General features: G+C 42.4%; 1 protein-coding gene across 1 annotated transcript; it reads left to right on the forward strand.

Moving 5' to 3' along the window:
• The first annotated feature begins 14829 nt into the window (after positions 1–14829).
• On the forward strand, positions 14830–394812 carry LOC126188718 (lutropin-choriogonadotropic hormone receptor-like). Its single transcript, XM_049930326.1, has 15 exons — positions 14830–14900; positions 30266–30340; positions 129617–129694; positions 220593–220667; positions 222709–222774; positions 227116–227184; positions 227265–227339; positions 231090–231207; positions 296471–296563; positions 319336–319495; positions 328180–328367; positions 359642–359978; positions 368573–368801; positions 388889–389171; positions 394495–394812. Exons 1-15 carry the CDS (start codon positions 14830–14832, stop codon positions 394810–394812), a joined length of 2235 nt encoding a protein of 744 aa, XP_049786283.1.
• The last annotated feature ends 79833 nt before the right edge of the window (positions 394813–474645 follow it).

Below are 474645 nucleotides of genomic sequence, written 5' to 3' on the forward strand. Positions count from 1 at the left end.
GAGAGAGCAAGAGGGAGTCAGTGACAGTAAGAGGGGACTGTAGTATTTGAAGAGAACAAAGGCGACTGTGGCCTTCAGACAGCAGACAGTAGCAGTTAGAGATAGACACAGAGAGATAATAACAGTCAGTTGGGAGGAATTTGTAAGTGAAAATGGGCAAGTGAGAATGGATAGATATGAGTGACTTACAGCAATGAGCTAGTGGCTGCGTTTGAGTTACAGTTACGGTACCGCGTGGGAGTGAGAACTGAGTTGTATATTAAAAGAGCGCGAACATATTTCCGTGCCTAAACTTTTAGGAAAATTTTTAAAGGTGTTGAGAAATGTAGAACGAGGCAGGTGGTGACCCACTTTTCAGAGTCTTTTAAACAGGATCATATTCGCCTTTTCTGAGCGTGGTAGGAGCATTTTTTTAGCAGTAGTAATTATGTGTGGAATTCATTACATGACAAGTGAAAGCCGCTTCATTTATCGCAGTCGGGGCTAGTCGCATCACGTCACATTATATCGCCGCTGCAAAATAGCCAATCACGTCGCTGAATGTCGGCCGCGAGTTGTTCGTCCAGCGCTAACGATTCTCTGTTGTCTTCGTTACACTTCCTGTATGCCACCCGCAACGCTGGCTGAATGTGAATTACGACTAGTAGCAGACTTTCTGACAGCTACAGTCCACTTTTCCATCGTTAGTTACGTTGCGATGAAAGGCACTAGTGTTTTATTTATCCGTTTGTTCACAGTGTACTGTTACGACGAGCTTAATAAAAAACGGCCACGGTTTCGTATCAGTCATTTCCTCCTTAATTTAATTTTCCTTTTATCATAACCGATATCCCTTCGTTAAAGCAGGGGCAGGGTGAGTACAAATTGCTTGCGATCTGGCAGGATAGTCGGTTGGGGAAGCGGACACTCACGGAATCCTCTAAAAAGTTTTGAAATTTTGAGGATAAATAAAAGTATTCGCAGCAATAGTTATGTTATTCGAAGTTACGACGAAGAAAAGTTACAGTTACGTGTGATTAACATGTATGTAATGTTAAAATATGTGACTGAAACCAGCTTAAGGCATACCTCTGCAGTTTTAAAACGTGGTTTCACATTTCCTTAACCCTCTAATTGACAGTGGTTTCGAAGTTTTTATGATAAACGTCTAGACGTGATATACTGCGTGATGATGTCACAGGCGACGATCTTTTGTTTGAGGCAAATTCTTCGTTGATGTTCCCCAGCGGCGCTAGGCGTCGTTCAGGACTGGTTATGCCCCCGAAAGGCGGCAGGCATAGGAACTCTGGTGCATTCGTACGCAACGTGTGTTGCCTATCATACAGTCATCTGATTTGCGTGAAAGGAGGTAAGCCGAGCAAAATAGAAGTTCCTGATTCGCTTCTAAAATATCTGCTCAGAGACATTCATTGTTCTGTTTTTCTTGTTCAAAATCACTCTACCAGTTTACTGGGGTAGGTAGTGCGCGGCACACCTGGTTGGTAGACCCTACTAGTTCGGTGAAACCTCGTCGTTCCAGGGCCACTGAACAGACTACTAAACGACACCTACCGGTGCTGGTAACTAACAGCGATCATTTTACCTCTTCACAAAAGTTGTTCCCCACAACGCCATCTCTCACCTCTCGCCGTTTGCCAGAATGATTTTGGAACAACCCACATACATCACTGGCAAACATCTGGGACTGCCATGTATAGTTGGTTTTCTCCCGATTCATTGGTCTAAAAATTTTCCACACTATATAGCATGGCAGACTTAAAAATATATAATAAATTGAGTAGGTTTATTCATTACTGTTCCGCCGGCCGCGGTGGTCCAGCGGTTCTGGCGCTGCAGTCCGGAACCGCGGGACTGCTACGGTCGCAGGTTCGAATCCTGCCTCGGGCATGGGTGTGTGTGATGTCCTTAGGTTAGTTAGGTTTAAGTAGTTCTAAGTTCTAGGGGACTTATGACCTAAGATGTTGAGTCCCATAGTGCTCAGAGCCATTTGAACCATATTTTTCATTACTGTTCCCAAAGAGTGCGTAGCTGCTCGATAAGGGCTCCTTTACTTTCCATGCAGTAAAATCTTTTCGTCTACATGCGACCTCCATATTTTCTAAAGTCTCGTACCAGGCTGTCATTAGCTCGTCGTCTCGGTCATTCGTATCAGTTTGACTACAACATAGAAGTTCTTTGTTCCTTGTACCATCCATTTGCCTATCCAACATGCACCTCGCACCCCTCAGTTGGAAATCTATTTACACTACTGGCCATTAAAATTGCTACACCAAGAAGAAATGCAGATGATAAACGGGTATTCATTGGACAAATATATTATACTAGAACTGACTTGTGATAACATTTTCACGCAATTTGGGTGCATAGATCCTGAGAAATCAGTACCCAGAACAACCACCTCTGGCCGTAATAACGCCAGGGCTTTGAGTCAGACAGAGCTTGGATGGCGTGTACAGGTACAGCTGCCCATGCAGCTTCAACACGGTACCACAGTTCATCAAGAATAGTGACTGGCGTATTGTGACGTCATTGGATCTCGACCAACGCGAGCAGCATGTCGCGATACGATAAACCGCAATCGCGATAGGCTGCAATCCGACATTTATCAAAGTCGGAAACGTGATGGTACGCATTTCTCCTCCTTACACGAGGCATCACAACAACGTTTCACCAGGCAACGCCAGTCAACTGCTGTTTGTGTATGAGAAATCGGTTGGAAACTGTTGTGGATGGGCAAGACAGCCAACCCACTATGAGAGGAAGCCGAAAGGCACGCGTTTTAGCTCACGCAGGCTGGCGTGAGGTCTGGAACAGGTCAAGGAAATTACACTAGCAAAAAACGTACGTAGCTGCTGGAATATTTAACTGTAATCCATAATTGGTGAACATCGCTCTTGACGGTACATGTTTTACAGCATCAGTAGTAACGTAATGGCGCCTTGCTAGGTCGTAGCAAAAGACGTAGCTGAAGGCTATGCTAACTATCGTCTCGGCAAATGAGAGCGTAATTTGTCAGTGAACCATCGCTAGCAAAGTCGGCTGTGCAACTGGGGCGAGTGCTAGGTAGACTCTCTAGACCTGCCGTGTGGCGGCGCTCGGTCTGCAATCACTGATAGTGGCGACACGCGGGTCCGACGTATACTAACGGACCGCGGCCGATTTAAAGGCTACCACCTAGCAAGTGTGGTGTCTGGCGGTGACACCACAGAAACTTTCCTCGTGTCAGCACGTTGTAGTTGTCGCCACCGGCGCAAACCTTGTGTGAATGCTGTGAAAAGCTAATCATTTGCATATCACAGCATCTTCTTCCTGACGGTTAAATTTCGCGTCTGTAGTACGTCATCTTCTTGGTGTAGCAATTTTAATGGCCAGTGTGTATTGTGGCTTTGTCGCCTTAAAGGCATTCTTGGCTAACATCAACTCACGACGTCGAATCTCAAAGGTAACTAACGATCACAACCGTTACAGCGTTTATTTAAAGGAAATATGATTTGCATGGTCAGTGCAGCGCTACTGAAGCTACCTTTTTGCGAATGTCGCGAAATAAGAATAGACATCATCTTTCCGATGTAGAAACACACCTACCAACTTTTGTTTATGTCGTACAGCTGCTTGTTGGTGCTGCAACTTTTTTTTACTGTCAGTGTAGGTAAAAGAGATGAAGCGGAAACACTAGTAGTTAACAACGAAAATAATGTCATTCCGAAAAAAATGACAAATGATGTGTACAAAACCTATCAAATAAAAAAAACACACATGGAGTTCCTTTTGTACAGCTTTGATTTAAATTTAAGTAGTGCCGACGGTTTGTGGGCTAAGCGACCCGAGACGCTGGATGGGTTGCCAAACTAAGAAGTGCGCAGGAGGATCCGTCACTGTAAGATCTGTACACAGGACGTTCGGCAACTTCATTAGCTGTCGCTTGTGGCGCCAAGCTGGGAGGGGCGCCAAGAGCGCCGAAGTGCGTGACTTTTTTACAGTGTGTTTCAATTAGTGGTGGAAACTGACACGAATGAAAGTGTGTGAGGAAAAACAGTGAGGATGGGGAGTGGGAAGCGAGAGCGCCAAATAATAAATTGCTTGTCTACAACAATGTTCTCGTACCGGCCCTGTTTAACCATTCCTACTGTAAGACAGTCAATAAAAACGGATTCTAAATATGTTAGTGTACTGAAGAGTATGTACGTCAAGACAATTTCCATTATACTTCAACAAGACTGTATAAAAATCGGGATCGAAATGCGATACATGCACGAAGACTCCATGGCGGCAGAACTATTGTCAGCAGTTCTGGAAAATGTTTCCAGATTGTTGGATTACGAAAACGAAAGAAGGTGTACATCCCAATGGTTCTTATACACTGCCGGCCGGGGTGGCCGAGCGGTTCTAGGCGCTGCAGTCTGGAACCGCGCGACCGCTACTGTCGCAGGTTGGAATCCTGCCTCGGGCATGGATGTGTGTGATGTCATTAGGCTATATAGGTTTAAGTAGTTCTACGTTCTAGGGGACTGATGACCTGAGAAGTTAAGTCCCATAGTGCTCAGAGCCATTTGAACCAATCTTATACGCTTTTGCCGTCATAGCATTCAGCTTCACAAAATTCAGATAGCTCTAAAGACTATGGGACTTAACATCAGTCCCATAGACTTACAAATACTGAAACCTAACATAAGGACATCACACACATCCATGCCTGACGCAGGATTCTAACCTGTGACCGTAGCTGTAGCGCGGTTCCAGACTGAGGCGCCTAGAACCACTCGACCACAGCGGCCGGCTCAGCTTCACATGAACACGCAAATCTCTCACCTCAGGGCTACGAGGTATCCCTTGGAGTCTCACTTGATCGCAAGCTGCGCAGAAGGCGCGGTAGGGGAGAGGTGAACGATAGTGGTGGGGGGTTGGTAGGGGACGTATATTTCTACAGCATAAGCCTTCACACAAACACTTATCTCGTGGAACTTGTAAGCTGCAGCTAGCAAGTCTGCAAACGATAGATCATATTAACAGGCTATTACAGTACGACAAATAATTCGACAAGTCAACCGTTTATTGTAATACAATCGGTACAGATGTACGCTGAAGTTTAATCAGAGAGAGCGATATATTTTCACCTGTCTTGTACACTTTTTTCTGTTAAAAATAGCTCCCTTGCCCAAAACACAGCGGTGTTCACACAATGTCATCTCACTAACATGCTAATGCAGCTGCATTAGGTACGGAATCCTGAAACACTATTAACTCAGCAACTGAGATCAAGTGAAATCAGTAACTTATGAGAAGCTCATGCTTGTTTTAAAAATAAAAATGCAATTCCTTCATTTATGGTGTGACAGAATCCGTATCAATTGTCGTTTAACCAGCTTTCGATGGCCATTCTAATAATTAAATTGTTTTATTGAAAAAATCTGTAGTTACTCATACATCACAGTAGATAAGAAAGTTTCTCGTGTTAGCTATGAGGTCATTTGCTCTCCATTTTGCATGCTTTTGTGTGCCAAAATTCGTTTCGGTATATCGAACTGTTTAAGAGATCTCAAGGATTAAATGAATATTTCACTTTCGTTTGATGCAGAATTGTCTGCGATCTTGCGGGCACTGGAGCACATGAGACATTCTTCCTCTCCTAAATTTCTTGTCTGTTCCGATTCACTCAGTGCCCTTCACTCATTGCAACGTTTGTATCCGGCAGACAAAATTGTCCAGACCATCCAGGATGCCCTCCTCCGACTACAGCGACTGGGGAAGGTTGTAGCTTTCTGCTGGGTTCCGGGGCATGTCGGCATTGCTGGGAATGAAAGGGCAGATCTCGCAGCCAAGGAGGCGTGTCTCGATCCACAAGTATCTCAGTGTGCTATCCCCCTGCACGCACTCACCTCGCTGTTGAGCTCACGGGTCATACGTCGGTGGGAGGATGAGTGGCTGGAAGTGACTGACAATAAGCTCCGTATAGTCAAGCCCACAACGCGTGTGTGGTGTACTTCCTTTCAGCCCCTTCGACGGGACGAGGTTCTCCTCACTCGGCTTCGAATAGGCCACAGCTCTATGACGCATGGCTTCCTTCTCCGGCGAGAGGACCCTCCAATGTGTGGTGCTTGCGGCGTCCAGGTCACTGAGCGCCACGTTTTATTGGATTGCGTTTTATTTTCTGACCAGCGGGTCGCGGCTGACTTGCCAGCGGACCTGCCATCTCTTTTAGGCAACACTCGGACGAATGTGGTTAAAGTTTTAAAGTTCTGCGCCCTGTCAAAGGTTTTTACAAAGATTTTAGGGAGAGGATTTTAATTTGCTCACTGTGTGACAAGCTCGCCCATATTTTATGTAAGTGGCCAGTCAATAACAATTTCCTGTGACATTCTTGTTGCTATGTTTCCCCTTTCCTTAGGTTTTACTTTCTTATGTAGCATTTTCCTTCTTTTCCTGCTTTCTTTGAGTGTGTGCTTTAGTTTTCTTTGGTCTGTCCACATTCGTTCCTTTTAATGTGTGTCAGGGCGCTGATGACCTCGATGTTGAGGCCCATAAGCCCCAACACACCACCACCACTGCACCGTTTGTGCAGACGGTCGGAAGTGAGTGCACTACATACAATCCATTTTATCGAGATGGTGATAAATATCTTGTGTCAACTTTATGGCAAAATTCAATATTTATGCTACATTCCGCATGATGCAATATGTGGACCGACATACTTCAAACGCAAACTCATAGTGACTCCATTTTTTATTGCAAAGTATTCGAATTTAGTACATTACATTACTAGATGCAAAAATATAACACTGTCAATGACCTTTAACGAAATCAGCGGCAATTAATCAATTCATCATGAAAATATCGAAGGGGCTATGAGATGTGCGAGAATAATTTTTTTTTACTGAATAGTTTCTTTAAAATCGTTTGAGAAAGGTTGCAGCTCAACCAGCGTGCGCGTGCCTCCATTCCCGCAGTATACCCGACGCTGGCAGACAAATGTTCTGATCGTAACGGACGAAGCCCTCAGCTGTGTAGGCGACAGGCAGCTGAGACGGGCTTCCCTGAGGAACACAGCGCTGAGGAATGCCTTTCTGCTCACCAGCCAAGTAATCCTGCTCGAGCTCTGGCTGCTGCTTCCCGGTGAAGGTCCCGCCTCCGACTGAGACGTGTTTTTTCTGACAAGTCGGCTTCATTGTGATTACTATAATAATTCCTGGTATTTGTGTATCCCTTGTGACTTGTTGTTGTTTAGACAAGTTGGCTTCATTACGAGTACTGTGGTGATTCCTGGTTTTTATATTACACTGTACTATGCTGCTGAGCCAGGTCTACCAGATCTGAACGGCTGTAACTTCGTCGGATGAACAGGAAGTTACGATGAAGCAGAAAGTGGCAAGTACGACCTGAAAATCTGACAAAATATATTTTACGATTTGTACAGTTCCCCTTTTTTTTCCTGCCGGCCGATTCGAAGTACACTCCTGGAAATTGAAATAAGAACACCGTGAATTCATTGTCCCAGGAAGGGGAAACTTTATTGACACATTCCTGGGGTCAGATACATCACATGATCACACTAACAGAACCACAGGCACATAGACACAGGCAACAGAGCATGCACAATGTCGGCACTAGTACAGTGTATATCCACCTTTCGCAGCAATGCAGGCTGCTATTCTCCCATGGAGACGATCGTAGAGATGCTGGATGTAGTCCTGTGGAACGGCTTGCCATGCCATTTCCACCTGGCGCCTCAGTTGGACCAGCGTTCGTGCTGGACGTGCAGACCGCGTGAGACGACGCTTCATCCAGTCCCAAACATGCTCAATGGGGGACAGATCCGGAGATCTTGCTGGCCAGGGTAGTTGACTTACACCTTCTAGAGCACGTTGGGTGGCACGGGATACATGCGGACGTGCATTGTCCTGTTGGAACAGCAAGTTCCCTTGCCGGTCTAGGAATGGTAGAACGATGGGTTCGATGACGGTTTGGATGTACCGTGCACTATTCAGTGTCCCCTCGACGATCACCAGTGGTGTACGGCCAGTGTAGGAGATCGCTCCCCACACCATGATGCCGGGTGTTGGCCCTGTGTGCCTCGGTCGTATGCAGTCCTGATTGTGGCGCTCACCTGCACGGCGCCAAACACGCATACGACCATCATTGGCACCAAGGCAGAAGCGACTCTCATCGCTGAAGACGACACGTCTCCATTCGTCCCTCCATTCACGCCTGTCGCGACACCACTGGAGGCGGGCTGCACGATGTTGGGGCGTGAGCGGAAGACGGCCTAACGGTGTGCGGGACCGTAGCCCAGCTTCATGGAGACGGTTGCGAATGTTCCTCGCCGATACCCCAGGAGCAACAGTGTCCCTAATTTGCTGGGAAGTGGCGATGCGGTCCCCTACGGCACTGCGTAGGATCCTACGGGCTTGGCGTGCATCCGTGCGTCGCTGCGGTCCGGTCCCAGGTCGACGGGCACGTGCACCTTCCGCCGACCACTGGCGACAACATCGATGTACTGTGGAGACCTCACGCCCCACGTGTTGAGCAATTCGGCGGTACGTCCACCCGGCCTCCCGCATGCCCACTGTACGCCCTCGCTCAAAGTCCGTCAACTGCACCTACGGTTCACGTCCACGCTGTCGCGGCATGCTACCAGTGTTAAAGACTGCGATGGAGCTCCGTATGCCACGGCAAACTGGCTGACACTAACGGCGGCGGTGCACAAATGCTGCGCAGCTAGCGCCATTCGACGGCCAACACCGCGGTTCCTGGTGTGTCCGCTGTGCCGTGCGTGTGATCATTGCTTGTACAGCCCTCTCGCAGTGTCCGGAGCAAGTATGGTGGGTCTGACACACCGGTGTCAATGTGTTCTTTTTTCCATTTCCAGGAGAGTAAATGGAAGGCCGTGACAGCGGAACTCGGATGAATCAGACTCTGCTGTGGTTTTATTTGTGACAGAAGGGTTGGAACTTGAATAGTGGCAAATATTTATTTACAGGTCGTACAAACAGATACTTATTTCAAAGTTTTACTGACCTTCAAAGTAGTCACCAGCATGGTGTATAACCCATTGCCAGCGATGTGGAAGTCGTGGGCAGTGCGAGTTGTGTTGACAGTACGAGCGACGCGGTCTATTGCGCGACGAATTTGTAGTAGTTCTGAAACGAATGCCGTTAAGTGTTTCCTTAAGTTTAGAAATCGAGTTGAACTCACGAGGGCTTAAGTCAATGTAGTGCAGTAGATGGTATAGCACTTACCAGCCCCATCTGTCGAACAAGTCAGGTCGGGCAGTGAGTGTCATAATTCTGTCTCTACGCTGTTCATTTTTGGAACACAACCTATAACCAGCTTAGAGACACAAGTGATGACATTTGCTGCAGTGCCTGACAACCATTTTGCAGGACAGTGCTCAAACACGTTCAGTGCAAGCTGTTACTGATTTGTTTGACTGTTGGGGCTGCTAAGTGCTACACCACCTACTGCACTCCCCTGACTTAACTCCTCGTAAGTTCAACTCAGTTTGTAAACTTCACGGCATTCGCTTCAGAACTCTTACAAATTCGTCGGGCAATAGACCGCGCCGCTCGAAGTGTAAACACAACTGGCAGTTCTAAGAGTATCCTACGACTTCCACATCGCTGGCGACGGGGTATATACAATGATGGTGACTATTTTGAAGGTCAGTAAAACTTTGAAACACGTATCTATTTTGTACGAGGTGTAAATAAATAGTTGCCACTATTAATGTTCTAACCCTCGTATTTATATGCTTCCTGACTTTGTCTTTAAATGTGGTAAATCGGCAACCGTACATAATTAAGTGAAAGGTATACACACAGGGTAAATTAATTCAAGTTTTGTTAGAAAATATTACATTGAACAAGAGATAGTCAAACGTAGTATCGATTGTGTAATTGCGTTCCAGCTCAACAGCGATCGCTGATTCAAGGTGTCATGGGTAACGAGTTAGAGTATGTATGGAGGACTCGTAAGTGTAAAGACGTGTTCTGTCTGTTGTGCCTGGATATATACTTAAATCGCCACGGCAGTAATGATTTTTTTTTATTTGCAAGATACTATGATGTTTGCTGACTGTAAAAGGAATCTCCACAGACGTTGGAAATAAATTAGTTAAAGGAATCTCAACTGAAGTAGGAAATATTAAGTTAAAGAAAGTTGTTTTGTTACTAGTGCAATGCACATATTCACTTATGGTTGAGATAATGTATAGCACCCAATGAATTGTAAAGAGAATTGTTAATGTATAATCAGCTTATTGTGTGTGTTAATTGTGAGCATTATCAATTTTAAAAGAGTCAAAACGAAAGTTTTAAAGTTAGTGCGCTATTGTTACTTACTCCAAGTCGATACCAGTTCCCATATCCACGTCATTTCCGATTAACTAATTTTCTCAAGAAATTATTGTGTCAGTAAAAAATGATTCAAATGGCTCTAAGCATTATGGGACTCAAAATCTGAGGTCATCAGTCCGCTAGACTTAAAACTACTTAAATGTAACTAACCTAAGGACATCAAACACATCCATGCCCGAGGCAGGGATCCACATGTGATATGAAACGCAGGTTCTCAGACAGTTTGAATATTCTGTTGCAAGAAAAAGCAAACAATAGTGAATCCTCACCAGAGGTCGATACTGCTCTCTTATAGAGGACGTAAAGCAAAACAGGGGAAAGAGACTGTTGACTACCGTCGGATAAGAAAATACGAAGGTATTCTAATTGACGGGAAAGAAAGACTTACTGTGCCAGCAACAGGAAACAACAGCGTTATTTTCTGTTACGTGCATACAGAAGAATTTTTCCATGCACTGCATGATACTCACTTGAAAATCGGACATGGAGGTCGGACACGGATGGAATACGAACTACAAACTAAATACAAAAATGTCACCAAAAAGTCATAACACTGAATCTCCGTTCATGCAAGCCGTATCAGACAAAGTTTTCTAATCCCAAGAGCCGGCCGTTGTGGCCGAGCGGTTCTAGGCGTTTCAGTCCGGAACCGCGCTGCTGATACGGTCGCTGGTTCGAATCCTGCCTCGGGCATGGATGTGTATGATATCCTTAGGTTAGTTAGGTTTAAGTAGTACTAAGTATAGGGGACCGATGACCTCAGATGTTAAGTCCCATAGTGCTCAGAGCCATTTGAACCATTTTTCTTATCCCAAGAAAGGCTCATTTTCCAAATCTCTGAATATTTAAAGAATTTATCTCAAGATGGCAGGTAGATCTGATAGACCTGCAAAGTAATCCTGTTGGTGAGATTTTTTTTTTTTTTTTTTTTTTTTTTTTTCTGTCTTCCTCTACAGTTTTTGCCCTCTACCGCTCCCTCTAGTACCATGGAAGTCATTCCCTCATGACTTAGCAGATGTCCTATCATCCTGTCCCTTCTCCTTATCAGTGTTTTCAACATATTCCTTTCCTCTCCGATTCTGCGTAGAACCTCCTCATTCCTTACCTTATCAGTCCACCTAATTTTCAACATTCGTCCATAGCACCACATCTCAAATGCTTCGATTCTCTTCTGTTCCGGTTTTCCCACAGTCCATGTTTCACTACCATACAACGCTGTACTCCAGACGTACATCCTCAGAAATTTCTTCCTCAAATTAAGGCCGGTATTTGATATTAGTAGACTTCTCTTGGCCAGAAATGCCTTTTTTGCCATAGCGAGTCTGCTTTTGATGTACTCCTTGCTCCGTCCGTCATTGGTTATTTTACTGCCTAGGTAGCAGAATTCCTTAACTTCATTGACTTCGTGACCATCAATCCTGATGTTAAGTTTATCGCTGTTCTCATTTCTACTACTTCTCATTACCTTCGTCTTTCTCCGATTTACTCTCAAACCATACTGTGTACTCATTAGACTGTTCATTCCGTTCAGCAGATCATTTAATTATTCTTCACTTTCACTCAGGATAGCAATGTCATCAGCGAATCGTATCATTGATATCCTTTCACCTTGTATTTTAATTCCACTGCTGCCCCTTTCTTTTATTTCCATCATTGCTTCCTCGATGTACAGATTTAAGAGTAGGGGCGAAAGGCTACAGCCTTGTCTTACACCCTTCTTAATACGAGCACTTCGTTCTTGATCGTCCACTCTTATTATTCACACTTGGTTGTTGTACATATTGTATATGACCCTTCTCTCCCTATAGCTTACCCGTACTTTTTTCAGAATCTCGAACAGCCTGCACCATTTTATATTGTCGAACGCTTTTTCCAGGTCGACAAATCCTATGAAAGTGTCTTGATTTTTCTTTAGCCTTGCTTCCATTATTAGCCGTAACGTCCGAATTGCCTCTCTCGTCCCTTTACTTTTCCTAAAGCCAAACTGATCGTCACCTAGCGCATTCTCAATTTTCTTTTCCATTCTTCTGTATATTATTCTTGTAAGCAGCTTCGACGCATGAGCTGTTAAGCTGTTTCTGCGATAATTCTCGCACTTGTCAGCTCTTGCCGTCTTCGGAATTGTGTGGATGATGCTTTTCCGAAAGTCAGATGGTATATCGCCAGACTCTTATATTCTACACACCAACGTGAATAGTCGTTTTGTTGCCACTTCCCCCAATGATTTTAGAAATTCTGATGGAATGTTATCTATCCCTTCTGCCTTAATTGACCGTAAGTCCTCCAAAGCTCTTTTAAATTCCGATTCTAATACTGGATCCCCTATCTCTTCTAAATCGACTCCTGTTTCTTCTTCTATCACATCAGACAAATCTTCACCCTCATAGAGGCTTTCAATGTATTCTTTCCACCTATCTGCTCTCTCCTCTGCATTTAACAGTGGAATTCCCGTTGCACTCTTAATGTTACCACCGTTGCTTTTAATGTCACCAAAGGTTGTTTTGACTTTCCTGTATACTGAGTCTCTCCTTCCGACAATCATACCTTTTTCGATGTCTTCACATTTTTCCTGCAGCCATTTCGTCTTAGCTTCCCTGCACTTCCTATTTATTTCATTCCTCAGCGACTTGTATTTCTGTATTCCTGATTTTCCCGGAACATGTTTGTACTTCCTCCTTTCATCAGTCAACTGAAGTATTTCTTCTGTTACCCATGGTTTCTTCGCAGCTCCCTTCTTTGTACCTATGTTTTCCTTCCCAACTTCTGTGATGGCCCTTTTTAGAGATGTCCATTCCTCTTCAACTGTACTGCCTACTGCGCTATTCCTTATTGCTGTACCTATAGCGTTAGAGAACTTCAAACGTATATCGTCATTCTATAGTACTTCCGTATCCCACTTCTTTGCGTATTGATTCTTCCTGACTAATGTCGTGAACTTCAGCCTACTCTTCATCACTACTGTATTGTGATCTGAGTCTATATCTGCTCCTGGGTACGTCTTACAATCCAGTATATGATTTTGGAATCTCTGTCTGACCATGATGTAATCTAATTGAAATCTTCCCGTATCTCCCGGCCTTTTCCAAGTATACCTTCTCCTCTTGTGATTCTTGAACAGGGTATTCGCTATTATTAGCTGAAACTTGTTACAGAACTCAATTAGTCTTTCTCCTCTTTCATTCCTTGTCCCAAGCCCATGTTCTCTTGTAACCTTTTCTTCTACTCCTTCCCCTACAACTGCATTTCAGTCGCCCATGACTATTAGATGTTCGTCCCCCTTTACATACTGCATTACCCTTTCAGTATCCTCATACACTTTCTCTATCTGTTCATCTTCAGCTTGCGACGTCGGCATGTATACCTGAACTATCGTTGTCGGTGTTGGTCTGCTGTCGATTCTGATTAGAACAACCCGGTCACTGAACTGTTCACAGTAACACATCCTCTGCCCTACCTTCCTATTCATAACGAATCCTACACCTGTTATACCATTTTCTGCTGCTGTTGATATTACCCGATACTCATCTGACCAGAAATCCTTGTCTTCCTTCCACTTCACCTCACTGACCACTACTATATCTAGATTGAGCCTTTGCATTTCCCTTTTCAGATTTTCTAGTTTCCCTACCACGTTCAAGCTTCTGACATTCCACGCCCCGACTCGTAGAACGTTATCCTTTCGTTGATTATTCAATCTTTTTCTCATTGTAACCTCCCCCTTGGCAGTCCCCTCCCGGAGATCCGAATGGGGGACTATTTCGGAATCTTTTTCCAATGGAGAGATCATCATGACACTTCTTCAATTACAGGCCACATGTCCTGTGGATACACGTTACATGTCTTTAATGCAGTGGTTTTCATTGTCTTCTGCACCCTTATGTCGTTGATCATTGCTGATTCTTCCGCCTTTAGGGGCAATTTCCCACCCCTAGGACGTTGAGTACAGGTTTATATTCAATTACGAGGGTAACGTAACCAAATTTATATTGTTGCTACCATGAAAAGCAAAACAGCAGAAGAACTTCTTACCAGCCACTTAATATCTTCAGTACAATAGGTGCCCCAAGGGTGCTTCAGTTGGATACCGGGAGGGGAGAGAAGTTTCGCACCAAATTATAAATTAACTAAATGACATGTGGTCTAAAATGAGACTGGTACACGGAAAACCTAAACATAGCCGAACCGAAGGTTCCATCGAACGCGCCAACCAGGATATTCAGAATATAATAATGACACGGATGAAGACGAAGGAATCAATACATTCGGCTGAGAGACTCCGAATCATTCAAATCATGGAAAACCGTTCGTTTCATCGAAGCATTCATCAGTCGCCAGTTGCGAAGCGAAAGTGGGTCTGACACCTGAAATCTGCCCAGGGAGGTTACGTATAACATAGTGGCAGATGAAGACCTTCAGAACATTGAACAAAATTGCAGGATGCTATAAATGTAGGAACTTTCCCGATAATGCAGCCGCCGCCATGGCGGTGGAACCACTGGAACCTACAGACCAGTTGTCTGACAGGAACGGTGCGAAAATATTGTGTCTGATGTATAGTCCAGCTTATTGTTCTGTATCCTGCGATAAATAGGTCCTTGTAGTTTGTGGAATAACTAAAGAAAATTACTTGCAGACTATGTCAAAATAAACAAGAAATTAGGAAAAGCGGTCAGGAGCTAATGTCAGTTTGCAAAGGCAATGTGTGAAAATACTTAAAATTCTGATTCAAATTTCCCACCAGCAGAAGCTGAAATCAGTGTTCGCCAAATGAATGTTCGCCAAGGCCCATTGAGAAGCTATTTGACTGAGTCATAGTTGCTTCAATCGCGAAAACTGACAATGGCCGGGAGGACGGAGTGATGACGATGTGGCACTTCTCTATATCCGTATCCACTAAGGCCCATCGGTTGAGGTGCCGTTTGGCGTTTATAGGTCTGTTCGGACGGAATTACAACTGTAATAAATGATAGTGATAAAATGAGTTGACTGTATAAAGTTTGAAGTCATATACGCTCATCAAGTTTCGAAACAGTTATGCAGTTACAAATGTCATAATAGTTCACATTGTAAACCTAGTGAAGACAAATTTTCATGAATGAGACTGATGAAATGAACAGCTTATATAAAGTTAGAAATTACATAGACTCTTCAACTCCACTCAGTTTTATTCTTCTAACTTGAAACACGTATGTAACATAGCAGCGATGGTGAGGCACGTTAAAATCTTTGACCAGAGAGCCTATAATCGTAGTTAGTCTGCGCTTGACCGCGCGAGTGTTGCGAGCAGTTCAGTGGTAGTCGTCATGTAGTGCAGTACGCTAGTAGTCGTCATGCAGAGCAGTCGGTCAGTAGTAGCAGCCCAGTGCGGTTGTGAGATGTAGTCTGTCGGCAACACTGGTCAAGATGCTGAATGAGGTATATTGTTAATTAAGGTAATCATCAGATAATGTAAAGTTTATTTATTGTAATTAATTTCGAACAAGTGCCCCAATAATAATTTTGATTTCAAAGCATTTTACAAAAAAAATTTATTTAATTGAATTAACGATTTCGTTCCACTTCCCTTAAAGAAAAGTTTCAGTTAAATTACAAAAAAAAGGAATATTATTATTTGCAATGCAGTTCCTCCAAGCTGTGCGCAAGAATAAGAGCAGAAATTTGACTAGAAGTTTCAATGAGGTAAGAATTTAATTCTGATTTGCACAGGGCCAAAGACCGATATTTCGGTTTAAATGAATTATCATTATCACTGAGATTTCATTAGCACTGAATTGTTTTTCATTATTTTTGTGGGAGCTTACACCAGAGTCAGATTGCGAATTTTTGTTTAATTGTCATTGTCAGTAAATTTCATTGCGGGAGGTTACACTTGGCTCCCATTTTTATTAAATATTGTCCAATTTCTTTTAAATTTTTGTGGGGAGGTTACAAACTTCAGCTAATGAGTCCACGCCATTTCGCGAATTGTCCGGTCAAATACCAAAATCAAGAAAAGATCGGACGTTGGCAGCTCAATTTACAGCGAAAATGGCCATTTACTCACCTTGCCGGTCATTTTCCGCTGTGTCCGATTTCGCACTTCGGCCGTAATACATACATATTCCTGTACGGTGACTAGTTCTGAACGAGTCCGTTCATTTTTGAAACATTGCCTGTGTGTTTATCATGTGACTGTAAAATAAGGCCAGGCAATGCTTCGCAAGTAGCCGGACTCGTTCGCAACTAGTTGCAATTATGGAATACGTATACAACTATATCATGAAACTTAATACATAATAAAAAATAGTTGCTGCACTTTAATGTCAGCGCTGTCTTGGAATTGCGCATATAAATGGAGTTTCGTAAGCGTCCAATGTATGTGAAAGAAAAGCTTACAATGCCTGTGTCATTGGTTTCTTACTTATAGCTCTTAGTCGTTTGAAGCGAAGACAGATAAAATACTGGAGGCTGCTCATCGTCAACTGGAGTGATGCATGCTAGGAATTTGTACGAGAGACAGGTAACAAAACAAACAGTAGAAGATATAGACTGACTTCTTAAACGTAAATATGACTACAAAGAAAATTTAATCGAAGGTAGAAGGACACGTCCCTTTGTGATTGGTTGACAGGTAAAACAGTTGCAGTCCAGAATATAAGATACGACTGAGAGGACAACGTCACTGAAGATGAGGAATGGCGTTAGAAAATATGCTTGTGTACAGTGGATGTGTACAGTTGAAGATCGTAAAGCAACGCAAGGTTCACAGGAGGCATTTATGCAGCGCTGTGTCCCATATGCTTGATGACAATGATGACCTTCTTCCATTAATATTTGAGGTTTGTCTGCGCTAGAGGCATACTACATAAACCAAAATGAATATGAAATAGATATGTTCCATCAAACCGCATTAAGGTTCTATTAACATCCACCAGAGCTGCAGAAATTAGTTTTAGGAATATGACATCTTGCCCATCTCCTTTCCAAAATCTGTATTTCTCACAATCATTACTAAATTTAGCGTTAGGGTGACCATAATCATTAAAGTTCCAGTTTCGAAACGCTGTTACAAAAGTATCACTGTTCAAAATGACGTCAAATTTGAAAGGAATGTTAGCGAAGAAGGTAAAAACGTTAAGGAAACATTAAAAATTTAACGAAAATTTTCGCCCTTTACCGCGCTGTAATCATAATATCGTTAATACGTTCGGCTACAAAACATAAACGAATCACAGTACGCGGCTATGGTATGAGCTGCACGTGAAAGTACACTAATGGCAATTATAATTGCTACACCAAGAAGAAAAGCAGATGATAAACGGGTATTCATTGGACAAATATATTACACTAGAACTGACATGTGATTACATTTTCAAGCAGTTTGGGTGCATAGATCCTGAGAAATCAGTACCCTGAACAACCACCTCTGGCCGTAAAAACGGCTTTGATACAACTGAGCATTGATTCAAACAGAGCTTGGATGGCATGTACAGGTACAGGTGCCCATGCAGCTTCAACACGATAACACAGTTCATCAGGAGTAGTGACTGCCGTATTGTGACGAGCCAGTTGCTCGGCCACGATTGACCAGACGTTTTCAATTGATGAGAGATCTGGACAATGTGCTCGCCAGGGCAGCAGTCGAAGATTTACTATATCCAGAAAGGCACGTACAGGACCTGCAACATGCGGTCGTGCATTATCCTGCTGAAATGTAGGGTATCGCTGGGATCGAATGAAAGGTAGAACCACGAGTCGTAACACATCTGAAATGTAACGTCCACTGTTCAAAGTGCCGTCAGTGCGAGCAAGAGATGACCGAGACGTGAAACCAATGGCACCCCATACCATCACGCCGGGTGATACACCAGTACGGCGATGACGAATACACGCTTCCAATGTGCGTTCACCACGATGTCGCCAAACACGGATGCGACCATCGTGATGCTGTAAACAGAACCTTGGTTCATCGGAAAAAAATGACGTTTTGCCATTTGTGCACCCACGTTCGTCATTGAGTACACCATCGCAGGCGCTCCTGTCTATGATGCAGCGTCAAGGGTAACAGCAGTCATCGTCTCCGAGCTGATAGTCCATGCTGCTGCAAACGTCGTCGAACTGTTCGTGCAAACGTCCCCATCTGCTGACTCAGGGATCGAGACGTGGCTCCACGATCCGTTACAGCCGTGCGGAAAAGATGCCTGTCATCTCGACTGCTAGTGATACGGGGCCGTTAGGATCCAGCGCGGCGTTCCGTATTACCCTTCTGAACCCACCGATTCCATATTCTGCTAACAGTCACTCTATCTCGACCAACGCGAGCAGCAATGTCGCGATACGATAAACCGCAATCACGATAGGCTACAATCCGACGTTTATCAAAGCCGGAAACGTGATGGTACGCATTTCTCCTCCTTACACGAGGCATCACAACAACGTTTCACCAGGCAACGCCGGTCAACTGCTGTTTGTGTATGAGAAATCGGTTGGAACCTTTCCTCATGTCAGCACGTTGTAGGTGTCGCCACCGGCGCCAACCTAGTATGAATGCTCTAAAAAGCTAATCATTTGCATATCACAGAATATTCTTCCTGTCGTTGAAATCTCGCGTCTGTAGCACGTCATCTTCGTGGTGTAGCAATTTTTAACGGCCAGTAGTGTAAACGTACTGTGGAGTCTAAGTTTGCATTTAACAGTTGTGGGCCTGTTAATTAGGTAAGCCCATCCACCGTGGCAAAGGTCGTACTACGTCGCATCGTGAAAATAGATTTTTAGTTGTCCTGAGACCAAAAACCTCATAAGAAGCAACAGTGACATCGGTTTCTAAATGTCGTCAGACTGGTGCAAGACATGTTCATTATGCTGTCCACCGTTTTCTGTCAAAAGTTTGAATCGAGAAACAGCTTACTCTGCAACAAATCGGAGTGTCTGAGGGATAATATTCAGAATGAGTTGTGCAACAAATGTTTTCAAATCAGCCACGTTTGTAATCGCAGTAATGAACATAACATCTTTCAGAAACCTCTCCGCCAGATTTTACACTGTTTAAGAGCAGGTGATTTGCAAGGCCAAGCTCTAGTAAAATGACGGCTGATTATTCAAGCATTCACAAAATGCCTCTACAGCAGCAGCTTCACTGGCCGTACAATGTGCGGAGGAACACCATGTTATGTAAAAATTATCCAACCGACATATCCACGCTGTTGAAGGATTAGAATAACGTTGATACTCAAAAGTCTCTCATATCGTTTACCAGTGACGTTAGAGTTAACGGTACCCACATGACACATCTCTCCGATACAATATCACCGTACGATAAAGAATGCAGTCAACCTGTATACATTTTTGTAGAATGAAGCAGTACCTCTTGAACATATTCTGCATTTCTGTGTTTAATGTGTTCTTGGAGATGGAAATGTGCTTCATCTGTCCAAAGAATGTTCTTTGGCAATTCATTGCCCACCACGCGAGCAACAAATTTTAAAGCAAACGTCTTATTGGTGGGTCAGCATGAAGCGGATCGTGAACGTGGGTTACTTTGTATGGATAGTGTTGCGGAATGTTTCGTAGAATATTATACACGGTGCTCGAGGCATGTCCCAAGTTTGGGCAGTTTCCTGTACACTGCATGTCTGCATATCATCACTCAACCCATCCTGAAGTGTTGTGGCCATATCTTCTACCGATGTCGAATCAATTGTTTTCCTCATTCTGCCACATTAAACTTCAAAAGAACCTCTCTTTTGGAATTTAATAATCATTTTCTCCAGACCCTTGGGTGGCATCAGACTAACGCCTTTCTACATCTACATCTACATCTACATCCATATTCCGCAAGCCATCTGACGATGTGTGGCGGAGGGTACCTTGAGTACTTCTATCGGTTCTCCCTTATATTCCAGTCAAGCACTGTTCGTGGAAAGAAAGATTATCGGTATGCCTCTGTGTGGGCTCTAATCTCTCTGATTTTATCCTCATGGTGTCTTCGCGAGATATACGTAGGAGGGAGCAATAAATTGCTTGAATCCTCGGTGGAGGTATGTTGTCGAAACTTCGACAAAAGCCCGTACCGAACTACTGAGCGTCTCTCTTGCAGAGTCTTCCACTGGAGTTTTTCTATCATCTCCGTAAAGCTTTCGCGATTGCTAAATGATCCTGTAAGGAAGCGCGGTGCTCTCCGTTGGATCTTCTCTATCTCTTCTATCAGCGCTATCGGGTACGGATCCCACACCGGTGAGCAGTAGTCAAGCAGTGGGCGAATAAATATACTGTAACCTACTACCTTTGTTTTCGGACTGCATTTCCTTAGGATTCTTCCAATGAATCTCAGTGTGGCATCTGCTTTACCGACGATTAATTTTATTTGATATATGGTCATTCCATTTCAAATCACTCCTAATGCCTACTCCCAGATAATTTATGGAATTAAATGCTTCCAGTTGCTGAGCTGCTATATTGTAGCTAAATGATAAAGGATCTTTCTTTCTGTGTATTCGCAGCACATTACACTTGTCTACATTGAGATGCAATTGCCGTTCGCTGCATCATGCGTCGATTCGTTGCAGATATCCTGCTCGGCCGAAGTGGCCGTGCGGTTAAAGGCGCTGCAGTCTGGAACCGCAAGACCGCTACGGTCGCAGGTTCGAATCCTGCCTCGGGCATGGATGTTTGTGAGGTCCTTAGGTTAGTTAGGTTTAACTAGTTCTAAGTTCTAGGGGACTAATGACCTCAGCAGTTGAGTCCCATAGTGCTCAGAGCCATTTGAACCATATCCTGCATTTCAGTACAATTTTCCATTGTTCCAACCTCTCGATATACTACATCATCCGCAAAAAGCCTCAGGGAACTTCCGATGTTATCCACAAGGTCATTTATGAATATATTGTGAATAGCAACGGTCCTACGACACTCCCCTGCGGCACACCTGAAATCACTCTTACTTCGGAAGACGTCTCTCCATTGAGAATAACATGCTGCATTCTTTTGTCTAGGAACTCTTCAATCCTATCACACAATTGATCTGATAGTCCATATGCTCTTACTTTGTTCATTAAACGACTGTGGGGAGCTGTATCAAATGCCTTGCGGAAGTCAAGAAACACGGCATCTACCTGTGAACCCGTGTCTATGGCCCTCTGAGTCTCGTGGACGAATAGTGCGAGCTGGGTTTCACACGATCGTCTTTTTCGAAACCCTCGCTGATTCCTACAGAGTAGATTTCTAGTCTCCAGAAAATCCATTATACTCCAGCATAAAACGTGTTCCAAAATTCTACAACTGATCGATGTTAGAGATATACGTCTACAGTTCTGCACATCTGTTCGACGTCCCTTCTTGAAAACGGGGATGACCTGTGCCCTTTTCCAATCTTTTGGAACGCTGCGCTCTGCTAGAGACCAACAGTACTCCACTGCAAGAAGGGGGGCAAGTTCCTTCGCGTACTCTGTGTGAAATCGAACTGGCATCCCATCAGGTCCAGCGGCCTTTCATCTTTTGAGCACTTTTAATTGTTTTTCTATCCCTCCGTCATCTATTTCGATATCTACCACTTCGTCATCTGTGCGACAATCTAGAGAAGGAACTACAGTGCAGTCTTCCTCTGTGAAACACCTTTGGAGAAAGACGTTCAGTATTTCGGCGTTTAGTCTGTCATCGTCTGCTTCAGTACCATTTTGGTCGCAGAGTGTCTGGACATTTTGTGTTTATCGACCTACCGCTTTGACATAAGACCAAAATTTCTTAGGATTTTCTGCCAAGTCAGTAGATAGAACTTTACTTTCGAATTCGTTGAACGCCTCTCGCATACCATTCCTCACACTACATTTCGCTTCGTCTAATTTTCTTTTGTCTGCACGGCCTTTTTGCATATCCATGACTGTCAGGAAATTCTGCAGAGCTACTGGCGCACGCTCACCGTTATTGTAAAAGAGCTTTACTAGCATTATCTAAATCTCAGAGTACTTAATCGACACGACCATTTCGCATGCTCATCACGTGTTAACATAGACATTCATGCCGAGCGTCTCAGACGCAAACTCAGGACATCCCTGTACCCCGCGTCTTTTATATTGCATATTCTGGCGCTGCGGCGCCGTCCGGTGGTAAAATTTTCGTTATTTTTTTCCCCAAAAGTTTTCCCCCTTTTTCGATAACATTAAATTCAGATTTGTCGTCAGTTTCAGATGTGGTTCTTTTCTGAGCGTTTTGAAACTGAAATTTAAATTACAATAAACCTGCATCTAGTGTCGTGTACCACCATAAATTGAATCAACGCGGTTTTTGCCGAAAGATCTTAGCGTGGATTTTGTTGACACTGGTCAAAAATTTGCTCTGAATCTATGACTACAGGAAACTTGCTCAAGAACGCTGATACCTTCGTGTCGATCACGATACTTTAGTGGCCTGTTACGCTATGATCACCCCAACTGGCAGGTTGTTTGTTTGACTAATTAATATCTGTTTTGATAATTTTCGTGAATGCGTTGCACATTATTGTAGGGACGGAGATAGGTTTCGTGTCATGTATGTAACGTTTATATAGTAATGGGAAATTCCTTTCCTCTTGCACGTTGTAATTGCACTGCCTTACCTCCAGCTTCAGCCATTTCTATTGAATGTATGTTCTCGAAGCTCCTCTACTTTCTAGTACTCAGAGTGGCTTTAAGCTCCTCACGTTAATATCTGGTTTTATTCCTTCATAATGTTCTTCATTATTTCTCTTATAAAATTTGCACTGTGTGTCATCATGTATTTTAAAAGACAGTAGTGAATACCTCTATTCCATTAGCTTATACCAGTCTTGTTCGATTTATCGTATTCTCTCTCATTAACCTTTTTTTGTTCTATTTAGGATTTTTCCTTTTTTTTTTAGATAACATTTACAACGTCCTTAAATTCTTGCTTTTTGGTTAACAGTTTCACTTTCTGTTTTAGATTTTTTTTTATCTTCGCCACATCTGAATCGTCTTATGTTTGCGTAACTACTTTTGTTAATAATTATCTCTTCATTTACATATGTGTGCTCTTAGTAATATGCTAAACATATTGGATAATTCTTTTTCATTGTCTTTGTTTCTTTACCCTGCATTTTGCTAGGCACTCATAATTTGTAAGTGACCTATGGCCGACATGTGCTGTAAAACATTATTGTTGATAGTTGGGAAATTTTACTTTTATTCCAGTTGTTCCTTGCTGATCTGCTTTTGCATCATGTGGATAAATGTTTTTACGGCAAAAATAATACAGTTCTGTGCACATTCTACCAATGCAAAACATTTGTCATTTCTACTATCAGGAAAAATAATTCTCACCGAATAACCGTTCTTAAATTATGTCCTAATTTAAAATTATATACCCCATTATCATTTTAGTGGGACTTCATTGCTAGTAATCAGTTACCATAATTCTTTGTAGAGAACTTGCACCTCATAATCAGAATGGTGGGTACATAGATTTCAGTGGTTTACATAGAATGATGTTCAGACAAGAGAGAAAGAAACAAGGCCTGCTATATTTTTACACTTAATTACCTCGTTTACAGTCACGAATAACCATAAAATGCTGTTCTGTAGTATTCCATATCAGTTACCTTTAAGCTTTAATTTTAATTTAATTTAAATTGCCTTTTTTGTCGAAGTTTTGATAACGTTTTCACTCGATATTTACTTCACTTCACTTTCAACTACAGTAATCTGTTTTCGGATCCTAAATTGTGTAGTTTATTGTTCCAAAATACATGTAGCACAAAACTTTGTTTCAATGAGACCATGATATTTTTTTTCGTAAACGTCTAGCAAGCTGTATCCACAATGTAGCTTAAGAGTACTCCATGTATGCCATTGTTGCATGAGATCTATCTTTTCCTTTACCAGATTTGGAAAATGGAAATATCAGTAAGTTTTACGTGGTAGCAGACCCTTCGAAAACCATAAGAATATTTCACTAGACGGCAATGCTCAAACTTGGTGGAACTGTGCTCACAGCAATTCCAACTAATGCCTGGATCATAGCTTGTAGGCTTTCACGGCCGGCGTCTTCAGTAATTAAAACTTCCGGGCTAAGAGGCCGTGGTCCAATAGTAGAAATACTTCTCCCTGACGTTTCGTTGCCAGCTGCGGGCAACATCATCTGAGGTGAGTCTACGGCTAGACTCACCTCAGATGATGTTGCCAGCAGCAGGCAACGAAATGTCAGGGAGAAATATTTCTACTATTGGACCACGGCCTCGTAGCCCGGAAGTTTTAATTACTAATGCCTGGATGTTTCTAAATCTCAGAGTACTTAATCGACACGACCATTTCTCATGCTGATCACGTGTTAACATAGGCTTCAAGTTAATATCGTTATTTAGCAGTCAGTACTCTTGATGTGGCCCATAATACAAGGATATTTGTGCCCCATCAAGACGGTTAGCTTGTACTAAAGTCTGCAGTGGTGGTCCGCCTAGATTTGACGTTGGACCTGCATTGATCGGTATTCTTAAACCTCATTAAGATTCAATTAAAAGCTCGTCCGCCGATGCTGAGGTCACTGGAGCACAAATTTGTGTTATGGAAGTATACCAATAGAAATCGGCCTTTTGAAAGAAATTATACTAATATTTGATTCAAACGGCTTAGGAAAACGACAGAAAACCTAAATCCGAATGGAATCCGGGATTCGCACTCTGCTCAGCCCGAAACCGATTTCTATTTCTTAACTACTGTCTCTTGACCCTAACACACAGTACATCAATGAAGCCCGAATTAGAATTATTCACAAGTGTGACATTTGGTTCACGAATCAAACAAATTCCAGTTCAAATCTATCGAGAACGAACCACGTACAAACTTCATTTCAACTTATCGTATCTCAAAGGAAGCGCTGCATCTCTTTAAATCTGATTTATGTCAGTAAATATCTATTAGGAAGATCTTGTTTCGTGAATGGAATAATCTTTTTATTTCTTCCATTCTTTCCTTCCAAGCTGTGGTTTTCAGGAAATTTTCCTTACTATCAAGCAAAAATGTGTTTATTCCTACAGGATGGCGCACGAAATGTGTTACCAATTGTTTGTTTCACAATTTACGACGCACATTAGATATCCCGCTGGGATCTCTACAGCAGTACCAGCAGAGCTTGGAAAAACAAATGAATTACCAAATGACGTGTAATTCACGATACTGCCGCTAGGAGACTAGTAAGCAGCAATGGCTGACTGACGACACAGCAACGATCGGCAATTGTGTTAACTATTTCATGAAACGAAAAGCCTTGTGACTCAGAGGCGTTTCCGACAACAGTTTAACACACGATGGATCCGTTGCAAGAAGACCATCCACAGGTTGTACCATGAATTTGTACAGGAAGGAACAGTATTGGAAGCGAAGCGACCTCGGCCTAAGCCTGTTTGTTCGCCGGAAAATATTGAAGCGGTACGAGTCGCTGTACAGAGAAGTCCCGGGAAATCGTGTAGAAAGACAGCAGTGCAACTGGGAATATCCAGACGCTCCGTTCAACGGATTATTAAAAGTGACCTCCATATGTACCCATACAAGATGACCTGTGCACAGAAGCTCACTGAAGAACACTAGCAGCAGAGACTATTGTTTGTTCAGTGGGCGGAGGACAGGGAAGAAACTCTCAGCAACGTTTGGTTTTCAGACGAGGTGCATTTTCATTTAGATGGTGTGGTTAGCAAACAAAATGTACGCTTTTGTGCCACTGAAAACCCACAAGTGCTTCATGAACGACAACATTATGCTCCGAGGATTACGGCGTGGGCAACAATTTCCAGTCACGGACTTATTGGACCCTTTTTCTTTGAAGAAACTGCGAACAGCGAGCGTTATTTGAGCATGCTTCGCAATAGCTTCATTCCACAGCTTCTTGCTACTGCCTTGTCCTTCAACACGCTGTGGTTCATGCAAGATGGAGCAAGGCCACATACTGCAAACACTGTGTTGCAGTTTTTAGACGAGCATTTCGACATGCGGATCATTTCACTCAGGTTTCCAGGTCGCTTCAATGACGGACAAAATTGGCCCCCCACTTGTCCAGACCTCCATCCATGTGACTTTTTTCTTTGGGGGTACCTAAAGGAAAAAAATTTCCCGAAACGTCCACGTGATTTAATGGAGCTCATAAGTCTTATTATTCAAGCTTGCAGTGAAATTACGGAAGACATATGCCATAGAGTAATCACTAACTTCAGTGTTCGTTTGAAGGAAGTTAGGAAACGAAATGGTGAACATATTGAGCATGTGCTGAGTTAGAACAAATCTCCATGGTCGGCTCTTCATTGTAGTATATGTTCCTTTCAGATTGTATTGACAATAAAGTTTATATTGAAAAACAAAATGGTAACTCATTTCGTGCGCCACCCTGTATTTGTCATAGGAAGGATTCTTATTTGTCACAGGAAGCACTGATGACTCCTGTATATGTAGGGCTTACTTCGATAGTGGTACAAGTCCATTACCTCAACTTTCCTGTCTATAATGCTTCTGAAATTAATGAGCCAAACAAACAGAAAGAAAGGTTCGTCTCTAGCAAGAAGTCATATGCTTGAATATTTCTGGTATCTCAACTGCAGATTTTTCAGCACTCATTTAACTTTAGGACTCTATCTCAATGAGAACAAAAATGGACTTGTACCACTATTGAAATAAGCCCTTCATAGAAACACGGAAGAACGAACGAACCCGCAAAATTACAGACCAAGATTCGTCATATCGGTTTGCTGCAGAATACTTGAACATATTCTCAGTTCGAATATCGTAAATTGTCTTGAGAGCGGGGAGCTTATGCCCACGAATCGGCATTGTGTTAGAAAGCATCGCTCGTGCGAAACTTAGCTTGTCCAATTCTTACATGATATACTGCGAACTAAGGATGAAGAGCAACAGACAGATTTCCGGAAAGCATTTGACACGGTTTCCCATTGCCAATTGTTAACGAAGGTACGTGCATAAGGTATAGGTTCACAGATATGTGAGTGGCTTGAATTCTCAAATAATAGAGCCCATTATGTTGTCCTAGACGGAGAGTGTTCATCAAATACAAGTGTATCGTCGGGACTGCCCCCGGGAAGTGTATTAGGACAGCTATTATTTTATGTATACATAAATGATCTAGCAGACAGGGTGGGCATCAAAACTGACGTTGCTTGCTGTTGATGCAGTGATGCACGGACAGGTATCGAAGTTGAGTGACTGTAGGAGGATACAAGATCACTTAGACAAAATTTCTGGTTTTCGTAATGGAAGGCTGCTAACTCTGAACGTAGATAAATGTAAGTTAATGCAGCTAAGTAACAAACCGTAATTTTCCGATACAACATTAGTAGTGTCCTGCTTGATATAGTCACGTCGTCTGGGGGTAACGCTGCAGAGCAATGTGAAATGGGACGGGCATGTGAGGATTGTGGTTGGGAAGGTGAATGGTCAGCTTCGATGTATAGGGACAGTTTTGGGAGGAGGGGGAGGAAGAGGCGGAGGAGGGGGAGGAAGAAGAGATTAGTGTTTATCCTCCCGGCGACAACGACGTCATTAGAGACGGAGCACAATTTTGGTTTAGGGAAGGATGGGGAAGGGAATCGGCCGTGCCTATTGTCAAAGGAATCATCCCGGCATTTGCCTAAAGTGTTTCACGGAATACCGAAATCATGATGGCCAGATGCAGATTTGAACCGTCGTCCTCCCGAATGCGAGTCCCGTGTGCTAAACAATGCACCACCTCGCCCGGTGAGAATTTTGGGAAAGTGTGGTTCATTTGTAAAGGAAAACGCATATGCGACACTAATGTGACCCATTGCTGACTACTGTTCGAGAGTTTAGGATCCTTACTAAGTCAAATTAAAGGAAGCCATCGAAGAAATTCAGCGGCGGGCTGCTAGATTTGTTATCGATAGGTTTCAAAAACATGCAAGCGTTACCGAGATGCTTCGGCAACTCAAATGGGAATCCCGGGAGGGAAATTAAAGTTCTTCTGAGGAACACCAGTGATAAAATTTAGAGAATCGACATTTGAATCTGTCTGTAGAACCATTCCACTGTCACCAGCATACATTTCGCTTAATGATGACAAGATACTAAAAACTAGATCTCGTAAAGAGGCGTGTTGTCACTCGTTTTTTCATCGCTCTGTCTGCGAGTGTAAGAGGAAAAGAAACGGTTAGTAGGAGTACAGGGTGCCCTCCGCCACGGACCATTCGGTGGCTCGCGGAGTATCTGTGTAGATGTAGATGTAGATCCACGGTGATAATCTGTTGTACACTGAAGCACCAAAGAAACTGGTGTAGGCATGCGTATTCAAATACAGAGATACGTAAACGGGCAGAATATGGCGCTGCGGTCGGCAACATCTCTGAAAGACAACAAATGTCTGTCGCAGTTGTTAGATCAGTTACTGTTGCTACAATGGCAGGTTATCAAGATTTAAGTGAGTTTCAACGTGGTGTTATAATCAGCGCACGAGTATGGGACACAGCATCTCCGCGATAGCGATGAAGCGGGGATTTTCCGGCACGAGCATTTCACGAGTGTACTGTGAATATCATGAACCTAGTAAAACATCAAATGTCCGACATCGCTGCGGCCGGAAAAAGGTCCTGCAAAAACGGGGCCACCGACGACTGAAGAGAATCTTTCAAAGTGACAGAAGTGCAACCCTTCCGGAAATTGCTGCAGATTTCAGTGCTGGGCAATCAACAAGTGTTAGCGTGCGAACGATTCAACAAAACATCATCGACATGGACTTTCGGACTCGAAGGCCCACTCTTGTACCCTCGATGACTGCACGGTACAAGGCTTTACGCCTCGCCTGGGCCCGTCAACACCAACATTGGACTACTTATGACTGGAAACATGTTGCCTGGTAGAACGAATTTCGTTTCAAATTGTATCGAGCTGATAGGCTTGTACGGGTATGGAGGCAACCTCGTGAATCCATGGACCCTGCATGTCAACAAGAGACTGTTGAAGCTGGTGAAGGCTCTGTTATGATGTAGGGCTTGTGTAGTTGTAGTGATATGGGACCCTTCATACGTCTAGATACGACTCTAAGAGATGACACGTACGTAAGCATCCTGTCTGATCAACTGTTTCCATTCATGTCCATCGTGCATTCAGAAGCACTTGGGCAATTCCAGCAGGACAATGAGACACCTAATACGTGCAGAATTGCTACAGTGTGGCTCCAGGAACACTCTTCTGAGTTTAAACATTTCCATCGGCCAACAAATTCCGCAGAGATGAACATTATTGAGCATATCTGGATTGCCTTGCAGCTTACTGATCAAAAGACATCTCCACTCACTCGCACTCTAACGGATCTATGGACACCACCGCAGGACTCATGGTGTCAGTTCCCTCCAGCGCTACTTCAGACATTAGCCGAGCCCGTGCCACGCCGTGTTGCAGCACGTTTGTGTGCTCGCGGGGGCCCTACACGATATTATGCAGGTGTACCAGTTTCTTTGGCTCTTCAGTGTGGTATAGCACATTTCTTCGAAGTTTCAGTCACTTATGATTTATCCGATTAAATCTGACAGCCTCAGTCTCAATATAAATACACTAATCCATCTATATACATTGTGTTGTTAATGTGTCAGTGATCTGACACTTCAGCTCATTGTTGTATACTGCTAGTGAAATGTCTGGTTGGTTAAAAAATAAGAAAAACGTTTTGGAACGCCCTGTCGTTTGCCAGGTGACGCGGTTTATTGGCCACTGGACCATCGCTCCATCACCTGATTTCATGGACTGGGATGCATTTCTTGCAAACAGCAAGTTAATTATGAAATTGGTTCGAGGATTAGAAGGTTGAAATATTGAGGAGAGAGATAAAAAAGACGAGAACGGCAGCCATAAGGAAGAATCGTGATAAATATGATATGTTGTAATTTAAAATTAGAGAAGTTGAGTTTCCAATTTTATCTTTTCATTTTTCTGTTGCAGTACGCTTTCCAACGTGCGACACTTGCGAACCATCGAGGAAGGAGTTTTCGAAGGTCTTCTAAATCTGCGAACAATGTGAGTAACAGCGTTTCAAATCTTGGACGCTCTTATGATACTTTCATTTTAGCATAGTGAAAACAGCATCATGAGTGTTATTATTTTTTTCTGTCTGCCTGTCAGTGGAACGACACTTTGTTTTTTTAGACAATCATAATTGTAGATAACACTTAATATATATGCCAAACCGATTGATATTCAGTACACATGTGCAGACATTTTGTACAATGACAAAGAGTTCCGTGAGGACTAAGAAAAAGTTCAGCTACCAAGGTTCTAACGGATTTTACTTTATAATTAAATGACTATGACAACTTAAACCGAAATGTATTTCATGACCGTTTAACTGAGTCTTCCACGTGGTGATGTTCAGAGAACTAAAATTCTTAGAAGTACTGTTTTTATAGTTGTATTCTATTGTATTGTATGTTTTCGACCTAGAAACGACGGAGAGGCTTCGGCCCGCCGTAACACTCAGTGGTTTACAACCCCACAACAGGCCACAGCAGTCCACGCACCCCACCGCCGCCCCACACCGAACCCAGGATTATTGTGCGGTTCGGTCCCAGTGAGTAATTATGGTGTACGTGTATGTGGAATGAGCAATTCAGATCAATCAAATTTCTCCCTCTGTTACTAACTTCTGTGTCTATACTACCCTTCATAGAAGATAACAAGAGTTAAATGAACCACACACGTGCCAAACAGTGTATTACTTCAATGGAAGCGTCATATTTTATGAAGCAGTAAGTTTCATTAATTTATCACCTCTTGGTCTTAGTGTTCTATTCATCTTCTGCTTCAAAAAATAAAAAGAGTTCTTCGTCTCTGTAATATGACTTGCTGAAAATATTCCCAATATTTTTGAGTATCGAATGGAACTAAAGCATTTCTTCTTCATTCAAACCAAGATTTTTGGATTTCTTTGTAGAGTTGAATATTGTTGACTTTTGATTCGTAATTTTCGTATATAAGAATGATTTTCAAAATAACTGGTAGAACGTTACAAAGACTGTCCAGTTCTTATTTTGAGGTTTTCATTGGAAACTGACGCGAGATATCTATTGCGCTTAGGTCGAAAGGTCATTATACTGTTATATTTACTAAAGAAGGTTTTGCCTATTCTGGAGAACAGATTCAGTATACGTATATTGGGTTTAAAAACACGAGACGGACTATGGAAGTAAATGAATATTTTCCTGAAATTACTCACAAAGTGCGAAATGTGAGTAACAGTGGATACGTCGTATTTCTGTTAACGTGTTAGAATTAAGTGCACCAGTCACACTGGAGACGTGCGTGATGTTTAGATGGAGCAGGTAAAAGGGACGCTAACTAATTGCACTGTTATTAGTCTTATTAGTTGTCTGGAAGATTGTCACGGAACATTAATTTAACCATATTTGCGTAAACTCTTAAATTAGTACCTTAGGACATGATGTGGCTTCATTACCCGACCTGCAAATGAGTACAGTACACGCAACAGCTATCTTTCTTCTGAATAAGTCAAAGCAGTGCAATGCAGAGCGTCAGATTAAACGAAACAACTGACCTATAGATGTATTTTCTAGACATGTTGGAAGGAGACAGTGAACTGGACATTATCAAAAAGCTGTGTCAATGAAGTAACGAGTACACGAGTTAAACTAGCTCCCTCCTGATCAATAGAGGCTAGTCATCTTCACTCCAAAATCATCTGGACTGAACGTCACCAAGCGAAGGTGGTGCACGAACGATAGATATTTTATATGCAATAGTAATTTTGTAATTGGTACCGAAATGAAAGTTGTAAAATGCTAACGGCGCTGGTGGCCTGTTAGTGGCTGCCACTCTGAATTACACCGACTGAAATCTGTCGACGTGCTGTTGGCTCCGCACAGATTCGGACGAGAAGTGAAAGCCTTCTGCTCAATGGAAAAGTTAGGTAACCATCGCCGCTAACAAATTAGTCCAGGATGTGGTCCACAAAAATATTAATACACTACTGGCCATTAAAATTGCTACACCAAGAAGAAATGCAGATGATAAACGGGTATTCATTGGACAAATATATTATACTAGAACTGACGTGCGATTACATTTTCACGCAATTTGGGTGCATAGATCCTGAGAAATCAATACTCAGAACAACCAACTCTGGCCGTAATAACGGCCTTCATACGCCTGGCCATTGAGTCAAACAGAGCTTGGATGGCGTGCACAGGTACAACTGCCCATGCTGCTTCAACACGATACCACAGTTCATCAAGAGTAGTGACTGGCGTCTTGTGACGAGCCAGTTGCTCGGCCACCATTGACCAGACGTTTTCAATTGGTGAGAGATCTGGAGAATGAGCTGGCCAGGGCAGCAGTCGAACATTTTCTGTATCCAGAAAGGCCCGTACAAGACCTGCAACATGCGGTCGTGCATTATCCTGCTGAAATGTAGGGTTTGAGGGATCGAATGAAGGTTAGAGCCACGGGTCGTAACACATCTGAAATGTAACGTCCACTGTTCAAAGTGCCGTCAGTGCGAACAATACGTGACCGAGACGTGTAACCAATGGCACCCCATACCATCACGGCGGGTGATAGGCCAGTATGACGATGACGAATACACGCTTTCAATGTGCGTTCGCCGCGATGTCGCCAAACACGGATACGACTATCATGGTGCTGTAAACAGAACCTGCATTCATCCGAAAAAATGACGTTTTGCCATTCGTGCACCCAGTTTCGTCGTTGAATATACCATCGCAGACATTCCTCTCTGTGATGCAGCGTCAAGAATAACCGCAGCCATGGTCTCCGAGCTGATAGTCCATGTTGCTGCAAACGTCGTCGAACTGTTCGTGCAGATGGTTGTTGTCTTGCAAACGTCCCCATCTGTTGACTCGGGGATCGAGACGTGGCTGCGCGACCCGTTACAGCCATGCGGATAAGATGCCTGTCATCTCGACTGCTAGTGATACGAGGCCGTTGGGATCTGGCATGGCGTTCCGTATTACCCTCCTGAACGCACCGATTCCATATTCTGCTAACACTCATTGGATCTCGACCAACGCGACCAGCAATATTGCGATACGATAAACCGCTATCGCGATAGGCTACAATCTGACCTTTATCAAAGTCGGAAACTTGATGGTACGCATTTCTCCTCCTTACACGAGGCATCACAACAACGTTTCACCAGGCAACGCCGGTCAACTGCTGTTTGTGTATGAGAAATCGGTGGGGAACTTTCCTCATGTGAGCACGTTGTAGGTGTCGCCACCGGCGCCAACGTTGTGTGAATGCTCTGAAAAGCTAATCTTTAGCATCTCACAGCATCTTCTTCCTGTCGCCTAAATTTCTCGTCTGTAGCACGTCATCTTCGTGGTGTAGCAATTTTAATTTCCAGTAGTGTAGTAATATTGGGGTGTGGGATTCATCTCGCTACTATAACTAAAGAGTGCTCCAAATTGACTTAAATTTGTTATAATCGCAAGTGCGTGCAAGAACAAACGTGGTTTGATTATAGCACCGTATTAATTCCAAAAATCATATGAGCAGGAAAATTAAAACATAAAATCTTTAAACGGACTCAGATGCGACTGTAGTACAACAGAGCACGCAAGGTTTGGGTAAAGAAAGGGATGAATTTAATAATTCGTAATTCAAAGGAAAAGTACATATACGCGTTTCCGCTGAGGACAATACGATTGCTTCGATCTAGTTGAAAGATATGACATGCAAAATCCCAAAGTGCCTGAATCATTAATGGCCCGGAAGTATTTTAGTGAAATTCTGAAATGAGATCGCATTAAGTTATACAAACGCACCTACGTTCTCCAAACCACTCTCATCTCCCCTTCGTCTTGGCTGCAAGATCTTGCTATGTTTTCTCTCCGCTGGAGCGTGGACTGCATGCGATGTCTTGCCACGCACGTCTCGTGTCAGATACTGGGTGTGAACCCCGACTGAAGATTGCAGTCTCCAAATGGCCTCGATTCCAAGTTCCAAGTGGCTCAGTGTCCTCTCAGTTCCCAGTTCTTCGCGGAACTCCTGCAAAAACTTACAGGCCACAAGCTCAGTGGGCATTTTACAGCCTCCATTTCGGTACAAATTACCAAACTACTTTGCATATAAAATCTATCGTTCGTACTATCTTCCAACGGTGACACTCAATTCAGACGGTTTTGGAGTGTCGATGACTCGTATCCAGTAATCAAGAGAGAGCAGACTTAAGGGCCATGCCGCACTGGGATGCCACGGCATCTCTGCTGGCGTGACGCGGTCTGCCGGTGCGGCTGCCAGCAGGGACGCCACAGGGGGGACTCCGTTAAGATGAAAACGTATTCCATTTTTATGTACACATGCAAACTTGATAATGTAGACGCGAGTAAACATCGAAAAGTGATGAATACAGAAAAATTAACTTTTGGAAGAGGCTTTGTATTGTTGGTTTTTGCGTTCATTATAACACAGCTTGTAATATTTCACAGAAAAGTCGTTTACTTTCATGTGGCATTTTACCTTATATAAAAAGAAAACTAGTCATACGAATCGCTTGTCGTACTCATTGTTGCCTAATTTATTACAGGTATCTGGCGACTGGCTGTTCTTTCATGGAACTGCATTATGGATACCGTCTCGGGCACACAACAATCACAGAATTTGTTCGAGAAGTGTGTATCCTGTTATGGCAGAAACTGTATGGAAGTAAAGTTATGCCGACAACAGAAGAATGGTTAAAAATAGCAAATACCTTCGAAAAGAATGCCAACTTTACTCACTGCATTGGAGAAATTGATGGCAAACATGTACGAGTGATTAAGCCCGCTCACTCAGGTTCCTTGTACTACAACTACAAAAATTACTTTTTTGCTCGCTGTGTGCGATGCTAACTATAACTTTATTTTCGTAGACGTCGGAGCTTATGGAAAAAGTAATGATTCGGCAACTTTCAAAGACAGTTTGTTTTACAAGAAACTAATGAACAATTCCCTGAAGATACCTAAAGCTTCACCACTGACAATTGGCACGAGTGAAAATTTGTTGCGTCCATACGGTGGAAATAATCTTAGTTACGAGAAGAAGATCTTCAATTACAGATTATCCAGGGCTAGGCGTTATGTGGAATGTGCCTTTGGTATCCTCTCCAACAAGTGGAGAATCTTCCATCGTCCACTAAATGTAGGCATTGATTTTGCGCAAGATATAGTTAAAGCTTGTTGTGCTTTGCATAATTTTGTACGTGCAAGAGATGGATTCGTCTATGACGACTCACTTGAAGTAATTGATTTTGAGAACAATGAATGTGTAGGCCATTCAGGCAGAAGCGGTCGATCTGCACTTGCAGTGAGAGACAAATTTTCAGGGTATTTTGTCAATCGTGATCCCCTCAAGTGGCAAAGTATTTACGTTTAGTAAACTTTAGTAATGAAAAATAAAATGTTTTTGAAGCACTTACCGAGATCTTTCTTCACTTCCAAAGACGATTCTTTTCCTCCGAAAATATCAACAACTTGTTCCCAACACGTTTTTTTCAGTTCGCGGTTCGAATAATCCACGGATGATGTGTCCCAAATTGCTGGTCTCGCCTGAATTTCACATATAAAAGCTTCCGTATCGAAACTATCCACGGTGGCACACATGCTAAACTGCAACAGGTGACCGGCAGGTAGCGCGCGGCAAGTGTGCTGGCGTCCGGGTGCGGGAGCTCCCATAAGCCGCCTTGTGTTTCATTTCATACTGCTGGAAGAAAAGCTGTGAGTACGGGTCATAAGTCTTGCTTCGATAGTTCAGCCGGTAGAGTACTTGCCCGCCAAAAGCAAAGGTCTGGAGTTCGAATCTGTGTCCGACACACAGTTCCAGTGTGCCAAGAAATTTCATATCAGCGCACACTCCGCTACGGAATGAAAACTTCATTCTGGAATTTCTTGCTGCTCGCCTCTGTTCTGACAAGACTCTGCTGTTGGGAGCCCGGGCTCTCCGGTGCGATCATGCTCGCCTTGGCTGCCTTCGGGGCTGCTGGCCGGTGCTGTTGACGCACATTTTCTTGTCTTGCTGGGTCAGCAGCCTTACCACACAGTTGCCTTCCGCATGTCTACGCTCTACAGAAGTTTCACACTCTGGCTCACTCACAACTATCGGAAAAGTGGTTCTCACGGTGTTGTCACGGCTCCTCCTGGAAGAAGAAGGAATCATTTAAAACTTAGAAAGTGTTTTAGCGGTTGCCGCCACTGTGATTATATTGAAAACTCCTCTCAGAACTCTCCCAGACAAAACTCTTTTCCAGATTTCAGTTCCTCGGTACTTCAGGAGCAATTATAAAAATCTCTCTTGTCTCCCAAATTTTTTATTGGCAGGTTGAACTATTACTGAGAATTAAAAGAACTCGAAATAAAATTGATATCAAAGTTGAGTATTGCGGTAGGCTGTTCATTATCATAAAGTCCTGAATCCTTAATCATATTTATTAATTACTTATCTCTGTTAGTTTCTTTGTTTGTATGGTGGCCTAAGTTGACAGCACAGGTGCGCTTCCCGACATGTGGTGTTATGATATGGTGTGATTCAATGACTGTGATATAAGCTAGAGAACTACATTCGACAACAGCTTTAAATTCCATTCACAAGCTCCGTGCTCAAAGCACAGTTTCTTACCAATTATACGCATCCACAGTGTCAAATGTTTTTGGGTATTTAGAACTAGTACCTACTGTGTATCCGGGATCAGAGATATTGATCTATACAGTAGTATGTGTGTACCTTTGATCATGACTGTACAGAGAGGACCTTGTTTATTTCAGAGCTAAAAATATCAAGTTTATGCAAAAGTTAATGGAGGTATGGTCCTTCTACACATCGCCGCAACTCGAGTACTAACAAATTCCTTGTAGTCCAATCGTTCCATGAAAGTTTTAGCATGATATCTTAACACATGGCCGGCCGGTGTGGCCGAGCGGTTAAAGGCGCTACAGTCTGGAACCGCACGACCGCTACGGTCGCAGGTTCGAATCCTGCCTCGGGCATGGATGTGTGTGATGTCCTTGGGTTGGTTGGGTTTAAGTAGTTCTAAGTTGTAGGGGACTTATGACCACAGCAGTTGAGTCCCATAGTGCTCAGAGCCATCTTAACACATGTTGTGTTACACTGCCCGTTCTTACGGATTGAGTTTTCCATATATGTTTCCTCGCTGATTCAGTGGATAACTTCTTCATTTTATTTCGCATTTTGATACAAAGAATAAAATTGTATATATTCACAGGGATTACGTTTTGTTGCAATAAATATTTCCTTACCTCTTGTGACATTGCACAGTTTACGTCAACTACGTCACTTGTAGATCATTTATCACAAACATATAGTTTGGAATTTACTCCACTGTTAAAAATAGATAACTTTGTTCTTCCGCCTGTGAAATAACACATGACACAATTGTCATCTTAGAAAGATTCAAGGTTACAGAACCAAGATGTTTTCATTAATTATCTGTGTAGTTTGGGTTCCCTATGCAAGTTTTTCTGTTGGTCCTACCCCATAGTAATGTGACATTATATCTGAGGGACAATATGAAATTAGCGGGTTGTGATCTTCAGTTTGATTCTGGGTCATAAAAGATAGGGTGGGTGAAAGTCATATACATATCCACGCGAGTACTGTGACTGAAAAACTTCCTGTGGTGATGAAGTCTTTTGGAAATAGAAACTGTCGACAACAGTATAGATTTTCCATATCAGCTATGTTTGGAAGAATTTTTATGGGGCTAAATAGAGTAGATGGTATTTACCACAGTGTAATTTACACTCGTGTACGAAAGGTAAGCGTTGTCAGGAAAATGTCAGCAGCGGACAGTCACTGTAAATAATCTGAAAATGACCACAAGGTGGTCGCAACGCGCGAAATATTAGTAACTTAGCAGGAAAGGAGAGCGCTCTGTTCGAATAGGCAAGGGACCATAACGAGCTAGACAGGCGGATCATATTCGAGTCCTTTCAGCGTTTGTATCTTGAGCAGCTGTCTAATCTTGACAACGTTATGAAAGACAGAATTTATAGAGACTGAAGCATAAATAAAGGGTTATATGTGCCATTTACAGATTAATCCGATGTTAATCTGGGAATGATTCTCTTCACGCATTCGTCTAAAGGTACGCGGACCCACATCACGTTTAATGCATTCGCGATCCTACACATGTACGTTGGGGTTTCAAGGAATATTGTTACAGCTGAAAGGTAAATCATGTTCCGTTAATGTGCAGAATGATATTCTGCACGTATTTGTCTTATCCTTGCAAACCTACATGTTTTTATGGCGGCACACATGCACATTGGCGATTCGAGGAATATTATTACAGCTTACAGATGAAGAGACGTTGGTCTGTCAAATCGTATACGATATTTCAGAGGTCTCTATGGTCGCAGTTTCCGAACTAACTGTGTATCCGGGATCAGAGATATTGATCTATACAGTAGTAGGTGTGTACCTTTGATCATGGCTGTACAGAGAGGACCTTGTTCATTGCAGAGCTAAAAATATCAGGTTTATGCAAAAGTGAATGGAGGTAAGGTCCTTCTACACATCGCCGCACATCCATTCTGAATACGATCTGTAGTCAGTTCGAAAGGAAGATGAGGGTAGATATTGTTGTAGTGGCGGTTGTGATTTAATGTTTCAAATGTGCACGGAGTTTCCCGTCACCATTGCTGATTGGAGATACGACCAGAGCTACAACGTTGTGGCTGAGCAGTGTCATGTGCGACTTTTGAGAGGTGTATTTGGGCGATATTTCTTTATCGTAGATGATACTATCCGTCTGGATCGAGGTTATTGTACTGAAAGTACACTACTGGCCATTACAATTGCTACACCAAGAAGAAATGCAGATGATAAAATGGTGTTCGTTGGACAAATATATTATACTAGAACAGACATGTGCTTACATTTTCATGCAATTTGGATGCATAGATCCTTAGAAATCAGTACCCAGAACAACCAACTCTGGTCGGAATAACGGCCTTCAAACGCCTGGGCATTGAGTCAAACAGAGCTTGGATGGCGTGTACAGGTACAGCTGCCCATGCAGCTTCAACACGATACCACAGTTCATCAAGAGTAGTGACTGGCGTATTGTGACGAGCCAGTTGCTCGGCCACCATTGACCAGACGTTTTCAATTGGTGACGGATCGGGAGAATGGGCTGATCAGGGCAGCAATCGAACACTTTCTGTATCCAGAAAGGTCCGTACAGGACCTGCAACATGCGGTCGTGCATTATCCTGCTGAAATGTAGGGTTTCGTAGGGATTGAATGAAGGGTAGAGCCACGGGTCGTAACACATCTGAAATGTAACGTCCACTCATCTCGACTACTAGTGATACGAGGCCGTTGGGATCCAGCACGGCGTTCCGTATTACCCTCCTGAACTCACCGATTCCATATTCTGCTAACAGTCATTGGATCTCGACCAACGCGAGCAGCAATGTCGCGATACGTTAAACCGCAATCGCGATAGGCTACAATCCGACCTTTATCAAAGTCGGAAACGTGATGGTAGGTATTTCTCCTCCTTAAACGAGGCATCAACACAACGTTTCACGAGGCAACGCCGGTCAACTGCTGTTTGTGTATGAGAAATCGGTTTGAAACTTTCCTCATTTCAGCACGTTGTAGGTGTCGCCACCGGCGCCAACCTTGTGTGAATGCTCTTAAAAGCTAATCATTTGCATATCACAGCATCTTCTTCCTGTCGGTTAAATTTAGCATCTGTAGCACGTCATCTTCGTGGTGTAGCAATGTTAATGGCCAGTAGTGTATTCTTCTTAGGTGTCGATTTGTCGATGCACTCCTGTTTTGAAAGTGTAAGCCTTAGATAGAGCAAGTGTCGTCGTAAGCTGGGCGCTGGGTGTGTACTAGTGGCGAAAACCATAGAGGTCAGAGACAGAGCAGGGAGAGAACTGTGGCCAGAGGCAGTGACTATTGTAGCGATATGCAGCACATCTGGACGCTACCGATTCCTACTGCAAGGGGGTGGAGGGGGATACAAACAGATAGCTGCTACATGGACTGGTAATTGTGTCTGGAAGAATTGGTGAGACCAGTTACAGCCTGATGTCCACCACCTGCACTCTTCCGTATCTCTATATAGCTGCCTTTCCGGATGACACTGACTGCTATCAGACACCTTGGATCACTCTATGATGAACATGTCACGTCAGTGCCAACCTGTTGTTGCAACGGCCGGCCGGAATGGCCGTGCGTTTCTAGGCGCTACAGTCTGGAACCGCGTGACCGCTACGGTCGCAGGTTCGAATCCTGCCTCGGGCATGGATGTGTGTGATGTCCTTAGTTTAGTTAGGTTTAAGTAGTTCTAAGTTATAGGGGACTGATGACCACAGCAGTTAAGTCCCATAGTGCTCAGAGCCATTTGAACCATTTTTTGTTGTTACAACACAGTATTGCCATATCTCCAATTAAGTATTCTTCGCGATGTGGGATACCCTGATAGCCTGATACTAATGTCGATGTCCTTCGGAGAGCGACGTCCCGTGTTCTCTACAACGACTACTGTTGACCCGTTGTTCGGTGCGTCAAAGCTGTCCGATATCTGCACTGTTGTATGCTTTCTCCATGGCACCGTCGCTCTGCAGTCTCCTTCGACACCTGTCTGGGATGTCTCTCGGTTTACGTTTTGCTGTACTGTTTATGTGTACGATCTCGCCCTCGTTCTTCGTCGTGGTGCTGAGGTCCTGGACTCCTTGGCATGGATTACCCCTACGGCGAAGTTTCAGGTAGCTACGTTAACGGCTATGTGCTTGGGGCTCCTTGAGGACAGCGCTTTTCCATTACGTGTAGGTACTACAATGCGATGCTTAGGACTCTGTTTCAGGGTTGATCTGGCGCGCATTATTCCCCTCAAGTGGTGGTGCCTACTGTCCCAATTAGGAGATGGGCTTCTATGTCACCGTTTAAGAGCCCTCGATTTTCTGCATCGGGCGCCAGGTATTAGTGGCGTCACATAACCCAGCGTGGTACAGACAGCCGGCCGGGGTGGCCGAGCGGTTCTAGGCGCTACAGTCTTGAACCGCGCGACCGCTACGGTCGCAGGTTCGAATCCTGCTTCGGGCATGGATGTGTGTGATGTCCTTAGGTTAGTTATGGGACTGATGACCTCAGCAGTTAAGTCCCATAGTGCTCAGAGCCATTTGAACCATTTTTTGGTACAGACACTCCCCACTCCGCCACCCATTGCCCACCGAATGCCAGCAACACTGAGTTCAAACGTTTTCCAACGCTTGCTGTTCAAGATTCGGAACGAGACCCCCACCCTTCCAGGAGGCAGAGAAAGCTTAGACCTGTACCATGTCCTTGAAAGCTCGATAACCATCTTCGTCAGGCCTCAAATGATGCTGTGGCACCGTTGTCCCGCGAGCCTCACCAGCAAGTTGCTGGAGACCGTGTTGCTCCACACTCTCTCTCAGCCCTTTCTTTTGCTTCCGCTTTTTTTTTTCTCAAACCGTGATACGTCCATACTGCAAACTCGATTGATGTTCACGAAAGCGATCTGTGGCTTTCTTCAACAAAACGGGACACAGTATGTGGATGAGGGCAAGCATCCCAAGTCGACTGGAGCGCAGTGTGGTGGTCGCTGTGCGCTGCTTATATTGCACTGACCTTCAGTCTGCATGATACAATAGTCAATGGGAAGCAAATGTGGAGGTTCGCCTTCGGGATTCTCCTAGCAGAAACTCCACAGTGTATAGCCTGTGGTGTCCTGGACACGGACGAGGATCGCCTGGTGTGCAAATCGGTGATAGATAGCCGGATCTTGGCGCTGCAGATGCTGGCCTTTATTAATTATACGACTCCTCATCAGATAACTCCTCACTTCGTCTTTTTTTTTGGGCTCGGGTATTTCCCACAAACGGAGGCCAACTTCGCGAAGTCTATGTGTGAACACGCAGTTCAATACTTTTTGCTGATGGCGAGGAAAAATTTCTTGCTTATTGGCAGTTCCTCAATGAATGACATTGTGCAGTTGTCTGCAATCCCTAACACGCACAACTTTTTTCTAATTTTCTTTGCAGTGTTTTTCTTAACCCATCCCGGAGCTAGATTGTTGCTGCAGTGAGCAGATGATCCACGCATTTTCCACTATTAGTACCGATTCTTCTCTAGTCGTTGGAATGTTCTTTTCCGAGAAAATATGCATCGATAGCGGCTACCGAGTGTGCGACTTGATGCTCCTTCATCCCGATGCAACTGACATCGTTAGTTCTTTCCTTTTACATTCCTTTCTCCCGCATCCAACTTCAATTTACATAGTAATTATTTTATTGCCAGAGAACTAGCTTCTTGTTAAAAGTGTTCATGATTTCAGATTTTTCTACAGGCATATCGGAAGTTCTGTTTCCTACATGTTTGGTGGAAAAGTTGCACTTCTTTTGCTATCGTGGGATTCATGCTCACAAATCTATGCATTCAGATTATAAATTAAATTGCTCCACCGCAGTTTACTTTCATAAGTGATCGTTAACCTCAGAAACAACTGCAGTGATTCTGACACAGTTTTGAGTAGTTTGAGTCACGTGCAAGGTTTGTCTATATAATTTACTATCTCTGTGCCAAAAATATCGTCTAGCCGATGCTTAATGCCACCCATGCGAAGCCATTGTGGTTCGCTAGTAACGTATATATCTCCTTCTCTCTTCAACAGAAGATCATCGTAAGATCAACGCTAGATGTAGTGGGATTGGTGCGAGCTCATCGCGTTGTGTGGTCTTCAGTCCGAAGACTAGCTTCATGCAGCTCTCCACGATACTCCAAATGCCAGCGTAATTATTGCATTATTCATGCTCTTGAAACCGCTTACGACAGTCAAGTGTAGCTTTCCTCTACAGTCCTAACCTTCCATTTTAACAATTCTTCAATTCGTCATGATACTGTAACTTTTCTTAGTCAGGTCGCATCACGTATTTCTTTTCTTCCTGATTCGATGCAATACGTCTTCATGCGTGTTTTTCCCCTTTGTAATCTTTATAGCATTCTTCACTATGTCACGCTGCAAAAGCTTCCATTCTCACATGATCTGTACTGCTTATAGTCCACTTTTCACTTCCAGAACGCCAAATTAACAAACGTGAAACACGCAAAAGACATGATCAACGCAACTTTGTTCGCGTACACAACATCGGCGGCTATGTAAATCAAAAGGTTAGCAATTCTATGAGGCATGTAGACCTTTAGTCTTGTTCGTGCCATGTACTCGTGCGACACTTCGTTATCAGCACCTGTCGGATTCTGAAACGGGTCTATTGTCTTTATCCAGATTTGTGGCGTACTCTTATGTGACGCTGACTAGATGCTGTAACAGAATCGCCGTATTACGCACCAAGCACGTGGTAACACTTTCACATCTTGAACTGACATTCGAGAACAAATAATAGATTCCCTGCAATATGCTGTGTTATTTTGTACCATTGATAGTAGACCAGCAGCAACCAGACTAAGTTATAACCGTCTGATTCATACACTGACGTTAAAACCACAACACAGCTGGCTGCGTTTCTGCGGTACCTTGACCAGGAAGCATGTATTGGCGTTCGATTGCGTTCAGCGATGAACCGCTGTTATGCACTACCTCGGATGACCACCGTCGACAACTATGGTGGAGACCGGAAGGAAGATCCCATTCTTCCAGGGGTTTGGAGAGACACAGCGGTGTTACTCCTGACGTCACGGTGTGGAGAGCCATCGGGTATGACCCCAGGTGAAGGCTGGTAGTGACTATAGGAACTCCGATGGCACAATGGTACGTCACATACATCCCTCGTCCTAATGAGTTACCTCGAATATGACATTGTTGTGGTGCCTTTTTTCAATAGGACAATGTACGTCCACACAGTGCTTCAGCGCACCGGTTGCTTGATGTTAGGTTCAAATGGTACAAATGGCTCTAAGCACAATGGGACTTAACAAATGAGGTCATCAGTCCCGTAGACTTAGAACTACTTAAACCTAACTAACCTAAGAACATCACACACATCCATGCCCGAGGCAGGATTCGAACCTGCGACTGTAGCAGCAGCGCGGTTCCGGACTGACGTGCCTAGAACCGCTCGGCCACAGCGGCCGGCTTTGATGTTAGGACACGTGGCCAGTATCATTTCCTGATTTGTCCACGACAGAACCTGTCGACGTCAACTGTGTTCCAGTGCCGGTATGAAGAAGTTCTTTGTAAATACGACTCGATTATGATATCACTGAAATAATATAACACAACCTCTCAACCCCAGATCAATGCTAGATGTAGTAAATCATTAGGTGGCAACAAATCTCCTGTTTCATTAGTAACGTAAAAAAAATGGGAAAACGTAAATTTCAGAAGCATTTGTGAATTAGATTTCACCACCTGCTGTTAAGTGAGTTTCTTTGTGTTTCTACTTTTACCACTTCAGATGACCTAAATTATGGGATTGGTGTGAGCTCATCATTTTGTGTGATCTTCAGTCTGAGGACTGGTTTCACACAGCTGTGCGCGATACTACAAATGTCTGCGTCACTCCTGCAACCTACATGCACTTGAAACAGCTGAAGATAGTCAAACGTTGGCTTCCCTCCACAGTTCGTTTCCTCCTTCCAAGTGCTCATTTGTGCATTTTGTCGCCCATTTCCTCACAGAATACCTTCCTGATTTAACTCGACTGTATTACGTACGGTTTACTTTCGTTGATGTTCCTCTCGTAACCCGTTTTCGAAACATTATCCGTTCAGATTAGTTGATTTCCATGGCCTTTACAGTATCTGAAAGAACTACAGTGCCACTGGATAACTTTAAAGTCTTTACTTCCTTTCCTTGAGCTTTAATTCCTCTTTCAAATCCCTCTTCTCTTGCCTTCACTGTTTCCTTAGGGTATAGTTTGGATAAGAAGGATGAGTGGTTGCGGCAGAGTCCTAGTCCCTTCAGAACAATTGTCTGAATTTCATATCTTTCGACTTTGCATTCTGGTTTCTGTAAATTTTCATCTACATCTTCATTTACATAGATACTCCGTAACCACAGTACAGTGCGTGGCGGAGGGTACCCTGTACCTCTACTTGACATTTCCCTTCCCGTTCCACTCGCAAATAGAGGGAATAACGACTGTCTATATGCCTCCGTATTGGCCGCAACTTCTCGTATCTTATCTTCGTGCTCCTTAAGGGCAATGTATGTTGGCAGCAGTAGAATCGTTCGGCAATCAGGTTCAAATGCCCGTTCTCTTAATTTTCTCAATAGTGAATAAGATATTCTCGGGTTTCCAACCGCATCAATTGCTTAAAACTACACGAGCTTTCGACCAAGCACTCCTTAGCCATTGTCAAGTGGTATGACTACCAGTGGGCTGTTTGTGCGCCCTTATATACGCTAGCTGCCGGCTATGACGTCACTGGAGCCCGTGACATTGCTATATATGGGTATGTTTTGAGTCGGCGTTCGATGTGCCCTCTTCAACCGCGCGATCGCTGGATCCCACGCAGCGCTGAGCTGCAAGCCACCGTCTCTATTCAGGGCGTTTGTGGTAATTTCTATTTCAATTGCTTCCTTTATTAAACTGTCCCAGAAGCCATTAGTTCGAGCCACGACTGAGTATATAAGGGCGCACCAACAGCCCACTTGATAATGGCCAAGGAGTGCTTAGCCGAAAGCTCGTGTAGTTTTAAGCAATTGACGCGGTTGGAAACCCGAGAACATTTTATTCAATGTTATCGCCGCGAGACTCTGCATTCATACATTTCTCAATAGTGTTTCTCTGAAAGAAAGTCGCCCCCCTTCAGGGAATCCTATTTGAGTTTCCGTAGCATCTCCTTCACTGAGTATAGTTCGAACCTGCCGGTAACAGATATAGCAACCCGCCTCTGAATGCTTCGATGACTTCCTTCAATTTGAGCGGATCCCAGGCACTCGAGCACTCGCACCAACATCCCTTATGCGGTCTCCTTTACAGATGAACCTCTCTTTCCGAAAATTCTACCAATAACCGAAGTCGACCATTCGCTTTCTCTACCACAGTTCTCACAAGCTGGTTCTACCACATATGGATCTGCAACGCTACGCCCAGATATTTAAACGCCCTGACGGCGTAAATTAGGGCTCTAGTAATACTCTAACCGAACGTTACAAGTTTAATATTCCTTCTCCTTCACATTAACTTGCATTTTTCCTCATTTAGAGCTAGCTGCCATTCATCACCGCGACCCAAAATTGTGTCTAATCTTTTCCTACAGTTATTCAACTTCGACACCTTACCGTGCATCAGGGCATCGTCAACAAACGACTGCTGCCCGCCCTGTCCACCAAATCATTTATTTATACAGAGAAAAACAGTGGTCCTACCACACTTCCCTGGGACACTCCTGACGGTACCCTTGTCTCTGTTCCCGGGTTCGATTCCCGGCGGGGTCAGGGATTTTCTCTGCCTCGTGATGACTGGGTGTTGTGTGATGTCCTTAGGTTAGTTAGGTTTAAGTAGTTCTAACAAGGGAACCTCCCCATCGCACCCCCCTCAGATTTAATTCTAAGTTGGCACAGTGGATAGACCTTGAAAAATTGAACACAGATCAATCGAGAAAACAGGAAGAAGTTATGTGGAACTATGAAAAAATAAGTAAAATATACAAACTTAGTAGTCCATGCGCAACATAAGCAAAATCGAGGAAAGGGTGAGTTCAGGAACGCCGTGGTCCTGTGGTTAGCGTGAGAAGATGCGGTACGAGAGGTCCTTGGTTCAAGTCTTCCCTCGAGTGGAAATTTTAATTTTTTGTTTTCAGTTTATGTCACAAACTCTTATGTTTTCATCACTTTTTGGGAGTGATTTTCACATCCACAAGAAAACCTAAATCGGGAAAGGTAGAAGAATCTTTTTACCCATTCGCCAAGTGTACAAGTTAGGTTGGTCCACAACATATTCCTGTCATGTGACGCACATGCCGTGACCAGTGTCGTATAGAATATATCAGACGTGTTTTCCTGTGGAGGAATCGGTTGACCTATGACCTTGCGATCAAATGTTTTCGGTCACCATTGAAGAGGCACGTCCTTTCGTCGACTAATCGCACGGTTTTGCGGTGCGGTCGCAAAACACAGACACTAAACTCATTGCAGTGAACAGAGACGTCAATGAACGAACGGACAGATCATAACTTTACGAAAATAAAGGAAGTAAATTTTTCACTCGAAGGAAGACTTGAACCAAGGACATTTCATTCCGCAGTTGCTCACGCTAACCACGAGACCACGGCGCACCTATGCTTACATTGTGCTTGATGTTACCTATCTTGCGCATGGACTACTCAGTTTGTATATTTTGCTTATTTTTTCATAGTTCCACGCAATTCTTCCTGTTTACTCGATTGATCTGTGTTCAGTTTTTCAAGGCCTATCCACTGTGCCAACTTATAACTAAATCTGAGGGGGGTGCGATGGGGAGGTTCCCTTGTAAGTTCTAGGGGACTGATGACCATACCTGGTAAGTCCCATAGTGCTCAGAGCCATTTGAACCATTTGAACCTTGTCTCTGATGAACACTCGCCGTCGAGGACAACATACTGCGTTCCATCCTTTTAGAAGTTGTCGAGCCACTGACATATCTGTGACTTTATACCATATGCTCGTACCTTCGTTAACAGAGTCCAATATTTATACCTTTTCTGAATTATATTTCCGAGAAATTGTTATGTGAATTTTCGAATTACATCTCGATATCATGAGTGTAGAAAATTCTGGAATGGTGTTTGATGCTTTATACGCCGTGAGAGTTGTAAATACATTTCAACCACTTTTTGATGGGAAGGGGGGGGGGGGTGTTGGAGTATTTCCATACAAAACCCGTTTTGTCTTGCTTTATTTACTCATTTCATATATTTGCGACTCAGGATTTTCGAAACTCATGTGTTCTAACTCATGAGATAATTTCTTTATATGTAACAGAAAGGCGATTTGAAGGCTAGTTGCTTCAGCTTACAGTTCCAACCACTTTATATCTTGTAGTTTCCGTCGTTTGAGGGAATCATTGGTATTACATTGGACGGCTTCTCTAAAAGAAGAAGTCGCTATCCAACATTTTGTGTTGTGAGTAGCTTCAAGGCACGAAAAACCAAGTGACGAGGATAGTTTGTAAATGGCGAAGGAGGAAACGAGGCGAATACGTAGAAACCATCATATGCGGCAGTTTGTAAGCACGAGCGCCCCTATGTGAGACGTTGCCTAAGAGAATTGCCTCAAGAATTTACGACGCCCGCTGTGGCGTTCCTATTTGGCGGATGAAATTTGCTGAAGTAGGTCGGCGAAAGGCCGGATGTATTTCGTTCTTCCTGCGGTAAGGAAGAAACGTGTTGCACTTGGGTACGTAATGTTACCTCAATTGCAATGAAAATGACAGATTAATAATTTCATTTTAAACGACTAGACCTCCAAAAAAGGGAAGAGCATTGCACATCTGTGGCAGAATCAAAATATTTCTCTTAAAAGATTCGATTGGTCAATTTTCATTGGTTAACAACAGTCTGCATGCATTAATTTTTTTCTCAATTTAATTCATTCCATCAATTCATGTTGTCTATCTACAGAAGAATCTAGCTGCATTTTCATCTTTCTTTCAATTGGGTGATCTATAGTGTAGCTGAAATGTCAATGAGGACGTCCTCGCGGGCCTGAAGTATACAAAAATGTTATGCAGCTCCACACTACATTAATCACTGTTGTCTCTTGACGTTGTTTCGCATTCTAGGAATTACTTTTATTTTCAATGTTAGAAAGGGGAAAAATGACACAGAAATAAATTCAAATAGTTTTAATCCTATGCTCTGAGGAAGGGTTTTGGGAGATTTTGCTTGGTTATTAAGCGAATGCAACAGGAAATCTCTTGCCAGATATTTCCAACTGGTTCCAGAAAGAATAAATTGTCTCTGTTGCAAAAGGCTTTATTGCTATTGACGCGTTTCACGCGGTTGGCGCATCTTAAGATTATCTTAAAGTAGCGAACTTTGCATTAGTCAGATTATGAGAACAGTGACTGTTTCCTCTTTTTGGATTAATTGACTACCGTTGCTGCACCAGGATCACTGGTTAAGTGAAGTTTATTTCCAACTGGGATTGTAATAATAATAGTAATAATAGTAATATAGTGAGAATCATTCTTCTTATTATTATTCTTTATTAAGATGTTCCACTACATAGAGTGGTACTATATCTGTTGGTTTAATTACTTACGGTCTTTGTTGTAGCTAAAAAAACAATATCTTATATATTGCATAATTTGTCTTACAGTGATTACTGCCCTAAAGCTAGTGCAGAGTTTGTTTTGTAATTCGTGATGCTGCGAGATGTTCGGAATTTTCTAAGTTTGATCTTGATGAATTGGAATCCTGGGAGATGCCGCACAAATATACAAGTGTACGCTCGAAAATAAAGTGACGGGTCAAGCTTATGATTGCCAAATGACACACAAATTAAAATTACTTTGAGTTATTCCAGTAAAATGACTGATAAACAAATGGAAACCTGTGGCAACACTAACGTAATAAGACCTTGGCATATCTGACACAGCGAGTCGTGGTTGGGGCGGGGGGGAATTTTAATAGTCGTACATGTAATTAATTACAATGCGAAGTGCACAGGGTTGTCATGATGTTAACGGAAAACATATACAGGGTGGTCCATTGATCGTGACCGGGCCAAATATCTCACGAAATAAGCGTCAAACGAAAAAACTACAAAGAACGAAACTTGTCTAGCTTGAAGGGGGAAACCAGATGGCGCTATGGTTGGCCCGCTAGATGGCGCTGCCATACGTCAAACGGATATCAACTGCGGTTTTTTAAATAGGAACCCCCATTTTTATTACATATTCGTGTACTACTTATAGAAATAGAAATGTTTTAGTTGGACCACTTGTTTCGCTTTGTGATAGATGGCGCTGTAATAGATACAAACGTGTAAGTACGTGGTATCACGTAACATTCCGCCAGTGCGGACGCTATTTGCTTCGTCATATATTACCCGTGTTAAAATGGACTGTTTACCAATTGCGGAAAAGGTAGATATGCTGTTGATGTATGGCTATTGCGATAAAAATGCCCAACAGGCGTGTGCTATGTATGCTGCTCGGTATCCTGGACGACATCATCCAAGTGTCCGGACCGTTCGCCGGATAGTTACGTTATTTAAGGAAACTGGAAGTGTTCAGCCACATGTGAAACGTGAACCACGACCTGCACCCAATGATGACGCCCAAGTCGCTATTTTAGCTCCTGTCGCGGCTAATGCGCACATCAGTAGCAGACAAATTGTGCGACAATCGGGAATCTCAAATACGTCGGTGTTGAGAACGCTACATCAACATCGATTGCACCCGTACCATATTTCTACGCACCAGGAATTGCATGGAGACGACTTCGAACGTCGTGTACAGTTCTGCCACTGGGCACAAGAGAAATTACGGGACGATGACAGATTTTTTGCACGCGCTCTATTTAGCGACAAAGCGTCATTCACCAACAGCGGTAACGTAAACCGGCATAATATGCACAATTGGGCAGCGGAAAATCTACGATGGCTGCGACAAGTGGAACATGAGTGACCTTGGCGGGTTAATGTATGGTGTGGCATTATGGGAGGAAGGATAATTGGCCCCCATTTTATCTATGTCAATCTAAATGGTGCAATGTATGCTGATTTCCTACGTAATGTTACTACAAGATGTTTCACTGCATGACAGAATGGCGATGTACTTCCAACATGACGGATGCCCGGCACATCGCTCGCGTGCGTTTGAAGTGGTACTGAATAGCATATTTCATGACAGGTGGATTGGTCGTCGTCGAAGCACCATACCATGGCCCGCACATTCACCCGATCTGACGTCTGCGGATTTCTTTGTGTGGGAAAAGTTGAAGGATATTTGCTATCATGATCCACCGACAACGCCTGACTACATGCGTCAGCGTATTGTCAATGCATGTGCGAACATTACGGAAGGCGAACTACCCAATGTTGAGAGGAATGTCGTTACACGATTGCCAATTGCATTGAGGGTGAAGGACATCATTTTGAGTATTTATTGCATTAATATGGTATTTATAGGTAGTCACAACAGCATGCGTTCTCAGAAATGATAGTTTCACAAAGGTACATGTATCACATTGGAACAACCGAAATAAAATGTTCAAACGCACCTACGTTCTATATTTTAATTTAAAAAAAACCTACCTGTTACCAACTGATCTTCTAAAATTGTGGGCCATATGTTTGTGACTATTATAGCGCCATCTATCACAAAGCGAAAAAAGTGGTCCAACTAAAACGTTCATATTTCTTTACGTACTACACGAATATGTAATAAAAATGGAGGTTCCTATTTAAAAAAAAACCGCAGTTGATATCCGTTTGACCTATGGCAGCGCCATCTAGCGGGCCAACCATAACGCCATCTGGTTTTCCCCTTCAAGCTAGAAGAGTTTAGTTCTTTTTAGTTTTTTCGTTTGATGCTTATTTCGTGACATATTTGGTCACTATCAATGGACCACCCTGTAGTAATGCAAAAGGGAACGCGTCACAGCTATGTTCGGGGTTAAAAGGAATTTGTTAACTGGTGACAAGATACAAATCTTCAGAGTGGTGGTCGAAGTAACCGGGTTACTTGAATGCCCCAAGTCGTCATGTCCGAGTTGCGGCTCGAACTCACCATAGTATTGCCGATGGAGGCTGAAGTAGTGGCAGAATCGATCATTGATGGAACCAACGATTTTCGCCAGCTGCTAAGTGCAGACCTGCCCGAAAATTTTGTTTCTCCAACACGTCAGCTCAAGCAGCTCGGCAGACCGACGTCGACTCTCAGCATCGAAGTTTGGTGGCGGTGATCGAGTTGAAGCTTGTGAAGGCATTGCTAATTACACATATAAAATTTTTTTTCGTGATTTTCTTTAGATTTCTATTCCTTTTATTTTGTTCATATGGGTATTTCTAATTGAGATTATGTAACATTCTACTGTGGTTTTTAAATGTTAAGATGTAATTGTGATTATTTCGTTTGCCAATGGATAAAGATGTTTCTTGCTTTGTATTTGTGGTAAAGTTTGTAAAGTTCTCTTTTGGAATATTAGTAATTGTGAAAAATGCAGTCAATAACATTTATTAAGATTTATGTAATTTACGATAACGATATAACATCTATAGACAGGGGACAGCGATAGTGATTTTCGATAGTCGAAAGGTTGTTGTGTAGTAGAGGGGATGGTGGATGGTGTGTCTGTGAAGCGTGCGCGGAAAAATAGTACTGTGTTTTATGAAAAGCATACGTAATTGTATGGACAGTGATACCGAACTATCAGATTGTTAATTCTCTTTACCACTGCGGTATGTAATGCCATCGCCAGCAAACTTTAAGAGCAAATAAACCGGACTGTGAAAGCGCCGTTAACAATACTTTGTTGTGGCCGACACTAACAGTGCTTTTATGTGAATGAACTTTGCTGGTATTGGTTTTCGGTGGTGGAACTGTTGTCTATCACATTCTATCAAGCCAGTGAAAGTGAAGACTTCAGTTAACTGTGCAATATAAATTACTTTCAGTGACGTTGTCGAAATTTGAAATGCGTGAACAGAGTGGACATTGTTTACGGTCTGCTTCACACACAAGAACAATTCTATGAACTGTGTATTTGTGGCTAAGACTATATGAATGTGACGAACTGTGCAATTATGGACGATAGCGTCACGGACAGTGCATACAGTGTAAAAACGAGCAATGTCTACGTAATGTACTTTGAAAGAGAGGACATGTCAACAACGGTTATATACTGGCCTCTTGTGGTTTGTTAATCACCACGGGGTTAATGATACAGCTGTGTCGGAACTTTATTTGCGTTTCGCCGGAGAAGGTTAACCAGCGGAACTACCTATATCCTGCTCTCATCATCGTAACCCGCCGACATCGTGCTGCCCAACGCAACGCTTCGTATGCAACAAAAAGTTAAGAGATTTCGCTGAACGCTATCCCCTGACTAAGAAACTTCCTTTCTCTATTAAAAGTATAAGAATTACAGACTCTATTCAAATAAATTCTTTGTTTAGTTTATGTTTGCTTTCTGCTAACGAAAATAAAACTACAATCAGTGAATTAAAAGTTGCCTGGTGGTCATTGTTGAAACACCAGTAAATATAAACTTCTTCCTCTCATTAGAACTAATTCTCCTTGCACGTCAAAATTATTGTAGTTATTTTATGTAGTTTTATGTATTGTTATGAGACTAGATATATGACAGTGACTAATAATAGTATTTTGTCGCGAAAAATGGCTTCGCGCGAAAATTATGGCGACCACCATATTTGCTTGCGTTCTGACCAATAACGTAAAAGCTGCTATTCCCGTATTGGTGCATTTCCTGACGTGAGCGTGAATTATAAATGTCAGCTGTCAAATCACGTAGGGACTGTTTACCCAATAATAAAAGTTTTTGATACTGTATTGCTACGAGTCGTAGTATTAAGAGACACTGGTTATACTCAAAAGTGGGTAGATGTATGGTGATTTCCCCCCCCCCCCCCCCCCCCCCCCCCCCAGTTTTCATGCAATTATTAACAGTATTGTGTGTGATTCAGGAAGTTTTGTCACTTTTTCTAAATTCTTTCAGATATTGTCTTAGATGTCTTCAGAGAATATATACACAATTTTGTCGGTTCAGGTTAATTTCAGAGCAGTTTCTCGTGAATATTAGGGTTTTCAGTTCATAAACAAAGTGGGATCGTGACCAATTGAGAAGTGTAACAAAGAGTGTGGTTTTCCAACTAGAATTTTGGATGACTTCACAGTTCAGAGTTTGATAATTATTTTTCCTGTGGGTTGAAGTCATCACAAGTTGGAAGCTGAAGTAGATTCTGATCGAATGTTAACTAAAAGGAAACCTCGCACTAACGCGTTTTGCGTCCCTTAGTGAATTCTGATTGGCTCAGTTCCCCGTCACCGGAGTGCCGCACGATATGACTGCTGCTTGCAAAACGTCCCCTTATTCTAGCTTGTTAACCAGTAACTTACCTCCTACCATCCTCCACGGAGAAAAGTCTCATCACTCTCTCTCTTTTCCTCTCCATCACTGTATGTGACCGAAGAGGCGCTATTCGTCGTAACCGGCCCGTGTCTCTTTCTGCCTCACAATTTTAATACGTTAGCCAATACCGGCCGTTTTTACACAGCGTAAATTTTTTTTAGTCAAAACGTCTCACATTTTCAAGCGCCCTCGACTACGGAACTCCAATACGTCTTCGAGATGTTTGTCTCTCGCTTTCAGTTCTTTCTGGAGAAGGACTAACTTTCTTTGTGTTGAGTACAATGGTGCGTCCTGCTAAAAAGCGAGCTTTCTCACTCTACTCCCAGCTCGTAAAATGTTTGCTCCTTAGGAGACGTAATCTGCGTTTGTGCATAAAGTGTTTAGACGTCTTACGGTGGCACCACAAAGCGATGGCCGATGGCCGGTGGGCTATTCACCCTCGGCTCTCCGTCCACAGTCCATCCTAGCGAACTGGCTCTAAGGGATAGTCGACTCGACTGCTTATAGCGATCCACGTGCCTTCGCACTGTTTAGAAGGGTTTCTGTCGCTTCTACAAGGCATGCAAATTGGAATTACAAGCAAATGAATAGTATGGGTGCATTAGCCGTTTACTGAGAATCACCAGTACAGCTGTTTATCATATTCCTCGGTGTCAAGTATCGCGATCAAATGGGTCTTTCATTATCAATTTGCATATACTACATGAGCCTTTACAAAAAAAACGGTCTCGTAACAGTGACTGAAATTTTTACATTTGAAAATTCTAATAAATTACAGGATGCTTTTAAACACGTACCAATTCATTCATCTGAGCTGGCCTGCTTCCGCTTAAGCTAGTTGTAGGTTGTGTTCCAAAAATGAACAGCATAGAGACAGAAGTGATGACACTTTCTGCAGGACCTGACCATCATTTTGCAGGACAATGCTTAAGCACGTACAGTGCAAGCTGTTATTGATGTGTTCGACTGATGGGGCTGCTAAGTGCTATACCACCTACTGCACTCCCCTGACTTAAGCCCTCGTAAGTTCAACTCTATTTCTAAACTGAAGGAAACACTGCACGGCATTCGCACCAGAACTGCTACAAATTCGTCGGGCAATAGACCGCGCCGCTCGAACTTTAACACAACTGGCACGGTGAAGAGTATCCTACGACTTCCACATCGCTGGTAACGGGTTATACCCAATGCTGGTGTTTACTTTGAAGGCCAGTAAAACTTTGAAACACGTATCTACTTTGTACGAGCTGTAAATAAATAGTTGCCACTATTAAAGTTCCAGCCATTGTATACACATTATTTGGAATTCTATATTCATAAAGACGCAAAGCAAGTTCTTCTTGCTGATGATACAGGTATAGTAATAACACCCAACAAACAAGAATTAGGTGAGTAAATTGCAAATAGTGTCTTTCAGAAAATTATTAAGTGGCTCTCTGCAAATGGATTCTTATTAAATTTTGATAAAACAAAGTGTATACAGTTCTGTACAGTAGATGGCACAACACTGTTAACAAATATAGAGTTTGGACAGAAATTTGTAGCTACGGCAGAAGATTCCAGATATTTGGGTGTGTGCATTGATGAGAGATTGAACTGGAAGAAATACATTGGTAATGTGCTGAAACGTCTGAGTTCAGCTAGTTATGCTATTAGGGTTACTGAAAATTTTGGCTACAAACATATAAGCAAAATAGCTTACTGTGCCTATTTTCATTCACTGCTCTCGTGTGGCGTCATATTTTGGGGTACTTCATCATAAAAGGAAGAAGTAATCAGAATAGAGCAAGTAATTAGAATAATAGCTGGATCCCAGCCAAGATCATCTTCAGACATTTATTTAAGGAACTAGGGATATTCAAGTAACTTCGCAATAACAAATTTCGTAAGTGTATATATATATATATATATATATATATATATATATATATATATTCACTTACGAAATTTGTTATTAATAATCAATCCCAGCAATAGCAATATGCATACCTTCAACACTAGGATTTTCACTACTTTTGGGTAAATACAGCTTTGCACGGAAAGGGATAGGGATGAATTATGTTGCCACAAAAATCTTTGGTCACTTCTCAGATAGCATCAATAGTCTGATAGTTAACCAGCCAAACTTAAAGACAAATTAAAAGGACTTCTGAAAGACAACTCCGTGTAATCAATAGATGAATTTTTAGATATAGATTAGTAATCTTCAAAAAACACTTGATTGTAAATAAACTTTATTTTTAAACTGACATGTTCCATATCATTGCGAAGTGTCGTACTCATGGAGAGCTATTAATCTAATGTAATCTACGAACGTCAATGTCAGCCAGATTAGGCAACTTTTATAACGAGCTCGAATTTATAGTGGTTGTTTAGTATTTTCAGTTTTAAGTTCATCGAATTCATTCACTTTTTCCTTTGATTCCAATAATTATTGGTGCTAGACCAGACAGAATACACAGCATTTACTTTTAACACTATTCTGTGGGCTTTGGCAATCTTGGTATTAATAAATCGCTGCACTCGTTTGTATGTATTGCATTTGTACCGTCTTATTAGAACATGAATCCAGACTGGAGATGGGTACACTCCTCAGCAGATGATTCTTAAAGCCTCGCAAAGAAATCCCCTGTTTGGTTCCTGAGTCAGATCGCGCCATACATCTATTCTTGCTGATTCGATTAGTACTTTCCAATCAGTTACGCGCACTACCAATCTTGTAATCTTCAGCGGTTTTCTCTAAACCACATTTCACAAGATTCTGTTTTCATAATTTTCACTTCCATATAAGGCTGCTCTCTCGACAAATTTCTCCAGAAGAGCGTACCACTCGTTTTAAATCTGATGTCAACAAATTTGTCATTTTCGGAAATGCTTTTCTTGATATCGCCAGTTCTTTTATATCCTCTTCACTGCGGCCACTTATTTATTTATTGTCTGGTTTCCAAAACGAAGTCCCTCAGAAACTTCTTATTTAATTCGACTACGCTGCGTTGATGCTCATCTGATAACCTCTGCCTGATTGTTATAGTGCGTGCGTTTGTTTTGTACATCGGCCTGCAACGTGATGCATCTGGACACTGAATCTGAACTCACCATCAGTAATTATTTTGAGATCTCTTTTAGTTGGTCAGTTTGCTCCAAATGTACGTTGTTCAGAGAGATACTTACTTTTTTTATGTGCCCAGCTCTTTTTCTTATCAATAGGTCTTTATATTTCTGCACACTGAAATTAATATTGTTATTTTTGTCCGTCTCTTCGATTTTCCATACTTCGTAACTCGATGCCTCTCACTGCAAAGGATCTCCTGTCTTTCGTCGTTATTTCCAAATCGTCAGTAAAGCCGATTTTTTGTATTTATGTTGTGTAACTGAACTTAAGAAAGGAGTTGTATTTTATGTTCCAGTATTCTGACCCACAACAAGAACGCTGGCTACATTCTTAGGTTCTTTATCCCTCATTCTTGTCTGCTGACACACAAAAATACCGATCCGTCGAAATAGCTTTAAACTAAATGGAACAAGTTTTTAGGGCACTGAAATTCTCGTACAACATTGAGAATATTACACCACCAAGCGGCATCGAAGTTTCCTAATACGTCCAGACGTACCGTTAACAAACATTGGCCATGCATCGTACGGTCTACAAATACTTTCTTTCCCGCTTCTTAAGAGACTACGGTTGTTCCCTACGGTGAAAACCTACGTCTATTGTTCTTTAATAAGTCATTTAAAGAAACGAAGTTCACGATTCTGTTCCTTAGTAGATTTTACGGCATTTTTGCTTCTGTATACAGAAAGACGATTGGGCGATGTTTAGTAACGGCAATATCGTTCCCCTTTCCTGGTTTTACTATCGATTGTATTCTAGATTCATTCCATTTCTTCAGACAAAATTCGTATTTTAAGCAAGTGTTGTGACTGCTGTGACATACTTTCGAAGAAGACTGAACATTATAGGGAGTTTTGTTTGCTGCTGATTCCGTTTTATCCAGAGATTTTGTTTTCATTCATTCTTTCCATTATTTCAGAAATGTCTTGTTCTGCATATATTCTATGGCAGCCGTAGTTCTTTGAGGTGCTCGTTTTCTTTTATTTCTTCATATGTTCTTGTAAAATATTTAAGCATGCAAGACATTGTTTCTTCTAAGCTAGAGGTTTAGGTGTTATCCGATTTCTGCAAAGCTGTGAACCTAATTTTTCCAGATGTGGACGACAGACTCTGTGCAGAGGCTTAGGTTCGAGCGTTAGCCTTCAATATTATCTCCGTGGTGTAACTCTACATTTTCTGTAGACTTTGTATACTCTTTCTTTTCCGTGAGGTATTGTCTTTTTGGTGTGTTCTAAGTGTCTTTCAGTTCCTTATCATTGTCCTTTTGATAAAGTTGACTCACGGTATTTGTGTTTTTCCTCATTCATTTTTCCACCAGGGAACTGATTTGTTCCGCGTGTGTCGCTGCGAAGTAGAATATATTTTCAAAGCTTTACTGCAGACAGTTTTTAAAACTCTTTCGTAGTCATCTAGAATTATTTCCACTTCTGTTTGCCTTTCAGTTAGCTGGCTGGTCTCGTAAATTTCGATGAGGTTCGCAAATATTTGGTGTGCATGTGAGCTCGTCAACTATCAGATTCACTGAATTCCTCTTGTTTGGCGATGAATATATTTGAACCGAAGTTTATATTGTGTTTAGCCTCGTGTTTCTCTATACTGAAGCAAATGATTTTATAATATGAACAGCTTCCTTCCTAGTTACATCCCCATTTATGTACTGTAGGCAGCCTGTTAGTGTTTGTTATTCTGAGGTCAATATCACTCCCCTCTCTGCTGCTTTAGAAAGCTGTTATGTCACTGGCTCCATTCGTAACAAATAAGTCCCTGACATCTAAGTATTCGTCCATAACTTTATCTCATTTGTTTCTACTACCAACAGCACCTCATATTAATACTGGTTGAACACTACTGGTCTTAATCCACTGCTAATGAGTATTACCACGACACGTTTCCTCCCATTTTTAGAACTGACAGTTCCGTATTTCTCTCTTTGCCAGTAATACTAAATCTACTTCGTTTTCTTCATATTGTACAAGATTGTTAATGATAGCCTGGGATCACTGCAGATTTATCTGTATGCACTTAATCTTCGACAAGTAGCATTTCTGTTGTCGGAATAAGAGAAAGTTTTTGAAACTTTCATTTTGCGTTGATATCTTTCATTATGACGCTGACATCCTTTGTGAGTTTTGTTGTTGTTGGGAGGACCTTTTCAGAACGCACTCTTTGTTTCATGGACATTTTAATTTCTACAGAAGATATGGACTTTCTCACAACGTGATTTGTAGTTTCATTAGCGGATTTTCATGACGACAACCTTCCACGTTCTGTCGCCGCATCACCCAGTTCATCCATTTCTTGACTGGACATAGGCTCAGTGAGTTGATTTCTTTAAAGGTCAGTCTTTACTAGATGGACTTCCTATTTGTTTTGTTGAGTGCAAGTGGGAAGTGTATTAACGAGCCCATATGCATTTAAAATGGATCTTGAAGGTTATTTATCGAAGTATTGTAGCTGTACGGTGTTGGCCAAGGCCACTAGGTGTCAGTGAGCCGAGCGGTTGTGCGGGAGTCGTCGAGTGCTACACCCGGAGGCGCCCAACGCTTGTTGTGGTTTCGGTGAATCTCAATAGACCTACATCTTCCCTGGTACTGGTGATGGAGAGAATGTGGCGGCGCTATTGAATGTCTTTGGGAGATTATTTAAACAGAAGATGAGCGCAATGCTCTGATTTATTGGACACGTTAGTGTACCTTGTCTCTATACTTGGTTGTCAAGCTCGTGTCTTTCTCCACCGTGTTACTTTTGCAGTGAGCCTCTGGTGCTTGGAATTATGGAGCATTACTTCATACTATTCTGTTGCGATGTATTGCGGTGTTTTCTCTTTTGCTTCCGTCGCTTTCTTGTTGAGTGACAACGCTCGACTCTGCTACACTGGTTGTAGCCATATCGACATACCGACTACACACCATTTCCAGGTTGGCCTGCTTGGCATGGGCTCGCCAATTAAATTAAAAAAAAAGCCGTGCACTCTGAATTCGTTATGAAGTGGAACATTCCTCCTTCTTCAAAAAACTGGCCCAGAATTTTCCTCGTATTATCCTCTGCAATATTCTTATTCACTGAATTACATATCTGTACACTGTGTACAATGCGCCAATTTTTTTGGTCTTGTGTGCTGAACCGCACGGGTGCTTTTCTGTTTCTTAATCTTATAAAATTTGTAAGTTTCGGTGAAGTGAACCCTTTTTATGATTACGCTATATTAATTCCGTCTCTATAAGCTATCACAAGTTTACAGTTTCCCTTATTCTGTGCTTTCCGATATTTCTTAGTTAACCAGTCGAAATGTATCTGATGTACTGGTAGGTCGAGAGAGTACCTATTTTTACAGCTAACGCAAAAGCAAAGTATGCCAATTGCTACAAGAAACACGGCAAGATTGTTGGTCGTAATGCTTCTGGTTATGACATTTTGTGGTCGTTTTACCTGATACTGTTAACTATCCTAGAGCATTAGTCCTATGGATATTTTTCTTCATGGTATGCAATTAATTTGTCGAAAGAGTATATTTGGCCGGGATTAAGATGTTGTTAAGGTAGGTTGTTCATTAATTTATTTTATTTCCTTGTGTAACCGCATCTGATTAGGTCCGTCAGGCCATCTCTTACATCGGGCAAGGGTTTCACATATACAGTACCATTTTTGCATCAACGTTTCCTAAGAAATAACAATGCTAATTTGATGTGAGGGTCTGAAGAGGCAATATGAGTAAATAGTATTGACCACGAACTAATAATGCTAATGCTGACCGTACCTGTACCGCAACAGCTGCTGCCACTAATAGTGATATTAGTAATAATAATAATAATGAAATATGACAACAATAACGATAATGACGGTGGCCGATATAAAAAGAATTTATAGTTGTACAGGATACATTTTTCCTGATACAGCGATTTGTGGGGAAAGTAAATTTAAGGAGACTGCATCACCTAAGAATACTGGGAAAAGAGGAAGATTGGGAGGGAAGAAGGAGGTACGAGGGTAGCGAATGCATCCAAGAACAATGGTAATTTTTATTGTTGGTCAAGCAGATATGTCATTAATTGTTTTCAGAAGCTGGAGATGTTGTTCAGTTGTCTAATAGGATGTGGGAGGTTATTCCAGAGTAGGGTTCCTGCTAATAAGAAGGACCGAGAAAGTAGCTGAACTATATAGTGCGACAGAACTGATTTTGCTCTGATGGGAATGGGTGTTTCTGCCATGTTGTTCAGATAAGAGCATTAAGTTCGAAGAAGAAAGATATCAGGGACCTGTTCGTCGATAACACAGTAGAGACAGATGGTATGGATATCACTGCGCCTGTCTCCACGCTGCCAGGATTGCTGTGTATATCATGGTGAAATATGATCAGAGATTCATACATCGTAAATATAAGGAACACAGGTATTCATAAGTAGTTCAAAGCGCCCAGAGGTTTCTTGAGAATGACATTCGAGTATCACATCGCTATAATCAATAATTCTAAGTGTAAATCTTTGTACATGTTTCTTTTTCATGTCAAGAGGGAAAAGGTTTTAACATTTTTTTACGACGTGGAGAGATTCTGTTGCCCACTTGTACATTGCAGTTACATGCTCCAATTCAGATTTTCTACTATTACTACTCATAGTGTGATGCCATGACTAATAACGATATATATATATATATATATATATATATATATATATATATATATATATATATATATATTCCCTTTCTTTTACTACCACGTACTTCATAGATATATTTCTGATGACGAAGAATATTTTTCCTTTGGGTAAATAGTGTAGAACATGAAGTGTGACTATGTTTACTTCGCTGTTTTATGTACGAGTCCCTTATATAAAGACTAAGATTATTTTCTGATGATATTTCAAATAGTTTGTATTGTGTGAAATGTATTGTGTGAAACGGAATGCAATGGGCAGAAGTGTTGTAAGAACTGTGCAGCGAGAGAGGTATTAAAAGTTGTCGGGTCGAACAGTGTGTGGCAGACAGTCGCGGATATTGCGTGAACGTGGCGGTGTGGAAGCAAATATTGTGTGTAGTAATGGTGTGCGTTTAACGATATTAATACCGGACTCTCGTGTGTTAGACACGGTTTGAAATGTGACTTAATGATGGACGTTCTAAACAGACGTTGTATTCGCGACCGCTGATGGTTTTTGCAGAACGATGCTTGTGGCAGCGGCGATGCACTCGTGTACATATAGTATTGTCGTCGGTTTAGAACTGAGCTGTGTTACATAAACTGTGAATTTAATATTGCTAATTTTCTCGACTACAGTATATGACGAATGCTAAAACACTAACCGCCAATGTGGAAACTGTGAACTCTGTTGTTACGTAAGTGACTGTTTCCGTAGGAGAATTGCTGCCGTGAACCATGAATATTAATAGTAGATGGACTGTCTAACTTCGTAATTGGCAAATTATAGCAAATTGAATATTAATTTAAATACGGTGTACGGACTACCGAGTGCGAAAGTTGCAGCTGAACTAACACGATCTTCAAGTGCTGCATAAACAATTACTTTGTTCCGGCCTACGACAAATGGATGCTACGTAACTTGTTACCACCGCTAGCCGAAAACGGATGTAAGGAAAGAGGATATATTAATGCCAAGGACACGACTGAACGAACTTAGAGGACTCATGTCAGACACTTCTAACTGCTTCTACCTCCGCTGCGACATCACACCGAATCAGAACAGATAAGACTCAAACTCATTCCTCTCTTCGAGAAACTCACAGTTGTAAGCAATTTAATTTCTTTTTGCTTTGTAATAGACTATCTCTTAATGTTTCGCTTCGTAAATAAAAGTAGTGAATTGTAAAGACTGTTCACCTTCAGTGAATGTTGACTCCACCACTAAATGTAGTTATTGCCATCATTTGTTTGTTTTTACTTTTCAGTGTATTTGTGCTAGTCGTTGCATGCGTTGTGTCTTTTTGAAGAGTGTGCATCGACTTGTATATACAGTAGTTTAGACAGGAGAATTTATGGGTTGTACTGTGAAATGTGGCCTCACAAGTTGAGGCATCCGCCATTAAAGTTATTTACACCGACCAATTACAAAAAAGTAACTTACTCGCCATTGGTTCATATTAGCGTATCAGAGGGAACTTTGAATCTCACGTCTGTTAAAGTACGCGATCTTTATTTACATGCCACTTAATTCGTATCTCAGTCACGTTTAGATGCAAATTTATCTGGGTTTAACTGTTACTGGTAAGGAACATTACAGTACTGTGTCCTTATCTATCAAATTAACTTTAGAGTGTTTTACTGTTTTCCACTATCAAAGGATTTTATTATCAGAATTTTAACTGTACTCGGAAATGTCTCATACATAGGCTTGCTTTTGAAGTTTCCGGAAGTAAAAGGGTTTATTGGGGTTTACATAATATTAATGTACTTCATGCAGTTTTTCTTTAAATATTTTCTGATGCAAATCCACAGTCAAAGTACATCTCCAGGATCCGTCTTCTTTACACTACACATTTTGATGAAGGTATGAGGCTGATATTTGTCGCATTTAGAGTTTCCCAATCTGATTCGAATTATTTTCATTAAAATGAGTTTGGAACCACCGGTGCACATTTATTTTTACACATTTGTATTATGTTCGGCATTTATGTCTGCAGAGTTGAGTAATTTGAATTTGCCGATGAGATAATTATTAAGATGGCGGCAGACAATTGATAGAGACTTTCTATTGTTAGAGCAAATAAGTAAATATTTGAAATGCGTATTAAACGCTATAAAATATACTTTCGTATTGCGCACTATTTAGACTTCATAAAGCAAACATTTGATTTGTTTCTAAGGAAAACACAGACAAACACGCGATACAAATCGCTATCATCAATGGCTGCGCTCGTTGCAGCGGAAAGAAATAATTAACACAGATAATGCTTACTGAGAGAGGAATTAAAGTTACAAATAATTATTCATTCATAGTTATAATAATAATGAACTCTATTTTCAAGTAGTAATTAACAAATAATTACAATTTCTTAACAGACCTCAGTTTGATAAGCGTCCGCAATCTATATAAGGCAACCAACAAAAGGTAAAAACAAAGGAAGACAAACGCAGATCATAAAAGGAATTTACAATTATCATTGTCTTTGTATGATACACATCGATATGTCTAATTACATCATAGAATATTATATAAATAATTAATATTTATAAGTTTTCATTGTTTTTTCATACGTCGAATACATAATGTTTATAACTGTTAGAGGCATAATTTCCTTTCGTCGCACTGTAGCCAAAAATTTATCTCGTGGATGTTACACCTGCCAAGAATTACTGTGGCGGCGGTAGTGCAGAACTAAGGTGACTGTTTACCGCGAAGTAAATTACTTCTCATAACAACGCTATTCCCACTCCTGCATCATTTAATCTATGTGCTAATGATCGCAATAACCTAGATACTGTCATTTTGCCGTCTTGTATGCTCCACGGAGTCTGTATTTTTCCCAAATCGCTGTTTACTGTTTTCATTCTATCCTATATGTACTGTGCTAACTCCGCACTGAACTCACGTACCATCTTGGTGTTCAGAATACTCTGTCTTAAATTCGACTACTGCGTACTATGCCGTTCTACTGCAATTGTGCTTGTCCAGTCCTGTCGTTCAACTTCTGTACATCCTCGTTATCCGGCATTCTCAATACTGTCTTCAATATCTTTCTTAATGCATCCAACCATCCGCTTTTCTTAGGAACTAGCGTCTGTGCTACAAGAATAAAAAATGAAGCATGTATTGAATAGCTCCAGAAATAAGATAAAAAACTCGAATATTACTAGCTCTTCTGTAAACTCAGTGGATAGGATACGCCACGCATTTCATTTTTATCTTTTGTTAAACACCTCTTGACTTTCTTAGACGTTTTCATGCACACCGAATCCATTGCTGTAGTTTGTGATAATCCGTCAAAAATTCCTTTCAATACGGACATTAGACGTTTTGGATGGAAACTGCACTTTAACGTTCACTGGTGAAGTCAACTCATTGAATTGGCAAGGACCCTGACACTTAGTCAAGAATTTATTCCTCTTTCTCTTATCCATGTAACGATTAATGACTAACACCCACTGGCATATTGACTATTGAGATAGTTCCCCTACGTACTGATGGAATTGTTCTTGTCGTTCTAAGGCTTTAGTGATGGTTTGCTTTACTTTCTACCAGCTCTCAAGTATCCTTTTCGCAAATCTTTTAACGGGTTCATAGATAGGTACTAATTTAGAAATAAAGACATCAGTAGGGGACGGTATTTCCGGCTGTTCACCACCACAAACGGCGATACGCCAGTTTTTGTATGTGCTTCAGAATTACTCACAGAAACTATGTATTGGAGGCGTATTACAATCATGTTGGTCATTAACGTGATAACTGAACGTTTTAGAAATTGTGCTACGCATTCGCTCTGCTCTGCCATTAGTCTCTGTATGGAACACGCTTGTTCATAACTTCTGGATATGAAGTACAGATATAGCAGATTCATTAAGCCTTATACAAAATTTGTATCCTGACCCATAATTACGTTATCAGGCACGCCAAATGTAAGCACCTACCTGTTAACCACAACGTAAGCTATTGTAAGACACTGCTGATCTCGCACCCACCGTTGTCACAAACAGTATATATATATATATATATATATATATATATATATATATATATTATTCTGTCCGGCTAGTTAAGAACCATTCCCTGCCGTGTGGGTTGGGCATAGAACATCTTTGAATCACGTTGTGAAACTAATTGTGGGAACTACCGGTTGAGAATTGATCTCGTTTTCTATTTCCAGAGGTATTTCATACACTTTCAACCATGACTGATCCAAGAACAATGATTTTATTTATTATTCGGGAATAACATAGCAATCGGGTTCCAATGTATTTTTTTTTCTAATTTTTGTTTCGTAAATAATTTGATTTAGTTACCTTCGTAGTCAATATGCCTCCATTAAATCCTATAATCTGTTTGTAACAGGATTATCAGCCTTTCTCAATAACCCTTAAATATTCTCAGATATAATTGTCTAGGTACTAGCTGATTTTTGGGATTTAGAAAACAAAGAGAAAGTCTAGTATATATTCTGTTTTATTGACACAGTTCACTTCTTAAATTAATGAGAAATGGCACTGGGGAATCAATGAAGAAGGAGTTGATCCTAGTGTGTATCGTTTCGGTATAATAACAGTCAGTCCGTATCACATTCCTTCGCGTTCCTGTTACCAAAGATATGATTTCCCATGAAACTGTCCTTTACCACTAATATCTGATAAATCATAAATATATCTCTGACTTTACCATGTCTAGCCTTCTTAACCCTCACGACACGATATTAATTATAGGTTCGAGTTCTTTCAATGTCTATTCAGCACAAATTTAGCCTTTTCACGAGCACTATATCTCACGTCTCATTTATTGGCAGAATCACCTTGACAACGATCGGCAAAGATATTAGTATATTACACTCCTGGAAATGGAAAAAAGAACACATTGACACCGGTGTGTCAGACCCACCATACTTGCTCCAGACACTGCGAGAGGGCTGTACAAGCAATGATCACACGCACGGCACAGCGGACACACCAAGAACCGCGGTGTTGGCCGTCGAATGGCGCTAGCTGCGCAGCATTTGTGCACCGCCGCCGTCAGTGTCAGCCAGTTTGCCGTGGCATACGGAGCTCCATCGCAGTCTTTAACACTGGTAGCATGCCGCGACAGCGTGGACGTGAACCGTATGTGCAGTTGACGGACTTTGAGCGAGGGCGTATAGTGGGCATGCGGGAGGCCGGGTGGACGTACCGCCGAATTGCTCAACACGTGGGGCGTGAGGTCTGCACAGTACATCGATGTTGTCGCCAGTGGTCGGCGGAAGGTGCACGTGCCCGTCGACCTGGGACCGGACCGCAGCGACGCACGGATGCACGCCAAGACCGTAGGATCCTACGCAGTGCCGTAGGGGACCGCACCGCCACTTCCCAGCAAATTAGGGACACTGTTGCTCCTGGGGTATCGGCGAGGACCATTCGCAACCGTCTCCATGAAGCTGGGCTACGGTCCCGCACACCGTTAGGCCGTCTTCCGCTCACGCCCCAACATCGTGCAGCCCGCCTCCAGTGGTGTCGCGACAGGCGTGAATTGAGGGACGAATGGAGACGTGTCGTCTTCAGCGATGAGAGTCGCTTCTGCCTTGGTGCCAATGATGGTCGTATGCGTGTTTGGCGCCGTGCCGGTGAGCGCCACAATCAGGACTGCATACGACCGAGGCACACAGGGCCAACACCCGGCATCATGGTGTGGGGAGCGATCTCCTACACTGGCCGTACACCACTGGTGATCGTCGAGGGGCACTGAATAGTGCACGGTACATCCAAACCGTCATCGAACCCATCGTTCTACCATTCCTAGACCGGCAAGGGAACTTGCTGTTCCAACAGGACAATGCACGTCCGCATGTATCCCGTGCCACCCAACGTGCTCTAGAAGGTGTAAGTCAACTACCCTGGCCAGCAAGATCTCCAGATCTGTCCCCCATTGAGCATGTTTGGGACTGGATGAAGCGTCGTCTCACGCGGTCTGCACGTCCAGCACGAACGCTGGTCCAACTGAGGCGCCAGGTGGAAATGGCATGGCAAGCCGTTCCACAGGACTACATCCAGCATCTCTACGATCGTCTCCATGGGAGAATAGCAGCCTGCATTGCTGCGAAAGGTGGATATACACTGTACTAGTGCCGACATTGTGCATGCTCTGTTGCCTGTGTCTATGTGCCTGTGGTTCTATCAGTGTGATCATGTGATGTATCTGACCCCAGGAATGTGTCAATAAAGTTTCCCCTTCCTGGGACAATGAATTCACGGTGTTCTTATTTCAATTTCCAGGAGTGTAGTATATTATTATATAAGGTCCAACTATTTTCTCTCCCAATATCTCAAAATAATCTATTGTCCACAACTCCAATGTCTAATCCAGTTGTTGTTGTCATTGTGGTCTTCAGTCCAGAGACTGGTTTGATGCAGCTCTCCATGCTACTCTATCCTGTGCAAGCTTCTTTATCTCCCAGTACCTACTGCACCCTACATCCTTCTGAATATGTTTAGCGTATTCATCTCTTGGTCTCCCTCTACGATTTTTACCCTCCACGCTGCCCTCCAATACTAAACTGGTGCTCCCTTGATGGCTCAGAACATGTCCTACCAACCGATCCTTTCTTCTAGTCAAGTTGTGCCACAAATTCCTCTTCTCCACAGCTCTATTCAGTACCTCATCATTAGTCACGTGAGCTATCCATCTAATCTTCAGTATTCTTCTGTAGCACTGCATTTCGAAAGATTCTATTCTCCTCTTGTCCAAACTATTTATCGTCCATGTTTCACTTCCATACATGGCTAGATTCCATACAGATACTTTCAGAAACGCCTTCCTGAGACTTAAATCTACACTCGTTGTTAACAAATTTCTCTTCCTTAGAAACGCGTTCCTTCATATTTAACAGTGCCTGTATTTCATCTGCAAAAGCGGCGTATTAGCAGCAGCATGTGTGTCTTGACATTTTGCGCAGTCTACAACTGCCGTTTACAGCAACAAATAGACACAAATACAGAAGCTGAGCAAAAAAATTCACAAAAAATTAATGTACGCTAGTCCTTTCGCTATCTAGTACCTCAGTGGGACCTGAAATTATGTTGTGCCAAATGTCCACATGATATAAAAATAATAAATGTGGTCGGCACAGCCTTGGTACACGGCAGCTCATACCCTGGCAGGTTACAAAACTTACACCGCACTGATGTAGAAAATGTTTGTTTGCAGTTCCCTCTAAATTACGTTAAAACAGCAGGTTCCTCCTGCGTGACAAGGGTAACTTCAAGATTGCGATGAGTGTCGCTTCCTGCTACCAGCCGGACAGAATGGGCACACAATCGAAAAGGCCAACAATTAAAATATTTGCTCACCTCACTACATTCTGCATTTGTTCAAGACCACGTTCGAAGCAACATTTGCGATACCTCTGCCACTTCAGGTAGTAGCGTCAGAGTATCTGATGACTACTTCCTGTCACCAGATATAACGGTGTCCAAGTATCCGACAGCCTTTCTGTCAGAGGATGTAGCGGTGTCAGAGCATCTGACGACCATTTCCTGACACCAAATGTAGTGACCAGGGATGGCCAAGGCCGCTGTGGGTCGGGGAGCTGAGTGGTTGGGCACCGTGGGCTCCCAATAACACAGTGGCATCCGGAATGACATTTTACTATCAAGATGAATACACAGAGAAATATAGCTGATTCGCAGCGTTGTCCAATACATGGGCCTCAGGGGCCCGACGGCGAACCACTGATGCGCCTCTCAGTGAGCCATGATGTTGATGCCACAGGTCAGTGATCGATGGCCAGCACGATGGCTTGGAGGCTGCGTGGGGGAGGTAAGTTGGCATTGCCTGTTACTCGTCGTTTTGCAGCAAAGGAGGCCTTACAGTCCGTCGAGTGCTCAGGTGAATTTAGCTGACTGCGCGGACCAGAACGGTGGTTGTTGTGAAGGAAAGGTTCTGGTTTCCGATCATTAGACAACCAAGGCTGCAACAGATTCTCACGGAATGGCCAAGGGACTGCGAGGAAGAGCCACACATGGACGGCGTGGGGATAACAGCTTCCATATCATCTACTACTGACGCTCAGTAGGTGGTGGATTGGCGGCACACCAGTCTTCCTCTCATCTGTGATGTCCAAGTAGCCTGCAACGGTAGACTGCGGCTGTGGCTTACGTCGGAATGGCTGCGTCTCGGCGTCGAAGGCAGCAAGCAGATAGCAAGCAGACCATCGTCGATCAGCTTGTGGTGGTTTCATTCAAACCCAATAGACAGACATTCTCCCTGGCACTGGTGACACAGACTGGGTGCTGGTGCAACTGGACGTTTTTTGGAGCTCCGAAAGCTTGGTTATCAAAGCAGCAGAGTTCGCGCCTATAGCGCAGTAGCTCTAGATGACTGAGCGGACTAGCAGTGGTTTATTGGACTAGTCAGTGTTCCTTGCCTCTACTCTTGGCTGTCCAGCTCGTCCCTTTCTGCAACCTTTGACTGCTACAGTGGCGCTCTGGTGCTAGCTGTTATAGAGAGTTATTCATGATGCCCTGTTCTGATGTATTGCTGTGTTTGACCCTTTGCTTACTCCGCTCGGAGGTCACGTGGCAACGCTCGACTTCTACCTTGCCTTCTGCTACACAGGCCCTAAGACCCTGTTGACATACCGATTGAAAACTTTTTCTGAGATGACTTATTTGGCTCTGAGCTCACCGAGTGAAAACTTCACAGAATTTAGGAGAGCACACTGAATGAATTTTAGACTGCAACTGTATTTTTTGGCAATATTAGTAGCGTTGGGTGTTGATGAGTCTCATTTGAGGCATTTTTAACCACGTCTGCGAGAACTGTCCTATTGCTTTCATTAGACGGAGAAACTTTTAGGCTTTCATCATCTATGTATCTTGATATGGATTCCCGTCCTGTGACATTTTCGGCATCGTTTGTTACATAATTCCCAGTAGCTACTTTGCTCTAAGTCAAAAATTAGTTATGAAGAGGTATCTATTGCATTCTCTAGACGAGGTCCTACTGTTTCGAACTGTATATCCCTGTCAACATTACGAGTATCAGCCGGCTCTGGCCTTGACAGAGGTTGGTTATGTCCTGTATTACCAGCCTCATATTCCGATATTTTGTTTAGAGTAGTTGTTTAATCGGTTGTGTTCCGAGCTTAGCGCATCTGAGAGTGTAGCCGTGAATTACCTACTCCTCTGTGTTCCCAGATAGCTGTTTATTTTGTACTGTTATTCATATCGCTTGCATTATTGTTCGTTCTTGATGTAACTATAACCTGCTTATTACATGCCGATCGCACCTGGTATATTTATCTGGTTGGAAAATCGAGGAATTTACTTTGACGTTGAACAATCGCATTAACTTTCTTACAGTTTTAGTTCATGTGTACCATAAAATACCAACCGTTAAACAGAATTTCATCCAGTGTGACACATATATCACATATGTAACTCCTCCACACGGAACAATTGTTGATTTTCGTACTTCGGCTTTGTCTACAAAAATATATCGTGCTTTCTTGTAAATGATGACTCCATTTTGGAACGAACAATCTGGAAAGTACTCGCTCAAATGACGAAATTTCTAACAAAACTGTAAGATATTACTGACAATTGACATGTTTGGCAACTGTGGGAAGGCATTAGATAAAAATATTCTGCTACTTTTAAGCGTTAAACTGGACCCCAGGATCAATCAGTAAAATTTTTCTGGGTTTAGACCCCAGTACTTAGTTTTATACTAACTTCTTATACAAGTTGGTCGACAAATTAACAGGTTTGAGAAATGTACTTGCTCCTCCTCAAATTCTGGAATATTCTGTTAAATTCCATCCGTATATCATGGGGAGAAGAGCCGTGTAGTTAGGCAGAGAGAGGTGGGGAATGGGGGGAGGGGCGGAGGTGCAGTTAATTTATTTCCGACTTGCACAGAACTGATGTCAAACTGACGTGGAACTCAGTGCGATCACGACAGTAGTAGACAAATGAACTTGGGAGACCCCTTACTGGACTTCGTTGTTTTCGTATAATTACTTTCGTGTTATTACAGTACGCCATTTCAAGGCAAGCGCTATTAAAGTTTTATCACAAACACGTCACTCTTCGTATGATTTGTTGTAATTAAATGTCAGTTAATGACACATTGGCGGTAAAGCCTTAAGGAGCTCTTAAGTCTCGGTCACCTCTTGTTCCGATTGACGGCACTTTGAACAGTGGACGTTACATTTCAGATGTGTTACGACCCGTGGCCCTACCCTTCATTCGATCCCTGCGAAACCCTACATTTCAGCAGGATAATGCACGACCCTATGTTGCAGGTCGTGTACGGGCCTTTCTGGATACAGAAAATGTTCGACTGCTGCCCTGGCCAGCACATTCTCCAGATCTCTCACCAACTGAAACGTCTGGTCAATGGTGGCCGAGCAACTGGCTCGTCACAATACTCCAGTCACTACTCTTGATGAACTGTGGTATCGTTTTGAAGCTGCATGGGCAGCTGTACCTGTACACACCATCCAAGCTCTGTTTGACTCAATGCCCAGGCGTATCAAGGCCGTTATTACGGCCAGAGGTGATTGTTCTGGGTACTGATTCCTCAGGATCTATGCACCCAAATTGCGTGAAAATGTGATCACATGTCAGTTCTAGTATAATATATTTGTCCAATGAATACCCGTTTATCATCTGCATTTTTTCCTGGTGTAGCAATTTTAATGGCCGGTAGTGTACCTTTTATTCATTGGCGTACTTCGTACTCGTAAAATTCTTCAATTGAAAACCGTTGACTGAGTGATGTATGTCTATTTTCCTTGTACTTCCATTTCTTTACTGCCATCTTCAGCAGGTGGACGATTTACGTTACCCCGGATACCTACACTGTGTGGTAGTAAACCACAGTTAAATTCAATTTTGTGTAACAGATTTGAATACGTCATGTTTACACGAATGGTAGACTGTGACAGGCTTTTGAACAGGTCTGACGAGAGGAGGAAAGGAAGTGGGTTACCGAATAAAATACGTAGGGTGCTATTTTTTAAATGAACACTATTCGCTCAGAAGTATCAATACGCCTATTGACATCTTGGGTTGTCGGGTGTTCTGCCGGATATCAGCGTCGTACTTGCACGATATTTCGGTCACGTAGCTCGTGGCCTTCATCAGGTGCGACCTGAGACTGAAATTAAAATGGTTGACGATCTTATGAACCGTGACACAGGGTACCAGCTAAACAGAGCCTGAGATCCGGCTCTGCAATTGTTAAAGGAGCAACGGGGCCAGCTGCAACACTACACAAACAGAAGAACCAGAGACATGGAGATGGAAAACGAGCCCCTGACGGACTGTCAGGCGCACCAGACCGAAGATGGAACACCTAGAAGTGGGACTGGTGGGCGCGGACAGCAGAGGGAACATCCAGAGCCGCAGCGGAGGAAAACGGAGCGGCAACGCTCCAACAGGTCGTGGTGAGCGGGCGCGGACCGCAGGGGGAACGCTTGGTACCCCAGACCGTAGATGAAACCCCCAGCAGCGGGTTTGGTGGGCGCGGACCGCAGAGGGAACACCTAGAACCGCAGCGGACGGAAAACGGAGCAGCAACGCTCCAGCAGGTCGCAGGGAATGGGCGCGGACCACAGAGGAAGCGCCTTCAGCCGTTGGTGGAGGGGGAAGGCAATAGGCATAAATACTGGACCGGCTCCACTCGATGAACGTATACTGACCGACAGACTGCGAAAATATGTGGACAACAAACTACTCCCCCTATTCCAAGCCGGCTTCCGCCCCAACCACTCCACCACAGATCCACTTTTGAAATTGACATGTGACATCACCCAGGGCTTCAACAGATCGCACTGTACGCTAGCCATATTCCTTGACATCGAGCGCGCCTTCGACCGTCTATGGCACAATGGGCTCCTGTTCAAACTGCTCAAACTTGACATCCCACCGAAATTCGTACGCCTAGTAAAAACTCAAATCACTGGACGACACAGCAGAGTACATGTGCAAGACGCCACCTCTGAGCCATTCACCCCAGAGGCAGGAGTCCCGCAAGGTGCAATATCATCCCCACTAATGTACGCGCTATACACACACGACATACCGACCCCAACAGACCAACACGAAAAAATCGCTCTATATGCAGATGACACTGCATACTGGTGCACAGGACTCAGAACGGACGTAATACAAAGAAAAGCAGCAAAATACCTGACCAAACTAGAGACATGGATGACTAAATGGAGAATCCGACCCAACCCGACTAAAACGCAACTAGTCCTATTCCAGCACCGAAACCTGACGAAAAAACGACAGCAAAAACAAGAAGACATAACACTCCGACTATGGAACGAACCCCTACAACTAACTGACAAGGCGAGATACCTCGGTGTCTACCTAGACAAACACCTCAACTACCAAGCCCACCTGCAATACCTGCTCAACAAAACGAGGAAACGACAACAGTTAATCCGACAAGTACAAGGACGACTGTATGGCTGCTCCACCAGGACAGCCATACACACATACAAGACATACATACGACCAATATACGAATACGCCGCTGCACCACTAGGCGGAATACCAAAGACAGTAGCAAACAGACTGTACTCCACAGAACGCCGACTACTACGCAGCATAGCAAAACTGCCATGCCGCACCCCTACCGACGAAGTATACGAAGCGACAGAAATAACCCCTCTGCAAACAAGACTGACAAAACTCAGGGCAAGATACGGCTCACACATCCTACACAAACGACCCGACATGGAAGACATTCTGACGACCAAACCACGCACAACAAGACGCCCAAAAAAGAAATACATTTACCCGGCGCGTACAGTAGCACAAAATACAACAACCGAGTTCCCCGACTTAGCACCCACAATGGCACAACTGACAGGAGGCGAAACCACCCCACCCCACCTAGACAAAAGACAATAGCACAGCAACAAATGACCTAGTGCACCACGACAGCCCCTCACACTCAACACACAACACACCCCATAGAACAATAGAACAATACACAATAACATTAAGGAAATCATAAAGAAGATAAGAACTATTGTAAACAAAAAAAAAAAAACAACTCCAAGTACCACCAAAGGGAAAGGAGAATATGTAAAACTAGAATAAGGCAAAAAAAAAAACATTGTAGCAACCAGCTCCAAGTACTACAAAACAGGAAAGGAGAACCTGTAAACATTAGTATTAAGATTAGTCTAAGCTAGAATATACCATCCAAAACAACATACTCCATCAAATAAAAAAAATTACAGAGGGAAAAATAATTGTAAGCGCTGTAAAAAAAAACCATTAGAATAATGTGTCACTTCTAGTTATAAACTAATCTCCATTAAGTATAAAATTAGTTTTTAAGTTACTTATATTGTTAAACATGTTCAGCTAATACATAACAATATCAATCAATACTCTCCCACATTATATACACCAAAAAAAATTAACGTAAAATTAAAGATACCCAACATAAGTTAATAGCATGTAATCAGATATATAAGAAAAATGGAAATAAATAAAATAAAAATGTACCCTATGGCTGATAAAGGGCAAACAGACAAGCCCTAAAACAGCCCGCCTTCTCCCCTTAGGAGAAGGAATGAAAAGTGCTAAAAAAAAAAAAAAACACTCGAGGAGCAGTCTCAGGTCGCACCTGATGAAGGCAACGAGCTACGTGACCGAAATATCCTGCAAGTACGACGCTGATATCCGGCAGAACACCCGACAACCCAAGATGTCATTAGATCGCCGGGAAAGCCTGAAACAATACGCCTATTACTGGACACTAATATAATGTGCTTCCACCCTTCTGCCTTATGACTTCTTCACTGGGGACCCTTTCAATGAGGTCCTCACTGTCTCTGTAAGAATGGCAATCCCTGTTTCCTCAAGAGCACAAACCAAGAAGGAAGTGATATTGGACGCTCTAGTTTGGAACGAAGTCGACGTTCTAATTCAGCCCGAAGATGGTCCATTGGGTTCAGTTTGACCCTGGGCAAACCAGACCGTTTCAGGGATGTTAACTGCCCACAAACTATTCCTTCGCAGATTCTGCCTTATGACAAGGCGCGTTGTCATGCTCAAACACTAGTGAACTCCGAACACAATGCCGTAAACGTGTTGATACCATTCCACATTAAGCATTTATTTATTTGCTATACGAGGGCCACACCCTCATCCCGAAAAACACCACTATACCGCAATATTAGCTCCTCCGCATTTCACTGCTGGCGCTACACATGATGGCAGATAACGCTTTTCACTGGATTGCTATAGGGTACAGCGTGATTAATCACTCCGAATCTCAAGTTCCCAGTCACCTACTATCCAGTGGTGTTGCTCTTTACACCATTTAAATTCCCACTTAGTACTGACTACAGAAATTTGTGGCTTATGAGTAGCTGTTTGGCCATTGTACCCTATTATATTCGACTCTACACTCACGGTCGCTGTGTTAAATGGACTGTTGGTAGCACTTTGGAACTCACAAGTCATTCCTACCGTTGTTTTTTACAACCACCCTCGGCAATACTTGACGGTCTTGGTTCAACAGTAGTTGCTACTTCGCGCTCCCGATTCACACGACCAACAGCTTTAGAAGAGTTGAAATATCCTTGATAGATTTGTTATTGAGGTGACATCCAGTGATGAATAACATTCAAATTCACTCAGCTCCGCTGACATACTTTTCCATTGACAACACAGCACTCCCCGCCTCCCTCCGTACTGACGGGTGCGCCTTTCCACACGTAGTGCCCATTTGATAACTTTGTTATTTACGGAGATACACTGTCTGATCAATAGTGTCAGGACACACCTATGTATGGGGGCGTGCTGAAAAGTAATGTCTCCGAAACTTTTATGTAAAAACTCTTAGAGCTTTTTAGGTGAAACAAACGTTATTAATATTTTACACTTCATTCTTCATGTCTACATGTTTATTTTTGAACACAGTCACCCCAGAGCCGAACACAGTTCTCGCAATGAGAGACCAGTTTGTCGAAATCATCATTGTAGAATATCTGACTTCGTTCACAGACCCACAGCCTCACATCTGCGTGTACCTCATCTCCGCTTGCACCGCTTCATCGCTGTCAAAGTGAAGCCTTCGACACTATTCTTTAAGGTTTTGGAAACGTATGAAAATCTGATGAGGCCAAGCAGGGACTCTTATGGCGATGATCGATGACAGTGAACCCAAGACGTCCGACAGTTGCAGACGCCACATCACTTGTGCGTGGTTTGGCATTATCATGCTGAAGGAGAGGGTACTGCACTTGTGGACGGCCTCTTCGAATTTGAAACTCCACTACAGCACGCTGTTTGTCACGCTCTGACATGGTTTACAAACCGCCGTGCTGCGTGCTATAATTCGGAGCCCTCTAGCGGCAGAGCGCTGCAATTCTGTAGACATCAAGAATAAAGCTGTAGAATCCTAATAACTTTTATTATTCTGAAATATCAGGTACTCGATCACTTGTAAATCTTCTCACTGATTGCCGATTTCGACAGACCTGTGCTGTCATCATCGGATCTTGTAACATATTAAGGAATAGATTTTCACGATTTTTGGAATGTGTTGCAAGATCTGATCATGACAACACAGATATGTCGAAACCTGTAATCAGTAAGAAGAATTACAAGCGATACTGGCGTACCTGGGATTTCAGAATAGTATAAAAATTCACATCGCCTCCAGCAGTTTACATAATGCCAAAAATATGTAACGTTTGATTTATTTAAGAAGTTGTAAGAGTTTTCACATAAAAAATTTGGAGGCATTACTTTTCAGCACGGCCTCATACATAGTGATATCCGGATAGTTTTATGCAGAAGGTCTGTCTTCGTAACGAACGAAGTTACAACACACGCAGTCGTCATGGTAACATCCCCCTGGTAGTAAACAACATCTATTTGATACATATATTACTTTGCTTCTGCATAAAAAGTCAGGGTAGATGGCACATGTTGTACAAATACGGTACCGTATAGAAATGAAACGTGGACAGGAGAAATCCCGAAAGTAGGAGAGTAGAATCACTTGAAACATAGTACTGTCACAAAATTTTAAAAATTAAGTGGGCGAATGAAGCACAAAATTAAGATATACGGAACAGAATAGGTCAGGAGAGAAGTTTATGGAGGACGCCTGCCAGAGGAAGGGACAGGTTAGTGGAATATCTGCTAGACTAGCGAGGGCAGTGTTTCACTGGATGGAGCAGTAGAAGGGAGAAACAGTAGTGCCAGAGCAACACTATAACTTGTCAAACAGACTACGGTATACTTGGGTACACAATAACAGACACAAATGAGCTCTGAATCGTAAGCAACAAAAAATATTGGCAACAACTCATTATATGGTACAGTTACTATGCGTTTTGCTATACGGACAGTTATGAAAGACCACATATATCTAGATACAGTAATTTTTGATCCGGTAAAGATACAAAAACGTGCAGCTGAACAAATTCGCAGTACTTTCAGGTCTACGTTTAGATATATATGCAAACACGCTTTTGAACTGTTAGAAAAATGTGTAATTTTCGAATTAAAATGACATCTAAAAATGAACACACCGGGTCTGAAATGTTTGTGCAATGATGAAGTGATTATTTTGTGGCTAAAGCCATTTTTTCAATACTAAATGGTGCATTTACTTCATCAATAATGATGTTGTCTTAAAGTCAATTAGGTAGTACAATGTTCCTTTGAGGATGCCGAGTACTTAAATAATTATACTGGTCTGAAAGTACATGCAAATGTAGATGCACAACATTGATGATAACGGAGCTAGCGTCCAGAGAAAATTGAACCCATTTAGGAATAGATTATTGTTATTATTTAGTTTACTGAATTTTACTGAATTAAAAGATAAAGCGACCTATTTATAAAAACATAAACGAATCTATTGTGTATTTTCAGTGTCACTACAGGATCCACTGAAACATTCTCACACAGGAACTCTGAGAAAAACCACTGGCATCAGGATGTGCTACGTTCATTGTTACATAATTTTGTCTTTCTGTGTAGAGAGAGAGTTCCTCTCTCTGATTTCCCAGGTGAAGTATGTAGTATGAATCTCTTGTGAGTACAGATATCACAACGTTTTCAGTGTTTGCCCATAAACATGAGTTATCGCAAACCACGAGAGCTTGGTCTGAGAATGGAAAGGCAACAACAGTCCGGAAGCGATAACGTTCAATCCCCCAGCAGAGCCGGTTCCCGCAGGAGAGCTGTATTGTGTTTGCGCGCAGCTTATCAAAACACTGCCGTTCTGGGGGCGTAAATCACAGCCCTCCCTCCAGAGAGGACCAAGAAACTGCCGAGACAAGGTGATACCCGTGTCCTTCGAATGACCCTAAACTCTGGGGCCGGAACTATGTTTGATACTGGGTGATGTAATTGTCAGCCGGCCGGTGTGGCCGTGCTGTTCTAGGCGCTTCAGACTGGAACCGCGTGACCGCTACTGTCGCAGGTTCGACGCCTACCTCGGGCATGGATGTGTGTGATGTCCTTAGGTTAGTTAGGTTTAAGTATTTATAAGGTCTGATGACCACAGATGTTAAGTCCCATAGTGCTCAGAGCCATTTGAATTTTTTGTAATTGTCACGTGACACAACTCACCACACAATATTGCTTTGGTTGCCCAAGCGTAAATGGATCAACAGTCAGTAGTTTCACGTAAGTAACTTCCATGCTCTTTAGAGAAAGATCAGGTTAATCATTTATAAAGTAACGCTCACTTCAGGTAAAGTTGAAGAAAAGTTAAAGTGATGAAAGTTTTCAGTGAGCTTAGTTTTATTTGAAATAGGACACATATTTTCCTTTGCATCAACGAAGAAGAGAACCAATAAACTACGTATTAGTGCTAGATACCAAATGAGTCTTATATATGTTTTGAAACGTTAAAAAATCACACGGACGTGTTAGTTAAAAAAAATGGTTCTAATGGCTCTGAGCACTATGGGACTTCACTTCTGAGGTCATCAGTCCCCTAGAACTTAGAACTACTGAAACCTAACTAACCTAAGGACATCACACACATCCATTCCCGAAGCAGGATTCGAACCTGCGACCGTAGCGGTAGCGCGGTTCCAGACTGTAGGGCCTAGAACCACTCGGCCACCCTGGCCGGCTGTTAGTTAAAAAGCTGGCAGGTGCGGATAGGACTGAATCTGTCAAGGTTCTGTGCCAATATAATTATGTATATTGATAGTTCGTCCGTTCTAGGAATCGAGAGTCTCGGCGATAATTGGCTGTTATCGACATGGATATTGGAAAGCCATCGGTCTCGACAATTTACAGAGTTCCGAGAAAGTTTTGATTTAAGGTATGGAGTCGGATGACAAATGAGAAAAGAAATTTTATTTCGTGCGGTATAATATCAAGTTCAAAATTTCCTCGTGTTTTTGCTTTCAGCCGGAAGAACTCTATAGGTTTTGATGAGTCAGTCTGAGAGTATCAAAATATGTGGAATAAATGTCCGCATCTTTTGAGTCCTTTGACTTAGAAGCTTACGTTTTTACACCTTCAAGGGACAAACAAGGAACCATAGCCCTTAACATGCGAGATAAATGTTAGACTGATACCTGTTCCTGAGAAAAATGTGTCTTAACAGACGGACGGACAGTAGACAATCGGATAATATATGCAAAAAAAAAAAAAAATAACTATCTTCGCGTGATACAATTACAGATTAACATTTTTAGAATTTATTTCCTTACTTGTATCGCGAAACTTCGCTTCTTGCGAAATTTCTGGTTTCTAAGTCAACGTGAAGTGCCCTATAGGTTTTGAGTGAGTTTGCGAATCTCAAAATATGACATACATCGCCGCATCGTTTGATTGCACTGACGTAGAAATTCCAATTTTTTTACAATAAAAAGGTCTCGCAGGCCTTAATATGTGATATAAATTTTAACTTGGTTGGTCCACCGTTCCTGAGAAAAGGTTTTTTAGCAGTCGGACCGACAGACTGGCAGACGGACAAGAAAGTAATTCCTACAAGGTTTCCTTTTTTGCCGATTGAGGCACAGAATCATAAAATGTCTGCTGTCAATATTATTTGCTCAAAATCTTGGCCATCCATATTTATGGCAAATTTTACAAGTAAAAATTGAAGAGAGGTCTGTTAAGAAGTTTATACGTGGGGTTTTCGGTGTTTTAAGATTATTTTTCCGATTTATACACTGCTAATGAACAAGTAAATCGTAAAACTCACTGAGTTTTTCTTCTGTGCTCGGCAGAACACGATAAAAATATTAAAGAAAACATTCCTAATATTCCGCAAACTATATTTATTTGCTCACGAACTGGCTTTCGGCTTCTAAGACCGTCTTCAGGTGACAAATGAATGTCGTAAACACAGATAAACATAACATGCGACTTATGCGGTATTACGTATCGAGAAGATACAAAAATGGGGAAATGTTTACTTTGGAAAACCGTACGATAATTATATTTACTAAAGAAGGTGGTAAACAAAGATTTTATGTGGCGATACGTGTAACAAATGGTGAGAAATAAGATGAATTTACAGATTCAATCTAATATTTGAAAATAAATCTTAATTTTACGAAGGGGAAAATGGAAACTGAGTGTAATCATTTAATACTAGACAGGCATCTGAGTCATGCGTTTGTTCATTTCCGGTATTTCCAGTACGATCATCTTCCTTCTTTTCTTGACAGAATGTAAAACTTCTCATTCTATATCATATTAATGCTTTTCTGCGAAAAGGTGGTCAGAAAAGTTCGAATATTTCTCCTTAATTATCAGCTACTCTCATATTATCAACATTTCAGACAATCTTGCAAAAAAGTTAAGGTCTTGCAACTGTAGAACATCATTTTATAATATCAATAATATATCAAAATTTTTATTTAATAGTAAGGACAAACGGCAAACCTCGGCACAGGGTGGTCAATATAAAATCACTTACACGCAGTTTGAAAAAAGTGTATACTGGTCAGTCAGTCAGAGCTGTGGCAATTAGGCTACGTGGACACGAAAAAAGTTTGTCCTGAAGGAAGACAGAGTCGACGTTTGTTAATCAGCTTTTAGCAGAAAACCGTTCGAAAGTTTTATAGTCTGTCAAGAAGAGCAGAAACTTGACATACTGTAACTGTCGGATATCAACAAACACACAAAATCTCAGCGTAATATTAAACGATCAGATTCAGTTTCCCCTTTTGTGGATTAAATTTTCGTTACAAATACTAGATTCAGCCTGTAAATCCTCTTTATTTCTTATCGTTAGTTTAATGTATTTCCATACAATAACTTTGTTTGTCCACTTTTCAGTTCATGTAATTATTGTGAAGTTTTCGTATGCAAGCACTTAGTCAATTCTGTGTCTTCTGTACAAATAATTTTTGTGTAAGTAGCGCTTCGTGTTTATCTGTATCTGCGACATTCAGATGTCACATGAAGATGGCCTGAGAAGCCGAATGCCAGTTAGTGAACGAATAATATAATTTTGCAGAAGATTAGGAACTGATTCCTTTTTCAATCAATACATAATAGACAAGCAAGCGTACAATGCGCTTGCTGCTAAAACCCAGAAACGCGTCCTGGTACGATCATGGGAGCTACAGAGTCCTAGCCTATTCGAGAACAGTCCAGAACATTCAGAGCACGCCCTACATCCCATTGATGGGGATACCCATTGGTGGGGGCTACAGTAAGACTCGTCGTGGGTTCGAATGTCTGTTTCTTATCAGTGACGAAGGAAGGAAAGTAGAAAGGTAGTGCAGTGAGTGAATAAAAACAAATAGTGAAGTGTGAAAAATCAAAGAGATACAATGACTGAATATAAATCGAAAATAAAGTGTGAAAAATGTGTAAAGTCTAATTAGTGTATGTGTTAATAAGATCTTGGGTTGATTTATATTTTAGACGACGGCCAGACTTTAGAGGAGGAAATCTTCCCAGTTCTGAAGCAAAACGGTGAAAACAAAAAGAACAGCGAAGAAACGAAACAGACGAAGAGCAGGAATCACGTTTAAGTTCCCAACGAACGAAAATGAGCACTGTGAGAAGCAGTGAAACCGAAGAACAAAGAAATGAACGGACTAAAGAATTAAGAATTGCGACACAATCTTTCTGTTACCACCACTGGAAGTACGTACGCAGGAACTTTTACATTACATGATCGTGAAAACTCCAGAATCAAAACACTTTCTTCAAAATATGAAAGCGTACAACGTCTGCTCCACTTAGCTATTCTCGGTGTCACTTCGATCAACTCTAACGAAGATGAAATCGACTATGTTCTTTTCCGTCCAAGGACAAATAAATATATCGTAACATGGGATCATTACTTCCACTATCCAACGAAGATGATAAATATCTGCAAGTCAATTTCATCGGAAATTAGTAAACAGAAATTGATTAACGATGCACAGATATCAGTGGATTCAGAGGAGAAGTAGTCCAAGATGTACAGAGAAACTTACACAAATACATTCAACTGATTCACGTATTCGAAACAGCACTAGACCGAATGATTTGTGATGACGCTAAAGTTATAATTCGGGCAGACAAAAGACCACGTGGAGAACACGAACATCAGTGTAATGCACTTCAGATACACGAAGCTGCCATCGTAATTGTGGACAATAAAATGCAAGCTGTGACAATTGTACAACGGAGAAGAGAAGGGCTTAAACGCATTGCAGAGACACACCGTCATGTTATATCCTCCAGTATACATTAATATTTCTGCGCGGAGAGGACGGATATCATTTTAACGTGAAACAAAACCAAAATGAAACAGGCGTAGATACAAACAAAAAAGTCACTTCCCAGGAGTTCTACGCTTACCGCTTAATGATCAGAAAGAATGAAACAAACAATCACATTCTTAACAATCGCCCTTTATTCCAACAATTCCTGGTAGATATGTTTGCGAAAATAGTTGCGGAACGAGTGCTTCACAAAAGACTGAATCAGAAGAAACTACGCACGTAAGAATACATCGACAACCGATAAGCAATCATAAATGCCGGAAACATTGATGACATTGTAACAATGGTAATCTTTCCCTCATCATACATAACAAGTCCAAGGCACATGCGCGAATACACTCAAGATGCCGTGGCTTATATAAGAAAATATGGACGACTTGACCTCTTCATGACTTTCACATTCAACTTGTTGTGGCCAGAAATCAAAGAACAACTAAGATACACATTGACGCGTCATAAGAAACACAGTTCTCCGACAAAAAACATTTGAGATGTATTTAAGTCACCACAAAATACCACACCTGCGGAACCGTCAGATGCTGGATGTGCGCAGTTGAATGGCAAAAATTAGGGCTGCCTCGCTCACACAATCTCTTACGGCTACACGACGGAATTCATCCGACAGATTTCGACAAAATCAAATCATCCAAGCCGAATTTCCCAATCCATAAGAAGATCAGGAACAGTACGACATAGTAAAAAGCATGATTCACGGTCCATGCGAACCATTAAACCCCAATTCGCCATGTATGAGTGATGGAAAATGTACAAAAAATAAATCAAAACCGTACTTGGACGACACACAAACCAGATATGATAGCTGTCCCAAATACAGGTGACCAGGAGACGATCACTGAAAAATGGTGGCTTCGTAGAAAAAAAAAGAATACGAGGCAGCGACGTACTGCGAAAAGATAATCATTGGGTAGTACATTATAACACAATCCTTCCAAAAATGTTCCAATTACACATAAACATAGCATACTGCAGTTCAGTGAAATCCATCAAATATATCTGTAAGTGTGTGAACAAAGGCAGCGACATGGTATTATTTCAGTAGCCAAGGACAGCGAACAACAAAACAGAAACGCCAAAATCCTCATGTACCAAACGGGAAGACACATCAATAGTAACGATGTAGCATGGCGGATTGTCGGTTTTCGCATACGCGAACGTGAACCAGCTGTGCAACATCTACGACTAGCAGTAAATTAGGAGAATGAACAGAGACTTTATTTCACGAGAGACACCGCCAGAAAAATCGCAAGCGAACCACCTCAGATTGCAACATTAACATCTTTTTACCAGCTGTGCCACACGAATCGATTTGTGACAACTGTACGATATGTCGATGTTCCTACCTACCTACGGTTACCTATGTGAGACGTACACAGAAACGTGCCAACGCTTAGGACTGCTGGGAAACGATAACTGCTGGGAACTAACACTACAAGAAGCCTTACCCACAACCTCAGTTGAACAAATGAGTGACTTATTCGCCATAATTCTAACAACATGTACCCTGTCGAATCCAAAACAGTTATGGGTCTCCGTCAAAGAGAGTTATGAGTGATGACATTCTTTACCAAATGCGACAAGCTCATCCTGGACAGAGCGTCGAATTCAACGACGATATCTTCAATGAAATTGAGACGTGTGCGGCTCGCGTTCTTGCCGTCCATAACTTGACATCGTGTGATGGAGGTAGTGGCGCCTCGATTCCTTCTTGCTAGTATTGTTTGTCCGCGAGTGGCAGCAGCAGCGGTTATCGATAGCCAGTACTGTGGTACTATCTTTGGTGCCACGGCTAGTATTCCGGGTTGCCGTGTGTCTCAATCAATTCGGTTTGGGACGTAGCAGCAAGGTCTGCAGCGCTAGGGCAGGACGAAACAGCTGGCGGCGTGCAGGTACTGTCGGAGCGAGGGGCTATAGCCGACAACTGAACCCAGGACATGTGAAGTTGAGTGAACCGTGTCCAGTACTGAAATCTCCACTGTCTGAGATCTCACTGTTGTTTGCGTGTTGCTGCTCACAGGGTCGGTGAGACCAACCGCAACAAATGGAGTCTGTCAGGTTGACGGAAGCTATTAGCTGTTTTCTGCTCCTTGATGTTAGTTTGGATTTACTATTATTCTTATTACAAAGTGCAACCAGTGGTATTTTCTGCCTTGTGGCCGCTAACGCCCCAGTTACCTGACCTGTACGTTAGCATACTTTTCCGGGAGCGTACCTTTCCTCGTCATGTTGCTGTCCGACACGGCGTGTAGTTCGACACCCTCTTGAATTGTACTGTGCATATGTTTTTGGGAGGTCTACCTTGGTTCTACTGTTTCCTTCGGCCTTAGGTGTGTTTCTGAAGACATGGTGTTGTCCGTCTCTTCGCCCTTGCCTAAAAATATTCCATCGTTTTACCGGTGATCGGACGTTAGGCGGATTGGTTAGACGGTCGGTCGGCGCTTAAGCTACCCCTAGTGTGAGTTGCCATCCTGTTACGTGAGTACAACTCTTGGCTGCCTGTCTCACCGCTTACACAGCTGTAGTCACCTTCCTCAAGTCGATCCAGGGAGCACTGTCTGTGGATCACTCCATCTTATATGGACAAGTTGTCATAATTGTTTAAAATTTACCCAAATTTTTTAACAAGTTATAGCCTTCCCCACTTGTAATTCCGGCCTTAAGCCATTAATTGTTTGTAACACTGCTTGTGGCCTTCAACCGACAAATTATTTTCAATTTTCGGTTAATAAGGCCTGCAGCCGCCATATAGCCTGTTACAGTTCGTTGAGATTGTTTTAAAAACATTTTAGTGTTTTAACATGCAACTGCCTTCCTTACTTGTAATTCAGACCTTCAGCTGTTGAGTATTCTGAAAACTGCTTGTGGCCTTCAGCCCCCAGTAATTTTGAATCCCTTCTTAATCAGGCCTTCAGCCGTTAATTGTTTGTAAGATTGCTTGTGGCTTTCAGCCGACAAATAGTTTCAGTTCTGTCTTGATAAGGCCGTCACTATAGCTTGTTACAGCTATTAAGATTGTTAAAAGTGTTTTTGGTATTTTTAACGTGTAATTGTCCACCTTACTGGGAATTCAGGACTTCAGCCTTTGTGTGTTTTTGAAGTTACTTCTGGCCTTCAGCCGACGAATAATTTTGAACCTTCTTAATAAGGCCTTCAGCCCTTGATTGTGTGTAACATTGCTTGTGGCCTTCAGCCAACGATAACTTGCAATTCGTTTAATAAGGCTTTCAGCCACTAGTGTAGTAAAATCTTTTTAAAAATGATTATTGAGAATTTTGTTTTTTAAAATAAAGTGTATGTGTTTTCTGTGCAACCAGTGGTAACTGATTAGGCCCCTTTCACTCGTTTCCAGCTTTCTCTAAGTCCCACGTCTCAGAATTACTCATTGGCCTAGAAGATAAATGTTTAGTAAGAAATAACCAGACCTTAGTACAATTTGAGCTGCAGGCACCTGGAAGAGAGGTTTTCATTTTGCTACACTTCGAATTTACAAAGGAAAGAAAGGTAAAACTTCAGTGGAGTACTCCAATACATTGCAACAACAAACCAATCCCCAAGGACATCAAATGGGATTTTACAACGTTATCACGGACTGGATCGACAACAATACTGGCTGAGTTTTCACTTGGATGCACAAGGCGGCACCGGGAAATCGTTTCTAATAAATCTGTCGCTGGCGGAAATACGTGCTAAACAACACATCGCACTTGCACCGGCATCATCCGGCGTTGCAGCCACACTTATGGAGGACGAACTGCCCTTTCCGCCCTACCACTACCGTTGAATATAGCCAAAGAACAATTCCCCTTATGTAAAATCTTTTTAAAGGAAGCTAAAATTATCTTCTGCAGCGAATGCACTATGACACATAAGAAATCACTTGAAACCATGGACAGAACATTACAAGAGTTGCGAGAATCTGTGAAGTGATGGAAGGAGCCCTACTCATACTCTCAGGATATTTCGACAAAAACTTCTAGTTATCCCCAAGTCAACGCCAGCAGACAAAATGAACGCATACTTAAAAAAAAATCACGTCTCTGGCCACATATACAAATACTGCGCCTAACAAAAAATATGAGAGCTGAGCTATCGAGAGAAGAAACAACTGCATATTTTGCTCAACAACTTCTACAAACAGGCGAAGGCACATATCCTACTTACCAGACGACCGCCCTCATTAAACTCAACACTGATTTCTGCAACATAGCCACTTCTGAAAACAAACTCATCGTCCAAATTTATCCAAACATTGTTCAACTGTACTAATCCGGACTGGCTATTTGGAAGGGCAATTCTGGCAATTACATCTACATCTACAGGGTTATTACAAGTGATTGAAGCGATTTCACAGCTCTACAATAACTTTATTATTTGAGATATTTTCAAAATGCTTTGCACACACATACAAAAACTCAAAAAGTTTTTTTAGGCATTCACAAATGTTCGATATGTGCCCCTTTAGTGATTCGGCAGACATCAAGCCGATAATCAAGTTCCTCCCACACTCGGCGCAGCATGTCCCCATCATTGAGTTCGAAAGCATCGTTGATGCGAGCTCACAGTTCTGGCACGTTTCTTGGTAGAGGAGGTTTAAACACTGAATCTTTTACATAATCCCACAGAAAGAAATCGCATGGGGTTAAGTCGGGAGAGCGTGGAGGCCATGACATGAATTGCTGATCATGATCTCCACCACGACCGATCCATCGGTTTTCCAATCTCCTGTTTAAGAAATGCCGGAAATCATGATGGAATTGCGGTGGAGCACCATCCCGTTGAAAGATGAAGTCGTCGCTGTCGGTCTCCAGTTGTGGCATGAGCCAATTTTCCGCGGGCTACGCGTAAATCTTGCCCGCACGCGTTTAACCGTTTCTTCGCTCATTGCAGGCCGACCCGTTGATTTCCCCTTACAGAGGCATCCAGAAGCTTTAAACTGCACATACCATCGCCGAATGGAGTTAGCAGTTGGTGGATCTCTGTTGACCTTCGTCCTGAAGTATCGTTGCACTGTTATGACTGATTGATGTGAGTGCATTTCAAGCACGACATACGCTTTCTCGGCTCCAGTCGCCATTTTGTCTCACTGCGCTCTCGAGCGCTCTGACGGCAGAAACCTGAAGTGCGGCTTCAGCCGAACAAAACTTAATGAGTTTTTCTACGTATCTGTAGTGTGTCGTGACCATATGTCAATGAATGGAGCTACAGTGAATTTATGAAGTCGCTTCAATCATTTGTAATAGCCCTGTACATCTACATTTACATATGCAGGGTGAGTCACCTAACGTTACCGCTGGATATATTTCGTAAACCACATCAAATACTGACGAACCGATTCCACACACCGAACGTGAGGAGAGGGGCTAGTGTAATTGTTTAATACAAACCATACAAGAATGCACGGAAGTATGTTTTTTAACAGAAACCTACTTTTTTAAAAATGGAACCACGTTAGTTTTGTTAGCACATCTGAACATATAAACAAATACGTAATCAGTGCTGTTTGTTGCATTGTAAAATGTTAGTTACATCCGGAGATATTGTAACCTAAAGTTGACGCTTGAAACCTCCGACGTTCAGTTGCGTGTTGTAACAAACAGCTGCAACATACATCGCGTTTCTACAGAATTATCTGCCAACGTTGCTCGAAAATGTCCCACTGGAAACGCGTCGATATATGTGGTATCAGCATGATGGTGCACCTGCACATTCCGCAGTTAACACTAGGCTGACCCTTGACAGGAGGTTCGACGGGCGTTTCATAGAACGTGGAGGACGCATAAATTGGCCAGCCCGTTCTCCTGATCTTGCACCTCTGGACTTCTTTATGTGGGGTACGTTAAAGGAGAATGTGTACCGTGATGTGCCTACAACTCCAGAGGATATGAAACAACGTATCGTGGCAGCCTGCGGCGACATTACACCAGATGTACTGCGGCGTGTACGACATTCATTACGCCAGAGATTGCAATTGTGTGCAGCAAATGATGGCCACGACATTGAACATCTATTGGCCTGACATGTCGGGACACACTCTATTCCACTCCGTAATTGAAAACGGAAACTACGTGTGTACGTGTACCTCACCCCTCATGGTAATGTACATGTGCGTCAGTGAAAAAGACCAATAAAAAGGTGTTAGCATGTGGACGTAATGTGCTGTTCCAGTCTCTTCTGTACCTAAGGTCCATCACAGTTCCCTTTGGATCCCTACGTAATTCGGTGCTCTCCGATACACACGATCGAAGAGCGGAGGAGTGGTACTCAAGCGTCAACTTTATGTTACAATATCTCCGGATGTAATTAACATTTTACAAGCAACAAACGGCACTGATTACGTATTTGTTTATATGTTCAGATGTTCTAACAAAACTAACGGGGTTCCATTTGAAAAAAACGTAGTTTTGTATTAAAAAACATACTTCCGTGCATTTTTGTATGGTTTGTATTAACCAATTACACTAGCCCCTCTCCTCACGTTCGGTCTGTGGAATCGATTCGTCAGGATTTGATGTGGTTTACGAAATATATCCAGCGGTAATGTTAGGTGACTCACCCTGTATACTCCCTAGCCACCAAGCGGTGTGGCACAATTCGCGCCAAAGTCATATCCCCCCCCCCCCGCCCCCCTGTTACACTCGCCGATCGCGCGAGGGAAAAACGACTGTCTGAACGCCTCAGTACGAGCTCTTATTTCCCTTATCTTTGAACGATGATCATTACGCGATTTGAAAGTTGGTGGTAATAATATATGCTCTACATCGTCGGTGAAGATTGGATTTCGGAATTTGGTGAGCAGCCCCTTCTGTTTAGCGCATCGTCTGTCTGCAAGTGTGTCCCACTTCAAACTTTCTATCAGATTTGTAACTCTCTTGCGATGGCTAAATGTACCAGTCACGAATCTTGCCGCTCTTCTTTTGACCTTCTCAATCTCTTGAATCAGACCCAACTGGCAAGGGTCCCACACACACGAACAATACTCCAAGACTGGACGAACAAACGTATTGTAAGCTATTTCCTTTGTTGAAGGACTGCATCGCTTCAGGATTCTACCAATAAACCGCAATATAGAGTTCGCCTTACCCGCTACTTGTGTAATCTGATCATTCCATTTGAGATCATTTCGAATAGTCACACCCAGATACTTCACTGATGTTATCGCTTCCAAAGACTGATCATTTATTTTGTACTCATACGTTAACGGGGATTTTCGCCTTGTTATACGCAGTAGGTTACACTTACTAATACTGAGAGATAACTGCCAGTCATTACACCATGCATTTATTGTCTGCAAATCCTCATTGATTTGTTCACAACTTTCGTGTGATACCACTTCCTGTAGACTACCACATCATCGTAAAACAGTCTAAGGCCGCTGTCAGTACCATCAATCAGATCGTTTATGTCTATCGTAAAAAGCAGAGGACCTATCACGCTACCCTGGGGCACACCTGAAGTTACTCTTGTTTGTGTTGAAGTTACCCCGTTCAGGACGACTTATGCTCCCTGTCTATTAGAAAACTTTCTATCCAACCGCATATGTCATTGGATAGATCTTAAGCGCGCACTTTTTGTAGCAAGCGACAGTGTGGAACTGAGTCGATCGCCTTTCGAAAGTCGAGAAATATGGCATCAACCTGGGAGCCGGTATCTAGAGCCTGTTGTATATCATGCACAAAGAGGGCCAGCTGTGTCTCTCATGACCGCTGTTTCCTAAAACCGTGCTGGTTTCTGCAGATGAGCTTCTCAGAGTCTAGAAAGGTCATTATGTCTGAACACAAAATATGTTCCATGATTCTACAACAAATCGACATCAATGAAATTGGCCGATAATTATTTGCATCCTATTTTCTACCCTTTTTATAGATTGCTATGATCTGGGCCTACTTTCAGCCCCTTGGAACTTTTCGCCGTTCCAATGATTAGTGATAGATAACGGATAAGAATGGTGCTATATTTGTAGCATAGTCACATAAAATCTTACGGGGATACCGTCTGGGCCAGATGCCTTTCTGGATCTTAACTGTTTTACAATCCCAGATACGCTAAACACTATTCCACCATCCTTTCGTTTGTTGGATAATTGAAAGGGGGAATGGTGCTGCAGTCCTCTATCGTAAACGAGTTTTTGAAAGCGAAGTTTACAATTTCGGCCTTCTGTTTATCATCATATGTTACATTACCCGTACTGTCAACAAGAGAAGGTATTGAATTATTTGTAACGTTAATAGATTTTGCTTACAACCATAATTTGTTTTTTTTTTTTTTTTTTTAGAATCTGCAGATAAAATATTGCTTTCATATTCGTTAAAAGAGTCTCTAAGTGTCCTTCTGACAGCTACTTTCATTTCGCATAATTTCTGTTTGTCAGCGAGGCAGTGACTTCATTTAAAACGACTGTGCAAAATTCTCTGCTTTCTCAGCAACTTCCTAATATGTTTGTTGTACCAACTGGAAAGTACAAAGCACACACACTATGTACCTCCAGATTACCAGTGATCTCTACTTAACTGCCATTCCAATTTAAAAGACTGCAATTTCCAATAAAATTAACCTACAGTTTTACAGTTAACAAAGCGAAAGGACAAAATTTAAAATATTTCGACGTCTCAAAGACTCCTTGTTCTCTCTCAGTCAACTTTACGTAGCTTGCTCTCGAGAACCGAATTCGAAAAATTTGTACATATGTACACCGGATAACAAAATAAAAAGGGTGTTTTTGTAAATAAGTATTGTAAATAGTTAGAATATGTTTTCAACATTTTTTTTTACCTCTAATACTTACCCTTTGATACTAACGACCACACAACTCCTGAGCGCAGCAGGATACCCAGCCAGCATTAAATATACTGTAATATACGAGTATTTTGATTACCAAACCGAATGGTATACTTCCATTACAATGTTGCCGTAATGAACGGCAGATCAGTCATCCATGCCTATGACGGATGCACTAAACTTTCCTGGGAGAAGGGATGAACGTAAAAACATCACACTCCCATTCTTAGTTGTTATCGACTATAGGTAAGTGAGATCGATGACATCGTAATCATCGCTAAATGCCGCGTCTAGTACATTTTAAATTTGGAATTTTATAGTCATATCTGGTGCTCTTGCGCCTACCAATGAATCCGTATTTTCATGCTTACTAAATGAATCTGTGGCGAAACAAACTGGTCGAAGGAGGGTCTTCATTTGTCGCGGGTGCATTACATTGCCATAGGATTCTCCCAACGAATCTGTCTGGAATTGTTAAAAATATATTTCTAAATGACTGTACCCAGTGACTGACATAGAAAAGTTCCTTCGTCTATATAAATGTAAATATTAAATCCCAGGAGATAGCTGGGTTATGGTGCGTTAATCCAAACTTCGTTTGTGATTCTGCACATAGAAACTCATCTTGTTGTGGTACTTATTGCTAGATGTTTCAGAAAGTATCTAAGGGTAAGAAAGCGACGGAAGTTCTGGGGATTCTTTGCTGAAGCAATTATTGTGGTGAGCTAGTAGGCAACAATCGGCGGCATATTCAAGTGGTGATACGCTCACTACAGCGGTCTGATAATAAATGTTTAGCAACTCCTATTATTGGCTCTTAGGGGTTGTAGAGGGGACAGAACAGATAACGTTATAATATGGAGCTCACGTCCGGCGATGTACCGGTTGTAAGTAAAATTATTATGAAGTTCTGATCATTTTCAAGTTACATGCTTCACAATATGCTCCTGACACATGTGCTCTATATGAGCCCATGATACGGGCGGTGTTCTCTTTTATGTGACGAAGTTTTTTTTTTTAATTTGTTGGAAGTCCCTATGGGACCAAACTGCTCAGGTCATCGGTTCCTAGGCTTACACACTACTTAAACTAAGTTTGACTAACTTATGCTAAGAACACCACACACACCCATGCCCGAGGGAGGACTCGAACCTCCGACACGGAGAGCCGCACGAACCGTGGCAAGACGCCTTACACCGTGCGGCTAACCCGCTCGGCAGAAGATTCAAGGCAATGGACAGTTGCTGATATATTTCTGAATTTATTGTGCAGACGTCTTCCTCTCCGAGTAAGTACTGCAACCTACATCGTTCTGAATCTGCTTAGTGTATTCATCTCTTGGTCCCCCGCTACCAATTTTACCTTACACGCTTCCCTCCAGTACTAAATTGATGTTCCCTTGATGCCTCAGAACGTGTCCTACCAAACGCTCACTTCTTCTAGTCAAGTTGTGCCACAAATTCTTCTTCTCCACAGCTGTATTTAGTACCTCCTAATTAGTCACCTGATCTATCCCTCTAATCTTCAGCATTCATCTGTAGCACCACATTTGAAAAGCTTCTATTCTCTTCCTGTCTAAACTGTTTATCATCCATGTTTCACATCCATACATGGCTACACTCCATACAAATACTTTCAGAAAAGGCTTCCTGACACTTAATTCTATACTTCATGTTAACAAATTTCTCTTCTTCAGAAACGCTTTCCTTGCCCTTGGCAGTCTACATTTTATAGCCTCTCTACTTCCACCATCTTCAGTTACTCTGCTGTCCAAACAGCAAAACTCATCTACTACTGTGTCTCATTTCCTAACTTGATTCCCTCAGCATCACCCAATTTAATTCACCTAAGTTCCATTATCCGCGTTTTGCTTTTGTTGATGTTCATCTTATATCCTTCTTGCAAGACTCTGTCCATTCCGTTCAACTGTCCTTCCAACACCTTTGCTGTCTCTGACTGAATTACAATGTCATCCGCAAACCTCAAGGGATTTTATTTCTTCTCCTTGGATTTTAATTCCTACTTTAAATTTTTCGTTGGTTTCCTTTACTGTTTGTTCTACGTACAGATTGAATAACATCGGGGATACGCTACAAACATGTCTCATTCCCTTCTCAACCATTGATTCCCTTTCCTGCTCTTCGACACTTATAACTATATTCAGGTTTCTGTACAAATTATACATAGCCTTTCGCTCCCTGTATTTTGCCTCTGCCACCTTCAGAAATTGAAAGAAAATATTCCAATCAACATTGTCAAAAGCTTTGTCTAAGTCGACGAATGCTATAAAGGTAGGTTTGCCTTTCCTTATCGTAGGTTCTAAGATAAGCCGTAGGGTCAGTATTGCCTCGTATGTTCCTACATTTCTACGGAATCCAAACTATCTTCCCCGAGGTCGGCTTGTACCGGTTTTTCCATTCGTCTGTTATGAATTCGTATGTTACAGATTTACAAAACTTTAATGGGATCTACTGGATGAGCGATTAGGTAACAAAGAAATGAACTTTATTAATGAGAATATGGTTCAGATGAAGTACAACTTCAAAAATTATTACGTAGAAAATAACACAGCTACAAATATTTCTATAGCACCATTCACTACACCAAATGCAAGACAGAGTGTGTGATGTCTTAGATAAGCTAGGAAAAAACGTTATGTATTTTGATATAGGAGTATAATTTAGACTGTTACTGTAGAAACAAGCTGTATGATAGGTGAATGGATTGGTGAGCTACAAAATAATTGGATTACAAATTAGGCTTCAACTGTACGAAATTTTTATTTTGAGAGAAACGATAAAAATACTGCAGTGAAGAAATGGGTTTCAGTTTAATACTGTAAGAAGTTTCGAAAGCTTAATGGTGAATCTATGATAAGAGAATGAAGTGGGAGAAACTATACAACTAGAATTTAATTAGTATCCAAAGACATTAGTACAAACAATTTAATAAACAAGGAAGTTAAGAGAGAATTCTCGTTTCAGTAGGATAACATAAAAGTTATAGAAAATTATGACTCATTGCTGTATGGGCATTAAATTATATATTGTTCTCCTGTTGTTGCTTCCCACACCATGTAAAGATTTATTTTTTTATCTTTTTAAATATTTTCCTATATGAATGAAAATTCTACTGAAGTTCTAAATCATCTTAAACAATTTATGAGTATGAAGTTGTAATATTTCTGGCTTTTCAGCCATCATATTCAGTTGCGAGAAGCTCTTTTTAGAGCAGTCGACAAGGCAGCAGTGGCAAGATGACGTAATGTGGTGTGAGGTACCGATGACAGACGGTTTGTTCCGTACAGGTATCGTGAGAAAGACTGCCTAAATTGTGATCATTTTCAGCGGCTGGCTGCTGCATTCGGAAGTTCCGCGCCAAAATGATAATCTTCTGTTATTAATATGAGAAAAACTAATCAGCTTGTTTACTTGCATTTCATATTAAAGCGTCTCTCAATAGTGTGCTATCATTTCATTATTTCACAAGTATTAATAACCAGGAGAATAATAAACAATTGCTAAACGAGAAGGCAGACGAAGCACTTCGGTGATCTGCGGGTCGCGCTTAACTTGAACGCGGGCGATGCAGTTCAGATGTAAGATCATATGTGGTTCGGAAGTGTCGGAGGACAGACATGTTGCCTGTTGCTGTAGGTGTCAGTTAAGAATTTATTAGTAAACTCTGGTTGTTTGGACGTTTAGCTGAGAACAGTGTGATAGTAATTACGAAAACATGCAGATTATTATTTTGTTGAAGAATGGAAATTATTTGTGATCAGATGTGGCATGGAATTGTGGAATGTTCTGGTAATAAAAAGCGAGTGGCATCCCGTATAAACAAAGTAGTTGAAAATTTAAATATTCACATAATACCAGTTTCTTACAGCCTCAAGACAACGGATTCACGATCTAGGTGCTGTTTTCTGCGCAGGGGCAACTATTATAGAAGATGGCAGGCTGATGAATATTTATTGGAACTTATGCATTCCGCTCATGGCGGTGGAATCAAATAGGCACCTAGCGTATACTGCAGTCTTAGAAAAATGAGATCAGTGACACGTCATCTGTGGTAACACAGAGGAGGTATGAAGGACAGAAATTTTCCAGGGAAAAGTTTTATCACACTCAAATATATATCTTCATCACTCTCGCCCTCTCTTTTTCTACTTGCCGTAAAGTTAATGTTTTATATAAAATTATTGAATGTGAATATTTGAAAACTAGATATTGAGAGAAAATGTGTATAAAGCTCAACAATGAGTTTAAAATTATTTTGGCAGACAGATATTTGAAATTAATAAGCTGCTGAGGTTTTCAGTTTTCTGGAGAGGCAACTGTTAAGCTGGGATAAAAAGAAAACAAAATGTTTGTGGAATTAAGGTTATGAGTTTCTTTATATGGAATTCAATACATGAATTTCATTAGTATTTCGTATGAAGTAGGATATAGAAGTTTTGGTTTAATTTTTCAAGGCCTTCTGTGGTAGACTCTGAAAATTTGGTGCACAGTGTTTGGGATCTCAAATTATTTTAAAAAAAATAATTGTTGTGGTCCCAAAATCTAAAATTATTTTCTGAAATTTAATTCTCATGCACCATAATTATTAATTTACGCGATACCCACTAGCATGTGGGCACGCTGGGTGAATTAGGAGCGAAATTTGTGCGCAGATTTTGTGCAACGAAATTAGTGTACAAATTTTTTCACTAGTGACCCAGTGTGCCCACATACTGCAATCGCTTTTATCATAAAAACGTTTCTCTGGTCTAGTGTGTGTATGTGTTTTTCATCTTTATGCAACTGTGTCTTCATCCTGTCCTTAAACCTCTAGAGCTTTGTCTTCCCTATGGATTTTTCTACCATACGGTGAGACTTGTAAATGTTTATATGTCGCTCATCCTTGTCCATTGTCACGTCTATTTTCCACTATGGATAGGAAGGTCCTGTTTTCTATCACGTTTCAGTCTTAATATTTGTGTCGGTCACATCTCTCTACTCTACTAATGTCTTATTTGTGTGTAGGGTCGATCAATGTAATTATAAGTCGAAGATTAATTGCAATCTACTCTCCACAATTCGTCCTTTCATCTTCCCATCTTGCACTTCATTAAGCATAGCAATATGACAAGATTGTCTACCTCCAGGAAATCCTGCTTTTTGATGACGATTGTTTGTACCAGTAGTGAAATCCTCTGTAAGATGAAGCTCTTCCTAGCCCATCATCCCAAAACAGAAAAAAGTGTTCCAGACAGTCTTGGTTCAATCTGTAATCCGACCCAAGTGAGTCGGCAGTCTAAACATAAGTAGTATGTAACCCATTTCCGTATAGTTTACCACTGTATCAAAACAAATACCCTTTAAATATAATTAATCCACACGTTTAAAAAATCTCAGCAGCGAATGTAAATAGTGACTATCAGTAAACCTATATATTAACTACAATTTCCCGGATTTTCCCATTACAAGACATATGTGGAAGTAAGTAATATGTTACAACTGTACAGACAGTTTGCTTCTGGCTAAGATCCATACTTCTGCTGTCTAGCTCATCTACATTAGTAACTAACAAACCCTTACTCCATAAGCACAGAAATTACCCTCTCTGTCCTCTAGTCCTATGTGTAAAATATCGTGATACCCAGCTATCCACCAGTGGTGATACTATGTATAATGTGAATTGGGCTTAGCGCTTTTACCTAGAATCGTTGTCCTTGACGATCGAACCTTGAATATGCAATGTGCCCCCCAACAAGTAAAAAGGCAAACTTGATGAGCAGGTTACGCATACGTAAATAAGTGAAACATGTCTAGTAAACATGGGCTCTGAAATGGATACCTTAAGAGATATGAGCACTTTTTCACGTTAGATTCTATGAAACAGATTTCTTCTACTGCAAGGTATTTCTATTCCATGGTTTGGGAAGTGTTGACGAAATCAAGAAAAAATTGTCCGGTAAACATGGTGTCTAAAAGCATACTTTTAGAGCATTTGTTCATCTTCGGCAGAGTGGAACTCTTCCACTGAACAGGTGCTCGTAGCACAGTATTTTAGAATCCATATTTACTCGACATTTTTTCCTTGCTTTGGTCCAAACTACCTTCTCCAAAATATGAAAAGCAAAGACATTGTAATAGAAAAGGTGTGTTTCATAGTATCGAAGACGAACACGTGCTCATATCTCTTAAGGCATGCGCTTTAGGACCCTTGTTTAGTAATTTTTTTTCTTGTTTTTATCTAAGGAACCTGGCCCTAAGGTTTGCCGTTTTTTTTTTCTTTGGGGGGGGGGGGCGTTCTATGTATTCGACAGTGACGTGAATAAAAACAATGTCCTGGATTGAGAAAAGTAAGTTTCTAAAGCTAGTACTGCTGTGTGTAATACTGCCACCCGCCATTAACAAATTTTCCATTAAAAAAAACAGCAATTGTCTACGGCATATACATCCCAAACTGACTTTTGAAAAGTAATTTGCTTACGATGAATTAACAGTCATCTATCAGGGCAACGGAATCGTATGTGTAATATAGTTTACAATAATACCACAGTTAGTATCACTGTTTGGTATAATCGATTTCTACCTTAAATAATTTAAACCATAGACAGCACAGATAATTTTTGTAACCTATTCTCTGTCTCTGTTGGATGGAACTCGTAGTTCTGAACTCGTCAACTCAGCCTCCTTAGTTGCTCAGATGTAGACCCTTCATGAACACTTAGTGATACCCAACAAAAGAAAAATCATTAGATTCCTACCTGTCAAACGCATCTTAGTCATATGTAGTAATTCCTTTACGAATCGTGGTGTGGTATATGTAGAGCATTAACCATGTTCTCCACCTTTTTAATAATATGGCGCTGGAGAATAGAAGATGTATCGTCTGCATGAAGTTCATTATTCCTTTACGACACTGATTTTAACGTCGACCACTTGTACTTTGTAGCAGAAGTGTACTTGTTTATTTAAAAAATCATAATGCATAAGGGTAATTGTGAAACTATATGGCACCACCAGTTATTAGGTGACTGTCAACCATTCAGATGGGAAGGACTTGACCAGCACCATAATCTATTGCACAGCAGTATTATTAAGTAGTTACATAAAGGAAGACATCATTGTAAATGTAATAATATGAATGTAATATAATTTTATATAAAGCAAACCATCAAAATCAAGTATTGCAAATACAAAACAGAAACAGATCGTGCATATTACGCAGTTAAAAAAATTAATGGGTTTACTACATAAAAAGTTCTAGTTTAATCTATAAAAATGTTTTCAAGATTAGTAATAGTTTAGTGGTGGCTTATTATTTCTCCTACAGCTGTGTAGGAACAGTATATAACTTAATTAGATTACACTGAGGCGGGATATTGTTCTGAAGCCATGAAGAATTTGTTTACTAACTAATCTAGTAGTAGTGGTTATGCAACCTAACAAACACTTACTCACACAGCACTCTAACAAACAATACTGACATAGATTAGATCCGTATGAACTGAACAAATCGAGTTTTCCCAAGGAGGGATGTTCATGTGGATAATTACTAAAAAAAGTACCACATTTGGACGATGGATTGGAGTTCAATATCAAGTCCCCTTCCCCAAGTGATGTCGGTAAAGGTGTACCTGAATCAACTATTTGCTGTACTCTTTTACTCTCTGATTAAATTAAACCATAAATTTGTAGTTTCCTACTTCCTGATTCTTGTGTTTTTCTTTAAAAAATAAATGTAATTGCTGTAAGCAAATAAAAGATAACACCAAAGTGCAGACGAAAGAACTGCGCACAGGCCCACCTTCACGTGGTGCTGCATGGGCAATAGTGCTTGCTGCATGGTGGTGGCCATGGATGTTGGCTAGGAGGTCTGTATGGAACACTCTGACCTGCGTAATGTAATAAACTGGCTGCCTTAGTAGTCATAGTAAAGCTTGAAAAGAAACGCAGTATAAATGGGAGCAGTTATGATTGATATGATATGGCAGTCCCCCCGAGTATATGACTATAATGTGCTAATTTTTCTCTCTAATGCGATGTAAAAAAGCAAATTTTTATGTCATGCATATTATTGACGCTTTAAAGTTCATTTGTGGCGGAGTATAGCAAGTTCGTCTCTAGAATGACCTGTCTTTCCATTATAAAAGCCCATGTATGTGGGTTGGTTATTGCCTATATGTAGCGGATACATTAAAGTTCTTCGGTTTCTACCGCAGGTCCCAGTTACTCGCTCTCTATAGCACTTTTTTTATAAGAGTATATGTGTTTCACCCCTCTCATATATGTCTAATGCTTATGCCACAAATTTCGATTAATCCTACAGCCTGTATCCCGGTTTTTCCCATTATTTCTCCTTCTTTTACATACTTCTTCATGTTTTACCATTCTTCATATTTTTGACTTTTCATTCATATTATGCAAGAGTGTAAATTTGCCTCAATATTTACGTTCTTATTGTTTACCCTTGCAAGATTCTTTAGCATCCACCAACGATATAGATTCCACACCCAGCCAGATTGTACCTCTTCCATATGTCTACCCTGAAAAACTCCTGTAAACATGAAGGGAAACACTTATATACACTAAACTACATGGACTGTGGTGTATGTCAGGCATGTAACAATGTTTGTTAGTGCATCATAGGCAAGTGTGGTGACTAGATGTCTTAAATACATTTCTATGGTTACAAAAACATAGTTCCATGATCATCTAACAGTGTTGAGACTTATTTATACTTTTCTCCTGTGTTAGTAACATAACTGATCAATTGCAGGTATCAAAACTTGTACATATACAGTATAGATTCATGAATTATGTATATAGCAGATGGAAATAATATAAATGTACAAGAATAGTTGTGCTGTTGTTACTTACCTTGCAAAGTTTCCTAAGCATCCAGCACATACTGTCTTACATCTCCTACACATCTAGTGCTTATGTACCAAAGTCCACAGCTCCTCTGTTTAAATACAGATACCGCATCCGCATTTTTTCCATGTTTTTCTTCAGAGTTTTGGTACGTTTTTCACATGTTACGTATTTTTCCTTCTTTCCACATTTATCCATAATTTCTATATTTTTAGCCCTAATCTATGCGTAAATGTACAAAAATGTTTATACTCTTATTGTTTATCCCTTCGTGTTTCCTTAGGATCCAGCAGTAACTCTGGGTCCCTCCACCAAACCAAGACAATTTACAGAGAATCTGCAAGATCACTTGTTACTATTCGTCTCCAGATCTCAATCCAGAAAAAATCACTCTATGAACACATGACAATGATGACTTCCATTTTGCGCTTTCTTGTATGTTAGTAACACAGAACAGAGTGATACGAAAAACGCATATGTCAAAGCGATATACTGCAAGTCGCAAAATTTTGTATCAGAACAGTTAATATCTAATGGAACTAACGTGTCAAGCAGGCTTAAACCACTCCCTATTAAAGATTATGACCATAAATCGCACACACACCCCCCCCCCCCCCCACACACACACACACACACACACACACACACACACACATCTCAGCTAACATATTATTGGGAAATAATACTACATAATTGGCTTTGTAAGTTTGACACTACCAACAAATGTATGTGTGCATTTTTTTTTGAGCCAACTAGGACCACATTTGCCTGCCTCCAATAGCTGCAACGCAGTAGTTTCACATTGCTCTGTCTACTCAACACGTGTAGAACATGAGAGATAGGCAAAGAAGCTACACATGTGGAGCCACAATATCATTAGTTAGATGTCCAGAAGAACTTTGCTAATATACATAATATTAATAACACTTCATTTCAGAAATTATTGTTGGGAAAGGGAGAAACATATAATATTAGGCATGCATAGTGTGTCCTCTGCTTGTTGCTCTTAGAAGATACAGCCTGCTAACATTATCATGGCTGTTGTCTGTTGCCGTCACATATCCACCATCAGTGGGTGTCTTCAGTATGCATCTATATCGTTTAGCAGGAGGCGATGTGGAACGGAAAATTTAGACATTAGCCAGAGCGACATAGATCAGTGATGCAGCTTCTCTAAGATGCGACACTTGCTTAGGCATTTCATATGCAACTGTCGACAGCTTGTCATAATGTCAAATGAATTGTGTTGGAATATCAGGAGATTGGTGTGTGAACACATCAGATTTCTATGGACGTGTACACAGCGGTACGCTTGGCAGATTCATGCACAACTGGCTACGTATGTCTTACAACCTCATGTTTACACACATTTTCGGAATATTGAGGATAAAATAGGTCAAAATAATGATGTCACACACTATTAATGCAGGGACGTGTTTAACGATAGCAAATAACTGTAAATAATGCAGTCTGCTAGTTGTCAAGCCTTGTTTTTGTGGTGTGTGACTGACACGTGCTGCAGCTCGCGTTGATGCTGGTTGTAGGTTTCCGCCCTCTGTTGGAGGCCAGACGGTATTGTTTAGTTGGCATGGTTGCAGTAGTTCGTCTTCTTCTCGTGTTGACTGGCGCCACTCGGTTTCGTAAGCGTTGCCTGTCCCAGCAGCGGCGGTCATCGATATGTAGTAACTGTTGCTCTATCTTTGGGGTGACGGCGCTGTTTTTCCGGGTCGTGTGAGTGGGCGAGTTCGGTTGGGAACTCAGGAGGAGCCAGGTCTACTTTGTGCCAGATACGCCGGGACTGCTGGCTGCACGCATGGACTGCCAGATGGAAGGGCTGTGGTCACGAGGGTCAATGACCTCGTCGTAAACCGGATCCAGGAAGCCTTAAGATGAATGCATTTCACTCCAAGTAGAAAAACTTCCACCATTGTGATATCTCGCGATTCTCCAGTTTCTTGGGTTCGTGTTGCTGCACGTATAGTCGCCGAGGCGAAGAGCAGTGAGTGAAGTGCTTTCTACTCTGGTGGTAGTGGTTCCCTTCTCGTTCCAGACGCTCTAAACACAGTACTCTCGGGATGTAGTGCAGACCGCCGATTCGGGCTTTGGCGTATTGCTCCATGGTTACATTTGATTTATCGGACATCAGGTAGCTTCAGAAAGATTATCATTATTCATTCGTTAGACTGCCACTAGTCTGAGTTACCATCTTGTGGAGTGAATGCAACTCTTGGCTGCCTATCTCATCGCTAGCGAAAGTGTTTGTACCCAGACCTTCTCAGAGGTCGATTCCTGGAGCACCGTATGTGGCCCCTTGTGTTACAAATTTTACCATCATCTTATTTCACCCGTTTAGTGATCAGTTGCTTGTTTTTTTAATTAACCTTTGCTATTGTATTTGCTGTTTTAGAGAACGTTTCAAAATTTTTTATATTACTGCCGTTCCTGGCGTATAAGATCTTCAGCCGTGATTGTGGTCATTTGCCTTAAAATTTTAATTTGGTATCTGTATTTTAGCAGTAAGCCTTAAAACATTATTTACTGCCATTACTGGCGCCTGATGCCTTCAGCTGTGTTTGTGGTGACTTACCTTCATATTTCAATACCTGTAAGTTGTAAATTGCAGCGAGTTTTTAAACAATTCTTAATTTATTTCCATTCTTGGCGTGTAAGGTATTCAGTCGTGATTGTGGTCACTTACCTTAAAATTCTAATTTGGTATTTGTATTTACGCAGTAAGCCTTTAAAATCTTATTTAGTTTCCTGGCGTCTGATGCCTTCTGCTGTGTTTGTGGCGACTTGCCTTTAATATTTCAATACCTGCAATTGGTAAGTTGCAGCGAGTTTAAAAAAATTCTTAATTTATTACCATTCTTGGCATGTAAGGCCTTCTGTCCAGATCACAGTGACTTGTTTTTAAAACATTATCTGTTGTATCAGTATTTAATTGTGATTTTCTAAATTTTAGCTCACTGAAAACACTATTATTTACACAGTTGTTTATTCCTTCATTAATAATGTATGGTATTTTATTTCTTGTTGAGTGTGGAATTACTAGTTCAAAATATATAATAACTGATTAGGCCCCGTCCACAATCGTAACCGAGTCCTGCCTTCCCTGACTATCAGGTCTCAATGACTTATCACACAACGGTAAGGGGAGACAGGCTACGCCGGCCGTGGTGGCCGTGCGGTTCTAGGCACTTCAGTCCGCAACAGCGTGACTGCTACGGTCGCAGGTTCGAATCCTGCCTCGGGCATGGATGTGTGTGATGTCCTTAGCTTAGTTAGGTTTAAGTAGTTCTAAGTTCTAGGGGACTGAAGACCTCTAATGTTGAGTCCCATAGTGCTCAGAGCCATGTGAACCATTTAGACAGGCTACAGAGCGTTGTGACAACTATCGTCAGAGGAAAGTTGGGCAGGAGAAGAAAAGACTAGTGAAAAAGATAACGCAACAAACAGAATATTTACCTAACTCATATTTCTCCAAACGACTGAAGACTCTCTACAAATGATTCAACAAGAATAGAGTCCAGCTACCTATGTGTCAAGGAAGAGAACTGAAGTGTGATCTGGGCTGAGTCGCTGCCGCCGTCTCTTCTACACACATGAAAAATGTTTTGCATCTCCTCGATTCCGAGAGTTCCGGAACTAGTACAAAAAATTGGAATAGAGATCAACATAAACATCATTTCCGCCATTATTATTGCTCATGAAAACCACGCATTGCATGTTCTACCACCATACAGCAAGACATTCAGAGGTGGTGGTCCAGATTTCTGTACACACCGGTACCTCTAATATCCAGTAGCACGTCCTCTTCCTTTGATGCATGCCTGTATTCATCGTGGTATACTATCCACAAGATCATCAAGGCACTCATAGTCCAGATTGTCCAACTCCTAAACCGCGATTCTGCGTGGATCCCTCAGCGAGGTTGGTGGGTCACGTCTTCCATAAACAGCCCTTTTCAATATGTCCCTGGCATGTTCAATAGGGCTCATGTCTGGAGAACATGCTGGCTACTCTAGTCGAGCGATGTCGCTATCCTGATGGAATTCATTCACAAGATGTGCACGATGGGGGCGCGAATTGTCGTCCATGAAGACGAATGCTGCCAACATGGTTGCACTATCAGTCGGAGGATAGCATTCAAGAATCGTACAGCTGTTATGTCGCCTTCCTTGACCACCAGCGGCGTACGTCTGCTCCACATAATGCCACCCTAAAACAGCAGGGAACCTAGACCTTGTTGCAGTCGCTGGACAGTGTGTCTAAGGCGTTCAACCTGACCAGGTTGCCTCCAAACACGTCTCCGACGATTGTCTAGTAGAAGGCATATGCGACACTCATCGGTGAAGAGAACGTGATGCCAATCAAGAGCGGTCCATTCGGCGTATTGCACACAGTTTGAGTCGTAACACGTCTTCCTGTGGCTCCACGAAAAGCATTATTGAACATGGTGGCGTTGCTGTCAGGGTTCCTCGTGCCATAATCCATATTCAGCGCTCATTCACTGCAGTAGTAGCCCTTGGGCGGCCTGAGAGAGGAATGTCGTCGACAGTTACTGTCTCTCTCTGTATCTCCTCCATGTCCGAACAACATCGCTTTGGTTCATTCCGAGACGCTTGCCCATTTTCTTTGTTGAGAGCCCTTCCTGGCACAAAGTAACAGTGCGGACGCGATCGAACCGCAATGGTTGAGCTACAGACAACACGAACCGTGTACCTCATTCATGGTGGAATGACTGGAATTGATCGGCTGTCAGACCCTCTCCGTCTAATAGGCACTGCTCGCACATGAATGTTTACATCTTTGGGAGGGTTTAGTGACATCTCTGAACAGTCAAAGGGACTGTGTCTGTGATAGAATATACACAGTCAACGTCTATCTTCAGGAGTTCTGGGAACTGGGGCGATGCTAAATTTTTCTTTATGTCTGTATATTGCGGTGGAAGAAGATGCTCATGGTGCAGAACCACTGGAGGCACGGCTCAATGGTTGCACACAACTGAGTCCGAAAGATCTCACGTGATCACTTTGGGCGTCAGATGGTGACTTGCAATTCCTTTCGAAAATGACTCTGAGCACTATGGGACTTAACATTTGAGATCATCTGTCTCCTAGAACTTAGAACTACTCATACCTAACGAACCTAAGGACGTCACACACATCCATGCCCGAGGCAGGATTCGAACCTGCGACCATAGCGGCCGCCCGGTTCCAGACTGAAGTGCCTAGAACCGCTCGGCCACACCGGCCTGCTGTAATTCCTTTGCTGTAATGTCCATGGCGTGGTATACTGATACCTCAGTTTTTACCTGCATCATTGCCAATGCTATCGAGAAAAGACGTCCTTAATAGCGGAAAAAGTGATGTGTTGTGGGTGTACATAGTTGGACATTCTTTTATTTATGAATGTCCTAATGGTAGTCTTACAGCAACACATCACACTAATAATGTGTGGATAAGATAGATATGGCATATATCTGTTGCAGCGTGTTATTTGTTTCACGTGGAATAAGAGTGTACTTGAAAAAATGTCACATCTTGCTAGTTGTTTAATATGGGAAAACTGCATAATTCATTTACAATTTGCAGTGTGGTAATTACTCTGTCTCATACTTACAGTGGGTGTTTGTGGAAAACTCGGCTAAAACTGTAAATAGATATGGAATGTTGCTACTAGAAAATTCTGAACACATTGCTGCTGCTTGTGTTGACAAAAATACAAAACTTGAAGGTGGCCATTTTCGACCATTGATTATGGTAATGTTGGCTTCCAATGTGGAATGAGCCAACACAATCTCACACACAATTCGTTTAGAGGAGTGAGTGGACTAATATTTTCCGCCATTTTGCAAGATATGCCAGTATATCAGAAAATTATAATAACTCAGCTACACACTATTATATCAAATTATCTTATCTCGTAAATTACGGAAATGACGCAGAGATTTTTTAAGTAGCATGACTATAATGGGTAGCTAACAATGGTGAACTGACCTTGATTGGTATGGCCCACGCATTTGTGCTAGTAATATAATGTGGAGGGAGAGATGAGGGCTAGATTCTTGTTGGTTCAGAGAGAAAAAGGAGATGCCGGAGGAGAAGGGGGTAGAGGCTCCCTGAGGGTTGGGGGTGGGGCGATCTTGAACATACCTCGCACAGTTGCCCCAGGCGTAACGTGTTATCTGGGATATCTTATCGTCATAACCATCATTTTATAAGTGGACTGAACCAGTTACTACCAGTTTGGTCCCCATAACCACCCTACCACCCTATTAGAACTTACATCCGCATGCGTGCACTATCGACGATATATGGGCGCTGACTACCTTGGGCAACAACAACCATTCCGATGTATACTGAATACTAAATAAATGGCTTGTCAATACAATTTCACCTTCACCTCATCGGGCATTTAGCAGCCACATACTGAGTGCAACACTGCTCATCCACACCCTGAGGTTGTGGATCGTTGATATTGTGACCACGGCATGTTCATGACCACCGCCACCACTGTTATGGCTGGCGAATCTATCCGCTACACTAGAGACCTGGAAGTAACAACACATTTCGTGCTGCTTACAAAATTTCTTTGATGTTAAGGTACGACACCTTGTTGTGTTAGTTTTTGTACCAACTACGTATTTATTTTTTCTTATCTCAACATTAAAGAAAAGGTTTATTCGGTAAATGAAAGGAATACACAAAGATCATCCACTATACTGCCAAAGGAGATGTTGTGTACGTTCTCAGTTTGCCTTACGTGTACGTTACGGAAGGCTTCAATCGACTATGCGGCACAGTAAGTGTTGTAATATGTGGTGCCTCTCTCGGCAGTCCTTATATTTGCCCATCTCGAACACCAGTTCTGACTTTATCAGATCTGTGTTACCAAACATGGTTAATTGCTTTCGTGTCATTATACTCACTTAGTAAGCTTCCAATCGTTGGCGATGAATTTCAGCAAGGAAATTTTTCTTTAAAAGCAAAAAGCGTTAATCGCGTTCTGTGTACCCACCAATCCCTTTATGTTGTACCTTTATTTCGAAGAGGAGCAGCAGAGGTACCTGTGTCTACCAGCGGTGTCTGAAAGCTTTGATCCTCGATCTAGACACTGAATTTACTGAATCCATACTCCATAAAAATTTTGTCGTTAACTTATGTTACAAAAACATTTTAAACTAGTTACCTAATTTCGCTAACGAAAACAAACCAAAATACACAAACAGTTCGAGACCCTGTTAGCAATACCGTATTTCCGTGCTACACTCATCACATTTCGTCCTCCTTCCAATTTCCCGATGATTCTTCCTTGTGTGGAACCATCCAGATGTCTTCAGGCGATCTTTTAATGAAGAACACAGGAACAGCGCACCGTACTTGTTCGCTCTTTGACGTACACGCTGTCTTCTCCCGTTCCCTCAACTGACTTGTGCACTACTAGGAGACCTCTGTTAACATGCCCTCACACATTCATTCAATTCCATCTAGTTCTTAATATGTTATCTTTCCTTATATATCCAGTCCTAAAATTTTCCAGGACATTGGATTTACGTGAAGAACAGCCATTCATGACATTTTGTTAATTACCAGCTGAGTAAAAATACACTGATGTTCCAAAGAAACTAATATAGGCATACGTATTCAAATACAGAGATATGTAAAAAGGCAGAATACGGCGCTGCAGTCGGCGACGCCTATGGAAGACAACAAGTGTCTGGCGCAGTTGTTAGATCGGTTACTGCCGCTACAGTGGCAGGCTATCAATATTTAAGTGAGTTTCAGCGTGGTGTTATAATCGGCGCACGAGCGATGTGACACAGCATCTCAGAGGTAGCGATGAAGTAGCCGGCCGGTGTGGCCGTGCGGTTAGAGGCGCTTCAGTCTGGAACCGCGTGACCGCTACGGTCGCAGGTTCGAATCCTGCCTCGGGCATGGATGTGTGTGATGTCCTTAGGTTAGTTAGGTTTAAGTAGTTCTAAGTTCTAGGGGACTGATGACCACAGATGTTAAGTCCCATAGTGCTCAGAGCCATTTTGAGCGATGAAGTGGGGCTTTTCCCATACGACCTTTTCGCGAGTGTACTGTGAATAGTAGGAATCCGGTAAAATATCAAAACTCCGACATTTCTGCGGCCGGAAAAAGATCCGGCTATAACAGGAGAAATGACGACTGAAGAGAATCGTTCAACGTGACAGAAATGCATACCGTCCGCAAATTGCTGCAGATTTCAATGTTGGGTCAGCGTGCGAACTATTTCACGAAAAATCATCGCATTGCCTTTTGGAGCCAAAGGCCCACTCGCGTACCCTTGATGACTGCACGACACAAAGCTTTATTCCTCGCTTGGGCCCGTCAACACCGACATTGGACTGTTGATAACTGCAAACATGTTGCCTGGTCGGACGAGTCCCGTTTCAAATTGTATCGAGAGGATGGACGTGTATGGGTATGGAGACAACATCATGAATCCATGGATCCTGCATGTCAGCAGGCGACTGTTCAAGCTGGTGGGGGCTTTGCTATGGTTTGGAGCGTGTGCAGTTGGAGTGATATGGGACCAGTGATACGTGTAGATACGATTCTGACAGGTGACATGTATGTAACCATCCTGTCTGATCACCTGGAGCCATTCATGTCCATCGTGCATTAAGACGGTGTTGAGCAATTCCAGCAGAACAATGCGACATCCCACACGTCTACATTTGCTACACAGTGGCTCCAGGAACACTCTTTTGAGTTTAAACACTTACGCTGGCCACCAAACTCCCCAGTCTTGATCATATCTGGGATGCCTTGCAACGTGCTGCTCAGGAGAGAACTCCACCACCTCTTACTCTTACGGATTTGTGAACAGCCCTGCAGGATTCATGGTGTCATTTGCTTCTAGCACTACAGACATTAGTCGAGTTGACGGCACGTCATGTTGCGGCACTTCTGATTGCTCTCGAGGTCTTTGCACGATATTAGGCAATTGTACCAATTTCTTTGGCTGTTCGGTGTATTTCCTTAGTGCGTATATAGAGTAATAGAAGGATCGAAGTTGGTAGACTACAGTCAGAAATGTTTACACTATTTCCACTCTTCAGAAGCGGTGAGAATAAGAATTGTCCTGTAGCATCAACAACTAAGGGAACTGACCGAAAGTTTAACATCTGACTAGCGGTTGGACTGTTGATAACTGCAAACATTTTGCCTGGTCGGACGAGTCCCGTTTCAAATTCTATCGAGCGGATGGACGTATACGGGTGTGGAGACAGCCTCATGAATCCATAGACTTTGCATGTCAGCAGGGGAGTATCAAAGCTGGTGGAGGCTCTGTAATGGCTTGGGGTGAATGCATTTGGAGTGATATGGGACAACTGATACGTCTAGATACGACTCAGAGAGGTGAGTATCTTGTCTGATCACCTGCAGCCATTCATGTCCATTGTGCATTGCGACGGACTTTGGCAATTCCAGTAGGACAATGCGACACCCTACAGGTCCAGATTTGCTACAGAGTAGCTCCAGGAACACTCTTCTAAGAAAAAATACTTCTACTGGCCACCAAACTCCCCAGACATGAACAGTATTAAGCATATCTGGGATGCCTTGCAACGTGCTGTTCAGAAGAGATCTCCCTGCCCTCGTACTCTTACGGATTTATGGACAGCCCTGCAGGACTCATGGTGTCAATTCTCTCCAGCACTACTTCAGACATTAGTCGAATCCATGTCACGTCGGCAGTTCTGCGTGCTCGGGGGAGCCCTACGCGATTTCAGGCAGGTATACGAGTTTCCTTGGCTCTTCAGTGTATAATACAGCACAATTATCAGTATACTAGCTGACAAACCAGGCATTGCCCAGATATTCATTTTGCCAATTTTTTATTAGAAACTAAAACAAAAACATGAACTGTGCTTGTATCGAAAAAAAATCCATTGCAATGTACTCGTGAAAATAACTCCGAGATTATGAAAAGCCGTGCAACAAAAACGCATAATGTACAAATGTATAAGTACAGCACGCAAATTGAGAAACATGATACCGGGGAGTTTCTGCACACTGGGTGTAGCTGCTTCGCATGTCTACAACTCGATTTTGTAAAGGTCTCTACGGATATGTCTAATCATTGCTCTATGGACAACTAACGTTTTCGCCCACACCCGTTTGCGCTTCGCAGTTGAAAGCTGTCCAAAGCGCTGACGGTTGTAGGATATTTCCATAATTTCATTACTTTCTACGGGTATCTTAGTAGTAGGAAATAAATTTATTATTTCGTGCACAGTGCGGCAACTTTTCTTTCATCTGTGGTTTCACAACGCTATATCGCTTGAGCTTCGTGTCGTACAATGATGTATTCGTGTAGGTACATTCACCGGCATAAGTGGCTACTGCCTGCGAAATATGTTGCGAATAGACTTATTAGCAAAGGAATAATAAACTTAAACGTCATGCATGATGCGATAGATTTTCAGCCACCTCAGTATTTATGACGTCATATCTCTTGAATTATGTTAGTTAGGTGGTTCTTACACCACAGATATTGTCTCATGACAGAAAATGATACGTGTACGAACTTTACTTGAAATCTCTCTATTGGTTTATGGATTAATTCCATCATATCCTGTGCAAAGAAAGAGTTTCGAAGCTATTGCTGTTTTACTATGTAGTGTTTTCCAGAAAGAGACACAGCACGATTACCTTTACAAAATATTGCTCTCCAGAGACTTTTCAACAGCGACACAGGAAATCTCTTTCCACTTTTTGTGCACTGTGTAAATTAAATGCCCAAGGAGCGGACAGGCCCACCTTAATCAAATTATCCCCGCTCGAACGTTCGAAAATGGAGATTTAGCGCCATCGTACCGTAAGTCAAAGCTTTTTAAAGCGCTCTTTATTAAGAGTCAGCCGAGTGAATATTTTTCCTGTAATAAAAGTTAGCTGGATTCCACGTACGACGCCTACTGCTTTACAAGTAGCTTCCAGCTGCGTAATTACCCCTTGAATAAGAAATGCTTTTGTTACTGTAGGAGGCATTCCCGGAACCACTACTCGCTTTGAGAGAACGTAGAGACATGCTTTAGATCTCTCTCTCTCTCTCTCTCTCTCTCTCTCTCTCTCTCTCTCCCCCTCTCTCTCTCTCTCGAAGTTGTATGTGAAGAAAGTTACATGACAGTTGTAATGATATTGTCTGCTTGCCTTCTGGAGCAAACAATTGTGCTCTAAACTTTCGGAAGAGTGAACTTTATTTACCACGAAAAACTTCGTTACGAGTTTTAAAGTGTGAGAAACTGATAAAGATGAACTTTTTTTACAAAAATATTACGAAAAATATTGATTAAATGTGCCATGACCTACAAAGAACTACTATATGGAAAACTAATATTTATGATCATTGTCATTCTTAGAACAAATGCACTGATTTCTTTTCTCACTTCTTCTTCTTCTTTTTCGATTTTTGATTATGTATCTTGAGCGTGCTGGCGGCCAGACGTCACTGCTGTAAGTGTAATATTTGGCGATTTCAAGCTACAGATGAAATTTTACCTAATTCTGTACTCCCTTACTGCAGTATTTGCTAACCCCACCAGCCTACGCTTTAAGATTTTTTTTTTTTTTTTTTTTTTTTTTTTTTTTTTTTTTTTTTTTTTAATGGACTTGTAGTCCAAGGTGATAGGTTACAATACAGCATCACCGGTCTGTTGCGGTCTAACTGTGTTGGTGGGCCAGTAAATTTCCACTGTGCAGTGACTTTGTCACTGCAATTCACTTTGGAGGTGTGGCGGTGGGACTTGTAGTCCCGTACCACCCTCTTACGGTGATGGTGCTACATAAGTCAGGCAGAATTTATTGCCTAACATGGGCAGGTGCAGGTGTGGCGGTGGGACTTGTAGTCCCGTAACGTGGGTGACGCTTTAAGAAGTGTGTGTGAATATTTTAAATGACACGGGACAGACGCAGATACTATTCATATTGTTGTCGGCCATCTGAAGAGTGATAACGTTATTTTACAATAGTCCTCAACTGATTAATAATATTCAACTTGTTTAAAAATACTAATAATACTGCTTCTGAGCAGATACGTATTTTGCTTAATTTCAAGGAATTTTACGTAAAAACATCGCGCTTGTGTCTGCTGATAGAATCTGTGGCCAAGACGATGTTTTATCAGTATTTAAAGGAAGAAAATATTTATCGAGAGAAGCTTCAAATATTACGAGAGGGTACATACAGTTGTTCATTCTAGGACGTAACCCATGATAGCTGGATATTTTATTAAAGAACTATATTCGGTATTTAATAAAAAGATATCCCTGAGAGTTTTCTAGCCGGAACTTTAAATTTAACCGCCAAAGACTGATTAAAACCGTGTGGTTGTAGTTTGCGCGTGTAGGTGAGATGTATTTTCTGATAAAGCAGATGAACAATTAATATAATCTTACCACCAAAGAGAACTGCTATTACGCTATTACGTATGTGCATGCTGCTTCAAATTAAAGGATGTTTCAGAGGCAAAGCTAGCTACCTGCATTTTAATACATTCAGAATCTTCGCAGATTATTTTCAACGTATCTTTTGAAAGTTTCACGTAACATATTACGCAAACAATATTAAACTAAGACAACATCCTAAGATTTACTGTGCACAAACAAGCTTTATCAGATTCGTGTGATACATTTCACAGCGTGCGCATGTCTTTACAATAAATTAATACAATAACACTATTCATACAGACATTCTACATGACACGACACGGTACACACCATAATACGTATGTTAACCACTAGTTCAAAATTTACAAATTTCTTTCTGTATATTTCAATGACGATTTTTGGTCATGACTTTGCTTGTGCGTCTGAAATGATTGAACTACTAATCATAACACAATGCGAGAATATGCATAGGGTGAAGGAAAAATGCCAACCTTGGAGGTCGGCATGCTATTCCTCATCCAGATCCAAGACAGGAGATAATCTAGCAAAATCAGATTGGTTGCATTTTAAAAACACTTGTGTGAAAACTACGAGCTGGCAACACCGTGAGATGGTACAACGCATCGGAATGGGCAAAGGAACCTGTATCACTCCGCTCTACTTTACCAGCCACCGTAGCTCAGTGAGTATACAGTTGGAACATCAAACCCACATCCACCAAGATAGGGTTCGAATAGTCGTCAAGATCCTTTTTAATTTTTTAGACGGCCGTTCCACATTTCTTGCCGTTTAAAAGCAGGACATCATGACAGTAATCTATCGCATGACGGTGGGATCCACTAAATTGTAGTGCAAGATGCAAGTGTCTACTAACCGCACACAGTACATTCTTAATGGTCCTGTGAAGTTCATGTAAGCCGGCTCCCCGATGGAGTAAAGAAGCGATGAATGTGTCGATATGCTTTTAGTGCTGGGTGCATCCCGTAACGAAGTTACTGCTGCTGCTCGTGCGTATGCTCGACAGTACCTTCAAAGGCGCCATCCCGATAACAATGTTTTTCGTCAGCTGGAGCAACGCCTTCGGGAAACCAGTGATCTTCGTCCACAACTAATGAAGTGAGGTCGTCCAAAGACTAGGCGTACTCCACAAACGGACACGATTCTTGAAATCGTTCTCCAGTCACCTCGGCGAACTACCCGTGATATTGCGAGGCAGTTGCAGATATGTTTACAAGTGGGCATATTCAGCCGCCAAATAGTCCGTGACCATTATCAAGCTTAGCTAGCATAAACGGCAGGAAATTTAGACAGTAATATGAACAAAAGTAATTTGCTTTTTTAAGCCCACCGTAGTACATAAAACATTTCTCACAATAACAACTGTGTACGAAAATTTTCTTCAAGAAGGAAGTCCACATTGAGAGCTAGATAAAAACTGACAAATGTAACTAGGCCATACAGTCAAGCAAACATGGCATCGTCTTTGACTATCCTTTCTGTTCGGCCTAGTTACATCTGTGTTTCACTAGCTCTCGATGTGGACTTGCTTCTTGACCAAAACCTTCGTAAACAGTTACTAATGTGAGATATTGACTTTTTTGCCAAAATTTTGGTACAAGTTTCCCGCCGTTTATGCCAGATAAGCTTGATAATGGTCGTCGAACGGAACTACACTCATGCTCATAAATTAAGGATAACTGCAGAATGTGGTGCCGCACAAGGTTCGGTTAGGTTAGGTTGTAACCTCCCCACAAAAAAATTGCAATTAAATACTTATTATGGATAACGATTCTAATTTTAGTGTAACCTCAGAACAAAATTGGTTCCCATTTATAACCTCCCTACAGAAATTCATTCACATTTAACCTACACACAAAATTTGTTTCCCATTTAATGTAAACTCGAAACAGAAAAATTCCTAAACCTCGTAATAAAAAATAAATTCAGTAACCTGGTAAAATTTGGACGACAGCAGCGCTGCGTCATGACCCCGTAAGATCATTCTGAATAAAAAAAGGAAAAATTCTTACCTCAATAAAAACGGCGAATATATCTGCTCTTATATAAAATTTTTCCGGGACAGCTCTGTGCAATGCTGGCCGATAGATTTGTCATTTATGAAAGGAAGCAACTGATTTTTCTTTTGCAACAATAGGAATGATCATGGATTGAAGAAATTAGTAAATTCTTTAAATTGAAATGAATGTTGTTAGAAATTACTTTATATCACGAAGATTATTATTAGGACATTTTTAAAAGATTTACATGGGACTTCACGTAACATTACTAGATATGCGCGAGGCTGCTTTTTACCTTATACAATAATACTCAGGCTCCGGCATCGCTGCACCGCGACCGGCCCGGCCAACATGATACACCAGACTGGACTGACAAGCGCATACAGGCGACTGCTCGCTAGCAACAACTTACTGCTACTGCTACACAGTCCTTACTGCAGTCAACACTGCTCTTTGGTATCAGATTCTCTTGTAGCTTACATATCGCAGGCAGCACATACCTCTTACATAACCCTCCACTGGGGGGGGGGGGGGGGGGGGGGGCAAAAATTTGGCAGCTATGGTGAGTCAATTGGACTTGCCATGAGCAACAAATTTTTCTAAAATCTACTTAATTAACTAAGTTGACAGTCACAGAGTATTTACATATATATATAAGTACAGAACATAAAATGAAACAGAGTGCACATGCACTGAGTACAGAACATATCAAGCAATGACAAAATGTATACGCAATGAGTACAAATTATATTAACAAATGACATAAAGTGCATACACACTGTAGTACAGAACATATCAAGCAATGACAAAATGTATACGCAATGAGTACAAAACATATTAACAAATGACATAAAGTGCATACGTACTGTAGTATTTTTTTACCATTTTACTAGAACTAGGATAGGAAAGGGAAAGATTGCATCATGGTTGTAGCACATTAGGTTGCACGTAGCTGCACTGAAAGTCCATATCTTTCTACAGAAGCACAACACCAAGTGAGACAATCTGAAATTCTCTTCCCTGAAGTATTAATCAGTGTAGCCAAGACACTGAAATGTCGTATTAATATTCCATGTTATCATTTTGGTAGTACATTAGGTACACCAAACAGTGGAACCATAATAACATCTCCATTGTTCAAGGTGGTGGACACCATGATGTGTCAACACCACACTCATTCACCAACGTAGAATTAGTGCAGAAACCAAATATAGTGCTCCATGATCATAAGGATAGACAGAACAAACGTATATTGCAGTAATTTCTGGTAATTAGGTCAGAAGGTGAAGGACATTAAGTCTCATGCTAATCAGTGAGAATTACACTAGTCTATCAACCGATTTGACTAATTGTTGGCACTCATCGCCTAGTTACTGAACATTTCTGTACTATGTATGAAGTATTACAGAATAATGTTCATAAATCATCTGATTACAGTGAACATTGGCACTCATTGGCCAGTTACAAACCATTTTTATACATTATTTAAAAGTGATCTTTCAAAGCAAGAGTTAATTAATGGCATACCATTTACATAATTCATCTAGTTATAGTAATCATTGGCACACATTGGCCAGATACAAAGCATCAGAAGTAATCATTCAAAACAGGAGCTAATGAATGGCATAGTATTAACATAATTCACCTAGTTATAGTAATCATTGGCACTCATTGGCCAGTTACAAACCATCAGAAGTCATCATTCAAAACAGGAGCTAATGAGTGTAGCATCAAGCTACTGGTATTCATATATAATAGCATGTAGGTGACATAATACAAATTTAAAATATAAGAAACAGTGGCATTCATTGGCCAGTTACTAAACGTATAGCAATTATTGAATATTACAAAACATTTTTCATCATTCAAGTGACATACGACATACTCGTATTTAAAATAATTATTGGCACTATTTGGCCAGTTACTAAACATATAGCAAGTATTGAATATTACAAAACATTTTTCATCATTCAAGTGACATACGACATATTTAAAATAGTTATTGGCACTCTTTGGCCAGTTACTAAACATATAGCAAGTATTGAACATTACAAAACATTTTTCATCATTCAAGTGACATACGACATATTTAAAATAATTATTGGCACTCTTTGGCCAGTGACAAACCATCAGAAGTCATCATTCAAAATGAGAGTTAATTATTGGCATAGCATTTATAGAGTATAACAAAAATATTATTTACAGAAATTATTGGCATATCATGTATGCATTATTATAAAATATCATTCACTATTACTCAGAACTCATCATTCAAGTGACATAGGACATATTTAAAATGTAACACACTGTAACAATTACTCAAGGTCTGTGGTTAGAAAACATTACTCAGAACTCATCATTCAAGTGACATAGGACATATTGAAAATGTAACACACTGTAACTATTACTCAAGGTCTGTGGTTAGAAAACGTCATTCAGTATTACTCAGAACTCTCTTAAACTGGTAGCATTATTTGGGACTGGTAGTACATTTTTTTTTTGTGCTAGCAATGCATTGCTTTGGGATCGATAATTAATTGCTGGGGCATGAAAATATTTGCTTTTGACTTATTGCTACAAATGAGGATAGGTAACGTCATTCGTCATGAGTCAGCTGTAGCAAGGTTATGAAACAAGTAGAGTATATGTGATCGCATTCATGAATGACACACACAAATGGGTAAAAAAAAAAATGCAAGTACTAGAACAGGTTTAATGACCAACTGCTTATAGCACATTAATTTCATGAATAGCTTCTCCTGGAAAAAGTACAAAATGGATTATTAAGGTGAAAGAAGAAACGTATATTATGCTGAAAAGTAGTGAACTTCGAATTAACAGGTAATGAAACGTGTACTCAATATGTCTGTACTCTAGCTGTCCTTTCCAAAACATTCAATCATTATACCATGCAACATAAGACATACTGTGAAAACGAACTGCAACAAATACTTAAATAACTACATAGCATCTCTTAACTAATAGTAAATATATAAACTTCATCATTATTCTCATCTGCAAGGAAAACATCATTATTCATATTACTATAACTTCATTACTATCATCACCTGCAAAGAAAAACTTCATTATTCATATTAGCATATTCTTCATATAACTATTCATCACCATTCATTATCATCTGCAAAAAGACTCTTCATTATTCATGATTCATATTACCATTTACTTCATATAACTATTCATAGTATAGAGTGTCTTATTCCTAGCATATTTCATCACTAAAACTAAGATGTGTAGTTCTGTCTGACAGCCTGCATCAATCGCCTCGTATTCTGAAAGAAAAAATTAGTTAAGACTGCTATCATACGATGTGTATAGTATATTCTTGTTAATGCTTGTTAATTCTGATCCATTTACTCTTCATGACGAGGTATTGCATCTTCTTTCGTTCATTCCGAAGGTGAAATTCCCATTTCATAGGAATCCACTGTGGTTTGTTTAATTTATTTCTTTTACATGTTATTGCTTTCTGAAAATGACGAACAAAGATTAATGTCTTCCATTTAAATCATATACCCATTGAATAAAAACTGGTTTCTAGTGATATAATTAAGCATACAGCATAGCATGACAGAAAACTTATTATCTCAAAAACATAGACAGTTTTCAAGTGCAGAAAAATGTACACAGAGTATCATAATGTAGTAGCAAAAAAAAAAAAAGGAAAATAGTCACGATGTTGAGATATGATAAGACAAAATGTCAAAGTCAACTGGTGTTTGTTACATCTTAAACATTTCATAGTGCATACAAACAAACAGGAAAACAATCATACATACATGAAAAATGGAAAATGTGCACGGTCTGATGTGTAACGACAAGAAAAGCGACCTGCTAACCTTACCTTGCCGGGCACTTGCCAAGAAAAAATACGATAATCATCAGTAAGTAGTCACGTAAATATAATTGCATAAGTGGTCATATAAAAATTAGGAAATGGCATTACAGTGTGATAAATCAAAGTATGTTCATTCAATAAAGAGTTTAATATTGGAAACATGGTGATTGCCTTTACTTTTTCTGGTTCTCAGAGTTTCGACGTGTACTACATTGGGGTGAGGAATGCTGCGAATTCGATATGGACCTGCATATAGAAGCTCAAATTTACTATATCTATTCTTTCCTCTGTTGGATAGATAGTGTGTACGTACTAATATCTTCTGTCAAATGTGAAATTCACGGCGTGTACAAACCTGTTTTTGCTGTCTTCTCCGGCGCTCTGCGGCACGTTTGATGTTGTTCAGCGCAGTGTCAATTATTTCATGGTGTCGTAGTCGACGAGATGTAGGAATGGCTACTAATTCTTTAATTTTGTTAGGTGGTTCAACATTTTTCATTATAACAGTCGGAGATAGCAAGGTAGATTCATTTGGTATGGAGTTAATTACATCCTGGAATGACAGTATGTGTGTATCCCAATCAATATGTTTTTTTATGGCAGTATATTCTACATAGTTTACCAATTTCTTTCATTAGTCTTTCACAAGGGTTCGAAGAAGAGTGGTACCTGGATATATAGATCGGAGAAATGTTTCTAGCTCGTAACATACGTGTCCATATAGCAGATCGAAACAGTGATCCATTGTCGGAAATTACTTTCAATACATGCACTACATGAAATATAAAATGTTTTACAAATGCTTTCGAAACAGATTTAGCTTTAGCTTTGCGTAACGGAGTGAACGTAACAAATTTCGAAGTGAGTTCAACAGCGACAAAGATGTAGCAAAAACCTCTATTAGTTCTGGAAATCGGACCAAAAATGTCTACAGCAGCCTTGTGTCTCAATTTAACAGGTACAATGGGATGTAATGGATGAATATGTGAAGTCGTATCTGACTTAGCTTTCTGGCAGATTTTACATGACGCTAAAACTCGTCGAATACGTTTCTCCATGTTGGCAAAGTAACAGTTCTGTCTCAGTATAAGAAAACATTTTCTGGCTCCGTAATGTGCGTAACTTAAATGAGTATACCAAATTAATTTGTTAACAAGTTCGTCAGGAATGCATAGTAACCAGTTGTTGCTGTCAGGGTGAGAGCGGCGAAACAGAATATTATTGCGTACAGTGTAATGGTTTCTAATGGTAACATTATTCCTATCTTGCCAAAGGTGTTTAATTTCTTTCCATACGTTGTCTTTACTCTGCTCTTGTGCTATGTCTCGTAATGACGACGAAATGAAATTTTCAAATGCAACTTGTCGAATATACATGACGCTGAAATTTGCTTTGCAGAAGCTGGTTGTGAAGTCTTGCTGATTGTTGCTGAGAGAACGGGATAGTGCGTCTGCTACAATATTTTGTGTACCGGGAATGTGAACAATTGTAAAATTAAATTCCTGTAAATAAAGTTTCCATCTGCTTAACCTGTCGTGTGTAAATTTTGCGGAAAGTAAAAACTGTATAGCTCTACGATCTGTGTAAACGGTAGTGTGTCTTCCATAAAGAAACTGCCGAAATCTCGTAAATGCCCATACAACACATAATGTTTCAAGTCTGTGACAGAACAACTGCGTTCAGCAGGCGACAGAACGCGACTCGCAAAGGCGATGCATTTAATCACTGCAGTACCGTCCTCTTCAATTTCCTGAAAAATGTGTACGCCCAAAGCGGTGTTGGAACTGTCTGTGGCAATGGAAAAACCTCTAGTAAGATCTGGATGTGATAAAAGTGGTGCATTCAACAAAGCTTCTTTCAGATTCACAAATTTAGAATGGGCTTGGCTATCCCAGGACCAAACAGCGTTTTCACCTGTCAATTGACATAATCTAGGGATGTCCAAAGCAGAGTAATGAATAAATTTACGAAAAAAGTTAATTAAATCCAAAAAGCTGCGTAGTTGTTTCTTCGTCGCAGGAACAGCAATATCACGCAAAGCTTGAAGTTTTTCCTGGTCAGGCGCAATGCCCTCCGCTGAAATCACATGTCCAAGAAATTTTATAGAAGTTTTCCCAAAGTGCGATTTACTGAGATTAACTGTGAGTCCTTGTGCACGAAAAGTTCGCAACAGCTGTTCAAGAATCAGACTGTGCTCAGACCAGTTAGCCTCTGCACATACGCTGTGATTCTGTCTTTAAGTATAGTATTCAAACCGCGAACAAATGCTCCTGAAGAAATTGTTAAACCGAACGGCAATCTGCAAAACTGGTAACAGTCACCAAAACAGAGAAAAGCTGTGTACTTTCTACAGTTCGGATGGAGCTGAATTTGCCAAAATCCCGATTTCAAATCTAATGTGGAATAAATAGCAGTACCATGAAATTTCTGTAGAAGTTCTTCTAGTGTCTGTGGGCGATCTGTTTCATTAATAATAATGTCATTAATGTGACGCGAATCAAGTACGAGGCGAAGTGAACCATCCTTTTTCTTAACAATATGGAGTGGGTTTATGTACAGACAACTGCCGGTTCAATAATTCCTTGGTCAAGCATAGCTTGCAATTCTTTCTTAACTTGTTCTCTGTGAATATACGGAATGGGATAATGTTTGGCTTTAAATGTGTCGTGCTGTTTAACTTGAAATTCATACATAAAACCGGACATAGTACGAGGGTCGTTGTCAAAAACTGGAGCTTGCTGTAAAATAATTTTGCGTAATTGCGTGCGTTCGTCGTCTGTATTTGCACTGCTCTGTATAACTTTATCAGAAATCATTTGCACAACGTCATAGTCGGCTTCGTCTGGAGTATTATAGTTGTGTACGTACGTATCTGTGAACAATGTGGAATGACAGTCTATGTCACGTGATGCGGAAATAACCTCTATACGATTAATTGTTTGTTCGTCTGCAGATAAAGAGTGCTGAAATTCTAAAGCCAGTTGTACATTTTCATCCTTTAACGTTAAATAGGAGTTTTGAAAGTCAATACTGCGTCGTGTTGTACCAGAAAATTCGTACCTAAAATAACGTCTGTTATCAATAAGGGAACAATCCAAAAATTTGAGTGAAATGTATGACCTGCAATACAAAATGATAAATGTGTCTGTAATTTTACATCTACTTCTTTACCAGATACTGCTCATTTTACTTTAGTTTTGCCTAATGGTAACGTAGTATAGGTATTCTCTTTGTTACATTCGTTGAAAGTTTCCTCATTTATAACTGACATAGGTGATCCAGAATCGACTAGTACTGAAAATTTAGATGATCCAATCTTTACTTCAATGACAGGGTGTGAAATGGTTTTTTGAATAACTGGTTTTTCCTGCAAAAGAGTGTCTCGGATGTCGTCAAAAGTAATAACATTTTTGTGAACAAGATTCTGCGTATCTGAAGTATTGCTTGCGTTGCTGGAAGATGCAACCTGTACTGTATCTAGTCAAATTCTTTCTGACGTGCTATTATTTGCGGGAGGATGCTGTGGCATTTCGACTGTTTGTACTGTTCTGTTATTTCTTCCTGACGTATTACGTTCGGTATGATATCTACTGTCTGGTTCATTCATGATAATCTGTTGTTGCGGATGATTTTGTTGCTGGTAAGACCGACTGTTATTAAACGTACGCTGAAAATTGTGCTCATTACTTTTACGTCTGTCATGATAATCATTTCTATACAGTGCATTGCGATATGAGTTGAAATGGTGTGTTTTCTGTACGTACTGATGTCCTTGTTGCTGTGCGTTACTATTTGGTGTGGCCGACGCTATACGTGTAGGCGGCGAAACATTAAAGCTTGGTTGATCTTGCAGACTACATTGTTGGTTAGGTATGCTAACCGATTGGGTTTGTTGCTGTTGTTGGGAAAAACCTCTATTGTTACCAAAATATGGTTCCTGTTGCTGATAATTTTGACGATACTGATAATTAAAATTTTTGTCACTTATTAAAAATATACTGGTATTTCTTGTCATTTCGGGAGCGTCTAATGAAAACTGTTACTTTCAGGTAAAACTTGTCATATCAGGGTTTCTTTACTCATTCGTAATTCTAGATAGATCGATAGTTGAAGAGCTGTTTTGATAGATATAAAGGATAGTAGAAGAGAAGGCAGCAGTGCAGAAAACTAAAGATGAAATAGCACTACTACGGCTCAGGGCCCTGTGCACGCTACGGCACATATTCATCGAAGTGTAATGAATCCCCTGAGGTCAATTACGCGCTGCAAATAAATTTTAGTTTCTGCGTTACAGGCAATGTTGGTGAAAATTCAAAAACAAATTGTTGTATCCAGTCCAAAGCTAGTTTCTGCGTTACAGGCCAAGCTGATAAAAATACAAAAGCAAATTGTCGTATCCTGTCCAAAGCGTGAATCTGTGTTCTGTCATTATTAAGTACCTTAAATTTTTTCACGGATAATATTGCTTATAATCAACGTTATCGTCTCTGAATGTGTGAACAGGTTCAGGATTGAATGAGAATCTATTTGTCTGTGTCTGTTCGGATTCTAAGTCACGTAGTCTCTGTAAATTACCTAAATTATACTGGCTGTGTGAGTCTGACAAATGTTCGCAAAGTGGCGTATGCTGTGATGTGTTAAAGGCTGAAACATTTTTCATCTCTGTTACCTCTTGCTGTAAAGTTGACAATTTTCTACGTATTGGACGAACCTATCTCACTGATTGTCTGCTGTAAATTTTGGAATTCAGGTGTTTGATTAAACGAAATCGGTGAAGTATCGTCTGATTTGCTGTCATTATTACTTTCGATAACGTCAATACGACTGGCTAATTCATCATATTTTTTCAGTCAGTGCTTTTACCTGATCATCGTTTTAATTATCACAAGCATTAATTTGTTTTTGTATTTGACGTGTGGTTTCGTTCAATTTTTTAACGTCTGCTTTGATGGCATCGGGATCCTGTATTAGTTCCAACTTTTCAAGTCTGTTGGTCATTGTCTGAAAGTCTAATGTGTGTGTGTGTGTTTTTGATTAAAGATCGGAAATTTCATCACGCAATTCGGTGTTCAACTGTTAGATAGTATTAATTTCGTCTGATACTGTAGCAATATTGTTGTCTACGTATGTTTTTGCTTTCATAAACAATTTACGCTTATCTTCCTGTCTCTGTGCAGTAATTGTTTCCATGACTTGTTGCTTTACTTTATTCTGTTCCTGTATAAATTTACGGTAGCGCGTTTCACTGTTTTGTAGGTGGTGATTAAAACGTTCGACAATTTGGCTATTCTGTTGGTCAAATTTCGCGTCTACTTTTGCATCCAGTGTGCGTGAAAGTTCTGCTGACATTAATTTAAACTCGTCGCGTAACTGTGTTGCGTTTTCAGAGAATTGTTTAGCGACTGCACTAATTTCATCTTTAAGTAATTTCGTTGTAGCTGTTTGCGTATTATTTAATTCTTGAGCCACGGATCTAATTTCTTCACTACTATTCCTAGCACAAACTGTTGTGGATTGGCAAGAGAGCCAACCCACTATGAGAGGAAGCCGAAAGGCCCACGTTTTAGCTCACGCAGGCTGGCATGAGGTCTGGAACAGGTCAAGGAAATGAGACTAGCAAAAAAAGGGCGTAGCTGTGGAATACTTCTCTTTAATCCATAATTGGTGAACATCGCTCTTGACGGTACATGTTTTACAGCATCAATAGTAACTGGTAATGGCGCCTTGCTAGGTCGTAGCAAGTGATGTAGCTGAAGGCTATGCCTACTATCGTCTCGGCAAATGAGAGCGTAATTTGTCAGTGAACCATCGCTAGCAAAATCGGCTGTACAACAGGGGCGAGTGCTAGGAAGTCTCTCTAGACCTGCCGTGTGGCGGCGCTCGGTCTGCAATCACTGATAGTGGCGACACGCGCGTCCGACGTATACTAACGGACCGCGGCCGATTTAAAGGCTACCACCTAGCAAGTGTGGTGTCTGGCGGTGACACCACACAAACCTTAATCTTCTCACGTAATTGTTCTTTAGTACCATGTCATTGCACGGCAACGGCTGCAATCTGTTCATTAATCTGTATAAAGTTCTTATTAATTTGTTCGATCGACCTGTCTTGTTTTTCATTCAACTGTTTGGAATTGTTGTCTAGTTTTTCATTAAGTTGTTTTTTAATTGTTGTCTTGTTTTTCATTTAGTTGTTTGACATTTTCATTATTTTCATTAAGTTGTTGTTTGAGATTTTCGTTAAGTTGTAGCATTAATGCTACGACTCGATCCATGCCAAAATTAGCTACTGTATTCTCTGTGCTGTGTGATGGTGTATCTGCTTTTGTCGTGTTTTGTGTAACCATTTGGTCATTCTGTGATTCTTGAAAAGGTTCGCCACTTGGATGTGCACTGTTAGTCACTACCTCGGAATCAAATAAATCTAACGTACTTTGACGACATTGTTCACCTTCGTTAGAAACACTTATCTGTTCGCTACGTAAATTTTGCAAATTAGGCGTGTCAAATTGGACAGCGTTCATTGTAATGGAACGTGCCGCGTCATCAATTATCGTTAAATTAGCAGAGGACACAATTGAATTTTTGCTCATCATTAGAATTAAAATTATTACTAGTGGTCGCTACGCACTGATGGTCAGTAAATGGAGGATTATCGCTATTACACTGAGTGTTGCAAGTATTATCGGTCAAGCTATTCGAGTCGGCTATTTCACTCATTGCACATCGCGATGTACTGTTAACAGTTTTTCGCGGCATTTTTCACAAATCAAAATTAAGCACAAATGAAACAAGGACGAAGCAAAAATGGGACAAACACAATTACAACAAAGAGCAACAAATTGCCGATGATCTGTGAAAGAAAGAGTGACAAATTAGTAAATGCGTTGCGCCAGATGCAAACTACATTTAAGTAAATAAGAGCAGATATATGACTACTTCTCAGAGATTCACAAAGAAATACGATCCTGGCCGGATGTCGCCAAGTGTAACCTTCCCACAAAAAAAATTGTAATTAAATAATTATTATGGATAGTGATTCTAATTTTAGTGTAACCTTAGAACAAAATTGGTTCCCATTTATAACCTCCCTACAGAAATTCATTCACATTTAACCTCCACACAAAATTTGTTTCCCATTTAATGTAAGCTCGAAACAGAAAAATTCCTAAACCTCGTAATAAAAAATAAATTCAGTAACCTGGTAGAATTTGGACGACAGCAGCGCTGCGTCATGGCCCTGTAAGATCATTCTGAATAAAAAAAGGAAAAATTCTTACCTCAATGAAAACGGCGAATATATCTGCTCTTATATAAAATTTTTCCGGGACAGCTCTGTGCAATGCTGGCCGATAGATTTGTCATTTATGAAAGGAAGCAACTGATTTTTCTTTTGCAACAATAGGAATGATCATGGATTGAAGAAATTAGTAAATTCTTTAAATTGAAATGAATGTTTGTTAGAAATTACTTTATATCACGAAGATTATTATTAGGACATTTTTAAAAGATTTACATGGGACTTCACATAACATTACTAGTATGCGCGAGGCTGCTTTTTACCTTATACAATAATACTCAGGCTCCGGCATCGCTTCACCGCGACCGGCCCGGCCAACATGATACACCAGACTGGACTGACAAGCGCATACAGGCGACTGCTCGCTAGCAACAACTTACTGCTACTGCTACACAGTTCTTACTGCAGTCAACACTGCTCTGTGGTCTCAGATTCTCTTATAGCTTACATATCGCAGGCAGCACATACCACTTACAAGGTTAGCCCGTGGTACAATCTTCTGTGTTTGACCAGCCCCCAGTCGCCCTCATATTCTACCCCTCATAACGTCATCAATATGTGTTGTTTGAGCCATTTTCAACACAGTCACGATTAGCACGTCTGAAAACGTCTGCACACTTACTCGCAGTACCGTGCTCTGACATGCACCAACACACCTCTGCGTATGTGGACTGCTGCCAGCCCCACAGTGCGACGACCGTAGGTCAAATGCACCGCATGGTCATACCCCGAGATGATTTAAACCCTCAAACCGCCCACCAGAGCGTTGTTTCACCATGTATCGGCATTATCCTTAATTTATGAGCGTGAGTTTAGTAGCGAATTGTGCCCAATAAATGATAGCTTGAGGTTTCGCCATGAATGTTAACAGTAGCAGATATCTCAAAAACTACTCGTTGAAGTATTGCACGATTAAGAACTCCATCCACATCATTACACTGTAACTCAGCACCGGCAGGCAGAAGACCACAATTGACGAGTATAGTTTTGTGAACGGCTGTTGCACCAAGAGGAAGATAACGAACATTTGATAAATAAAGTGATATGGACTCATGAATATAACTTCATTCGTGGAGGTATTTTCAACCTCCACAACATTCATAAGTGGTCAGAACACAATCCACGCGTCAGCCGTGAACTAGGCTTTCAGGCACACTTTGGCATAACGTTGTGGGGTGGAATTTTGTGGGGTGTGGTTTAGGGCCCTTGCCTGTTGTCGAACACCTTGAATGCGCCCCTGTACCGTACGTTCCTTTGCAATACTTTGCTGACGGATTAGAAAACGTTCCACTTCGTGTTCGGCGACAACTATGGTTTCCGATCGTACTAAAACCACACTTCGGAATGAATCCGTAACTATTTAAATGAAGCGTTTCCAGAGTGGTTGTGGAGTTCCAATGCTCTGGCCTCTAAGTTGCCCGGAACTTAATCCACTAGATTATTTTTGGGGCCCTAAAACATCAGGTCTATAGTACTCCGACCATAGATGCACAAGACTTGATAGATCGTTTGCTTGCCACTTCGCAATGGTCGATGCGAGTGTGTTGCGTAGCGTCAAGGGAAGTACGATCTAGTGAATGGCGAAGTCCTGGCAATTGCAAGTTAGGCGCTTTGAACATCTTCAGTAAAGTGAACGTTGGTCGTACGTGTACGTCCTGGGTCTGTGAGTATAAGGCTAGACGTCAGAACATACAGAATGGAATTATCGTGCATAGCATACTGTGCTGTCTAGTGTTGATTACCTGTTGTGTTTTTTGCACCTCACAGGATACACATGATGTTACCACATTCATTGGCTTTATTTGTGCCATGGACGAAACAGTGGTCGTTTACGGCTGTAAGAAGTCCTGTTATGCCTTAAAGTTTCGATAAAGGTAAGAGCAACAGAAAGAAATACACAAGGTACCGCTTTGCGGAGGTGTAAATTGGATACGATTTAATGCTTTAACTGAAAAAATGTCAACGCGACACGAATATCAGGGAATCTATATACCTGTTCGCACGCCATTCCCTCGTCTCACTGAGCTAATGGGACAGCTCCGGTACAGCACATGTTACAGCGTTGCCAGAGTATAGTTCTTTTAATCGCATTTCTATTAAACCTATTAGCCGGACTAGTTATCCCTAAAACATTTTTGCCTACAATGAGATGAGGAATCGCATGCCGACAACATAGTGCGGCAGATATCTACTGATATCTCTACTTATAGCTGGCCGGGGTGGCCGAGCGGTTCTAGGCACTACACTCTGGAATCGCGCGACCGAATCCTGCCTCGGGCATGGATGTGTATTATTTCCTTAGGTTAGTTAGATTTAAGGAGTTCTAAGTTCTAGGGGACTAATGACCTCAGATGTTAAGTCCCATAGTGCTCAGAACCATTTGAACCATCTCTACTAATACCATTTTTATCTGTTCATAACGAATCTTCATGATTTTCATTTATACTATATGTATCCTGTACCATGCATGTCTAAAAGTTTGTATTCATATTCTTACGTTGCAGATATATCTACCAAGCACCAGCGCTTTTGACCATCCCAGCGACCGTCTTTCGAGTGGAACTGCCGAATCTTAAAATTCTGTGAGTATAGCAGACAAAGATTCTAGAGTAATTTTAAGTAGTCTATGAGAGTACGCAATGTAACATGTGTAGCAACGTGGAACAGGTTGGCTTTCTCCAACAACATACGTAGCTCCAAGCGCTTTTTGTATGGCATTCTAAGTTAGTCATGACTTTAAGATAGTGAAAACACATTTAAAATAAACTAAAAGTATGCATCATTGTCTTTCTAACCACTGATATTTAATGACAGAGATTACGACACGAACCACTGAAGATGGACATGTGCTCTTCATATAATAACACAACTACATGTCGTTGACTCCCGTTTACCTTACATGGATAGTTTTCACATACAAAGAAAGCCATACATCATTTTAGGGGAGGTCAACGACATAGTAAATGAGGATAACACGAGGGATAAATATCTTCGGAATTGATTTATTTTCTACACCGCGTAACAAATGTGTATTTCTAAGTATGTTGTATTTGAATTCTGCTGGTCAGTTCTAGATAACAAATCTCACTGCACATCCTGTCATCATTAGCTGGGTTATTCGAAGTGCGTTGTGCAAAAAATGCTGTTACCTGTACACGCCTAGAAACACAGCCGGAAAATGAAACCCATGTCCCCGAAAGTTATACCTATTTTCCAGTCACATCTTCAATGCACTTCAGTGGAATGATTTCAGAGTAGATAATAGATTACGTAATTAGAAGACTTGCGTGATTCTCTTCATACTTACACAGTGCTATTCAGCTGCCTCTACTGATGTTTTAAACAACCCACAGTGTTAGTTTCCGGCCCTCGAAAACTACGCACACGTTTTTATTTTCTCCCAGCCGCTATACGCAAACTGTTAGTCCAACAGACAAAATGTAGTTAAATTTAATATTGGGAAACGTTTTTGCTAGAGACCGTAGATTTCGATTTATCCAAGAAAGAGATACCAAATTCATCTCCAAACGCATTCCTACCCCCACATTCCGGCCTCACCGGTCAGGATTTCTAGTATGTTGTCCATGGCACACCGTACAAAATTTGCGACTGCACAAATTATTTACCACATTCGACCCTCCTTGGTCTTCACTGATTGGCCTTATTATCCGCCACCGGCTTAGTAAAGCACTTACAGATTATAAATTTGATGTTTGATTAAATTTTATCCAACAATTTTGTGAATTTTAACAACATAAAGCTAATTACATCAATGTATTCCTCAGGTCTTCTGACTGCGAAACTATGATGATTAGAAGGGTTATGTTTGGATCGAATTGTCAGCATAATTAGTTTTAGTGTAACGTTTACAAAAGTCGTTTTCCTTTCATTACCCTCACGGGCACAGTTAAATTAATAATGTTAACAAAATAGCGGACTTTGCTGGTGGCTTATTAGTCGAAATGGTAGAGCCGAAAAAGGTCGAATATCGGGAATAGTTCGTGTAGTCGGAAATTTTCGTACATTGGTTGGAGGGAAAAGTCACGAACAACTTACTGGAAATTCTGACTAGTGAGGAATGAGTGTGTCGGTGGAGGTGCGTTTGAAGGAGACTATTGTACGGTTTCTTTTATATCTGGGAAGCCGTGGCCTCTGGCGAAAGATCATGCCAGTACAAAATTTGACTACATTAAATTTCCTACAGAAAGCTCCCCTCCTGCTCATTCTCATTATTCCAGTAGGACTAATAGTTAAGCGCAGCAAGCAAAAGAATATGAAAATCTCGCGCTTGGTTTTTGAAGGCCAGATATAACATTGCGGGTTGCGTGAAATGACAACGATAGGGGAGCTGAATAGTCCTGTATATTGTTCTGCAGTAAATTCGATGAGCAGCTGGAGTGGCAACGTGAGTAACTGCTTCATAGAATGCGATGTGTAGCGACTCTACAGCAGGAAAGGAATAAAGAAAAGTCAAGTCGTATGGCGTGAACGGCTGTGAGACCCCGAAGGGCAGGTTCAGCCGCCTAATTGGAAAGATATTCCCTATCCTTCACGCCCGCAGGCACGTTTCCTTTGCGAAGTATGAGGATTGTGCTTTAGGAGTATCTTTTAAGTGCAGGTGACTGTAATGGATATGTGAGTAGTGTAGTGTCGTGTTCGTGTCGGAGATGATGAGAGAAGGGAGAGGATGAAACTCGCTGCCGGCGCACAACCTACTCCTATCGAAGAGCACCGAGGGAGTCTCAAAGCTTAACGTTCCCATCTGGCGTACGGATCACGATCGAAAATGTCGCAGGTCCGCACATCATGAAGCACTGCGGAGACGTTTGGTATCCGTACCAGGACACTGACGCAAAGTGATCAGAAACTTTACGCCACCACCTCTCCTCCCCAGCCTGCCAAACACTGGCAGTGAAAATTTATTCCACCTCCTGGATTCGAACAGGCGTATTGCCGGGTCGAGCGCGACCGCACAGGAGTGCGTTAGCGATCTTGGCCACGGAGTCTTGGAGGAAAGCAGTGACGTTGCAGAGTCCATGAAATATTCCACTTGCATTTGCTTGTTGAATTAGATTTTTAACACTGCATCTGTGGCAGAGGTAAACACAGACAATTTTTTAAATAAATATCGTTTGTTGCTGCCTCCCTCTCAAAACAACCGATCAGCAATTTTTGAGAAAATTGCTCATGGAGAACACCGGTTTAGCAAAAAGTACTTTAAAAATAACACAAACAGTATCGACCACAAAAACTTTTATTTTTCGGTCAGTTTTTGACCATCTTCAGACCATCATACCATTATGGCAGGCGGTGTCGGTGAATGTAGCGGGTGTTATAACTCCACGAACGTCAACTGCAGTTGTAGTTTTAGCGATCGAGACTATTTGTATTCCTTTTTATTGTACTGATTAGCCTAGGAAGCAACTGGTGACTATAGCATTCACCAATTACGGAAGCTTTCTCAGCCCTGTTGCGTGATGCGGCCGCCGAAACTAAAGTTGTTTCTCTACTAAGTCGCATCCACAGTTAAACTATTTGTTTTGGTAGCTGCGCTTCACTTCCACTAGATAGATAATCTATTGGGTTTTCTCACTGATTAAAAATGAAACGTCCCCTTAGAACAATTATACATGACTGTGCTTAAACTGAAAGTGACACACAATATTTTTAGCGCAACGCAATCTGACTTTCAAAAATCCCTACAAAAAATGGCCCTGACTAACATTAACCTATACGTTTCACAAATCGCTTACCTGACAAAAATCTTGGTTACTCGAACTACTGCAATACAGCGAGCGCCACTACTGCCAGCTAAATAAAAGATTCAAACTACGGAAGGCACTAACTACTAATAGGGGTAGTTAGCAAATGAAAGATTTTAATAGAGAACAAACAATGTATTTACCTTAATAGTCATAATATATATAGCAGTTCATTACATCCATTTTTACAAATATCAAAACTCCGCCATCTCTCTCCCCACATCCACCACTGCTGGCGGCTCACCTCCAACTGCGCAACGCTACGCGCTGTTTCACATCCAGCTGCCGCTGCCCAACACTACAATGGCAGACAACAATGCAAACTAGCCACAGACTGCACACAGCACAGCCAGTGATTTTCATACAGAGCGCTATGTAACATTGCCAATAAGAAAACATAAACAGCCTACTTACATAACCCCCATGCTCCCCACAAATAATTTTACAAATTTTTTGGGCAGTGGCCAATAATGATTTGATAATTTTTTTCATAATTACAATAACAAAGAAATCAAATGCACACACTTATTGATACAATGTTGGTCAAAAGCTAAAATTTTCTCACAGTCCAGAAAGATAATCCTGATCATTCTTCATAATAGGAATTACAGTTTTTTTTTCACAAAGTCTCATTAGTAAAAGAAATTGCACACAGAAGTAGTGGATTTCCATGCAGTCTTGAAGAAGTAGTGTTGTCCTTCCAACAGAAAGACAGTGCTGACTCTTGACATGCAGACAGGTAATGGGCCACAACAGAGCAAACCCACAGCAGAGTCAGTCGAAGTTTTGAAGAATATTGGTAGGTAGGTCATCACAGAGTAGACCCACTGTAGTCCTGGTAGATATTACGGTATTGGTGGGCCACCAGAGGTGCAGACCCACTGCAGTCCTGGTAGAAATAATGGTATTGGTGGGGCACCAGAGGTGCAGACCCACTGCAGTCCTTGTAGCACTTGTGGTATTGGTGAGCCACCAAAGGTGTAGACCCACTGTAGTCCTTGTAGAAATAATGGTATTGTTGGGTCATCAAAGATGCAGACCCACTGTAGTCCTTGTAGAGATGGCCAGCAGCCATCTGTTGTGACTGTGCAGGTGCAAAATCACCATTGAAGAGTCTTGCGGATAATAGAGCAAGTCCATAACCACCACTTGTGCACTCACAAAGTTTTTGGAATTGTCCTTAGAACCAGCATTGCTGTTATCCAGTCCCTTGCTGAATTATTAACACATGTGCAAACACTAACAGTCCCTACTTCTCACATATTGTCCATATACTATGACCAACAGAAACGTGTGCAGTGAAATGGAACTTACAAGTTACTTAATTTGATGAACTGGTGTCAATTACAATTTTATACCATAAGAATACAATTACAGAAATACAAAATACATCATTAAAAACATAACAATACAGATAACATTTGTAGTAATACAGGCTTACAAAAGAAGAATTATGACATAAATAAATAAAACAATGAGAATAGTTTTCGAAACATTAATTTCACACATGAGCATTAAAACAAAACAGAATAAATAATGTCTAAGCATATTTACAAGGTAAATAACATATTACTAATGCCAATTATATTTGAGGATAAAAGTATTCCTCGTCATAGTGAATGTAGCTTAGTATTAGAAGAAAAAAAGTTCTATGAAACTACACAGATACAGGAAGAAAACAAATACGCAAGGGTACACAAAAACATAGTGGGATAACACAAAAGGAAAGGACAGGGTTTGTTTTCAGTGTAACATTTGGTACAGCAGTCCAACCCAAAACTTCATTCCATAGATCGTTCCTCTTATTTCGACATTTGCTCCAGCCAAAAAATTCTATCCAAGCATGCTTTCTGTATTCTGTTCACACATTTCTTACCTCATTATTTATTTACCATTATCTTACTCAACATTTATTTCGAAGAAAATCCTACCTAAACCTGTTGTCCCTAAACCCTACTTTTTTTGTTCATATCCTCTTTCAAAATTCTTTTTTTGGCCACACCATTTTCTTATAACTTCTCAATGCATTTCTTCCAATTAATCATAGTTAGTTTCTTATGTAGTCTACCCCCTCTTAAGCTAACTTAAATCTACTGAGCTCAGATGCTAAACTAAGGGACGAGGCAATGCAGCAGCACATAACAAATTAACACAAACAGCAATGACAAACAATGCCAATTTGCAAAGCAAGCAGCAGTAAATCTAAATTAACAGATAAAATGCAAAATTACAACTAATATGAGCCAATGTGCAGCAACAAGAAAAATAAATCAGTAGTAAACTGGCTTAACAGAGTAATACAAAGTGAAATTTAGTAGCACTATGCCTGGTAAACAGCAGCAGCAAATTAAATGACTTATATCTAAACATGACATAGCTCAATCAGAAAAAAACATTACACTAAAGAAAAAAATGCAGACAAGGGAAATCTATATTCACATCTTAATGTCTATGTAATTAAAGTGGTGCACCACCAATTATTCTACAAAATAAATTACCAAGTACTCGGAAAGAAAATTATGTTTGTAGTTACTGTTACTAGTCCCTTCTTATTGTTCTTTCCTTTCCAATTGCTCCTTTTTTGAAGAATGTGGATCACAAAATTATTATTTAATAGATCTGTTGACAGAAAGTCCCAGAAAGTGTTCATATTAGCAAATGCATTTAATTTTATTTAATGAAACCAATGCTGCAACAGAGCTGGAAAACAGATATCAAATGAAATAAGTAACTATGAAAGGCAAAGCATAAAAGTATCATTCAATAGTCATGTGACATTTCATAAGTTTTCTCTCAACTCTCGTAGAAAGATGCTTGTCATAATCAGGTGTGCAGATGTAAGTATCTTTCCAAGTAATGAGCGTGTCGTATTTGCGATGCTTTCTCTAAAGGAATGTCAATGGCGAGGAAATGGCCTCCTTTTTCTTTCTCCACCTGCGCCTCTGAAAGGCACTAACGGCTTTTTTCCAGGCGTCTGTCGCGCAGCTGGGTGCCCACGACGCATTACGTGCAGTTGGTCACTTAACTTTCTTACGGAAATATTTACGACAGCAGTTTCCGCTACAGTGACAGTCTCATATAAAAATATTTCACAGGTCAAGAATTTGCTTTACAAATCTGTAGAAACAAAATGCTATTGATATAACAGTGTCCAAAAAACTTTCGTCGGCATTGTAATACATTCATGCATTTACATACATTTCATAACACTTAAAGTACGATTATTGGTTTCCAACATCCTTTTTCACAAGTCAGAGTCCCTAACCACTATTCATTACTCCTTACCTTATTACACATATAAATATTCGTCGACACTTCTTCAATATTTCATCATAACAGATATGTAGCATAATCAAATTCCTCATATAGCATCAGCTTATTGACCATAAACATACCTCAGCAGCATAATACACATCATCGTCGTATAAATAACATCATAACACCTCAGTCAAATCTCAAAATCGTCGTAGCTTCCTCCAATAATTAAAAAAAATTCTCTGCTCATGTCAAAAGTGTCATCTGCCTCAAACGTACTTTAAAAATCGTGATCCCATACCAAATATATCATTCAAAGTTCTCATACTATCACAATGGGTCTGAAAAAATATGAACAGTTCACACAGTACAGACAAAATACAATTTCGTAAGTGTGAAGTTATCCAACAGTGTAATTACATAAACATCTGTCACTGCCGTAGTAAAAAAGTTTGTCTCTCTCAGTTAAATGATCAGATAGCTGTGTAATTATGTGTTAGAGAAATATGGTACCGATGTGTAAAGTTGTGTAAGCAAATACCATATAGGCTAGGGCTCCTTGTGCTTGCCAAACACATGATACACAAAGTAAGCGTGTACCCCCCTAAGGATTAATGTAATTATACCCTCAGGTGTTACAGATTACAGCAATGGAATGAAATGTATCACGGAAAACCTTTGTACCATTGTACTTCAAATATCTTTAAAAATAAATGTTTTAAGTACAAAATTAATCACTCAAATACGTGTCCTGTAGCGCTAAATGTGCGTCTTGCTGTAAGATAATTTCTGTGGAAGTGTCGCAGTTATTGTCCTCCGAAAGCTAAGTTCTGCAGAAGTCAATGTACTTACCTCATGATAAACAAAAGTGAAATGCTTTGCGTATAGATATCTTACTTATTACGCTTATTGCCATGATGAAGAAAGTACTGTGCTGTAACGTATTGTTGTGCTACTGAAAAGGCTGTCTCATTGTAGCTATACCACAAAAGTTACTACTGAAACATGCTTTACTTTACAGAAGAATTCAGAAAAACTGTGCAGATATAAAACAGATACACCGCAAAAGCAACATTGTAAATTGTCACTCATTAGTAGCGTCATGATAAAATCGTGTAGCCGTCACATAAACTAACCACTGTGTCATCTGGTATTTCACAGAAAGTACTTTAAATCCACAATGTATTTTCAATTAAACCAAAATGTTGCATTAAAATCTCGTTAGCAGTACAGGTACATGTTCTAAGTATGTCAGCCTTATGGTCATTACGTAATCGTGCAACTAACAAGCAAGAATGTACACACACAATAACACTTTGTCGTCTGTTCACAATAACAATGCATTCTTAATTTCTGTTTAAATAAATTCTCTTGGTTCTTGACTGGATATTTAACTTCAAACATTGTTGCATGGTAACAGTTTCTAAGTCTGACAATGCATACTAGAAATGTGAAGTGAAACGTTTTATGGGAAAGACAAAGTTAAAAAGCAGATTATCTTTCAACAAACGGTTTTACATGTGAAATGTGGTGTAAACCTTTACTCTTCCTAGTATGCACAGTTTCAACCCTAAAGCAATTATCATGTAGTATCCGTTGGTAAAGAATACTGGAATTTTTCTCAAGGTTAGCGTCTATGCTATTTTTCTCTGAGCCAGCCGGCGCACGCGGCAGCCTGCGGTGCAAGTCATTGTCTGTTCCTTTATTGGCGCGCGTCGTTATTGGGATTAGGAGACCTAACTTCTACAAATTCACGTTGTCGAAAGTGCCCTGCTCTGTTTGAATCCCGCCAGTTCTGATGAAATTCAGGTCTGTCGTTATGATTACCTCGTCTGTCGTCATGTCGGTAGGTTTCATAATTTCTTTCTTGTCGGTCATGTGGTGGAAAATTTCTTCCTGAGTCGTAACTGCGCTCTGGACCGTTGCGTCTAAAGTTATTCTGTCTCCCTTGATAATAATTGTTTTGGTTCCCATATTGTCTGTTTCTAAGGTAATCTCTGTCATATTCATTACTACGGAAATGCGATCTTTATCTGTAACTATTATTACTCTGCCAGTGGTTGTCATATGGGTGGTGTCTGTTTCGGTCACGATTTGCGTTGTAAGAATAGACTTGTCGTGTCCAGTAATTGTTTCTGTCGTCACGGAATTGTGACGGATGTGATCTGTAGTGATTGTTTTCGTGTTTTCGCATCCCGCGACTGTCTGTGTCAATTTCTAATTCTTGTAACAGTCCCTGAAAAGCTTCAATGTCGTCTTTGCAACGTCCTGCTAAAATAATATTTCTTAAATGTTCACGCAATTTCATTAAGCAAATGCGGATGAGTTCTGAAGGGCTGTATGGGTTTGAAAGGTACTGATTTTTGTGCAACATGTCTTCAAAATATTTCACAAGACTGGAAAATTCAGATTGTTCAAAATGTTTCATCATTATGATGCTATGTTTTACTCGGTCTTGTGTAGCTTGAGACCAATATGCTGAGAGGAAGCCATGATAAAAATCCCCTTCACTGTGACAATCGTGAATGACCGATCACATTCTGACAGCTGGTTCATTCTCCAAGTAGCCACACATAAATTCTAATCTGTGCTCTAACGACCAGTTGGGAGGAAAACAATGAGAGAATTGATGGAGCCATGCTTGTGGATGAATGTCGTTGCCAGTATTCTTAAACGTTTTGAATTTACGTGTAGTAATGAACAGATTATAGTCAAAATCATGTCGGCGAGTCGCATGTTGGTCATTGTTACGTCGTGTCGGCGGTTCCATCTTAAAATGCGGTGCACATTGCCAATTTCTTTCATAACTTCCGAAATGCCCTGTCTTATTATTTTGTGGCTGTTCCGTATTTCTATGTCCCTCTTCCCGTATTCGGGCGCGAGTGTCCTCTGAAATACGTAATTCTTGTATTACCTGTGTCAGCTGATCTTGTACTTCCCGGATTTCTCTTTTGTACTGTGTATTGATTTGATTTTGTTTGAATTATCTAATTTGTTCATACTCTTCTGTGTCAGTGAAGGCTACGGGTCTTGTGTCACTCAGATCATCATCTACCTTTGTAGATAAGTTAGTGACCTGATCCGAAAGTTCAGCTACTTTCTCTGATAGTGAACACATTTCCTCAGTGTGTTTTTCTGAACCAAGTTTCAGAGTGTCCATTAGTGTTGAAATCGAATCTACTGTGTCCTTTAAGTTTTCCTGAGTTTTTGCAAGTTGTGTAACCGAATCGGTAGATGCAACTGAGTCAATTTTAGCCCACAAAGTCTCATGATTTTAATGAACAATGATTTGCAGTTCTTTTATGGCTGCTTCGTGATTCTGTAATGCATTTTCATGCCGCGAAAAAATAGGTTCAAAATGCTCACAAATTTGTGTTTTTACGTCATTACAGACTTTTTGACATTTCGATTCGATGTTGTGTAACTCAGTAGTTAAATCTTCACGTGTTTGTTCAAGCGTGGTCTCTAACTTTTGAAGATTTTGTTCCATTGTGTCTAACTTTTTAAGATTTTGTTCCACTGTGTCTAACTTTTGAAGATTTTGTTCCATTGTGTCTAATGTTGCTGTGTATGCCTCTGATTTTGTTCCATTGTGTCTAACTTTTGAAGCCTGTGTCCGATTTGTTGCATTAATTGTAATAACAATGCACTGGTGTCTGAAACATGTTCCTCAGTGCTTTTCGGCAGTGAATTTGCACCAGCAACATTCACATTTTGACAAGCGGAAAATGTGTCTTGACTCATTCCTGAGGCGAGCTGTTGCCGACCGATCGATCGGTAATGCTTCCCTGTTCACTACCTGTTTCACTGTCTACTCCATTATTTGACGCCCGCTCCATTTCCCTATGCACAGTTACCAAATTACTACTTTGAGTATTAGTTAATTCATTACATGGTGGCTCTAACACACTGCTTTCGTCTTCACTGTCATTTCTCAGTTTACTGTGGAGCCTAGTATTATGTTTTTCACACGCCATTATGTCACAATATTTCACACAACAACACAGAAAAGCACAATTTGAAGAGCAAAAATAAGAGAACACATTAACATAGCACTGAAAATAATATCTAGTTAATTGCAGCTGCGAAATACTTGGTGCAAATCTACATGCGTGCCACACCCGTTTTACTGTACAACAATGAAAGACTGCAACTACAAAGGAAATTCTCCCTATAATTACGCGTTGGCAATAAACAATAGCTACACTAATTACACAAACTACAAGAAAAAAATCAGAAGATTCCAGTGAGGTACCCTAGGCTAAGGGTCAACATATGAAACGTCCCCTTAGAAAAATTTATACATCACTGTGCTTAAACTGAAAGTGACACACAATATTTTTAGCGCAACGCAATCTGACTTTCAAAAATCCCTACAAAAAAATGGCCCTGACTAACATTAACCTATACGTTTCACAAATCGCTTACCTCACAAAAATCTTGATTACTCGAACTACTGCAATACAGCGAACGCCACTACTGCCAGCTAAATAAAAGATTCAAACTATGGAAGGCACTAACTACTAATAGGGATAGTTAGCAAATGAAAGATTTTAATAGAGAACAAACAATGTATTTACCTTAATAGTCATAATATATATAGCAGTTCATTACATCAATTTTTACAAATATCAAAACTCCGCCATCTCTCTCCCCACATCCACCACTGCTGGAGGCTCACCTCCAACTGCGCAACGCTACGCGCTGTTTCACATCCAGCTGCCGCTGCCCAACACTACAATGGCAGACAACAATGCAAACTAGCCACAGACTGCACACAGCACAGCCAGTGATTTTCATACAGAGCGCTATGTAACATTGCCAATAAGAAAACATAAACAGCCTACTTACAAAAAGTACAGCCAGTAGTCTGTTAGGAGGTAGGGACCTATTTGTGGGACATTTATTGCACTTTCAGGATCAACACACTAAATGGTCAACACACTAAATACATTAAAAGACATCTGTAAATGACATTTTCTGCGACGTTTAGTATAACATAAATTAAGAGATAAAAATGGTGCACAAATTAGTAAAATGTGTATGGTATAGAAACAGAAGCATGTGCCTTATGCACATTTGTAACGTTCCCTTAGAAAATTATGAATGACTGTGCTGGTAACCATCTACGTTATTTGATTTTCAAACAGCTGAGCAAAACCGAATGTACTCAGACATTTCTCTCTTTACTCATTCTGATCATCACTAAACTGATACACAATATTTTTAGCGCTACGTAATCTGGGTTTCAATAATCCCTACAAAAGAATGGCTCTGACTAACAATAACCTATAACTTTCATGAATCACTTACCTCACAAAAATCTTCGTTACTCGAACTACTGCAATACAGCGAGCGCCAATACTGCCAGCTAAATAAAAGATTCCAACTACTGAAAGCACTAACTACTGATAGGCATAGTTATCAAATGAAAGATTTTGATAGAGAACAAACAATGTATCTACCTTAATAGTGTTCAAAAGTCATCATGTGTATGTATCTATCAATTCATGACATCCATCTTTACAAATTTCCTTTTTCCAAATCGCACGCTTATAGCAACCTCTCAAAATTCTGTCATCTCTCTCTCCACATCCAAGCACTGCTGGCTGCTCACCTCCAACTGCCCAACGCTTCGCGCTGTTCATATCCAACTGCCCAACACTACACAAGCGAATATTCCAACAATGCGTCCAATCAGCCAAAGACTGCACACAGCACAATCAGTGATTTTCATACAGAGCGCTACGTGGCGTTACTAACATAAAAACCTAAACAGCCTACTTACACATTTACTGTATCTTACGTAAGCATTTCAGTTTTGTAGATGTTAGTGTGTGTCTTCCTCCGAACAATAATTTAGAAACTGCTGCATGAATGATTTACGAGTACCTACAGAATCAGTTAACCATTGTTATAGTAATACGAAAAAAAAGTGAATTACACAATTTCAGAGAACAACTACTCGCTTAGAGTATTACTATAAACATCACTGTGGAAATGATTGAGGGTTGCTTTAAGCAAGTGGCAAGGAAGGTAACAGCGTGTTGTGTTGTAATGTTCTTTCTTCCTTTGACTTATAAAACGCCATCAGTCTTGATTTCACGTTGTACGTCTAATTTAACATGCATTTTTATCTCGTGCAAGGCTGAAACAAGCAACGTTAAAAACCAAACAAACAAATAAATTGGAGCCGCAGTTGTTGCAATGAATTATTTACAGTTTGACAATTGTGTGAATCGCCGCCTTCTCATGGGAAATTAATCTTTCCTTTGCTATAGAAAAACTTCCAGCACGCTGTATTTTCCGCAGTAAATGCCTTGTCTTGCTTCGTTCTGTGTAACAGCCTATGCTTTTGCGTTACGGACTTTGAGATCCCCCTGCTGCTTTCCTATTCATAGCTTCATAACACGCTTATCTTCATGCCTCACTTTGTGCGCAAACCAGACCACCCCATATTACTGCAATTACAGTGTTTTCTGTTAGCTTATGTCCACGACAACAACAGACAATATCTAAAGGAAGGACCTTTTCAGATTGCAGCATCTTCTTTTTTTTCCCGGAAACCTTCGTCAGTGTACTGGAGATAACTACAAATTTTGAAGTATCTCCTCAAAACTCAAATTATGGTATGTAAAGCGCGAAGCAGTGTGTAAGTTACGTATTAGTTTCAGATGCTGAAAGAACCTTTCTTCCACGCAATCATGACACCTCATTATTTGTTAAATAAAAAAGACGCGATAAAAGCTTGTATATCACTGTGTGAGGTAATGAAATCTGTTATACTCAGCTTTGTTTCCTATTCACCTCAGCGTTCTGTTTTGGTGTAAATAACCCGCACAGATTCAACATCACAATGTTTATTTTTTACAGATAATAGGCGGCATTTCTTGAATAATTGAGAGCTCGCCGCCCAAGATGGCAACAGATTTCCAGTACTATCTGTTATCTGTAAATCTGGTCATTTCTTGTCTTTTTCTAGTGGCAGTTTGCTCAACTGCTCCCGTGAATTTAAGCGGTAGAAAGGTGTATGAATAGTAAACGGTTGTGAAAACGCACTTTACCTCTTAGCAAGAAATAATCCTGAGCTAATAATGAACATCAGAACGGATACAGGGATTAGTGAACACAAGGTTGTCGTAGCGAGACTGAATACCGTAACTCTCAAATCTTCCAAAAACAAACGAAAGATATACCTATTCAAGAAAGCAGATAAAAACCTACTTGACGCCTTCCTGAGAGACAATCTCCGCTCGTTCCAAATTAACAATGTATTTGCATATCAGATGTGGCTTGAATTTAAAGACATACTATCGACAGCAAATAAGAGATTTATACTAAACAAGTGAACAAATGACGAAGCTGATCCCCCTTGGTACAAGAAACGGGTCAGAATACTGTTGCAGGAACAACGAAAGAAGCATGCTAAAATTAAACGAACGCAAAATCTCCAAGATTGCCGATCTTTTAAAGGCTTGAAATTTAACACGGGCGTCAATACGGGATGCTTATAACAGTCTGTACAACGGAACTTTGATGTCTCGAAATCTGACAGAAAACCCAAAGAGATTCTGGTCGTGCATAAAGTATGCTAGTGCCAAGACACAATCGATGCCTTCTCTGCGCGATAGCAATGGAAATACTATCGACGACAGTGCTGCTTGAGCAGACTTATTAAACAAAGTCTTCCGAAATTACTTCACCAAAGAAGACGAAGTAAATATTCTAGAATTCGAATCAATAACAGCTGCTTAGATGATTATCTTAGAAGCATATATACTCGGGGTAGTGAAGGGGCTTAAATCACTTAATAAAAGCAAGTCTTCTGGTCGAGACGGTATACAAATTAAGTTCATTTCAGAATAAGCTGATGCAATAGCTCCGGGTTGAACAATCATACACAACTCGCCAGACGAAAGATCCGAACGCAATTACTGGAATGTTGCGAACGTCACACCAATATTCGAGAAAATCAGTAGGAGGAAAAATACACCAAATACGGCCCATGTCATTAACGTCGAAATGCAGCAGAATTTTCAAACGTGTATTGTGTTCGAACATAATATATTACCTGGAAGAGAAGGGTGTATTGACAAACAGTCAACACGGATTTAGAAAGTATCGTTCTTGTGACAGAAAACTAGCTCTTTACTCACACGAAGTGTTGAGTGCTATTGAGAATGGATTTCAAATTGATTCCGTATCTCTAGATTTCCAGTATGCTTTTGATGCTGTAAAAACAGAAGCGGTTTGTAGTGAAATTGCGTGCTTATGGCATATCGTCTCAGTTATGTGACTGGATTCGTGATTTCCTGTCAGAGAGGTCACACTTCGTAGTAACTGACGGACAGTCGTCTAGTAAAACATAACTCATTTCTAGCGTTCCCCAAGGTAGCGTTATAGGCCTTCTGCTGTTCATTTTTTACATAAACGATTTAGAAAACAATCAGAACAGCCGTCTCAGATTGTTTGCAGATGATGCTGCCGTTTATTGTCTAGTATATTCATCAGAAGAACAAAATAAATTTCAAAACGATTTAGAAAAGGTATCCGTATGGTGCGAAAATCGGTGATTGATCCCAGAATAAAAAAAATAGTGATGTCATCCACTTGTGTGCTAAAAGGAATCCGTTAAACCTCGGTTACACTATAAATCAATCAAATCTGAAGGCTGTAAATTCATCTAAATACCTTGGAATTACAATTACGTACAACTCAAATTTGGAGGAATAAATGTAAAATATTGAGCGGAAGGCAAAACGAAACTGCGTTTTTTTGGCAGGACACTTAGAAAATATAAAAGATCTACTAAAAAGAATGCCTACATCTACATCTACATCTACATCTATACTCCGCGAGCCACCTTACGGTGTGTGGCGGAGGGTACTTATTGTACCACTATCTGATCCCCCCTTCCCTGTTCCATTCACGAATTGTGCGTGGGAAGAACGACTGCTTGTAAGTCTCCGTATTTGCTCTAATTTCTCGGATCTTTTCGTTGTGATCATTACGCGAGATATATGTGGGCGGTAGTAATATGTTGCCCATCTCTTCCCGGAATGTGCTCTCTCGTAATTTCGATAATAAACCTCTCCGTATTGCGTAACGCCTTTCTTGAAGTGTCCGCCACTGGAGCTTGTTCAGCATCTCCGTAACGCTCTCGCGCTGACTAAATGTCCCCATGACGAATCGCGCTGCTTTTCGCTGGATCATGTCTATCTCTTCTATTAATCCAACCTGGTAAGGGTCCCATACTGATGAGCAATACTCAAGAATCGGACGAACAAGCGTTTTGTAAGCTACTTCTTTCGTCGATGAGTCACATTTTCTTAGAATTCTTCCTATGAATCTCAGCCTGGCGCCTGCTTTTCCCACTATTTGTTTTATGTGATCATTCCACTTCAGATCGCTCCGGATAGTAACTCCTAAGTATTTTACGGTCGTTACCGCTTGCAATGATTTACCACCTATGGCATAATCGTACTGGAATGGATTTCTGCCCCTATGTATGCGCATTATATTACATTTATCTACGTTTAGGGAAAGCTGCCAGCTGTCGCACCATGCATTAATCCTCTGCAGGTCTTCCTGGAGTACGTACGAGTCTTCTGATGTTGCTACTTTCTTGTAGACAACCGTGTCATCTGCAAATAGCCTCACGGAGCTACCGATGTTGTCAACTAAGTCATTTATGTATATTGTAAACAATAAAGGTCCTATCACGCTTCCTTGCGGTACTCCCGAAATTACCTCTACATCTGCAGATTTTGAACCGTTAAGAATGACATGTTGTGTTCTTTCTTCTAGGAAATCCTGAATCCAATCACAAACCTGGTCCGATATTCCGTAAGCTCGTATTTTTTTCATTACGGAACTTCGCCTTCTTTTGGAGTATTGTTGCGCGATGTGGGATGCTTACCACATAGGTTTAACGGAGTACATCAAGAAAGTTCAAAGAATAGCATAACGTTTTGTATTATTGTGAACTAGAGAAAAGAGTGCCACGGACTTGAAACAGGATTTGGGGCGGACATATTTAAAACAAATGCATTTTTCGTAGGAGCGGCATCTATCACGAAATTTCAATCACCAACTTTCTCCTATGTATGCGAAAATATTTTGTTGACGTCTACCTACATAGGGAGAAACTATCTTCACAATAAGATAAGGTAAATCAGAGCTCGCCCGGATAGATATAGGTGTTCGTTTTTTCCTCACGCTTTTCGGGTTTGGAATAATAGAAAATTATTGTGAAGGTTGTTCGATGAACCCTCTGCCAGGCACTTAACTGTAATTTGCAGAGAATCCACGTGCATGTACATGTACATGTCAGTAAGATATATGTGAGCCAAATGATGTTAGAACAAGCTAGTGATAAAATAACATATAAGGTGCATTGTTTGTTAATGACATAAACGCATACAGTTGAAAGTATACGAAACTATAAGCAAAAATGTCTTAGTAAACGTAGGTCCACAAGCGAACCGCTTGCAAGAGAAATGGATTTTTGTGCTTACCAACCACTAAGGACGTGTTCCTGTGTAAAAGATGCCTGCCGGTCCGTAGTATAGTCTTTGTTTACATTTTCGAGAGGTGGAGCTGTAAGCAGAATGGATACGACTGTACAGTTCACAGTCATAGTGGCACTCATGAAAGCTGTCAGCGGAGCGCCAGTTGTATTGTATGAGTGTTGGTGGAAACATGGAACATTACAGTAATGAAGAGTATGCGGACAAGCATTTCACGTATGGTGGGGCTAACAGCAATGCATGCTGCGGGAGTGGGAAGGCCTGCATGAATTACCTCTCTGCTCGAAGATACGGTGTTCGAAACAGTCGAACACTCTCCAGAAATCTCTACAGGCAGACGTTCCACACAAATTCCTGGAATGAGCCACAGTAGTGTTCGAAGAATAATTTTTCGTAATGCATTATACCCGTAAACCTTCAACGAGTTAAGTGTCTTAATGAGTCTGACTTTAATCGTAGACTAACGTTCTGTCTGTGGATGCAACAACTAGCTGTAGTAACCGTATGTTTGAGGATATCATTGTATATCCAGATGAAGCAGGGATCACTCGTGATGATGTGTATAGTTGTCTCAATTCTCACGACTGGGGTTATCTAGGCTGGAATCATCTAGGCTCAAACCTACATGCTGTGCATGAGTCTTCATATCACCGGCATTTCTCAGTGAATGTGAGCTTAACGGTAATAGGTGATCATCTTGTAGGGCCCTCCATTTTACCAAACGGACTCAAAGGACGGACAACGTTGAAATACAGAAAGATTTTGATCGCACATTTCTTTCTTAAGCGTTACGCGTTTCAAAATTTCATCGTCAGACTGAAGTTGTGGAGTAAAGAGTACAAGGAAATTAACGATAGCAAATATGTACATAATAAGATAAGTATGCGTCTTAGTACTCCATATACAGAAATTTCCATTAATATCATACTTGCATTTAAATCAAACTCACGGAAATGAGCACATGGACTAAATATATACAGATCTCATCTCATATAGACTCATATAACAGTGCCGTTGTCTGTGGCAAGAGAAGCAGTGCCAAAATGGTTGTGATGATTAAGCTGTCAAAGAAGTAAACGAAGGCCGGTAGGTGGCGCTAACATCAATCATAGAAATGAAATCAAAGAATAAGTTTACAAACAACTATACATAGCAATGAACTATAAGAAATGGCTGTAAGCACTAAGGGACTTAACATCGGAGGTCATCAGTCCTCTAGACTTAGAACTACTTAAACTTAATTAACCTAAGGATATCACACACACCCATGCCCGAGGCAGGATTCGAACTTGCGACCGTAGCAGCAGCGAGGTTCCGGACTGAAGGGCCTAGAACCGCTCGGCCAAAGCGGCCAGCGATGAACTATTTGTCAGAACACGACAAAGACACATTTGTGCTATTTTTACCGAGAAGAAACTCATATAGTGACAGCACGAAATGTGCTTCTTTAGGCAACATCTTCAACAAGGTTAGAGTGATATTCGTCAGTCGACAATCAAAACAGAAGTCATGTCTGCATTCATTAAGGGCGGCCGCAGTGGCGGAGTGGTTGTAGGCGCTTCAGTCTGGAACCGCGCGACCGCTACGGTCGCAGGTTCGAATCCTGCCTCGGGCATGGATGTGTGTGATGTTCTTAGGTTAGATAGTTTTAAGTAGTTCTAAGTTCTAGGGGACTGATGACCTCAGATATTAAGTCCCATAGTGCTCAGAGCCATTCTTGCTTTCATTAACCGGTGTGGTATAATTAAGCATAGAACAGATACAGATCACAAATAAAATAAAGTTGTGAAAGAATAAATTTAGAACCATCAAGGAACAAAATGTTACATATTTGTATCATAAAAAGTAGTCATATTACAATTGTTAATCATATAGTAAATGACATAAAACAAAATCGTTTAGATGAGCGTAGAGTTTTCATATTGATAAGTAAAATTAGAATCTATATTTATATGCTAGAATTGAACTGTGGAAACGTCCGAGAGTTCTCAATGTCTACTTGATTTCGTGAATAACTTCGAAACTTTTGGGCTGATGTGCAGCATTTCACCTTCTTAACGATTAGCATTCGGGTACCGTATTTAGGCTGAAGATGAAATGGCGGGAGGTTCGGCTGCTGCCAAAATCTCATCCAGTAGTCAGTTTTTTGTAAATTTTAGATTGCAGTGATCAGTCGTCGTCTTTAATTTTTTTTTTATTGTGCAAATCTAGATTTCGGCTAGAAGCTAGCCATTCTCAATGCACTATTATTTTCGCTCAGTGCATGTAATGCCTGTTGGTCGGGCTTTATCCACAGTTAATTGATTACTATTGTTTGTAGAAGGCAGGATCGGCGTGAGCTTTTTAGAAATGAACATTTTGTTAAATACTATATGCTGGATGGTGACTGCCAGCCTTATCTTGAGCTTCTTGTGCCTGTAAAACACAGTGCTGGCCCAGCTAGGCAAAATCTTTCATCAGGTTACCTTCCATTCAGAAAGCTGTTGCACACAACGACTGTTATATTGACTTGTAAATTATAGATTGCAATGATCAGTCGTCGTCTTAAATTTTTTTTCTGCCTTCCGCAAACAGTAGTATTCAATGAACTGTGGATGAAGCTCGACCAACAGGCGTTACATGCATTGAGCGAAAATAATAGTGCATTGAAAATGGCTAGCTTCTAGCCGAAATCTAGATCTGCACAAAAAAAAGTTAAAAAGGACTACTGATTGCTGCACTCTATAATTTAGAAGTCAATATAACAGTAGTTGAGTGCAACAGCTTTCTGAATGGAAGGTAACCTGATGGAGTCAGTTTTTTGTTTGCAGAGCGGTTAGTCTTCAATGCTTTAGGAAACGAAAGTTTCTTGAACAGACGTTCTCCTTCTCTTGTATCTCAAATATTTATAAAATTATCCTTTTGCTCTCCACTACAATGGAAAGAGAAAGGTCTCCCCGCAAGAAGACAAATTTCGCGTAATATTATGATTGTTGACTCAATAAAATTTATTTCTATACTCAGCATAGTCTTATTTTATTTGCCAACTAATATTTATATCAGTATATATCTGTCATCAGTAGCTAATATTTGATGCTGGAGTCTGGGTACCTAAGGCAGAAGTCTTAATGGCACAGTCACCTGAGTCATGACCTTTTCCTTCTTTTTCCTTGTCCTTTCTGGAGAAATACTTCCGCAGACTGAGCTATCCAAATACTACTCTCGAAAGTCCCGCTAGGCTTCAGTTCGACAACTATTTCTTTCTAGCTCTTTAATTTCTCGAAATCTCTCCTTCATATCTTGCTGGAAGAAGAGATGTAGCGGGTAAATAGCTAACAAAGAGACAACATCGAATTCTCGTAATTTTTTGTATTCATAACAGAACTCAAGTAACAATTTCCCATAGTAAGCCGATGATACTCTCAAAAATTTTCGAGATAATCGACTCTGAAGTCTTCCGAGGGTCTTTAATACCCTGAATTAAGTCAGTTTTCCGCGGTGCACTGAAGTTCTGCGATAAAATGTTCGCATGTCATGTGGGAGGTCTGGATTCAACAACTGGCTGAGGCAGATTTTTAAACACATGTGCGTCCTTTATGAGCATTTCCATGAAACACGAAATTTTTTTGTGGATTTTTAAATTTTAATAATTCTTTATTAACGATCTCGTTAATAATACATCGACAATTAGAAATTTACATTTGCAAAGAAAATTTGATTTCTGTGTGCGACATATAATTAGAGACAAGAAGATGAGCATTTTTAATAAATATGACAATTAGATATGTATTAAGTAGCGGACATTGATGAATTTTATGTTCAAATGAATTAGGTATTCGTTCTGAACGGAAGAAAACGAAGTAAATGACCAAAGTCAGACTGGGACTAGTATTCAGCGATTAGCAATCTCGAGCGCAGCCGATTTTTCAGTGTTCATGTATTACACATTTCACGTAAATAAATCCTCGTATAACATACACCTTTGTCTAAAAATTTACACTGGCCAACAACTCAGACTTCCTCCGCCCCCCGCCCCCCCTCCCCCTCCCGCCATCCCTCCCACACAACAAACCTCTCTCGTCCGCGTGGTAGACGGGCATTCTACCACACAGCCACACACTGTCCTAAATCCGAAGGTACTTTAGGGTATTAAAGACGCTTGAAGAACTTCTAAGCCGATTGCCTTGAAAATTTTGGACCGTTGCACCGAATTCATTCGGCTGATTGATATTCGCGCTCTTAACTTAACTTCATATACTTGTTACTTACAATCTAGGAAATGATTCTAGAATACTTAAGTCTGGAGCGGAATTTGCGCGGCTTTGAAAGTTACTGAGCAATTCAACACCCAAATGTAATTTATTAAGATTTGCTGCTGTCTAAGTTCCGCTGCAGAGTCAGCGCGTCATGCATGAACTGAGAAAATACACTACTGGCAATTAAAATTGCTACACCACAAAGATGACGTGTTACAGACGCGAAATTTAACCGACTGGAAGAAGATGCTAAGCTTTTCAGAGCAATCACACAGGACTGGCGCCGGTGGCGACAACTACAACGTGCTGACATGAGGAAAGTTTCCAACCGATTTCTCATACGCAAACAGCAGTTGACCGGCGTTGCCTGGTGAAACGTTGTTGTGATGCCTCGTGTAAGGAGGAGAAATGCGTACCATCACGTTTCCAACTTTGATAACGGTCGCATTGTAGCCTATCGCGATTGCGGTTTATCGTATCGCCACATTGCTGCTTGCATTGGTCGAGATCCAATGACTGTTAGCAGAATATGGAATCGGTGGGTTCAGGAGGGTAATACAGAACGCTGTGCTGGATCCCAACGGCCTCGTATCACTAGCAGTCGAGATGACAGGCATCTTATCCGCATGGCTGTAACGGATCGTGCAGCCGCGTCTTGATCCCTGAGTCAACAGATGGGGACGTTTGCAAGACAACAACAATCTGCTCGAACAGTTCGACGACGTTTGCAGCAGCATGGACTATCAGCTCGGAGACCATGGCTGCGGTTATCCTTGACGCTGCATCACAGAGAGGAATGCCTGCGATGGTATGGCGTATCACCCGGCGTGATGGTATGAGTGCCAGTGGTTACACGTTTCGGTCATTTCTTCTTCGCATTGACGTCACTTTGAACAGTGGACGCTACATTTCAGAGGTTTTACGACCCGTGGCCCAACGATTCATTCGATCCCTGCTACCCTGGCCAGCACATCCTCCAGATCTCTCACCAACTGAAAACGTCTGGTCAATGGTGGCCGAGCAACAGGCTCGTCACAATACGCCAGTCACTACTCTTGATGAACTGTGGTATCGTGTTGAAGCTGCATGGGCTGCTGTACCTGTACACGCCATCGAAGCTCGCTCAGAGCCTTTTGAACCATTTTTGATTACGGAGGTAGAAGCAGTATGTATCATGGAGGTTTGTCGCTGCTTCTTCAGACTTCTGAGTAAAGTGTAGAACCTGTGGTTGTGTTATTAAAGGGGCCGTTTCTTGAATAAAACGGCGGAAAGGGATGAGAAAGAAGCTAGTTATAGTTATTGTGTCATTCTGTTTACTTTATGAATTGCTTACCAGCAGCAGTGAGTTTACAACCGAGCACCGTACCGAAAGGGAAGAGTGAAACCCAAATTATTAACATAATGACGAACAAAGCTGTAATCGCCTTGGTTTGATAACAGAACTTGGATAAGACTCTGGACAAGATGTCTGGTTATGAATTAATCTCTCAAATCTTACATCCAAATTACTGTAACGAAACATTTTCTCTTTGCGATTACTAGAGCAGGTTACATGGAAACAGAATGTGGTTGCTCTCATGACAGAGTGTTTGCGTCGTGACACAGTGGTTGCAAACTTCAGAATAGGGAATTGATTTTCTTTCAAGATTCTAATAGATTTGGAAATGATTAAGACATCACGTTGACAAAAAAGATTAAAAGTTCAACGGCGTGATCTTTCTTACACGTTTCTGGACCTAAGTTGCTGAAGTTTATTAAAAAAACGCATACTGCAGAGATTAAAACAACTTACAAAGGCAGTTATTGACGCAATCACATCTTGACATAGAAGATACATACACACACACACACACACACACACACACACACACACATATATATATATATATATATATATATATATATATATATATATATATATATATATACTCTTGGAAATTGAAATAAGAACACCGTGAATTCATTGTCCCAGGAAGGGGAAACTTTATTGACACATTTCTGGGGTCAGATACATCACATGATCACACTGACAGAACCACAGGCACATAGACACAGGCAACAGAGCATGCACAATGTCGGCACTAGTACAGTGTATATCCACCTTTCGCAGCAATGCAGGCTGCTATTCTCCCATGGAGACGATCGTAGAGATGCTGGATGTAGTCCTGTGGAACGGCTTGCCATGCCATTTCCACCTGGCGCCTCAGTTGGACCAGCGTTCGTGCTGGACGTGCAGACCGCGTGAGACGACGCTTCATCCAGTCCCAAACATGCTCAATGGGGGACAGATCCGGAGATCTTGCTGGCCAGGGTAGTTGACTTACACCTTCTAGAGCACGCTGGGTGGCACGGGATACATGCGGATGTGCATTGTCCTGTTGGAACAGCAAGTTCCCTTGCCGGTCTAGGAATGGTAGAACGATGGGTTCGATGACGGTTTGGATGTACCGTGCACTATTCAGTGTCCCCTCGACGATCACCAGTGGTGTACGGCCAGTGTAGGAGATCGCTCCCCACACCATGATGCCGGGTGTTGGCCCTGTGTGCCTCGGTCGTATGCAGTCCTGATTGTGGCGCTCACCTGCACGGCGCCAAACACGCATACGACCATCATTGGCACCAAGGCAGAAGCGACTCTCATCGCTGAAGACGACACGTCTCCATTCGTCCCTCCATTCACGCCTGTCGCGACACCACTGGAGGCGGGCTGCACGATGTTGGGGCGTGAGCGGAAGACGGCCTAACGGTGTGCGGGACCGTAGCCCAGCTTCATGGAGACGGTTGCGAATGGTCCTCGCCGATACCCCAGGAGCAACAGTGTCCCTAATTTGCTGGGAAGTAGCGGTGCGGTCCCCTACGGCACTGCGTAGGATCCTACGGTCTTGGCGTGCATCCGTGCGTCGCTGCGGTCCGGTCCCAGGTCGACGGGCACGTGCACCTTCCGCCGACTACTGGCGACAACATCGATGTACTGTGGAGACCTCACGCCCCACGTGTTGAGCAATTCGGCGGTACGTCCACCCGGCCTCCCGCATGCCCACTATACGCCCTCGCTCAAAGTCCGTCAACTGCACATACGGTTCACGTCCACGCTGTCGCGGCATGCTACCAGTGTTAAAGACTGCGATGGAGCTCCGTATGCCACGGCAAACTGGCTGACACTGACGGCGGCGGTGCACAAGTGCTGCGCAGCTAGCGCCATTCGACGGCCAACACCGCGGTTCCTGGTGTGTCCGCTGTGCCGTGCGTGTGATCATTGCTTATACAGCCCTCTCGCAGTGTCCAGAGCAAGTATGGTGGGTCTGACACACCGGTGTCAATGTGTTCTTTTTTCCATTTCCAGGAGTATATATATATATATATATATATATATATAGGGTGAGTCACCTAAAGTTACCGCTGGATATATTTCGTAAACCACATCAAATACTGACGAACCGATTCCACAGACCGAACATGAGGAGAAGGGCTAGTGTAATTGTTTAATACAAACCATACAAAAATGCACGGAAGTATGTTTTTTAACACAAACCTACGTTTTTTCCCTTTGGATCCCTACGTAATTCGGCGCTCTCCGATACACACGATCGAACAGCGGAGGGCTGGTACTCAAGCGTCAACTTTAGGTTACAATATCTGCGGATATAATTAACATTTAATAATGCAACAAACGGCGCTGATTACGTATTTGTTTATATGTTCAGATGTGCTAACAAAACTACCGGGGTTTCATTTTTAAAAAACGTAGGTTTGTGTTAAAAACATACTTCCGTGCATTTTTTTATGGTTTGTATTAACCAATTACACTAGCCCCTCTCTTCACGTTCGGTCTGTGGAATCGATTCGTCAGTATTTGATGTGGTTTACGAAATATATCCAGCGGTAATGGTAGGTGACTGTCCCTGTATATATACTGACCCTTGACAGGACGTTCGACGGGCGTTTCATAGGACGTGGAGGACGCATAAATTGGCCAGCCCGTTCTCCTGATCTTACACCTCTGGACTTCTTTCTGTGGGGTACGTTAAAGAAGAATGTGTACCGTGATGTGCCTACAGCCCCAGAGGATATGAAAGAACGTATTGTGGCAGCCTGCGGCGACATTACACCAGATGTACTGCGGCGTGTACGACATTCATTACGCCAGAGATTGCAATTGTATGCAGCAAATAATGGCCACCACATTGAACATCTATTGGCCTGACATGTCGGGACACACTCTATTCCACTCCGTAATTGAAAACGGAAACCACGTGTGTACGTGTACCTCACCCCTCATGGTAATGTTGTAAGTAGGCTGTTTAGGTTCTGATATTGGTAACGCCGCCGCCACGTAACGCTCTCTGTATGAAAATCACTGGCTGTGCTGTGTGCAGTCTGCGGCTAGTTTGCATTGTTGTCTGCCAATGTAGTGTTGGGCAGCTGGACGTGAACAGCGCGTAGCGTTGCGCAGTTGGAGGTGAGCCGCCAGCAGTGGTGGATGTGGGGAGAGAGATGGCGGAGTTTTGAAATTTGTAATACTGGATATTATGAACTTCTATGTATATTATGAGTTTTCAACACTATTAAGGTAAATACATTGTTTGTTCTCTATCAAAATCTTTCATTTGCTAACTATGCCTATCAGTAGTTAGTGCCTTCCGTAGTTTGAATCTTTTATTTAGCTGAAAGTAGTGGCGCTCGCTGTATTGCAGTAGTTCGAGTAACGGAGATTTTTGGTGAGGTAAGTGATTTGTGAAAGCTATAAATTAATGTTAGTCAGGGCCATTCTTTTGTAGGGATTTTTGAAAGTCAGATTCCGTTGTGCTAAAAGAATATTGTGTGTCAGTTTAAGCACAGTCATGTATAATTGTTCTAAGGGGACGTTTCCTATGTCGACCCTTAGCCGAGGATACCTCACTGGAATCTTCTGATTTTTTCTTGTAGTTTGTGTAATTAGTGTAGATTTTGTTTATTGCTAGCGCGTAATTGTAGAGAGAATCTCCTTTGTAGTTGCAACCTTTCATTGCTGTACCCGTATGACAACCGTTGGCAGAGTAGTAATAATTACAGGGAAAGATCACCTCTCCGCGGTAATGACTATCACAGAGACAATCAGAGAAACAGACAATATAGGAACCAAAATAAATATTATCAGAGGAGACAGAATAACTTTAGACGCAACGGTCCAGCGCGAAGTTATGATTCAGGAAGAAATTCTCCACCACGTGACCGACAAGAAAGAAATTATGAAATCTACCGACATGACGACAGACGAGATAATCATAACGACAGACCTGAATTTCATCAGAACTGGCGGGATTCAAACAGAGCAGGGCACTTTCGACAACGTGAATTTGTAGAAGCTAGGTCTCCTAAGCCCAATAACGACGCGCGCCAACAAAGGAACAGACAATGACTCGCACCGCCGGCAGCCGCGTGCGCCGGCTGGCTCAGAGAAAAATAACATAGACGCTAACCTTGAGAAAAATTTTAGCATTCCTTACTGACGTATACCACGTGATAATTGCGTTGAAGTTGAAACTCTGCGTACGAGGAAGAGTAAGGGTTTACACCACATGTCACATGTAAAACCGTTTATTGAAAGATAATCTGCTTTTTAACTTTGTCTTTGCCATAAAACTCTTCACTTCACATTTCTACTATGCATTGTCAGACTTAGAAACTGTTACTATGCAACAATGTTTGAAGTTAAATATCCAATCAAGAACCAAGAGAACTTATTTAAACAGAAATTATGAATGCATTGTTATAGTGAACAGACGTCACAGTGTTATTGTGTGTGTACATTCTTACTTGTTTGTTGCACGATTACGTAATGATTATAAGGCTCACATACTTATAACATTTGCCAGTACTGCTAATGAGATTTTAATGCAACATTTTGGTTTACTTGAAAATACGTTCTGGATTTAAAGTACTTTCTGTGAGATACCAGATGACACAGTGGTTAGTTTATGTGACAGCTACGCGATTTTATCACGACACTACTAATGAGTGACACAATTTATATTATTGTTTTTGCTCTGTTTCTGTTTTATATCTGCACAGTTTTTCTGAATTCTTCTGGAAAGTAAAACATGTTTAATAGCAACTTTCTGGTATAGCTACAATAAGACAGCCCTTTTTTTTGTAGCACAACAAAACGTTACAGTGTAGTACTTTCTTGATCATGGTAAGGTACGTAATAACTACGAAATCTATACGCAAAGCATTTCACTTTCGTTTATGATGAGGTAAGTACATTGACTTCTGCAGAACTTAGCTTTTGGAGGACAATAGCCACGACACTTCCACAGAGATTATCTTACAGCAAGACGCACATTTAGCGCTACAGGACACGTATTTGAGTGATTAATTTTGTACTTAAATCTTTTATTTTTAAAGATATTTGAAGGTAAATGATACAAAGGTTTTCCATAATACATATCATTCCATTCTTGTAATCTGTAACACCTGAGGGTATAATTACATTAATCCTCAGGGCGCTACACGCTTACTTTGTGTACCATGTGTTTGTCAAGCACAAGCAGCCCTAGCTAATATGGTATTTGCTTACACAACTTTACACATCGGTACCATATTTCTCTGACACATAATTACACAGCTATCTGATCATTTAACTGAGAGAGACAAACTTTTTTACTATGGCAGTGACAGATGTTTACGTAATTACATCGTTGGATAACTTCACACTTACGAAATTGTATTTTGTCTATACTTTGTGAACTGTTCATATTTTTTTGGAACCATTGTGATACTATGAGAGCTTTGAATGATGTATTTCGGATGGGATCATGATTTTTAAAGTACGTTTGAGGTAGATGACACTATTGAAATGAGCAGAGAATTTTCTTTAGGTTTTGAAATTATTGGAGGAAGCTACGACAATTTTGAGAGTTGACTGAGGTGTTATGATGTTATAATTACGATGACTATGTGTATTATGCTGTTGCGGTATGTTTATGATCAATAAGCTGATGCTATATGAGTTATTTGATTATGCTACGTATCTGTTATGATGAAATATTGAAGTGTCGACGAATAAGGTAAGGAATAATGAGTAGTGGTTAGGGTCTCTGGTTTTTGAAAAAGGTTGTTGGAAACCAAGAATCGTACTTTAAGAGTTATGAAATGTATGTAAATGCGTGAATGTATTATAATGCCGACGAAAATTTTTTGGAAACTGTTATATCAATAGGATTTTGTTTCTACAGCTTTGTAACGCAAATTCTTGACCTGTGAAATATTTTTATATGAGACTGTCACTGTATTGCAAACTGGTGTCGTAAATATTTCGATAAGAAAGCCAAGTGACCTTGACGTAATGCGTCTTGAGCGGCCAGCTGTGCATCGCCTGGAAAAAAGCCATTAGTGTGTGCCTTTCAGAGGCAGAGGTAGAAAAAAAAAGGAGACCATTATCCTCGCTATTGACATTCCTTTGTAGAAAGCATCGCAAATACGACACGCTCAAACTTGAAAACATATGATTACACTGTGGAGCTCATAATTTATGATATTTACCAAAATGCCTAATGAAACGATGAGAAACATTTCACGGCTATTGTCTTGCTAGTTGAGAAAGACACCATATGGCTTGCTTTATGTATTTATTTACTCATTTTGTTTAATATCTAGTTTCTAGCTGCACTGCAGCATTGATTAAAATAAAATTTAATAGATGTACTAATATAAATATTTTATGCCTACAGATCCAGTAAATAATTTTATGATCTATTCAAAAAAACGAAGGATTATAAACAGACATTTCCCTTCACAGGAATTGCATACGGAATTTTCTTTTCAAGTGCTTGGTAATTTTTTTGGTAGAATAACTTCTTGTGGCGCACCACTTTAATTACATAGACATTAAGATGTGAATAGACATTTTCCTTATCTGCATTGTTGTCTTTAGTGTACTATTTTTACTGCTTGAGCTTTGTCATGTTTAGATATAAGCTATTGCATTTGCTGTGGCTGTTTGCCAGGTATAGTGCTACTAAATTTCACTTTGTATTACTCTGTTAAGCTAGATTTTATTACTGATTTATTTTTCTTGTTGCTGCACATTGGCTCATATTAGTTGTAATGTTGCATTGCTTGGTAATTTAGATTTACTGTAACTTGATTTGCAATTTTCCATTTTTTTTGTCATTGCTGTTTGTGTTAATTGTTTTATGCTGCAGCATTGCCTCGTCCCTTAGTTTAGTATCTGAGCTCAGTAGATTTAAGTTAGCTTAAGAGGGAGTCGAAACAAGGCCCCCAGAGTAGACAACATTCCATTGGAACTACTGACGGCCTTGGGAGAGCCAGTCCTGACAAAACTCTACCATCTGGTGAGCAAGATGTATGAAACAGGCGAAATACCCTCAGACTTCAAGAAGAATATAATAATTCCAATCCCAAAGAAAGCAGGTGTTGACAGATGTGAAAATTACCGAACAATCAGTTTAATAAGCCACAGCTGCAAAATACTAACCCAAATTCTTTACAGACGAATGGAAAAACTAGTAGAAGCCGACCTCGGGGAAGATCAGTTTCGATTCTGTAGAAATACTGGAACACGTGAGGCAATACTGACCTTACGACTTATCTTAGAAGAAAGATTGAGGAAACGCAAACCTACGTTTCTAGCATTTGTAGACTTAGAGAAAGCTTTTGACAATGTTTACTGGAATACTCTCTTTCAAATTCTAAAGGTGGCAGGGGTAAAATACAGGGAGCGAAAGGCTATTTACAATTTGTACAGAAACCAGATGGCAGTTATAAGAGTCGAGGGGCGTGAAAGGAAAGCAGTGGTTGGGAAGGGAGTAAGACAGGGTTGTAGCCTCTCCCCGATGTTATTCAATCTGTATAATGAGCAAGCAGTAAAGGAAACAAAAGAAAAATTCGGGGTAGGTATTAAAATCCATGGAGAAGAAATAAAAACTTTGAGGTTCGCCGATGACATTGTAATTCTGTCAGAGACAGCAAAGGACTTGGAAGAGCAGTTGAACGGAATGGATGGTGTCTTGAAGGGAGGATATAAGATGAACATCAACAAAAACAAAACGAGAATAATGGAACGTAGTCGAATTAAGTCGGGTGATGTTGAGGGTATTAGATTAGGAAATGAGACACTTAAAATAGTAAAGGAGTTTTGCTATTTGGGGAGCAAAATAACTGATGATGGTCGAAGTAGAGAGGATATAAAATGTAGACTGGCAATGGCAAGGAAAGCGTTTCTGAAGAAGAGAAATTTGTTAACATCGAGTATAGATTTAAGTGTCAGGAAGTCATTTCTGAAAGTATTTCTATGGAGTGTAGCCATGTATGGAAGTGAAACATGGACGGTAAATAGTTTGGACAAGAAGAGAATAGAAGCTTTCGAAATGTGGTGCTACAGAAGAATGCTGAAGGTTAGATGGGTAGATCACATAACTAATGAGGAAGTATTGAATAGGATTGGGGAGAAGAGAAGTTTGTGTTTGTGGCACAACTTGACCAGAAGAAGGGATCGGTTGGTAGGACATGTTCTGAGGCATCAAGGGCTCACCAATTTAGTATTGGAGGGCAGCGTGGAGGGTAAAAATCGTAGGGGGAGACCCAGAGATGAATACACTAAGCAGATTCAGAAGGATGTAGGTTGCAGTAGGTACTGGGAGATGGAGAAGCTTGCACAGGATAGAGTAGCATGGAGAGCTGCATCAAACCACTCTCGGGACTGAAGACCACAACAACAAGAGGGGGTAGCCTATAAGAAAATGAGTTGTGATGAGTAGGAAGAAATGCATTGAGACGTTATACGAAAAAAGTACAGAAAGCAGGCATAGATAGGGCTTTTTGGAATTAATGAAGAACGAAGGGAGATCTTCGAGAAATAAAGAAAGTTTTGTTCGCAAAATACTGCAGTAAAACAAATCCTGCCCTTTCCTCTTGTGTTATCCCACTATGTGTTTGTGTACCCTTGGGTATTTGTGTTCTTTCTGTCTTCATGTGTTTTCTGATGAGAGTTACGTTGTAGAATTTTTCTAATACCTTGTTATTTACTATGTAAAAATGTTTAGACATTATTTATTCTGTTCTGTTTTAATGCTCATGTGTGAAGTTAATATTTCGAAAGTTTTTCTGATCTTTTATGTATGTACTCCTGTCATAATTCCTGTAACACTGATGTATACGTTATTTCGATTCTTTTGTAAAGCTTGTACTACAAATGTTATCTGTATTGTTATGTTCTTTAATGATGTATTTTGTACCTTTGTTATTCAATTTTTATGTTATAAAATTGTAATTGACACCAGTTCATCAAATTAAGTAACTTGTAAGTTACATTTCACTGCACACGTTTCTGTTGGTCATAGTATATGAACAATATGTGAGAAGTAGGGACTCTTAGTGTTTGCACGTGTGTTAATAATTCAGCAAGGGACTGGATAACAGCATTGCTGGTTCTAAGGACAATTCCACAAACTTTGTGAGTGCACTAGTGGTGGTTATGGACTTGCTATATTGTCCGCAAGACTCTTCGATGGTGATTGTGCACCTGCACAGTCGCAGCAGATGGCTGCTGGCCATCTCTACAAGGACTGCAGTGGGTCTGCATCTTTGATGACCCACCAGTACCATTATTTCTACAAGGACTGCAGTGGGTCTGTACCTCTGGTGGCCCACCAATACCGTAATATCTACCAGGACTACAGTGGGTCTGCTCTGTGATGACCTACCTACCAATATTCTTCAAAACTTCGACTGACTCTGCTGCGGGTTTGCTCTGTTGTGGCCCATTACCTGTCTGCATGTCAAGAGTCAGCACTTTCTTTCTGTTGGAAGGACAACACTACTTCTTCAAGACAGCATGGAAATCCACTACTTCTGTGTGCAATTTCTTTTACTAATGAGACTTTGTGAAAAAAAAACTGTAATTACTGTTATGATGAATGATCAGGACTATCTTTATGGACTGTGAGAAAATTTTAGCTTTTGACCAACATTGTATCCATAAGTGCGTGCATTTGATTTCTTTGTTATTGTAATTACGATTATGAAAAATTTTAACAAATATGTATTGCCCAGTGCCCAAAATAATTTGTAAAATTTTTTGTGGGGAGCATGGGGGCTATGTAAATAGGCCGTTTAGGTTCTTACATTGGTAACGCCGCCGTCACGTAGCGCTCTCTGTATGAAAATCACTGGCTGTGCTGTGTGCAGTCTGTGGCTAGTTTGCATTGTTGTCTGCCAATGTAGTGTTGGGCAGCTGGATGTGAACAGCGCGTAGCGTTGAGCAGTTGCAGGTGAGCCGCCAGCAGTGGTGGATGTGGGGAGAGAGATGGCGGAGTTTTGAAATTTGTAATACTGGAAATTATGAACTGCTATGTATATTATGATTTTTCAACACTATTAAGGTAAATACATTGTTTGTTCTCTATCAAAATCTTTCATTTGCTAACTATGCCTATTAGTAGTTAATGCCTTCCGTAGTTTGAATCTTTTATTTAGCTGGCAGTAGTGGCGCTCGCTGTATTGCAGTAGTTCGAGTAACGGAGATTTTTGGTGAGGTAAGTGATTTGTGAAAGGTATAGATTAATGTTAGTCAGGGCCATTCTTTTGTAGGGATTTTTGAAAGTCAGATTGCGTTGCGCTGAAAAAATATTGTGTGTCAGTTTAAGCACAGTCATGTGTAATTGTTCTAAGGGGACGTTTCAATGTACATGTGCGTCAGTGAAAAAGACCAATAAAAAGGTGTTAGCATGTGGACGTAATGTACTGTTCCAGTCTCTTCTGTGCCTAAGGACCATCACCGTTCCCTTTGGATCCCTATGTAATTCGGTGCTCTCCGATACACACGGTCGAACAGCGGAGGAGTGGTACTCAAGCGTCAACTTTAGGTTACAATATCTCCGGATGTAATTAACATTTTACAATGCAACAAACGGCACTGATTACGTACTTGTTTATATGTTCAGATGTGCTAACAAAACGGTCGGGGTTCCATTTAAAAAAACGTAGGTTTGTGTTAAAAAACATACTTCCGTGCATTTTTGTATGGTTTGTATTAACCAATTACACTAGGCCCTCTCCTCACGTTCGGTCTGTGGAATCGATTCGTCAGTATTTTATGTGGTTTACGAAATATATCCAGCGGTAATGTTATGTGACTCACCCTGTATATATATATATATATATATATATATATATATATATATATATATATGAGAGAGAGAATACTTTTCAGTGGTACTAAGGTCGCATTAAATCATCGACTGTTAATATTCAACTAAAATAGCAAAAAGCAGATTAATTGAAAATAAAGCTGGAAGGCTGATCTCCACTAAAAAACATGACGAATACCGTACCAGTAAACATTTACATTAAGGCAGGTAAAGCACAGAATCATAACTCAAACCCCATCGCCTTTTCGTGACATAGAATCCGGGACAAATCAGTGAGTTAACTAGGTGTATCCGAACACGAACTAGAGTAAGAAGAAATGTGATCACCGGTTCAGGGGACATGTTTGCATCCACGTCCAATATAGATAATCACGGGCCCACAATATAACCGTCATTGACGTGTCGTTGGGTCAGCACTGAAACACGCAGATGTCGTCTCTTGAGAAGCCCCATGTTCAGAAATGTGCGCTGAAGGGTGTGCTCCGGAAGTCTTGTGCGCACACCAGCAGTGTACACAGACGTCTAGTAAAGGTCGCCGCCAGTCCCGTTTTACAGAATGGGTCGAGCCTCCGACTTCCACGTTCTGTGACGAGGCGTGGATGTCCAGCAACTTGTCCTCCACTAGTGGTGTCGCCGGCATTCAACAACTTTCCATAGATGCTGACGGCAGCGCTCTAACAGCCGACCGCTTCGCAGGCACCAGATCGTAACGATAGGCCCTTTGTCAAAGTCGCTTATCTGAGTGGATTTCGCCATTTGCGACACCTTTCGTCTCTGCTTCCATTATACCAGGTGTCTCTCATAAGTCGTTAGGTGCATTTTCTCTGGCGTTTCGTTAGATATCTGCAACTTCCTTTTTTGCGTTTTGTAGCTAGAGTCAGCCAAATAATTCGTCACGTCTTTCGTGCTAGGCCGACTATCAACAAATGGCGTCGATCTGTTTCCCGTTGCAAACAAAGTAATTTTTTAAATCGGAATATTTCGTACCCATTCGGTTGGACAGTCCCAAATTACTCTATTCGCATGTTAATTTTATCGATATGTATTTACAGGGACAGTAAAACACAAAGAATTAAAGAGTACTCCAGCAGCGACTCAACAGCGCTGCCTGCTTTGCGGTAGCAGTCAGCTCGTGCCAGGGCAGTGCTGCCTCTACTGCAGTACTGGTTATTCCTCGAATTTTACTTTCCTGTAAATACATATCGATGAAACAGATATCGAAATCGACTAGCTTGTGACTGCTCTATCCATTGCCCACATAAAATTACGCTTTCAAAATCATTTTGTTATTTACGGTAAACAGACCGAGGATTTCCGGCGACACTTGTTACATGAAAGACGCGATGAACACTGTCTGTCTGGGCTGACTCCAGCAACACAGCGCCCAAACCAAATTGCAAATGTCTGTCGAAACGCCAGAGAAAATACACTTGACATCTCTTAGGAGCGACATCCTGTATACTTCCTCCACGCCTATCAGGTTGGGTTCCAGAAAAAAATCTGTCATGTGAAACTCAGCTCGTTCTTTTCTCACTCAAATACCCTAAAAGGCTTACATGATAGCGGTCGGGTGGTTGTAGTATTTCTTGACTTCATAAAAGCATTTGACTCAGTAGCAATCTACGCTTATGGAAGAAAATGTACTCATATGTGATATCGAAAGAAATTAGTGCCTGAACTTAGATTTTCCACTTACAAGGGCAATATAACGCATTTTGATGGGTCTCGGATACGTTTTAGAGGGATATGTCCTGAGTATGAGGCCATCCGCTTTTTTAGTTACTGGCGTTGGTTTTACGAGAAAATTGATTTTGAAGTTCAGTGCTCGCTGTAATTCGCGTAACGTTAGCCACGTTCGAACCAACTGAGCGTGGCGCAGCGGTTAAGGTTGTAGGCTGTTCAGGTTTTTATGTTGGCAACGCCATGCAGCGCTCTGTATGAAAATCACTGACTGTCCTGTGTGCAGTCTGTAGCTGGTTTGCATTGTTGGAATATTTGCTATTGTAGTGTGGACAGCTGGATGTGAACAGCGCGTAGCGTTGTGCAGTCGGAGGTGAGCCGCCATCAGAGGTGGATGTGGGGAGAGAGACGGCAGACTTTTGAGAGCGGACGATCTGGACGTGTGTCCGTCAGAAAAAGAAAATTTGTAAGACTGGATATCATAAACTGATATATATATATATATATATATATATATATATATATATATATATATTATGACTTTTGAACACTATCAAAGTAAATACATTGTTTGTTCTCTATCAAAATATTTCATTTGCTAACTATGCCTATCAGCAGTTAGTGCCTTCAGTAGTCAGAATCTTTCATTTAGCTGGCAGTGTTGGCGCTCGCCGTATTGCAGTAGTTCGAGTAACGAAGATTTTTGTGATGTAAGTGAGTCATGAAAGGTATAGGTTATTGTTGGTCAGGGGCATCCTTTTGTGGGGATTATTGAAAGTCAGATTGCGTTGCGCTAAAAATATTGTGTGTCAGTTTAGTGATGGTCAGAATAAGTAAAGTGAGAAATGTTTGAGTACGTTCAGTTTTGCTCATCTGTTTGAAAATCAAATAACGTAAGAGGTTTTCCACCACTGTCATTCATAAATTTTTCTAAGGGGACGTTTCAAGGCGTGCAGCTACCACGCTGGAGGTACCATGTTCGGGTCGTTTCCGTGTTTTTGCTTTTTTTAATCACAATAGTCCGACCCTCAAATTTAAAAACGTAATAGTCATGGACGAAATCAGGGAAGTTCACGAATCTGGTGTACGAAGAATTTTTAAAATCTGTGATTGTTCCGTACGTGGAACAGGGAAAATTTCTGTGTATCATTGATACGTGGGGAGGGAAGACTGATCTGACCGTATACCATCACATCTTCGTAGATGAGAGGAAAGCGTGCACCTGCACCGTAAAATATATCCCACGAAAGTATACTCCACTTTGCGAGGCTTGTGACGTATATTTTTACTGAAAGGTTGAAGCTTTCACGAAGGAAGCTCAAAATGTTCCCGATTTGTTGAAGACCAACAGAGCAATCGCGTTCAGGGACGATTCCATTAAACCACACTCATTAATTTTGCATCAATTCAGGGCACCTGCTTCTCATCAAAAGAGAAACCTTTTTGAATGTAAATGAACATTTTTTTTTCCGGTATTGCTCTTAAAATCTCCGTATGCCTGCACGACAATAGATTTACGAAATGTGTTTGGTGCTGTAAAACATTGTATTTCAGTTGCTTTTACGACAAATATCATCCGTATTTCTGTTGTAGCATAGCAGGCAATGGCGAGTAAGATTTTGTAATAATGACGTGAAAATTAAATTACTAAGTAAAAAACGAGCGAGATGGAGCAGTTGGTAGCACACTGAACTCGCATTCTGGAGGACGACAGTTCAGTCCCGCGTCCGGCCATCCTGACTTAGGTTTTTCGTGATTTCCCTTAATAGCTCCAGGCAAATGCCGTGATGGTTCCTCTGAAAGGGCACGGCCGATTTCCTAATCCGATGAGACTGATGACCTCGCTGTCTGGTCTCCTCCCCCACAAAAATCCAAACCCACTACGGCAAAACTGAAAATTTCTTACTAATTTCACACGATGTACAAAATGGAAAAATGTTGGAATATTCTGATTAAAAGAAAAGGCAAAAACACGGAAAGGGCCCGCATACGGTACCTCCATCGTGGTAGCCGTAGACCTTAATGGTTGCGCCACTCTCACTTGATAGGGAAGTGGCTAACGTTACACGTATTACAGCCCGCTGTGAATTTCATAATCAATTTTCTCGAAAACCAAAGCCAGTCGCTAAAACAGCGGATAGCCTCATATTCAGGACATGGCCCTCTACAACATATCCGAGACCCATCAAAATCTGTTATTTACACTTCTGATCGTTCCCTTGTTAGTACCGAGTGCGCAGCATATTATTTTGGATGAAGAGTCGTCGGTAGCTGTAGAAGTAACGTAAGCCATCAGGGAAGTACCAGGTGTGTCATGAAAGTAATCAGACTGACAATACTGTAATTAGTCTGGTTCAAATGGTTCAAATGGCTCTGAGCACTATTGGACTTAACATCTGTGGTCATCAGTCCCCTAGAACTTAGAACTACTTAAACCTAACTAACCTAAGGACATCACACACACCCATGTCTGAGGCAGGATTCGAACCTGCGACCGTAGCGGTCACGCGGTTCAAGACTGAAGCGCCTAGAACCGCACGGCCACACCGGCCGGCTAATTAGTCTGGCAACGCTGTGTTGTTCTGCTTTTCTAGACCAGTGTGTTGATCCCTTCCAGATGGCCAGTCCGAGTTTCAGCTCCGTGCACCATCAGATGATATTTGAGAGCGCCATCAGTGAGATTCTGTTCTCGTGGGTTACCAACATGGAACGGCGGAATTTAGAGCAACGTTATGACATCAAGTTTTGTGTTAAATTGGGGGAATCCAATCTTTGAAAAGTTGAAACAGGCCTATGGGGGACGTTTCTTATCAAGGGCACCCGTTTTTCCACTGGAGCAAAACATTTTTGGAAGATTAACCGCACTCCACGAGACCGTCAACTTCAGAAACCGACGGAAACATTGTACTTGTACGTGCTCTTGTGGGATCCGACCGACGTCTGATAGTAAGGATGATTGGTGACACGTTAAACTTAAAACACTTTCACTGTACGTCAAATATTGACCGCAGTTTTCACATGTGAAAGGTTTGTGGCAATATGGTGCCGAAAAACCTCTCAACTGAGCCGGACAGTCGTAGAAATGTGTGCGATGGTCTTTCTGAGAGGATGGCAACGACCACGAATGGTTCAGTCGCTTGATCACAGGTGACGAATCCTGGATTTCTGAGACAAACTGGCAAAGTGAGGAGTGGCACACTGAGATATCGGCTCGACCGAAAAATGCTCGCATCAGCAAAGCGAACATCAAAACAATGATGATCTTTGCTTTCTTGACAACAAGTGTATCGTGCATGAAGAAGAATTTGTTCCTCCAGGACAAATTGTCAACCATGCGTTTCTCAGAGAAGGGCCTAAAAGGCTCAGGAAAAGCGTGAATCGAATGAGACCAGACATTGCAGACAAATGGATGCTGCACCGTGACAACGCTTCACGTCACACGACCACTTCCGGCACGGAAATTTTTACCTCAAAAAGCATTCCTGTTGTTCCACAGAGCCCATGTTCATCTGAACTGTTTATGACTTTCTTCTTTTCCCGAAATTAAAAATGTCTTAAAAGGTCGCCATTTCCGGACTGGAGATCATTCAAAGGGATATCACTGGCTCGTTAAAAGCCCTACGTGTTATAACTGCCGGCCGGTGTGGCCGAGCCGTTCTAGGCGCTACAGTCTGGAACTGCGCGACCGCTACGGTCGCAGGTTCGAATCCTGTCTCGGGCATGAATGTGTGTGATGTCCTTAGGTTAGTTAGGTTTAAATAGTTCTAAGTTCCAGGGGACTGATGATCTCAGAAGTTAAGTCCCATAGTGCTCAGAGACATTTTGTTATAACCCCACAGTGCTGCTACCAAGACTGGGAACAACGACTCCACCGGTGCATAGCTGCTGAAAGGAACTCGAAGGGATCAAGAATGAAGTATAAACAAAATAGAAACTTTGGTAGTTAAAAAATCAGTCTCATTACTTTTCTCGCACACCTCGTGCAGAGGGACCCATGATGTTCAAGTTATACGACCTGGCAAACAATATTAAGAGCAACTTTAGATTTTTTGCAGGTGGTTCTGTTGTAAAGCATTACTCGAAAAAACCTGCAAATATATCGAGACAGATATTGATAAGATTTCAGATTCATAATAATACAGGCAACTTTGTTTAAGAATTCACCCATTTAATAATATACACGTCACAAAATAATATTATGCCGAGACTCTTACTGTTCCTGTAGCGTTTTGAAGACTTTGTAGACTATTTTAATAGTACCCTCAATAGCTCTATGTTACGGTTTCTTCAGATATGAAATGGAATGATCACATAGGGCCAATAATACATGTAGCAAGAACTACAAGGGTCACTCCAAAAGAAATGCAAACTATTTTTGTAAAAATACAGTTTTCATTCTGCATGTGTTAAAGTTTTACAGTGTGTCGATACATCCTTCCCGCTTGTTTCCAAACTTAGTTGAACGTGTTCCTGTGAGTGGCGCCGTCACAGCATGTTTTCGAGATGGTTGCTACACTTGCAGTTCGTCAGAAGCAACGTGCTGTCATAGAATTCCTATGCTGTGAAAACGAGACAGTGGGAAACATCCACAAGAGGTTGAAAAAGGTGTATGGAGATGCTGCTGTCAATCGCAGGCCAGTTAGTCGGTCGGCAAGCAGGTTGCGTGATGAAAGCGGGCACGGCAATATTGAGGATTGCCCTCGCAGCGGCAGGCCTCGTACTGCACACACTCCAGACAATGTGTAGAGAGTTAACGAATTGGTGACTCCTGACAGACGCATCACAGTGAAGGAATTGTGACACTACGGTGGGATAGGAGAAGGAAGTGTTGGCGTTAAAAAAGGTTTGTGCCAGGTGGGTTCCCAGGATGTTGACAGTGGCTCACAAAGAAACTAGAAAAACGGTATGCAGCGAACTTTTGGAACAGTACGAGAATGGTGGAGATGAATTTCTTGTAGGAATTGTGACAGGTGATGAAACATGGCTCCATCATTTTTCACCAGAGACGAAGAGGCAATCAATGGAGTGGCATCACGCAAATTCACCCAAGAAAAAAAAAAAATTCAAAACCACCCCTTCTGCTGGAAAAGTTATGGCTACGGTGTTTTTCGAATCCGAAGGACTCTTGCTTGCGGACATCATGCCAAGTGGAACCACCATAAATTCTTATGAATATGTGACGATACTGAAGAAATTTCAAGATCGACTGAGTCGTGTTCGACCACATCAGCAAAAGCAGGATGTTTTGCGGTTGCACGACAATGCACGGCAACATGTGAGTCAAAAAACCATGGAAGCGATCACAAAACTCGGATGGACAACACTGGGTATACAGGTGCTGGGTATACAGGCGCTGGTTCCAAGATTACGTAAGGCAGTGTAGTGTAACGACGTAAGTTTCTTATAAATGATTTTCTTTCGACATATGACCATGTGTAGACTTCGTCACCTACGTCAGTTACAACCCACTTCAAAATTATTTATATTCTATTTAAATTGTCTCAGAATGGTTCTTGAACGAAACTGTAAAACATCATTTGAGTCGTATGCACAGAATTACGTCACTCGGGCCAATTGGTTTTCGTAAACTTTTTCAATTTTGGATGTCGTTTGTTTCTCCTCAGAAGTTATATTGATACACGTTATCTGATTTAATCGATATTAGAACCACATTGAATAAACTTTGGAGATTCAAAGTCGCGATGAACGCAGTCAAAATTCAATAATCTTGCCAAATATATTATTAATTCATTCACATAATTCTTCATAAATAAATCCTCGGAACACGTATTTCAACTTTAGTAGCATCCACTAGTTTAGTATCTCCCTACATAAAGACGTGAACCTGGGCCTTGACGACACAAAACTAACATTTTCAATAAGATTAAACTTCCTATGATATCATTGTTGTACAAAACATTACAAATTTTCATTTATTTTATTTTTTAGAAGCACGACGCAACAACTCGGTTCCAGGATCTTCTGTTGCTCTTTGGCTGTCGACCCGCGACGTATAGTGGCCAGCAATTTTCTCTCTGGTCCCGGCAGCGAAGATGCTGTCTCCGTTCGTTGCGCCGCTCTCTCCGTACATGAAACATAAAAAAATACAAAAACTTTAGACAATTCACAACCATTACAAAATATTACAAAAATACATAAACAAAACTAAATTGAACTTATATTCACCTGCAAACTGGGCTGACACTGGTGGATGGGTGACGCTTCAATTTCGTCCCACTACAGCAGTTGAGAGGGATGGAAACTATGTGGAGAAATGAAAATATTGTTCCTAATGGATGTATCTACACACTGTCAAACTTTCAAACATGCAGAATAAAAGATTGATTTAAGTCTCAACTGACAGTCGCCTGAAGATAGACGTAAAGTATCCCGCCAAAGGCTGCGTACTGTGTTAAGATCAAGTGTTAGATATGTCATTATTGGCAGCGACGGCCCTTCTGGCATAGTTCGACCCCCTAGTGCTAGTCTTTCTGTTTGACACTACTTCAGTGACTTGTGCGCCAGTGACGGTCTGGTTAAACGATAGAGTCAGCACAAACACACTGTCCCGCAGCGAAGACAACCCTCCAACCCGGCTGTCAACCGAGTTTGGGAGCCCAGGGTCCAGACATATCTGCTAGAGCGATACGTAGGATACTGAACGAGTGTGTGCTGGAAAGTAAAAGAACTCCGTCGTCAGGCCACGAGTGGCCTACCGGGACCATCCGACCGCCGTGTCATCCTGAGTGGAGGATGTGGATAGGAGGGGCGTGGGGTCAGCACACTGCTCTCCCAGTCTTTATGATGGTATTCTTGACCGAAGCCGCTACTATTCGGTCGAGTAGCTCCTCAATTGGCATCACGAGGCTGAGAGCACCCCGAAAAATGGCAACTTCGCATGGCGGCCTGGATGGTCACCCATCCAAGTGCCGACCGCGCCCGATAGCGATTAACTTCGGTGATCTCACGGGAACCGGTGTATCCACTGCGGCAAGGCCGCTGCCAGCTCAAATGTTATGCGTCCGAATTTTTAATGTGAAGGCTATTAAAGCCTTTAATATAAAACCAAACGTCATTGACGTTCCATATCCTTATTCTTCATGCCTACATATCTGCAGCCCTCTGCCGCTACAGGGGACCGAACTGCAGCATGTAACACGACGATGAGTAACGTATATATGTCTGTGCGTGAGGAAGAGCGTTCTGTAATAGGAAGAGTTTGTTCACATTTGGAACACACTCTGCTTCAGCATGACAACGCCAGACGACACACGAGCGTTGCGACGTCTGGAACAACCCGACGCCTTGTGTTCACTGTCATCGATCATCCTCCATGCAGTCTCGACTTGGCCCCATTTGATTTTCATGTGTTTACATAACCTAAGAACATCTTCTATGACTGCACTATGATAGTGATGAAATGTTGTAAGCAGAGATGAGGTTGTGGCTCCGTCAACGAAGTCAAACGTTGTACAGATACGGTATCAACAGATTAGCCTCTCGTTGGGGAAATTAGTTCGTCTCCAGGATGACTATGTAGCGAAATAAATACGTAGATATGAAGAATAAAGATGTAGAATCTTAATAACTTTTGTTTTATTTACATAGCCTTAAGAATTTTCACATAACAAATTAGGATGCATTACTTACCATCGAGGTCTGTTCCTAGATTCAGTACTAAGTGATGAAGACAAGATAAGACTAATTTCAGAGGGCGCAGGTTCAATTAAGCAGTCTTCCATCGTTCTCTCCATTCGCGAATGGAACAGGAGGAAACCGTAGTATATAGTACAATGGGAAGTAGTCTCCTCCATGTTCTTGACAGTGTCTTGCACTTACTGACCCAACTGATGAAGGAACAACTCGGTCTGGTAATTGATTTCACAGACTACCGCTTCTCGTCTCTCGTCTCCTGCTGCTTTTTCTTTTGTGGTTCAATAAGTGTACCCATATAAAAACGAGACAGTCAGTGTCACTTACGTACGTTCCAAAACAATTACATATTCATCGAAAACCGTATTTATGTTAGGTAATACACAAACATAGTTACTTCCACAGAATGTACAGAATGGTACATTGATCGTGGCCGGGCCTAATAGCTCACCAAATAAGCGTCAAACGAAAAAAACTACAAAGAATGAAACTTGTCTAGCTTGAAAGGAGGAAACCAGATGGCGTTATGGTTGGCCAGCTAGATGGCGCTGCCATAGGTCAAACGGATATCAAGTGCGTCTTTTTGTTTATTTTAAATAGGAACCACCATTTTTATTACATATTCGTGTAGTACGTAAAGAATTATGCATGTTTCAGTTGGACCACTTTTTTCGCTTTGTGATAGATGGCGCTGTAATAGTTACAAACATATGGCTCATAATTTTAGACGAACAGTTGGTAACATGTAGGTATTTTAAATTAAATTACAGAACGTAGGTACGTTTGAACATTTTATTTCGGTTGTTTCAGTGTGATACATATACCTTTGTGAACTTTTCATTTCTGAGAACGCATGCTGTTACAGCGTAATTACCTGTAAATACCACATTAATGCAGTAATTGCTCAAAATGATGTCCGTCAACCTCAATGCATTTGGCAATACGTCTAACGACATTTCTCTCAACAGCGAGTAATTCGCCTTCCGTAATGTTCGCACATACATTGACAATGCGCTGGCGCATGTTGTCAGGCGTTGTCGGTCGATCATGATAGCAAATATTCTTCAACTTTCCCCACAGAAAGATATTCGGGGATGTCAGATCCGGTGAACGTGCGGGACATGGTATGGTGCTTCGACGACCAATCCACATGACATGAGATATGCTATTCAGTACCGCTTCAATCGCATGCGAGCTATGTGCCGGACATCCATCATGTTGGAAGTAAATGCCATTCTGTCATGCAGTGAAACATCTTGTAGTAACATCGGTAGAACATTACGTACAAAAACAGCACATATTGCACCATTTAGATTGTCATAGATAAAATGGGGGCCAATTATCCTTCCTCCCATAATGCCGCACCGTACATTAACCAGCCAATGTCGCTGATGTTCCCCTTGTCGGAGCCATCGTGGATTTTCCGTTGCCCAATAGTGCATATTATGCCGGTTTACGTTACCGTTGTTGGTGAATGATGCTTCGTTGCTAAATAGAACGAGTGCAAAAAATCTGTCGTCGTCCCGTAATTTCTCTTGTGCCCAGTGGCAGAACTGTACACGACGTTCAAAGTCGTTGCCATGCAATTCCTGATGCGCAGAAATATGGTAAGGTTGCAATCGATGTTGATGTAGCATTCTCAACAGCGACGTTTTTGAGATTACCGATTATAGCGCAATTTGTCTGCTACTGATGTGCGGATTAACACCTACTTGGGCATCATCATTTGTTGCAGGTCGTGGTTGACGTTTCACATGTGGCTGAACACTATCCGGTGAACGGTCCGGACAATTGGATGATGTCGTCGAGGATACCGAGCAGCATACATAGCACACGCCCGTTGGGCATTTTGATCACAATAGCCATACGTCAACACGATATCGACATTTACCGAAATTGGTAAACCCTCCATTTTAACACGGGTAATGTATCAAGAAGCAAATACCGTCCGCACTGGCGGAATGTTACGTGACACCACGTACTTATACGTTTGTGACTACTACAGAACCATCTATCACAAAGCGAAAAAGTGGTCCAACTAAAACATTCACATTTATTACTTCTTTATGTACTACACGAATATGTAATGAAAATGGGGGTTCCCATTTTTAAAAAACGCAGTTGATATCCGTTTGACCTATGCCAGAGCCATCTAGCGGGCCAACCACAGCGCCATCTGGTTTCCCCCTTCTAGATAGACGAGTTTCGTTCTTTGTAGTTTTTCGTTTGGCGGTTATTTCGTGAGATATTTGGCCCAGTCACTATCAATGGAGCACCCTGTATATCTGGTATAAGATTGTATGGCGTGAAGGGGATAGTGGGGACTTGCTAATATGGGAAGTGTAGCGTAGGCTCTGCGAGTTGGAACATTCTCTCAACATTGCAGATTAAATAAAGAGGATAAGTGTCGCGCCGAAATATGTCAGCATGCAACTAGCTACAAAATTGAAGAAAAACCTAGTTTCACCACGTTTCCATCAAGATATCATGTGTATAAGGCCAAGAAGGCAACTGCGAAGTTAATACTGTAACCAGTTTCTTAATACCGAAGTGTTTGCCTCAAGACAAATTCAGATATCACATTTTTTTAAAATCTACAGTTGCCTACGCATTCATGATGTAAGGCTTAGGAATGACACGCCCAACCTAAAAACTGCGTTGATTGAATGCGGAATTTAAGTGAATCTTCCATTTAAATCACATACAGTCTCGGCTGTTCGCTAGAAGTTTCGTCCAAAAATTGCTGCTGTATTCGTTGATAAACTGTGTGTGTCACCAATCAATTAAAGTAGATGATAAATATGATTCAGAGAACTGTCTCATTTACTTTCTTTCGTTTATCTGCATTCCTCTGGCCAGACTCGCTACAAAAATTCGGACTACCCACTCATGCAGATATCACAAAATGGTGCTCTGTATTTATTCTGTGTCATGTGGGATAATCCCCGCGACAGATTTATTAACAGAAATAAATAAAAAGTCGCATTTAAGCTCCGCTCGCTTTCAAACCAAGCGTGAAGCAAGATTAAAGTGTTCTGTGTGTAATGCGGCATCAAATTGTACAACGAAATAAAACAGGGTCAGTGCTTCCACCAGCCTTGCAACCGAAAATCATGCGCATACAAATGCCTTTAGACTGGCGAACGTCAGTAATTCGCCTTCATACACACCCGCGGCTGCTGGGTTTCAAGAATTAAAGACGATCCACGCATCCTTCATATCACTGAAAGGGGCTGCAGCACGGTCCTTGAAACCGTGTAACACAGTTGCAATTCTGTAGAGTTCTGCAACCTTTTATATTCAAAATTCTCCTGGATGTACTCTGCGTCGTAGTATAAAATAATTAATATACCAAAACAACATTCTTCAAGAACTCTTATTATAAAATAACAAACTTCAAGAATTATTGTCAGTGACGTAGCCTAATCCTTGTGGTAATACGCAACCCTCGGTCTTCGCCTCAGATAAACTACCTGTCCATGGCTCATTGATTAATTCAATCGAGTTTGCCGTTACGGCACGGCTAGGTGAAATAACTGAATGAGATACTGTCGCTAGAGTAATGGTACTGAAAGAGTAATGTCAACTGAAATATTGTGGATCAAAGGGAATCGGTTTGTTCCTACTTGTAGATCTGAATAGAAAATGACGACCGTAGATCGAATGCGTGGAGGTAGCAGCACACAGTTATTTGGACTGGTCTAGTCAAAGAATTTATAACCTCAAGAATCACGATAAGAGCTACGTACATTCTTAATGCATTTCAGTGCAAAAGGTATCATTATAGAAACTCGCAACATCCGTCTGCGAGAGAGCTGTTATACCACGAAGAAAGCCACTGGATTGTCTTCTGCAATATTAGCTTCAAACTGCAACATTACCTCCTCCCAAGCTGTCAACCTGATTGGTGTCGGCGCTCTTCTTCCACAGGAACTGAACATTTGGTCGCTATTAAGTTTTCTGCTTACATCTATTTTGCATGTGGCCTGTGACTGATAATAGCATTCTTTTTCGCTGAGTTTGAACTTACAACGGGCCTCGTTCTGATTTCCTGTCCCAAGAAGCATCCACTGTACAAAACCGCCCCGACATGCAAGCAGAGTCTATCTGTGGCCAAATATGGTCCGTCACGCTGTTTACTTGTTTTCCCTCTCGCTCACGTCATTGATCGCTTAAAAATTTTTTTGTATATCTGTAATTAGCTATCACCTCCTCAAATGATGTGTGTCAGATGGAATACGGGTATCGTAGGCAACGAAGCAGCTGGCAAAAAAGCTACAGAAACTGTTGCATGAGAGATATTCTAAGCAACTAGAAGCCATTTTAGTAATTTTAATTCCAATAATATGTCAACATCCACAGACGTAAACGGGGAGTGTACTATATCCCAGCTCACCGAATATAGCATGCTTTGAAGGTCTTGAAAATAGAGAATGGCTCCAGAGCTTCATACTACAAACGTAGTTAGGACACGGATATCATCACGGTCATCTAAACAATATCGAAGTTGAGTCATAACAAGTCCATTTCAGCGAACTAATATTAGTATGCACTAAATACCGAAGAGAACAAACAAAATTAACCAAATAGAAGGACACAGTACCTACCAACATTATCCTCGTTTTATACTTGAACTATATACGTGTGTATAATATCAACGAAATAAGTGTATGTAAGACGAAAGTTTTGAAAGCGTATAGGGTATAAGTTTATGCTTAAAATGTAACCAGGAGTTGAAAGTTGTCCCGAAAACTGAAATAAAAATTCCAAGATGTAATTATACCCATTACCTTTGATGATTGCTACAACATAGTGAAACACACACTATTATCCAGTGCTTGGTGAGATTGCCTTCACAATAATGACTAGAGTACAGTTTGGGTTGTGTGGTGTCAGGCTGACGTTCCCAAGTTTCGGTGTAGTTGGATTCTGGTGCCTATTGTGAAGTAGGCGACTATCGTTTCTGGTTTTAATTGTTCTTGGTCACCTTGTTATATTTGTGTGATGATGGTATCTGTTCTTTCGGACATGGCCGGCCGGGGTGGCCGAGCGGTTCTAGGCGCTACAGTCTGGAACCGCACGATCGCTTTGGTCGCAGGTTCGAATCCTGCCTCGGGCATGGGTGTGTGTGACGTCCTTAGGTTAGTTAGGTTTAAGTAGTTCTAAGTTCTAGGGGACTGATGACCTCAGAAGTTAAGTCTCATAGTGCTCAGAACCATTTGAACCATTTTAGCCTTTCGGACATGTCCGAAAGAACAAATACCATCTTCATATATGTACGGCTTACTTGCTAATGATCTTCTTCAGTACGGATGTACTCACATTGCTCGGACATGTCCGAAAGAACAAATACCATCTTCATATTGGTAAGGCTTACCGGCCAATGATCTTCTTCAGTGCGGATGCAGTCACATTGTTCGAACTCTTACGGGAATCGGTAGATTGACTGCCGTGAGTAATGAGTATAGTGGGCAGGGGCACTACAAATGTAGTGTGTGGACAGTAAGTTGGAAATGTGACTCTCACGGGGAGCGTGACAGAGGTAAGTTCCTGCAGTCGCACTATCCTCTGTGTCCTCGATCGCTACCCGGCATGGTAGGTCAGCGTCTCCGGTCAAATGGTTAGCTACCCTCTGTAATAAAAGAAGTAAGTGAACGAAGAACCTATCCGGGTGTCATCGGACGTCCACCCTGAACTAATTCAACGAACGATATGGAACAAAATACGATTGAAAGAAAAAACAAGATAGCTCAATCGGACAGTAAGCAGGAGATCCCGGGTACGAGTCCCGGTCGGGCTCCACATTTTTCAGCTGCCCCGTTGATATTTATCAACACCTGTTAGCAGCTAATGGTCTGGATTTCATTGTAATTTCATTTTTGTTATATTTAGTTCAATACCTTTATGTTTATTTGAAATGAGTCCGCCGGGACAAAGCCGGCACACTATAAATTGCAATTACATTTGAGACCTTTTACTGTGATTAACCAACTTCTATCGTGAAACGTCCTAAGAATATGAAACATGCTAAGAATACGACAGATAATCGTACCGTAAACTTCCCAGACATTCTATTGTGGTAAAAGCTACTGCTTCAACACCACTCGTCATATTTAACTACACCCGTACTTATTAAAGGTTTTCAACGGCTTTAGCCGCATTTGAGCACTGAAGTGAAGCGATGGCAACAGGTGACAATTTGCCGGACCTGGACTTGAATCTGGATCTGCCACTTAACCCTGGGAAAACCAAGGACGGGCATAGGCGGGGGGGGGGGGGGGGGCACTTTATTCACACCTTTTGAAAACGTTGTAATCTAATCAGCTTTTTACATTTTAAAAATTTGTAAAATTTTATTGTTTTTAATAAATTCGTGTATAAGATTCTAGAAAAGATTCAAATTTTTTAGTTACGCCTACCCCAAGAATTTAATTCTAAATAATAGATTTCACTTTATCCAGTGAATGCCATATTCAATACTTTCGGGTTCTAGACTTTACTTACACATCAATATTTCTTTAAAAAGGATGTTGTCAGTTAACGAAATGCGTGGTGCTCATAGTACAGTTGGTAAACGTATCTTGATATTGCTAAGAGTAGGTTCTGAACCTACTTCTAATATATCAGTACCTCTTTCAAAAGAATGTTGTTAATACAAGTTAGCGACAATTAGTTTTGCTTTTCGTAGGACATTTTTTATGGTGCGCATAATCTACCACCTCTCCCTATGGTAATTCCCATTATGGAAATGCATGGTATTGTGGTGGCCGTAACTGCCTCCACCATCCGATCACGTTTCCCGTCCCACCGTACTAGCATAGCTTCACCTACACATGAACCCTTCACTCGCCATTTCCGATTCCTGCAAGAGATCGGGCTTGGTGTACATTCGCTCTGAAACAATGGATCTTTGGTCGTCCTCAACTTACTGATATACATATAATTAGGCGCCAAAAAAACGGTACAGGCACGCATATTCAAATAAAGATATGTATAAACAGGCAGAATACGGCGTTGCGGTCGGCAACGCCTATGTAAGACACCAAATATCTGGCGCAGTTCTTAGATCGGTTACTGCTGCTACAACAGCAGGTTATGGAGCTTTAAGTGAGTTTGAATGTGGTGTTAAAGTCGGCGCACAAGCGATGAGACCAAGCATCTCCGATAAAGTGGGGATTTTCGCATACGACCATTTTCCGATTGTACCGCGAATATCAGGAATCCGATAAAACATAAAATCTCCGACGTCCCTGCGGCCATAGAAAGATCGTGTAAGAGCGGGACCAACGACGCCAGATGGGAATCATTCAACGTGACAGACGTGCGGCCCTTCGGCAAATTGCTGCAGATTTCAATGCTGGGCCATCAACAAGTATCAGCGTGCGAACCACTCATCGATATGGGATTTCGCAGCCGGAGGCCCACTCGTGTACCCTTGCTGATTGCACGACACAAAGCTTCACGCCTCGCCTGGGCCCTCAACACCGACATTGGACTGTTGATGACTGGAACTATGTGGCCTGGTTGAAGAACAAGTCTCGTTTCAAATTGTGTCGAGTGGATGGACGTGTACGGTAATGGAGACAACATCATGAATCCATGGACCCTGCATGTCAGCAGGGGACTCTTCAAGCTGGCGGAGGTTCTGTAATGGTGTAGGGCGTGTGCAATTGGAGTGATATGTGACCCCTGATACTTGTAGATACGACGCTGACTGGTGACACGTACGTAAGCATCCTGTCTGATCGCCTGCATCCATCCATGTGTATTGTCCATTCCAACGGACTTGAGCAATTCCAGCAGGACAATTCGACACGCCACTTCTCCAGAACTGCTACAGAGTGGCTTCAGGAACACCCTTCTAAGTTTAAACACTTCTGCTGACCACCAAACGCCTCAGACATGATCATTATAGAGCATATCTGGGATGACTTGCAAATATGCTGTTTTGAAGAGATATCCACGCCCTCCTACTCTTACGGATTTATGGTAGCCCTGCATGATTCATGGTGTTAGTTCCCTGCAGGACTACTTCAGACATTAGTCGAGTCCATGTCACATCGTGTTGCGGCACTTCTGCGTGCTCGCAGGGACCTTACACGATATCAGGCAGGTGTGCCAGTTCCTTTGGCTGTTCAAGGTATGTCTTGGCAGTGTCGCTTCTCATATCTACAGCCATACATCCCGGATTGTCAGTAATCTGTGTAACGGAAAGACAAGTTTCCGTTTGGTAGTAATCCCCTACTGCTTTACCTCGACTATTAAACCTCAAAGCAATCAAAGAAGAAGAAGAAGAAGTAATCTGCATTTAGGCATGAAGAACGTCTTGGAGCGCTATCTTGCTGGATACAGATTTACATTTTAATGATAGTAAACGATACGATGTTATTATGTCTTGCGCGAGGAATTACTCTGTATTTGAGAATATGTCACTGCATACATAAAGCAGGAACGTCCGACCACATTACTGTCAGCTACGTCATGTCTGCATATCCATTTTCGATTTGCCTAATGAGCGCACGCAAGTTAATGGTGTACGGCGCGTGTCAAACGAGCTCTCTGCACGCATGAAACGAGGGGAAATCTGGGAGCGCAACGGGGCATTGCACTGGATTCCTGTTGACCCTCGTGTATTAACCGGACAATTACCTACTACTTTTAACTATAATTTGTCCCAACTACTATGTCTTATGTTTTATTTTTGTCCATTTTTATTGTTACTGTAAATATGATTAATTTCTGCCAGTTGGTCGCCAAATCAGTACGAAATCTAAAAACACAATTATTTTGTATGACCAAATGAAGCCGACGTTTCGCAACTTGCCCTGCTCTGTATGGCCAAGTTATTCGATGGGAAGAGAACCAGCTGATTGACTTGACGGGAGCGGACCCAACACTGAGGTCATCGGTCCCATCGGATTAGAGAAGGATGGCGAAGAAAGTCGGCCGTGCCCTTTCAAAGGAATCATCCCTGCATTTACCTGAAGCGATTTAGGTAAATCACGGAAAACCTGAATCAGGATGGCCGGACGCGCTTTTGAATCGTCGTACCACGAATGCGAGTCCAGTGTGCTAATCATTGCGCCATCTCGGTAGGTGCGAACTCGTTAAACATACAACTACAGTGGAGTAATAGTCCTACAAAAATTTTAATCCCTCTCCTGGAAAATCGTGATCAACGGAAAATTATTGAAAAACTCATGTTGCGCGTACAGCGTTATTTTACTGATGTCAGCACGCCGGACGAAAAGTGAATAACGCTCAAGAATCGTGTAAGTAGGTTGTTTAGGTTTTTATATTGGTAACGTCACGTAGCGCTCTGTATGAAAATCACTGGCTGTGCTCTGTGCAGTCTGTGGCTGGTTGGCATTGTTGTAGTATTCGCTATTGTAGTGTTGGGCAGTTGGATGTTAACAGCGTGTAGCGTTGCGCAGTTGGAGGTGAGCCGCCAGCAGTGGTGGATGTGGGACGAGAGATGGCGGAGTTTTGAGAGCGGATGATCTGGACGAGTGTCCATCAGAGACAGTAAATTTGTAAGACTGGATGTCATGAACTGATATATATAATATGACTTTTGAACACTATTAAGGTAACTACATTGTTTGTTCTCTATCAAAATCTTTCATTTTCTAACAATGCCTATCAGTAGTTACTGACTTCAGTAGTTAGAATCTTTTATTTAGCTGGCAGTATTGGCGCTCGCTGTATTGCAGTAGTTCGAGTAACGAAGATTTTTGTGAGGTAAGTGATTCATGAAAGGTATAGGTTATTGTTAGTCAGGGCCATTCTTTTGTACGGATTATTGAAAGTCAGGTTGCGTTGTGCTAAAAATATTGTGTGTCAGTTTATTGATGATCTGAATAAATAAAGAGAGAAATGTCTGTCCAAGTTCAGTTTTGTTCAGCTGTTTGAAAATCAAATAACGTAAGGGTTTATCAGCACAATTATTAATAAAGTTTTCTAAGGCGAGGTTTCAATCTTCACGTTAATACTTCGAAACACTTGCTCCAGCCATCACCAGGTCCTCAAATTTCTGCAGATATATGGACACGTGGTGTCTGTTCTTCCACATATGTCCGAAAGAACAGACACCAAGCGTGACCCGCAACTGTTATACATTATACATAAATTGAGAGTGGAGGGGGAGAAAGGAAAGGGAATGGGCCACTGATGAGTAATCCGTTCCTTTTCCGTTCTCCCCCCTACACCTTCAGTTTGCATATTCTGCAGGTATGACATATTCCACCTGAAGGTACCTACAAATGGTTAATTCACATACAACCACCGAACTGCTGTGTTGTTGATTGTTACGTTTCAACCGATGTTTTTTGAATATTCCTCCATCCAGGATCGTATTTCTGCAACGCTGGTGTCTTAGGAGACAAGTGCGTTCACAGTACACTCGTCGCGAAGATGTGAAGAAAAGAGCAACCCTTGGCTACCGAAACTGGATGTTCTAAAAAGTATGTTCGCATTACAAAGTATTAAATTGTCAAAACTATCGATCAGTGCGCCACGGTTCACTTATTGGAGGAACGAATATAATTATATATTCATCACTGCTACATGTTGATGGTCTTCCATTGACTTGGTTACGGTCACATGTTACAAAACATATCCACAGCAGAAATCATTTTGTATTCTCTAGTTTGCGAAGTGTAATTCCGAGATTGCAGTGCAAAGACGTTTACAGCTGAGGTGTCAAACTGATATTCCGAATGAATGGACCAGTCGCTGATGGTATGGACGGTCTGTAGACACAGGATGTGTGTGTGAAGGAAAGAGTCGTTGGATTGGCGTCCGAAAGAACACCGACTTAGCACTTCTCAGCAGTCTGTGACGGTCACCCAATTTGACGCCTCGTTACTTTTTGCTGTGCGATTACGTTGAGGACTAACGTTTACGCACCAACACTACAACATAACCTAGAAGAGCTGAAGAACCGGATCCGTACAGCCGTAACAATAGACAATGGACACGCTTGCCGAATATGGGAGGAATTCAGATATAGATGTGATGCTTTTCGCGACGCTAGTGGAGGACAAATTGAATATCTGTTATCTAAACCTGAGAGGTTCGTAAATGTATGTCCAAAGTTTCATAGTGTTATGTCTTACAGTTTACAAATATTTGCTTTCGGAGACGGCCGATATACCATCAGACTTTCGGAAAAATATCATCTATACAATCCATAAGATTGCATCAGTTTAACAGCACATACATCCAAGTTTATGACGAGTATAATATACACAAGCATGGAAAAGAGAACTACGGAGGTTTTAGATGACCATTAGTTTGGCCTTAGCAAAGATAAAGGCACCAGAAAGGCAGTTCTGACATTGCGGTTGATAATGGAAGCAAGACTAAAGAAAATCAAGACACGTTCATGGGATTTGTCGAACTGAAAAAAGCGTTCAACGATGTCAAACACTGGCAGGTGTTCGAAATTCAGAGAAAAATATGGGTAAGCTATACGGATAGGAGGGTGATATACAATATGGACAAATGCCAAGAGGGAACAATAGAGTAGAAGATCAAGAACGAAGTGCTCGGATTAAAAAGGTTGTAAGACATGGATGGGGTCTTTCACAGCTGATGTTTAATATACACAGCAAAGAAGTAACGACGGAAATAAAAGAAAGATTGAAGGGAGGAAGTAAAGTCCAATGTGAAAGGATATAAATGATAAGATCCGTTGATAGCATATCTAGCCACAGTGAAAGTGAAGAAGAATTACAGGATTTGCTGAATGGATGAACAGTCTAATGAGCGCAGAACTGGATTGAGGGTAAATCAAAGAAATACGAAAATTATGAGAAGTGATAGAAATAAGAGCAACGAGAAACTTAACATCAGGATTGGTGATCACGATATAGACGCAGTTAAGGAATTCTGCCATCTAGGCAGCAAAATGCCCCATGACAGCTGGAGCAAGGACATTAAAGGTATCCTGGCAGTCGCAAAAGACTGAAGTCTACTAGTACGTAACATAGGCCTTAGTTTGAGGAAGAATTTTCTGAGCATGTATGTCTGGAGCACAGCATTGTACGGTAGTGGAATAAGGACTGTGAGGAAACTGAAACAGAAGAGATTCGAAGGATTTGAGATGTGGTGCTACAGAAACACGTTGAAATTCAGGTGGTCTGATAAGGTAAGGAATAAGGAGGGTCTCCGAAAAATAGGAGAGGAAAGGAATATAATGAAAACACTGACAAGAAAAAGGGAGAGGATGGTAGGGCATTTGTTAAGATATTAAGGAGTAACTTCCGTTGCATTAGAGGGAGCTCTGGAAGGTAAAAAATGTAGAGGAAGATAGAGACAGGAATACAGCTAGCAAATAACTGAAGCGTAGATTGCCAGTGCTACTCAGTGGTAAAGAGAATGGCACAGCAAAGAAATTCGTGAAGGGCTGCTTTAAAAAAGTCAGTTGATTTGAAAATGAATGCTTTCCGAATACGTGTATTCTTTTTGAAACATCTTGTGTATTAACGGTAGTCTGGATACATATTAACAATACGTGCTACGAAAATCATCCCGACAACGTCACAGAAGCATCTACAGTTTCAACAACACCCTTCACTCACCGCAAGGTGAATCACCCTCTGGAGTCATTGAACAAGAGGCAACATTGGGACTCATGTAACTAAATTGTACGCCCCCCCTCAGCCATTGTCCAGTTTCTACGTTGCTCACTCGAGAACTGGCTGAGGTGGTCCTGCGTTCACAGACAGCAGCAGTCCATGCCAGGCTTGAAACCGCCTGCCATTGACTAGGTGCGAGACGCTTCTTTGGTCTTTGTCAATGACGATGATTTTATTCTGTATTGAATGGCTGAGTGAGATAACCATTCCTTGAAGTCACTTTGGACAATCGGTTTTGATCCGTCAACATATCGGTTAACGTCATTCTCGGTATGGTGCCGGGCACGTCCAAACACGATTACTCCTTTCCTCTAGTCTGTGAAATTGTGGACACATGTTACTCCACTGATTCGCAGCAACTGACCGGCAGATAACCACTTCCCCGCCATGACTTAATGTCTACCTTGGTGAGACACAGAACTGGCTCTCCCCAGTTCTTCACCATCCACATCGATCTTTAAAGATGGCGACTAATATTTTGTCTGTTCATCTTACTTCACCTTCACGTATACTGCATGTCGCTTAGGTTCGTCACTGGTGCGACACTCAGTGTCCAGTCGTGATACTAAAACAGATCTTCATTATTTCAGCTGCTAGTGAAACATAGGGGCTGGTGTAAAGCTCGTGCCTCTGTCCTGTTTGAGATCAGCAATAAAGCTGAGTTTGCCGAGTACAATATTATCCTTAAAATCCTGTGGAAGAAGTTCTACTACCTTCACGTAAATAGTGAATGGAATGGATATACAATTACACACATCAAAAAAAGTTTTACATGACCTCGGTTCCCAGAACTCCTGAAGATAGACGTTGACTGTGGGTGTTGTATTACAGACAAAGTCCCTTTGACTGTTCAGAGATGTCACTAAACCCGCCAATAGATCAAAAGGTGTAAACAACCATGCACGAGCAGCGCCTATTAGAAGGAGGGTGCCCGCAGCCGATCAGTTCCAGTCATTCCAGCAGGAAGGAAGTATAAGTCTCGTGTTGTCTGTAGTTCAACCATGCCTAGACGGTCAATACCACGCTTCGAACGTGTCCGCATAGTTACTTTGTACCAGGAAGGGCTCTCAACAAAGGAAGTGTCCAGGCGTCTCGGAGTGTTGGGACATGGAGGAAATACAGAGAGACAGGAATTGTCGATAACATGCGCCTCGCTCTGGCCGTTCAAGGGCTACTACTGCAATGGACGACCGCTACCTACGGATTATGGCTCGGAGGAAACCTCACAGAAACGCAACCGTGTTGAGTAATTCTTTTCGTGCTGCCACAGGACAACGTGTTACGACTCAAACTGTGCGCAATAGCCTGCATGATGCCCAACTTCACTCCCGACGTCCATGGCGAGGACCATGTTTGCGACCAAGACACCATGCAGCGCGGTACAGAAGGGCCTAACAACATGCCGAATGGACCGCTCGCGTTCTCTTCACCGATGAGTTCCACATATGCCTTCAACCAGACAATCGTCGGAGACGTGTTTGGAGGCAACCTGGTCAGGCTGAATGCCTTAGACAAACTGTCCAGCGAGTGCACCAAGGTGGAGGTTCCCTGCGGTTTTGAGGTGGCATTATGTGGGGTTGACGTACGCCACTGGTGGTCATGGAAGGCGCCGTAACGGCTGTACGGTACGTGAATGCTCCCACCAATAATGCAACCGTATCGGCAGGATATTGGCGAGGCATTCTTCTTCATGCAAGATTATTCGCGCCACCATCGTGCACATCTTGTGAATGAATTCCATCAGCTAGCATGTTCTCCAGACATGAACCCTATCGAAAATGCCTGGGATAGACTGAAAAGGGCTATTTATGGACGACGTGACCCACAAACCACTCTGAGGGATCTACGCCGAATAGCCGTTGAGGAATGGGACAATCTGGACCAACAGTACCGTGATGAACTTGTAGATAGTGTGTCACGACGAATACAGGCATGCATCAATGCAAGAGCACGTGCTACTGGGTATTAGAGGTACCGGTGTGTGCAGCAGTCTGGAGCACCACCTCTGGGGGTCTCGCTGTATGGTGGTACAACGTGCAATGTGTGTTTTTCAGGAGCAATAAAAAGCGCGGAACTGATGTTTATGGTGATCTCTATTCCAATTTTCTGTAGAGGTTCCGGAACTCTCGGAATCGAGGTGATGCAAAACTTCTTGATGTGAGTGTTTTAAAAAGTGACATATTGTAAAAGTAGAATAAGTAACTGACTAGTTATCATGATTATCACCGGCTGATCAAATCCGGTAAGAGTTTTTCTTGCTGTTGTCTCAAGAAAAGAGTAGACAACGTAATCTGAACTGTGGAAAAACATTTGTTTCGCAGACTTTGTAGTTTTCTTACGTATTCTGACATAGATGGAACTAACTCACAAACGTTTATAACGTCATAGATGAACCTGTGTGTTCCAGCAGACGAGGGACCTGGAATAGAAGCAGCTTTCACATTAGCAATTCGGTCCCTGTTAAGCGCGTACCCCTTTTGGGGTATCATCAGTCTTCTGACTGGCTTGATGCAGCCTGCTACAAATTCGTATCTCCTGCAAAGCTTTTCATGTCAGGATACCGCATGCACTCAATGTCGTCTGTTATTGATTGGATGTGTACCAATCCCCCACAGATTTTACCCTCTCAGCTCTCTGGTGAACAATGGAAGTTATTGCTTCATGTCTCAACAATTATCAACCTGATCCTTCCTGTCAGTTTTCTCCGCATGTTCCTCTCATCGGTGATTCCGTGGAAAATCTAATTTGTTACCTCATTTTCAAAATTCTTCTATAGAACCACATCACACACTCTATACTCTCTTCTTTTCCTATTTTCCCACAGTCTGTGAATCACATCCATGGAAACCTGTGATCGAAACACAAGTTTCATCCTCAAATTAAGGCTTGCGTTTGATACCAGTAGACTTCTTTTGAGGAGAAATGTCCTCTTTGCCTGTGATAGTCTGCTTTTTTGCCCTTGTTTCTCCAAGCGTCGTGAGTTATTGTGGTTACAAGACAGTAGATTTCCTTAACTTCCTTGTCCTCGCATATGTATTAAAGAAGATTTTGAAGTAGTCCATCTCTGCTACTTTTGAAAATTATTCAGTTTATTGTACCTTCCACGAATGTTCAGTTTAGGCTTCAAGCGCAGTAGGTGTAGGTGAGTTGTGCAATTAACCTATTATTAAACGGTGGTAAAGCCGATCATGTGAAAAAACAGCCGAAGTGGATTACTTCAAAATGTCTTCCGTATGTAGTGTTCACTCAAAAGATTCTTCCTGGCTGATTAACACTGTGCATCAGACCTGCCAACAGCGCAGTGTGTAAAGATAAGTCATTTTTCATTTCACTGCAAGAGCGACTGGAGAGAGGAAGTTCTATTTCGGGACCACGCCATAGGTCTGGATAAGACGTAATCTTCCGCACCCTTACTTTCGTTTTAATAATCCAGTACTTTACGCCTTAATACACCAATGCAAAAAAAATGGTTCAAATGGCTCTGAGCACTATGGGACTCAACATCTTAGGTCATAAGTCCCCTAGAACTTAGAACTACTTAAACCTAACTAACCTAAGGACATCACACACACCCATGCCCGAGGCAGGATTCGAACCTGCGACCGTAGCAGTCCCGCGGTTCCGGACTGCAGCGCCAGAACCGCTAGACCACCGCGGCCGGCGACACCACTGCAGTTTGAGGAATTACGAGGGAGCTTTAGGCAGTATGAAGCATTCAGTGGGCCTAGAATCAGGTTAGTTGTAAAGTTGCCGTATATTAGGGTTTAATTTGTAAACTCTCGCTGAATGTATAAATAGCACACATTACTTTTCAACACTTCTACTTAATTATTATCTACTCGTCGGTACGGTAATCCTCAAAACTTCGAAGACAGATGAACTGACTGATCAAAAGTTCATGTCATCTGATATTATCTAGAATCATAAGTAGAAGGTTAAAACGAAATTTTTCTCCACATAACTGAAATATTCGTAGATTGCCGGGATCTTCATGAAGTGTGTGGTTTACAGTGAAAGTGATCGGTTCCAGTTTTTAAGAATTTATTCTTCCGTTCGTAACAGCTGATCAAATCCATCATGACACATTGCAAAGAGGCCGAGTTGTACAGTATGTCTTCGTAGAGCAACTGACTGGTTCACGAATCAAGAAACATACTTTTTCACAACTTTAAATCTTAGTGAAATAATATTCAGGTAACTAACACAGGTTACACTTCGACATATCAGCTCAAACTGCCCGACCAGCAGCCTCGCTGCTTCCCTATTTATACAGGGTGAGCCACCTAACATTACCGCTGGATTTATTTCTTAAACCACATAAAATACTGACGAATCGATTCCACAGACCGCACGTGAGGAGAGGGGCTAGTGTAATTGGTTAATACAAACCATAAAAAATGCACGGAAGTATGTTTTTTAACACAAACCTACGTTTCTTTAAATGGAACCCCGTTAGTTTTGTTAGCACATCTGAACATATAAAGAAGTACGTAATCAGTGCCGATTGTTGCATTGTAAAATGTTAATTACATCCGGAGATATTGTAACCTAATGTTGACGCTTGTGTACCACTCCTCCGCTCTTCGATCGTGTGTATCGGAGAGCACCGAATTACGTAGGGATCCAGAGGGAACGGTGAGGGACCTTAGGTACAGAAGAGACTAGAACAGTACATTACGTCCACATGCTAACACCTTTTTATTGGTCTTTTTCACTGACGCACATGTACAATACCATGAGGGGTGAGGTACACGTACGCACGTGGTTTCCGTTTTCAATTACGGAGTGGAATAGAGTGTGTTCCGACATGTCAGGCCAATAGATGTTCAATGTGGTGGCCATCATTTGCTGCACACAATTGCAATCTCTGGCGTAATGAATGTCGTACACGCCGAAGTACATCTGGTGTAATGTCGCCGCAGACTGCCACAATACGTTGTTTCATATCCTCTGGGGTTGTAGGCACATCACGGTAAACATTCTCCTTTAACGTACCCCACAGAAAGAAGTCCAGAGGTGTAAGATCAGGAGAACGGGCTGGCCAATTTATGCGTCCTCCACGTCCTATGAAACGCCTGTCGATCATCCTGTCAAGGGTCAGCCTAGTGCTAATTGCGGAATGTGCAGGCGCACCATCATGCTGATACCACATACGTCGACGCGTTTCCAGTGGGACGTTTTCGAGCAACGTTGGCAGATCATTCTGTAGAAACGCGATGTATGTTGCAGCTGTTTGGGCCCCTGCCATGAAGCGAGGACCAATGAGGTGGTCGCCAATGATTCCGCACCGTACATTTACAGTCCACGGTCGCTGTCGCTCTACCTGTCTGAGCCAGCGAGGATTGTCCACGGACCAGTAATGCATGTTCCTTAGATTCACTGCCCCGTGGTTTGTGAAACCCGCTTCATCGGTAAACAGGTAGAACTGCAACGCATTCTCTGTTAATGCCCATTGACAGAATTGCACTCGATGATTAAAGTCATCACCATGTAATTGCTGATGTAGCGACACATGAAACGGGTGAAAGCGGTGACGATGCAGTATGCGCATGGCACTACTTTCACTCAGTCCACCGGCTCTCGCAATGTCCCGTGTACTCATGTGTGGGTTCATGGCAACAGCAGCTAACACACCAACTGCACCCGCTTCTCCTGTGACGAACCTGTTACGGACCCGTTTGCGTGCTACGACAATACCTTTTGAATACAGAAGGCGGTAGATGTTTTGCAATGTGCGGCATGTTGGATGCTCTCTGTCCGGGTACCGTTCTGCATACACGCTGCAGGCTTCAGCTGCATTTCGTCGACACTCGCCATAGATGAATATCATCTCCGCCTTTTCAGAGTTCGAATACACCATGGTCACCACAGTTCCTAGAACACTACACTATCACAGACGTCTGGTAACATGATGTACTACAGCTGGTCTGCGTGCGGAGACGAATGCAGAATAAGAATAGCAGCAAGCGTTACATGCGGACACTGCGACAGCTACACCAAACCACAACAGTGCACTACAGCCACACTCGTAAATACGGTCGTCATCGTAAACATGTCGCCGCCCGCGGTTCTAGGCGCTGCAGTCCGGAACCGCGGGACTGCTACGGTCGCAGGTTCGAATCCTGCCTCGGGCATGGATGTGTGTGATGTCCTTAGGTTCGTTAGGTTAAAGTAGTTCTAAGTTCTAGGGGACTGATGACCTAAGATGTTAAGTCCCATAGTGCTCGGAGCCATTTGAACCATATTTTGTAAACATGTCCCTGCAGATGCTGCTCGCCGACCGTGGCCCGTGTTTGTTACAACACGCAACTGAACGTCGGAGGTTTCAAGCGTCAACTTTAGGTTACAATATCTCCGGATGTAATTAACATTTTACAATGCAACAAACGGCACTGATTACGTATTTGTTTATATGTTCAGATGTGCTAACAAAACTAACGTGTTTCCATTTTAAAAAAACGTAGGTTTGTGTTAAAAAACATACTTCCGTGCATTTTTGTATGGTTTGTATTAAACAATTACACTAGCCCCTCTCCTCACGTTCGGTCTGTGGAATCGGTTCGTCATTATTTGATGTGGTTTACGAAATATATCCAGCGGTAATGTTAGGTGACTCACCCTGTATATTCTAAATAATGGATGGTCACTTGGACCATTATTACTTAATAATGACAACATATTTTAATCGTATTTACAATTAAAAGTTCCAAAGCTAAGATGTTCTCATTACGCAGAATAATACATATAAAATTACAGAATTAAATAATATGTGAAATTCATAATGTAAAACTGTTTTTAAATGTGAAAATTCCATCTAAATATGAGTACAATAATGAACTTCACAAAATTAATTAATACACGCTAATTACACAACAACTCATAATACTAACAATAATTGAGGTTAAGAGGATAAACGAATCAGGTTTTCATTGACAGAATTTGTAACAGATGTCTAGAATTTTATAATTAGGCGTATATCTGGTTTCAACAATACGAGTTTAATTAATAAAGTCATTAAGAGGGAATGTTCTTTACAGCTTTCATCCTAAATTTTCGTTTTACAATATGTGACTTCATTTGCAAGCGGCAGAATTACTTCTTGAATGAGTAAACTATATTCGTAAAAGTCCAATTATTTGAATAATTACAGTTGGTAATTACAGTTGGTAATTCCTACCATTTTCACTAATTCAAGTCTTTCCCATTACTACAATGAATGCCACAGTTTGTCAAAATACACCGTCGTTTGGTTTATTTTGTAATAGTGTCTGCTAATTAGTCTCCAATTTAGTGTCATTTTTATGAAATTCACGAATCACCACAAAACCAATCATTTTAAAGTGAGGTATTGTCTTACACGATGTCAGGGAATCGAAGTTTTTATTAAGTCTTTGTATATTAGGTATATTACAACTTGATGTAGTAAAAAATATCGAATACGACAGCTGACTGGTATGTAGCTTCTCTTCTAGGATTAACAAACTATTATCCGAAACTAGATTAAATTAGTGTAGTCGTACTCGTGTTTGTCTTCTATGTTTTTTTCTTAAATTGTAGCCCAGATTCACTCTCAATGTCAAACCAACGAGACGTTGTTGACCAGAATGCAGATCTATGTAAAATAGGCGATATGGTGTAGTTCCATAAGGATACGACGGTTACTTGCCTATGTACATAGGGGATCAAATTTGTTCAAACTAGTCATATCATAAAAAATACATGTGCAACTCAACGCAAAGAAACGATAAATTTTAAAGATTTAATTTTTATGTTTCCAGGTATGAGATCTTTTTAGTATAACTGCCCGTGTACTTTGTGACTGTGTAAAGTTTATACACATTTCGGTCAAAGTAAAACGTAGCTTCTTAAGGCCATATTAAATTAGGCATGTTGACCAAAATGTGTCAGTTTATTATCCTTTCTGCTCAGTTCTCTAAAAATGGACTAGTACTGGAAAAGTGATACGGATATATTCTAAAAGCATTTATTATTTAATACCACTTATACAGAAGGTAACTAGTTTCGAGATTTCAGCTCTCATTTTGAAAATGTCGTGAAAATTCAGCCGCAGTCATGCAATTATCGTAGTGAAGTAGTGAAATACAAGAAAATGTTGTGTAGACATTCAAAAATGGTTCAAATGGCTCTGAGCACTATGGGACTTAACAGCGGAGGTCATCAGTCCCCTAGAACTTAGAACTACTTAATCCTAACTAACCGAAGGACATCGCACACATCCGTGACCAAGGCAGAATTCGAACCTGCGGCCGTAGAGGTCGCGCGGTTCCAGACTTAAGCGCCTAGAACCGCTCGGCTACTCCGGCCGGCAGACGTTCAAAGAGACACGTATTAGACATAAGACAAGTGTAACGTGAAATCCAATTCGAAGTATTCTGACAAATACAAATTGTATGAAATATTTATTATTACGATTGCAATTTCGGCCTTAGGGCCATTTTCAAATAACACTGCAAAAGTTACATTCTGTCAGAATATAAGACTATCTGACATGAGTACATGTCCTCGTCAAAATGCAGCCATTTGACGATGACATGTACTAATGTCAGATAGTCTTAAATTCTGATAGAATGTAACTTTTGCGGTGTTACTTGAAAATGACCCTAAGGCCGAAATTGCAATCGTAATAACAAATATTTCATACATTTAACGGCGACTATGATGTCTTTTAATAAATATTGTATGACTGTGAATCCCAACCATGAAAAGTTAATCAAACACAAATTGTTTTGCTTGATGGAAAACTTAGTAATAGATCCCATATACTGCCTTGATAGAATTTTTATGATGCCATTATAAGTATGGAGCTCACAGCTTCATCACGGGGATTTCTGCGATTATGTAACTACATCCACTGGGAAACCAACCCCCCCCCCCTCCCCCTCCTTCCAGGAATGCGTATCTCTGCGAAATGAAGTGCGTATTAATAACGATTTACGATACCGTGAGGAAATATGATACAGAGATAAGAAGAATACAGGACGAATGGTCGGTACTCAGGGACATGATAGGAACTATTACTTGAAGCAAACAAATCTAGTAAACGTACGCTCTAAGATGCATACCCTAAGGGCTGTGAGCATTTCAACAGTGGGAGACATGTGTTTCTCAGTAGCGAAGATGAACAACTACTCATAGCTCTTAAGGTATGTGTTTTGGAGCCCTTGTTTACCGGGCATATTTCTTGTTTTGGCCCATACTACCACCTATAAAACTATAGAAAGCAAAGCGCTTGTAGTAGAAAATATATGTTTCACAATATCGAAGATGAAATGAGTGCTCATAAATCTTAAGGTATGTAATTTAGAGCCCATAGTTTCTAAAATAGTTGCTTCGAATGGTATTTCCTGTCATAACCCTTAATTTAACCATTCGTCGTGGAACACCCTGTTCATTCCACCACGATATCGAAAACTCAAATTAAGAACGCACTGCGACTCTCACAGAAACACATATCTGTAACATTCACACACATCTATATCTGCACTACGCGAAACACTCTGAAGTGCGTGGCGTCCTATTGTACCAGTTATTAGGACTTTCAGCCGTTCCATTCACATATTAAACACGGGAAGAATGATTGCTCAGAAGTGTGCGTGTTCTCTGTAAAGAGTGTAACCTTGTCTTCGTGATTTCTATGAAAACGGTATACAGAAGGTTGTAATATATTGTTAGATTCATCACTTAAATTTGTTCTAAAATATTTTTAATTAGTTTTTCATTTGATGATATCGTATATCTTCAAGCGTGAGCCAGTAATTTTAACATCTTCATGACACTCGATCATGGTCAGAAAAATCTTTGATGACTCGTGTTGCCCTCCTTTGTGCCCGTTCATTACCCCTGCTAGTTTTATTTGGTACGGATCTCACAAACTAGAGCAATATTTTAGGACCAGTCTCATTTGTAAACTTGTTTCATTTCTGTAGTATTCTACAATGAACCCCAGTTACCAACTAATTTACCTATAATTAAGCATATGCGGTCGTTCCATTTCATATCCTTACAAATTGTTACAGCCAGGTAAACTTTGCTGAGTTTTTCAGAGGAGAGTAAGAAAACATTTGCCTTTATACGTTACGCAACCTTATTTTGTCTTAATTCTAATGATCTAATGAGGTGTTTTCTATCACTGTATGTCACCGGGGATACAATCTGCAGCATCGCAAGGGCATGCTAAGTTGCTGAATTGGCACCTCACATGGGAATATTGCGACTCTTGTCCATAACGAATTTTCGAAAACTGGCGATCCTCTTATTTACGCAGTAACATTTGTGGTTGAAAAATTGGAACTTGCGACCTTGGACCAGAATTTTCGGATCCCTGGTATTCTTATGATTTTCGCAATCACATTTTATAGGACGATCCTTAAGAATCGGAGGACACTGCCTATCCCACACTGGGTGACGTATCAGTACGATGTATTCTGGACTGGCACAGCCAAGTTTCGCCACTTGATAAGGAAGGCTACCAAGTGTATGATAAGGTAACCAAGTGACTCATGTTCAGAGTGCAAACAATGAGAGTACGCGGTGCAGCGCATGGGAAGTGTGCAGAAATTAAGGAACATGTCGAAGCTGATTTATGTGTCAATCACACACACACACACACACACACACACACACACACACTCAGTGCCGGTTTTCTACTTATGCGTAACCTGATGGTGAAGATGATCCTTAGGCTCAGTTTTCTGAAATTCTACAGAGTGGTACTGTGCTTGTAGCATGCAAGAAAATGGATAAATGCAACGTTTGACTTACCACAGGAAGATGATGATTCGAGCAGAGATGAATTTGAATGCACGAATGGTGAACTGACGCTGAAGACGAACCGGGGGACATGTTATTCGATATAAAAGATGAACACTTCGACAAGCATGTGTGTGCAAGTTAAATGTTTGCCTTTTGATGAACAAAGAGAGTGCAATAAGATAAGTTAACTTCGCTGAAAGTAATAAAGTTCCACGAAAGCGCATGGGAAGTGTGCAGAAATTAAGGAACATGTCGAAGCTGATTTATGTGTCAATCACACACACACACACACACACAAACACACACACACACACACACACACACACACACACTCTCAGTGCCAGTTTTCTACTTATGCGTAACCTGATGGCGAAGATGCATCGCAGAAGAGCAAGTTAGCGAGTCACAAATCCTTCTATATGTAATGCGGACGAAACCGAATTAGGAAGATAATAAACGACAATATAGTAGAGATCGAGACCCCCAAGGTGTGAAAATCAATGGGACGGCTACGTATTTCACGCCTCTAAAGGTTTACAGAGTAAACAAGTCCGAGAGCAACAAACAAGTCTCCCACCTGTGGGCACGTGTATGCTGAAGAATCAGGGAGGATGATCAACAGTATTTTTTTGTAGGCTACGTCTGGACGACTTTTCGGAAAGGTTAAAACCATTGTAACAGTACTGAATATACACAAAGATGAAAGCATCGAACGAAATGTTGGATGAGTTTGTCCCGTGAGGACGATATGCATGTTGTACTTTTTGTTACTGTGAGTCGGGAATAGGAAACACTGATCTGTAATTGCCGGTAGCATTGTAGCACCAAGCCCTTGGTGATTTACCACACACGACTGAGTACCGTACCAGAGAAAATTCTTTTTAAATACTAGTAGTGCTGTGCAATGAGCGATGAAAAGGGTAGAGGGAAAGGCAGAGTTTAAGCGCGCCACGTCACATGAATAAAGGTACTTGAGTCCGACTCCGATAGAACAGCACTTTTTGTGTCTTTTGATTATACTGTTCATATGGGATCTGACTGTCATCTGATGGAAGTTCTTATTTGTAATAATGAATACCACAGAAAAGAATATCTGACCACAGGGGAAACGAATAAATAAACAGTAATATAACCTGAAAATAGAGGGCAGGTACATTCTTCGATCTCAAGTACGGATACAAACTTACGAAAATAATGTACTCGTTGTACTGAATTTCATAATAGAGTGTTCTGTGGTTTTCGACATTGTTTGTCATGGGCCATGCTTGTATGTCTTGAGTGTTTCAGAGTAGTCATCCGAAAAATCTTAGAATGACTAACCTGCATTCAGAATTGCAGCAAACCAAAAGATACAAATCGAGCGGTGAAAGGAGAACTCATCTCAATATCGATGTTAGTGAATCAAGCATATAGACTTGTCATGTTACTCACAAAAACTGTTAGGATACTGTTCATACATTACAGCAAGGAGTTGCGAAATTTAATGAATGAAATAGAGACGAGAGTAATACAGCCGTTGATTATGAGGAGGCTATGTAAATGAACACTGATGCTAGCGAGCCCATTGTGTAAAATCGTGATGTCTCTCAAGTTAATAGAAGGAGCTCTTAATTTGAGTGTATAAATCTTGTCATCCGTCTCCAAGAAGAACAATAAAAACTGTGAAGTTAACCCTTCTGAAAAAAGAAAGCCATTTCATATCTCGAACTATAGGTCTTGACAATTCGTGCAATGAACGTTGTGTTTGCGGGGGAAGAGCGAAGTACATTCATTTTTCTTTTGTGTATTTATTTGAGTATTTACAAGGACATTGTTATTGTTTTTATGTATATTTTAGATAGCTCCCAAGAAACGTGTTTTCAGAGACTGGCCTTTACACCCATTCTGAATTATTAATTAATAAAATGGTCTTGACACAACCTATCAGCAGTGATGCAGCCCGGAATATGAAAATGATCTTATTTCATGTTGAGCACATCAGTGACTTATGCTGTTCAGTTTAATGTCAAAATACGACACTAACTTACAAATCAGTACTTGATCCTTTTCACACAGTGACACAAGTGTTGTTGCACGAGTATTTTTCTAATGTTTTCACTGTCAACACCGTTACCCATGAACATTCATATTCATGTGAAACTAGGACGATACATTTAAACATATTTGATGATTTACGAATTTGTACTTGCATCTGGCCGTACAGTGGTACAAGTGTTGTAAAAATTACCTACTAATGTTTTGAATGTCAATTCTATGTGCTCATTTATGTCAGTGTATTTACATGTATCTATATGTGCAGTGCATTTGTTACGATCCATATTGATAGGATTGAAGGATGAGTTATTTGCAATTGCAATACAGTAAGAGTGAATGCGTAATAAGCAACTGACTAACTGACTTTAGATACGAGTAAAGTATCAGCACATTTGAAAATAAGCCAGTCATGTGTGTGAGGTTCTACAGGCATCGCCTTAGTTTAGAAGTACTGTAAAGACAATTACTAAGTGTGTGTGGAATTTTCGCAGCTGGTGTTCCCTTTACTTATATGTAATATATATAAATTTAGACTTACACCAGCATACATTACTTAGAGTAAGGATGGTTGAGGTTAAGTGTGTGTGTAAAATCCAATGTTCGTTACCTTGGCACCAGGTCAACCATTCCCACCCATAATCTGTGGCATGAAGGATATCAGTTGATTATCATGCAAAATAAAACGAATAATAGTACCCATAACCTAAAAACACTTCTTTGATGTACCTATGAATCAGATTTGTCTCGGGACAACTACATCAGCATCCATTTTCGGAACGAGGAAGCGGTGGCATTACATGGCAGCTTTTTACAAATACTTTCAAGTAACCTGTTTAATAATCCAATATGTGTATCAAATGATTAATGCTGCAGGGAAACTGCAAGCAATAACAACAATGGCGAATGACTGCAATTTTAATTAACTGTATCTCTTTTCCTTTTGGTGTGGCTGAAGTAGTCATGTAATTGTAGTGGGCTTGGGGCTTTCATAAGGAGCGATCGAAAACTTTCCATTCGACGGTTGTTCAGTCAATCTGTATTACATTCAGGTAAAATAACTGTGAGCATTGAGGCAATCATCCCCCCATGCCAACCAGGTTGAAAATATTTGTTTGGTAAAATACGATGTCCATGCTCTATGTAGAGCACCGTAATTCCCTGCTGGCACGTCTTTGTCGACATTCAAGGCCTTTTTTAAGAAACTAAAGACATGATAATCACATGCTGAGAGGTCAGGACTGTAAGGCAGATGCCTGAGTGTGTCTCACTTGCCTCTACGTAACTGCTGCATTACGACATTTGCGATATAGGAATGTGTGACCAGCACAGACCTTGATGCAGCATTCCATAACAGTATGAGATTTTCACTCTGCAGCGGATGTGCGCTGATATGAAACTTCCTGTCAGGTTAAAACTCTGTGCCGGACCGAGACTCGAGACCTTTGCCTTCCGCGTGCAAGTGCTCTACCATCTGAGCTACTCAAGCACGACCCAGAACACGTCTTCACAGTTTCAATTCTGGCAGTACCTCGTCTTCTACATTCCAGACTTCACAGAAGCTCTTCTGCGAACCTTTCAGAATTAATACTCCTGGATGAAAGGATACTGCGGAGACATGGCTTAGCCACAGCCTGGGGGATGTTTCCAGAGTGAGATTTTCACTCTGCAACGCAGTGTGCGCTGATATGAAACTTCCTGGCAGATTAAAACTGTGTGCCGGACAGAGGCGCGAACTCAGGACCTTTGCCTTTCGAGGTCGCGTGCTCTACCGTCCGAGCTACCCAAGCATGACACACGATCCGTTATAACAGCTTCAATCCTGCCAGTACCTCGTCTCCTACATTCCAAACTTCACAGAAGTTTCTGTATTTACTGCAAGCGTGTCGAATGCCAACGTAACCCCTTCTGTAAATGTCGCTGCTTTTACACCCCTATCGGAGTCATTCTGCATTGCTAATACGAATGGAAAACTTTTTGATTGCCTCTTACAACTACTTGGCAAAAGGGAAGAGTCACTTGTTGGAACCACATGGCTCATAAACGTGTTTCTGCTGATAGTCAGAATCTTGAACAGGTAAACACAGGGGAGAGCCCGCTGTCTACCGAGCACACCAGTAGTGGGGGTAGCTAACCTGTCATAAAGCTTCAATGTGTGTGAAGTCAAAAGAATACCTTTTAGCAAGTATAAAGGTCTAAAGGACAGGTGAAAATATGAGGCTATGAGTGTGTGGCCAGCCGTTAAGCCCTGAGGAGGCCGGCTGGAACGCTTATTCAAAATTTTGTAAAGAAATCTGTGATTGGACCGTAATATTTATTTTGACAGTGGGGGAGATTTCCCACACATGTTTAAGTGGACACTTCGTCATTGGCCGTAATTCGAAATCTTTTACAAAATGGGGAGATTTTTTGCCCTCTTTCCCACCCAAGGCTGAAATGCACTGCATTGGTTCAGATGACAAAATCTGTAAGAAGAGCAAATTTTGTTAGCGTGTTTGTTGAATTATCATTGGTCAGAACATGGGAGATGTGTTGCAATTTGCCTCTGATATTCCAATTTCAGCAAAAACAGCTAAGTTTTGCAAACGTGAGTTGGACTTGATAGAAGACACCTCTCTGCAGAGCTTGAGGTGGTAGGCTTCTTATGTGAGCGACAGAGTGAGATGTCTCCAACTTGTAGCAGAAGTCACACGCCAGGACTGAACTTCGAATTCTCAGCCACTTCTGCAGCCGTCTTCTGCTGTCTCATCATGTTGCTAAGCATGGGCCATATTTCCATCCACCTGGAAGAGGTGACCACGAAGTCATGTAACTTGGATCAGGGTTTCATTCTGCTGATCTAGTTTTCACAACCAGCTAGCGCCACTTTCAGTGCACTTAGGCGACAGTGTAGGAGTTTATTCGTTCTTTTCCGGAACCTTTTCTTAATTATTTTATTCACGACAGAGTTTTATGTTGTTCTGTCATGTGTCTACCCAAATGTGCCAAGTATCTAACACGTATTTTCAATCCCTTGTTCACTTATTAACTGACTGTAGTCTTGATTCGTTGAATATAGCATTTTTGATGGTTCCTAGCAATAAATCAGGTTCTTATACGTTACTGGCCATTAAAATTGCTACACCAAGAAGAAATGCAGATGATAAACGGGTGTTCATCGAAAAAATATATTATACTAGAACTGACATGTGATTACATTTTCACGCAATTTGGGTGCATAGATACTGAGAAATCAGTACCCAGAACAACCACCTCTGGCCGTAATAACGGCCTTTATACGCCTGAGCATTGAGTCAAACAAAGCTAGGATGGCATGTACAGGTACAGCTGCTCATGCAGCTTCAACACGATACCACACTTCATCAAGAGTAGTGACTGGCGTATTGTGACGTGCCAGCTGCTCAGTCACCATTGACCAGACGTTTTCAATTGGTGAGAGATCTGGAGAATGCGCGGGCCAGGGCAGCAGTCGAACATTTTCTGTATCCAGAAAGGCCTGTACAGGACCTGAAACATGCGGTCGTGCTTATCCTGCTGAAATGTAGGGTTTCGCTGGGATCGAATGAAGGGTAGAGGCACGGGTCGTACCACATCTGAAATGTAACGTCCATTGTACAAAGTGGCGTCATTGCGAACAAGACGTGACCGAAACGTGTAACCAATCGCACCCCGTACCATCACGCCGGGTGATTGGCCAGTATGACGATGACGAATACACGCTTCCAATGTGCGTTCACCGCGATGTCGCCAAACACGGATGCGACCATCATGATGCTGTAAACAGAACCTGGATTCATCCGAAAAAATGACGTTTTACCATTCGTCCACCCAAGTTCGTCATCGAGTACACCATCGCAGGCGCTCCTGTCTGTAATGCAGCGTCAAGGGTAACCGCAGCCATGGTCTCCGAGCTGATAGACCATGCTGCTGCAAACGTCGTCGAACTGTTCGTGCAGATGGTTGTTGTCTTGCAGACGTCCCCCTCTGTTGACTCAGGGATCTAGACGTGGCTGCACGATCCGTTACAGCCATGCGGATAAGATGCTTGTCATCTCGACTGCTAGTGATACGAGGCCATTGAGATCCAGCACGGCGTTCCGTATTACCCTCCTGAACCAGCCGATTCCATATTCTGCTAACAGTCATTGGATCTCGACCAACGCGCGCAGCAATGTCGCGATACGATAAACCGCAATCGCGATAGGCTACAATCCGACCTTTATCAAAGTCGGAAACGTGATGGTACGCATTTCTCCTCCTTACACGAGGCTTCACAACAACATTTCACCAGGCAACGCCGGTCAACTGCTGTTTGTGTATGAGAAATCGGTTGGAAACTTTCCTCATGTCAGCACGTTGCAGATGTTGCCACCGGCTCCAACCTTGTGTGAATGCTCTGAAAAGCTAATCATTTGCCTATCACAGCATCTTCTTCCTGTCGGTTAAATTTCGCGTCTGTAGCACATCATCTTCGTGGTGTAGCAATTTAAATGGTCAGTAGTGTAGTTACCCTAGTGTCCCATCATTGTTTGATGGATCCAGTTTTCTTACGTCCGTGTAAAGTGACGTACTCACACTTTCATGCTTAATTGAGTTATCCTGGTAATTTCATATTAGATAGATGGTTATTCATTGTGTGACCTTGTTTCCTTATAATTCGATTGCTCTTATGGGAAGTTTGCTGTAGCTGTAGGTCACCAGGGATAGAATCTGTATCATCTCAGGTGTATGCTATTTGCTCAACCCGCACCTCAGAACAATACAGTGACGGTTATTTTTCCTCCCGTGTCGGTCGTTAGACCTGAACGCATCACGTGCCTCGGGTCTGAGCTTGTGGAAGTTGTTGGCCACTGGCCGACTACTCTTGGCAACCAAGTCGATGTGAGCCTCCATCCGTCGTCATGATTCACGTTGACAAGCTGTATCACGATGTACGATGATACAACTGGACACTGACGCATATCGTAATCACAACTTCCTGATGAAGACAACACTGGATGAAACATTGGGCTACAAAAGAACGTGAAGACGCCGTCATGTATTTGGAACGTGTTTTGAAGCAGATCACTTACTCTTTTTCTAAACTGTTAGCAGCACATTAGTAGGTAAAATCAGAAACGGAAAGCGTTAATTGTTTTCGTGTAAGTAGAAGTCCTGTTTTTAACAAACAACGTTAGTAGTAATATGAGGGCCACTATAAAAATAAAGAATTGTTACTGCTATCTGTATCATTATTCAAGACAATGTAGTCGCCATCCAAATTTCAGTATTGGTCGTAGCACTCAACAAGCTCCGTTGAGCCCAAGTTGTAGTATCAGTGACTAACGTCTTCTCTGATTTCATTGTCATTTCCGTAGTAGATTCGGCCCAAAAACTCCTTCAGTGTAGGTAACAGAGTGTGATCTCTAGGGGGGCCAAGTCCGGGCTGTAGGCATCTGTGAAAAAACTACACACTTAAATTGCCGAAGCAAATTCCTTGTAACCTCAGCCGAACGTAAGCTTGCTTTATCGTGAAGAATCAATGCCTCTGACTAACAATCCAAGCCGTTTGTTTGGAACACTGCGACAGCAAGCCAGTATATTCGTAATCACTTCTCTAGCAATAAAGTCAATAAGCAGACTGCGGACTCGATCTCAAAACGCTGTTGCCAAAAAAAATTTGGTACTTCGAATTAATTTGGCTACTTTTCTCTTTTCACTAGCGCTTAGTTTCTGAAATTTACGTTAAATTTGCATCTCGTTATCAGTGAAGCTTGTGTTGTCGTACCGATTGAGATGAATCAGTGTGATTCCCATTTCTTGTTTATGTGATCATTCATCACAAGTCGAGGAACCCAACTGGCGCACGTTTCTACAGCTCAAATCGGCACTAAGAATTTGGTAATGAACTGATCACGAAATTTCGGGAAACCGCAAGCTCAGTGTGTTGTGGATTGGCAAGAGAGCCAACCCGGTAGGAGAGGAAGCCGAAAGGCACGCGTTTTAAAAAATGGTTCAAATGGCTCTGAGCACTATTGGACTCAACATCTTAGGTCATAAGTCCCCTAGAACTTAGAACTACTTAAACCTAACTAACCTAAGGACATCACACACACCCATGCCCAAGGCAGGATTCGAACCTGCACGCGTTTTAGCTCACGCAGGCTGGCGTGAGGTCTGGAACAGGTCAAGGAAATTACACTAGCAAAAAAGGACGTAGCTGTGGAATACTTAACTTTAATCCATAAATGGTGAACATCGCTCTCGACGGTACATGTTTTACAGCATCAATAGTAACTGGTAATGGCGCCTTGCTAGGTCGTAGCAAATGACGTAGCTGAAGGCTATGCTAACTATCGTCTCGGCAAATGAGAGTGTATTTTGTCAGTGAACCATCGCTAGCAAAGTCGGCTGTACAACTGGGGCGAGTGCTAGGAAGTCTCTCTAGACCTGCCGTGTGGCGGCGCTCGGTCTGCAATCACTGATAGTGGCGAGACGCGGGTCTGACGTATACTAACGGACGGCGGCCGATTTAAAGGCTACCACCTAGCAAGTGTGGTGTCTGGTGGTGACACCACATTCCTCCCCCGCAAATCGGCAGACGGTTGTGGCATAAGGCTTCCGCCCGCTGTGGGGAGGTCCCCATGTTGATGTATGCGACGAGGTGGGTAGCCTAACAACAGGCGAGGCTGTGCCACCCGCACCGTGCCATTCGGACCGAGGGGAGCTAGGAAACGCCTGGAAACCTGCTCCAGGGTTCACGCCAATATGCGGTGTATGCGCCCGTAGAGAGACAGGAGGGGCCGAAGGGTCGACCTCCATCGGGCCGGGGCACCCGACGGGCGAAGACGACATATGGTCCGGAGCGGGCATGAGTTCCATGTCAGAGGACAACTGGTCACGGGAAGCGATTGGCTGCGCGTGACCGAGGGAGGCGCCCGGCGGTTGCAGCGACGCGTCCACTGCGGGCGTCGCCGGCGGGAGAACAGGCGGCGGCGGCGGCGGCGGCGGCGCGTCGCCATGGGGCAAAATGGAAGGCAGCGTCGGTAACACCTGGGGCTGAGACGAGCCAGTAGATGGGTCTCCAGGGAGCTGACCGGACGGCACCGTCGCTGAAAGCAGACGGGGAGCAGCAGATCCCGTGCGACGACAGAGGCGCAGCTGATTGAGATGCCGACGCACCTCACCAGAGGCCCCCAAAACCAGATACATAGCACGGCCGATGCAGTGAAGAATGCGCCCTTCGAGCCAACGCCGTGAACCTCGATAGTTGCGGTAGTAGACAACGTCGCCTGGGGCAAAAGCAGGTGTCTGCTGCTGCACAGGAACCTGATGCGGCGGATGTACACCTGAATGGCAGTCGTTTGAATCGATACAAACCCAGATGTGTGTTAACCACCAAAACGCGCTGGGATTCTTCATCCACCGGTATTTGCATGTCCGCATCTGCTAGGGCCAACTTCGAAAAATATTTACCCGGGCACAGTTTGTCAAAAAGATCTTACGGGCGGGGTAGAGGAAAGTTGCAGTGCAGTCACTAGTTGTGGATTCACTGTTCCCTTGAAGTCCACACAAAGTCTCAATTTTTCGGAAGGTTTTTGCAAAATTACTAAGGGTGATGCCCAGAGAGAAGCTTGCACACGTTCAATTATACCTTGTGATTCCAAATTGTGTAATGTTTTTGCGACCTCATCACGCAATGCGTGGGGAACATTTCACGCCCTGAAAAATTTCGGTTGCGCGTTTACTTTCAGTTCCAAATGTGCTTTATAGTTCTTAGCACAAACCGAGGCCCGGTGCAAAAATGTCTGAAAAGTCTTCACATAGACGAGAAACACTGTCTGAAGGCACAGTCTGGTTCATTGATAGGACCTGATTTACTATAGACAAGTTAAACAACTGAAATAAATCGAAACCAAACAAGTTCACTGCATTTGCTTGCCGGCGCAGTACACGTGGCTAAGAACCAGGCAGCTCTGGCGCGGCCGGGCGCGAGGACTGTTTACTGGTCCGTGGAGTTCGCCCGGCGGGCAAGCTAACCTGACACATGGGTGGCGAAGTTTCAAATGATTCCTGAGCAAAGTCAAGTGTGTCCTGCCGATCCAATATGTCCATCACTTGTTGAAGGGAGGGATTGACTAGTTTCAAAATCTGTTCCCTTATACGAACATCAGAAACGTTCTGTGCAATTGCATCACGCACCATAGTATCTGAATAAGGGCGTCCACATTGACACTCAAAAGCACAATCCCTAGTAAGGCCTTGCAAGGTTGCAACCCACTCCCGATTAGTCTGACCTGCCGCACGTTTTGTACGAAAGAAAGTATACCTTTTCGCAACTACATTGACTGATTCTTTGAAATATGCATCTAATGCAGACAAAATTTCGTCGTAGGACAGAGTTGCTACGTCGCGTCGGAGAAATAATTTGACTATCACACAGTACGTTTGTACCCCGACGGAGGAAAGGAGAGAAGGCTGCCGCTCGTTACCTTGAATTCTGTAGGTGGCGAGATGGAATCCAAATTGGCGTGACCTCTCCGTCCAGATTTCCAGTGCAGCATCAAAAGGACGAAAAGTTGGTGCAACTGCGTGTTGTGTCTGCATTAGCGGTGGAGCGGCGGATGCCGCATCGTTTTGCATTGCACGTTGACCCTGGACTAGCAATCCGAGGGCATCCAGTAAGGCCTGCGTCTGCTGATTCTGTAAGTGATAAAATTCGGACAGTACATCTGGAGAATGTGGCGAAGCCATTACACAAGTAAATCAGGGCAATATCGATACGAACGCGGATTGGCCTCGTCGCCAAATGTTGTGGATTGGCAAGAGAGCCAACCCGGCAGGAGAGGAAGCCGAAAGGCAGGCGTTTTAGCTCACACAGGCTGGCGTGAGGTCTGGAACAGGTCAAGGAAATTACACTAGCAGAAAAGGACGTAGCTGTGGAATACTTAACTTTAATCCATAAATGGTGAACATCGCTCTCGACGGTACATGTTTTACAGCATCAATAGTAACTGGTAATGGCGCCTTGCTAGGTCGTAGCAAATGACGTAGCTGAAGGCTATGCTATCGTCTCGGCAAATGAGAGCGTATTTTGTCACTGAACCATCGCTAGCAAAGTCGGCTGTACAACTGGGGCGAGTGCTAGGACGTCTCACTAGACCTGCCGTGTGGCGGCGCTCGGTCTGCAATCACTGACAGTGGCGACACGCGGGTCCGACGTATACTAATGGACCGCGGCCGATTTAAAGGCTACCACCTAGCAAGTGTGGTGTCTGGCGGTGACACCACACAGTGCATCTGTGAAACGTCTGTCATTTTGAATTTTTTCCTCAATACTTAAGTCCGTTTGTCACCTGTGAGGGCTCACATGAATATTCTTCATTAGGACTATTCGGTCCGCTGATTTTGTAAGTAGGCTGTTTAGGTTTTTATATTGGTGACGCCACGTAGCGCTCGGTATGAAAATCACTTGCTGTGCTGTGTGCAGTCTGTGGCTGGTTTGCATTGTTGTTCGCTATTGTAGTGTCGGGCAGCTGGATGTTAACAGTGCGTAGCGTTGCGCAGTTGGAGGTGAGCTGCCAGCAGTGGTGGATATGGGGAGAGAGAGGGCGTAGTTTTGAGAGCGGATGATCTGGACGTGTGTCCATCAGAGACAGTAAATTTGTAAGACTGGATGTCGTGAACTGATATATATATATATATATATATATATATAATGACTTTTGAACACTATTAAGGTAAATACATTGAGTGTTCTCTAGCAAATATCTTTCATTTGCTAGCTATGCCTATCAGTAGTTGGTGCCTTCAGTAGTTAGACTATATATATATATATATATATATATATATATATATATATAATGACTTTTGAACACTATTAAAGTAAATACATTGATTGTTCTCTATCAAAATCTTTCATTTGCTAACTATGCCTATCAGTAGATAGTGCCTTCAGTAGTTAGAATATTTTATTTAGCTGGCAGTATTGGCGCTCGCTGTATTGCAGTAGTTCGAGTAACAAAGATTTTTGTGAGGTAAGAATTCATGAAAGGTATATTTTATTGTTAGTCAGGACCATTCATTTGTAGGGATTACTGAAAGTCAGATTGCGTTGCGCTAAAAATATTGTGTGCCACTTAGTGAATGTCTGAGTACGTTCAGTTTTGCTCAGCTGTTTGAAAATCAAATAACGTAGGGGTTTATTCATTAGTTTTTCTAATGGGACGTTACAATTTGTATAGGACGGATTTTTCTTGACTCAGAAGGCTTATTACACTACGAACCTCGCACTTGGCGGGATGGCTAATTTTATCACATATTTTAAAATCGCACAAATGTACAATGAACGGCTGTGGCTGCTCGATGATAATTTCATACTGGCGAAAACGATTCGAAAGTTCAGTGACATGGGAGCGGGTATAGGGGTAGAATTGCTCTGCTTGTCAGATCGAAACCTTCTTCACTTTTAGAACGATCCTCGTAATACAAATAACTTGATATTAATGTATGTCCAGTTGGCTGAACACAGCATTGAGACTGCCGATCTTGCATATTTCTTGTCTTGTGAAGTATCGAAATTTTGCCTTGTATTTTGCCGGCCGCGCAGTCCGGAATCGCGCGACTGCTACGGTCGCAGGTTCGAATCTTGCCTCGGGCATGGATGTGTGTGATGTCCTTAGGATAGTTAGGTTTAAGTGGTTCTAAGTTCTAGGGGACAGATGACGACAGCTGTTAAGTCCCATAGTGCTCAGAGCCATTTTTTTGCCTTGTATTTTTAAGTGTCTTGATTCTGCCACATTGTATCCATATCGAAATCAGTCACCCCACTGGTGTTCTTAACTCCTCAGACAAGTTACAAATAATCCATTATGCAAAATGCATCTGTCTTACAAGGTGATCGACACCTACCTATTTGCAAGACCCGGTATTTCTTTAACTTACGAGATGGCCCAGGATTAGACAGGGGTCAGATCCTACTTCCTCTGCATTTAGTGTTATAGCTATCGTTATTCATACCAGTGACATTCTTCACCGGGAATGCTTAGTTCACACTCGGAGGTTGGGGGGGGGGGGGGGATATTACTACTTCTTGTAGTTCCACAGCCCTCTGCAAAAACACACAAACTGCTTACGGTGTTCCCTATTTCATCGTTAATTCCTTATTCAACTACTTACAACTTTAGTAAATTATCATCATATTGTAGTAATATAGAATGGTATGTTTTTCTTCATATACCTTTAGCATAAAAAAATGCATTCAAAGCGGCTTCTCATACAAAAGTATACTTGATTTATGTCACAACGAAGAACCTGATTTACAACCTACCTTCCAAGTCACTAAAGTACAACAGGAATTTTCTTGTTAATTTCTCGTAATTACCTTTGTTGACATCCAAAGCTGAGATGGTATTATTTACCATTTGGAGACAGTGACTGTGAAAGAAAGCTGACGGTGGACAGTACGATTCCGCAGCAGAAGTCGGTCTTAGGATTATCAGCTAACCAATTACATTGAGATGCTTCGACAGGTTTTAAAATAACACTTCGAGGTAGCTTCTGTAGGCGTTTTCTTTAGTATATAAATCATGGAGAGCCCATCCTGCGCTATCTTCAAAAATGTTTCAAATAGCTCTAAGCACTATGGTACTTAACACCTGTCGTCATCAGTCCCCTAGACTTAGAACTACTTAAGCCTAACTAACCTAAGGACATCACACACATCCATGCCCGAGGCAGGATTCGAACCTGCGACCGTAGCAGCAGCGCGGTTCCGTACTGAAGCGCCTAGATCCGCTCGGCCACAGCGGCTGGCGCGCTATGTTCAACTAATAGGATTTGATGTTTTAGAACCCTCACAAAAAAATCGAGACAGTGCGTTTCCAAGAGCAAAATCGTAATGTTGTGTTGCTTGTTTACCTACAAGCTAGGTGAGCTACATGAAATTCTATGTGCTTTATTCCTAATGACAAGACGGTAACAGTTTCTCATACTGTTTCGGGCTAACGGACGTTCGATGTTCTACCTGCGTGTCGTAAGTTGTGGAGGCAACCAATAACTGTAATGTAAACAAACAATTTAAAGTAACTTACTGTGTTTAATATTGGTGAAAAAATTCATGTTCGTGGTTTTGTAGCTACACAATGACGACTTTCAGCAAACTGAAATCGTATATGGCATGTGATTATATTTTCACGCAATTTGGGTGCATAGATTCTGAGAAATCAGTACCCAGAACAACCACCTCTGGCCCTAATAACGGCCTTGATACGCCTGGGCATTGAGTCAACCTGAGCTTAGATGGCTTGTACAGGTACAGCTGCCCATGGGGCTTCAACACGATACCACAGTTCATCAAGAATAGTGACTGGCGTATTGTGACGAGCCAGTTGCTCGGCCACCATTGACCAGACGTTTTCAGTTGGTGAGAGATCTGGAAAATGTGCTGGTCAGGACAGCAGTAGAACATATTTCGTATCCAGAAAGGCCCGTACAGGACCTGCAACATGCGGTCGTGCATTATCCTGCCGAAATGTAGGGTTTCTCAGGGTTCGAATGAAGGGTAGAGCCACGGGTCGTAACACATCTGAAATGTAACGTCCACTGTTCAGAGTGCCGTCAATGCGAACAAGAGGTGACCGAGACGTGTAACCAATGGCACCCCATACCATCACCCCGGGTGATAGGTCAGTATGGCGATGACGAATACACGCTTCCAATGTGCGTTCACCGCGATGTCGCCAAACACAGATGCGAGGCTGTTGGGATCCAGCACGGCGTTCCGTATTACCCTCCTGAACCCACCGATTCCATATTCTGCTAACACTCATTGGATCTCGACCAACGCGAGCAGCAGTGTCGCGTTACGATAAACCGCAATTAAGATAGGTTATCAAAGTCGGAAACGTGATGGTACGCATTTCTGCCCCTTACACGAGGCATCACAACAACGTTTCACCAGGCAACGCCGTCATCTGTTGCTTGTGTATGAGAAATCGGTTGGAAACTTTCCTCATGTCAGCACGTTGTAGGTGTCGCCACCGGCGCCAACCTTGTGTGAATGCTCTGAAAAGCTAATCATTTGCATATCACCGCATCGTCTTCGTATCGGTTAAATTTCGCATCTGTAGCAAGTCATCTTCGTGGTGTAGCAATTTTAATGGCCAATATTGTAGGTTGCGTCGTAGCGAAGACACTGGACACATCTTCGGATGCTGAAATTCCAGTTTGTCCTACTTCACACAGATTCTCCATAGTTTCCTTCAAGCAACTGCAGAGGATGTGGGAATGATTTTTTCAACAAAGGATAAATTTCATTCTTTCTACTTTATTTAAAGTGTTTCGTGATAGCTGCGTTATGTGGCAGCATTTTCTTACAAACTGTAGGACGGAAACAATTGCTCTAGGTAATTTAGGACATACAATGAAGCTACTTTTTTCTATATGTTCTAGTACTCTGATTATTTTACTTTATCTTTTCGCAGTAGCGCCCTTAATTATTCGGTTGCAGATATCTCTACCCAAAGCCTCAGAAATCTTTCTCAGTCTTGGTGATTTTCTTTCCGCTGCCTCATGTTAGGATAATGCAGCGGCACATTCAGTACTTGCACTGTTGGCCGCCGTTTCTCCCAGCCCATCACCAGCAGCCAGCACGAGAGGAGAATGGCCTCCTTCACGATCGCTTTGGTGTTGCGGAGGACTCTTCGCCCTGACTGCTACGAATCTCATGCCGCTCTACAAGACCAAAGCTGCAGTCTGTAGGTGAAAATTCTCTAGGCTAAAAAAACGTATTTAATTAAAAACATTCAGTCCTTAGTGGCAATATCTTCACTTTCTTACTACTGTTTGATGCCTTTCAAATCTACAGCGCAACTTTAAAGGCCTGTCTAGAAATAATGAGCGTTACAACTCTTTCACTTTTTCACCTTAACTTAACAGAGTGTCAATGTTGTTATTTCCACGTGAAGACTGTCTCAGACGGGATCAGTGAGAAAAGTGAAGTATCCTAACACATTACGTGTGTTTGGTCCTGTAACATTCGTCTTCTGCATTGGTAAAAATGTTCCACATTTGCATTTACATTTTAACCTATTCTGCATGTTTATGACAGTACTACATGCCTAAAAGAGGCGTATTTATTCTACGTGTATGTTACAGTGACGTAATGGGGTACTGAATTTCATATTACTTCCGCCTACGTACGTTGACGAAATAACATGAAAAGATTGCTTAGGAGTTACAGTAATTTACTTGTTTTATAATGGACATTTAGCATCCATAGTTGATTATCTCCTTAATAAAATAAAAAGGAAAGAAAATAAAAGTGAAACAAAACCCTTGTTACCAACACTGTAAAACCTATCAGTGTTTTATTCATTGGAAGAGCTTCTTAAAAAATTGCGTATTAGCGTAAATGATATGACATTAACGTGACCCATTACAAAAAGGTCGTCTCTGCTCACAGCTGCAACAAACTTGACAAATATAGCCAACCACTTGTTCATAACATCAGTTCCAGATTTACAGATGTAGAACAGCAGATCATTTGCGATACGATGTGATGAATCATCAATAAAAATCCCACCGTTTGCCATAGACAATCCCCAGTCACAAAACTTAACATACTACACGAACTATAAATAAACAAGGAATACATTCCCCAACTCTCTGAGATGCTGTAGGTACACACAGAGAGCGCATACCACAAATTACTTCCTAAATTCCATAATGACTGTCTCTTAGTACAACAGCCCCACAAGAAATTAATGAACATAGTTGTCTTGTGGCTACCATAAATATAAACATACTACCTCATCTCCATCTAATTCCACATTCCACTTACACTGGTCTCTCCCTTCCTTTCTCTCAGCCCGCCACCCTCGCTCCCTTCCACAAACCCTACATCGTTCTCACTGTCACTTTGAAGTAGGTAGTGGAACATTTTTACCAATGCAAAAGGCGAGTGTACGTGGCCAACCGCAGGTAATGTACACTACTGGCCATTAAATTTGCTACACCACGAAGATGACATGCTACAGACGCGAAATTTAAAGCCGAAAATGCTGTGAGACGCAAATGATTAGATTTTCAGAGCATTCACACAAGGTTGGCGACGGTGGCGACACCTACAACGTGCTGACATGAGGAAAGTTTCCAACAGATTTCTCTTACACAAACAGCAGTTGACCGGCGTTGCCTTGTGAAATATTATTGTGATGCCTCGTGTAAGGAGGAGAAATGCGTACCATCACGTTTCCGACTTTGATAAAGGTCGGATTATAGCCTATCGCGTTTGCGATTTATCGTATCGCGACATTTGTGCCCGCGTTGGTCGAGATCTAATGACTGTTAGCAAAATATGGAATCCGTGGATTCAGGAGGATAATATGAAACGCCGTGCTGGAGCCCAACGGCCTCATATCACTAGCAGTGGAGATGACTGGTATCTTATTCGCATGGCTGTAACAGATCGTGCAGCCACGTCTCGATCCCCGAGTCAACAGATAGGGGCGCTGGCAAGACGACAACCATATGCACGAACAGTTCGACGATGTTTTCAGCAGCATGGACTATCAGTTCGGAGACCATGGCTGCGGTTACCCTTGACGCTGCATCACAGGCAAGAGCGGCTGCGATGGTGTACTCAGCGACGTACCTGGGTGCACGAATGGCAAAACGTCTTTTTTTTCGGATGAATCCAGGTTCTGTTTACAGCATCCGGATGGTTGCATCTGTGTTTGGCGACATCGCGGTGAACGCACATTGGAAGCGTGTATTCGTCATCGCCATACTGGCGTATCACCCGGTGTGATGATATGGGGTGCCTTTGGTTACACGTCTCGGTTACCTCTTTTTCGCATTGACGGCACTTTGAACAGTGGACGTTACATTTCAGACGTGTTTCCACCCGCTGCTCTACCCTTCATTCGATCCCTGTCAAACGCTACATTTCAGCAGGATAATGCACGACCGCATGTTGCAGGCCCTGTACGAGCCTTTCTGGATACAGAAAATGTTCGACTGCTGCCCTGGCCAGCACATTCTCCAGATCTCTCACCAACTGAAAACGTCTGGTCAATGGTGGCCGAGCAACTGGCTCGTCACAATACGCCAGTCACTGCTCTTGATGAACTGTGGTATCTTGTTGAAGCCGCATGGGCAGCTGTATCTGTACACGCCATCCAAGCTCTGTTTGACTCAATGCCCAGGCGTATCAAGGCTGTTACTACGGCCAGAGGTGGTTGTTCTGGGTACTGATTTCTCAGGATCTATGCACCGAAATTGCGTGAAAATGTAATCACATGTCAGTTGTAGTATAATATATTTGTCCAATGAATACCCGTTTATCATCTGCATTTCTTCTTGGTGTAGCAATTTTAAAGGCCGGGAATGTATTACGATACTTTATTTCGCTCATTAATCCCGTCTGAGACAGTTTTCTTGTAAACAACTGCGTCGTCGTGTTAATTTTAGACTTAAAATTGAAGGAGATGCCCTTTATGTGTATGCAGTCCTTGGAAATTGAGTTGTAGCTCCGAAAGGCACTGGACAGTAATTAGAAAATAAAAATATTGCGAGGGAAGACGAAATGTTATTAATAAAATAGATCCGTAGCACAGAACCTGGTACCACGGATATCTCACGGTCTAATGCCTGTTAATAACATAATGGAAATACTATGTTGTAAACAAATTCCTAGGACGTTTAGAGGACAGCTGGGAGAACTGTAAAACAACCAATCAGCACAGGTGGGTGGACGTGTTAGCTTCTGCTACAGGAATGCAAATTCCCATGTTTGCTAACATGGAAGGCTATCTAATTTCATTCCTGTCTTGGCTGGAAATCATTGTGAATATAACCAGCCAACTAATGATACTACATTTTACTATTAATATACAATCACCACGTGCCACCTCATTGACTGTACGTCTCTACAAGGCATACCCAATGCTACAGCAGCATTTAGCATTGAGTACTGTGACAGTCAACAATCCGCGATAGCCAACATTCTTCTTAATTCATGTATTAAATCTTCATCCTTGTTGATAATACGTGGGAATAACTGCCTTGATTTTCGTATTTTCTCTTCAGAATTGCAAAATTTTGTATCCAGTTAGTAGCAGGCAGCACAAAATCAAAATGATACTGCAATCTGCCAAATTCTATAATATATTCCTCTGGCATTAATTATGTATCTATTCCCTGAATTCTAAGAAACACTGTCATATTTATCTTAACCCAGATGATTCATGAGATCCGAAATTTCTATCTTCGTCTATATATTTCAGTTGGAGTATCACCCATTCTTCATGTTGTCTTATGTTGGCCTTACAAGCGTGCATCCCCTTCACCATCCAGCTCACCCAAATTCTCTTGTGTAGCTTCCTCTTTCCCCGTTCATGATCTACACCTCTTTTGTCTTCATCTTCTTGTAGTGAAATATGAACAGTCGTCTGCGCACCCCTACTGTTCTGCAATCGCGCACGTTAGAATCAGACAGCAGCAAAAATACTTCAAAGCATTTGCCTGTGGTGACTTGGAATACGCTATGATGCAAGAGGATTAGCTCGAGGTTTGAACATATTGTTGCTCAAAGTATGCTCCTATAATGTCGCGAGAATGAGCGAGTGTTCGTCAACATGTCTGCAACGTCTGAGAGGGGACAGAGGTGTTAAAGTGCTCTTACGCGATGAAGATAATCTATCGTATCAATGGTGTGCTAAGTACTTCTACTGTGCAACGGCCAATGCGTACACTTCGTCCGTTCTGATGTCAGACATCATTATCTTTGATACGTCAAGAACAGGAAGTGAAACAGAGTTTGATGTCTGGGAAGAACACAGGTATATACCTAGAGTTGTGTAATGTGCAATGCACATCCCATCAGAGGAATCTTCGAAGCCATGATGAGATAGCAGTTGAGAACCATACCACGGTAATGTTCATGATGCTCGGGGGTAGGCTGGAGGCAAAAACCTCGAGGCGTTCCTTCTGTGAAGTCTGCCTCCGCAACTGCGTGGTCAGTGTAGGAAGTTGCCATGTAGAGGTCCAGGATTCGAGTCTCGCTACTGCCAAGGATTTTTCCTTCGTGGAGGGATAGGTGCGGGGCGCAGTTTAGCTTGTGATGCCAACTGAGGAGCCATTTGAATTAGAAGTAGCAACTCCAAGGTGTGGAAAGTCGACAGGACAGCAGGGAGATCGCAGTGCTGACCACATGGTCTTCCATATCGCATCCTCATGATGCCGCAAGTAGAAGATGACACGGCTGGCGGTCGACATCCCTTGGGTCTTCAAGGCCTGGACGAGGAGTTCGTTCCCCCTGTAAAAGTGTAAGTATGTGAGTGCTGCACTCCAGACTTAGTCGACCACGCAGTCGCAATGAAATACCATCTGTCTTCCACGGTGAGCTTGCAGTCAGCTGTAACATCGTAATGTATTATGGCCTATGACGCCACCCATACCTTGGTGAATCGAATTCGGGATGAGAGGGTTTCTGAGACACTACAGCTTATTTTTAATAGCTTGGTAACCCTCCCAAATCATGCTTTTGAAACTCAGACAGTAAATAAAGATCAGTTCATATTTTTCCATATCTTTTGCCAGTTATCAGATTGCTGCCATACCTAATGCCTTGTGCCGAGTCTTTCATTTCGTTTGCTACAGTTTAATGTCTCTTTGGCCATATACTTTGTCCCATACAGTGTGTTCTCTGATTTGCTTCTGGCGTGATTTTTCTCAGTCGAGAACCTCTTTGGTAGTGAAGTTGCAACCACGACGGATCTGCACGAATTCTGATTTCCTTCGAGTCTGATGAGTCTCAAATTAAAGTTTAATGATTTATAGAAAATTGCATTGTTAAAATAACGCAAGGTTGTTCAATAATCACATATATACAGAATAGCTTGCACTCGGTGGAGTATTAAAATATTGAGTAAACTTGAAAACAAAAAATCATTTGTCGTTATATTATCTTTGGCTTGCCCAGTGTAGGCTTCTTTTGATTTTTCTTTTTGCCGGTTTACAGGCTGTTCGGCAATTCGCGTTACAAACTCTTAGGTCTTGTAGAGGGAATGAGTGCATAATATTTCGACAGGAACACATTTTTGGAAACATTCCGTTTCCGTTCTACGATGGTTTCAGTTGAGATGATTAACTCATCCACTTCTGTTTGAGGAATTGAATAAAGCATGACGAAGTACAATTATTAAGTAACCATTTGAAAGGGAACGTAGGTAAACATCCATTTAACACATAAGCACGTTTATTTGTATTAATAATAAAACATTACGTTTTGTACATAGAGTATGCTGGGTTGTTTTTTGTTTTGGAAACTATTAATACGAACAAATGTGCTTAAGTGACAAATGGATCTGCTACCTAATAACTGTACTGCGTCACGTCTAATTCAATTCCAGAAGCAGAAATGGATGAGATAAACGTCTGAATCGAAACCGCTGTAGAACGGAAACGGTACGTTTTTAGACGTGGGTTCCTGTTCAGAGTATTGTATACTCACTCCCCTCTGCAAGTCCTAGAAGTTCGTAACAGAAATTTCCGAACACCCTGTAAACGCTTTGAAATCTTTCTGTTTGTCCATTTGCAAAATTTTTCTGTTTGTCCATTTGCATGGTTTTATACATGTTAGTGATACCGAAAATCTATTATTTCATATGTTAGCAGCTGTTTCTTTCTCTAGAAAAATCTTTAACCATCTGGAGTACTTGTTTCAACATCTATTCTCCACTTTCTTTTATAACTACCGGGACCGCGGAAGTCTTTTCATTAAGAGGCTCCTAACGTCCAAGAATGACCACATTCGGCCAATAAACATATGAAGTGAAGACAGAAATGTGTTCGTGTCACGTGGCATGCTGGTTTCAAAAACTAAGTCTAAATTGATCAGGAAGTCAGATGCGAAGTTCCACTGATGTGGCCCTCCTGACGATAGACGCTCCTGCAGTATTTCAGTTTGTAAGTCTACAGGCTTCGATGATTCTTATACCCGCCATTATCGGTCTAAGAAAAGTAGACCATGGATTTACCAGTTTGGCATCAAATGCTACTTTGCCGGATCTCCACGATGTATCTCCCGATTTGTAACGATGGTATAAGAAAAACGGGCTTTCTCCACACTACTTGCGCTGTATCATACATTCACTATCTTAGATTAACCACCAACGTTCAGTGAGAACAAGACACTTCTGGAGCCGCGCGGGATCAGCCGAGCGGTTTAAGGCGCTGCAGTCATGGACTGTGCGGCTGGTCCCGGCGGAGGCTAGAGCCCTCCCTCGGGCATGGGTGTGTGTGTGTGTGATTGTTCTTAGGATAATTTAGGTTAAGTAGTGTGTAAGCTTAGGGACTGATGACTTAGCAGTTAAGTCCCGTAAGATTTCACACACATTTGAACATCTGAAAACCTCTGGAGCATTTGACGATGCCACTATGGCTCCAGTATATTAAGACATGTTTTTATAAAACAGATATGAAGATGGTCATTATAGACCGAAACCGGTAGTCTGGTGACATAATAATTTATGATCATAGACATGAAGTAAAGGAAATTTAAACCTCTGAGGTGTGTGTCTCCATATTCGTACACTGCTGACTATTAAAATTACAACTCCAAGGACGGTGTACTGAGCAACATTACATCATTATATGCTATTGTGCGTAGCAAGAACGGGCAATTAATGCTTACTGTCCCCTGTGGAGCAGGTCAGATGTTGAAGCATCAATGCGTGGATGCTGAATGGGAAGTCTATACTGCGACGTATTGTTCACTTCACGGTTCAGGTACAGCCACACAGGACACATCAGGTCATAAAGTTTGTGATGTGTTTGTGGGGAGAAGAAACAATCAACACACTGGTGTGCATACATATTAAGGTAACACATATAAAAATATTTACACTTATACCTGTCACATTCTGTATATAATCATATAGTAGGAAAAACACATGATTGAATTTGTAGATAGTTTTGGGATATACACGGTATGAAATTTAGTAACAGAACTGCCTGCTCTGACAGAAACGTCGGCTCTAGGTCGCTGACTACTATGGGTACTTCCGTCATTCCATGATGCTTCTACTGCATAACAGTACATTATCCATAGTAGCTGGTACGTGGTGGCACGCCAGTCTCTCGGCAAGCAATTACCAGAGTCTTTTCGGTGGGTCAAAGATTTGGAATCGAGGTAGGTCAGAATGAACAGGTAATCAACAGCCTCACGTTATCTTACGAAAGGTAAACGTTAAATAGACCTCGACGATAGGCCACAGGCAATGAGGAAAAATGTAACAGACGTGAAGAAGAGATGGTCGTGTTGTGCACTCAAAGGCACCTCAAAACCTGCACTCCAGAGGCTGGAACCAATTGAGAATTACGAGTATATCCTCCTGGGGCCAACTGCCTTGCCGCACTGGTGACACCGATTCCCGTCAGATGAGTGAGGTTAAGCGTGTCGGACTTGGCTAGCACTTGGATTGGTCAGCGTCTGGGTCTGCCGAGAGCTGTTGGCAAGCAGGGTGCATTCAGCCCTTGTGAGGCCAATTGAGGAGCTACTTGATTGAGGAACTGCGGTATCGGTCATGAAGACTGACAACGGCAGGGAGAGCTGTATGCTGACCACATTCCCGTCCGTATCCACATCCGGTGACTAAGGCCTGAGGATGGCACGACGGCCGTTCGGTACCGTTCGGCCTTCAAGGCTGTTTGTTTATTTGAATGCATTCGCCTCATGGCCTCCATATTTGGATACGTGCGTCGTGATGTAGTCCGCAGAGTTGGAAATCGCCTAAAAAGAACGACTTCGTGCCATTTCTGTGTCTATTTTTGTCGTTTCGGTGCACCATTGGCAGGCCCCGCTCTCTGTTGCTGCATCAAGGCAAGCTGCAACGACGGCCCTACAATTAACACATCGCAATGCTCTAGATGTTATCACACTGTCCTGTGTGCAGAATCCATTTGATGTATACAAGCCTATTTCCTTAACTTACCGAGCGAGGTGGCGCAGTGGTTAGCACACTGGACTCGCATTCGGGAGAATGATGGTTCAATCCCGTCTCCAGCCATCCTGATTTAGGTTTTCCGTGATTTCCCTAAATCGTTTCAGGCAAATGCCGGGGTGGTTCCTTTGAAAGTGCACGGCCGATTTCCTTCCCAATCCTTCCCTAACCCGAGCTTGCGCTCCGTCTCTAATGACCTCGTTGTCGACGGGACGTTAAACACCAAGCACCACCACCACCTTAACTTACGGTACTTAATCTAACTGTTCGATCCTGCACCTCCTTGCGAACAATACATCTGTCCTCTCGGACGTTAGCCGCATGGGACCGCTGGCAGCCTGCATGGCCATTAGAATGACCCTCCTCAACCTACCGATGTCATATTCAGAAGGCATTCGTGCGATTTCGATCGACAGGAACAGAAATATCCTTACACGAGATCTGTGACGGTCTTCTCACTAACAAACGACAGTGAAATGCGAATTATGAATAAGATACCTGGTGTGTAAGCTTTCCTTACACTCAGAATGTAAAAGGGCATTACATGTTACATAATTTTTCCCGTTACACTGGACTGCTGATCAGTCGTATATGTTTCCGATTTGTTGACTGCCGCATTCACAGGGTTGCAGCTTTAATGGACAGGTGATTTTTCTTTCATTTTGTGATGATCTTTGTGTTTAGGTATCTTGCGTCCACAAAAGGATGTTTCTAATGGAGACACCAGAATTTGGCTTTGGTCTAACAACAGTGGCCACCACGTATCTTATGTTTTATGTGCAGGCGGATCGTCCACACCGGGCTGCAAGCTGCTCCTCTGCTGGACGATCTCCAGACGTCCGACATCATGCACATGGTGTGAGTACACGGCTGCGACACGCAACAGCAGTTAACTGCGAGCTTATGGCGCCAATGCAGATTTTAGCCTACGCAGATATAATAGCGGTAATAATGTTTTGTTCTTACATCCAACCTTGTCCATACTTCTATCAGAAAGACACTGACGTAACGAGCAGTTTAAAAATAGAGAATTTTATACGTTTAGACAAAGCAGAATGAGGAGCAACGATACGATTATGCCCCTAGTTTTAGTGAAGTGACCATCGAGCTTCGTATAGAGCTAAATGAGGCTTTAGAAATCTCATCACCATCCTCATAACCGGCTACACTTACAGCAACAGCTTCGTAAATCAGATAAATATTTAATGAGATGCAAAAATTATATGTATATTATCAGGGATTCTATATCTCAGAGCAAAAATACTGATAAGTGCGTCTAATTCCGTGCTCGAAATTCATCATCAAAAATAAAATATATAATTTAATTTGTTTTGAGTCATAGGTTTTCTGAAGAGTATGATGCAGCCAGCTAATATTTCCTGTCCTGTAACAAACTCTTCATCTCAGAACCTCCTCATTTTTATCAGTAATTTTCATCTAATATTCCCTTCGTCTATAGTTTCCCCACAAGCCACGGTTCATTTTCATACAATGCGCTGCTCCAGGTGTACGTTATCAGTACTCTTCATTCCCTTCTACATGTTTGTCACATTCACAGAGGATAGCAATATCATCAGCGTATCTTTCAGTCTCTTCAGGCTGAATGTTAATCCCAATTCCTAACCTTTCTTTTATTTGCTTAATTAATTTTTACGCATATACACTGAACAGCAGTGATAAATACTGCATCCCTGAACCGTGCCTTGCGTCTTTTCTGATGACTTCTCTATTTGGCATTCATACTTACTGTTCTTTCATAGTTCTTGACCGTACAGTAGATCACACGCCTCTTTCTATAACACAGAGAGATTGCTTAGAGGATTTCAAACATTTTGCTCAACATCACTTATCGTACTGACATATTTTTTCGCGTGACAAATCCTCTAAAGATGTCTTCATTTTTCTCATATCTTCCTCCACTTTCGTTGCAATTTTTTATCCTGTAACTCTTCCTTGTACTCAGTACCCTACTATCAAGCGTGGAGGTGCAAAGGTTAAGATACTTCATACACTTTACAAGGACGGCGACCTAAGCCCCCATCTGACCATCGATATTTTAATTTCAGTAGTTTTATTAAGTCTATGGATATGAAACCATGATGGCACCCTTTAATAGATGTTTCCTTTCCCGTTAGTACAGAGTCCCATTCTGTTCAAATGGTTCAAATGGCTCTGAGCACTATGGGACTCAACTGCTGTGGTCATCAGTCCCCTAGAACTTAGAACTAATTAAACCTAACTAACCTAAGGACATCACACACATCCATGCCCGAGGCAGGATTCGAACCTGCGACCGTAGCAGCAGCGCGGCTCCGGACTGGAGCGCCTAGAACCGCACGACCACCGCGGCCGGCTCCCATTCTGTGCTCTATAACTAATTGCCTTGTCATAGCTGGGACGTGAAACTCTAATTTTTGTTCGTTTCCCTACCACAGGATTCCACCATAGTATTCCATCATGATTACTACAATTTCTTCTCCCGTTTTGTACTGAATTACGTGTCCAATTCTCTTGTTTACTTCTACAATATCGTCGTTTTCTATTTCTGTGGTCTGTATGTGTACGTGAAATATAGTTGTTGACCTTTGGTTGGTTTATGTTCGTGTGAGAATGGTGGTATCACTGAACTGTTCTCTGTAAGTCATTTATCTTACCATACTACTCATTAAGAATCTCCCGTTGTACCATTTTGTGAGGCTGTCAAACTATCGTATTTTATCCTGTTGATATCACGCTATATTCGTCTTTATCTTTTTAAATTTCATTTACGAATATTGAATCCAATTTCAGCCGTTCTCTAACGCTTACCTTTAGCCAATGAAAAGATCATCGAGACACATTTTTTGTTGGTGGGGCATTGCTCATATTTTTAATACGGTTTTTCTGTTTTCTATTTCAGGGATCTGGACAACAACAAAATTGAAAGGATTGGCAGACGGTGGATCAAGCTGAAAGCCGAACAGATGTAAGTGAAGGCACGCTACGTGTGTGCAGCCACAAGCCAAAATAGTTGTATTACAGAGGGATATTAATGAACATTATTTAAATCGTGTAATGCGTGCATGATACCATTTTAGGCTCTACAGAACAATAACACTGAATCATCAATTTTTTTGCATGCGTTCGTAGATTGCATGGGTTTATAGATTACACGAGATTCTCTTGTATACTCTTTTTCTTGTTCTATAGTTACCTATTACCTTTCCTTTCAAAAGTGTTGTTTAAAGGCGAAAACGTGAGACAATAAATAATCAAGATATATCGTTATTTTCATCTACATAGATCTTGTTTGCTATACTTCTTTCTCTGTCCTCCTGTTCAACAGAGTTTTCTTCTCCGCAAGACCAAAAGATAGTACAAAACATTACCATGAATATTTATTATTTTCACTTTGTTGTCACTTTCACACACGACAATTTGTGGTTCTAAAATATCTTAAGTATATCTTTCAATCATTATGAGTTAGTTTAATTTTTATACGTCTAATTCTATTTTATATTTGTAACTAAATTTGTAAGTGGTGTTACAATCAGTTGGTTTCTCCATAGTAATGAGTCAGGTAAAGACAAGACGGACACATATACATAAAATGCCAAATAAGTTACGAAAGTACAGATATGCGCAAATCTCTGACATATTATTCTGACCTGTTTAGATATAGAAGTAAGGCAAACCACTGAAGGCGGATAGGTATTTTTCATTTTTTGCTTTGCTCTATGTCCGAAACCCGAAAGAAATGTAACGTCTGTGTTAATATGGAAGCGTATAACTAGGCTCCTGTGTGGACTTTATATTATAACAGTTTAATTTAATTTCTAAATATTGACTCCTGTTTTACCGTAGCTCGGTTGGAACCGAGACTAACCATACTGAAGATTATTCTTAATCTGACTTTCGAATCATGTTCATGGGTTAGTGATACCACAGGAAAGGGAGGAAACAAGGATGTGAAACTCGTGTTAAAGAAAACATAATGATTCAGAAAAACGTCAAAGTACATATATAACGATGGTCGGACACGGAGACTGACGTATCGTAATTCAGTATATGACAAAGAGCCTAAAGACTAGACGGCACACTTCAATTGGCACATACGAGCTACGATATGTGCGCTGTGACTTGTGTGTAACTGCGACGTAAACTGTTTTCAATATATGTAGTTGGAACCGCGTGTGGCTTGTTGACAACGAAGGGCGTGGAAGGGGAAGTGGGAAGGTCGGAGAGACGATATAGAATTCCAGACTGTTCCCCACAAGCACCTTGGAGACCACCGACTCACATTTCCGTCTGACCTACTTTTTGATCTGAAAGTGTCAAACCACGGTGATAACGTTAGCAGCAGTGTCCCATACCGGCTTATATTAGGTGACAATTAACATAGTTCACACCTGAGTGAAATGACTAACAGCGAAATTGAGGCAGTAGTACGACGATAGGAGCAATGGCTAGAAATACGTCTTGTGGTTATGTTGGTCAGCTTTTATTTCTCAATCTGCAGGACTTGTTTCGAAAAAGGTAATCGTCGCGCTGTCTACCGTCCGCACCATGCCTGTATAATGATTTAAATTTCTATAAATATAGAACTTCAGTATTGCTTTTCTTCAAATTTAACTTTGTTTGAGGTTGTTCTGAGTTTCATGTTAACACTTGAGTTCTAAGTCTTGGAGCCAGATACAGCTTACACTACTAGTGCTAATTAGTACACTGCTGGTCACTCAAATTGTAACGCTACTGAGGAGCATGCAAAGCCTTAGAACTGGACTGAAATCTAATATTGGCTTTGATGTACAAATGATAAGTATTTCAGCGCAACTGCACGAAGAGTGCAGGATTAAAGATGTCTACTGCAAGTTATCGTTCCGTAATATTGGGTCTCGTGCTGACTGCGATTCCACGAGTGCCGTGCCGATATGGAGCTGATGATTTCTGGAGAACCATGCTGCGGAAGATCTCAACGGCCCCACGCGACTAGCACCAGAGGGAACAGACATTATGCGTTATCGTACAGTCACTTCGCGTGCCATGCGTCAGGAAATGGTCTTGTTCGTAGCAAGACAAGTATCTACACATACATTGCATTGGGATCTGGACTGTGAGCACGACGACCATTCCTGTGGCTTCCCTATTTGCGATAGCAGAGAGAGGCACACCAGAAGCGGTGCGCCTAGAGATAGCACTAGCTTTGCACCACGTCATCTTTGCAGAAGAGTCTCTCTTCTATTTACAGCATCACGACGGATTTATCCGTTTGTGGAGGCTCTGAGGGGCACGAACGTAAGCAATGCATTCTTCTTCACAGAGGGCCAGCACGTGGGGTGATGGAATGAGATGCCTTTGGGCACGCAACACAATCGCCTCTGATGCGCATTGCTAGTATTTCGACAGCAGGCATTACTTTTCTAACGACTAGAGGCCTATGGCTTTGTCCTTTTTTTGGGTTCTCCATGTTATCTTTTATCAGGATAACGCAAGACCACGTATTGCACTTGCTGTCCTGGCCTACCTCAATACAGAGTGTATTCGACTAGCTATCAGCTTCCTCAGGTCGCTCACTCACAGGGATCTGTTCACGGACTGTCTAGAGACTGGCACGCCACCACTCATCCATCACTCACCACGATCTCTAAACTCTAGCTTAAACTCTGTAGATCGTAAAGAAAATTTCACAATGTTGGTGTAAAATGAGTTTTGGCCTCAATCCAGAGTGTTTTAATTTTTTTAAAAAGATTGCTTTCGCTACTACGTGAATCAGTGTTAGATTTGATTGTAACAGTTGGAGGAGTAGCCTATTTAACTTACCAACAAAATTTACGTACTATATCGTATGACAGATATTTTACATTGTGACGTAGCATATAAATTTGTTGATAAGTTGGACGCGTTGCTATTGCAGCTCCTACCATTACGCCTTAGAATGGTTCGTGCACAACGGAAACAGGTAATTAAAAAAACCTGTTAAAAAACCTGTCTCGCATGAAGTTGAAGCCCAAAGGAACGACATATCCTTATCTGTCATCCAAGCTCTTATCCATGCCATGTCTAACCAAGTTAGGGGCGTTGTTACTGTCAGAGGTGTACTAAAATATGCACCCAACTGACAAACAAATTTAACCACGTATTTTCTGTAGTGTGACGTGCGCGCACAGTGAGCAAAATGTTTGTGTTGCAAATTCAGTTTACATCAATGTGATTCTGGGAGTGTTTTCGGAATCTTTCATTTCACCTTATGTACTTTGAGACTTATGCTTTCTTGTATGGGCTGTGATCATTAATCAGCTTTTCTGTGCAGTAACAATGCTGTTTCAAAATAATGACCATAGTCTACTAACACCGTTGCTTTATTCATTTACCCATGTTGGATATTAGTACCTTACAGCTGATTTCTGGTAATAATACTAATTTACCAATAACATAGTTGACGGTCGCCTAAAAGTAGTCCCAGTAATATGGCAGAAATTTAGTCGAAAAAAGTACACGTTTGCCAAATCCCCTTCCTGTTTAACTTTTTTTCTTATATCTGGAAATACGTTTATATACCAAACGATTGTTACACTCCTCTCTCGCTTAGCTTTTTTCTTGTTTTTGCAAGTATGTTCTTTGACCAACTCAGACTTATTCTGCTGCAATATAAGGTATCGTTTTTCTTAATCTACAATCATTCTGATGCAAGATATTGAAATGTTTATGTAGCTTTCTTAGGAGTGATGTGGCTTTACTATTGTGACTGAAGTGCAGATTGTCGTATTGGGAATCACTCAGGGGACTGTGCAATTAATGTAAAATCAAAAAGTTTGGAAAATGTAAATTTTACTATCTTCCCCATTTGGATCTTAAGCTCATTGCTTGGATTTGTGATAGTCATAAACTCGTTGAATTGAGGTAAAACAGCGATTTACATTTCCACATTTAAAAATGTGTCGCACGAGGATTTAATAGAAATTTATGGAATGCAGTGAACCATATTTTGAAACGTTACGTTTGTTCATCATTGCTGAATGGTACGAAGATTCGTAAATCGACTTCCTACACAAGTAATACTTTCTTTTAACATCTTTCAGTGTTTTACAATAACATCCATCCTTGTCATAAGTTCCTATTACCTGATAACGGAAAAAGTCTTGGAAAAATTGATGAATTTAATTTTATTTAATTCATAAACACATTTGAAAAGCCTTCCATGCTACAACTCTTCTAATTGTGATGTCTTAGTGAAACGCAGTCCTCAGGTGAGGACTAATGAGTATGGGAAAGTACTGTAACACAAGGCGATGTATGACTGATATGTTATTGGTTTTACTGTTCTCAGGTTGCTCAATTACAACGCCCTGGAGGCGGTGGAAGCTGAGGCTTTCTGGGGATCGCACATCGCCACTCTGTAAGTAAACATACTTTATCCTGAGTACTTGAAACAATGCGATACTATTAGTCTAACGCTGCTATGCCTTACAATTACAGGAGTCTCAAAGGTAACAGGGCCCTTTCCCATCTGGACATGGATGCATTCGTCGGTCTCAATCACCTCCGTCGCATGTGAGTTCTGATATGATCCAGATCCTCTAAGTATATATATATATATATATATATATATATATATATATATATGTGTGTGTGTGTGTGTGTGTGTGTGTGTGTGTGTGAGTGAGTGTGTATGTGCGCGCGCGGTCAACAGGGGGGGGGGGGGGGGGCTGTAGAAAATTCACGCTTCACTTGTGTCTATAGTAAACCAATGACTTGGGCAGCCAGTAACAGACCCTACCTTTTGACATTCACCATTCACCTAACAGCAACAGTGCACCCATTACGGTTACCACACAGAAAAAAATATTGTTTTTCTGAAAACTACTGACATGTTCAACAAAGAGGAGAAGCAGATTGCAGTCGATTACGTAGTGTTTCTCCAGAGTATGTGTAGGAAACTAACATGCTTTTGTTGGCTGTATCATCTAAAGATAGTTGCAGTCTCCCATTTACTCTTTATAAATTTATTTTGAAGCTTCGTGTAAGAAAATTAAAATCACCTAGGGGCCATCTAAAACTTCGACACAAAAGAACTGGAGAGAATTCACGCATTGTGGGAAATACATTTTTGTTCCTTCCCACTCATATGTTTTTTAGATATGAAACGACATTACGTTACCATGTCGAAGGAGTTTAAAGATTTTGTTGGCAATGAAAGAGCGAAAAACAACGATCAACAGAAGGTATTCGTTGTTCTGTTCATCAAAATGTGCTTTGTACTAAATTTGAAGGCCTGGAGCACGTGAAGAAATTGATGGTATGAATAGTCGCACACATTATTCCACTAACAGCTGCAACAATTCTCATTGAAATTCAATGGAATGAGTATGGAGACTTCATACATTACTAAAAAGTTCATTGGTTAAGTCCAAAGGCATGCCAGGTACGATTTTTCGATTTAAAACTCGCTGTTGTTGAATTTATGAAGGGAAAAAGGAGAGCGAAAATTATAACATCCGGAATGGAGGCATACTTCGCATTTTAAGTGGACTTCACTGCACACTGCCCACCTTAAGACACTGCAACGTTGCTTCTTTTTGATTTCATGTGGATGAATGTAAAAAGAAAACCGTGTGGTAGAAGAGACACATTCTCACACAGATAGTTCAGTTCCATAAGCTCAGTGGCTTTGATGTAAACGTGAAGTTTGAAGACTTCATTGTGGCCCTGAAACAATTGCAAGTTTAATTTTATAAAGATCCTGAGGACAGTGTCAAACTAACATCTGTTCCTGAGCTAGTTTCTTTTTTTTGACACTGTTTGCCGTTGCAGTTGACATAACTCCTGTGCATGTCACACGTAACTGATTGATCTGCAAGGTAAATCCAGATTTAATCACAACTCTTTTTGCGTTATAACTATCCTGAACGTCTACACTGCGTTACTCAGGTGGAGTTTCCATGTCTCCATAATGAGGCTGCAAAAGTGCTACAATATTTCCATCTATATTCACTACTGGCCATTAAAATTGCTACACCAAGAAGAAATGCAGATGATAAGCGGGTATTCATTGGACAAATATATTATACTAGAGCTGACATGTCATTACATTTTCACGCAATTTGGGTGCATAGATCCTGAGAAATTAATACCCAGAACAACCACCTCTGGCCGTAATTACGGCCTTGATACGCCTGGGCATTGAGTCAAACAGAGCTTGAATGGCGTGTACAGGTACAGCTGCCCATGAAGCTTCAACACGATACCACAGTTCATCAAGAGTAGTGACTGGCGTATTGTCACAAGCCAGTTGCTCGGCCACCACTGACCAGACGTTATCAATTGGTGAGAGATGTGGAGAATGTGCTGGCCAGGGCTGCAGTCGAACATTTTCTGTATCCATAAAGACCCGTACAGGACCTGCAACATGCCGTCGTGCATTATCCTGCTGAAATGTAAGGTTTCGCTGGGATCAAATGAAGGGTAGAGCCACAGGTCGTAACACATCTGAAATGTAACGTCCACTGTTCAGAGTGCCGTGAATGCGAACAAGAGGTGGCCGAGACGTGTAACCAATGGCACCCCATACCATCACCCCAGGTGATACATCAGTATGGCGATGACGAATACACGCTTCCAATGTGCATCCACCGCGATGCCGCCAAACACGGATGGGACCACCATGATTCTGTAAACAGAACCTGGATTCATCCGAAAAAATGACGTTTTGCCATTCGTGCACCCAGGTTCGTCGTTGAGTACACCAACGCAGGCGCTCCTGTCTGTGATGCAGTGTCGAGGGTAACCGCAGCCATGGTCACCGAGCTGACAGTCCATGCTGCTGCAAACGTCGTCGAACTGTTCGTGCAGATAGTTATTGTCTTGCAAACGTCCCCATCTGTTGACTCAGGGATCGAGACGTGGCTGCACGATCCGTTACAGCCATGCGGATAAGATGCCTGTCATCTCGACTGCTAGTGATACGAGGCCGTTGAGATCCAGCACGGCGTCCCGTATTACCCTCCTGAACCCACCGATTCCATATTCTGCTAACACTCATTGGATCTCGACCAATGCGAGCAGGAATGTCGCGATATGATAAACCGCAATCGCGATAGGCTACAATCCGACTTTTATCAAAGTCGGAAACGTGATGGTACGCGTTTCTCCTCCTTACACGAGGCATCACAACCACGTTTCACCAGGCAACGCCGGTCAAGTGCTGTTTGTGTATGAGAAATCGGTTGGAAACCTCCCTCATGTCAGCACGTTGTAGGTGTCGCCACCGGCGCCAACGTTGTTTAAATGCTCTGAAAAGCGAATCATTTGCATATCACCGCATCGTCTTCCTGTCGGTTAAATTTCGCGTCTGTAGCACGTCATCTTCGTGGTGTAGCAATTTTAGTGGCCAGTAGTGTACCATCTCCCCATACCAAGACCTATGCGGACCCACAAAAGATGTTATGCATTTAGTGAAACGGCAACAGTGTGGCCTACTACGAATTGCTTCCCTGAGGTGAAACCAACGCTGCTGACATTTATTGTCAACTGAGTTGTCTGGTAGACGGAATCCAGGAACGACGACCAGGAAGACTGCATGGAGTGATGCTACTGCACGATAGCGCCCACCTGTTTTCTGCTAGACACGCCTTATTCACCTGATCTTGCTCTCTCAGAGTTTTACCTTTTCTGTTTCCTATCTTTCTGGATAAAAATTCTCTCCGAGCATGGCTCGACAAGTTCTTCACCTTTAAACCATGTCATTTCTACAGTCGCGAAATCGAAAAGTTCCCCTAGCCTTAGCAGACTGATGTAAATATTGAAGAAGAATATACTACTTAGGACGTAAGTCTCTTTTATGTGTATCCGTTGCGCTTATCAAACTTACGGAAAAAACCTACGAACTTATGCAACAACCCAATATTAGTCTGTTTCAGGATTTTTTTCGGTTCGAGAGGAAGTGTGCATTCCATCGCAAATTTCTGTCAAGAGTTAGTCCTCAGTATTTTAGTGTGGCAGAGAGAGGGTCGGATTTGTTCTAGATGGGTATGTCGGTTAATCAGTCAACTATTTCTACGGACAATGCCAAATAAACGGAACAAAGAAAACGTGCTGCATTGATCGCTGGGCCTTGTTTTCACAGTTAAAGTTTTTAATGTCTCTAAATGAATAAATAAACAAAAAACTACTTGTCGCCTTGTCAGTAAGCTTTATTGATCAAATACATGATTTCATGTCATGGAAAATTCTGCCAGAGAATCTGAGGCTAGCGAGTACACGTGTGGAGTGAGTTGCAGCAGCGGCCGCCGTGTGTGTCGGCAGCGACCTGTCGGAGACGGCGGTGACGCAGCTGCCGACACGGGGACTCGAGGGCATCGACGAGCTGCGCCTGCAGGACACCAGCAGCCTCAAGGTGTTCCCCTCCGTCTACAACTTCGAGGTGAGCGCAGAGCACTAATGAGCCAAACCTTGCCTCAACTGCAATACCACTTAAATTCGACTACAAAGAGGAACTGAAGTAGTAAATGATTTGTATTATTATATGCGTGGTGCCTGTTCTTTCGGAAATTTCCAAAAGACGTCATTTTTGATTCAGCAGCCATGTATATACATATATATACAGGGTGAGTCACTTAACGTTACCGCTGGATATACACTCCTGGAAATGGAAAAAAGAACACATTGACACCGGTGTGTCAGACCCACCATACTTGCTCCGGACACTGCGAGAGGGCTGTACAAGCAATGATCACACGCACGGCACAGCGGACACACCAGGAACCGCGGTGTTGGCCGTCGAATGGCGCTAGCTGCGCAGCATTTGTGCACCGCCGCCGTCAGTGTCAGCCAGTTTGCCGTGGCATACGGAGCTCCATCGCAGTCTTTAACACTGGTAGCATGCCGCGACAGCGTGGACGTGAACCGTATGTGCAGTTGACGGACTTTGAGCGAGGGCGTATAGTGGGCATGCGGGAGGCCGGGTGGACGTACCGCCGAATTGCTCAACACGTGGGGCGTGAGGTCTCCACAGTACATCGATGTTGTCGCCAGTGGTCGGCGGAAGGTGCACGTGCCCGTCGACCTGGGACCGGACCGCAGCGACGCACGGATGCACGCCAAGACCGTAGGATCCTACGCAGTGCCGTAGGGGACCGCACCGCCACTTCCCAGCAAATTAGGGACACTGTTGCTCCTGGGGTATCGGCGAGGACCATTCGCAACCGTCTCCATGAAGCTGGGCTACGGTCCCGCACACCGTTAGGCCGTCTTCCGCTCACGCCCCAACATCGTGCAGCCCGCCTCCAGTGGTGTCGCGACAGGCGTGAATGGATGGACGAATGGAGACGTGTCGTCTTCAGCGATGAGAGTCGCTTCTGCCTTGGTGCCAATGATGGTCGTATGCGTGTTTGGCGCCGTGCAGGTGAGCGCCACAATCAGGACTGCATACGACCGAGGCACACAGGGCCAACACCCGGCATCATGGTGTGGGGAGCGATCTCCTACACTGGCCGTACACTACTGGTGATCGTCGAGGGGACACTGAATAGTGCACGGTACATCCAAACCGTCATCGAACCCATCGTTCTACCATTCCTAGACCGGCAAGGGAACTTGCTGTTCCAACAGGACAATGCACGTCCGCATGTATCCCGTGCCACCCAACGTGCTCTAGAAGGTGTAAGTCAACTACCCTGGCCAGCAAGATCTCCGGATCTGTCCCCCATTGAGCATGTTTGGGACTGGATGAAGCGTCGTCTCACGCGGTCTGCACGTCCAGCACGAACTCTGGTCCAACTGAGGCGCCAGGTGGAAATGGCATGGCAAGCCGTTCCACAGGACTACATCCAGTATCTCTACGATCGTCTCCATGGGAGAATAGCAGCCTGCATTGCTGCGAAAGGTGGATATACACTGTACTAGTGCCGACATTGTGCATGCTCTGTTGCCTGTGTCTATGTGCCTGTGGTTCTGTCAGTGTGATCATGTGATGTATCTGACCCCAGGAATGTGTCAATAAAGTTTCCCCTTCCTGGGACAATGAATTCACGGTGTTCTTATTTCAATTTCCAGGAGTGTATATCGTAAACCACATCAAATACTGACGACCCGATTCCACAGATCGAACGTGAGGAGAGGGGCTAGTGTAATTGTTTAATACAAACCATAAGGAAATGCACAGAAGTATGATTTTTAACACAAACCTACGTTTATTTAAATGGAACCACCTTAGTTTTCTTAGCTCATCTGAACATACAAACAAATACGTAATCAGTGCCGTTTGTTGCATTGTAAAATGTTAATTACATCCGGATATATTGTAACCTAAAGTTGACGCTTGAAACCTCCGACGTTCAGTTGCGTGTTGTAACAAACACGGGCCACGGTCGGCGAGCGGCATCTGCAGGGACATGTTTACGATGACGACCGTGTTTACGAGTGTGGCTGTAGAGCACTGTTGTGGTTTGGTCTAGCTGTCGCAGTGTCCGCATGTAGCGCTTGCTGCTATTGTTATTCTGTATTCGTCTCCGCACGCAGACCAACTGTAGTACACCGTGTTAACAGACGTCTGTGATGGTGTAGTGTTGTAGGAACTGTGACTATGGTGTATTCGAACTCTGAAAAGGCAGAGATGATACTCATCTATGGCGAGTGTCGACGAAATGCAGCTGAAGCCTGCTGGGTGTGTGCAGAATGGTACCCGGACAGAGAGCATCCAACATGCTGCACATTGCAAAACATCTACCGCCAACTGTATGCAACAGGTATGGTCGTAGCACGTAAACGGGTCCGTAACAGGCCCGTCACAGGAGAAGCGGGTGCAGTTGGTGTGTTAGCTGCTGTTGCCATGAACCCACACATGAGTACACGGGACATTGCGAGAGCCGGTGGACTGAGTCAAAGTAGTGTCATGCGCATACTGCATCGTCACCGCTTTCACCCGTTTCATGTGTCGCTACATCAGCAATTACATGCTGATGACTTTAATCATCGAGTGCCATTCTGTCAATGGGCATTAACAGAGAATGCGTTGCAGTTCTACCTGTTTACCGATGAAGCGGGTTTCACAAACCACGGGGCAGTGAATCTACGGAACATGCATTACTGGTGCGTGGACAATACTCGCTGGCTCAGACAGGTAGAGCGACAGCGACCGTGGGCTGTAAATGTATGGTGCGGAATCATTGGCGACCATCTCATTGGTCGTCACTTCAGTGCAGGGGGCCAAAGAGCTGCAACATACATAGCGTTTCTACAGAATGATCTGCCAACGTTGCTCGAAAATGTCCCACTGGAAACGCGTCGACGTATGTGGTATCAGCATGATGGTGCACCTGCACATTCCGCAATTAACACTAGGCTGACCCTTGACAGGATGTTCGACGGGCGTTTCACATGACGTGGAGGACGCATAAATTGGCCAGCCCGTTCTCCTGATCTTACACCTCTGGACTTCTTTCTGTGGGGTACGTTAAAGGAGAATGTGTACCGTGATGTGCCTACAACCCCAGAGGATATGAAACAACGTATTGTGGCAGTCTGCGGCGACATTACACCAGATGTACTGCGGCGTGTACGACATTCATTACGCCAGAGATTGCAATTGTGTGCAGCAAATGATGGCCACCACATTGAACATCTATTGGCCTGACATGTCGGGACACACTCTATTCCACTCCGTAATTGAAAACGGAAACTACGTGTGTACGTGTACCTCACCCCTCATGGTAATGTACATGTGCGTCAGTGAAAAAGACCAATAAAAAGGTGTTAGCATGTGGACGCAATGTGCTGTTCCAGTCTCTTCTGTACCTAAGGTCCATCACCGTTCCCTTTGTATCCATCCCTACGTAACTCGGTGCTCTCCGATACACACGATCGAACAGCGGAGGAGTGATACTCAAGCGTCAACTTTAGGTTACAATATCTCCGGATGTAATTAACATTTTACAATGCAACAAACGGCACTGATTACGTATTTGTTTATATGTTCAGATGTGCTAACAAAACTAACGGGGTTCTATTTAAAAAACGTAGGTTTGTATTAAAAAACATACTTCCGTGCATTTTTGTATGGTTTGCATTAACCAATTACACTAGCCCCTCTCCTCACGTTCGGTCTGTGGAATCGATTCGTCAGTATTTGATGTGGTTTACGAAATATATCCAGCGGTAATGTTAGGTGACTCACCCTGTATATACAGGGTGGTCCATTGATCGTGATCGGACCAAATATCTCACGAAATAAGCGTCTAACGTAAAAACTATAAAGAAAGAAACTTGTCTAGCTTGAAGGGGGAAACCAGATGGCACTATGGTTGGCCCGCTAGGTGGCTCAGCCATAGGTCAAACAGATATCAGCTGCTTTTTTTTAATAGGAACCCCCGTTTTTATTACATATTCGTGTAGTACGTAAAGAAATACGAATGTTTTGGTTGGAACACTCTTTTCGCTTTGTGGTAGATGGCGCTGTATTAGTCACAAACATATGGCTCACAATTTTAGACGAAGAGTTGGGAACTGGTAGGTTTCTTTAAATTAAAATACAGAACGTAGGTACGTTTGAACATTTTATTTCGCTTGTTCCAATGTGATACATGTACCTTTGTGAACTTATCATTTCTGAGAACGCATGCTGTTACAGCGTGATTGCCTGTAAATACCACACTAATGCAACAAATGCTCAAAATGATGTCCGTCAACCTCAATGCATTTGGGAATACGTGTAACGACTCTCCTCTCAACAGCGAGTAGTTCGCCTTCCGTAATGTTCGCACATGCATTGGCAATGTGCTGACGCATGTTGTCAGGCGTTGTCGGTGGATCACGATAGCAAATATCCTTCAAATCCCCCCCCCCCCCCCCGCCCCAAAAGATATCCGGGGACGTCAGATCCGGTGAACGTGCTTCAACAACCAATCCACCTGTCATGAAATATGCTATTCAATAACGCTTCAACCGCACGTGAACTAAGAGCCGGACATCCATCATGTTGGAAGAACATTGCCATTCCGTCATGCAGTGAAACATTTTGTAATAACATCGGTAGAACATTACTTAGGAAATCAGCATACATTGCACCATTTAGATTGCCATCGATAAAATGGTGGTCAATTTTATCCTTCCTCCCATAATGCCGAACCATACATTAACCCACCAAGGTCGCTGATGCTCTACTTGTCGCAGCCATCGTGGATTTTTCCGTTGCCCAATAGTGCATATTGTGCCGATTTACTTTACTGCTGTTGGTGAATGACACTTCGTCGCTAAATTGATCGCGTGCAAAAAATCTGTCATCGTCCCGTAATTTCTCTTGTGCCCAGTGGCAGAACCGTACACGAAGTTCAAAGTCGTCGCCACGCAATATGGTACGGGTGCGATCGATGTTGATGTAGCATTCTCAACACCGACGTTTTTGAGATTCCCGATTCTCGCGCAATTTGTCTGCGACTGATGTGCGGATTAGCCGCGACAGCAGCTGAAACACCTATTGGACATCATCATTGTGGCAGGTCATGGTTGACGTTCCACTTGTGGCTGAACACTTCCTGTTTCCTTAAATAACGTAACTATTCAGCGAACGGTCCGGACACTTGGATGATGTCGTCCAGGAAACCGAGCAACACACATAGTACACGGTCCATTTTAACACGGGTAATGTATCACGAAGCAAATACCGTCCGCACTGACGGAATATTACGTGCTACCACGTAATTGTACGTTTGTGAGTATTACTACGCCAACTATCACAAAGCGAAAAAAGTGGTCCAACTAAAACATTCATATTTCTTTACGTACTACACGAATATGTAATAAAGAATGGTGGTTCCCATAAAAAAAAACGCTGTTGCTATCCGCTTGACCTATGGCAGCGCCATCTAGCGGGCCAACCATAGCGCCGTCTGGTTTCCCCTTTCAAGCTAGACGAGTTTCGTTCTTTGTAGTTTTCTCGTTTGATGCTTATTTCGTGAGATATTTGGCCCGGTCACTATCAATGGACCACCCTGTATATATATGTTTTGAGGATTGATAGTATTAGTGATACTGAATAAAATGCTTCATATGGACTTCCATCCTGCTCCGAATGGCTTCCGAGATAGAACACATTTAATATTCATTGTCATTTATTTTCTGTACTATCAATGTAACACAGTAGTGTAGAGCAAGATAAGACGAACAGTTTGATGCACGACACTTGTGGTCTTTCAAGTCGGGAAACTACCTCGAATTGGCCTAAAAAACTATGCAAGGTACAGCGCATGCGCTACGAGCGAGTTTTTCAACGTTCCCGCCATCTCTTCACACAAACCATTATTTCTAGAGAAAAAAAAGAATAGAATCTTCTTTGTAGAAAATTTAATATAGTTTAATTTTGTACTGCGACACGTTTTCGCTGGAGGGTGCGGTTTGCGAGTTATTAAAGAAAAACGTACAAAAGTGATATTAAGTGTGTTCTATCTTGGAAACCATTTGGAATAGGGCATACGTTCACCTGAATTTATTTGTTCACAAATACTAATACCGTCAGCCCTCAAATCGTGTACCTTTCCTCTTGACGCACCCTGTACATATACAGGGTGAGTCACTAATGCCACCAAGAATAACTCCGAAAGTATGATAATAGCTGAAACATTTGTTGGACAATGTTGCAAGGGACGACGGGGGCCATAATATGACGTTGATTTTTTGTTGCTAGGTGGGGCCGTGTCAGAGATGTGAAGGTCAACTTCATTTTTTTAAATGGTATGCTAAAATTTGGTACTTATTTTCTGATAGCGGCTCTCGAGACGAATCCGATGATGTGTAACAGTAAGGTCTTTGAAGGTCAATGAAGATCACAAAGGTGGCATGAACGTCCATTTACAGAAGGTGTTGCAAGTGATGACCATTGGTATCAATGCAGTGCTGCAATCTTCTTAACATGGATTGAGTGGCACTCCGTATCACACCGGCAGATATCGAAGCACATCCTCTGATAATTCTCTCTCCCATATCTTCAGGTGTAGTTGGAACGTCTTTATGAACAATATCTCTTACGAATCCCCACTAGAAAAAATCCAGAGACATCAAGTCTGACGAACGAGCCGGCCATGACACATCACATCCGCGTCCTATTCAACGATTTGGGAATTGTCTCTGCAACTCATTTCTGTCCACCAGCGAAAAATGTGCCGGACACCCTTTGTGTTGATACAACATTCTGTTCCTTGTTCTTAAAAGGTGTTTCTCCCATTAACAGACCTAATGTTTCTTGCAGGAATGTGGTGTACTTCCTACCATTAAAATTTCCTTCAATGAAATAGGGGCCTATAATTCTGTCCTCCTGTATCCCATACCATAGAGTCACCGACCACGGTTTTTGGTGTGCAACTTGCCGCAATCAACGTGGATTTTCAGTTGCCCAATAATGCATGGTATGCAAATTAACATTTCCATGGTTCTTGAATGTAGCCTCGTCAGTAAATAAAATCAAATTACTAAATGTGTCATCCCTCTGGAACTGAAGTTGGCCCCATTGGCAGAATTCAATGCGACCCATTGGTGGAGACTGATGTGGTAAGGGTGATATTTATGGCGATGCAGAACGTGAACAACACTACTCTGGCTCATGCGAGATTCCCTTCTGATTTGACGCGAACTAACACATGAATCTCAAACCACATTGGCAAGAGTACCATATCTGCGTTTCCTTGTTAGTACCTTTCCTTTGCCGTATATGTTTCCGATGTGTTAAAGATCCAGTTGTTCTCAATTTATCATACACATATTTATAGGTACGACGTGTAGGGTGATTACGTTGAGGATATCTTTCAGCGTATAAATCTCTAACTCTCACTGAATTTCGTTGCAATTCTCCGTAAATGAGAAACACATCGACTTGTGTTTTGAAGGAAAGCATCATTCACATTCGCTTGATACGACGATACTAGTCTTACCGTTCCTATTACTCTTGTATTGCGAAACCGTCGAATAGTGTTTACATTTCAGTGGCACGTTAGATGGATATGCCGTATTCGGCGAATATGTACTATTTGCACGATATACGAAAAATAACTGTCACAGCATGTGCTTCGGTAAGTGCCGAAGTGATAAGGAATACTACTCAATCCATGATAAGATGATTGGAGCACGGCATTGTTAACCATGGTCATTATTTCGGACACCTTCTGCAAATGGACATTCATGCCACCTTTTTGGTCTTTGTTGACCGTGAAAGACCTTACTGTTACACCTCATTGGATTCGTCTCGGTAGTTGCTAACAGAAATTAAATACCAAACTATAGCATCCCATTTAAAAAAACAAAGTTGACCATATCACTGACTCGACCCACCTGGCAACAAAAAACCAACGTCATATTATGGGCCCTGTGGTCCCATGCAACACTTGCCCCACAAACCTTTCAGCTACTACCATACTTTCGGAGTTATTCAAGGTAGCAACAGTTAGTGACTCACCCTGCATGTACACTCCTGGAAATTGAAATAAGAACACCGTGAATTCATTGTCCCAGGAAGGGGAAACTTTATTGACACATTCCTGGGGTCAGATACATCACATGATCACACTGACAGAACCACAGGCACATAGACACAGGCAACAGAGCATGCACAATGTCGGCACTAGTACAGTGTATATCCACCTTTCGCAGCAATGCAGGCTGCTATTCTCCCATGGAGACGATCGTAGAGATGCTGGATGTAGTCCTGTGGAACGGCTAGCCATGCCATTTCCACCTGGCGCCTCAGTTGGACCAGCGTTCGTGCTGGACGTGCAGACCGCGTGAGACGACGCTTCATCCAGTCCCAAACATGCTCAATGGGGGACAGATCCGGAGATCTTGCTGGCCAGGGTAGTTGACTTACACCTTCTAGAGCACGTTGGGTGGCACGGGATACATTCGGACGTGCATTGTCCTGTTGGAACAGCAAGTTCCCTTGCCGGTTTAGGAATGGTAGAACGATGGGTTCGATGACGGTTTGGATGTACCGTGCACTATTCAGTGTCCCCTCGACGATCACCAGAGGTGTACGGCCAGTGTAGGAGATCGCTCCCCACACCATGACGCCGGGTGTTGGCCCTGTGTGCCTCGGTCGTATGCAGTCCTGATTGTGGCGCTCACCTGCACGGCGCCAAACACGCATACGACCATCATTGGCACCAAGGCAGAAGCGACTCTCATCGCTGAAGACGACACGTCTCCATTCGTCCCTCCATTCACGCCTGTCGCGACACCACTGGAGGCGGGCTGCACGATGTTGGGGCGTGAGAGGAAGACGGCCTAACGGTGTGCGGGACCGTAGCCCAGCTTCATGGAGACGGTTGCGAATGGTCCTCGCCGATACCCCAGGAGCAACAGTGTCCCTATTTTGCTGGGAAGTGGCGGTGCGGTCCCCTACGGCACTGCGTAGGATCCTACGGTCTTGGCGTGCATCCGTGCGTCGCTGCGGTCCGGTCCCAGGTCGACGGGCACGTGCACCTTCCGCCGACCACTGGCGACAACATCGATGTACTGTGGAGACCTCACGCCCCACGTGTTGAGCAATTCGGCGGTACGTCCACCCGGCCTCCCGCATGCCCACTATACGCCCTCGCTCAAAGTCCGTCAACTGCACATACGGTTCACGTCCACGCTGTCGCGGCATGCTACCAGTGTTAAAGACTGCGATGGAGCTCCGTATGCCACGGCAAACTGGCTGACACTGACGGCGGCGGTGCACAAATGCTGCGCAGCTAGCGCCATTCGACGGCCAACACCGCGGTTCCTGGTGTGTCCGCTGTGCCGTGCGTGTGATCATTGCTTGTACAGCCCTCTCGCAGTGTCCGGAGCAAGTATGGTGGGTCAGACACACCGGTGTCAATGTGTTCTTTTTTCCATTTCCAGGAGTGTATATAGGGACACAAAGATTAGTGCATTGGCGACTAGTGAAAAATTGTGCCAGACCGAGAGTCAAACCTGGATTTACCTTGGTCGCATGAACGGCTTCGGCTGCCTGAACACACTTCCCTTCTAGCCTAGATTCTCAACTTCTCACACACCACAAGCGCAGTGTCCACTGTCCACTACTCTCATTGCTCGCAGCCTCACCTTGTTTCTGCAGTAGTTCAGTACGTTTCCGGACTGAAGTCATCACCATTCGTCGTCGTGTGCATGTGTAGTGTGCGACAAGTTGAATATTTGGGCCGAAAGAGAAAAAGAGGATCGTGCTCGGATAGCCGAAGTGGTTAAGGCGACCGCTCTCGTTAAGAGGGAGTCTGAGTCTGTCACAAATTTTCACTTGTCGCCATTGGATTTATTACATTACCCAGCTGCATATGAAGTCTGAGTTTTTCTTACGTCCTGTAGGTAATTTAGGCATCAAAGATTAATGTTTGAAAGGAAAAACAATAATTAGTTTAAATTCACTGAAAGCTGTTCCAAATGGTGTAATGTTGTGTGATATCCCGTGTGCTTTCCTGTGAAACTGCTGGTCATGAGCGAACAGCGCTAGATGTCGAAATCTTACGTTCTGTTGCATGCCTGAAATAAAGTTTTCCCTAACGGAAAAATAATCAACAAGTTACGGCATACTTCCAGCTCTGTAGGGTAGCCTGTGTTCGATTGCACTGGTGCCAACAGCCCTACCTCCAAAATAACTTACAGCAGTATACATCACACCAGTCTGTGGCTAGAATTATTTTCGACTGAGGATGTGGGCGGCCTGTATGCGGACTGTCTACTGAGATACTGGCTTTTTTAACACCCCACTCATGATTTTCCCCAATTCTATTACGCAGAAGCAAACGCTTCGCCCGTGAACAGTGACCCATGTGTCATACGAGTACACCGTGTAAAACCAAGTCCCTGATAGAGGCAAGGTCAGGTTAGGAATTGCTTGAATTAACCTCTTGAGTAAGTATTTAGATGTTCTGGTACTTGCTTCGTGTTGCAGTTTTTCTGATGATCATTCATCCATTTCCGTGTCTGGTCAGCATTTCCAGAAGGTAGCAGCTCCGATGGCCCTGTTGTTTCCCTCGATCAGGTCCTGTGTTGTGCAGGGGTGTCCAAGTAGAGGACAAATTAGCAGGTGGGCCGGATCTTGTGTTGTTCCACACTTGGAGGATGTATCTCCATCAACTGGAAGAATTCCCCATTTTCGTATGTTAGTCTTGCAAAAAGGAACGCCCACCCTAAGACGATAGACCGATTTCCAAATAGGGAAGGGCAAGTCATTTCCTTTACAGGGATATCAGGAGGTAGCTTGCTCCTCCACCCGGTGACGCGGTTAGACTGTGGTGTTAAGTCCAGGCGATGAAGCTCTTTCTCGACTTCAGTCGTCGGACTACAGCCTCAGGCTCATGCAGTGGACGTTGGAGATCATAAGTTTGCTTAGCCCTCTCTACATCGGCAGCTATATCCCTTCTACACTAGTGGCCATTAAAATTGCTACACCAAGAAGAAATGCAGATGGTAAACGGGTATACATTGGACAAAAATATTATACTAGAACTGACATGTGATTACATTTTCACGCAATTTGGGTGCATAGATCCTGAGAAATCACTATCCAGAACAACCACCTCTGGCCGTAATAACGGCCATGATACGCCTGGGCATTGAGTCAAACAGAGCTTGGATCGTGTGCACAGGTACAGTTGCCCATGCAGCTTCAACACGATACCTCAGTTCATCAAGAGTAGTGACTGGCGTATTGTGACGAGCCAGTTGCTCGGCCACCATTGACCAGACGTTTTCAGTAGGCGAGAGATCTGGAGAATGTGCTGGCCAGGGCAGCAGTCGAACATTTTCTGTATGCAGAAAGGCCCGTACACGACCTGCAACATGCGGTCGTGCATTATCCTGCTGAAATGTAGGTATTCGCAGGGATCGAATGGAGGGTAGAGCCACGGGTCGTAACACATCTGAAATGTAACGTCTACTGTTCAAAGTGCCGTCAGTGCGAACAAGGGGTGCCCGAGACGTGTAACCAGTGGCACCCCATACCATCACGCCGGGTGATACGCCAATATGGCGATGACAAATACACACTTCCAATGTGCGTTCACCGCGATGTCGCCAAACACGGATGCGACTATCATGATGCTGTAAACAGAACTTGGATTCATCCGAAAAAATGACATTTTGCCAGTCGTGCAAACAGGTTCGTCGTTGAGTACACCATCGCAGGCACTCCTGTCTGTGACGCAGCGTCAAGGGTAACCGCAGCCATGGTCTCCGAGCTGATAGTCCATGCTGCTGCAAATGTCGTCGAACAGTTAGTGCAGATGGTTGTTGTCTTGCAAACGTCCCCATCTGTTGACTCAGGGATCGAGACGTGGCTGCACGATCCGTTACAGCCATGGAGATAAGATGCCTGTCATCTCGACTGCTGGTGATACGAGGCCTTTGGGATCCAGCACGGCGTTCCGTATTACCCTCCTGAACCCACCGATTCCATATTCTGCTAACAGTCATTGGATCTCGACCAAAGCGAGCAGCAATGTTGCGATACGATAAACCGCAATCGCGATAGGCTACAATCCGACCTTTATCAAATTCGGAAACATGATGGTACGCCTTTCTCCTCCTTACACGAGGCATCACAACAACGTTTCACCAGGCAACACCGGTCAAGTGCTGTTTGGGTATGAGAAATCGGTTGGAAACTTTACTCATATCAGCACTTTGTAGTTATCGCCACCGGTGCCAACCTTGTGTGAATGCTCTGAAAAGCTAATCATTTGCATATCACAGCATCTTCTTCCTGTCGGTTATATTTCGCGTCTGTAGCACGTCATCTTCGTGGTGTAGCAATTTTAAAGGCCAAATAGTGTAATAGCGGGGGGAGCTATTCCAACAATCGGGTGTATTTTATCGACTGGAGTTTGCTTCATACATCCCTACAAGATTCGGACAGTATCATTGATTGTAATATCAACCTGTTTGGTGTGACTGGAGGCGCTCCACACAGGTGAAGCATACTCTGCAGCGGACACACACAAAGCAAGAGCCGAAATTATCAGGACGGGAGGGCTTGCTCCCCAGGCGGTGGATGTGAGCTTCCTCAAGATGTTTTTCTGTGAACTAACTTTCAGCCTGGCGTTATGGCAATGTTCCTTGAAGGACATAGTTCGGTCAAGGGTAACACCCTGATATACTGATGTTGAACAGTGCTCCAGTCGTTTGCCTTGCCATGTAACGTCCAGTTCCCGCCGAGCTTCTCTACTCTTCAAGTGGAATTCGCACACCTAAGTCTTGTTGGGATTTGGCTTTAGATGATTGGCTTTGTAGTAGGAGCCAAGCGTATCTAGCGCAGAAGTGTTTTCGTCTACGTCTTCAAACGTTTATCCTTGAGCAGCCACTGCAGTATCGTCAACATAGATGAAAAGCCTGGAATATTTCGGTATGGGCTGGCATTACTGTAAACATTGAAGAGCACAGGAGCGAGCACACTGCCTTGAGGTAAACCATTCTTTGGTATGCGCCATCTTACCATGGAGAGAGATTTAGAATCTTCAGTTCTGTAGGAGAGTACCAATAAGGGATGTTAGTTGGTAATCCGTGGTGAGTTGGTAAATTTTCCTCAGCGGCTTCCTGTGGTTGATAGTGTCGTATGCAGCTGTTAGGTCGACAAAGGCAACTGCTGTTATCTTACCCTGTTCGAAACCATTTCCGATGCGTTGAGTGACGTTCAGTATCTGACTGCAGCACGATTTTCCAGCTTGTTGAGGGATGAACTTTTCTTCGAGGATGCCTCTAATTCGATAAAGGATAAGACGCTCGAAGACCGTGAAACAGTGGCATAACAGGGTGAAAGATTTTAGGGTCGTTTGGTTCCTTACCAGGCTTAAATAGTGCAACCACACTAGCTTTCCTCCAGTGCTTGGGAATATATAACCTTGATACATATTTAGTAAACATTCTAAGCAGCCATTGCAGAGTGGTACGGCCGAACTTCTTGATCTGTTCTAGTTTGACGTCATCGATGCCAGCAGCTTTGTTCAGTTTCAAGGTGGAAATGACAGAGTCTAGTTCATCCAAGGTGGACGGTTCTCGGAGGTTATGGTTCTCGCATCCTGGGCTTCGTTCCAGTTGCTCCCGTGTACTCCGAGTTTTAGTCTCCCCTTTCATTAGTAACTGTGTTGCAATCTGGTCTGCTGCTATTTGTGGTGACGTTTCTAGATTTCGTTGGGTCACCGCTCAGGTTTTTCAGGAGATTCCAAGCGCGCCTACTATTTAATTTCATGTCAAGGTTCTCTACCAACGAGGTCCACTTAGTTTTGCGATTTGCTGAAATAGTATGCAGCAATTCCTCACCAACGTCGGTAGTGTCTTCAGCAAATGGACCTACCTCGAAAAGGTCTTTGTACGGTTCATTCGTTGCTGTAATCCGTCAGTCCTGGTGTGTAACGTGTACTACATTCTCTTGGGACGGTCCTTCTTGAAACTGTCAGGACGCGTTTGACAAATGCATCGTACATCTCAAGTTGCGGTGGAATCTTGGCAATTTCTGTGTCGAGCTCGTTGGTGAATCTTTCCCACTCGTCCTTCTGAAAATTAAATCTTCGTATGAAAGGCACCTCCTCTGGCATTACCATGGCATCCACACTGCAGATTACACGTCTGTGTTGCGTGGATGGGATGGGCTTACCCATAATCTTGGCACAGCTCTTAGTAACATTTGATGGCACGAATATATTATCGGGTTTGTAGTCTCTCCTCCACCGACCACTGTTAAAGAATGCCGGCGGCTTTGCGTAATGAATTAGCTGAAAATCATGACTGTCTGGCCAAGTCTCTAGTTTTTTACCATTGGTATCTTACTTTGGGTATCCCCATGATGTGCTTAGGCAGTTGTAATCACGTAGGATGCATTTTACGTCGTGGTAGTTAAAGTTGTTAGGTGCTTCAAACGTGAAGTCGACACTGGGAGGCTTGTATACAGAAGTGGCGTAGTTATTGAAAGAATCTCAATGTCATCCCTCTCAGTCAGCGAAGTTGATGTGATATTTAGGTTTGGTCTGCTGAGAATGGCACCAGCGTATTTATCATGGGGCCGTTCCAGAACAAGTTCCATGCCTGCAATTTTGGGCCGATGGCTATTGTAGCCTCGGTGAGTCTCTTGTACTAAAAAGATGTCACATTTATATTCCGCACAAATCAGCCAGTAAGGTCTCTATGGCACACGAAAATCCCTCAATATTTATCGAGATCACAACACGTGGTCTTAAAAAAGCCCTTTAGGAAATTACTACTTCTGTGTTGATCGGTGGTGGAAGAATCAGCCGCTGCTAATGTGCAACGTTGCCCAGGGTGCGCCCGACTGTACTGATTTTTCATTGTCTAATGTACACTCCTGGAAATGGAAAAAAGAACACATTGACACCGGTGTGTCTGACCCACCATACTTGCTCCGGACACTGCGAGAGGGCTGTACAAGCAATGATCACACGCACGGCACAGCGGACACACCAGGAACCGCGGTGTTGGCCGTCGAATGGCGCTAGCTGCGCAGCATTTGTGCACCGCCGCCGTCAGTGTCAGCCAGTTTGCCGTGGCATACGGAGCTCCATCGCAGTCTTTAACACTGGTAGCATGCCGCGACAGCGTGGACGTGAACCGTATGTGCAGTTGACGGACTTTGAGCGAGGGCGTATAGTGGGCATGCGGGAGGCTGGGTGGACGTACCGCCGAATTGCTCAACACGTGGGGCGTGAGGTCTCCACAGTACATCGATGTTGTCGCCAGTGGTCGGCGGAAGGTGCACGTGCCCGTCGACCTGGGACCGGACCGCAGCGACGCACGGATGCACGCCAAGACCGTAGGATCCTACGCAGTGCCGTAGGGGACCGCACCGCCACTTCCCAGCAAATTAGGGACACTGTTGCTCCTGGGGTATCGGCGAGGACCATTCGCAACCGTCTCCATGAAGCTGGGCTACGGTCCCGCACACCGTTAGGCCGTCTTCCTCTCACGCCCCAACATCGTGCAGCCCGCCTCCAGTGGTGTCGCGACAGGCGTGAATGGAGGGACGAATGGAGACGTGTCGTCTTCAGCGATGAGAGTCGCTTCTGCCTTGGTGCCAATGATGGTCGTATGCGTGTTTGGCGCCGTGCAGGTGAGCGCCACAATCAGGACTGCATACGACCGAGGCACACAGGGCCAACACCCGGCATCATGGTGTGGGGAGCGATCTCCTACACTGGCCGTACACCTCTGGTGATCGTCGAGGGGACACTGAATAGTGCACGGTACATCCAAACCGTCATCGAACCCATCGTTCTACCATTCCTAAACCGGCAAGGGAACTTGCTGTTCCAACAGGACAATGCACGTCCGCATGTATCCCGTGCCACTCAACGTGCTCTAGAAGGTGTAAGTCAACTACCCTGGCCAGCAAGATCTCCGGATCTGTCCCCCATTGAGCATGTTTGGGACTGGATGAAGCGTCGTCTCACGCGGTCTGCACGTCCAGCACGAACGCTGGTCCAACTGAGGCGCCAGGTGGAAATGGCATGGCTAGCCGTTCCACAGGACTACATCCAGCATCTCTACGATCGTCTCCATGGGAGAATAGCAGCCTGCATTGCTGCGAAAGGTGGATATACACTGTACTAGTGCCGACATTGTGCATGCTCTGTTGCCTGTGTCTATGTGCCTGTGGTTCTGTCAGTGTGATCATGTGATGTATCTGACCCCAGGAATGTGTCAATAAAGTTTCCCCTTCCTGGGACAATGAATTCACGGTGTTCTTATTTTAATTTCCAGGAGTGTATATAATCTTTGGGGAGGCTTCTTCCTAGAACCCTACTGATGGTATTTCTCGTATACAATAGCGATTTTGTGGTGTAAACCAATACTGTAGCTTCTGATAGGAATGCGGGAGATAATAAATGAAAAATAAGGATGTGATCATGAACTTTACAGAAATACATTTCTGATAATAACTGACAAAGTTAACTTGGAAAAAGAAATTATTGGGAACACTGCTGGATCGCGTCTAAGTTTCGACAGACTGACTTGGCGCGTTACAGAGTCTACTACACAAAGTCTGCCTGATTCGTACTTCTTCGTATACACTCGGTAACTTTCTCCCCGTACTTTGCTTAGAAAAACACGAAGTTCACTGTAGTGGAATGAAGTCGGAGTTATTCCAAATTACAGAGACACTCCTTCTGACGTTTTATTTATGAAACGTGATTTAATTTTTATTAACATTTGTATTTAAAGATATTAGTGTTTGAAGCCCATCTTAAGGGACACAGCCGGTCGATACGTTAGCTTCTAAGATATTATCACACGTAGCGAGCTGCTCCTAACACCATCCCCTGCCATAAGCACGATGTAGCGGTTACAAGTGCAGATATTTTTATATTTGATACTTTGATTTGTTCACATATCAGTGAGCTGGTTGTGTTTCCTCTGCGTCGATCAGTTTTCGTTCCCATAAACAAGTCACAAACTTTGCAATCTAGTTTTCTGCGTGGCTGTGACATTTTATGCATGGCCATAACAGCACCACCAAGTGGACTACACCTTTCAGTATAGACTAAACGTTTTGCGTCCTCGTGCCGCACTTCAACATCTGACCTGCTGCCCAGGGGAAAATAAGCATTAATGGCTTTCTCTTGCAACATGTGCTTGGAGGTACTAATCAACCTAAAAGCATACTACTCCTAATAGCTACAATTATTAGTCTACAAAAGAAGTAAATAGTGAGGTAATGTTGATCAGTACACCATTCCTAAACACCAATACAAGTACCTGCATATATACCCGCTACGTCCTGTGTTCCAATTCTCTCACGCAAACATGGACTTTCTGTCTAAAATGCCTATTTTCAGTTATGTGTTGTTCTTTAACCTCAAGATTATTCAAGTTCTTAGTTTAATCAAGGTCTTCTAGGCCGAGACCACCTCGTAAAATTTGGTTTCTACTGTAGATTCTTGAGCACACTAACACAGTATAAATCAGCATTTCTTTTTTTTTTTAGGGCTCTTACTGACTTCGTTGAAACTGAGGAAACAGCCTACCTGTGATGTATGAACAGCAGGAAAAGGGGTATTTTGTAGTCACTGCTCCATTTATAGCTTCTTTTACGACTTTTAGTCGGTAGGTACTACTATATCTCCTTCTAAAGGAATATTTTTCTTTTATTATAATCCAATGTTTTTTTCTAAGCGGTTGGTGATAATTTTTAGACTATATTTCATACTTTACACAAAGGAGGCTGATTGATCTATAATATTTCATTTAAATCTTGACTGTTTCCATTCTTGTGAAGCTGAACAAATTCTGTATTGGAAAATTTTCTTTCCCTGCCGATATCCACACTATCGGTTTGGCTTCTTTTCTGTTACTTCTTTTCTGAATTCGATCATTTTCTAGCACTCTTTCTAAAAATACTTCAGAATATCATTATTTTCATCTGTTACTATTTGTGCTTTTAATTCATATCATGGAACATAAAAATAATTCCTGTCCAGTTTTCTCTGCAATATTAACTACTGTGTCATTAAATCACAATAAGTTCAATATATTACCATTGTATTCAAACTTTCGAATGAGTTGGTCTTATTTAGAGTTCTGTGTGAGTATATTCTTCTCATAGGACTAAGTACAAAATATTTTGCAGTCATACACAGCTTATGCGATATTACACCTATTGATTTACAAATCGAAAGCTATAAGTGAAGGCACAATTAAAGCGCTTCGCTATGTAGGTGACTGCCAACGTGAGTCGTACTTATAAAATTAGTGAATAATCACTGAAACAGGTAATTGGGATAAATGCATCGTTGATGTCAGGAATCTCACAAAAACTTGCATTTTCCTGATTGGAGAAGGTTCAGGCAGCTTGTTAACGAGAGGGGTTGTGGATCGGATTATAAGGTTTCATAGAGCCTCGTCATTTGAGCAATCCATTATTTCAATGTCTTGTTTTTGTGGTGTTTGCTATGAATAAAACAGCTGAAATAAAAACATACTGGTACATATAGTTATTAGGCACGGTCCACATACGATCATGCGCAAAGCTTTTCTTGGAGCTTCCAGACAGGGATGACTCCAATGCATCTGTGGAGAAGCGCGTAATAGTTGATAGTGTACCTCCAGTATTTTGTGAAACACGTCAACAACACTGCTGCTGTATGCATTGAGGTAAAAACAGTGACTGCGATCATACATGGTATTTAAGATCTTCAGCAGCTGGAGTAATCATGTTATCTCTCTCTAACAAAGTTCCAACTTCCCAGGGGGAACCAAGCTCCCAGACCATCGAACAGAAACGCTGCGTTGGCAGATTCTAACAAGTTGCTTCAGAGTTGAAACGAGGAATTTCGTGAATAGAGCTCTCGCTAGCACTTTAACTGATTACGTCTGACGTCACCATGAATAATCAGCAGCGTGGCCTCCAAATAGAACGATTTCCTTAAAGCAGCGTGTAGAGCGTCGTGGACCTGTTAAGTCGACTGTACGTCCTGACGTTGAGCAATTTCATTACCGTAATGTCTCACTGTGGGGAGCACACAGTTCACTGTCGAAATAAGTCAGGTGTGTTCTTGTGGCGCTTTAGTGGATGCAGACGTTTCTAAGTTGGGGTTTCGTCTTCAGTGTCGCCTGCATGCCTTTGTTCGGTTGGTACTGTTACATTTGTGTAAATTACTTTGATCCTGTGCTTTCGTCTCAGGATTTAGATGTTAATATACTGTTCATTGCCAAATGCTGTGAATATGTCCTAATTTATCATTAATCTCTTTTCGTTACTAAGTAGAGGCCGTATTTTATCTCTTCTATCACTGCGTTCCCTGGAAGTAAACGGAACTTCTTCTAGTAACTCTAGAAGGATGGGGAGAAAGAAGCTCGGAGTGAGTGGGTCAAGCCCCAAAAAATATGTATCTCAAAGAGTTTTTTCTATTTTTTGGTCAGTGCTACACAGAAACGATTGAACTTAGACGATGTTACAGTCGTGAGGCTTCAACCATAAATACAAAAACATCACGTGCTTCAGCTGCACCAAGATCAATTAAGGAAACGGGCAGTGTTACACACAACACACCATAGCCTCGGTCCGCAAGTGAGAATTGCTTCAACACTTGGTAAACTATAGAACTGTGGCCATAATGGCTACTTTTGGGGCTGTGACTCTGCCTGAGAATTATTTATTTTATTTGATGCTAGAAGTCAATTTTATTTGTTTTATGTTTAGTTTTAAAAAAAGAATACTGCAACGCGTTTCGTGCCTGTTCCGATAATCTTCAGGTGTTTATACATGCAGATAATTATTACTTAAAAATCAACTGTCTTAAGCTGAATTAACATATAACATTCTGTTTACTGTTCGCTGCTGAAGAGGTAGTTGTGGTATTTGGAGGGAAGGGGGTTGGGGGACTGGTTGCCAGAATTTTATGTCAAGTGACGTCTTCTGCTGGTGTGGGGCAGTGTGTCACTGTTTATTGCGATTGCAATACACCGTCTGTGTGCTGCAGAGAGTTTTTCGTCCATTGTCATGTAGCGAAAATCATGACAGTTGTTCTCTCGTGATTTCGTGATTTTTGTGTCCCAAAGCTTCGTTTGCACTTTGGTGCAATGGCGGAGCTTTTATGTAACATAACACTATTGCACTATTTGTTTTGTCGGTATTTCCTGATGTAATTCAATGTAAAAAATTTTCTACATACATGTAAACACTATACACTTAATACATTATGGCAGCCTTGAAGCGTGTGGATAGGTATCGACATTCTAGAAGTCATTTGTTTGAGCCAGGCGCATCTTAAATTTTTGTATTAGAACTGGCTCAAGACTATAGAAGAGCTCTGACGTGTGAATTTGTTTACCTCATTAAGAATATTATCTCCATATTCTGTGTAATGAAAGAAAATTTTAATGTCTTCCGTGGTATCAGTTCTTTTACTTTTTCTAATTTTGTGCAAATTCAGGGTGTGGGTTCCTGTAGTCATGTCCTAGTTCATGAACCACGGGCAACGTATGAGTGGCCAAGTAAGTGGTCCCGACAGTCAGGATACCAGTTACTTTGGAATAAGTCTGGGCATATCGGACATATTCTGAGTCGTGGTCACCTTTGTGTTCATACGGCAAAGACTACCAAATCCACCGGTTAGTCCCTCAGCCGTTAGGGGTAAAACCCAATGGGACTCGGGGCAAGTAAGGCTAGCAACCTGCTTCCCTGGTACTTTAAATATGATGCTGGCAACAATCAGAGCAAAATGCCTCGGACCTTTGGAGGTGACGGAGTCTCACCTCTAACTGACAAACCAGGGACTCCTGAGATAAGACTTGGCAAACAAATGGTAATGAGGTGGGGAGCTATTAATATCAATGGGGGCTACTCTGGGAAGAAGGTAGAGCTGGCAGAGGCTGCAAGCAAGATGGGGCTGGACGTTTTAGCTGTTAGTGACATTCGGGTAAGGGGTGAGAAAGAAGAGGAAGTGGGAGAATACAAGGTCTACCTGTCAGGAGTCAAGGCAGGAATAGCACAATGGGGTGTAGGGCTTTACATCAGGAAAGAAATGGAACCCAGCGTAGTTGCAATAAGGTATGTAAACGAACGACTGATGCGGATAGATTTGACAGTGTCTTGCAAGAAAATTAGGATTGTGTCAGTATATTCGCATTGTGAAGGGACAGATCAAGATAAGATGGATAGTGTTTATGAGGCACTCTGTGATGTAGTTGTTAGCGTAAAGGACAAGGACAGTGTTCTGCTCATGGGTTATTTTAACGCCAGGATTGGAAATCGAACAGAAGGGTATGAAAAGGTCATGGGTAAATTTGGAGAGGATATGGAGGCCAACAGGAACGGGAAACAACTCTTGGATTTCTGTGCCAGTATGGGCTTCGTAATCACAAACTCCTTTTTTAAACATAAGAACATTCACCGGTATACTTGGGAAGGCAGGGGAACTAGATCTGTCATTGACTATATAATAACAGATCAGGAATTCAGAAAGGCTGTGAGGGACACACGTGTATTCAGGGGATTCTTTGATGACACTGATCATTATTTAATCTGCAGTGAAATTGGGATTGTGAGGCCGAAAGTGCAGGAGGTCAGGTCCATATGTAGGACGATAAGAGTGGAGAAACTTCAGGATAAGGAAACCAGGCACAAGTACATAACAGCGATCTCAGAAAGGTACCAGTTAGTTGAATGTAGTCAATTACAGTCATTGGAAAAGGAATGGACAAGGTACAGGGACACAGTACTAGAAGTGGCTAAAGAATGTCTTGGAACAGTAGTGTGTAAAAGGAGGATGAAGCAAACAGCTTGGTGGAATGATACAGTCAAGGCAGCCTGTAAAAGGAAAAAGAAGACGTATCAAAAATGGCTACATACCAGAACCCAGGTAGACAGAGAAAGTTATGTTGAAGAAAGAAACAAAGCAAAACAGGTAATTGCAGCATCCAAGAAGAAATCGTGGGAAGACTTTGGAAACAGGTTGGAGACTATGGGTCAAGCTGCTGGAAAACCATTCTGGAGTGTAATTAGCAGTCTTCGAAAGGGAGGTAAGAAGGAAATGACAAGTATTTTTGACAGGTCAGGAAAACTGCTGGTGAATCCTGTGGATGCCTTGGGCAGATGGAGGGAATATTTTGAAGAGTTGCTTAATATAGGTGAAAATGCGATTAGTAATGTTTCCGATTTCGAGGTAGAATGGGATAGGAATGATGATGGAAATAGGATCACATTTGAGGAAGTGGAAAAAATGATCAATAGATTGCAGTGCAATAAAGCGGCTGGGGTGGATGAAATTAAGTCGGAACTCATTAAATACAGTGGAATGTCAGCTCTTAAATGGCTACACAGGATAATTGAAATGGCCTGGGAGTTGGGACAGATTCCATCAGACTGGACAAAAGCAGTAATCACACCAATCTTTAAACATGGAAACAGAAAAGATTGTAACAACTACAGAGGTATCTCTTTAATCAGCGTTGTGGGTAAAATCTTCTCAGGTATTGTTGAAAGGAAAGTGCGAGTATTAGTTGAGGACCAATTGGATGAAAATCAGTGTGGGTTTAGGCCTTTTAGAGGTTGTCAGATCTTTAGCTTACGGCAAATAATGGAGAAGTGTTACGAGTGGATCAGGGAATTGTATCTATGCTTTATAGATCTAGAAAAGGCATATGACTGGGTTCCTAGGAGGAAGTTATTGTCTGTTCTACAAGATTATGGAATAGGAGGCAAACTTTTGCAAGCAATTAAAGGTCTTTACATGGATAGTCAGGCAGCAGTTAGAGTTGACGGTAAATTGAGTTCATGGTTCAGAGTAGTTTCAGGGGTAAGACAAGGCTGCAACCTGTCTCCACTGTTGTTCATATTATTTATGGATCATATGTTGAAAACAATAGACTGGCTGGGTGAGATTAAGATATGTGAACACAAAATAAGCAGTCTTGCATATGCGGATGACTTAGTTGTGATGGCAGATTCGATTGAAAGTGTGCAAAGTAATATTTCAGAGCTAGATCAGAAATGTAAGGACTATGGTATGAAGATTAGCATCTCCAAAACGAAATTAATGTCAGTGGGAAAGAAATATAAACGGATTGAGTGCCAAATAGGAGGAACAAAGTCAGAACGGGTGGACGGTTTCAAGTACTTAGGATGCATATTCTCACAGGATGGCAACATAGTGAAAGAATTGGAAGCGAGGTGTAGCAAAGCTAATGCAGTGAGCGCTCAGCTACGATCTACTCTCTTCTGCAAGAAGGAAGTCAGTACCAAGACTAAGTTATCTATGCACCGTTCAATCTTTCGACCAACTTTGTTGTATGGGAGCGAAAGCTGGGTGGATTCAGGTTACCTTATCAACAAGGTTGAGGTTACGGATATGAAAGTAGCTAGGATGATTGCAGGTACTAGTAGATGGGAACAATGGCAGGAGGGTGTCCACAATGAGGAAATCAAAGAAAAACTGGGAATGAACTCTATATATGTAGCAGTCAGGGCGAACAGGCGTAGATGGTGGGGTCATGTTACACGCATGGAAGAAGCAAGGTTACCCAAGAGACTCATGGATTCAGCAGTAGAGGGTAGGAGGAGTCGGGGTAGACCGAGGAGAAGGTACCTGGATTCGGTTAAGAATGATTTTGAAGTAATAGGTTTAACATCAGAAGACGCACCAATGTTAGCACTGAATAGGGGATCATTGTGGAACTGTATAAGGGGGGCTATGCTCCAGACTGAACGCTGAAAGGCATAATCAGTCTTAAATGATGATGATGATGATGATGATGATGATGATGATGATGATGATTTCAAGGTTGTCTTCGATTTCAAAAGGGTGGCCTGTGTCTGTGTTGCTACTGTTGATTTGTTGATTTGTTACATTTATCCAATCTACAGCAGTCTACATGGCCTTGGTAAACTGTCATAGAACATGGAGACAGGTAAGGTAGACACAATAAAAGAAATGTATAAAAATAACAATAATAATGTTTCAGAGTTACGAATTAAAGAATTTATCCAAATGCATAAGTTTAGCAATCAACTAAGGGAACCATTAACCTTACGTGAAAACAGTTTCTTGAACCCTAGCGCAATGGACAATGATATTACCAAGGGCACAACAAATTTGAAAAAAAAACAAACTTATTTGTATCCTGGCAGGGAAGCTATACAAGACATCCTCATAGGTAAACAGACCTACAACAGCACAGGCAGATCACATGGTGTTTGGTAATTTAAACAACAGTTAGCTGACATTTGCGACAAAGTGTTACTCACAGGATTCAATTCTCTTGCGTGTTCCACTCGCGATATGGTGAACGAAAGGAACCCACAGCTAGCGTCGCATGGGCATACACCATAAACTTGCGTTCAGACGACATGTTCGGCCTGGGGTCTTCTCAGTTGCAACGTCACTAACGCGTCTCCTTCAGCAGTGCCTCAAGTTGACAGAAATTTCCTAACAGTGAATATAAATTAGTTTTCTGAATGTATTTGTCTGGCGAGTAGCCTTGCCTCATCTCCACTACCTTAGTCCTTACACGATAGGGTGCAATGCCAAATCGAAGTGCTGCTTACATCTTGTTGTGGTCTTCAGTCCAGAGACTGGTTTGATGCAGCTCTGCAAAGTACCCTATCCTGTGCGAGCTTCTTCATCTCCCAGTACCTACGGCAACGTACATCCTTCTGAATATGTTTACTGTTTTCATCTCTTGGTCTCCCTCTACGATTTTTACCCTCCACGCTGCCCTCCAATACTAAAGTGGTGATTCCTTAATGCCTCAAAACTTGTAATACCAACCGATTGCTTCTTCTAGTCAAGTTGTTCCACAGATTTCTCTTCTCCACAATTCTATTCAATACCTCCTCATTAGTCATGTCATCTACTCATCTAATCTTCAGCATTCTTCTGTAGCGCCACATTTCGAAAGCTTCTATTCTCTTTTTGTCTAAACTATTTATCGTCCATGTTCCACTTCCATACAAGGCTACACTCCATACAAATACTTTCGGAAAAGATTTCTTATAATTAAATCTGTACTCGACGTTAACAAATATCTCTTCTTCAGAAACGCTTTCCTTGCCAGAACCAAGCTACATTTTATATCCTCTCTACTTCGACCATCATCAGTTATTTTGCTCCCCAAATAGCAAAACTCAATTACTACTTTAAGTGCCTCATTTCCTAATCTAATTCCCTCAGCATCACCTGGTTTAATTAGACTACATCCCATTACCTTCGATTTGCTTTTGTTCATGTTCATCTTATATCCTCCTTTCAAGACACTGTCCATTCCGTACAACTGCTGTTCTAAGTTCTTTGCTGTCTCTGACAGAATTACAATGTCATCGGCAAACCTCAAAGTTTTTATTTCCTCTCCATGAATTTTAATTCCTACTCCAAGTTTCTCTGGTGTTTTTTTCACTGCTTGCTCAATATACAGATTGAATAACATCGGGGATAGGCTACAACCGTCCCTTCTCAACCACTGCTTCCTTTTCATTTACCCTCGACTCTTATAACTGCCATCTGGTTTCTGTACAAACCGTAAATAGCCTTTCGCTGCCTGTATTTTACCCCTACTACCTTTAGAATTTGAGAATATTCCAATCAGCGTTGTCAAAAGCTCTCTCTCCAACATTTTACTGAATCCCAACTGATCTTCCCCGAGGTCAGCTTCTACCAGTTTTTCCATTCGTCTGTAGAGAATTACATCTTAGTCGATCTAAATTTTGGCGTAGTAGTCGGAAGTGAATACCCGCTGTCTGACCAGTAAACTTGTTTTAACTGAACACCGGAACACATGAATATGTACTAAGTAAACTAGGATTCATCCAGACCTATTTCAATCAATTTATTCCATGAATTAAATCACGTGGTAAAACAAAAATAAGAATTTCAATATGGTTGTTTTAGCCAACATATATTATTTACTTGTCTGCAAATAGTTATTGTAAATGCCGTTCCATTTTGATAATTAAGACAGCACTAGACATATTATTTTCTGCAAATCCAGCAATGGGCAGAAAAATCGCACCACCTGAAAAGGTATGTGTCGACTGTAATGGAACTGTAGGACAAAGTTGCTTCAGTCGCGCGACACAACATATGAGACATAGATACAGACTCGACATAGCGCGCACTGTGGACTGAACAATTTAGGGAAGTAGTTTGTACTCTATTTTTTAAAACCAGCCTAGTCGTCAAATATGGGGTGTCTAGGAAACCTGCTTTCTCGGATCGCTAGACAAAATTCAAACAATTCGTATTAATGAGTTTTATTGCAAAATGAAGAAATACGAAACTTAACTTTGTGTTGCACCGATGTGTCGCAAGCGAAGGGTGACAGACAAAATAAGGAATCTCTTCAGTATAACAGTTCCCAAGTCCTTGTTGTATAGACGGCACAAGCAAATGATTAGAGCTGACGCTTCTATCCAAACTGCTAGTCTCGAAATTGTTGTAGAACTGGGTGGTGACCAGTCAGGGGGCGGCGCTTATGTCCTCTTCGCATTGTGGCCGCTGCTGTCTCGTTGTCGTCCTGGAGAGCGTTCGGTCAGCCTGCGATTGGCTGACGTCTTCTCACAGCCATCTCTTCTCTATCGTTCCTGACTGGCGTGCCGGCGCTTGACTTTAGGCCGTAACACTATTACCGGCTGTAGGACAAGCACGTAGAGGCTATTTGACTATTTCTGTTTGCCTTTATACTAATACTATGAATATTTCACAAATTTTTAGAAAAATTAAATACGACATCCTTGGTGCTCTTAATGCTATATCTGACACATTTGACAGATATCGGGATCCTGTGGTCTTTGAATCGAACTGTCAGTACAAAGAAATATTCACTCTTTATAATTTATATAGTGCCTTACACCACATTTATAGTGTTGAATTTCAAGTCTAGCCTTGACCTGCAATCTCTGTCTAGCAGAGCTAGGCTTCGGTACTATAAGAAACGACAAGGACAGTCTCATTCGAAGGTGGGTGGGTCCGCTCTCTCTCCCTCTCCTATATTAATGAGTTTAGTAACCAGCCGAAACGTCTGATACACAAAACTAACCGTCTCTGTTATTAATGCAGTATGATATTAAAACGTTTTCCTAAGTGTTTTACCATTCGCGACAAAAACAAGTATGGTGTAATCATGAAAGGTGTATGGAAGAAGATGTATGTTCCTATACACTTTTTTTTCTTTTTGACACTTTATAATTTTGTTTACCATGATTGTTCAAAATGTCTCTAAGCACTATGGGACTTAACTTCTGAGGTCATCAGTTCCCTAGAACTTAGAACTACTTAAACCTAACTAACCTAAGGACATCACACACATCCATACCCGAGGCAGGATTCGAACCTGCGACCGTAGCACTAGCGGGGTTCCAGACCGTAGCGCCTAGAACCGCTAGGCCACCCCGGCCGACATCATGATTGTGTTCACATGTTTGTTAATCAAATGAAAAATATATCCTTTGTGATATTGAGCTTGCAATAGAGCGTATATGATGTCTCGTTAAATTTTGCGAGGACTCAGAGACTGACTAATATAAGAACTTTTAGAAACGACGTTGCTTGGAAAGGATATCTATCTCGCTTCCTGACACACAGGAACTCCTGATGCGTTTACGAGATTCCTCTCACCTCCTGTTACGCTGCCTACTGATCGATGAAGACTCAGCTGATGCCGTTGATTCTCAGTCCATCCACGGGGCGGAAGGAGAGAGAGAGAGAGAGAGAGAGAGAGAGAGAGAGAGAGAGAGAGAGAAACTAACTCTCCAACAAAGAAATAAATTCTGAAACTTGAAACTTCCTGGCAGATTAAAACTGTGTGCCGGACCGAGACTCGAACTCGGGACCTTTGCCTTTCGCGGACAAGTGCTCTACCAACTGAGCTACCCAAGCACTACTCACGCCCCGTCCCCACAGCTTTACTTCTGCCAGTACCTCGTCTCCTACCTTCCAAACTTAACAGAAGCTCTTCTGCGAACCTTGCAGAACTAGCACTCCTGAAAGAAAGGCAAAGGTCCCGAGTTCAAGTCTCGGTCCGGCACACAGTTTTAATCTGCCAGAAAGTTTCATATCAGCGCACACTCCGCTGCAGAGTGAAAATCTCATTCTGGAAATAAATTCTGCATTCGTGCATACACTCTCACGCTCTATCGTAAAGGGCGTTATTACATGTTTAACCAGATGCTTCACACCAGAGGGCAATTAGGCATGACGAAAACACTGCTAGAGGACTTGCCCGACTTTCCACACTATTCCGAAATTCTTCACTGCCGGGAGTTGTAATAAAGAGGTAAACCGGCAAACACAATACTCGTTTAATACAAAGGTCAACACGAAAAGTATATCAGCTAAGTTGTCGGTACTGATTTCGAATAGTTGTTGAAAAGACATAGGACGGGAAGGATATGTGGAAGCATTACCAACGAGTGACACAAGGAAAAAGGAATTAGGTTGTGGGGTATTAGTTGGCACTTGTCTCAGAATTGATAGTTCTGGCAGCAATTTATGTTGTTCTAGGTGTTTTAAGGTTGTGAATTTCATTTGTAATGACCGTCTAGGAACCCTGTAAACAATGTAAATGGTCTTACTGTCTCTGTGGCGAGTTAACTCTGAAATGTGAAAAGCGAAACCTATTCCCCTCGTAAAAAAGTGCTGTGAACTTTGTTTAGGATATAGTTTGGTGACGAAAAGAAGAAAGAGCCCCACCCATTCCCTCATTAAGCATACTCACACACACACACACACACACACACACACATCAAATAGTATGACATGTTATACTGCTGACACATCACACGTTCATTGGAGTTTCGTTATTTGCAGTGAACCAATGAATCAAACAACAAACTCTATTGGCAAAGATACCTGAAATAAAAAAATAATAATAAAACAAGCAAAGAAGACTGGATAATATCATAACTCACCTTCCGCTGTAAGGACTGTGTGTTACAGTGAAGAATCAACGATGCAATTAAATCCTGAGAACACAAAGAGAGTGAACATCAATACGTAGACACTAAACAAGCCAACACCCACACAGGCATAAGATTTCCAGCCCACTGTGGATTTAATGAGACAGACTTTTTGCCTCAGAGGGTTCTCAGGGATCTCTTTCATGTCTTCAGTGTGTCGAAGGAATCGGTTGGGCATTTGGCTTAGACATTACAAGGAAGGGATATTTCCGAAGTTTTGTGGGCATCATGCTGATTCCTTTAAATACTTCTCCGAGAAAGAACGCTATAGTTTTGTAATACCTAATCCGTTGCGGAGGATCTTAGCTGTGATTTCATTGTGAATGAATGGAACCTGTTTGTGTATTGTAGCAAATTTAGTCTCAAATATCCTACATTGCAACAAATTTCTTTCAGGGCCATCTGTCATAAATTAACAATTAAAAATCCACACTGCTAAGCTAGGTGGAACTGAACCCATGATCTCGGCTTTATAAGTCACATATACTAGTGATGTACACACGTAGATCTCAAGGTAGCTGCAAATCTGCTAGGAATGCTGTTCAGCTGCACGAGTACTTCTGCTTTCTATGCGAGCGTGACAGCACAGACAGAAAGAAACGACCACTGTGGGGAAAAATGGTCGTCTCAGAATGAACTACTGCCCGTACGGAAAAATGAGGATTGCATGCTTCCTGCCGCATTTCTTCAGAACCTCGGACGTTGTCAGCGCATGTTTCTCCTAGGAGAGCAACAGTGCAGGTACGAAAGGTTACTCACGAATATTACACGAAAAAATACTAAAATTGTATCGATCGGGCCTACGTTTCCTAAATATATTTATGCTTACATCGGCAGGATATTTATATGCCAAATTCAGCACTACTTTATTTAAATGAAACAAAGCACCAACTACGTCGTCCACAACTGAAATTTGTTGAGTACTACACACGAGAGTTGGAACCTTAACAGTGGCAACTATTTATTTACAGCTCGTATAAAATACACTCCTGGAAATTGAAATAAGAACACCGTGAATTCATTGTCCCAGGAAGGGGAAACTTTATTGACACATTCCTGGGGTCAGATACATCACATGATCACACTGACAGAACCACAGGCACATAGACACAGGCAACAGAGCATGCACAATGTCGGCACTAGTACAGTGTATATCCACCTTTCACAGCAATGCAGGCTGCTATTCTCCCATGGAGACGATCGTAGAGATGCTGGATGTAGTCCTGTGGAACGGCTTGCCATGCCATTTCCACCTGGCGCCTCAGTTGGACCAGCGTTCGTGCTGGACGTGCAGACCGCGTGAGACGACGCTTCATCCAGTCCCAAACATGCTCAATGGGGGACAGATCCGGAGATCTTGCTGGCCAGGGTAGTTGACTTACACCTTCTAGAGCAAGTTGGGTGGCACGGGATACATGCGGACGTGCATTGTCCTGTTGGAACAGCAAGTTCCCTTGCCGGTCTAGGAATGGTAGAACGATGGGTTCGATGACGGTTTGGATGTACCGTGCACTATTCAGTGTCCCCTCGACAATCACCAGTGGTGTACGGCCAGTGTAGGAGATCGCTCCCCACACCATGATGCCGGGTGTTGGCCCTGTGTGCCTCGGTCGTATGCAGTCCTGATTGTGGCGCTCACCTGCACGGCGCCAAACACGCATACGACCATCATTGGCACCAAGGCAGAAGCGACTCTCATCGCTGAAGACGACACGTCTCCATTCGTCCCTCCATTCACGCCTGTCGCGACACCACTGGAGGCGGGCTGCACGATGTTGGGGCGTGAGCGGAAGACGGCCTAACGGTGTGCGGGACCGTAGCCCAGCTTCATGGAGACGGTTGCGAATGGTCCTCGCCGATACCCCAGGAGCAACAGTGTCCCTAATTTGCTGGGAAGTGGCGGTGCGGTCCCCTACGGCACTGCGTAGGATCCTACGGTCTTGGCGTGCATCCGTGCGTCGCTGCGGTCCGGTCCCAGGTCGACGGGCACGTGCACCTTCCGCCGACCACTGGCGACAACATCGAAGTACTGTGGAGACCTCACGCCCCACGTGTTGAGCAATTCGGCGGTACGTCCACCCGGCCTCCAGCATGCCCACTATACGCCCTCGCTCAAAGTCCGTCAACTGCACATACGGTTCACGTCCACGCTGTCGCGGCATGCTACCAGTGTTAAAGACTGCGATGGAGCTCCGTATGCCACGGCAAACTGGCTGCCACTGACGGCGGCGGTGCACAAATGCTGCGCAGCTAGCGCCATTCGACGGCCAACACCGCGGTTCCTGGTGTGTCCGCTGTGCCGTGCGTGTGATCATTGCTTGTACAGCCCTCTCGCAGTGTCCGGAGCAAGTATGGTGGGTCTGACACACCGGTATCAATGTGTTCTTTTTTCCATTTCCAGGAGTGTAGATACGGGTTTAAAGTTTTACTGATCTTCAAGGTAGTCACCAGCATTGTGTATAACCCGTTGCCAGACGGGTGCAAGCTGTTACTGCTTGGTTCGACTGATGGGGCTGCTAAGTGCTATACCACCTACTGCACTCCCCTGATTTATGACCTCGTGAATTCAACTCGATTTCTAAACTGAAGGAAACACTTCGCGGCATTCGCTTCAGAACTGCTACAAATTCGTCTGGCAACAGACCACGCCGCTCGAACGTCAACACAACTGGCACTGCTAAGAGTGTCCTATGACTTCCACATCGCTGTCAACGGGTTATAAAGAATGCTGGCGACTACTTTGAAGGTAAATAAGGCTATGAAACACGTATTTATTTTTTACGAGCTGTAAATCAATAGTTGCCACTATTAAAGTTCCAACCCTCGCAGAAACCAAGGGCACGATGAAAAGGAGCAGGAAAGTGCACCCTGCTTTGAGATGAATCACTCGTGTTTTGTTGTTTTAATAGTTGTACATGATGGCACTTTATCAAGTTTTGATTAATATTCACCACAATATGTATGATAGAATATTTTGTAAGATTGGACAGTGACCAGAGTGAGGAGATTCATTCAGTTGTAAGAGGATCGATATATATTAAATTATGGTTATTGCAAAGATAGTTTGGTAACATGTCAGAAACATGGTTAGCGAGGTCTGGTTTCCGAAGCATCAAATATGTGGCGCTGCTGCGTCTCTTCGTCTAGTCATGTGAGGTTTCGCCACCAGAGAACTTAAACGCGGATAAAGTGTTAGCTTACTTCGTGATCAGCGCAAATTGAAGCACAATCACCAACGAACTTTTACAGTAACGAATAGCCGTTACTTAGGCTTTCGTTTTGTTATCGATTTAGCTGATATGACTGGGAAATCTTCTTAATATCATTCGCTATTCACGCAGTCGTAACTGAACTTAGCTACGATCTTAATTCTTTAACCTTAGGGTATAAACCGACAGATATTTAATATTTCTTCTTGAGGTGTTACTAAAAAAAGTTTTCATTGTTCAGCTTGACTTTGTCACTTTTCAATGATATGATAGTGGAACAAGTGAATGTAGAACATCGGTGGAAGAAGAGATACAGCTAATGTTTTTAACGCGGGATTGCTACGGAATTCGTATATGTTTTAGCAATGAGCACACTTGAGAGAAATTGTAAACTCCCTATAAAAGAAAATCAACGTTAGCGGACTACATTATGCATTTACAGAAGTTACTAATGAGTAAATATTCAATAAGTGTCGAGACTTTCTCAACTTAGTCTCTTAAAAGAACGTTTCGTCCTGAGACTCGGAGTAGCTGGCGAAGAAAGCACGTCGCGTCAGAGGATATCGCAAGAAACGTGTAACGCTGTAGTGTCACCTTACGTGTACTGTCTCTTTGGCGCGACGCTACAACTGAATGGTTGTTGCTTCATCGCTGCGCCGTTCCAAACGCAATATCGCTGAACTCTCGCCAGGGCGCAGTCATATGAAAGCGGACGGTGTTTGCGATAGCGACCTTGCAGCAGATTCTCCTGCTGCTCACTGCTGGGTTTTCTTTTCTGCTTTACCGGTGCAAAGCACGCTCCTCGCTTCTCCTTGGGGACTGTTGCACAGCAGACTCCGTTACACTAAACGGCGTTCTGAGATTGCAGCCGTGTAGATAGTACGGGCACTGATGTGGATAAACCTTCGAGAGGCTACCAAAAGAGGAAACATGACACCACTGCTTTCGGTCAGAAATAAAACTTAGACTTTTCATTATCGAGAGTAAGGTGTCATTTGGAAACTGCAGGGCATTTGTAACAGCAATAGGGAAACTCAGGCACGTTAAAGAAATCTCTTGGAAACCTGCAGAAATACGAAAGTAATCTGAAAAATTTCATGTTAGAGCTCTTGATTAGGAGGAAGCAATAGACCATTGGATGAAACGAACAGAAGCACATATCCACTTTTATACTTGTCACCATTGTTAATATTATTATTATTATTATTAATTTTGCCCTTAAGACAGTGACCTTGTGAAACTAATATGTTTCATTATTTTTGTCATTTAAACATTGACCTACAGAATCTTCCCTGAAGACAACTCAAACTTAACCTATTCATTTATTACCCACAATATACAAGCCCTACGCAATCTGACTGCTATACAATGACAACTCGACTTCCAATAATTAATACAAAAGAAGGGCCCTGAATTGCAGGAACTCCTAATAACAATAAAATTCCAAAAATATTAAATTAAAGGAATATGAAACTACCTACAACTCTGTGAATTGCCTAAACTCATTTCAATCACGAACACCATTTTTTTTCTTGTTTTCGTAAGTCACGTACCTCAGAGAAAATCTTCATAACACGAACTACAGCAATTACGGCAAGCAGCAACTACAGCCAGCTAAATAAAAAGATTCTAACCACTATAAATTCTAGTTACTAGGAGGCATATGGTTACCAAAAGAAAGATTTTGTTGAAGAGCATGTGACATCCAGTTCTAAAAATTATATAGTTGTCAATAATTCCACAACCCAAACATTACCAACAACATCCATCCTCATTTTACATTTTCTTGCGTCTCACTTAATAATGAATGTCCTACGAACACAGAGTCTCCACAAAGAAAAACATGTCCATACACTTCTCTATCCACTCGCTAACTGCTACTCCTTCCAACTACAGAACCTCTTGCCTAGGGCGCAGAGCACTGTCACCGATATTAACACAGCCTATAGCGCTTCCAACATACAACAAGGCTTACGCTTGGACTTTAGCCGATTATTCAATATTTTTATTGTTTCTTTCTTCTCCAAGTCCCAGAACTTCTTCATTCTTTGACTGTGTTCCATTTTCCTGTGTTCTGTTCGTGATTCGATGTTTTCTTCCTTTCTTTACATCAAATCTGTACGTAATTTTTTTCTGAATTTCTTTCTGTCATTTTCCATTTTTCAGTTGCTACTTGCTTGTTTTAGGTCCTTATTTGTTGAAGTCTGTGGGTTTCTTTAATCGAATTCTTTACTACACCAAAAATCCTTTTTGTTGGTTTGTTAATTACTCTATGTGTGTGTCCATAAAATGTTAGGCGACCTTTTCTTATAATGTCTTTAAGTATTTGTGTTCATGTAACTCATTTGTTGCTCTCTTTGTCCGTACAGTATCTCTGTGCATTGCTCCAAAAATTTTCTGAGGATTTTATGTCCATTTTTTCCATCTGCAAATGCCAGGCATTTTATGATTGCTTTGTTTTTTAGGTGTTCTTTCTAACTGAAAACATTTTATTTTTTCTTCCTATTGTTTGATAATTTCGTCGAAGAACAAGTTGAATAAAAACGATGAGATCCCATCTCCTTTTTTGAGCCTTGTGTATTACACTACTGGCCTTTAAAATTGCTTCACCACGTAGATGACGTGCTACAGACGCGAAATTTAACCGACAGGAAGAAGGTGCTGTGATATGCAAATGATGCATTCGCAGTAAGTTTGGCGCCGGTGGCGACACCTACAACGTGCTGACATGAGGAAAGTTTCCAACCGATTTCTCATACACAAACAACACTTGACCGGTGTTGCCTGGTGAAACGTTGTTGTGATGTCTCGTGTAAGGAGGACAAATTCGTAACATTACGTTTCCCACTTTGATAAAGGTCGGATTGTAGCCTATCGCGATTGCGGTTTATCGTATGGCGACATTGCTGCTCGCGTTGGTCGAGATCCAATGACTGTTAGCAGAATATGGAATCGGTGGGTTCAGGAGGGTAATACGGAACGCCCTTCTGGATCCCAACTGCCTTGTATCACTAGCAGTCGAGATTACAGGCATCTTATCCCCATGGCTGTAACGGACCGTGCAGCCACGTCTCGATCCCTGAGTCAACAGATGGGGACGTTCGCAAGACAACAACCATCTGCACGAACAGTTCGACGACGTTGCCAGCATGGACTATCAGCTCGGAGACCATGGCTGCGGTTACTCTTGACGCTGCATCACAGACAGGAGCGCATGCGATGGTGTACTCAACGACGAACCTGGGTGCACGAATGGCAAAACGTCATTTTTTCGGTTCTGTTTACAGCATCATGATGGTCGCATCCGTGTTTGGCGACATCGCGGTGAACGCACATTGGAAGCGTGTATTCGTCATCGCCATACTGGCGTATCACCCGGCGCAATGGTATGGGGTGCCACTGGTTACACGTCTCGGTCACCTCTTGTTCGCATTGACGGCACTCGGAACAGTGGACGTTACATTTCAGATGTGTTACGACCCGTGGCTCTACCCTCCATTCGATCCCTGCGAAACCCTACATTTCAGCAAGATAATGCACGACCGCATGTAGCAGGTCCTGTACGGGCCTTTCTGGATAATGTTCGACTGCTGCCCTGGCCAGCACATTCTCCAGATCTCTCACCAATTGAAAACGTCTGGTCAATGGTGGCCTAGCAACTGGCTCGTCACAATACACCAGTCACTACTCTTGATGAACTGTGGTATCGTGTTGAAGCTCCATGGGCAGCTGTACCTGTACACGCCATCCAAGCTCTGTTTGACTCAATGCCCTGGCGTATCAAGGCCGTTATTATGGCCAGAGGTGCTTGTTCTGGGTACTGATTTCTCAGGATCTATGCAGCCAAATTGCGTGAAAATGCAATCACATGTCAGTTCTGGTATAATATATTTGTCCAATGAATACCCGTTTATCATCTGCATTTCTTCTTGGTGTAGCAATTTTAATGGCCAGTAGTGTAATTCGAATGGTTCTGAGGCTTCTTACAAAACTTTTATATCTTATGTTGTGTCTGTTGAAAGAGAGCCCTAGATTTTCTGCCTGTTCCATATTCTTCTAGAGCATCAAAGGAAGTCGGCCTCTACGGAGGCACAGACCTTCGTTTGGTTCGGTTTGGTTTGAGGGGCGCTCAACTGTTTGGTCATCAGCGGCAGGCATTCGTAACGTCCACAAATGTGACTACGGCGTTGTTCGTCTGTCACATCTTTCTGGTGTGTTCACAGGTTCCAAATCTGTTCAATACATGATTCTTCTCTTCTGAATCCTGATTGGTATTCATGCATCTCTGTATCATCTTGTGTTTCTAGTGTGTTGATTAATGCCCTGGAAAGAATTTTTTAGGTCACCCGTAATAATGAGACGCCACTGCAATTATTACGGTACGTTATGTCATCCTTTTTGTGCAGAGGTTGGTGCAACGCGCGTTATCATTCGTGAAAGATATCCTCTTCAGCTATAATCTCTGATAGAGTGTTTTTAATTTTGTTGTGATGTTCTGGTCTTTGAGTCTCCGTGTCTACGGTTTTTTAGTTGTTTCATAATTTCGTCTACCTCTGTGACAGTGGATTGTTTCAAATCTGGCTTTTGTACCGTTTTCCTGGCTTCTTGAATTGAAAGAATTTGTCAAAGCATATCTGAAGAATTTTGCAGTTTTATTTAATATTTGTTTCTAGAGATATGCCTGTAATTTTGAAGCAGCTCATAACCGTTTATACTATCCCCGAGTATTCAGTAGAAATCTGTTATGCTGTTTGTCTTCTTTCTCGATTTAATTTAATCCACCTTTGTTGTCTGCCGTTTTCACTCTTCTGATATCTTTCGAGGATTGTTTCTGGACTTTGTGGAAATTGAGCTGTTGTTCCGCTACTACTTCAACTTCTTCCATGCCTGTAATGTTTGTATGTCCATCTTAGGAGAAGTTGATGGTTGGGACGTCAGCTGGTCAGTTTCAAGTAAACAGAAATATACCTTCAGCGGTTAAATTTTTTTTTGATGGTCTATTATATTCTGTCAGTCTATAATATATGCGATTTTTTATGATTGTTTTTGGAAACCTAATAAATCAATCTACGTAAAATTTTTTTGCACGTATTGATACTAGGACAACATTTTATATCAGCTAGAAATACACTGTATCTCAGGCTAATTGCGGGCATACCAATAAAAGATATATGTATTTTTAGGAGTAACTACCATTGACTGTGTATCATTATATTTATCTTTTGCACTATCCAGATTTCGGCTTTTATGCCACTATCAAGTACAATGGAAAAGTTGTTAGACCATTAGTAAGTCAAATCTGTTAGGGCAGTTCAAAGATATCATTGTGCCGGAACAGGGGTTTGGATTATTGAAGGTTCAGGAAGGAAATTTGCTATACACATTCAGATCAGCCGCCCTGTCATTTGCCTCAAGCGATTAAGTGATATCACCGAGGAGCTTTCTGGATGGTCGGACGAGGATTTAAGCCTCTTCCTCCAGGAAGTGAATCCAGTTCCATACCATTGCACCAACTCGCTCTCTAAAACAAAGTTAAAATGTATACCATTGTGTTCTGTGATAGCAGTCTGTCACCACAGGAGTGTTTTATGCTTCTGTCATCCGATATCACACACGCCTGCCAGGTTAGTCTTGCGCGTTACAGCGCCGCTTTCGGGATAAGAGGCGCGGCGGCCGAAGACCGAACACCGAACGACGAGGGACGGTGTGCTGGCCAGCCTGTATGTGGTCTTTAGGCGGTTTCCCACATTGCACTGAGAGAATACCAGGCTTGTACGCAAGTCCCACCTCAGTTACTATTTATAAAATTTTCATTCACACTCACGTGAATAAAACTGCCCACAGACAGGTGGCGTAGACACAGTCTGTCCCGGTGAGTAAAGGGGTGGCGACAGCGAGAACATTCGTCACCCATTAAAATACCCATGACAAATCCGTCAATAAACGTGCCGATGCCGGAACTGCACCGGTGCGGAGCAAATGCCCAAGAAAAAGAAGGCCATCCGTTATTAAACAACATTCAGCCTACCTACTGCAGTAATCACTAACTCGTCCAAACACACCTAACTGTACTCATATTTGATCGCGTTCATGAAAACATGCACCTGAAACTAGTGCATGCTATTGCTGAGTGTGGTATATGCGAATATAACCGTCCACCCCCCGACCTTATCAAGTTAGGTAATCGGGGAAGCCAAATAAGTGACCCTCATCGATCAATTACCACAACTGACTGTATGATATTGGTACTCTCATGCCGTTTGTAGAAAATGGGGAGGGAGCTCTCCCATTGTACATTAACTGCAATCGCTCAGTTCCTCTAACGGTAAATTTATCCTATACGGTGTGCATTAGACCACACGGAAATAGTAGGAAAAAAGCACCTGCTAAAGTGTTCATCAGTGTGTGACGTGCAAATAATCTTACAGTTTCCAGCCACACATTGAAACGAAATTCAACATAATGCCTTCCGAGATAGGTTGACGACTTGTTTCATCACGTTGTGGTTACCATATTACATTAATTTTGCTCCCTTTGAATATCATCTCATGTATAAATGAAACTTATGCTGTAACCTAAAGATCTTGTGGGTGTTGTCTTAGAAGAAACTAGAGGTGGCAGTGGCAGACAATAGTTACTTACGAGAGCGCACGATTGACTATCTGTGTTTAGTTAAGTCAGTAAATCCTAAATTACATTGAAATTATTAGCAAATTTATTTTACAGAGGGTGACACAATTTCTAGCTATGTGATCTGTCATGCAGGTAAAAATTTGTTTACTTGTGGCACTGTTCGCATTATTCTGAGTTAGCGGTGTCTTCATCAATAAGCAGCTGGAAACGTCCGAGAACAAATATATCACTCTTACTGTCTTACATTTTCGTTGGACAGTCGTACCCGAGAGGCTCTAAACACAAAAAAGCTGTTACAGTACTATTCATAACGTAACAAGGTCAGTTGTACTGCTATTGCTGTGATCTTCAGTCCGAAGACTGGTTTGATGCAAAGTCCATGCTCCTGTATCCTGTGCAAGCCTCTTCAGTTCCGAATAACAACTGCAACCTGCCTCCTTCTGAATCAGCTTACTGTATTCATCTCTCGGTCTCCATAAACGATTTTTACCTCCCCCACTTCCTCCTGCCTTGATCTCTCATAAATTGTCCTATTAAGCGATCCCTTCTTTTAGTCAAGTTGTGCCACAAATTTCTTGTCTGCCCAATTCTGTTTACTACATTCTCATTAGTTTCGTGGTCTATCCCCCTAATCTTCAACATTCTTCTTTAGCATCTCATTTCAAAAGCTTCTGTTCTCTTCTTGACTAAACTGTTTATCGTCCATGATTCACTTACATATACAGCTACACTCGAAACAGATATCTTCAGAAAATACTTCCAAGTACTTAAGTCTATTTTCGATGTTAACAAACTTCTCTTCTTCAGAAATGATTTTCTTGCCTAAATTTATATTCTCTCTACTTTGGCAGTCACCAGTTACTTTCCTGCCAAATACCAAAACTCTTCTACTACATTAAGTGTCCCCTCTCCGAATCTAATTGCCTCAACATCACCTGATTTAATTCGACTACATTCTATTTTCTTGTTTTTGGTTCTCTTGATGTACGAGGGCTGTTTTTTTTAAGTAAGGGCCGTTTTTATTTTTTTAAAAAGATACAAATACTTTCGTAAAAAAACTTTTATTTTCTGATTCTACACACTTTTACCTATTTTTCTACATAGTTGCCTTGTTTATTTAAGCACTTGTCATACCGTACAACTAAGTTTTTAATTCCCTCTTCAAAGAATTTGGCCGCCTGCTCCGACAGCCAAGAGTTCACGGCCGCTTTCACTTCATCGTCGTCATTGAAGCGCTGCCCGCCAAGATGGTATTTCAGGTACCGGAAAAGGTGAAAATCGCTAGGAGCAAGGTCGGGGCTGTATGGTGCATGGTCCAAAAGTTCCCAGCCAAAAGAATCAATCAAATTCCGAGTCTTTTGAGAGGTGTGAGGCCTAGCGTTATCGTGCAGGAGCAAAACTCCTTTTGTCAGCATGCCGCGCCTTTTGTTTTGAATTACTCTGCGGAGCTTCTTTAGAGTTGCACATTAGGCATCTGAGTTGATTGTCGTTTCTCGTGGCATAAAGTCCACTAGCAAAACACCACGCCGGTCCCAGAACACAGTTGCCATAATCTTGCGCTTTGACAGCGTCTGTTAGGCTGTGACCTTGACGGGTGAGGTTGTGTGTCGCCATTCCATCGATTGTCGCTTGCTTTCGGGAGTGATATGGGACACCCATGTTTCATCTCCAGTGACAATCTGACTCAACATGTCATCCCCTTCTTCCTCGTAACGAATCAAAAAGTCCAATGAAGTGGCAAATCTCTTCCCTTTGTGGTCCTCTGTGAGGAGTCTGGGTACCCACCGAGAACACAGTTTCTTAAAGTTTAGGTTTTCAGACACAATTTTGTACAAAACCGATCTTGAAACTTGTGGAAATTCCAAAGAAAGAGTGGAAATTGTGAATCTTTTGTCCTCACGAATCTTTGTTTCGACTGCAGCCACCAAATCATCAGTGATCACAGAGGGCCGGCCTGAGCGTTCTTCGTCATGGACGTTTTGACGGCCATTTTTAAACTCTCTAACCCATTGACGCACTTTACCTTCACTCATTGCATTCAAGCCATAAACTTCTGTTAACTGACGATGAATTTCTGCAGCTGATAGGCTTCTCGCGGTCAAAAAACGTATCACTGACCGTATCTCACACGCGGCGGGCGATTCAATAATCGTAAACATTATAAAGTAGCACAGCGATGCGTACACGTCAGCTACAGAGCTGCAACTTGCATCAGTGTGAACGGGAAGGATGCCGGCAAGTGGCGCGGTGGCTTGTTGCGGCGTGCGCGCGAACTACGGGACTATACGCGCGAACGGCCCTTACTTAAAAAACAACCCCCGTACATCTTATATCGTCCTTTCAAGACACTGTCCATTCCGTTAAACTGCTCTTCCAAGTCCTTTGCTCTCTCTAACAAAATTACAATGTCATCGTCAAACCTCAATCTTTAATTCCTACTCCAATTTTTTTTTTCTTTATGGCTTGATCAGTGTACAGGTTGGAGATAGGCTGCAACCCTGTCTCAATACTTTCTGAACCACTGCCTCCCTTTCATGCCCCTCGACTCTTATAATTGCCGTCTCATTCCAGTAATAGTTGTAGATAGCCTTTTACTCCATTTATTTTTACATCTGCTGCCTTCAGAATTTGAAAGAGAATACTCGAGTCAACATTGTCAGAAGCGTTCCCTAAATCTATAAATGCTATAAACGTATGTTTTCCTTTCCTTAACTGATAAGTCGGAAGTTCCTACATTTCTCCGAAATCCAAACTGATCTTCCCTGAGGTTGGTTTCTACCAGTTTTTCCATTCTTGTGTAAAGAAAGTCGTGTTAGTGTTTTCAACCATTACTTGTTAAACTGATAGTGGCTGAATTAATACATCAAATGTTACTGAAATTCCGTGTTCTAATTTTATTTTAATTTTATTTATTTATTTTTTGCTTTAGCAAACAGAATCTAGACAATCAAAATTCCATCACAAACTAAACTACGATTCAATATATACAATATACACAAAAGGGAAGGAATTTTATGAGTGTTAAGTGTAGCCACAATATTAATAAAGCAGATTCGAATCTTCATTTTCTTTATTATTTGCATAAAGGCTTTCAAAATAGTAATGATTTATAGGTGGTGTATAACATATAAGTACCTTTCTTGGTTGATAGGATGGGACTCATCATATTTTCCACCAAACTCTAAGGCGGTAGGAATTGCTTATCCGCCTCTTTTTCGAAAACGAAACATTTGAAAATTCTGCATTTACCTAACGTTTCAGCTTGACTAACATTGTCTCTTGCTTCCTACTTCCCTTTAAATGGATGTAGATTGTGCTCCTTCCCAAACATAAATAACCATAGGTCTTGTAGACAAATAACAAAAAAACTGCTAACCCCCCAATGTCTAACATTGGACAAAACAACGCTAACCCTCTAGCATTTTTCTGCTGTTACAACGTAGAATAAATCAGTGACTGTAACAAACTTACAGTCGTTGACTGGTACATATTACATTATATTTATATACTACTAACTTTTATACCTCGTTTTATTCACATGTGAGATCTCATTTGAGTAATGGAAGCACAGAGCGCAATGCATCATTAACATAAACACACACAATTATTAACTTTTATCGTGAGAAGTGGCAACACTAAGAAAAAGATGAAGACATATCTTGCTGGCAGCACCTGACTGTACAACTTCTTTTTTAAGACAAATACACAAGTTATTAAATATTCAGTTAGGCTTTACGTTATGAATGGTAACTACAAAGTCCATAAATATGACCAACAAGTACATGAGATCACTGAACAGGAAGAAGAAGAACAAGCAACAAGTGAGCTCAAGGGAAGCCGTTTTTAAAACTTAAATACATCTGCCGCTGGACCTCGCAGATTTTTGGCGGCGGAGTAACAGATAAAGGTCTGTATAAAGGAATGTATGGCCGTCCTTTTCCCCTGCGTTTTCTGCCGTCCACAGTTCAGGATTTCTTGAAACCGCGTCATATGATATTAGCAGCCACTTGGGCCCAAGCGTTACGTGCGAAGCATAGGAAGTCTTGTGTATCTTCGAAGCTTTATATACAATGATGCCTCAGAGCTGTACTTTTGGCTGTTCGTTTCGAGGCAAAAAAGGGAGGAAAACTGTACAGAATTCCTTCCGAAGGGAGATATTCAACAAGAAGGAGAATATTAGTCGCAATGGGAAGCGTTGCAGGAACTCGACTTAATCATTCAATTAATTTGATTCATTTCTGGCCTTTTGTCTTTGTAGGTTTTTTACATTTCTGTTATCTAGTTTCGATTCCATCTGAACAGCGAAATACTGTCAGAAGAGCTAATAGGATAGTTTAATGGTAATTTAATTACAAAATAGAAATCTTAGAGATAAAACAGCCACTGTTAGCATATAAAACGAAAAATAGTGAGAGGGCCGAACAAAGTTATCATGACTGATAAAAAATTTGACGTGATTGACTGTATACTATGGTTTAAACTTACATTTACGATGCTCACAATAATAAGTTGTACTTTGTTGCACACAATATAATGTACAAAAAGAAAAAAAAATGCACAGGCAAGTACCTTTCAATCAGTGACAATTAACCTTACCAGAACACTATTACTACTGTTGTAAGCTGGCTGCTAATCTAAAGTGTATTAACACGAATACAGTTGTTACTGATTGCTACAGCCTTCTTTTGATGGTAGGTCCAGTTTTATTCGAACACATTTCAAAAATATTGTACTATCTTGTACTTTCGTAACCATTCTCCTAATGTCATAGAACCATTTGCAGACAAAGTTTTGTGGGATAGTTCTGACAAAAATATAAAGCATGCGCAATCATAAAGGTACGTTTATCAATTCTATATACTAAGGTACTGCGTATATATATTTGAATGCAATGCTTTATTTCGTTTAACAAAAGAGACGTTGAGCGAATTTTCGTTGTACCGAGTAGCAGGAACAAGAAGTAAGTCGATTTAGAGCTTGAAACGTCCCCTTAGAAAAATTATGAATGACTGTGCTAGTGAACTACGTTATTTGATTTTAAAACAGCTGAGCATATCTCAACGTACTCAGACAGTTTTCTCTTTACTTATTCTGATCATCACTAAACTGACACACAATATTTTTAGCGCAACGCTATCTCACTTTCAAAAATCCCTACAACAGAATGGCCCTGACCAACAATAACCTATACCTTTCGTGAATCACATACCTCACAAAAATCTTCGTTACTCGGACTACTGTAATACAGCGAGCACCAATACTGCCAGCTAAATAAAAGATCCTAACTACCGAAGGCGCTAACTACGGATAGGCACAGTTTGCAAATGAAAGATTTTGATAGAGAACAATCAATGTATTTGGTTGAAATGGCTCTGAGCACTATGGGACTTAACATCTGTGGTCATCAGTCCCCTAGAACGTAGAGATACTTAAACCTAATTAACCTAAGGACATCACACACATCCATGCCCGAGGCATGATTCGAACCTGCGACCGTAGCAGTCGCGCGGTTCCGGACTGAAGCGCCTAGAACCGCTTGGCCACCGCAGCCGGCTAAACAATGTATTTACCTTAATAGTGTTCAAAAGTCATCATATATATATATATATATATATATATATATATATATATATATATATATATATATATGACATCCATCTTTACAAATTTCCTTTTTTTTTGGCGGACACACGTCCAGATCGTCCGCTTATAGTAACCTCTCAAAACTTTGAATCTCTCTCTCCACATCTACCACCGCTGGGGGCACACCTCCAACTGCTCACAGCCACGCGCTGTTAACACCCAACTGCCCAACACTACACAGGCGAATATTCCAACAATGAGTCCAACCAGCCACAGATTGCACACAGCTCAGTCAGTGATTTTCATACAGAGGGCTACGTGGCGTTACCAACATAAAAAAAACCTAAACAGCCTACTTACAAGCTTTAAATTAGCGATCTAATATTGGTTCCCTCTTCTCCTGATGACTACTGGATAGCATCAATGTAACGCTAATTACGAAAACAGATGTTCAAACCCGATACCGCAACAAGAACTGCGAAATCTGCTTTCGCTATTAATAAAGGATAGCAGGGAAAAAACTGTGTTTCATGCTCGTTACAACAAATGCGTTTCGACTCATTTATCTTCAGTTTGTTGAGACTCTTTGTTGCTAAATATCCGACACATTCCGTTTGAAGCCACTGAGCAGTTTTAGCAGTGCAGTAGACGGCTGAGTGCACTTCTTTATTATACACGGCTAAATATGCTGCAAAAGTCAATCTATCACCAGCGGCGCTGTCGGACAAAAATTGCGGCCATTGGCAAGTTTTCCCTATGCAGAGCTTTAGTAACAGCGTCGAATGAGCTTCACTTGGCCGCAGGGTTGGTTCTGGTATCATGTTGAAGCAACGGTGTGCCACTGTTTTCATCCACAGACAAGAATATAAATAATGTAAAGGGAAACACTGCATATAACCTACTAATGCTTTCTAGCAGTTCAGATGGAACTAATTGCAGGCAACATGTTGTGCATCTGATACAACTACATATAACGTTATCAGACTAATTCTCACTAAACTGTGGATAAGTGCTTTCTTTCGCCAACACCTCCAATGGGAAAAACAGTAATGCGAATGTTGGGCTTTTGGCAGAGCACTTGATGACGCATCAAGTGTTATGATAACTGCCTATGCAGAATTGTCCTTCCACGACCATGTCTGAGGCAGTCAGCAGCTATAACTTTTCGAACACTTGTTTCAGGGTCACAAACTAATCCCACTATTCGCCTGTCCGCGTTTGGGAACATAAATGTTGGAGACACATCGCGAATGATATGTCATAGGCTACAGAGGAATGTGGAATATCAATGTTCCGACAAAGACCAGTCCGCATCCCGAGTTGCAATAGCAGAATTACAATAACAAATGTAATTATAGATCAGTACAAGAAAACACATTTCCCAATCGAGGATACTATAGTCAGTGTAATGAGAAGGTACAGGCTTCGCGGAAAATATATCACAGGCTATCTGCAGATCCTGTCCCTGCATGCTCTGACTAGCTCGGAGCAGCGCTGACATCGGCGTTGTGAGTCACGTACTGGTAGCAGCGCTAGTGGTGCGTGAAAAGTCGCGGAGTCGGGATATAAAAATGCCGCGCTCGCGGAATAACCTGGAAAACTTTTTTTTCCTGTTGGAATGCGGCGTTGTGAATTTCGTTACGGCACAGGAGCGGAAAAATACACTTACGCTGTACCTGGCCTTTTCGTTGCGTGTTGCACCAGGTAACTGTTTGCGTGATGAATGATTCGATGTGGACATGAGAAATCATGATTCAGATATTCCAAGCCAGTGTCTGTTTGTCCGTAATTTTCTTTGTTTCGTAAATGAAATTAGCAGGTACTCTGTTTAAGCTTTGCTGTTAGGCCCCATCCTAACCATCACCTGTCTGACCACTGTATATTCTGATAAAACAGCCAAATATTTGAAGCAACCAAGACTGTGATTTTCAAAGCTGTGCGTTTCTCTCACAGATATTTACGCTGTGATATTAGGTGACAACGTAACGACAGCCCCGGAAACCGTGACATAATAGGAAACAACCAACATTACAAGATCGAGCGAGTCTCATTGTCTACCGCCTACTGTCACCCGATTGGCTACTACCAACATCAACGAATTGATAGTAGCAGCATGCCACGAAAAAGCCAGGTACCCTGTGAGTGTACTTTAGCCCAGGTTGTTCTAGATCAACGGCATGAGTTAAGCCACAGCAGAATTCAAGACAATACTACACCAAAACAATGATTACGTTTTGCACAGAGCACAGAATCACTAATATTGTTCGGGTAGTAGCAAACCGAAACCGATAACAGTACTTCAGGTATACGTACTAACGTCGCAAGTCGAAGATGAAGAAATAGAAAAAGTATATGAGGACACGGAAGGGGCAACTGAGTACGTAGAGGGAGATGAAAATCTGATGGTCATCGGGACTGGAATGCGGTTTTAGGGAAATGAGTAGAAGAAAGTGTTAGGGGAAAATGTGGGCGGGGTACTAGGAATGAGAGGCTAACTGACTGTTGCAATAAATTTCAGCTAGTAATATCGAATACTTTGTTCAAGAACCAGAAGAGGAGGAGGTATATTTGTAAAATGCCGGGAGACGGTCAGGCAGAGATTTCGAAATCAGATACTGATTTGTAAGGCGTACCCAGGAGCGGATATAGTCTCAGACCACAATTAAGGAGAGATGAAGAATAAGCTGAAGCTCAAAAGACTAGTTAGGAAGAATCAATGCGCAAAGAAGTGCGAGGCGGAAGTACTAACGAATGAAGAGATACGCTTGAAGTTCTCTATGGATACTGCGATAATGAGTAGTTTAGTAGGCAGTTCAGTTGAAGAGGAGTGGAAATCCCTAAAAATTTCAAACACATAAATTGGGAAAAACATACGTACAAAGAAGTTAACTGTGAGGAAACCATAGGTAACTGGAGAAATACTTGCGTTGATGGATGACAGAAGGAAGTTCAAAAGCGTTCAGAGAAATTCAAGAATACAGAAATGGAAGTAACTTAGGAATATATAAATAGGAAGTCAATGTAGGGGAGACAGCGGATCCAGTATTAGAATCAGAATTTACGAGAGCTTTGGAGGACTTAAGAACAAATAAGGTAAAGGGGAAAGACAACATTTCATCAGAATTTCCAAAATCATTTGGGTTAGTGGCAAAAATACGACTATTCAAGTTGGTGTGTAGAATCAGAATTTAAAAGGGCCTTGGAGGACTTAAGATGAAATAAGGCAAACGAGATAGACAACATTCCATGAGAATTTCCAAATTCATTTCGGGCAGTGACAGCAATACGACTTTTAAAGTTGGTCTGTAGAATGTACTACTCTAGAGACATACCATCTGACTTTGGCATAAATATCATCCAGACAATTCCGAGACTGCGAGAATTGTCGCACAACCAGCTTAACAGCTTATGCATCCAAGTTGCTTGCAAGAATAATATACAGAAGAATGGAGAAGAAAAATGAGGAGATGTTAGATGACGATCAGTTTGGCTTTAGGAAAGGTAAAGGCACCAGAGAAGCAGTTCTGACGGTACGGTTTATAATGGAAGCAAGACTAAAGAATAGTCAAGACACGACCATAAAATTAGTCGACCTGAAAAAATGTAAAATGGTGCAAGATGTTCGAAATTCTGACAAAAATAGGGGTAAGCTACACGGAGTGACGGCTAATATAGAATATATAGAAGAGCCAGGAGGGAATAATAAGAGTCGACTACCAAGAACGGAGTGCTCGGATTAAAACGGGTGTAAGACTGAGCTGAAGTCTTTTGCCCCTAATGTTCAATCTGTACATCGAAGAAGCCATGATGGAAACAAAAGAAAGATTTACGAGTGAAATTAAAATTCAAGGGGAGAGGTTATCAATGATACGATTCGCTGATGACATTGCTACCTTGAGTGACAGGGAAGAAGAATTACATGATCTGCTGAACGGAATGGACAGTCTAATGAGTACAGTATATGGACTGAGATTAAATCGAAGAAAGACTAATGTAACGAGAAGCAGCAGAAATGAGAGCAGCGAGAAAGTTAACATCAGGAATGATGGTCACGAAGTCTATGAAGTTAAGGAACTCTGCTACCTAGGCAGCAAAATATCCAGTGACGGACGGAGCAAGGACATCAAACGCAGACTAGCACTCGCAAAAAGGCATTTCTGTCAAAGAGAAGTCTCCAGAATGACATTTTTCACTCTGCAGTGGAGTGTGCGCTGATATGAAACTTTCCTGGCAGATTAAAACTGTGTGCCGGACCGAGACTCGAACTCGGGACCCTTGCCATTCACGGGCAAGTGCTCTACCATCTTTTTTTAAATGTTAATCTCATTTTGTTCGTTTTCGTTCGTTGTATCTGCTCTGGGCGGACGTCGCAAGACACCCGTTTCGGTTCGTCGTTGATCCATTAACTCAGTTTTTTTTACTGCAGAGGACAGCTAATCCACTGACCGAACACGTTGAGTTACCGTGCCGGCACCATATGAGTTACCCAATCACGACTCACGCTCATCCTCACAGCTTTACTTCCGTCAGTACCTCGCCTCCTACCTTCCAAACTTTACAGAACTTCTCCTCCGCGGGATAACTTCTGTAAAGTTTGGAAGGTAGGAGACGAGGTACTGGCGGAAGTACAGCTGTGAGGATGAGCGTGAGTTGTGCTTGGGTAGCTCAGATGGTAGAGAACTTGCCCGCGAAAGGCGAAGGTCCCGAGTTCGCGTCTTGGTCCGGCACACAGTTTTAATATATTAATTTCCTCGGAGATTTCTTGGGGAAATTGTGTGCACTCTCAACAATATTCTTAGCATAGGAAAGGACGATCCGACTGATCTACAATGTCAGTTCTTGAACTTCGTGTAGACTGTCTTTCAGGTGTCTCAGAATTATCTCCAGCCTTGTATATATGCACAATCACTGTGTAGGCTTCCAGCAGAATTGAAAAAAAGAAGAAGAGTGATAAACATCGTCTTGAAATCTAGGTTGGAGCGTTTGCTTGTGACAGCTCCTAAGCTGTTCAGTATTTGCACTACGTGTCACTTGTTCGTGTAGTCTCACTAGATTTCTTTCGTTTGCTGGTAATTCTTTAGATTACAAATTTTCTAAGCAACTTTCTATAAACTATGAAATTAATTGTTCTATGATCAAACAGCTTTTGCTTCTGTGGGCACATGACGGCTTGCAAATAAATTAATTAAAACTGGAATTTATTATTTGTTTTCCCCGTTTTAATAGTGAACGCTACATTCTAGATGTGCTGCAGCAGCGGGTGGAGAGCATATCGTTTGTTTGCGAGAGGATATGCGTTCTGTATAATAGTGCACCATCCCAATTTGATATTAGTGTCGGAGAATAGCTTAATGACAGGTAGTAGCCTAGTTGTAGGACTGCAATGGGAGGTACTGCTGCACGACCAGCGTAATCGCTGTATCTCTCGTCTATATTTTCGTTTCCCATGAGATTACACGAAGTCAACAGAAAATGAACGAACTGCTACCTAATCATACAGTAGACAACAGGCATTTTGTGGGGCCTTGTGATGTATGTAATGACATTGGTAGAAGCTGCTTTCCACAGATGCAATGATGCTAAATTGTTGCCGTAAGATCTAAGTCATTCTTGTGAATGAGAAACAAGATACTAGTTACCGACCATTAGATCCGTATCTAAGAGTATTCAGTGTAGGGTATTCAGTGTAGGATGCTCTAAAATCTAAACAGTTTTGGCCCTAAAGTTTTTGGATACGCGATTTAGTAATGGAGCTCGTAAACCTTGTCAGAACGCACTGTGAATTAGGGCTTGGTTGGGAAATATATGAATTACGTCAACTAAAGGTAGAGGAGGGAAAAGGAAAGGGAATTTATGCGAATTCAGTGACGCCGAGAGAAAACCGGACTGGATTCTAACCCGATATCTCCTGCGTACTAGGCACTTGCGTTAACCACTGGTCCCGCCCACCCACCCCTCCCGACACAGTGTTTATTGCAATTGCCCCGATATCTCGGCACGCCCCTCTACCGACCAATATTCCCTCGTAGAACCACCTATCTGCAGTACCCGTTCTCCACGTTTACTGCTTTCAGATTCCTGTAGGCGGTCGAACGTGATTGTGTATGCGCACTGAAGGTGGTGGATTCCTCGTGCATCGAGGCGGATCAATTATATGGTGTGGTATCTACATCTACATCTACACATATACTCCGCTAGCCACAAGTCGCGCCAAAGTCGTATTTCCCTCTCTCTGTTTCACTCGCGGATCGCTCGAGTGAAAAACGACTGTCTGAACGCCTCAATACGAGCTCTAATTGCCCTTATCTTTGAATGATGATCATTGAGCAATTTTTCCGAAATAACAGATACCATACCTCCATATAAATTTGTGAATTTCGCATTTGGTGACTAGAATTATTTCATAAAAGTTCAGTTTACTGACTACCTTCAAACACATTAGAGAAGATGCAAACTCTCGACCATTAAATCGGATTCGTTGGAAGAAGGAGGAAGTTTTTCATGAGAGAGGAAATATAACAAAACTGTACAGTTGTAGTGGTATTGCTTCCGCCGTACGTCTCACGGCGACTGTGGGAGGGGAAGGGCGGTGGATGGAGGACAAGGTTAATAAGAGAGCTTAGGACGCGTACGGTAGTGTTTATCCCTCGCCCCTTGTGTTTGGTACTGGAAGGATGAGGTTGGTATCGGTACAAAGTACACTCTGATAATTATAGTGAAACTTACTGACATGTGAGGACTGCAATAACTGGGTTTCGAACTCACGTTTTTCGCGTTCAGTGCTCTTCCTCGCAGAATCGAGGCTCTGAAGAAGGGTCGAGTCTTGCGGTAAATAGTTCCAGAGTTAGAATTGTCCGCTAAAGATCTGGAAACAATTCAAGAGAAAATTGCATAAAAGTTCACACCCCGCGATAGACGGGATGATCATTCTGCCATAGATGTGTCTGAATAAAAACCATTCGACATTCGATCAAAAGCCGCTCCGGTCCCAGGTTCGAATCCTGCCTCGGGCATGAATGCGTGTGATATCCTTAGGTTAGTTAGGTTTAAGTAATTCCAAGTTCTAGGCGACCGATGACCTCAGAAGTTTAGTGCTCAGAGCCATTCTTCTAAATATCTGTGGAGGAGTGGCAGCTCGTTCTTCCTCAGAAGAAGAAACAAGATAAAGTATGGAGTCGTGGATGCTGGCGTCTGGACGTTCTAACTCAACCGGAATGGTGTTCCGATGGGGTCAGGACAGAACTGTGGGCATGTCAGTCCATTTCAGGAACATCATTGTCGACAAATCAATGCCTCACAGATACTGCATAACCAGAGGGTGGAGTATCGAGCTGATTGCGAGACAATCATTGCGTCCGAGCAGTTCCTCTACTCTACGCAAAACACACTGCTGTAAAATGTGCTCATATCTTTCCACATTTAACATTTTCTCAAGCGAAGTAAAGGAATGACAACTTAATCAAGAAAAACACCATCACACCTTAACACAACTTCCTCACTACTTCCCCACTGGCACAGCGCGTGACAGTAGGTGTCGTTCACCAGGCATACCTAAACCGTTCCATCAGTTTGTTACAGGGTACAGCGTGATTCACCACTCCACATTACTCGTTTTCAATCATTTACTGTCCACCGGCGTCACTCTTTACACCTCAAGCGTCCTTTTACGGAGGACTACACAAGTGCTTGAGTTACAATGAGCTTTCCTACCTTTGTAACCCCTCTTTTTAACTCATTACGCAATAACTGCTAGCTGAACTGCTAGCAGCACTTTGAAACTCACTCCACTAATTTGGTAAAGTTTCTTACAACCATCCTCTGCAACACCAGAACGGTCCCTGGTCTTATTGTAGCTGTTGTTGTTACTTTGCGTTTCCACTCAACAATCACATCACCAACAGCCGACTTGGGCAGCTTTAGGAGGGCCGAAATGTCCCTGATAGATATGAAACTCGGGTGACTTCCAATGACTAGACTACGTTCGAAGGCACTCAACTCTGCTGACCGCTGCTGTTACGTCTTCTGTCCTGACAACGGAATACCCCCAGTTTCCTTTTACGTTGGCGCGCCCGCCTCTCTTGAGGCAGTTCCGCAAGCGGAACATACAGTGTAGGTGGATCTACGTATCCTTATTTACACTATGGCATGTCCATTAAATAATTTCCTACCAGTGGTACTAATACGCGGTATCAGATTCATGGTTTCTTGATATTTCCTTCATTGCGCCTGTCTTGTATAGTTTAAAGACGTAGTGGTCACCTGAAGATATCGTTGCCTATGTTTAGTAACTGCACATCGGTTGCCAAATAGACAGTGCAATTTCTTGTTATACAAAGCAGAGCACTATAGAGGAACGAATTTGTACCTGCATGCCTTAAATTTATTTGTATGTGGTGCATGTGCGTATGTTCTTTGTAATTTAATAATGTATCGTCACAAATGTGATAATTACCGAACTATCAGTTTAATAAGTCACGGCTGCAAAATACTAACATGAATTCTTTACAGACGAATGGAAAAACTCGTAGAAGCCGACCTCAGGGAGGATCAGTTTGGATTCCGTAGAAATGTTGGAACACGTGAGGAAATACTGACCCAACGACTTATCTTAGAAGAAAGATTAAGGAAAGGCAATCCTACGTTTCTAGCATTTGTAGATTTAGAGAAAGCTTTTGACTATGTTGACTGGAATACTCTCTCTCAAATTCTAAAGGTGGCAGGGGTAAAATACAGGGAGCGAAAGGCTATTTACAATTTGTACAGAAACCAGATGGCAGTTATAAGAGTCGAAGGGAATGAAAGGGGAGCAGTCGTTGAGAAGGGAGTAAGACAGAGTTGTAGCGTATCCCCAACGTTACTCACCCTGTATATTAAGCAAGCAGTGAAGGAAACAAAAGAAAAATTTGGAGTAGGAATTAAATCCATGGAGAAGAAATGAAAACTTTGAGGTTTAACGATGACATTCTAATTCTACCAGAGACAGTAAAGGACTTGCAAGAGCAGTTGAACGGAATGCATTGTGTCATGAAAGGAGGATATAAGATGAACATCGACAAAAGCAAAACGAGGATAATGGAATGTAGTAGAATTAAATAGGGTGAGGCTGAGGGAATTAGATTAGGAAATGATGCACTTAAAGTAGTGGATGAGTTTTGACATGTGGAGAGCAAAATAACTGCTGATGGTCGAAGTAGAGAGGATATAAAATGTAGACTGGCAATGGCAAGGAAAGCGTCCCTGAAGAACAGAAATTTGTTAACATCTGGTATAGATTTAATTGTCCAGAAGTCTTTTCTGAAAGTATTTGTAAGCCGGCCGCGGTGGCTGAGCGGTTCTAGGCTCTTCAGTTCGGAACCGGGTAACTGTTACGGTCGCAGGTTGGAATCCTGCCTCGGGCATGGATGTGTGTGATGCCCTTACGTTATTTAGTTTTAAGTAGTTCTAAGTTCTAGGGGACTGATGACCTCAGATGTTAAGTCCCATAGTGCGCAGAGCCATTTCAACTATTTGGAAGTATTTGTATGGAGTGTAGCCGTGTATGCAAGTGAAACATGGACGATAAATACTTTAGACAAGAAGAGAATAGAAGCTTTCGAAATGTGGTGCAACAGAAGAATGCTGTAGCTTAGAAGGGTAGATCACATAACTAATGAGGAGGTACTGAATAGAATTGGGGAGAAGAGAAATTTGTGGCACAACTTGACTAGAAGAAGGGATCGGTTGGCAGAACATGTTCTGTGGCATCGAGGGATCACCAATTTAGTATTGGATGGCAGCGTGGAGGGTAAAAATCTTAGAGGGGTGTAACACGTCCGTATTTTATGTATCCCGCTCGATCGGGATCTAATAGCAGCCCAAATGAATAATTAAATAATGTGACCGTGTACCTAATGGGACTGGCAATCGGAATGGGCTGCTACGGAGTTGCTACATTCCACTTTGTCCTTCTCAAATGCTGTAATAATGAAATGTCTGGTGACAAGAATAACGCCAACACAGCTTCACTAATCAAGACCTATATTCGTCTCAAGAACACAAGAAAAAGGAGACAGCCACTGCCTTCGTCATACACTTTTAATAACGGCTAATCTCAGCACAGGCTTCTTCGTTATTCATATTCGTCACACGCTGATACAATCACTGCAATCCAACACTGCAATCCAACACTGCAAATCCAAAATAATGCCGGCGCGGTAGACGCGAAATCAAAATAACGGCACAGAAATAACACTGATCACTCTCGTAATTATACTAACACAAAGGGGTTAAACCGCGGCGATGGCCACTCCCTTTGTCGGTAAACCTTGCATCACAACAACCGCTGGCTTCCGCACAGCTCGGCCCGCCACACGGGAACTACACACACAACTCTCCACTCGCTCTCGCAACACGACTCACTAATCGATAGTTTGCCCTGTCGACCTGTGCCGAGTGCAAATTTATAGTCAGGGCCTACGGACCCCTTACAGGGGGACCAAGAGATGAATACAACAAGCAGATTCAGAAGGATGTAGGTTGCAGTAGTTACTGGGAGATGAAGAACCTTGCACAGGATAGAGTAGCATGGAGAGCTGTGTCAAACCAGTCTCAGGACTGAAGACCACAACAACAACAATCCCCATAGTTTTGGAAATGACAACCAGACAGTTGCTTAGTAGAGACGGAGAGGTGCATGTTTCGTGTCCAGAATGGCAGCAGCTCACAGCGGAGAGCGGCTCGTGCTGGAAGCGCGTGCCAGAGATGTGCATGGCGTGCCGCCTCTCACAGACACATCGTTTCGCTGTAATGGCTAATAGTTCCTTCTTCATTACCAGTTCAGTTGGCAGCCGCACGCAACAGGCCAGGTGTTGCTCGCGCTGCGCTGCATGTTTCGTGACAGCGGCACCTCGATGGGCACCATTCCAGAGGAAACTGTACCCTGTGTTATCTGTAAGTTTTCACTTTCCAATCAGGCAACGGAGTCTTGCATTGCGTTTCACGTATCCACCTGAGATCTCCTTACGCATTTCCCCTCGAGAGCGACATTTCCTACTCTGTGAGTCAAAGGAAAACACTATTAACACATATCTATTACATTCTGCGCAGTTGCTAGCCCGTTCATCACATTTCTGGATCGTCAGCACTTGTCAAATATCGCAAATTGTTCGTACAGAGCATACAATGATGTATCTCAGAAACTGCTTTAGCTAATGAACCCTTATGTAAAACTAATCGTGGATAAACTTTTGGACTGCTTCTGTACCACCTTTTCTGTGCAAATTGTTGACAGCCTGTTATTTTGCTCAGTGTATCACCGCTATTGGGCGTGCGTAACTTGCTATAATCAGGAACCTTTCAGAAGTAAAAGCGATTGTTTGTGGGTTAGGAGAACGGAGAAGGTTCTTTTCTTTTCGTCCAAATACATTAAGCGGATTTGCCGAGTGGATGGAGCTTGGGGAGGCACGGGAGGCTATGGCTGTTAAGGTTCAACTGCCCGAGGCTTATATATAATACGAGTAATTGTTATATAAAGAATTTATACTGTGAGAAGAGAGGGAAAATGCTGCTTATCTGTTATAGTTTCCTGTTGTTTTAATAAACTATGATTATTAGTTTCTGATCATCAGGTCACGTTCTTACTTGCTCTTCCTTACAGTGATCGATATGATTGCTTCTACGTGATTTACTTAGTGACTGATGGTTCACTTACCGATGATATAACAGGAATTTCTAATGGATAATACAAATAAAATCTAATTTACGAAGTAAAAATTTGCCGTAAAATCAGGGCTTTACAGTTGTTTGTAGTCAGTAACCTCCGTCTTCCTTTAATAACCCCTATTTAGGTCTATAGCTTTAGTATGTAATCACTAGTCATTGGCTGGAGAGAGTTTCTGTGTCAATTTATTTCCTTGGCTTCGGAATATTTCGCGGTGACATCCATACAAAGATTTCGATGTTCAAATCCCGTCGCTTTTCAGTTGAGAGTCGACTTTTCGGAGGTATTCACCAGCTGGTTACGGAGATTATGCCATCTACTTCGTCGAAGTAGTCCTATACATAAAGTATACATTGTTCCCATCAGTCTGTCAGCTCCTGACGTACAAAAGGCTCAATGTCTTAAAAAACTCTAGTTTTAATTCAAACGTGAACTGGATTTAACACAGATAAAATTTTGTAGAGTTTGTTTTCATATTTCGTCTGTTTTCTTCTCGTATGTTTGGTGATGATGATTGATGTGTGTGAGAGGGAGAGACGTACTATCGTGTCATGTAATGCTTAACTTGTTTACCCTCTTTTCCTATTATCATTTAGTTGTTCACGTTCGTAATGGATAACACCAAAGCTAAACATGATTGTCCGAAATTAGAATTTGTTATATGTATATTCATAGCTGACTTGCACTCGCAAATAGATGATGTAGGTTTTCGTTTATTGCAGCGAATAAAATTCTACGTAATTTATTTATCAGCACAAATGGATTAACTAACGTTGTAGAGTCTCTTCAGCCCTTGTACTGACTTCTGACTAAAGCGTCGATTTCAGGCCGAATCCCTCTTAATGGGACGACCGTGCGCACGTAATCATAGTTAACTTACGCGTTCCGTATACACATTGTGAAGTTGTAAGGTAACTGATTTAACATGAGTGAATAACATCTTATCACGGCTAGGGAAACACGACGTTCGTTATTAACAATGAAGATTACATTATTTCGACTAAAGTAATAATCCACATTTGTAGCGACGATATTTGAAGACGCGCGTGTAGAAAAGTGATTAGGGCCGGCCGGAGTGGCCGAGCGGTTCTAGGCACTACAGTCTGGAACCGCGAGACGGCTACGGTCGCAGGTTCGAATCCTGCCTCGGGCATGGATGTGTGTGATGTCCTTAGGTTAGTCAGGTTTAAGTAGTTCTAAATTCTAGGGGAGTGATAACCTCAGAAGTTAAGTCCCATAGTGCTCAGAGCCATTTGAACCAAACGTGATTAGGTGCAGTTATAATTTTGAGGCATATGTTTGCGATATCAGTGTTCTTATATTATAACCAGCAGCTAAAACGGGCCCACTAATGCATAAAAACCGTGAGCTTGTAGGAGTGTGTAAGCCGTAGATACACAGCACGTGTCAAGCCGGCTATCGACTTCGTAAACAAGTTATCAAATACACTCAGACATAAATTAGGCTTCACACGTACAGTGGTTGGAGGAAAATATAGGAACACCGCGAGAAATGCATACTTGAACATATATGCACGTGCCAGTCATCCAGGCAGATTGCCCTGCCGTATTTGACCGTAAACGGCACATGCGCAATGTCTTAAATGCGGCGCACGTGTTAGTCGTGTTCAGTTGTTGAGTGCATTACGTCGGATCAGTGATTCACTGCTTGTAACAGGAAAATATGTACGCCAAAGCCATAAAACATGGACTATAAATGAATATAATTTTGTCGGATGAGTCTTGTTGCACACGGTTTCCAACTTAGACTTTACTTCCTAAGAGTGTAACGCAGAGGCGGTTCGATGACGACATAGGTGGCCATAACGTGTCATTCCGTGGACTCCGTGGCTGCATTGCAAGGTCGTCTTACTGCCAAGAATTATGTGAGCATTTTGCCTGATAAAGTCGATCCCATGGTACAGTGTTTGTTCCCTAACGGTGATACTGTGTTGCAACACGGCAGGGCCCCTGTTCACACTATAGTCTGCAGTGATACTGACCATTTGTGGTCTACTTTGGAGAAACGATTGCGTGATAGCTACCCGTTTCCATTGTCGTTACCTTAAATGGCCGCTATTTTGCAGGAAGAATGGTATATTGTTCAGGACCCGTATGAATCCATTCTGAGACGACTGGAAGCTGTTTCCAATGCCAGTGGGTTTTCTGCACCATGTTAGTCGTAATAATGTGCTGTGTTTTTGGTGTTTCCAATTTTTGTCCACTCCAAGTATCATACCAGAACTAAATTAAAAATAGTTTTTATCTCCCATTTATGACCAAAGTTTTCGTGTGATTTTCCTTCACTGTAAAGCAAATGTCGGGGTTGCAAATACTCTCCCAAATGTTCCCAGTTAGGACTCTCTACGTCCCACTACGTGCTCTTGGCTGAAAAGTCCCTCACTCTGCAACTTTTTTACCGCTCAAATAGCCTTTTCGTTCTTTACTTTGTAGAGTATGAATGCTATTAAAAAAGAAAATAAAATAAACAGTTATTGATGTTGCTGAGCAACAGTCATACAATAATTTTTAAATGAACACGCCGCCATTTGACTGTATTTTTGTTTATTTAATTACGACTAGGATTTCGGACTTTTATGCCATTTTCAAGTGACTGCGTTTATGCCACTATCTTATTTTGCAAGAAATCAAGCTCATAATTGGCCATGAATTAAGAAAATTATCGTTCCACACAAAATGCAGGATGTAATATCATCAGTTTCTAAAAAGATCGTTAACTAATAGTTAATTAATAAAAAAGTAAAACTGTTTTTATTAGATTCACTATGTGATCAACAGTATCCGTAAACCCTCAAAAACATACCTTTTTCATATTAGATGCGTTGTGCTGCCACTTACTGCCAGGTACTCCATATCAGCGATCTCAGAATTCAGACATCGTGAGAGAGCAGATTGGGGCGCTCCGCGGTACTCACGGACTTCGAACGTGGCCAGGTGATTGGGTGTCACTTGTGACATACGTCTGTACCCAACATTCCTACAGTCCTAAACATCCCTAGGTCCACGTTTCCGATGTGATAGTGAAATGGAATCTTGAAGGGACACGTTGAGCACAAAAGCGTACAGGCAGACCTCGTCTATTGCCTGACACAGACCGCCGACAGTTGAAGAGGGTCATAATGTGTTCAAATGGTTCAAATGGCTCTGAGCACTATGGGACTTAACATCTGTGGTCATCAGTCCCCTAGAACTTAGAACTACGTAAACCTAACTAACCTAAGGACATCACACACATACATGCCCGAGGCAGGATTCGAACCTGCGACCGTAGCAGTCGCGCGGTTCCGGACTGAGCGCCTAGAACCGCTAGACCACCGCGGCCGGCTAATAATGTGTAATAGGCAGACATCTATCCAGACCATCACACAAGAATTCCAAACTGCATCAGGATCCACTACAAGTACTATGACAGCTAGGCGGGGAGTGAGAAACCTTGGATTTCATGGTCGAGCGGCTGCTCATAAGCCACACATCACGCCGGTAATTGCCAAACGAAGCCTCGTTTGGTGTAAGGAGCGTAAACATTGGACGATTGAACAGTGGAAAAACGTTGTGAGGAGTGACGAACCACGGTACACAATGTGGTGATCCGATGCCAGGGCGTGGGTGTCGCGAATGCCCGGTGAATGTCATCTGTCAGCGAGTGTAGTGCCAACAGTAAAATTCGGAGGCGTTGGTGTTATGGTGCGGTCATGTTTTTCGTGGAGGGAGCTTGCACCCCTTGTTGGTTTACGTGGCACTATCACAGTTTTAACGCCTTGATGTTTTAACGCCTTCTTGCTCCCCACTGTTGAAGAGCAATTCGGGAAGGCGATTGCATCGTTCTACACGATCGAGCACCTGTTCATAATGCACTGCCTGTGGCGGAGTGGTTACACGACAGTAACACCCCCTAATGGAATAGCCTGCACAGAGTCCTGACCTGAATCCCACAGAATACCTCTGGGATGTTTTGGAACGCCGAATTCGTGCCAGGCCTCACCGGCTGACATCGATACATTACCTCAGAGCAGCAATCCGTGAAGATTGGGCTGCCATTCCCCAAGAAATCTTCCAGCATCTGACTGAACGTATGCCTACGACAGTGGAAGCTGTCATCAAGGCTAAGGCTGGGCCAACACCGTATTGAATTCTAGCATTACCGCTGGAGGGTGCCAAGAACTTGTAAATCATTTTCAGCCAGGTGTCCGGATACTTCTGATCCCATAATGACGTGCTCCTACAATTATCTGCTGATCTTTTTACAAAATGACGATTTTACATCTGACATTTCGTGGGGAGCGAATGTTTTTTCCTAATTTGTGTCCAATTTTTAACTTGACGTCCTGCAAAATATGTTAATGACGTAAACTCAATCACTTGAAAATGGAAAAAAAGCCGAGACCTGGGTCATAAATAAGTAAACAACAATACCGTCAAATGGCGGTGGGTCTACTTAAAACAAATAATGTGAGTATGCAACAATAATTTGTTAAACACGTTTAATTTTTGGCGGTCATGACGTTATGTGCACCGTATATTAATACACTCCTGGAAATGGAAAAAAGAACACATTGACACCGGTGTGTCAGACCCACCATACTTGCTCCGGACAATGCGAGAGGGCTGTACAAGCAATGATCACACGCACGGCACAGCGGACACACCAGGAACCGCGGTGTTGGCCGTCGAATGGCGCTAGCTGCGCAGCATTTGTGCACCGCCGCCGTCAGTGTCAGCCAGTTTGCCGTGGCATACTGAGCTCCATCGCAGTCTTTAACACTGGTAGCATGCCGCGACAGCGTGGACGTGAACCGTATGTGCAGTTGACGGACTTTGAGCGAGGGCGTATAGTGGGCATGCGGGAGGCCGGGTGGACGTACCGCCGAATTGCTCAACACGTGGGGCGTGAGGTCTCCACAGTACATCGATATTGTCGCCAGTGGTCGGCGGAAGGTGCACGTGCCCGTCGACCTGGGACCGGACCGCGGCGACGCACGGATGCACGCCAAGACCGTAGGATCCTACGCAGTGCCGTAGGGGACCGCACCGCCAGTTCCCAGCAAATTAGGGACACTGTTGCTCCTGGGGTATCGGCGAGGACCATTCGCAACCGTCTCCATGAAGCTGGGCTACGGTCCCGCACACCGTTAGGCCGTCTTCCGCTCACGCCCCAACATCGTGCAGCCCGCCTCCAGTGGTGTCGCGACAGGCGTGAATGGAGGGACGAATGGAGACGTGTCGTCTTCAGCGATGAGAGTCGCTTCTGCCTTGGTGCCAATGATGGTCGTATGCGTGTTTGGCGCCGTGCAGGTGAGCGCCACAATCAGGACTGCATACGACCGAGGCACACAGGGCCAACACCCCGCATCATGGTGTGGGGAGCGATCTCCTACACTGGCCGTACACCACTGGTGATCGTCGAGGGGACACTGAATAGTGCACGGTACATCCAAACCGTCATCGAACCCATCGTTCTACCATTCCTAGACCGGCAAGGGAACTTGCTGTTCCAACAGGACAATGCACGTCCGAATGTATCCCGTGCCACCCAACGTGCTCTAGAAGGTGTAAGTCAACTACCCTGGCCAGCAAGATCTCCGGATCTGTCCCCCATTGAGCATGTTTGGGACTGGATGAAGCGTCGTCTCACGCGGTCTGCACATCCAGCACAAACGCTGGTCCAACTGAGGCGCCAGGTGGAAATGGCATGGCAAGCCGTTCCACAGGACTACATCCAGCATCTCTACGATGTCTCCATGGGAGAAGAGCAGCCTGCATTGCTGAGAAAGGTGGATATACACTGTACTAGTGCCGACATTGTGCATGCTCTGTTGCCTGTGTCTATGTGCCTGTGGTTCTGTCAGTGTGATCATGTGATGTATCTGACCCCAGGAATGTGTCAATAAAGTTTCCCCTTCCTGGGACAATGAATTCATGGTGTTCTTATTTAAATTCCAGGAGTGTATATGTAGATAGTGAAATCGAGAAGTGTAATGCGAGATTCAATAAAAGAATGAACAAAGAACGTACAAATAATTTTGTAACAGAAATTATCGCGTAACCTTCGCTATATTAAATATATGGTGGAATTATGGTACTTTGTAAAAGTCTCCACAAAAACAAAAGGGCACTCACGCCTGGGTAGCTGGAAATGACAGGTGATAAAGCGCTCCTTTCTGAAAAGTCGTTAAGAAATAATTTACGGGGAACGACCTTGCCATTAGTCGTCTTTGACTCCAGCAGCTCCCTGCTTAATTTCAAGGTGGTTGCAAAGCCTCTAAATAAAGAATTTGTATTTAATTTTTGTTTTCTCTTAAATGAAAGTAATGAAAATATACCGAGAAGATTAATTTAAGAACGGCGTAAAATAACTGAATCGCATTTAGTTGTTTATAAAATCGAATACTGTGTGACAGACTCTTACGAGGATGTCTTATTTTCATATTGCGTAATATGTTGAGACTTGTCAGCAACTGAGAAACTGACACTGGTTGTCACACTGGTTGTGACACTGGTCCAGACAGATGTCACTAAGTTTGTTACCATTCTGTACGTTGTGGGCTTCAGCTTCGATGTTTTTGTTCGTCTCTTTCGTTTGAGTGGATAACGGGTGATAAGAGTGCTTTTAACGATGCTCTAAGTCGCTCCACATGCTTATCTCACAGTATTCAGTATATTTTGACAACCAAAGTACCTAATCTAAGATTAAGATGTGATCATCTCAGATTTGGGTAGGTTTAATACTAAAGCTGAATACACTTTCACGTCTACGTGTTAACAGACTTTTTGTGTTCTACGATAGGCAAATTCTTACGTTACCCACGACATTTGCCTGAAATAATTGTGCGTGCCAGATTCACTCTAAACTCAGTCGTCTCCATCAGTGTGCAGCTATAACAAACTGCAAGTTGTTCTTAGAGTAAAACTTTTGTGAAAATCCCTCCCCTCTGAAATTCGGTCAACAGTTATTAACTGTTGAATAGCCGAATCATTCTCTATTTACACCAGTCACAGCGTTCAACAATATCTATAATATGGGCAACACAGAACAAAAAATTATTCGCTTAATATGTTCCATAACAATAAATTACAATTAATTATTCTCAGAAAGCATTCAGTAGCATGAAGACCGGCCGGAGTAGCCGAGCGGTTGTAGGCGCTACAGTCTGGAACCACGCAACCGCTACGGTCGCAGGTTCGAATCCTGCCTCGGGAATGGATGTGTCTGATGTCCTTAGGTTTAAATAGTTTTAAGTTCTAGGGGACTGATGACCTCAGAAGTTAAGTCCCATAGTGCTAAGAGCCATTTGAACCATTTTTAGTAGCGTGAATAGAGGCAATCGCTGCGAAAGTATGATTGACGTTTCTTCCTGAATGGTCCATACTACCACCTTTAGATGTACGTTCCTTCCCTCTGTGTGCTCATCCGTCTTTCCTATCGAAATATTTTAAAACAACGGTATGATTGAGATCTGAATCAGCGTACGCATGTGGATTGAGAGACAAAAAGACAGTCTTGTTTCCATCGACCACGAAGGTAGTGGTACTGCGTGGGCTCTTCTTGCACTTTCCATGATTCTGTTGATTGGACGATTTTGTGTGATGTCTCGTATCGATGACCATTTGTAGTCTGTATGCTGTCTAGCGTACTTTGGTGTAATATCCTATCAGCATAGCATTCAGCTTAGTATATGTGAATTCTTTGTAACAAAGACTAAGTCTTTGTTCAGAGCGAGAGACTTTGTTCCACATTCAAGGAGCAAGATCGGCCTTTCATTAATTCACTCATGAATATAGATCATAGTTCACGTTACTACCGGGATTAGAAATTATGTCAGGTTCCATTTGCTCTAATTTTGATGATTTTTTTAAAAATCTTATGGGACTTAACTGCTAAAGTCATCAATCCCTACGCTTACACACTACTTAACCTAAATTATCCTAAGGAGAAACACACACACACCCATACCCGAGGGAGGACTCGAACCTCCGCCGGGACCAATTTTGATGATCTGTGGTAGTTGTGTTCCATGTGATCCCTCGCAGGACAGCTGCAATTTCATTGATAAGCTATCGTGATGGTTTTCTCGAATAACAATAATTAATCCAATTTCTGTGTAATTATTCCTCATCCCAAAGCCACTTATAATTTATCATGGTCTCCTGATCATGTCTCATGAGCTCATTTACTTTTTATTTAATGTAATAACTGACGTGAGCACACACAACGGAATACGTTCAACCATCACTGGAATCATTATTTAGGCAAGCTTTCATCGACTTTCTTGGCATACATATTACAGCAGGTATAAGGTAGGACCGAGCTGCTCAGAACTTCGAGACACGTGCTTGAGTGTCACTATTGTGATTGCCTTTTTCAAGAAGATGTGGATTCTACATCTCCATTGCATGCACCCTCTCTACAAGACCGGATGCACTGTACTTTCAGGTTGAGTTATTAAATTTAGGTGTATTGGGCGTAATTTTGTATTACTTAAACAAATCTTCAGGATCCGCAACATTCATTATCGCGCTGTGGAGGTCTTTCCTATCTCCGAACATCTTATAAGGGAAGGCAAATCTTGTCAATATCTACTAGCTGGTCAAAATTTTGAGTGCGAAGGAGTTTAATTTACAGGCCATCGATAGAGAAGTTATATCAGTTTCGTGCTCGGAATAAATTTAAAAAGGAATAGCAGGCTTTCAAGCCTTATGAGACTTTCTCTAAAAACATCCAATTTTTTAGTCGCTTCCAGTGATGAGTTGTAATTGAAAATTAAATAAAGTGTTCTGCTGGGCACAATGTCCTCAACCGAGTGAAATACGTGATCACAATTTCTGCGGCATTCTTTGTAACAAGAATCTCTTTTAAAAGCCTATAAGGAGATGAACGGCATCCACCTGTCCGCCCTCACCGACAATCTCGACGAATTCCTAAACAAACAGAGGAATCGCAGTTTTGCACGCTTCCTAATCCAAACGCACATAAAAAGATGCACTGATAAGATTCACGAATCAGCGTTACATTTGGGATGAACAGAAACTTATAACCATTATGAATGAAATGCTGCAAGAAGCAAACCAGCACAGATCGAGGTGGAATTATTAGCCCAGCTGAAAAAAAATTTTTTTTTCTGTTTCAGAACATCCGCGTAGCGCTGCTGACATACCCTTACCATTGCTGTGCATTCCAGTTCCCTGGGACTCATGACCCTGCTGCTCATCACAGACATGAGGTAAATACAAGTCATTATCTGTGACGTATTACTTGCAAGATCATTTGTGATACACTAGGTCAAGCAAAACTAACTAAAAGTGGAAGATAAATAATTAGAAAAATACTGTATGTAGTCTGACGCTGTTATCATGATCTTACATAGAAAAACGTAGGATGTGTTTTGTAAGTACTGAAAACCTCCGTTGTTTTTCAAAGGCAGATAGCACTACAGTATCCATCAGCGTGTTCTCCGCTGCTGTATTGTAGAGTTTAGCGAATTGAGTGAATTAAGTTGTACTAGGAATAGTATGTAAATTAGTTTAGCAGAGGTTAGAACACAACTACAAATACTGAAAATTCTGACTGTCATCAGTCATGACAGTTATCACCCGATAAGTCTCTGGTAGGTATACGGAACTAAAACAGAAATTTGCTCTGGTTGACAGGAGAAACGAAGCACTCAGAGGAAGTGGATGAAACGAAATGAAACTTCGCGGGTTGAGAGGAGAGGGTACTTGATGTTGCTGTAACAATTACAATATCGAGTCACCTTGTAATATTGTAACTTTAATTTGGTATGCTGAATTGTAATATTGTTACTTTAATTTTGGTATACTGAAATCGGAGCTAATAGACAATGAAAGTGGGTTAAAAGCCGTGATCTGTCTGGGGACGTTAACCGTGGATTACTGGGCAACTGTTTCATCAGATATTTAGTCTAGGTTTACCAAGCAGACTAACATTAATGATAATCTTTTAATAGTCATACAAAACCGGTAATATATATATATAAAGGATAATTTAAATAAAAAGAAAGAAATCAGTTTATATTTGGAAATTTATTTTAAGATTGTTCATTGAAATTTCAGCGTATTATACGTGAGTTATAACTGAGCTGGTGCCTTATTTACGATTAAAAAAAAAATGTGAGATTGTAATTTTACGGAACACATAAAATATGGACCCAAGATTGGGATACTGGATACAACACTGCATTCATAAAATAACACACGAAGAACATTGAAACATAAGCAAGAAGAAATTAATCACAACCAACAGATTCAGTTTTTACCCAAAGAAATTACGTTCATACCACAATCCTGTCCGTCATGTAATTACCACACACTGGTAAACTAAATTCATATTAACTCTTTGTGAAATCTTCGCAAAAAGAATAGCTGAGGGCTACTTTGATGATTACACCACATGCTTCACGTGGTCAACTTGGTTTACACAAAGCGTACAACTCCACAATAATTTTGATAATTAAAATAAATTAGATCGAAAAGCAATTGACAAAAGAAAAACCTTGAACTGGTTACTAACGTCTTACTATTAACCTGATGGGTCAAACAGTTATATAAGCACGTGGTAGTGGTCTCGCAAAGTACACCCCACGTGAGCTGAACATAAAGAAAAGTTGCTATATTGAAAATATAGTCAAGACGAGACGTTATAATCACACAAACATTCGCATTTAAGATTGATGAACTTAGAGTTCCTGATCAACACGTGGTTCCACTTTACTCACAAAGTAGTAACAAAGCAACTACCGCAAAATAATCTGAATTTAACACGAGAATTACACTCCGCTGCAGTTTAAGATAGCATTAGATATTTTAGAGCTAAACCTGAAATCAAGGTGATTAAATTTTCAGTTAGGCTGAACTTAAGAAATCCATTGTCCTACGGACTTAACAGACACGCGCTTAGCCGGAGATCTTACCACTTCAGACGCTCGCCACTGCCACACTGCAACTGCCCTACTGCCGAGCGTACTTCCTGAGGGTGGCTCACAAAGACCAACGGAAGTGGCCAGAGGGGCAGCTTCCTATACCAACATGACAACGGACGGACAGGACCATACTAAGGATAGAAACCTCTTTGCTTTTAGGAAGCGTAGCTACCTGTTCCGACGTTGGTCCTACTGTTCTCTAGCAGACAGCCTTGTCTGCTACCCTCAAGCATGCAACTAGAAATACATATGCTCATTCATCCTCTCACACAAAAGGGAAGGGGGATGACAGTATCTTATCATATACAGTATATAAAAGAAAACGGATGTAGGTTCCGTATGAGACTGTGTGACATGAATTACATATAAGAATTACATATAAACTGTGCTTTAAAGTGTAGTAGTGTGACAGATCGTTCTTGTTTATGTGTAAAAGTAACACGTTCCACTGCTCAGTCTCCTCCCAGATAGCCAGAAACGCCACAGTACATTTAGAAGAGGAATTTATTCCATAAATGACAACAGATTTAAGAAATTAAACATGAAAGGAATCCAACAGAGACCTTTCATAACCCCAACGCTCCGGGAAAAGACTGTGCAGGGAATTTTCTGGCCATGCTAGGACATTCCCAAGCAGGCTTCTCACACTCTACTTAAACCAAAAGTGTAAAAAAAAAAGGCAAAAGGACACCAGCTACTTGCTAAAACACAATAATTTCAACACATCTTTAGAATCTACCAATTTCAAACAGAAAAAAAAGAACACAATCTGTGACACCTATTTAAAAGGTAGTGTAGACCTAATTCGGTCAGCAAGTAAAAACAATGGCCCCTGTGTCATTAATATGAAAACAATTTCTGGTTGTTACCCTTATGGAGTTCACCAGTATTTTCTCATTGCAAGAGCCAACTGATCACAGGAAAATTTATGACTGTTTATTAACAAGCAAAATTTATGAAAATAGCAAAGGTGCCACAGCAATTAAAAAAAGAACATCAAATAACATCGGTATTAAAAAGCAGAACATAACAATGCACAATCTGCAAAAGCAACAAAATGATAAGAGAAAAAACATGTTTTACAAAGTGGTTATCGCAAAAAAATTCTATATCTTATAAAACTAATAATTTGTAGAATTAAAATAACTATGTGGCACTCATTTAATCACTCTACTATATTTCAATTAGCTAGCAAACAATGAGCACTGTCATTATACTGAAACTACAATAATTATGTGATTGTTACCCTTAAGGGGTTCCTCACAGTAAATATGCCCCATGCAAAGGCTAATCGATTACAGTTCAATGAGAATAAAAAGCTATCTGACTGATAAATGAAGCAATGCCACAGCAATGAATTTACGAAACAAATCTAATACATCACACAAAAACAAACATTGATAAATAAAACAGTACAATAGTCAACATCTAAAACAACAAAAAAAACACCTATAAATAAAACACCTGCAAAATACAAGAGTCAAAGTCTAAAAAAGATAAATAGAACACCTGCAAAATACAAGAGTCAGTCTAATAAACACCAATAAATCGAACTCCTGCAAAACACACGAGTCAGAGTTTCTCTGACAGAAACACACGTATATGCACTGGACTAAGAACCGTATAATCACTGTTCACTGACACACTCAGTACTTCCACTGTTCTGAGGCACAATATAGGGGAAAGAGGGGGGGTTCGTCGCCGCAGCTGTCAGTAGGGATTTTTTTGTCCATCTGTTGCGTGCGATCCCGCCATCTCTGCCCTCTCATGAAGTTTCTCCCGTGTCACATCATCTCGATTTGGTTCCATGTTTGTGTTGTCAAATTGGTGCGGTATCCTCGTTTGACACGCCAGGTTGATATTCCTGGGCAAGGATGACACTTAATGGCTCTTCTTTTGTGCCACCCTTAGCGACCAGAGAACATCGAACCATGATTTACTGTCGCTTGACAGTGGGCATCCGTCAGGAGATGTTGATAGGCGTCATTGAAGTCTGCCAGTTACTCTGGACAGTATGTGTCAAAAGGCTCCACGCCCCTTGTGTTGTTACATTCTTGGGTTATCCTCAATTGGCTCGCCGGTTTGATATTCCTGGGCAAGGATGACACTTAATGGCTCTTCTTTTGTGCCACCCTTAGCGACCAGAGAACATCGAACCATGATTTACTGTCGCTTGACAGTAGGCATCCATCAGGAAATGTCGATAGGCGTCGTTGACGTCTGCAAGTTTCTCTGGGCAGTACCTGTCAAAAGGCTCCACGCCCCTTGTGTTGTTTCACCGCGGCCGTCTCGTCACGGTCGCGTGCGTGTGGTGCGTTGCCAGCAGATGGATTTCCGCGCGGCGGACCGCTCGCCCATCTCAGGTCATCGCCTCAAGGAAGGGTCGCCCGGGGCGGCCGCCCATTAGCTCCAGGTACAAGGGAAAGTGTTTGCCGCGTACCTTCTTTTGTTGTCGGCCGCGCTCCCAAAGTGGCCTGGCTGACAGCGTGTCCTGCTGGGAAACCCGCCAGTTTACAACTAGTCCGGCTGCTCCCGCTGTCTCTTAAGAGTTTTGCCGGTTCGGTTTCACGTTCTCAACTGCATTCACAGAAATTTTTCATCATCCTTATGTGATTACACAATGTCATACATAATACCACTTAGTATTGTCTTTCACAATTTTTAAGAACAAAGTGAGACTTAATATTTTTTTTTAAATAAAAAAAATTAGATGAATCGACAATATAAAATAAAATTTAAATGACTTGACAATGTAAAAAAAATAAAAGTGAAATGACTTGACAGTATAAAAATAAAAATTTAAATGAACTGACAATATAATATTTAAATCCACATCACTAATGTGGTTCACTTACGTTTTAATAAATCAAATGCTATTTATTAATTCACTAAAATGAATAGGATTATGCCTTGTGCAAGTATAGGTCAGGACAGCATAGGGTTCACATGTTATTTACACACACATACATGCACACCTGTTGTCTATTCTACAAACTAACTACCCATAAACATGCATTACTCAATATTCTACTTCTATCCACTACTAGTTAAGCCAATAAGCTACTTCAATGCTATTTCAACACCGTGTATATACCACTACAACATTGTTCTAATTCGTCCTCTTCTTGACGCTCGCGGCATACGTCTTGTCACATGATAAATATGGAGAACTTTCCTTAAACATACACATTCAAAAGAACAATGGTTATTTACACGCCAAAACATTTATACCAGTTCGCACACCTGAAAAGAGACTCGCAATTATACATTTATCATACTCATATATTCACACATAAAACAGTAAGTAAATTTCACCTAAAATTACGTTATCACAACAATTAATCATGCAGATGACTCTGAGAAGGTTAAAAATCTTTGCATTATACAGGTTATATTACATTTTCTTACCCATTTTGCTGCGATTTCGTTCCTTCTTTACGTTACCTTTCGCTTCCAAATCAGTTATTTCGCCTGTGGTGGTTATTCTGGATTCATTTCTCATGTATGGCAAAATTGTGGTCACCTCTATTCTGTAAAACAGTATCATCTTAACATATTGAACTTACAACAGACACAAAAGATCCGAATCCTCCTGTAGTTTAAATGACAAATGTTTTCCTTTATCCTTATTACCTTAAACCAAGCTTTCCTTCGTTCCCATAATCAAAATTATTTAATCATCCTCTACCTTCAAGAGGGAAATTTCCTCAGTACAAATCATATAGGCTGCAGTGCATCCCACACCAGCGAAAACAGTAAGCTGTAATGCTCACAGCATCAGCAAAACACATAAACGTCGCTTTTCTAGGACAAGTATTAACGCAGAATAATTTTTTAGGCTTTGGCTCAACATCAATCAAGACTACAAAAAGGATCCATATTTCCGTTCCATTCTCCATTTGCTGAAAAGCTGCTCGTATTTGACTACCACAATAATATTTCAGAGCCACGTAAATTACACAAACCACAATTCTTCTTTCACCTTGAAGGGAATCAATATACTTACGAAATCCACAGACAGCACTTTACGTACTCAGCTATAAAGAACAAAAAAGACATATATCATCAATATTAATATATCATCGCATATTGGAAGCCAATGGTTCAACCATCGTATTATCGCATCCTGTTTTCAAGATTCCAAACTTACTCATTCCTTTCTCAGAGTTCTCCTATCTTAAAATATTCATACAGCACGCATACTATAGTAAGAGATCCTCATTTATACTGACAGATATAGAATAGTAATAGATAGATAGTAGCACTGAAAGCAGAAAATCGGAAACAAGGCTACTAACAGCTGGGGACCTGGGTTTGCCAGACCCATAATACCCACAGATAGGATATTCCCCTGAGTTTATGCACTAATTCAGCAACGATCTTGCTTCTCTCAGGAGCGACTCCATTCAATTTACACACAAAAAAAACATAAACAGCATTTTACTCGTTCACAAGGAAACCTTTTATCTTCACGTTTGAATCAAACTAAATCCTAATTGCACAAGAAAAAAAAATTAAAACATCACTTCAATCCATCACATAGAAACATCTTTATCACTATTTTTACCAACATATTATTCAAAATGCATTTATCACAAATGTGAACTAATCAATTGTTTCTCTTCACCGTCCTCTCTATAAACCCTATGTACTCATTTGCCATGTCGCTCATTTGTTCCTATTGGGCGCCTTCTGCGCTGATCGTTTGTCATTGCCGGTTTTGTCTATTTCTATTTGCTGGATTATGTCTTGGGTTAGCCGGCCGAATTTCAACATCATGAGGTGCTCCGCCTACAGTCCTATTCCCACCGTATTCATCGTAGTATCGATTCTGGTTGCCGTACCTGTAGCGTTCACGATCTTGTCTACGTCCTCGATCATTTCCGTTGTTCCACCTGTGTTCGCGACTGTCACCCTAGTTTCTATACGGCCGGTCCCGATTATTGTTCCGTTCGCGTCGCGACGACCAATCACGCCGTTGATTATTAATACGGCCAGGACTGCGATCGCGCTGCTGTGCCCCATAATAACTTTGTGCCTGATTAGGCGGGCATTCTCCTGTATTGTATTCCAACTCTTGGAGAAGCGTCTTGAACGTTTCCACGTCCTCTTTGCATCGTCCCGCCAGAATGACGTGCCGCAAGTGCATCGGCAATTTGGTGATGCATATCCTAATTAGTTCCGCAGGCCCGTATGGGTCGTATAAAAATTGATTTGCCTGCAGCATGTGGTCGAATAGGCGTGCAGGGCTGCCGAAACCAGACTGGTTCAAATTTGGCAGCATAATTATGCCATGTTTGACCCTATCTTGTGCCGCTTCCGACCAATAGGCGGACAGAAAGGCTTGTCGAAACTCCCGAGTGGAGTTGCAGTGACGCGCTGCCGACCTCATGCGAATCGCCGGTTCGCCTTCCAAATAGCCACACATATATGCTATCTTATGTGAACTTGCCCAGTCGGGAGGAAGACAGAACTCAAATTGCTCGAGCCATGCTCGTGGATGTATTCCTTTTTGCGAATTTCGGAATATCTCAAACTTTCTCACCGTAAGGAAATGTTTGAAATCAAATCCCCGCATTTCCTCCTGGCGAGGCCCTTGCATGTTTCTATTATTCTCATGTCTGCCCCTCAAATTACATTCTTCCCTGTCGTCAAAATCTCCCTCGTGGCCGGAGTCCCTCTCTGCACTGTTCGTACGGCTATTTGTAGTGCTATTGGCGAGTTCGGAATTACACGCCATGCGGTTTTCTAGATGCGCCACGCGTTCTTGTAATTCGCCTGTTACAGCTTTGTGTTGTCTGTTCACTTCAAACTGTCCCTTCTGAAATCTAAGAAGCGAACGCACTTCTTCGGTCTCTGCGGCCGCTACCGGTGTAGTATTGTTCTCGCTTTCCGTCAGCTTCATCCTGCCTACAGTGTCCGCTAATGCCGCAATCTTATCATCAATTTGTCTCTTGTCCTCCGCCCCAGTCTGCTTCAATTGTTCTATTTGCTGTTCCAACGCGTGGATCGCTAAACTGTTGTCTGCTATTGTGTTGCTAACGGACGTGGGACAATGCGTTTACGCCTCTTGAACCCTCGAGAGTAACTGCTGGTGTTCCCTTTGGCATTCTTCCCTCAGCTCTTGGAAATTCCTAAGTAGCCGTTCTTCGCTTTCTTTAGATTCGGTATCGCCCCTCCGCTTGCTCTGTTCTAAAGCTTGCAGACGATCATCGATTTGTTCAAATGTACGGCCTAATTCTTTCATAATATCACTTTTTATCTCACTTGCCAGATTGTTTATTCTTTGTGAGATATCATCGGACACTCTCTGCATCGACTTGTCGACTTTATTTGTCTGCTGGATTAGTTTTTCGTCTATTTGTTCGCCTAGCTCCCGGATCGATTTTTCAGATTTATGCGTCATTTGTTCGCCTAGCTCGCTGATCGATTTTTCGGATGATTCTTTTTGTTCTCGGAACGATTTTTCTGATGATTCTTTTTGTTCTCGGAACGATTTTTCAAATGATTCTTTATTTTGTTGCAATAAGGCTTTCATGAGTTCTGCCAAATCAATTTGGTTAGTTGGAGGCAAATTAATTTGTGGCTCTGATGTGAGCCCGTTCGTCCTGTCTTGCATTTCGTCTGAAGTATTCCCCATTGCATTTTCGGAACCGCCCGACGCGTTAACATTCGAAATTAAATTATCCCCGTGGTCCATGTTGGTTAGGTTGTCGAACCGCTTACTTTTAGTTTGGTTACGTGTCTGCATTAGTGCAATTTATAACCGGTATATGACACAGACTAATCAAAATAAATGTGTCCCACAAAAATTACGACATCCACACGAAAGATACCCAACCTAGTACGCACTTTTTCACACGCAAAACAAATTTTTATCTTAGATCGAAACAGTGGAATTTACAAGCGAGAATAAAAAAACACACAGACATATAAAACACACAAATATAAAAAAACACAACAAGACAAACAACGCAACGCCGATCAACAACGCCGTGAATCTTTTGAAAGTCTGCTCAGAAACAACACAGAAGTTGTTTGAGCGCTGTAGGAAAAAAATTAAGATTATAACACGCTCGCAATCTAACGTTTCAGAGATTCCAGAGTCTAGCGGAATCACAGAACAGGGTCGCCATGTGTAATATTGTTACATTAATTTTGGTAATTAAAATAAATTCGATCGAAAAGCAATTGACAAAAGAAAAACCTTGAACTGGTTACTAACGTCTTACTATTAACCTGATGGGTCAAACAGTTATATAAGCACGTGGTAGTGGTCTCGCAAAGTACACCCCACGTGAGCTGAACATAAAGAAAAGTTGCTATATTGAAAATATAGTCAAGACGAGACGTTATAATCACACAAACATTCGCATTTAAGATTGATGAACTTAGAGTTCCTGATCAACACGTGGTTCCACTTTACTCACAAAGTAGTAACAAAGCAACTACCGCAAAATAATCTGAATTTAACACGAGAATTACACTCCGCTGCAGTTTAAGATAGCATTACATATTTTAGAGCTAAACCTGAAATCAAGGTGATTAAATTTTCAGTTAGGCTGAACTTAAGAAATCCATTGTCCTACGGACTTAACAGACACGCGCTTAGCCGGAGATCTTACCACTTCAGACGCTCGCCACTGCCACACTGCAACTGCCCTACTGCCGAGCGTACTTCCTGAGGGTGGCTCACAAAGACCAACGGAAGTGGCCAGAGGGGCAGCTTCCTATACCAACATGACAACGGACGGACAGGACCATACTAAGGATAGAAACCTCTTTGCTTTTAGGAAGCGTAGCTACCTGTTCCGACGTTGGTCCTACTGTTCTCTAGCAGACAGCCTTGTCTGCTACCCTCAAGCATGCAACTAGAAATACATATGCTCATTCATCCTCTCACACAAAAGGGAAGGGGGATGACAGTATCTTATCATATACAGTATATAAAAGAAAGCGGATGTAGGTTCCGTATGAGACTGTGTGACATGAATTACATATAAGAATTACATATAAACTGTGCTTTAAAGTGTAGTAGTGTGACAGATCGTTCTTGTTTATGTGTAAAAGTAACACGTTCCACTGCTCAGTCTCCTCCCAGATAGCCAGAAACGCCACAGTACATTTAGAAGAGGAATTTATTCCATAAATGGCAACAGATTTAAGAAATTAAACATGAAAGGAATCCAACAGAGACCTTTCAACCTTCACAAAGAACTTGACAACATGAGTCCACTTACCAACAGTATGTTGCACCCCCACTTGCCTGACGTGGGTGCATGACATGATTTGGTTGCGAAGGGTGTCATAAAGCCGTTGTATCCTTTCATGAGGGCAACGTACCGACAACTGTTGTAAATGGTCCCTGATATCGTGGATGCTGGCAATGGCACCGAGTGACGTCCGACATAGTCCCACACATGATCTGTAGGGGACAGATGAGGGGATCTTGCTGGCTAGGTGAATAAATATCACGCAGGTATATATATCCAGAGATTAAAGTAAGTGCGGTTGAGATGTTCCCTACGGCGTCTGGTAAAATGTGAAGCGGCTCCGTCATACTCGAAGTACATTGCTGTCTGCGTGGCTGAAGGAATGTACTAAAGGTGTCCAAGAAACGAATTTTCCAAAAATTTAAAGTAATTGCATCATTCAGCGATTTGACCTACCAACATGTCACCAATGAAGCCGCACCAAATATTGATCGGAAAAACAATTTGAAAATTGGTTTCCACTGTAGCGTGTAGAATTTCCTGCGACCATTGATTATTATTAAATATATTGTTGACTTTATTACTTGTAACCATGGCTTCATCAGTGAGTAGCAGTATTAATGGGAGCAAATGACGATCGGCATTTAACCAGTGACAGAATTCAAGTCGTGTGGCATTATCGCCGTTTGAAGATTGTGGTCACGGGTACAATTCTTCCGCAAGTAATGTTCGCAATACACGTTTTGAGACACTGATATGTGCAGAAAGTCGCCGTGTGCTGGTAGTAGGACAACGCAGCACCATGTCAGCAATGTGTTGTGTTCCTGCACAGTTCAGAAGAAAAACGGGAACTTGGAAGGATACCTATTCATTGCAGTGTGCTGAAAATTCTGGTAAGCGCTCTACGATCAGGAATTTAACATATCGAAAAGCACCGACGTTATTCTTAGACGGCAGCAGGAGCACTATCATCACAGGAGCCGTAAACATACACTATGTCTGCATATTCTTCATTAGTGTAAAAGTGTGGCGTTTTAGCCAGCGCGTGTACAAAGACAGTTAACCGACGTTTCTCATTCATACACTCTCATTCCCTCGCACTACTTCACTCACAACAAACCATGGGGAACTGCGCGTTGAAGATGTTGAAAACAACGAGTTAGACTGGGATTGAATAAAACGTTAAAGAAGTTGGATGGGTAAGACATATACGTGCTTGCCACTAGCTCAAAAACAAACGTACGTTAAATGTGTTCTGTCTCTGAAATCTTTAAGAATAGGACACATGTCCAGATTAGGTGGATATGTGCTTCGAATGATCGTCCCTGTCATGTCCCTGAATACTGACCATTCCTCTTGGGACGTCCGGTATACCGTGTCACAATGTAACTATGTTCAGAACACTGTCATATACGACAACTAGCTTGGAAAAAGAGCGCTGCAAATAGTCAGCACACTGAAGCTTCTTCTGGCAGATTAGTGCCTGAGTGATGTACCGGGACTCGAACCTGGGACACACACTGCGTTGCAGAGTGGAAAATTCATTCTGGAATCAGTAAACTGTCTGCATTTGATGTTGGGAAATTCACGGCTTCGAAAACGCAATAGTATAACTGTTTCAATTGCAAAAAAACGAGAATTATCGTCTTGTATTATCGTCCGCTAGGTCATTAATGGTTCCGAGCCTCTTCCTACCGACAGGATGTACGCTTAATAAACACCAACAGCCGTCTTGAAAATGCCGTTTCCCACACCCGCACACAGAAACGCACTTGCGAACAAACTGATAAGTTCGGAATGGACAGCTTTATATCGCCGAGGACCACAGACCGCCGACCTAGGAAATACGCTCCGTAATACCACCTCCATCCCAGAGAGGCTGGACTCCATCACCCATGGCGGCTTAAAGCTGACTCCCCGTTCACCACCTCTAAAAACAGCTGCACGAATTTTCTGTAACACTCAGGCTTTTCGGCCAGTCAGGCATAAGAGTATATTTAAAACATATCAATTGGCCATTACTAGTGGGGTCTGGTAGCAGTAGGATCTGAAAACACCGGACATCTTCGAGAAATCACTCATCCTTAGAAACCGCCTAGTCGGTCACATGATCACCCACTTAGGAGAATTACTGTGAAAACAATCTTCAAAAATCTTCAAATGTGTGTGGATTCCTAAGGGACGAATCTATTGAGGTCATCGGGCCCTAGACTTACACACTACTTAAACTAACTTATGCTGAGAATAGCAAGCATACCCATGGCCGAGGGAGGACTCGAACCTCCGGCAGGAGGGGCCGCACAATCCGTGACAGGGTGCGTCAAACCGCACGGCCACTCCGCGCGGTGAAAACAATCTTATCAAGTATAAAGTTTTCAACGCAATGTAACAGTTGTTAAGTAATGTTACATACATACACACGTAAGTTATAATGCTTATTGATATTATAAGGGTTTCTTTAAAAACATGTGAAATTTTTCCAAGAAGGTCAGTAAAAATGTCCCTGTTTTGAGAAATCTATCAGAACCAAATCAATGTGTTTTATACACAATTTGATAAACCACAATTACAAATATAGGAGGAACACAATTTTGATGTTTTCTGTTGCTGGATTTTTACGGCTCTGCAAATATCTGTGAAAAATGCTCCAAGTTTTATGTCTTTCCTCTCACATAAATTTCTTAATATTGAATTAAATTAAAATTCTTTCCATAGAATCATAGAATGTTTCACTACAGTAGTGACTAGTTGTGTACAAAATTTAAGTACTCTAACATCAGTGTTTATAAGGTGCATAAAATTTTCAAAATGTAAGTTACGGGAAACCTGAATCAAAGATTTGACACTGTTTGTGTGACAGCTTACCTTCCGTGGGTGAACTAATGCAAACTACATGCATATCCCTCTTTATCCGCAAGCAGTCTTTTCTTTGGTTGTATAGGCTAGTCTGATTTTCAGACTAAACATCCCAAGTGTCAGCTGCGGCAATTCTCCTGTAATCTATTTCCTTCAGTATCGACAGTGTGCATGCACCTGAATTAAATAATAGCCTGTAGATTTCGTAGTGTGCCAAGATCATTAAAGTGTAGTATTACACCTTACTGGTAGCAGACATGCTGAAGAGTAATATAGATCTACACACAACTTTCGTAAGCTTTCGCTGTGACAACTTGTAAACAATCGCCATAAACCGAAGAATACAATATCAATGGCAGTGATGCTATTCTACAACCCTCCTCATGTACTACACAAATATTGCCCGCATGGCGGTTACAAAAACTAGAAGAAAACGAAGCGGCAATAAATGACGTAAGGAAATAGAGATCAAGAAAGGGGCGCGGCCCCGTGCAAGCTTTTGTCAGTTATTATTTTTATCACACTTAAGAGTGGAATTGGAACGTAATATGTACGAGTTGAAATTGTAATACCACGTAGTAAATGAAGAACCAATAACATTTTTTGTCGCTTTCACTCACGTGCGTCCCCTCTCAAGGGAAGACTGGCGCATTATCTCCAAGGTGGAGAAGGGCGCCGCCAGCCGGACTCCACAAAACCGGCACTGGCGAACGTTGCAGCGCTTGGCACGAACACACAAACGCGGTCAGGAAATGCGTAGCAAGTGGTACACGCGCTAACAGGAAACAACGTTGTGTCTTTAAAGCGCGGTATAGCAATCGCCATCGCCACCAGTAGAAAATGACTGAAATGAGCTGCAATGGACTTCATGAAACGAAAAGGGAACACTGATGTAAATAAAGCTGATGTTTTGCAGAGCGCGACCACTGCTCTCACAATATCGACTCTGAAATTAGTAACGCAAATGCTGCACAGGCATGCATTTGCACTTCCATTAAGCGGAATGTCAATTATTTGTCGGAAACAGATTTTCGAGGCACATCATAGTGTTTTCTGCAGGTAAAATAACCTAAACGGCCGATACATGATGTGTATGCGAAATCCATTTAAATCAATTTCTGTAAATATAAAATTTCGTAACACTTCTCGGGAGGATGGACCTCGTGTTCCTGTAATCCACTGCTTCGAAACGCAGCTCAGTCTGGAAATTAATTACAAAATACACTCCACATCTGCAGGAACTCTTGCTTCCTTTTGGCATGAGGGTAGTTTTCACCACAGCTGTGGGTTACACACGAGACATCAGTCGACTTGCTGGCCGGAGTGGTCGAGCGGTTCTAGACGCTACAGTCTGGAACCGCGCGACCGCTACGGTCGCAGGTTCGAATCCTGCCTCGGGCATGGGTGTGTGTGATGCCCTTAGGTTAGTTAGGTTGAAGTAGTTCTAAGTTCTAGGGGACTGATGACCTTAGAAGTTAAGTCCAATAGTGCTCAAAGCCATTTCAACCATTATTTTACAGATAGGTGACACAGGTCATGGTATAACGATATCCACATATACAGATGGCAGTAGCGTCGCATATACAAGCTGTAAACGGTCTTTGCTTTGGCGGAGCTGTCGTTAGTACTCAAGTGACTCACTTAAAAAGGTTTCCGACGTGATTATGCGTGCACGACGGTAATTAATAGATTCTGAACGCGTAATAGTAGGTGGAGTTATACGCATGGGATATTCCATTTCGGAAATCATTAGGGAATTCAGCGTTCCGAGATCCACAGTGTCAAGTGTGTGCCGCATTACCTGTCACCACGGACGGCACAGTGGCCGACGGCATTCGCTTAACCGCCGAGAACGGCAGAATTTGCGTAAAGTTGTCAGTGCTAAGAGACAAGAAAAACTTCTTCAAATAATCACAGAAATCAATTACGGACGTACGACGAATGCATCCGTCAGGACACTGCGGCGACATTTGGCGTTAATGGACTACGTCAGCAGATGCCCCTTGTGAGTGCCTTTGCTAACAGTACGACATTACCTGGAGCGCCTTTCCTGGTCTCGTGATCATATCGGCTGCACCCTAGATTACTGGCAAACGGCGACAGTTTCAAATGAGTCTTAATTTCGGTCGATAAGAGGTGATGTTAGGATTCGAGTGTGGTGCAGATCCCAGGGAGCCATGGACACAAGTTGTCATCAAGACACTGTACAAGCTGGTGGTGACTCCATAATGGTGGGTGCTATGTTTACATGGAATGGACTGAGTCCTCTGGTACAAATGAAACGATCAGTGACTGGAAATGGGTTTAGAATGGGTTTAGAAAACAGCGTTCATGTGAAACACAACTAGCTCTTTATTCACATGAAGTGTTGAGTGCTACTGACAAGGGATTTCAGATCGATTCCGTATTTCTAGATTTCCCGAAGCCTTTTGACACTGTACCACACAAGCGGCTCGTAGTGAAATTGCCTACTTACGTCTCAGTTGTGTGACTGGATTTGTGTTTCCTGTCAGAGAGGTCAGAGTTCGTAGTAATTGACGGAAAGTCATCGAGTAAAACAGAAGTGATTTCTGGCGTTCCCCAAGGTAATGTTATAGGCCCTTCGCTGTTCCTTACCTATATAAACGATTTGGAAGACAATCTGAGCAGCCGTCTTCGGTTGTTTGCAGATGACGCTGTCGTTTATCGATTAATAAAGTCATCAGAAGATCAAAACAAATTGCAAAACCATTTACAAAAGATATCTGAATGGTGCCAAAAGTGACAGTTGACCCTAAATAACGAAAAAAGTGAGGTCATCCACATGAAAGCTAAAAGGAACTCGTTAAACTTCGGTTACACGAGAAATCAGTCTAATCTAAAAGCCGTAAGTTCAACTAAATACCTAGGTACTGCAATTACGAACAACTTAAATTGGAAGGACCACATAGAAAATGTTGTCGGAAAGGCTAACCAAAGAATGCGTTTTAATGGCAGCACACTTAGAAAATGTAACAGACCTACTAAGGAGACTGCGTACACTACGCTTGTCCGTCCTCTTTTAGAATACTGCTGCGCGGTGTGGGATCCTCTCCAGATAGGACTGACGGAGTACATCGCAAAAATTCAAAGAAAGGTAGCACGTTTTGTACTATCGCGAAATATGGAAGAGAGTGTCACAGGAATGATACAGGATTTGGGCTGAACATCATTAAAAGAAACGGGTTTTTCGTTGCGACGGAATCTTATCTCGAAATTCCAATCACCAACTTTCTCCTCCGAATGCGAAAATATTTTGTTGACACCGACCTACGTAGGGAGGAACGATCACCACGATAAATAAGGGAAATCAGAGCTCGTACGGAAAGATATAGGGTGTTCATTCTTTCCGCTCGCTTTACGAGATTGGAATAATAGAGAATTGTGAAGGTGGTTCGATGAACCCTCTTCCTTGCACTGAAATATGATTTGCAGAGTATCCATGTAGATGTAGATGAAGATATTCGGCGACTGGGGCATGGTTAGCAGCCATGTCACTGGGCCATATCGTTCGCGACTTTTTTGATGAACATTGACTGTTAGAGCGAAAGACTTGCCCACCCACATCGCCCGTCATGTAAACCATCGAAAATTTATGGGACGTAATAGAGAAGTCGGTTCTTGCAAAAATCATGAAGTGGCAAACTTTCGCAATTATGGACGGCTGTAGAGGCAGCATGGCTCAATAATTAAGCAGAGGACAACCAACGGCTTGTTGAGCCCATGCTGCTGCACTATGCCTGGCAAAAGGAATTCCGACACTATATTAGGTGTCCCATGACTTTTTTCACCTCACTGTAGGGTTGATGCACAAGCATCAGTGCGCACTGCAGTTGCATACAGTCAACATGGATCTGGGTAAGGTGAACAAGGCTTCACATGTAAAGCTATCTCATCAAAACGACAGCGATAGTGCTGCTCCTCTTCCCGAGTATGGACACATTAAAGGAATACGGGGAGGACATAATTCCGCAACGGGTTTGAGGACATGATTTGGAAGCTCAAATTAACTGGCAATTTGGGAATTGCTCTTGGGAGAGATCGACGGCCAATTACGCCACAAATTATTGAAGAAATTACTGTTGTCATGGGTGAGAAGGCTCGACCTGCGATCTTCAAGCACTGTTCTAGCAGAGTCTCAACAGCTGAACATCCCGTGTTCCAACGTTCGAGAAGTGCCACAAACAATTGTGAAATGGTATCCGTAACAACTTCTCATTACTCACAAAGTTTGCCAGGCGACGCACACATTCGAAAAGATTTTGCTCTTACGTTTCTTGCAAGGCTTTAGGTTGACGACATGTGGTCTCGGAACATTTTTTGAAGTGATGCTCGCTTTACGGTCACTGGTGCAGTAAACACTCGCATCTGTCGCACTTGATGATCGCCAGCGCCAACGAACTTTTGTGAAGTCCGTGTCACAGTGTGGTATGGCTTCAGAGATTTTATGAATGGTCCATTTTGCTTTGAGGAACTCGGACACCAAGGACCAAGGACACGCAGTGTGCACGGCACACGTTACTGTGACCTATTTCGTGAATAAGTGGTGCTTTGGACTGACCTGTATTGATGCACGATGGAGCGCCATCTCACATGTCTCATGAGGTTCCTCAGTTACTACGTAACACATTTGGAGGAAACTGATTCATTGCCTGATCGTTCCAAACTGAGTGTCCGCTAAGGTCATCAGATATTAATCCGAGCGATATTACCTGAAGGACACGGTTCATTAACAAGACACTAACACACGCTACAGATTGAAGATGAGATAGGACCCAACATCCCACATGAGACATTTCAGGCAGCAGTAGATCAAACGCACTGTTTCACTGTCTTAACTTTACTCGTCTCTCGTCGGGGCCCTCCCAGACAGTGAAAGTATGTTGACTGTCAGGCCCAGTATGAAAAGCGACGACCAAACTGTGACGAGAAAATGTCTTCGTAATCACTGGACCGCCAACTTTCGGTACAAAACGTCAATCTCGCAACAGCTCTTTCCAGTACTGCCTTTAAAAAATTCTGTCTCAGCAGTCGCCATTACCATATCAACGTCCCACACAGACATATAAGCTCATTCAGAATTAGAAAATTGCAGCGAAATGCAGGAAGATCTGAAGCGGATAACCACTTGGTGCAGGGAGTGGCAACTGATCCTTAACATAGACAAATATATTGTATTGCGAATACATAGAAAGAGGGATCCTTTATTGTATGTTTATATTATAGGGGAAAAAACACTGGTAGCAGTTACTTCTGTAAAATATCTGGGAGTATGCATTCTGAACGATTTGAAGTGGAATGATCATATAAAATTAATTGTTGGTAAGGCGGGTGCCACGTTGAGATTCATTGGGATAGTCCTTAGAAAATTTAGTCCGTCAACGAAAGAGGTGGCTTACAAAACATTCATTCGACCTATACCTGAATATTGCTCATCGGTGTGGGATCCGTACCAGGTCGGGTTGACAGAGGAGATAGAGAAGATCCAAAGAAGAGCGGCGCGTTTCGTCACAGGGTTATTTACTAAGCGTGATACCGTTACGGAGATGTTTAGCAAACTCAAGTGGCAGACTCTGCAAGAGAGGCGCTCTGCATCGCGGTGTAGCTTGCTGTCCAGATTTCGAGAGGGTGCGTTTCTGGATGAGGTATCGAATATATTGCTTCCCCGTACTTATACCTCCCGAGGAGATCACGAATGTAAAATTAGAGAGATTAGAGCGCGCACGGAGGCTTTCAGACAGTCGTTCTTCCCGCAAACCACATGCGACTGGAACAGGAAAGGGAGGTAATGTCAGTGGCACGTAAAGTGCCCTCCGCCACACACCGTTGGGTGGCTTGCGGAGTATAATGTAGATGTAGCTGTACAGGCTGAGTGGGTCGTTCAAGACAGCTCAGTCCTTCGAAGGTCATTGGCAAGAAAAACAGAACAATTTGAACGACTAAAGATAGGACGTTCATACTCACAGGACATGCACATTAGTATGTGCTGCAGAAATGATTACCATTCGAGACATTCAAGGACAACGTCGATATCGCGATGCAACACCGCCTACCGATAAAATATGGCAGCGGCTCTCGTTGTCGCTAAAAACCGAAAGTAATGGATCGGTGTGACTTGAGAAGTCGCGCAGGATGCCTCGCAGACGTACACGGGAACCGTACCGTCAAATCAGTCACTATGAAAGAATTAGTATACTGAAAGTGAAGAAGAATTACGTGATATGCTGAATGGAATGAACATCTAATGAGTATAGAATATGGTTTGAGAGTAATTCGAAGAAAGACTAAAGCAATGAGAAGTGGTAGAAATGATTAACATCAGGATTGATGGTCACAAAGTAGAAGTTAAGGAATTCTGCTTCCGAGGCAGTAAAATAACCAATAAGGAGGTGCAAAGGACGACATTAAAGCAATCTAGCAAGGACAAAGTGGGAATTCCTGGCACAGAGAAGTCTGCTAGTATCAGACATTGGTCTTAATTTGAGGAAGAAATTACTGAGAATGTGCGTCTTTAATTGTCGAACGCTTTTTCCAGGTCGACAAATCCTATGAACGTGTCTTGATTTTTCTTTAGTCTTGCTTCCATTAACAAACACAATGTGAGACTTGCCTGTCTGGTACCTTTACCTTTCCTGAAGTCAAACCGATCGTCATCCAACGCTTCCTCAATTTACTTTTCCAATCTTCTGTACATTATTCTTGTCAGAGCTTGGATGAATGAGCTGTTAAGCTGATTGTGTGATGATTCTCACTCTTGTCAGCTATTGCCGTTTTCGGAATTGTGTGGATGATATTTGACCGAAAGTCAAGTGGTATGTGACCAGACTCAAACATTCTACACACCAACGTGTACAACCTGCATAGTACATCTGTTGCTTCTTCCCCTCTTCAGATTGAATGTGATCCATCTCTTCTGCCTTATTTGATCTTAAGTCCTCCAATACTCTTAAATTCTGATTCTAATACTGGATTCCCTATCTCTTCTAAATCGACTCCTGTTTCTTCTTCCGTCACTTCAGAGAAATCTCTCCCCTCATAGAAGCCTTTAATGTACCGTTTCCATCTATCCGCTCTCTCTTCTGCATTTGACCGTGGAGCACCTGTTGCACTCTTAATGTTACCAACCTTGCTTTTAATGTTACTGAAGGCTGTTTATACTTTCCTGTATGCTGAGTCGGTCCTTCGAACAATCATTTCCTTTTCGATTTCTTCACATTTTTCATGCAACCATTTCGTCTTAGCTTCATCTGCACTTCCTATTCCATTCCTCAGCGACTTGTATATCTGTATTCCTGAATTTCTCTGAACATTTTTGTATTTCCTTCGTTCATTGGTCAGCTGTAGTATTTGTTCCGTTACCCATGGTTTCTTCGCCGCTACCTTCTTTGTACGTTTGTTTTCTTTCAATCTACTCTGATTGCCCTTTTTAGAGAAGTTAATTCCTACTGCCAACTGAGCTATTCCTCATTGCTTTATCTGTAGCCTTAGAGAACTTCCAGGGTGTCTCGTCATCCCTTAGTACTTCTGTATCCCACTTCTTTGCGCACTGATTCTTCCTGACTGATCACTTGATCTTCATCCTACTCTTCATCACTACTACATTGTGGTTCTGAATCTGTATCTGCTCCCGGGTACGGCTTATAATCCAGTATCTGATTTCTGAATCTCTGTCTAACTAGGACTAGTTTAACTGAAATCTTCCCGTATCGCCGGGTATACCGGGTATTCCAGGTATACCTCCTGGTCTTGTTATTCGTGAACAGAAATGGAAATGGGAATGAGCGTGTGGCTTCAATGGCCGGGAGTTCCCAGGCGGGGAGTTCAGCCGCCAAGTGTAAGTCTTATTGATTGCGACGCCAATGCGCGTAGACAATGGGGACGAAAAGATGACGAGGACAGCACGAAACCCATTCACTGAGGGGAGAAAACTACCTCCTCAGCCGGGAATCGTACCCAGGCCCCCTTGCGTGGCACTCCAACGCGCTGACCATTCAGCTACTGGGGCGGACTCGTGAGTAGAGTATTAGCTATTACTAGCTGAAATTTAGTACAGAACTCAATTATTCTCCTCTCTCATTCCATGTCCCAAGCCTATATTCTCCTGTATCTTTTTCTTCTACTCCTTTCCCTAGGCTGCATTCTAGTTCCCCATACCTTGGGTTTTCGTCCCGCTTTATGTATTTTATTACCCTTCCATATGCTCATATACTTCCTCTCTCTTCAGTTTTACCTTGCTACGTCAACATGTGTACCTGAACTATCGTTGTCGGTGTTGGTTTGCTGTCGATTCTGACGAGAGAACCGTATCACTGAACTGTTCACTGTTAACACCCTCTCTGCCCTGCCTTTCTACTCATAATGTATCCAGCTCCCATTATACTATTTTCTGCTGCCGTTCATATTACCCTATACTCACCTGACCAGAAATCCTTCTTTCCATTTCACTTGACTGACCCATACTGTATCTAGACTGAGCCTTTCCATTTCCGTTTTCAGTTTTATCAGTTTCCTACCACATTCCACATTGACATTCCACGCCCCGACTCATAGAACGTTATTCGTTCATTGATTATGCAGTCTTTTTTGTCATGGTTACCTCCCCCTCGGCAGTCCCCTCCCTGAGATTCGGATGTGGGAGTATCCCAAAATCTTTTGCCAATGGAGAGATCATCACGATCCTTTTTCAGTTACAGGCCACATGTACAGTGGATATACGTAATGTGTCCTTAAAACAGTTGTTTCCACTGCCTTCTGCGTCCTCATGCCGTTGATCATTGCAGATTCTTCCACCTTTAGGGGCAATTTCCCATTCCAAGGACAAGAGAGTGCCCTGAACCTCTGTCCATTCCACCGCCATGCCGTTGGCAGAATGAGTGTGACTTCTTATGCCAGTAGTTTTAGTCTGCCAATGCTTATTATAATCAAATTTTAAGCGGTCGTAGGTTTCGAACCCGAGGCCGTGGACGTTTTTATTACTAATCAATGACACTACCATTATACCACAGGGTTAGAAACGACTTCGGTATTTTACTTAGTACGACACATTGCGAACTATAGCGAAGTCACCCCCATTAGGAACAGTGTTGCTTTCATTCCAGTGTGTTGTGAACATAGTTCCTCGTAGTCAGCGATTACACAACTTTCCCACTAGAACGCGCCCCGCTAAGCACAATAGCGCAGGTTCAGCGCTCGTCAGTCTCCACACTACGAGATGGCGCTGCCATAGAGACGGACCAAATCCGCCGGTCTACGTATTAATATATAACGCAGCCAATGAGATTGCTGCTAACGTAGAATCTTTTCTCCTCGCAGATCACACTCCAACAGTGCGACATGAACGCGTGAGGTATTATAACGAGTGTACAGACCTCCGATTAGTCAGTCTGCATTTGTCTGCACCAGTCTGCATTAGTCTGTACCAGTCTGTACGAGTTCTACCTTTGTCTGTACCAGTCTATAGTCAAGTTTCAGTCTGCACGTAATAAGATTACCATATTCCTGTACATAGCCATGAAGATAAATGTATAGACACTTTTGTCAAGTATCAGAGATATATGTGAGAATAAGATTAACGTATCAAGACCAAAGGAACTTCAGATTGTCAATTGTAAATAGCATCCAGAACCAAGTTAAGTAATTTTTATGCTTGTTATTATTTTAATAAATGTGTGTGAAAATTAATCAAGTTGGTCACCGTCAATCTGCTACTCTAAGCGTGCAAGTGGCATTTCTATCGTCTGACCTAACGGCAGAAGATAAACACGCCACAATAAGACCACGAGACATATTGCTGATACACGCCTACTTTGTAAGAGCGACAAGTCAAATAATTTGATGGTGTGTGTACTGAAGGTCTTACAGTACGCACACCACACAGAGTCATAAAACTGTCAAAATGTGACAACGTCACTGTTGGCAGAGTGGCTAGTGACGGCCTTAGATGGTGAACTAGCATTGTTGGGTGTGCAGATATTCATGCAAGAGATGAAGCAGAGGTGTTCGGACGAGGGACTGGAAGCGGTGTCTGTGCCAGCGACGCCATCAGACAGAGAGCGGCGCTGGGCCGGCAACTGGTCCAGCAGCGCGGGGACGGACGACTCGCTGGGAGGCGGCGGGGGCGGCGGCGGCGGCAGAGGCGGAGGCGTAGGCGGTGGCGGCGCTCACCACGGCTTCGACGGCACCTTCCATCAGGACAAGGTGCGTGCTCAAGCCAAAGGCAGTGCTGGCGACAGCTTCTTCATGGCTCTCTTCATTTTTTGTTCCCAACACATTTCATTTGTTGTTGTTTTTGTCGTTAAACCTAACGTTCGTTTGACGCGTCTCTCCAACATTTAAAAATCAGATTTCTCGCTGAGAAAAAGTAGAATCACCTCTCTCACTTGCTGCACACTGCGTCTGAATGTATCTCATGCGATAGTAAAATATTGTGTACTAGAAAGAAACTTTGTCTTCTGACTTACGGCAGGTCTTGTCATGGGGGAAGCCTCGTCAGAGAGGTCCATCGCATGAGTGTCTATGGAAGTGATTCCAATGGTGATTTCCCGTGCCTTCAACTGATGATGAAGGAATGATAATGAGGACAATACAACACCCGGTCCCTGAACGGAGAAAAATCTCCAATGCAGCCGGAAATCGAACCCGCGCCCCTTGGCGTGACAAACCGCCGCGCTGACTACTCCGCTATCGGGGCGGACTTGTATACTAGCACCCCATTAAACTTATCTCTAAGTAACATGTATTAAAAGTAACGTAATTCGTTCAGATGTGTAGAAATTGTTAATTACACGTCGAGTGAAGCTATTACAGTTAATGGCTCACTAGAAAATAGCTTTTCTGCATAATTTTTAGTTGCTCGAAGTTACAAAAACTTCTGGCCTGAAACTCCATGTCTGAGTAAGGAATAATCCTCCAAGCCATTACGTATAGCGTGTTGCTGTGATGATATAGACAGTTTAAAAGTAAATTATGTACCATTTCGGTTCAAAGTAGATTCCAGAAATTCCAGCACGATGTTTATTAAATAACAACCCCGCTCCAAATTTTATGTTTCTAATTATAATAGTTCAAGTGTGAAATTCTACAGCAGTACCAACCGCAAAAAATCAAAAAATGGCTCTGAGCACTATGGGACTTAACATCTGAGGTCATCAGTCCCCTAGAACTTAAAACTACGTAAACCTAACTAACTTACGGACATCACACACATCCATGCCCGAGGCAGGATTCGAACCTGCGATCGTAGCGGTCGAGCGGTTCCTAACTGAAGCACCTAGAACCACTTGGCCACACCGGCCGGCCGCAAAAAAATTAACTTGTATATTTCTAGACGTAGAGTATTCTCGTTAACTTCATCGTAACAAAGAATCTGCGCTCTGTTACGGAAAAATTTGGCATCAATTTGTACGAAGCTCGGGACTTTCTTTGATCTCTTATGAAGTGCTCGCTGCGAGAAAACTGAGCGTTTCCTCAAGCGCCCGCGCCCGCGAATGATATTCAAATTGTTGTGAAGACTTTAGTACAGATTGGTCGTCCACAATCGTCCTTAAAGTGCACAGATCGTGTTAAGTACTTCGGGATCACTCTAGACAACAAGCTACTCTTCAAACCACACATCAGGGAGGAGCGGGTGAAATTGCTAAACTCTTGCACCAACTCTATCCACTGCTCGCTAGCGCGAAGTACACATGAGAACCAAGCTATGACTGTTCGTTCCAATGAGTAGTGAGTCATCTCATATTATGGGCGCAACTGGTAACGCTCTTGTACTACCTTTACGCTGGAATTCCTGACGATGGAAATAATACCGAAAGGCGTCATTTGTGATCAGTAAAATACTTCACCCGCCTTTTGAGCGATGTAGCAAACTACAGATATCAGCAAAATTTCATAAACGAACAGTTTTAAGCGCCCACCAGAAAATTTCTCGACAAGGACGAGAAACTTCGCCCCGCTTCAAAGCAACTCGAATATGCTGGCTCCGTGGCACCAAAACGGTGTGACACGGTGAACGTACCTCCCTCTATAGAGGAGGAAACTCAGTAAACAAAATTGATCAAATGTGTGTGAAATCTTATGGGACTTAACTGCTAAGGTCATCAGTCCCTAAGCTTACACACTACTTAATCTAAATTATTCTACGGACAAATACACACACCCATGCCCGAGGGAGGACTCGAACCTCCGCCGGGACCAACCGCACAGACTCAGTAAACGACAGTAAAATATAGACATAGTAACCACAATCACAACAGGGTCGAACGATACCTGAGCCCAAGATCCTACTTAAGAGCAAATAAAGATTACCGTGAATCATTTACCTATACACACCCCAGATGTCCAGCCAAACGGATGGTGGAACTTTGGAGCCAGACACACACACACGCACACACTCACACACACACACACACACACACACACACACACACACACACACACACACACAAAAGCCGTTAGTAAGTCTACGCCGAGCAGTCAGAGTGAACGGTGTATGTGTAGGAGTCTTCACAGTGCGTCTTTGCCAGACTATGCGAGTTTTTAAGTATGTAACGGTCAGGTGCATCGGATGGCTGTTTTTGGTAAACATAATTCTGTGGAAAGAATAATGTGAATGTCTTATAAATATTACGGAAGTTGACTGTTTCAAGTGACATTTGTATAATTAGACTCAAAGCGACTTGACGACTAACGTATCTCAGATTTTGTCAGATTTGGTATAAATTTATGTGCGCCGCCTGCATATAACAACGTGTGGCAGGTGGAGTACTAGAATTTTCCATTAACCTTTCAGTACTTATTACAAATAACACAATGGCAGAAGTAAAGCTGTGAGTACCGGGCGTGAGTCGTGCTTCGGCAGCTCAGTTGGTAGAGCACTTGCCCGCGAAAGGCAAAGGTCCCGAGTTCGAGTCTCGGTCGGGCACACAGTTTTAATCTGCCAGGAAGTTTCATATTAGCGCACACTCCGCTGCAGAGTGAAAATCTCATTCTGGAAACATCCCTCAGGCTGTGGCTAAGCCATGTCTCCGCAATATCCTTTCTTTCGGGAGTGCTAGTTCTGCTAGGTTCGCAGGAGAGCTTCTGTAAAGTTTGGAAGGTAGGAGACGAGGTACTGGCAGAAGTAAAGCTGTGAGTACCGGGCGTGAGTCGTGCTTCGGTAGCTCAGTTGGTAGAGCACTTGCCCGCGAAAGGCAAAGGTCCCGAGTTCGAGTCTCGGTAGGGCACACAGTTTTAATCTGCCAGGAAGTTTCATATCAGCGCACACTCCGCTGCAGAGTGAAAATCTCATTCTGGAAACATCCCCCAGGCTGTGGCTAAGCCATGTCTCCGCAATATCCTTTCTTTCGGGAGTGCTAGTTCTGCTAGGTTCGCAGGAGAGCTTCTGTAAAGTTTGGAAGGTAGGAGACGAGGTACTGGCAGAAGTAAAGCTGTGAGTACCGGGCGTGAGTCGTGCTTCGGTAGCTCAGTTGGTAGAGCACTTGCCCGCGAAAGGCAAAGGTCCCGAGTTCGAGTCTCGGTAGGGCACACAGTTTTAATCTGCCAGGAAGTTTCACATCAGCGCACACTCCACTGCAGAGTGAAAATCTCATTCTGGAAACATCCCCCAGGCTGTGGCTAAGCCATGTCTCCGCAATATCCTTTCTCTCGGGAGTGCTAGTTCTGCAAGGTTCGCAGGAGAGCTTCTGTAAAGTTTGGAAGGTAGGAGACGATGTACTGGCAGAAGTAAAGCTGTGAGTACCGGGCATGAGTCGTGCTTTGGTAGCTCAGTTGGTAGAGCACTTGCCCGCGAAAGGCAAAGGTCCCAAGTTCGAGTCTCGGTCGGGCACACAGTTTTAATCTGCCGGGAAGTTTCAACACAATGAAACACTAGAAGATGCTCAGGCTATTAAATCGGGAACTTGCCACGTGCACCTTACTTCTGTTGTAGAAGGGCTTGTTTTCGGAGCGAACTTTCAAGATTTAGTATCAGAAAATACTATTAGAGTCAGGGTTATCTTATTTCTGGAAACACAACCTAGCTATCCATTACCACACTGCAGGGAATGTTTTTCAGCGAATAGAGCTGAGACGTCAACAAGTGGATTGACAATTACTGGTAATTGTCTCACACTACTTTGAAGTTACCGATGGTGGGTCTGCAGCCCTGTGTTGCCTAGGTGACATACAGAATGCTTTATGTAGTGGAAAGTTAATATTAAGTAGAACTAAGTGTCCAGAGTGGTGAGAAGGACAAACAAAGGTAGGAGAGGTGGACACAGAAATCAGAAGGATCAGTTGAGTTCAACATATGTGTTAACTGCATACGCAGGTGGAACTGCGGGGAAAACTCTAGTACTCTGACATGTATAATCTTTCAGACTTGTATGTAATGTCTCTCGACCTGAACCGGAACCAGTATTATCAGACACAAGTTCTGATTGCACTCAGACTGTTGTGTGAGCATCATATGCTCACAGAAGCGAGCAAACTTAGGCAGCGCAGTACACAGTTACTGTAATTGACCCTGAACATAAATAATCGTAACACTACTGCGCAGCTACTCTATGGATGCCAAACAGCTGGAAAATCTACTGTAAAATATCTAGGAGTAACAATCCAGAGCGACACAAGTGGAATGGCCACATAAAACAAATAGTGGGAAAAGCAGGTGCCAGAGTCAGATTCACAGGGAGAATTTTAACGAAGTATAATTCATTCACGAAGGAAGTGACCGATAAGGCGCTGGTTCGACCGATTTCTAGGCACTTCTGTCTGGAACCGCGCGCCCTCTACGGTTGCAGGTTCGAATCCTGTCTCGGGCATGGATGTGTGTGATGTCCTTAGACTAGTTAGGTTTAAGTAGTTCTCAGTTCTAGGGGAATGATGACCTCAGAAGTTAAGTCCCATAATGCTCAGAGCCATTTGAACCATTTGAAGATACAACGAAGAGCGGTGCGTTTCGTCACTGTATTGTTTAGCTGCGCGAGAGCGATATGGAGATGCTCAATAAACTTCATTGGTAGACTTACAAGAGAGGTGTTACGCATCATGGAGAGATTTGTTACTGAAATTTCGAGAAAATACTTTCTGGGAAGAGACGGGTAAGACATTACTCTCCCCCTCACATACATCTAGCGTAACGACCACGAGGAGAAAATTCAAGGAATTAGGGCCAATCCAGAGGCTTACCGACAATCATTCTTCCTACGTGTTATTCGCGAGTGAAACAGGGTTGGAGGGCTCAGTTATTGTGGTACCCTCCACCACACCATTAGGTGGCTTGCGGAGTACAATGTAAATGTAGATATAATGATGTCGGGCAACCACGTCTTCAAACGCAAAGAGACGCGGTAACTTTACTTTGTAGTTTGAGCGTGAGCACAGCAATCTCTCAAGTGAGGAGTGGCACAGTGATTTTCTCTCACGGTAAAGACACGCTGCCCTAGGGAAACGCTGTGACCGCCTTATAACAGACTTTTATCACATATTTCGACCTGAGGTCGCACAAGTGGTATCACTATCGGTGTCAGGTGTCGACTACATACAAAGCTTCACGGGAATGAATGACCGCAGTTGTGATGCATCATATGTAAATTGAAGGTGGAGGAAGGGGAGAAAGGGCTGCAGATAGGTGGCGCTCAGTGGGAGTGTGTTGCGCGCCGGGGCAGTCCGGGCAATTGCGATAAACCTTGTGGTCCATATGGCGAACTGGTTAACGGATCTGGCTCGTAAGAAGGAGATTCCGGATTCGAATCTCAGTCCGCTAAACTTTTTCACTCGTCGCCGCTGATTCCGCATAAAGTCCCGAAGCAGCCGACATCAGTAATCCCTTCCCTTTCCTTTCCTTCACCCCGTCTCCATAATCTATTTACATATAATATCAGAAGTATGTCAATAACAATATTTACAATATGAAATTGATTCTGGCACCTGTCCGAAATTTTACATAGGAGAAAATCAGCAAACTTTTTGATGTTGGCTCTAGACATCGTTGTGACGTAGATAGTAATAAAATAGTTTTTTTGTGGTAGCCATTTTTGCTGCAGCTGTACATAGAGTGAGGCACTAACTATTACCAACTAGAATAACTCCGAAAGTATGACAGGAGCTGAAACGTTAGTGGGACAAAAGTTGCATGGGACAACGTGAGCCATAATATGACGTTACTTTTTTGTTGCTAGGTGGGGTCGCGTCGGAGATATTAAGGCCAACTTTGTTTATTTTAAATGGAATGCTATGGTTTGGTACTTACTTTCTGATAGCGGCTATCCAATGATATGTATCAGTAAGGTCATTGAAGGTCAGCGAAGGTCACAAAGGTTGCGTGAACGCCCATTTACGAAAGGTCTTAGAAGTGATGACCATTGGTATCAGTCCAGTGCTGCAATCATTTTATCATGGATTGAGTGGCATTCCTTATCCCTTCAGGCACTTATCGAAGCACATGCTCTGAAAATTCTCTCTCGTATATCGTGCAAATAGTAAATATTCGCCGAATACTGCGTATCCATATAACGTGCCACTGACATGTAAGCATCATTCGACGGTTTCACAGTACAACACTAATAGGAACGGAAAGACTATTATCATCAAATCAAGAGAATGTGAATGATGTATTCCTTGGAAGAACAAGTCGATATATTTCTCGTTTACGGAGAATGCCAACGAAATTTAGTGAAAGCTAGAGACTTATACGCTCAAAGATATCGTCAACGTACTCACCCCACACATCGTACATTTAAACATGTGCATGATAAATTGAGAACAACTGGATCATTAACGCATCGGAAAAATCTCCGGCAAAGGAAAATTAGTAACCAGGAAACGGAGATTGGTACCCTTGCCACTGTGGTTCGAGATCCTTGTGTTAGTACGCGTCAAATCGCGAGCGAATCTTGCATGAGCCAGAGTAGTGTTGTTCGTGGTCTGCATCACTATAAATATCATCCTTACCATATCAGTCTACACCAAGAATTAACAGGTACGGATTGTAAGCGTCGCACTGAATTCTGCCGATGGGCTGACACATTTATTAATTTGATTTTATTTACTGACGAAACTACATCCATGAATCACGGAAATGTTAATTTGCATAACATGAATTATCGGGCAACTGAAAATCGACGTTTGCTGCGACACGTTGCACACCAAAAACCGTAGTCGGTGAATGTATGGTGTGAGATTCTGGAGGGCAGAATTATAGGCCTTTATTTCGTCGAAGGAAATCTAGATGACAGGAAGACCACATTCCTGCAAGAAATATTAGGTCTGGTGTTGGAAGAAATATCTTCAGGCACAAGGAACAGATTGTGGTATCAACACGATGGGTGTCCGGCACATTTTTCACTGATGGCTAGAAATGAGTTGCAGGGATAATTCCCAAATCGTTGGATTGGACGCGGAGGAGTTGTGTCGTGGCCGAATCGTTCGTCAGACTTGACGCCTCAGGATTTTTTCTTGTGTGGATTCGTAAAAGACATTGTTTATAAAGACGTTCCAAGTACACCTGAAGATATACCAGGGAGAATTTTCAGAGCATGTGCCTCGATAAGTGCCGATGTGATAAGGAATGCCACTCAATCCATGATAAGAAGATTGCAGCACTGCACTGATACCAATAGTCATTACTCCGAACACCTTCTGCAAACGGACGTTCATGGCACCTTTGTGATCTTCGTTGACCTTCAGAGACATTACTGTTACACATGATTGGATTCGTCTGGATACCCGCTATCAGAAAATAAGTAGCAAACTGTAGCATCCCATTTAAAAAATCAAAGTTGACCTTCATATCTCTGAAGCGAGCCAACCTAGCAACAAAAAACCACGTCATATTATGGCCCCCGTTGTCCCACGCAACTTTCGTCCCACAAACTTTTCAGCTCCTATCATACTTTCGGAGTTACTCTTGGTGGGAATAGTTAGTGACTCACCCTGTATAATTTGCAGTAGTTTACAAGAAAAACGTTGTTTGAATGTTGTTTTCATTATAAGCTACTACAGAAAAACGGCTTCTGATTCTCATATTTTAAAGAAATATGGACTGGACACCTCTGGATACGTCTCAAAGTCTTCATATTTACCCCGATAATTTGATAAAAGAACAGAGTGACTTCCTTAACATAGCCTTTTTCTAAGTATTTTCTGATATGTTATGATGTGTTTTCTTTTTCCTTTCCCTTAGTCAGCGTTCCTTTCTCTGATGGCTCGCACTCGTCTAACAGCATCCTGATTTCTCAGTTTTCACGTACCGGTTGGTTAGCGTGTCTCTGCGCCCGCCATACACTAGTTTACTACACGCTGATCGCGTCTGCAGCCTAGCATCATTTACCGTACTATCGTGAGCATCTTCCTTAATTACACCCCAATTTAAGCCCTTGGTTAATAGTTTTCTCTTCGAGAAGTTATTCTTTCACAATCAACTTTAAGTTGTGAATATTTTTTAATATTACAGCAGCGACTTAAGAGTTACCAACTTCACACATTTACGTAGCCTGTAGTTGTGTAATGAATCAGCCGCAGCTCTGTGTTAACCTCCTCAGTCAACAACCCGTTCCGAAACAGCTCGCTCAGCAACGAGTCACTACAAGCCCCCTACTTCTGCGAGGCAGTGATCGAATTTTCTCACACCATTCGAGTAACTCCCGCGTTGCGACCTCGGCAGCGCTACCTCTCGCGCATAATCAAACTCCTGACAGCACAGAATTTAAGCCTACTAACCCCCCACACACGCACTCATCCGTGGGACAGCCACTCACCGTCAGACGTCGTGCGACGTTGTGACCCTCACACACTGTCTGACGGTGGAGTTACGACAACGATGTAGCTATAACGCAGTCGCCACGACCGTCACCGGCTCACTAGGTCGTCCTAGTCACTTGGCTGCCTTCCCAAGGACAACAACAAACGATGCGGACGGGTCTGCTATGGACTCGGTTACACGAGAAGTCCGTGGGGCCTGTCGCATGAGGATGCGCTCGGTTCCTGCTGCCAGCGACGAGAACGACGCTGAAAGGACAGCTGCGGTAGGATGGGCTGCAGCAGTGTATTTGCCGCACTCGTCGAGGGACCAAAGATGGACACTTATCGCCAAGAAGACTGAATGTTTATAAATAATAGATAATAAATGGCACTTCTATCCATGGGCTGCCACATTCTGCTGCTCCCAAATCTATCTCCAGTTAAGAATCTCTCGTCCACTCAGAACCGTCCGGACACCCTGTCACAGTTAGAGCAATCAGTACTCATACATATTTACAATGTATCTCCCTGGGACTCTTCGGTATACGATCCCCATTGTAAGTTATTCAAGTATGTATGATTCGTTACGGCATCGTGATCATCATTTATTTCATTAACGGGCCTTTAAGGCCTACAGTAGACAACAAAGAGAAAAAAAGAACACAGAAGGAAAAGGCATATAAAGGAACATATAAGTCAACAAAAGCAGAATACAAAGTGGAATTGAGTGAGTCACAACAGAGCACATATCTAGTGCAGATAATAGTCCATCACTGCCGGTCTCTAGCTTCATCTTCTACTGCTTTTGACTCCACTTTTCTAAGGACTGTCATTACTCGACCCTGCGATCGCGTCCTTGGACGTCTCCTTGGTCGTTTTCCAGCAAATTGAGGAAGGAGGACTCGGTTACTCCTGGATCCATCAGCTAAAAAGATGTGGCCAAACTACTGTATAGCCTCTGGTACTCTAACATTCGGCCAATGTGTGGCTTTCCAATCTGTTGGTACAGGCCTTCTTCCATTATTCGTTCCAATTTACCTTCCACAGTACTGTACATGGATACATAGATTTTTCGAAATACCTTCCACTGGAGGGCACAAATTGTTTCTTCAGTTGTTGCTGATGTCGCACAAGTTTCACAATCATGTCAAATACCAGACATACTAGAGTCACTTGCAGCTGACTCTTATCCTTCTGTGATGTTAGACACGACCTGAATAAGTTATTCAGACTAAAAAACATTCGATTGATCTTTATTTCTCATTGATACACTTCTTACATCACGTCACTTTAATTGGTTGGTTGGTTGATTTGGGCGAGGGGACCAAACAGCGAAGTTATCGGTCCTAACGGAGTAGGGAAAGATGGGGTAGGAAGTCTGGCATACCCATTTCAAAGAAACCATCCCGGCATTTGCCTGAACGGATTTAGGAAAATCACAGGAAACCTAAATCAGGATGGCCGGACGAGGGTTTGAACCATCATCCGAATGCGAGTCCAGAGTGCTAGCCACTGTGCCACCTCGTTCGGATTTTATTAGTCAGTATGGATCCAGGGTGCATGAGCACTGGAACTCGCTCAGAGATATGCCGATCAGCAAGAATGTGGGGAAAGAGATCTTGAAGACATGATACAACGACGTAATTTATGATCCCAATTTTCTTCGCATTGTGGACAAATCGCGTGCGTGCTATAGAGTGTCGCCAAGAATCGCAACATCATGAACAACGGCAGGATTGTTGTGTCTGCTCCCACCACCTCCACTTTTTTAATTCGACAGGTTCTCGGATTAGTTTTTCCAAGGCCAAGTCAAATAGTATTGCCGCCAATGAATCTGTTTTGAGAATCCATTTCGAGTACTGAATGGTGGCGATCTACATCTACATCCACATGATTACTCTGCAATTCACATTTAAGTGCTTGGCAGAGGGTTCATCGAACCACAATCATACTATCTCTCCACCATTCCACTCCCGAACAGCGCGCGGGAAAAACGAATACCTAAACCTTACTGTTCGAGCTCTGATTTCTCTTATTTTATTTTGATGATCATTCCTACCTATGTAGGTTGGGCTCAACAAAATATTTTCGCATTCGCAAGAGAAAGTTGGTGACTGAAATTTTGGAAATATATCTCGCCGCGACGAAAAACGTCTTTGCTTTAATGACTTCCATCCCAACTCGCGTATCATATCTGCCACACTCACTACCCTATTACGTGATAACACAAAACGAGCTGCCCATTTTTGCACCCTTTCGATGTCCTCCGTCAATCCCACCTGGTAAGGATCCCACACCACGCAGCAATATTCTAACAGAGGACGAACGAGTGTAGTGTAAGCTGTCTCTTTAGTGGAGTTGTTGCATCTTCTAAGTGTCCTGCCAATGAAATGCAACCTTTGGCTCGCCTTCCCCACAATATTATCCATGTGGTCTTTACAACTGAAGTTGTTCGTAATTTTAACACCCAGGTATTTAGTTGCATGACAGCCTTGAGAATTGTACTATTTATCGAGTAATCGAATTCCAACGGATTTCTTTTGGAACTCATGCGGATCACCTCGCACTTTTCGTTATTTAGCGTCGACTGCCACCTGCCACACCATACAGCAATCTTTTCTAAATCGCTTTGCAACTGATACTGGTCTTCGGATGACCTTACTAGATGGTAAATTACAGCGTCATCTGCGAACAACCTAAGAGAACTTCTCAGATTGTCACCCAGGTAATTTATATAGATCAGGAACAGCAGAGGTCCCAGGACGCTTCTCTGGGTAACACCTGACATCACTTCAGTTTTACTCGATGATTTGCCGACTATTACTGCGAACTGCGCCCTTCCTGACAGGAAATCACGAATCCAGTCGCACAACTGAGACGATACCCCATAGGCCCGCATCTTGATTAGGAGTCGCTTGTGAGGAACGGTGTCAAAAGCTTTCCGAAAATCTAGAAATACGGAATCAACTTGAGATCTCCTGTGGATAGCGGCCATTACTTCGTGCGAATAAAGAGCTAGCTGCATTGCACAAGAACGATGTTTTCTGAAACCATGCTGATTGCGTATCAATAGATCCTTCCCTTCGAGGTGATTCGTAATGTTTGAATGCAGCATATGCTCCAAAACCGTACTGCAAACCGACGTCAATGATATAGGTCTGTAGTTCGATGGATTACTCCTACTACCCTTCTTAAACACTGGAGCGACCTGCGCAATTTTCCAATCTGTAGGTACAGATCTATCGGTGAGCGAGCGGTTGTATATGATAGCTAAGTAGGGAGCTATTGCATCAACGTAATCTGAAAGGAACCTAATCGGTATGCAATCTGGACCTGAAGACTTGTCCGTATCATGCGATTTGAGTTGCTTCGCAACCCCTAAGGTATCTACTTCTAAGAAACTCATGCTAGCAGCTGTTCGTGTTTCAAATTCTGGAATATTCCATTCGTCTTCCCTGGTGAAGGAATTTCGGAAAACTGCGTTCAATAACTCCGCTTGTTGGTTGCGAAACGAATTAGGGAAGTCGATAGATAGCAGCAAGCTGTAATGATTCGGATGGATACACTGTGTGACTATATTTCCTTTAGATACTTTGAGGATAGGCCTAGCAAACATTGGATGTAAAATACATACCTTAAGAGCATTTGTTCAGTGGAAGAGACGGATTTACACTAGTGAATATGAGCAAGTGCTCATAGTTCTTAAGCTAAGCATTTTATAGTCAACGTTTACCAGACATTTTTCAACGTTTTGGTGGAAGGAACCTGTCCTCGATGTCTGTAGGAGAAATTTAGTCACGTACTCTGTATATGGCTGCGTATAAGACAAGTTTTACTTGTAATTTAGTTTCCTAGAATTTTATAATGGCGCTTTTGTTTATTTTCAGCAGGTCATCTGATGATGGTAGTAAATCTGACTTGTGGCTGCAATATTTTGTAAAGGGAACATACTGCTCAAAAGAATTAGAGGAACGCTCCTATTAACGTCCGGTATGTGAAATCTACTTTGACACAGGCGGTTCTGTGGTGGTATTGCATAGCGTGAGAACTTAGCTTCTAATGTATGTAAGAACTGAAGTCATTTGTCATCTATCGGATGTGTTATGCATTACAGTTACAGGTGACCTGTCAGAAGGAAGTTAGTGACGGGAGTTCCATTGTTTAGTAGCGTACACAGACGATGACATTTCTCATTTGTGGATATTGCCAAAAACATGCAGAACGTACAATGTGACATCTTAATGGAGTACAAGTTGCAAGGTCTGTGCGTTCGAACCAAGAAGGATGGATTTTCCGTCGTGTTCCTACAAATGCCAATGTCTCTTTATCTGTCATCCATAAGTTATAGACACGCTGCTGGGAGACAGGTTAGTACACTAGGCGAGTAGCACTACGTCACCGAAGCATTACGACTCCCAGTGAAGACCGACATCAGGCCGTCTCTATGTTGCGGGGTCTTATGGGTACCGCTGAACTACGGAAAGACGATCTCGCAAGAGGCAGTGGAGCCGATGTGTGTGGGCACAGTGTAAGGAACAGGTAATGAGAAAGCACTTTATGACCAAGATGTCAGTAGTAGGACAAGGTTCGTATGACGCCACTCTGCATTGTTGCCAAATTTTTTCAAGATGGCGGCGATGACAACATCCAAGATGATGGCATGTGTAGACTTGGCAACAGCGCATGACGTCATCCAAGATGGCGGATTTTGGCGGGAAAATAGGCCAATTAGGCTATGTCCACTAAACTAACCCTCCAGAAAGAATGGTCAGAATTTTAATTCCAACAGGATAATGCATGCAAAACCGTACTTGTCATTATTATTATTCATTATTATTCATTGTCATTTATTAACATTCGTTATCAATTATTATTATTTATTATTATTTATATGATGGACATGTGTTTGCAATGACGTCCAGAGTCCAACAGTGTTAGTTCATACCTCTGCAACCAGAGAGCACCACTGTAACGTCATTCAAGATGGCAGATATTGGTGGGACAATTGGGCTATCTCCACTAACCTAGCCCCCAGACAATTGGAGGAAAATTTGAATTTTGCCCTGAAAATAGGTCAATTGTGCAATGTCCAGTAACCTAACCATCCAGAAAAGATTGGAGCCAAATAGAATTCCAACACGTTAATGGCTGCTAAAACCATACAGTACTTGTATTTATTATTATTCATTATCATTTGTTATCAATCAATATCATTTATTATCATTTATTATTATTTATTACTATTATTGGACCACCTCCAATAGAAAATTGCGGCAAATTGAAATTCCGACACGATAATGTCTTGAAAACTGTGCTTCTCTTTATTATTATTATCATTTATTTTCATGTATTATTTATTCGAAGATGTTCGATATAGGCGGGAAAAAAGCTATTTGCGTTACATCCATAGCAAAAATCTGTCACAAGTTCAAATTCCAACACCATAATCGATCACACGTACGAAATAGTCAACATACTACGAACTTTGACCGTCACTTATCTTTTTTCACTGCTAACTTATCAAAATCGCGTGAAATCAGAAGCTGGACTTGTACTAACCTAATTCCCATCTTCTGATTTTGCAAGGAAAAAGGACTGAAGTCTTTATTTCAAGCAGTACAGTCATCAGTTGTTCTCCAGCAGACTTAGTACACGTCCTTGAGATCGCAGCAACACCCAGTGCGCTCGCCACTCGGTCCAGACTCCAACTGACTTAGTTCAAATCGTCGCCAGCAGAGGAGGTTGCCCCCGGCCGGCTGACGTCGACTTGTTTGTGTATCATCTGGCACGCACTCCCCTAGTCCACGTCGCAGCTCCCCGGCACGCAGGCGCCTGCCAGCGCTAGCCGCTGGATCCTGTAAACATGTTATCGCTGGACACGCTGGAACCAGCCGATGCGTGCGTCAGAACAGGCGGTCCAGCACGTGTGTTCGCTACGAAGTCCTTCTCAAAGTTAACAGATCATGGGAGCCCGATTATTCAATCGACATGTGCTATTACATAATCCAAAGTCGTCCCGAAAACACACGCGCGAATGCGTGAACCATCGCTCGCCCCAACCTACATACCTCCGCAATTTAACTAAACACAAAGTTCACATCACTACTTAATTAAATTGATCAATTAATTAACCTCGCTGCTGCAGAAAGCGCCACGTCCACCTCGACTTGGAATGAAGTTTCGCGAGTGCCACACCCACCTGGACATTGAATCAAATAGTTAAAGTCTCTAATACGATACTCAACCGACCACCACATCCCCTTACCAGCTCATGTAACATGCACTGAGCTGTATTAACGTTTACTAACGTACGTTAAGTTATATGACATTTTCTCTATAGAAAAAGTGAACTTTGAATTTTGGCGGTCACTTTGTGTTTCGCTACCAACATAAGAAAACTGTGGCAAACAAAGCTGACCTCCACTAACCTGTCACCCGTCCGACACCTCCTCCTAGGGACTGCTGGTAAAAGGCGTCAGCCTGCACTAGACTGATCGAGAGAAGACGGACTTTATTTTATTTGCCAGCACTTTATTTACCGATTAATTATATTTATCACAGAATACACGCTCTGACATGTCCCAAAGCATACAGACCTGCAAACTGCTCCTACGTAAGTCATGTATAAGGCTTTACACACACGCTTGCTAAGTGTAAACCGCCAAAAAAGTCACTGCACAGCCTACAGACATGTGTAGCACACCTAAATAATTCAAAACATTTACGCCCATAGAGCCGAACAACTCTTAATTTGTTTAAATAATAATACATCTAAAATACCCTGCTCGCTAATCGTCAACTTTTCAAAATCATACACCAGACTTTATTTCAACAATTAGAGAGAGACAGCACCACCACCCTCTGTGTTCGCCACTCAGTCCACGGTCCAACTGACTTAGTACACACAACCATCGACACAGAACACCTCCCTGACATCAGATCATTATCAAATTACAGTTATCCATGATGTCCGCAAACAGCGTGTTCTCCACTAGGTCTAGCACTCAGTCCCACCACCAGACTACTCTTTCATCATTTTCTTGACGTAAACCAAGATCCTCTGCTTTAAAATTGCGCAAAAACCACTCGAACTGCGCTGTGCTGCTCGAGGAAGTGAGGAAGGACAGCACTCTATTTATTTTGAGCCCTTTTATTTAGGCATGGAGTATATTTGTCACACAGTCACAAAACACCCGCACTGATCACTGATCTGCCTGTGGTCGTGTGTCACAGCCCACAAATACGTAAAAAACTCCTTATTTCACCACACAATAGCAAACTGCTCTTAAATAATGCAGTAAACAATAATCGCAGACGAACTCTGTACTCTTGAACTCTCCAAATAAAGCACAGCGCAGTCCACAGACCTGCTCGCATAATATTGCAACAGACGTGCTCAAACACCCTCACCCAATACCCTGCGCCCAGCTGCCAAACCGACCAAAAGTCTCTGCTCGGCCTCTCCCAAACATGACCTCGTCACAGTCGCATTCGCGTCTAACACCGGAGAAATTCATATCAGATATGCGCCGAAGATTATGCTCCAAGGCAGGACGCGCGCGCGTGCGGTCGGCGTGAGGCAGATCCAGATCCCCTAGCCAAATTCAGCTTCCTCGCGCTCGTGACAGCCGACCAGAAAGGGCACTCTCCTCTGACACATGTGAAAGCTGCATTGTTCTTCTCATGTATACCGCCGGCGTCTCAGATCTGGACCTGCCTTCACGTCTATTGTTAGACTAACCCATAGCTCGTTGACACACATGGTTAACGACTCCTCGAAAACAGTTACTACTCGCCTGCTCACTAAAAAACAGCCAAATCAACCTCTTGGAAATTGTGTGGTTTACCACAAATAGGTAACGCTCCTTTTCTACATGTCTCATCTTCTGCGTGCATGGAAATTCACCTCATAACATAACCTCTTTACCAACATAACGCCCTGTCCCAACCCCCCTAATGTTTCAGCCTTCATGCTCTCAACATATGCAGATGACCCCTCCTATATCCCACCACACAATCAAGAATTCATATTTTCTCTTATCTAATTTAACCGCTTAATTAGTTATCAATCTCGTATCGAAGTACTATCCAGCTGTTTCATTTCTTTCTTGCGGTTTCTGTTGTTATTTTACAGAGATCGCTAAATAGCACACACAGTCCCCTCAATCTATACCTCCGTCACGATACGACACACACAGTCATCATCTCTACTCATCCCATAACAAAAGCAATACTACCTTTACAATGCAATATATATAAAGGCAACACATTGTAACCCACATTAACTTTACAGTGCAGTATATATACATTTGTCAGAAAAATTGCACTTATCGTATATATCTCTACAGCACCCGAAAAAAATTACCCTACTCCTACACAGTTTATATGCCCCAATGCTCTCCATTCCTAAGGAAGCACCTTCAACGTGCTCTTTCTCTCTACAGACTCGACACTCAGCTCTAACATCCCCTTTTACATCAGCAGTCCCAACACACTCTCAGAACTGTTCCACAAAATTAGCGATCGCTCCCCCCTCAGCACTAATGCGTTGCTGCCTCTCCTTCCTTGTGTGTTCGCTTTTCTGCAAACATCCCCAGACTCACAGAATACGAGAACACAGGTACTTTCTCCATAATACTACAATATTTTAGCTGTACTTCTCAATATCAGCCACTAGGCTACACCCTACCGATCACTTGTTCATCAAAATTCCCAACATATATACTTCAAATTAATTCTCTATAAACCCCGAACTTTATCCATGTGCAGCATGCTGTAAACCACTCACTAACAAACATACGAAAAATGATATTTCCACTCTTGAATACCATTCTCAGACATGTAACATATTCGAGATCTTCGCTATAATTTACAGGTCCACTAAGGTCCTTCCCAGGTCTAGAGAACAGACAAGCGTATATCCAACACACCACAATCGATCTTCACTCAACTAAATAAAGGCAGCAAATATGCAGAAGTAGTCAACCGAACAATCTACATCCCATCGAATAATACTCCAACGCAAATCGATCATCTTGTCATATTCTGACTTGATCACCAAAGCCACCCAACACATACTATTACTTCGCTAATCGGTCGTCCAGAGGACAGCAAAGTTCACTCTTACAGATCGCTACATTCCAACAGGTCTGTGCATTCGGACAGCTGCTCCAGTTATTTATTATAATTTATTAAATTTATTATCATTTATGATCATTTATTATTATTTATTATCATTTATTGTTTATTATTATTTATATCATGCACCATGAGGTCCAGAGTCCAAATAGGTTAGTACACATCGCCACCAGCAGAGGGCGTCATTCAAGATGTCAAATTTTTGTGGTTAGTTTGAATTTTGGCGGAAGATCACACAATTCGTTTACCTACCAAATCTGGCTCCAAGTTCAACTGTGTTTAGCTCCTATCACAACCACTAGACCGCTCTGTCATGACGTCAGCTGATTACGCAATTACCGTTATTCAAGATGGCTGCACCCAGTGCGAAATGTGTCACCTTTCCCGAACCTGCATCCTATAGTAAAATTCAAAATTGGCTTTAGTCACACCCTACACATCGTTCAGCTGATCCCATTTCCAGATCTTTGCGCATCTGATCTCTGCAATTTAAGTCGGAGAAAGACATATCCATTACCTTCTGCAGCCTATCTAGAAACAGAATGACCTTAGTTACTGCAACAGGACCTTGTTTTGACCATTCGCCGGAAATGCGCGCAGTGTTGTACGTCCCAAACTAGATACAAGTACAACAGATCCTCAGCATCCTATCATCTTTATTCTCTACCATCAAACAGTGAAAACAAATTACCAACTATAAAAGCTCATCCTATTTACAAGTCACGAAGGCACCAACGCGATCCACCTCCAGCGTGGACAAACGGATTTCACAATACTCTCCCCAAATAACTCAGAGTGCGGCCATCCAAGGATTCCTAACAGCTCACCAAGTCCAACACCTCAACCTGCTGCTACATATGTGAACAAGATCATATTAAATATACAGACGCTGCAGAGTCCACTTTAATGTTTGATCACCCATACTCTAAGCGAATGAGAAGCTACCTCTGACCCTTGTTCAAACACTGTTTTCTAACACGCTTTTGCACACTGCCGAACATTTCGTCTTTCTGGCGCGACTTCGCAAGTCCATGTCTGATTCTAAACAGACATTAACACGGACTGATGCACGGCCTCTCACAGGAAACTATATGTGGCACCTTGTAAATCATATTCTTATGGTCCATAGCATAACATTGAATGATTTTAAATAAAGGACAGCTACAACACAAGGAAACTAGAAGAGCCTGGTGGCGTTGTGGCGACTTTCCAAACTACCCCCCGAAAGTGACTGACGGCCCCTACATTTAAACTCATATGTCGCACTGACCGAATAGTTGATAACTCTGCATTCCATTTCTAGTGATTGCTCATTTTGCACACAAGTACCGGATCACCGTTTTCGATGCTAGCAACCCCAGAAGTTACGGTCCATCAACCAAAATATGTTCCCCAACTCAAACAAGCGTTGTCACTCAATCATTATGTCGTATCCAATGCACAGATGGGATGGAGAAGACACCACTGATCTACTGTAATATTATCCATCACAGCTGATATCGCGAATTTTACAGTATGTCCGACACTGGCCAATCAAGTGAAAGCATTTTTTCCTAATTTCAGTATCATAGCTAAACCATACCTCCTCTACTTTTTAAAGTATCATTGCGAGCATTGATAGATGACTGCTCAGTACGTCCATTCACACTTAATTCTCGAACACATAAAAACGGTCAAAGAATACGAAACAACGCTATACATATTTCTAAGACCTCGCGCATAGCACTCGATCAATCTCTCTGCGTATGGCGGTCACAGAGCAATCTCGCCATCTTACATTAAAAGAACATCCTCACCTGGGCATTGACCAACCTACCCTGCAACATCGCTACCCCATTAATCCTCAACCGAGCAGACGATTACAGGTACACTCCAACTCTCTTGAGTGAATAGAGCTTTCCTAGTCCTAACCCCTCCAAGAGCAACACATTTATCGAGTTTTGAGCTAGTCTTGGAACTTAGCACACGATATTGATCTATAATAACAGATTTCAAAGTGCGTTTATGTAATGAAAGGTGGCTACACTGAGCCACAGCGCCAGAGATCGCGCCAGAGAGTTTTGTTCCGCTGCCTCCACTGGCAGTGATTATTGAGAAGTAGCGGCAGGCAGTTCTTGCTGAGAAGTTGTGGTGGACACTGCTTGTCGTGAAGTTGGAGTGAGATGTGGTAGTGGAGAGTGTTGTTCCATGTTTATGCAGTTGTTTGATGGGAGAGATAGCAGATGTTGTTCCAATGGAGATATTGTAATGATCTGAGTGCTTTTCGTCAATGTATATGAAGGTAACAAAATCCCTGTTTTTTTCATTTTAATATTTATGTATCTCAAATAATGCATCATTACAGGTTCAGTCAACAAAGCATCTGGCTTGTGTTCTTGTATTAGAGTGTAATTCTGCTTTCCTTACGCAATTATAGTATTTCTAATTTTCTTTTATCACGTCAGTATAATTGGTATTTAAAAATTCTTGTCTTGTTGAAGAAGAACCGTGCCAGATGTCCGTTGAGTCATACTACCACACACAGAACAGCTACACTTGTGCTTTGTGGCTTCGTAGATTTTGTAGTTGCTGGGGACTTAATTAATTAACTGTGTTAACGAAAATTTTGTTTCATTGTTTGTTGTTGTTCTATGCAGTCAGATTGCGTACAAAAACTAGTCAGGGACAGCCGTTTACGAGACTTGCGTAATCGGACAGACAGCTACTAAAAAATATTTGCATTTTATTTTAATTAAGCCCCCATGCACGTGGCGACCGCTGCTTCGGATCGTCCCTTGGAATTTTTCTGATTGTAAAAATAGTAGACAGTAGTATTGTTGTAGTAATTTGTAGTTTAGTAATTGTAGTCTAGATTGCATGTGTAGATTTGGTAATTGTCATTCTTCTAATGGTATTTTTCAAAATTTAATTTTTGTTGTCTTGTATACGCGTTTGACAATCTAGTGCAATTATTTCAATTGTTCATTAATCGTGTTTGAGGGAAACATTTCATGTAAATGGTATTGTTGGAGATAAAGAGTCATTGTGTGTAATTTTCGTACATTGACTAGTTTTGTATGTTTTGTAAATGATTACGCGATCGATGAAAAAGGCAAAAATGATGAATAGTGAGAATGACGAAATTGTTAACATGGCGAACTCGCCAACACAGGACAACAGTATGATGAATAATGAAATTGAAAACAATTTAATACGTCGGGAAAATAGTCCGGAACCAATTCAAAACTTTTCACAATCAAAAAATTTTCAGAATACGAGATTAACGACAGAAGATTCTGGAATAGTATCGAACACAGATAGCTTTACAGCTACGACGAACGAAGCTGGTTTTGCGGGAAATGTTAGGGGCGAAAATAATTTCGAACAAGTTAACACGGAGCAGTTGATGATTGCAATATTAAATTTAAGATCTGAATTAAAAACAAATAGGGAAACAATGGCAACACGGTTAGACTCACAAAGGGAAACAATGGAATCACAGATAGACTCACTGGGATTGCAGTTAGGATCTGAATTTAAAACAGAGATAGGAACTTTACGATCTGAATTAAAAACTGATATGGGAACAATGGAAACATGGTTTGGATCTGAATTAAAAACAGAGATGGGAACTTCAGAAACACGGTTAGATTCACGAATAGTGACATGTTTCAAAAATATGAAAGATGAATTAAAGAAAGAAATCAGAGAAGAAGTACAACCGATTTTGAATTCTCACAATAATAGATTAATTGCATTAGAGATTAGACAAAGGGAACAGGATAGAGAACAGGAGGAAAGAGATCGCGTGATAGTACAGAAATTTTCTGAGTTAAATTTACAACATGCACACGATAAGAAAGAAATATTTGAGAGAATCGAGGAATCCGTACCAAATGACAGAATAAATAATCTAACACAACAATATGAACAGTTAACTACCAAATGTGTCAATACTGACACCCGAGTCGCGACACTTACGGAAGACGCAAATAAACAGAAAGAAAAAACAGGGAATTTTTTACCTTCATATATATTGACGAAAAGCACTCAGATCATTACAATATCTCCATTGGAACAACATCTGCTATCTCTCCCATCAAACAGCTGCATAAACATGGAACAACACTCTCCACTACCACATCTCACTCCAACTTCACGACAAGCAGTGTCCACCACAACTTCTCAGCAAGAACTGCCTGCCGCTACTTCTCAATAATCACTACCAGTGGAGGCGGCGGAACAAAACTCTCTGGCGCGATCTCTGGCGCTGTGGCTCAGTGTAGCCACCTTTCAGTAATAGCATAAAATTAAGAAGAACAAGAACCGAGTGATATTTATACACAACGTAGTTCGACACATATTTACGTTAATCATCCAATCTATCATGGGTAAAGTATTGTTCTAGAGCAGGGGCGGGCAGGTATCCTGCACATGTGCGGTGCACTTGCACGCGTGCAGTTAACAGGTGTTCTGCGTGCACACTGGGGCAAGCTGGCCACCTGCTTATCTCTCATCCCCACCATACCTTCTGTCCGCTCCTTCCTCTGTAATGCGTTTTGTTTCCTAGCTTGCTTTATTGAGTGAATGAATAAGGTTAGTAGGAGTGCTTGAAAGAAATCATGGTTTGAAAGAGTACCTATTACCTACGAAACGTTTTATTTAATTATCACAGGTGGAGTTTACAATACGTTTAATATCTGGAACAAAATTTCTGCATACAGACAAACACAAACAGTTACGTAAATTTTCATCACTGATGTTTGCTCTTAACCGAGACTTATTAATTCAGCAAATGGTTTTCCAGCTCTCGCTGTATTAAGCGCAGTCTTATAACTTGCACATACCGCTGGGCTATTATTGTTGTCGTCCTGAAAACTTGAAAACAGTGCTACATAAAATGTTAAATCAGTTAGATGAGAGACATGACGAGAGAAAGTCGCAGATCTCTCGTGACAACAGCAACTACGACAAATTCAGATGGCTCTGAGCACTATGGGACTTAACTGCTGTGGTCATCACTCCCCTAGAACTTAGAACTACTTAAACCTAACTAACCTAAGGACATCACACACATCCATGCCCGAGGCAGGATTCGAACCTGCGACCATAGCGGTCGCGCTGTTCCAGACTGTAATGCCTCGAACCGCTCGGCCACTCCGGCCGGCCAACTACGACCTATTCATCTGGTATCGTCAGATCGCTCTTCTTAAGCTCAGTCAATTCCCCATCCGCTCAGAATGCGACAATAAATTGTACTCGTCCTTGTGAAATTTATTGTAATGGCCTTCAATACTAAACTTCCGTTGACCAGCGAGAATACTGCCACATATTAAACATTTCGAATTTTCACGTTTTTGCACAAAGAAAAAATGATTCTCCCATTACTTTTTAAAAGATAGCAAATCTCCACTTCTCCGTTTCTTGAAATACAACGTTCACTACATAGTGATCGCTTCGCATCAACGTCCGGAACTTAGCCTGGCACTACACTGCCGCAACCTGTCGGCTGTCGCCACAGCCCCGGTCGACGCCTGCACGCGAGCAGCATACGTGCAGCCTGTGCGCTCGTGAGCCGCGTGCAACTTTTGCCCGCCCCTGTTCTAGAGTCTAGGATCGGTGCCTCGAAGGTTTTGGTCAGAGAGAGAGAGAGAACATAAACACACGCACTCCTAACACTAGAACGTTCAGCACTTAAAAACGGGCAATAATCTTAGATCGCCTACTTTTCCGTCCTGTCAGACATACATCCTTCTTCCCGGTTCCCCTACGCTGAGCTATCTTTCCCCAATCGTAAACCATTTGCTTTGTATGGTACGAGCGCAATATAGCCCTGCGGACACGTGTAGTGGCCACTGGTCACATCCGATCACGAATCAGAAATTATACTATTACTCCATCAGGTATATATAAAAATGATAGTTAGTAGCGGGCCGTATATCCTACAAGGAAACAGATGCGCATAACAGCAACGCCCAACACGTTAAAATTACAAGTCATTCCGTCACCAACTCTGTAAACAGACGATCTGTCGGGTAAATGGGTACACAACGATGGCAGCACCTCACAAGCACCCACAGCTAACTTAGTTATGACCCTGAAGTCTCGATTTTACACCAAGGATGGGACAGCGTGGGGATCGCTTAAATCAAAGTGAGCTCAGAGGAATGTGTCAAGTTCATCAAACATGAGATGGAAGTCCTCTGATGCCCGACGGGTTCGGCGTTAACGATCTTAAGTAGACAGTGCTTTAAACCACATACAGAAGACGTAGCTGTATACGACTGGAACGCAGGCTATATCACGTGACTAATGCATTCAGATAGAACACTGAAAAAAAAAATTGACCCTCAGCAGCTTGTCCTTCTATAGAATAAATCAGTCAAGGTTTAAATCGTACCTAGTTACAGCTATGTCTCAATCGATTATCCCGTACACTCTCTGTTATCCTTTAACAAAGATGCGATTACTTTAGGAAGCAAATGATTTTCTGTCCTCCCGAAAAGCATCAAATTCAGTAGTCAACTCGCGAGTATCACTGCTACCTCAATACACATACACTGTAATACGAACTCAACGAGAAAAAATTGAATACCTTCCTGATTCCGCTCGCTTAGAAGTCATCGTTTTCCCACGTTGCCGCATACTTGACTCCAAGTACTTCATCATTTTCACCGCATTTCGGTGTATGTTAGGTTAGTTTATACCTATGCCTTAATCAGTTTTCGCATTTCTTTCGATTTCATGTCAGATCCATCCATGCGACCGCGACATCACCTATCGTTCTATGTTCTAAAATTGCTTGTAAATGTAACACATGCGTATCCAATCACGGCCACATTCGGAGAGCGCTTGCTCTGTTTTCTATATGTCTGTGTACATGCACGCCTCGCAGAAGGCGGAATTTCTCCGGTGTTAGACGCGAATGCGACTGTGACGAGGTCATTTTTGGGGGAGGCCGAGCAGAGCATTTTGGTCGGTTTGGCAGCTGGGCGCAGGGTATTGGGTGAGGGTGTTTGGGCGCGTGTGTTGCAATATTTTGCGAGCAGGTCTGTGGTCTGTGCTGTGCTTTATTTGGAGAGTTTAAGAGTACAGAGTTCGCCTGCGGATATTGTGTACTGCATTATTTAAGAGCAGTTTGCTATTGTGTGATGAAATTAGGAGTTGTTTACGTATTTGTGGGCTGTGACACATGACCACAGGCAGATCAGTGATCAGTGCGGGTGTTTTGTGACTGTGAGACAAATATACTCCATGCCTAAATAAAAGGGCTCAAAATAAATAGAGTGCCGTCCTTCCTTCCTTCCCCGAGCAGCACAGCGCAGTCTGAGTAGTTTTTGCGCAATTTTAAAGCAGGGGATCTTTGTTTACGTCAGGATAAGGATGATAGAGTAGTCTGGTGGTGGGACTTAGTGCTAGACCAAGTGGAGAACACGCTGATTGCGGACATCATGGATAACTGTACTTTGATAATGATGTGATGTCAGGGAGGTGTCCTGTGTCGATGGTTGTGTGTACTAAGTCAGTTGGACCGTGGACTGAGTGGCGAATACAGAGGTTGGTGGTGATGTCTCTCTCTAACTGTTTAAATAAAGTCTGGTGTATGATTTTGAAAAGTTGACGATTAGCGAGCAGGGTATTTTAGATGTATTATTATGTAAACAAATTAAGAGTTGTTCGGCTCTATGGGCGTAAATGTTTTGAATTATTTAGGTGTGCTACACATGTCTGTAGGCTGTGCAGTGACTTTTTTGGCGGTTTACACTTAGCAAGCGTGTGTGTAAAGCCTTATACATGACTTACGTAGGAGCAGTTTGCAGGTCTGTATGCTTTGGGACATGTCAGAGCGTGTATTCTGTGATAAATATAATTAATCGGTAAATAAAGTGCTGGCAAATAAAATAAAGTCCGTCTTCTCTCGATCAGTCTAGTGCAGGCTGAGTCCTATTACCAGCAGTCCCTAGGAGGAGGTGTCGGTCGGTTGACAGGTTAGTGGAGGTGAGCTTTGTTTGCCACAGTTTTCTTATGTTGGTAGCGAAACACAAAGTGACCGCCAAAATTCAAAGTTCACTTTTTCTATAGAGAAAATGTCATATAACTTAACGTACGTTAGTAAACGTTAATACAGCTCAGTGCATGTTACATGAGCTGGTAAGGGGATGTGGTGGTCGGTTGAGTATCGTATTAGAGACTTTAACTATTTGATTCAATGTCCAGGTGGGTGTGGCACTCGCGAAACTTCATTCCAAGTCGAGGTGGACGTGGCGCTTTCTGCAGCAGCGAGGTTAATTAATTGATCAATTTAATTAAGTAGTGATGTGAACTTTGTGTTTAGTTAAATTGCGGAGGTATGTAGGTTGGGGCGAGCGATGGTTCACGCATTCGCGCGTGTGTTTTCGGGACGACTTTGGATTATGTAATAGCACATGTCGATTGAATAATCGGGCTCCCATGATCTGTTAACTTTGAGAAGGACTTCGTAGCGAACACACGTGCTGGACCGCCTGTTCTGACGCACGCATCGGCTGGTTCCAGCGTGTCCAGCGATAACATGTTTACAGGATCCAGCGGCTAGCGCTGGCAGGCGCCTGCGTGCCGGGGAGCTGCGACGTGGACTAGGGGAGTGCGTGCCAGATGATACACAAACAAGTCGACGTCAGCCGGCCGGGGGCAACCTCCTCTGCTGGCGACGATTTGAACTAAGTCAGTTGGAGTCTGGACCGAGTGGCGAGCGCACTGGGTGTTGCTGCGATCTCAAGGACGTGTACTAAGTCTGCTGGAGAACAACTGATGACTGTACTGCTTGAAATAAAGACTTCAGTCCTTTTTCCTTGCAAAATCAGAAGATGGGAATTAGGTTAAAACAAGTCCAGCTTCTGATTCCACGCGATTTTGATAAGTTAGTAGTGAAAAAAGATAAGTGACGGTCAAAGTTCGTAGTATGATGACTATTTCGTACGTGTGATCGATTATGGTGTTGGAATTTGAACTTGTGACAGATTTTTGCTATGGATGTAACGCAAATGGCTTTCTTCCCGACGAAATTGGACATCTTCGAATAAATAATAAAGGAAAATAAATGACAATAATAATAAAGCGAAGTACTGTTTTCAAGACATTATCGTGTCGGAATTTCAATTTGGTGTAATTTTATAGTGGAGGTTGGACAATAATAATAATAAATAATTATATATGATAATAAATGATTATGAATGATAAAAATGAAAATGAATAGTAATGAATAATAAGTACTGTATGGTTTTTGCAGCCATTATCGTGTTGGAATTTTAATTTCGCGCCAATTTTTTCTGGATGGTTACGTTAGTGGACACAGCAAAATTTGAACTACACTCCTGGAAATGGAAAAAAGAACACATTGACACCGGTGTGTCAGACCCACCATACTTGCTCCGGACACTGCGAGAGGGCTGTACAAGCAATGATCACACGCACGGCACTGCGGACACACCAGGAACCGCGGTGTTGGCCGTCGAATGGCGCTAGCTGCGCAGCATTTGTGCACCGCCGCCGTCAGTGTCAGCCAGTTTGCCGTGGCATACGGAGCTCCATCGCAGTCTTTAACACTGGTAGCATGCCGCGACAGCGTGGACGTGAACCGTATGTGCAGTTGACGGACTTTGAGCGAGGGCGTCTAGTGGGCATGCGGGAGGCCGGGTGGACGTACCGCCGAATTGCTCAACACGTGGGGCGTGAGGTCTCCACAGTACATCGATGTTGTCGCCAGTGGTCGGCGGAAGGTGCACGTGCCCGTCGACCTGGGACCGGACCGCAGCGACGCACGGATGCACGCCAAGACCGTAGGATCCTACGCAGTGCCGTAGGGGACCGCACCGCCACTTCCCAGCAAATTAGGGACACTGTTGCTCCTGGGGTATCGGCGAGGACCATTCGCAACCGTCTCCATGAAGCTGGGCTACGGTCCCGCACACCGTTAGGCCGTCTTCCGCTCACGCCCCAACATCGTGCAGCCCGCCTCCAGTGGTGTCGCGACAGGCGTGAATGGAGGGACGAATGGAGACGTGTCGTCTTCAGCGATGAGAGTCGCTTCTGCCTTGGTGCCAATGATGGTCGTATACGTGTTTGGCGCCGTGCAGGTGAGCGCCACAATCAGGACTGCATACGACCGAGGCACACAGGGCCAATACCCGGCATCATGGTGTGGGGAGCGATCTCCTACACTGGCCGTACACCACTGGTGATCGTCGAGGGGACACTGAATAGTGCACGGTACATCCAAACCGTCATCGAACCCATCGTTCTACCATTCCTAGACCGGCAAGGGAACTTGCTGTTCCAACAGGACAATGAACGTCCGCATGTATCCCGTGCCACCCAACGTGCTTTAGAAGGTGTTAGTCAACTACCCTGGCCAGCAAGATCTCCGGATCTGTCCCCCATTGAGCATGTTTGGGACTGGATGAAGCGTCGTCTCACGCGGTCTGCACGTCCAGCACGAACGCTGGTCCAACGGAGGCGCCAGGTGGAAATGGCATGGCAAGCCGTTCCACAGGACTACATCCAGCATCTCTACGATCGTCTCCATGGGAGAATAGCAGCCTGCATTGCTGCGAAAGGTGGATATACACTGTACTAGTGCCGACATTGTGCATGCTCTGTTGCCTGTGTCTATGTGCCTGTGGTTCTGTCAGTGTGATCATATAAAGTTTCCCCTTCCTGGGACAATGAATTCACGGTGTTCTTATTTCAATTTCCAGGAGTGTATTTTCAGGGCAAAATTGAAATTTTGCGCCAATTTTCTGGGAGTTAGTTTAGTTGACATAGCCTAATTGGCCCTCTTGAACGACGTCACAGCGGCGCTCTCTGGTGCCTGGGGTATGAACTAACACTGTTGGACTATGGACCTTGTAGCAAACACTTGTGCATTGTATAAATAATAATAAATAATAATAATTAATAGTGAATGGTAATACATGATAATGAGTACTAATGAATAATAATAAAGCCAAGTACGGTTTTGGATGCATTATCCTATTGTTATTCAAATTTCCCATCATTTTTTCTGGAGTATTAGGTTAGTGGACGTATCCCAATTGACCTATTTTCCCGGCAGAATTCAAATTTCCCATCATTTTTCTGGGAGTTAGGTTGTTGGAGGTAGGGTAATTGGCCTATTTTCCCACCAAAACCAGCCATCTCGGATGACGTCATGCACTGTTGCCAAGTCTACAAGCCGCCATCTTGGATGCTGTTATCGCCGCCATCTTGAACAAATTTGGCAACAATGTGGAGTGGCGTCACACGAGCCTTGTCCTACTAGTGACGTCCTGCTCGAGTACTCCCTTTGACACGATATATCTCAGCTTGCCTTCAGCTCTTCCGTCCCCAAGTGAACTGGCAACTTCGTCGCAGGAGATAGGTGTTATTCACAGATGAGTCCAGACACCCTCTGACGCAATGTGATGGCTGTGTTCGTGCATGGAGGCGCCACAGTGACTAGTACCTTCCAAACGATGTCAAGGGAATCACCAGATCTGACCAACATTAGATGACACTGTTGGATGCCATGCGTTGACAGTCGTGCAAATATCAGCGTTGTCCTTGGTCACCGTACCGCCAAGCACTACATCGAACAAATCCTGTTGGGTAATATGGTGACTAATGCGTACGTTGGTGGCCCTGAATTCCTTCTCATGCTCGTTAATGCCAGGAGCATTACAAGGGATCTCTTGCAAAGCCTGGACAGCGGTGAATCGCGGCCTAATCCTCATCGAAATTATATGGTACATGCTTGAAGCACATGTTCGCGGTCGTTCCCTATTTCACAACGGGCTCTCAAAGAACTCTCACGAACTCTCATCCAAGAAATAAAGTCCAGCTCTCAGTAGCTACAAGGAAGCGCCTCTCTGAACTATAGCACAAATGATGGAGCGATGTCGAGGTGGCGCCTGTGTAGCAACATGTACCAAAGTGGTCTGAGTGTCAGTGGGCTAGTGACAGCCGTCGGCCGTCCTACATCGCAGTGGCAGAGTCGCGCTCGTAGTCTAGAGCTGCTGGAGGTGTGGCTCAGCAGGCGCACACAGCTAAGTTCACCAGACCCCGCGCGGCCGCTTGGAACTTGCCATTCCGTTACCAACTTAAAGACGTCCGGGGGGGGGGGGGGGGAGTTGTCGATATGTGATACCACACAGGCATGCATGTTATTGAAGCTCTCAAAGTTCAATGAAAAGCATTCTGGATGAGGGCATGAATGATTGTTTCCACTTTTCTTATATGTGGGTAAATCAACAGAGATGTGAAAAATAAAGGTGTAATTTGGTTACATACTCAGCCGTCAGTTATTGCTCAGTGGAGTATCACAGATGCCTAATTCTCTTGAGTAGTGTTACAAAGTACGAGCAAGGGAGGGGAATTTCATGGTGTTATCTGCGCCTAGATACAGGACATTGGTTCCCATGAAGTCTTGAAATGTGTGGTGTACGAAGCACCCCGTACTATGAAGATGTTGAAAAAATCATTCAACCAGTTGCAAAAGAAACGTTTATTTGCCCTTGGCCTCCGTTTCCATATTTCTAAAAATATCTTCTTCAGAAGGGGTTGTTACATCACCACATAATGTAAAGTAATGAACAAGGCCCAGTCCTTCTGAACAGGATACTTTTAGAAATATGGAAACCTATGTCAAGAGCTAATAAAACATGGTTTTGCAACTGGCTATTTTTTCAACCTCTTCATATTTAGAAACTATTAAAAAGCCAAGATTGCTTATATACTATGTGCCGGACCGAGACTCGATCTCGGGACCTTTGCCTTTCGCGGGGAAGTGCTCTACCAACTGAGCTACCCAAGCACGACTCACGCCCCGTCCTCGCAGCTTTACTTCCGGCAGTACCTCGTCTCCCACCTTCCAAACTTCACAGAAGCTCTCCTGCGAACCTTGCAGAACTAGCACTCCTGGAAGAAAGGATATTGTGGAGACATGGCTTAGCCCCTGCCTGGGGGATGTTTCCAGAATGAGACTTTCACTCTGCAGCGGATTGTGCGCTGATGTGACCCAGCGCACACTCCACTGCCGAGTGAAAATCTCATTCGGTTATATACTGTTTACTGGATAACTGGTTTCAACACACTAATGGTGCCATCATCGGATCTGAATGTAAATTAACATTTACAAACCGTTTGGATATAACGACACATGAGGCAGACCAGCTGATATAAAATCATTGTCTGACCCCTATATCGTTATATCCAAATGGTTTATAAATGATAATCTAAATTCAGATCCGATGATGGAACCTTTGGTGTGTTAAAACCGGTTATTCAGTTAACAGTATTTAAGCGATCTTTGCTTTGGAATTATTTCTACAACAGTGTGATCGCCCCACTACGCACTACAGAGGGGTCCAAAAAAATGTATCCACTGTTTAAAAGTCTATAACTGGCAAACTAATTGACGAAGCTGTCTCATCTTTGGCAGTGTAATAGTTTGTAGTTCCGGCAATCGCCACACAAGCGTTGTATTGCGTTGTTTTGTTTTGTCAGATGACAGTCGCTAGATAGTCAGTGTTTTGTTCTTAGTTGCACCTAGTAACTCGAGTAAACATGGCTGACGCAAGGCTTACATTCGATGAAAGGAAGACAGTTTTGAAGTAGTATTTTAAGTACGAAAACATTAATGAGGTTCAACGGCAATGGCGAAATCAGTATCAAACAGAGCCAACGACACGTTTAACGATTCGTCGCATTCGAGACAAATTTGAAGCCGAAGGCTGTGTTAAAGATGTAGCTACACAAACAACGATCTGGACGACCTGTAGCAGTAACAAGTCCAGCTAACTCCCGTCGTGTGTTACAACAATCCACTCCCTCACCGGAGAAGTCTGTGAGACAGTTTGCCCGTGAAACTGGAGTGAGTCGCTCAAGTGTTCGGCGAATTTTGAAGACAGCAAAGTGGAAGTGCTATATCCCACGATTGCTACACGCAATGGACGAGGACGACCCAGATCGCAGAATGGAGTACTGCGAGTGGTTTATTAACATGGTGTGCAACGATGAAGAGTTTGCAGTGATGATTGTGTGGTCTGATGAGGCACAGTTCAAACTCAATAGTACACTAAATCACCACAATTGCATCTACCGGACCGCCGAAAATCCGAACGTCCATGTAGACAAAGCCGTGAATTTGCCAGGAGTAAATGTGTGGTGTGGGCTGACTTACCGGGGCTCGATTGGGCCATTCTTCTTTAATGGCGCAGTTACCAGTGAGGTGTACCTTCAGAAGCTTCAGACATCCATTTTACCTGCCATCCGAGACTTGTATGGAGACGGAAGAGTTTACTTTCGACAAGATGGTACCCTAGCCCCCTACCAATATCGTGTTAGGGCGTATCTCGACGAAAATCTACCAGGAAGACGGATAGGCCGTAGAGGTGCTGTGGAGTATTGTGGCGCGTGCCCCCAGACTCCAGCCGCGTGCTGATGTAGTCGACGCCGTAGAGCTGCTACTGCCACAGCTCTCGCGGCAGAGTAGAGATACGATGCGATATAACGTCAGTCCCCATAGATTAACGGGAGAAAAAAAAACCTGAAAAACTTCCTGAAAGGCGTTCTTCGTGTAGTCGTTGTATCTCAATTACACGTCCGCAGCGTTTCCACTTATGCGAACTCGTATAATTGATTCTTTTTATTATTAATATTGTATTGTTGATTGCCCGGATTTGCAGTTGTTATCAATTCTTCTCTCGTTCGTATAGCGCACACCACTGATTGGGAGGAAAATATTTTAGTTACAGTTTTTTCTTACGCTGTTGTCTCGTTATTATGGAATTATTGTGCTGGTATGCAGCGAGATTCAGAGATACTCTTTGATTCGGTCTTTGTAAGATTGCGTCGTAATACGAAAATATTTTAAAGTTCACTTTTCAACTAATGACGTGAATATTTGCACTTCAATGAAATAGTCTTTCGTGAGTAGTCGTTGATTTAGTCATTATCAAACTGTATAATGATGTAGTCCACACCGGGTATTTCACTGGTAAGGAACAGTTTATTGTTATTTTGTCACTAAATACTTATAACTCCCGCATGACACGCACACGGAATATTTTAGTTAAGTCAGTCCGATTGAGTTACAGTTTCTTGGCAATTACCACAACTCAACACTTTAGCGTAATTGTTTTATCTTCATGATGTCATGTACTTGGGTCCTACTCAAGACTAATTGCGTGTATTCTTTCATAGAATGTTCACTTCTCCTTAAGGTCAAACTAATTTAAAGTCAAGTCCAATGTTCACTAATTCCATTATTAGATTTCAATTAAGCCGTAGTGCACGGTCAAATGAGTCTATCTGTTCCTGTCTCAGTTCATAAAATCAGTTTCTTAAGCCGTGAATCCTGTCACGCAACAATCACTTCTAAACTCGAAAACTATCTCGTCACGATTCGCAATCTCAATAATTCAGATAAGAATTGCTCTCGTCCGTCTGCACTGGATGAGTTCTAACAAGCGACTTGTTCTGTGGAAGAGCATTGTAGGCGCATTGAACTTCTTCGTTGCGCTTACAACTCTCTTCCACATAAAAGTTATCTCTGATGACATTACTTTGGACTTAACTTTTGAGATATTGATTTCACATTTGTCACATGGATATTTGTCCATTGCTGAAATACAATGTTTCTTCTTTCTCTTTCGCTAACAAATATGCTCAGTGGTGTACAATGTAGTTGTTGACAAAACTCTTTCGTGTTAGCTCATCGGCAAAGATGTCGTAACTGCCAAGATAACTTTCCCTACGTCATGTTCTTTCTTAATTGACTTTAAGGTGGTCGTTGGGGCGTTACAGTATCCACTACATTCCCCAGACCTAACTCCTTTGGACTTTTACCTGTGGGGAACACTAAAGGACGTCGTCTATCGACAAACGCCACGCACATTGGATGAACTTCGAGAATCCATCGTACATTCATGTGCAAATATCCAGCTGAACACGTTGGAGTCCGTAGTTCGTGCTGCAGTTCGGCGGCATCGATCGTGTGTGGATGTTAATGGTGACCATTTCGAGCACCTACAGTGATATCTCTAAGTTGGACTTTAAGCTACACTTTCACCAAAGATGAGAAAACTCCGTCTATTAGTTTGCAAGTTATGGACTTTTAAACAGTGAATACATTTTTTTGGACCCCTCTGTATGTGTCTGTGGTGTCACCGCCAGACACCACACTTGCTAGGTGGTAGCCTTTAAATCGGCCGCGGTCCGTTAGTATACGTCGGACCCGCGTGTCGCCACTATCAGTGATTGCAGACCGAGCGCCGCCACACGGCAGGTGTAGTCTGGAGAGACTCCCTAGCACTCGCCCCAGTTGTACAGCCGACTTTGCTAGCGATGGTTCACTGTCTACATACGCTCTCATTTGCAGAGACGACAGTTTAGCATAGCCTACAGCTACGTCATTTGCTACAACCTAGCAAAGCGTGTAACCTCCCCACAAAATTTTACGTGACAATGTTATATAGAAATGGAGCCAAGAAGCAATATCGTCCCCACAGAAATATTTAAATAAAATAATATAATAATAAATGGGACCCAAGAATAACTTCCTTGCAATGAAATGTGCTGACAAAGGCAATAAAAAATGTGAAATTCGCAATCTGACTCTGGTGTAAGCTTCCGCAAAATAATGAAAAACAATTCAGTACTAATGAAACTTCAGTGATAATGATAATTCAATTAAACCGAAATATCGGTCTTTGGCCCTGTGCAAATCAGAATTAAATTCTTACCTCATTGTAACTGCTAGTCAAATTTCTGCTCTTATTGTTGCGCACAGCTTGGAGGAAATGCATCGCAAATATAATTTTTATATATATATATTTTTTGTTACTTTAAGGGAAATTTTTTCTTTAAGGAAATGCAACCGAAATATTATTAAAAAAGAGAATTGTTTATTAAAAATGCTTAGCTTGAAATCAAATTATTATTGGGGCACTTGTTGGAAATTAATTACAATAAATGAACTTTAAATTATCTGATGATTACCTTAATTAACAATATACCTTATTCAGCATCTTGACCAGTGTTGCCGACAGACTACATCACACAACCGCACTGGGCTCCTACTACTGACCGACTGCTCTGCATGACGACTACTACAGAACTGCTCTCAACTAGACAGAGCTACAGACTCGCAACGACTGACTGACAGACTGAGAACCGCTCGCAACACTCGCGCGGTCAAGCGCATACTCTCTGGTCACAGATGCTACAATGCCTCGCCATCGCTGCTATGTTACATACGTGTTTCATAACCCTCCACTGGGGGGGCAAAAATTTGGCAGCGATGGTGAGTCATTTGGACTTGCCATCGCAAGAAATTTTTACAATTTACAGAATATTCAAATTTAGTACATAAATTAAATGTTGTGCACATGCACCGAGTAGAAAATATATCAGACAAAGACAGGATGTGAGTACAAAACATAGTAGTAAATCAGAAAACTGTATATACAAATTATTTGACAGATAACAAAGTGCACAGGCACTGAAAAAATTATTTAGCATATTCAGAACAAATAAACAGACTGGCAAAAAATATTATGTTGACAAGTGACATGAGTGCACATGCACTGCAGTTGAGAACATATCAGTAAATGATGAAATGTATATACAATTAGTAACAAATGACATAAGTGCATACGCATTGAAGTATTGAATATACAGAATAGTACAAATCATATTGAAAAATGAGAAAAGTGCACAGGCACTGGAGTTCAGTAGAAAACATAACATAAGTGCACATGCACTGTAGTTCAGAACATATCATTAAAATAAAATACTAAAAAATTGTATATACAATATAAAAGACAAGAGTGCACATACTGTACTTGAGAACAAATCGAAAAAATGTCTTAGGTATTTTTGCAATAAATAAACATAATGGCAAAAATCATATCGACAAGTGACATAACTGTACTCGCACTGGAGTTCAGCGAATCAAAAAAAAATGTATAGTCATGAACATAAATAATGTTAGCAAAAAATTATTTTCACTATGTGACAAGAATTAGGATAGGAAAGGGAAGGATTGCATCATGGTTGTAGCACTTTAGATTGCACACAGCTGTTCTGAAAGTCCATATCTTTCCACAGAAGTACAACACCAAGTGACACAATTTGCAGTTCTTTTCCCATCAGAATTCATCAGTGTAGCCAAGACACTGAACTCTCGTAGTAATATTTCATGTTCTCATTTTGGCAGTACATTAGGTACACCAAACAGTGGGACCATAATAATGTCTTCATCGCTCATGGTGGTGGACAGCATGTCGTGTCAACACCACGCTTTTACAAGGCACACCAACGTAGAAGTAGTGCAAACCCAAAGGTAGTGCTCCATGATAACTAGGATAGACAGGACAAATGGACATTGCAGTAATTCAGGGTAGTTAGCTCATGAGGTGAAGGACATTAAGTCACATAATATTGACAATTACAGTTTTCATTTGCGGCATTCATAGCCTAGTGATTGAACATTTCTGTACCAAGTATGTAGTATTACAGAAAAATGTTCAATAATTGTTTTACATAGAATCAGTAACCTTCTTTTCCTAGTTACAAAGCATTATTAAATAATCGCATTCTTTTCCAGTTACAAAGTATGGCATAGTTAATTAATTATTTGTCATTCCAATAGTAATAATCATTAGCCTTCTCCCAATTACAAAGCATTATTAAACAATCACATTCTTTCCCAATTACAAAGCATAATCAAGAATCATTAGCCTTCTTCTGATTACAGTTAATTAATCATTTGTCATTCCAATAGTAATAATCATTAGCCTTTTCCTAATTACAAAGCATTATTAAACAGTCACATTCTTTTCCAGTTACAAAGTACAGCATAGTTAATTAATCATTTGTCATTTCAATATAGTAAGAATCATATTCTTTTCCAGTTACAAAGTATCAACATTGAAAACAAGAGCTAATTAATGGCATAATTAATAACATAATTCATTAAGTGACATTAATTATTGGCACTCAGTGGCCATCAAGTATCGAATAGTATAAAACATTGTTCCTCATTCAGTATTATTCAGATCATTAAGAAGTAATAACAATTCATTGAGTGACATTCAGATCATTACCTGTTACTGATAATTTTATACACACTGATGATTAAAAATTTTGTCAGTTATTAAAATTACGCTGGTAGTTGTGGAGTGCCTAATAAAAATTGTCACTTTCGGTATAACTTGTCAAATCCGGTTTTCTTTACATATTCTTAATTCTAAATAGAGCAATAGTTAAAGAGCGGTTTTGATAGATATAAAGGATAGTAGAAGAGAAGGCAGCAGTGCAGAAAACTAAAGATGAAACAGCACTACTACAGCTCGGGGCCCTATGCTCGCTACGGCACATATTCATTAAAGCGTAATGAATCCCCTGAGGTCAATTACGCTTTACAAATAAATTTTAGCTTTTGCGTTAGAGGCAATAGCGGTAAAATTCCAAAAGCAAATCGCTGTATTCTTGCTAATTCCAGTTTCCTCATTACAGGCAATCCTGATAAAAATGCAATAGCAAATTGTCGCATCAGGTTCAAAGCTAGCTTCTGCATTACAGGTGATAGCGGTGAAGGTATAAAAATAAATTGTCGCATACAGTTCAAAGCGTGTACCTGTACGCTGTCATTATTAAATTCTTTACATTTTCTGGCGGATAAAAATTGCTCGTAATCTACGTTCTCGACATTGAATTTGAAAACACGTTCGGGTTTGTGTGTGAATCTGTTTGTCTGTGTCATTTCGGATTTCAAGTTGCGTAGCTTTTCGGATTTTAATTCGCGTAGTCTCTGTAAATTGCTCACATTATACGTGTTGCGCGAGTTTGACAAATGCTCGCAACGTGGCGGGTTCTGTGACTTATTGGTGACTGAAATAATTGTTAATTCTGTTACTGTAATGCTTTCGTCAATTTGGTTGTTGTGTCGTACAAATTTCTCGTCATCTTCCGTATTCGGAGTGTGTGAAACTTCCACTGACTCTAAATTAAACTCGTCGCGTATCTGTACTGCGTTTTTACGGCATTGTTCAGTGACTGCATTAATCTTGTCTTTATGTGATTCTGTTGTACCTACGCGTGTGCTACTCACTTCTTGTGCAACAGTGCCAACTTCTTTATTACTGTTTTTAGCACAAGCCTCAGTATCCTCACGTAATTGTTCTTTACTGTCCTGGCATTGCACGGTAACCACTGTAATCTGTTCACTAACTTGTTTGTTCTGTTCGTTAAGGTTGTCTAGTTTTTCGCTCGTCAGTTTGAAACTCTCATCAATCTTTTCGCTAAGTTGTTTGAAATTGTCGTCTAATTTTTTATTTAACTTGTCTTGTTTTTCGTTCTGTTGTTTGACCTGTTCACTAAGTTGTCTGGAATTTTCACTCTGTTGTCTGATATCCGCACTAAGTTTGTCTTGTTTTTCGTTCTGTTCGTTCCTAAACTGTAGCATTATTGCCATAAATTGTTCCAAAGTAACATTACCTACTCCATTCTCTGTGCTGTTTGATTGTGTACCTGGAATTGTCGCGCTTTGTGTGACCATTTGGTCATTCTGCAATTTACAATAAGATTTGTCAGTCGAACGTACACTGTCACTCATTATTTCGGAATTAGATAGATCCGTCCTACTTTCAGTACACTGACCATTTTCATTCGAAACATTTGTCTGTACGTTACTTGAATTTTCTAAATCGGGTGTGTTAGGCTGGGCAGCGCTCATTGCAATAGAGCGTCCCGCATCATCAATTGTCGTCAAATTAACAGAAGACACAATCGAGTTCGTTCGTTCATCATTAAGATGAAAGTCATCATTAGTGGTTGGAGTGCACTGATTGTTAGTGAACGCAGGATTGTCATCATTACACTGCGTGTCACAATTACTATCGGTCACGCTGTTTAAGTCGATAATTTCATTCAAAATACCTCGCGATACACTATTCACAGTCTTTCGCGGCATTTTTACAATAGTCACAAATATTCACAAAACAAATAAGCACAAATGCAAAAACAACACACAAATACAACAGAGCAACGAATTGCCGTTGACCTGTAGAAAGAAAGTCACAAGATTAGTAAAAGCGTTGCGCCAAATCCTAATTATATCTAAGCAAATAAGAGCAGATATCTGACTGTTGTTCAAAAGACTCTCAACGAAATACGATCCTGGACTGGGTGTCGCCAAGTGTAACCTCCCCACAAAATTTTACGTGACAATGTTATATAGAAATGGAGCCAAGAAGCAATATCGTCCCCACAGAAATATTTAAATAAAATAATATAATAATAAATGGGACCCAAGAATAACTTCCTTGCAATGAAATGTGCTGACAAAGGCAATAAAAAATGTGAAATTCGCAATCTGACTCTGGTGTAAGCTTCCGCAAAATAATGAAAAACAATTCAGTACTAATGAAACTTCAGTGATAATGATAATTCAATTAAACCGAAATATCGGTCTTTGGCCCTGTGCAAATCAGAATTAAATTCTTACCTCATTGTAACTGCTAGTCAAATTTCTGCTCTTATTGTTGCGCACAGCTTGGAGGAAATGCATCGCAAATATAATTTTTATATATATATATTTTTTGTTACTTTAAGGGAAATTTTTTCTTTAAGGAAATGCAACCGAAATATTATTAAAAAAGAGAATTGTTTATTAAAAATGCTTAGCTTGAAATCAAATTATTATTGGGGCACTTGTTGGAAATTAATTACAATAAATGAACTTTAAATTATCTGATGATTACCTTAATTAACAATATACCTTATTCAGCATCTTGACCAGTGTTGCCGACAGACTACATCACACAACCGCACTGGGCTCCTACTACTGACCGACTGCTCTGCATGACGACTACTACAGAACTGCTCTCAACTAGACAGAGCTACAGACTCGCAACGACTGACTGACAGACTGAGAACCGCTCGCAACACTCGCGCGGTCAAGCGCATACTCTCTGGTCACAGATGCTACAATGCCTCGCCATCGCTGCTATGTTACATACGTGTTTCAAGCGCCATATTCAATTACTATAATTACTTCAAGAATGCATTATGAACAGATAATATTGTGAATCATGTACCGTCAAGAGCGACGTTCATCATTAATGGATTAAAGTTAAGTATCAAACTACGTCCTCTTTCTGAATTCTCATTCCTTGTCATGTTCCTGACCTCACGTCAGTATAGTTCTTCCCTCCTCACGCTGGCCTGCTTGAGCTATAACGCGTGCATTTCGGCCTCCGCTCGTAACACGGTGTTGGCTTTTCTGCTGACACAAAAGTGTTCACAGCTCTTCATATTTATACAGCCAGTGATCCGCAGCCACGTTTATGATTTTGACCCCGAAGTCTGCCAGATGTTGCCGTATCTCTCTGCGAAAGCGCGGTGCGCTCTGTGCCGGCAGGTGACGGTGTCACCGGTGCGCGCCGAGTGCGGCCGGCTGTCGCAGAACTACCGGCAGGTGGAGTGCCGGCCGCGGCCGGACGCGTTCAGCCCGTGCGAGGACCTGATGGGCGGCTGGGCGCTGCGCGGCGCCGTCTGGCTGGTGGCGCTGGCGGCGCTCGCCGGCAACCTGGCCGTGCTGCTGGTGCTGGGCTGCGCGCGCCGCTCCGTGCCCGGCTTCCTCATGGCGCAGCTGGCCGCCGCCGACCTCTGCATGGGCCTCTACCTGCTGCTGCTCGCCGCGCAGGACGCGCGCTCCGTCGGCCGCTACTTCACCACCGCCGTCGCCTGGCAGACAGGTGCGGCCGCCTGCTCGCGCTCACACGTAACGACGCCTAGCACTGCTTGAGACGCACCTTGTTTTGGGTGCGATCATATGGACTCGATTTTTCAAAATACACTACTGGCCATTAAAATTGCTGCACCAAGAAGCAATGAAACACGATAAACCGAGATTCATTGGACAAATATAATATACTGAAACTGACAAGTGATTACATTTTCACGCAATTTGGGTGCATAGATCCTGAGAAATCAGTACCCAGAACAACCAGCTCTGGCCGTAATAACGGCCTTGATACGCCTGGGCATTCAGTGTAACAGAGCTTGGATGGCGTGTACAGGTACAGCTGCCCGTCCAATTTCAACACGATACCACAGTTCATCAAGGGTAGTGACTGGCGTATTGTGACGAGCCAGTTGCTCGGCCACATTGACCATACTTTTCAATTGGTGGGACATCTGGAGAATGTGCTGGCCAGGGCAGCAGTCGAACATTTTCAGTATCCAGAAAGGCCTCTACAGGACCTGCAACATGCGGTCGTGCATTATCCTGCTGGAATGTAGGGTTTCGCAGAGATCGAATGAAGGGTAGAGCCACAGGTCGTAACACATCTGAAATGTAACGTCCACTGTTCAAAGTGCCGTCAATGAGAACAAGAGGTGGCCGAGACGTGTAGCCAATGGCACCCCATACCATCACGCTGGGTGATACGCCAGTATGGCAATGACGTATACACGCTTCCAATGTGCGTTCTCAGCGATGTCGCCAAACACGGATGCGACCATCATGATGCTGTAAACAGAACCTGGATTCATCCGAAAAAATGACGTTTTGCCAGTCGTGCACCCAGGTTCGTCGTTGAGTACACCATCGCAGGCGCTCCTGTCTGTGATGCAGCGTCAAGGTTAACCGCATCCATGGTCTCCGAGCTGATAGTCCATGCTGCTGCAAACGCCGTCGAACTGTTCGTGCGGATGGTTGTTGACTTGCAAACGTCCTCATCTGTTGACTCAGGGATCGAGAAGTGGCTGCACGATCCGTTATAGCCATGAGGATAAGATGCCTGTCATCTCGACTGCTAGTGATACGAGGCCGTTGGAATCCAGCACGGCGTTCCGTACTACTCTCCTGAACCCACCGATTCCAAATTCTGCTAACAGTCATTGGATCTCGACCAACGTGAGCAGCAAAGCCGCGATACGATAAACCGCAATCGCGATAGGCTACAATCCGATCTTTATCAAAGTCGGAAACGTGATGGTATGCATTTCTCCACCTTACAGGAGGCATCACAACAACGTTTCACCAGGCAACGCCGGTTAATTGCTGTTTGTGTATGAGAAATCGGTTGGAAACTTTCCTCATGTCAGCACGTTGTAGGTTTCGCCACCGGCGCAAACCTTGTGTGAATGCCCTGGAAAGCTAATCATTTGCATATCACAGCATCTTCTTCCCGTCGGATAAATTTCGTATTTGTAGCACTTCATCTAAGTGGTGTAGCAATTTTATGGGCCAGTAGCGTAGATGAGGGATATTCGTTGAAAATATGCCAAATAGGGGGCAGCCAAGTAATACAAGTGTCTTTAGTGTCACAGCTGTCTGAGGCGACGGTACTGTGCTACACGGGCGGCCACATGAAGCTTCCGACGGAGGAGCACGCGTCCAGTCTGAGGCGGGGCCAAGGTTCGAACACTCTGACTTCAAAAGGGAGTCGAGCCAGCCAGCATTGTCCAACACCAGCCCTCCTAGCAGCACGGTCGGCCCCTGTCTAGAGGCAGGGGATCGAATCCTGGCTGCTACAGAGGCCATCCGCCTGCCAGCATTCGCTTTCCTCCCCTGTGGGGAGCCGGTCGTCATTGCGCGGGTACCACTTGTCACCGGAGGCCGGCGCGGGGCCGTCATCGAAGAATTCGCTGTAGGGGTAGCGTGCCTCGCCTTGGCTGTCACGTCTGGGCCGCGGGAAACGGGGCTGCGTCCTCAGCAAAGCATGGCGACCAAAACCGTCGAGTGAGCGGAAATCGACACGTGCGGGACCATGAACGCCTGTACCGCCTGAGGCAAAGAAAAGTAAAATTTTTAGAGACTGTAGTTGCTCCTCTAACCCGCACCACAGTCTCGAACCCACCATTTCCCTACCTTTGACGACTTCAACTGTCAGGAAAGTTATTCATGTTTTTGATTGATCGGCGAATTTTTAATTTCGAAGAAGATGAATCGAAAAATTTACATTAAATTTTTCTTGAAAAATAAAATAAAGTGCACCACCACATTCGAAATGTTCACTGCTGCTTTTGGTGAATCTACTATGAGCAGGACAAGAGTTTACGAGTGATATAAAGGTTTGAAAGACGGTCGAGAAGACGTTGAAGACGACTACCGCCCTGAACGCCGTTACACGTCAAGTACTCACGACGATGTGGAAGAAGTGAACAAAATGTTTCTGTTCTAGAAAATCGCCGAATTACCAACAGAGAGGTTGAGAGGTTGCTGATGATCTCAACATATCCTCTGGCTCATAGCAAGCAGTTTTTGCGGATGTTTTCGGCGTGAAATGTGTAGCAGCAAAGTTTGTTCCGAAACTTGAATTTCGACCAAAAAAGACGTCGCAGGACATCGCTCAGGAATTGCTGAATTAAGTCGACAGCTATCCGAAACTTTTAAAGAAGGTTATAACAGGTAACGAAACATGGGTATATGGGTATGATGTCGAAACCAAGATCCAACTTTTCCATTGGCGTCCCACTGAAGAGCAAAGACCGAGAAAAATTCTACAAGTTCGATCATATGTCAGAGTTATTCTCACTATTTTGTTCGATTACAGTGGGACAGTGCTTCATGAATTCTGGCTTATGGTCGAACGGTCAATAAGGAATACTACTTGGATATTATTCCCCGTTTCTGTCAAGCAATCCGAAGAAAACGACCAGACTTACGGGAAACCACCAGTGGAAATTACATCAAGATAATACTCCCGCTCACATCTCAATGCTAGTTCCCGATTTTTTGGCAAAAAACAAAACTGTTATGTTACCTCAGCCACCGTATCCGCCGCAGATGGCCATCTGCGACATCCCTTTATTCCCGAGGCTGAAGAGAACCACCAAAGGACGTTGTTTTGCCATCATTGACGAGATAAAAACAGAATCGCCGGAGGCGTTGAACACAATAACGAAAAGTGACTTCCAACATTGGAGAAAGAGCTGTCATAAGCGTATTATCTATGACAGGGACTGCTCTGAAGGGGAAAAGTTGATGTTGATTAATAAATAAAGATTATTTAAGAAAAACAAAAATTCCTATCGCTTTTTGGTCACAACTTGTACCCATAGGTATTTGAAATTTGAAGACATAGTGCACCATTTTAGCAAGATATGAACTGCCCACAAGGGAACGTACGAACATCCCTTCACCAATTTGATCCGTATTGACCGTGTCTGCAGAGTATCACCAGGCCTGCAACATATGTAAACAGGAAGCCGCCACTTTCACCCTTTTCGAGAAAATCTAGTCTGAAAATTGTAGACGTCTTTGTATGCTTTGTACTATCGCTGCTATTCAATGTGTCCGCAGCCGAGAAGTAAGTGCTTAGTTTTATAATTGCGAAGCCTCTGTATCGAATCCTCTTGCGGTCCTACTTCTTTTTGTGAGTTATCTACACCAATAATTGTCGCTATGCAGCGGTATTCGAGGTACGCATCGAAAAACGTGTGACGACCGAGAACCGTTTATGAATGTAAACCTAGTTTGTTTTGCAGTAGATACCGAGAAAAAACCGTGGACATGAAAAAATTCATCTGTTGTATATCGCGATAATGGTTGTCTTCCATGTTTCTACCATCGGTATAATCCTGATTCAGGCAGTGCTGCATAGGTTATACATTAGAGTTTCACAAATGTAGATACAGTAAAAAGACCACACCGCTTTGATTCAAAGTTCTCGTGTTGCCCTCTTTCATTTGCAATCTCCTTAAGAATTTTTTTTTCGAGGTTGAAATTACAAAAACAGCAAACGAATAATTAAATATTGATATTTCCCGCGATTATAATAAATCTCTTGTTAGAACTACGTGGAAATGAAGAAAAAACCTACCAGCAACGAGATTAGATCTAGAGACATCGCGCTGTGAAACTAATCGCTTACTCTGTTCGCTGCATTCTGAACACTAGCGGCTCTGCAGAGCATTACAACACAAACATGCCTACAGTTTTCAAACTCGATTTTCTGAAACACGTTTGAGAGGTGCGCTTTCCTGTTCGAGATGACCTGTATCTATGTAATTTTGAGGTACTTCTGTGGCCAGTAAAATCCCCAGACCTGTCGCTGACAGAACGTGCCTGAGACCAGCTAGGGCATCAACTCCATCCCTGTGACAGGATCGCGGACATCGAGGACCAGTTACAACAGTTGTTAGTCAACTTGCCTCATGAGAGGATCCAATGGCTTTTTGCCACACTTCCAAACTTAACCAGTGGATGCATCAAGGCCAGACGGGCTGTATCGTCATCTGATTAGTGGATTCATACAGCCAAATTTGCTTAGATTTTATGGTAACTAAAGTAACATCACATCATCTCTCAACCAGTGAAGTATAATTTCGTTTGCTCCTCCCTTTCCTCGGCACTTCACTTGTTTCGTCATGCAGTGGGTTTTCAGTAAACATGGATTAGCATAGAGGCCTAGTATCTTGGGTAGATTATTTGTTTACCCTCTGCCAGGCACTTAAATCTGATATTTAAAGCTTCCATGTAGATGTAGATGTACCCACAACCTGGGATCCCACAACCTGGGATTATTATTTTAATATCTCTGGTTTATGTATGTACGTAGTGTTCAAACGTTATGTTAGCATTTGCAAGCGTGATGAAAACTCAAAAGCCTGAATTTAGCGTCTCAGCTGTATTTAGTATTCAGATTCAACTGATATGATTATAACACAAGTCTGAACCTGTTAATTTCCTTTAAATATGCACAAAAATTTCCTATCTTTTTCTAAAAAAATGTTTTTCCACGTAATTATTTAAGATGGTACAGCACGTGTGATGGATGCATGATTAGCCTTTATACTTCCGTATCAGTTTTCCGAAATTCTCTTTTCAGCGAGAGTGTAGTCTATGAGAACTCACAATATTTTTCGATCGTTACTATCGAACCATGTTGGGTTATCTTACCTTACTTACCTCGTATTCAAAACGTCTTTTAATTTGACAAAAGCATTTTCAATTTTACCTAAATGATCTCGTCTTTTTAGCAGGTTGTTAGTAACAGTCCACGACTTCTAGTAAACATAAAACCACCCACAGTATTTTAATTAAGTTATTTGATTGCTGAACATCGTTTCCTTGATATTATGTTAGTTACCAAACCCGTTTTTCTTTGACGACACTCTAGAAGAGTCGGATCTGTTTGTAGCCAGGAGCTTAAAGATATTGCTTTCAGGTATGAGCTGGCAGACTATATTTTGGAGGCAGTTATATGAGAATGGATTTATTATTACTTTGCCTAACAACAAACAACATATTTCATTGTTTTTAATACACGTTATATGCTTCAAATATGGGATTACACGATCCTTGTTGTGTATAGATTACGCCATACGAATATATCGTTATTTACGATATTCTTGCGGTATTTTTTCATTTTTTGTCGTTGTGTCTGTGGCGGGGGTGAGGAGGCGGGGAGGGACAGATTGGGGGGGGGGGGAGAGTAGTGTGGAGGGCCAGTCTTTTATTGTTGTTATTACAATTATTACTCATAGAACAGACTGGTAAGCCATGCACACACAAACTGACAGATATCCCATATAACGTGTAATATCTGTAGAGGTTGTTTCATTTGCATAGCAATGGGTGCCCCAAAATAAACGAGAAAGAAGGAAGGTGAGATGTTTTAATCTGGTCTACAGAAAACACTAGAGTACCACGTACGGACAGGGAGGGGATGGCTAATACACAAGTAGAAATATTGTGAGAAATGCGTGCTTGAACATTAATGCAGGTGCCATACAGGGTGAAAAGTATTTAAACCGACCAACTCTGGGAGGTTGTAGGGGACATCTAAACAAATATTTTTCCCTAATGTCAATGTTTCGTATGAGGAGTAGTTAAACCCGTAGAGGAAGATTTCTCTGGAGCCAAATTAATTAAACCAACAAACACTTTTCCATTTTTTATGACCAAGAGACAACACATTAACACAACCCAATTTCAATTACAGTAGATTTTCAGATATGCCTCCATTGACACGTAAACAAAGGTTACACCGTCGGATCAAGTTCTGATACGGGCAAAAACCCCAGGAGTATCCTGAATTGTTCCTGCTGCTGCTACTACCCGGACAACCAGATCCTCTTGTGATGCAACAGGAGTTGCGTAAACAAGGTTGCGCATCTCTCCCCACACAAAAAAGTCCATAGGGGACATATCTGGAGATCGAGCAGGCCATGGTATAGGACCACCTCTGCCAATCCACGTTTCTGGGAATCGTCGGTCCAGGAATCGACGCACACGACGACTGAAAACTGCCGACGCCCCGTCATGTTGGAACCACATGCGTTGTCTTGTAGGGAGCGGGTAGTTGATAAACCCGCTGTGCAGCTTGTCCGTTGTGGTGCGCTACGTAGTACGCACCAACCATAGCAATGTACTCACTCCAGGTGTATCTCTCCATTAGTAAACAGAGACAATGCACTACTACACTGGTGGACAGCAGTTGCCTACAACTGAAGAGCGTGATACGCCCTCTAACAACTGAAGAGCGTAATACGGCCTCCACCGGTTTAAATAATCCTCATAGGAAAAAATGACTTTAGGGAAAAATATTTGTTTAGATGTCCCCTACAACCTCCCAGAGTTTGTCGGTTTAAATACTTTTCACCCTGTATAACCATGCAGCATGTTGTATTTGACGATGAATGACACCCTCGAAACGTTGCAAGAATCAGTCGTTGTCAGAACATTGAAGTTGTGAGAGTATTATCCCCGAGCTAAACTCATTCGAAAGTGGGAAAATTATTGGTTCGCGTATGGTGGGTCCTTCAGTAACCAAGATCGAAGTCTTTGCTGTTTCAAGAGGCACCGTATCGAAGATTTGTACCGCATACTGGGAAAGAGGAAAAAGCGTTATCCGCTGATTCACAACGCGGACGACAGTGTGTGCCGAGTGATCGTGAGAGCTGATGACTACAAAGGACAACTATTACGAAGGTAATTGCAGAATTAATTGTCATACTCGTGAAAAAAACGGTCACCATCGACACAATACGAAGGGAGAGCCATAAGGAGGGAATTGCAGAACGTGCTGAAATTTCTAACCCATTCATCAGTGATGTAGATGCCCTTAAAAAAACCTTGGATCCAAGGCACAAAATCTGCACAATGGAAGCAAGCCATTTGGTCGGATAAATTTCGTTTCACACTTACGCCACTTTCTGGCCCAGGTTACTTCCAACAGTGAAATATGGCGGAGTTCTATGGTAATTTCAGCAGCCATATCGCGATATTCCATGGGCCGCATAGGTACCCTGCAAGGTCGCATTACTCCAAAAGATAATGTGGTTGTTTTTGGTGGACACGTCCAGGTTCAAATGTTCAAATGTGTGTGAAATCTTATGGGACTTAACTGCTAAGGTCATCAGTCCCTAAGCTTACACACTACTTAACATAAATTGCCCTAAGGACAAACACACACACCCATGTCCGAGGGAGGACTCGAACCTCTGCCGGGACCAGCCGCACAGTCCATAACTGCAGCGCCCTAGACCGCTCGGCTAATCCCGCGCGGCCACGTCCAGGTATAATGATTGTTGCCCAACGGTGATTCTGTGTACCAGGACGATAGGGCCCCTGTTCCCAAAGCTCGTATCGTCCAAAACTGATTTTAAGAGCAAGAGGATAAACTGCCGCATCTCCTCAGGCTACCACAGTCATCAATTTCAATATTATTGAGCCTATGAGTTCTAATTTGGAGAAAATGGTGCGTGATTCACCTCAATCAATGTTAACTCAACTTTTTTGCAAGAATATTAGTGTAAGATTCCCTTGAAACCAACGGGGCCTGTATTTGTCCATTCCGAGGCGACATGAAACTGTTTCGAACGGCAACGGTTTTCCTAAATCGTATTAGGCATGGTGTTGTGTCGTGTTTGCGAAGTTTCCGTACTTTTGTTCACCCCCTGTACACAAGTATATTCTTGGATCGCCTGAAAATATTGCAGCAACTATTGTCACAGTTCGATTCCTTCCTTCATCCCTCTTGAGTCCCTGACACGTTTAACATTCCCGAAATGCTTCCGTAGTCACTTGTTTTCTGTGTGTGTACGCCGAACTACCAAAGATAATAATGAGCGTATGGCATTGGTGGCCGGGAGACCCCTCGCGGGGCGGTTCTGCCGACGCTCCACGCGTTCTTTAACGCCACTACGGCGACTTGAGAGAGAATGAGGATGAAATGATGACGAAAGACACACAACACCCAGTCATCTCGAAGCAGAGAAAATCCCTGACCCCGCCGGAAATCTAACCCGGGAGCCCGTGCGCGGGAATCGACAACGGTACCGCAAGACCACGAGCCGCGGACTACCAAAGATCTTTTGGTGTGTTGTGTGTCGCCAGGTGCGGGCTGCCAGGCGGCTGGGGTGCTGACGGTGTTCGCGTCGGAGCTGTCCGTGTTCACGCTGACGGTGATCACGTGCGAGCGCTGGTACACCATCACGTACGCCATCCACCTGAACCGCCGGCTCAAGCTGCGGACCGCCGCCAAGATCATGGCCGCCGGCTGGTGCTACGCCGTCTGCATGGCCGTGCTGCCACTGCTCGGCGTCAGCAGCTACTCCAAGACCAGGTCTGCAGCTGCTCATTTCCTTCGCCGTTAACTGTGCTCCAGTTTGTATAGCAGTAGAGGCGGTATTACGAAATTATTTGTTTATTTATTATCCTGAAGAGCAATACATACCTTAAATGCTCCACGAGCAATACATACCTTAAATTTTTATTCGTACTTCTGTTTGAGTTACATACGTATGAGAAATTATTACAAAAAACAATTGCCGACACAATAATAATAGTGAATAAAGTAATAATAATCAGGCATTGGTATTATAGTAAAACTAAAGGACATTAAGAATAAGTATAGTATTGATTAGATTGCACATTTCGAGCCGTGCTTACAAGGGAGCCTCCCCATCGCACCCCCCTCAGATTTAGTTATAAGTTGGCACAGTGGATAGGCCTTGAAAAACTGAACGCAGATCAATCAAGAAAACGGGAAGAAGTTGTGTGGAACTACGAAAAAAATAAGCAAAATATACAAACTGAGTAGTCCATGAGAAGATAGGCAAGATCAAGGGTAATGTAAGCTCAGGAGCGCCGTGGTCCCGTGGTTAGCGTGAGCAGCTGCGGAACGAAAGGCCTTTAGTTCAAGTCTTCCCTCGACTGAAAAGTTTTAATTTTTTATTTCCAGACAATTATTATCTGTCCGTCCGTCCGTCCGATGCGATCACTTTTTTGGGAGTGATTATCACATCGACAAGAAAACCTAAATCGGGCAAGGTAGAAGAATCTTTTTACCCATTCGCCAAGTGTACAAGTTAGGTGGGTCGACAACATATTCCTGCCATGTGACGCACATGCAGTCACCATTGTCGTATAGAATATATCAGACATGTTTCCTGTGGAGGAATCGGTTGACCTATGACCTTGCGATCAAATGTTTTCGGTTCCCATTAGAGAGGCACGTCCTTTCGTCTACTAATCGCACGGTTTTGCGGTGCGGTCGCAAAACACAGACACTATACTTATTACAGTGAACAGAAACGTCAATGAACGAACGGACAGATCATAACTTTGCGAAAATAAAGAAAGTAAAACTTTCACCCAAGGGAAGACTTGAACTAAGGACCTCTCTTTCCGCAGCTGTTCACGCTAACCACGGGACCCCTGGTACTCTCAATCTAACGTTAACCTTGTACTGCTTATGTTGCACATGGACTACTCAGTTCATATATTTTGCTGCTTTTTCATAGTTCCACATAACTTCTTCCTGTTTTCTTGATTGATCTGTGTTCAGTTTTTCAAAGCCTATCCACTGTGCCAACTTATAACTAAATCTGAGGGGGGTGCGATGGGGAGGTTCCCTTGTTAGTATCACCAGAAGCAGAAGGCATAAGATTGAAACGACAGTGACAATAACTATAAACTTTCATAACAGCGCTTGAAAAATTAATGAATTACTGTGCTGGTAAACACCTTACGTTATTTGATTTTCAAACAGCTGAGCAAAACTCAACGTACTCAGACATTTCTCTCTTTACTTATTCTGACCATCACTAAACCGACACACAATATTTTTAGCGCAACGCAATCTGACTTTCAATAATCCCTACAAAAGAATGGCCCTAACTAACAATAACCTATTCCTTTCATGAATCACTTACCTCACAAAAATCTTCTTTACTCGAACTACTGCAATACAGCGAGCGCCAATACTGCCAGCTAAATAAAAGATTCTAACTACTGGAGGCACTAACTACTGATAGGCATAGTTAGCAAATGAAAGATTTTGATAGAGAACAAACAATGTATTTACCATAATAGTGTTCAAAAGTCATAATATAAATCGAATCGAAATGTCAAAAAGTCTGTAATGACGTAAAAACACAAATTTGTGAGCATTTTCAACCAATTTTTTCGCGTCGTGAAAATGCATTACAGAATCACGAAGCAGCCATAAAAGAACTGCAAACTATTGTTCTTGAAAATCATGACACCTTTCAAGCTAAAATTGACTCAGTTTCATCTACCGATTCGGTTACGCAACTTGCAAAAACTCAGGAAAACTTAAAGGACACAGTAGATACGATTTTCACACAAATGGACACTCTGAAACTTGGTTCAGAAAAACACATTGAGGAAATCGGTTCACTATCGGAGAAAGTAACCGAACTTTCGGATCAGTTCACTAACTTATCTACAAAGGTAGATAATGATCTGAATGACACAAGACCTGTTGCCTTCACTGACACAGAAGAGTATGAACAAATTAGAAACTTCAAACAAAATCAAAATCAAATCAATACACAGTACAAAAGAGAAATCTGGGAAGTACAAGATCAGTTGACACAGGTAATACAAGAATTACATATTTCAGAGGACACTCGCGCTCCAATACGGAAAGAGGGGCATAGAAACACGGAACAGCCACAAAATAATAACACAGGGCACTTCGGAAATTATGAAAGAAATTGGCTAGGTACACCGAATTTTGAGATGTAACTGCCAAAACGAAGTAACAATGACCGATATGCGACTCGCCGACATGATGATTTTGACTATAAGCTGTTCATTACTACACGTAAATTCAGAACATTTAAGAATCCTGGCAGGGTCGCCATATGAAACATCCCCTTAGAAAAAATAATGAATTACTTTACTGGTAAATCCCTTACGTTATTTGATTTTCAAACAGCTGAGCAAAACTGGACGTACTCAGACATTTCCCTCTTTACTTATTCTGATCATCACTAAACTGACATACAATATTCTTTAGCGCAAAGCAATCTGACTGTCAATAATGCCTACAAAAGAATGGCCCTGACTAACAATTACCTATACCTTTCATGAATCACTTATCTCACAAAAACCTTCGTTACTCGAACTACTGCAATACAGCGAGCGCCAATACTACCAGCTAAATAAAAGATTCTACCAACTGAAGGCACTAACTACTGATAGGCATGAAAGATTTTGATAGAGAACAAACAATGTATTTACTTTAATAGTGTTCAAAAGTCATTATATATATATATATATATATATATATATATATATATATATATATATATATATATATATATGAAATGCAGGTGATGTGGGGCGGAGGAGGAGGGGGATTGACGAGTGTGAGCTGCAGACAAGTAAACAGAAGAGGTAGGTATTATGACAGAAGGTTGGCCATTAGCTTTCTCACGAGAATAGAAAGGAATTTAGTTTCTCTCGTATTTTGAGGAAGTTCATTCCAAAATATGGTTACCGATACAGTTCATGTTATCGAAATGATATAGAGAGGATTTTATTTTGTTGAAATGGTGTATTTAGTTCAGATTGTAGTGTTAGTGTTCAGGATAACTAAAAGGACTGCAATTATTCAGAAACCGATGAGGCAAAGATTGAGTATGATAATCCCTACACCTATCGGCTCGTAGCCATTATAATTATTCGTGTCCAGGAGTGACATGATTGAAGTAGCGAATGTCTTGCGGATTTCACTGCGAGATGCCTATAACAGTTTCCACAATTAAACTTTGTCTCGAAACCTAGCATAAAATCCAAAGAGATTCTGGTCGTATGTGAAGCATGTTAGCGGCAAGAAACAATCAATGCCTTCTCTGCGCGATAGCAATGGAGATACTATCGACGACAGTGCTGTCAAAGTAGAGTTACTAAACACAGCCTTCCTAAATGCCTTCCCAAAAGAAGACGAAGTAAGTAATCCAGAATTCGAATCGAGAACAGCTGCCAATATGAGTAACGTAGAAGTAAATATCTTCGGAGTGGTGAAGCAAGTTAAATCACTTAATAAAAGCAAATCTTCTGGTCCAAACGCTATACCAATTAGGTTCCTTTCGGAGTATGCTGATGCATTAGCTCCATAGTTAGCAATCATATACAACCGTTCGTTCGACGGATGATCAGTACGCAAAGACTGCAAAGTTGCACAGGTCACACCAATATTCATGGAAGGTAATAGGAGTAATCCACTAAATTATAGGCCCGTATCTTTAACATCGATATGCAACAGGATTTTGGAACGTATATTGTGTTCGAACATTATGAATTACCTCGAAGAAAACGGTCTATTGACACACAGCCAACATGGGTTTAGAAAACATCGTTCCTGAGAAACACAACTAGCTCTTTATTCATATAACGTGATGAGTGCTATTGACGAGGGATTTCAGATCGATTCCGTATTTCTGGATTTCCGGAAGGCTTTTGGCACTGTACCACACAAGCGGCTCATAGTGAACTAGCGTGCTTATGGAATATCGTATCAGTTATGTGACTGGATTTGTGATTTCCTGTCAGAGAGGTCAGAGTTCGTAGTAATTGACGGAAAGTCACTGAGTAAAACAGAAGTGTTATCTGACATTCCCCAAGGTAGTGTTATAGGCCCTTTGCTGTTCCTCATCTATACAAACTATTTGGGGGAAAATCTGAGCAGCGGTCTTCGGTTGTTTGCAGATTACTCTGTCGTTTATAGAACTAATTAAGTCATCAGAAGATCAAAACAAACTGCAAAACGATTTATAAAAAATATCTGAATGGTGCGAAAACCGGCAGTTGACCCTAAATAACGAAAGAAATTAGGTCATCCACATGAGTGCTAAAAGGAAATCGTTAAACTTCGGTTAGACGATAAATCAGTCTAATAAAAAAGCCGTAAATTCAACTAAATACCTAGGTATTATAATTACGAACAACTTAAATTGGAAGGAACAAACAGAAAATGTTGTGGGGAAGGCTAACCAAAGGCTGTGTTTTATTGGCAGGACACCTGGAAAATGTAACAGATCTACTAAGGAGACTGCCTACAATACGCTTGTCCGTCGTCCTTTAGAATACTGCTGCGCGGTGTGGGATCCTTACCAGATAGAACTGACGGAGTACATCGAAAAAGTTCAAAGAAAGGCAGCACGTTTTGTATTATCGCGAAATATGGGAGACAGTGTCCTAGAAATGGTAAAGGATTTGGGCTAGAAATCATTAAAAGATAGGCGCTTTTCGTTGCGACGGAATCTCCTCACGAAATTCCAATCACCAACTTTCTCCTCCGAATGCGCAAATATTTTGTTGACACCGACCTACATAGGGAGGAACGATCACCACGATAAAATAAGGGAAATCAGAGCTTGTACGTAAAGATATAGGTGTTCAATCTTTCCGCGCTCTATACGAGATTGGAATAATAGAGAAATGTGAAGGTGGTTCGACGTACCCTCTGCCAGGCACTTGAATGTGATTTGCACAGTATCCATGTTGATGTCACAACGTATCCACGAGCTTATAACTTCGCTGCTTAGTCCCTTAACCAACCAAGAGCATTCACAAAAGGTTGGTACCAACAACGTGCTGACATGAGGAAAGTTTCCAACCGATGTCTCATACACAAACTGCAGCTGACCGGCGTTGCCTGGTGAAACGTTGTTGTGATGCCTCGTGAAAGGAGGAGAAGTGCGTACCATCACGTTTCCGACATTGATAAAGGTCGGATTGTAGCCCATCGCAAATGCGGTTTATCGTACCGCGACATTGCTGCTCGCGTTGGTGGAGATCCAATGACTGTTAGCAGAATATGGAATCGGTGGGTTCAGGAGGGTAATAAGGAATGCCGTGCTGGATCCCAACGGCCTCGTATCACTAGCAGTCGAGATGAGAGACATCATATCCGCATGGCTGTAGCGGGTAGTGCAGCCACGTCTTGATCCCTGAGTCAACAGATGGGGACGTTTGCAGGACAACCACCATCTGTACGAACAGTTTTTTTTTAATGGAACCCCGTTAGTTTTGTTAGCACATCTGAACATATAAACACATACGTAATCAGTGCCGTTTGTTGCATTGTAAAATGTTAATTACATCCGGAGATATTGTAACATAAAGTTGACGCTTGAGTACCACTCCTCTGCTCTTCGATCGTGTGTATCGGAGAGCACCGAATTCCGTAGGGATCCAAAGGGAACGGTGATGGACCTTAGGTACAGAAGAGACTGGAACAGCACGTTACGTCCACATGCTAACACCTTTTTATTGGTATTTTTCGCTGACGCACATGTACATTACCATGAGGGGTGAGGTACACGTACACACGTGGCTTCCGTTTTCAATTACGGAGTGGAATAGAGTGTGTCCCGACATGTCAGGCCAATAGATATTCAATGTGGTGGCCATCTTTTGCTGCACACAATTGCAATCTCTGGCGTAATGAATGTCGTACACGCCGCAGTACATCTGGTGTAATGTCGCCGCAGACTGCCACAATACGTTGTTTCATATCCTCTGGGGTTGTAGGCACATCACGGTACACATTCTCCTTTAACGTACCCCACAGAAAGAAGTCCAGAGGTGTAAGATCAGGAGAACGGGCTGGCCAATTTATGCGTCCTCCACGTCCTATGAAACGCCCGTCGAACATCTTGTCAAGGGTCAGCCTAGTGTTAATTGCGGAATGTGCAGGTGCACCATCATGCTGATACCACTTACGTCGAAGCGTTTCCAGTGGGACATTTTCGAGCAACGTTGGCAGATCATTCTGTAGAAACGCGATGTATGTTGCAGCTGTTTAGGCCCCTGCAATGAAGTGAGGACCAATGAGGTGGTCGCCAATGATTCCGCACCATACATTTACAGTCCACGGTCGCTGTCGCTCTGCCTGTCTGAGCCAGCGAGGATTGTCCAGGGACCAGTAATGCATGTTCCGTAGATTCACTGCCCCGTGGTTTGTTAAACCCGCTTCATCGGTAAACAGGTAGAACTGCAACGCATTCTCTGTTAATGCCCATTGACAGAATTGCACTCGATGATTAAAGTCACCACCATGTAATTGCTGATGTAGCGATACATGAAACGGGTGAAAGCGGTGACGATGCAGTATTCGCATGACACTACTTTGACTCAGTCCACCGGCTCTCGCAATGTCCCGTGTACTCATGTGTGGGTTCATGGCAACAGCAGCTAACACACCAACTGCACCCGCTTCTCCTGTGACGGGCCTGTTACGGACCCGTTTGCGTGCTACGACCATACCTGTTGCATACAGTTGGCGGTAGATGTTTTGCAATGTGCGGCACGTTGGATGCTCTCTGTCCGGGTACCGTTCTGCATACACCCTGCAGGCTTCAGCTGCATTTCGTCGACACTCGCCATACATGAGTATCATCTCCGCCTTTTCAGAGTTCGAATACACCATGGTCACAGTTCCTACAACACTACACTATCACAGACGTCTGGTAACACGGTGTACTACAGTTGGTCTGCGTGCGGAGACGAATGCAGAATAACAATAGCAGCAAGCGCTACATGCGGTCACTGCGACAGCTAGACGAAACCACAACAGTGCACTACAGCCACACTCGTAAACATGGTCGTCATCGTAAACATGTCCCTGCAGATTCTGCTCGCCGACCGTGGCCCGTGTTACAACATGCAACTGAACGTCGGAGGCTTCAAGCGTCAACTTTAGGTTACAATATCTCTGGATGTAATTAACATTTTACAATGCAACAAACGGCACTGATTACGTATTTGCTTATATGTTCAGATGTGCTAACAAAACTAACGTGGTTCCATTAAAAAAAACGTAGGTTTGTGTTATAAAACATACTTCCGTGCATTTTTGTATGGTTTGTTAAACAATTACACTAGCCCCTCTCCCCACGTTCGGTCTGTGGAATCGGTTCGTCAGTTTTGATGTGGTTTACTAAATATATCCAGCGGTAACGTTAGGTGACTCACCCTGTATATATAACTATTTGTTTCTCAGCATAGTCACTCTGGATACGAACACGTTTCCCCCAACGAGAGACCAGTTTCTTGATTCTGTCACTGTAGAATGTCTGACTCTTTTGACGGAGCCACAAGCTCGCTTCTGCTTGCACCATAAAGTGAAGACCTCGAAATTGTTCTTTTAAGTTTTGAAAACATATGAAAATCGGATGGGACCAAGTCAGGACTGTATGGGGTTTGACTGGAACGAAGGCGTCGGATCGTGGCAGATGTCGCAGAGCTCGAGCGTGGTGTGGCTTTGTCATGCTGAGGGAGAGTGTGCTCCATATGTTGGACTGGCTCTTCGAATTCGGAACTCGATTAAAGCATGCCGTTTCTCACGCACCGACATACACTGACAGAGTAAAAAAAAATCACAGCACCAAGAAATAATTAACGCAGCGTAAATAAATTCTGAGAATACATTTCTCTAGGTATCATGTTTAAGTGATTACGATTTCAAGACCACTGGCTAATGTAAGGAGAAGCCTAAAAGTGGATTTAAAATGGCTGGTTGGTCGCTAAATAATACTCACACGACCTTTCTGGACACTTCTTTTTACTCATTACGCGTTTCGCGCTCTGCAAATCATCAGACCACCTGATGTCAAATATACACTACTAGCCATTAAAATTGCTACACCACGAAGATGATGTGCTACAGACGCGAATTCTAACCGACAGCAAGAAAATGCTGTGATATGCAAATCATTAGGTTTTCAGAGCATTCACAAAAGGTTGGTACCAACAACCTGCTGACATGAGGAAAGTTTCCAACCGATGTCTCATACACAAACTGCAGTTGACCGGCATTGCCTGGGGAAACGTTGTTGTGATGCCTCGTGAAAGGAGGAGAAGTGCGTACCATCACGTTTCCGACATTGATAAAGGTCGGATTGTAGCCCATCGCAAATGCGGTTTATCATATCGCGACATTGCTGCTCGCGTTGATGGAGATCCAATGACTGTTAGCAGAATATGGAATCGGTGGGTTCAGGAGGGTAATACGGAATGCCGTGCTGGATCCCAACGGCCTCGTATCACTAGCAGTCGACATAACAGACATCATATCCGCATGGCTGTAGCGGGTAGTGCAGCCACGTCTTGATACCCGAGTCAACAGATGGGGACGTTTGCAAGACGACCACCATCTGTACGAACAGTTCGACTGTTGTAACTGCTACCAGGACGGTCTCGGGGTAGCGCTGACGAAAGGCGCGGCGGGACCCGCGGAGAGGCCCGCGAACAACAACACAACGGAAAAGGACTTACACGACAAACGTGGGAAAGAACGAATACGACAAGACCGAACAACAGTGTCGACGATGAACCTGGGTGCTCGAATGGCAAAACGTCATTTTTTCGGATGAATCCAGGTTCTGTTTAGAGCATCGTGATGGTCGCATCCGTGTTTGGCGACATCACGGTGAACGCACATTGGAAACGTGTACTCGTCATCGCCTTACTGGCGTATCACCCAGCATGATGGTATGGCGTGCCATTGGTTACATGTGTCGGTCACCTCTCGTTCGCATTGACGGCACATAGAAAAGTCGACGTTACATGTCGGATGTGTTACGACCCGTGGCTCTACCCTTCATTCGATCCCTGCGAAACCCTACATTTCAGCAGGATACAGAAAATGTTCGACTGCTGCCCTGGTCAGCACATTCTCCAGATCTCTTTCCAACTGAAAACGTCTGGTCAATGGTGGCCGAGCAACTGGCTTTGTCACAATATGCCAGTCACTACTCTCGATGAACTGTGGTATCGTGTTGAAGCTGCATGGGCAGCTGTACCTGTACACGCCATCCAAGCTCTGACTCAATGCCCAGGCGTATCAAGGCCGTTATTACAACCGGAGGTGGTTCTTCTTGGTACTGCTTTCTCACTGCTTTGCGTGAAAATGTAATCACATGTCAGTTCGAGTATAATATATTTATCCAATGAATACTCGTTTATCATCTGCATTTCTTCTTGGTGTAGCAATTTTAATGGACACTAGTGTACTTTTTTATAGTCTTGCAAAATTACACACGTGTACAAATGGTTCGCCTATACTAAACCAGCATATAATAATGAAACCTTTCATACGTAATACAGACCCTTTGATACTAAGCGAACAAATAGTTTTGATAAGGTTGTTAAGTAACATCAAAAGCTTCATCGGTCTTATAGTTCCCAACAGCAAAATAAGATTTCATCTAAACATTTGCGCTACTAACAGCTGAGTGAAGTGGCTTGTAACCTCCCCCTCACTTATCGACCTTAATGACAGTGAAAAATTAAACCGCATGTACCTAATGGAAATTTGGGAAAAGCAATCGTCACCGAGGTTAATTTGTCGGTAAAGAGGGAGGAAAGGGTTACATCTAAATGAAAGGAAAAATGCTAATGAAACTGGTGGAAATTAATTTTGAAATAGGGGTAAAGTTAATAAAGAAAGTAAATGTGCGGCCGTTACGTTAACTATCAACTAGCGGTAATTAGATATTTGAGATTTGGGGGAAATTACAGTCGCCAGTCCTAAGGACAATTACTATAGTAACTGAAAAAGAAAGATTATTACACATATAATTAGCACTAGAAGCGTGGCAACTGAAGGTTGACAAGTGTAGTGTGAAAACTGGAAGTTTGTCAGAAGTAATAAATTTCGCTACACTCTGACTTAATTTAGCAAAAGAATTAATAAAACCGGAAAATCGAAAGTTGATTTAGTGACTGAAGTTAATAGTGAGCTTTCTTTCTGAAGCACATCGAAATTCAGTAAAATACGGTTAGTCTTGGACTACCTCAACAATCATTTCAAAAGCTACTTGAATCTACGTAATTTAGAAATAAGAGATTTAACTTTGAACTTGAATTAAATAATTCTGAACAATTAACAATAGTAAAATTTAGTACGTACCAAGCTGAGCTGCAGTCACAGGTAAGCTAAAATACGGTAACAAAACTCGCACTCTTAATTCGTGCTTGTGTAATCTAAATATTATAGCCAGCTATGAATACTTTAACTGAACTTTGAAATTAAAGCAGTGAAATGCTATAATATTACTTTAATGCTGGCGTTTGAATTTCAACGACACTCGGGTTCATTCCGGAAAAGGAAGGGACCCTGCTTGGTAATGCAATTGGGACAATGAGCAACAAAGGTTCATGCTAAGTAGCTGTAATTTTGTGATGCAACAATTTTAAAAGTTGGAAAAGCTGAGGTCTGCCATACAGTTCTAAAACTTCACGTGCTTCCAGTCTTCCTTGTTGGTTGATTGAAGGTTTGAAGCCGTCGATCGAGGAGGTGGCGACAGTCACTCATTGTCGGCCGTCGCTGTTGCAGAAGCTGGATGTTGGCGCGCCTTCTTTTCGACACGGTCACCAGACGAAACGGGCTCTTGATGTGCGCCAGCTAATGCTTCCCGTCCGCGACACCATGTCAGAAACTATCATCGCAAGTCGAGCGCAATTACATGCTGCCAAACCCTGAAAGCGCGGCAACTCGCGGGAGCTTCACACAACACACCTGCTCCACTCGCTACTCCAGCCAGACTCTCCCTGCCCGCGCTCCACGCGGCAGAGTTAACACTACCAAAGATCCTACACACTTTTATTCTTCACACGACCTATCGATGTAATCGTTCGATAGCAGTTTTCCCTAGGCAAGACCCAGCGTAAAAATACAAATAATATTTACGAAACAAACCAATTATACATCGACATAAATGCAAAAATATATACAAATAGTAAAACAATTACAATATGTAAAGACACAGAAATGTCATATATTCAGGTAACAAAAATAAGGAAAACAAATTTATAGTACAATAGATGGAAATAGGAGGATATGCATTTCCGGCGTTACAGGCTGCTGCCCGCTTTCGCTTAGAGAACCAGATAGTGCTAGGTGGCGTACGCTCTGTGGTGCTGCCATCACTACAGATGGAAATAATATTATGAATTGCAGAATTTATACAACTTTTCTAGAACAGTATATATGTTTTTTTTTTCTTGTTTGAAGAATCAGAGCCATCTTGTATAAAACACACAATGAGAACAGAGGCCACTTTGAAGTGACATGCTTTTTCATTCCGCATGTTTATGTAAAACTTCAGACCAAAACCTGTCACATGAGGAGAAAACAGAGAATGAACCATAAAATGTACAGATGTGGCGCTGGCGTCATGGCTGATGCATCATTACAAATAGCACTAATATTTTCAATTGCAAAATTTATACAATTCTTTTGTGAGCAGTAATTTTTTTAATTTTCTTTCATAGCAGTTAAGGGCAACGTGAATTAATTTCAGCATGACAACAGAGAAAACTTTAACGTGACTCGCTTTTTCATGAAGCACATTAACGTAAAGCATCAGATTAAAACCTGTGTCATCATGTAAAAAAATACAGAATGGACCATAAAGCGTAGAGATGTGGCTCTGCCGTCATGGCTGTTACGTCAACACAAATACCAATAATATTATCTATCAATTACAAACTATGTAAATTTTTTCATAAGCAGTAAATAATTTTTTTTTTGGCAAGAGTGAAGGTCTGCTATGATTAATGGGACCATGAGAACAGAGACAACTTTGAAGTGACATGCTTTTTCATTAAGCAGATTTATGCAGAATATCAAACTAAAACGTGTGTTATGAGGTAAAAAGCAAAAAAGCAGAATGAACCATTGAACCTACAGATGAACACAAATTCACCGACGAAAGATGAATGAAAATGTCAGGTTTTTGTACGTAGTTTTAACCTGTACTTGTTCACCAACAACTCGTCCAAAATGCTTAAGAACCACTGTCTACTGCTGGTGCAGTGAGCCTTGAGTAGCCACTGGTGAAGTATCAATGCAGCAGTAGTGCAGCAGCAGTGCAGTAGAGAATCGCATATTTAGCTTTCATATTTGTTTTGTAGTTTGATTCTTAATTTCTTTCCGAGTGTTTGTGCGCTTGCATATTTAATTACATAAGATCCTTGCGTATTCTCGTGTTTGAGAGGAATGATATTGCTTATTGATAGCTGTAAAGTGTAAATTCGCGGAGTCGTTAGTCAGTTGTTTGTTTTGGGCAGCCAGTGCTTTCTGTTTATTTCGTAGAGTCAGTTAGCAGCAGACAGAGGCCAGTGCAGTTTCATCTGTGCTTGCAGAGTGACGTGTGCGAGCAGCAGTAGCAGAAACTAGTCATATATTCAGTTTTTCGTTTTAGTTCCGCAGGTTTAATTCAAATTACTTTGTGTGTTTGTGTGCTTGCGTGGTGAAATTTTTCGGACCTTTGCGTATTTTCGAATTAGAAAGGGGTAGTATCAAATTTTAATAACGGCAGAGTGTAACATCGCGTAGGCGGTTGTCATTTGTACTAAGACAGGGGTAGTAGGATCGCATTGTAATATCTGTATACTGGCGTAATCGTGGTCATTTGATTGCTTAGTTCGTAAGTAACTGTTCATATATCGCAGCTCAATCTGGCGCTGGTGACGCAACTGTGCAGTCGCCTATTGCTGTTTTATTTGTCGCAAATCTATACGGCCAGATATTAGCAGTAGGATGGACAGGGTGTGTGCGTGCTGTGTGCGGGGGCAGGAGGAACTGGCCGCGATTCGCGAGCAGCTGAGCGTGCTGTTGGCCACGGTCAGCCGCCTTCAGGCTGCTGCCTCGAGGTGCAGTGACGGCGGAGGGTCTGGAGCGTCGCTTGAGACACGCCACGTGTCGCTTGCTGCGTCCGCTGACTCAGCCGCCGAGGCACCTTCTAGTGTACCCGGCGCATTGGGGCCGCCCTCACCTCAGGGTGAGTGGCGGACTGCAACACGTTCGGGTCGCTCGAGGCGGAGGGTCAATGTGGAGGCTGGCCGGCTGGCATCGGCCGTTCATCCTGTCAGTGGGCAGGTGGCCGCTCCTTCAGCAGGGCCCGAGCAGGTACACGGGGGCAAAGGCTTGCTGGTTATTGGGAGCTCGAACGTTAGGCGGGTGATGGAGCCCCTTAGGGAAATATCGTACAGGCCTGGAAAGAGTTCCAACGTGCACTCGGTTTGTCTGCCGGGGAGCCTCATCCAAGATGTGGAGACGGCCTTGCCTGCGGCTATCGAGCGTACGGGGTGCAGTCGTCTGCAAGTAATTGCTCACGTCGGCACGAGTGATGCCTGTCGCTTGGGTTCTGAGGCGATCCTCAGTTCGTACAGGCGGCTGGCGGATTTAGTGAAGACCGCTAACCTCGCACGCGGGGTGCTAGCAGAGCTCTGTATTTGCAGCATCGTTCCCAGAGTGGATCGGGGTCCTTTGGTTTGGAGCCGAGTGGAGGGTCTCAACCAGAGGCTTCGTCGACTATGCGACGGTCTTGGCTGCAGATTTCTAAAATGGTTCAAATGGCTCTGAGCACTATGGGACTTAACTTCAGAGGTCATCAGTCCCCGAGAAATTAGAACTACTTAAACCTAACTAACCTAAGGACATCACACACATCCATGCCCGAGGCAGGATTCGAACCTGCGACCGTAGTGGTCGCGCGGTTCCAGGCTGTAGCGCCTAGAACCGCTCGGCCAATTCGGCCGACGAAGATTTCTATACTTGCGCTGTTGGGTGGGTAATTGTAGGACGCCCCTAAATAGATCAGGGGTGCACTACACAAAGGAAGCGTCTACTCGGGCACAAGCAGAGTACTTGTGGCGTGCACATGGGTTTTTTTTTAGGCTAAGCAGTAGTGCGAGATGTCCTGATGTATACTCACCAGTCGACGTGCAGGCAGGGAAATCAGGAAGCACTCAGTGTAAAGACACTTCAGCTATCAAGATATTAGCAGTAAATTTTCTGAGTGTTCGGAGTAAAGTTCCTGAATTTACTGCCCTCCAGGAAGCGTGTGGCGCACAAGTTATTCTCGGGACTGAAACCTGGCTGAACCCCGAGATAGGAAGTTCTGAAATATTTAGTGAGGGTTGGAACGTGTATCGGAAAGACAGATTAGACACCGTAGGAGGTGGTGTCTTCATTGCAGTTGACAAAAATATTATGTCTACTGAGGTCGAAGTAGAGTGTGATTGTGAAGTTATCTGGACACGTTTAACAGGGCTAGGAGAAATAAAGTTAACTGTTGGGTGTTATTACCGGCCACCAGGTTCCACCGTGACCGTTCTAGAATCATTCAAAGGGAGTCTACACTCTGTATCGCAGAAGTACCCAGATCATGCTATATTAGTCGGAGGTGACTTCAACCTACCTAGTATAGAATGGGATGTATATGGATTCATTACAGGTGGTACAGACAAGCCGTCGTGTGAATTACTTTTGAACACATTATCCGAAAACTGTCTTGAGCAGCTAAATCGACAGCCAGCACGTAATGGAAATATTTTAGATCTGGTAGCGACGAACAGACCAGACCTAATCGACGGTGTCAGTGTAGAGACAGGGATTAGTGATCATGATGTTGTCATTACGACTATGGTTACGAAAGTTAAAAAGTCGGTCAAGAAGGCTAGGAGAGTATTCTTACTACAAAGAGCAGATAAGCAGTTGTTAGCATCCAACTTAGTAAATGAATCTACTTTATTTACTTCCGGCACGATGGACGTGGAAGAATTATGGGCAAATTTTAAACACATTGTAAAACACGCATTGGAGAAGTATGTGCCGAAAAAGTGGGTTACAGACGGAAAAGACCCAACGTGGTTTAACAGCGCAATTCGGAGAGTGCTCAGGAAGCAAAGACAGTTGCACTCGCGGTAGAAGAAAGAGCGGGAGAACGAGGACAGGCAAAAGTTAGTAGAGATTCGAGCTGCTGTAAAAAGAGCGATACGCGATGCATACAACCACTAACACCGTCATACCTTAGCAAAAGATTAGCTGAAAACCCAAGGAAATTCTGGTCTTACGCAAAATCGGTAAGCTGGTCGAAGGCTTCCATCCAGTCACACACTGATCAGTCTGGCCTGTCAACGGAAGATAGCAAAACAAAAGCTGAAATTTTAAATTTAGCATTTGAGAAATCTTTCACGCAGGAGGATCGTACAAACTACCGCCGTTTGAGTCTCGTACAGATTCCCGTATGGAGGACATAGTGATAGACATCCCTGGGGTTGTGAAGCAGCTGAATGGATTCAAAATAAATAAATCGCCAGGTCCTGATTCCCATTCCAATTCGGTTTTACAGAGAGTACTCTACTGCAATGGCTCCTTACTTAGCTTGCATTTATCGCGAATCTCTTTCCCAACGTAAAGTCCAGAGCGACTGGAAAAAAGCGCAGGGGACGCCTGTATATAAGAAGGGTAGAAGAACGGATCCTCAAAATTACAGACCAATATCCTTAACATCGGTTTGTTGCAGGATTATCGAACATATTCTCAGATCGAATATAATGAATTTCCTTGAGACAGAGAAGTTGCTGTCCATGCACAGCACGGCTGTAGAAAGCACTCTCCTGAGAAACTCAACTTGCCGTTTTTCACATGATATCTTGCGAACCATGGATGAAGGGTATCAGACGGATGGCATATTCCTTGACTTCCGAAAGCGTTTGACTCGGTGCCCCACTGCAGACTCCTAACTAAGGTACGAGAATATGGGATTGGTTCCCAAATATGTGAGTGGCTCGAAGACTTCTTAAGTAATAGAACCCAGTACGTTGTCCTCGATGGTGAGTGTTCATCGGAGGTGAGTGTATCATCTGGAGTGCCCCAGGAAAGTGTGGTAGGTCCGCTGTTGTTTTCTATGTACATAAATGATCTTTTGGACAGGGTGGATAGCAATGTGCGGCTGTTTGCTGATGATGCTGTGGTGTACGGAAAGGTGTCGTCGTTGAGTGACTGTAGGAGGATACAAGATGACTTGGACAGGATTTGTGATTGGTGTAAAGAATGGGAGCTAACTCGAAATATAGATGAAAGCAAATGAATAGGAAAAAGAATCCCGTAATGTTTGAATACTCCATTAGTAGTGTAGCGCTTGACACAGTCACGTCGATTAAATATTTGGGCGTAACATTGCAGAGCGATATGAAGTGGGACAAGCATGTAATGGCAGTTGTGGGGAAGACGGATAGTCGTCTTCGGTTCATTGGTAGAATTTTGGGAAGATGTGGTTCATCTGTAAAGGAGACCGCTTATAAAATACTCATACGACCTATTCTTGAGTACTGATCGAGCGCTTGGGATCCCTATCAGGTCGGATTGAGGGAGGACATAGAAGCAATTCAGAGGCGAGCTGCTAGATTTGTTACTGGTAGGTTTGATCATCGCGCGAGTGTTACGGGAATCCTTCAGGAACTCGGGTGGGAGTCTCTGGAGGAAAGCAGGCGTTCTTTTCGTGAATCACTACTGAGGAAATTTAGAGAACCAGCATTTGAGGCTGATTGCAGGACAATTCCACTGCCGCCAACTTATATTTCGCGGAAAGACCACAAAGATAAGATAAGAGAGATTAGGGCTCGTATAAAGGCATATAGGCAGTCATTCCTCCCTCGTTCTGTTTGGGAGTGGAACAGAGAGAGAAGATCCCAGTTGTGGTACCAGGTACCCTCCGCCACGCACCGTACGGTGGATTGCGGAGTATGTATGTAGATGTAGATGTAGAACGTGTTCGTTAATTATTAAATCTCGATTCAGACGGCGGTTAGTGTAAATTTCAATCTATTCAAGAATATCCAGTGTTCTAACGTTTTGTTCCGAATGCTAAATGCTTAGGCTATTTTCTGTTGACTGCAAACAGTGATTTTGTTCTCTAAGGTGATAACCAAGTGCACTGTTGTTGCTGCTGTATGTGTGCTCCCTAAATCTTGTCTCAAACTCTGTACCCGTTTAGCCAATATAAATGCTATTACATTTTAAATATTTTTATAAGCAATTTCTGGATTTCTTTTACAGTAAAACCATTTCCTACTTCCACTTGAACTATTGTGTCAATTTTCCTATCACTTCTATCACTATCTATACCAAGTTTTACAGTTCGATAAAACATTGAAGTACGCTTGTTTACATTCTCTCGTGCCAATGATGCTTCCTCTTTCGAACTCACTGATTTGACGGTGCGGTCCACGCATACGTCTGCGAGGCATCCTGCTCGTCTGCTCATGTCACACTGATCCATTACCTTCTCTTTATAGCGACAACGAGAGCAGCAGGCACGTTTTATCGGTAGGCGGTTTTGCACGGCGATATTGATGTTGTCCTTGAATTTATCGAATGCTAATCATTTATGCAGCACATACTAATTCACATGTCCTGTGAGTATGAACGTCCTATCTTTAGTCGTTCAAATTGTTCTGTTTTTCTTACCAATGACCTTCGAAGGACTGATCTGCCCTGACCGACCCACCAACCTGTACATGTACATCCACATCTACAGTTATACTCCGCAAGCCACCCAACGGTGTGTGGCGGAGGGCACTTTACGTGCCACTGTCATTACCTCCCTTTCCTGTTCCAGTCGCGTATGGTTCGCGGGAAGAACGACTGACGGAAAACCTTGTGAGCGCTCGAATCTCTCTACTTTTACATTCGTGATCTCCTCGGGAGGTATAAGTAGGTGGAAGCAATATATTAGATACCTCATCCAGAAACGCACCCTCTCGAAACCTGAACAGCAAGCTACTCCGCGATGCAGAGCGCCTCTCTTGCAGAGTCTGCCACTTGAGTTTGCTAACATCTCCGTAACGCTATCACACTTACCAAATAACCCTGTGACGAAACGCGCCACTCTTCTTTGTATCTTCTCTATCTCCTCTGTCAACCCGACCTGGTATGGATCCCACACTGATGAGCAATACTCAAGTATAGGTCGAACGAGTGTTTTGTAAGCCACCTGCTTTGTTGACGGACTAAATTTTACAAGGACTCCCGCAAAGAATCTCAAGCTGTCACTGGCCTTACCAACAATTAATTTTATATGATCATTCCAGTTCAAATCGCTCCGTACGGATACTCCCAGATATTTTACAGAAGTAACTGCTACCAGTGTTTGTTCCGCTATCATATAATCATACAATAAAGGATCCTTCTTTCTATGTATTCGCAATACATTACATTTGTCTATGTTAAGGGACAGTTACCACTCCTTGGACCAAGTGTCTATCCGCTGCAGATCTTCCTGCATTTCGCTGCAATTTTCTAATGCTGCAACTTCTCTGTATACTACAGGATCATCCGCGAAAAGCCCATGGAACTTCCGACACTATCTACTAGGTCATTTATATATATTGTGAAAAGCAATGGTCCCATAGCACTCCTCTGTGGCACGCCAGAGGTTACTTTAACGTCTGTAGACGTCTCTCCATTGAGAACAACATGCTGTGCTCTGTTTACTAAAAACACTTGAATCCAGCCGCACAGCTGATGATATTCCATAGGCTCCTACTTTGTTTATCAGGCGACAGTGCGGAACTGTATCGAACGCCTTCCGGAAGTCGAGGAAAATGGCATCTAGCTTGGAGCCTGTATCTAATATTTTCTGGGTCTCATGAACAAATAAAGCGAGTTGGGTCTCACACGATCGCTGTTTCCGTAATCCATGTTGATTCCTACAGAGTAGATTCTGGGTTTCCAGAAATGACATGATACGCGAGCAAAAAACATGTTCTAAAATTCTACAACAGATCGATGTCAGAGATATAGGCCTATAGTTTTGCGCATCTGCTCGACGACCCTTCTTGAATACTGGACTACCTCTGCTCTTTTCCAATCATTTGGAAACTTCCGTTCCTCTGGAGACTCGCGGTACACGGCTGTTAGAAGGGGGGCAAGTTCTTTCCCGTATTCTGTTTAGAATCGAATAGGTATCCCGTCAGGTCCAGTGGCCTTTCCTCTGTTGAGTGATTTCAGTTGCTTTTCTATTCCTTTGACACTTATTTCGATGTCAGCCATTTTTTCGTTCGTGCGAGGATTTAGAGAAGGAACTGCAGTGCGGTCTTCCTCTGTGAAACAGCTGTGGAAAAAAGTGTTAAGTATGTCAGCTTTACGCTTGTCATCCTCTGTTTCAATGCCATCATCATCCCAGAGTGTCTGGATATGCTGTTTCGATCCACTTACTGTTTTAACGTAAGACCAGAACTTCCTAAGATTTTCTGTCAAGTGGGTACATAGAATTTTACTTTCGACTACTTCTCTACTGACAACTCGACACTCCGCGGCTCCTTTTGTAGTGACAGGTCCTCCTGGAGTGGCTCAATTCTCCTCAAGTTCCAGGACGTCCACATGTAATGTAGAATGAGTCACTAAATGCCATGTCAGTAGAATAACTGTTCAGCTCCATGACCGTCACAGGGCTACTGCTCGACTTTAAGTCGCAACTTAAGTAGGATACTTTTGATCACATAATGAGTGTCGCAGCACATTATTTCCGGGACTTTGGTTCAGTACGCATCGGCCAGTGTCGCAACTGCGAGATACAGTGCAGCTGTTGCTCCCCACAGCCTGTGCCTGCCGCTGGAGTCTCGGACGGCGGTGGACAGCGCCTACCTGCTGTCGCTGCTGACGTTCAGCGTGCTGGCGTTCTGCGCGGTGAGCGCGTGCTACGCGCGCATGTACTGCGTGGTGCGCGGCGACGGCCAGGGCGCCGTGGCGCGCTCCGACGCCACCGTCGCCAAGCGCATGGCGCTGCTCGTCTTCACCGACTTCGCCTGCTGGGCGCCCATCGCCTTCTTCGGCCTCACCGCGCTCGCCGGCCAGCCGCTCATCGACGTCCCGCGCACCAAGGTGAGCCGCGTGGTCGAGGGGCACGGTCCACTGTAGCTCAGTCGTAACACATGAGCACTGCATTTGTGCACTGGCCCCTTGCTAATGCACAAAATGTTCCTCAACGTCTAGAAGAGCTCACTTGTCGCTCTCGACTGCTTTAGATGCTGTATAAATAGCTCAGAACAGCGAAATAGTGTGCATGTGGCAGTCGTCTATTGGAAACAGCTCAACAAGACGGTTCGACGTCTCGAGAGCAGCCTTTCATCTCATGCTATGCACAAATGGCTCTGAGCACTATGGGACTTAAAAATGGTTCAAATGGCTCTGAGCACTATGGGACTTAACATCTGTGGTCATCAGTCCCCTAGAACTTAGAACTACTTAAACCTAACTAACCTAAGGACATCACACACATCCATGCCCGAGGCAGGATTCGAACCTACAACCCTAGTGGTCACGCGGTTCCAGACTGAAGCGCCTAGAACCGCTCGGCCACACTGGCCGGCATATGCACAAAACTGGTAATGATTTTGTCCTCGTGCTACCATTGCACTTGCATTCCTGAATATCGAAATAACTCCGAAACACATCACGCATACTTTATCGTCAACAAAATCATTCTTTACCTGATGTGAATTTTAAAATTTTCCCTTCGAATTGACTGTTCAAACAAATTTCGGGCTTGCAGCCGGTCGTCGTTTGTTTCAAGGTAATGTTCAGGTAATGCTGACTTTGTAGGCTGCTGGAGATGTGTGTGCTCTTGTGTTGCTTATACTTTTCCTCAATTGCGCGTATCGTTTATCCGGCAATGCATTCCCACACTGGCATGGTATCTAATACAACAGATTTCCAGAGTCCTAGATCGTCTTTTACTGCCCTAAACGGAATTTAGTCTTTGACGGCGGACGGTGAGTACATTTGATATTTTGTCGTCGTAAAATTTTACCGAGTTTTACAGATACTTTGCCTACTTCTGGAATGCAGGTTAACTTTTCCGGTTGGCCTTCATCGAGTGTTGATTGTGGTGTGGTCTTTTGCTTGAACTCGCATCGAATTTGGCGGTCGTTAAATGCTATTTTCTGGAACACGTCGTTAGGTGGTCCAGTTCCGGCTTTAGGCTTTCTTCGTCAGAGGGCACACAAGCTGTCTGGACCGGTGCGTTTAGCACTCGTTCCTTTTGTGACGGGTGATAACAACTGGAGGTATGAAGCTACTAATCCGTGTGGGTTTTCTTCCAATAGACGATGTGCCCCGATGTCTCGTCCGATTTTCTCCTTGCCAGAACATCCAAGAACGGTAGCTGATCATCTTGCTCCACTTCATGGTGAACTGAATTTGGTTCTGGATAGACTGCATGTGTTGCAAGAAAACTTGAAGCTCGTCTTTCTCGTGAAACCAAATGACGAACGCATCGTCAACATTTCTGTAAATAACTCTCTGTTGTAATGATGCTGAATCTAATATCTTTTCCTCAATGTCTTCCTACCCTTAACTACGCCATCTGTCTGTTCGTAGCAATGTCTGTCAAAAAGAAAATATGTAGTCGTGAGCACGTAATTGAAAAGTTTGTTGAACGAGGGCCCAAGTTTCTTTCCGATAAGTTGCGATAAGTGGAGCTTTGGTGAAAAGTGACACAAACGTCGAAACTGTCCGTGAGATCTGAGCTGGTCAATCTGAGATTCCATAGATGTTCTACGAACTGAGCCGAGCTCTTGATCAGGTACCCACATTTGCCAACCAACGAAACTCAACACTAACATTTGTAAGTAGGCTGTTTAGGCTTTCTTTATGTAAGTTTGCTGTTTATGTTTTTTATTGGCAACGTTACGTAGCGCTCTCTGTATGAAAATCACTGGCTGTGCTGTGTGCAGTATGTGGCTAGTTTGCATTGTTGCCTGCCATTGTTTGACGCCCGCTCCATTTCCCTATGCACAGTTACCAAATTACTACTTTGAATATTAGTTAATTCATTACATGGTGGCGCTAACACATTGCTTTCGTCTTCACTGTCGTTTCTTAGTTTACTTTGGAGCCGAGTGTTACGTTTTTCACACGCCATTATTGAGACAATATTTCACACGATAACACACAAAAACACAATTTGAAGAGCAAAAATAAGAGAACACATTAACATAGCACTGAAAATAATATCTAGTTAATTGCAGCTGCGAAATACTTGGTGCAAATCTACATGCATACCACAACTGTTTTACAGTACAACAATGAAAGACTGCAACTACAAAGGAGATTCCCTCTACAATTACGCACTAGCAATAAACAAAATCTACACTAATTACACAAACTACAAGAAAAAATCAGAAGATTCCAGTGAGGTATCCTAGGCTAAGGGTCGACATATGAAACGTCCCCTTTGAACAATTTTACATGTGAAACGTCCACTTAGAACAATTTTACAAGCCTGTGCTTAACCTGGCACACAATAATTTTAGCGCAACGCAATCTGACTATCAAAAATCCCTGCAAAAGAATGGCCCTGAGTAACATTAAACTACACCTTTCAGAAATCACTTACCTCACAAAAATCTTCGTTACTGGAACTACGGCAATACGGCGAGCGCCACTACTGCCAGCTAAATAAAGGATTCAAACTACTGAAGGCACTAACTACTGATAGGGATAGTTAGCAAATGAAAGATATTAATAGAGAACAAACACTGTATTTACCTTAATAGTCATCAATAGTCATAATATATACAGCAGCTCATGACATCAATTTTTACAAATTTCAAACTCCGCCATCTCTGTCCTCACATCCACCACTGCTGGCGGCTCCCTTCCAACTGCCCAACGCTATCTGCTGTTCACATCCAGCTATAGCAGTTCATGACAACAATGGCAGGCAACAATGCAAACTAGCCACATACTGCACACAGCACAGCCAGTGATTTTCATACAGAGAGCGCTACGTAACGTTGCCAATAAAAAACATAAACAGCAAACTTACATAAAGAAAGCCTAAACAGCCTACTTACACATTAACTGTTTCGCGCGTTAGTGTGTTGGCGCTCCTATTGTATACACTATTGGGGTGTGAAATGTGCCCTCTTTGTGCAGCTATAGAAGCCAATAGAATTTCGGCGGTACGGCAGATCGTGGCCGAAGTTTCGTGGCTGCCCCTGCTGTAGAAGTAGTTCGAGGAAGTTCAGTCGTCTTGAGCTACATTCGGCTGGTTGGATCTGACATCATCATCCTGTAAACCAACTCGTCTACGAGTTTGTACGTTTTCTCTTTGTAGTCTACGACTGCTATTAAAACGTTTATGTTGCCCTTATCCGTTCGGAGGACGACAGTATCTGCATCGTCACGTTGAGAACTCAGCGCGGCTCGTTACGGTCTGGGGCGCAGTCGTGGCGAGAGTGAGACACGTTTCCTGCCGTATTTTCTCTGCTGTGTCGGGTTCTAAAGTGGAGGGAACTTGTCCCACTCCGCTGATGATTTCTGTGACAGGTAGTGCGGTTGATGTTGGGGCCATGTTTAAGCCTTTGTCGGCCGCTGTGGCCGAGCAGTTAGGGCGCTTCAGTCCGGAACCGCGCAACCGCTACGGTCACAGGTTCGAATCCTGCCTTGGGCATGGATGTGTGCGATGTCCTTAGGTTAGTTAGGTTGAAGTACTAAGGTCTAGGGGACTGACCACCTCAGATGTTTAGTCGCATAGTGCTCAGAGCCATTTGAACCATTTGTTTAAGCCTTTCTCAAGAACAGACAACACAGCCTCGTCGATCGTTTTCCCTGTAAGATTCGTGACGATTCGTCTAGCCCCTTCTTTTGGCTCTTTTGATGCTAGTACACCATCTGGCAGAAACTGATAACGCTGTCTCACACGTGTATGCAAGATTTATTTCTCTTTACAGTAATCACTCAACGTCCGATGATGTTAGCGCGCTTTATACGACAAATTACAAAGCATTCATTGAAAGATTACATGTATACTGTGCTTACACCAAGCTATCACTATACTGCTTACTGCTATTGACGCTTATACCAGCTAAATTATAATCTGTAGTACTGGAATGAAAGCTACTGCATGGAAGAATGCTACTGTTTCCTCAGCCGCTAAATATACCTGTTGTTAATCAGCTGTTGGTAGCTTAGTATCTATTTGATTGCAATAGTATTTTTCAAACAATATTATTACCTAAATCTATAAATATAAATTCCTGTTAATATCATGTTACTACCAGTTATGCAAATTAATTGTTAATCTTTGAATCTAGGTATTCAAATAATTTGTAGAAATATGTGTTTTTAATTTTGTTAAGGTGGTAAGGCTTCCCAGAATCTTGCTGTATGGTGGATAGCTGAATGTCTTTCCACCAGATTATAAATCCGTTTTGTACCTATACAGGGAAACCAAATTTTACATAAAAATTATTTTCCTGTCTTCTATTGTGAAAGTGGAATTCAGAGTTCAGGTGAAACTGACTTCCCTCGTCAGCAACTAAAATCATTAGGAAGAAACTGTATTGGGAGTTGAGTAGAAGAATTTCAAGATCCTTCAGAAGCCTCCTGCGTGACTGATGGTTACCTGCTTTCCACAATATTTTTAATGCCGGCTTCTGCTAATGCAACGCTCCATACACTTTAGGTCAATATCCTACAACATAATTGCATAAAACAAGATAGGGAAAATGTGCGAAATGAGTCAATACTCTTATGTTTGGGTCATAAGGTTAGGAGATGTTCTAAGGGCAGAACATGTCGAACTGAATGTCTTTATTGGTTAATTTGTTGACCATTCCATATTAACATGTTATTCAAGTGCACTCCAAGGAATTTTGCATGGAGTGTTTCATTCCATGTACGACTATTGGCTCCACTTCTGGTACTTAAAGGTCCTAATTACTTGTTTGAATCGCATAATATAGTTTTTGTGACATTGAGATTTATATATTTGTTAGTTGTAAACGATTTGTAGGTATCATCTGAGTGTGTGGTATCATCAGTTTTCATTTAGATTGCACCGCTGATAAGTGTCGAATAATGCTTCAAAGTTATTGGAAGAATTTATGTACATCAAGATCAGTAGTGGACCCAGTACTGAACCTTGTGGTCATGCTGCATTCTCTCAGTTTGATGTCTGTGTCACAATCTGCCTGTGAGGCCCAATTTTTCCTTCGTTGCTACCTACAGTAAAGTAGCGACAGCTCTATAAAGACTGGTTTATGTGAAAAATTGTACATAAATTCTGGAAACATGGAAAACTCAAATTTAGTAATTTACACGTATAAGAACTATGTAGTCATACATTGTCTTTATGCTGAGAACAGAGGAAGCTGTTATTAGTTGGCGCTGTGGATGCTTAGCTAGGTACGGTGTGCAGGTGCTGCTGGTGTGCTTCTACCCGCTGAACGCGTGCGCCAACCCCGTGCTGTACGCCCTGTTGTCACGGCAGTACCGGCGCGACCTGCTGCTGCTGCTCAGCCGGCACGGCCTCTGCGCGCAGCGGGCCGCCCGCTACAAGGGCGCCGCCGCTCCCACGCTCACCTCGGACGGTCCGGGCAAGGGCCTGTACGTCCAGCACCACCGCCACAACCAGCACTACCCCAACCACCTGCGGCTCGAGCTGCGATCGCCGCCAAACAGGCGCTCCGCCAGCGTCGACCAGCAGGCTGGAGAAAGCGCCAGCTCTTATCTGTAGGTGTTCTGGGCAAGGGCCAGTATGTGCAGCACCAGCAGCAACACCCCAGCCACAAGCTGCACTCCCCATCTACCAGGCCCACCACCACCGTCGAACTGCAGGCTCGTGACGGCAAGAATTTCCTGTAGGTGCCATGGTGAGGACCTGTATGAGCTGTACCAACGCCACAGCTAACTCCACCCTAACTTCCTACAGTGGAAATACGTTCGCAACCCACCAGGGGCTATGTCAGTAGCAAATAGCTGCAGTGTGTAGGCAGGTGCTGTTGGTGTGCTGCTACCTACAAGATAAAGCCAGGGCTAGGCTTGGGGGTGGCATCAGTGGAACCAGGAAAAGGCTGCCTTTCTGATCTACCTGTCCAACCAGAGGCTAAAGATCAGCATGGTCAAGCCGTTGTCGCTCAACAAATGCTCAGAAACACATGTACACAGCGCCAAATTTCTCCCAGTGGGATACAGTATATACCTGATACTGACACCTACCATCAAAGGTCCACTTGGTGACTTAGTTGCCCAGAAATGGTATTGAACACATGTCAGATCTACTCTTACCACACCAGTCTGCTCTGCAGCATTACTCACCTCTCAGCAATGGCTGCGAATAGTGGCAGTTCCTGTGAGCAGCCAACGAATACAGACCTCAACAAGAACCTCCATAATGATTTACTGCATATCAAACACTGGACATTCATTTCCTCTACTTACTCTACTGTATACAGATGCAAGTTTGAGATGGATTATCCTCCTGTTAAACGAAGATATGAAAAATATATTTTCTGGAACATTTCCCCAAATACTGAAAACGTAAGGTAATAATTTTGTGCTTCCAATAGGAAGCTGAATATCTTTGAAAAGGCAATGTAATGTTGTGAATGGTCCAGTAGCAGACTGATCATTATCAACAGTCATTAGTTCCAAATAACATACCATCACTACAAGGTCCTTCCTCATTTATCATTAGCCTAATCCGCACTGATAAAGACTATTAATTATTAGTGCAGATCTTTGGCTTGTAATGCATCATCACATGGATCTTACTACACTATCAATATACATGGCATGTTAAAAAAGTATTCCACGTTTTGAGAGGATGAAACCAAGAAAAAAAGTTCTGTAAACATGGGCTCTACAATGCATAACTATGAGGTTCCTCGTCAGTACTGTGAAACACATCTCTTCTATTGAACAGGTGCTCGTAGCTCTTAAGCTATGCACTTTAGAGCCCACGTTTACTGGAATTATTTTTGTTTTGATGGGCACTATCATCTCTCAAAATATGGAACACTTTTTTTAACACCATGTGGATAACTGATGCATCATCTTCCTTTTTCCTTGTTTCGTTACAGTTGGTGAAGAAAAGATTATGTGTAAGCTTCCTAGCATTAGCTATCTACTCCGTATTTCTTACTGTGACTGTTTCAATTACCTAAGAAGTAAAAATAAAACGCAGTTAGAGCCTCATTCGTGTGTTGTGACGCTTAAACATTAAGTAAAAGGGGCATTTGCTGATACTCCATTCCATCTTTAATTTTGTCACCCTTCCTGTCATTTGACTTTCTTGAATTATCCAGACTGATTTCACAAGTTTTTGCATGAGGAAATAACATCTATCGAAAAACAGTCCATAAATTAACTGAACAGTGAACTGCTCGTGTTAACAAATGAGTGAACTTCATGGATAAGATGACATGAAGAAAATTCTTGAAAAACTGTTTTGGACGTTTACATTAATATATAACTTAGAAGTGCTTCTGTACCTACATATTTTCTCATTATCATTGTAGCTAATTGGCTACTTCGTGTTGCTGTGTCTGTAATCCACGATTTACAATACTTTTTTTGTGTAAATCAAGTTTCTGGGGAAAAGTAAACGCAATGTCAATAGTAGATAGATAATTACATCAATTTAAAGTCATCTTCAAATTCGAATCCATTATAGTAAATATTTTCACTTGGTACTGCTAACCTTCAAACAATTTTGATACAGATGAATATTAATACTTAATATATGTTGACTTCTGACAACACAATGGGTAACTATATTGATGTGTCCCCACAGTGACTCACTCACAAGGATTCTTGATGGTCTTTCGCAGGTTGATTCTTTGTAGTGAAGAACCTTAGTAGAACCAGTGAAACTGAAGAAAAATTTACCTAAAAAAAATCCATTCATTTCATTTTATATGATGAAATATCTCTTGGTTTTTCCTTTTTAAACAAGATCTGGAGTCTGCTTGCTTACATAAAGCGTTAAAATGCCTTGATTAGTGTGTGAAGTACAGAGGAAAAAGGTTTACACACTATATTTTTGAGGACATTAAACATTGGGGATTTATACTTTGCTCAATAAATGTTACTCTCTAGTGAATTTGTGCATAAATTAATTTAATATGAGCTTCTTTGTTTTTAACTCAGTGTCAGTCTTCTCACAAACAGATATTTTTCTGAAAAGTGCTTTCTAAAATCTCACTGCAAATAAATGGGAAGTCTATTAACATAAGCGTTAATTTCTTCACAGACAATTGTAAATGTGTGAGTAATATGATTTGAAAATTGACAAACTTTTCTGACATTCACAAGCTGAGGAGTAAGTCAAATAACTTATGAATAAGAGTGTCTAAATATTTTCAATGGATAGATTGGTGTAGTTTACAGATTGCAGAAGTACTATGTAAGAATATGTTTGTACCTATTTTTCAATAAAGACTCAAAAATAAACAATACTGAATATTAATTGATTATCTGTTAGTTACCCCGATGTACATGGCGGGTATTATTACTGCTGCATTTCCTCAGCACAGACTTCAGTAAACACCACAAGCATTGGCATGTTACACTGACTCATGGTCTAACAAAATATCACACAAATAATTGATGTTGTTATGGTATGCGCTAGACTGTACTTGTATTAGTCTGTGATAATTTTTTGCCTTTGTTATACAGTTTAACGTGAAGGTTCAATCTTAATTTTGTACAGATTTCCTTGAAAATGACGGTTTTCAGCATTGTCATCAAAAAATCTTTGTCAAACACGAAGTGCATACAGAGCAGTTTCTGTTGAATGAAAATGAGACATTATTTCAATGGAAAGCAGATAAGATTACTGACAGCAGAAATAACTTCGATGCATACCTTATAAAAGTAGACTTACAGTGTCTCATTAAATGCCGTACTGCACTTTACATATGTTAGTCTGAGTACGATACATTTGTACAATTCAAGTTAAAAGTAAACAACAGATACTGCCAGATGGCACGACTTCAAAATAGAATAGCATGTTTGTGAGAATCACATGTTACATGGCATTGTTAAATATTAATTGCATGGCTTTTAAGATACAAATACAAGACACGTAGTTATATGTATGATGTAAAACCAAATGTTAACACCATACAGACGTTAATTGAATAAATAGAATGAAATAAAGTTCATTAGAAATATAACAGAAAGAACAGTGCAAGCCACATTAGTCCAAACAATAATTATCTGTGTTATATATCCATATAACTTTGATTGTTCGATTATAAAGTGCAGATAACTAGAAGTGAACAATGGAACAACAGAACAAAGGATGTATGATAGTACCAAACTAAACAGAGCAAATGAGACTAATACAAAATAAATGGGTGAGTTTGTATTTGTCATCTGGCTTCTGACCCGTTACATGCAATCCACCATGAATTCCTCTCCTGTACAAACCTCGATATCTCAGAGTTACAGTTGCATCATATGAACTCAATTATTTGTTGGATACATTCCAATTGTTCTCTCTCCATATATTAGCTATCACAAATATCATGAGTTGTTTATGTCTCAACACATGTCCTAACATTCTGTTCCCTTTCCTTTCAGTGTTTTCATATGTTTCTCAGTTTAATGGTTCTGTGGAGAAACTTCTCATATTTTCAGTATGTCTCTGTACTACCACATTCCAGGCCCTTCACTTTATTTCCTATTTTCACGCAGTCTACAATTCACTTTCATACAATACTGTGCTCCAAACGTACATTTTCCGAAATGTCCTCTTCAAGTTAGTACTGATGTCATATATTATTAGCCATTGTTTCGCCAGGAATGCTTCTTTGTTCATTCTTGTCTGCTTCCTATGTCTTCCTTGTTTTGTCCGTCATGTGTTGTTTCGCTTCCTCACTTTATCTACTTATTGGTCAAAAATTTTGAAGTTTTTCGCTAATCTAATTTCTGTTATTTCTCACTGCTTTCATCTTTCTTAGGATTACTTTCAAGGTGTTTGCTCATTAGACCATTCAACTGAACAGATCCTTCAGTTCTGCCTTAACTTTACTTAGATTATCAATGCCAACAGTGAATCATATCACTGATATTGTTTTGCCCTGAAATTTACTCCCACTCCTAATCCTTTCTCTTCTTTCTGTCACTGTCACTTCGATGTATAGACTGAACAGTAGGCAGGAGCAGCTGCATCCCTGTCTTATATCCTTTCTAATCCGCGCACTTCCACCTTGCCCTTATAGTCTTACTTTTACATCCTAGTTCTAGCACAAATTATGCGTTGCAGATAGTGATATTTTCATTTTCCTGCACAGTGTGCGTTGTTGTGAAACACGGTGTGCCACACCGAGACTCTAACAAGGGGCCTTTGTCTTTCGCTCCAAGCAGGACTCACAACCTGTCCCCACATCTTTAGTTCTACCTATAACTGTCTCCTGCCCTGCAAACTACACAGAGGTTCTCGTGCGAAACTTGCAAGACTGGCACACCTGGATGAAAGGATATTACGGAGACACAGGTTAGCCACAGCCTGGAGATGTTCCCAGAGTGAAATTTTCACTCTGCAGTCAAGTGTGGGCTGAGATGAAAATTCCTGGCAGTATCAGACGAGTTATTGGCGGACTTAAGGCTGAGGGAACGGATGGTACGTCGTGTGGCTCGTGTTTGTGCCATCTCTCATTTTACATCCTGTTTTTACTGTAGTACCACCTCGTTATGTTAATTTCAATTACTGGTGTCACTGAGTTTCCACCTTGCCTGCCCGTGAGCGGCAGCAGCGGCGCTTATCGATATGAGAACTGGCGTATTATTTTTGCTGACTGCCATTACTTGCCGGTTGTCGTGTGTCTGGAGTTAGTTGGGACCTGTCAGTGAGTTGGGAGGCCCTAGCAATGCAGTTCAGACCTGGCAGTATTTGACAGGACGTGGCAGAAGTTCAGAAGGGGCGCGGCTGCACTGTGGTCCGGACAGCCATGACTCGCCCGACGGTTGCCGATACATATCACCTGAGTGCGGACCACCTTGGTTGGCTGTCGGTCGGTCGTCTTGTCGAACGACGTGTATGTTGGCCGGCGATCGCTTATGGGTTGCCTGCGTGTGCCGACTCGTGATTCGTCCTTGTTATTGCGTACTCGTTGGCGTTAGTATTGTCTAGTCCTTCGTGCAAGTATTCGTGAAACTGTGTGCAGCTTGTGATGTCGACTGCTCAGTTATTTTAGTGCTGTCTCCGTGCTGATGTGTGGCAGTCGGTCGGTTGGTGTGGATCATCCAGGAAATCTGCGCGCGGCGCAGTGGGCCGGGCCCGCTGGCGGTCTCTACACAGTGTCAGAGTGTGTGGGAACTGTTCTGATTGCTACGAGGTTCGTGGCTCACCGACCCAGGACATCAAAGTTGAGTGGTGATTGAATTACCGAAGCCAGTACATTCACATTGTGCCGCTGGTTTTCATGGTTGGCAGTTGCAGGTATTCTCATGAGCAACAGTGAGTGTTCGAGTTGGCGAAATTTTGGCCGTCATCCGGTGGAGTTTAACTGCATTTTGGTTATTTGAAGTCCAAGTGCACCAACGGAATTTTCTGCATTGTATCCGAAAGCGTTCCGGTTACCTGCCCTGGCCGCTGACATAAAATTCAGGCAGTGTCCTTTCCACACCGTGTTGTCACGTGTGTGTAGTTTTGACAGCTTATGCATACTTGGTTGTGGGCAGCTTCGGCTTTTACGTTTTGGCATTGGAGTCCCTTGTGTACTGGTCAGCTGGAAGGCAAGTCGTCTTGTCGGTGGGTGCGTTAACTGTCTCTTGGTTGGGTTGCCGGCGGATCGGATATAGTTGGGCCAACTACCTGTTCCCCCTAAGCGAACGTTAATATTTCAAGTGCAGACCGACCGCAGGAAACTTCTGAAGGCCGCTGGCTGTACTGCCTTTTCTTATTGGTGTTTGATTATGTATTTTAATGGCTCACAGCCGATGGTTTGAATTTGTAAGCTTTCAGTTGGGTTTTAAATAATTGGCCTTCTGGCATTTTAAAATTGAAAGTTACTTACTTGTCAATCTTGCATTGTTTGGCCTTCAGCCTCATTCAATTTTTTTTCTTTTTCTTTTTTTTGGATAAAGCTTTGGGCCTTGGGCCTTTTCATTCATTGTAGTTGTGTTTTTTAATCAAGGGCTTTCAGCTATCTTAAAATTAAAATTTCTCACTTGTCAAGTCTTAGATGGTTTAGGCCTTCAGCCTCATTTAAAATATTTTTGGATAAAGCTTTGGGCCTTCTACCTTTTGAAAATTTATTGTAGTTGTGTTTTCCAATCATGGACCTTCAGCTGCCTTAAAATTAAAATTCCTTACTTGCTAAGTCTTAGATTGTTTGGACCTTCAACCTCATTTAAAATATTTTTTTCTTTATAAAGCCTTGGGCCTACTGACTTTTGAAAATTTGTTGTAGTTATGTTTTAAGTTATCGGCCTTCAGCCGCTTAAAAAATTGAAGAGGTTGTACCCTTAATCCATAAGATTGTGTAAAATATTCAGTCGATAGTTAAGGTCGGATATTTGCGCTGTAATGTTTAGGCAACTAAATAAAGTTATATGTGTTCTAGTGTAACTGACTGCCACTCATTTTGCCCCCTTTTTACAATTCCAACTACCTGTCCTGTCCTGCGGGTTTAGCGAGTTCCTGGCAGTAGCAGTCGATTTATTGGCGGAAGTAAGGCTGTGGGAACGGATGGTGAGTCGTGCATGGATAGCTCAGTTGATAGAACACATACTTACAAAAACCAAAGGTCCCGAGTCAGAGTCTCTGTCCAGCACACAGTTTTACTCAGCGAGGAAGTTTGGCATATTTCTATTCTCGAGATAATTTCAAACATCTTGCACTATTTTACGTTGTCCAGTGCTTTTTCTGGGTCGATAAATTCTATGATGATGTCTTGAGTATTCTTAACTCTTAATTACTTTATCAAGAGCAATGTCAGGAATGATTCTCTTGGGCCTATACCTTCTCTAAAACCAAACGGATCGGCATCTAACAGACTCTCAATTTTAGTTTACATTCTTCTGTATTTCTTGTCGACATCTTGGATGCATGAGCTGTTACGTTATCGCACTTATCTTCCGATTCTGTCTTTGGTATTCCATGGAATGTATTTTTCCGAAAGTGTTGTAGTAAAACCTGTATCTCCAGATTCATAGTTTCCATAAAACAGTTTGAACAGTCGTTTGGTGACCACATCATCCATGATCTAGAAATTCCGAATGAATTTATCTATGCCTCCGGCCTTATTTGCTACAAAGGCTTCCAAATCTGTTAAATTCGGATTCAAATAATGGACCTTTTAGATCTTCCACATCGAATTCTGTTTCTTCTTCTAGCATATTAGGCATTTCCTCAACTTTGTATCGGTCTTCAATTTACTCACTCCAACAGCCTACTCTGTCCTCTTCTTTTAACAGAGGGATTCCTCTGAACTCTACTTATTAACTTCTTTGCTTTTAATTCCACCGAAGATTGTTTCGGTTTTTCTATGTACTGCTACAGTCCTTCCGTTTGTTTTGCCGACTTGATCACATTTTTCATTCAGTCATTCCGCTTTGGCCTCTCTACATCTCCTATTTATTTCATTTCTTTGTGACGTATATCTCTGTTATCCTGTCTTTCCCTGAACATTTTTGCACTGCCTTTTTTCGTCGATCAATTGATTTCTTTACAAATGACAGAACACAGCAATCAGCCGTCCCTTTTGCAGGTTTTATTTGGCAAATCTAGATCTCGGCTTGTGCCTAGCCATTATCAGTGCATTATTTCACAGCATCAGTTCATGTCAGTTCTCTGTTGTTCGGCCGTCTGTTCAGTTATTTCTGTAATCTTGAAACAACTGTGACCAACGCTCGAACAACAGGGAACTGACATGCATTGATGCTCTGAAATAATGCATTGTAATGGCTAGGCGCTAGCCGAAATCTAGATTTTTCCGAATAAAACCTACAAAAAAGGACGACTGCTTGCTGTGCTCTGTCATTTGTAAATCGTATCACAGTCGCTGAGTCGACCAGTATTCCTAATGGAAGGTAACCTGGTGAACTGATTTCTTTTTATATCGAAGGTTTCTTCGCAGTCGTGTTCATTATAAATATATTTGTCGCCCTAGTGCCTGTGATTACCCTATTTAGTAATGCCCGTTCTTCTTCATCCTAAGTAAGTTAAAAAAAATGTGACGAAAACAATAAGGATGGACGGTAGAGAATGTAGTGGAGGAGAGAAGAAACTTAACGTGCACTTTCGAACCTCGGAAGCTGAGTGGTCACACTGCGGAACACTGGCTCTCAAGAAGATGCAGGCAGATGCCGACGAAAGATACGCCATCCTCTGCAAAGCAGATCGTTACTGGTGTCAAAATGCCGATTTGAGAAGGATCCATTTCGTTAATTCAACAAGCGGTGCGACAGTTTAATTTGCAATTAGTTCAGAATAAGAAGAATATTATCTTTGGGATGTTATGAGACGAGGGGCGATAAAACAGAATTCACAGAATAACCAACGTAGCAAAACAGATGCGCACACACAAACAGAAATAAGAAAATAATCTAATATCACGTCTAAAACGTAGATCAAAAGCGGTGGTAAGAATTCAAACAGTATAGCAGATAGTGAGCCAGCCACTCTGGAGCACACAAAAATCTTAATCGTAAAACTTTACGTCGGAGTCCAGACACTTTCAATAAACTTCAGAACTTTCATCCCACTCGTCTCGACATCAGTTAGAGTGCAAGTCCCCAACGATTCCAACCTCTCGGCACAATATACAATCCACTCATCTAAAATATGGCTTACAGTAAGTTGTACGCCACACATATTGCAGACTGGAGGGTCCTCTCGCCCGAGTAAAAGGCCATGCATTAGGGAACAGTGCCTCATTCAGAGCCGTGTCAGGACCACTTCAACCCGCCGGAGTGACTGGCTTGCGCAGCGCCATGACCGCAGAGTAGGCTTCATCAACCGCGGCATATTTTACGTCACTGCCAGTGTTTCATAGGCCTGCCGCACCAAAAGGAGCCCTGGCCTAATGTGAAGTGGCTACTCACTAGCTTCAGCGCTGAGGCTCGGTAAGAATGCCGTTTTAAAGCAGTGGTTGCCAACCTGCGGGTAATTCCCCCTGCGAGGTAAAGTGAAATTTTCTGAGGGGTCAAAACTAAATGATACTATTCTGCTTCAGTCACGAAACTAAGTTCTTTTCAGAGGAATTACTATTATCGTAATTTTGTAAGACTAATACTATAGTATTAAACATGGCTGTTGCTCAGCAACCGTATACTAGTTTCAACATAGTATTATACAGCAAATTGGTAGCTAATAACTCTTAGGTAAATCGACTTATGTTTCAACAAGTACTAACGGTGTCTTCATCAGAATGAAATTTTGATAAAACGCAAAAGTACATTGCGAAAGCTCAATGGTCAGAATTTATAGTAGCTATGCTCAAGTCAAAAATAAAATAAAACGTTCCAGCCTTTGCCATGTGTTTTGACTTGAGCATAGCTGCTCTTAATTCTGACCATTGTTCTTTCTTAATGTAATTTTACGGTTTATCAAAATTTCATTCTGATGCAGATAACCCTTAGTAGGTGTCGAAACGTAGGTCAATGTACCAAACAGTTATTTGCAACCAGTTGGCTGTGTAATTCTATGTTGACTCTATACTGATTTTATAATTTATCAGTAATTACTTTTCAACAATTAGTAGAATTAATGCTGTGGGGGTTACAGGTTTCACAAATATTCAACCCATTACAAGTATGTTGTACGTACTTTGTTCCGTACATCGCTTATGTGAAAAGTGGGTCATATACATAACAAATGCTAAATATCTCAAGAAAATGTCTTTTCGTAGTTGTAGGTAGTGCCTACAATAGTCCAGAAATTGCTTCACTAGTCGCTTCGAAACAGATAAATAATTCATGAATAATTGACACCACGACATAGCAGTAACTACATAAGGGCCACTATAGTTCTGTACACAGTGTTATTATCATTATCATTAGAGTAATTAGACACATTGAAGTCCTCCAATTTCTGCCAGTTCAGAAGTAAGGAGTGCAGCAATGAAGTGGTTGACGAACAGTAAGTATGGTGCACACATCTGCACTTGTTTGTTTTTAAATGAGTTTGCAGTGTGCAGGTCAAGGAAGTGTTGCAATGGAGAAGAGAAATGCAGGGGAAGCATGTTATGTAACAAGTGTATACCCTCAGTGTGGGTAGTTAGCTTTCTTTTCTTAGGACTTGCGAGTAGCACTTGCGACGTATCACGTATACCTTCGTCATCCATTCTAACACACACACACACACACACACACACACACACACACACATATATATATATATATATATATATATATATATATAACATGGTCTTATAAAAGTTGAGAACTACTGATCTAAAAACCTCAGTGGCCAGCTGAATTCTTTTATTACTTACCAAGGGCAGCATTATTAAATAAGAGGGTCTTGCAGGCCCATGTATCGTGTATCCATAATCAAGCCAACAACGTTCGAAGTCCCTGCACAACTGGGGCTCATCCGTTCGGTTTGCTTCCCATGGATTATGTTTAAGACATTTTAAAATATTGAGTAGATGGAGGGACTGTCGTTTTATATCCCTAAAGCGTGGCAGCAACTTAAGTTTAGAGTTAAATGTTAGGCCTAGAATCCTCACTACGTCTTTAAAATTAAGGTGTTCATCATCAACAACTCAGAAAATTTTAAAACAGAAAGAGCGGTTAAAAAGAATTCACGCAGAGCTATCGGTTGAGAGTTTAAATCCCTTATTCTCCATCCTCTTGCCCAAATGTCGAAGAGACAGTTGCATTTGACGAGTTGTTGTTAAAAGTCTCGTGGAGGAACAAGACACAGAGAAGTCGTCAACAAACAAAGAACAATAGACAGGAAATTTAACTACGAATGTGATACTACTAATAGCTGTGCCAAAGTCAGCCTCAGATCACTGCATTGCGCGACACCGTTCTCCTGCTTAAAAGGCTTAGAAAGAACGTCACTGACCCAGTATCTAAAATAGTGCTGTGAGAGGAAGGTCCATGCAAAGATGGGAAGACATTCATGAACACCCTGCTTGTGGAGGGTAATATGGCTCGAAGGAGCACGCCTTCTCGATGGCAAAAAAAACCTTCCAGATGTAAAAGGAAAAAAATAGCAGGAAGTGACGCTCTTGCAGAAAAGGCGATTTGGCCGCCTCTATGAGAGCCAGATTAACAGTGGTGGAGCGATACCTCCTGAACACGCACTGAAAGCGACCAACGAGTTGCCTGGATTTAAAAGTCAGGACAAAAGCAACGACTGACCACCTGTTTGTATGTCTTCTCCACGCAGCTTATGAGGGGAACTCTACGAGAACTACTCGTATATGTCCGGTCCTTTCTGGGTCTTAACATTAGAATTAAAATTCCCTTTTCTCACGAGTCTGCAAAGTGTCCTGATGCCAAAATGAGGTTAAAAAGGAAGAGGAGGATTTCTTTGTTCTGCCCCAAGAAGTGCTTTAACACACTGTAATGGACCCTATCCGCACCAGGTGATGTGTGATAAGCTGCACATAACGCAGAATCACGTATGGAGAAGGGGCTGAAGTCTCTATCAGTGGTGGAACTGAAGTCTCAATTGCACTTCTTAGCATCCACTCTGCAGAGCTGGAAAGCTGAGTCCTGACAGGCAATCCTCAGTTTTAACAAATGCTAAAAGCGCCTCACGCAATCCTATATGAATAAGGCGGTGAGTAACGCGCTGTTGAATAATCAGAGTGTAGCGAATTATTTTACGAAAGTACAGATTCAGGTCCCACATATTATCATGATTTTTTCTTGTGTTTGCTCCGCCAAATAAGTGTTCTATTCACACTCTTGCCGGGCGTAAATATCAGTAAAGTTAAGCGGTAACATCTTACACTCTTTTCGTCACATTCATTGAGTACACCGTAAGTATACTTAAGACGTTGTACGGACCTGAGCGGTAGCGGCACAAATGGCGCCCAAAATGGGGCCCGACTAAATAAATACTGCTGTTCGGTTTCCAATTTACAAGCCAGAAATATTGTTGCAGTGAGTACAATACTTACTGGAAAATCAGCAATACCAGATTATGTCTATGTATGTATAGTAACAATTTTTTATAGTTTGTAATTCTGTAAATGTTTTAATTACAATCCATTACTGAGCACGGAAAATAAATAGCTCGATAAGCTGTACTGGTACAGACTGCAGCTGCCGTAAGATTATTGTACAAAGTAGACATCGGAACCCTGATGTGGAGCGACAGGTAACACAGATTGCTTACCAAGGTATGGATACGACTGCATGAGCTCCCAAGTTCAATATTAGATTGATTTGTTAACTGGGGTCAAGCAGAGTGCTTACTGATTAAATAAAGTGTGACACTCACTACTCTAATTAGTGCAACCGGTGACATTGATTAAAAAAATGTTTGTTTGACGGCAGTGCTAAAGCCCAAGTGTAGATATATATTTTCAATTGACGTAAATATTTTGTAGATAAGCTACACAATCAGCTGAGTGGCTATAGATCGCTTAAAAATTCCATTCAATAGTAATTTTAATTTTTCTTGCCAAGGTGCTACCACTGAGTTTTTCAGTGTGAATTAGTTGGGGTATAGTGTATTATTGTTCGTATTAGACTAAGTGGTGTATTTGTGTATTTTTTGTGGGTAACAGTGTTAATAGAGGTGTGGTTAAGACCCGCAGAGAGAGAAAACTAGGCATGGACGACAACAGACATCGATGACCAATCTGTTTCAGTAATCCACAATGTGGAAACTGAACAGAGTAATGTAGAGAAAATATTGCCTGCTGCTAGCGGTCAACAGCTGGAACGGCAGACAGACGTCGGCTCAGCTGACGACTCAAACAAAACAACATCAGTTGTAAGTAGGCTGTTTAGATTTTTATATTGGTAATGCCACGTAGCGCTCTGTATGAAAATCACTGGCTGTGCTGTGTGCAGATTATGGCTAGTTTGCATTGTTGTCTGCCATTGTAGTGTTGGGCAGCGGCAGCTGGATGTGAACAGCGCGTAGCGTTGCGCAGTTGGAGGTGAGCCGCCAGCAGTGGTGGATCTGGGGAGAGAGATAGCGGAAGTTTTGAAATTGAACTGCTATATATATTATGATTATTAAGGTAAATACAGTGTTTGTTCTCTATTAAAATCTTTCATTTGCTAACTATCCCTATCAGTAGTTAGTGACTTCCGTAGTTTGAATCTTTTATTTAGCTGGCAATAGTGGCGCTCGCTGTATTGCAGTAGTTCGAGTAATGAAGATTTTTGTGAGGCAAGTTATTTGTGAAAGGTATACTTTAATGTTAGTCAGGGCCATCCTTTTGTAGGGATTTTTGAAAGTCAGATTGCGTTGCGCTAAAAATATTGTGTGTCAGGTTAAGCACAGTCATGTATAAATTTTTCCAAGGGGACGTTTCATATGTCGACCCTTAGCCTAGGATACCTCACTGGAATCTTCTGATTTTTTCTTGTAGTTTGTGTATTTAGTGTAGCTTTTGTTTATTGCTAGCGCGTAATTATAGAGAGAATTTCCTTAGTAGTTGTGGTTTTTCATTGTTGCACAGTAAAACAGTTGTGGCATGCATGTAGATTTGCACCAAGTATTTCGCAGCTGCAATTAACTAGATATTATTTTCAGTGCTATGTTAATGTGTTCTCTTATTTTTGTTCTTCAAATTGTGTTTTTCTGTGTTATCGTGTGAAATATTGTCACAATAATGGCGTGTGAAAAACGTAACACTAGGCTCCAAAGTAAACCGAGAAATGACAGTGAAGACGAAAGTAGTGTGTTAGCGCCACCATGTAATGAATTAACTAATGTTCAACATAGGTAATTTGGTAACTGTGCAAAGGGAAATGGAGCGGGCGGCAAATAATGGTGTAGACAGTCAAACAGGTAGTGAACAGGGAAGCATTATCGATCGATCGGTCGGCAACAGCTCGCCTCAGGAATCCGAAATGATAGCACACAATTTTGCAAATACTGTAGATTCAGGTTTTGCGTCCTCACCGTTTTCTCAAATGAGTCAAGACACATTTTCTGCTTGTCAAAATGTGAATGCTGCCGGTGAAAACGCACTGCCAAAAAGCATAGAGAAACAGATTCCAGACACTAATACATTATTATTGCAATTAATGCAAAAAATGGAACAAAATCAGAAACAAACACAGCAACAGTTAGACACAATGGAACAAAATCTTCAAAAGTTAGACACAATGGAACAAAATCTTCAAAAGTTAGACACAATGGAACAAAATCTTCAAAAGTTAGACACAATGGAACAACACCAGAAACAAACACAGCAACAGTTACACACAATGGAACAAAATCAGAGACAAACACAGCAAAAGCTTCAAAAGTTAGAAGCTTGAACAAACACGTGAAGATTTAACTACTGAGTTACATAACATTGAATCGAAATGTCAAAAAGTCTGTAATGACGTAAAAACACAAATTTGTGAGCATTTCCAACCAATTTTTTCGCGTCATGAAAATGCATTACAGAATCACGAAGCAGCCATAAAAGAAATGCAAACTAGCCACAGGCTGCACACAGCACAGCCAGTGATTTTCATACAGAGCGCTACGTGGCATTACCAATATAAAAATCTAAACAGCCTACTTACACAGTTTCAAACACAGTTGAGGTGCTCCCGCAGCAGCACCAACGAATGATTTTCTAGCCGTGTTGCTGGCAAATATTGAGTTGAGAGAAAAGAAAAGAGAGAAACGCGAAAAAGTGGAGTGTCACGAAAGAGAAAAAGGCTCTACTAGCTCAAGTGAAGGGGATATTAGAAGCAGAACGCTTAAGAGAGGGAGGAAAGAGAAAAGGGAGAACACTTGGAAAGGCAAAGGAAGGAAGAGTAACTTGTCGAACGGTTAGTCGATCGACTAAACCAGATTTAAGATGAACGGGATAAAGTCATCGTAGCACATCTTAAGGGATGGTCTACGGGAACACGTTTCCGGATTGCTAACCCAAACCGTAGGTATCCCAACGAAAGTCCAGAAACTTGACGAGAAGGTAACCGAACTCGATAGAGCACAACAATCTCTGGAGGGTCAGATGAAATCGTTACCAAAAAATATAGATCAGATGGCTGACAGAGTAGAAAAAAAAATAGAACAAGAAGTAACGAATGCGTTGCAGACATAAAATATAGGTCTTGAGTGTGAGAGCCAGGACTCGAACACGCACTTAAACCTCGAACTAAGTGAGATGCAGCAATGCACTTCCGGTTTATAAAGGGAAAGTGGTCGTAGGGAACATAACAGCCCAGCGCACATTAGTGCTCGGTGAGGAAACGTAACTGTGAATATGACAAACGGTGAGCAGTCGTCTTGCAATAATGCCAAGCAGTATAGCCCGTGTAGTTACGGAACTATTGTTGGTGCGACAGATGTGGGTGCAGTTCCAACTGTAGCACAGGTAAAACATGAGGAGTCGCTTATTAAACACAAGCGGTTCCAAATATTCACTGACGAACGAAAGTCAATCCATCCAGTAATATTTATGAAGAGTTTTAGAAATCTTTTACCTCTTTCGTGGACAGAGAAACAGAAAATACAATTTGTGATTTCTTTTATAAGCAGAGATGCAGCTCTCTGGGCAATTGAAGCTGGAGAGAGTTGTCAGGTATAGTCAGCCTTTGAGAAGATGTTTTTTGCTCGTTTCTGGTCTTCATGTGTACAAGAACGACTCAGAAAATATGTGCATAATCCTGAGCCTTTTAATCCCCGACAAGGCAGTCTTCGAAAATACTTCGAAAGATATTGAAACAAGACACGATAGTGGGACGAACCCATGCTTCCGAGAGATGTATTGCGTATATTAAAGGGCAAGTTACCAGTTTCAATTAGGGAAACGCTTGTTCATGAGCCTGATACGGACCTCGAACAATTTATGGCCACCATAGGTTCATTAGATTTAATACAAGAAGACGCCAGACAAAACGAATGTGGCAGTGGTGGGCCATGATCGAACAGCGGTAACAATAAGCAAAGAAATTTGAATGGAAACAACCCAGAAAAGGTTGAGCGAATAGAGAAAGTGATTACCACGCAGATCACTGTAGCAGCAAACGAAATAGTCACAGTGGTTCGGCTATCTATCAATACAACGGGAGTAGTAACCGTTCCCCGAATAAAAACGGAAACCGAAATTTAAATAGGGAATGGATATCGAAGGAAGTTTTAACACTTCCTTCGCAAACAGAAATATGCTAACTGCAAATGAGTAGTGGCACATATGTGGCCCCGCAAATTGGCAGACACGGCACGATTACGACAAGCGGACCGTGCCAGTGAATAACATAAATGTTATATCAATGCCGCCACCAACTACGCAGCAGCATTGGACACCTCAACCGCAATATGTCCAAAAGCAACAACAACTGAAGCAAAATGAAACAGTACGTATTGTGGAAGTGGTGGAAGAGCCGCAACACGGATGTTCGGTGGCGGTAAACTCCAACCGACCTATGTAAGCCTTCCACATAGGGTCGGTATGGCAACAGGCGAACATTCATATTGAGATATAATGAAGGTGAAAAACAGGGAGGAATTAATTGCTGAACCGAGCCAAACACAGCAACAAAAGGTTGAGTTAGTATAAGCTGCTTTAAAGGCTCAGGTAAATGGAATACCCGTAAGCGTCATTATTGATACAGGGGCAAGTGCTTCAGTTCTGGATTACAAAATTTATAAATGCGTAGACCAGGTAAAGAGACTGCCAATTTTACCAGTGCAAAACTGTAAAATTGTGGGGGCCATATGTGGCCGCGTGCAGATCATTAAAAATCAGGTACTGGCCGTCCTAGACATAGAAAAAGAAGCGATGAAATGTTCATTCTTGGTCGTTTGGAACTTAGCGGTATTCTGTATCCTGGGTTTGGATAAGTTGCGTTAGAGGAATGCAAAGATAGACCTCACTCGTGCGACATGCACATTGAAAAACCACAACGAGGTTATTGCACTGGCACAGATAAAGACTGCTGCCACATATAACAATTACTGTAGGTAGTTTCAGGTGGATGTCTCTGACCAAAAGGTACTATATGTAGAAAACGACTGTTACAGAGGGACTTACAATAAGATAGTCCACGATACTGAATCTGAAACAAAAGAAATAAGACAAGATATTGAAATAAAGGTGTCGGAATGAGTTACCTCGGCCGTAAACAAAAGAATGAGCTGACTCACCTGCTAAATAAGTATAGTCAGATATTCTCCGAGAAACCTGGTATAATAAGTGGATACGTACAAATTAAACCGCATGGTACGTTTAGGCGCTTCAGTCTGGAACCGCTCGACCGCTACGGTGGCAGGTTCGAATCCTGCCTCGGGCACGGATGTGTGTGACGTCCTTAGGTTAGTTAGGTTTAAGTAGTTCTAAGTTCTAGGGGACTGATGACCTCAGATGTTAAGTCCCATAGTGCTCAGAGCCATTTGAACCATATGATACGTGTAGCCGCGCCACGTACTCCGTGCCATGGGCTAAAAAGCAAGCCGTAGCTAAAGAGATTCAACAACTGCTTAAATGGCAAATAATAGAACATTCATTGTGGCCGTACTGCAGCCCTCTGCTCGCAGTCACGAAAGCAGATGGAAGTATACGGTCAGTGCTGGATGCCCGAGACATTAATAAAATTATTATGTCTGTAAGAAGCCGACCTGAAACGGGAGATGGCTGGCTGGCTCTGAGCACTAAGGGACTTAACATCTGAGGTCATCAGTCCCCTAGAACTTAGAACTACTTAAACCTAACTAACCTAAGGACATCACATACATCCATGCCCGAGGCAAGATTCGAACCTGCGACTGTAGCGAAACGGGAGATCACGAAGCAAAATTAGTTACTGTAGCGTTAGGTTATTTCATTAGTTTTAGGTTCATTCTTGTATTTTTCTTGTGTGTGTATTATAAATATGTGTCTAAATGTGTATGTACATGCACATTTCTGTGTCTGTGTATGAAAGCAGGATGTGTGTATGAAAACATGAGAGAGCATGTGAACATTGGCAAGAAAAGGTGAATTACTAATGAGGACAGTGCACTTAGTGGAAATTTAATAAAGTCACAATGTGAGTAAGGAAATGTAGGCAGTTTGCGTGGTCCCTAGGTGACTAATGTGCGCCTGTAAAGCTTAGACCAATACAAAAGATTTTTAGACTAACCATAATGAAAGAATTGTCAAACATAAGATAACATATTAAATTTACATAACGTAAGATAACGTATTAACTTCCATCACGGTGGTACGTATAAATACTTCACACGTTAGATACTTGGAAGCAATGTGCTCGGATCCTGTTGTCAGAAAGCAAAGTAAACACTAGAGAATGAATCAGTGTGGTGAGCAAACATGATGGTTAAAAAAACTGAACTGAATAGTTCAGATGACGAAATGGTCGAACTTTGCATGAGGGGACACTGGCTACATTAATACTACCGAAATATGAAAACTTTTGTTGTAAAGTGTGTACAGTATGTGCTACATAATGTAAAAATGAAAGTGCTTATAATGGACTCTTCACACGTACAATGTACAAACTGTGTGCGAGAAGTGCATTTTTTAAGTGTCAAACAATCTGGACGCTGAAGTAGCGACAGACAAATCCACGAACTGTGTAGGTGGAAAAAGTGGTGAGCACATCGCAGTAAAGAAGAACTGTGACACACAAAAAAGACTGTGAATCTGTAAATAGTACGTATATAAATTTATGGCCGAAGTCCGTAGTGTGTGGAAATGTATAAGTATTAACGTGAAGTTTCATGTACAGAATAGTTTTATGCAGTGCACAAAACTGTTGAAATATCATATGCGTAGAAGTGTTGGATGTACTGTCAAACTTTGGAATCTGCATACGGCAGTGAGTAACTTGAAAAGACGGGTCATCTGAACGCTTGAAGTGACAAATGGACCAACATATAACAGAATAGTCAAACGGAACACGACGACTGTATGAACGCTCAAGGAGTGAATACGCAGTGCGTGTGTGACGGGAAGTGTTGGCAAGCTATGAACTGTGTATTTGATTAACCAGTGAGATAGTAGAAGCCTAATCCTCAATGTTGTAAAGTGATGGACTAGTGACGTTCAAAACAAAGTACATACACAAACAACAAGACAGTGACACTTGTCGCTGAAGAGTGATTGTGAATTGATCAAAACTTTTTCAGCTTATATGTGAATATATCTTCATGATAAGGAAGCTGATGCGAGGTGGACTTCGAAACATTTTGTCAGCTTATATGTTCATATCCTCATGATAAGAAAGCCCCACGCGGTGGACTTGTTTCAAGCTTGCTTCGGGGTGGTGGAGCCGGCCTCCCGTCCAACAACTGATAAGCGCGCGATGAGCCGGACCCACTACTACGGCGACGATGCGCGACTGTCCAGCGTTCAACGACCGGCTGCAGGAGGCGAGTTCCTGATTGTTTGCCGACGATGCGCGGCTGTCCAGCGTTCAACGACCGGCTGCAGGAGGCGAGTTCCTGATTGTTTGCCGACGATGCGCGGCTGTCCAGCGTTCAACGACCGGCTGCAGGAGGCGAGTTCCTGATTGTTTGCCGACGATGCGCGACTGTCCAGCGTTCAACGACCGGCTGCAGGAGGCGAGTTCCTGATTGTTTGCCGACGATGCGCGGCTGTCCAGCGTTCAACGACCGGCTGCAGGAGGCGAGTTCCTGATTGTTTGCCGACGATGCGCGGCTGTCCAGCGTTCAACGACCGGCTGCAGGAGGCGAGTTCCTGATTGTTTGCCAGCACTCCAGCAACATCAAACAAATTTTTTTTTTCTTTTTTTGGACTTGTAGCAAACAAAGTTAAACAACTCTAAATTATTGATATGTTCTGCAATATTGACTGCGATAGACATGAATGAAAAGGTTATTGTGCTGTATGTATCATGTAACAACTATGTTACCTTTGTAAAGAGGTCGTACATTGAAAGTTGATGCACTAAAAAGGTGAACGAACTTTGTAAAATTAACCATCAACCTCATATTTTCATATTGTATGCCCAATGACATGAATCAGATATGTAGCTTGTAAATATTGTCTAGAAATATTTTATGTAAAAATGGTCGCCTACAGATCAGTGTAATCAAATTATAATATCATTCATAGTCAATAATTGATTGTAATAGGAGTGTGAACAGTTTGAAGACACCGGGGATGGAGGGGAGTAAAGTTATTGCTTACCGAAATTGTTCAATAATACCAAGCTGTTCTCATCCGTCATGTAGTGTAAGGGCAAAAAGTAGAGCAATGGCCATAGTCCAAATACACTCCTGGAAATGGAAAAAAGAACACATTGACACCGGTTTGTCAGACGCACCATACTTGCTCCGGACACTGCGAGAGGGCTGTACAAGCAATGATCACACGCACGGCACAGCGGACACACCAGGAACCGCGGTGTTGGCCGTCGAATGGCGCTAGCTGCGCAGCATTTGTGCACCGCCACCGTCAGTGTCAGCCAGTTTGCCGTGGCATACGGAGCTCCATCGCAGTCTTTAAGACTGGTAGCATGCCGCGACAGCGTGGACGTGAACCGTATGTGCAGTTGACGGACTTTGAGCGAGGGCGTATAGTGGGCATGCGGGAGGCCGGGTGGACGTACCGCCGAATTGCTCAACACGTGGGGCGTGAGGTCTCCACAGTACATCGATGTTGTCGCCAGTGGTCGGCGGAAGGTGCACGTGCCCGTCGACCTGGGACCGGACCGCAGCGACGCACGGATGCACGCCAAGACCGTAGGATCCTACGCAGTGCCGTAGGGGACCGCACCGCCACTTCCCAGCAAATTAGGGACACTGTTGCTCCTGGGGTATCGGCGAGGACCATTCGCAACCTTCTCCATGAAGCTGGGCTACGGTCCCGCACACCGTTAGGCCGTCTTCCGCTCACGCCCCAACATCGTGCAGCCCGCCTCCAGTGGTGTCGCGACAGGCGTGAATGGAGGGACGAATGGAGACGTGTCGTCTTCAGCGATGAGAGTCGCTTCTCCCTTGGTGCCAATGATGGTCGTATGCGGGTTTGGCGGCGTGCAGGTGAGCGCCACAATCAGGACTGCATACGACCGAGGCACACAGGGCCAACACCCGGCATCATGGTGTGGGGAGCGATCTCCTACACTGGCCGTACACCACTGGTGATCGTCGAGGGGACACTGAATAGTGCACGGTACATCCAAACCGTCATCGAACCCATCGTTCTACCATTCCTAGACCGGCAAGGGAACTTGCTGTTCCAACAGGACAACGCACGTCCGCATGTATCCCGTGCCACCCAACGTGCTCTAGAAGGTGTAAGTCAACTACCCTGGCCAGCAAGATCTCCGGATCTGTCCCCCATTGAGCATGTTTGGGACTGGATGAAGCGTCGTCTCACGCGGTCTGCACGTCCAGCACGAACGCTGGTCCAACTGAGGCGCCAGGTGGAAATGGCATGGCAAGCCGTTCCACAGGACTACATCCAGCATCTCTACGATCGTCTCCATGGGAGAAAATCAGCCTGTATTGCTGCGAAAGGTGGATATACACTGTACTAGTGCCGACATTGTGCATGCTCTGTTGCCTGTGTCTATGTGCCTGTGGTTCTGTCAGTGTGATCATGTGATGTATCTGGCCCCAGGAATGTGTCGATAAAGTTTCCCCTTCCTGGGACAATGAATTCACGGTGTTCTTATTTCAATTTCCAGGAGTGTAGATGAAACCGCGTGACAAAGGAAAATGCTCTTCGGAAAAAATTAATTATAAATTGTCAATCATTGTAAAGTGATATATATATATATATATATATATATATATATATATATATATATATACCACGTGTGAGAAGGAACATGTGTTATTATGAATGTGTTATCACTGTTCTCAAATCTCAAGTTTTTTTGGCCCAATCGTACCTGGGGGCCCTTGTACCGATATACCGTACAAAATATTAAAACGTACGGCGAAAAGTCTGACACAAAACAAAGTAAAATGAAAATAGTAAAAAACTCTTAATATGAGCGTGCAATTAGCTCTCATAATGGTAATTTATAATAAAAGGAAATAATAATGTCACAAACAGACTCTATAACTGTATAGGATCTCTGTATTAATTTTTCTTTTACTCGCTGATGAAAGAAACGAAAAAGACCAGCGTTATTACTCACTCTCTGTTCTAGTCTCGAAGCTAACACACGCTACGGCGCCATTACGTATTGTAAGTTGTAAATTTTAAATAATATAGATAATTTATGCTGATTGTGTACTTTTTCCTTCATATGCCGAGTGACCTTAAAGCAGAAATGAAAATCTTATTTTTAAGTTTTTCAGCACGCTGGATAAACGACAATAATGGTCGAACAATCGACCATTCTTGGCAGACATCTTGCGTAGTAAAAATTTCATTATAAATTTCATTGCGTTCCGTTATCAACAGACACATTAAAAGACTTGCACCATAATTATTAAAGAAAAGAAACTGAATATACTATTTAATGTTCTATGAAAGTAAAAACTAAGAACATTCCATTAAGTTCAGATATTGGCCGCTTCTCGGCAAGACGAAGATTACTACGTTAAGAAAAAGGGAAATACTTTCTTTCAGTACAAGGTTTCTTTTAATTAAATTTCACTACAGTAAGGATATCCTGCAGCAATATTTTAATGTGATAACACGACATACAATCACTAGGATTGCGTTTTTTAATTCATTGTCAGTACGAACGCTCCACGTAGACCTCAGTTTTAACAAATGCTAAAAGCGCCTCATGCAGTCCTATATTGACAAGGCGGTGAGTCTCGCGCTGTTGGATAATCAGAGTGTAGAGAATTATTTTACGAAAGTATAGATTCAGGTCCCACAATTATCATGATTTTTCTTGTGTCCGCTCCGGCAAAAAAGCACTCTATTCACACTCAAATATTAGTAAAATTAAGCGGTAACATATTACACTCTTTTCGTCACATTCTTTGAGTACACCGTAAGTATATTTAATACGGTGTACGGACCTGAGCGGTAGCGGCACCCACCTGTTCCACAAAGGTTATCGAGATATTGGCGATCTACCAGTGCCCATCGTTGGTATACCACATTCGTCGGATGCCGTCTAGTGGTAAAGTACTTCATCAAGCATTCGCAAATGAAGCAACCCGCACCTGCAGGCAAGTTTGTCCAGTAAGACGTTGCGGAAGGATGTAGGGCTAATGAGATGGCCATGAACAATTCTAGCGCACATCTCACTGTCTTCCTTGCCGCACTTCATGAGAGTTACGTGGATCATCATCATCATCATCATCATCATTTAAGACTGATTATGCCTTTCAGCTTTCAGTCTGGAGCATAGCCCCCCTTATACAACTCCTCCATGATCCCCTATTCAGTGCTAACATTGGTGCCTCTTCTGATGTTAAACCTATTACTTCAAAATCATTCTTAACCGAATCCAGGTACCTTCTCCTCGGTCTGCCCCGACTCCTCCTACCCTCTACTGCTGAATCCATGAGTCTCTTGGGTAACATTGCTTCTCCCATGCGTGTAACATGACCCCACCATCTAAGCCTGTTCGCCCTGACTGCTACATCTATAGAGTTCATTCCCAGTTTTTCTTTGATTTCCTCATTGTGGACACCCTCCTGCCATTGTTCCCATCTACTAGTACCTGCAATCATCCTAGCTACTTTCATATCCGTAACCTCAACCTTGTTGATAAGGCAACCTGAATCCACCCAGCTTTCGCTCCCATACAACAAAGTTGGTCGAAAGATTGAACGGTGCACAGATAACTTAGTCTTGGTACTGACTTCCTTCTTGCAGAAGAGAGTAGATCGTAGCTGAGCGCTCACTGCATTAGCTTTGCTACACCTTGCTTCCAGATCTTTCACTATGTTGCCATCCTGTGAGAATATGCATCCTAAGTACTTGAAACCGTCCACCTGTTCTAACTTTGTTCCTCCTATTTGGGACTCAATCCGTTTATATTTCTTTCCCACTGACATTACTTTCGTTTTGGAGATGCTAATCTTCATACCATAGTCCTTACATTTCTGATCTAGCTCTGAAATATTACTTTGCAAACTTTCAATCGAATCTGCCACCACAACTAAGTCATCCGCATATGCAAGACTGCTTATTTTGTGTTCACATATCTTAATCTCACGCAGCCAGTCTATTGTTTTCAACATATGATCCATAAATAATATGAACAACAGTGGAGACAGGTTGCAGCCTTGTCTTAACCCTGAAACTACTCTGAACCATGAACTCAATTTACCGTCAACTCTAACTGCTGCCTTACTATCCATGTAAAGACCTTTAATTGCTTGCAAAAGTTTGCCTCCTATTCCATAATCTTGTAGAACAGATAATAACTTCCTCCTAGGTACCCGGTCATATGCCTTTTCTAGATCTATAAAGCATAGATGCAATTCCCTGTTCCACTCATAACACTTCTCCATTATTTGCCGTAAGTTAAAGATCTGGTCCTGACAACCTCTAAGAGGCCTAAACCCACACTGATTTTCATCCAATTGGTCCTCAACTAATACTCGCAATTTCCTTTCAACAATACCTGAGAAGATTTTACCTACAACGCTGATTAAAGAGATACCTCTGTAGTCGTTACAATCTTTTCTGTTTCCATGTTTAAAGATTGGTGTGATTACTGCTTTTGTCCAGTCTGATGGAATCTGTTTCGACTCCCAGGCCATTTCAATCATCCTGTGTAGCCATTTAAGACCTGACATTCCACTGTATTTGATGAGTTCCGACTTAATTTCATCCACCCCAGCCGCTCTATTTACCATTTTTTCCACTTCCTCAAATGTGATCCTATTTCCATCATCATTCCTATCCCATTCTACCTCGAAATTTGAAACATTACTAATCTCATTTTCACCTACATTGAGCAACTCTTCAAAATATTCCCTCCATCTGCCCAAGGCATCCACAGGATTCACCAGCAGTTTTCCTGACCTGTCCAAAATACTTGTCATTACCTTCTTACCTCCCTTTCGAAGACTGCTAATTACACTCCAGAATGGTTTTTCAGCAGCTTGACCCATAGTCTCCAACCTGTTTCCAAAGTCTTCCCACGATTTCTTCTTGGATGCTGCAATTACCTGTTTTGCTTTGTTTCTTTCTTTAACATAACTTTCTCTGTCTACCTGGGTTCTGGGATGTAGCCATTTTTGATACGCCTTCTTTTTCCTTTTACAGGCTGCCTTGACTGTATCATTCCACCAAGCTGTTTGCTTCATCCTACTTTTACACACTATTGTTCCAAGACATTCTTTAGCCACTTCTAGTACTGTGTCCCTGTACCTTATCCATTCCTTTTCTAATGACTGTAATTGACTACATTCAACTAACTGGTACCTTTCTGAGATCGCTGTTATGTACTTGTGCCTGATTTCCTTATCCTGAAGTTTCTCCACTCTTATCCTCCTACATATGGACCTGACCTCCTGCACTTTCTGTCTCACAATCCCAATTTCACTGCAGATTAAATAATGATCAGTGTCATCAAAGAATCCCCTGAATACACGTGTGTACCTCACAGCCTTCCTGAATTCCTGATCTGTTATTATATAGTCAATGACAGATCTGGTTCCCCTGCCTTCCCAAGTATACCGGTGAATGTTCTTATGTTTAAAAAAGGAGTTTGTGATTATTAAGCCCATACTGGCACAGAAATCCAAGAGTTGTTTCCCGTTCCTGTTGGCCTCCATATCCTCTCCAAATCCAAATTTACCCATAACCTTTTCATACCCTTCTGTTCGATTTCCAATCCTGGCGTTAAAATCACCCAAGAGCAGAACACTGTCCTTGTCCTTTACTCTAACAACTACATCACTGAGTGCCTCATAAAAACTACCCATCTTATCTTGATCTGTCCCTTCACAATGCGAATATACTGACACAATCCTAATTTTCTTGCTAAACACTGTCAAATCTATCCACATCAGTCGTTCGTTTACATACCTTATTGCAACTACGCTGGGTTCCATTTCTTTCCTGATGTAAAGCCCTACACCCCATTGTGCTATTCCTGCTTTGACTCCTGACAGGTAGACCTTGTATTCTCCCACTTCCTCTTCTTTCTCACCCCTTACCCGAATGTCACTAACAGCTAAAACGTCCAGCCCCATCTTACTTGCAGCCTCCTCCAGCTCTACTTTCTTCCCAGAGTAGCCCCCATTGATATTAATAGCTCCCCATCTCATTACCATTTGTTTGCCAAATCAAGGTATGATTTTTATGGTAGTTGAAGATACCGTCAAGTGAAATGCAAGCCTCATCAGTGAATAAAGTTCATGTTAAGAACTGCAGAAACATTGCACTATATTAACATGCGTTAACAGAATGTCATTCTTGGCTGAAAGTCTGCCTCATTTAATCCTTGCACTCGTTGAGGGTGATACGGATACGGAAGACTTTCATGTAGAATATTTTGCATTTTCCTGTGAGTAACGCCTTCCCCTCTACCAATAATTGTCCTTGTACTAGGTGATAGCGTTTCGTCCACAATACGAAAAACTCGTCTTCAGTCTCAGGCGTTCGTACATCATGTTGGCTCCCAGCATCTACAACACTCTTCTCAAGTGAGCCTGTCCCTCGCAAGCGTAGGAGGAGCCGTAAAAACGTTGTTGCACAATGTAATTTGCTCCCAGAGTAAATTTCAGCATTCTCACCTGACAGGCCTTACACGTAGACCTAGTGCATATCTGTCACTTCAGACGCTGATTACATCGTTGTGATGTGCTGTGATGGAACTTAAACATACCAGACTACAACCAAACATCTGTATCTACATGACTACTCTGCAATTCACACTGAAGTGCCTGGCAGAGGGTACTTCGAACCACCTTCAGATTTTCTGCCGTTACACATGGGCCTTTCCGTATGAGCTCCGACTTCTCTTATTATGATGATCATTTTTTCCTATGTAGGTTCGCAACAATAAAATATTTTCACATTCGGAGGAGAAAGTTGGTGACTGACATTTCCTGAAAAGACTCGCCGCAACCAAAGGCTTCTGTTTTAATAATTGTCATCCCAACTCGCTTATCGTATCCGTGACACTCCCTCCCCCATTTAGAGATAATACAAAACGAGCTGCCCCTCTTTGTACTTTTACAGTGTCCTCCGTCAGTCCTATCTGGTAAGGATCCCATATATCACAGCAATACTCTAGCAGAGGGCGATCAAGCGTAGTGTAGGCATTTTCTTTATTACACCTTTTACACCTTTACAGTGCGTTACTAATAAGACGTAGTCTTTGGTTTGGTTTTCCTGTAACATTATCTATGTGATCGTTCAAGTTTAAGTTGTTTCTAACTTTAATTCCGAGTTTTTTTGTCGAATTGATGGCCTTTAGATTTTTGTGATTTATCATGTAAATAAAATTTACCACATTTCTTTTTATACTCATCTGGATGACATCACATTTTTTCCTTGCTGAGAGACGATTACTACCCTTCGCATCATTTAAATGCTGTATCTAAGTCCTTTGCCATTGGATTAGATCTTCTGATGACATTTCTAGACGGTAATTGACAGCATCATCTGCAAAGCATCATCTGTGAGGACTGGTCTGATTATCTTCTAAACGTTTACGTAGAGCAGGAACAGCGTAGGGACTATAACGCCTCCTCGCGGAACGCGGGAAGCCACTTTCCGTCGAATACTGCGTACTGAAACCTTTCTGAATGTAAATTGCGGATCAAGCGATACCCCATAGGCACACAATTTGATTAGAAGTCTCTTGTGAGAAATGGTTTCAAAAGCCCTCTTTACATCTAGGAATATGGAATGAATTCGAAATCCTCTATCGCTAGCACTCATTACCTCGTGCGAAAAAAGTGGCAGTTTTGTTCCATAAGAACGACATTTTCTGAATCCGTGCTGACTGTGTGTCAAAACACGTTACCTTAGAGGTGATTCATAATGTATGAACAAAGTTATGTTCGGAAATCCTACTGTAAGTCGACGTTAGAGATATGGGTCTGTAATTCAGCAGATAATCCTATTTCCTTTCGTGAATAGTGGTGCGACGTGGGCAACTTTCCATCTTTGGATACGGAACTTTCGTCGAACGAGCGGTTGTATATGATTGCTAAGTATGGGGCAGTTGCATCAGCGTACTCTGAAAGAAACCTTACTGGTATGTTATCTGAACCATTTCCTGCTTTAAGCCTTTATTTCCTGTTTTAAGATGCCTCGCTGTACTGAGGCTATCTTCTTCTAAGCTATTCATGTTGGGCCGGCCGGGGTGGCCGAGCGGTTCTAGGCGCCACAGTCTGGAACCGCGCGTCCGCTACGGTCGCAGGTTCCAATCCTGCCTCGAGCATGGATGTGTGTGATGTCCTTAGGTTAGTTAGGTTTAAGTAGTTCTAAGTTCTAGGGGACTGATGACCGTAGAAGTTAAGTCCCATAGTGCTCAGAGCCATTTACACCATATTCATGTTGGCAGTTGTTCTCGGTTCGATTCGACAAAGAAGGTACCATGACCAACTGTAAACAATAAAGTAATCAAAATGCACATTTGAGGTAAATCACACCACCACAATAACCAAAGATTTTTGACCCATGTTTATATCAAGTTTTTTTGATGTTTTGATGTCAAGAAGACATTCAAAAAGTTTCTGAAACATGTTTTATACAGCCTGTAGTCTTGTCTACGTTTGAGTGCAACACAGAAGGATAGTGAAGGCAGTCTACGCAACTCAGCGGACTGCCCTGAAAGGAACTTGTATACAGGCACTGCACGCAGGAGGAGAAACCTGAATGTCGACAGTGTGCTAATATTATTTAAGTATATTCATGCATTTTACGGTTCGCTGTAGTAATGCGTTTTACTACTGACATCAGTTTCAGGGATGGAGAATTTTCTTTATTTCGTGACGTCACATTAAGATGGCCGTCATACTTAAATAATACTGTTGATACCTCATCACAAGGGTTGGGATAATTTTAAGAAAAAACACATGGAAGGTGGATTCACATATTTCGTCATTTGTCATTTCTTGGAATATAATTTATGGCTTAATAACCAATATTGTGATAACAAACCAAAAATCTCGTCAAACAATGAATATCAACGCACATAATAATTCAGAGAACTTTAACAGGATCGATTCATTAATAAAAGCTCTTAACAGCTCATACCATTAAGAACAGAGCTTAAGACAGGTATACAAATAAGTCCCTAAATACAAGTAAGAAGTCACACCAACTAGATATGACTTCAAGCTGGTTCAACAAACTGATTTCTATAGGTTAATGACTCCCACTAAAGATATTAACAATACACAAGCATGGATAAAACTTTAAACAAATGGACAATGCCCATACCAAATACAGAAAGGACAAGTCACACCATTGATTGTGGCTGTTGGAAAGCCGTTAACAATTTACAGACCTTAAGAAAATCCCTTAAGCAATAAAATACACAATCTCCTAAAATACAACAAGAAAAGCTGGGAAAGTATAAAATTTAAATGTGACTCCCAACTGGTGCACAACTGCAAAAACATTAATAATTGTCCTTAAATAACGATATAGTCCCTCAAAATACAAGAAAGGTGACAAGTTACAGCAACCAGATATCGCAGGAAACTGGCGGCAGCCACACAAGTTTGACAATGAATACAGTTAGCTAATGACTGTGGATAAAAAACTCGATAGTTCATACTCATAAGTAAAAGCCTTTACAACGTAACATGTACCAGAAGTAGCAAACAGGGTCTGCAAGACTTAAACGAGTTGTTAAAGGGCAAATATAGTCACAAGGATTTTTCCCACTTGCGCAGTACATCTTGAGACTTGTGTGCTTTCTCAACCCTCAATATCTGAATAGAAAAAGGGTCCTGGAATTAATCGGGTGACACTCCATCGTGGTCCGTACAAAACGATTAAATTTACTCAACATGAGCTAACATGAGGCAGGTGGTAACGGTGCCTGGCTGAAGGCAAAGATAGACATCGTGCGACGACGGAAGTCTCACCACAGCAGGAAGAAAACTCGTCTCTCCTCCGGGCCCAGAGAACAGGAACGTGTCTTCCGCTGCCAGAACGACCCTGCCAACATGCATCACAAAGTAAACAGTAATCTGCCCAATAAGGGCACAAACGGCAATACCTAAGATGTAGGGAATATTAGCTTATTACGGAGATGGCTACACATAATACTCACGAGATTTATGCTCCTTAATGTTACCTGAAAAATGGCGATGTGAACTACAGTCACTTGTAAATCCAAACATCAGGGCACACCGTCTTTTAACAGTGCATTGATTTCGACACAGACGTTATTGCAGCACCAATTACATCAACTCAGTTTACAACAGAGAGCATTCATACACTTGCAATGAATACTCTCTGGAACAAACATTAAAATCAGTTTTTCTGACTGGTGACCATCCACAAACTGACTCGGAGGCGTTGTGACGTCTCCTGGAAAGCCCAATAAAATTTTAATTTAACTATACCACATGTGTAGGTGTGGATGCTAAAACAGATACAAAACAAAGTATATTTCTGTCGATAAAACCCGAAGCTAATAAGACAGTTAGCGATAAAATCTACAACTCGTCAATAAAATATATTTTGTGTATGTAAATAAAATATGTATTTTAGTATCAAAGAGTAACTATGCAGTGTAAAACCATTCTTTGTAAACATCGACATCTCATCTCATTAAAGTTACAAAGGACTTGGTTCCAAGATTGACTACTACTTTTGTTTTTACTTTTGAGGAATTAAGTCGCTTAGCTGTTCTGATGCACTAAGTATTTGATCAAATATTGGGCTTCACCCTCAAGTTTACATTATAAATATTTTGAATGTTGACAATAACTAGTAATAAAATGTAAACTAGCAACGGCAAGAAATGCGTATCTGAAGAAGAGAAATTTGTAAACATCGAGTAAGTATTTGTAGGGAGTATTTGTATGGAGTATTTCTATGGTGTGTAACCGCGTATGGAAGTGAAGCATGGTCGATAAACTATTTAAACAAGAAGAGAATAGAAGCTTTTGAAATGTGATGCTACAGGAAAATGCTGAAGATTAGATGGATAGATCACTTCACTATTGAGGAGATGCTGAATAGAATAGGGGAGAAGAGAAATTTGTGGTACAACCTGACCAAAAGAAGGGATCGGTTAGGAGGACACATTCTGAGGCATCAAGGGGTCAGCAATTTAGTACGGGAGGGAAGTGTGTAGGGTAAAAACCGTAGAGTAAGAGATGAATAGAGCAAGCGGATTCAGGGTGATGTAGATTTCAGTAGTTACTCGGAGACGAAGAGGCTTGCAAGGGACAGAGCAGCATGGAAAACTGCATCAAGCCAGTCTTTGGACTGAAGACCACAACAGCAACAGCAGTAATTTTCTAGTATTAATATTTGCAAGTTCATTTTATAAGAACTGTTACGCAGTTGCATAGATAGAATTAACTGCAGTAGGCAACAAGGCTTAGGTTTTCCATACGATATCTTTGAGTTTGCAGTTAAATTTATTTCTATCAAGGAAATGCTTAAACTAAAATGAAGTCAATTCGTTCTCAATGAACATTATTTATCGTGAGTAAAAATCCTTAGGCTACGTAGATCGTTACATTGTCTCTCTCTTCGCGACAATTAATTTAACGGGCAATAATAGCAACAGTTTCATGTTACTTCCGATTTTCTTTGAGCTAGCTGCGAGTTAGGTAAAGTAATTACATGATAACAAGATAAACTGTACCCATTTTTACTAACATTTATGCCTGCATAGCAACCCTGATTGTGGTCGGCGTACATGTAAGCTTCATTTACAAGCGTGCACAACATACGCGACTCCAACAATCTCTTTCCCCAACAATCCTGACAATATCTTACATTACAAATCAAAGGATTTTCACACCAAAAATGAGGACAAAGAGAGAGAGAGAGAGAGAAAGAGAGACGATATAGCCTAATGAACATGACGAGTCTAATTCACCACTAACATAGACGTAGGTTTACGATAATAAGCACCAATAAAAGATCAACACTCAGTTCCACTCAGGTGCGTGAAGCCATGACTTCCAGGATTCCAAGCAGGGTGTTATTACCTCCAATCCGTGAAGGTGGCCTAAAGTCTCCGTAATGTTTAAGCCTCCAGAGTTGGCCAGGTGTTTGCTGACCATGTTGCACGCTGCGTCAGGTGCCCTTCCCGTAACTCGCCGCTATCAGTACTTAATCGCGGCAGGAAACTTTGGCTGCGACCAGCTTAACAACTGTCGGCTTCACGAGCTCCACGCCCAGGCAGCAGAAGTGCCGCAAAAACCAATCAACCAGCCACGAAGCCTCCAGCTAATTGCCGGTAGCACGGCCCGCCAAACCTTGACCAAAGACCGTAGGCCCGGCACATGAACAGGATCGATATCGGCAGTACAAGTAGTTAGTGCCGATAATGGGAGTTGCATGGCTGCCAAAATTAAAGCCGTCACTGCTCAACTGTAAGTAAAAAAATCAGTAATAAATAAATAAATAAACTGTAAATAATTATTCTTATAGTACCTACCGACGGTCGGTTTGTCGATACTAGAGGTTTATCTCATACGTATTTTTTAATTTTTATTGGATATGCGAATATAACAAGCGATGAAGATTGAAATATTGTTAGATTACACCTACTCTGTCGATGAAAGTAAAAGCGACACGCAAGCAACCCTACCTTCTTTGCAGCCTACCACCAAGTGAGGTGGCGCATTGATCAACATAGGTGTCGCTTCGGGGAAGATAGTCTGCTCAATGTCCTTCTGACTATTCTGACTGAGTTCTTCCATTATTACCTTAACGTACGCACTATATCTCCAGTGTTAAAACTGCAACACTGATGACCCATTTATCGGTGAAACTTTGATAGACGAAAAACGTAAATTTTTAGGAAGTATTGTATAAGCTCTTTTCCAATTACTGAAACAATTAATAAATTAGGTAAATTTTAAATTATGTTAAATTTTCTTTAAAAATTCGACATGTTCCCCTTGTAGCTAAAAAACGATTATAGTAGATGATGTTATTGACTAATATCCAATACGGATTCAGAAACTGCCGCTGTGGTGAAAAACAAGTATGTCTTAACTCTCACAAAGTAATGAGTGCTGCCAGCAGTGGACCTCAGTTTGATTCCACGTTTTTTGATTTCCAGAAGTCTTCTTCCGTGGTTCCGCAAGATACTCCTAATCAAAGTGCGTCGGTATGTATTATCATTTCAGTTGTGTTACTGGATTCGTAATTTCCTGTCAGGAAGGTCACAGTTCTTAATAACTGACTTAAAGCCATTGAGTAAAACATAAATAATACCTGACGTGCCTCGAGGAAGTGTTATACGACGACTGCTGTTTCTGAACTACGTAAACGGTTTATGAGACAGTCCAAGTAGCCGTGTTAGTTATTTGCAGATGATGTTATTGACTCATGAAAAACATGTAGATCTTAACCCTCACAAAGTAATTTTCCAACTTATAAAGTCATCAAATGATTAAAACCAATTGCAAAATCATTTAGACAAGATATCTGTATGGTGTGAAATGTGGCAGTTGACTAAACAATTAAAAGTGTGAACTAATCGACATGATTACTAAATCGACATGATTACTAAAAGAAGTCAGCTAAATTTCGGTTACACGATAAATGAAGATGGTTCGATGAACCCTTTGTCAGGCACTTAATTGTGAATTGCTGAGTAATCCCGTAGATTTAGATGTAGATTTAGGTGGTTGAGCAGCTGCAGTGCATTGAGAGATAAAAAATTAGGTACAGCTATCTATAGTAGTTTGGAAGATAATTGACCAATTATTTTTATAAAGTGGTTTCCAGGAAGTCAAGTTCAAAGTTTCAGATGATATGAACTCACATATTGAGGCATGGTAGCTTCTATAAACATCCTAGCCCATAATCAGCATTGGCTTACTCGTATTCTTTATCATGCTGCAAACCTAGACCCGTCCTTTTTCTCCTTCCTCTTGTTTCTTTAGTCATTTCTCCTGCTGCACGCTGGGCTTCCACGCTTCTAAATCGATAATTCGCTGGAAGTTTTGAAGCATGTTACGTTCTGGAGTGCTACCAAGTTGCTCTAGCACCCTAAATCTTCCCTTGTTATCATCATGAAACGTTATCACAGCGTGACAGACACCCAGATACAGAATTGACATTCCTACAAACATGTATTTTGGTATGCAGGTTCAAGTAACGTTACTGAGAATCTCACTCGGTTGGTTTAATAGCTTCCATCACCACACATGTATATAGTGCTTTAATAGTTTCCCTTCACTGCATATGGTCTGCTGTATTTGTGCCTAAACTGTTGCTCTGTACCTGCTGCATGAGCTTTGAAGTTCTTGCACCACCAAGCAGCACGTGGTGATAAGGGTATCGTCAGTAGATGATTTGTGTAAGAGTGTAGCCCATACTGCTCTTTTCATTTCTTGAGGACCATATGGATTGTGGCTTACTGGCCTTCCATAATAATTCTGGAGTTTATCATTGTTTTTATCTGTAAGTCTTCCTTTACTATTTAGAGTTCATTGTATTTACAATTTCACAATTACACTGTTTACGCAGTGCATCGAACCTGTTAACAAGAACACGAAGTCAAGAAATAATGGACTTAAAACCACTCTCATCTAGACTGAATACTACCAGAGATACAGTTGATTAAGTCAATGTAGAACAAGTGAACTTTATTACGAATGGTTCAAATGGCTCTGAGCACTATGGGACTTAACTTCTATGGTCATCAGTCCCCTAGAACTTAGAACTACTTAAACCTAACTAACCTAAGGGCAGCACACAACACCCAGTCATCACGAGGCAGAGAACATCCCTGACCCCGCCGGGAATCGAACCCGGGAACCCGGGCGTGGGAAGCGAGAACGCTACCACACGACCACGAGCTGCGGACAACTGTATTACGTTTGCATTGTAAATGTTAAGGTCAGATGAAATCATACTGTTCCAGAGGCCTTTTCAAGTCTATACATCTACACTCCTGGAAATGGAAAAAAGAACACATTGACACCGGTGTGTCAGACCCACCATACTTGCTCCGGACACTGCGAGAGGGCTGTACAAGCAACGATCACACGCACGGCACAGCGGACACACCAGGAACCGCGGTGTTGGCCGTCGAATGGCGCTAGCTGCGCAGCATTTGTGCACCGCCGCCGTCAGTGTCAGCCAGTTTGCCGTGGCATACGGACCTCCATCTCAGTCTTTAACACTGGTAGCACGCCGCGACAGCGTGGACGTGAACCGTATGTGCAGTTGACGGACTTTGAGCGAGGGCGTATAGTGGGCAAGCGGGAGGGCGGGTGGACGTACCGCCGAATTGCTCAACACGTGGGGCGTGAGGTCTCCACAGTACATCGATGTTGTCGCCAGTGGTCGGCGGAAGGTGCACGTGCCCGTCGACCTGGGACCGGACCGCAGCGACGCACGGATGCACGCCAAGACCGTAGGATCCTACGCAGTGCCGTAGGGGACCGCACCGCCACTTCCCAGCAAATTAGGGACACTGTTGCTCCTGGGGTATCGGCGAGGACCATTCGCAACCGTCTCCATGAAGCTGGACTACGGTCCCGCACACCGTTAGGCCGTCTTCCGCTCACGCCCCAACATCGTGCAGCCCGCCTCCAGTGGTGTCGCGACAGGCGTGAATGGAGGGACGAATGGAGACGTGTCGTCTTCAGCGATGAGAGTCGCTTCTGCCTTGGTGCCAATGATGGTCGTATGCGTGTTTGGCGCCGTGCAGGTGAGCGCCACAATCAGGACTGCATACGACCGAGGCACACAGGGCCAACACCCGGCATCATGGTGTGGGGAGCGATCTCCTACACTGGCCGTACACCACTGGTGATCGTCGAGGGGACACTGAATAGTGCACGGTACATCCAAACCGTCATCGAACCCATCGTTCTACCATTCCTAGACCGGCAAGGGAACTTGCTGTTCCAACAGGACAATGCACGTCCGCATGTATCCCGTGCCACCCAACGTGCTCTAGAAGGTGTAAGTCAACTACCCTGGCCAGCAAGATCTCCGGATCTGTCCCCCATTGAGCATGTTTGGGACTGGATGAAGCGTCGTCTCACGCGGTCTGCACGTCCAGCACGAACGCTGGTCCAACTGAGGCGTCAGGTGGAAATGGCATGGCAAGCCGTTCCACAGGACTACATCCAGCATCTCTACGATCGTCTCCAAGGGAGAATAGCAGCCTGCATTGCTGCGAAAGGTGGATATACACTGTACTAGTGCCGACATTGTGCATGCTCTGTTGCCTGTGTCTATGTGCCTGTGGTTCTGTCAGTGTGATCATGTGATGTATCTGACCCCAGGAATGTGTCAATAAAGTTTCCCCTTCCTGGGACAATGAATTCACGGTGTTCTTATTTCAATTTCCAGGAGTGTATGATGTTATGTGCTGACTGAAGCGACCAATGAAAATTTGTACAAAGTTCCGGATTCGAGTCCATGTCTCCTGCTCACCTGGTAAACGCGCTAACCATTATGCCACCCAGGCACAGTGGTGTGTCACAGCAGCACGGACTACCCTAACAGGCCCCCTTCTCAATCCAAATTCCCATTCATGCCTCAGCCCAGCCTTGGTACAACAACTGTCATTCATCGCTTCAGTCTGCAGATGCACATCAAAGATATTTGAGAACTGAAAAAGTCTCTGAAACCATATTGTTTCATTTGATTAAAGCACCTGTGGCTGGGTTTCAGGCAGGATCCCACATTTCGTTCGATGTTGAGGTACTTTTCCAGTACAGTTGGAGAACTTCTGCAATGCTGTTTTAGTTTATGGGGACAACCAAGTGGGCTGAGGCGTGAATGGGAATGTGGATTAAGGAGGGAGGCATGCTGGAGTAATATATACAGCTGTGACAGGGCACTGTACCAGGGTGTTGTAGTGTTTAGCGGATCTGCTTAGTGAGTGGGAGATACAGGTTCGAATCACGGCTTTGGTTCAAGTTTTCATTCGCCGCTTCTATCTGCGTATATACATCATAACTTTGAAATGATGAAAGTACACTCTAATTGGATCTACAGGGTGCGTCAAAAAATGTATACACACTTTGAAGCGTCATAGAAAATTTATTTCCCGTTCTATAATATTAAATTTCTGGAAATGGAAAGCTTAAAGTCCAGTTGGAAAAATAAAGGTACTTTGCAAATGCGATTAATGTTCAAACTGTTGGCCTTCAGCATCAATACATTTCTGAGTACGAGTCACCACTGATTCTGTACATCGTACCAAAGTGTCCAATGAGATTTCTGCGCACACTGCCTGAATCTCATTCCAAAGCGTGTCCAGGTTACGTGATTTACGTTTGCACACCTCATCTTTTACTGTGCCCCATAAGAAGAAATCCAGTGGCGTGAGGTCTGGAGAGCGTGCAGGAAACTCGATTGGTCCCCTGCGTCCTATCCACTGGCATGGCACATTGTGATCCAGGTATGCTCGTACCTCCCTGTGATAGTGCGGCGGGCGCCATCTTGTTGGAAATAAAACTCAACATTACCGTATAATGCACGAATGGCAGGGAATATGGAGTCAGCAAGCATTGCTAGGTATGTTTCTCCAGTAACAGTACCTTCAAAGCGGAAAGTCCCCTTGAAGACAAACCACACTAGACATTTACACCACGCAAATTCACAGCCTTTTCAACTGTAATGTGAGGATTATCTTCAGCCCAGTACACACAATTGTGCCTATTGACAGTTCCATTGAGTTTGAATTGGACTTCATCCGACCAAATTATGCGACCCAAAAATCCCGGTTCACGTCTCACCATCTCCTGAACCCATTCCCAAATTCCTACCTTCGATCTGGATCGTCGTCACTTAGCTGTTGCACCAGCCTTGGAATGTACACAGGAAACATGCTTTTCTTCAGAATTCGTAGCACACTACAAACACTTACATTACTCCCACGTGCCGCTTGCCTTGAAAATCGTTGAGGTGAACGGTGAAACAATTCCAAGACCGCTGTTGTGGAATCATCTCTTGTAGCTGTACGAGGTCGCCCTCATCGACCTTTATGCACATTACACACTGTTCCACGAATTTCGAATTTGTCTCTTAGACGTGTAACTGTTAACCTTGAAGGTGGTTCTGTACCATACTCACTTCTCCTCTGTCTTAGAATCGCAACTACGTTCTCAAACTTCCAGTACCACTTAAAAATCTGCTTCCACGCTTCAATATATTATTAGGAGATAGAAGTTGGAAAAGGTCACTTTTAGACCAGATTCACCACATTTACTACCCTTAAATCACTCAAAGAAAACTACAGGATGGTTCCCAAAGTGGCAAGGCCGACTTATCTTTCCCAAAACTGTTGAATCCGAGCTTGTATTCCTTCTTTAATGAGCCATTTGTTGACGGGACTTTGAAAGTTCATGTTCATGTTTTTTTCTTCAGTATCTACATACGTTAACCCTCAGTTACCTACTGTTGATGTCATAGTATCGACACAATTCGAATTCTGCGAATGACAGAGACTGATAAAATCTTCTCAGATGCAATTAAAATGCAGTGTACTCTACATTCAGTTTGGAAGACATTAACTATTACAGCTTAATAACATGTAAATTAGTGCTGCCGTGGCAGCGACTGTTTTCACCTTGAACTTGCTGGTGGTTCCAGGAAATAATCAAGACCCAGCAGAGAGTCGTCACATAACTGAATCATTACAACACGCTACTTCTTAGAGATGGGAATTAATCGGAGAAAAAGAAAGGGATGGGTAATAACTTGTCTTGGAAAATGAGTTAGGAGTGATATGACCTTGGTCTTGCGTGGCTACTTGCAGCTGCTCATTCTGCAAATTCGTAAAATTACTCCCCGTCACGATCCTCGTCAGACAAATGATGTGGGTCGTATGTTAGTTAATTAGTGAAAGGAAAGTTGACGACAAACCATGAAAGACAATTAATACTCTTTTACGAGACAGTATGTATGTAATTCTTTCTAGTCTTATTTTGAACTCTCTACTTTAATTAGTAAAAACTTCTGAATTATTGATATAATCCCGGTAGGCGTTCGATACAGTTCCGCACTGTCGCCTGATAAACAAAGTAAGAGCCTACGGAATATCAGACCAGCTGTGTGGCTGGATTGAAGAGTTTTTAGCAAATAGAATACAGCACGTTGTTCTCAATGGAGAGACGTCTACAGACGTTAAAGTAACCCCTGGCGTGCCACAGGGGAGTGTTATGGGACCATTGCTTTTCCCAATAAATATAAATGACCTAGTAGATAGTGTCGGAAGTTCCATGCGGCTTTTCGCCGATGATGATGTAGTGTACAGAGAAGTTGCAGCATTAGATAATTGCAGCGAAATGCAGGAAGATCTGCAGCGGATAGGCACTTGGTGCAGGGAGTGGCAACTGATCCTTAACATAGACAAATGTAATGTATTACGAATACATAGAAAGAAGGATCCTTTATTGTATGATTATATGATAGCGGAACAAACACTGGTAGCAGTTACTTCTGTAAAATATTTGGGAGTATGCGTGCGGAACGATTTGAAGTGGAATGATCATATAAAATTAATTGTTGGTAAGGCGGGTGCCAGGTTGAGATTCATTGAGAGAGTCCTTAGAAAATGTAGTCCATTAAAAAAGGAGGTGGCTTACAAACTACTCGTTCGACCTGTACTTGAGTATTGCTCATCAGTGTGGGATCCGTACCAGATCGGGTTGACGGAGGAGATAGAGAAGATCCAAAGAGAAGCGGCGCGTTTCGCCACAGGGTTATTTGGTAAGCGCGATAGCGTTACGGAGATGTTTAGCAAACTCAAGTGGCAGACTCTGCAAGAGAGGCGCTCTGCATCGCAGTGTAGCTTGCTGTCTAGGTTTCGAGAGGGTGAGTTTCTGGATGAGGTATCGAATATATTGCTTCCCCGTACTTATACCTCCCGAGGAGATCACGAATGTAAAATTAGAGAGATTCGAGCGCGCACGGAGGCTTTCCGGCAGTCGTTCTTCCCGCGAACCATACGCGACTGGAAGAGGAAAGGGAGGTAATGTCAGTGGCACGTAAATTGCCCTCCGCCACACATCGTTGGGTGGCTTGCGGAGTATAAATGTAGATGTAGATACCTTGTGCACTTGGAATACCTTTGATCAGGCCACTGAATCTGCTGGGTACTGTCACATCGTCCTATCTCTGAGAATAGAATCTATGGATAATATTTAAAAAGTGTACGAATTAAGAGGTGAAAAGAAAGCAAGTGCTTCAGTTTATACAGAAATTGCGATAACCTACATTGCCGTTTTTAGCAAATTATACGCTAAGGTGACAAAAGACATCGGATGCTTCCTAAGATCATGTCAGAGCTCTTTTTGTCCGGCGTAGTCCAGAAACTCCGTGTTACATGCAGTCAACACGTCGTTGAAGAACGTCTTCAGAAGTAATGAGCCATGCTGCCCCTATAGTCGTCCATAATATCGAAACTGTTGCCGGGACAGGTGGTTGTTCAGGAACTGAACTCTCAATTATGCCCCATAAATGTTGGAGCCGGCCGAGCGGTTCTATGCGCTTCGGTACGAACCTTGCTGCTGCTCCAGTCGCATGTTAGAATCCTACCACGGTCATGGATGTGTGTGATGTCCTTAGGTTACGTTTAAGTAGTTCTAAGTCTAGGGAACTCATGACCTCAGACGTTAAGTCCCATAGTGCTTACAGCCATTTGATCCATAAATGTTGGATGGGATACATGTCGGGCGATATGGGTGACCAAATCATTCGCTCGAATTGTCCGCAATGTTCTTCAGTCGCCAACAGTTGTGGCCTGGTGACATGACATCGTTATTTGGGAACATGAAGTCAATGAATGGCTGCAAATGGTCTCCAAGTAGCCGAACGTAACGATTCCCAATCAGTTATCGATTCAGTTGCACCAGTTGTCCATCTAAATACAGCCCACACCGTTATGGAACCACCACCAGCTTCAACACTGCTTTGTTGACAACTTGGGTCCATGGTATCGTGGGTTCTGCGACACACTCGATTCCTACCATCGTCTCTTTCTAACTGAAATCAAGACTCATCTGACCAGGAAACGGTTTTCCAGCTATCTAGGGTTCAACCGATATGGTCACGAGCGCTACAGTCGATGTCATGGTGTTAGCAACAGAACTCTCGTCGGTTGTCTGCTGCCTCAGCCCATTAACGCCAAGTTTCGCCACACTGTGCTAATGGATACGTTCATAATACGTCCTCCATTGATTTCTACTATTATTTCACGCAGTGTTTCTTGTCTATTAGGACTGACAACTAGCTGGCCGGAGTGGCCGTGCGGTTCTAGGCGCTACAGTCTGGAACCGCGTGACCGCTACGGTCGCAGGTTCGAATACTGCCTCGGGCATGGATGTGTGTGATGTCCTTAGGTTAGTTAGGATTAAGTAGTTCTAAGTTCTAGGGAACTGATGACCACAGCAGTTAAGTGCCATAGTGCTCAGAGCCGTTTGAACCATTTTGACTGACAACTCTACGTAAAACGCCGCTGCTCTCAGTCGATAAGTGAAAGTCGTCAACCACTGCGTTCTTCGTGGTTAGTGGTAATCCCTGAAATTTGGTATTCTCGGTACACTCTTGACACTGTGGATCTCAGAATATTGAACTCCCTAACGAGTTCCGAAAGGGGGTGCCCATGCGTCTAGCTGCAAATGGCAGTCAGCGTTAACAGTCTGTTAACTGCCGCTATGTGGTCATAACGACGCTGGAAACCTTGAATCGCCTGAGTACAAATGACAGCCCCGCCAAGGCAGTAGCCTTTTATACATTGTGTACGCGATACTGCTACCATCTGTAAATGTGCTTATCGCTATCCCACGACTTTTGTCACCTTCGTATATAATTACTAGCTGACAAAACCGCATTGCCCGGATATTCATTTAGCTAGTTTTCTTTTAGAAACGAAAACAAAACATGAAATCTGTTGGCAGTGTAATGCCGAAAAAATTTCATTTCCATGTATGCGTGAAAATACCTTCGAAATTATGAAAACAGTATAATAATGTACGAAGATATATGTAGAGCTGCTTCACATCTCTTTCGCATCTTTATATTACAGGGTTATTACAAATGATTGAAGCGCTTTCACAGCTCTACAATAACTTTATTATTTGAGATATTTTCACAATGCTTTGCACACACATACAAAAACTCAAAAAGTTTTTTAGGCATTCACAAATGTTCGATATGTGTCCCTTTAGTGATTCGGCAGACATCAAGCCGATAATCAAGTTCTTCCCACACTCGGCGCAGCATGTCCCCATCAGTGAGTTCGAAAGCATCGTTGATGCGAGCTCGCAGGTCTGGCACGTTTCTTGGTAGAGGAGGTTTAAACATTGAATCTTTCACATAACCCCACAGAAAGAAATCGCATGGGGTTAAGTCGGGAGAGCGTGGAGGTCATGACATGAATTGCTGATCATGATCTCCACCACGACCGATCCATCGGTTTGCCAATCTCCTGTTTAAGAAATGCCGAACATCATGATGGAAGTGCGGTGGAGCACCATCCTGTTGAAAGATGAAGTCGGCGCTGTCGGTCTCCAGTTGTGGCATGGCCCAATTTTCCAGCATGTCCAGATACACGTGTCCTGTAACGTTTTTTTCGCAGAAGAAAAAGGGGTCGTAAACTTTAAACCGTGAGATTGCACAAAACACGTTAACTTTTGGTGAATTGCGAATTTGCTGCACGAATGCGTGAGGATTCTCTACTGCCCAGATTCACACATTGTGTCTGTTCATTTCACCATTAAGAAAAAATGTTGCTTCATCACTGAAAACAAGTTTCACACTGAACGCATCCTCTTCCATGAGCTGTTGCAACCGCGCCGAAAATTCAAAGCGTTTGACTTTGTCATCGGGTGTCAGGGCTTGTAGCAATTGTAAACGGTAAGGCTTCTGCTTTAGCCTTTTCCGTAAGATTTTCCAAACCGTCGGCTGTGGTACGTTTAGCTCCCTGCTTGCTTTATTCGTCGACTTCCGCGGGCTACGCGTGAAACTTGCCCGCACGCGTTCAACCGTTTCTTCGCTCACTGCAGGCCGACCCGTTGATTTCCCCTTACAGAGGCATCCAGAAGCTTTAAACTGCGCATACCATCGCCCAATGGAGTTAGCAGTTGGTGGATCTTTGTTTAACTTCGTCCTGAAGTGTCGTTGCACTGTTATGACTGACTGATGTGAGTGCATTTCAAGCACGACATACGCTTTCTCGGCTCCTGTCGCCATTTTGTCTCACTGCGCTCTCGAGCGCTCTGGCGGCAGAAACCTGAAGTGCGGCTTCAGCCGAACAAAACTTTATGAGTTTTTCTACGTATCTATAGTGTGTCGTGACCATATGTCAATGAATGGAGCTACAATGAATTTATGAAATCGCTTCAATCATTTGTAATAGCCCTGTAGTTTTTTCTTGTCTACTGCCGTTTACGCTTCGCAGTTGAAAGTTGTCAATAGCGCTGCCATCATGTATGATGCTGCATTTCTTCACACATCTCACTGATTATGACATCAAATCTCTTGAAGAGTAGGCTAAAGTTTAAGAGATTAGTGAGGAAGAATCAATACGCAAAGAAATGGGATACGGAAGTACCAAGGAATGACGAGACACTCTTCAGATTCTCTAAGGCTATAGACAATACAGTACGGAATAGCTCAGTAGGCAGTTCATTTGCAGAGGAATGCACATCACTAAAAAGATCAATTACAGAAATTGGAATGAAAAAAAGGTACAAATAACGGAACTGCGAAGAAACCATTGGGAATAGAAAAAAATACTTCTGCTGATCGATGAAAAAAAGAAAGTGCAAAAATGTTCAAGAAAATTCAGGAATACAGAAACGCACGTCGCTCAGGAACGAAATAAAAAGAAAGCTAAGACGAAACGGCTGCATGAAAAATGTGAAGAAATTGGAAAAGAAATGATTCTCACAAGGACTGGCTGAGCGTATAGGAAAGTCAAAACACCTTCGGTGAAATTAAAAACAAGGGTGGTACCATTCAGAGTGCAACGGGTATTTCACTGTTAAATGCAGAGGAGAGAGAGGGTAGGTGGAAAGAGTACACTAAAGGCCTCTATGACAGGGAAAATTTGTCTGATGTGATAGAAGAAGAAACAAGAGTTGATTTAGAAGAGGTAGGGGATCCAGTATTAGGATCAGAATTTCATACAGCTTTGGAGAACTTAAGATCAAATGGGGCAGAAGGGGGTAGATAACATTCGATCAGAATATCTAAAATTCTTAGGGGACGTGACAACAAAACGACTATTCACGTTGATGCGTAGAATGTATGAGTCTGGGGACAAACCATCTGAGGTTCAGAAAAATATCATCCACACAATTCAGAAGACTGTAAGACCTGACAATTGCGAGAATTATCGCACAATCAGCTTAACAGCTCATACATCCAAGTTGCTGACAAGAATAATATACAGAAGAATGAAAAAAATTGAGGATGTGTTAGATGGCGATGAGTTTGCCTTTAGGGAAGGTAAAGCCACCACAGAGGCAATTCTGACATTCCAGTTGGTAACAGAAGCAAGTCGTAAGAAAAATCAAGACACATTCATAGGATTTGTCGACCTGGAAAAGCGGTCAACGATGTAAAATGAAAAAAATTGAGGATGTGTTAGATGGCGACGAGTTTGCCTTTAGGGAAGGTAAAGCCACCACAGAGGCAATTATGACATTCCAGTTGGTAACAGAAGCAAGACGTAAGAAAAATCAAGACACATTCATAGGATTTGTCGACCTGGAAAAGCGGTCAACGATGTAAAATGGTGCAATATGTTCAAAATTCTGCGGAAAAGAGAGGTAAGATACAGAGAGAAACAGGTAATACGAAATATGTACAAGAGCCAAAGTGTTCGGATTAGAAACGGTGCAAGATAGGGACGTAGTTTTTTGCCTCTACTGTTCAATCTGCACATCGAAGAAGCAATGATGGAAATAAAATAACGGTTCAGGAGTGGAATTAAAATTCAAGGTAAAATGATGTGGTTCGCTGATGAAACTGCTATCCTCAGTGAAACTGAAGAACCGTTACATGATCTGCTGAATGGAATGAACAATCTAATGAGTGCGGAATATGGATTTAGAGTAAATCTGAAAACATAAAAGTAATGAGACGTAGCATAGATGAGAACAGTGAGAAACTTCACATCAGGATTGATGGTCACGAAGTGGATGAAGTTAAGGAATTCTGCTACCTAGACAGCAAAATAATCGCTGACGGACAGTGCAAGGAGAACATCAAAAGCAGACTAGTAATGGCTAAAAGGGCGTTGTTGGCTAAGAGAAGTCTACTTGCATCAAACACAGGCCTTGATTTGAGGAACAAATTTGTGAGAATTTACGTTTGGAACACAGCATTGTACGGTAGTGAAACATGGACTGATGGATAACCGAAACAGAAGAGAATCGCAGCGTTTGAGATGCGGTGGTACAGACGAATGTTGCAAATTAGGTGGACTGATAAGGTAAGAAATGAAGAGGTTCTACGAAGAACATAAGAGGAAAGGAGTATGTGGAAAACACTGAAAAAAAGAAGGGACATGATGATAGGACATCTCTTAAGGCAGCAGGGAATGACTTCCAAGGTACTAGAGGGAGCTGTAGAGGGAAAAAACTGTAGAGGAAGACAGATTGAAATACATCCAGCAAAAAATTGAGGACGTAGGTTGCAAGTGCTACTTTGAGATGAAGAGGTTGGCGCAGGAGAGGAATTCGTGACGGGCCAAATCAAACCAGTCACAAGACTGATGACTCAAAAAAATTAATCTCTTAAACTACATCATTGTCGTACAATAGTGTATTTGTGTAGGTACACTCAGCGCCATACGTCGATACTTACTGCGTAATATGTTGCGAATGGAGCTGCTAGCAAAGAAGTAATAAATTTATAGCCGTACACGACGCGGCCGTTTGTCACTTATCTCAGTGTTTATGAAGTCATATCTCGTGAACTAAGTGTGGTATCCTAATATAATTTCGGAGATGTATTTAGCGGCATATGCGGATACTGTAGGCGAAATTTATTGCGAATGGACCTAGCAGTACAGAAATAATAAATGTAAATGTCATGCATGATGAGGCAGTTTTAGACGCATCTCATTGTTAATGACATCAGCAATATACGACAAGATTCGTTTTAAATCAGCCCAGTGCAGGAGATGTGGAACGTACATACATACGTCCTTTTTTGTTATATGTGTAGATTTATAGGGCATTTATGTTAATAATATGCACCTTATGTCTGTTGCAACGTTTATTAGGGTATCAAGTACAAATTAGAAGTAAATCTACCAAAAACTTCGAGACTTTTGCGGTCTTTGAAGGTCAACGAAGGTCAAAAAGGTTGCATGAACGTCCATTTACAGAAGGTGTTGGCAGTGATGACAGTGGTAAAAATGCAGCGCTGCACTCTTCTTATCATGGATAAAGTGGTATTCCTTATCATTTCGGCACTTGTCGAAGAACATGCTCTGACATTTCTTTCTCGTATATCGTGAAAATAGTAAATATTCGCCGAATACGGCGTATCCATCTAACGTGCCATTGACATTTAAACAGCATTCGACGGTTTCGCAATACAACACCTAGCAACAAAAAACTAACGTCATATTACGGCCCGCATTGTCACATGCAACATTTGTCCCACAAACGTTTCAACTGCTTTCATACTTCTGGAGTTATTCTAGGTGACAGTAGTTAGTAACTCACCCTGTATATTTGTACATCGTATGCATTTAAAAATGTGTAGCCTATGTCCGTCAGAAAGTTTACTACAAAATCATTTGAAAATTTGAAGTAAATCGGCCAAGAATTTTTTCGAAATTTCTGGTATCACCATTAAACTGCCATCTCTGTTTACGTAATAGTACAGACGACTTCTTGAGAAGCGAGAGAAGAAGTTCGACTTTGAGCGAACGACAGCTTCAAAGCATTCAGTAGCGCTTGTCTGGGTCGAGGTCAACAAGTTGTCCAGATACGCTTCGAGCCAGGGAGCGTGGAGAAAGCACTGCTCGGGCTGTTCTCTAGTCGCCCTCTAGCTGGTTACGTAACACTACCAGTCAGTCGGCAGCTCCGCGTCTCGAAGCCAGCCTCCAGTGGAGTGACATCTCTGCACCTGGTCAAGCGCCTGCAATGTCAAGTTGTTAATGAACTTGTCAACTTGAGAACAAAGCTCAATTCATGCATTCACCATTCATTCATAAACACACCGAGGTCCGAAAATCTCATCATGAAAGACAGCGTCCAGGGATATGAAACGAGTCTAGTTCTAAGTCAGCAATGAGCAGGCCGAGAACATCAATTATCTGACAACTCAACTCGCATTTTTCTCACGTGACATCCTGAAAGTCTTGGATCAGAGCATCCATGCAGGTGTAGTATTTCTCGATTCCCAAAAAGCACTTCGCTCAGTACCACGTCCACGCATATTTCCAGAAGTGCGATCACATGGTGTATCAAGCGAGGTTTGTAACTGGATTGAGGAATTTTTGGTAGGGAGGACGTGGCATGTTATCTGGGATGGAGGGTCATCAACGGATGTAGAAGTAACTCCGGATGTGCCCAAGAGAAGTGTTTTGCGACCCTTACTGTGACTAGTGTATATTAATTACCTTGCGAACAATATTAATAGTGACCTTAAGCTTTTTCGTAGATATGCATTTCCTGATTTACTTATAATGAAGTACTGTCTGAAAAATGCTGTAAAACATTGTCAGATCTTGATAAGATTTCAAAATGGGCAAACGTTGTCAACTTGATGTAAATGTGGAAATATATAAAATTGTTCACTGCACTAAACGAAAAAAAGGTAGTGTCCGGTGGCTGCAATATGAATGAGTCACACTTGGAATCGGTCAGCTCATACAAATACTGGATGTAACAGTTTGTAGAGATATGAAATGCAACGATCACATAGGTTCAGTCGTAGGAAAAGCAGTTGGCAGACTTAGGTGAATTGGTAGAACAATGGAGAAGATACTTAAAAATGACTCGTACCACCCATCCCTGAATATTGCTCAACAGATACCAAACAGGACTAGCAGAGGATATTAAAGGTACACAGAGGAGGGCAGCACGAACGGTCACAGAGTTATTTGACCAGTGATGTAGTGTGAGACAGATGCTGAAAGAAAGACACTTCAGGATAGACGCAAACTAATCCGAGGAAGCCTACTCACAAAGTTTCAAGAACTGGCTTTAAATGATACACCACAATCCCCTATGCATTGCTCTCTTAGGAGCCATGAGAATATGTTTAGATTAATTAAATACAGTTTAATAAATCATTCCTCCCGCACAGCACACGTGAATGGAACGGGAAGAAAACCTATTAACTGGTACAAAGGAAAGTACTCTCTGTCGTGCACTTCACAGTGGTTTGCAGAATAAGAATACGGATGTAGATGTAGAAGCAAGCCCTGCGAGCAACTTCGGTACGGTGTACTACCAAGGAAATACGGAAAGTTATAATACACTCGCGCTGGTAGTTGCGAAATTCACCACTTGATTATTGTACAGGGTAAGCTCGAATTTCACCTGAGACCACGGGCCCTTGTACGAAAATAACATACGAAGTTTCGTCTATTGTGTTCGGTTCATCCACTGCATACGGAAGAGGGAACCCTCTAAGAAACGTATCCCTTTTATTTGGTGAATATAGATACCTATACGATATTCTGGGGAAACGATAATACACAAATCGTTAAAAATGGAACCCTTAGAAGTTCACGTTCTGGTCCATCCGTCTGTCTATCTGTCGTCCGTCCAACTGTTAAGACTCCATTTTCTCAGGAACGGATATAGGTATCAAGTTGAAATTTCTGTCACATACTAAGGTCTACGGTCCCTTGGGTACGTAAAAAGGTAAGCTTCGAAGTAAATGCTATCAAAAGATACAGACATTTTTGATACTCGCAAACCCACCCATTGAAACCTATAGGGTACTAGAATGATTAATTTTGATAAGGATCTAGGTGTCACAATGCAACTAAGGGAAAAGAATCCGACAATCGTTGATTTGTAATTATATAATTTCTTTTACTGTTACAAACTTACATGGCATTCATAATTCGTAATATGTACAGTGATTCACCAGTAAGGTTTGTGTGGATAAATTAGAAATATTTCGTGCTAACTAATAACTAATGCCTTTGCCACCTAGTGGAGATATCGTAAGGTGGCTCGACTACTGCGCCACGCTGTTGATAGGTAGGAAGATCCTTTACGAACTGCTCATTTTACACACAAATCTTCTCTGACATCATATTTCTACGACACGTGCAGCATCTGGAATGTTTCAGAGCGAAGTTATGCTGGTAACTGATGCTGGTTTGCACTTCATTACCAGGGATGGCTTTCCTATATCCCATAAAGTTAGAAGCATTATACAGAACAATTAGACATTTTAGTAACAATCATAATCCTATGGCCCTCTGTTGCGTTTCTTTCTCGGGAGACTTCCATCACATACTACCACTAATCGTGACAGGAACGGAAGCAGACGAAGTCAACGAATCTGCATTTGTCAATTAGCATTGCATATTGATATAACTCCAAAACTAATAAACTAAAAGAAAAATTAGAATACTAAATTAAGCAAAACGTTTAAACTTAAAATTAAAACGTTCTAGAAAGTCTTTCAATTTCCGAGACCGGTATCTCACCAATACTGATGTCGGAAACAGGCAAAAATCGTCGGGATTTTCAATTTCCGGCCTGGATGAACCATAATTAAGTTTATAGAGAATCCTCAAAGCGCGAGTGCCACTACCACTTCCCTGATTTTCTTTTTGTGGAACGACGCATCCGAAAGTTCTTGCAAAGGAGTGTAGGGTGATTTAATGCTTATTAAGGGGAGCCGGAACGATGAAAATTACAAAACTAACGTTTTTTGTTTTTTTTTCATTATAAAATTATTTGGAGTTTTCTGAATAAAACAATCATGTTTCACACTTCTAAGTGAATTCTAAGTGTGTTTTTTATCGCTGCAAAGTTGACGCGCCGTGTAAACGGTTGTAGCCACTTGGCATGTCACCTCTGACGGCGCCGCGATTATCTTTGCGGAATTAGACAGAGTTTTGTTTTCCAAAGTTGTATGGCTTTATCTCTGTGACAAGTGACTGCTCATATCGGTAAACATAAACGCTATACCGTGTGTGTTGACTTGTGGAGTTTGCTTTGTGTTGTTTAGCTGTTCAATTTTGCGTATTTGACGAATTTTGCTCCTACCTGTTTTACCTATTTGGTTTGTGGATATCAATATGCCCCGTTTCAGCAATCGAGTGTCTAAGAAAAGGCACAATGAGTGGAAGAAGAAATCTTTTGTTGTTTCGATGGTAGATGCTGCTCAGACTGCTTCACCGGGGATTTGAAAACTATGAAAGTGACAGTAATGATGTGAATGAAATAATTAACATTTCCTTGCTCTATAATATTTTGAAACATAGCATATTATACCAAGTTTGCAAAGAAAGTGGCCTGGAATTGAAAATAACTTCACACATTGGTTTGGCATGTAAAATGTTATTGAAGTGTAACAAACGTGCTGCAGAAGTTTCGTTTTCTAATTCTAACAGTATTCCTCGTAGTGGTAACAGTGGAAAGAAGGTTTATGATATAAATATTAGGCTAGTGTATGGCTTGCGTTGCATTGGCAAGGGCAGTGCTGCAGGGACAATATTATGTGTAATTATGAACTTGCCAAAACCACCAACCAAGTTTGGAATTAATAATGAATTGGTGGGATCTTTGCTGAAGATATTGCTCAAGCAACCATGAAGAAAGCAGCTGAAGAAACTGTGACAGATAATGAAAACTGTAGACATTTAACTGTTGCTTTAGATGGATCATGGCATCGTAGAGGTAATAAATCTCTGAATGGAGTTGTGGCAGCCACCAGTGGAGACAGCTGGAAAGTAACTGATGCTGCTATTCTCTCAAAACATTGTAGATGTAAGGGCAGTACCAAGGACGAACATAGTGAAAGTAGTGAAGCAAATTTCCACAGCACGAGTGGAGCGATGGAAGTAGAGGGAGTGAAAGCAATTTTTTCCAGTTCACAGGAGTGGTATAATGTACGATATACTATCTAGGAGATGGTAATTCTGAAGGATACAAAGCTGTATAGGAACTCAAACCTTATGGCAATGAAATTCACATTAAAAAACAGGAGTGCATTGGACATGTGCAGAAGCACATGGGGGCTCGCTCGCAGACGCTAGGATCCCAGAAGGTCATTGATGGTAAGTCCATGGAGGAAGAGGAAGATTGACAGATGAAGCAATTGATAGATTGAAAAGGTATTATGGATGTGCAATTAGGCAAAATACAAGAAGAATTGAGCATATGAGGAGAGCAGTAAGGTCATTAATTTTTCATACTGCATCAACAAATGAGCGAACACAACACGCACTGTGCCCCAAAGGTGATGATTCATGGTGTAAGTACCAATCAGGAAAGGAATATGCCCATAAAAATGCCCATAAAAACAGTTTGCCAAATGCTGCAATTTATGTAATTAAGCCCATATTCAGAGATTTGTCACAGCCAAGTTCATTGGAAAAGTGTTTACATGGGAAAACACAAAATCCAAATGAAAATTTAAATAATTTAATTTGGATTAGGATTCCCAAAAGAGTGTTTGTACAGATAAAAACATAGCATTTTGAAGTGTATGATGCAGTGGCAACGTAGAATGAAGGAAACATTATCAAATGTGATGTGCTGAAACGTTTAGCTTTTCAACCAGGACACAACACCATTTCCACAATGGGCCTAATTGATGATGAAAGACTAAGAGGTGTAGGAAGAAGAGACAAAAGCCTACAACATGCAGCAAAAGGGAAGAAAAGACCAGTGAAAAGGAACATAACACTGGAAAAAGAAGAGGATGCTGATAATCCATCATATGGGGCAGGAATGTATTAAAAAACTTTGGAAGCCATTTCCTGCAACTTTAAAATTTTCATCTTTGAGGAACATTTTCTCAAAAACGGCTAACAGTATATCAATGAAGTTTATATGGAATATTGTTTAGTTCATTTCCTTCATTTTTGTAACAAATTGTAAAAAAATATTGTATAATTCAAGAGTTATAGAAGAAAAAGTGCAAAATTATAGAGAAAAAAATAAGCATCTGTTTAAAAAAATTGTAAAACAAAGACCAATGAATATTTCTTAACATGGCCTTATAACCTTGTAGAGAAATGTTCACTGAACATGTAGTCTAAATTTCAGAGCAATATGTTTAATGGTTTTAGAAAAAAATGTTCCTTCTATCTGATAAAATTAACATGGAGGAGATGGAGACGAAGAATTTTAGCACACGTTTATGAGCCATGTGTTAAATTAAAAAGCGAGGCTGCCGGAACCAGGTATTGCCATGTTAGCTGTGTGGGGTGTCGTCATATGCAGCGAGAAATCGGCTTTCAATAATTAATGCAATTTTGTCTCGACCAATTTCGTTTGAAAAAATGCAGAATTTGTTGTAGGATATCGTGAAATATCCTTGTTTTAGCCGCTATAGTTTCATGAAGTTACGATAGGTAGCAGCGCTATACGTAGCCTTCCAAATACCGTCTGTGACGGAGGTGTTTTCGAAGCGGCGAGACGTCATTGAGTTTCTTTGATGAATTTGCCATGCGCAGCAGTTAGTCACAGGCGCTTGCTGAACGTCTATGGGGACCTGGCAGTGAAGAAAAGCATGGTGAGTCGTTGGGCAAGGCATCTGTCATCGCAACAAGTTCGTGCAAACCTGTCCGATCTCCCGCATGGCGGCCGACAGCACCAGATGTGACTCTTGCAGTGTTGGAAAGCGCGGACACTCTCGTTCGAGGTGACCGAAGGATCAGAAACAAAAACCTCGTTGCACAATTGGACACGTTGGTTATTCTCTCTGATGTCCTCCCTCATGGCGCAACGATTAACTCTGAAGTGTATTGGGTTACCCCCAGTAAATTGGGGAAACGACTTCAGCGAACATTTTTCTTCTCCTCCAGGAAAAAGCACGACGTGACACACATGTCTGCGCACCCGAGAGGAGTTCATGAAACTACAGTGATCTGTTCTTCCTCATCCACCCTACAGACCGTTCCGAATTCCATCTGTTTGGACCAATGAAGGAGGCGCTTCACGGAAAGCAGTGCGTGGAAGATGGAGAGTCTATTGATGCAGCAAGAGTTGGTTCCGACGACCGCCAGTAGAGTAGTACCATGCGAGGAAACAGAACCTACCACTGAGGTGGTGTGAGGCCGTCATATTGAACGGACTTTATGTTGAATAACTGAGTTTCGCAGCCGAAAGAGCTTTGAATGCTAAATAAAACCGAACTGGTGTCAGATAAACATATTTTTCATAACTTACTGAAGACCCCTATTAGGTCTGCGTTAATAAATAAGACATATTTCCTTTTTGTCCTATTTTATATGTCGTAGAAGACCACCTAAGATTGCTGTAAATAAAATTATATGTTAATTTATAGAGTAGCAGAAGGGACTTAAATACGCTACTTCGAATATACACTCCTGGAAATGGAAAAAAGAACACATTGACACCGGTGTGTCAGACCCACCATACTTGCTCCGGACACTGCGAGAGGGCTGTACAAGCAATGATCACACGCACGGCACAGCGGACACACCAGGAACCGCGGTGTTGGCCGTCGAATGGCGCTAGCTGCGCAGCATTTGCGCACCGCCGCCGTCAGTGTCAGCCAGTTTGCCGTGGCATACGGAGCTCCATCGCAGTCTTTAACACTGGTAGCATGCCGCGACAGCGTGGACGTGAACCGTATGTGCAGTTGACGGACTTTGAGCGAGGGCGTATAGTGGGCATGCGGGAGGCCGGGTGGACGTACCGCCGAATTGCTCAACACGTGGGGCGTGAGGTCTCCACAGTACATCGATGTTGTCGCCAGTGGTCGGCGGAAGGTGCACGTGCCCGTCGACCTGGGACCGGACCGCAGCGACGCACGGATGCACGCCAAGACCGTAGGATCCTACGCAGTGCCGTAGGGGACCGCACCGCCACTTCCCAGCAAATTAGGGACACTGTTGCTCCTGGGGTATCGGCGAGGACCATTCGCAACCGTCTCCATGAAACTGGGCTACGGTCCCGCACACCGTTAGGCCGTCTTCCGCTCACGCCCCAACATCGTGCAGCCCGCCTCCAGTGGTGTCGCGACAGGCGTGAATGGAGGGACGAATGGAGACGTGTCGTCTTCAGCGATGAGAGTCGCTTCTGCCTTGGTGCCAATGATGGTCGTATGCGTGTTTGGCGCCGTGCAGGTGAGCGCCACAATCAGGACTGCATACGACCGTACACAGGGCCAACACCCGGCATCATGGTGTGGGGAGCGATCTCCTACACTGGCCGTACACCACTGGTGATCGTCGAGGGGACACTGAATAGTGCACGGTACATCCAAACCGTCATCGAACCCATCGTTCTACCATTCATAGACCGGCAAGGGAACTTGCTGTTCCAACAGGACAATGCACGTCCGCATGTATCCCGTGCCACCCAACGTGCTCTAGAAGGTGTAAGTCAACTACCCTGGCCAGCAAGATCTCCGGATCTGTCCCCCATTGAGCATGTTTGGGACTGGATGAAGCGTCGTCTCACGCGGTCTGCACGTCCAGCACGAACGCTGGTCCAACTGAGGCGCCAGGTGGAAATGGCATGGCAAGCCGTTCCACAGGACTACATCCAGCATCTCTACGATTGTCTCCATGGGAGAATAGCAGCCTGCATTGCTGCGAAAGGTGGATATACACTGTACTAGTGCCGACATTGTGCATGCTCTGTTGCCTGTGTCTATGTGCCTGTGGTTCTGTCAGTGTGATCATGTGATGTATCTGACCCCAGGAATGTGTCAATAAAGTTTCCCCTTCCTGGGACAATGAATTCACGGTGTTCTTATTTCAATTTCCAGGAGTGTATGTACGTAGTTACGTTTGGGTGAAAAGATTTTTTGTGGAAAGACGTGCACAGTCAACAAGCTTAACACAGCGGCGGAGCCTGGCAAGAGAGCGCCCCCCCCCCCCCCCCCCCCGGTCCGAAAACAAAAACAACAAACAATCCGGTGCGTTGCCTATTAAATTTTGCATTTTTCTCGAGTGTTTCGGCGAAAAGTTAACGAGCGTTAAATCACTGTACACATGTTTTCAAGAATGGCATTGAAAATAATGTAAGGTCCCATTAAAATAGCCATAATTCCTTCAATAGCAAGGTTGATACAGGAGTTATGTATATTAGCCATGGAACAGATTTATATGCCCTGTGTCTGGTGTCATCTGACGAAAATCTCATTTCGGTATTTTGGACGTTTCATAAAATCAAATGGATAGAACCTAATCGCGCTGACAATTATGGGAATTTCACGGAGGGAAGCGGTGTGCCACAGCTTTATTTCGAATCGTGAGGGTGGTTATCCAGCCATCTTGGAATCAAACCAAGGTATAGTTGAGCTATATCCATAAAGAAGAAGTATGTAAGGTAAAAGACAATGTCGCCCTGTAAAGAGTGTATGCGTATCTATGTAACTATGAAACACTACCACGAGTTGTTAATTAACGACCTCAATTATTAAGCTGTGGAGTGACATATGAAACTTTATGTCCCCAAAAAGTAGGTTCGCTATATGACTAAGCGTTTCAGAATGGAAATAATTTATTTATCTGTTCGACCCGTCTAGAGCATTTACGTGACAAAGACAGTGGCCACAAGTACACACAATATGGCAGAGTGTCATTATGTAGCTTGCTTTAAGTAACGATAATCAATGAAGTGACCTGGTTTGCACGAAATAATTCAGGGATGTAGACTACATATATTGTTCCAAAAAGTTGTAACTGATTTATCAACCTCAAATGATTCTTCAAAGTAGCAAACACAAATTAGTTTCTCACAAAGAGTAAACGGAATCATATGCTCTTAAGACACAACTCTTTAACACGCTAATAACCCTTTTATAATTCAGGAGAGAATGATAATTAGGAATCTACAGCAAGACTGATTAAAAAGATAATATTAGGTTCCATTATCAACTTCCTTTTAAAGAAAAACTAATTTCTTTTGTAATACATTATGCATATTACAAAATAAACTGGAATGTTGATCATTTGTCATCGGCTTATTGTATTTTGATATATATTGTACATGTCAGCAGTTCATGTTATATTCTGTAGCAGATAGCTGAGCATAAGGCCATCTGATAAAATTCTTGTTTTTTGAGATTACATTCTATATTCAATAACACATAGTGGTTCGTTTATACTACTGTTGGTTAGCCACCTAAATTTCGGGTTACGATTACGTCCTAATACTCAAAATTGCAAATTTATATTTTTCGTCAGTAGTATTGTCATAGTTTTCGTATTTATAATAGTGTTATGACTAATTGTAATTCCCTGACATTCAATACTTCCTGCTTTTTATTATTTAATGAACAGATAATTGTCAATGTTTATTTACTAGAGACGTACTGATATGAATACAATTTTATAATGTATATTTATAAATAATTTTCTTTATATTAATATCCTTTTTCATATTGGGGGTTATATCTGCATCAAATTAGCTGGACGGTAGCGCTGTCTGGTGGGCAAAAATTTCGTGTAGCCGTGATGCTACACCTCAGCCAGTTGGTTGACAGCTGTCACACAGACACTTCCTTCTTTCTGATACGAATATTAGAAATGATGTCTTGTTTACATCTACTCATGGACAATGCAAGTGTCATTGGTGTCCTTCGTTTGTACATATGTGCGGCAAAATGGGCACTGTAACAACATTTGATTAGTGATTAACGTTGTCAGTTTACGTTACCATCTACAATTTTCACTTTAGTTAAGGTACTTCGTATTACTCATCATACATTTTTCATATTTTTATTGTGTTACGCTTTAATAGTTTCCCGTTACGCTTGGAGGATTTTTTATTTTACTAGGCTGATTTTGATCTAAAAAAATACAACGATGTGTAATGGGTGAAACACACTGAACAGCAGTTTAAATATGAAATTCAGGTGTTATGTATTTTTATTGTTCACTATTTATACACATTTCTCTGTAGTTTTAGATGTGGAGACGTCACTGTAGTAAGTCGAAGCCGGAAGTTATTACAGAAAATTTGCGATCTTGACGTTGACTTTTATCCACACTCGTTTTAAATCAAAGGATCGTGTATCTTCCCATTGACAATATAAAAGGATATATGATAAATGTTAACACAAAGATACGAATTGCTTTCTAGGGTAATACAGACCTTTCATCCTCACAGGTCTTATGCTGTGGTACAAAGATGGAGATATTTGTAAACATCAGAGGCAAGTGATTCTTGAAATTTATCTAGCGTGTAGAGGATTCCATGATGTTCCGGGATTGCGGCCGGATGACGTCAACTTCTTGCCACGATATTTCGACTTAAAACCATTCAGCCATCTCCAGGTGAGTGGTTTGCACTGTAGATTACTAGTTCGCATCGTTACATGTGTACAATAATTGGCGCGTAGACGCATGCGCAAAGACAGTCACTACATGAGCGGCCTCAGTGACACTCGGCCTCTTCTGATAATGCTCCAGCTATGGTGCGCAGGCGTAATGACGTACTACATGCGCTCTCATGTCGGAATGCGCATTCGCTGACTTAAAATTCAGCTGCCGATCGGAGTGGCCGTGCGGTTCTAGACGCTACAGTCTGGAACCGAGCGACCGCTATGGTCGCAAGTTCGAATCCTGCCTCGGGCATGGATGTGTGTAATGTCCTTAGGTTAGTTAGGTTTAATTAGTTCTAAGTTCTAGGCGACTGATGACCTCAGAAGTTGAGTCGCATAGTGCTCAAAGCCATTTAAAATTCAGCTGTCAAAAGGAATAAACTATGTTGCTATACGTGTCATAGGTTATAAAACGTTTTCTTTGTGATGAAATTAAATATATCACCGGGTCCCACGCCTTGCAGTTGTTGTGGTCTTCAATCCTGAGACTGGTTTGATGCAGCTCTCCATGCTACTCTATCCTGTGCAAGTTTCTTCATCTCCCAGTATCTATTGCAACTTACATTCTTCTGGATCTCCTTAGTATATTCATCTCTTGGTTTCCCTCTACGATTTTTACCCTCCACGCTGCCCTCCAGTACTAAATTGGTCATCCCTTGATGTCTCAGAACATGTCCTACCAACCGATCCCTTCTTCTAACCAAGTTGTGCCACAAACTCCTCTTCTCCCCAATTCTGTTCAATACATGCTCATTATTTATGTGATCTACCTAGCTAATCTTTCGCATTCTTCTGTAGCACCACATTTCGAAAGCTTCTATTCTCTTCTTGTCCAAACTATTTATTGTCCATGTTTCACCCCCATACATGGCTACACTCCACACAAATACTTTCAGAAACGACTTCCTTACACTTAAATCTATACTCGATGTTAGCAAATTTTTCTTCTTCAGAAACGCTTTCTTTGCCATTCCCAGTCTACATTTAAATCCTCTCTACTTCGACCATCATGTTATTTTGCTCCCCAAATAGCAAAACTCCTTTAGTACTTTTAAGTGTCTCATTTCCTAATCTAATTCCCTCAACATCACCCGACTTAATACGACTACATTCAATCATCCTCGTTTTGCTTTTGTTAATGTTCATCTCATAACCTATTGCATGACGCAATCTATTTAGTTCAACTGCTCTTCCAAGTCCTTTGCTCTCTCTGACAGAATTACAATGTCATCGACAAACCTCAAAGTTATTATTTCTTCTCAGTGGATTTTAATACCTACTCCGAATTTTTCTTTTGTTTCCTTTACTGCTTGCTCAATATACAGATTGGAATTGAATAACATCGGGGAGAGGCTACAATCCTGTCTCACTCCCTTCCCAACCACTGCTTCCCTTTCATGTCCCTCGACTCTTATATCTTTCATCTGGTTTCTGTACAAATTGTAAATAGCCTTTCGCTCCCTGTATTTTACCCCTGTCACCTTCAGAATTTGAAAGAGAGCATTCTAGTCAACATTGTTAAAAGCTTTCTCTAAGTCTACAAATTTTAGAAACGTAGGTTTGCCTTTCCTTAATATAAGATGAGTCGTAGAGTCAGTACTGCCTGATGTGTTCCAACATTTCTACGGAATTCAAACTTATCTTCCCCGCGGTCGGCATCTACCAGTTTTTCCATTCGTCTGTAAAGAATTCGCGTTAGTATTTTACAGTCGTGACCTATTAAGCTGATAGTTCGGTAAGTTTCACATGTGTCAACACCTGATTTCTTTGGCATTGGAATTGTTATATTCTTCTAGTAGTCTGAGGGTATTTGGACCGTCTCATACATCTTGCTCAGAAAATGGTAGAGTTTTATTAGGGCTGGCTCTCCCAAGGCTATCAGTAGTTCTAATGGAATGTTGCCTACTCCCGGGGCCGTGTTCGATTTATTTCTTTCAGTGCTCTGTCATGCTCTTCACGCAGTATCATATCTCCCATTTAATCTTCATCTACATCTACATCCTCTTCCATTTCCACAATATTGTCCTCAAGTACATCGCCCTTGTATAGACCCTCTACATACTCCTTCCACCTTTCTGCTTTCCCTTCTTTGCTTCGAACTGGGTTTCCATCAACGCTCTTGATATACAAGTGGCTCTCTTTTCTCCAAAGCTCTCTTTAATTTTTCTGTAGGCAGTATCTATCTTAACCCTAGTGAGATAGGCCTCTACATCCTTACATTTGTCCTCTAGCCATCCCTGCTTAGCCATTTTGCACTTCCTGTCGATCTCATTTTTGAGACGTTTGTATTCCATTTTGCCTGCTTCATTTGCTGCATTTTTATATTTTCTCCTTTCATCAATTTAATTCAATATTTCTTCTGTTAACCTTGGATTTCTACTAGCCCTCGTCTTTTTACCTACTTGATCCTCTGATGCCTTCACTATTTCATCCCTCAATGCTACCCATTCTTCTTCTACTGTATTTCTTTCCCCCATTCCTGTCAATTGTTCCCTTATGCTCTCCCTGAAACTCTGTACAACCTCTGGTTCAAATGGCTCTGAGCACTATGGGACTTAACTGCTACGCTCATCAGTCCCCTAGAACTAAGAATTACTTAAACCTAACTAACCTAAGGACAGCACACAACACCCAGCCATCACGAGGCAGAGAAAATCCCCGACCCCGCCGGGAATCGAACCCGGGAACCCGGGCGTGGGAAGCGAGAACGCTACCGCACGACCACGAGATGCGGGCTACAACCTCTGGTTTTCTCAGTTTATCCAGGTCCCATCTCCTTAAATTCCCACCTCTTTGAAGTTTCTTCAGTTTTAATCTACAGTTCATAACCAATAGATTGTGGTCAGAGTCCACATCTGCCCCTGGAAATGTCTCACAATTTAAACCTGGGTTCCTAAATCTCTGTCTTACCATTATATAGTCTATCTAGTTATTATCTATCTGATACTTTCTAGTATCCAGTTGAAAGCCGCCATCACAGTTTATAAGACCTTGATATAAACGTATTTCTACTTTATAACTGAGTCCCAGAAGTATCAAAAATTGGTTCAAATGGCTCTGAGCACTATGGGACTTAACTGCTGTGGTCATCAGTCTCCTAGAACTTAGAACTACTTAAACCTAACTAACCTAAGGACATCACACACAACCATGCCCGAGGCAGGATTCGAACCTGCGACCGTAGCGGCCGCGCGGCCCAGAAGTATCTCATCGAGCCCAAGATTTCAGTGACAGAGTAATCGAAGGACTGTACTGTGGAAATTCAATGCTCGGCTGTGGGTGACTTTTTTCGGCTGCAGAAGGCAAGTGTGGCGATCATGTTCAACCCATCACTCACTCACTTTGTGCGTCGTCTGACCAGTGTAGGCTTTACTGCATTGGCAAGGCATTCTGTGGGTGCGAGTGAGGTGACCGAGATATAACATAGTGCCAACGTGTTTTACCTTCGTCACTAATTCCTTTTCTCACTCGGTAGGCTCCACTGCTTTCATTCTGTCTCAAAATGTTCTAACCAACACACATTATGTTTGTTGCAATAATCGTTTAGCTATGCATAAATCGCAAACCGGTAGGGTTTGTTAGAAGGTAAGAAACGTAAGTGGTTAGAAATAAAGGTTCCGTCGAGCTCCACTACATTAGGCGTGAAGGAATAAATCACTTTGATTATCTTGAACTGAATACGAGATCTACATGGATTGAAAAAAAAAAAAAACCAAAAACAAAGAAACGCTTGACGGCATTCACCTGAAATTTCTTGGGAAAAAGAATTTAATCTATGATGGGTGCCAAGTTGATTAACAACTGTACCACCTGTCACGCCCCACAAACACAGGACCTAGACAGTAACAAATACAACATGCACCGAAGATTAGCGAAATTCAGAGCGCTGTTCCTCGAATCAGCACTGAACTCCTAATAAATGTACTGCAGAATAGGTTATCGAGACAAGCACGATATCATTACGTCAAGTCAACAGGGAAAGACGGGATCGTTGGTACATTAGCATACAAAATTATTCATCAAAAATCTCACTTTTCGCGCGAATGGTAGCAACAAATGAGCTCTACAGCTATGTGTCACGATCGCCTCATAGCTTCAGTCTGTCAGTATTGATCTCCGTGTTCGAGTCTGATCGCATCAAACACCTTTTATCGAATAAAATTTAAAAGGCCATGTACTCATCCGTAGAGAGCGTACACTGAAGCGCTGAAGAAACTGTTGCAGGTAAGCATATTCACATACAGAGATATGTAAACAGGCAGAATACGGCGCTGAGGTGGGCAACGTCTATATAAGACAACAAGTGTATGGCGCAGTTGTTGGATCGGTTACTGCTACTACAATGACAGATTATCAAGATTTAAGTGAGTTTGAACGTGGTGTTATAGTCGACGCACGAGCGATGGGACACAGCATCGCCTAGGTAGTGATGAAGTGGGGATTTTCCTGTACGACGATTTTTCGAATGTACTGTAAATATTAGAAATCCTGTGAAACATCAAATCCCCAACATCGCTGCGGTCGGAAAAAAAGATTCTGCAAAAACGGGACCAACGACGACTCGATAAAATCTTTCAACGTGACAGAACTGCAACCCTTACGCAAATTGCTGCAGATTTCAGTGTTGGGCCATCAACAAGTATCAGCGTGCGAACCATTCAACGAAACATCATCGATATGGGCTTTCGGAGCCGAAGGCCCAATCGTGTACTCTCGATGACCGCACGACACAATGCTTTACGCCTCACCTGGACATGCCTTCACCGACATTGGACTGTTGATGATTGGAATCATGTTGCCTGGTCGGACGAGTCTCGTTTCAAATTATGAACGTGTAGGGGTATGGAGAGAACCTCATGATTCCATGGACCCTGTATGCCAGCAGGGGACTGTTCAAGCTGATGGAGGCTCTATAATGGTATCCGGCATGTGCAGTTGGAATGATATGGCACTCCTGATACGTCTAGATACCATTCCGACAGGTGACACGTACGTAAGCATCCTGTCTGATCACTTGAATCCGTTCATGTCCATTGTGCATTACGATGGACTTGGACGACTCCAGTAAGACAATGCGACAACCAACAAGTCCAGAAATGCTACAGAGTGGCTCCACGAATATTCTTCTCAGTTTAAACACTTCCGATGGCCACCAAATGCCCCAAAGACGAACATTACTGAACATATCTGGGATGGCTTGCAAAGTGTTGTTCAAAAGAGATCTCCACCTCCTCATACTGTTACGGATTTATGGGCAGCCCTGCAAGATCCATGGTGTCAGTTTCCTCCAGCTCTGCTTTAGACAGTAGTCGAGTCCATGTCACGTCGTGTTGCGGCACTTCTGAGTGCTCCCGGAGGCTCTACACTGTTTTAGGCAGGTATACCAGTGTTTTTGTCTGCAGTGTATATACTGGGTGTTCCGACACTATTCGTTCAAATTAATGCAGGAACTGCAGAACATCAAAACAAATATATTTGGATAAGGAACGTATGGTCTTTGAAGTGAACTACACTGCAGGCCATTAAATATGCTACAACAAGAAGAAATGCAGATGATAAACGAGTATTCATTGGACAAATATATTATACTATAAGTGACATGTAATTACATTTTCAAGCAATTTGGGTGCATAGATCCTGAGAAATCAATACCCAGAACAACCACCTCTGCCCGTAATAACGGCCTTGATACGCCTGGGGATTGAGTCAAACAGAGATTGGATGCCGTGTACAGGTACAGTTGCCCATGGAGCTTCAACACGATACTACAGCTCATCACGAGTAGTGACTGGCGTACTGTGACGAGCCAGTAGCTCGGCCACCATTGAGCAGACGTTTTCAGTTGCTGAGAGATCTGGAGAATGTGCTGGCCAGGACAGCAGTCGTACATTTGCTGTATCCAGAAGGGCCCGTACTGGACCTGCAACATGCGGTCGTGCATTATCCTGCTGATATGTAGGGTTTTGCAGGGATCGAATGAAGGGTAGAGCCACGGGTCGTAACAAATCTGAAATGTAACGTCCACTGTTCAAAGTGCCGTCAATGCGAACAAGAGGTGACCAAGACGTGTAACCAATGACACCCCATACAATCACGCCGGGTGATACGCCAGTATGGGGATGACGAATCCACGCTTCCAATGTACGTTCACCGCGATGTCGCCAAACACGGATGCGACCATCATGATGCTGTAAACGGAACCTGGATTCATCCGAAAAAATGACGTTTTGCCATTCGTGCACCCAGTTTCGTCGTTGAGTACACCATCGCAGGCGCTCCTGTCTGTGATGCAGCGTCAAGGGTAACCGCAGCCATGATCTCCGAGCTGATAGTCCATGGTGCTGCAAACGTCGTCGAACTGTTCATGCAGATGGTTGTTGTCTTGCAAACGTCACCATCTGTTGACTGAGGGATCGTGGCGTGGCTGCACGATCCGTTACAGCCATGCGTATAAGATGCCTGTCATCTCGACTGCTAGTGATACGAGGCCGTTGGGATCCAGCACGGCGTTCCTTATTACCCTCCTGAACCCACCGATTCCATATTCTGCTCTGAACAGCTAATCATTTACATATCACGGCATTTTCTTTCTGTCGGTTAAATTTCGCGTCTTTATCACGTCATCTTCGTGGTGTAGCGATTTTGATGGCTAGTAGTGTATTAGTGTCAGGGAAGTTGTAAGGTTAGGAAATATTTCATTAGAAATGCCTACGTATACTGGTGTGTTTGTGTAGCTGACTGGGAATGTGTACTGACAAAATATCAACAATTCGCATGTTTGGACACATTTCAATCCACGGAGTTCTCGAAATCGTGCTCAACAAGTGCAATTCGGCGATAAGCTGTGGGCCGGCATTCTCGGCGATAGGTTGATGGGACCAAACATTCTCCCATTCCGCCTAAGAGGACGGACATATATAATCTTTGCGGAAAATATATTGCGTATACCTCTGAATGTTAAACAAAGGATGTACTTCCAGAACGATGGGAGCCAGCCCATTTCAGTATTGGTGTGCGGAATCATCTGTGTTCCACGTTTGAGAAACCAAGGGTCGGCCGGGGTGGCAAAGTGGCCTTCCCACCCAGGTCACCTGATCTCATGTGTCTGCATTTCTTCTTCTGGAGGTATATGAAACAGGTGGTGTGAGAAACCATTGCGGAAACAGAGAAAGACCTCATCGTTAGGATTACAGTCGCTGATGGTACCACTGTGGACATTCGAGTAAAATTACAGGTAATGCCCCGATGACTTACTGCCTACATAAAGGCCAATGTTAGTGTATTCGAGCAGTTCCTGTGAATGCCACTGCACTAATTAGCAAGCTAAATCACCCTCTCTATAAATCGCCCCTAGTATGATAGACTACAGTCAGAGACCACACGTACCAAACCTAAATACACTCATGCTCATAAATTAAGGATAATACTGATACATGGTGATACAACGCTCTGGTGCGCGGTTTGCGGGTTTAAATCACCTCGGGGTATGACCATGCGGTGCATTTGACCTGCGGTCGTTGCACGGTGGTGCTGGCAGCAGTCCACATACGCAGAGGTGTGTTGGTGCATGTCAGAATACGGTGCAGCGAGTATGTGTGCAGACGTTTTCAGACGTGCTAATGATGACTGTGTGTTGAAAATGGCTCAAAGAACATACACTCCTGGAAATGGAAAAAAGAACACATTGACACCGGTGTGTCAGACCCACCATACTTGCTCCGGACACTGCGAGAGGGCTGTACAAGCAATGATCACACGCACGGCACAGCGGACACACCAGGAACCGCGGTGTTGGCCGTCGAATGGCGCTAGCTGCGCAGCATTTGTGCACCGCCGCCGTCAGTGTCAGCCAGTTTGCCGTGGCATACGGAACTCCATCGCAGTCTTTAACACTGGTAGCATGCCGCGACAGCGTGGACGTGAACCGTATGTGCAGTTGACGGACTTTGAGCGAGGGCGTATAGTGGACATGCGGGAGGCCGGGTGGACGTACCGCCGAATTGCTCAACACGTGGGGCGTGAGGTCTCTACAGTACATCGATGTTGTCGCCAGTGGTCGGCGGAAGGTGCACGTGCCCGTCGACCTGGGACCGGACCGCAGCGACGCACGGATGCACGCCAAGACCGTAGGATCCTACGCAGTGCCGTAGGGGACCGCACCGCCACTCTCCAGCAAATTAGGGACACTGTTGCTCCTGGGGTATCGGCGAGGACCATTCGCAACCGTCTCCATGAAGCTGGGCTACGGTCCCGCACACCGTTAGGCCGTCTTCCGCTCACGCCCCAACATCGTGCAGCCCGCCTCCAGTGGTGTCGCGACAGGCGTGAATGGAGGGACGAATGGAGACGTGTCGTCTTCAGCGATGAGAGTCGCTTCTGCCTTGGTGCCAATGATGGTCGTATGCGTGTTTGGCGCCGTGCAGGTGAGCGCCACAATCAGGACTGCATACGACCGAGGCACACTGGGCCAACACCCGGCATCATGGTGTGGGGAGCGATCTCCTGGCCGTACACCACTGGTGATCGTCGAGGGGACACTGAATAGTGCACGGTACATCCAAACCGTCATCGAACCCATCGTTCTACCATTCCTAGACCGGCAAGGGAACTTGCTGTTCCAACAGGACAATGCACGTCCGCATGTATCCCGTGCCACCCAACGTGCTCTAGAAGGTGTAAGTCAACTACCCTGGCCAGCAAGATCTCCGGATCTGTCCCCCATTGAGCATGTTTGGGACTGGATGAAGGGTCGTCTCACGCGGTCTGCACGTCCAGCACGAACGCTGGTCCAACTGAGGCGCCAGGTGGAAATGGCATGGCAAGCCGTTCCACAGGACTACATCCAGCATCTCTACGATCGTCTCCGTGGGAGAATAGCAGCCTGCATTGCTGCGAAAGGTGGATATACACTGTACTAGTGCCGACATTGTGCATGCTCTGTTGCCTGTGTCTATGTGCCTGTGGTTCTGTCAGTGTGGTCATGTGATGTACCTGACCCCAGGAATGTGTCAATAAAGTTTCCCCTTCCTGGGACAATGAATTCACGGTGTTCTTATTTCAATTTCCAGGAGTGTATATTGATGACTTTATGAGGGCTAGAATACTAGAGCAACTGGAGGCTGGTCAAAAACAGCAGGTAGGAGAACGGGCCCTCAGTGTGTCACAAAGTGTGATCTCAAGATTAAGGCAACGATTCCAGCAGACAGGAAATCTGTCCAGGCCCTACAGTAGGGACCTCCACAGTGTACAACACCACAAGAAGACCGATGTCTCACCATCAGTGCCCTCAGACGGCCACGGAGTACTGCAGGTATCCTTGCTCGGGACCTTACCGCAACCACTGGAACAGTTGTCTCCAGACACACAGTCTGCAGACGACTGAACAGACATGGTTTATTCACCCGGAGACCTGCAAGGTGCATTCCACTGACCCCTGGTCACAGGAGAGCCTGTAAAGCCTGGTGCTAAGAACACAATACATGGTCACTGGAAGAGTGGTCCCAGGATATGTTCACGGACGGGTCCAGGTATAGCTGAGCAGTGATTACCACAGGGTTTTCATCTGGCTAGAAATAGGAACCAGATACCAACGCCTTAATGTCCTTCAAAGGGACCTGTATAGAGGTTCTGGTTTGATGGTGTGGGGTGGGATTATGCATTTCTTTGACAGAGCAACTGTAACAGGTCACGTTTATCGGGACGTCATTTTGTACCAATATGTCCGCCTTTTCAAGAGGGGAACGGGTCCCACCTTCCTGCTGATGGATGATAACGCACGGCCCCACCAATCTGCCACCGTGGAAGAGTACCTTGAAACAGAAGTTATCAGGCGAATGAAGTGGCCTGCCTGTTCTCCAGACCTAAACCCCATCGAGCACGTCTGGGATGCTCTCGGGCGATGTATCACTGCACATCTTCAACCCCTACGGCACTTAAGGAGCTCCGACAGGCACTGGTGCAAGAATGGGAGGCTATACTCCAGCAGGTTCTCGACCACCTGATGCAGACTATGCCAACCCGTTGTATGGCCTGTGTACGTGTGCAAGGTGATCATTTCCCATATTGATGTCGCGGTACAAGCGAAGGAAACAGTGGCGTTTTGTATCACATGTGTTTCTAGACGGTTTTCTCAACTTATCACCAATACCGTGTTGTGTGTGTTCCCTATGTGCCTATGCTATTAGCGCCAGTTTTGTATAGTGTCACGTTGTGTGACACCACATTCTGCAATTATCCTTAATTTATGAGCATAAGTGTATATTTTTATGGTGTTCTCTGCCTCTTGTATTCCTTAGAATGAATAGTTTCGGAACACCCTGTACTGTGTTCTAAACCATTATGTCCATCTGCATAATAACATTTTGGCTTACCTTCGGGATGCAGTATGGCAGAGGTTCTGTTCGGAGTGTGTTCAACAAGTCTTTGGTAGGTCTTAGGAGGTACGAGGCACGAGCTGACCGCACACAGGTCAGGCAATTCCCGTAAATTACGGACCGGCTGTCTGTGGGCGCCAAGCTGTCGACCGATAGCGTCCCAGGCGTGCTACATCGCGTTCGTCGAGGTGATTGTGGTAGCCAACACATCAACGTGACTTACTTCAAAGCATACACAGACATGATCGCATTACAGTTGTTTACTTTTACTTTTAAATGACCGGTTTTGATCTTATAAGAGAAGTGCTCTCCACGCCTTAACATACGAACGTACTCCACGTCTACAGTTCCTACAGTCATCAAGAAATATAAGATCTGAGGATGATCTTTTATAATATCGAAACCGGTCATCTAAAAATAAAAATATTATATGTGATCACGATTGTGTGTATTGAAATAAGTTATAATGTTTATAGGTTGCTGTTTTTCCTGGGACAATTTTCCAAAATAATTTACGCTTACGTAAGCTCAGCATTAATTAACGTCTTTTGGAACGGACAGTTATCCTGTTGAAATATGCCGTCACTGTTACGGAAGATATCAAGCATGAAGGGATATAGGTGATCAGAAATAATCTTCAAATGGTCCACAGGAGTAATGGTACTTCGACTACTAACAAACTCTGCGTGGAACTTCAAGTGAGTGTCCATCATAGCATAACACTGTCGCCCCCGTCCTGCATCCATGGGGCGGTGCATGACGGGTGGTTACAATGAAACAGACGGTGTTTTGACTACTGCAGTATGTGCTGTGCACATTGCAGGACTCTGAAACATTGTAGGTCTGTTCATGTAGGCATGTGTTCGTGGATTACGCTGACAAAAAAAAATAATAGTTCCATTTTTTTCCACCAGGTGAAAATATGACGCTGGAAGCAGTCAGATAGTGAAATGTTTTCAACTATGATGTCAGTATCCTGTTTGTCGCATGGTGACTTGTGATGATTTCTTTTATGAGCTGATTGTTGGTGTAGAAGGCTAAGAAGGTTCAGTTGATGTCAGTATCCTGTTTGTCGCATGGTGACTTGTGATGATTTCTTTTATGAGCTGATTGTTGGTGTAGAAGGCTAAGAAGGTTCAGTTTTTTCGTACGAAATGAAGTGGCTATGACGGGGCACTGCTGGTAAAGTAGTTGCATTGCGGGATTGTAGCCAACAGAAGCAGCTGTATCAATAAATGGGCTGAAGAACTCTGCATCTACATCTACATCTACATACATACTCCGCAATCCACCGTACGGTGCGTGGCGGAGGGAACCTGGTACCACAACTAGGATCCTCTCTCCCTTTTCCACTCCCAAACACAACGAGGGAAAAATGACTGCCTATATGCCTCTGTACGAGCCCTAATCTCTCTTATCTTATCTTTGTGGTCTTTCCGCGAAATATAAGTTGGCAGCAGTAAAATTGTACTGCAGTCAGCCTGAAATGCTGGTTCTCTAAATTTCCTCAGTAGCGATTCACGAAAAGTACGCCTCCTTTCCTCTAGAGACTCCCACCCGAGTTCCTGAAGCATTTCCGTAACACTCGCGTGATGATGAAACCTACCAGTAACAAATCTAGCAGCCCGCCTCTGAATTGCTTCTATGTCCTCCCTCAATCCGACCTGGTAGGGATCCCAAACGCTCGAGCAGTACTCAAGAATAGGTCGTATTAGTATTCTATAAGCCGTCTCCTTTACAGATGAACTCTGAAAAAACAGGTGAATTAGGTGGTACAGCAGCGAGAGCGAGGCGGCCCATTCCCATGGCAGTTGTTGACGAAGTTACTGTAGCTGTAGGCGAGCGTGCAACACACATTTCAAATTTTTCAGGGAGTGGCTGAGCTGTGTCGCGGCATGGTCTCTCGCCTGGTCAACAGTTCAAAAGATTTTGCGGAGCATTTTACACGGATGTCCCTACAAGATTCAGAATATGAACCAAACGAAGTCCCAAGATAGGCTATTACGCCGTGACTTGAATTCCATATGTTGTTCGACTGTTTTCTATTTATAATTAAACTTTCAAGGACGAGGGACAGGCTTGGAAAGCCGAGGTCAAACCTCGACAAATATTGATATGAATGACGATACCCACATTCAGCAATATAGTGACAGTGTGCCAGATAACAAGAGTAATATACAATTACTTGTCGGATGTGCTGTCGACATCGCACGTTGCAGGACATTTGTCATACAAACATGGAAAACATAAATTATAACTTCATAAAAATACACGTGGTTTTTTTTCATAATATTATGTCTCAAGTCATATGAATTAAATAATATGACGAGTTACGAAGAAGATATGTTAATGATTACACTTGAGCGGGATTCGAACCGTCGCGTCATACATGTTCGTCTAATGTAACTCGAAGATAATTACTTGATCACCATGAACTCTAACTCCCGGCACCTACGATCAGATACATAAGTCACATAACAGATGAGTAAAATATGTCTTGGAAATATCTCGGAATTGCCAGAGTAGGGCATCTCACTACTTGCAAATTGTTTTCTTTTAATGGCCTACTAAAGGTCCACAAAGCTTCAATAAAATCTATGATCCATTGTAAGATTGCAGTACACGCGAGGTGCCTAGTTGCTTCACTTGCCCTGAGTGGAATGTATAACTTCTGAATAATTTTCACCAACCATGGTATCTCCTATAGTTGTCTTGAACTGTAATAAATTGTTAGCGAGAAACTGGTATTGCAAAAGTAATTAAATTTTGAACTGGTTTGTTCAAACGGGATGCCAGTCGGTTTTTATTGGCAGAAACTAAATACTTATAGTCCACTTAATAAATCACAAACAATTTTCATTCTTGACACTTTCACAGAAAATAAACAAAATATTGGCTTGTTTGCGCAATTACTATGATACTAGTTCTACAGTACATGTCCATAATGACGTGTTGGCGCAATTACTATCATTCTAGTTCTCAAGTACATGTCCAAAATACCGGAAAATGCTAATGAAATTCTTAACGAATACCAACTGCGACGGACATGTATGTCATCAAGAGAACACAGCTCTGAACTTACAGCCGAACAAACTCGCCCGCCATCCAAGTTACGCGCGATCCGAAGCTCTCTGAAGTACTTCGTCTGTCTTTCCTAGCAACTGCTTGTTATTCAGCTGGTAATTACTTTAGAAATAATGTAATGATATCCTGCTATTGGGAGGCGCTTTTATACGAAAGGGAGGTAAATTCGCTTCATAGTTTTTCTAATATTAATGAGAGAACTTCATCACGTGGGCATGCAATTTCCGAGAGTAAAAGCCAACCGCCGAGGACGACCACAAAGTAGGAGGTCTTTCACACGATACCCGTACCGAACAATCAATCTATCATTGGTACCTGAGACCACATTACGTCATCTTCCCGATGCTGTCTTCTCAGCTGCTCTAAGAAGAGCTTCTTCTAGATTTGTATGACGGCTGTAAAATCGGAAATTTTGCAATGTCACTTAGTAATGAAAGAAATAGGAGGTGCAGAGAAGACAAGGCGCATTGGCTGCATGAAAATTGTGAAGAAATCGGAAAAGAAATGACGGTCGGACGGAAAAGTGAAAATAACCTTCTGTGGAATCAAATGCAAGGGCGGTAACATCAAGAATGCAATAGGTATTCCACTTTCAAATGCAGAGACTAAAGCGGATATCTAGAAAGAATACACTGAAGACCTCTGCTAGGGGAGAGATTTATTTGATGACGTGATAGAAGAAGAAACAGGAGTTGACAGGGAGGAGACACAAGATCCCGTATTAGAATCAGAGATTTGAAAGACTTAAGATCAGATAGGGCAGATTGAATAGATAACATTCCATCGGTATTTCTAAACTCATTGGGAATTGGAAACAAAATGACTACTCGCGTTGGTGTTTAGAATGCATGAGACTGGTGATATAACACCAGACTCTCGGAAAAGCATCATCCACACAACTGCCAAGACTGCAAAGTTGGACAACTGCGAGAATTGTCAGGCAACTCAACACCTCATGCGTCCTAGATACTGAAAATAATAATGTACAGAAGAATGGAAAAGTTATTTGGGGTTCTGTTACAGGACTATCAGTTTGACTTTAGGGAAAGTAAAGGCACGAGAGAGGCAGTTCCAACGTTGCGGTTGATGATGGAAGCAAGACTGAAGAAATATCAAGACATGTTCATAATATCTATCTGGAAAAAGCGTTCGACAGTGTAGAATTGGGCAAGATCGAAATCATGAGAAAATTGGGGTAATCTATAGGGAATGACCGGTAATATACAGCATGTCCAATTACCAAGAGGCAAAAAGAAAACTGGAAGATCAATAACGATGTGCTTGGATTAAAAGGTAAGACAGGTAGTAGTCTTTCGCCCCTATTGTTCAATCTATACATCGAAGAAGCAATGACGAAAAGAAGAGTCGTTCAAGAGTAGAATTAAAATGTAGGGTGAAAGGATATCAACGATACGATTTGCTGATGACATTGCTGTCCTCAGTGACAGTGAAGAAGAATTAACATGTTAATGAGTACAGGTCGAAACCAATGTGAAGTAGCAGAGATGAGAACAGCGGGAAACTTAACACCAAGATACGTGATCACAAAGTACATGAAGTTAAGGAATTCGGCTGCCTAGGCAGCAAAATAACCCAGGACGTTCGGAGCACGGGGGACATAAAAATCAGAGTAGCACTGGCAAAAACGCCATTCCTGGCCAAGGAAGGCCTACTACTATCAGTCAAAGCCCTTAATCTGAGGAAGAAATTTTTGAGAATGTACGGTTGTAACACACGGACTGTGGGATAACCAGAACAGGAGAAAATCGAAGCATTTAAGATACGGTGGTACGGAAGAGCGTTGGAAAGTAGGTGGACTGGTAAGGTAGGGAATGAGAAGGTCCTTCGAAGAATCGGCGAGGAAAGGAATATATGAAACAGACTGAGGAGAAGAAGGGACGTAATGGTTTGACATCTGTTACGACATCAGGCTTCAAATGGCTCTAAGCACTATGGGACTTAACATCTGAGGTCAACAGTCCCTTAGACTTAGAACTACTTAAACCTAACTAACCTAAGGAGGACACACACATCCATGCCCCAGGCAGGATTCGAAACTGTGACCGCTCGGTCACAGCGGCCGGCCACGACGTCAGGGAATAACTTCCATGGTACCAGAGGGAGCTGTAGAGGATAAAAACTGTAGAGGAAGACGAGAGATTGGAATACATATAGCAAATAATTGAGGATGTATGGTGCAGTTGCTGCTCTGATATGAAAAGGTCGGCTTAGGCGATGAATTCTTGGCAGGCAGCATCAAATCAGTCATAAGCTTGTTGACTCAAAAATTGTAATTCACTAACCACAAATAACGGCTTCAATGCACTTCAACCTGCAGCTGGCACCAGCAAATCTCATGTCTATCGGAGCGTATCGCCCCACGTCATATAAGGACGCGAGCTGCTGTCTTGTTCCGGATATCGTGGGAAGACACCGTCTACTCTCCAAGGAGGCGATGTTCACGTACAGGTGACGACGCTCGGCGTTTACTATTGCCCTGTTCCGCGGCGATCTTCGTCCCAGTTGCTCTAGCTTGCTGGCTATTAATAAACTCTCGCCCCAGCACGCCTTCAGAGATCGGCCACCTGGACACTTGCATTGGTATTCTTGTAGTGAGTACACCTTCGTGGAGTGCTCCACCTTAAACCGCCGGGAAACTCTGCACCAGCAGCGGGAAGTGCAAATGTGCGCAATGCGCAGCACACATTTAAAGAGTGGGATAGCATGCCAAGGAAGATCGAATCACATCACATTACATAGCGTAGTATGCTGCAACAAGACTCTTAATGGGGCCCAGCTGCAGATTTTGATATCAGAAATATACAAAGATGTCCAATGTCGAATGTGCCACCTTTATTTATCATTGTTTCGATATTATTTAACATTTGAGGTTGGTTTTAGTTCCATAAGGCTTACACTTATTCGTTCACTCCCTGCTCCACTTGCCGCGCGGTCTAATGCGCCTTGCCACGGTCGGCGCGTCTCCACCGTCGGAGGTTCGAGTCCTCCCTCGGGCATGGGTGTGTGTGTAGTCCTCAGCGTAAGTTAGTTTAAGATCGATTAAGTAGTGTGTAAGCCGAGGGACCGACGACCACAGCAGTTTGGTCCCATAGGAACTAACCACAAATCACAAAAGTTTCCTGCACAACTTTAGTCTGAGTCAATTTATGTTCACAGATGTACGTGTGATAAATTGTTTAAAAATTTATTTACCATCTGGTGTATGACTACATACCAATCCGGGCAAAAACTAACTTCATGCTGTCGGCAATACACTACTGGCCATTATAATTCCTACACCTAGAAGAAATGCAGATGATAAATGGTTATTCATTGGACAAATATATTAAAGTAGAACTGACATGTGATTACATTTTCACGCAATTTGGGTGCATAGATACTGAGAAATCAGTACCCTCAACAACCACCTCTGGCAGTAAATAACGGCCTTGATACGCCTAGGCATTGAGTCAAACAGAGCTTGGATGGCGTGTACAGGTACAGCTGCCAATGCAGCTTCAACACGATACCACAGTTCATCAAGAGTAGTGACTGGCGTATCGTAACGAGGCAGTTGGTCGGCCACCATTGACCAGACGTTTTCAATTGGTGAGAAATATGGAGAATGTGCTGGCCAGGGCAGCAGTCGAACATTTTCTGTATCCAGAAAGGCCCGTACAGCACCTCCAACATGTGGTCGTGCATTATCCTGCTGAAATGTAGGGTTTCCCAGGGATCGAATGAAGGATAAAGCCACGGGTCGTAACACATCTGAAATGTAACGTCCACTGTTCAGAGTGCCGTCAATGCGATAAAGAGGTGACCGAGACGTGTAACCAGTGGCACCCTATACCATCACGCCTGGTGATACGCCAGTATGGCGATGACGAATACACGCTTCCAACGTGCGTTGACCGCGATGTCGCCAAACACGGATGCGACCATTATGATGCTGTAAACAGAACGTGGATTCATCCGAAAAAATGACGTTTTGCCATTCGTGCACCCAGGTTCGTGGTTTAGTGCACCATCGCAGACGCTCCTGCCCGTGATGCAGCGTCAAAGGTAACCGCAGCCATGGTCTCCGAGCTGATAGTCCATGCTGCTGCAAACGTCATCCAACTGTTCGTGCAGATGGTTGTTGTCTTGCAAACTTCCCCATCTGCTGACTGAGGGATCGAGACGTGGCTGCACGATCCGTTACAGTCATGCGGATAAGATGCCTGTCATCTCGACTGCTAATGATATGTGGCGGTTGGGATCCAGCACGGCGTTCCGTATTACCCCCCTGAACCAACCGATTCCATATTCTGCTAACAGTCAACTGATCTCGACCAATGCGAGCAGCAATGTCGCGAGACGATAAATTGCCATCAGGATAGGCTACAATTCGACCTTTATCAAAATCAGAAACGTCATGGTACGCATTTCTCCTCCTTACACGAGGCATCACAACAACGTTTCACCAGGCAACTGCTGTTTGCGTATGAGAAATCGATTGGAAACTTTCCTCATGTCAGCACGTTCTAGGTGTCACCACCGGCGCTGACCTTGTGTGAATGCTCTGAAAAGCTAATCATTTGCATATCACAGCATCTTCTTCCTGTCGGTTAAATTTCACGTCTGTAGGACGTCATCTGCGTAGTGTAGCAATTTTAATGGCCAGTAGTGTAAATACAGGGTGTTTCAATAGAGGCATCTTATTTACACAAGACTATATTTTATACTCGAATGAAGAGACATACTTAGGACAAATTGTGACTAACGCATTGACACTAAAATTTTACCTTGGCACCTGATGTAGTTGTGGTTGGAGGTGGGGGGTCTCCTTCGTCCAGCTATCTAGCCCTCTCGCCCACTGATTACGGAATGTGTATCGAGTCGATTTCTAACACCAACAAAAGATGTTGTGGATTCTCCGTGTCTACAGGTGAAATTGGGTTACAACTCTGAGGCGTGATTTTCGTCGAGGGTCCAGGACTTAAACTCTCACTTATTCTTTATGTTAAGAGAAACCCATAGTTCACCCCACTGTGTTCGTTCAAGAAGTAGAATAGTGCATGTAGCCCACAGAGGTCTACCCGTCGTGGTAGCCGAGGGTTAGCCATTCCTCTGAATTGCGTTAATAAAGCTACTGTGCACCCCTAAAACCGGCCGGAGTGGCCGGGCGGTACTAGGCGCTTCAGTCTGGAAGCGCGTGACCGCTACGGTCGCAGGTTCGAATCCTGCCTCGGGCATGGATGTGTGTGATGTCCTTAGGTTAGTTAGGTTTAATTAGTTTTAAGTTTTAGACGACTGATGACCTCAGGAGTTAAGTCGCATGGTGCTCAGGGCCATTTGAACAATTTTGCACCCCTAAAAACACGAACAACTTACATTGGCGGGAACACATAGAAAATGTTGTGGGGAAGGCTAACCGAAGACTGGTTTTGTTGGTAGGGCACTTAGAAAATGTAACAGATATTCTAAGGAGACTGCCTGTACTACGCTTGTCCGTCCTCTTTTAGAATACTGCTGCGCAGTGTGGGTTCCTAACCAGGTAGGACTGGCGGAGTACATCGAAAGAGTTCGTAGAAAGGCAGCACGTTTTGTATTATCGCCAAATATGGGAGAGTGTGCCACAGAAATCATACAGGATTTGGGCTGGACATCATTAAAAGAAAGGCGACGGAATCTTTTCACGAAATTCCAATCACCAAGTTTCTCCTCCGAATACGAAAATATTTTATTGACACCGACTTACATAGGGAGGAACGATGGCCAGGATAAAATAAGGGAAATCCGAGCTCGTACGGAAAGATATAGGTGTTCATTCTTTCCGCGCGCTATACGAGATTGGCATAATAGAGAATTGTGAAGGTGGTTCTATGAACCCACTGCCAGGCACTTAAATGTGATTTACAGAGTATCCATGTAGATGTAGAACATGCACACGACATCAATTAAATGTATTTCAAAACTTACGATATTCAATTGTTATAGCTCTCCCTAGTTTGATTTTGTAGTACTTCCCGAGAACAGAATGACAGCCTGTTCTTTTTTATGGAAAGACGGTTATGGGAATCGCGTCCTGGATATGTTGGAGAACTGACTTTTACCACGGCCTCGAGAATACACCTAAAATTTCATTTCTGAATAGGCAGGGAACCACCGCATTGGTACTCACATCTGAAAGCATTTGACAGTGAACAGTTTCAAGGGCAGGTCGGCTGAAAGGAGCGTAAGGATCTCGTACTGTACAGCTGGCCTTGAAGGTGGCCTGATGTCATGACGTGTCATCATTTTAGTGCAGCCTGTAGAAGGCGCCGTATATGTACCTCGCCTTACAACAACTTTTGATGAAAAAGCAAAGCAACGGCAGACTATGCAGTCACTCAAGACATATTCACAAAAGCCTGGAGTGAGTTTGATTATGATCTGGATTGAAGTTTCTCATAACGAGAAGAAGCGATCTGTTTGTATTTTAAGAACTTAAGAATAAAAACACTCTTAGTTGCAAAGTTATTTCATGTCAATAACGCGTTTCAACCTTTTGGTGCATCATCAGATTGTTGTATATGTAGTTGGACAGGTAACCCATCCGACATAAACCCAGATAAAATGCAAATTGGACGTAAAAGTAACTGGATATGTGGTCACTTACCATTTTTATGGCTATATGACGGATTGATTACATATGCTGCTGCTTTTCCAACAATCTGGTGATACACCAAAATGACGAAACGCGTTTCTGATATTAAACAACTTTGCAACCAAGACTGTTTTCATTCTGGAACAATCCAAAACCGGTTGCTGCACCGCACTACCACAATCGAATGGAAAAAGTTTTACTTTAAAGGAATACTTTACAGACAATATTGCGTTCAAACCTATTACTTGTCGATCAGTTTCAACAGGTAAAAGTATAGTCTTCAGATATTCAAAAAATTCTTTGGTTGTACGTAATCTTCCATAGTTCGTCCGAGCGCGGGGTCCCGGTTTCGGTTCCCGGCGGGGTCAGGAATTTTTAATTTGCCTCGAGATGACTGGATGTTTGTGTTACCCTCACCATTTCATCATTATTCATGACAGTGGCGAGATTGGGCTGAGAAAGGTTTGGGACTTTGTATGGGCGCCCCACAAACCAAACATCATCACCCGTAGTCCGTTCATTAGTCACACCGTGTTAACATTTTAGTGAAGAGTATATTTCAAATTACACACAGATTTGTCGCAAATAAAAATATACTAAGCTGAAATGCTGCTTCATGGAACTTAGTATGTCTACATATCTAGTACTCCTCTGATGCTTGTTAAAATCAAGAGTACGTAGTAAAAATGCACATTTATAAAAAATGGTTCAAATGTCTCTGAGCACTATGCGACTTAATTTCTGAGGTCATCAGTCCCCTAAAACTTAGAACTACTTAAACCTAACTAACCTAAGGACACCACACACATCCATGCCCGAGGCAGGATTCGAACCTGCGCCGGCAGCGGTCACGCGGTTCAGGACTGTAGCGCCTTAGAACCGCTCGGCCACTCCGGCCGGCTGCACATTTTTACCGATATTTACATTCACATGGCTAGTGAAGGGCTCTTGGCACCTTCTTACCCGAGTTGCATTATATGTGTCGAGTTAGAAGGCTCCAAGGTAAGCCTCGCTCGTCATGTGAATGTGAACATCAGTAAAAATGTGCAACTTTACTATATATTGTGGGTTTCAACTGACAACCATCGAAGGAATGGTATATATATCAGGACGAAGTTCAACAAAGATCCACCAACTGCTAACTCCATTCGGCGATGGTATGCGCAGTTTAAAGCTTCTGGATGCCTCTGTAAGGGGAAATCAACGGGTCGGCCTGCAGTGAGCGAAGAAACGGTTGAACGCGTGCGGGCAAGTTTCACGCGTAGCCCGTGGAAGTCGACGAATAAAGCAACCAGGGAGCTAAACGTTCCACAGCCGACGGTTTGGAAAATCTTACGGAAGAGGCTAAAGCAGAAGCCTTACCGTTTACAATTGCTACAAGCCCTGACACCCGATGACAAAGTCAAACGCTTTGAATTTTCGGCGCGGTTGCAACAGCTCATGGAAGAGGATGCGTTCAGTGCGATACTTGTTTTCAGTGATGAAGCAACATTTTTTCTTAATGGTGAAGTGAACAGACACAATGTGCGAATCTGGGCGGTAGAGAATCCTCACGCATTCGTGCAGAAAATTCACAATTCACCAAAAGTTAACGTGTTTTGTGCAATTTCACGGTTTACAGTTTACGGGCCCTTTGTCTTCTGCGAAAAAAACGTTACAGGACACGTGTATCTGGACATGCTGGAAAATTGGCTCATGCCACAACTGGAGACCGACAGCGCCGACTTCATCTTTCAACAGGATGGTGCTCCACCGCACTTCAATCATGATGTCCGGCATTTCTTAAAGAGGAGATTGGAAAACCGATGGATCGGTCGTGGTGGAGATCATGATCAGCAATTCATGTCACAGCCTCCACGCTCTCCCGACTTAACCCCATG

The sequence above is a fragment of the Schistocerca cancellata genome, chromosome 5 (genome assembly GCF_023864275.1).
Source record: "Schistocerca cancellata isolate TAMUIC-IGC-003103 chromosome 5, iqSchCanc2.1, whole genome shotgun sequence".
Lineage (NCBI taxonomy): Eukaryota > Metazoa > Arthropoda > Insecta > Orthoptera > Acrididae > Schistocerca > Schistocerca cancellata.

What these genes read in the sequence shown, in the direction of transcription:
- LOC126188718 (XM_049930326.1), top strand. Translation starts at nt 14,830, where the DNA reads ATGGCGGTGGAACCACTGGAACCTACAGACCAGTTGTCTGACAGGAAC. An exon ending in CTTCTAAATCTGCGAACAAT is followed by an intron (nt 30,341 to 129,616) that starts GTGAGTAACAGC and finishes CTTACGTTGCAG; the next exon opens with ATATATCTACCAAGCACCAG. An exon ending in CCTCCGTCTACAACTTCGAG is followed by an intron (nt 231,208 to 296,470) that starts GTGAGCGCAGAG and finishes TTTCTGTTTCAG; the next exon opens with AACATCCGCGTAGCGCTGCT.